At 42.4% G+C, this 474,509-nt stretch overlaps 2 protein-coding genes across 12 annotated transcripts; one reads left to right on the top strand and one right to left on the bottom strand.

The window, feature by feature from the left end:
• Positions 1 to 3,911: 3,911 nt before the first annotated feature.
• fer (fer (fps/fes related) tyrosine kinase) lies at positions 3,912 to 288,311 on the top strand. Of its 6 annotated transcripts, XM_067982928.1 has the most exons (20): positions 3,912 to 4,115; positions 27,843 to 28,127; positions 28,402 to 28,575; positions 47,383 to 47,482; positions 54,236 to 54,376; positions 56,336 to 56,519; positions 78,183 to 78,320; positions 80,039 to 80,158; positions 81,344 to 81,466; positions 84,280 to 84,469; positions 117,208 to 117,300; positions 123,311 to 123,514; positions 127,995 to 128,117; positions 177,892 to 177,948; positions 183,210 to 183,325; positions 185,558 to 185,652; positions 197,623 to 197,746; positions 275,810 to 275,964; positions 280,243 to 280,365; positions 283,811 to 288,311. In XM_067982928.1, exons 2-20 carry the CDS (start codon positions 27,918 to 27,920, stop codon positions 283,951 to 283,953), a joined length of 2,613 nt encoding a protein of 870 aa, XP_067839029.1. In that variant the 5' UTR covers positions 3,912 to 4,115; positions 27,843 to 27,917; the 3' UTR covers positions 283,954 to 288,311. The 6 variants fall into 6 exon arrangements, with proteins under 6 accessions (XP_067839029.1, XP_067839030.1, XP_067839032.1 ...); XM_067982929.1 differs by lacking the exon at positions 54,236 to 54,376; XM_067982931.1 differs by lacking the exons at positions 275,810 to 275,964; positions 280,243 to 280,365; positions 283,811 to 288,311 and adding an exon at positions 230,819 to 230,892.
• A 78,198-nt stretch (positions 288,312 to 366,509) lies between these two features.
• On the bottom strand, positions 366,510 to 471,263 carry pja2 (praja ring finger ubiquitin ligase 2). Of its 6 annotated transcripts, XM_067982935.1 has the most exons (10): positions 470,929 to 471,263; positions 468,812 to 468,908; positions 458,352 to 458,570; positions 448,819 to 449,878; positions 448,271 to 448,453; positions 446,008 to 446,214; positions 386,249 to 386,357; positions 376,189 to 376,303; positions 374,784 to 374,899; positions 366,510 to 367,236 (listed from the first exon to the last, which is right to left on the bottom strand). In XM_067982935.1, exons 3-10 carry the CDS (start codon positions 458,566 to 458,568, stop codon positions 367,108 to 367,110), a joined length of 2,136 nt encoding a protein of 711 aa, XP_067839036.1. In that variant the 5' UTR covers positions 458,569 to 458,570; positions 468,812 to 468,908; positions 470,929 to 471,263; the 3' UTR covers positions 366,510 to 367,107. The 6 variants fall into 6 exon arrangements, with proteins under 6 accessions (XP_067839036.1, XP_067839037.1, XP_067839035.1 ...); XM_067982936.1 differs by lacking the exon at positions 468,812 to 468,908 and having other exon boundaries at positions 448,271 to 448,450; XM_067982934.1 differs by lacking the exon at positions 468,812 to 468,908 and having other exon boundaries at positions 470,929 to 471,262.
• Positions 471,264 to 474,509: the final 3,246 nt, after the last annotated feature.

The raw sequence follows: 474,509 nt of genomic DNA on the forward strand, positions 1-474,509 counted from the left end.
ATTCTTCCAGTCTGTTCTATATATAATTCAAATCAGCTGTTTGGATTTTTATAATTACACCCACTTTTTTGGCAATTTGCCGTACATAGTTACAGAAAAACATGCAGAAACTTTATCAACACATTGGTGAACTGAGAACATGTTAACCATGATTTCAAACACAGGGAAAGTTTAAAAAAACTACAACATAATAAAATCCTAATAAATGTGTCTGCAGATTGCATCAGACAGTTTTATAGGCTTTTTGTTACAATGACATAAGTGGAAGGAAATACATTTAATTTTATCTTATTTACTATTTTGGTTCTGCCTGTCGTCTCGTTGGTTCAAAGTGCAGAATCATAAATCAATTCCTCCCACAGGCCTATTGGTAGGGATGACAGGTGCCATTGCCTGACAAATGCAGAGAGAGAGCTCTATTCAATATTGTTCATTTTTGTTCACTGAATTACCAATCTAAAAAATAAACCGTAATCTTAGCACTGCAAATGTCACATCATTTGGGAAAAATCAGGCCTGTGTTCTCAGACAGAGCAAAATGCAGTTTGCCTCGCCACATGCAGGGCCTTTCTACTTTTGAAATCTGTATCATTTTGGAGGTTAGGGTGAAATAGCAACACTGGGGCACTAGATAATCATAGAATTTAAAGCACAGATGGATACCATTTGGCTCATCGGGCCTGTGTAGTTTTGTTAACTAGCTGATTTACCCATTTTTGCAAAAAATTAAAATGATAGTTTCACAAGATAATCAGAAATCAAAGTTAACTTTTCTGAGCATTTGCCCTCCTAGTTTTACTTGCCTGAACGTTTCTTTTTCACCAGAGTTTGCTGCCAAAATACAACAGCTATATGGTAAGCAGAGAGATCATAAAATATAAAACATGGAGCGTGCACATATGTTCTAATAACTCATCGAAAAAATCATGCTACCGCTAATGCTTTCCTGAAATTGTAAATTATTGAATATTAAATTAGATTTCCAGGAGTCTACTGTATGGGAGTATTAGTGCAACATTCACTGGAAATCAAGAGAATGGTCATGGGTTCCACTTCTGATTATTAACTAGTACATGAATGGACTTCATTGTGATTTCCACCTCCCCAACAGTGGTCATCTTTATTCTCCCCACCACATTATGGTCCGGTATCCAACTGTTAGTGTCAAATTTTATTATCTGCATATATAAAAAACTAATTATATTGGGTATCCTTTTTTGTGATTGTATGTTGAAATGAGGACCAAATTTATTCATGTTAAATCAAACATTTACCATTATGAACAAAGAAAACATGACAAATTTTAAGGCATATTGTTAGCCAGACATAAGTACACATTTGGTCCTATTTAACTCATCCTAAATGTAAAAGAAATAATATTCTCAGTCATCATATTATCCAACTGTATCTTGAATGGATCTAAGCTTTTTGCATCTCGCTGCCCAGAAGACCATTCCAAATGTTCATCACTCTGCGTGGTTGTTTCTGCCATTCATCCAAATTCTCCTTTCACCAGTTTTAGCCCATTCAACAACAACTTGAACTTATATAGCATCTTTAACGTAAAAAACATTCCAAAGTACTTCACAGATGAATGTAAACAGATACCAAGCCAGGAAGACAGAGATTAGGAGGGGGTGACTGAAAGCTTGGCCCAGGAGATGAGTTTTTCAAAGGTTTTTAAGAGAAAGATGAAGAGCTTTAGGGAAGGAATTCCAAACAATAGGACCTGGGAGACTCAAGGCTCTACCATCAATGGTAGATCGGGATGAAGATGCACAAAAGGCCAGAGTCAGAGAACGGGGCGATGAATGATCAGGGCTTTCCCCTCGAGCATCCGCTTACTTTATTATACCTTATCTATGCCACTTAATATCTTATATATATATATCTATAAGGTCCCCTCTCAATCTAAAAGGCCTCAGTTTTCCCCTCAGTCTTTCTTCATAACTCAATCCTTTGATGCTCTTCTCTGCACTGCATCCATAGCTTGAATGTTTCTTTTGATGATCAAAATGGAACACAGTGCTCAAGCAGTGGTCTGAGCAGCACTATAAATTGTTAGTATGACTCCTTCTAATTTATACTCAACTGATCTAGCAATAAAATTTAGCACTGATATTTGTGATTTGATATGCTAAGTGCCAAATGTACTAACATTCCCTGATCTCCGTCGACCCTCCTTTAGCTATTTCTACACCATTCACAGAATATTTATGATCCCCACTTTCCTTGCAATGCATAATACCTTGTATTTGTCTGTAATGATTTGCCCATTTGTAGATTTTATCCTTTGCTGTTTTCCCAGTTTACTGCCCCTGCCACCCTTATATTCACTGCTTTCACCCCTTCACCAATTCCTTATCAACATGCAGGTTTGACCTTTAATTCCTACGGCTTTCAGTTTCAGTCTTTTGAAAGGAATTCTATCAAAGGCATTTTGTAAATGTAGGAACGCCACATCATAGTTCCCACCATCCATTTGGGATACCACATCCGCAAAAAAAAGTCAAAGGGGTTGGTCAGGCATGATCTTCTCCTTTTAAATCCATCTTGGTTGTTATTTGCTCGATTATTTTTATATAGCTGATAATCAATATCACCATATATATCACCAAATATTGATAGGCCTGCAGTTACTTGAGCTCGTTTTACCCCTTTTGTTAAAAATGGGTGCTACATTGCTTGTTTCCAAACTATTAAAGCTTAATTGAGCTTTGCTTTTGACTAAAAACTCAGTTATATTAATGTCTATTTATATTATTATTACTTCAATTGAACAAGTCCCAAGTTAATAAATAAATTGTAAATGCTGGAAATACAGAGATCAGCCTTCATTTATAATTAAAAAGTAGATAAAGACTAGCTAGTCCAGCAAGCTTATCCCATTCTGACATGGTAGATGCTATACGGACCATCAATCACAACCCAACTCCTTCGTGTCCCACTCATGTACGTCATCAGACACACAATCTCCTGGGTGTGAGAAAAAACCTGAGCCCAGTTTAGGAAAAAGTTCTGGGAAATTCCTCTTACCCTTGAAGGCAAACAAACAAGTTCCAGGAAACCACAGTGATGCTATCACCAGTTTCTGGCCTCTTGTGCATCCCTTACTTCCTTCACCCCACCAATGGCGGCTATGCCTTCAACTGTCCAGGCCTTAAGCTGTGGAATTCTCTCCCTAAATTTCTCTGCCTCTCCACTTCTCTCTCCTCCTTTATGAAGCTCCTTAAAACCTACCTCTTTGACCAAGTTGTTGGTCACCTGCCCCAACATCTCTTTGTTTCACTCAGTGTCAATTTTTGTCTGATTGCCCTCCTGTGAAGCACGTTGGGGTGTTTTACGACGTTAAATGTGCTATATAAATGCAAGTCGTTGCTTCCAGTGTATACAAGCCGAGCCTAAAATGTTAAAGAATAAGCAGCCGTCAATCTGAAGAAGTCTTTCATTCGGTCCCTCCTCCGCAGCCTTTTCAGGCCGTCCCACCCTCTCTATTTTGGTGGCAATTCGCCCTCCACCAATCAGAAGGCAGAATGGGAGCACGTGCCGGCACCGGCGTTCCAGACAGGATTTCCACTTTCGTTCAGCCGTCAGAGGGTTTGGCCCCTAGCGCGCATGCGCGAACCACAATCCCGGACACAGCGGAAAACTACAGCCCCCAGGCAGCACCGAGCCCATGACGGAGGTTGCAGGGAGTGGCGCGCACACAATACAAGTCGATGCACTGCTTTTTGCATGTTTTATTCTGCAAATACGGCAGCTCGCGAGATGCACTTGTGACAAGATTACGCACAAGATTAAGAAAGCTGCTAAACACTGAGGAACCAGTTACTTGTCCACACAACAGCCAATGCAAACGAGTGGTCGCTGGTTACCACGCGCATGCTCAGTTATTGAGAAAACCCAGCTGGAACTTTGCCGTAATCTCCCAGCAGGCCTTGTGCGATACCGCGCATGCGTACTGTCTGGGAACGGTTGTCCTCGACGAGGGAGTGTTAAAAGTTAAAAAGTGCGGCGGTTGGAGAATTGATCAATGTTTTCAGCTCGGGGTCTAATTCGCGGTTACTCAGCATTCCCGGGGCGCGATTTCTCCACTTCACACTGTTACTGACGAGGTAGGCAAACCTGGGTCTGTGTGCAGAACGACAAACAAGCCCGGCTGATCAATCCGGGGGATCGCCCTCCCGGTCCCAGCCCCAGCCCCAGCGGGGCGATCCGGCGCACCTACAGCCAGAGCGTTATCGTGTCGGTGAAATGCAGCCCATTGATCAGTAACCGTTCAGCGATAACTCTCTGTTTGCCCAACCCAGCCTGTGTTTCGTATCCTGTGATGTGCCGCCGTACATCAGTTATTTGGCCTGACGGTGATTGCTGCTTGTTTTTCTCCAGTCACAACCTGCAACTTCATGTCTGTCTTTACTTATAACTTTAATAAATTCGATGAGGTGCAGAATCGTCTCTCATCGCAGGTTACCCGTGCAGCTGATCTTGCATTTGAGCAGATGATGGTTAATTCCCTTGAAGAGAAGGGTAAAATGCCAATGTGATGTTATGTATAGCATATATCGAGAAAACCCTACTTAGTATTTATTTACAATACCTCTTACAAATGATTGCTTTATTTTTACCGTACGAGCAAAATGATTAACTTCAAATTAATTTGAAATTACATTGTGATAGAGTAACCTTGAAAATGATACTTGCACAGTAACTACTGTATCTTTGCCGTTTAAAATAAAAGGTGTTTTAAAAATAAGATGTCATTTTTGCAATAGATTTAATGGAGCTGTTGAGAAAAGTCGAATTGATTTAGTGTCCCCAATAGTCATAGTGCAGAGTGTTTAAGAATGGGTTGGGTATGTTTTATATTGTAATATGTACAGGTTAATGTATTTTTGAGTAAAACCACTCCTACTTCTCTCTCATACATGGCACTGGACTGATGTCAATTGGTGGAAGTGGGTGGAACATATGAACTTGAAAGAAAACTTGCTCATGGTGGACTCTATTTATGTATAATATATTAAGTCTACACATCCTACTTGTTTTCTTAAAAAAAACGTGCCTCTATCGTTAGCATTTTTCATTATAAATTTCCATGTTCACATTTATAATGGAAACTGCTTCTGTAAACTTGTTATGTTGTAATGTACTCACGAGCTAGTGGTGACTGTGTAGTGCCTCATTTTTGTATTTCCTTGCCCTTATGCCCAACCAGATCTGCTTCCCAAATTGCTGTAAGTTTTTCTATTTAACAAATTATTGTATAAAATCAAAGAATTAAGAATATAATCTATCACTAAAATGGGGACTGAATAAATCTGCATGCCCTTGTCCAATTATTCCCCATTCTCTAACCCCACTTTGACATAAAGTACCTGTAAACAGCCTTTGGATTGCTTAAATTTATCTATAATGACAAAAGCTTGGATCTATATAGCTTTTTTAACATAGAAAAACAACCCAAGGTACTTCAGAGGTGTAAGGAAAAAAATGTATGCTATGCTAAAGGAATAGATATTTGGAGGGCTCACAAAAGCTTGATCAAAGAGGAGGGCTTCACAGAGGGTCTCAGAAGAGGGAGAGAGAGGTGGAAGGATCTAGGGAGAGAATTGCAAAGCATGTTGCCAAGACAGCTGAAGGCCAGGTTGCCAATGATGGGGGTGGGGCGAGGGAATAGGGTAAGCACAAGAGGCCAGAGTTGGAAGAATTGAGAGTTTTGGGGGTGGGGTCTGTAGGGCTGGAGAATGTTAGAGGTAAGAAGGGGCAAGGCCATGAAGAGATTTAAAAACTAGGATGAGAACTTTTATTGGCGACATTGGGGGACTGCGAGCAAATGTAGGTCAACGAGTACTGGTGATGGGAGAGCAACACTTGGTACGGGATAGGAAGTTAGGATATGATGATTTGCCAGTTGGGAATGTGCCCTTCCTACCTATTCTTTCTGCCAAATTTATCTTGGTTGACATTGGAATATTCTAGCCACAGCCATTTCCATGGACATAGTCACTCTGAGCATTGATGTCTGTTATGATATTTGGATTGATGTTTTTGAGAGTTTACTTCTATGATAAATGGGATGTTTTATTTGCAATTGCCATTGCAATATTTCAAGCTTTGCCCAGGGAAAAATGAGTGTGTTGCTTCATCCTAAATTTATTTTATAACATCAGTCATCTCTGATAAGGGATTCCAAAATGTGAACAGCTTATTACTGACCGAACAGTTCAAGAACTTGTATTGCTATGCGAAGATTTTCTGAAGTTAGTTTCTTGCTGTAAGAATCTTGGAATTTACAGCACAGCAGGGGGAATTTGGATCATTGAGCCTTTCTGGTGCTTTCTTTTCAACTGGACCTATCTGCTGTAATGCTCTTTCCCTATAATCTTTTATATTCCCTGATTTCAAAACTTATCAAATTCCCTTTTAAATTATGTTATAGTCTCTGCCACAATACCTGCTTGTGGTAAAGCAGTCCATGTTTTAATAACGCCCTGTAAATGTTTCTATTAAATTTTTAAAATTTGTTCATGGGATGTGGGCGTCGCTGGTAAGGCCAGCATTTATTGCCCATCCCTAATTGCCCTCGAGAAGGTGGTGGTGAGCCGTCTTCTTGAACCGCTGCAGTCCATGTGGTGAAGGTTCTCCCACAGTGCTGTAAGGTAGGGAGTTCCAGGATTTTGACCCAGCGACGATGAAGGAATGGCGATTATATTTCCAAGTCGGGATGGTGTGTGACTTGGAAGGGAACGTGCAGGTGGTGGTGTTCCCATGTGCCTGCTGCCGTTGTCCTTCTATGTGGTGGAGGTCGCAGATTTGGGAGGTGCTGTCGAAGAAGCCTTGGCGAGTTGCTGCATTGCATCCTGTGGATGGTACACACTGCAGCCACTGTGCGCTGGTGGTGAAGGGAGTGAATGTTTCGGGTGGTGGATGGGGTGCCAATCAAGCGGGCTGCTTTGTCCTGGATGGTGTCGAGCTTCTTGAGTGTTGTTGGAGCTGCACTCATCCAGGCAAGTGGAGAGTATTCCATCACACTCCTGACTTGTGCCTTGTAGATGGTGGAAAGGCTTTGGGGAGTCAGGAGGTGAGTCACTCGCCGCAGAATAGCCAGCCTCTGACCTGCTGTTGTAGCCACAGTATTTATATGGCTGGTCCAGTTAAGTTTCTGGTTAATGGTGACCCCCAGGATATTGATGGTGGGGGATTCGGCGATGGTAATGCCGTTGAATGTCAAGGGGAGGTGGTTAGACTCTCTCTTGTTGGAGATGGTCATTGCCTGGCACTTATCTGGTGCGAATGTTACTTGCCACTTATCAGCCCAAGCCTGGATGTTGTCCAGGTCTTGCTGCATGCGGACTCGGACTGCTTCGTTATTTGAGGGGTTACGAATGGAACTGAACCCTGTCCAATCATCAGTGAACATCCCCATTTCTGACCTTATGATGGAGGGAAGGTCATTGATAAAGCAGCTGAAGATGGTTGGGCCAAGGACACTGCCGTGAGGAAATCCTGCAGCAATGTCCTGGGCTGCTGCATCATCCCCAGCCTCTTCTCCAGTATCAGGTACCTCCTTTTCGAGCCTGAGCTGAGTTCTGCTGCCATATATTGTCCATTGCAAAGACTGGACTATTTCCACCTTCGTAACAGTGCCCACCTCTGCCTATCTGTTGCTGAAAACCCCATACGTGCCATTGTCACTTCCAGACTCGACTGGCCTCCAGTTCTCCACCCTCAGTAAATTTCAGCTCATCCAAAACTTTGCTGCTCCAATCGTATTCCGCACTAAGTCCGGCTCACCTATCGTTCCTGTCCTACTTTTCCTACCTTAGTTCCTGGTACCCCAATGCCTCCAATTAAAAATGCTCATCATGCTTACATCACTTCATGGCCTTCCTGTTCCCTATCACTAACCAACACCCCCCTCCCCTCAACTCTCCATTCCTCCAACTCTGGCCTCTTGTGCATTCCCTCTTCCGTTTGCTCAGCATTGGTGGTCGTGCCTTCTGCTGCCTGGGCCTCACTCTTGAATTCCCTCTTGAAATCCCACGGGCTCTCCACCTCGCTTTCCTTCTTTAATGCCCTCCTTAAAACATAGGAACAGGAGTAAGCTGAACAGGAGTCGGCCCTTCAGCCCCTCGAGCCTATTCTGCTATTCACTGAGATCATGGCTGATCTGTATCCTAACTCCATTTACCTGCCGTAGCTCCATATTCCTTCATACCCAAAGCTAGCAAAAATCTTATTAATTGAGCTAGCAGCTACTGCTTTTTGTGGGAGAGAGTTCCACACTTCTACCACCCTTTGTGTGAACCCATCCCTTTGACCAAGCTTTTGGTCACATCTCCTTTGGCTTGGCATCCATTTATTTGTCTTATTACAACTCTGTTAAGCCTGTTGAGATGTTTTTCTATGTTAAAGGCACTATGTAAGTGCAAGTTGTTGTCTTTGAGTTGGTGTTACTACATGAATTAAACACTTTTTTCAAAAAATATACTTTATTCATAAAATTTGCAGCAGTACATACAATACAGTTATCACATCACATTCTGAACATACACAATACAGATGAAGGTTGCGTCACGTGCAGTTCAAATATGATTCCAAAAATACAGTTACACATTGTACATAATTACAGTTTATGACACTCCAGGGTGCCTCATTGCATCAGTCAATACAGATGATTGATTACAGATTCATTACAGGTACATTACATCAGTGCTGAAGTGTTCCCCAGTCGGGGAACACTTCAGCAGTCAAGGACATTCAGCCTCCGATCTTCGGGTAAGTGTTCTCCAAGGCGGCCTTCGAGACACACGACAACGCAAAATCATCGAGCAGTAATTGATAGCCAAGTTCCGCACCCATGAGGACGGCCTCAACCGGGATCTTGGGTTCATGTCACGCTACAAGTAACCCCACCTGACGTAGAGTCATCCAGACTCAAGTCGTAGTTGGCTTGTTCTCCATACACAGATGCGGCTGGACCTGGTGTGATTTCCAGCGAAAAAAAAGTTATCTGTCAACTGGTCATTCTCTCTCTGTCTGTCTGCCTTTCTGATTTGACCCCTTGTGACCCCACCTCAGTATTCTTGGATATAATGTTTCCCTGACTAACCTGTCTGAACACCATTCACTCCTTTGATTGCTGTGATTATCTCTCTGCCGAGGTGTGATAAAGGACAGTTAGAAAGATTATCTGTAATCACCAGGCATTGTTCTCTGACTATATATGCTGTGCCTTTATGCAACTCTTGACTCACCTGACGAAGGAGCAAAGCTCCGAAAGCTTGTGATTTCAAATAAAGCTGTTGGACTATAACCTGGTGTTGTGCGATTCCTTACATTTGTCCACCCCAGTCCATCACCGGCATCTCCATGTAATGTATAAAAATGCAAATTGTGACTTGCCCGTCCAAGTTAAAAGCTAAATGTAATATTGATCACTTTAATTACTTAACGTTGTACAACAGAGTACACGATGGGTCCCCTGGGATTTGACTGGTCTATCCTACTTGTGGCGTTGGCCTTAGCTCAGTTAACTTTGCTCCTTAGTTTTCCAGGTTAGCCAACTCGTCATAGAAATTATACCCCATGGCACTTCAACTTGCAAGTTGTTGCTATAAGTGACTATAAATATTCTGCAAATTGAGAGCAGTGGACAATATTGCACTTTGTATTTAGATTTACAAATGGCAATTTTTAGATTTTCTTTTTTAATGGCTATAATGTCCCATCTGACTAATCTAGTTGAATTTTTTGAGGAGGTCACTAGCATGGTGGATAGGGATAGATAACTATGCATGTTGTCCAAATGGACTTCTGGAAAGCAGTTGATCACGTTCTGCACAAGAGATTATTAGCAGAAATGAGAGCGCATTGAATTGGAGGTAACATTGTGAGATGGGTTGGTAATTGGTTGGAAGGTAGGAAACAGAGTAGGAATGAAGGGAATGTATTCAGATTGGCGGAGTGTGACAAGTGGTGTCCTCCAAGTCGCTGTACTGGGGCCTCAGCTTTTTAACCGTATATATTAATGACTTGGATGAAGAGTTGTATATCCAAGTTTGTAGATGACACCAAGTTAGGATATGGAGATGCCGGTGATGGACTGGGGTTGACAATTTTACAACACCAAGTTATAGTCCAGCAATTTTATTTTAAATTCACAAGCTTTCGGAGGCTTCCTCCTTCGTGAGGTAAATGTTCAGGAGCTCCTTGAAGCCTACGCATTTATACATATAGAACAATACATGGTGTTTACAGACTGCCCCTGCAACTGCCCGTTGCCAAGGCAATCACCGTGTTCAGACAGAGAGGTGTCACCTGCAGAACCCCCGAATACACATTCAACAAAAAAACAAACAGGAAAAAAAAACAGAGAGAGGCAGAGACATCCGGAAGGCAGAGAAAGCCAGCAAATGACCCATTATATTAAAAACAGATAACATTTGTTCGCTGGTGGGGTAACGTGTAGCGTGACATGAACCCAAGATCCCGGTTGAGGCCGTCCTCATGGGTGCGGAACTTGGCTATCAATTTCTGCTCGACGATTTTGCGTTGTCGTGTGTCTCGAAGGCCGCCTTGGAGTACGCTTACCCGAAGGTCGGTGGATGAATGTCCATGACTGAAGTGTTCCCCGACTGGGAGGGAACCCTCCTGTTTGGCGATTGTTGCGCGGTGTCCGTTCATCCGTTGTCGCAGCGTCTGCATGGTCTCGCCAATGTACCATGCTCTGGGGCATCCTTTCCTGCAACGTATGAGGTAGACAACGTTGGCCGAGTCACAGGAGTATGAACCATGCACCTGGTGGGTGGTGTCCTCTCGTGTGATGGTGGTATCTGTGTCGATGATCTGCCATGTCTTGCAGAGGTTACCGTGGCAGGGTTGTGTGGTGTCGTGGACGCTGTTCTCTTGAAAGCTAGGTAATTTGCTGCGAACGATGGTCTGTTTGAGGTTGGGTGGCTGTTTAAAGGCGAGTAGTGGAGGTGTGGGGATGGCCATAGCGAGGTGTTTGTCCTCATTGATTACATGTTGAAGGCTGCGGAGAACATGGCGTAGTTTCTCCGCTCCGGGGAAGTACTGGACGACAAAGGGTACTCTGTTGGTTGCGTCCCGTGTTGGTCTCCTGAGGAGGTCTATGCGATTTTTTTGCTGTGGCCCGTCGGAACTGTCGATCGATGAGTCGAGCGTCATATCCCGTTCTTACTAGGGCGTCTTTCAGCGTCTGTAGGTGTCCATCGCGTTCCTCCTCGTCTGAGCAGACCCTGTGTATTCGCAGGGCCTGTCCATAGGGGATGGCCTCTTTGACGTGGTTAGGGTGGAAGCTGGAAAAGTGGAGCATCGTGAGGTTGTCCGTGGGCTTGCGGTAGAGTGAGGTGCTGAGGTGCCCGTCTTTGATGGAGATTCGTGTGTCCAAGAAAGAAACTGATTCTGAGGAGTAGTCCATGGTGAGCTTCATGGTGGGATGGAACTTGTTGATGTTATCGTGTAGTCTCTTTAGTGATTCCTTGCCGTGGGTCCATAGAAAGAAAATGTCGTCGATGTATCTGGTGTATAGTGTTGGTTGGAGGTCTTGTGCAGTGAAGAAGTCCTGCTCGAACTTGTGCATGAAAATGTTGGTGTATTGGGGTGCGAATTTGGTCCCCATGGCTGTTCCGTGTGTTTGGGTAAAGAACTGGTTATCAAAGGTGAAGACATTGTGATCCAGGATGAAGCGGATGAGTTGTAGGATGGCTTCCGGAGATTGGCTGTTGTTGGTGTTGAGTATTGATGCTGTCGCAGCGATGCCGTCATCGTGGGGGATACTGGTGTATAGTGCCGAGACGTCCATCGTGGTGAGAAGTGTTCCTGGTTCAACTGGTCCGTGGGTACTGAGTTTTTGTAGGAAGTCTGTAGTGTCGCGACAGAAGCTGGGGGTTCCCTGTACGATGGGTTTCAGGATGCCCTCGATGTATCCAGAGGTTCTCACACAGGGTTCCGTTGCCTGATACGATGGGACGTCCGGGTGTGTTGGCTTTGTGTATCTTTGGGAGGCAGTAGAAGTCTCCCACGCGGGGATTACGTGGGATGAGAGTGCGTAGGATGCTTTGAAGGTCTGGATCGAAGGTCTTGATCAGTTTGTTGAGCTGGTGGGTGTGTTCTTTGGTCGGATCTGCGGGTAACCGTCTGTAGTGTTCCTGGTTGTCCAGTTGTCGGTATGCTTCTTTGCAATAGTCTGTTCTGTTCTGTATGACTATGGCTCCTCCTTTGATGACTATGTTGCGGTTGGTCTTGAGAGCGTTGATGGCGTTGCGTTGTGCTCGGGTGACATTCTGGACTGTCTTCTGAGTGCGGCTGATGAATCTGGCATTGACGCATTTCCTGACAGCTTGAGCATACATGTCCAGCTGAGGGCAGCGACCCTCTGGAGGAGTCCAGTTTTTTTGTTGAATGTGTATTCGGGGGTTCTGCAGGTGACACCTCTCTGTCTGAACACGGTGATTGCCTTGGCAACGGGCAGTTGCAGGGGCAGTCTGTAAACACCATGTATTGTTCTATATGTATAAATGCGTAGGCTTCAAGGAGCTCCTGAACATTTACCTGACGAAGGAGGAAGCCTCCGAAAGCTTGTGAATTTAAAATAAAATTGCTGGACTATAACCAAGTTAGGAGGCACAGTATGTTTTATAGATGGTAGGAGAAAGTGAAAAGGGACATAGACAGTCTAAGTGAGTGGGCAGAACTATGGCAGATGAAGTTCAATTTGGAGAAGTGTGAAGTCGTCCACTTTTGATTTGAGAAAGACAAATCAGAATATTTTCTTAATCGTGAGAGGCTAGAAACTTTGGAGGAGCAAAAGGATTTCTGTGTCCAGATACACGCATCACTAAAAGCTAATACACAGGCACAAAAAAGTAATCAAAGGCTAATGGAATGTTGATTTTCATCTCAAGCAGATTGGAATACAAAAGTGAGGCTTCAGTTGCACAGAGCCTTGGACAGACCCTATCTGGAGTACTGCCTTCAGTTTTGGGCACCGAACTTCAGGAAAGCTATATGGTCCTTGGAACGGGTACAGCGCAAATTCACCAGAATAATATCAGGGTGTAAAGTGTTAAATTATGAGGACAAGTTGCATAAATTTGGCTTGTATTCCCTTGAGTTTACAATGTTGATGGGTGATCTAATCAAGGTCTTCAGAATGATGAAGGGATTCAGTTGGGTAAATACAGATTATTTCCTCTGGTGGGGGAATCCAGAACAAGAGGACACAATTTTAAAATTAGAACTAGGCCATTTAGGAGTTAAATCAGGAGCACTTTTCACACACAGGGTAGTGGATGTCTGGAACTCGTTTCCCCCCAAAAGGCTGTGAATGCTGGGTCAACTGAAATTTTCAAGACTGAGAGCAATAGATTTTTGTTCGGTAAGGGATATGGAGCAAAGACTGGTAAATGGAGTTGAGACAGATCAGCCATGATCTAATTGAATGGTAGAACAGGCTCAAGGGACTGTTTACGTTCTTGGAGTAGCAGATGCTGGAGTGTTATGTCTACGTGCCAGATTACAGAATTTGAGCCATTGCACCCAGTGGTGTGTCAGAATTTCACTGAATATTGTTGAAACTGCTGCTCTTCTCAATTTAGTTAAATGGCCAGTTATGAAAAAACTAGACAAAAACTGATGATCCCAGTCAAACGGGCTTTCATAACTTCTGGTACATAGAATACTATCATAAGAACATAAGAAATAGGAGCAGGAGGAGGCCACATGGCCCCTCGAGCCTGCTCCGCCATTCAGTCAGATCATGGCTGATCTTTGACCTCAACTCTACTTTCCTGCTTGATCCCCATGTCCCTTGATTCCCCTGGAGTCCAGAAATCTGTCTATCTCAGCCTTGAATATATTCAATGACTCAGCATCCACAGCCGTCTAGGGTAGAGAATTCCCAAGATTCACAACCCTCTGAGTGAAGAAATTCCTCCTCATCTCAGTCTTTAAATGGCTGACCCCTTATCCTGCGACTATGGCCCCTAGTTTTAGACTCTCCAGCCAATGGAAACAACCTCTCAGCATCTACCCTGTCAAGCCCCGATCAACATGTTATTGTATAGATTATTGAGTAGCTGCATATTTTTCTGTTATATTTACCTAGCATCGATTGTTAGTATTTTAACAGCAATTTGCATTTATATGGTACCATTAACATAGAACTGTTCCAAGGTGCTTCAGAGGAAGGATTGGATGGCAAGACCGTGGGGAGTTCAGAAATGACTGAGGGCTTGGTTGGACAGGTTTTGGACAGGCCTTTAAAGGCAGAGAGAAAAGCACAGGGTTTCAAGATTGGAATCACAGAGAACAGCACTGAGATGACTGAAGGTTCTGCCATCAGTGGTTGAAAAGGGTGGAAGAATTGCACAGAAAGCCAGATTCAAAGGAGCAGAGGGCTATGGGAGGGTACGTAAGGCTGGAGAAGGTTGCGGAGATCAAATGGGGCTGCGACCTGAAGGGATTTTCCAAGGAGGAAGAGGATTTTAAATTTGATACGTTGGATGTTCACTTTTTTTATTTGTTCATGGGATGTGGGTGTCGCTGGCGAGGCCAGCATTTATTGCCCATCCCTAATTGCCCTTGAGAAGGTGGTGGTGAGCCGCCGCCTTGAACCGCTGCCGTCCATGTGGTGTAGGTTCTCCCACGATGGATGATGTCACTGAAGGGCATCATACAAATGAGGAAGAAGTGAGGGCTTTGGGGGATTGATGGAATTGTGGACAGCAAAGTCTTTGCAATAGTAAACATTCTGGATACAAAGCAGGTTGGTGGTTGATACACCAGTGAGGTGATTGGATGGAGTCACAGTCGATGGGGGGAGAAAAGGATTTGCAGGAGGTGATCTTAATCTCAGTAAAGTGGGTGGGAAGTTTACCAGGAACCAGTGATGAGGCAATTAAGATTGTTGCTCTGTTGGAACCAGCAGGGGGTACTGCCACAAACATGATGGAGGATACCTGTGGCAGAGCAAAGGCAAGTTTGGTGGTATGAATTATTAAATTGAATGCAATGATGTCACTAAGTGCTGATTTGGATTTAACAAATCTAGTAATTGTTAATCCAGAAATATTTCCAAGGCAACAGCAGCAGCAGCAACAACAACTTGAATTTATGTAGCATCTTCATCATAGAAGTCCTGAGGTGCTTCACAGATGGGGGTAAAGAAAACTGATGCTGAGCCAGGAAGGGAGAAATTAGAAGGGTGACCAAAAGCTTAGTCAAAGAGGTGGATCTTAAGATTTCTAAAGGTGGGGAGACAGGTGGAGAACTTTAGGAAGGGAGCAATGAATTGTTGGACTGAAGTTGCTGGAGAGGATTGCAGGGATAGGATGGGGTAAGGTCATGGAGGGATCTATAGACGAGAGTGACCATTTTGATATTAATTCATTGGAGGACTGGGAGCAGGTGTAGGTCAGCAATGGTGGGTGGTCAGTAGGACTTAGTGTGAGGCAGAATTTTGGATGCGTTTGAGTTTTGTGGAAGATGGGAGGCTAGCAAAAGAGTGTTAGAGTAGTTGAGTCTGGGTCTGGATATGATGAAGGCGGGTATAAGGGTTTCAGAGGCACAGGGGCAGAGACAAGCCATGTAGCAGAGATAGAAGTCAGCAGTGTTGGTGATGCTTGGGGTGTGGGGTTTGAAAGTTCGCTCAGGTTAAATAAAATGTCAGTTTTATGCACGGTCTGGTTCAGCTGAGAGTGACCACGGAGGGGGTGGAATCGGTTGTAATGGAGCAGAGTTTATCGTGGTGGCCAATGATAGTTTTGATGTTCCTGTTTTTGAGTCGGAGGAGGTTGTTACTCATCCAACACTTGATTGAGGGAAGTAGTGGATTGATAGGGCAGGATAGCATCAACATTTATGATAGCTGACCCCATGCCTGCAGATGACATCACTGAGGGTGAAATTGAAAGAAACTTAGGAGACTCCAACAAATGCAGAACAGCAATTAACATTGTCAATGGAATACTGAACTAGATAGCTAAAACAGTAGAGGAGATTCTAAAACTGTATTAGGCTCTTGAGTACTGTCCCCAGCTCTGGTCACTGAGACATATGGGGGACATGTTCAATCACTGAAGACAGTGTTGAGAAGAGCCATGAGGCTGATCCCTAGTATAAGAGGTCTGAGTTATGAGGAAAGACCTGAGAAATTTGGGATATGCAGACTTGTACAAAGACATCTGAGAAGTTATCTTCACATCGAGTTACATTGAGATCAGCCATGATCTGATTGAATGGCGGAACCGGCTTGAGGGGCTTTATGGCCTACTCCTGCTCCTATTTCTTATGTTCATATGAAACTACCGCTCAGAAACAGGCCATTCGGCCCAACTGATCTATGCCGGCAATTATGCTCCACACAAGCTTCCTCCCTCCCTACTTTATCTAATCCTATCAGCATACTCTTCTATTCCTTTTCCTCTCGTGTGCTTATTTAGTTTCCCCTCAAACGCATCTATGCTATTTGCCTCAACTACTCCTTGTGATAGCACGTTCCACATTCTTATAAACCATTTGTAAAGAAGTTTCTCCTGAATTCCCTATTGGATTTATTAGTGACTATTTTATATTTCTGACCTGTAGTTTTGGACTCCCCCACAAGTGGAAACATTTTTTCTGTGTCTATCCTATCAAACCCCTTCATTATCTTAAAGACCTCTATCAGGTCACCCCTCAGCCTTTCCTTTTTTTTGAGAAGTGTTTCAGCCTGTTCAGCCTTTTCTGATAAGTATATCCTCTCAGTTCTGGTATGATCCCTGTGAATCTTTTTTGCACCCTCTCCAATGCATCTATATCCTTTTCTATAATATGGAGACCAGAACTGTTCACAGTACTACAAGTGTGGTCCAACCAAGGTTCTATATAAGTTTAACATAACTTCTCTGCTTTTCAGTTCTGTTCTCCAGAAATGAACCCCAGTGCTTGATTTGGCTTTTTTTTATGTCCTTAATAACCTGTGTCACTACTCTTACAGATTTGTGTATCTGTACCCCATGATCCCTTTGGTCCTCTATCCCATTTAGACTCTTATTATCCAAGCAGTATGTGGCCTCCTTATTCTTTCTACCAAAATACACCACCTCACACTTATCTATATTGAAATTCATTTGCCAATTACACGCCCATTCTGCAAGTTTATTAATGTCCTTATTTTGCCACATTGTTCCTTTTTGTATTAACTACACCCCCCCCCCAATTTGGTGTCGTCCGCAAATTTTGAAATTATTCTTCCGATTCCCGAATCCAAATCATTAATGTAAATTGTAAATAACAGTGGTCCCAGCACCGATCCCTGTGGAACACCACTTCCCACCTTTTGCCAGTCTGAGTACGTACCCTTAACCCCTACTCGCTCTTTCCTGTTGTGCAGCCAACTTGCTGTCCATTCTGCAACCTGTCCCCTGACTCCACGAGTTCTGACCTTAGTCATGAGTCTAGAATGCGGTACCTTTATCAAAGGCCCTTTGCAAATCCAAATATATTACATCTACTGCATTACCCTTGTCTACTCTTTCTGTTACTTCTTCAAAGAATTCAATAAGGTTGTCCAAGCATGACTTTCCCTTCTGAAATCAGTACTGACTATTCTTTATATTTTTGTTCTCTAGATGTGTTTCTATTACATCTTTGAGTAAAGATTCCATTATCTTTCCTACCACCGACATTAAGCTAACTGGTCTATAGTTCCCTGGACTCGTTCGATCTGTCTTTTTAAATATCAGTTGTCTGGCACTATTCCCTTTTTTCTAATGAATTTTTTTATTTTTATATATATATATATATATATATATATATATATATATATAATAACTAGTGCCCCCACTATCTGCTATCTCCTCCCTAACTTCTTTTAATATTCATGGATGCAATCCATCTGGACCATCTAAGTTTTATTAGTTTATCAATTATTTCCCCCCTTTCTTTCTTAAATGTTTCTTTTTTAATCTCTTTTTTTCTAGTGTCATGCCCACCTTTTTAGTCTCCTTTGTAAATACTGAAGCAAAGTAACTATTCAATATTTCTGCCATTACCTGTGAGTTTATCTTGTGCGTCCCTTAGTGGCCCTACCCCTATTCTGATTTTTCTTGTTATTTGTGTCTGTAGAATACTCTACTATTTCTTTTTATCGTTCTTGATTGTTTAATTTCATAGCTTCTCTTTGCTTTTCTAATTGGTTTTTTGACTTCATTCCTAACCTCTTCATATTCCCTTTTGTCATCCTCTCTTTTACTGTCTATGTACTTAAATTATGCCTTTTTCTTTAGGTTCAATTTTACCCGTAGCTCTTTATTCATTATTGGCTAGGTTGTTCTTGCTTTTTAGAGGAATATATTTCTCCTGAACACTCTTGATCTCCGTTTTAAATATTTGTTTCTTTTGTTTTGGATGCTGCACACATTGCTAAACAGGCAGTTTAATTTGATTTCAGTGATTGTTCTCCTCACTTTATTTTTAACAGTCATTTTGTACTTGTGTTCTATAACTGTATTTGTTCCCTGACTGTTTGTTACCCTTATTCCTTATCTTGGTCTGACCTTTTCTCACATTTCCTATTTTTTCTTTTCTTCAGACTTCTGTTGTCTTCACCAGATCCCCTCTTCCCCCCCCCCCCCCCCCCCCCCGGTCTTACTAGTTTAAAGTCCTATTGACAGCTCTATTTATCCTTTCTGCTAGGACATTGGTCCCATTCTGGTTCAGGTGGAGCCCGTCCCAACGGTACAACCCCTTCCTGTCCCAGTACTGATGCCAGTGTCCCATGAAATGGAACTCCTTCTTCCCACACCACTCTTTCAGCCACGCGTTCACTTTCCTGATCTGCCTATCCCTATGCCAATTAGCAGGTGGCTCAGGTAATCATCCCAAGATTACCACCCGTTTTTTAATTTAGTTTCTAGCTTCTGATATTCTCTTAGGGAAGAAAAGGAAGGAGGTTCTGCAATGTCATTGGTCCCAACATGGACCACGACAACTGGATCTTCCCCCTCCCTTTCCAAGTTCCTCTCCAGTTGCTCCGAGGTATCCTTTACCTTTGTACCAGGTAGGCAACACACGGTCGAGACTGCAGAGGAACATAAGAACATAAGGACCCTATCTTTCCCCCTAATTATCGAATCCTCTATGACTACAACCATTCTATTCTGCTCCTTCACTCCCACCCCCCTTGGACTGCCTCCTGCTCCACGGTGCCACGGTTAGCATTCTGGCTGTCCACCCCGCAGCCTGCATCCTTAACCTCACAGGGAGCAAGTATGTGTTGGATAGGACCAGTGTCTGCAGGACCTCCTTCTCTACCTCCCCTTGGTTCCTCTTACCCCTCTGAGCTGAGTTTCGGAGTGTCTCTAACTCGCACTGCAGCTCAAAGACTCTGAGCTGAACTGTCTCAAGCCAGAGACGTTACTGCAGATGTGGTAATCTGAGACAGTTTCGCTGTCCAGAAACTCCCATGTACCACAGTCCCGACATACAATCTGCCCAGCCATGTCTAGTATCTATTTGTTAGTATTAATTTAATCCTAGAACTAATAGAAACACTTAAGGTCTAGATTATATTTAGTTAATGGATTTTAGCTTGATTTTAAATTAATTCTTCTGTATTTATTTATATTTTATGGTTGAAGATAGCGTGTACAGTAAATGCTGACTATGATGTCACCTTTTGAAATTTCTGAGTTTGTTTCACCCTGCTGGGTTGGGCTGTTGCTCGGCTCCTTTTTTAAACTGCTCCGGTTTCCCGCTCTTTTAACTGCTGGGGTAGATAAAATGTTCATAGGATGCTGGCAAGGTTGCATTTACTGCCCTTCTCTACTTGCTCTTGAAGGTAATAGCCAGAGCCGTAAACTGTTGCAGTCACTGTGGTCATGATGGTCCTATGATGTCAGGGAGAGAATTTCAAGATTTTGACAGTACACTATATGTTCGTTGGGATGTTGTGTGACTTGGGGGTAATGTTGTTCCCACGACATTGCTACTCTTGTCCTTCTCAGTGTTGAAATTATGGGGCTGGGTGGTGCTCTCAAACTAAGCAGTTAACAATATGGAAAAGGTAAATCTAGAAAAATAATTCAAACTAAATTGCAATGGCAGGCCAAGGGACCCTGGTTCAAACTAGTAAAAGGCAAATTTCAGGAAGTTCTTCCTCGCACAAAGAGTGATCAATACGTGGAGTGGACTTCCAGGTAGGATAGTGGCGGTGAAAACCCACGATATCTTCCATTTGTTGCTTTATCGAACAATTGGATGCTGTAAAAGGGGGACTTAAGGGTCTTTATAGATGAAATGAACTAAGATGAGCTGAAAGGCCTTCCTCATATTTAGTTACCTGTCATTTTGTGACGTGGTCAAGCCAGATCTGGCAATTGATGGCGAAGCCAGTTGTGTGCTAAATACGTTCAGACTTGTGCTTCTCTGACTTGAGGGAGCGAAGGTGGGGATTTATAGTGGGGACGCAAGTCAGCATATTCCAACACGGACAAAACTAGAGAAGAATGAGGTCCTTGATTGTACCCTAAAGGAGAGTTCAAAGGAAAAAACAGTAGGTACATACAGACAAGTTAGGGATGTTAAGGGGCTAATTTTGATGATGTGGTTAATTCTGGAACAAATTTAAGTTCCATGTCGTCATGGTTGAAAAAATTATGCAGAATTGTAAAACTAAGAAGGGAGTCAGTAAACAGTCAATTACTAATTGATAATGCAGAGTCACATTTGTTTTTTAAAAAAAACTCAATGACTTCTAACTCCACACCAGCAAAAGATTAAAAAGATTCAATTGAAGCATAGGTGGCTGATTGAACCGTGACTCTGTCACCAAGTGGATGATAAAAACTCAGACTTTCAGCTTCCTCTCCGAAAGGGTGTTCAAGAAAGCTGGGTGTGCCAGGTTTATAGCACTTGTTTCTGATTTGCATTGTTTTCCACCCAAGTGACTGTTCTTCATGTGTGGATGAGGATAGTGAGTGTTGGCAAGCTATTTGACATGTGAAGTATCACAGCTAAACTTGAGCCTGTCCTCACTTGAAAACCATAGAAGCACTTTCCAGCTGGGTTCAATGGATAGTGGTCAGAAATAAGAACTGTAATGGATTTGTTTTTAATTGTTCTTTGTATGTTTATAGAAATGAATCATTAATAGGACATCCCAAATTTGAAAGAATTTAGGATGTTTTCTTCGCCTCTTCCCAAAAGCATACTTCAAAACATGAATTTTATTGTGTTCACATCTATATGGATCTTTTCAAAGTGCTTTCACACTCTGCTTAAAAATGATAGTTATATATGACTCGAAGATTTTCCCACGATAATCTATTCACTATGATCCAAAAATTGTTCATTTATTGTAGCCTGATTTTTGGAATCATTGCATTTTTTGGTAGAAACCAGAAAGGTAGGTTAATTGCATGATAAAAGGATGTTAGTTTTTTAGTTGTCTGTGGTTTTATAATTGTTTCTTAGAACCTAGGATCCCTCTTTTTCATATGTTCAATTTGAAATTCAAACAACTCTTCCTTAATTGTAATATTTATATATCTGTGATCACTAGTCAGTTTGGACAAACCGTAGCTTCTCATTGAATGTCCCCTCCAGTTGTTTCTGCACTGTGGTCCCCTCCTTGCTAAGCTGTTCCGTAGCAACATTTTGATTGACCAAACAACTTCCTGGTGATTTTGATGTTTTCAGTTCAGGACATCCTGGGCCTGACTCTTTTCCTTCTTTTCCTTTGCTCTAAAGAACTTTCATATTTTACATTTGCAGTAAATGTTTAAGAAGGTTTTCTCCAATTTTCCCCAACCCTTTCCCCCACCAATTTTTCTCTCCTTTCCGAAAGGCAGTGATTCATGTTGGGGGGCGGGGGGTGCTTTATGTGCACTGGTGGACAGACCTCTTGTATCTTGCTTGAGTCCATTATTGACTTGTGAGCCTGGACAGTTGAGGGGGAGAGAAGGGGAAGGATCCCAGCCAAATCCTATGTTACCTGTACCCAATTTTCACATAAGCTTACTTTCTAGTAGTTGTCGCTGGACAGTAATTAGGGGTGGGGAGCCTAGTTTTTTTTTTCTCTCCGCTTCCCACAGCCCCCCTCCAGCTCAGGGACACTTGGATTGGTTGTGCTGCTCAATTGACACCTGTCTGAAATTGGCCAACTAACCACGTACCAGGAATCAAGTCTAACCTACATAGTTTAATATCGCCTAAGTTATGCATTTACAAAGCAGGCTATTTGAGGAGTTCCTTCTTTCCCGTTTCTTACGCAATTATGAGGGAGTTTTTTCACCAAGTGGGATCTGAAGAGGCATGTGACTTGTTATCTTTCACTTTATTTTTCTGATTACTATGTAGGTGTGAAATTTGTACAGCAGAAAAGTAGAGATTTAGTTATTATATCTTCCTAGTTAGAAAGGCCTAAACTATGACTAATAAATGCCTAAAAAATAAGTGTCCAGATGATTGTGTTTTGTGTTGTACAATTTTAATACTGGGGAAAAAAAGACTACCTTTTCTAAAGCCAGTATGAATCACTTGGAACCATCCAAGCCCCATTTACAGGGCTCAAAGAAGTTATATGTCGCTTCCATAACTTAAAAAAAAAATTGAATGTCCTGCAACGGCCAGGAGTAGTCCTTACCAAACACAGTCCGTGTATTTTTAAAAAAAAATTGATGAAATATACAGCTGGTCTCCTTTTATCAAAAGCTTAATTTTCATCCTATTTTCCATGCCTAGAGTGTACTGAGGCAGGATCCCTCAACACTTTCTACTTTTCATTGGAACATTCCTCAAGTACTGGGACACCCAAGCATTTAGTGGCTTTCTAAAGCTGTTTAATATATGTAAAGCCTGATTTTGTAGTATAACTTTTAGTTTGTCTACTTTGGGATAGCTTCTCTAGCCAACTGACCCTCCCCACAAACATCCTCCATGTTTTCTCCATGTAGTCCTCCATAAACTTGAGCTCATCCAAAACTCTGCCCATATCCTAACTTGTACCAAGTTCTGGTCGCTCATCACCCCCGTGCTTGTTGATCCACATAGGCTCCTGGTCCACCAATGCCTCAATTTTAAGATTCTTTTCCTCGTGTTCAAATCCTTCCACGGCCTCACCCCTCTCTGTCTCTGTAACCTCCTTCAGCCCGACAACCCTCCGAGAATTCTGCGTTCCTCCAACTTGGGCCTCGTGTATTCCCCTTTCCTTCACCCCACCATTGGCAGCGGTGCCTTCAGCCATCTCGCCCCTAAACGGTGGTTTGGCTGTAAACTACGTGACAGATTTATTACAAGCATAAAACCGTAGCAAAGACAATATAGCAATTTGCACTTTTTACAGAACTATCTCTTCCTCTTTTATTACAGAAATAATGAAAACCCTTTGCTAATGAGAATAATCCTACGTGGAATGCTTCTCAAATTCCCCCATGGAGCTTCCAGCCTTTCTTGTGATGGCCTCAGATGGGCTGATGCTCTGAGTTATGCCTCTGGTGCTCTTTTTTAAATTTTATCTAAAAAATCAAAAATATATATCTCAAATTAAAATAAAGCTGACAAAGAAAATGCCAGCAGTTCAAAGGACTACTCCTCGGCATGCCAGCAGTTTCCATTCTTTTGAATCTTTGCTGTATATTCAACCAGACTTTTTTTGCAGTAAACACAGTTTAAACTGATCAAAGAAAAAGGCATGTGTAGAAAAGGATATAAAGGCTTTCCTGTGATCTAACATGTTATCAACTCCCTACAATGGTCTCTTGGTTAACTTGCTCTCTGTTTTTCTGCCTGGCTTTAATATCTGTACTCGATGCCAGCAGCCATTGCTATTCTGTAGACTATGTTGTGCAGTTTTAGATACCTCATTTATAGAAAGGACATTAAAGCCATAGAGAGTGTATAGAATAGATTTACCAGGAAGAAAGGGATGAGAAACTATAGTTTTGAGGAGACTTGAGATATTGGTGTAACTTCAACTAAAGCAGAGACGGCTCACAGGAGATTAATAAAAGTTTCCAAAATTACAAAGAGTTCATGAATTGAAAAAGTAGTTTGAGAATCAGTAATGGAATGCTTTGCCATAGGGAGTAATTGAGATAGCGACTGTTGTGTCTTTAAAAGGAAAGCTTGATCAACGTTTTGAAGCATGGAAAGATACAGGGCTATGGGGAAAGAACAAGTCAGTGGGATTAGATTGCTCTGGCAAAGAGTAAATAAAGATACAATGAGCTAAATGGCTGCTTTCTGTACTGTAAATTTCTATAGTTCTATGGTCCTTGACTTTTATCTTCATTGCCTACTGATGTACAATAGTAACACTCATGTAGCTTTTAGGAAAAATAGACTCCTTTTTTAGATTGCCTTCCCTTTACAATACTATCCTGTTGGGGAAAAATTTCTAAACTTAAATGTATTGATTTCCAATTCATCAAAGTCATGAAGTTTCAGTTTGGTTCACTCGGTGGTACTCTCCCCTAGAAGTCAGAAATTGATGACGTGAGCTAAGCTGACGTTTGAGGGAGCACTGCATTTTTGGAGGTGCGGTTTTTCAGTTGAGGCATTAAACAAAGGCTCCACGTGCTTGTTTAGGTGGGAGTGCTACTTTTTAAAGAAGAACACTGTGTTAGCCTGGTATTCTAGCCAATATTCATTCCTCAACCAGTACCATTGAAACAGATGAATTAGTCATCTATCTCATTTACTGTTTGTGGGACCTTGTGTGAATGCCACAAGAATACAAACTCTTCATTTTGGTCCTTTTTTATGGTGCAGTTTCAGCTCCAGGTGAGATTGATCTTGGGAGTGATCATCATTTTGCATTTGCTGGCCACACTGAGAAGGGAATAGGATCTTGAGATAGGGGTGGGATTGTATTATTTTGAGATGCATTCACAAATCTGCATAATACCAGTATCTGTCTTGAATCCGTGTTCGAACATTAATACAGTCTCTAGTGTAACATTGACGAGTATGGATGCATCCACTAGCACTTTGGCACTTATACAAGAGGATCTGACCCCAGTTAGGATTCCACATATTAACACAATCTTGCAAACTATCAATTACTGATTAAGATATATCTGATGATTTTGACCTGATCCCACTTCAACACTTCTCAATATATTATTGGATTAATACAATCAATTTAAATTCCCCATTGACATCTCTCTCATCATTCTTAGTGACAATGAACTCGCTTTGGTTGTAAACCTGCTCCTCTCACATTGCTTGATTTATTCCACGTTTTTGGGAATCTTCCTCAATTGAGTCAGAATACTTTGCTGATGAGGGGATAAAGAAGAGGTATTTCCTTCATTGGAATATCTAATCATATTTCCTTTACGATAACTGACACCACTTTCATTACTATCTTCCTGGCCTATCTGGCATCTGAACAAGATTAAAATTTCAACAATCTGTCTTATTCTGTTACCCAAACAAGAAGGACAATTTGCTGACTATATTGGATTGAATATGCATTGCAGGAATCCAATCCAGGTGTGTGAACAGAGTCTTCATTGCAAGTTCTTTTAGACCCTATTCTTTCTCGTATCCAGTTTATGTTCACAAGATCTGGGCACAAGAGATTATAATCATGGCAGAGATTAACTGGATTCTTGAATCTTCTGGGTTCACAACATTGACAGGTCTCTCTGGATTCCTCACTTAAAGAGTTCGATACAACTCATTGACCCACAGGGTTCCTTTTTTGATGGTTTGGTCAGCCTGGCTAATTTACTGTAAACTTAATCTAGCCTAACTCTCTGGCAAGTATGGCACTGACTTTTAAAAACGTGCAGTTATGTACCTGTCGGCTATGAGACTAAAAATGCCTGTAAACTGGCGTTTCACAGAAATACAATCCAGCTTTCTTTGGAATGTATGGAGACAAAGGCAAAAGATGGCTGCATCTCTCAAATACCTCCAATCAGCAGCATTTCACAGATTATTAATAGTTTGGAATATTTGAGACATCTCATAGACTGACTTCCTATGTGCCATGCTGTCCAAATTGAATGCAGTGATGCACCAAGCAGCAACAGTATTTATAAGGAACAATGTAGAAAATCTTTGATAATGGCAGGGCTGTTTATCCTTTCATTTGATCTATCTGTGATAACAGGAACTGAATGTCTAGCATCCAGCCTGTGTTAACATGCGAAAGCTTTCGTTTCAGGAATCACAGCTCCCAATACATATAAATTTATCTTAATCTGTTGTAGTGCAGTATGTATTTTCTGTGTGATGCCTTCAAGCATAGTTAATCCCATTTGTGATGTTTTTAGTTGTAAGACTGTACACATTTAAAAAAAAAATTATATGGGCAAAATTCCCTTCAAAAAGTTGACCTCTCAAAAACAGTTCTGAATATAGGTATTGTGACATGTGAAAACAGGAATTGGACTGAGTGCAGTGGGTCTTGGATTTATCATAAACATAAGATGTTTATGGTATTTGGACTATCCATGTGGATCTCAATGGTGTTTTCTGGTTCTGTGTGTTCCTATAGACTATTGAATTACTTCCATTGTGGGAAGGACCCTGAAGAACACAACATTTTTGATACTACAGTATATTTTTTTCTGGCATTTTGGAGCTTACTGTAAAAGTTTTTACCTGGAAGGGTTACAGATGTTTTAAATCTGATAATTGTGGGAACTTCATTACAACTTTACTGTGGAATCTAACCCCAGCTGCATTGTCTTCAATTGTGAACTGAAACCTTTTGCATCGTACTGACAAAACCTCAACTGACCGTGCATTCTATATTTGCAAGACAAAATTGGATCACTTTCACACCTGCTGCTGTCCTGAACTCTCAGGTTTTCATGGATTGAAAGTACGCTGATTTAATCATGAAAACTTTTTTTTAAACAAACTTCAAGGATAATGGCAAGTACATGACATCAAAAATAAAAGTTTCGAATTGATTTCTGATCAACGGTTACACTGATATATTGATCTATCTTTTTTCTTTTAAATGCACAGGTGAACTTACATCTAAAACACTTTATTTTGAAAAGATACATGAAGTGAAAAATGACTTGACAATAGTAGCAGATGAAAATTTAATGTGTTTATATACATCCCTCTGTCCACTATTCTAAAAATGGCAGTAACTCATTTAAAACAAACTGCTTAATGCCTCCATTAAAACAGCAAACATGAATTGTATATTCGTATTCAAGAACATCCTTATCTCAAAAAAGTGGCTGCCACAAATCTTGAACAACATAAATCTTCATATGTGAGAGGACAGTTGGGCATACCCCAGAACATTCCTTTCAGGACAATGGAGTTTTAAAAGTTAAGTTCTAACAGCTCATTTATTATATATAATTATATTTGTAGTAAAACATTAAATAAACAGTCCTGCAACAGACCCTCCAAACCCATCAGCCTGTCTCAGGCTTGTGTGCCGTCAAACTCTAGTCCTACTCTTCAACTGGTCTGGTTGGATACTGCCAACCTCAGTCCACATGAAAGCGTTTTTTGTGAAATTTTAACAAGCTGATTAAAATATGGACCATCAGCCTAACGCTAAGTTGGCATGTATGCCTTTCCTCTTGTATGTAGTGTTGAACTACTTTCATAAAATGAGGTATGGTAGGTAAGCTTGCCATTTTCATTTGTAGTCCCTCTAATTTTGGTCAAAGTTGCTTTTACAATTAAGTGTTGTCACTTTCAAAACTGAGAAGTTAAATTCGAGCAAGCTTCAATAAAGACTTGAGCAGTTTGAATCCATGTTCTAGTGTAAATACAGACTTTGTCTTGGTGCATTTTTTTTTTACTGAACAAGAATAATATCTTCCTCTTTTTCACTTATTTTTCAGAACAAGGGACATGCTTTGATCAGTGGGTGCTGAAGTCGCATTTAGCACTGTGGATATTATAGTGCCTTATTCAAAATGGGGTTTGGAAGTGACCTCCAGAATTCCCATGAGTCTTTGCTAAAACTGCAGGAATCTGAGCTTAAACTCTTGGAGACATTAAAGAAGTTTATGTCCCTACGAGTTAAGAGTGACAAAGAATATGCATCCTTGCTACAGAATATTTGCCAGCAAGTGGAGAAGCATGAAACATCCTCCCCAGTGGATTCTGTTAGCAATGTCTCCAAGGTAAATGACATTGATTTTCTTTCTCCCTCCATCAGTGATTTAATTTCAGAATGTTATGTCATGATTGACATGTGTATTACTGATACAAATTGAAAAGATGGAGTTATTTGAATTGTTAACATATGTAGAGTTCATATTTGACATTAAGTGTATAATGTAATTCCAGTTTCAGAATGGCAAGGAATGAATTGAAGTACGTGCATTTAATCAAGAGTGTATGATGCTTCGTGATGCAAATGTAGTGTTCTGACTGTTTTTCATTCTTCCTTCACAGTCTTGGGCCTGTATGGTACATCAGACAGAACAGTTGAGCAGGATAATGAAGACACATGCAGAAGATCTAAATGTGGGACCCTTGTACAGATTGACCATGATGATCAAAGATAAGCAGCAAGTGAAGAAAAGCTATCAGAGTATTCAACAACACATGGAAGCTGAAATGTGCAAGGTAGTTCAAAGCCCAGACTGTGGGGTGGTATTTGGATGCACGTTTAGTCCTTACATTCAATCTGTTATGTTGCTGATCGTGGATCATGAGTTGATGCCATCTACCGCCCTTTTAACTGAGAGATGGACTGCTATCATGCTCTTCATGGGAGCTGGTTTAGAGCAGTACTGGAACTGGTTTAGAGCAGCATTGGTCGAGGCCCAGGAGCAGGTTGGTTGCTGATCTTCTTGCCATATATATTGTGTGGCCTAAAAAGATAAGGTAGTGGGGAAGTAAAAGATACGATTAGATCCATCTGAACTTGCCCTATCCTAACACACACACGGCTGCCCACTTGAACTTCACATCATGCTTGGCGTTCTTTTATTACTGGGGCTCTCTCCAATTGTTTTCTCATCTTTCTCCTGCATATCCCCTCCCACTCTTTCTTGAATGCCGCCTTCTTGCCTCCCCCAACTCTGATCCACCCCCTGGATTGACATCAACACGTTTGTCAATCTCCAACAACTGCCTGTCCTTTCTTAGATCCCCCTGTCTTCACTAGGTTTCAGATGTTCTCCCATTCCAACAGCCTACCTCCTTGGCCTTGAATCTGCTGACCGTACATTGAAGTATACATGGCAATTGATTGGCCTAGTTATCTATTGACAAATATGACTCCATCTCCTTGAGTTCCTGTTGCTCTGTCCCAGGACCAACTCATTGTATGACTCTACAGTACGATCATCTTTTTCTGTCAAACTAACTCTCCTCTGACTACTTTGACTGCATCCTCTATCCTCACCTCAGACACCAATGTGACAAGCTCATGCCCTGTCCAAAAGAGAGGGCATCTGCTCTAATTCTGCTTTCTCTAACCCCCTTGCCCTTCCCACCTGTAAACTCCTCCTCCAGGCACCCCGTCTAATTCCATAGTTTCTCCTTCTTCACTGTTTAATAGACTTGTTGATGAAGCCCCCTTTTCATTCTTGCTCTTGGTCACCAAGCTTCCCGTCTCAGTCCAATGATTTAGTGACATGTCCTCAAGCTTGGCTCGAATATCTTTCAAAACTACTTTGATGGCTCTTCTCAAAAACACCTACTTTCAACTCCTCCATCCCTTTTCAGCTACTGCGCTGTCTCCAAACTTGCCTTCCTTTGTAAAAACACGGAGCATGTTACTTTGAACCTGCCACTCCCTTTTCTAAGCCTTCCCTTGGGCTACTGCCTGTCCATAACATCAAGGCCACACTGGTTAAAATAATCAGTGACATTTTTTGTAACTGTGACCATGGCTCATTGTCACTTCTCCTCTACCCAATCTCTCCAGTGCCTTTGGCATAGTTGACAAGTCCATCCTCCCTACATGACTTTCCTCCACAGTCGCTCTCCGTGGCTGTGCTTTCTTCTGGATCTTCACTTAGCTGTTGTACAGTCGACATTACATTGACTCCCGTGGCAGTATAATTCACTAGATTGATTCCTGGGATGAGAGGGTTGTCCTATGAGGAAAGATTGAGTAGAATGGGCTTTTATTCTCTGAAGTTTAGAAGAATGAGAGGTGATCTCATTGAAACGTGTAAGATTCTTAGAGGGCTTGACAGGGTAGATGCTGAGAGGCTGTTTTCCCCTGGCTGGAAAGTCTAGAACTAGTCATAGTCTCAAGATAAGGGGTCGGCTATTTAGGACTGACGTGGAAAAATATCTTCACTGAGGGTTGTGAATTTTTGGAATTCTCTACCCCAGAGGGTTGTGGATGCTCAGTCATTGAGCATATTCAAGACTGAGATTGATGGATATTTGGACTCTAAGGGAATCAAGGGAAATGGGATAAGGCGGGAAAGTAGAGTTGAGGTAGAAGATCAGCTGTGATCTTAATGAATGGCGGAGCAGGCGTGAGGGGCCCTTTGGCCTACTCCTGCTCCTATTTCTTATGTTTTTATGTGGCTTCTCCTATCATGTCTCCAAATCACCCCTGGTATCCTCTCGGCTTCATCTTTTACATGCTACCTATTGACTGTTATTTGGAAGCGCGGGGTCAACTTTCATGTATGTTGATAGTCTACTTAATCTCTCTGGCCTCGTCCGTGATCTCTTACTGATTATCTGACGTTAAGATCTGAATGAGTAAAAGCTACTTCTTGCTCAGTGTCGGCAAAACTGAAACCATGCTCTTTGGCACCAATGCGCCTCTGGCTTCAACTCCATCAACCTCCTTGGACTAAACCCAAGGGTGCAGAACCTTGGTGTACTGCTTGATCCTGAGCTCAGCTTCCTCTCCTGCATCCAATCTACCTCAAAGATTGTTTATTCATTTCCAAAACCTTGTCTGTCTTTCCCTCCCATACCATCAACTTTAATCTGTGCATTTTGGCTGCCGCACAGGGCCCAAGCCCGTTACTTTTATCTGTGTTTTTCTAACTCTTCGACCATTCTCCCCTGACACTGTCATGCTGCCTTGTATTTCTCCCCTTTTTGGTTACTTTGCCCAACCCACAATCCCTATCTCAATCCAAGCTTGAAACCTCATTGGATAAGCCTACAGCTACCCTCATGTGCTTCTCTCGGACTTCGTCGAAAGGCCCAGCAAGACACCTGTTGCTGCCTCCTTATGAGCAGCATCCCCAACTGCCCCATTCTCCCCTCTTTTGACTTTATCACACAGCCAGTTAATTTTGCCAACCTCTTTCCCACCCCACCCAGCACTGCTCCTTTGGACTTTGCCAGCAGATCAACAATCGCCATTCCTCTCTGCTTTTCCCTCCGGAATGTCTACTCTCTCGCGAACAAGGCCCTTGCCACGCCTATCCTCTTTCAACCTCGTCATTCATTTTAAACTCTAGTACCCATATTTATGACCACCCCCTCGACCTTACCATCTCACTTTGCTTCTTTACACCCATGATCTCGATCACAGAAAAGGCCATCTCCGACCACTTCCTTGCGTCTCATCACCTGCAGCCTCCTAACGTCCTTTCAACGTTGCTTCTTTCTGTGTCTGCCTCTGAAAAAAGCACTTCACCCAAGTCATTTAAGTTATTTACCATTATATTTTCAAGCTGCCAGCCTTTGGCCCTCCATTTGCAAAGATACTACTTCAGTTGTGAATCTACTGAATCACTTCCTCACCTCCACTTTTGATGCCTTTGCCCCTACCCAAATTGTTCCCACCAGTATGGCCCCCATCTTCACTCCTTCAAGTCCAAGGGGCACAGAAAGGTTTAGCCATGCATCATCAGCTCTAGCTGGACCACATCAAGAGCTGTCTGGCATCTCTGCTGTGCCAAAACAGCTCACTACTCCAGGATCATATGGAAAGCAAAGATAACTCCGGCCTCTTTTCTCCACTACCAAATATCTCCTTAAACCCCTCCCCCACCCACTCCTTCTACTCTCACCTCCAACAAGTGCGAGTTCATGGACTTTTATGTCACTAAGATTGAGACCATCTGTTCATTCTCTGTTGCTTCCTTCCTTCCACTCGATCATTAAGCCAATCCTGCCAGAAGGTTTCCTCCTGCATTAGTCATGAACCCCTGTCTTTAGTTTCTCTATCTCCCCTCAAGCCCTCTCCAAACCCATTTCTCAACCAGACCGTACTCCGTTGACCCCATTCCCACTAAACTGCTGACCATCCGTCTTCCCTGTCTGGCCTCCTTGCCTGCTGACATTCTAAATGGTTCCCTATGTCCAATAATGTCCCCTTTCCTTTCAAAACTATAGTCATCGCCTCCTTTCTCAAAAAACCCATCCTCGACCCCCTCTATCCTTGCAATGTACATCCCCATCTCCATCCTCCCCTTCTGCAAAGTTCTTGAGTGTGTTGGGGCCAATGATGGGGCGAAGGTGGGGTGGGGGGGGGCGGGATGCACAAAAGGCCAGAGCCAGAGGAACACACAGTTCGAGGTGTGGGAGGAGGATGGGGTTGTAGAGTTGGAGGAGGTTACAGAGATGGATAGGGGCAAGGCCATGAAGGGATTTAAACATGAGGATGATCATTTTAAATGTGGTGTTGGGGAACCAAAATCAATGCAGGTCAGAAAGGACAAGGACAGGAGTGATGGGTGACTGGGACTTAGTACTGGGAGTGGTTTTGGATGAGCTGAAGATTATGCAGGGTGGAGAATGGCAGGCCGACAAGGAGAGCATTGGAACAGAGTCTATACGTGACAGTCATGGATGAGGTTTTCAGCAGCAAGCAACAGATGGGTTCAGGCAGAGGCAGAGACGGGCAGTTACGGATGTCGCAGTAGGTGGTCTTTATGATGGAGAGGATTTGGGACCAGAAGCTCAGCTCAGGATCAAATATGACGCCGACCTTGTGAACAGCTTCATTCAACATGAGACCGTTGCCAGAGTATCGAGTTTGTTGGTAGATTGACGAGAGGGGGTGCGGGGAGAGGGGTTCATCAAGACTGAATATTGGACTAGTAGTCTGACAACACAGCAGTGGAGGGGTCAAGAGTGGTGGAAAGGCAGAGTGGGGTAACATCAGAGTACATATAGCATGTTGGGGGAGCATGTAGATGTAGAAGAGGAGGGGGCCAAGGACCGATCCTTGGAGGGCTCTGGAAGTAATGGGGTGGGAAGGGAAGTCATTGCTAGAGATGATGTGGCTATGATCAGATAGGTAAGAGTAAAACCAAGTGAGAGCAGTCCCACTGCGCTGGACAGTGATAGAAAGAAGTTGAAGGAGAATGGTGTGAGGTGGCAGAGAGGTCAAGGAGGCATAATGCACAATCGTCACCGTTAGAGGGTGTCATTGGTGACTTTGGTTAGGGCCATTTCAGTGCTGTGGCAGGGATGGAAACCTGATTGGAGAGATTCAAACATGGAGTTGCAGAAAAGATGGGCAAGGATTTGGGAAGTGACAACATGTTAAAGAACTTTGTAGAGGTTGACGATGGGGTGGTAGTTTGCAACGACAGGGAGGTCAAAGGTGGGCTTTCTGATGGAGGATCATGCCTGCAATTTTGAAAGTGTGAGGGACAGTGCCTGAGGGGGAACTATTTACAGTGTCAGCCAGCATGGGAGCAAGGGAGGGAATCGAAGTGTTCAGCAGTTTAGTGGGAATGGGATCAAGGGAGCAGAAGGTAAGTCTCATAAATAAGATGTGCTCAGAGAGAGTGCATGAGGGAAGATGGGAAAGAAACTGTTGAATGAAGAGGGTTTAGGACTCTGGCAGGAGGGAGCCAGTGGGGAAGTTTGGCAATCCAATTATAGCCAGAGCACCTCCAGCATTGGCTTCTCTTACTGTTCCTATATCCGGGTCAGTTTTCGAGAACAATATGTCGAGGAACCAACTAGGGAACAGGCTGTTTTAGATCTAGTATTGTGTAATGAGACGGGATTAATTAGTAATCTTATAAAGTGAAGGATCCTCTGGGCAAGAGTGATGATAACATGATAGAATTTCATATTGAGTTTGAGAGTAATGTAGTTAAGTCTGAAACTAGGGTCTTAAACTTAAACAAGGCCAATTATGTAGGTGTGAGGGGTGAGTTGGCTAAGGTAGGTCGGGAAATTAGATTAAAAGATATGATGGTAGATAAGCAATGGTGAACATTTAAAGAAATAATTCATGATTCCAAACAAATATACATTCCCTTGAGGAATTAAAAGTCAATGTGAAAATTGATCCAACCGTAGCTAATTAGAGAAGTTAAGGACAGTATAAGATTAAAAGAAGAGGCTTAAAATGTTGCCAAAAGAATAATGAACCCGAGGACTGGGAGGGTTTTAGAAATAAGCAAGGGCTAACTAAGAAATTGATAGAGGGAGAAAATTGAATGAGCATAAACTAGCAAGAAATATAAAAACAGATTGCAAGAGCTTCTACAGGTATATGAAAAGGAAGAGAGTAGCAAAAGTAAACGGAGGTCCCTTATGAGGCAGAGACAGGAAAAATTATAATGGGGAATAAGGAAATGGCAGAGACGTTAAACAAATATTTTACATCTGTCTTCACAGTAGAAGGCACAAAAAACATACTGGAAATACTGGGGAATCGGGGGTCTAATGAGAGGGAGGAACTTAAAGTAATGAAGATTAGTAAAGAAAAAGTATTAGAAAAATTAATGGAACTAAAAGCCAACAAATCCCCTGGACCTGATGGCCTACATCCTCGGGTTTTAAGAGGTGGCTGCAGAGGTAGTGGATGCTTTGGTTTTGATCTTCCAAAATTCCTGAGGGTCGAACGGCACCCGTGGATTGGAAGGTGACAAATGTAACTCCGCTATTCAAGAAAGGAAGGAGAGAGAAAATGGAGAACTTTTGGCCAGTTAGCCTGACATCAGTAGTAGGGGAAATGCTGGAATCTATTATTAAGGACGTAGTAACAGGACACTTAGAAAATCATAATACGATTAGGCAGTCAACATGGTTTTATGAAAGGGAAATTGTGTTTGACAAATCTATATTAGAGAATTTTAAGGGTGTAACTAGCATGGTAGATAAGGGGGAACTAATGGTTGTAGTATATTTGGATTTTCAAAAGGCCACAGAAGAGGTTGTTACTCAAGATTAGGGCCTATGGGATTGGGGGTAATATATTAGCATGGATTGAGGATTGGTTAATGGACAGAAAACAGAGAGTAGGAATAAACAGGTCATTTTCGAGTTGGCAGGTTGTAACCAGTGAGTTGCCAGAGGGATTTGTGCTTGGGCCTCAGCTATTTACCATCTATATCAATGACTTAGATGAAGGGACCGAGTGTAATGTATCCAAGTTTGCTGCTGATACAAAGCTAGGTGGGAAAGTAAGCTGTGAGGAGGATGCAAAGAGTCTGCAAGGGGATATGGACAGGTTAAGTGAGTGGGCAAGAAGATGGCAGATGGAATATAATGTAGGGCAATGTGAAGTTATTCACTTTGGTAGGAAAGATAGAAAAATTGGAATATTTTTTAAAATGGTGAGAAACTATTAAATGTTGGTGTTCAGAGGGATTTGGGTGTCCTTTCACACGAAACACAAAGTTAACATGCAGGTACAGCAAGCAATTAGGAAGGTAAATGGTATGTTGGTCTTTATTGCAAGGGGGTTGGAGTACAAGAGTAAGGAAATCTTGCTGCAACTGTACAGGGCTTTGGTGAGACCATACCTGTAGTATTGTATGCAGTTTTGGCCCCCTTGCCGAAGGAAGGATATATTTACCTTAGAGGGGGTGCCACAAAGGTTCACTGGATTGATTCCTGGGACAAAGAGGGTTGTCTTAGGAGAGATTGAGTAGAATGGGCTTATATTCTCAGGAGTTTAGAAGAATGAGTGGTGATTTCATTGAAACGTATACAATTCTTAGAGGGCTGGACAGGTTAGATGCTGAGAGGTTGCTTCCTCTGGCTGGAGAGTCTACAACTAGGATATATAGTCTCAAGATAAGGGATTGGCCAGTTAAGACTGAGATGAGGAATTTCTTCATTCAGAGGGTTGTGAATATTGGGAGTTCTGTACCCGAGGGCTGTGGATGCTCAGTGATTAAGTACATCGAAGCCTGAGATAGATAGATTTTTGCACTCTTAAGGGAATGAAGGGATATCTGGATCGGGCGGGAAAGTGGAGTTGAGATTGAAGATCAACCATGATCTTACTGAATGGTGGAGTAGGCTCGAAGGACCATATGGCCTACTCCTGCTCCTATTTCTTATGTTTCTTTTATACTCTGGAGTCCCCCCAGGGATCTACCCCTGGCCCCTCCCTGTTCCTCATTTACATGCTGCCCTTTGGCGAAGACATAGATTCAGCTTCCACCTGTAATCTGATGATGCCCACCGGCTGTCTCGACCCTTCCACTGCCGATGTGTTGTCAGACTGCTTGTTCGACATCTAGTCTGGGATGAATTGAAATTTCCTCCAGTTACACATTGGGAAGACAGTTTCTGCCCTTGGCACCGATTCCACCCCCTTCCCGACCACTGTCTCCAGTTGAACCAGACTATTCACAACCTCGGCATCCTATTCAACCGCGAGCTGAATATCCAATCTCATTTCAATTTTTTAAGTAATAAAATTCATTGAAAATAAATGAACATGTTACACTGTTGCAAGTTGTCATTCTTGTATGGTATTTACAATGTGAAATGACCACTTTCAGATAAGGCAGTGCTAAATCTGAGTTAATTGTAAAGTAAATATTCATTAAAAAATAGGCTGCCTATTGTGATTATTTTTAAATTGTAAATTTAATGCAAGTGTCAATGATCTGAGAACTGTATCTCTTAGACTTAGTTACTCTTGAGTTGGTCAGGAAGGATGTGGTTTTACAGTTTAACATTTCTATTGTCCAATATTAAATTAGTCTTGCACAGTGCTGGGTTTCATGTCCAGCAAGCAGTTGATGTGTATAACACCATTTCAACTGTTGAGAAATTATAGAATGATTTTGAGTTGTCAGTGGTCACGTGGGGGGAGGGAGCATTCAGTCTTTGTTTCAGTATTGTACATAACAAGTGAATTTTGTTCACATCGACATAATATGTGCAGCTTGACTGTTGTGTGAAGTCACCCAGAATGAACTTTGGCAATTGGTATGAGACAACGTCACAGAGCCAATATAGTATCTTCGTAACAAACATCTCAAAGTTCCTTTGGGGCCCAACTGACTACCTAGGCTCTTTTAACACTGAATTTTTAAAATGTGTTTAATCTTAATGTCATGGGCAGCTACTCTTATCCCACTGTTGGCATTCACTTCTTGAGTCCATGAATGGATCAAGGCTGTGATGAGGCCTGGAGCCGAGTGGTTCTTGCAGAATCTACACTGAGCATTGATGAACAGGTTACTGCTGAGTCTGTGTTGCTTGATGGCTTGTTGATGACTTCTTCTGTCGCTTTACAGATGTTTGGGAGGAAGCTTATAAACAATAATTGGGTTAGATTTGTCTTTTTTTGTGGATAGGACATACCTGGGCAATCGTTTACATTGTCTGGTAGATGCCAGTGTCAGTTGCACTGAAACAGCTTGTCTATGGGAGCAGCAGGCTCCAGTGCACAGACTTTCAGCACTACTGCCGGGCATGTTATCGGGGCCCATAACCGTTGCTATGTCTTATGTACTTAGCCCCTTTTTAACTTATGCACAGAGTTTGCTGTTCTGCTCGATCTCTCTCTCTCTGAGCACTTTGGGATGTTTTTCTACAATGAATTTGGTGTTAGGCTTGTTCTGTGCTATATAAATGTAAGTTGTTGTTGCTCTGGTGGCCATGATGTGCCAAGGATCAACCTGGGGACAAGCCCCAGCCTTCAGCTGCACACAAATCCCTGCTGCTAACGAGTATCCTACCTCAGTCACTTGTTTCATCTTTATAAATTAAGCTAAACCACTCTATGGCCCAATTTATCTTTACAAACGACCTCATAACCTTTCAAGTGCACTTCCAACCTATTACCTATCAGACCAGGGTTCAGAAGTATTAGTTGCATTAAATGCTCATTGGAATCATTGCCTATAATTCTATAATTTTATTTATGACACTTCGAGCATTAGTATAAAAACATTTCAAGGAATCCGTGTATGCTTTATGTTACTCACCCTATAAATTCTCTTGTTCCTTACAATTCAAATTAATTTGCTTCTTACTGTTACGTTCAGCTACCCTACCTTCCCCAGTAGTCGGGGAGCTACAGTCATTATGATCTACTGTGACCCTGTCCCATCTAGTTTGAATACTTCCCAATGACACTTTGTACCATTTCAGTTTGTCTTACCACAAGTCTATTGTGAACTCCATCCCTCCTGAAACATTTATCCTCCAGTTATCTTCATCACAAGCTTTTCTTTTTTACTTCATGTCTTTGGCCAGTCATTAAAACCAATGATTCTGTTGTTCTTTTCTGGAGTACGTCAATAGCCGGCAGCTATCCTCACATTTGCTGAACTTTCTCTAGTAATTATCTTTTAAGAGGACTGACTTTCTAACCATTATTTCATTTGTTCCAACATGTAAATATATATTCCCTATTTCCCTTCATATTGTACTCTCCCTGTCATTGACCATAGTCTTAGGAAAACACAACTTTCTTTTGTAAGACTTCCCTGTGCAATTATCATTATCAGCAAATGTCACAATGAAATCTCCAAATAATATGGGTCTATTTCTTGCCTTCTAATTTTAGTCTGTTTGGAGGTTGCTGTTTTTAAAACTCTGTCCTGAGTTTGTGAATGGATATTCAAGTGTTAGAGGCATCACATAAACAGTTGTGAAGCTGGTGTGGATGGTCAAAACCAGGGAACTGGTCTATTACTGGTCTATTGCATCTGTCAGTAAACAGGCATTGACAATGTTTGAAGACCATTCTTACCACCTAGTAAGTCATCTGAGGGTGACATCGAGGTTTCTCAGAGGAATTGTCCAAACACAGAAACATAGAAAATAGGAGCAGGAGTAGGTCATTCAGCCCTTCGAGCTTGCTCCGCCGCTTAATATGATCATGGCTGATCCTGTATCTCAATACCATATTCCCGCTCTCTCCCCATACCCTTTGATGCCTTTTGTGTCTAGAAATCTATCTAGCTCCTTCTTAAATATATTCAGTGACTTGGCCTCCACAACCTTCTGTGGTAGAGAATTCCACAGGTTCACCGCCCTCTGAGTGAAGAAATTTCTCCTCTTCTCAGTCCTAAATGTCCTACCCCGTATCCTGAGACTGTGACCCCTCGTTCTGGACCCCCCAGCCAGGGGAAACATCTTCCCTGCATCCAGTCTGTCTTGCCCTGTCAGAATTTTATATGTTTCAATGAGATCCCCTCTCATTCTTCTAAACTCGAGTGAATGCAGGCCTAGTCGACCCAATCTCTCTTCGTATGACAGTCCTGCCATCCCAGGAATCAGTCTGGTGAACCTTCGCTGCACTCCCTCTATGGCATGTATATCCTTTCTTAGGTAAGGAGACCAAATCTGCACACAATACTCCAGGTGTGGTCTCACCAAGGCCCTGTATAACTGCAGTAAGACATCCTTGCTCCTGTACTCAAATCCTCTTGCAATGAAGGCCAACATACCATTTGCCTTCCTAACTGCTTGCTGCACCTGCATGTTTGCTTTCAGCGACTGGTGTACAAGGACACCAAGGTCCCTTTGTCCATCAACATTTCCCAATCTATCATCATTTAAATAATACTCTGCCTTTCTGTTTTTCCTTCCACAGTGGATAACTTCACATTTATCCACATTATACTGCATCTGCCATGTATTTGCCCACTCACTCAACTTGTCTAAATAGCCTTGAAGCCTCTTTGCATCCTCCTCACAACTCACGATCCAACCTAGTTTTGTGTCGTCAGCAAACTTGGAAATATTACATTTGGTTCCCTCATCCAAATCATTGACATGTATTGTGAATAGCTGGGGCCCAAGCACTGATCCCTGCAGTACCCCATTAGTCACTGCCTACCACCCCAAAGAAGACCCATTTATTCCTACTCTCTGTTTCCTGTCTGTTAACCAATTTTCAATCCATGCCAGTATATCACCGCCAATCCCATGTGCTTTAATTTTGCACACTAACCTCTTATGTGGGACTTTATCAAAGGCCTTCTGAAAATCCAAATAAACCACATCCACTAGTTCTCCCTTATCTATTCTATCGGTTACATCCTCAAAAAACTCCAGTGGGTTTGTCAAACATGATTTCCCTTTCATAAATCCATGTTGACTGTCTAATCCTGTTGATATTTTCTAAGTGTTCTGTTATCACATCCTTTATAATAGACTCTAGCATTTTCCCTACCTCTGATGTTAGGCTAACTGGTCTGTAGTTCCCTGTTTTCTCTCTCCTTTTTTAAATAGTGGGGTTACATTTGCCACCTTCCAATCTGCAGGAACTGTTCCATAATCTCTAGAATTTTGGAAGATGACAACCAATGCATCCACTATTTCCATGGCTACCTCTTTTAGTACTCTGGGATGCAGATTATCAGGCCCTGAGGATTTATCGGCTTTCAGTCCCATTAATTTCTCCAGCACTTTTTTTTACTAATACTAACTTCTTTTAATTCCTCCTCACTAGTCCCTTGGTTCCCTAGCGTTTCTGGGAAGTTATTTGTGTCCTCTTCCGTGAAGACAGAACCAAAGTATTTGTTTAATTGCTCTGCCATTTCCTTGTTCCCCATTATAAATTCTCCCGTTTCTGACTGTAAGGGACTTGAGCTGAGAGGGTGGCTCAGTGGATTAAAGACCTCTTTAAACAGGGGTAGATGTGGTATGTCTTGCATCTCAAGTTCACCTTCCACCTGCATAGTTTCGTTCAGATGAATGTTTGCTAGTCCTGTTTGAAAGAGCTGAGCCACACCAGGGAGCAATACTCTGCTACAGAATAACAAGCCAAGCCCAGAGTTTCTTAGTGTCTGCTTATTGCCTTCCCATGCTAAACCAGTTAACTTGCTGGTCAAGTTAAAGGTATTCATACTGTAGTCATTGGACAGGAGCCTCCCTCCCTTCTTGGCACTCTTCAGGGTGGCCATAACTGAGGACTGAGTCCAGGAACAATCTATCTGTATTCCATCGTACTTGGCTGTAGCAGCACTGGAATCTGGAGCCTTGTGTCCCAGTGATGAGACTTCTGCACTGATGAAGCAGGTGCCACTCAAGCAGTCAGTTTTGGACTTTTTTTCCCTCTCTCTCTTCTCCCTTTCTCTTAGTTATAAAGCTTCCCAGTCCTCATTTCAGTTTTGAATTTAGTGTGCAACATGGAGATTAGAATAACTACTACTACTTAGCCATGATGTGGCTTTCTGGGACTATAGCATTGGATTTTGTGCACAGATGATGCATCTCAAGTGTTCAGGATCCACTCGGGCTGTTGGACTCTGGACAGTTTCCTGTTTCTGCGCTAGCTAGCTAGTCTGTGATTTTCTGCCCATTTACATTTTTTAATGGGTGGAAAATTGTGTGCTGTCGAGTGTTGAAGTGGAAAACCCCAGCCAATATTTCCTTAATGGTTGACTTCAACTTTCTCCCTTTTTTTTCTTTGTGGGCAGTTGGCCACATTTCTGCATAACCTCCAGATGTTCTGTTGAATCTGCTTTGGGAGAGTGCTGAGGAATTATTCAAATATAATTATGATTGAGGGGAGCATTTAAAGGAGTTGTTAGCAACACCCCCCCCCCCCAAAAAAAAAACACTGGATTAGATTCACATTCTAAAGCAGCACCACAGATGTAATTGTGTCAAGGTGATTGCTAAGTGGGAACTGGAATTCCTCTGGACAGTGAACGTTGAGTGACTGATTTACTTCACCAGTGTGGTGACTAAGTATGTAGGCTTCCACTTGCGTCTTTGATTGGCAGTATATTTATCTTCCATTTGGCATGGGTTCAGAATAACGCTGATTGTTAAACATTGCATGATTGATCAGGAGTTCATAAAGCTAAATGGATTGGAAATAAATGGTAGTCATTGCTCCTGTCTGCTCATGATCTAATTAAGGTAGACTGAACTACCTGATTCACAAGTTGAAGCAATTTTAAAATAATTTAGTCTGCAAGACAGTAACAAGTCCAGGATTACAAAAGATTTCAGGTGGACAACAAAAGCCAGATGAGACCATCCATTGTTTGAAATGTTACGGCTTGATGGCCTCTAATACCTATCCAAACATCTTGTGACGCATCAGTGTCTTGGGAATTTCTTTTTTGAAAAACAGTGTTTTGCATATAAACTGATTCTGAACAAACGGTTTACAAAAATCCTTCAATTTAATTACAAAACTTGTCCGAACCATTCCAATAGAAACCCTATCTGGGTAATGTCTGGTTTTAGAGCATTGGGTATTGTCTTTTTTAAAACATAATGCACAAGTTTATTGCTACTGGATATTGTCTTGGTGTGCTAATTGTGGAATACGTACTTGACTGAATGGAATGGGATTTCTTTCGAATAATACTATCATAGCATCATAGGTGCAGCACAGGAGGAGGCCATTCGCCCCATCGTGCCTGTGCCAGCTCTTTGAAAGAGCTATCCAATTAGTCCCATAGCCCTGTAAATTTTTCCTTTGAAGTGTTTATCCAATTCTCTTTTGAAAGTTACTATTAAATGTGCTTCCACCACCCTTTCAGGCAGTGCATTCCATATCATTACAACTCACTGCGTTTTTAAAAAAAAGTTTCCTCATGTCACCTCCGCCTCTTTTGCCGACCACCTTAAATCTGTGTCCTCTGGTTACTGACCTGTCTGCCACTGGAAATGGTTTCTCCTTATTAACTCTGTCAAAACCGTTCATGATTTTGAACACGTCTATCAAATCTCCCCTTAACTTTCTCTGTTCTAAGGAGAACAACCCCAGCTTCTCCAGTCTCTTCACATAACTGAACTCCTTTATCTCTGGTACCATTCTAGTAAATCTCTTCTGCACCCTCTCTGAGGCCTTGACATCCTTCCTAAAGTGTGGTGCCCAGAATTGAACACAATATTAGAGCTGTGTTTTATAAAGGTTTAGCATAACCTTGCTTTTGTACTTTTATGCTTCTATTAATAAAGCCCAGGATTCCATCTGCTTTTTTAACAGCCTTCTCAACCTGCCCTGCCACCTTCAAAGATTTGTTTGAGTACCCCCAGGTCTTTCTGTTCCTGCCCCCCCCCCCACTTAAAATTGTACCATTTAATTTATAATGCCCCTCATTCTTCCTACCAAAATGCATCACTTCACACTTCTCTGCGTTAAATTTCATCTGCCAATTTCACCAGTCTATGTCCCCCTGAAGTCTGTTACTATCCACTACATTTCCGAGTTTCGTGTCATTTGCATACTTCGAAATTATACCCTCTCTACCCAAGTCCAGGTCATTAATGTATATCACAAAGAGCAGTGGTCCTAATACTGACCCCTGGGGAACACCACTGTATACTTCCCTCCAGTGTGAAAACAACCGTTAACACCATTCTCTGCTTTCTGTCCCTGAGCCAATTTTGCATCCACGCTGTCCCTTTAATCCCATGGGCTTTAATTTTGCTAACAAATCTTTTATAAGAAGCCTACGAAATAGGAGCAGGAGTAGGCCAAATGGTCCCTTGAGCCTGCTCCGTCATTCATTAAGATTATGGCTGATCTTCAGCCTCAACTCCACTTTCCTGCCAGATCCCCATATCCCTTGCTTCCCTTTGTCCCAAAATCTGTCTATCAGTCTTGAATATACTCAACGACTCAGCATCCACAACGTTCTGGGGTAGAAAATTCCAAATATTCAAGACCTTCTGAGTGAAGAAATTCCTCCTTTTTGAGGGTGTAACTAGCAGGGGAGATAAGGAGGCACAGTGGATGTAGTATATTTGGATTTTCAAAAGGCATTCAATAAGGTGCCACAAGATTAGGACCCATGGGATTAGGGGTAACATATTAGCATGGGTCGAGGATTGGATAACAGACAGAAAATGGAGAGTAGGAATAAGCAGGTCATTTTTGAGTTGGCAGGTTGTAACTAGTGGGGTGCCACAGGGATCGGTGCTTGGGCCTCAGCTATTTACAATTTACATTAATGACTTAGATGAAGGACCGAGTGTAACGTATCCAAGTTTGCTGATTATACAAAGCTAGGTGGGAAACCTAAGCTGTGAGGAGTACGCAAAGAGTCTGCAAAGGGATATGGACAGGTTAAGTGAGTGGGCAAGAAGGTGGCAGATGGAGAATAATGTGTGAAATGTGAGGTGGTTCACTTTGGTGGGAAAGATGGAAAAATGGAATATTTTTTAAAATGGTGAGAAACTATTAAATGTTGGTGTTCAGAGGGTGTCCTTTCACGAAACACAGAAAGTTAACATGCAGGTACAGCAAGCAATTAGGAAGGCAAATGGAATGTTGGCCTTTATTGCAGGGGGGTTGGAGTACAAGAGTAAGGAAATCTTACTACAATTGTATAGGGCTTTGGTGAGACCACACCTGGAGTACTGTGGTCTCCTTACCTAATGAAGGATATACTTGCCTTAGAGGCGGTGCAACGAAGGTTCGCTAGATTGATTCCTTGGATGAGAAGGTTGTCTTATGAGGAGAGATTGAGTAGAATGGGCTTATGCTGTCTGGAATTTAGGAGAATGAGTGGTGATCTCATTGAAACATATAAGATTCTGAGAGGGCTGACCGGGTCGATGCTGAGAGGATGGTTCCCCTGGCTGGAGAGTCTCGAACCAGGGGACATAGATTCAGGATAAGGGGTTGGACATTTAGGACAATGTGGTGCTTTATCAAATGCCTTTTGAAAGGCCATATACACAACTTCAACTGTACTACCCTCATCAGCCCTCTTCATCACTTCATCAAAGAACTCAATCAGGTTAGTCAAACATGACTTTCCTGTAACAAATCTGTGCTGACTTTCATTTATTAGCCCATACCTTTCCAAGTGTCAATTTATTTTGTCCCGGATTATTGTTTCTAAAAATTTCCCCACCACCGACGTTAGGCTGACTGGCCTGTAATTGTTGGGTTTATCCCTGTCCCCTTTTTTTGAACAGAGGTGTAACATTTGCAATCCTCCAGTGATCGGGCACCATGCCCACATGTAAGGAGGATTGGAAGATTGCAGCCAGAGCCTTCGCAATTTCCACCCTTACTTCCCTCAGTAACCTAGGATGCATCCCATCTGGACCGGGTGACTTTTCTGCTTTTAGTACTGCCAATCTTTTATATACCTCCTCTTCATCAATTTTTATCCTATCCAATATCGCAACTGCATCCTCCTTTACTGCTACAATGGCGACATCCTCTTTCGTGAAGACGGATGCCAAGTATTCATTTAGTGCCTCAGCCAAGAAGACCTTTTTTGCCCCTGATCGGTCCCTGCTTCTTTTGACTACCCTTTTACTACTTATGTATACAAAAGATTTTGGGTTCCCTTTTATGTTGCCTGCTAATCTATTCTCCTACTCTCTTTTTGCCCCTCTTATCCCCATTTTTTTTTTAGATCTTTCTGTATTCATCCTGGTTCTGTACTGTATTATTAACTTTACATTTATCATAAGCCTCCTTTTTCTGTTTCATTTAATGTCTATATCTTCAGTTATCTAGGGAGTTCTAGCCTTGGATGCCCTTCCTTTCCCCCTAGTAGGGATGTGTCTACTCTTTACTTGAACCACCCTCTCCTTGAAGGTCTCCCTTTGTTCAATTACTGTTTTGCCTACCAATTTGTGATTCCAGTCCGCCTGGGCAAGATCCCTTTTTAACTCAATGAAATTTGCCCTCTTCCAGTTAGGTATTTTCACTTTTGATTGTTCCTTGTCCTTTTCCATTACTATGCTAAGCCTAATGATATTATGATCGTTGTTCCCCAAATGCTCCCCCACTGAAACATGCTTCACCTGCCCCACTCCATTCCCCAGATCTAGATCCTGCACTGTTTCCTTCCTGATTGGGCTGGAAACACACTGTTCCTGAAAGCTCTCTTGAACAGATTTCAGGAATTCCTCCCCCTCTTTCCCCGTTACACTGTTACTGTCCCAGTCTATATTGGGATAATTGAAGCCCCCCATTATCTCAACCCTATAGTTCTTGCATCTTTCTGTAATTTGCCTGCAAATGTTCTCCTCCATCTCCTTCCCACTATTTGATAGCCCATAGTATACACCCAGTAGCCTAATAGCACCTCTATTGTTCCTTAATTCTAACCAAATAGATTCTGTCTTTGAGCCCTCAATTACATCATCCCTTTCCAATGCTACAATAGTTTCTTCGATCAACACCCACCACTCTTCTTTCCTTCCCTATCTTTCCTGATTACCTTGTAGCCAGGAATATTAAGTACGCAACCACTTCCCTTCTTTGAGCCAGGTCTCTGTTAGTGCCACTATATCATAGTCCCATGTGACGACTTGAGCCTTCAACTCACCAACCTTATTTACCATGCTACGTGCGTTTACGCACATGCACTCCAATCTCATCTTAGACTGCCTCGCATTTGCCCCTTGTCTGATTCCTCCTATTTCTGAACTATTTTTGACTCTGGTGCTGCTTGTCCCTCCCAGCCCTCTGTGCACCTTGTTTCTCCCTTATATGCTGGTGTCCACCTCCCTGCCAAATTAGTTTAAACCCTCCCCCACAGCACTAGTTAATACTAGACAACATTGATTTGATAAATGTTACATGGTTGCTGTTGGACTGTGCCCATGTGGTTTTAACTTCTTGGGGAGTCATCAGGGTAGCTCAGTACCTATTGGCCTGTGTCATCCAGCCACTGATTGTTATGTGGGCTGGAGAAGGATTTTAACTGTGCAGATGTCTCTGATCACCTTTTGTCACTTGCCAATATTTTGGGTAGAATATTTAAATATAATATGCTGTTGACATATTAGTTATTGTAGCCAGATACCAATTCTCTTGCCTATTATTAGGGGCAGTTTCTTATTCTTATGGATTTTTGATGCCAAGAAGGGTGAATCCAAATGGCCTCTTAGAATAGATTTGCTCGAGTGCAGCTAGGCCACTAATTGAATTCTTCCAACCATTAGTGGTTGTGAGATGAAGATAATACAGCCCAGGAACTTGACAGGTTTGATTCCTAGTCTGATTTTAAATAGTGTCCTGTTGAATCCACAGAAGACCAGTGTCTTCAAATTTTAAGATGGCAACCTCAGAATAAAACTCGTTAATTGGAAAATGGGGAAATCCCACAGTTTAAGTAGGATTTCTTTTGGTGTGGGGCAAGTTTGAGGTGAAATATGAAACACTTGTATCTGTACTGTACCTAATAAGGAATTTTAATTTGTGTCAAAGTGGAAGCATTTTTGGTCTTAGCATTGTTGTGATTTTAGCTGATGCATTCAATTATGGGCGGAAAAAAAGCAGAAAATATGCTAGACGAATTTTCCAACTTTTCACTAGAACATTTTGTTAATTTTATTTAGGTAACGAGGACTGAACTTGAAAAGCTGAAGTCTGCATACAGGCAGTTAGCAAAAGAAGCCACTACTGCCAAGGAAAAATATAAAGAAGCTCTTTCAAAAGGTAAGTTTTTTTTTTAAAAAAAGGCCTGTGATAGCTTTATATTTTAATTTTTTTTGATATTCTAAATTATTGTTGATGGGTGATTTGCTTTGATTTTTTAAATTCCAATTTGTCACTTTTTTTGTAAAAGTGAAAAAACAATGAATTTGTTGTTAGGCTAGTTCTGCAATGGAAAATACGCAATCATTTTAAGGGATACTATGTTCATCAAGTGAAGACACAGGTCATTGGGAATAGTTGGCATGGCTTGAAAGCAATAGGCCATACCTTGTAAATCTATTGGAATTTTCTTGAGAAGACAATTAAAATGTTGAGTAAAGGCTATTCGGTAAATTTCTTGGAATTTTGGAAGACATTCAAGTTTGATATGTGAAATTTTTGAAGAAGGCAAAAACTCATGAAATTAATGGCACATTAGCTGAATTGAAAGCTTGCTTGTCAATGCAAAAGAAGAGGATGCTGTGGTCTATTGTGAATACCTGTTCATTTGATTTATAAAGGCTGTGGAAGGTAGTGCTTCTGTAATCTATATTACAAATGGTGCATCATCACTCCCAATGCCACATCTGTTTGCGTTTATCACGATCTTAAATTCTAGAAATATGTCTGTCCTGCACACTGAAACTGACCACATTCCAGTCTGCAAAATTTTCTGACCAAACAATTACACTCTGATTAACCCAACTTTCTGTTTACTTAACAATATGGACTTTGTGGCCTTAAAGGGATATGGGTCCACTTCAGCAGAAATAATAGATTGTACATTATATGTTATAACACTCCTGTCCTTAAAAATAATTTCATCTGGCTTTCTGTGAGCAAAGCCATCAAAGATGCATTAGTATTGATAAATTTGGCCACTGATTCAGACTATGTGATGTGGAGATGCCGGTGATGGACTGGGGTTGACAATTGTGAACAATTTTACAACACCAAGTTATAGTCCAGCAATTTTATTTGAATTTCAAATAAAATTGCTGGACTATAACTCAGACTATGTGGGCAGGGACGAATGTAACATAGCTTTATGACATGCATTAGGCTATGACCCAATTAAATGATTGTCATATGGAATTGATAAATGAAAGATGTTGGAATTTGCAACAGGACACAGTGAATTATTCAAGTTGGAAAGGGGAAAGAATTTGATGTCATTCACCAAAAAGTACAACCACTGTGAAACTTGACAAACAGGTTACCAGAATTGTAGAGTGCTTCTTGGTGGCATTGATTATAAATTGAAACAACAGATCATTTTAACCCTGTATAATTCAGTCATATGGCATTTAAAATACGTTCAATTTTGGCCATACCTTGAACAGGACAATAAATTTGGAGATAGAACAGTAGAAAGATCAGCGTGATTCTGGTCCTTGTGACTCTTGTGTTGGAGAAACCGACAGAAGTAAAATTTTGTTTCTGTTTGAGAACACAAGATTCAAGTGGCATTGCTGGCTTTAAAGTATGGATGAAATTGTGAAGCCCTGGGCAAAACCACAGATGTGAAGGAATTTTATTCCTTCACTGAGCAGTGGATATTTAGAATAAGGCTCATTAGAATGGAACAGTCATTGATTGGCTTTTACTTGTTTTTTTAACTAAAAAAAAATCTGGATGAATAATTTTTGTAAAAGAATGAATGTCATAAAGGTAGACACAAGTGACCAAACACTCTGTGGAACTTTATGCTTCATACGCTGTTAAGATGATGAACAAGTGGTGTGTGGATTATAAACATTTTGGACTGCTACCAATTAACCCTGAGGAATTCCACAGAACTTAGAATCATAGAATGGGTAAAGCGCATTCAGCCCGTCGAGCCCCTCACTGCAAGACGATTCCAGCTAGTTCCATTCCCCCACCCTTTCCCTGTAGCCCTGCAGTTTTTTTCCCTTTGAGTAATTATCCAGTTCCCTTTTGAAAGCCACGATTGAATCTACCTCAGGCAGTGCATTCCAGATCATAACTACTCGCTGCATTAAAAAAAAGTTTTTCCTCATGTCACCTTTTGGTTCTTTTGCCAGTCACCTTAAATTTGTGTCCTTTGGTTCTTGACCTTATGTCAATGGGAACAGTTTCTCTCTATCTACTCTGTCTAAACACCTCTATCAATTCTCCTCTCAACCTCTGCTCTAAGGAGAACAACCCCAGCTTCTCCAGTCTTTCCACATAACTAAAGTCTCTCATCCCTGCATCCATTCTAGTAAATCTTTTCTGCACTCTCTCAAAGGCCTTCACATCCTTCCTAAAGAGCGGTGCCCAGAATTGGACACAATATTCCAGTTGTGGCCAAACCAGTGTTTTATAAAGGTTCAACATAACATCCTCGCTTTTGTACTCTATGCCTCTGTTTATATAGCCCAGGATCCCATTTGGTTTTTTAACTGCTTTCTCAACCTGCCCTGCCACCTTCAACGATTTGTGCACATATACCCCCAGATCTCTGTTCCTGTACCCTCTAGTTTATATTGCCTCTTCTCGTTCTTCCTACCGAAATGTATCACTTTGCACGTCTCTGCGTTAACTTTCATCTGCCAAGTGTCCGCCCATTCCACCAGCCTGTCTATGTCCTCTTGAAGTCTATTACTATCCTCCTCACTGTTCATTGCACTTCCAAGATTTGTGTCATCTGCAAATTTTGAAATGATGTCCTGTATGTCCAAGTCATTAATACATATCAGGAAAAGCAGCGGTCCTAGTACCGACCCCTGGGGAACACCGTTGTATACCTTCCTCCAGTCCAAAAAACAACCATTCACCACTACTCTCTGTTTCCTGTCACTTAGCCAATTTCGTATCCATGCTGCCACTGCCCCTTTTATTCCATGGGCATCAACTTTGTTCACTAGCCTATTATGTGGCACTTTATCAAACTCCTTTTGGAAGTTAATTTACACCATATCAACTGCATTGCCCTCATCAACCCTCTGTTATCTCCTCAAAAAACTCAATCAAGTTAGTCAAGCACGATTTTGCCTTTACCAAATCTGTGCTGGCTTTCCTTAATTAATCCACACTTGTCCAAGTGACTGTTAACTTTGTCCTGGATTATCATTTCTTAAAGTTTCCCCACCACCGAGGTTAAACTGACTGGCCTATAGTTGCTGAGTTTATCCTTGCACCCTTTTTTGAACAAGGATGTAACATTCACAATTCTCCAGTCCTCTGGCATCATCCCTGTATCTAAGGATGATTGGAAGATTCTGGCCAGTACTTCCACAGTTTCCACCCTTGCTTCCCTCAGCAACCTAGGATGCATCCTGACTTATCCTGATCAGCCATCCTTTCCAGTAGCTCCTCTTTATCAATTTTTAGCCCATTCAGTATCTCAACTACATCTTCCTTGACTGAGACTCTGGAAGCATCATCTTCCTTGGTAAAGGCAGATGCAAAGTACTCATTTAGTACCTCAGCCATGCCCTCTGCCTCCTGCGTAGGTCTCCTTTTTGGATTCCCTTTTACGCTGGTTGCCAGTCTATTCTCATACTCTCTCTTTGCCCCTCTTTCCTTTTTCACTTCCCCTCTGAACTTTCTATATTTAGCCTGGTTCTCACTTGTATTATCAAGCTGACATCTGTCATACACCCTCTTTTTCTGCTTCATCTTACTCTCTATCTGTTTTGTCATCCAGGGAACTTTGGCTTTGGTTGCCCTTCCTTGTCCCCTCGTGGGAATGTAACAACTGTACCTGACCCTCTTTAAAGGCTGCCCATTGTTCAAGTGCAGTTTTGCCTGCCAATCTTTGATTCCAATTTACCCGGGCCAGATCCGTTCTCAACCCACTGAAATGGGCCCTCCTCCAATTAAATATTTTTAATCTAGTGTGCTCCTCGTCCCTTTCCATAGCTAATCTAAACCTTATGATACAATGATCGCTGTTCCCTAAATGTTCCCCCACTGACACTTACTCCACTTGACCCACCTCATTCTCCAGAACCAGATCCAGCAATGCCTCCTTCCTCGTTGGGCCGGAAACATACTGATCAAGAAAGTTCTCCTGAACACACTTCAGAAATTCTTCCCCCACTCTGCCCTTTACACCAATACTATCCCAGTCTATATTAGGATAATTGAAGTCTTCCCCACCCCCCCCCCCCCCATTATCACTACTGTATGGTTCTTGCACCTCTCTGTAATTCCCTGACAAATTTGCTTCTCTATATTCTTTCCACTAGTTAGTGGCCTATAGACTACCCCCAGTAGTGTAATGGCACCTCTACTGTTAACTCTAATGAAATAGATTCTGTCCTTAACCCTTCTAGGACATCCTCTCTGTCCCCAGCACTGCAATATTCTCCTTAATCAATACTGCCACCTCCTCCTTTCTTCCCTTCCCTATCTTTCCTGAACACCTTGTATCTAGGGATATTTAGTACCCAAGCCTGCCCTTTTTTGAGCTATGCCTCCGTTATCGCCGCAACACCATATTCCCATGTGGCTATTTGCGCCTGCAGCTCACCAACCTTATTTACCACGCTTGGTGTGTTTACAGACATGCACTGTACACCTATCTTAGACCTTCTTGAATTCTTAGTCTGATCTCATCTAATACCGTACTATTTCTTACTTTTGCTATCTGTCTCTCCCAATCCTTTGTGCACCTTGTTTCTCCTTTCCAGTGCTACATCCTGGTGCCCATCCCCCTGTCAAATTAGTTTAAACTCTCCCCCACGAGGACGTTGGTCCCAGCTTGGTTGAGGTGCAACCCGTCTGGCCTGTACAGGTCCCACCTCCCTTAGCACCGGTTCCAATGCCCCAGGAATCTAAAGCCCTCCCTCCTGCACCATCTCTCCAGCCACGCATTCATCTGCTCTATCCTCCTATTTCTGTACTCACTGGTGCGTGGTACTGGGAGTAATCTGGAGATTACTAACTTTTGAGGCCCTGCTTATTATTCTCTTTCCGAGTTCCCTAAAATCTGCCTGCAGGACCTCGTCCCTCTTTGTTCATATGTCATTGGTACTGATTATGGACCATGACCTCTAGATGTTCACCCTCCCCCTTCAGAATGTTCTGTAGCCACTCATTGACATCATTGACCCTGGCAGCAGGGAGGCAACATGCCATACTGGACTCATGTCTGTGGCTGCAGAAATATCTGTCTGTTCCCCTTACTATTGAATCCCCTAACTATTAAATCCCTTCTCACTATAGCTTTCCTGACCTTCCTCCTCCTGAACAGCTGAGCCACCTGTGGTGCCGTGGACTTGTCTCTGGCTGGACTCCCCAGAGGAACCATCAGTTTTCAGAACTAGTTAGAAAGTGAGATGCACTCGGGGCTCCTGCACTAGCTGCCTGTTCCTCCTTGTCTGTCTGGTGGTCACGCAGTCCCTATCTGCCTACACTCTCTTAAGCTGCGGGGTGATCACCTCCTGAAACGTGCTATCCACGTAGCTCTCAGCTTCGCGGATGCACTGCAGTGACTGCTGCTCAAGCTCTGAAACCCGAAGCTCGGACTCCTCCAGCTGACGACACGTCCTGCACCTGTGGTTGTCCAGGACACGCGAAGCGTCCTGGAGTTCCCACATAGCACAAGATGTGCATTTGATGGGACTGACATGCCCTGCCATGCCTTTCTTTCTTTCTTTCTTTATTTATTTATTTATTAGATTACTAACTCAACTTAACAGAAATAAACTCAAGACTTAAAATGAAAACACTCACCAGCTACTCATCAATCAGCTCCTTCCCTTGTGTTGACGTCACTTTAGATTTTTTTACCTCGACCTCGCTCCCTGATGCCCTCGCTCCGCCCCCAAATTCCTTCAGATCCGCACTCCTTACCTTCGGGCTCTCAGATTCTTTTGAACTTGGAAGTTTACCTGAAGAGAGGCAATCGACAATAGGAGTAGGTTTCATCATCTTTTGCCAGTGGCCAGTGTCTGGGAGATGAGTGAGTAAATTTAGCATCTTATTTTACCAAGAATTAAGTCAAATCATTAATAAAGGAACATTTGAATCAAAAAATATTTCAGATATAAGGCAACATGGAGCTACTTTAGCAAAGTATTTACAAGTAATTTTTATAGCTATTAAGTAATTTTAAATAATTAAAAAGGAAGGTGACCATAAGCAACAACTGCAAATGATAATTTGATCCATGGTTAAAAATTCTCTTCTGGAAAAGAGAATTGAAGAGTTCAAGTCTTTTTTAAAACTAGCTTGCAAAGTAAGACTGAGGCATTTTTGCTTTTGTTTATTTTCTCCCAAATTGGCATCTGACAACTGTAATCTAAGTAGGGGAAAGCAGCAAACAAAGGTGCCTCTCCCCAACCCTCATAACAGAACAAAAAATGAATATGAAAATGTTGGAGCCCTGTACAGTTTTATTTAACTTTTTAGATTTTTAATTTAAAAAGCACTACAAGTAAAAACACATGCCCCTTCACCCTCCAAATAAAGCTCATTAGAAGACTTTTGTAATGCATCAGATGTTGCATATGCTACAACTCAAATTTATCCTAGTGACCATTATTGCAGACTTTGAGTTGAGATTTTGGAGGTTTTTTTGCTCCAATAATTTTCTTGGGTCCTCCCACGCCATATACTATTCCCCAGAAGAATGTGTGTAGCTGAAACTGACCAGTACATTCCAATCTGCAAACTTCTCTGTAGCTCCCAGGCCCCTGACAATTTTGAAGAAGCCACTAAATGTATGGGAGAACAGAGAAAAGTAAGTGTGGATATTAACCTGTCTGCAAATAACTCCTGCAGAATCAGGCAGCAATGGGGGCTGTGAGAGGATGGCTGCAGAATCAGGCAGCAATGGGGGCTGTGAGAGGATGGCTGCAGAATCAGCTGTAGTGGAGCATGGCTGGAGATTTGAGCAAGAAGTTTCCACTACAAATTGTGCATATGTGGCATATTACATGGGAAAAGCTCTCTCCATCAAAGGTAAGTACTTGGAACCCTTGAGATTGTTTGTTTGTTTGTAGCCTGGAAAATTTTGTACAAAACTGAACTATATGCTCAGAAAATTGAACATGGAATTTGCTTGCCCTAAATATAAAAAAATGGAGTGTCAGATCAAAGAACAGATAGGTGGCAACCTTGCACAGCAGATTGTGTTGAATGGTGAGTCAACAGTGAGCCAAGTTGTACATATTTTATGGTCAGAATGTGCTTGATGGATTGAATAGCTTTTTTTGTGTTCAGTACTTCGATATGTTTTGTGTATCGTGGTTTTTCTTGTCAAATTGCCTGCTTTGCCATGGCTTAGAGAAAATATTGTGTTTGAAGGCCTAAAGGTGAGGACTATGAATTGAAACAGTCTGAATGTATGGCATTAACCAAATCCACCAATTTATGCAATACAGCAGAAAGCATCCCAGAATTAACCTAATAATACTTGTCGGGAGACTCCTGAGTAAAAAGTATGCAAATAAATCTTGCATGTGAATTGTGGTTTATCAAATGTGACATGAATTAATTAGTTGCTAAAAACATTCCAAGATGTGGTTTGTGTATGAATAACTTCTGCCCTTTTCATCACAACCCCAAACTTCTAGAAGTATTTTCTGATTTTTTGAGTTGCTTAGGCTGCAAGAAGTAAAATTAGTGAAGTGGGACATTCTGCCCTTTTGAGTATCAGCCTTCGATTTTGTTGAAGTTAATATGTGGATTTTATCTTCACTTTACATGTCTTTGTACTTTCTGAAATTATTACAGCAAAATATTTTGGGCTGATAAGTACTTATAAAATAAACCTTGCTGACTTTCTCTAGCTTGTAAACATATCAGTGGCAAACCATGTATTGTCCTATAGCAACTTTTTTTTCCCCCAACATGTGTGCCATGCAAATTGAAATTTGAGTCTGTTAGTTTCTTCAATAAATGCTTATTGCATTTACATAGAGATATGTAATTCCATTTCTCCATGTTCCTTATTGCTGTAGAAATAGATATGAAATTCTTTGGAGCAGGCAAGCAAACCCCATATCAAATTTTGACTCTGTAGTCCAGTGTGTGCAGTTTTCCAGGCTACAAACAATCTCAAAAATGCCAAGTGCTTACCTATCGTAAGAGTTTTGCCCAGGTAAAATGCCACATATGCACAATTTGTAGTGGCAACTTCCTGCTCAAACCTCCAGTGATAGGTCAGCAGTGAATAGGTACTTTCACTCCGAAAGTAAGTTAGTTGATACAGGAAGTGAAAAAATTCTATTGGTGCAGTTGGGATGCGCTTATGAAGTTGCTGCATAGTGGACGAGGTTTTACTTTGCATCTATTCCATACTGCGTAGAGTGTTCAACGTTCACAGTTAATGATCAACCTGGAAAATATTTCATTGCACATTATTGGAATCTCTTGTGAGCAGCAAATTTTACCTGGATTGTCTTCCTCTTTTCCCTGTGCCCCCCACACATCTATTTTTTGGATGTGGGAATCCCCTTTAAAACTGCATGTAGCTAGCACTTTTCATTTGCTGTGTATTTTTCAATTCCCAAAACAAAAAGTGAGTGTAATTTGTCACTTCTGAAAAAGGATGTGGAGAAAGCATTGAATCTGAAATATACTATAAAGAAAAATATACCTGCTGGGATTTTAAAATCTTAGCCATTATTTCTAATAGAGAAGCTACTGTTTGAAACTTTAACTTCAGCTACTATTAAAATGTTTTTGAACAAATTACAATTATGCCACTTTGTTACCGGATTCTACAGCTTGTTGCAATATGATTTGTATTTGTAGAATTGATTGAGGATAAGTAGCCAGAAAGGAACATGGGGGAACTGGTCTCTTAACTAAAGGTTGTTTATGCACTTTCATGTGGAAAATTGGCAGGCTTACTTTACTTGAAAAAAAGGTTTAGTTTCTGAAGTTTGTACTCATGTGCTTTCTACCCATCTACAGGCAAAGAGACTGAAAAAGCCAAAGACAGATTTGACAAGGCCACCATGAAACTCCATAATCTGCACAACCAGTATGTGCTGGCGGTGAAGGGTGCCCAGCTACACCAGGAACAATATTATGATAAAGCTCTTCCTCTGCTGCTAGATTCTCTGCAGAAGATGCAGGAGGAAATGATTCTTGCATTGTAAGAAATACTCTAGATGATTCATCTATCACTTTTATAAAAGACTGTTAATCTAAACATTTTTGAATTTTGTACTACGGGGGTTTAAATGTTCAAATAATGTACAAATTTGAACATGGGGGAACTGGTCTCTTAACTAAAGGTTGTTTATGCACTTTCATGTGGAACATTGGCCCTCATTGAGAATTATCAGCACACACTGGCAAAAAATGCGTGTCCCCCCCCCCCCCACCCCAGCCTCCTAGCCCCCATAAAATTTGTCAGTTTTAAACAGCCATAGAAATTGACAAGTCTAAGACTGCATGGAGGCATTGTATTTATTTTACAATTGATTAAGTTACTTACAAGCAGCTGGGTATAGGAGGAGTGGGAATGAAGAGGAAGTATGATGGGTGCCTTCATTCCAGTATGAAAACATGGACATGTCTGTTGGCATTTATTCTTGCCACTTTGGACAAAAACAGCAGGATAGCTGGGTTAGAAGAGTAGCCAGGAATTTCTTGAAAACTTGTACAGTAGTAATGTTGCATATATGGCACACGCCATTATTGGAGCGCAGAAGTTCCAGGAAACTATGACGTTAGTGATTTACGCATGTTCTTACACCACGCCAATATTTTCTGGGCCATTTGCGTTGCTCTGTCGAGATCCTTGCCAAAACCGGTAAAAGTTAAATGTTATAGCTCCTCCCCATTCAAAACAGTGGCAATGGCAAATTTCCTTGATTGGCACTAGTTCTCTCGCCGCTTGCAGCGCGCTGATAAACGTGTGCACGCACCTCAGTCATCAAGACTGCAATTGACAAGGTTGGAACTGGCTGATTGGAAAATGGAAGGGACCATGGATTTGACAGTGGTCCTGGTGCTGACTTATTGCTGAAGTTATGAAACTAATTTGATCTCTGAAAATTTGGAAATGTGCAGGAGTGTGAAGAAGGTAAAAAAATCCGATTGGAAGATCAACTCATGGTTTGGATCAATTGAAATGAAGATGAGTGGCATGTTTGTGGTTCTTGGGTTGGGATTAGGTTTGCTTAAAGCTGGTGCTGAAGGTGGCTGTGTGCATCTGGGAACTTGCTGTGAGGAAAGAAACCTCGAATATCACACCACTGGCTGGCGGCTAGATCACAACCTGTTACTGTAACCAGGCTTGTAGACAAACGTTGGATTGTTGCCATGACTACCACTCACCTGCCCAGGTAACCTAGCTTTTTTTTTACTTGTGCATTTTTTATTTTTATCTTTAATATCTAACGATCATGTGTTGATTATAATGTTGCTGCATTTTTCTGCTCAGAGTGGCAGAGAAACCCCCAAAGTGGTATAAGCATCTCGGTTATCAGTGCCTGTCTAAGTATCTAGGCACTTTTTTCATAAATTGGTTTGTAGTAATGCTCATCTGTGGTGATTAACACTGAACAACTTTTAGGAAAATAGTCCAAATAATGACAGGTAGGTGGGCAGTACCTGTCCCAACAAATATATAGCTTATATTGGGTAATATTTAGTTTTACTTGATAGGTTACACAAACCCATGGTAAAACCTGTAAATGTTACTGCAGGCAACAGGGTGTAAATTGTGCCCAGTGTCTGGGAATGACAGCAGCTCCATTTGGAGAGTCAATAATTCTTCCTCCGTGTAAAGAAACAGTCCGACAGAAAGCGCCTGGTGAATTGCACAGATGCAAATTCTCAGTTATTTCCCTACAATGGCAGCCTTGGATCAGAGGAAAGGAACAAATCATTGGCTGCGCTGTTTCCAATTTGGCACTATCCTCGATGTGGCGGATTCAGATCAGTTTCCGATTACATTTTGGTGTAAACTCGCCACTGGAGGATCGGGACACAACGGCTGAACTTACTGCATTCATTGGCAGTATCGATGTTGCAGGAAATTCCTGACCATGGTATAAAATTATTGACGTTATTTGATCAGCCTAAATCTTATTTTAAACCATGCAGGATAGCAAAAATATTTTGAAGTAATATCCACTTATGCAAATTGCTACCATGTTTCACTTTTCTTTTATCATGGTATATCAGCCTGTTTCCTTTCTGTGATTGCTGATCATGTGTTTGCTGTCTGTTCCAACATTTTGGAAATATACATATCATGTATTTAGGTCCACAATACTAACTTTTTTTTCTTTTTGTAGTGGTAACTTTGTCTCTCGGTATGTGAGCTAAGTAAACGCTTGCAGAGATTTTTTGTTAAAGAAGACCTCAGATCTGCTACAGCTTCGGGATGCATGGCATACTTAGTATGGGTAGTAGGAATGCATATCCAGCTACACAGCTGTAAAAACCAGAGCATTTCATAAATTGTCAAAGAATCCAGCATGGTACAGGACTTTTAAAAAATTCGTTCATGAGATGTGGGTGTCGCTGGCGAGGCCGGCATTTATTGCCCATCCCTAATTGCCCTTGAAGGTGGTGGTGAGCCGCCTTCCTGAACCGCTGCAGTCCGTGTGGTGAAGGTTCTCCCACAGTGCTGTTAGGAAGGGAATTCCAGGATTTTGACCCAGCGACGAAGGAACGGCGATATATTTCCAAGTCGGGATGGTGTGTGACTTGGAGGGGAACATGCAGGTGATGTTGTTCCCATGTACCTGCTGCTCTTGTCCTTCTAGGTGGTAGAAGTCGCAGGTTTGGGAGGTGCTGTCGAAGAAGCCGTGGCGAGTTGCTGCAGTGCATCCTGTGGATGGTACACACTGCAGCCACTGTGCGCCGGTGGTGAAGGGAGTGAATGTTTCGGGTGGTGGATGGGGTGCCAATCAAGTGGGCTGCTTTGTCCTGGATGGTGTCGAGCTTCTTGAGTGTTGTTGGAGCTGCACTCATCCAGGCAAGTGGAGAGTATTCCATCACACTCCTGACTTGTACCTTATACTTCATGTACACCTTCTATACTATTTTTAAAAAAGGATGTCTGGTTCCAGTGCAAATTGGAAGAAACCCACACTGGTTTTTGCTAAGTGTGTGATTTCCATTTATTTGGACTCTGATTCATTTGGAGGCTTGAGGAGAAAATGGGCACATGGAAATAACAAAATATTAAAAAATAATGTTCTCTGTTTCCTCAGTGGCTTTCCTGTTTGGTTGCTTTACAAGGAAAACTCGAAGAAGCATAGAACAAAAGTATAAAAAATTGACACAAAAAAGTGTGATAAAGTTGGTGCAAGGATTATATAGATTTCTCTTTCTGACTCATTCGCCAGAGATATATATACCTCATGATGTGTTCTCCATTTTTTTTCTTATTGATCTTTGTTCCTTTCACATCAATTCAGCTCATTCTTGTGCAGCAGCCAATGTAGGTGGGTGGAAATCTACTGTGTGAAATAGTGGGAGTGGTCAGGGAAGCAGTGACTGTTTGTTTTATTACTGTTGTGAACTAAATGGTCAAGTTCACATCTGAATCTGTCCATTTCCAGAATAGTTTCTTGAACCATTAAGTAAACTTTCCAGATAGATGTGTAAATGCCCTAAGTTGACAACCATCTAGGTCGGTTTGGAAGAAAACGATGCAGCTGAGCCATTTCTCATTAAAACATTTGGAATCCCAGTGACATCAGAACCCCCAAATTCATGCTGCGCTCCTATAAGTGCTGTGGGGTGGGATTTTCATCCATGACTTACCCCAAACTCACTCAAGTTTAAATATTTTGGGTGGGTGCCTGCGCTCTTTCAGCACCCGTCCTAATGGGGCAGGAGATTGGAGGGAGAAATGCTGCTTTGACACCTTGCCACAGCATATGGTGCTGGCTGACCCAGATCAAGTGACAGTGAGGGCCCAAAGGCCCAGAATTTAAATGTGTCACAGGGAAATAGCCTCCATGCTGCACTTCTGCCAGGACATAGGCCATCAGGTCCAGGGGATATTGGCTTTTAGACCCATTAGTTTCTCAAGTACGTTTTCTCTACTGATATTAATTACTTTAAGCTCCTCACTCTCATTAGCCCCTTGTTTCCCCACTATTTCTGGTATGCTTTTTGTGTCTTCTACTGTGAAGACAGATAAAAAAATATTTGTTTAACGCGTCTGGCGTTTCCTGATTCACCATTATAATTCCTCCTGTCTCAGCCTCCAGGGAACCAACATTTACTTTTGCTACTATCTTCCTTTTTTTCATACTTGTCGAAGCTCTTACGGTCCGTTTCTATATTTCTTGCTAGTTTACTTTCATATTCTATCTTCTCCCTTTTTATCAATTCTTTGGTTTCTAAAACTCTCCCAATCCTCAGACTTACTACTCTTTTTGGCAACAATATAGGCCTCTTCTTTTAATCTAATACTATCCTTAACTTCTTTAGTTAGCCACGGGGTGGATCACTTTTCCCGTGGAGTTTTTATTTCTCAATGGAATGTATATTTGTTGAGAATATTGAAATATTTCTTGAAATGTTTGCCATTGCTTTTCAACCATCTCAATACCCTTAAATTTAATTTCCCAATCTACCTTAGCCAACATGCCCCTCAAAGCTTTGTAATTGGCTTTATTTAAGTTTAAGACTCTAATTTCAGTCTTAAGTACGTCACTCTAAAACTCAATGTGAAACTATCATATTATGATCACTCTTCCCCAGAGGATCCTTTACTGTGAGATTACTAATTAACCCAGTTTCATCTCACAATACAAGGTCTAAAATAACCCCACTCCTCTTCTGAACACTCTGTGCCTCTGACTCTCCTCACCATTGATGGCCAAGCCTTCACCTGCCGAGGCCCCCCTCTCTGGAATTCCCTTTTAAACGTCTCCGCCTCCCTCCTTTTAAGACACTCCTTAAAAACCACCTCCTCGACCAAACATTTGGTCCCTCTCGTAATATCTCCCCCTTTTGATTTGGCATCCATTTTTTAAATGTCTCTGAAGCGCTTTGGGATGGCTATCTGCATTAAAGGTACTATATAAATGCAAGACACTATCTTCTTTCAGCCAGATACCAAGTGCAAGAAAGGGAAATTTGTGTCAACTTACTGTGCTTCCTTATGGCTAATGCATAGGTATTGGTAGAAGTTTGCGACCAAATAGCCCACCCAGCTCCTCAATCGTAGAGATGTATAGTGCGCACAAAAAATAATTTAGAAATCTTCCATTTTAAGCTATCGCCTAGTTTTAGTGCAGCTACAAGCATCGGGGTCGTACATGAATGTTTTGAGTTTTGTGAGATTAAAAGTAGATATTTCGAAAATATTTGGAGGAAGCTGATGCAGTGACTGATCTGCCCACTTCTTAAATATGCTTAGAATATAAAGTGTGAAACCATGATATTTTTATACACACTATTCCAGAATACAGAAAGCTATTCTGCAGCATCCATACAATGGGCAGGAACGCCAAAGTGCTAGCCATGTTCAAATTGGCCATGTTTTGCTTTTTTTGGCCATGTTCAGATCCGTTTGCTTGGACTTAAATGAAACAAACAGTTAGAATCTTTTCACAATTTGGACAAAGATTCTAATAATGATTTTATATGCAAAGTTGAGTTAAGATTTCATTCAAGTCAAAAAATGAGAACTTTGAAGTTGGCCTTTTATTAATTTAAAAAAATCTAAGTGTTCACCTGGCCCTTGTAAATTTAATCTTAATTTCTACATTACTTTCTATCACAATTTCTGTTTCTGTATTGTTCCTTATTAAATTATCCATAGAAATATTCCAATGAAGGATATTTGGGTTTTTGAAATAAAATCTTTTACAACTGATAGGTGTGCAGAAATTCTTTAATGCAAATGAGTGCAGCACCAACAACATTCAAGAAACTCAACACCATCCAGGACAAAGCAGACCACTTGATTGGCACTGGATCCACCACCCGAAACATTCACTCCCTTCACTGTGGCTGCAGTGTGTACCATCCACAGGATGCACTGCAGCACCTCGCCAAGGCTTCTTCGACAGCAACTCTCAAACCCGCGACCTCTACCACCTAGAAGGACAAGAGCAGCAGGCACATGGGAACGACACCACCTGCACGTTCCCCTCCAAGTCACACACCATCCCGACTTGGAAATATATCGCCGTTCCTTCATCGTCGCTGGGTCAAAATCCTGGAACTCCCTACCTAACAGCACTGTGGGAGAACCTTCACCATACGGACTTCAGCGGTTCAAGAAGGCGGCTTACCACCACCTTCTCGAGGGCAATTAGGGCTGGGCAATAAATGCTGGCCTTGCCAGCGATGCCACATCCCATGAACAAATAAAAAAAAAATACATTTTTAGCAGTATTAAATTACAGTATCACAGAATTGGCAAGCTTTTTTTAAAAAAAAGTGTCTATCGTAGTGACTTTTGGATTATAGCTCTTCAATTTCAAGATATTAAATTGATGACTAGAAATATTATATTATGGGAAGTATTTTGCATAGAAATTTTGCCACCTTGCACAGTTTTACATCTATTATAGGCAAATGCACTTTACCAGTGTTGGCAGTTTTGCATTTTTTCAGGATGTGGAACATTCTGCATATATGCTTTTGGTTTAAGTTTCATAATACAGAAGTAGTTTTTATTTAAATTGGATGCATTTTTCTTCTTTTAGAACTGTGCATCGTTCACTTTTTAATTAGTGTTTCAGGTTAAATACATAATGTGAAAGCTATAAACTCATAAGTCAACAATAATTACACTCTTCCACAGGTTAAAAAGAAAATGCATCTAATTTAAATGCAAAATACTTTGCATAATAATATTCCTCATCATTAATTTAATATTTTGACTTTGAGATATAATCCAAAAGTCACTTTAAAAAAACTTGCTAATTCTTTTTGATACTCTATAATTTAATTAAAAATGTATCTCATTTGCATTAAAGAATTTCTGCTCACCTATTAGTTGTAAAAGATTTTATTTCAAAAACCCAATTATCCTTCATTGGAATATTTCTATGGATAATTTAATAAAGAAGAATACTGAAACAGAAATTGTGATAGAAAGTAATGTAGAAATTAAGATTAAATTTACAAGGGCCAGGTGAACACTTAGATTTTTCAAAATTAATAAAAGGCCAACTTCAAAGTTCTCAATTTTTGACTTTAATGAAATCTTAACTCAACTTTGCATATAAAATCATTATTAGAATCTTTGTCCAAATTGTGAAAAGATTCTAACTGTTTGTTTCATTTAAGTCCAAGCAAACGGATCTGAACATGGCCAAAAAAAGCGAAACATGGCCAATTTGAACGTGGCTAGCACTTTGGCGTTCCTGCTCATTGTATGGATGCTGCAGAATAGCTTTCTGTATTCTGGAATAGTGTGTGTAAAAATAACAATGTTTTCACACTTCTGACCTCTTCTTCGATATGCTTAGAATATAAAGATAAGTCACTGCATTAGCTTCCTCCAAATAGTTTGGCAATTGATAAGCTAACAAAAGTCAAAACATTCAAGTACAATCCCCTGCTGCTTGTTGCTGTACTAAAACTAGATGATAGCTTAAAATGGAAGATTTCCAAATTATTTTTTGTGTGTACTATACATCTGTGATGGAGGAGCTGGGTGGGCTATTTAGTCGCAGGCTTTTGTCGAAAAAAGTGTCTAACCCAGGTACTTATCGCTGCATCAGCCTACATCCACGTAGCAGCGAAGTGATAGGAGTTGTCAATAGTGCTTTCAAACTCACCCATAACTTGCTCAGTTTGAGTTCTGCCGCGACCACTTGGCTCCAGAACGCATTACAACCTTGGTCCAAATGTGGAGCCAACCTGAATTTCAGAGGTGAGGGGAGAGAGAGTGTCTTTGATATCAAGGCAGCATTCGATCGTGTGGCACCAACCACCCCTGACAAAACTGGCCATTGGGGATCAGGGGGAAAACTCCAGTGGCTAGAGTCATACCTAGTACAAGATGGTTGTGGTTGCTGGAGGTCAATCATGTCAGTCCCAGGATGTGCAGGAGTTCCTCAGGGCAGTGTCCTTGGCCCAGATTTCTTCAGCACCTTCCTTCCATCATAAGGTCAGAAGTGGGGCTGTTCGCTGTTGATTGCAGTGTTCAGCTCCATTTGCATTTCCTCAGCTAATGAAGCAGTCCATGCCTGCATGCAGCAAGACTTGGACACCATCCAGCTGTAGTCTTATAAATGGCAAGCAACATTTACATCACACAAGTGCTAGGCAATGACCATTTCCAACAAGATTGAGTCTAACCACCTTCACGACATTCAATGACATTACCATCGCCGAACACCCTCCTCGTACCCCCACACCATCAACATGATGCTAGGGGTTACCATTGACCAGAAACTCAACAGCGCCAGCCATGTAAGTGCTGTGGCTGCTACAGTAGGTCAGAAGCTGGGTATTCTGCAGGGAGTGCCTCATCTCTTGACTCCCAAAGCCTTTTCACCACCTACAAGGCACAAGTCAGGAGTGTAATTGAATACTTCCCACTTGCCTGGATGGTTGCAGTTGCAACAACACTCTAAGCACACCACCATCCAGGGCACAGCAGTTTGCTTGTTTGGTACTTCATCCACTAGCCTAAATATCCACCTCCTCCATCACCGGCATGCTATGGCTATAGTGTATTATAGCTACAGGATGCACTTCAGCAACTCTGAGCATCCTTCAGCAGCACCTCTCAAACCTGTGCCCTCCACCTAGAAGGACAAGGGCAGCAGGTGCATGGGAACACCATCACCTCCAAGTTTCTCTCCAAGACATATATCGCTGCTTTTTTGTCGTTGCTGAGTCAAAATCCTGGAACTCCCTACATAACTACAGTGTGGAGCATCTTCACCACACAACTGCAGTGGTTCAAGAAAAAGGCCCACCACTACCTTCTCGAGAACAACTAGCGATGGGCAAAAATGCTGGTCTTAGTGGTGACGCCCACATCCCGTGAATGAACAATAAAAAGAACCAGTGGGCATTGAATGATTAACCTTGAGTGTACTTCATTGGAACTAGAGCAAGCCATACTTTGCCATCTGCGTTTAGAACAGGCATAAAAATAAGTCTAAGCGTGTTGCAAAAAACTTTCGATATTGACTTCATTATTGGACTTTGTTGTATATAAAATTAAGAAGGCTATTCTGTTTATTTGATATCTATCCAGAATACAATCACTGTTTACACATCTAACTGTTCTGAATTGTCTTTCTTGGCAGTCTACTCTACCTTTTGGTGACTTCTGTATAAAAGAAGTTCATACTGATATTCATTATAAATCTTGCTCTTCTCAACCCTATACCAGTAGGTGTTTTTTCCTGCTAATTGGCTGTGTGTGAAGGTTTAATTTCCTTGTCCTGTGAAGCATCTTGCATACCTTTTGTAAGGTTCCTATTGTACATTTTAAACAAAGCTGAGGTTAGAATTTTTGTTGACTACTTCTTGAGATTTTCTCCCTGAGCACCCGTAGCCATGATCAGCCATGGTCTGATTGAATGGTGGAGCAGGCTTGAGGGGCCATGTGGCCTACTCCAGTTCTTATTTCTTATGTATGTTGGTTGTACAACTCTTGGCTCTTCCACTAACTTGAATTGGTCTCTCTGGGAATGTTGAGAATTCCAGTTTGGTAGTGGCTATCACTGAAAGGGGATGGAAGGCAAACAGAATGAAATGCCACTATTGTCAGGCTGTTCATGTTACACCAATGGCCCACCTCTGACCAGACTGACATTTTAGTTCCAGATAGTTGATTTTTCACAAGGCCATTTCATCTTGTCCATTTGATAAGTTGGATGCTGAAGCTCCCTTTTGCATCAAGCGGTGGTAGAATTCCTCAGAATGGTTTGTGCTATTTCAAACATCCAGTCATTAGACAGTTTTTTTTTGCAACATCACCTTTTCCATGCCTTGCAACAGATGTTTCTCTTTATGGCTGAAAAGAATAGCCGTGTTCAAGTCCGCAGTATAGTGCGAAATGGCATGTAACCGGTTAAGAGCTCAGCGGCCAAGAAGTACTGTTGCATGTCCGTTACCTCTCGTTTTAAAATCTAGAGTGTGAATTTCAAGTGTGACTCCTTTCCAGCCAGATATATACTATTGAATTATTTCCTGTCTTCCCTGATGGTTTAGGTGGTTAAGGCATTGAGTAGTTTCATGATTCAGGTGCCTAATGTAAAGCAAGTTCATGCTCCCGATGAACTGAAATGTGACTTAATGTACAAAGTAATTTGGGAGGCACTGTGCCCTTGGTGAAAAATAACCCTGTTTACATCGGAAACAGTACATCCAGATCTCTCCGGCTGTTGGATAAATAACACTCTGATAGACGGTAGATCTCAGACTACAACTATGAATCAAATTTATTAAAAAAATAAAATTGGCAAAACCAAAAGTAAGAGCAATAGCAGATAAGTAAATCAGCTTTCCTCAATTAGCCAGAAAGAAGTTCCATTTATATAGCAATTTTTACGTCCTCAGGACATCCCAAAGAGCTTTGCAGCCATAGAATGAAGTCTTGAAATGTAGAAATGTGGGACGGATTGGAGCCTAAAAAAACAGGTTAAGTTCAAGAAAATCAGTAATTATTTTGAATAAACCTCAAGAAAACATCAAGACTAACCAAACACTAAATGACAGCCCACAAATATTCAAACAGTTCACAGACAGCACTTTTATGGCCTCAGTTCCAAAAGTAATGTAGTGTAAGTTTTCCTGATCACAAAATACTGTCAAAACTATTTTAGCACTAAAATACATTTATGGCATTAGTGAATGGATAGTGTATTGCAAAATGTTGATGGCTAAAATTAACGTTGATAGCAGCACATCCCTGCCATAGTATAATGACCCACAAATATTTTTGAAGTTTGACTGAACTATGAAATAATTCAATCTAAAATTTCATTTTGCTGTACATGCTATGAATTGTGTATTGTGATCACTCTATCCATTCTAACATAGCTGTAGTTATTGTCAAGGCTCTTAAAGAAATTCTTTTACATTTCGCCAGGTTTTTGAGTATGAAATCGGCGTTCCACTTACCAATTTCATGGGACATCCTGTGCCAGCAGTGTGCACAAAAACGTCTGCCGCCCTGTTGCTTAAGGTGCGCTTTCAGCATCCCTGGTAGCCACCTGAAATGAATGCTGGCCCCATTAAAATATGTAAATAGGGGCCTTGCACTTGAATTAGGACCCCTTTGTGAAATTGGTGGCTGGGAGCATTTCATTCACTCATTCTTATGCACTCCCAGAAAAACATGGTGTGAACATACTGGAAGCTGGCCGAAGCAGCGGTATTTAAAGGGAATCCAACCTCCATTAAGGAAAGTCAGTTTTGGCTATGGAGATTTTTGGAGCCATTTTATGGCTGTTTTGGCAGTTTCTGAGCATACACAGCTATTGGTTTAGAGCTGACCTTTGGCTACAGCTGCACTGTTTGACTTCATTGCCTGCAGCAGTACCAGAAAAGATGGGTATATTGCTGGGATTACCATTGAGGCTGCCACAGCAGCAGCAACAGTAAGCACGCCAGCAAAGACCTGTGGAGGGTCAAAGGAGGCAAGGGCCAATCGAGCGTTACAACATGCGGGTCTTCCAGAAAAGAATGTCTTACCTCAACATGATGTGGAGATGCCGGTGATGGACTGGGGTTGACAATTGTAAACAATTTTACAACACCAAGTTATAGTCCAGCAATTTTATTTTAAATTCACAAGCTTTCGGAGGCTTCCTCCTTCCTCAACATGACGGAGGAACAGTGTGTGAGGAGGTTGTGCTTCAGCAGGCAGGCAGTCACTGACCCATGTCATCTTTTGCAGCAGGAATTAGAGCCAAATACCAGAGCGCACACACCACTGCCTGTGGCTGTGAAGGTAATGGTGGTTCTCAACTTCTATGCCATAGGGTCATTTCACACTGTAACCGGTGACATCAGCAACATTCAGTTTGCTGTCCATACAGCAGAGAGAGATGTCGGATTTTCCCAGGGCCAAGGACTGCCTACACAGTGCAACTGTGATCTCCCCTTCAGGAACCAGCCATGATTTACAACAGAGAGGGGTTCCACTCCTTGAGTATTCAGGTGGACTGTGACCACAGGCAGTTAATAATGCAGGTCTGAGCCTGGTTTCTTGGCAGTTGTCATGATGCCATCATACTGTGCCAGTTCTCAATTCCTCCTGTCTTCGACCCAGACCAGCGGATGTAAGGCTGACTCCTTGGAGACAATGGGTATCCATTCTGCACCTGGCTCATACCTCCTGTCAGGAACCTGGGCACAGGCACTACATGCCGATACAATAAGATCTATACAGAAATCGGAGTTTTTATTGAGTAAACCATAGGCGTCCTCAAATAAAGGTTCTGGTTCCTAGACTGATCCAGTATAGTCCTGCAATATGTAAGAACATAAGAAACAGCGCCGAGCAATTCTCCCGATTTGCACTGGTTTGCTGCATGCTACATGACTGTGCTATTCAGAGGGGCTGAGCCTTGCTGCAGCCACAGAAGGACGTGCAGGAGCAAGATGAAGAAAGGGACCAGGGAAAAGGTGATGAGGAGGAAGACTAAGGCCGAGCAGTGCTGCCAGCTGTCCGAGCTGTAAGGCAACGAATTATGGAGGAGAGATTCTCCTAAGCAAACCCTCCTCCGTGGCACACCAACAGTCCCAACATTTGACCCACTCCTGCCACCCACTTTCTGAATGCCTTTCAACTATTATCCCATGGGTGTTCCTCTTACATAACTACAGATATAAATGCAAAATAAATATAACCTTTACTTCACAACGTGCACATTGTGGATTTTACTACTTTGTTCTTGATATTTAACTGAAATTGCACGAGTGCCTGGCCTCTGATTGTTTACATATTCTAATGCTCTTATGAGAGAGTTCCCCTGTTGCAGGAGCCTGGGAGGGAAGGCTGGTGATCATCTATGCAATGGTCATCAAAATTGCAGGCATCTTGCCTGTGATTATCTGATGTGTGCTGCGGTAAGAAAGGCCCTTGCTGCCAGCACGTACTTAGAAAATTACTCCCATACCCACAGTGAAAAAGTTTCATTCCTGAGCACAAAATGCATTACAACTGATTACATTTAATAAATTGTCAACAGACATAAGAAATGACTGCAAGCAAATGTTTGCCATCTGGTTACAAGAGGCACACCACATGTTTAATATTGCCTATAGGGCAAATGATTGGCTTGAGCCGCTGTTGGGAGTTGCTAAAAATTCTATTGCACAATCTTGGAGTCTGAAAAAAATCAACCATTCTTTCTTTATTTTTCATGTATGTCCAAAAGCTGCATTTTCTTCTGCGTCCTTTGTGATTTGTCTTTTCAGCACTAAGTAATGCAGTTTTTAAGTGTATTTTGGAAACAGAAATCATTATCTTTTCATGTGGTTATAAGAGTTGTTGCTTTTCATGTGGTACCTAGTACTGAAAAAGACAATTCACAATTTTTGTGGCCCTTGCTGAAACCAGTGCCATTGTTTCTCCAAAATTAAGTATTAACTGCTATTGGCACTAAACAGCAGATACAATACTCTATTTGCGGCATTAAAAACAATTTGTGTTGAACGTCTGTCTATAGCTTCCTGAGTTGGACTGTTTTGAAATGTTAATTTTTCTTCATGCTGTATCCTCCATAACCTATAAGCATATTGCCTAGGTTGATTGGTTTGGGGGGTAAATATACGCTTGGAAATGCCATGACATTATGGATAATTGGTGGTTCACATGCTTCGTCCCACATCTTGCCACTCTCATACAATGCCCCCTGACCAGAGCCATTGTATCTGTTTGTTTTAGAATTATAGAAGATTACAGCACAGAAGGAGGCCATTCAGTTCATCGTGTTTTTCTGACTCTTTTAGGTCAATCCAAAATTAATTCCATTTCCCCATGCTCTCCCCATACCTTGTATTTTTCTCTGCTTCAAATATTTATCCAATTTTCCCTTCAAGAAAAAAATACTCGGTCAACCCCTCCCTTTGGCACCCTTATCATTGATTCCTCATTATCCTGTTCTATTCTTCCATTGAACCTAAGTATGCTGTGGTTACTATTTCCCAGTTGTTCTCCTAAACTCGCATCAATTATATTTGCCCCACTTCATTCCCCGGAACTAAATCAAGCAATGGTTCTTTACTTTTTGGACTAGAAACATACTGATCTTGAAGCAGTCATGGATGCACTAGGACCACATGCATTATCTTTGTTCCATTCTATCTTGGGATACTTAAAATCTCACAATACTATTGTCCTGTTCTTGCATATCTTTCTGAACTGCTTGCTGATCTCCACCTCTATTGCTTCTCCACTTTTTTGGCCTGTAAGGCACATCTACAATTGTACTATAAGATTTCATTGAGAGAGAAATATATATATATATATATACAGTATATGAGTAATTTGAGACATGGCATATGGTAAATGTAGCATGCTAGGGGAGAACAGGTGACTTTCGACCGATGAGTCCCAAAGCCTTCCATCACTGGAGGTTTTCTTGCCTTATGTCTGGGTCAATTGTACACAAATTAATAGAGATTGATTGCCATGATTAGTCAACAGTTCCATTATCGTTGTTTCATGTGACTACCAGGATGGTAGAAGACAAATTAATGAACCTTGGTCTTTCTTTGTCCAGCAGTTACTAAGTTCCTATTTCCTTTCCTTGTTCTTAACTCCATTGATATGGATTCTTTCTTAATGCAACCTCCAGGATATCTTAGATTATAGTGCGAGGATGGAATCCATCACCAGCACTACCACCTCATCCTCTTGGTGCTCTCTTTATCTTTCCTGAAAATATAACCAGGAATATGAAGTTCCTAGTCCTGTACAGACTTTTCCTTTCATTGGATCTCAATTTTAAAAAAAATGGGACTAAGTCTCCAGCTTCATTATACGAGGAAGTTAGATTAGAGTATGAAATGCTGTTAATTTAGCCTGTTTGAGTTTTCTTTTACATTGCCCAGCAGCCTGAGCTGTCAGCACCAGCTCAGAATCCTCTTTTAAAAAAAAAAAATATATATATGTATGTGTATGTATTAAGCTATCCTTTTCAGGACTAGCTTAAGAAAGTATGGAAAGCGATTCACTTTTAATCAAATGTGATGTCATACACAAATCTTTGAAGGTGGAAGGATAAATTGAGAAGGCTGTTAAAAAAGTATATGGGATCCTTGGCTTTATAAATAGAGGCATAGAGTACAAGGACATAATGGTAAACTTTTATTAAATCACTGGTTAGGCCTCAACTAGAGTATTGTGACCAGTTCTGGGCACTTATACTTTAGGAAGGATGTCAAGGCCTTGGAGAAGGTGCAGATGAGATTTACTAAAATGATACCAGGTATGAGGGACTTCAGTTATGTGGAGAGACTAGAGAATCTAGGATTATTCTCTTTAGAGCAGAAAAGGTAAAGGGGAGATTTAATAGAGGTGTTCAAATTTATGAGGGGTTTTGATAGAGTAACTAAGGATAAACTGTTTGTACTGGCAGGTGGGTTGGTAACTAGAGGACACAGATTTAAGATAATTGGGAAAAGAGCCAGAGGGGAGATTAGGACAAATTTTTGTATGCAGCAAGTTATGATCTGGAATGCACTGCCTGAAAGTGTGGCAGAAGTGGATTCAAAAAATAAACAATAGCAGTAGCATGCAAGGGCCTAAGACACAAATTGGAATTTTGCACTCATCACGCAACATGTGACCCAGCTTGGCTTAGTTGTATGGTATAAATTTTATCACTGGCCCATGCCATACATCACCTGCATCAAAGCAGCATCAGTGCTTCTATAGTTGGATGAGTACATTTGCACAATATCTGCCAAAGTCTAATGCAATAATTCATTCATCATTACAAGTGCCTGTGATCATTGTAAAAAAAGTTTGTTGTCTGAAGTTAGCATAACTTCCTAAATTTGCCTTGGGTTTATAAAATGCGCCAGTAAAGAATGACTGAACCATGTTTCTCCTGATATGCCAAGGAAGATATATAAGCAGAGCGAGTCAAAAAATCCAGCAAGTGGCAGTTGTTGGACTGGCACAAGAACCATCTAATGCTGCTTGCTACCAAGAATTCATTGACGTCACAGGAGGAATGTTGGTATTGACCTATACTGAGATCGACGTAAATCGAAGACAGATTATATTCCATCCCTATTTATCTTTAAAATGGGACTTAATCAAACAGGGCATCTTAAAGATCCCTGGACAGTCCTACTGAAGCAGCATTGATGCCAGTTGACACCAGATACTTTTTGGATAATTTACAGCATGACACTTCATTTGCACGCTCAACTTGTGGACTGAGTCATGTTAGTCTATACTCCGACAATGTATAGAGGATGCGTATCATTTGACTAATAAAGATGACCCTACTACGCAGGTCATTTTTTCAGTTATGTAACTGCTTGAAGAACGGATAATTGGTTTGGATAATTGAGGTTTCTGATAATTATAAGCTTGTAACTGTAGTTTTTTTTAATTCATTGTTGCTCAAAAGATAATTTGGCCAGTACATTTATTAGATTCCCTGAAGTGTATGCTATAGAATGTAAAAGTAAAACGATTTGTTCTAAATTCCATTCTTCCCACTCTCTTCCCCTGTGAGTGACTTTAAGAATTTTTTTTTAAATTCAGTTTCGGGATGTGGGCATTGCTGGCAAGGCATTTATTGCCCATCTCTAGTTGCCCTTGAGAAGGTGGTGGTGAGCCCCCATCTTGAACCATTGCAGTCCATGTGGTGAAGGTGCTCCTACAATGCTGTTCGGTAGGGTATTCCGGCGACCATGAAGGAACAGTGATACATGTCCAAGTCAGGATGGTGTGTGACTTGGAGGGGAACTTAAGAGGTGATGGTGCTCCCATGTACTTGATGCACTTGTCCTTCTTGGTGGTGGAGGTTGAGGACTGGGGAGGTGCTGTAGAAGAAGACATGGCAAGTTGCTACAGTGGATCCTGTAGATTGTACACACTGCAGCCACTATACACCAGTGGTGGAGGGAGTGGATTTTTAAGATGGTGGATGGGCTGCCGATCAAGCAGATTGCTTTGCGCTGGATGGTGTCGAGCTTGTCGAATGTTGTTGCAGCTGTATCCATCCATGCAAGTGGAGAGTATTCCATTATACTCCTGACTTGTGCCTTGTAAGTGGTGGTAGTCAGGAGGTGAGCCACTCGCCGCAGAATAACCAGCCTCTGACCTGCTGTAGCAGCATTTATATGGCTGGTCCAGTTGAGTTTCTGGTCAATGGTGACACCCAGGATGTTGATGGTGGGGGATTCGGTAGTGGTAGTGCCATTGAATGTCAAGGGGAAGTAGTTAGACTCTTTCTCGTTCGAGATGATCACTGCCTGGCACTAAAGTGGTAAGTAATATTCGCACCACACTTCAGCCCAAGCCTAGATATTGTCCAGGATGTTCCTTTGTGGCTTTCTGTTTCAGTTATTGCTTCCAGTCCTATGCAATCGGATGAAAAATAAATTTGAGTAAACATTTGATCGCCAACAGGGCTGTAGAGCAAATCTGATTTACAAATATATTCTGAATCTTCCAAAACGCATGCATCTGCAGTCTAAGGAATATCCTTAGCTAATGTTTTTGATTACTTGGATCAGCTCATCCAAGAATCTATTCGTGCAGACTTTACATTTTAACTTTTTTTCTACTACTGACATTTACAATATCCATTGAGCCCAGTTTTCCCTATGTAACTAGCTTAGAATGTAGGATTCACATTTTTTAAAAGAGGAAATCCATCAGAATTAACTATTGTCTTGCATTTGCTGCTCTAGATTTTCTTTTGTGTATATCTATCAACTCTAAATTAAACAACTAACGGGAGGAGGAGGCTCTGCAAACATCCCCATCCTCAATGATGGCGGAGTCCAGCACGTGAGTGCAAAAGACAAGGCTGAGCGTTTGCAACAATCTTCAGCCAGAAGTGCCGTGTGGATGATCCATCTCGGCCTCCCCGATATCCCCACCAACACAGAAGCCAGTCTTCAGCCAATTCGATTCACTCCACGTGATATCAAGAAACGGCTGAGTGCACTGGATACAGCAAAGACTATGGGCCCTGCCAACATCCCAGCTGTAGTGCTGGAGACTTGTGCTCCAAAACTAGCTGCACCTCTAGCCAAGCTGTTCCAATACAGGTACAACACTGGCATCGACCCGACAATGTGGAAAATTGCCCAGGTATGTCCTGTCCACAAAAAGCAGGACAAATCCAATCCGGCCAATTACCACCCCATCAGTCTACTCTCAATCATCAGCAAAGCGATGGAAGGTGTCGTCGACAGTGCTATCAAGCGGCACTTACTCACCAATAACCTGCTCACCGATGCTCAGTTTGGGTTCCGCCAGGACCACTCGGCTCCAGACCTCATTACAGCCTTGATCCAAACATGGACAAAAGAGCTGAATTCCAGAGGTGAGGTGAGAGTGACTGCCCTTGACATCAAGGCAGCATTTGACCGAGTGTGGCACCAAGGAGCCCTAGTAAAATTGAAGTCAATGGGAATCGGGGAAAACTCTCCAGTGGCTGGAGTCATACCAAGCACAAAGGAAGATGGTAGTGGTTGTTGGAGGCCAATCATCTCAGCCTCAGGACACTGCTGCAGGAGTTCCTCAGGGCAGTGTCCTAGGCCCAACCATCTTCAGCTGCTTCATCAATGACCATCCCTCCATCATAATATCAGAAATGGGGATGTTCGCTGATGATTGCACATTGTTCAGCTCCATTCGCAACCCCTCAAATAATGAAGCAGTCCAAGCCCGCATGCAGCAAGACCTGGACAACATCCAAGCTTGGGCTGATAAGTGGCAAGTAACATTTGCACCAGACAAGTGCCTGTTGGACTATAACCTGGTGTTGTAAGATTCCTTACATTTGTACAACCCAGTCCATCACCAGCATCTCCACATCATCTCCAACAAGACAGAATCTAACCACCTCCCCTTGACATTCAACGGCATTACCATCACCACCACCTTCTTGAGGGCAATTAGGCAATAAATGCCGGCCTCGCCAACGACGCCCACATCTCATGAATGAATTAAAAAAATACCATGTCTTCTGTTGACATTGGAGAATTAACAGCATTAAGTACTAGGTATGTAACATGACATGAGAATGTGTTTTCATTTCCTTGAAAATTTAAAAATGTTTGGCTCAGTGCATCAACCAGTTACTTTTTTGTGTGTGTGCACTTCAAGTATGCTGGTTGAATAACGGTTTCCAGTTTCTTTTAAGAAGGATTCATTTTAATTGCGCTTGATCTTCTCTGATATAGGGACATCATGGCTGTGGCATCAAGTTGGATCTGTTCGTCAGTGTTACACTGCTGCATTAACAGATTGATGGTTTTAACTAAAATTTGTGTATTTTCCCTATCGGAACGAGACATGATTTTGTTTTGGGGAGGGGTATTTTCTGTAGTTGGGGAAAACCTTATACTCAATAGCATATTGCCTTGAGATTTAGGTTTCAAATGACTATTGACAGAAACTGCTCATTCTGGTTATTTTCTGTGCACGTATTTTATTTGGAGTTCAGTATTTTCTGGATAATTTTCAATTGAAGATAAATCTTAACATTTTAATGCTGAATTTACTTCAATTTTGTTAGAAACAAAAGGAAAACATATCTAATAAAAAAAACACAGGAGAACATTATCTTATAATGATCTAATTCTACAATTAGAAAATGACTTTCAACAACCATTGGAAATGGCTTCGTAAAAACTTTTATCATTTTTACAACTTTGAAATTGAATGGATTTGGATAGTATTTTATTTTCCACACTCCCAACTTCACAATTTTCAGGAAAAACTTTGAAAATCTTAGCATTTAATCAAACTCCATCTGTGGGGAAAAAGAAAGACTTGCATTTATAGAGCATCTTTCACGACCTCAGGATGTTTCAAAGCGCTTTACATCCAATGACGTACTTTTGAAGTGGAGTCAATGTTGTACAGTAGGAAACGTGGCAGCCAAAGAAATTTTTTTACACAGTGAGTTATGATGAACTGGAATACACTGCCTGAAAGGGTGGTGGAAGCAGATTCAATAATAACTTTCAAAAGGGAATTGGATAAATACTTGAAGGGGAAAAATTTGCAGATGGTTGATATAGCATCTCCTACAATTGTAGCACTGGTCAGCAAGACACTAATGCAAATTGAAGCGGCAGCATCAACTGAATCAGCTACTCCAGCAATTTGGCCAACCTCACTTAGAGGCTTCATTTCTCTAATGTCAATTTAGCTGGCCTCCTCACTTCCGCACCACAATTACAACTTATTCAGAGTGCCACGGTCCATGTCCTCAGATATATGAACTCATGTTCCATTGGTTCCCCATGTTACAGCAAATTAACTTCAATATCCATACATTTAATTTCAAGTCACTCCATATTCTGGCTGCTCCCTGCCTCAGCGATCTTCACCAGCCATGTATCCCTGGATGTAACTGTGAGCCTCTGACTCTGTTGTATTCCTGGTTCTTCACTCCCTCTTTGGCACCATTCATAGCCGCTAAACTCCTGCACTCTTAAGTGTTCTTTCTAAATCCAGAGATCTTAGAATCATAAAATGATACAGCTCAGAAGGAGGCCATTCGGCCAATCATGCCTGTGCCGGTTCTTTGAAAGAGCTAACCAATTAGTCTCGTTCCCCTGCCCTTTCCCCTAAGCTGAAATTTTTTCCCCTTCAAATATTTATCCAATTCCCTTTTGAAAGTTATTATTGAATCTGCTTCCACCATCCTTTCAGGCAGAACATTCCTGATCATAACAACTCGCGGCGTAAAAAAAAATTCTCCTCATGTCGCCTTTGGTTCTTTTGCCAATTGCCTGTGTCCTCTGGTTATCGACTCTTCTGCCACTGGAAACAGTTTCTGCTTATTTACTCTATCAAAACCGTTCATGATTTTGAATACCTCTATTAAATCTCTCCTCCTCCTCTGTTCTAAGGAGAACAACCCCAGCTTCTCTTGTGTTTCCACTGATGTCCCACATCTCTGATACCATTCTAGTAAATCTCCTCTGCACCATCTCTAAGAACTTCTCATCCTTCTTAAAATGTGGTGCCCAGAATTAGACACAACACTCCAGCTGGGGCCTAACCAGTGAATTTTATAAAGGTTTAACACAACTTCCATGCTTTCGTACTCTATTCCTCTGCCTTGTCTACTTCCTCCTTGCTTTCATAAACCTCTTCCTTATCTTTTTATTTTAAAATCCACCTTCTTATCCATTTAACTAGCCTCGGCTTCTTTGCATACTGTTTTTTTTATACTGGCCCTGTGACCACATAGCTCGGGCTGGTCAGTAAACTTAGAGAGGCAGCACAGGCTCCACGGGCCGCATGGCAGTAACCATTCTATGATTCCAGGAAATGCTCACACAGCTGCCCAACCAGCCTACCCCATGATTCTTTTGACCTGCTGTTGCTTGAAACTTTTTTTTTTGTGCGTTGCATTGCTTGTGTTGCACTCGGTTTTGATGCTGCTTCCTCTTGTCAAAGAAATATGTCTGTGATCCAGTACTAGGCCTTGGAATTTGGAGTAGTGGAGGAAAATCACTTTGACCAAAATGGCAGTGCAATTTTCTTCAAGCGATATTAGCAATAGGCTAATCTCCCTCGATGGGGATGTCACAATTTCTGTTTTTACGGTAGAATTGAACTTTTGTGGAATAACAAACAAGACTGTACTTAATGATATTCTTAACTTTCTTTTGCTTTCACTTTTCTGTGTAGAAAGGGAATTCTAGAAGAATACACAAAAATAACCAGCCTTGTGACAGAAGAGATAGTAAATATCCATAAAGATGTCCTGAATTCTATTGAGCAGATCAACCCCAGCTCAGAGTACAACCACTTCATTGAAAATCATAGGTAAAGTATTCCTTGTGAAATCTAACAGTGGACATAAGAACGAAAGAACTTTCATTTATATAGCATTTATATATTCACGTCCTCAGGGTGTCCCAAGGTGCTTCACGGCCAATTAATTACTTTCAAAGTGTAATCACTGTTCTGTTGGAAAATATGGAAACCAAATTGCACACAGCAAAGTCCCCAAATAATGTCCAGTTAATCTGCTTTGGTGATGGTGATTGAGGAATAAATGTTGTCCAGGATAGCTGTAGAACTCTTTGAATGGTGCTCTGGGATCTTTTACGTCATCCTGAACAAGTAGATCTGAAAGACAGCACTTTAACATCTCATCTGAAAGGTGGCACTTTTGACAATGCAACACTCCTTCAGTACTGCACGGAAGTATCAGCCTAGATTATGTGCTCAAGTGCTGGAATTGGGGCTTGAACCCACAACCTTCTGACTCTTTCAACACTCTGCAAATATTCGGACAGTCATCCATATTAGCAGAAAAAAGTTGTCTGATATGTTGGAGGTAAAGAATGTTTAGAAACTGATTTTTGTTTTTGCTTTAAGGGAATTACATAGAATGTACAGCACAGAAACAGGCCATTCGGCCCAACAGGTCCATGCCGGTGTTTATGTTCCACATGAGCCTTCTCCCTCCCTATTTCAACTAACCCGATCAGCATATCCTTCTATTCTTTCTCCCTCATGTGTTTATCTAACTTCTCCTTAAATGCATCTATGCTAGTCACCTCAGCTACTCCTTGTGGCAGCGAGTTCCAGATTCTAACCATTTTTTGGGTAAAGGCGTTTCTCCTGAATTCCCTATTGGATTTATTAGCGACTAGTTTATATTTATAAATCCTAGTTCTGGTCTCCCCCACAACAGGAAACATCTAATCCACGTCTACCCCATCAAACCCTTTCATAATCTTAAAATCCTCTATCAGATCACCCTTCAGCCTTCTCTTTTCTAGAGAAAAGAGCCCCAGCCTGCCCGATCTTTCCTGATAGGTATAATCTCTCAGTTCTGATGTCATCCGAGTAAATCTTTTCTGCACCTTCTCCAGTGCTTCTACATCCCTTTTATAATATAGAGACCAGAACTGTTCACAGTACTCCAAGTGTGGTCTAACACTCTGTGTGAGCTTAACATAACTTCTCTGCTTTTCAGTTCTATGCCTCTAGAAATGAACCCAAGTGCTTGGTTTGCTTTTTTTATGGCCTTATTAACCTGCATCGCTACTTTTAGTGATTTGTATATCCGTACCTCTAGATCCCTCTGCTCCTCTACCGCATTTAGACTCTTATTATCCAAGCAGTATGTGGCCCCCTTATTCTTCCTACCGTACACTTATCTATATTGAAATTCATTTGCCAATTACACGCCCATTTTGCAAGTTTATTAAAGTCTTCCTGTATTTTGTCATAGTCTTCCTCGGTATTAACTATACCCCCCCCCAATTTGGTGTCATCCGCAAATTTTGAAATTGTACTTTCGATTCCCGAGTCCAAATCGTTTATGTACATTAGGTATGTTAGTAAATTCTGTCCACTACTGGGGGGATTGGATTTTGTAATTGCAGTCCTTTCTGGTTGTAACATTCTGCATTTTACAATGTAATACAAAACTTTAGCTAAGAATTATTTACAAGTTCTGGAAGGCTACAACCAAGTGTAGCTTAGAAGATGCTTATGTTTTATTTTGAGTATATGACTTTTTTTTGCAGGTCACAGCCAATTAAGGAGGCAAGAATTGAGTTTGATGTTTTGTTATTGGAAGACATGGAAAACCTTCAAGCCAATGAGATTTTGTGGAACAGTTTAACAGCAGAGAGTTTACAGACAACGTAAGTTTCAGATCTACCACTTACTTATGTCAATGCTATGTAGTTTCTCAACATTTTAGAAAGTAAACATTTGGGCCATTGATATTTAACAGTAACAGAGTTTGGGTAGTACTTGATGCTTTATTTAGTTTCAATGAACATTTATAAAAAAAAGAACAATTAAATGTCAAATCAGGACTTATTTTGTTCATGTATTTCAACTAATTACACAACAGTACCTAATATAGTTTTGAAATTTTCAAGTCTGATGCCTACATTTAGGACTGAAAGGAAACATACTGATCCTTATGTGCAGCTCCCGGATGTGTTTCATATCTGACATCAATTGAGTAGCTCTGTGTCAAGAATAGTATTAACCAACAATTATAAGGTGGATGTTTTAAATTCAGGGGAGGAAGAACAAGTTCCAATGCTTTTTTTTCCTTTTCTCTTGCCAATTTTTTTCTGGCAATTTTCTGCACTTACCCAATTGCCAATTATTCACGTGTGATCCTAGCTCAATTGCTAAATTTAAATCTGAGATAGATAGCTTTTTGGCAACCAAAGGTATTAAGGGATATGGGCCAAAGGCAGGTATATGGAGTTAGATCACAGATCAGCCATGATCTTATCAAATGGAAGAGCAGGCACGAGGGGCTGAATGGCCTACTCCTATGTTCCTATGACAGTGAATGTTGACATGTAACTCGAACATGGAGGAATGGGTGGGGGAAGGAGTCATAGTTGAGCTCAATTCTGTTCTCATCTAATTTCTATACACGCATGCACGCATACACAAATTTCCAGGAGGGGTCTTTGAATAGTAAATGGAAACAGGAACTTTAGCTGACTTTCTCCTCATAACCCAAGGGTGCTGAAGCCAACTGTAGCGCTGCTGACAACACCTCAGCTCATGTGAGCTAATTCAGCAGAGATAGGAAATTGTACTTAGGACCTTCCATTTTGTATGGCTAGGCTCCTTGTTGAACTATGGGAAGTGCCTTTAAACAATCTTTTAATAGACCCGTTCTAGTACTTGTTGATAATTCTTAAAACTTTTTTGCTTTATCCATTTTTGGGGCAATCGCCTGTAGAAACTCTGAAGAAATTCTTAAAGAACCTTATGTTATTTAAAGAAAATAATTGGGGCGCAAATATTTGAGTAAAAGCAGCCTAATTTGGTGGTGGTGTTGTTTCAAATAATAGGCTAAAAACAACAACTGAAGACTTGATCCAAACTCAACAAACCATTAGCAGCAAGGAAGAAATAATGGTAGAACTGGAGAAAAAAATTGAGGAAACCTCAATGACATATGAAAAGAAATCTGAGTAAGTATCAAATACTCTAACTCACTTAATGTTCAAGTTACTGTGAGTTAGGCTAGGATAGATTGTAAAATCAATCTTATTTTGATGACACTTATTAAAACAGCAGTTGCTTTGACCCTATTTTTACTATTTTCCTGCCTCCATGTCATCCTGCAGCTAGGACAGGCAATCTCATCTGTTGCCTTTGGCTTAGTGCTGCAGCACATTGACTGCTTTGTAAAATGAGAGAGGCTTCCTTGCTGGTGTGTGCCCTCAGAAATTAGTATGGACCAAGAATTGTTCAAATCATTGAGTTGATTTGGAATCTTTAGAGTGAGAGAGAGAGGGATCAAGCCAGTTAGCTCCTGCAGTTGGAAATATAAGAAAAGAATAAGTGCGCATATAAAGGTTAACTACAAAATAATTGTTTAGTCTAGAGATTGTATTCATTTTATTATTTTTCTTTTGAGACATTGGTTAGTATATCTACTATGAATATGTATTATATTACTGTTTATATATTCACTTCATCTTTTGTTCAATGAATTCACTTGTTAAATGCTAAAATAAGGTCTGATACTGTATTGTTCTGCTGATTTTCAAAGATCAAAGAAAGTTCTTGTGGGGGCACATGAGAGATCCAGAAGGTAAAGGAATTTGCAGAGAGGTTTTCTGTTCATCACCCTGGCCTCACTTACCTAGATATTAGGGTAGATGAAGATACTCTTGAGACCATAAGGAGTTAGGACTCATCTATGAGTGTAATCTAAAATGAAGAGACAAGTATCAAAGTAGAAGGGGTAGAAAAGACCCAAAAATGTAACACCCACTGTGATAGAAATGTCTACCATTAATCCTTGCGGCTATGTTTTTGAGCTGCCAGCAAAGTTGTGAGAATTTGAGCACCTGATCGCTTTAGTTTTACACAAATAAAAACAACAAATGCTGGAAACGCTCAGCAGGTCAGGCAGCATCTATGGAGAGAGGAAGGGAGGGTTAATGTTTCAGGTGTATGACCCATTGTCAAAAACGTTAACTCTACCTTCCTCTCTCCACAGATGCTACCTGACCTCCTCAGTGTTTCCTGCATTTTCTATTTTTTCACTTTTCTATCTGCGGTATTTTGCTTTTAGTTTTACACAACCAGTCCAGTGATGTAAAAAAAAAAGAAACTCCAGTGATCCAATTGGATATTCTTTCTAAATCTATAAGGTTCTTTACTGCTGTCTTAAAAACACAGGTTCTGGAGATTAGGGTTTCCAGACTAGAGACCTCTAGTAGTGGGCATCAGTACTGTGCTTTTATTTTCCTCCCAATCACCAGTAGACATTACATGGTTTCTGTAGGCCTGCTGATCTCTGAACTTGTGGAGTTTCAATCACTAGAGATGCAGAAGAAATTCTCAGAAGGCAGTAAACTACATATTCTAGCTAGTTGTCCAATGTTATTTTGGCATGATTGGGGAGCACAAAACTGCAGCGTTTTGCAATGCTGATTTGATGCATGTTCGGTCACTTTTTTGCTTCATTCCTGATAACTGTACTGATGTAGGGGAGGAAAACTGAAGCAAATAGCTTGGCTGTGTTTGTGGAATTTCTAGTTTCCGGCTGAGGAGCAGCATTAGCAGAAGTCTTAAGAGATCAGTAGGGAAGATGGGTTTATTCATTCATAAAAAGTAATTCTGCCATCAGAAAACTTAATTGTGACATTTTAGATGTTGGCCTTGGCTCAGTGGTAGCATTCTAGCTTCTGTATCAGATGGTAGCGAGTTCTGACCCCACTCCACAGAGACTTGAGTGCTCAATCTAGGCAGACCCTTCAGCGCAGTACAGTAAAAGTGTCATCTTTTGGATGAGACGTTAAACTGCCTTCTCGGATGGGCATAAAAGATCCCATACAAAGAAGAGCAGGGGAATTCTCCTGGTGTGCTGGCCACCATTTGGTCTTTAATTGATTGCTCTGTGTGGGTCCTTGTATGCGCAAATTAGTTGCCACTTTTCTCTCCATTACAACAATGACAATGACTACATTTCAAAAAGTACTTAATTGCCTGTGAAGCACTTTGGGATATCCTGAGAATGTGAAAGGAGCTATGTAAATGCATACCCTTCCTTCCTACCCTTCATTCGCTCGCTTTTTCTTTCGCTTGTTCTTTCGCTCACTCGCTCTTTCTTTCTTTAACTCTACCTTTCCACCTTTCTTTCCACCTTCTCTTCCTCTTTTCCTTCCCTGATCATTTTTAACAGCCGGCTTGAAATCATTGGATGAAATGGAATTGTAAAAACAATTTCCTGTTAATCTCTCCCTCTATGTAGTTCATCAAACATGATTCCCAATTAAAAGGTCAGACAAATGATCAGTTCCCTGTGTTGCTAACTAGATGTCTCCATCAGACTTCATCGCTGCCATATAAAAGGTGGTGTGTGGAAAGTCACAGATGCTAACCCATACATCATGCTGCTGTATTTCAGCTTGCTTTTATACTCTTGTTTTTGAGCAGTGGGCCTTTCAAATACTTAAGTGTGCTTTAATTTAAGTTGTTTCCTGACTGTATCAGAATCCTGTTCTCTTCCTTCATTTCGCCTTTATTTGACTTTTTCTGAAATCCCAGAGCTGCAGCAGAGTAAATTGTCTTCATGACTTTCCAGGTTCGGGCTTTAGCAGTGATAATGGAAAAAATACACTGACTTGTGTTTTTCTTTTGAGCAGTAACAACTCTGTGCATGAATTGTTTTAAGCATAGATCTTTTACTTGTGTGGCTTGCAGTGGTGGTATTTTTTACACTGAAGATGGTGAAAACATAATGTATCTATTTAAAATTTCTTTCTACCAGCATTGTGTTATTGCTGAGTCAAAAACAGGCACTGGAGGAACTGAGGCAGAGTGTGCAGCAGATGAAATGTACTGAGGCTAAACTCTCGGCACAGAAAGATCTGTTGGATCAAAATGCCAAAGAGAATGATGGGAAGGAACCACCGCCAGTACTAGCCTATGAAGAGGATGCAAGATCCATTACTTCAATGGTAGGCCTAAATACAGTATGCATTTTGTCTTACAATGCCATTCATTCAAATTTGGTGATTGAAACAAAAAATCAGCTAAAATAACAAAACATCAGTCATCAGTTTCATGATAAACTACTTATCGTAGACTCTTAAAGTGCACTGCCGTTGACGAATAAGATAGCTTCAGTCTGTTTGTTTGGTCTATCAAATGCTCTTGAGGGTCAGTATATTTCAATAAATTTATATTGGGCAAGATAGCTGATCCCTACAAGTTAGAAGGGTAGTGTAAATGTAGATTAACTGATCCATCCGATTATTACTTGAAAAAATAAATGTTGCCATGGAGAAGTGAAAGCTGTATTAATTGGAAATCTGCTTTCAAAGAGCTGTGGTACCTATTTTGTAAACTGCATAATTGGCACTGTATTAAATTATCACTATTGTGAAAATTCTATGCAGCATGCTAAACCTAATGCAAGTTGACCAGTGAATTGACTTAGGAGGTGATAAACAGAATGCTAATTGTCTATTTCATTTTTCACTATTTGGGTCAGACATCTTTGGTAGCAAATTCATTAGATAGACATTTGATGCAGAGTAGTGTAATTGTCAATGTACTTTCAGTTTCCGCCACATACCATGGACTGTGTCCCACAATTTGTAAACCAAATAAGTCAATTTTTGTGGCTTCAATTTAATATTTATTTTTTAAATCCCTTCTGCTTACCAACATTATCAAGAAGTAGGCAGAAGGGCAACTTATTCCCAAGCCACTGCCAAAACTACTCTTGAGCTGTCAGCAGAAAGGTTTGTGAGAACAATCTGACCGTCTGTTCTGTACCCCCTCCCCCATGTGACTTCTGTCCTGTGCTGTGTATTGAAATCTCCCTCCATCAATCTTATTTCTCTGCTTGGCAACAGTCTGTCATAAACTATGGCTGTGAATAGTTAGAAATTCAGTACTTGTTTATTACATTGCATTACTCATTTTTAGAAATTCACTCAGTGCACTATCATTTTGAATCTCATCTTAGTTATAACAAACCCTTTCCAAAATTAGACTGCAATGTAAAGCGTTTATGTGCTTTTATCTCATTCTTATTCTGAAGTACAGCTTCAAATGTTGTTCAAGTAGATCTACCTGCTCAAAGTTAATTTAAAATTAAGAAAACAGAAACAAAAACAGAATTTGCTGGAAACACTCAACAGGTCAGGCAGCATCTGTGGAAAGAAAATATTAGCTTACACTTCAGGTTTAGACTCTTCATCTGAACTGGAAGATAATACAGATGAACAATATTTAAAAGGGAAACTAACAGAACAGGGGTGAGAGTGAAAAACACACTCATACAATTAAAATGAGTAATATCAGGGTTCAGAGATACTGGTTATAAATGGTTTGAATGTATGCTCATGATTTATGATTACATGGATTACTGTTTTCGTAACCACTCATATTTATTATTCTCCGACATTCATAGAACATGTTGATTAAAAGGATACTCCGAGATAAGGTCTTATTCAAGAACTCCCACAGTAGCAACCTAGTGCATCAATTAAAGTTTAAAACGTTTAAGCTGTAAATAATTAAAATAAAATATAATTTTCTGTGGGGCTATACTACTGCTCTGGAAGTTATAATAAGGTAATTGCAGAGGCTGATCTTGGAATATTCCTTTGTACTGCAATGCTGCAGAGCAATTTTCTCTTTATATTCTTGCTCTATTTATGTAGCTTACTAAGGGACTCTAGTGGCAGCAACCTGGTACTGTAGCATTGTTTCAATCACTGAAAAAGTATAAAATGCTGGAACACATTAATTTTTTGATCTGGTTAAGTCCTCAACAAGTATAATGAGTTTTTCCTACACCCGGGCTATGCAAAGTGGATTAAAGCTATTGTTAATCTCTATGTCAGTATGTAACACATTGATATATAGGAAAGTGGCAAAAGTACTGTAATTCTGGACTATGCTTCAGGTTGAATGACATGCTTTCTAGCAGTAAAACTGTATTAAGTAAAATTAATACAGCACAGTGAATAAGTGGAAATGTTTGTAGTTTTATGCAGAGTAATTGTAGACTAATTGAGATCGCTACTTTGAGCAGAAAGATGGCGCGAAGTACTCCAGTTGGGTTTAGATTCTGTTGAACCTCAACGGATACAAAGCCTTCACTGTTTTACAATGTCTTTTGGTTTACAATTAGAGTAATTTATTAGCTTGATTATATTCTGCCTAGTTGTGAGTGATGAGAAGATTTCTGCTCATATAGCAGAGCTTCAGTCACTATTATCATACTCAATAAGATAAATAGGTAAACATAAAGGGACAATTGGACAAGAGGCCAGAGGGGAAAGGTAAATTGGGCTGGGGGGGAGGTAGAGCAGAGTTAAAACTGGGGAGGAGGGGATGGGAAATTGCAAGATGTTGGAATGGGACCAGAGTGCACAGAGAGGTTGCTGCATTGTTGGAATCATGGACACCAAAAAGGTAAGTCTGGCAAGAATGGAGTGGGGGAGGAGAGCATGAATATGGGGGATGAGTGAGCATGAAGGAGAAGGGAACAGGAGGGGTTGACAGAAAGAGGGGACAGAGCAATGGGGTGAGGGGCAGGGGGTTAGGCTAGGTGACAGGGATAGAGGAAGGGTTGGAGGGTTATGCAGGAGAGGAGAAATGGGATGGGAAATGTGAAGGACAATTTTTAAATTATATGTATGCTTCTGATACTTTGTAGTGCTTAAAAATAGCAGTGGATTGTAGACCCTACCTACCCAAATGAGGGTCCAAAATGATCAGCTGGGGTTGATATATCCAGCCAAAGGTACAGGCCAAACAATAAATACAAAATAGAAGGGTTCTGCCAGCCTGTAGTAAGCATCCCTTCTCTTGGAAAGGGCAGTGCATTTTAACCCATTAGAATGTAAATGCTCTCTGATTGCCAAGGAGTGCAGTTCAGCATCATGGCTGATGAAGTCTCTCCGAGTCTAGACATCCACTTCAGGCATTAGCTCCTTGTAGCAGTCCTAGCGTCTATATCGCAGGCAAAATCTACTTGCACTCTGGGCTCCATGGTCACTCCAATACTACCTAATACAGCAAAGAAAACCAAGAGCTGAGTATAGGGCTTGAAGTTGTGTCCAAATTTGCAGACAACACTGAAATAGGAGATATAGTGAATAATATTGAGGACTCAAGGAAGCAGAAACGGGATATTGATAAGGTGGTGGAATGGACAAAAAAGTAGCAGTTGGTATTCAATGTCAGTAGATGAGGTAGTACATTGTGGTACAAAAAATTAATTATACTTTGAGGGAAAGCTGTGTGATGTGGAGGAACTGAAGTATTTAGCTGAAGGACAGACAGACAGGCATACCGTGGAAGGGTGGGGCAGTGGGAGGAGTACCGGCCTACATTCTCAGCAGAGGCACTCTGAGCGGGATGGGCCTCAGGGGGACTGTGCGCGCTAAGGCCAGGCCTTTGTTACCTTGGGTGGGCGGGGGGGTGTGGTGGGCAGGCCAGACTTTCTTTTAAGCTGGGTGGGCTTTGACTGATTTTTCTCCTGAAACACTATGAGAGGTCTTGATGGCTGGAGGTTGACGGGCATATTTACCAGGTACTGAAAAGACAGCTCAGTTAATGGGCTCAATTTTATAACCGAGCTGGGAAGGGGGCGGGGGGGTCAAATTGAGGCCGGAAAACCCATTAGTACGGGTTTCCTGGATGTCCTTACAATTTTGACGTAAGGACGTCTTTTTTTTTGTCTGTTTCCCGTCCGACTGACCGGCCTGATTGACAGTCTGGTCTCAGTCGGGCGGGGAACCAGCCAAGGAGAGGACGTCTTCAGGTAAGTCCGCAGGTAAGTCTTCGTTTGTATGGATGGGGGATGGGCACAGGGGGCATGGGGCATTGGTGGGCATAGGTTGGCATGGGGGTCATGAGTCATTGGGGATGGATCGGGGTCAGTCACGGGATGGGTTGTCAGGATTGGGGGTCATCGCGGGGGTCCGCGATCGTTGAGGTGGAGGGTCGGGAGTGGGAGGATCAGATTGGGGGGGAGGATCGGGGCCAGAGGATTGGAGTGGGGGGGGGGTGAGGATCGGGGTCGGGATCTGCGATCGGTGGGGGGGGGGGGGGGTTCCGCGATCGTTGGGGGGTCGGTGCAGGTAGGCTTGTTGGGGGGGAAGCACTCCTGCCCCTCCGTGCCCACAAGCTGTGCCTTTTTAGGCACCTACCTGTTAGCCTTGAGCTGTCTCACCTCCTTTCACAAGGCGTAAAACAGAAGGCCCGGGAATCCCGGCCCCCCAGGGTTGAAATTGGGAAGTCCAGAAAAATTGAGGCCCAAAGCCTCCTTGAAAGGTTTTGAGGCCAGACCACCCCATGGGAGCAGGTTGTTCGCCTGCCCCTCTTTCCATCGGAAATGGGTGGGTAGGGTGCGGGTCTGAAATGGTGGTAATTTTCAATGCCCCCCCACCCCCAATCCACCTGTTTTTCACTTTGAAAATTGAGCCCATTGTCTCTGCTGCTGAATAGAGGAGTGACATTGCAAAACGGATTTCTGGTATTTGCAGTTCAAACATTGGCTGCGAATAAGGAGTTAAGAAGCATCAACAGCATTTCAGGGCATTATGTATGGGGTTGCTACAACATTTATTAATTGAGATTGAGATGCAGACTGTGACCAGGCTGAGTACAGCAGGGTTATCACGTAATGTTGGTTCCCACTTTAGGAACATACGAACTAAGAGAAGGAGTAGGCCATTCGGCCCCTCGAGCCTGCTCTGCCATTTGATAAGATCATGGCTGATTTGATTGTGACCTTAACTCTACTTTCCTGTCTACCTACTATAACCTTTGACTCCCTTGTTAACCAGGAATCTTTCTAACTCAGCCTTAAAAATATTCAGTGACCCTGCCTCCACCGCTCTCTGGGGAAGGGAGTTCCACAGACTCACGACCCTCTGAGAGAAAAAAATTCCCCTCATCTCCGTCTTAAATTGGAGACCCCTTATTTTTAAACTGTGGCCCCTAGTTCGAGTCTCTCCCACAAGGGGAAACATCCTCTCAACATCTACGCCTTCAAATCCCCTCAGGATCTTATATGTTTCAATAAGATCACCTCTCATTCTTCTAAACTCCAATATATACGGGCCTAACTTGTCCAACCTTTCCTCATAAGATAACCCCCTCATCCCAGGAATCAGTCGAGTGAACCTTCTCTGAACCGCCTCTAAAGCAATTATGTCCTTTCTTAAATAAGGAGACCAAAACTGCACACGGTATTCTAGATGTGGACTCACCAATGCCCTGTACAACTGTAGCAAAACATCTCTACTTTTATATTCCATTCCCCTTGCGATAAATGACAACATTCTATTTGCCTTCCTAATCACTTGCTGTACCGACATACTAACTTTTTGTGATTCATGTACTAGGACACCCAGATCCCTCTGTACCTCAGAGTTCTGCAATCTCTCTCCATTTGAATAATATACTGCTTTTCTGTTCCTCCTGCCAAAGTGGACAAGTTCACATTTTCCCACATTATACTCCATCTGCCAAATTTTTGCCCACTCACTGAACCTATCTATATCCCTTTGAAGACTCCTTATGCCCTTTTCACAATTTACTTTCCTACCTACCTTTGTGCCATCAGCAAATTTAGCAACCATACATATGGTCCCTTCATCCAAGTCATTGATATAGATTGTAAATAGTTGAGGCCCAAGCACTGATCCCTGTGGCACTCCACTCGTTACATCTTGCTAACCTGGAAATGACCCATTTATGCCTACTCTCTGTTTCCTGTTAGCATGAATAAAGGATTGGTTAGCTAATATGTTACCCCCTACACCATGAGATCGTATTTTGTGTAGTAGCCTTTGATGTGACACCTTGTCAGAAGCCTTTTGGAAATTCAAGTACACCACATCCACAGGATCCCCTTTATCCACGTTGCTTGTTACTTCCTCAAAGAACTCTAATAAATTAGTCAAACACGATTTCCCTTTCACAAAGCTGTGTTGACTCTGCCTGAATGCGTTGAGATTTTCTAAGTGGCCTCCTTAATAATAGATTCTAGCATTTTCCCTATGACAGATGTTAAGCTAACTGGCCTGTAGTTTCCTACTTTCTGTCTCCCTCCTTTCTTGAATGGAGGAGTTACATTCACTATTTTCCAATCTGATCGGACCCTTTCAGAATCTAGGGAATTTTGGAATATTAATACCAATGCATCTACTATCTCTGTAGCCACTTCTTTTAGGACTCTAGAATGAAGTCCATCAGGACCTGGGGACTTGTCAGCTTTTAGTTCTAATATTTTTTTCAGAACCCTTTCCCTGGTGATTGTAAATGTTTTAAGTTCCTCCCTCCCTTTCGCCTCTTGATTCACAATTATTTCTGACATGTTATTTGTATCCTCTACAGTGAAGATGGACGCAAAATATCTGTTCAATTCATCCACCATTTCTTTATTCTCTGTTATTAATTCCCCAGACTCACTCTCTAGAGGGCCAAAGCTCACTTTACTTACTCTTTTTCTTTTTAAATACCTGTAGAAACTCTTACGATCTGTTTTTATATTTCTAGCTAGCTTTCTCTTGTACTCTAATTTCTCCCTCCTTATTATTTTAGTCATTCTTTGCTGTTTTTTATATTCTGTCCAATCTTCTGACCTGCCACTAATCTCCGCGGAATTGTAGGCATTTTCTTTCAATTTGATACTATCTTTAACTTCCTTAGTTAGCCACGGATGGTACGTGCTTCCCCTGGAGTCTTTCTTTCTCGCTGGAATGTATCTTTGCTGAGTGTTATGAAATATCTTATTAAATGTCTGCCACTGCATCTCTACTGACCTATCCCTTAACCTAAGTTCCCAGTTCCCTTTAGCCAGCTCTGTCTTCGTGCCCTCATAATTGCCCTTATTTAAGTTTAAAACACTAGTCTTAGACTTTTCTCTCCCTCAAACTGAATGCGAAATTCAATCATATTGTGATCACTGCTACCTAGAGGCTCCTTTACAATGAGGTCATTAATTAATCCTGTCTCATGACACATTGCCAGATCTAGAATAGCCTACTCTCTGGTTGGCTCTAGAAGTTGCTGCTCTAAGAAACTGTCCCGAAAGCACTCTATGAACTCATTTTCCAGGCTACCTTTGCCATTCAGATTCTTCCAATCTATATGTAGATTAAAATCACCCATGATTATTGCTGTTCCTTTCTCACAATCCCTCATTATTTCTTCCTGTATATCCTGTCCTACAGTGTGGTTGCTGTTAGGGGGTCTATAAACTACTCCCACAAGTGACTTCTTGCTTTTACTATTTCTCATCTCTACATCTTGGTCTTTAGAACTAAGGTCATTTCTCTCTATTCTCATGTCATCCTTAATTAACAGAGCTCCCCCTCCACCTTTTCCTAGCTTCCTGTCCTTCCGAAATGTCAAGTACCATTGAATATTCAGGTTCCAGCCTTTGCCATCTTGCAGCCATGTCTCTGTAATGACTATCAGATCATACATATTCATTTCTATTTGAGCTGTCAATTCATCCATTTTGTAACGAATGCTACACGCATTCAGATACAAAGCCTTTAGTGCTGTCTTTTTACTATTTTTGCAACCTCTAGCCTTATCTGCTAATGCACTCTTAAGTTTGCATGCTCTGACCCTTCCTGCCACTCTCTGATTATCATATCCCTTATTGCTATCTTGCTCTCTTGCCTTGTCTTGTTTCTTTAATTTATCACATCGTCCCTTACTTGAACCTTCGCCCCCACTATTTAGTTTAAAGCCCTCTCTACCGCCCTAGTGATATGATTCACCAGAACACTGGCCCCAGCACGGTTCAGATGAAGCCTGTCCCAACGAAACTCATTTCTCCCACACCAATCTTAATAGGTCATGTAACATTAGCTTCACAGTGCCATCGACAGGCACAATACTATTCGAATGTTGTGACCACTCACTCTTTTTACTGTAGTATAGGACTGAAATTCTTGTTAATTTTATCTAAGAGGCAGACATGAGTAATATACTATTTTTACTCACATTTACTTTCCTTCTGAAATGAGCAAAAAGAACAATTTCAGTCCCTTGAAGTTTAAAAATGTTGTGCATTAGTTCTACTTTCCAAGGAGTATTATTCCCACAAATAGACTCCTTTCTGTTCAACGTGGACTCAGAGCAGCAACCAACAAACAAGGATTGGAAGCATTTAAAGAAATGTGAATGCTGTTGTAATCATCAGTTGGTTGTAGTAAACAGTACATCAAGACATTACAATACGAACTTCTTTAGATACAATTGTACAGGTCAAATCCCAAGCATTCATGAAGAACTAAGTATTAATAATTTTATTAAGCAATACATTTGAACTAGTGAACAAATGGATATTAATTACAGTGGTGGATTCATAATGTGCAAAAATATTTTCAAGTATAACATAATCAAAGGTAATTAGACATGTACATGATCTTGCACTAGTTTGGAGCCAGCTGTGTATGACAAATCTCTAAACTAATGTTACAGGACCAGCCTATAATTTACCTCCTAATTATTTTTCCGTGACACTTATAAAAGGTTTTGTTTCTGTCTTAAAAAATGGCTAGTGTCACATTTCCTGCTCCTTTTTCTTATGTTCTTATTTGTTCGTGAACCTGAGTAGGCCACATGGCCCTTCAAGCCTGCTCCACCATTCAGTCAGATCATGGCTGATCTTCGATGTCAACTCCACTTTCCTGCCCGATCCCCATATCCCTTAATTCCCCTGGAGTCCAGAAATCTGTCTATCTCAGCCTTGAATATATTCAATGACTGAGCATCCACAGCCCTCTGGGGTAGAGAATTCCAAAGATTCACAACCTTCTGAGTGAAGAAATTCCACCTCATTTCAGTCTTAAATGGCCAACCCCTTATCCTGCGACTATGCCCCCTAGTTCTAGTCACTCCAGCTATGCGAAACAACCTCTCAGCACCTACCCTATCAAGCCCCCTCATAATCTTGTATGTTTCAATTAGATCACCTCTCATTCGTCTAAATTCCAGGGAGAATGGGCCCATTCTACTCAACCTTGCCCCATAGAACAACCCTCTCATCCCAGGAATTAATCTAGTGAACCTTTGCTGCACCGCCACTAAGGCAAGTATATCCTTCCTTAGATAAGGAGACCAAAACTGTACACAGTACTCCAGGTGAGGTCTCACCAAAGCCCTGTACAATTGTACTAAGACCTCCTTACTTTTGTACTCCAACCCCCTTGCAATAAAGGCCAACATTCCATTTGCTTTCCTAATTGCTTGCTGTACCTGCGTGCAGGTGACTGGAAGGCTGTTTCCAGTTGGATTCCGCAGGGCTCAGTACTAGGTCCCTTGCTTTTTGTGATATATATTAATGATTTGGACTTAATTGTAGAGGGCATGATTAAGAAATTTGCAGATGATACAAAAATTGGCCGTGTGGTTGATAGTGAGGAGGAAAGCTGTAGACTGTAGGAAGATATCAATGGACTGGTCAGGTGAGCAGAAAAGTGGTAAATGGAATTCAATCCGGAGAAGTGTGAGGTAATGCATTTGGGGAGGGCAAACAAGGCAAGGGAATACACAATAAATGGGAGGATACTGAAAGGTGTCGAGGATCCCTGAAGGTAGCAGGACAGGTAGATAAGATGGTGAAGAAGACATACGGAATACTTTCCTTTATTAGCTGAGGCATAGAATATAAGAGCAGGGAGGTTATGCTGGAACTGTATAAAACACGAGTTAGGCCAAAGCTTGAGGACTGTTTACAGTTCTAGTCACCACATTACAGGAAGGATGTAATTGCACTAGAGAGGGTACAGAGGAGATTTACGAGGATGTTGCCAGGACTGGAGAATTTTAGCTATGAGGAAAGATTGGATAGGCTGGAGTTGTTCTCTTTTTAACAGAGGAGGCTGAGGAGTGATTTAATTGAGGTGTACAAAATTATGAGGGGCCTAGATAGAATGGATAGGAAGGACCTATTTCCCTAAGAGAGGGGTCAATAACTAGGGAGCATAGATTTAAAGTGATTGGTGGGGGGATTATAGGGGAGCTGAGGAAATATTTTTTCACCCATAGGGTGGCAGGGGTCTGGAACTCACTGCCTGAAAGAGTGGTAGAGGCAGAAACTCTCAACTCATCTTAAAAAGTACCTGGATCTGCACCAGAAGTGCCGTGACCTACAAGGCTATGGACCAAGTGCTGGAAAGTGGAATTAGGCTGGGTGGCTCATTTTCGGCCAGCGTTGACACGATAGGCCGAATGATGGCCTCCTATGCCGTAAATTTTCTATGATTCTAACTTATTGTGCTTCTTGTACGAGGACACCCAAGTCTCTCTGCACATCAACATTTAATAGTTTCTCACCAATTAAAAAATATTCTGTTTTTTCTATTCTTCCTACCAAAGTGAATAACCTCACATTTCCCCACATTATACTCCATCTGCCACCTTCTTGCCCACTCACTTAAACTGTCTATATCCCTTTGCAGACTCTGTGTCCTCCTCACAGCTTACTTTCCCACCTAGCTTTGTATCTGACGATATATTACTCTCAGTCCCTTCATCTAAGTCATTAATATAGATTGTAAATAGCTGAGGCCCAAGCACCGATCCTTGCGGCACCCCACTAGTTACAGCCTGCCAACCTGAAAATGACCCGTTTATCCCTACTCTCTGTTTTCTGTCCGTTAACCAATCCTCTATCCATGCTAATATGTTACCCCCAACCCCATGAGCCCTTATCTTGTGTAACAACCTTTTATGTGGCATCTTATCGAATGTCTTTTGAAAATCCAAATATTTGACATCCACTGGTTCCCCTTTATCTACCCTGCTAGTTACATCCTCAAAAAACTCTAATAGGTTTGTCAAACACTGTTTCCCTTTCATAAAATCATGTTGACTCTGCCTAAACGTATTATGATTTTCGAAGTGCCCTGTTACCACTTCCTTAATAATGAATTCCAGCATTTTCCAGGCGATGGATGTCAGGCTAACTGGCCTGTAGTTCCCTCCTTTCTTGAATAGTGGGGTTACATTTGCTACCTTCCAATCTGCTGGGACTGTTCTAGAATCTAGGGAATTTTGGAAGATCACAACCAATGCATCCACTATCTCTGCAGCCACCTCTTTTTGAACCCTCAGATGTAGGCCATCAGGTCCAGGGGATTTATCAGCTTTTAGTCCCATTAGTTTCTCAAGTACTTTTTCTGTACTGATATTAATTATTTTAAGTTCCTCACTCTCATTCGACCCTTGGTTCCCCACTATTTCTGGTATGTTTTTTGTGTCTTCTACTGTGAAGACAGATACAAAATATTTGTTTAACACATCTGCCATTTCCTGATTCCCCATTAGAATTTCTCCTATCTCACCCTCTAAAGGACCAACGTTTACTTTTGCTACTCTCTTCCTTTTTACATACTTGTAGAAGCTCTTACAACCCGTTTTTATATTTCTTGCTAGTTTACTTTCATATTCTATTTTCTCTCATCAATTGTTTGGTCGTTCTTTGCTGGTTTCTAAAACACCCAATCCTCAGGCTTACTACTCTTCTTGGCAATATTATAGGCCTCTTCTTTTAATCTGATACTATTCTTAACTTCTTTAGTTAGCCACGGGTGGATCACTTTTCCCGTGGAGTTTTTATTTCTCAATGGAATGTATATTTGTTGAGAATATTGAAATATTTCTTTAAATGTTTGCTATTGCTTTTCAACCGTCATACCCTTTACTTTAGTTTCCCAATCTACCTTAGCCAACTAGCCCCTCATACCTATGTAATTGGTTTTATTTAAGTTTAAGCCTCTAGTTTCTGACTTAAGTACGTCACTCTCAAACTCAATGTGAAATTCTATCATATTATGATCACTCTTCCCCATAGGATCTCTTATTGTGAGATAACTAATTAACCCTGTCTTATTACATAATACAAAATCTAAAATAGTCTGTTCCCTGGTTGGTTCCATGATGTATTGCTCTAGGAAACTGCCTCGAATGCATTCCATGAACTTGTCCTCCAAACTACCTTTGCCAATTTGATTTGCCCAGTCTACATCGAAATTAAAGTCCCCCACGATTACTACATTACCTTTGTTACCAGCTCCTATTATTTCATGATTAATGCTCTGCCCAACGGTGTTGCTACTATTAGGGGGCCTATAAACTACTTTCACCAGTGTTTTCTGCCCCTTGTTATTTCTTATTTCCACCCATATTGATTCTACTTTCTGATCTTCCAAGCCAAGATCCTTTCTTACCACTGTCCTTATTTCATCCTTTATTACTGGGGCTATGTCCCCTCCCTTTCCATTCTGCCTGTCTTTTCTAAATCGGAAGCCATGGGAAAGCCGTCCAGGTAAGTGCAAAATCGGTTTAACTACCTACTATGTCAGAAATAAATTACTGTAAGTACCGTACATTTGGTTCTTTAACTATCATTCCGCCGGCTTTAATTGCTGGCAGGACTTCCGGGTTCGGGAACGGCGCACGCACACAGATGTGTCTTTGTGAGATGCGGAAGTCAGCAGTTGGAGCCGGGTTCCTTTCCTGCTCCTCACTTCCGCGATTTTCGGAGCCCCTCCCACCACCAATGCACCTGCACGGACATTTTAATTTTGAGCTCCATGTCTCTGTACTGGCTATTGGATCTACTTGTGGAACTAATTCATCTATCTTATTACGAATGCTCCATGCATTCAGATAAAGAGCCTTTAATTTTGACTTTTTACCATTTTTTTCTAGCTTTGACATTGTTTGCTGATTCACTATTATTGGTAAACTCTCTGTCCCTTCCTGCTTATCTTTACTCACATCCCTACACTGCTCTGTTGCTTTGACTTTCCTGATTAGATTTCTAAATTTTCCCTCACCTGACCCCCCCACACACACTTTTTAGTTTAAAGCCCTATCTACAGCCCTAGTTATTTGATCTGCCAGGACGCTGGTCCCAGCCCAGTTTAAGTGGAGCCTGTCCCAATGGAACAGCTCTCTCTTTCTCTAATACTGGTGCCAGTGTCCCATGAATCGAATCCCCTGTCTCCCACATCACTCTTTGAGCCACGCATTTAGTTCTCTGATCTGTTTGTCCCTACGGTAATTTGCACGTGGCTCAGGTAATAATCCAGAAATTATTACCTTTGAGGTTCTGCTTATTAATTTAGACCCTAGCTCCTCAAATTGTTTCAGCAGAACCCCATTCTTAGTTCTGCCTATGTCATTGGTTCCTTTGTAGACCACGACAACTGGATCCTTCGCCTCATGCTCCAAGTTCTTTTCCAGCTGCGAGGAGGTGTCCTTAACCCCGGCACTGGGCAGGCAACTCAGCCTTCGGGACTCTCAGTCATGACTGTAGAGTACAGCGTCTATCCCCCTCACTATACTATACTCTACCACTACCCCATTCCTTTTTACTCCCCCCACTTGAATGGCCTCCTGTACCACAGTGCCGTGGTCAGTTTGCCCATCCTCCCTGCAGCCCTTGTTCTCATCCACACAGGCAGCAAGTACCTTGTACATGTTGGGCCATTTCAAGGGCTATGGCTTCTCCATCACTACAACCTGGGTCCCCATACCTGCCTGACTCTGATCACTGAATGAATTTAAACTACTACCTAACCTAAGGGATGTGACTACCTCCTGGATCAAAGTGTCCAGGTAACTCTCCCCCTCCCTGATGCATCCTAATGTCTGCAGCTCGGACTCCAGCTCAACAACTCTGAGCCGAAGTTCCTCAAGCTGCAGAATTTCACTGCAGATGTGGTTGCCGAGGATCACGCTGCTCTCCGCCAGCTCCCACATGCTGCAGTTACGACACACCACCTGCCCTGCCATCGCTTGTTGAAGCAGAATTTATTTATTTACTTCATTAAAGTTTTTAATCATTCGCTATTTTTGGTTTTATTAACTAATTAATTTATCTAGTTTAAGTTACTGATTTAGAGAAAAAAATGCGGTCTGCGAGCCTTTCACTTCATTCCTTATATAACACATTAATGGGGGAATGGAGTTGGGTAGCAAGAGATTGGAATATATCTCTGGTTGCAGGTGCACTGGCCAAGTGGAGGGCTTTAAAAAAATCTGCAAAGTCTTTTGATATCTTTTTTTTTGTGGCTGTGAGCAGTGATAAATCAAACTTTAGAGATAAGGGAGGTCAGTTTTTGTTTGAAACATAATGCTGTGAGGCAGCCAGGCAGTGAAAAGTTGTGAGAAGGATATCAAACAGGGGCCTTAGAAATTAGTTTGTTTATCATAGTAGGTACAGCACAGGAGGGGGCCATTCAGCCCATCGTGTCTGTGCCGGCTCTTTGGAAGAGCTATCCAATTAGTACCATTCTCCTGCTCTTTTCCAATATCCCTGTAATTTTTTTCCCTTCAAGTATTTATCCAATTCCCTTTTGAAAGTTACTATTGAATCTGCTTCCACCACCCTTTCAGGCAGTGCATTCCAGATCATTACAACTTGCTGCATATAAAATTTTTCCTCGTGTCGCCTCTGGCACTTTTGCCGATCACCTTAAATCTGTGTCCTCTGGTTCCTGACCCTTCTGCCACTGGAAACAGTTTCTCCTTACTTACTCTGTCAAAGCCATTCATAATTTTGAACCTCTGTCAAATCTCCCCTTAACTTTTTCTATTTAAGGAGAACAACCTCAGTCAAGTATGACGTTCGATGATATGGGGAAGCATAGTATTTTTTTATTAATTCTGTATTATTATGCAAGGACAAGTTGTGCCAATTGAATTAAAGTGAATCTGGTTATAACTGTTGTTCTGTAAGTTCGCTTTCTCTGAATAAAGTAGCTTAACAAATGCTTTTGTGCTTTGTTAAACCAAGTGTCTGCCTTCAGAGAGATGTACAAAAGATATAATTATCCAGTCTAGGTCTCAAAGGAGTATTATTGTTTCACCCCCAGGTTATCCTATTGCGCAGATAAATATTGTGTAAGTCAACTCCAATGAAAGTAGGATGCTTAGGCAGCTTATGGGAGCGACTGATGCCACTGAACCCCAGAAGGTATCAACAGCAGACAAATTTGTAACATCCAGTAAGCCACTTCTGGAACAAATTTACACATCCATGTCATACGACCTGACCTTGGCAACTATATGTCACTTGCATGATGTGCAATTATCAAGGCCAAAATTAAGTGAAATACTGCAAGACAAAGTCACCTGTGGCAGGCATGATACAAAGCTTATGAAACAGTTTAAACTACACACACAGATCCTGTAGCTTTTTCACAAAGGCCACAATGTATTATGTTTTCAAACCTTGGAATACATTTTTTGCTGACAAGTTGTTCATAAATTATTTCTAGTATCAAGTTTGTAATATAGTACAAATAAAATATATACCTGGGAGCACGAATGGTGTTACCAGCAACAGTCATTAGTTTTGTTTCTGCCTTCCCTGCCCCACTATGGGTTATTTTTCTTAACCCATTGCTTATAAAACAGAAAATCTAGCTGTACATTCAGTTTTGCATTTTCATTTTGTGGAATATCTTGTAATCCATTTAAGATTTGTTTTAAATGTTTCTGATCTTGTTTCATCAGGTAACACAACCTTTCCTCATGTTGTAATGCTGGAATCCAGTTTAGAGTCATAGAGAGTTATACAGCACGGATAGAGGCCCTTCGGCCCATCGTGTCCGCGCCGGCCATCAGCCCTGTCTACTCTAATCCCATATTCCAGCATTTGGTCCGTAGCCTTGTATGCTATGGCATTTCAAGTGCTCATCCAAATGCTTCTTGAATGTTGTGAGGGTTCCTGCCTCCACAACCCTTTCAGACAGTGAGTTCCAGACTCCAACTCCAACCACCAGTTTCTTTTTAGCTAAAATAAAAACAGAAAATGTTGAAAAATTTGATTTGATTTGCATGGCTTTAAATCACACCTAAATCTCAAGTGCAAAGCGCACTTAGTTCTCAACTTGAAACTCATTTGCATAGTTATGCAGGTCTCCAGATGCAAACTCAGACAGACCTGGGGATGTCACAAGTGGTTGGAGAGGAAAATTATATGAATGTGAAATACAAAGGAATTGGTCAATTAACAACGTATCAACAATAATTAAGACTGCTTTTCAAGAGCTTTAAAGTTCATTTAAACCCATAAGCAGCCTCTGCCAAGGCCAGGGGATTAAGATGGTTGCTGAAATTTGGGTTGGTGTGCAGGAGAAAGTTTCTATGCTAGGGTTGCCAACTCTGGTTGAACATATTCCTGGACATTTGATCATGTGATGTTTGATAGCGTGATGTTAAATCATGTGACATTTGCTCACTGTTAGCAATGCTATTGTATTTAGCTTCGTTGAGTGTCTCAGTACTCTAGCATTCCTAAGAAAATGTAACATAATTATGCCATGGCACACTAATTTTTTTTAAAAACTGTAATCAAAGGGAATAGAAGATTGTATTCTGCATGGATAAATGGAGAACAGATAATTTGAAGTGTCAGTGTGGCATATATTTGGTCCATAAAAACTAGATACTGAGTGTATGGGAATTTTACTGTGTTCTGTGGATTAAAGGAACCTACCAAGTCCTGGGAGAGACCATTTTTTGTAATTTGAATTTGAGCTTTAAGTACTGCTGCAATGGTACCAGCAGGTGGCAGCAAAACACTTCACTGTTCTTTCTGGTCATTTGGGGAACCATCAGTAAACAAGCTGAAATGGAATACTTTTCATCAGTAGTTTCCCCCATTGTCTAGTCTTTTGAATATCATATCAGGCTGGTTTTTGCTCTGAGCAGTGAACGAACCGTGCCTGCCGTTTGTTAGACTTGCACTTGTCCATAGACTTTTCATGGGCTTTTACACAGCAAGTTCCTCTCATGGGGCCCTCAATCCAACGCAGCACCCTCTCCCGGACATCTGGGACTTGTGTGAACGGGGCAAGCAGCTGTGTATCCTCTTAACCAATCAGATTGAAGCATGTTAATAAGCCATGCAGAATCAGGAAGTGTAAATTAGAATAGTGAATTCAATGTCAAATCAGGTACAGAAAGCGAAATAAAAGGAGAGTAAGAAATACTGAATTAAGAGACAAAGGAAAAGTAAAAAAATTTAAAAAATGTTTTTTAGATGTCCAACAACAATTAAAATCTGAAGGAATGAGATTCTACACTTGTAAAAGTAAATTTTCAGTGCCAAAAAGATTGTTTGGCAGTCATTAAGACTTAGCACACCATTAAAAGTGTGCTTAGACTTAAATAATTTGACATAGCTTTTTTTGGCGAAATTACTTTGTATCCATCAGGGCAGTGCAGGAACTTCATGCTGTTCCGTTCATCTGAATGGTGAGTCAGCCGGCGAGATGTCCTTCCCACGTAGCTTACGGAGGAGCGGGGCATCTGGTACAGCAACTTCCCGATTTCCGCATTTAACTGTACATGCGTGGTCACCGGAAGTTGCTCTATCATTTGCACTGAAATAATGATGAGCACTGTTAGGCTCGCCGTTATTTTCAGAGCAAATTCCGGCCCCACATCTTTTCCAGATTAAAAAAAATCAGCATTTGCACATCTTTACATACTTATGGTAATGGTTCCACCTGGGTTTTGACCGAACAATTTGGTTAAACTTTGAGTAGAACTTGAGGTGTTAGCAGTATGCAGTGGCCTGCCTAGTTGCCAGTGCATACTTGGGCCAATATGTGACCTTTTGACATTCATCTTCTATTTCATTAAAGCAGCTGTTGCTGTCTAGAGGAACCATTGTGGCCAACTACAGAAAGGGACTACCAAGTATTAGTGATGCACTGATGTGCCTAATCTTTGAAGAATATGCTGTGGAGAATGGTAAAATAATATTTGTTTCCATAACTTAAGCAGGAGATCGGTGGAAACCCAGGTGGGCTGCTTCTCCACGGTTTCTTCCGATTTTCTGCCCAATTAACAGTGGGAGATCAGGGGACCCTGAGGAAATTCTACCCAGATGAGTCTTAAGCAGCCAAATTACAACAGGTCAGTTTTATGATGGAAATTAAAATCCGGTTGCACTGTCCTCCATAATGCTTTCTACTTCTACAATAATGATGTATAACTGTTTAAGAGCACAAGAAATCGGGAACTTGAAAATATTATTTGGCTTATCAAGCCTCGTTTATGCAGAGTCCACATATGGTTATCCTATTGTGGATTTAACGCACCTCACCACCACAGTCTACTTTTAAGGGGGAGCAAAGCAAGAAAGCCTAATAACCCTATTACACACAACCCCCTCCCCACCCTCGACCACCTTCGCAACAAATACCAATTCAGTTCTCTTTTAAAAGTGTCCATTGTCCCTGAATCAAGTTCCTTCTCGGAGTCTGTTCCACATCTCCACTATCTTATACATAAAAACCTTACCCTAGGCTTGTGAATTTTGTACTTGTGTTCTTTACACTTATGTTAACTATCCAAGTTGTAACCTCTTTCTTTCATCTTTACCTTTCATTATTTTAAAGATCTGCATCATGTCTTTAGCAAAAATAGATTGCTGAAGTCTTTCTAAATCACATAGTTCCTAAGATCTGAAATCATCCTGGCTACTTTTTGAAACATTTCTAATTCTATATTCTCTTTGAAGTAGGGTGACCAAATCTGCATGCCATACTTAGCCTCACCAATAATCTGTACAATTTCAATCTAACTTGTCCTGATTTATAATCCAGTGCTCTCCAGATACATCCCAATGTCCAATTGGCTTTACACTGACTTCATCCTTTCAGGGTATTATCAAAGGTTACTCCCAAATCCTTTTCCTTATTTCTGTCAATGGAGGGTTGTGACAGCTGGGCTCATTTCATAGTACTGTTGTCTCTGATTCAGAAATTTAGAAGAACAAGATCCAATCCAGGGCTCGAACATATCATCTAGATTGATAGTAGAATGCAGCACTGAGAAAAGCATGGCTTTCACAAAATAGGAGACTTGCATGTCATATATAAAATAGGACCCTTTCCTGTTATACACATGTTTATTTATTCAGTCAATTTAGACAATTTCTCATCTATTTCATGAATATAAGTCCTCCCTACTGGTCTCACATGAGGAACTTTGTTGAATGCCTTTTGAACATCGAAGGTAATTACATCTACTTGATTACTCTCATCCACTAGCTTTGTTACCTCTGCAAACAGTTGTACTAGGCTTATAAGCCATAACCCATGAGCTCTAAAACCATGCTGAGTGATTTCTGTAACCCTTACTGTTTAGGTATTTATAACATCCTGTAGAATATCTTCAAGCAGTTTCCCACTTTTGATATTGGACTAACCGACTTATAATTGCTATTTTCGTAGTGTGTTCTTTTTTTTGAATATTGGATCTAAATTTGCTGTCCTCAGCCCTCAGATACTACTCCAATATTTATGGAGCTTTGAAAAGTAACAGCTAAAGCACCACTAATTTGTTTCTTTTAATTCCTTGAGAATTCTACCATCTACCCAATCTGGCTCAGTAGCTTTATGTAGTTCTTCCATTTTCTGCCCAATATATTATTTACTAACTTCTATATATGATATGGATCACTCCACTGATGTGATGAATTCATTCAATATATCTGATCATCTGTAATCATTCTAACTATTATCCGTTAATGGGATCCACTTGCCCTTTGACCTTATTTCTATTAATGTAGTTGTAGAACTTTTCTGAGTTCCTCTTTGATTTGCATCTCTATTTGGGCACTTTATTTATCTAATACTTTCTTCAGCTATTCTCAGTTACCGTTTGTTTTACGGGCTCCTTCTAACCCCATTGTAACACTGTGCTCCTTGTCCTACTATGTTTCTCTTTTCGTTGTAAACAAAAAAATGCAATGTGCTTTCTTTCCCCTCCTGTGTAATTGGCTTAAATTATTTCCATTTTTTCTGTTCTATTTTTAAGTGTGGTTTGCAGATTAATTTCCCCCTTGACTCTTCTCATAGTTCTAAAATGTGTTCTTCCAAAGTTTTTTATCACCACAATATTGTTTTTGGCCTTAGCGTTGAAATATTAAATACAACGACACAGTGATCACTATGATCCTGATCTGTGCATTTAACCTGTGGGATGTTGAAATTGCCAGAAGTAGTACAGTACTTTATTTTGCAGGCTACTTTATCTACCCAGGCAGATTCCTGTCCACATGCTTGCCTTGTGCTGGTGAACTATAACCGTTACCAATTAATAATTTGCCACCCATGTGATTGATCAGTTCTATCCATGTTGTTTCAGTATTATTCCCTTTTGCTGCTATATCTAACTTTTGTATAGCTTCTGCATCATTCCTTATCAAAAATGCCACTCCTCCACCTCTGTTTACTAACTTCTTTATGTCTTATGGATCATCGCACTATCCTTGCAAAACATTTTATACCTTCTCAACTCCAGCTCCTGACCATTTATAAGTTGTCTGTAATATTTCTATGATGCCAGTAATATCAATTTTTTTACTAATTACATATACCTCTAATTCTAGTATTTGAGTTCTGATTGTGTCTGTGCCTATCCTTCAAAACATTTCCTTTTCTTCAATGGTCTTTCTGCTAATTGTGGTATTAATTTTGGTGTTTTGTGGCATGATCTATTTGCCCCACTGCTCTTCTTTCCCCCTCCTCCCCCTCCCCCCCCCCCCCCCCCCTGCTTGACCAGTTTAAATCCTTCCCCACTGCCCTGTTTATCTTCTCTGCACTCTGCAAGCGTATTGGTACTAGTCTGTTTAACTATTAAAGCATTTATTTAAGTTCTGTTTTAATGAAGACACTTTCAAATGTAGACAGTGCTTGTCCAAAAATTTCCTAACCCGACATTAAACAGTAAATTAATGTGGTCATCACAGCCATGAATTTCCACTGAGTCAAGAGAGAATATGAATTTGTAGCTACATTGTAAGTGCCAAAAAATAAAAATTGCTGTAAGCCACCACACAGAGAAAGCTGCTTAGGGAATTTGAAAGACACCCCTTTTCTCTGTGGGTTTGTCTCAGTGTTGTGTTGCTCTCTGTTTGCCATGTTGATCTTTCTTGTAATTTTAGCCATCCATTGCTTGTTTTGGCTGGATCACATCTAGTGCTATTGGGCCTTGCTTTCCTTTGCCAAAACTACCCACCACTCCAGGATCATCCTGAAAAGCAAATATATCCCCTGGTTTCTTTTCTCCACTACCAACTGTCACCTTAAAACCCCCTCTCCCCTGCTCCCTCCACCATCACCTCCATCAAGTGCGAGGAGCTCATGGCCTTCTTTGTCACTGAGGTGGAAACCATCCATTTGCTTTGCCCTTTCACAACCACAGTGTCCTATTTAACCCCGAACTGAGATTCTGCTCCGACATTCTTTCCATAACAAAGACTGCCTACTTCCACCTCCGTAATATCGCTTGCTTCCACCCTTGCCTCAGCCCATCTGCGGCTGAAACCCTCATGCATGTCTTTGTCACCTCCATATTCGACTATTCCAAATGCTGTCATGGCTGTCCTCCCATCCTCCACCCTCTATAAATGTCAGCTCATCCAAAGCTCTGCTGCCTGTATCCAATACCACACAGAGTCCCGCTCACCCTTCACCCCTGTCCCCGATGATCTATATTGGCTCCCAGTCCGCCAACTCCTGAAATTTAAAATTCTCGTTCTGAAACCAAGTGAACCAGTTAGTTGTGATTGAAGCAGCCAGGACTATTTCATGGTGCATGAGTTCTAGAGGTAGTGGGGGTAATTTTAACTTTTATTAGTGGGTGAAAAATGGGTGATAGCACATCGATAACCTGTCTTACATCCTGTCCAATTTTCTTTTCCATTGTGGAATCACTCGGTGATTAAAGTTAAAAGTACCCCTATCTCTGCATCTGAGAAATTTGATATGGAAATGTTGGTGATGCATTTACTCTTAAAAAAAACTCGTTGCACTAATGTATTTCTTAAATCAATTAAGTTTTTAGTGATCTTTTTGGTACATAATTCAACTGCAACATAGTTGATGTCGAAATGTTTAAGGAACATGAATACAGATAAATCAAAGTTAGCAGAAGCTAGTATTGTTTGCAGAGAATAGCAGAATGCATCAATTCTTTGTACAGCACAGGTGAAACACAATGATATTTCTACAGGTCAAAATACAGTAGCAGTACCTCCAATCTGAATATTTCAGTTTATAGTCATCTTGAAAAATTTCCAATGTAATTTCCAACTTTTTAATATATAATTTTTTTTGTACTTTACCTTAAAGTATTTGATGTCACACTGGGTAGCTGAAATGGGAAAATCTCTCTTCCCCTTTGCTAACATCATTTAACTTGACGAGCACAAAAAAAATTAAGAATGTGGTCGGGGTAAGTTGAGGGTTCAGCCCGTCTGTGTTGCAGTAAAAGCTCATCAGAATGCACTTGGTTGTTCAGACAATAACTTCTGTGATATGAGAAGCAGTCATTTAATTCCTACTAACCCCTATGCCTCATTTATCTGTTGAAGCCCCTTTATCTTGTCATTACCTGAGGTGGGTGAAATGAGCTGATCATTTTTAGTCTTTGCATGTTTCTTGTGAAAATAGGCCTAGTCACCATGGTAACAAGATGAACAATTTTAAGAAGTAATACACCTATTGATGGAAAAAAAAATTGTCTGCTGTCTGTCTGACACACAGCTCTACCTCACCATCATGTCCCTCGACCCCTCCACTGTTTCTGATTTGTCACACTGCTTGTCCGACATCCAGTACTGGATGAACAAAAATTTCCTCCATCTAAATATTGGGAAGTCCGAAGCCATTGTCTTTGGTCCCCGCTACGAACTCCGTTCCCTAGCCACTGACTCCATCCCTGGCCACTGTCTGTGGCTGAACCAGACGGTTCGCAACTGTGGCGTCCTATTTAACCCTGAGATGAGCTTCCAACCACATATCCCCTCCGTCACCAAGACTGCCTACTCTCACCTCCATAACATCGCCTGTCTCCGCCCCTGCCTCAGCTCATCTGATGCTGAAACCCTCATCCAAGCCTTTGTTACCTTTAGACTTGACTATTCCAATGCTCTCCTGGCCGGCCTCCCATCTTCCACTCTCCATAAACTTGAGCTCATCCAAAACTCTGCTGCCTGTATCCTAACTTGCAACAAGTCCCATTCTCCCATCATCCCTGTGCTTGCCGACCTATATTGGCTCCCGGTCCGGGAACGCCTTGATTTTAAAATTCTCAACCTTGTTTTCAGATCCCTCAATGGCCTCGCCCCTCCCTATCTCTGTAACCTCCTCCAGCCCTACAACTCTCCGAGATCTTTGCGCTCCTCCAATTCTTGCCTCTTGCAGATCCCCGATTTTAATTGCTCCACCTTTGGCGGCCGGGCCTTCAGCTGCCTAGGCCCTAAGTTCTGGAATTCCCTCCCTAAACTTCTCCGCCTCTCTACCTCTCTCTTTTTCTTTCTTTAAGACGCTCCTTAAAACCTACCTCTTTGACCAAGCTTTTGGTCACCCGTCCTAATATCTCCACATGTGGCTCAGTATCAAATTTTATTTGATAATTGCTCCTCTGAAGCGCCGCAGAATGTTTTACTACGTTAAAGGCGCTATATAAATGCAAGTTGTTGTTGTTGTTTGCACAGAATAACCGGGTTTATTATTTGAAGGTTTGTGATTCTTTTTGACCTGATGTTGAATATTTTAATTGGCAATTAAACTGGATCAGGAGCAGTTATTTAGAACGTGTTTATTTTGGCATGTTCTTCCTGGAACAATTTTTCCCCTTTCAGCCAGAGCTGTGATAATCATAGTATGCAAGTTAACTTGCACCTGTGGTTTAATTCGGTCCTACCTTTGCTATTGATAGCTGTACTGTTATCACCACTGTACAGTATGACTCCCTGTAAATGAAGCTGGAGCTTTGTAGATGCTTGAGACAAAATTAGAGGTATTATAATTCATAGGCTTAGTCTATACTCTTGCAATCATACCAGGAGAAAACATACTGAATGCTGACATCTACAGCTGCATCTCAGATTAAATTCTCCTCTACCAGAATTATAGGGAATATTCCCTGTTTCTCGTACTCCTCCTCTCTCCTCTCTCTCTCTCTCTCTCTCTCCCTCTTTCTCTCTTTCCTTCTCTCTCATATTGAAATTGTATTAGAACTGGCCTTTAATTCCAATGTTTCTTCAGTTCAATTTTCCAATCTGTTTGTGTTCCCAACAGTCCACAAAATCAAATTATGGGACATCTGTCCTCTTTTTAAAGTTTTCATTTTTTTAAGATGAAAATTCAGTTTTTAGATTCTTTTGTTTGCATTGGAATGCAGGAAATTTGGGTTAGATCAATTTTTCAGCTTTTTAAAAATCAGAAAATCTATTTGGAACATAATTGCAATTTCCTTCAATGATATAACTGTAACTAACATCCAATCATATAATGGTCAAAAGTGAAATTCAGGGTCAAGATATTCAGCAATCTATTTGGTAATACTTTCTGTTTTCAGTCAGGTTTGTTCAGTAAATGCATGGAAACCGTGCACTTTTCCTTATCAATTGCAAGCAGAGTTGTTGTGGTGATGAGTATGTTTGTAGGATTGGCATCCATCGATTTGAGATTGTCTAATACTATGATTTTTTACAAAGAATACAAACTCACTTGGTAAATGTCTAAATAAGGGTTCATTCTCGCCTAGATTTCTAGGGAAACTAAGGGCACAAATAAATGGGAAGTAGGGGTTGTACTGAGATTTTGTTGGTGAAACTCTGAGGAGGCAATGCCTCCCTGGTTAAAACAAGTTGAGTGCTTCACCCTGGAGAAAAGTGCATTTATTAATATAAAATTGTTTCCTTTTAAGCTAAATTTGGTATTTTTCCTGCAAAAATTAAATATTTTGATAATGGGAGAGTTGACAGCAATATCAGACACAAGTATCAATACAAAAAGAAATTTCATTTTTCACAATTTAGCTGTAGAGAATTCTTGGGGATAGAACATCTTACAGTTGAGGGACGGTTGACTGATTTCAGGCATATGATGCATCCATTATACAACAATTATACACTATTCTTGGGAGCCAGGAGAAAAGTGTTCCGTGGAGTGGAGTATTATATGCTCGAAGTGTCAGCATTCCACAAGATTCAGATAGTATGTGGGAAGAACTGTACTTGTGGTGAGTGTCTACTACGATGCTGGTTTTAGGAATATTCGTTGTTTTAGTCTGCTGAAAATATCATGTTCTCCACTTGATACTTTATACTGACTTATATTTAGCTCCCAAGATCTAAGAAGTTGTACAACATATCAAATAGTTTGTCTTGTAGTTTTATAAAATGCTTCAAATCTGAAATTGAAAAGCTCACTCAGTTTATCAGCTCTCCTTTAAGTCCAGCAAACATATTTCTTTATTTTTAAAAATCTAAAGATTACCAGCTGAATTAAGAATTGAGAGTTATGATTCTCTGCTGCAGCCCTGAAAGAGTTAATTAATTGATTGTGGAAGATTCACTGTGTGCGAGTGGTATAAAACTGCAAAATATTTCTTTGTTCAACTTTCTGCCCTATCCACAAAAAGTTAAGAAATAATTTTTCCAAGGTACTAGCTGCTGCCAAAGTGGAAATGGCAAATCAGTCATTGTGTGAACAATAGTTGCTGATGTATGCACCTCAAAGAATGACAGAAATTTAACTGCAGAAAAACGCATCCTCAGCTCAAGTGCCATGTGCATGGTTTGTGGTGTAAAATCTGTGAAATTGGAACAACATAGGTCATCAAGCCAAATTCATCCCACTGTTATAATAAATACAGGCCTTGAAAGTGGCTTGGAAACTGAAAAAGCGTGAAAATTCTGTTTTCCATAAGTCATGACATAGAATTTACAGCACAGAAACAGGCCATTCAGCCCAACTGGCCTATGCCGGTGTTTATGCTTCACACAAGTCTCCTCCCACCCTACTTCATCTAACCCTATCAGCAAAACCTTCTATTCCTTTCTCCCTTATGTAATTATCTAGCTTCCCCTTAAATGCATCACAAAAAATCTTTTGTGACCACCAACGCAGGTCAGTGAGGGAGCACAGTACTTCAAAAGATAAATGCAGCTGCCAACTTTGCACAATCAAAGCCTGTACAGTCGAACACAGAAATGTTGAAATGTTTCATGTCATACTAAAGAAGGCATTGCCATGCCACTGAGCACACCAATATTCACAATTATTGGCTACAGATGATGAACAATGATTGGTGAAGCATACTAAAGGAAGGAAAGCGTCAAGGGATGCCAACTAATTGAGCTACACAGTTAAAGAAATAGAAACTACATTTTCATGGGAAGATATATTTGATGATTCTTGCCATTCCAAGTTCATCTGCATGTTTGCGAATGAGCTTGTTCATTGTTCAAACGCTAAATCATAGAATAGCACTGAAGGGGGTCATTCGGCCCATCACGCCTGTGCCAGCTCTTTGAAAGAGCTAACCAATTAGTCCCATTTCCCTGCCCTTTCCCTATAGCCCTGCAATTTTTTCCCCTTCAAGTATTTATCCAGTTCCCTCTTGAAAGTTATTATTGAATCTGCTTCCACCATCCTTTCAGGCAGTGCATTCCAGATCATAACAAATCGCTGTGTAAAAAAAAATTAAAATCTGTGTCGTCTGATTACCGACCCTTCTGCCACTGGAAATAGTTTCTCATTTACTCTATCAAAATGCTTCATGATTTTGAACACCTCTATTAAATCTCCCCTTAACCTTGTCTTCTCTAAGGAGAACAACCTTAGCTTCGCTAGTCTCTCTATGAACTGAAGTCTCTCGTCCCTGGCCCCATTCTAGTAAATCTCTTCTGCATTTTCTCTAAGGCCTTGACATTCTTCCTAAAGTGTGGTACCCAGAATTGGACACACTACTCCAGCTGAGGCCTAATCAGTGTTTTATAAAGGTTTAGCATAACTTCCTCACTTTTGTGCTCTATGTCTGTTTATAACGCCAAGGTCCCATATGCTTTTTTAACAGCCTTCTCAACTTATCCTTCAAAGGTTTATGTACGTACACCCCGAGGTTTCTCTGTTCCTGCACTCCCTTTAAAATTGTACTGTTTAGTTTATATTGCCCTTCCTCATTCTTCCTACCAAAATGCATCACTTCACACTTCTCTGTATTAAATTTCATCTGCCATGTATCTGCCCATTTCACCAGTCTGTCTATGCCTTCCTGATGTCTGTTACTATCCTCCTTGCTGTTTACTACATTTCCGAGTTTCGTGTCATCTGCATCCTTTGAAATTATGTCCTGTATACCTAAGTCCAAGTCATTACTGTATATCAAAAGGAGCAGTGGTCCGAATACCGACCTCTGGGGGACACCACAGTATACTTCCCTCCAGTCTGATAAACAATCATTCACCACTACTCTCTGCTTTCTGTCCCTTAGCCAATTTCATATCCACACTACCACTATTTGGTGTGCTATATATACACCCAGCAGCGTAATAGCTCCTCCATTGTTCCTTAATTATAACCATATAGATTTTGTTTTTGAATCCTCAATTACATCATCCCTTTCCCGTGCTCTAACAGTATCTTTGATCAATACTGCCACCCCCTTCCCTCCCCCCCCCCCACTTTTTCCTTCCCTATCTTTCCTGAATGCCTTGTAGGCAGGAATATTAAACTCCCAATCCTCCCCTTATTTGAGCCAAGTCTCCATTATTGCCACTATATCAGAATCCAATGTGGCAGTTTGTGCCTGCAGCTGACCAACCTTATTTACCACATTGATGCACATGCACTCCAAACCCATCTTAGTCTGCCTCGCATTTCCCCCCTGTCTGATCCCTCCTCTTATTGAACTACTCTTTACTCTATTACTGTTTGCCTCTCCCAGTCCTCTGTGCACCCTTTTTCTCCCCTTTAATGCTTCATCCTTATTGTTTTCAGACAATGGAATCAAAAGAAATCAGTGGGGCCACGGCTGCAGTCATTTGCTCTATAGGGGAAGCTTTCCTCTGTGTGCTGCATGTAACAAAATCGTAAAGACATTCCTTATAAACAGTTTTACAATTTTATTACACTTAGTACATGGGGGATTCTTTGTGTAATGTCCAGATTTGGCTACAGCTTATTGTTTCAAATAGCACTGCCACATTTTCCGTAACTGGAATATCATTACTGTCTATAATGAAATGGTTTGTGAACCCTTGTAGAAAATTGGATTTCAGCTGGTGATTACTCACTCAGAATCATCCACTTAATGCGTGGCAATGGCTAAATATATTTGTAAAACAAGAGTCTTTTTGTCCATGAAGTATAGGCTGCACTTCGAATGGAGTGATCTAAGCTTGTCAGGTGTGGTTCAACTCACTAGGATAGTCACCGACATGCCGCCCAATCGACCGGAAAAATTTGCATCTGTTGATTAAAGATCTTTATGGGCAATAAGGGTTCAGTAAAGGAAAGTAAGACTTTGCATTTTTATCGTGCCGTTTACATCCTCGGATGTTGACTTCACAGCTAACCGATTACTTTTTAAAGTGTAGTTTCTATTATTTAGGCAAATGCAGCAGCCAACTTGTGCATAGCAAGGTCGAGCAAATGAGATTCATGACCAGTTGATCCTTTTTGATGGTTTTGGTTGACTGATGAATGTTGGCCAGGATACTAGGAGAGCTCCCTGCTCTTCTTTGAATAATGCCATGCGATCTTTTTAGGTTCCCCACTTGAATAGACAGTCAGGGTCTTGGTTTGATGTCTTGTCCAAAAGGTGGATTCTCCGGCAATGCAGCATTGCATTGCAGTGCAAACCTAGATTACACAATGAAGTTATGGAAAGGGACTTAACCCCACAACTTTCTGACTCGGAGACAAAAATGCTATCAAATAGCGTAGCTGACTCTAAAAGTAGCCAAGGATTAGAATAGCATTGCACGAATGTTTGCTTTAAACTACCCATTGGAGTCAGTAATGAGATTATCAGAGTAAATGTCAAGCTAATGTAACTCTGCTCTTCATGATCGATTGAGTTTTTCATCAAGATGAAGAATCATACAGCACATTTCTACGTATGCATGCAGTATTTCAGAAAAGGTTCAGAACACACTTGCAGTCCTTGTTGGGGTTGTGCATTGTCTAGTCATTCAAGGACATCAGCCTGATCTGTGGAACAATTTTTACACAAATGTGCTTTCATATCGAAAGAACTGAACGTAGATAATTCAACTACCTGTGCATGATGGATTAAATACAGAGAATTGCAAATTTCAATTTCTGAAAACAGTGTACAAATATTTAGCCTTGATAGCAGCTGATAGGCAAGACCTTCTTTTCTTGCTGAAATTGACTTTGAACAATTATTTACTTGCATCATCGATAACTTTGAATAGTTCTACCCAGACTTGCTGCTGTAATAGATTTGTACAATGCACTGTGAAAATGATCTACTAATAATATGGTTCTCATCAAAACTTAACCGCACAATTATATGGAAGACAGCCTTGATGCAAAACACTGTATAGATATCGAAGGAGGAGATGAGTTGCCATCATAAACAGTATAAAGATTTATTGATTCCATTATAGGTAGACTACTGGGATAATTTGGTGAAGGTATTTACTGATGTGAAAGATTTGTTTTCTTTGCTCGATACAATTCATACTTTTTGTTCCGCTTTTCCCCACACCTTTGCAGAATGAACCTCATGTAAATTAAGTTATTAGCAGCACTATGTATGTCTTGTTGAAGAACGAAAGTACATTTGCTTGTTCTCGCCTTTTGTGAGTAGGCTGTCATTCTTCCAGTTGGTATACAAAACTAAGCTGCTGATTCTATGAGCAACCAGAAATCCACCTATAGGAATACACATGCCATTTCAGAAGATTGATTCCTTTCCAGCATATGCCATTAAGTAGCTCCACAAGAGCTCCGAGTTGGACCAGCACCCAGAGAACTCGGGACAATATATTGAAATGGAAAGGCAAACTGTGCATGTTCCCACCACTCCCTTTTATCCAAACAGTGATACAGAAGCAGTTTCAGCCCTACTGATTTTCGGGCTAGCCTCAAGACTTTTTTTCCTTCTGTATCCTAGTGGACTAAATTCATTGGGTTCCACCTGGAAAGACTCAATTAGACAGCAGGACATTTCATTGTTCTCTAGTGAATGCAAACGTGATAACATGGCTGTAGTGATTGCAAGGATGCAATCATTACTTCATCTGTCATGATGTTTACCCTGAAAACATTTTCCTAGACTGTGCTTTAAGAATTACCATATTGTGTCAATCAGTTTGATATACTGTGGTTCATAATAAGAGGGAATCCATCAGGGATGTTGAAACTTCATTCTGCTTTCATAAGAGAAGCATGAGAATCTTTTATTTTTCCAATACCCATTGTACACTAAGCTCAACATAAGTGCTTTTGCTTTAGAACCACTGCACTGATGTGACGTGAAAATTCCTTATTTGAAAAACAGCACATTAATAGGTCAGAAATGATTTGTAACCCCTTGCTTGTGTATCTTCCTCATCTCTCGCATGAGATTATTTTAAGACCGTATCAAAATTTCTTTTAAGAACTTTTTTCACTTGTTTAAATAGACTACAGAATCCATTGTACATAGAACAATATTGCCCTACTGTATGAAGGATTGTCATATTGTGTGGATTGCAGTAGAACATAGGACCAGCTGTGGGCCATATAGCCCCTTGAGCCTGTTCTGCCATTCAGTTAGATTATAGCTAATCTGTATCTTAACTCCATTTACCTGCCTTAATACCCTTACCTAACAAAAACCTATCAATCTCAGTTCTGAAATTTTCAATTGACCTAACCTCAACAGCTTTTTGGGGGATAGAGTTCCAGATTTCCATTACCGTTTGTGTGAAGAAGTGCTTCCTGACATCACCCCTAAATGGCCTAGCTCTAATATTAAGGTTATGCCTCCTTGTTCTGGACTCCCCCATCAGAGGTAATAGTTTCTCTCTATCGTATCCTTTAATCATCTTAAACACCTAAATTAGATCACCCCTTGATCTTCTATACTCGAGGGAATACAAGCCTAGTCTATGTTAGCCATCCTCATAATTTAACCCTTTTAGCCCCGGTATCATTCTGGTGAATCTGCACTGCACCCCCTCCAATATATCCTTCCTGAGGTGTGGTGCCCAGAATTGAGCACAGTTCTCCAGATGTGGTTTAACCAGAGCTTTGTACAACTGTAGCATAACTTCCATCCCTTTTGTATTCCAGCCTACTTGAGATGAACGCTAACATTCCATTAGCCTTTTAAATTATTTTTTATACCTGTCCACCAGTTTTTAATGATTTCTGTACACGGACCTTAAATCGCTCTGCTCTTCCACAGTTCCTAGCTTCTCACCATTTAGAAAATACTCGGATCTATCTTTCTTGGGTTCTAAGTGGATCTTGTATTTCCCCACATTGAACTCAATCTGCCACAGTTTTGTCCACTCACTTAAGTTGCAATGGGACATTGATAGATTTCTTTTCCCATCTACACTACTTACTGTGCCATCTAATGTAGAAAGCAAATGATTTGAACAACTTTGTCTCACTAGGTAGCGACTCTAGAGATGCCCATTCATTAATAAACAAAGATGAACCCATTGTTCAGTTGATTCCATACTGGAGTAACATTGACAAGGAAGAGAAATTCTGTTCCAGAGGCTGCTTCCCATGCCTATTTCAAGGATGTAAACTAAAAATGATGCAAAGATGCTATCTAGAGTAATTCCAAATCATAATCTGCTGGATCTGACATCTCTTATCAAATACACAATTGCAACATCAGTCCAATAAATTCTTCTTTAACATTCTCCAATTGATATAACAAATGTGAAGGATAATGAATAGAGATGACTGGATTCAACTCCAACCTTGGTAGGGCTTCCTCAGTCTTTGATTATTCTTCCATGTATTTAAACTCACCTAACTGACCTGGTTGTATGTAGTGGTGGTTGTGGAAACTTGTGTTCTTTTTATTAAAAAAATACAAATCACTTCATTTATGCAAGAGTATAGAAGTGCCAGTGCATACCTCACTTCCTTCTGTGTCTACCCTGGAAAAAGCTCTTCCCTCAAGTCACTTAGAACTCCAATTTCAAACTCCAAACTGCATAGCCTAGGCCCTCCATTTGCCATGATATTTCTGCAGCTGTTAATCTGCCGAACCACTCCTTCACCTCCGCTTTTGATTTTCTTGTTCCCAGCAAAACCTTTACTCTCCTACCTGGGTCGCTCCCCCGGTATGCCCTTCCATCTTCATTTCCTCAAGTCCAAGGGGGCGGGGACATTAGCGCATTTGGTGCATAACTGGTTTAGCCATCCATCACCAGATCTGGGTGCACCTCATCAAGCACTATCAGGCCTTGCTCTCCTCTGCTAAAACTGCCCATTAGTCCAAGATCATCATGGAGAACAAAGACAACCCTTGGCTTCTTTTCTCCATTACCAACCCCTCCTTAAACCCTTCTCCGCTCCCTCTGTCCTCACCTCCAACAACAAATGTGATGAGCTCATAGACTTATTTTTCACTAAGATTGAAGCCATCCTTTTAGCTGCCATTTCTGCATCCCTTTCTTCCCCTTGCCCACCAAAGCCAAACCTTTTCTCACGCTCTAAACCGCTCTTTCTCTGGTTTCTCTCTCGTCCTCTCCAAGCTTATCTTGTCTGAGATCCCATTCCCACTAAATTGCTGACCACCCAACGTCCCTTTCTGTTCAGGTTTTGATTGTATACTGTTTTAAAGGGATGCGTGAAATGCATTTCTTGAGAGTTTTATGTGTTTTATTTTTCAGGACAAAGGAAAAGACAAGGTTTCAAAATTTGACTCCATTCGACACTCTATTGCTGGAATGATTAGATCGCCAAAGAATTATTTGAGTTCATCTGTAAGTTAACAGTATTTTCAGATGTTTTTAATTGTCATATAATTCTGGGGAATGGAATATAGGTAGTTCAGTTGAAGAACTTGACCAGTCCAATTACATGGGACATTCTTTGCTTTTTTTCATTAATTCTCAGGATGTGGGCATTGCTGGCAAGACTGGCATTTATTGCCCATCCCTAGTTGCCCAGAGAAGGTGGCGGTGGACCTTCTTTTCGTACCACTGCAGTCTGTGTGATACTCCTTGTAACGGTTTGATACAACTGAGTGACATCAGAGGGCAGATAAGAATCAACCACTTTGGTATGGACTGGAGTTAAATATAGTCCAGGTTTCCTTCCCTAAAGGACATCAGTGAAGCAGTTGGGTTTTTACAAAAATCTGACAGCTTCATTGCCACATTTTTATTTTGAGATTTTCTGTTTTAAACTGAATTTAAATTGTCAAATTGACATAATGGGATTTGAACTCACGTTCTTTGGAATATTGGTCCCGGCCTCTGGATTACTACTTCAGTATCATAACCGTAACACGACTGTATTCTTAAGTAATGATATCATCAAAGGCTTTTCTTTTTATCAGGTGTTTGTAATTCCAGATGTAATGGGGAGGATGCCCTAACATATCAAAATCTCAATAATTGAAAATTCTTTTATACTGATACCAATCTTCTTAAATAGAATTAAAAACAAAAGGCAAAGTATAAATGGGGATTATATTAAACTTCTTAATTTAACTTTGAATTTTTGCAGTTAAAAAATCAGGTGTGGCTCTTTGGCAGTATATTTGTATATCGAGCAATAAATACAGAAAGGAGTCATGACAGTTTTAAATTTGTGACCAAGCCCATTTTAATTTAAAAGTCTGTACTTTTTTCTTTAATTTCAGTATATTCTTTCTCTCTCTCTTTCATGTTTACACACATAAAGGATGGCAGCTAGCTAAACCACAGTGAAACAACCACTGTGTTTTATTGCAACTTACAAAACATAATTGTGTAATAAGTAAATCTTAAGACAAAATGGCAGAATTCAGCTCTGTTTGTTATTTAGTTTACACGGAGTTTGTAGGACACCTAGTTGCTATTAATCTGCAGTCTTCATATAATCTCTTAGCTGAGGAATTGAAAGGATGAGGTTTAAATTGTTTGGTTTATACTAAATGCAATTATAACTGGTTTAAAATTTAGTATAGTGAACAAACTTGTGCAACTTACACAGTGATTATTTTTGCTAGTGCAGCAACAAAATCAGTACAAAGTCAAAAAAATTGGAGTTCTTTTTGCTGATCCCATGTTTTTATATTCTCTGTGTAATTAATTATGTGAGAAATTTCCAACCTTTATGTGATAATACTTTGTCTGGAACTTCTTTGAAAATTTCCTCTATTCAGCTTCTTGACAGCATTAATATTGCACTTGTTGATTCCTGTTAAGATCTAGGTGCTTTCCCCATGATATAACTGGCAAATTAGAACTTTTTGGTCATACATATATTCATAAGGTTCCATTAGTTCTGCAGTTCACTGCAGAAGCTAATTGTGTTTGGGCTTGAGATAGTCCCATGAAACTAACACTTCGTGAATTTTAAAATGTTAGGTTTTAAGCATGACCCCACAACTTACATTTATTCAAGGACTTATTAACAGAGTCTCGGAGTCCCTGGTTTTAATTAAGTATCTTATGATATGGGCAAGAGATCCTCATATTGAATACCCATTAGCCAGCTTTAAAGACTATATGAAATTCCATCGGGGTTCTACTGTTCTCCAGCCATAATTTTTGGGGCAGACCCAGTTACTGAGTCTGAGAGTTTCTGCGTTGCCTTATAAGGGGAGGAACTTCTACCCCTTCCAAGCCAAATGATGGGTCAAGGCAGGGACTCACTAAGCCAAGCGTTTTCACTCCTTGGCCTGAATGAGGACCTGGCGTATCAGTATCATCCAGTATACAAAGTGAAATGAGGCATACCGGTCTCACCAAGTGCGCACGTGAGCCTCAAAAGGCATAGCAAGCAGTCTAGACCCCTGAAGAGAGAAATTTTTTAAAACATCCTGGATTGGTCCGCATGCTTGATGGCCCCTCCGCTCTCATGAGCGGCTGGCCAAATTTCTGCTGGCGTGAACCAATGAAGCTCCATGCAAATGAGGTGCCCTCCCACTAACCCCGCAAACCCCAGCAGGGGTCAGTGTTGGCAGGCACGATTCTGACACAGCCGCAGGGATCACCACCCAAGGAATTTTGGCCCCTATATCTCTTGTATATAGACACTGACAGGGAGGTGTTATTTGGTTAAACTTGGTTAAACTCCCTCATGAGTTTTTTTTCGCCAACCAACAGTTATATGCACTTAAAGTAATCCCCATGAAAAGAAATGTTTAAAATACCATTTTTAACTTCCTACAATTTTTGTATAGGTAACTAAAATCCTACCTCAGTTATTACATTTTCAGTAAAAAGAAAAGACCTTTACAGCTGATTTACAATGTAGTTACTGACAGATTATCAGGTTTTTGCCAGTATGTATTTAACTTACATATAGTGTCATTTACCTTTGAGTGATATTAGGTTTATCAACTCGCCCGATCTCACTTGGTGTACCAGCCCTGACAGACCAGGAATGCAGGAACTTCTGGCCTTGGGAGTACCTGCCCCTACCCTTGCCTCCTCTTGCCTGCTGGCCTTGTTTGGGTTGGACAAAGCTCTTGTGAGACCTGGACAACATCCAGACTTGGGCTGAAAAGTGGCAAATAACATTCGTGCCAGACAATGACCATCTCCAACAAGAGAGAGTCTAACCACCTCCCCTTGACATTCAATGGCATTACCATCGCTGAATCCCCCACCATCAACATCCTGCGGGTCTCCATTGATCAGAAACTTACCTGGACCAGCCGCATAAATACTGTGGCTACAACAGCAGGTCAGAGGCTGGATATTCTGCGGCGAGTGACTCACCTCCTGACTCCCCAAAGCCTTTCCACCATCTACAAGGCACAAGTCAGGAGTGTGATAGAATACTCTCCACTTGCCTGGATAAGTGCAGCTCCAACAACACTCAAGAAGCTCGACACCATCCAGGACAAAGCAGCCTGCTTGATTGGCATCCCATCCGCCACCCTAAACATTCACTCCCTTCTCCACCGGTGCACCATGGCTGCAGTGTGTATCATCCACAGGATGCACTGCAGCAACTCGCCAAGGCTTTCTGGACAGCACCTCCCAAACCCGCGACCTCTAGAAAGACAAGGGCAGCAGGCACGTGGGAACACCACCTGCGTGTTCCCCTCCCAAGTCACACGCCACCCCGACTTGGAAATATGTCGCCGTTCCTTCATCGTCACTGGGTCAAAATCCTGGAACTCCCTACCTAACAGCACTGTGGGAGAAACTTCACCACACGGACTGCAGCGACTCACCACCACATTCTCAAGGGCAGTTAGGGATGGGCAATAAATGCTGGCCTTGCCAGTAACGCCCACATCCCATGAACGAATAAAAAAAAAGTTAAGGTAGGAATGTGCTAGAAAGGCTTTGGATTTTCGTTGCCTTGGAGTTTTGAAGTTTAGACTATTTGCTCCTGAATTTATCACTGCCATCTGATCTAGTATTCCTTAATATTTAATGCACTAAAAAGTAAATGCATTGTGAAGGTGCCAATTGTACGATAAATAACTGTTCCAACAATTTTGAAGAAAATGAATGGAGAAGTAGTTTTCATGGTGTAATGACTTTTTGTATGGGATAATACAATACAGAAGCTTTGTAATAACTAACATGAAATTAAATATACTATAGCATATACACTCTGATGTATATTAATTAGCAGCAATGTTTATATTATTGATTTAATATGATCTGCACCAATAAGAACTACGATTTTAGTGCCGTAATAGTACTAGTTCTCAAAATACTGTTATACAGTGTCAAATAAAATTAATAAATTCATGTTGAAATATGCCATTTTATTATTTGACTTTATGCCATAGAACATGTAACCCAACTGGTTTTGAGCATTTTACAAAAAAACAGACTAATTTCAGGTTGTTAAAAGATGCCTACTCAGACATGGCTCTGATCAACTCTGCAGTCACCTAAAATGCTCAATAAAGCATCAGTTGACATATCAGACCATCACTTGAGCAATAGCATAAGTGAGTTTTGTCAGTTTTTTGATAAAGGGTTACCAAGTAACAGGTTTGGCTTGTATGACTGGGGCAATTGAGCAAGAAGCTTCTCTTTTGAACTGGTAACACAGCTACCGATCAAAAGATCCAAACTTTATCCAAGTTCAGAAATGCTGGCTTGTATTCATAGAGCACCACACGCCATCAATGGAGAATATCAGATCTCAACGTTAAAAGGTCCTGTCATCAGCTTGCCAAGACACAAATCTAAGGTCAGCTGCAAAGTGCATGATTCTTAGAGAGTTTGGTCCAAGATAGTCAGCCCATTTCCAGTGTAGGACCCAACCCACTGTGTATGTACAAATGGCTCAGTGGTAGCATTCTCACCTCTGAGTCATGGTTGTTCAGGTCGATGTAAAAGATCCCATGGGACTATTCAAATAAGAGCAGGGAAGTTCTGATGTCTTGGCCAACATTTATCCCTCAGCCAATGCTACGAAAAAGATTAACTGGTCATTTATCTCATTGCTATTTGTGGGACTTTGGCTGCCACATTTGGCTACATAGTATTCATGACACTTCAAAAAGTAATTCACTGGCTGTAAAACTCTTTGGGGTATCCTGAGGATGTGAAGGGTACTACAGAAATGCAAATTATTTCTTACATTAAAAAATCCTATGATAAATTATCATAGGATACACATGCAACACCTCGATTAATAAGGTGAAGTAACTAAGTGTGTTTGCTGAAAAGTAATATGAAATTCAGGGTCAGGTACTAAAAGCATCACGATAGTAGAGTAACTCAATCAGGGTGATGCTTAAGAAGGCGATGCACCTTATTCAGAACCTTGATCTCAGAAGAGCTATTGGTCCAATAGTATATGAACTTCGGTTTCCGAGGCCGTAGCTGAGGAACAAGCTATTTACTTGCTTCTTCGCTTCAGCTGTCTCATTCAACCAGGTATCTCATTTCCATATCATGGTAGCATAGTGTTTATAATGCGGGGAGTATTTAATCAGTTTTGTCTGCACTTATTCTTACAATCTTTTAATCGCATTGTGAATCAGATAGATGTTCAGCCCTTTTTAAAAAGAAAAGTTAATTGACATTGCATTAATTATTTTTAATAGGTTGATTCCATTTATGTGCTATTCTGAGTAGAAGGGGATTTCCTCCGATCTCTTGACTTAGCAAATCTTAATTTTGTAGTGGTGTCCTCCTTAATAATGTGTTTACTGCTTTACCATTTAAAATAATTGAATTATTTCTCCTTGCAATCTTTTCTCCAATAAAAAGAAGGTCTCTTCTGGGAGTCTCTTTGTGACCTACAACCTGAAATCAGCCTTGTTTTTTCTCTGATCCTATCCGGTAGATCACGATCCTTTAGAAAATAAGGTGCCCAAAACTGTAAACAATATTGTAACTGTGACATTACTATTGAGTTATATAAGATTCCTCAAGGTGAATCCCAGAACTTGATTAGCTTTATTTATAACTAGACATTTGATGTCTGATTCTGCGATTTTCTATTTCTATACTTACTGAGCATTATTATGATTTGTTATTAATGCACCACAATTTTGCATAGAGGCAGTGAAGTCGTTAGTTACTGTCTCGATCTAGCAGGATATTTTTAGTGAATAGTTCATTTCACTTTTTTATTATTACCTTTGCCAATAGACACTCATTGTTTATACACTTCATATTTCCTGTGCCAACATGTATTACCATTTTTTCTTACCCATGTTAAACTACACCTGCTATTGCCTGTCCTATTTAAAGTATTCCCCCCACCCCCCCCCCCGTACGTTTCTTCCGCTTTAACACAATGTTGTTGCATATTGTTTGCACATTTTTCAAAATTAGAATAACTATTGTTTTTCAGTTCTTTGATGTGATGCCTACCATTGAGAAACCATTAGCAGAACAGGACTGGTATCATGGAGCAATTCCTCGGATAGAAGCACAGGAGCTGCTGAAACAGCAAGGAGACTTCCTGGTCCGAGAAAGCCACGGCAAACCTGGTGAATACGTCCTTTCTGTTTTCTCAGACGGGCAGCGCAGACACTTTATCATCCAGTATGCAGATGTGAGTATAGTAATTATTACAAAAATCTCAAATTGAAAGACTTTTTTCCTTTCGTCCACTGCCATCCTTTTGTACAAGTTTGAGTTGAAAATGAAAACTTTTTAAAATCATTATGCAACAATTGAAGTCAGTGTTTCGACTATTTCAGGCTTATAATAATTACTAAGAAAACACCCTTATGCTTCAGTAATATCAGATTTGTGCACATTTATGTAGCTTTTTGAAGTGTCTACGAATTTGATAAGCTGTCAAATTTATATAATTGTGTAGATGGGCACAGAAGTTAATGTATGATCTTCTTCACAGGATTACATTAATATTTTGGATTAATCTTGAAGAATTAATGGGGGAATCTAACAGTTGAAGATGTCTTTGATGCCAATGGTGTCAGGACCCCCATGACTACTCCATTCAGTGCCCTAATAAAAGGTGCTTTTCTCGGTGTAATCTCGGTTCTTTCCTCCACATGCTCAGTTGCTTCATCACTGGACCTGCATCCAAAAATGAATTGTAATCTAGATTTTTTTTATGGAGAAGACTTCCATATCTGAATGTCGTGATGGTTATCTTAAGTGATTGTCTTCATAGAACAAATACTGACTTTTTGCCAGTTTTCTCCCCTGCTCCTGTATGCTTTGACTTCCATGGGGTATAGTTTCAAGTGTGCTGGATGCTTTCTGGTTCCTTGTCCAAGTGACCATTCTTTATGTGTGAACCTAATCAGTGACTGCAGGAAGACTATTTGGAGGGTGGGGATAGGAGGGAAGATCATAAATCCCAGTCCAATCCTGTTGACACCTGCACTTTATGGCAGGAATCACAAGATACTATAAGGAGTGTGATTCCTGGCTGATTTTTTTTGACTCTGTAATTCAGGGTTGCTGAGGTTACTTACAGCATACTTAATGACAGCTAACTCAGCACAAACTCTGGCTGTTGCAGACTTTAACAGGAGAGCAGAAAAATCCATGTTAACGCAAAATCAAAACTTTCAGGCAGGCAGCTGACCGGTGGCATGCCAACAAGCCTGGGAGTTAAAATTACCGGAATCAGGCTGCTGAGGTTGGGTAGGGGCTTGGCAGTCACCTCCTGGCCCGCCCACCCAATTCCTACTCCCTGTTAAAATCGGGGCTTCTGTCTCATCCTTTGTCCAAAAGGGAATGGGTCTGCTGGTAAACTACATATTGATGATGTTGTATAAAATTCTGTAGGCTAGTTGTAGCTTACTGATTTTATTTACTGGAAAACAGCTGTTTGATGTCTTCTTAAAATATATGTTTTTTTGTAACTTCAGCCAGAAAAATAGATTTCAAATTTTCAAAAACAAACTGAAAGTTCAGAGAGGAAGCTCAAATTACTGACTCTATGAATAACGGAGAAAGACAAGAAGTGTGTGCGTGTGTGTTTCCTGTAAGTTACGTATTAAAATTGTAGTGACATCACAAAGTATATGTATAAATTTTCTGAATAAACTAAAATATAAAAGAAAAGTTACTGTAAGAAGTTGTATTAGGATTCCAATGGATGCATTTGAGCAGTACAGACTTTTTATGGACTGTTTTAAATGCGTTGTGGATTTCTTGCGGAGTATGTCATTTGTCGCCTCTCATTACCCACCCGTTGAATTCTATTTATTGTCTTGAGTCTCTTCATTTGCCAAGCTAGCAATTTATCCACCTTATTACCATTTCATAATAGTGGGCTTTCATGCGGAAATGTGTCCGGTCCGTAAGTTTTGTGCTTCGAATGATCAATTGGTGTTTAAGATTAGTTTTTTGTACGAGATTGTCTTTGGGGCTTTGTTTTTTTACTGCTATTGTTTCTCCTTGGATTTTGTCATTTTCCCCCTTTTCTCTTGTGAATTCTTAGTAAACAAAACTGCTCCGCCTTATTGCTTTAGTAAAATAGCCTTCTATAATGTACTTGGAGAATACCATACCTATGTCTCAATAGATTGCATTGTTAGTTGTGTTAAGAAAATTCTAGTTTGATTCATGGAGGAGAGATGGTGTTAAAACCTCAAGCACTTTACAAAAGTCTGCTTTCTCTTTTGGTGATTTTAATTGAATTCAAACACCGATGTGGTGAAAGATAGAAGCAATCCTGGTTATGCACATGCATAACACCCAACTGTTTACATTCTACCCATTTCTAATCTAATCTAATTTAACATTTTGGATTTGTGAGCTATGGTATACTGCTGGTCTGTTGTCATAGTCCAGAAATGTTCATTAAGGCCAAATTAATTTGGACCTAACCTTGCCTATAAGTTGCCCAAACTGGCATTCCCTTGTCTTCCCCCCTCCTCACCAAACAACTGCTTCCTTTGATATTCAGAAATTATTTCTTCCAGTAAAGTGTAGAAGGATGGATCTTATAAATTGGACAATATATCGATGTCAGTGAACCAAACATGATTTTTCATTTCTTTGACAAATCGAAATGATACTTCTCTTGTCAGTGGTACAGCTTTTATGCAAAGTGGCTTTTGCTTTAGTAGCTTGCCAAGTATAACTCCCCTACCTAACTTCCTCTTGTAGCCAAGGCATCTTTGACCTTCATCTGTACTTGAAATAGGACAATAATCATACTGCCATCTTGTAAGCGCAGATTGTTTTCCTTTTTAGTTTGATTGTTCATTCTCCTACTGCTCCATATGACTACAAAACTTAATTTGATATTAGTAGAATTTCTTTATTCTGTCAAGACTATTAAAAAGAAAAATACTGTAAATGCTGGAAATCTGGAGTAAAAATAGAAAATACTGGCAGAACTCAACAAGTCTGTAGTCTGAACGCAGAATATTATTCTGAGTTTTCTTTTTTCAAATGTGGTCTCATTTCATTGGGGCTATTATTTGGTTTAAACAATTAGTTAGAGGTTAAGTATAGGATAGTGAATAAAAGAATAAGAAAAATTCCTTGCCTTCTTCCCATATGTTTTTTTATACTCTCTTCACCTTTTTGGATATAATGTTGATTTAGCATTTAGCATTCAGCTATTTGTGGCAAAGCTACATTAGTGAAAAAGTTGCTTCTCATCACCCCCTTTCTCTATCTGGTGCTTATTTTAAGATCGTGGCCTGTTGTCTTCTTTTAACTGACCAATGGAAATAATTTCTCTATATTTATGTTATTATTCCTGTTATCATTTTGAATACTTATATCAAATTTCCCCTCAATTTTTTCAGTTCAAGAGAATACAGCCCTAATTACGCTAGGTTTTCTTTGTAACATAAACAGCTTGTCCATGGTATTACTCTTGTAAATATGCATTCTCTAGTGCTATTATAGAAGCAATTCAGTCCATTGCTCCTGTGTCAGCTCTCCAGAGGACCTACCTACTTAGTCTTGTTCCTCTGCCCTTTCCCTTTGAATTTTTTCCTTTTTTGTTCAGAATTTTGAACACCTCTCAGACTTTCTCTGCTCTAATGAAATTTGTTCCAATTTGTCTGGTCTCTTCTCATAATTAAAGCGCCTCATCCCTTGAATCATACTGATGAATCTCTTCTGCATCATCTAACAGACACTCAAATCTGGACATCATATTCGAACTGTGACCTAAACATAGTTTTGTACAGCATCTTCATAACTCCTTTGAATTTGTATTCAATTCCATTTAATATAAACATAGAATCTCAAATGCCTTACTGGGTTTTCTTTTTACCTGTCCAACCACTTTTAAGGATTTATGTATCTGCACACCTAGATCCCCCTCACTCCTTCATTCCATGAAGAAATTCACCATTTAAGGTATATTTCCATTTTTTAATTCCTTGTTCCCAAAATGTATTATCTCACATTTTTTATGTTAAACTGCAGCTTCCAATTATCTGCCCATTCTCCTAGCTTATTATATTCTCCTGTAATCTCCTCCAATATTCCTTCTCCATTTGCTGCTCTTCCCAGTTTTGCATCATCAGTAAACTTAGATAGACTCTTGTTAACGCAAATAGGTATATAATGCTAAGTAATATTATCGGAGCCACTGATTAATCAGCATTGGGATCTAGGAGCACTGGGGTGGGGTCTGAGGATTTACCAATATTTTGAGGGAGTCTTGAGATTTGAGTACTCTGGCAGCTGCACCCATCCAAGTGAATGATGAATATTCTATCACATTCCTGACTTGAACCTTGTACATGGAGAGACTTTGGCGCATCAGGAGGTGAGCCATTTGTCACAGAGTACCAGGCTCTATTCTACTGTTACAGCCAGTGTTGGTATGGCTGGCCCAGTTCAGCCTCTGGTCAATGTTGACCCCCCAAGATGTTGATGGGGACTTAAGAGATAGTGATGCCACTAAAGAAGAAATGGCTGAGCTTTCTCTTGTTTTAAAAGGTCACTACCTGGTGCTAATCAGCCCAAGTGCAAGTAGCTGTTACTGTAGACTGCTGGACTGTTGATTGTACCATTTGGTCTGCTCAATATTTTCTTAAGTTGGTTGGTACCTTTATGTATTTTTTCAATGTTTTACACAGAATCAGTATCGATTTGAAGGAACTGGATTTCCCACAATCCCTCAGCTTATAGAACATCATTACACTACAAAGCAAGTGATCACAAAAAAATCCGGAGTGGTCCTATTGAATCCTGTTGTTAAGGTAGGCACATTCAGATGACTAGATTTTAATATTTTACTCATGTATCACTGGCATCTGGGTGAAATTAGTTGACTAACTTCAGACAGCATTCAACAGTGTGCAGCATTTAAAATTTGATTGTGCATGTATGGAGCACTAGGTATCACTTTTTGGGGACAAAGGGAGATTGACTCCTCTCAGGAAATATTCCATGTTATCTATTTCAAAAATATTAATTGAAATGTTGCCTTCTTAAAAATAGTTTACATATTGAAAAGTTGGCAGTGAAAGAGTGTATAGCAATAGTTGAGGGCAAAATAAAAATTTAATCCGAAGATACAAGAAATCTACTGGACTTCGGCGTGCAGCGTATTTTCAGGATTGAACAGTTTATTTTCATATTTTGGGAATACCAACTCGAGGTATTTCTTTTCGTACAGAAAAAGGTTACCATTTCATTGCACCAATCTAATATCTTACCATAATGAAATCTGCAGTCAGTGGGTTTGAGATATTTGTATTGCCAGTTTGATTTTGGATCAGAGCTCCATAATAGATGCACTTTGGTGAGTACTTGGTGATGTAAATTGATATTTGGTATCACTGATTATGCTTGAGTTGCATTGGCAAGCAGCTCTGAGCTACATTTATTAATAAAGAATACGCTTTTTAAAAAAAATCTGCGCATGTACTGACAAGCATTTTACATTTAAGAGAATTGTTTTCATTTTTTTAAGTAACAACTTATATAGTGCCTTTAATGTAAAGAATGTGCAAAGGTGCTTCATAGATAGGCATGAGGGAAAACAAATGGCAAGCCAGAGAACAATTAGGAAAGGTGACCTAGATGGTCAAAGAGATGGATTTTGAGAAGATTTTTAAAGGAGTAGAGGGAGGTAGAGAGGGGCTTAGGGAAGGAATTCCAGAGAGCTTAACCAAGGCAGCTGAAGACTTTTCTACCATTGGTGGGGCGAAGGGAGGAGAGCACTGTCCCCTCTAAGCTGCGGCTTGCGCGGTCGCGCAGCAGTCTGTTGTTTGCCGTGCACTTACTCATTCCATCCGCGCACCAAACCTGGGCCACGAGATGACATCATCTGTCACATCTGGGTGACTATAAATAAATGATCTTGTTGCGTCTGGTGGATCTTCATATCCAGCGGAGCAGATGCGCTGGAGTTTGGAATTGGCGCAGACCCTGGTTGTCCTCGTGCTTTGTGTCTACAGCTGCTCCTGGACTTGCTGCCCGTGCTCGGATCCGGCTCTGTGCGCACCCGTGACCGTGGAGAATCAGTTTGAGGTGGGTGTCCCGGGCGTTGTGTGTGTAAACAACTAGGTCCTGTAGATCAAGATCCTTTCAGGTTCAATGTCCTCACTGGCTGAGTTAGCCAAAGGTGGGGACACTACATTTACCTTCTGTGTTATTGGACTAGGGAGGGGAGAAAGGTTCTGTATTTGCTCCAGACTTAAATCCAGCGATCCCTCCTGGTAAGTGTATGTGCATTCAGATAAGGTCATTTCAGAATTTCATCTGCGTTTCCCCCATGATCAAATAGCCATCGGCAAACACAGCATTACACAGGCCAGGCCAGGGATTGGACCTGGGACCTAGTATGCATGGTTTGATTCCACCGCAGGAATGCAAATTAATAACTGAGCCATCGCTATACCCCACTTGTGCCTTGTATCTATGGCACTGGCAAAATTGGAAGCAACAACAAGGCGAATGTTTCCAGTTGTACCGCAGGTAGCAGGGCCACCTCTGCCTGCAGCATTGACAGAAGTACACAGATTTCACTGTTCCGGCTCATAAGTGAAGAATGGTCATTTGGATGAGATGCCGGAGGACAGCTAACACACTCAGAGCTGTGCCTCAATGTAAGTCACTAACTGGAGAGGAGTAAAGGGAGAAAAGGGGAAAAAGTGGCAGATTCCACAAGCAGGGGAACAGTGTGTGTCTGCATGCCTAAGTAGTAAAGGTTTAGGTTTTTGCAATGGTGGTAGCAGTGGTTGTTTGCTTCCATCATTGTTAGGAGACATAATCACTGCTGAAACAATGGCATTTGAATGTGTTGAAAAACATCAATAACTTCTGTACTGTGGTCTCAATAGGCAGATTCTGAGGTCAGTTGGAGGCTAATTATTGAAGGAAGTTTCTGTCCATTAGCAGAAAATCCCAGGCTCCTGCCCTTGGGAAGAGACATGGTAATGAAGGTCAGAAAAAGCAGAAGGAAATGACTGGCTTTTTTGTTACATTTTTGACATGGCAAATGTGATGTACAAAGTGTGACATCTCAAGTGTGATGGACTCATGCTAGATCCATGACATATATTGTATATCTGGCACAAAAAAATTACTGATCTCATGAAAATAATGAACTTCAAGGCACATGTGTATTTGGATGGTTAACATGCCAATAGCAGTTGTAACGGACAATTTCACCTTGTGCTTGAACAACCTCTGGCTTGGTAAAGCCCCGATGTACTTGCACCTCACTGCCTCATTATTTTTCAGATGTTTTATTTGCCAGTTCTGCCCCATTTAGACTGAGCTGAACCATCAAACCATATAGCTGCTCTACATGACTCTAACAGAGACACATCCTTTATTTACACAATAAAAACATCCGAACCAGAGACAGTCACCCTCTTCTTCTCCATCATCTGGCCTGTCATCGACAGACTCTGGGTCTCAATCAGGATGTCCCCATTCCTTTGGTGGCAGTGTTTACTTCTGAAATTCCTGAAATATGTTTTGTTTAATTAAAAATCCTTTACAGCTCGCCTTGTTACAATTATTCATTATTTTGTACATTTGTTCTGTTTGCTATTTACCCTGAATTATGTTTTCTAAGTCCGAGGAAAAAGTGGCAGATGTAGTGAGCGCAGTGTAAAAGGAGAGTCCCAGAGCGGGAGGAGAGTCCAAGAGGTGAGCGTGGTGTAAAAGGAGAGTCCGAGAGGTGAGCGCAGTAAAAAAGGAGAGTCCCGAGAACAAGAGGAGAGTCCGAGAGGTGAGCGCAGTGTAAAAGGAGAGTCCGAGAGGTGAGCACGGTGTAAAAGGAGAGTCCAAGAGCGGGAGGAGAGTCCGAGAGGTGAGCGCAGCGTAAAAGGAGAGTCCGAGAGCGGGAAGAGAGTCCGAGAGGTAAACGCAGTGTAAATCTAAGGCAAGTCATGGCAGCAGAGCTCGCACCCGTGATATGCTTCTCCTGCACGATGAGGGAAGTCATGGACACTACAGGTGTCCCTGGCGACCATGTGTGCAGGAAGCGTGTCCAGCTGCAGCTACTAGCGAACCGCATTTCAGAGCTGGAGCTGCGGGTGGATTCATTGTGGAGCATCCGCTATGCTGAGATTATTGTGGATAGCACGTTCAGTGAGGTGGTCACACTGCAGGTAAAGATTACGCAGGCAGAAAGGAAATGGGTGACCGCCAGGCAGAGTTAAAGGACTAGGCAGGTAGAGCAGGAGTCCCCTTGGGCCATCTCCCTCGCAAACAGATATACATACCGCTTTGGATACAGTTGGGGGAGATGGCTTATCAGGGGAAAGCAGCAAGAGCCAAGATCGTGGCACCACGGGTGGCTCTGCTGCACAGGAGGGGAGGAATAAGAGTGGCAGGGCTATATTGATAGGGGATTCAATTGAAAGGGGAACAGATAGGTGTTTCTGCGGCCGCAAACATGACTCCAGGATGCTATGTTGCTTCCCTGGTGCTAGGGTCAAGGATGTCACGGAGCAGCTGATGGGCATTCTGGATGGGGAGGGTGAACAGCCGGTAGTCGTGGTCCATATCGGTACCAACGACATAGGTTTAAAAAAAGGGATGAGGACCTGCATGGTGAATTTAAGGAGTTAGGAGATAACTTAAAAAGCAGGACCTGAAAGGTAGTGATCTCAGGATTACTACCAGTGCCACGTGCTAGTGAGTATAGGAACAGGAGAATAGACCAGATGAATTGCGTGGCTGCAGGAATGGTGCAGGAGGGAGGAATTTAGATTCATAGATCATAGATCATAGGATCATAGAAGTTACAACATGGAAACAGGCCCTTCGGCCCAACATGTCCATGTCGCCCAGTTTATACCACTAAGCTAGTCCCAATTGCCTGCACTTGGCCCATATCCCTCTATACCCATCTTACCCATGTAACTGTCCAAATGCTTTTTAAAAGACAAAATTGTACCCGCCTCTACTACTGCCTCTGGCAGCTCGTTCCAGACACTCACCACCCTTTGAGTGAAAAAATTGCCCCTCTGGACCCTTTTGTATCTCTCCCCTCTCACCTTAAATCTATGCCCCCTCGTTATAGACTCCCCTACCTTTGGGAAAAAATTTTGACTATCGACCTTATCTATGCCCCTCATTATTTTATAGACTTCTATAAGATCACCCCTTAACCTCCTACTCTCCAGGGAAAAAAGTCTCAGTCTATCCAACCTCTCCCTGTAAGTCAAACCATCAAGTAAATCTTTTCTGCACTCTTTCTAGTTTAATAATATCCTTTCTGTAATAGGGTGACCAGAACTGTACACAGTATTCCAAGTGTGGCCTTACCAATGGCCTGTACAACTTCAACAAGACATCCCAACTCCTGTATTCAATGTTCTGACCAATGAAACCAAGCATGCCGAATGCCTTCTTCACCACCCTATCCACCCTATCCACCTGTGACTCCACTTTCAAGGAGCTATGAATCTGTACTCCCAGATCTCTTTGTTCTATAACTCTCCCCAACGCCCTACCATTAACGGAGTAGGTCCTGGCCCGATTTGATCTACCAAAATGCATCACCTCACATTTATCTAAATTAAACTCCATCTGCCATTCATCGGCCCATTGGCCCAATTTATCAAGATCCCGTTGCAATCCTAGATAACCTTCTTCATTGTCCACAATGCCACCAATCTTGGTGTCATCTGCAAACTTACTAACCATGCCTCCTAAATTCTCATCCAAATCATTAATATAAATAACAAATAACAGCGGACCCAGCACCGATCCCTGAGGCACACCACTGGTCACAGGCCTCCAATTTGAAAAACAACCCTCTACAACCACCCTCTGTCTTCTGTCGTCAAGCCAATTTTGTATCCAATTGGCTACCTCACCTTGGATCCCATGAGATATAACCTTATGTAAAAAATATATTTTTAACTGAGCAACTTGACCCCTGCAAGAAGGAGTTTGCTTTTATTGAAGTTTGTGAGACTCAGTTAGGAGACACAGTCAGTCGCGGGGATGGGAGCAGGAAGTTACAAAGGGACATGGACAGACTGAGTGAGTGGGCAAAACTGAGGCAGATGGATTTCAATGTGGACAAGATATATTGGCCCTGGAGGGGGTGCAGCGCAGATTCACCAGAATGATACCGGGGCTAAAAGGGTTAAATTAAGGGGACAGGTTACATAAACCAGACTTGTATTCCCTTGAGTTTAGAAGATTGAGGGGTGATCAGATCGAGGTGTTTAAAATGATTAAACGATTTGATGGGGTCGATCGAGAGAAACTATTTCCTCTGGTGGGAGAGTCCAGAACAAGGGGGAATAATCTTAAAATTAGAGCTCGGCCGTTCAGGGGTGATGTCAGGAAGCATTTCTTCACACAAAGGGGAGTGGAAATCTGGAACTCTCTCCCCCAAAAGGCTGTGGATGCTGGGGGTCAATTGGAGCTTTCAAGACTGAGATCGATAGATTTTTGTTGGGTGAGGGTATCGAGGGATACAGAGCAAAGGAGGGTAAATGGAGTTGAGGTACAGATCAGCCATGATCTTATATGAACAGCAGAACAGGCTCGAGGGGTTGAAAGGCCTCATCCTGTTCCTGTGTAACAGGCTCGAGGGGCTGAATGGCCTCCTCCTGTTCCTGTGTAACAGGCTCGAGGGGCTGAATGGCCTCCTCCTGTTCCTGTGTAACAGGCTCGAGGGGCTCAATGGCCTCCTCTGTTCCTGTGTAACAGGCTCAAGGGGCTGAATGGCCTCCTCCTGTTCCTGTGTAACAGGCTCGAGGGGCTGAATGGCCTCCTCCTGTTCCTGTGTAACAGGCTCGAGGGGCTGAATGGCCTCCTCCTGTTCCTGTGTAACAGGCTCGAGGGGCTCAATGGCCTCCTCTGTTCCTGTGTAACAGGCTCAAGGGGCTGAATGGCCTCCTCCTGTTCCTGTGTAACAGGCTCGAGGGGCTGAATGGCCTCCTCCTGTTCCTGTGTAACAGGCTCGAGGGGCTGAATGGCCTCCTCCTGTTCCAATATCCTGTGGATAGTGAGGTTTCACTGCTGACATCATCTTTAAAAAAAATCTATCAGCTGAAAAGTAACTTCTGGCAGGAAATCATTACAAACATCTGTCTGACCCCAGCAGATTGAAATCATTACAAACATCTGTCTGACCCCAGCAGATTGAAATCATTACAAACATCTGTCTGACCCCAGCAGATTGAAATCATTACAAACATCTGTCTGACCCCAGCAGATTGAAATCATTACAAACATCTGTCTGACCCCAGCAGATTGAAATCATTACAAACATCTGTCTGACCCCAGCAGATTGAAATCATTACAAACATCTGTCTGACCCCAGCAGATTGAAATCTGTGACGATTTTCAGAAATATTTGTTGGGTTTTGATGGAAGTGTCTGGTTGCTTGTCTCTCGGACCCACTTGCTGTCCCGTGCAGTCTCGAGTCGATGTGTTTGTGCGCACAGTACAGATGTTCTGTTCAGACTGCGCGTTGTTCTCCATCTGGGATCAATCTTTGCTGATTTCTCCTGATGCAGCTCATCCAAAGCAAGGTCAGACACGGCCAAGTATCTCATCACTAGAGGTCACTAACACAAAGCAAGGTCAGACACGGCCAAGTATCTCATCACTCAGGGTCACTAACACAAAGCAAGGTCAGACACGGCCAAGTATCTCATCACTAGAGGTCACTAACACAAAGCAAGGTCAGACACGGTCAAGTATCTCATCACTAGAGGTCACTAACACAAAGCAAGGTCAGACATGGCCAAGTATCTCATCACTAGAGGTTACCAACACAAAGTAAGGGAGGAGCTCTCAAACAATGCTACTGGCTTACAGCAGAAAGATGAAGAAAGAAAGACTTGCATTTATATAGCGCCTTTCACAATCTCAAGACATCCCAATGTCCTCCACAGCCAAAGAAGCACCCCCGAAGTGTGGCCACTGCTGCAATGTAGGAGACGCGGCAGGAAACCCGCGCGCAGCAAGATCCCACAAACAGCAATAAATAAAGAGCAGATAATTTATTTTTAGTGACGTTGAGTTGAGGGATAAATATTGGCCAGGACAATGGGGAGAACTACCTTGCTCTTCGAAATACTGCCATGAGATCTTTTACGTCCACCTGAGAGGGTGGACAGGGCCTCGGTTTAATGTTTCATTCGAAAGACAGGACTTCCGACAATGCAGCACTCCCTCATTACTGCCCCTCCGACAGCGCAGCACTCCCTCATTATTGCCCCTCCGACAGCGCAGCACTCCCTCATTACTGCCCCTCCGACAGTACAGCACTCCCTCATTACTGACCCTCCGACAGTGCAGCACTCCCTCATTACTGCTCCTCCGACAGTACAGCACTCCCTCATTATTGCCCCTCCGACAGTGCAGCACTCCCTCATTACTGCCCCTCCGACAGTACAGCACTCCCTCATTATTGCCCCTCCGACAGTACAGCACTCCCTCATTACTGCCCTTCTGACAATACAGCACTCCCTCATTACTGACTCTCCGACAGTACAGCACTCCCTCATTACTGCCCCTCTGACAATACAGCACTCCCTCATTACTGCCCCTCCGACAGTACAGCACTCCCTCATTACTGCCCCTCCAACAGTACAGCACTCCCTCATTACTGCCCCTCCGACAGTACAGCACTCCCTCATTACTGCCCCTCCGACAGTACAGCACTCCCTCATTACTGCCCCTCCAACAGTACAGCACTCCCTCATTACTGCCCCTCCGACAGTACAGCACTCCCTCATTACTGACCCTCCGACAGTACAGCACTCCCTCATTACTGACCCTCCGACAGTACAGCACTCCCTCATTACTGCCCCTCCGACAGTACAGCACTCCCTCATTACTGCCCCTCCGACAGTACAGCACTCCCTCATTACTGCCCCTCCGACAGTGCAGCACTCCCTCATTACTGCCCCTCCGACAGTGCAGCACTCCCTCATTACTGCCCCTCCGACAGTACAGCACTCCCTCATTACTGACCCTCCGACAGTGCAGCACTCCCTCATTACTGCCCCTCCGACAGTACAGCACTCCCTCATTACTGCCCTTCTGACAATACAGCACTCCCTCATTACTGACTCTCCGACAGTACAGCACTCCCTCATTACTGCCCCTCCGACAATACTGCACTCCCTCATTACTGCCCCTCCGACAGTACAGCACTCCCTCATTACTGCCCCTCCGACAGTACAGCACTCCCTCATTACTGCCCCTCCGACAGTACAGCACTCCCTCATTACTGCCCCTCCGACAGTACAGCACTCCCTCATTACTGACCCTCCGACAGTACAGCACTCCCTCATTACTGCCCCTCCGACAGTGCAGCACTCCCTCAGTACTGCTCCTCCGACAGTGCAGCACTCCCTCATTACTGCCCCTCCGACAGTACAGCACTCCCTCATTACTGCCCCTCCGACAGTACAGCACTCCCTCATTACTGCCCCTCCGACAGTACAGCACTCCCTCATTACTGCCCCTCCGACAGTACAGCACTCCCTCATTACTGCCCCTCCGACAGTACAGCACTCCCTCATTACTGCCCCTCTGACAATACAGCACTCCGAGTGTTGGCCTGGATTTTGGGCTCAAGTCTCTGGAGTGGGGCTTGAACCAATGACCTTCTGACTCCGCGGTGAGAGTGCTGCCCACTGAGCCACACCACAGGACTCGATAAACCCTGGAACGTTCCCATCCATCGCCATCTGCCTGATTCAATGTGACCGTATCGAGCCAGGAGTCTGATGTTCTGCCCTCACTTCTAAAAGTCTCAGTGTTTCCCCTCCCTCCCATTCCAGACATTTCCTCTCCGCCTCTCATTCCTGCAGCATGTGACCCGCTTGCAGTTTGCGACCCGTCTACATCCTGTCTACGTCCCGTCTACACTTTCTGTCTTTTCCTTGCAAGACTGCGAATGTTTTGGCCACTCGAACCGGTGCAGTTACATCGAGCTGCTCACCACCACCATTTGCGTGAGCTGTCAGCACAACACGAGAGGCCGACACTGCCAGTTGTGCCGACTGGGCTATCACCGAAACCCGTCAGCAGAGCTGGACCATCACAACGTTTGCCTAGGTCAGTTCCTGTTACAATCTCCGCTCTCGCCTCCTTCCTTCACCCTTCAGATTTCAGCCTAAAACAAGATAAAGGAACAAAAAGGAACCTTCGATAGGGCTGAGCAAAAGGAATCAGCTCCCCTTCCCCCAGAGATCAGACCCGGTCCGACCTTTCCCCAGAGATCAGACCCGGTCCGACCTTTCCCCATTGATCAGACCCGGTCCGACCTTTCCCCGGAGATCAGACCCGGTCCGACCTTTCCCCAGAGATCAGACCCGGTCCGACCTTTCCCCATTGATCAGACCCGGTCCGACCTTTCCCCGGAGATCAGACCCGGTCCGACCTTTCCCCAGAGATCAGACCCGGTCCGACCTTTCCCCAGAGATCAGACCCGGTCCGACCTTCCCCCAGAGATCAGACCCGGTCCGACCTTTCCCCATTGATCAGACCCGGTCCGACCTTTCCCCATTGATCAGACCCGGTCCGACCTTTCCCCAGAGATCAGACCCGGTCCGACCTTTCCCCAGAGATCAGACCCGGTCCGACCTTTCCCCAGAGATCAGACCCGGTCCGACCTTTCCCCAGAGATCAGACCCGGTCCGACCTTTCCCCAGAGATCAGACCCGGTCCGACCTTTCCCCAGAGATCAGACCCGGTCCGACCTTTCCCCATTGATCAGACCCGGTCCGACCTTTCCCCAGAGATCAGACCCGGTCCGACCTTTCCCCAGAGATCAGACCCGGTCCGACCTTTCCCCAGAGATCAGACCCGGTCCGACCTTTCCCCAGGGATCAGACCCGGTCCGACCTTTCCCCAGAGATCAGACCCGGTCCGACCTTTCCCCGGAGATCAGACCCGGTCCGACCTTTCCCCAGAGATCAGACCCGGTCCGACCTTTCCCCAGGGATCAGACCCGGTCCGACCTTTCCCCAGAGATCAGACCCGGTCCGACCTTTCCCCAGAGATCAGACCCGGTCCGACCTTTCCCCAGAGATCAGACCCGGTCCGACCTTTCCCCAGAGATCAGACCCGGTCCGACCTTTCCCCAGAGATCAGACCCGGTCCGACCTTTCCCCAGGGATCAGACCCGGTCCGACCTTTCCCCAGAGATCAGACCCGGTCCGACCTTTCCCCAGAGATCAGACCCGGTCCGACCTTTCCCCAGAGATCAGACCCGGTCCGACCTTTCCCCAGGGATCAGACCCGGTCCGACCTTTCCCCAGAGATCAGACCCGGTCCGACCTTTCCCCAGAGATCAGACCCGGTCCGACCTTTCCCCAGGGATCAGACCCGGTCCGACCTTTCCCCAGAGATCAGACCCGGTCCGACCTTTCCCCAGAGATCAGACCCGGTCCGACCTTTCCCCGGAGATCAGACCCGGTCCGACCTTTCCCCGGAGATCAGACCCGGTCCGACCTTTCCCCGGAGATCAGACCCGGTCCGACCTTTCCCCGGAGATCAGACCCGGTCCGACCTTTCCCCGGAGATCAGACCCGGTCCGACCCTTCCCCGGAGATCAGACCCGGTCCGACCCTTCCCCAGAGATCAGACCCGGTCCGACCCTTCCCCAGAGATCAGACCCGGTCCGACCCTTCCCCAGAGATCAGACCCGGTCCGACCCTTCCCCAGAGATCAGACCCGGTCCGACCCTTCCCGAGAGATCAGATTGGGACCGGTTCTGGGGAAGGTGGGACCTGTACAAGCGCGACGGGTTACACCCGAGCAGAACCAGGATCGATGTCTTCGCAGGGGTGTTTGCTAGTGCTGTTGGGGAAGGTTTACACTAGAATGGCAGGGGGATGGGAACCTGAGCAGGGAGGCAGAGGAGGGGGAAACAAGGATAGAAACAAAAGACAGAAAGGGAAGAAGCAGTAGTGGAAGGCAGAGAAAACAAGGGCAAAAAACAAATAGGGCCATAGTGCAAAATAATACTCAGATGACTAGCATTCTTAAAAAGACACGTCTAAAGGTATTGTGTCTTAATGTGCGGAGCAAAAGGTAGATGAATTAACAGCACAGATAGATATTAATGGTTATGATATAATTGCGATTACGGAGACATGGCTGCAGGGTGACCAAGGATGGGAACTGAACATCCAGGGGTATTCAATATTTAGGAAGGACAGGCAAAAAGGGAAAGGAGGTGGGGTAGCGTTGTTAGTAAAGGAGGAATTCAGTGCAATAGTGAGGAAGGATATTGGCTCAGAAAATCACGATGCGAAATCTGTTTGGATGGAGTTAAGAAACACCAAGGGGCAGAAAACGTTGGTGGGGGTTGTCTATAGGCCCCCAAACAGTAGTGGAGATGTAGGGGAGGGCATTAAACAGGAAATTAGAGACGCATGCAAGAAGGGTACAACTATAATCATGGGTGACTTTAATCTACATATAGATTGGTCAAACCAAATTAGCAATAATACTGTGGGGGAGGAATCCCTGGAGTGTGGATGTGACGGTTTTCTAGACCAGTATGTTGAGGAACCAACCAGAGAACAGGCAATCGTAGACTGGGTATTGTTCAATGAGAATGGATTAATTAGCAATCTTGTGCGGGATCCCTTAGGGAAGAGCGACCATAACATGAAAGAATTCCTCATTAAGATGGAGAGTGAAGTAGCTGAATCCGAAACTAGGGTCCTGAATCTAAATAAAGGAAATTACGAAAGTATGAGGTGTGAGTTGGCTATGATGGATTGGGGAACTATACTAAAGGGGATGACGGTGGATAGGCAATGGCTAATGTTTAAAGAACGTGTGCAGGAATTACAACAATTATTCATTCCTGTCTGGTGCAAAAATAAAACAGGAAAGGTGGCTCAACCGTGGCTTACAAAAGAAATTAGGGATAGTATTAGATCCAAAGAGGACACATATAAAATCGCCAGAAAAAGCGGCAAGCCTGAGGATTGGGAGCAATTCAGAATTCAGCAAAGGAGGACAAAGAGATTGATTAAAAGGGAAAAATAGAGTATGAGAGTAAACTAGCAGGGAACATAAAAAACTGACTGTAAAAGCTTCTATAAAAATGTCAAGAGAAAAAGATTAGTGAAGACAAATGTAGGTCCCTTACAGTCAGAAATGGGGGAAATTATAATGGGGAACAAAGAAATGGCAGAACAATTAAACACATACTTTGGTTCTGTCATCACAAAGGAGGACACAAATAACCTGCCACAAATGTTAGGGAACCAAGGGCTTAGTGAGAGGGAGCAACTGAAGAAAACCAGTATTAGTAAAAAAAAAATAATGCTAGCGAAATTAATGGGGCTAAAGGCTGACAAATCCCCAGGGCCTGATAATCTACATCCCAGAGTACAAAAGGAAATGGCCCTGGAAATAGTGGATACATTGGTGACCATCTTCCAAAATGCTATAGACTCTGGAACAGTTCCTGCAGATTGGAGGGTGGCAAATGTAACCCCACTATTTAAAAAAGGAGGGAGAGAAAAAACAGGGAATTACAGACCAGTTAGCCTAACATCAGTAGTGGGGAAAATGCTGGAGTCTATTATAAAAGATGTGATAACAGAACACTTGGAAGGCATTAACAGGATTGGACAAAATCAGCATGGATTTATGAAAGGGAAATCATGCTTCACAAATCTACTGGAGTTTTTTGAGGATGTAACCAGTAGAATAGATAGGGGAGAACCAGTGGATGTGGTGTGTTAAGATTTTCAGAAGACTTTTGATAAGGTCCCACACAAGAGGTTAGTGTGCAAAATTAAAGCACATGGGATTGGGGGGAATATACTGGCATGGATTGAGAATTGGTTGACAGACAGGCAGCAGAGAGTAGGAATAAACTGGTCTTTTCCCGGGTGGCAGGCAGTGACTAGTGGGGTACCGCAGGGATCAGTGCTTGGGCCCCAGCTATTCACAATATATATCAATGATTTGGATGAGGGAACTAAATGTAACATTTCCAAGTTTGTAGACGACACAAAGCTGGGGTGGAATGTGAGCTGTGAGGAGGATGCAAAGAGGCTCCAATGTGATTTAGACAAGTTGGGTGAGTGGGCAAGAACATGGCAGATGCAGTATAACGTGGATAAATGTGAAGTTATCCACTTTGGTTGTAAAAACAGAAAGGCAGATTATTATCTGAATGGTGATAGATTGGGAAAACGGGAGGTGCAACAAGACCTGGGTGTCCTTGTACACCAGTTGCTGAAAGCGAGCATTCAGGTGCAGCAAGCAGTTAGGAAGGCCAATGGTATGTTGGCCTTCATTGCAAGAGGATTTGAGTACAGGAACAGGGATGTCTTACTGCAGTTATACAGGGCCTTGGTGAGACCACATCTGGAGTATTGTGTGCAGTTTTGGTCTCCTTATCTGAGGAAGGATGTCCTTGCCATGGAGGGAGTGCAACGAAGGTTTACCAGACTGATTCCTGGGATGGCAGGACTGACGTATGAGGAGAGATTGGGTCGACTAGGCCTATATTCACTAGAGTTTAGAAGAATGAGAGGTGATCTCATCGAAACATATAAAATTCTAACAGGACAAGACAGACTAGATGCAGGGAGGATGTTCCCGATGGCTGGGGAGTCCAGATCAGGGGCACCGTCTCAGGATACAGGGTATGCCATTTAGAACTGAGATGAGGAGAAATTTCTTCACTCAGAGGGTGGTGAACCTATGGAATTCTCTACCACAGAAGGCAGTGGAGGCCAAGTCATTAGATGTATTCAAGAAGGAGATAGATATATTTCTTAATGCTGAAGGGATCAAGGGATATGGGGAAAAAGCAGGAACAAGGTACTGAGTTAGACGATCAGCCATGATCATTTTGAATGGCGGAGCAGGCCCGAAGGGCCGAATGGTCTACTCTTGCTCCTATTTTCTATGTGTCTAAAATGATGTTCTATTCAAAGTTGTGATTTTTTTATTTACGGTGGCGCATACAGCCTTTATGTCGGTGCACAAACCCAAATTAATTCTGCACATGGCCGAAAAAAATTAGAGGGAACATTGGAGGAGAGATGCACTAAAGGCTGGAGTCAGAGAAACAGAGAGTTCAGAAGGGAACATCTATGGCTGGTGGAGATTACAGCGATAGGAGTGGCGAGTCAGGGTAGGGAAAGACAATGATGCTGATTTAATATGTAGTACTCTATTGGATGGTGGGTTCATTTAGGTCAGAATGGACAGGAACGATGGTTGAGTGGGACCTATTGCAGAACAGGATGCAGCGGCAGAGTTTTTGACAAGTTGGAAGTAAGTGCTCTTTGTGATGGAAATGATATGGGATCTAGAACTGGTATCCTTGGCATACATGCTGAAGTCAATTGGGTCCAACTTTATACAAATTTCTGGAGATAATGTCACCAAGAGGCAAGTGTGTAGATGTCGAAGAAAGGCAGGGTGCCAAGAATATATTCCTGGGAGACTCCGGTGATTAAAGTGCAGGCATGGAGAAGAAACGGTTGTTGGAAATGCGCTGGTTTTGTATTGATAGATAGGAATGAAACTATGCAAGGGCAAGCCCACAAAGGTGGATGATGGAAGACAGGTATTGGAGGAGGATGGCATGGTCAACTGTGTTGAACATTGTTGAAGGGACAAGGAGGGATAAAGAACCACGGTCATAGCCATAAAGGTTGTTGGTGGTGACTTTGGTTGGGCTGTTTTCATGGTGTGAGTTGGGTAGAAGCTGGAGGGAGTTCAGGGAGAAGTGGGCATGGGGTTGGGAGGAAATCTGTTCAAGGATCTTGAAACGGAAAGAGAATTTGGAGATGGAGTGATAATTAATGAAGGTGGTTTTTTGAGGAGCATGGTGATAATGGAAGTTTTGAAGGGGAGGAGGATGGTGCTTGAGGGAAGAGAACCATGGACAATGCCAGCCTGTGAACCAAGTTCGGGTGTTGGGAATCAGGGGGAAAACTCTCCAGTGGCTCGAGTCATACCTAGCAGAAAGGAAGATGGTAGCGGTTGTTGGAGGCCAATCATCTCAGCCCCAGGGCATTGCTGCAGGAGTTCCTCAGGGCAATGTCCTAGGCCCAACCATCTTCAGCTGCTTCATCAATGACCTTCCTTCCATCATAAGGTCAGAAATGGGGATGTTCGCTGATGATTGCAGTGTTCAGTTCCATTCGCAAACCCTCAGATAATGAAGCAGTCCGAGCCCGCATGCAGCAAGACCTGGACAACATCCAGGCTTGGGCTGATAAGTGGCAAGTAACATTCGCGCCAGACAAGTGCCAGGCAATGACCATCTCCAACAGGAGAGGGTCTAACCACCTCCCCTTGACATTCAACGGCATTACCATCGCCGAATCCCCCACCATCAACATCCTGGGGGTCACCATTGACCAGAAACTTAACTGGACTAGCCATATAAATACCATGGCTACAAGAGCAGGTCAGAGGCTGGGTATTCTGTGGTGAGTGACTCACCTCCTGACTCCCCAAAGCCTTTCCACCATCTGCAAGGCACAAGTCAGGAGTGTGATGGAATACTCTCCACTTGCCTGGATGAGTGCAGCTTCAACAACACTCAAAAAGCTCGACACCATCCAGAACAAAGCAGCCCTGCTTGATTGGCACCCCATCCGCCACCCGAAACATTCACTCCCTTCACTGTGGCTGCAGTATGTACCATCCACAGGATGCACTGCAGCAACTCGCCAAGGCTTCTTCGACAGCACCTCTCAAACCCGCGACCTCTACCACCTAGAAGGACAAGAGCAGCAGGCACATGGGAACAACACCACCTGCACGTTCCCCTCCAAGTCACACACCAGCCCAACTTGGAAATATATCCCCGTTCCTTCATCGTCGCTGGGTCAAAATCCTGGAACTCCCTTCCTAACCACACGGACTGCAGCGGTTCAAGAAGGCAGCTCACCACCACCTTCTCAAGGGCAATTAGGGATGGGCAATAAATGCCGGCCTCGCCAGCGACGCCCACATCCCATGAACGAATGAAAAAAAAGAAACCATAATCCAAAGCTAAACCCCAAAGTGGGTCATATAAAGCAGCTTCACTTGTCACACAAGGTGGGTGGTGGAAGGCAGTCATGCTGACAGAAGCATGCTTTTTTGCTCTCAACCGTTTTTGACTCCATTATTGTGTGGTCAGCAATCCATTTTCTCCCTCCAAATTAATGAATTTTATTCCATTTGGATTATCTTGCAAACATTAAATGATATAGTTTTGGTATTTTTTGAAGGTCATTTCAGATCGTAAATTAGCAGAAAAATGAACCCCGAAACAGAATATATTCAAGCTATTTTAAATTCTGAATTGCTGGCAGGATGAATGAGACACATCTCAAGGTGTCAGACCAATCAATGTTTTGCTGTTTCAATTACCGAGTGTTCTAATCCCACCTGGTGTCTGCTTTGAAACAATTTCCTTTTTGTTTCTTTAAACAAATTGGTCCTGTGCTGCACAGCTACTCAGAGTACAGTAAAACCAGAGTATCTGCACTCAATCCATCCAGATAGATTTGAAATATCAAACCTAGAATATTCCATAGCATCTCACATGTATAGTTTGAACCTTCTCCATGCCGGTGAATAGAATACTGGGCTATCAGATAGCACAGCGTTCCTGTGTTCATAGGCTTGAAAATTGATGTGCCAGAGTCATCCCTTCCACCCTGTTACAAATTTCGATTCTGCTGTGGATATTCTCTCTGGTTCATTAGTGCTGGTTACTCATGTAAATAGGCCCCACATGCTAGTATGCCCCCTCTTTTGAAACTAGCTTTCAGGTAAACCTCAACAGGAAATTACGTTCCAAATCCCTAAGACATGAATGCTTGCTGGTGGCATCTGTAAGAAGATAATGGGCATCATTTTAGCACCCGCTATCAGGTGCGTTCCTGGCGGGGGAGCTCCGAAAATCGTAGAATCCTGGAGCGGGACTGGAGCCCGGCTCCAACCCGTCCACTTCCGGGTTCCCCACTGACGCGCCAGCGTGCGTGCGCAGCCCCCGCAGGCAATTAAAGCCAGCGGGTTTCCACTTGAAGGTATTTATTTTGCTTGTTCAGGTCATTAACTGACCTGATTAAGGGATTATGTGAGGAAGGGTGGGATTTTATGGCAAACTGGGACTGTTTCCCATACTGGGGGAAACACTCCCAGTTCAAATGGACCTGTTGCAGCCATCAGCCTGTGGCAGCTGCAAAGGTCCATTTGACAGGTGGGGGGTGGGGGGAGACCCTCACTCATTGCAGGAGGCCACTCTGTCACTTGGGACAAAGTTTGGCCGCCACCACCCTCCTCCTAACAATAAAATTCACCAACTTGCACACTTACCCCGGGGTCCAGAGACATGTATCTACCTTGCGGACCCCCTCAGATGTACATCTTCCGGATGGGGGCCGCCTTACTGCAGTCATCACCTCCTCGGAGGGCGAACAGCATCACCAGCCTCGCCATCCACCTCTGACACATGGAGCTCCACAACAGAGTGCTGTGACACATCCACCTGTACAGCAGGAGGGAGGGCAACCGCAGAGAGAGATGCGTCGCAGAGGGCACTGCCCTCGCCACAGGGTCCACAGACCGAGGCTCAGCTTCCTGGACCTCTCTGAGCAGCAGTGCACACGGAGGCTCAGAGTCACTCGACATGTCGTCGTGGATATCTGCAGCCTCCTTCATGCCAAGCTGCTCCTGGCTGGCCCGAGCACCATCTTCTTACCTGTCGCTGTCAAAGTCACCACTGCCCTCAACAACTTCTCCTCCGCATCCTTCCAGGGTGCCACCGGGGACATCGCCGACGTCTCTCAGCCGTCTGCACAAAAGAGCCCTGCAAATACACCTACACCCACTCTGCAGTGACACAATGGGTGGCATCAGTTGTGGGTCTTCATAGTGATCCTCAGGAAAGGGCATCATTGCACAAACCAGACAAGATTTGCAAAGACATGGCAGTAGTGGTGCCAATATAATATGTAATGTGAGTTGGTCAGAAATTCAATATAAGTAACAACCATGACAAACCCTCAAAGACCCTTGTGCATCCCCTTCATGCTCACGACACGTTTGCCTTACGCTGCCTACTGCACATATGTGATGCATGCCCTGTGGCTGCAGCACAGGTAGTGGCAGGGTGAGTGAGGCTGACCGTGAAAGAGATGCACAAGAGGGTGAGTATGAGATAGAGCCATGAGATTGTATGAGGATTGGGTTGAGTGGTAGTGGCGGGATGAGTACTGGCGAGGTGAGTAAGTGCAGGTAAGATGAGGATGAGGTTTGAGTGGGTATGAGGGGTGATGTGACAGAGTAGTGTTGGCAGTGCAGAAGGAGGTGTGGGGTGGGGGCGGTGATGTGGTAGATGGAGTGTAGAGGAATGAGTAAGTGTACTCACTTTGACCTACTGAGGTCATTGGAGCGCCTCCTGCATTGTATGCAGGTGGGCGATATGTTGGTAGTGCAGGTGACCTCCTCTGCCACCTCGAGCCAGGCCTTCCTGGTGGCAGAGGCAGGCCGCTTCCTCCCGCCCGCCGGGGGGAAGATCTCTGTCCTCCCCCTCCTCCTCACCCCATGTATTGATACCTGGAGTGAGGCATCATTAAACTGGGAGCAGCCTTCCCCCTGGGCTGCTCCATGCTGTAATTTTTTCTATTTGTTGCAGCATCTGTCAGTGGAGGACTGCCCCTTTAAATAGAGCTCTTCCAGCTGACAGATCTTACTGCGCATGCGCAGCCCGCCCGACGCGCAGATCAGCAGTGGGGAACCCGGAAGACCAGGTAAGTGGATCCAATTGGGTTGCGATCGCGCGGGTGGCAGACTGATTTTACCAGGCGCGTTACCCACGCGCCCAATAGCCCCCCCGCTGCGAACCCGCAACCCTGGTAACATCGAGCCCAATGACTCCCGTATTGTCTTGCTGACCGTTTCAGTAGTTATTTATTGACTTTGGAGTGAGCTCATTAACATACCAATCTCTTTGTCCAGTGGCTGCAGCATGTGGCTGTAAAGTGAGTTTTAACTTTTGTAAGTTTGTTTTAATTTAAAAGCAACACAAATATTACCTCCAAAGATAATAGCCCCAAATTCCAGGGATCTCACACAGAAATTACTCCAAAATTTACACTGGTTTCTGCGCTGATCTTGCAGACAGGAACTGGTGCTTAACTTTCCGGCAGAGCTCATTTGCCTACGCATGTAAAAACCAGCGTAAAACAAGCATAAATGCAGCACCTCCAATAGGGGTAATAACAAGTTGGTTGCTGTCTTCTGCCATGGTGCCTCACTCTCAGACCTCTTGCCTCTGCTGCTCCTCTTGCAGAACAGGGGTTTGCCCCATTAGGAAGGTGATTCCAGCTGCTTAGTCCTTCCAAACGTGGGGGAAAGCGGGGGTCTGAAAATTTTTTGTGCACTGTGACAAACAGCACGGTGTAGTGCAGTGCAGCTCTCAGTCAGAAAAGTTCCAACAAATCATGAAGAAAATTGCTGTCAAACTCCAGAAACCTCAGTTACGCCACTATCAGGTGATTCAGGCGGTGCTGCGCCTAAATTTTTGCGTGCAAATCTACGCCAGCACATTATCTACATAAATCCAAGAAATCCGCGTGAGCTGGTATTTTGCATGAGGGCGGAACTTTGTAAATGAACGGTAGAACTTTTTAGCAGATGTATCTCACAAATGGCGTAATCAATCAAGGAAATTCACACCTACCAATGTTTCAGCGGAAAACTGGCATTAATCAGTTACATGTGAACCCTCTTGGGGAAAAAATGGTGAGACACCGCTCTTGTGCCATTCTTATGCTGAAACGTCCCAGGAAATTCCAGGTCAGTATGTCTATTTTAATTTTTTTTATTCGTTCATGGGATGTTGACATCGCTGGCGAGGCCGGCATTTATTGCCCATCCTTAATTGCCCTTGAGAAGGTGGTGGTGAGCCGCCTTCTTGAACCGCTGCAGTCCGTGTGGTGAAGGTTCTCCCACAGTGCTGTTAGGAAGAGAGTTCCGGGATTTTGACCCAGGAACGGTGATATATTTCCAAGTCGGGATGGTGTGTGACTTGGAGGGGAACGTGCAGGTGGTGTTGTTCCCATGTGCCTGCTGCTTTTGTCCTTCTAGGTGGTAGAGGTCGTGGGTTTGGGAGGTGCTGTCGAAGAAGCCTTGGCGAGTTGCTGCAGTGCATCTTGTGGATGGTACACACTGCAGCCACTGTGCGCCGGTGGTGAAGGGAGTGAATGTTTCGGTTAGTGGATGGGGTGCCAATCAAGCGCGCTGCTTTGTCCTGGATGGTGTCGAGCTTCTTGAGTGTTGTTGGAGCTGCACTCATCCAGGCAAGTGGAGAGTATTCCATCACACTCCTGACTTGTGCCTTGTAGATGGTGGAAAGTCTTTGGGGAGTCAAGAGGTGAGTCACTCGCCGCAACATACCCAGCCTCTGACCTGCTCTTGTAGCCACAGTATTTATATGGCTGGTCCAGTTAAGTTTCTGGTCAATGGTGACCCCCAGGATATTGATGGTGGGGGATTTGGTGATGGTATTGCCATTGAATGTCAAGGGGAGGTGGTTAGACTCTCTCTTGTTGGAGATGGTCATTGCCTGGCACTTGTCTGGCACGAATGTTACTTGCCGCTTATGAGCCCAAGCCTGGATGTTGTCCAGGTCTTGCTGCATGCGGGCTCGGACTGCTTCATTATTTGAGGTGTTGCAAATGGAACTGAACACTGTGCAATCATCAGCGAACTTCCCCATTTCTGATCTTATGATGGAGGGAAGGTCATTGATGAAGCAGCTGAAGATGGTTGGGCCTAGGACACTGCCCTGAGGAACTCCTGCAGCAATGCCTTGGGGCTGAGATGATTGGCCTCCAACAACCACTACCATCTTTGTGACTGCAGCCACTGGAGAGTTTTCCCCCTGATTCCCATTGACTTCAATTTTACTAGGGTTCCTTAGTGCCACACTCGGTCAAATGTTGCCTTGATGTCAAGGGCAGTCACTCTCACCTCACCTCTGGAATTCAGCTCTTTTGTCCATGTTTGGATCAAGGCTGTAATGAGGTCTGGAGCCGAGTGGTCCTGGCGGAACCCAAACTGAGCATCGGTGAGCAGGTTATTGGTGAGTAAGTGCCGCTTGATAGCACTGTCGACGACACCTTCCATCGCTTTGCTGATGATTGAGAGTAGACTGATGGGGTGGTAATTGGCCGGATTGGATTTGTCCTGCTTTTTGTGGACAGGACATACCTGGGCAATTTTCCACATTGTCGGGTCGATGCCAGTGTTGTACCTGTATTGGAACAGCTTGGCTAGAGGTGCAGCTAGTTCTGGAGCACAAGTCTCCAGCACTACAGCTGGGATGTTGTCAGGGCCCATAGCCTTTGCTGTATCCAGTGCACTCAGCCGTTTCTTGATATCATGTGGAGTGAATCGAATTGGCTGAAGACTGGCTTCTGTGATGGTGGGGATATCGGGAGGAGGCCGAGATGAATCATCCACTCGGCACTTCTGGCTGAAAATGGGTGCAAATGCTTCAGCCTTGTCTTTTGCACTTACGTGCTGGACTCTGCCATCATTGAGGATGGGGATGTTTGCAGAGCCTCCTCCTCCCGTTAGTTGTTTAATTGTCCACCGCCATTCACGACTGGATGTGGCAGGACTGCAGTGCTTTGATCTGATCCGTTGGTTGTGGAATGGCTTAGCTCTGTCTATAGCATGTTGCTTCTACTGTTTAGCATGCATGTAGTCCTGAGTTGTAGCTTCACCAGGTTGGCACCTCATTTTTAGGTATGCCTGGTGCTGCTCCTGGCATGCTCTTCTACACTCCTCATTGAACCAGGGTTGATCCCCTGGCTTGTTGGTAATGGTAGAGTGGGGAATATGCCGGGCCATGAGGTTGCAGATTGTGCTGGACAATTCTGCTGCTGCATTATTGTCATACCCGCAAACTTTGCAAGCAGTTACTTTGATGCAATGCACATATTGTGTAATCATTAGTAGCTACTTTTAAAAGATGTATTGATTGATTCTGAAAGGTATGATGCTAAAACCTGATTTTAACATCCACAGCAATTGCACATTCACATTTTATTCTGAGCAAAATAAGAACTTCAAAATGAGTATGCATTTTAATCAAAAACAAATTCTCAGTGCAGCATCAATAAAAGTGTAATAGAAATAATTCTTAAATTTACACATTCAATAAATCTGAAACTTAGGTCTGCAAAAATTTAAATCTAAGAATAATTTATCTTCTGTGTTAACTCTATGCTAGTCTTTAATATGATTTTTGTTAAAATATATGTATAGTTCCCTGTGTCATGGTTCAAACATAACTTTGAATTGCACATCTTTGAATTCAGTGAAAATTGAAAATCCATGGAGAATCTTAAATGACCTCCTTTGTATTATAAGTTTTTCCATTATGGTAGACCAGCATACTTAAGGCAGTGAGCAACAATGCAAGGAGTGGGAAAACAAATGTGTCTCTGAAGTAAATCTTGATTCTTCAAATTTGAAATTGTTTGCATTCAATGCATGACACTTTCTCAAACAGTCATAAATAACAATGGAATCGAGCGACGGCAGTCCCATGGAGCTGGACAGCGTAGGAAGATCATGTGATCAACCATGTTCAAGGCTGCAGAGAGGTTGAGGAGGGATAACACACCATGATTAAAGTCACAGAGAATATCATCATCAGTCAAGCCACCTGTCAACAGGTGGATATTAAGAAGCTAATTTATAATGTCTACCTATGGGACTGCCCATTTTCTCAGTTTGGGAATGGCTAGCCTAGGGAAGAAGAATTATGGTTGGGTGGAATGCCATGGTTGCTGAATATTGTACCCACGATTTGGTTATTTTTTAAGACTAAAAACATTTGGTGCTATCCTTGAACAACACTATTTTGGAATATTGTGGCTCTGCTCCTGCAAGAACATGGAGGTGTAATCTAGAATGCAATTTGTCATGCTTGAGTAGTGTAGATTGGTGTTCTACAATTTCACTAGAGCTGCATTGTGGAGTGCCTTCATAGAATTTTGGCTTCGATGTTCTATCAACGGTTGATTGCCATCATCAGCAAATAGGTAAGTTGCAGAGAATGAAAATTATGACCATTGTGATTTGTCTGAGGAAGGAATTTTGAGCTTGATAGGCCAGAAAACATTTTCTCCCACCAAACTTTTTATTTAAGTTTTTTTGGTGTACAAAATATGCTGATGAAGTTTTATTGTGTTAATATCATAAGAATCTGCACCACCTGCAGCTAAGACTGTACGCAGGTAACCTGTTCCTTGGCACCTGTCAGTACTCTTTTAACCCTGCTGTTAAGCAAAGTGATCGAACTTTCCTCTGATGCTTTACAAGTAACTGGCATTTCCCACAGCAGCAGGGCTGTGATAGGCTTGGTAGAATTGAGATAAATGCATTTTTGCAGCACTGCATTGTTCCATCATGTTAGAACATAAGAACATAAGAAATAGGAGCAGGAGTAGGCCAATCGGCCCTTCGAGCCTGCTCCGCCATTTAATAAGATCATGGCTGATCTGATCCTAACCTCAAATCTAAATTCACGTCCAATTTCCTGCCCGCTCCCCGTAACCCCTAATTCCCTTTACTTCTAGGAAACTGTCCATTTCTGCTTTGAATTTATTCAATGATGTAGCTTCCACAGCTTCCTGGGGCAGCAAATTCCACAGACCTACCACCCTCTGAGTGAAGAAGTTTCTCCTCATCTCAGTTTTGAAGGAGCAGCCCCTTATTCTAAGATTATGCCCCCTAGTTCTAGTTTCACCCATCCTTGGGAACATCCTCACCGCATCCACCCGATTAAGCCCCTTCACAATCTTATATGTTTCAATAAGATCGCCTCTCATTCTTCTGAACTCCAATGAGTAGAGTCCCAATCTACTCAACCTCTCCTCATATGTCCGCCCCCTCATCCCCGGATGTTTCAAATTAAACGTTTCTTTGAATAGAATATTATATCTAACCCTTAAAATTGTTACTCTTGCCCAGTTATGAGTTGCGTAATGACTGCAAAGTGTTGCTCCATTGATCCATATTTACCACTATGAATGAATGGATGTGAGAAAACTACAAATGATTCAAGAATTCCAATATACTTAAAATTTTCCATTACAGGCTAAAATAGTGTGTTTTCCTCTTTTTAATTATCTATTTTTAAAAGTGCTTAAAATACATAATGTTCAGCAGGTTAAAGCATTCAGCCTAATCATGAAACCCTTAAGTGTTTTACATCGTTCTGGGTGTTAATCAATGAGTTAGTGATTAAAATTCAGAATGATACCAGGGTTTAAATGGTTAAATTGAGGACAGGCTGTGGATGCTGGGTCAATTAAAATTTTCAAGACTGAGAATATTAGATTCCTGTTGGGTAAGGGTCGGAAGGGATGTGGAACAAAGGTGAATAGATGGAGTTGAGGTTCAGATCAGCCATGATCTAATTGAATGGCAAAACAGGCTTAAGGGGCTGAATGGCCTCCTCCTGTTCCTAAATTCCTATAAAATTGGAAACTTGGTCATATTTCTGAATCCCATGGATTAGAAACAATTTTGTAAAAGTTTTTTTTTCTTGACTTCTAACTTAAGAATACTTCAAGCAGATGGCTTGCAGTAGTTAGTTAACTTTGACTGAGCCCCTTCTGACCATTTCATACTTTTGAGTCACAGGAGAGTTCTTGCTGCACTGACATATAATATTAATGCAACAGTGGAGGAGTATCTGAGATTCCTAGAATAACCTTGGAGAGCACATGCCTGGAGGTGTTTAATAATGGAAGAGTCCTTTCAAGCAAACTCAATACATTTTAACATCTTAACGATCCTGACCGTACGTTTGCAATACAGCCAACTACAGTGCCATAAGGGTTTTTTTGTTAAATTATGGGTCTTATCCTAAAATTCTTTTGGGATTTGGAAATGATAGCTACCTGTGGCAAAAAAGGTACATTTGAAGGACATTCTGCAGAGGCACTAGAGCTCATCGCCTCAGTTTCTTCTACAGAAAAGCCCTTGATGAACATCTCCTTCCTAAACATTTCATCATTCTGCAATCGATAACATACAGTGTATTGGTGATAGAAATGTATTGCTTTACACGGTGGAGCTTTTTTTCCTCCCTTATGGAATATCTTGTAATTGAGGCTCATTAATAAAATCATTCTGTATTTATTTGTCAGTCTTAGCTCAGTGTAGCACTCTCTCACCTCTTGAGTAAGAAAATCGTGGGTTCAAGCTCCACTCCAAAGACTTGAGCACACAATCAAGGTTAACATTTCAGTGCGGTACTGGGGGCTTGCCGTATTATCGGAGGTACCGTCTTTCAAATGAGGTGTTAAACCGAGGCCCCGTCTGCTCTCTGAGGTGGGCCTAAAAGATCCCATAGCTCTATTTGAAAAAAAGCAGAGGAGTTCTCCTGGTGCCCTGGCCAATATTTATTCCTCAATCATCACCACTAAAAATAAAATAGATTATCTGATTATTTATCTCATTGCTGTTTGTGGGACCTTGCTGTGTGCAAATTGGCTGCTGTGTTTCTCTGTACAGTCCCCACCACTTACACCATCCCCGTTTATCCTGGACAGCCATTTGTCATTACCAAAGGCATCAATTACAAAGGCGCCACTTAAACCATATTAAGCGGGCCAGTTATTTTGGGCTATTCGAGCAGCTGTTCGTGGTCATCTTCTGTCTGTCCCCGTCCACTGCTGTTCGCCCTGCAGTACTGTTTTAATATGCATTGATAAAAAATGAATCTAGTTGAGTATCTTCTTAAGTGACTGCAGCACTTGAGACAGAGAGGCGAACGTTGCAGAAATCAAACCTCGAGATGGTGAATTTTTGGATGAAGATTTTGGCATCAATTCAGGTATGGAAACAGTGTGAATGTATTATGTTAAAGGTGGAAATAGGTGATCTTGGTGATGGGCCAGATATAGGGTTTGAAGTTCTGCTAAGGTCATACAGGTCACCGAGATTGTGCACTATCCAATTCAGCCTAAGTGAGCAGCTGGAAAGGATGGAATTGACACAAAGCCATAGATTTGCGAATTTGAAATAGATTCCTTCCAATTCTTATCAATAACAACATGCACTTAGATAGCACCTTTAACAAAGAAAACGTTGCATGATGCTTCACGGGTGTGCGGCAACACATGCTCAGCCCAACAAGGAGTGATTAAGAGTGGCGACCAAAAGGTTGGTCAAAAATGTAGGTTTTAAGGAGAGTCTTAAAGGAGGATAGAGAATTGGAAAGCCAGAGTGATTTAGGGAGGGAAATGCAGAGAGCCAGACCTCGGCTGTCAATGGTGGGGCAAAGATTAGGAGGGTGCACAAGAGGCTGGCGTCAGAAGAATGGAAAGTATGGGGTGGGGTGGTGTTAGGCTGGCAGAGGTTGCAGGGAGGAGCAAGGCCATTGAGGGATTGGAACACAAAGAAGATAATTTAAAATTTGAGGTGTTGGGGACCAGGGAGCCAGTGTAAGTCAGCGAGCATGGGTGTGATGGGCAAGCATGACTTGGTGTGGGATAGGATATGGGCCGCTGATGAGCTCAAGTTTATGGAGATTGATAGATGGATGGAGGCTGGCCAGGAAAGCATTAGAGCAATCAAATCTGGTGGTGCCAAAGGCATGATTGAGGGACAGATGTACTGAAGTAGGCATGCAGATGGGTGATGTTAGAAGTGGGTGTAGGCAGTAGAGGTTCAGAAGCTCAGCTTGGAGTCACATTAAATGCCAAGGTTACAAACAGTCTCGTTCAGCCTAAGACAATGGCTTTGGTCTCCCCAAGTTTTAAACCTTAGCACGTCCCAAAGTGCTTTACAGCCAATTTTGTACTTTTGAAGTGTCGCCACTTTTGTAATGTAGGAAATGTTCAGCGGCAAGAAGTTACAGCTCATCCAAGACTGGAGGTTGGAAAAGCAGTCGGACAATACTTAGGCAGTGGAGGGGCCAAGAGAGGTGGTGGAAAGGTAGAGCTGGCTGTCGTTATACCGGTGGAAGCAGATCCTGTGTCTATGGATGTTGTTGCTCAGGGAAAGCATATAGAGTGAACCAAGGATGGACCTTTGGGGGACTCTTGAGATGATGGTGGGAAGAGAAGCCATTGCTAGAGATGCTCTGGCAACAATGGATAGGCAAGAATGGAATCGAGCGATGGCAGTCTCATGGAGCTGGACAATGTAGGAAGATCATGTCATCAACCATATTCAAGGCTGCAGAGAGGTCAAGGAGGACGAGGAGGGATAATGCACCATGGTTCAAGTCACAGAGAATATCATCATCAATCAAGCCACCTGTACACAGCCTCCATTCATAAGATAAATGACTGCTAGAAAACTAAACTGCCAACCATGGGTTCTTGTGTCCAATTATCCATTATCACATTAACTGAGGATTTTCTACTAACGTAAAATAATTACTTTAAGTAAAATATTAAATCAGAGAGGGATATCTTTTTTGTGTTGTGTGCAGTCACGTTTTCTCAAGAAATACACTGATATTGGTTTACAAAATAGCTCTAGCTTATTGCCTAACAACCCCTGATGGTGCCCTGTTAGTGAAATTACATTACATGTTTTTGTAAAAAGAAATTTTGAAGAATCTTTAATTTGGAGAGGCAAAAGAAGATGAACTGAACTAATGGATTCTACAGGGAATAATATGAGGTATTCTTTTTAGGAGTGATTGGACACTGTGAACACTTCAGAGATATAAAAACTCAAAATGCTGGAAAAGCTCAGCAAGTCAGGCAGCATCTGTGGAGAAAGAAACAAAGTTAACGTTTCAGATCGAAGATCTTTCGTCAGAACTGGAAGATGCTAAAAGAGTTGAGGTTTTTGAGCAAGTGCAGAGCCAGGGAAAGGGGTGGGGGGAAGGGAAGGGAGGGGAGGGAAGGAAAGAACAACAGGGAAGGTCTGTGATAGGGTGATGGACACGAGTGATTAAATGACAAAAGGGATGATGGTGCAAGGCAAGGATGGTGGTAATGGGACAGGTTTAGAAACAAAAGATTGATCAGGAGTCGCTGTAAATGGCGACAGCAGAACTATTACCAGCACTAGCTGACCGAAAAAATGGGAGCAGTGGTTATGATCTGAGGTTATTGAAATCAATGTTGAGTCCAGAAGATTGTAAAATGCCTAAACGAAAGATGAGATGCTGTTCCTCAACCTTATGTTGAGCTTCATTGGAACGGTGTAAGAGGCAGAGGACAGAGAAGTTAGAGTAGGAGTGGGAAGGGGAATTAAAATGGCAAGCAACCGGCAGGTCAGGGTCACGCTTGCGGACAGAGCGGAGGTGTTCAGCAAAGCCATCACCCAGTCTGCGTTTGTAGAGGAGACTGCATGGTGAGTGACAAATCCCCAGGACCAGATGGTTTCCATCCTAGGGTTTTAAAGGAAGTAGGTGAGCACATTGCGGATGCCCTAACTATAATCTTTCAAAGTTCTCTAGATTCAGGAACTGTCCCTCTAGATTGGAAAATTGCACATATCACTCCACTTTTTAAGAAAGGAGAGAGAGGGAAACCGGGGAAATGTAGACCAGTTAGCCTAACATCTGTTGTGGGGAAAATGCTGGAGTCTATAATTAAGGATAGGGTGACTGAACACCTCGAGAATTTTCAGTTAATCAGAGAGCCAGCATGGATTTGTGAAAGGTAGGTCGTGCCTGACAAACCTGATTGAATTTTTTGAAGAGGTGACTAAAGTAATGGACAGGGGCATGTTATTTATATGGACTTCCAGAAGGTCCCACATAAGAGACTGTTAGCTAAGATAGAAGCCCATGGAATCGAGGCAAAAGTACGGACTTGGTTAGGAAGTTGGCTGAGCGAAAGGCGACAGAGAGTGGGGATAATGGTAGGTACTCACATTGGCAGGATGTGACTAGTGGAGTCCCGCAGGGATCTGTCTTGGGGCCTCAATTATTCACAATATTTATTAACAACTTAGATGAAGGCATAGAAAGTCTCATATCTAAGTTTGCCGATGACACAAAAATTGGTGGCATTGTAAGCAGTGTAGATGAAAACATAAAATTACAAAGCGATATTGATAGATTAGGTGAATGGGCAAAACTGTGACAAATGGAATTCAATATAGACAAATGTGAGGTCATCCACTTTGGATCAAAAAAGGATAGAACAGGATACTTTCTAAATGGTAAAAAGTTAAAAACAGTGGATGTCCAAAGGGACTTAGGGGTTCAGGTACATCGATCATTGAAGTGTCATGAACAGGTGCAGAAAATAATCAAGAAGGCTAATGGAATGCTGGCCTTTATATCTGGAGGACTAGAGTACAAGGGGGCAGAAGTTATGCTGCAGCTATACAAAACCCTGGTTACACCGCACCTGGAGTATTGTGAGCAGTTCTGGGCACCACACCTTCGGAAGGACATATTGGCCTTGGATGGAGTGCAGCGTAGGTTTACTAGAATGATACCCGGACTTCAAGGATTAAGTTACGAGGAGAGATTACACAAATTGGGGTTGTATTCTCTGGAGTTTCGAAGGTTAAGGGGTGATCTGATCGAAGTTTATAAGATATTAAGGGGAACGGATAGGGTGGATAGAGAGAAACTATTCCCGCTGGTTGGGGATTCTAGGAGTAGGGGGCACAGTCTAAAAATTAGAGCCAGACCTTTCAGGAGTGAGATTAGAAAACATTTCTACACACAAAGGGTTGTAGAAGTTTGGAACTCTCTTCCGCAAATGGCAATTGATACTAGCTCAATTGCTAAATTTAAATGTGAGATAGATCGCTTTTTGGCAACCAACGGTATTAATGGATATGGGCCAAAGGCAGGTATATGGAGTTAGATGACAGATCAGCCATGATCTTATCAAATGGCGGAGCAGGCACGAGGGGCTGAATGGCCTACTCATGTTCCTATGTGAGCAGCGAATACAGTATACTAAATTGAAAGAAGTACAAGTAAACTGCTGTTTCACTTGGAAGGAGTTTTTGGGGCCCTGGACGGTAGGAAAGGAGGAGGTGAAGGGGCAGGTGTTGCATCTCCTGCGCTCGCACGGGAAGGTGCCGAGGGGAGAAGAGTGGGTGTTGGGGTGATGGAAGAGTGGACTGTGGTGTTGCAGAGAGAGCGGTCCCTTCAGAATGCTGAAAGGGGATGGGAGGGGAAGATGTGTTTGGTGGTGGGATCGTCCTGGAGGTGGCGGAAATGGCGGAGGATGATACGTTGAATGTGGAGGCTTGTGGGATGGAAGGTGAGGACAAGGGGGACCCTATCATGGTTCTGGGAGGGAAGGGAAGGGAAAGGGTGAGGGAGAAGTGCGGGACCAATCAGAGTGAAACATGGCATTGGGAAGTTGTAGGGTTTCAGCCGGCAGCCATTTGGACATTTAAATCCCAGTTCTCTCAGACAAACTTTTGGCTGGGAGTTCTGTGTTTAGACTGAAAATTCTTGGTTTCCACTCAGAATTGTTCTGTTTACACACATTTACCAACTTTTCGGACCCCCTGAAACTGACACCATCAGGATGAGGGATGCGATGGCTGCATTCACCTGTACATCCGAGGATGAGGAACATTACCATCCTCGCCAGGCACGTGCGCACTTCCGCCACTAGGAGCTCCACAACACAGTGCTGCGCCACAGGCACCTGCGCAAGAGCACAGAGGGGAACAACAGAGGGAGCGACATTGCAGGAGGCACTACCCGCATCAGAGGGTCTACAGACTGAGACTGAGCTTCCTGGACCCCTCTGAGAAGCAGTGCATACGGAGGCTGAGAGTGAGTCGCCAGGAGGTTGTAGACATCTGCAGCCTCCTTCATGCTGAGTTGCGCCAAGTTGAGCCTGGCGGCATCTCATTACCTGTCACTGTTAAAGTGACCACTGCCCTCAACTTCTTCGCCTCCGGATCATTCCTGGGTGCCACCGGTGACATCGCCGGGGTCTCTCAGTCGTCTGCACACAAGTGCATAAGACTGGTCACTGATGGTTTTTTCCCCAGGGCATCCCAATACGTCAACTCCCCATGGACGACCTCAGCCAGGCGGAGAGGGCAGTGGGATTCTACTCTGGCTGGCTTCCCAAGTGTATAGGGTGCAATCGATTGCACGCGTATAGCAATCCGAGCACCTCCACATGAGCCAGGACTGTTCATCAACAGAAAGGGGTATCACTCCACTCAGCTCGTTTGTGACCACCGCAAAAGATTTCTGCACGTGTGTGTGAGATTCCCTGGCAGCTGCCATGATTCGTTCGTTCTGAGGGAATCCAACATCCCGGACCTTTTCCACGCACCAAACAGCCTTAAGGGCTGGCTCCTCGGGGACGAGGGATACCCCCTGCACACGTGGCTGATGACACCTCTGAGGAATCCCATCAGCGAGCAACAGCGTCGTTACAACGACAGCCACATCGCCACTAGGTCTGTAATTGAACATGTGATAGGATTGTTGAAGATGCGATTTCGGTGCCTCGATCGTTCTGGGGGAGCACTTCAATATGCACCGAGAGTGGGTTGCATTATAGTGGTGTGTTGTGTCCAGAGGGGTACCAGTTGATGAGGCCCCATGCCCTCAGCCAGCATCCATATCTGCAGTGAACATTGAGGAGGAGCAATAGCAGCAGGAGGAGGAGGACGCACGCATGGGCAGAGCAATGGCTCACCTGGCTGCTCGTGAAGCAGGGAGTCACTTGTATGTGAACCTTTCTCATAAGATCACAAAGTGAGAATAATCCAGTCCTCACAGCACCTGGAAAGAGCAGCGTCAACACCAGCCTTCCCGCAAACCCCCCCACCCTGCACAAAACAGTCCTGCAACTACACATACCCACTGTAAAGTGACCCAATAGGTGGCATTAAGTGTTGCCGTTCATGGTGAAGCTCATGAAAGGGCCCTATCACAAAAGCCATTCAAGAATGGGCAAGACGTGGCAGTAGTGGTGAGAATGAAAACATTTAATGTTACTTTAACGAAAACTAAATATAAATGAAAAACGTGACAGTCTGTCAGACACCCTTGTGCGTACCCTTCGTGATCACAAATCCTTAGCCTTTGTCTTCCTACCACATCTACATGGTGCAAACCCCTATGGCTGCAGCAGAGGTAGTGGCAAGTTGCTGATGTCCATGGCAGGACTGCTTAGATGCTTTCGGCCTGTGCTCTCTGGTTTTTGGAGCCTGTGCAGGGGCAGACTCGGCTATCTGGAGAGGAGGCAGCATTGCGGGTCCTGGTTGAGAGGGGGGCAAGGGGTGAGACATGGGAGTGCTTTGAGTGGTGTCCCCACTTCCGTGTCCCCTTTTGCCATTATCCCTCTCCTGGAACAGGCCCACATCACTCCAACCCTCTGCTGGAGAACAGTTTTGATGTGGAGATGCCGGTGATGGACTGGGGTGGATAAATGTAAGGAATCTTGCAACACCAGGTTATAGTCCAGCAGATTTATTTGAAAATCACAAGCTTTCGGAGGCTTTCTCCTTCGTCAGATGTTGTAAGATTCCTTACAGGAGAACAGTTCGGAGGACACATATGATGCCTTGGAAGCCCAGTTGTCAAGTTTCTGTTTCTCTGTTTAAGGCGGCAGAATGTTGTTCACCGTGAGTCCGAACGGCCGTTCTCAGGGCCTGAATGGACTCATTTGTGAACCGTGCTTGAAGCTCAATGGAGGCTAGCCTTCTCTCCATCGCAGACATTCCCGCACTTACCTGCGACACTATCACAGTGTAAAAGGACAGTCCAAGAGGTGAGCACAGTGTAAAAGGAGAGTTCCGAGAGCGGGAGGAGAGTCCCGAGAGCGGAGCGCGGTGTAGAAGGAGAGTCTAGAGAGCGGGAAGAGAGTCTGAGAGGTGAACGCAGTGTAAATCTAAGGCACGTCATGGCAGCAGAGCTCGCACCCGTGATATGCTCCTCCTGCACCATGTGGGAAGTCATGGACGCTGCCAGTGTCCCTGGCGACCATGTGTGCAGGAAGTGTGTCCAGCTACAGCTACTGGCTAACCGCATTTCGGAGCTGGAGCTGCGGGTGGATTCACTGTGGAGCATCCGCGATGCTGAGATTATCGTGGATAGCATGTTCAGTGAGGTGGTCACACCGCAGGTAAAGATTACGCAGGCAGAAAGGAAATGGGTGACCGCCAGGCATAGTAAAAGGACTAGGCAGGTAGAGCAGGAGTCCCCTGGGGCCTGCTCCTATACTCAAATCCTCTTGCAATGAACTCCAACATACCATTCACATGGTATGAACATGGCAGATGCAGTATAATGTGGATAAACGTGAGGTTATCCACTTTGGTTGTAAAAACAGAAAGGCAGATTATTATCTGAATGGTGATAGATTGGGAAAAGGGGACGTGCAACGAAACCTGGTTGTCCTTGTACACCATTCGCTGAAAGCGAGCATTCAGATGCAGCAAGCAGTTAGGAAGGCGAATGGTATGTTGGCCTTCATTGCAAGAGGATTTGAGTAAGGAGCAGGGATGTCTTACTGCAGTTATACAGGGCCTTGGTGAGACCACATCTGGAGTATTGTGTGCAGTTTTGGTCTCCTTATCTGAGGAAGGATGTCCTTGCCATGGAGGGAGTGCAACGAAGATTTACCAGACTGATTCCTGGGATGGCAGGACTGACGTATGAGGAGAGATTGGGTCGACTAGGCCTATATTCACTAGAGTTTAGAAGAATGAGAGGTGATCTCATCGAAACATATAAAATTCTAACAGGACAAGACAGACTAGATGCAGGGAGGATGTTCCCGATGGCTGGGGAGTCCAGATCAGGGGCACTGTCTCAGGATACAGAGTATGCCATTTAGAACTGAGATGAGGAGAAATTTCTTCACTCAGAGGGTGGTGAACCTGTGGAATTCTCTACCACACAAGGCAGTGGAGGCCAAGTCATTAGATGTATTCAAGAAGGAGATAGATATATTTCTTAATGCTAAAGGGATCAAGGGATATGGGGAAAAAGCAGGAACAAGGTACTGAGTTAGACGATCAGCCATGATCATTTTGAATGGCGGGGCAGGGCCGAATGGCCTACTCTTGCTCCTATTTTCTATGTTTCTATTTGCAGCACGGAATGCAGGAGAATCAGTAAATGTACTCACTTTTGTTGACCTAGTTAGGTCATTGAAACGCTTCCTGCACTGGACCTAAGTGCGGGATACATTGCTCCTGCTGGTGACCTCTTCTGCCACCTTGATCCAGGCCTCCTTGGTGGTAGAGGCAGGGCGCTTCCTCCTTTCGGCCAGGTCAAATAGTTCCCTCCTCCTCCTCACCCCGGCCAGGAGCACCTGAAATGAAGCTTCACTGAACCTTGGAGCAGCCTTGCCCCTGTGCTACTCCATTGTGTCTTCTTGCTCCTTGCTCCAGCAAGATCCATTGGAGCAATGGCCTTTTAAATCTAGACGCTGCAGCTGACAGCCTGTCATGTGGGTGCGCATTTCGCCCACTGCACAGCTTTCAGATGGCAAACCCAGAAACAAGATTAATGGCCACCAATTAAATCACGATCGTGTGGGGAATGGCATGTTTCTATTTTTTGCGTTTGTGCGCCCATTGAACCCCCGCCCCGCTGCTATTACGCCACCTTATTAAAATCGTGTTTTGTGTGCTCCTGACAGCTTACTTTCCCACCTAGCTTTGTATCGTCAGCAAACTTGGATACATTACACTTGGTCACTTCATCCAAGTCATTAATATAGATTGTAAATAGCTGAGGCCCAAGCACCGATCCTTGAGGTACCCCACTAGTTACAGCTTGCCAACCTGAAAATGACCTGTTTATCCCTACTCTCTGTTTTGTCGGTTAACCAATCCTCTATCCATGCTAATATGTTGCCCTTATCTTGTGTAACAACCTTTTATGTGGCACCTTATTGAATGCCTTTTGAAAATCCAAATATACGACATCCACTGGTGCCCCTTTACCTACCCTGCTAGTTACAGCCTCAAAAAATCTAATAAATTTGTCAAACACTATTTCCCTTTCATAAAACCATGTTGACTCTACCTAATCATATTATGATGTTCTAAGTGCCCTGTTACCACTTCTTTATTAGTGGATTCCAGCACTTTCCCCACGACCGATGTCAGGCTAACTAGCCTGTAATTCCCTGTTTTCTCTCTCCCTCCTTTCTTGAATAGCGGGGTTACATTTGCTACCTTCCAATCCACTGGGACCGTTCTAGAATCTAGGGAATTTTGGAAGATCACAATCAATGCATCCACTATCGCTGCAGCCACCTCTTTTAGAACCCTAGGATGTAGGCCATCAGGTCCAGGGGATTTATAGGCTTTTAGTCCCATTAGCTTCTCAAGTACTTTTTCTGTACTGATAATAATTACTTCAAGTTCCTCACTCTCATTAGCCCCTTGGTTCCCCACTATTTCTGGTATAGTCCCTCTCGTTTACAGTTGTTAAAGGAAACTTCTAGCAGTGCTCATTAAAGTACTTTACTAATAAAGAGACCTGCAATATTTCATTAATTTAGCAGAATTGAATGATTGTTTGTTTAAAAATTGATTTTGAAGAAAGGTATGGAAATTAGTTTCGTCATATGATCACTGTTGGACCAGAATTTGCTGTAGCAGGGCAACAAACGTTGCCTGCCGTTGGAGATTAAACGGGCATGGGCAATTCTAACCATGATGTTTTGCACCGCAAGTTGTTGAAGTGCAAGATGGAAATGGCATGGTGCCCTCTACAAGGCATCTGGGATCTGAGTGAACAGGGCAAGTAACTGGGTATCTTCTTAACCAATTAGATTGAAGGATTGTGAAATTAACAGTGCAAGAAATGAGAAGGAAGTGTTAATTGGAATGGTGAATTCAATATTCAAAATTAATTTAAATTTTTTAAAAAGTTCTCCAACAACAATTAAAATCTGAAGGAATGAGACTCCACACTTGTCAGTGCCAGAGAGGTTGACTGGCAGTAATTAACACTTATCACGTCATTAAGAGTACTTAGACTTGACGTAACTTTCTGTGGCGAGTTTAGTTCGTATCTACCTTGAAAATACTGGAACTCCACGCCATTCATTGCATTTCAATGGTGAGGCAGACAGTGAGATGCTGTTTTCGCGAAGCTTTTTTTTTATTCGTTCATGGGATGTAGGCGTCGCTGGCAAGGCCGGCATTTATTGCCCATCCCTAATTGCCCTTGAGAAGGCGGTGGTGAGCCGCCTTCTTGAACCGCTGCAGTCCGTGTGGTGAAGGTTCTCCCACAGTGCTGTTGGGAAGGGAGTTCCAGGATTTTGACCCAGCGACAATGAAGGAACGGCGATTATATTTCCAAGTCGGGATGGTGTGAGACTTGGAGGGGAACGTGCAGGTGGTGTTGTTCCCATGCACCTGCTGCTCTTGGCCTTCTAGGTGGTAGAGGTCGTGGGTTTGGGAGGTGCCGTCGAAGAAGCCTTGGAGAGTGCATCCTGTGGATGGTACACACTGCAGCCACAGTGCGCCATTGGTGAAGGGAGTGAATGTTTCGGGTAGTGAATGGTGTGCCAATCAAGCGGGCTGCTTTGTCCTGGATGGTGTCGAGCTTCTTAAGTGTTGTTGGGGCTGCACTCATACAGGCAAGTGGAGAGTATTCCATTACACTCCTGACTTGTGGAAAGGCTTTGGGGAGTCAGGAGGTGAGTCACTCGCCGCAGAATACCCAGCCTCTGACCTGCTCTTGTAGCCACAGTATTTATGTTTGCTGGTTCAGTTAAGTTTCTGGTCAATGGTGACCCCCAGGATGTTGTTGGTGGGGGATTCGGCGATGGTAATGTCGTTGAATGTCAAGGGAAGGTGGTTATACTCTCTCTTGTTGGAGATGGTCATTGCCTGGCATTTGTCTGGCGCAAATGTTACTTGCCACTTATGAGCCCGAGCCTGGATGTTGTCCAGGTCTTGCTGCATGCGGGCTCGGACTGCTTCATTATCTGAAGGGTTGTGAATGGAACTGAACACTGTGCAATCATCAGCGAACATCCCCATTTCTGACCTTCTGATGGAGGGAAGGTCATTGATGAAGCAGCTGAAGATAGTTGGGCCTAGGACACTGCCTTGAGGAACTCCTGCAGCAATGTCCTGGGACTGAGATGATTGGCCTCCAACAACCACTACCATCTTACTTTGTGCTCGGTATGACTCGAGCCACTGGAGAGTTTTCCCCCTGAATCCCATTGACTTCAATTTTACTAGGGCTCCTTGGTGCCACACTCGGTCAAATGCTGCTTTGATGTCAAGGGAAGTCACTCTCGCCTCACCTCTGGAATTTAGCTCTTTTGTCCATGTTTGGACCAAGGCTGTAATGAGGTCTGGAGCCGAGTGGTCCTGGCGGAACCCAAACTGAGCATCGGTGAGCAGGTTATTGGTGAGTAAGTGCCGCTTGATTGCACTGTCGACGACACCTTCCATCACTTTGTTGACCATCACCTCGCACCTGCCCTCGCCTGAAGTTGCTGTACGATTTACGCATAAATAACAGTAAGTGCCATTAGCCTCGCCATTATTTTAACAGCAAATTCTGGGCCAATGTGTTTAAATTGTAATCTTCACTATGGTCTGAGATTTGACCTTTGACCCATAATGCAATGAGGGTATATTTTCCTTCACCAATTTTAATGAAAACTTGGACTTGATTATAAAGCGGTGTTCATTACTTTATACTCGTATCTACTTTTTGCTAAAATTGCAAATGGTGAAGTTTTTACCCTATGTATATTATTGTAGTCAATCTACTAGCACTCAGATCTTTTCAATTGTTTTATTTATTATAGGACATTTTATTTTAATAAAAAAATCCAACAATTTCCTCTGAATTGTTATCTTGAGACTGAAATTTAATCACACTGCCTCACCAAAATTTGGAACGGTCCATTTCAATCACTGGGCTTCCAATGTGGGGGGGTCATACAAAACCTGTTGTAAATTTTTATATATATTTTCAATTTTGCAATAAACACTGAATTATAGTCTGAGTGAATGACAATAAATGCTGTAAGATCACGTCAGTTTACTTTTAAAATCATTGATGCATTTTAAGCATGATAAGCCACTTGTTTTGAAAGTTTTATTTCACTTCTCTGTGGAATGAACCCATACATGTCAACCATCAGCATTTCACACTTATAATCAACATTTCACGCTGACGGTCAGCATTTCCTAAGTCTTGTCTGAATGTTAGCATTTGCTGACAGAGATCAGCACTTCTTATTGCCTCGAGGCACTTCTCCCTAAGTTTGGTTTTAACTCATTCTTGGGATCGGTGTATCGCTGGGAAGGCCAGCATTCATTTTCCATCCCTATTTGCTCTGACAAGGTGGTGGTGGACCTTCTTCTTGAACTGTTACGGTTTGGTGGAACTGAGTAGCATGCTAGGCCACTTCAGATGACCATTAAAAATCAACCACATTGGTGTGGGGCTGGAGTCACATATAAGCATTCAGCATGCTTGGTTTCATTGGTCAGAACATTGAATACAGGAGTTGGGATGTCTTGTTGAAGTTGTACAAGACATTAGTAAGGCCACACTTGGAATACTGTGTACAGTTCTGGTCACCCTATTATAGAAAGGATATTATTAAACTAGAAAGAGTGCAGAAAAGATTTACTAGGATGCTACCGGGACTTGATGGTTTGACTTATAGGGAGAGGTTGGATAGACTGAGACTTTTTTCCCTGGAGAGTAGGAGGTTTAGGGGTGATCTTATAGAAGTCTATAAAATAATGAGGGGCATAGATAAGGTAGATAGTCAAAATCTTTTCCCAAAGGTAGGGGAGTCTATAACGAGGGGGCATAGATTTAAGGTGAGAGGGGAGAGATACAAAAGGGTCCAGAGGGGCAATTTTTTCACTCAAAGTGTGGTGAGTGTCTGGAACGAGCTGCCAGAGGCAGTTGTAGAGGCGGGTACAATTTTGTCTTTTAAAAAGCATTTGGACAGTTACATGGGTAAGATGGGTACAGAGGGATATGGGCCAAGTGCAGGCAATTAGGACTATCTTAGTCATATAAACTGGGCGACATGGACATGTTGGGCCGAAGGGCCTGTTTCCATGTTGTAAACTTCTATGATTCTAGGCTAGACCGGGTGAGGACGGCAGATTACATTAGCGAACCAGTTGGGTATTTACGACAATCCGACAGCTTCATGGTCACTTTTACTGATGCCAGCTTTTTATTTCCAGAGTTTAAAAAAAAATTGAATTCAAATTCTCAAACTGCCATGGTGGGATTTGAGCTCGTTCTCTGAATTACTACTCCAGTTACATAACCATTGCATTTCAGAATGCCTTGTAATTTGCTAGTATGCATGCGTGGAATTCGAGCATTTGTGCCCAGAATTGGAACTCTTTTGCTTATGCATGGAATTTGGACATTTATGTGTGGAGGCTGCACAATTGTTGTGTGCACGGATGGATGTTATGTGCATACATGAACATGTGGGTCCACACTGACTAGTGATCGCCAGGTACTGGCGGCAGACTAGTAATAGAAGTAAAATTCCTTGTACTTTTGTACTCTCACAATCCACAAAAGTAAGTGTTTCTAGTGAGGGGCCACATCAAAATTGGTTGCAATCTAAAGATATTCTACAGTTAGTAACAACTATTTTATTTTAATACTTGAAATATTTGTAACCCTTTCAGAATAAATATTTCAAAGCCTGAATCACAGCATACTCAAATGCTGGAAAAGGCATAAAAACTGTCAAAACCCTAGCAGATAAACCTTGCATCTTGAGTCCTCATATACCCCTTAAGAAATTTTTAGAATCACCAGTGCAAAAAAAATCACTTTTGTATACTTCAGTTTTTTTCTCTGCAATACAAGTGATGAATATACTGAGTATACCTACAGATTAAGTTACAGTAAACTCATGGTATAGCTATTTATTTTCACATCATTGCCCTTGGATTTAAATTTTCATAGACTGTTCACAACGGGAAGATCAGGGCATGAAACAGCGTAAGACATAGCACCATTCCAGGAAATTGTGGGCCATTAATTTATGTAATCAGTCTAAGTCTAAGTCTAAAGTCGAAGTCATAATACCAAGTGAAGCCAAGTGTCTTGAGCAAAGGCAATTGCTTTCAGATGGAAGTAGTTCGAAAGTGAAACTCATAAGTTGCACAGTCAATGCAAAAATTCTCAGGGTATTTTCCTCTTTGAAGGAAGGTTTCTATTTTAAAATTCCATGAGATTTGAAGTAACTTTTGTAATTGACAAGTAGGTGAGAATCGTTATATTCTTAATTCATCTCATTAATTATTGTGGTACTTGGGATTTTTGTACTACAATTTAGTGGACGGCTTCTGAAATTCGTTAAGAATGATGAGATTGTTCCTACCAGCCAATCATATTCCACAAAGATTACAATAGTAAGAATGCTAACTTTTGGTACAGTTACAGTCAACAGGGATGCTGACAGTCATCCATTTAATTGATTTCAGAAATCCATGTAACAAGGTAACATTGCTGTGTCCATTCTAGCTGAACACTAGCACAAAAAATTTTGGGGTAGAAATTGGTGTGTATTGTGCCTGTTTTTCGGGCATAAAATGGGCGCGGAAAAACATTCTTATTATTGTTCTTGCAATTATCAGTACAAAATTATTGATTTCAGCCAGGCCTTTTGGGAAAGAGCAACAAATTGTAGGACATGTCAGTTTGTGTCACTTTTGTGTACCTGCTGTTGCCGGTTACAGATTAACATTACGTAGATGTGGGAACAGCTCAGGAAGTGCTGGTTCTCAGTCCAGAAATGGTGTACGGCACAGGGGAGGAACTTGGATGAGTAGGGAAAAATAACTTTAAAGGTGAAATGTCATTTGGAAATATGTATTGATAACCATTGTTGCAGGGAATAGGACAATTTAGTCAGTTGCTTGTTGTCAAAACTGAGATTACCCTACCGATATATTAGAACTGGAATGAGGAAACTGGAATAGATTTTACTATCTTTTAGATTAAATATTGATCAAAATGTTTAAGTTTGCGAAACTAAAAAAATTTGATCTTTTGTCTGTGTTAGTGTAGATACTGCCCTATTGATCGAAAATGTGCTCAGACATCTGATTTATCACAGCAGTGGACAGTTGGACTGGCTGTAACTTTGAACTTTCCAGCAACTTCTATCAAATTGTGTGCACTGAAGATGGGGAAAGGCCTAACAGCCAAGAATAATAGCAAGGTTAGGAAGTGAGTGGAAGGAAGCCAACATAAAAACTAAGCTTGCTGTGGGTAAAATACATCTGCAAGCTATTGCATCCAGCTGCTTTCCAGAAAATGGACTATAATTGAACAACCAAATAGTTTGTGGATAAGCAAGCACTGTAAAAACATATTAACTGGTGATTTGCTCATTACAGTTTGTGTGACCTTGCTGTGTGCAAATTGTGTGCCATGTTTGCCTACAAAACAACAGTCACTACACTTCAAAAGTAATTTAGTGGTTGTAAGGTGCTTTGGGGTGTCTGGAGGGCATAATAAACACTATATAAATACAAGTTCTTCCTTTGTTTTTTCTTTCTTCTGATAAACACCTTTAAATTAACAGTGAATGCATATTTTTGATATGAATTAATTGGTACCATATTTAAGTTTTCATTTTATAAAGTGTTTGTGTATATAAGGAAATAAATTATACTGGTCACTTCAGAAATAAGTTGAATAACTGGATTCAGTACACTTTCCGACTTCTAGCTGGATATTTAATAACGTGAGTACCAAACTGAAGGAACTGCTTTGTCAACCAGGTCAAGGAGTATGACTTACTCCAATATCAGAATATTTGTACCTTTTTAATGTGATCAGATTCAGTGGTCCTGTCGAAAGTGTCTGAAACTTATTATTTGGACAGATTCAGGCATAGTAATGGCAGCAATTAAGAAAAAAAATGGTTTACAATCTTAATGTAAAGAAATCGTAAAAATATACTGCAGTATATCAATTTGCTTAGCTATGAGCAGTCAGCAACAAAGTTAAAAGGGATTTTCTGAAAATGTCAGTCTTAGCGAAATGAAATGCAAAATTATTTTATGATGTAGCATATTGTATTGCAGTGTTGTACAATGCATTAGTCAATATGTGGCTAATTGGGAATCCAAATCTGGATAATTGCATTTTTGATTACTAAATAAAAAATAAGAACTTGAACAGTGCCGTTGGGCATGTGATCTCAATACTCATATTTATATGGAATATGCATGTGTATTTGAATGTTTTTGAGTCCGTATTGGTAAAATGGTAAGACAAAAAGCAGAGTGCAAGTGTCTTTTGATTGTTGTGTGCGCTTTTCTTTGGTTACTCTTCATTGGTTAACTGCTAAAATGGTGTGTAACATGGTTGAAAACACTGGACTGCAGCACCATGGAAACCCCAACAACATTGTATTGAGAGGGGAAGTGTCATCATGGTCAGCTCGATCAATCGGAATGACTGCTCCAGGCAAGCAGAAGAAAGCAAGTCCAACCAATAACGAGCAGCTCCAACAGGGCATATCATGGCAAAGGGCAAGCAGCATCCAACCACATTCTGGATGGAGAGCAGAGGCAAATCTGGCTGTTTCGTTGTGCAAGTCAATATTCTCAGCACTCACTCTGATGAAGTCAAAGTACTGATTGCAACTGCTGGACAAAAATCTAGAAGCTGCGCTAAGATGTGCTGTGTCTGATAAATTAATTGTAAACAATTTTACAACACCAAGTTATAGTCCAACGATTTTATTTGAAATTTACAAGCTTTCGGAGGCTTCCTCCTTCCTCAGGTAAATGTCAGGAACTCCTCGAAGCCTTCGCATTTATAAATCACAGAACAATACATGGTGATTACAGATAGTCTTTGCAACTGCCCGTTGCCAAGGCAATCACAGTGTTCAGACAGAGAGGTGTTACCGACAGAGCCCCCGAATATACAGTCAACAAAAAAAAACAGAGAGAGGCAGAAACATCCGGAAGGCAGAGAAAGCCAGCAAATGACCCGTTATATTCAAAACAGATAGCTTTTGTTCGCTGGTGGGGTTACATGTAGCGTGACATGAACCCAAGATCCCGGTTGAGGCCGTCCTCATGGGTGCGGAACTTGGCTATCAATTTCTGCTCGACGATTTTGCGTTGTCGTGTGTCTCGAAGGCCGCCTTGGAGTACGCTTACCCGAAGGTTGGTAGCTGAATGTCCCTGACTGCTGAAGTGTTCCCCGACTGGGAGGGAACCCTCCTGTCTGGCGATTGTTGCGCGGTGTCCGTTCATCCATTGTCGCAGCGTCTGCATGGTCTCGCCAATGTACCAAGTTCTGGGGCATCCTTTCCTGCAACGTATGAGGTAGACAACGTTGGCCGAGTCACAGGAGTATGAACCATGCACCTGGTGGGTGGTGTCCTCTCGTGTGATGGTGGTATCTGTGTCGATGATCTGGCATGTCTTGCAGAGGTTACCGTGGCAGGGTTGTGTGGTGTCGTGGACGCTGTTCTCCTGAAAGCTGGGTAATTTGCTGCGAACGATAGTCTGCTTGAGGTTCGGTGGCTGTTTGAAGGCGAGTAGTGGAGGTGTGGGAATGGCCATAGCGAGGTGTTCGTCGTCATTGATGACATGTTGAAGACTGCGGAGAACATGGCGTAGTTTCTCCGCTCCGGGGAAGTACTGGACGACGAAGGGTACTTTGTTGGTTGCGTCCCGTGTTAGTCTTCTGAGGAGGTCTATGCGATTTTTCGCTGTGGCCCGTCGGAACTGTCGATCGATGAGTCGAGCGTCATATCCTGTTCTTACTAGGGCGTCTTTCAGCGTCTGTAGGTGTCCATCGCGTTCCTCCTCGTCTGAGCAGACGAGGAGGAACATCGAGGGCATCCTGAAACCCATCGTACAGGGAACCCCCAGCTTCTGTCGCGACACTACAGACTTCCTACAAAAACTCAGTACCCACGGACCAGTTGAACCAGGAACACTTCTCACCACGATGGACGTCTCGGCACTCTACACCAGTATCCCCCACGATGACAGCATCGCTGCGACAGCATCAATACTCAACACCAACAACAGCCAATCTCCAGACGCTATCCTACAACTCATCCGCTTCATCCTGGATCACAATGTCTTCACCTTCGATAACCAGTTCTTTACCCAAACACACGGAACAGCCATGGGGACCAAATTCGCACCCCAATACGCCAACATTTTCATGCACAAGTTCGAGCAGGACTTCTTCACTGCACAGGACCTCCAACCAACGCTATACACCAGATACATCGACGACATTTTCTTTCTATGGACCCACGGCGAAGAATCACTAAAGAGACTACACGATAACATCAACAAGTTCCATCCCACCATGAAGCTCACCATGGACTACTCCTCAGAATCAGTTTCTTTCTTGGACACACGAATCTCCATCAAAGACGGGCACCTCAGCACCTCACTCTACCGCAAGCCCACGGACAACCTCACGATGCTCCACTTTTCCAGCTTCCACCCTGACCACGTCAAAGAGGCCATCCCCTATGGACAGGCCCTGCGAATACACAGGGTCTGCTCAGACGAGGAGGAACGCGATGGACACCTACAGACGCTGAAAGACGCCCTAGTAAGAACGGGATATGACGCTCGACTCATCGATCGACAGTTCCGACGGGCCACAGCGAAAAATCGCATAGACCTCCTCAGAAGACCTAACACGGGACGCAACCAACAAAGTACCCTTCGTCGTCCAGTACTTCCCCGGAGCGGAGAAACTACGCCATGTTCTCCGCAGTCTTCAACATGTCATCAATGACGACGAACACCTCGCTATGGCCATTCCCACACCTCCACTACTCGCCTTTAAACAGCCACCCAACCTCAAACAGACTATCGTTCGCAGCAAATTACCCAGCTTTCAGGAGAACAGCGTCCACGACACCACACAACTCTGCCACGGTAACCTCTGCAAGACATGCCAGATCATCGACACAGATACCACCATCACACGAGAGGACACCACCCACCAGGTGCATGGTTCATACTCCTGTGACTCGGCCAACGTTGTCTACCTCATACGTTGCAGGAAAGGATGCCCCAGAGCATGGTACATTGGCGAGACCATGCAGACGCTGCGACAACGGATGAACGGACACCGCGCAACAATCGCCAAACAGGAGGGTTCCCTCCCAGTCGGGGAACACTTCAGCAGTCAGGGACATTCAGCCACCGACCTTCGGGTAAGCGTACTCCAAGGCGGCCTTCGAGACACACGACAACGCAAAATCGTCGAGCAGAAATTGATAGCCAAGTTCCGCACCCATGAGGACGGCCTCAACCGGGATCTTGGGTTCATGTCACGCTACACGTAACCCCACCAGCGAACAAAATCTATCTGTTTTGAATATAACGGGTCATTTGCTGGCTTTCTCTGCCTTCTCCGGATGTTTCTGCCTCTCTCTCTCTTTTTTTTTCTGTTTGTTTTTTTTTGTTGACTGTATATTCGGGGGCTCTGTCGGTAACACCTCTCTGTCTGAATACTGTGATTGCCTTGGCAACGGGCAGTTGCAGGGGCATTCTGTAAACACCATGTATTGTTCTATATGTATAAATGCGAAGGCTTCGAGGAGTTCCTGACATTTACCTGAGGAAGGAGGAAGCCTCTGAAAGCTTGTAAATTTCAAATAAAATCGTTGGACTATAACTTGGTGTTGTAAAATTGTTTACAATTGTCAACCCCAGTCCATCACCGGCATCTCCACATCATGATAAATTAATGCCAGAATTCCAAATTTTGGTGAAGGGGAAAGACTGCAAAGTTTTGCACTGAATGATGGTGTATGGTTAAGTAAGCATACACATGAAGTACATTTTTCTGTCTTGTGCATAAGGCATTTTCTACTAAAATTAGTGCATGTGGCTAAAATGGTGTCACCGTAGCCATGCCTGTGACTCGTCAACAATTTCTAATGGAAAACTATGTTGTATTGGAGTATTTATTTATCTCTGTTATACCAGTCGCAGTTATCAGTAATACCAAGTTGATATTCTAAATGGGCATGTCCCTGTCTCGTGAACGTCTCTAAATCTCATTGTTTACATAGTTTTTTAAATTAATATCTGAGGGAGTTAAGTAGAAAGCTCAAGCAATAAGTATGCTCACAAAACTATTTTCTTTATGAAATGCAGTAATTCGCAAGTAACTGTGCAGTAATTCATAACAAAAAAAATTGCTGACCACCAACTGACTTATTGAAGAAACCTATGATCCTAAAATTTGAATTTGCTTTGATTTACAAAACTGGATGCATTTTTTTTATAAACTTAAGCAATTGATAGATATATTTTTTGTAGAAACCTGATGTATTGAATGACCTGCATCTTAGAAAGTGTGAATTTGATGGCATACTGTTGTTTTCTTTAAAAATTCAGTCACATTCCTGTTATGTAACTTTATTGTTGCATTTGATGCCTCGGAAGAAATTTAGCTGTGGCATGTAATTTATATTCAGTGAGGGAAACATAATTGAGAATGGGAGAAGCTGCATATTCCTGAGTTGGCAAAATAGCTCTGAAACCATTAACATGCTATTGCAGTTTTGCTTTCTAAGTCAATAATTCCATCTTAAATGTTTTAGGCTACTGCAATTCACACTGAATTGTAGCTACCCTTGAATCTGGAAGATAAGGTACAAAGTGTACTTTTAAAGTGTAATTTGGAGGGACATGAAATAAAATAGATAATTCACGTAATTAAGCTATTGCAAGATTGTATCACTATATAGAATTACAACATGGAAAATCACCGTTCATCCCAAATGTTGGTGCTTATTCTCCACACAAGCAGTAGTCCTAATGCCATGTGTTCACCCTGTTCCCTCAGGCCTTTATCCTTTCATTTCACTACCTAGCTAACCTATTATTAAATATTACCATTGTCTCTGCTTCAATCTCTAACTCTGATAGTGCATTCCATACATCATAATACTCTGTATTTTTTTTTAAAAGTTTCTCCTGCTCTTTGTCCTAAATCTCTTATATTTTATCTTGTATCTATGTCTACCGATTCTAGACCCATGAATTACTGGAAACAATCTGTTTCTATCTATTCTGTCCCATCCTTTCATAATTTTTAACAGTTCTATCAAATCATCCCACAATCTCCTCCATTCTAACGAAAAGAGCCCAAATTTTTCAAGTCTTTTTTCGTATTTGCATTTCCTCAAACCAGATAGCATTGCAATAAATCTGCATTGTACCTTCTCTGCTGCCTCAACACGATACTCCAATTTGAAGGTAATAAGGTTTTATATAGATTCACCATTGTATCTCAACTTCTAAGTACTATACCTCTTCTCATAAAAACTGGTATTCCATTATCTTTTTTATGACAGTACCCACTTAAAATGCTGCTTTTAATGTCTTGTGAACCTGAACCTGAAACCCCTCCTCTTCTACATCATCCAGCCTTCCTCAATTCAAAATATAATTTTTGCTTTATTTTTACACTTAATTCCATTCTGTCCTTAACTCCTACTTTTTGTTTCCTCCCTTCTACCCAGTTTGTAATCCAATTTGCTACCTTCTTCCTAATTTTATAACTGTTAATCTTCTCCATTAACCCCTTGTATGCTACCTTGTCAAAGTCTGTGCAAGCCACATCTACCAAACTTCCCCTGTCCACCATATCTGTCACCTCCCCAAAGAACACTTATCAGGTTTGTCAAGCACAATCTTCCTTTCTGAAATTCATTTTGAATGCTTCTAATTATTTTCCTTTCATCTAATCTTTACTAATTTCATCTTTATTTAAAGATTCCAAAATTTTCCCTACCACAGATGTTAACTGGCTTGCAGTTACCTGGGGTTTGCTCGGTCTCCCTTTTTGAAAATGAGTACTACATTGGCCACATTCTAGTCCTCCTGTACACTTCCACCCTCAATAGAACTTGAAGTATAATTTCTAGCACCGCTGCTATTTCCCTCAAGATCCTTGAATGTATCTCTTCAAGTCCCAGTACTTTCTTCTTTTAGTGTGACTAACCTTTGTAAAGTACTTTTCGTTATTATATGTCTCGCCTCCCTTTTAACCAATTCAGGATTTACCTTCTCCCCATTATTATCTTTTGTAAACATTGATGCAAACTGCTAGTTTAGTATCTCCACCAATTTCCATTTATTCTCAACTGACTCCCTATCTTCTTCTCTCAGGAGTCCCAACTCAAATTTCAATTAAATCAATATGTACCATTAGTTTCCATATCATGAATCAAAATGTTCATTATAAACTGTCATCATAGATGCAGTTACATCGAGTCTACAGCACCGAAACAGGCCATTCGGCCCAACTGGTCTATGCCGGCCTTTGTGCTCCACACAAGCCTCTTCCCACCCCTCTTCATCTGACCCTATCAGCATACCCTTCTATTCCTTTCTCCCTCATGTGCTTATTTAAGCTTGTCCTTAAATGCACCTATGCTGGTCGCCTCAACTACTCCTTGTGGTAGAGGGTTCCACGTTCTTACCACTCTTTGGGTAAAGAAGTTTCTCCTGAATTCCCTATTGGATTTATTAGTGACTACCTTATATTTATGACCTCTAGTTTTGGACTGTTCCACAAGTTGAAACATTTTCTCTACATCTACCCTATCAAACATTTCATTATCTTAAAGACCTCTAGCAGGTCCAAGGAAGTTAAACTCCCCTGGTCATTTTTTAAAAACTTTTCACATGTTGTGAGACTGTTATGACAGCATTAAAACTACCCGAATATATTACTGCAGTATCAACTGGTGGGAACTGGCTTAAAAGATTGTTTGGTTTGAAAATAAACTGCAGCTTAGGAGTGGGGATGTACAATATTGGCTTGACATTTTCAATCCATTAAATAAGCTTTTTACCTGTAGATTAGAGGTGATTCAAGAGTGTTATTGATTTTTGACATTGCACACTTCAAGCTATTTCAGTAACCCGAAGGATAGCAGTTTACCATTGAAAACCTTAGTTGCAGTGAATACAATGCATGTGAGCTTTTATGTATGTAGTACTCCCAGATGATACATCATGAATACTTGAAGATGAGATCGATGCTGAGAGGGCTAATCTGTTTACTTAAAGTGATAAAATTCCGAAGTGTGGTCAGCACCAAGAGTAGGGTATAAATCATATCTAATGGATCTTCCTAATATACCCTGTTCATAAAAATTAATTTGGTAAAGGTGTGTAAAAGATAGGTTTAGTCATGCACTGTAACTTTTTGTGGATTGCAGTTTGGTTCCAATGCTGTTGCAGAATCACAGTTGCTAATTAGATTTATACTTTTAACATTCTTTACAATTTTAATTTCAACAGAAAAATTGTTCCACAAAATTATGAGTGATATGCCACCTTTCTGAAATATGAAAATGTATTTCATATTTGTCACTTCACATTTAAAATTACATCAACGCACACTGTAATGTTTCTTGCAATGCCCTTCACCAAGCTTATCATAAAATTTGAACTTTACAATATGACAACACATATATGCCTTTCTGCACTCGGTATTTACTTTATTTGTATTAAACACACGCTTGAAGGAAAAATTTGTGGCTTGTTAATAAATTTTCTTTTTTTCTAAAACTTTGGCGCAGGACAAGAAATGGGTTCTCAATCATGAAGATGTAACTCTTGGAGAATTACTAGGCAAAGTAAGTGGCAACGGTTACCTGACATTTATTAGTTAACTCTTTAAGTTGTGCAGTGGTGTATTTGTACTGTACTGCAGTATGGGCAACAATTTCCCATTTTTTTTCTTTCAGTTGAACCGTAAAAACATCTGTTCAGTTTGTTAGCACTCTGGTCGTCTTCTGATTTATAACAGTTAGATTTTTAAACTTTTAATTATCTCATTAAGCTTGTTGAACATCATTCCTTAATCAAAAGGGCAGGTAAACAGCCAGGCAATTTGCTTCCAGTCCTCTGCCACTGCTGCTCTGTAACAGACCAAATGGAGGTACACATGAGCAGTGCTGGGGAGACTTTACCAATCCCTCAACATTTCTCTTCGATGCCTGTGCAGAAACTAACTAAGTAAGACCAATTTCAGGATTTGGCAATGTGGGAAATTGCAAATCAAGATGCTGCCTACCACAAAAGTCACAGAGCAACCACAGCATTTGTGCATGTAATGTTGAAAATAAATATTTTTTAAGAGCGAAAATGGTCAGAATAGTCGAGGCCAGGGATGAGGCGGTTCTGCCGAATTTAATGGCTGGACCGCGTTACAATTTTTTTCTTCTGTTTTCCACCCAGCAGCTGGCCAAATTGGCAGACTGGCCGGCTGCTGGGCGGGTAAACCAGCGGCAGGAGGCCAGGGACCCTTGGGGACTGTCTCTGGCAATCGGGAGAGGGGGAAGGCTGGAGTTTGGACCTTGAGTGGGCGGTGGGGGGGGTGGGGGGGGAAAGGGGCTGGGATGCTTTGGGGAAGTCGGGATCGCAGCATGTAGAGGTCATCGACACTTTGGTGGGGGTGGGGGGGTGGTCGGGATGCCACGGCAGAGGGGAGAGAGGCCGCTATCAGCAGAGAGGAAACCAAAGGCTTCCTTGAGGAGCCGGGGGGAGCTCCTCCTGGCTCATAAGGAGTGCTGTAAAAGGCACTTACCTTCTTGAGCCGGCAGCTCCCACCTCCCTTTCCTTGCCGGGTTTCCAGAGCCCTGGGAAACATGCGCGACAACTGTTAAATTTAAATCAGGCTCCCAATTGCATTGTGGGAGTCTAATGTAAACATGTTAATGAGATGTCTCCCCTTTCCACGGTGCGACACTCTCACACCGTGAAACCCGCTGGCATGAAAATGACAGCAGGCACGTACGTGGCGGGTTGGGGGTCACGTTCCCCATATTTTCATTTTTAAGCTCCCCTCCTACCCTCCCCCACCCATCGTGCAGGAGTTAATATTGAGGCCAATGTATTCCATCCAACTCGCCACCCTTTCAGAGACGCTCTCCTCCTCCAACCCTTCTACTTTATAATTCTCTCCTGTCAATTCAACCCAGTACTCTTCTTTCTTCCAACTTGGTTCAAGCTAGCACCCTTCTCTCCCTCTTGCCAGTTGATACTTCACTCCATCCGCGTTAAAGCCAGCATTCCTCTTCCTCCCAGAACACCAAAGCACAGCTCCCACCTTCTCCCCTTCCCCAAAGCATCATTCCCAGTTTCTGCAAAATTTTCATCTCCCATTCATTGCCATCCATTTCCTTTCCTTTCCCTTTCTCCTTTATTGCCACCCATTTCCCCCCTTCCCATTTCCCTTCATTGCCAACTCAACCCCTTTTGCACAACCCCTCCCCTCTGGACAGCTTCTACCTCACTGCTGGCACTAATGGATGGGAACTGGTCCCTCTTGCCTCAGTGCTGATCTCCAAGTGCTGTTGCTGCCTAACAGACTTGTCTCTTGCCACAGCGCTGCTCCCCAGTGCTGCTGCGAGTGGAAGGGATCCCTGTCTCGGCATACTGTAGTTGGGGATCCTTTTCACTAGCAGCATACCTGGAGATGTGGTGGTAAGGCAAGTGGGGCTAGTCTATTAGCAGCAGCAGTATTCAGGTAGTGGCGCTAAGAGGAGAAGCATATGCTGCCATTTCCAGCATCTGCGAACAGAGCATACACTTTTTCTCCTGAAATTAAAAACATAAACCCAAATATATACCCCAACTATGTGCCTGTTTCCTATGATTCAGCCTGGATCCAATTCCAGTCAATGTTTGATCACAAACCTAGTTTGTAACTAACAGTAGTTTAGAACAGAGCAAGTCACTTGCATATCATAGGTTTCCCCTCCAATGTCCTTGATTCAGCTGCGTGCCTGTTTAGCTTCTGCAATGTCTGCCCGTGTTAAGTTCAGAAATTACACAAATGAACATTTTGAGGCTGATGCCAGAAGTCATTTTTAGGAGTGACTTTTCATGAAAATATTGTAGCTGAATCTCCTGCTATAATGTTGGGTGTATAATTTGAAGATGACCAAGCCTCTGCAGTAACTTTGAGATCGTATGCGATTTACGATGCATTTCACCACTTGGGAGCTGTGGTGACAGGTCCTGGCTCATACCAACAGATAATAGTGATACAGTACATTGCCAGCAAAATGCAAAGTTGTTCTCGATTTAATGGTGCTTCCAATGAAATGTCAGGTTTAAAGCATCTACTCGAGCAAGTACTTCCCAATACTGATTCTCCATCAGGAAGTGCCTGAGCAGATATTCCTCAGATTCAAGGTTCCAGAGGTCATTGTTTTCTAAACAAATGTTCAATTGCCAACCTTCTCTACTAGTATTTGGAACCCAGGTTGTGTGGTACAGGGCAGTGTCCCATTAGCTTGCCACCTGTTGCTTGTGCTTTTCTGACTTCTAATCCCTGTGATACCAGAAATGGTCACAGATGATTTTAGTGCTGCCCACTAAGGTTCACTAGATTAATTCCTGGGATAAGAGGGTTATCCTATGAGGAGAGGTTGAGTAGAATGGGCCTATACTCTCTGGAATTTAGAAGAATGAGAGATGATCTCATTGAAACATACAAGATTTTAAGGGAGCTTGAAAGGGCAGATGATGAGAGGTTGTTTCCCCTGGCTGGAGAGTCTAGAACTAGGGGCATAGTCGCAGGTCGGCTATTCAAGAGTGAGATGAGGAGGAATTTCTTTACTCAGAGGGTTGTGAATCTTTGGACTTCTCTACCCCAGAGCGCTGTGGATGCTGAGCCGTTGAGTATATTCAAGGCTGAGATAGATAGATTTTTGGACTCTAGGGGAATCAAGGGATATGGGGATCGGGCAGGAAAGTGGAGTTGAAGATCAGCCATGATCTGATTGAATGGCAGAGCAGGCTCGAGGGGCCGGATGGCCTACTCCTGCTCCTATTTCTTATATATATGTAATAGCGTCTCTGCTATCTCTTTCCTACTTCTTTTCATATGCGTGGGTGCAATCCATCCAGACCAGGGGTTTGATCTTCTCTAAGTTTGATTAGTTTATCAATTATCTGCCCCCTTTCTATCTTAAAATGTCTTTGTATCATTTATATCTTCTAATGTCATGCCCACCATGTTAGTCTCCCTGGTAAATACTGAGGCAAAGTAATTATTTAATATTTCTGCCATTTTCCTGTCATTACCTGTGAGTTTACCTTAGTGGCTCTATCCCTTTCCTGATTGTTCTTGTTATTTATGTGTCTGTAGAATACTTCACTATTTCTCTTTGTATTCCTTGATAATTTAATTTCGTAGTTTCACTTTGCCTTCCCAATTGTTTTTTTAACTTCTTTCCTAACCTTTTCGTATTCCCTTTTGAAATTCTCGCCTTTCAATTTGTTGTCCATGTACTTAGTGTATACCTTTTTCTTCAGTTTCAATTTTGCCCTTATTTCTTTATTCATCCATGCTATATAATTACTGGCTAGTTTGTTCTTGCTTTTTAGTGGGATATATTTCTCCTGGGCTCTATTGATCACTATTTTAAATGTTTCCCACTGCTATTCTATTTCTTTGTCACTACATTGATCCAAGAGCTGTGTAGTATCTTATAGTCTACGCTTTTGATTGACACTAGTTTCAAGGTTAATTCATTGTGAATTAATGCAGTAGCTGTTTTCTCAGACCACCCGAGGGGTTTCATTTATTCTCCTGCACAGTTAGCTTCAAAAATTGTAAAATCTACCTTTCTTTCTCAAATTTTTCATGATTTTGATCTCACTTGTATCGCAATTTTGCATTACAAATCTTGTGGATCTATTTAAGTGCATTTTTCATTAAAGAAAGTGAACGCTATGATATCCCTTTAAAAATAACTAGAGAAATATTTGGTGGTGAAGGGAATTAAGGTTGTATGGTAATCATAGGCAATCAATACTTCTGCTGTAGTCCTGTTGGGACCGTGGAAATGTCATTTGTGAAATCCAACCTGTCAGTGGTGAAAAGCATAGATTGTAATGCTCGATTAGTGCCCAGGAATTTTTGTCTGATTGCCTTTGAGACTCGATGCAAAATCTGAGTTTTCTCATGGAAGTTTTACTTAGTTTCTATTCTCAAGGGATTAAATTAGGAAGGGTTACTAACAGTGAAGATTGTACATGGTAAGGGGATGAACTGGATTCAATTGGCTAAAAAGCCTTTTTTCATTCCCTACTTAGTATTTTTTTTCTAGTTCATGGAAGATTTCTTTTAGATTCACCCTGCCCTTTTTCTAATGTCTATCACTTCTGCAAGGATGTTGAGTGACTGGCACATAGAAGTAAGAGGTAGCTTCATAAAAGGTTTTTTATTAGCAGAAAAAGTTACCAACATCCTTATTTCCTGAGGTTCAGATTGCTCAGAATATTTATTTGCCTGCCTTTTTCCCCCTCTAGGTGCAGCCAATATCGGAAAATTGGGTGGGACGGAGTGTATGCCTGTGAAGGAACCCAACTGTGTGGAAGGGTAATCAGATTCCCTCACAGGCATGCACTCTAACTCAATATTCAGTGCACCTGGGAGCAGATCCAGGAAAATCCCACCTATAATTTCCAGATTATCAAAAACAATTTAGTGGTAATGGTACATTTTTAATTTCTCTGATAGATTAATGATGTAACTTTATTGTATAATATAATTTACAAACCATTTATTGTACCACTACTCAAAAGTTAACATCCGTAAAAATATATTTGAGCAACAGGAATCTCTGTTTTTGAACTCTGGGATGTATTTTCCAACCGGCACTTTTGGAATCTTGGATATGGATACTTAACATGCTTGTACAAAATTCCTCTGAGCTTTTTAAACAGATATTAAAGCACACAGAGAAATTTAGAATGAGTGTGTTAAACATTCATACGGACAAAGTGCCAGTCAGAAAATATATCCCTGTGTTTGCAATACCATGATGATTTAATCTAATAGTTATCTGTTTATGGTTAAATTAGATGTTATACTTTTCAGGGGAATTTTGGAGAAGTTTTCAAGGGAACATTAAAAGATAAAACTCCAGTAGCTGTAAAAACATGCAAAGAAGATTTGCCACAGGAGCTGAAAATTAAGTTCTTATCAGAAGCAAGGTAGGTTTTATATACTGAAAGTGCACAGACAAGAGAATTGCATTTACATTTATGAAAGTGATTGTCTCTTTTCATTCATGCTGACAAAGTTGAGTCTAAGTAAACCTATCCATCAAAAGTTATGCTCAAGCAAGATCATGTAAATTTCTTTAAACTCCTTACAAGGTTCAGTGTTAAAGGAGGAAAAAGATTATTCTTGCTTCCTTTACCTCTCTCCTTCTGCCTTCATGTTTCACATCCAAATCATAGTTCTGTAGCAGAGATGGTTAGGTGATTGGCATGTATACTTCCAGCAGGGCTTCTAATATGAGATTACTCCTGTGTCCGTGGGTCAAAAATCAGTGCGGTGTTGGTTTTTGGTTCACGTTTAAAACTAGATAATGGGGGTAATTTTAACCTAACTTGCCGGGTGGGAAACTGGATCGGGTGGAACGCCGGTTTTACAACCCGCTCAATATTACTCTGCATTGACTTCAATGGAGAGTAAAATCAAGCAGGATGTAAACCAGCATTGCACCCGATCCTGTCCATTTCCCGATGGGCGGGTTAGATTAAAATTGCCCCCAATATATCTGTTTGTCATCATCGACCAAGAGCATAAGGATAAGTAATAATACCTGTTACAAATTTCAGATCTGCCCTAGATATTCACTCAGGTTAAGCATAACTGGTCTCTCCCATAATGGGATTCCACATTGCTTACGATCAGAAGTTTACTTTCACTACTCAATATCTAGATGAGACCTTGGGTGTACAAATGAGACCCCCTTGCTATATGGACTGGATACTATAATCCTCCTCACATGTCTTCATGTACACCACTCCAGTCTTCTGAAAGGCAGACTGAGTAGCACTTAAGTGAGATGAGGTCAGATACAAATTGCTGATCTGCTATATTTTACAGTCAGCAAGTAAAAACGCAGTTATAGAAAATCCCACCTTACTTCAAATTAACTACAGTTGTCCTTGTAATGAAGAGAATAATAAGTCACTTCACACTGTCTCTGTTAGTTGGCCAAGTAACACTTTATTTTGGTCAGCCCTGTCACTGAATCAGACGAAGGCTTTCTCTGGGCCTGGTCAGCTGTGTTAAGGTAAACTGGCCATGGCCTTACTATCCTCTCAGCAGAACTTACCAATTGACCTTGAACAGGTTTCTTTTTCCTGTCCCTGAACAGGAAGTTTGGTAGTTTAATCCCTGACTCAGTCCCTATATGGGGGCTCGCCAGAAGAGCTACCAATTAAGCCTGCCACTGCTCCCCTGGATGTGGATTCCTTGGGCTAGAAATTCTTTGGTGCCATGCCTATTTTACAGACATAAAACAGGCGCCTAAGCATCCAATATGGTAGTCGGCATGCGTGCGCACGTTCCGCGCCACCCACCATAGCTCCTGCATTGGCGCCACCCACCATAGCTCCTGCATTGGCATCCAGGGCCCGTGCTCCTGCATATACAAAAAGGGGACCTAACGCCTGTTTCAGGCCCACTTTGCAAAATTTGTTAGCAACTGACCACAGCATGCAATACTTACCTTATTTTATAATGTCCACTTTAAATACATGGGTCGCTGCCGGTCACCACTAGCCCCTCTCCTGATTGACCTGATTAGGACATAATGCAATTTCTAGGTCCTTGAATTGAATTCATGTGGTTTTTAGTGTCATCCCAACGCAATGAGCCCAGATGGTTCACAGGAAAGATCCCCCATTTTCATGTCAGAAGACAGGCAACATTCCGACGGCCGGTCTGCTTGACTTGATTACACATCACATTAACTTGTAACACTGCAACATGAATCAAACCTGAATCCTTATATGGTCGAAAATACTGAAATGTGACGTTACCTTTTAAAAACCATAATTAAATTGAATGTTCGTGGGAAGGAAAAGAAGAGAATGTTCACATTTGGTGAGCCACAGATGCATTTGGTTTTGGTGCAGTGGAGAACCCCATTGAGAACTACAGGATATGTAAGTTAAAGCGTCAGCCTTGAGACTCACCACCCCAAGCGCAGAAATGTGAAACTGGTGCTTTTTATTACTGACTTGCCAGATTATTCTAAAAGTCACTTTTTCTCTTGTTTTTGATTTAAAGTTTTTTTTTGCATTTCAATCATTGTTATTGGTTAGAAATTCTGGATGTGTTTGTCAAGTTTGTGTTCAAGTGCTGTGAAACATGTAAATCTTCTTTAACAAGCTTTCTGTAAATAAATATCCTTCACTTTTAAACAGGATACTGAAGCAGTACGATCATCCAAACATTGTCAAACTGATTGGTGTCTGTACCCAGAGGCAGCCTATTTACATCGTTATGGAGCTTATACCAGGTAACACTTTCATTGTTGATACACATTTAGCCCTAAAACGTTCATATAGCCATTTATTTAAAATGCCTCCCATCCATCAACGATAACAGATTTATGTTTAACTAAACAATAAAAAAAAGTGCAGTCTTTGCAATCTGCAATTGATTAAAATGTATGCATTGCATTCTGTGAAGTCTCCCATTACATTTTAGGTAGTTGTACAAAATATATATTATGAAAGTACAGTGAAATCAATGGAAGCCTGTTCCAAATGTAACTTGTCACAAAATCAAATGTTGTATATCTATTTGATAAGTCAAATCTTAACTATTGGAATATGTGCATTTTCTATCATTATTAACGCTGGTTATATCAAAAGAAATGCCACGAACATTACATTTAGCTGCAGAGATGTGCAACGTAGGTGGAATACGCCTACATAAAACTAAACTTGTTTAGTTCTTTTCTCAGTATTTCTCTCAATTCCATCGTTCAAGGTTACAAAGAGGAATCAGTCTATAAAGTTATTTTGTCATTTCATTGAGTATTTTGGTTGAATTTTATTCATTGCACTGTGCAGTGCTGTAATGTCAGAAATGCACTGCTGTTCCATGGATGAACAGAGAAATTAGAACAAATTTGAAACCAAAAATGGAAGCATTCAGTGCTTACAAGGCAGATAATGAAAAAGAAAGCAAGGATAAATATATAAAAAATATACTAGATTGGAAGATTAGAAAGGCTTGGGTGGGGGTGGGGTGGTAAGAGAGAAATTTACCATATAACACTGAGGTCAGTAAAAAGCTTTCTTTAGGCTCAATGATAGATGATTGTTAAAATAGGGGTGGAACTGCTAAGATGAAAGAGGTAAGCTTGTAGTTCAGATTCAGGGAATGGTAGAAGTAAGCACTTTGCTACAATTTTCACAGTGGAGGTAGATGCTGAAATTGTACAGCTATCAGAGTTGTGTGTAAAACAGTTAGTGGAAGTTATTCAAAGAGAAATGGTAGTAAAAGAAGGTAGTCAAACTTAAGGTAGACTAATCACCAGGACCTGGCAGATTACATGCAAGGATCCTGAGGGTAGCCAGAGAAGCAATAGTGGAGGCTCTGACTATAGTTTTCCAGTATTCTGTGGAAAGAAAAACTGTGCCAGAGGACTGGACGATGGCAAATGTGACATTAAAATAAAAAAGGAAAAACTGGAAATCTGAAATAAAGACAGAAAATACTGGTATTACACAGTCAGCATCTGCAAAGAGAACATACAGACTTACGATTGGTTTGGGTGTTTACCCATCATCAGAACTCAATTGTTGACTGACCTGCTGTGTATATCCAGGGTTTTGTTTTTGTAGCAAATATTACACCCCTCTTCAAAAAAGGAGACTGGGGAAGCCAGGAAATTATAGGCCATTCAGTTTAACTTCAGTTGGTAAACTACTAGAGTTTATCATGTGGGATGGAATTATCAAGCATTTAGAGAAACGTGCACTAACTTGGCCTGTCAGAATGAATTTCTAAAAGGCAGATCATGCTTGACCAACTTTACAGAGAGGATAAATAAAGGAAACACATTGGATGTGGTTTATGCAGATCGCGAAAAGCACTTGATATGGTACCACCTTAGAGACTTATGACCATGGAATTAATGGGTATGTGGGTAGAGATAGAGTTGGAGAGAAGGAGTCAAAGAGCAGGAATGAAAGGAAGTTTCTCAGAATGAAAAGGTATGGTGAAAGATGTTCCATAGGGATCTATGTTGGGGCTACTCATATTATTTTCTATATGAGCAGTATATGTTACAGTAATTTATATCCTTCATGACACACACCTTCTCCCTGAGCTACCTCTACATACAGTGAACTTTAAAAATGAATCTCTACTTCTCATGGGGCACTGCTACCATGGAGTCAACTAGCCTTGATATTCTGGCTGTAGACTGGCCTCTGGGGTAAATTAAGCCACAGATATATCATTCCAAACCCTTTGAAAGTGTACTGAAAGAAATCCCATTCACAAAGAATGTATTTCCCTTCATCATATTAGATGGTTTGCCATTCTTTGTCAATTATGTAAGCTATTTGCTCCCCCAGTTTGAAATATCTGTGCAAGTTAAAAATTAACGCTTTGTCCAGCCAGCCAAAGATACCATAAAGCAGATACAGTCCAATGCCACTGCATGCAATCTACATAGTATATTAAAGCCACCTTTTGTTTCTACAGAATTTTGTCACAGACTGTTCATATACACACGCTCCTACACTGGCAACCAATCGAGCAACTATCGGAGTTCCAATCCATGTACAATGCAGCAATCAGACCATGCATACTAATAATGTCTAGAACTTTACATGTCTGCTTTGCACCGAAGTACTAATATTAGCCAGATTGTAATGTAAATTCCCTTTATTTTGCAGAAAACAGATAGCCAAACTGATCTTAACCCTGTGTGTGTACTGTGGCCAAAAATAAATAATCTAAAAAGTAATCTTAAAAATTATAGTTTTGACAGAAGTTTAAATGACATTTTTAATAGTTTAAAATAGATCTCAACTTTGGAAACAAAATGAGTCCTGCTTATACCCAGTAATACTTAGCAGTCGTCATTTTCAACACATAATGCGCACCATTTTACACTGAAGATGGAAACAGAATTCTAAACATGTTATTTATCCTGCTATCTATCTGTCTATCTATTCATCTCTCTCATTACAAAAACGTTAGATCTAGAGCAAAATTTTGTCACAATTCCTGTGTAACACTTCAGTGTCATACTTTCTTGTATGCAAATGTATTTGCAGTTGATTGTCTTATATGTAAATCTATTCTAATCAATGTAAAGGTCTTCCAGCAAATGTATTAGCAACAAGGAAATTGCTTTTTGAGAAACTTTATCAGCCATCCGTTTTATTCCCTCAGCAGTCAACTATACATCTTGTGCAAAACTGTCTCAGCCTAGAGTAATTGGTAGTGTAGTGGTGACCTCCTGTGCCCTCTAAACTCCTATTCTACAGTTTCCTGTTTCTGGTTGTCACAATGTCATACCTCACAGTTGGTGCTAAGCCCATTATACTGCTACAAAATATGCATAGGAAGCAAGATTGGCAGGGCAGTATCTGCAAAATCTTCAGTTTCTTGCAATGACAAGAAATGTAATAAGATGTATCAAGTACCAAGGAGATAACAAACATAAAAAGGCATTTTGCAAAAAATATTTCAATGAACTCATAAAATTGCCTAACTTCTGTTAGAAATGCATCTATTAGATTTTAGGGGTAAAACCTAACCTCTGCTTAAGGTGCTTAAGTTTGGTTCTGAGGCTGCTATCCATGCCCTTGAGCAACATCACAAAGAGATCCATTGGGCCCGATATTAGCACCCGCTATCAGGTGCGTTCCTGGCGGGGGGGGGCTCCTAAAATCGGGGAATCCCGAAGCGGGTCGGGAGCCCGGCTCCAACCCGTCCACTTCCGGGTTTCCCACAGACGCGCTGACGTGCGCGCGCAGCCCCCGCATGTGGGACTCCCGCAGGCAATTAAAGCCGGCGGGTGCCACTTAACAGTATTTATTCTGGTAATTCAGGTCGTTAACAGACCTGATTAAGGGAATATTTCAGGACGGGTGGAATTTTACAAACAACTGGGACTGTTTCCCGTACTGGGGGAAACACTCCCAGTTGAAATGGACATGTGGCAGCTGCATAGGTCCATTTGACAGGTGTGGAGGTGGGGAGACCCTCACCCATTGCAGGAGGCCACTCTGTCACTTTGGACAAAGTTTGGCCTCCGCCACCCTCCTCCTAACAATAAAATTCACCAACTTGCACACTTACCCCGGGGTCCAGAGACATGTACCTACCTTGCGGACCCCCTCAGATGTACATCTTCCGGATAGGGGCCGCCGTAGCTGCAGTCATGACCGCCTCGGAGGGCAAACAGCATCACCAGCCTCGCCGGCCACGCCGTCCACCTCTGACACGTGGAGCTCCACAACACAGTGCTGTGACACATCCACCTGCACAGCAGGAGGGAGGGCAAAGGCAGAGAGAGATGCGTCCCAGAGGGCACCACCCTTGCCACAGGGTCCACAGACCGAGGCTCAGCTTCCTGGACCTCTCTGAGCAGCAGTGCACACGGAGGCTCAGAGTCACTCGACATGTAGTCGTGGACATCTGCAGCCTCCTTCATGCCGAGCTGCTCCCGGCTGGCCCGAGCACCATCTTCTTACCTGTCGCTGTCAAAGTCACCACTGCCCTCAACAACTTCTCCGCATTCTTCCAGGGTGCCACCAGGGACATCGCCGACGTCTCTGTCGTCTGCACAAAAGAGCCCTGCAAATACATCTACACCACTCTGCCGTGATACAATGGGTGGCATCAGGTGTTGGGTCTTCATTGTGATCCTCAGGAAAGGGCATTATTGCACGAACTGGACAAGATTCGCACAGACGTGGCAGTAGTGGTGTCAATATAATATGTGATGTGAGTTGGTCAGAAATTAAATATAAGTAAAAACCATGACAAACCCTCAAACACCCTTGTGCATCCCCTTCATGCTCACAACACGTTTGCCTTACGCTGCCTACTGCACATATGTGATGCATGCCCTGTGGCTGCAGCACAGGTAGTGGCAGGTTGAGTGAGGCTGACCGTGAAAGAGATGCATGAGAGGGTGAGTATGTATGAGGATTGGGTTGAGTGGTAGTGGCGAGATCAGTACTGGCGAGGTGAGTAAGTGCAGGTAAGATAAGGATGAGCTTTGAGTGGGTGTGAGGAGTGATGTGACAGAGTAGTGTTGACAGTGCAGAAGGAGGTGCGGGTTGAGGGCAGCGATGTGGCAGACGGAGTGTAGGGGAATGAGTAAGTGTACTCACTTTGGCTGACCTACTTAGGTCATTGGAGCGCCTCCTGCACTGTATGCAGGTGGGCGATATGTTGGTGGTGCAGGTGACCTCCTCTGCCACCTTGAGCCAGGCCTTCTTAGTGGCAGAGGCATGCCGCGTCCTCCCGCCCGCCGGGTGGAAGATCTCTGTCCTCCCCCTCCTCCTCACCCCATCCAGTAGGACCTGGAGTGAGGCATCATTAAACTGGGAGCAGCCTTCCCCCTGGGCTGCTCCATGCTGTAATTTTTCCTATTTCTTGCAGCATCAGTCAGTGGAGGACTGCCCCTTTAAATAGAGCTCCTCCAGCTGACAGACCTTACTGTGCATGCGCAGTCCGCCCGACGCGCAGCTCAGCAGCGGGGAACCTGGAAGACCAGGCAAGTGGATCCAATTAGTCTGCAATTGTGCGCGGGGCAGACTGATTTCACCGGGCGCGTTAACCACATGCCCAATTGCCCCCCCACCGCGAACCCGCCGCCCTCCTAATATCGAGCCCATTATGTTTTTTTTAAAAGTAAGCCCATTCTCGCCCACCTGAAGTCCTGCCATCCTTTTGCTGCTGTGTTGACCGAAGTCCTTCCAAGTCCAGTCCAATATGGTTCAACCCACCATGGCCTTATGTGACCTGTTCCTGGCTCATGTCGGGATTGCAACATGTAACAGGATTTCTGAGTTTCTTTGATTTTAGAAACAAGCTGGAGAACTCATTTCTGATTAAGCTTCACATTTAAGCTATTATAAAATGTTTAATTTTTACTTGAGAGAAAGTTTTTGTCTATACTGATAATTCAAAAAGAATGATTGTTTCTAGAAAATGTTTTTTTTGGTCAAGTATAAATGTCTACATGTGCCATTGTTCAGGCTTCGTTCAGTTCTGGCCTCTGAGTCAGAAGGTCATGGATTCAAGCCCCACTTCAGAGACTTAAGCACATGTATCAGTGCAGTATTGAGAGAATGCTGCACTCTCGGAGGTGCCTTCTTGCGGATGAAACATTGAACCAAGGTCTTGTCTGCCTGCTCAGGTGGATGTAAATGATCCCCTGTCACGATTCAAAGATGAGCAGGGGAGTTCTGGTGTCCTGGTTAACAAACACCACTAAAACAGATTATCTAGTCATTTATTTCATTGACATTAGTGGGACCTGGCTGTGTGCAAATTAGCTGCCACGTTTCCCTACATTACAACAATGACTACAATTCAAAAAATACTTCATTCACTGAGAGACGCTTTGGGATGGACGTCCTGTGGACGTGAAAGGCACTATAGAAATGCAAGTTCTTTTAATAATTTGAAAACAAGCTACAAGTGAACTTTTAAGAAGCTTTTGTTTGAGTAAAAGTTTTACATGAAGAGTCAAATAAGACATAAACAAAAATGTTTTTATAAACTAAAAGTACACAATAGCTAGCAAAACAAAGGCAAGTACCATGACCAATGAAAGAAAACTAATGCTGCTTTTAGATCAGCTAAAAGGTTAATGGAAAAGAGGATAGTGAACAACTATAATAGTAATGGGAAACACTCTTCCAGCTTCATTAAGAATCAGAGGACAGTCAATGACTGTAATGAGCTATTGAAAGATGTTCAAAGACAGGTTAGAAAGGACTCCCAGTGTTTGGCAGAGATACTAAACAAATACTTTGCATCGGTCTTTACTCTTGAGATGATGCTCAACTCACATGAAGTGGTGGTGTCAACAGTAAAATTGTTAATATTAAAATAGATGAGGATATCGTCTTAGATAGAATAGGTACCTTAAAAAAGATCAGGCTGCCGGCCCAGATGATAGCTATCCAAGGGTCTTTAAAGAAATGGGACAGGTGTAATGCAAGTCCCTTGTCCTTGTCTTTAATGGTTTGCTGGAGTCGGGGACTGTTCCCTCAGACTAGAAGGATGCCAACGTTATTTCAATTTTTAAAAAGGATGATCTGGTAGAACCAGGTAACTATAGGCCCATTAGCTTGACTTCAGTCATAGCTAAGATGTTCAAAGGTATCATTAAAAATGCCCTGTGTGACCACTTAGATAGAGAAGGCCTTATCAGGGACATCCAACACAGCTTCCAGAAAAGAAGGTTGTGTCAACTGGATAGGCTAGGGAGTACCAGGGGTCCGCTTGCAAGTTATGTAAGGGCAGAGCTAGGTTAGATGTTCGGCAGTTCTTATTTTCCCAGACAATAGTGAACCTGTGGAACAGGTTGCCAGCTCATGTGGTGAACGCTGATTAACTGTATTCCTTCGAGAGAGAGAGAGAGCTGGGCATGTTTATGGCTGGGGCAGAGATCACCTTGTACAAGAGGTGGGTAATATAGATGGGGTCAATGCTGTTAGATCAACCAAATAAATTAATCCAAATTATATAGGTTTGGAAGCCAGAGATAAATTAACTTACTGTTTTAATTAATATTGACAAAAAGTACAAGCAAGTTATACGTCTATATACTTACTAGTAGGATATTCCTCAGGTATGCCTTTAATTCTAGTTCAAATCCAGGCGTGTTCCCAGCACAGAATACCAAAGAAGTACTGAAAGTCAGCTTATTTATACACCTAGATGGACAATATCAGATGACCTGCTCTGAACCTATCAATTCTGAGATTATTATCATGTGATCGTTGTGTCATATGCTACTACACCAGTAGGTGGCAATGTCACACCACATACTCTCCATTCTCACTGGAATTTAGGCTTTGTTTACATAGATGATATGGCAATTTTCCATGGTTATAAACTTCTCACCTTAATAGCTGGATTCTAGACTTGTTGGCTCTAAGCTAGCTATATTTCTTGAACAAACCTTTTGATGCTTCTTAAATTGCACATGTCTGACACCTCCTGCTTATATTTGCATTCCCTTTGTGGAATCTTAACCACCTAATCCAAACCATGTGTTAGTCTCTATCACACAGAATGCATTCTCATAATACAAAGATATTAATACTGACTTCTGTATTGTTAAACTATTTTCCTATTATATTATGCGCAACTCTACAAATCTGATCTCCTGGACGAGTTTCAATTGCCTAAAGGGATTAGAGAGGAATTTTCCACATTTTCTTTTCCCTAATTGGCCTGGGTTTTTATCTGATTTTTGTCTCTCCCAGGAGATTACATGGCTCTGTGTGGGTATGGAGTGTCTGAAACGCGATGCATAGGGCATCACAGCTATATGGGACAGGCTCAATGGACTCTGGGTATTTTCCTGTCTGCCATTTTCGTATGTTCGTATGTAACTGATCAATAATTTTTTTTTACTTTATAGAGACAAACACAAAGAGATGGATTAAGAAGGTGATCGTAACACCTGTACTTCTGTTTTTACTGAAACGTCAAAAACAATTGCTTACAGAAAATATATTTCTCAATGTAAATGTTGAAGTGTGTTACATTATAACAGTATTTGAATTTATTTTTCCAAGCAATTTGAAAATTTATTGCAAGATGAATTTAAGAAATTAAATCAGCAAATGTTGCAAATATTGGCAAGTCCATCAGTATCTGTAAAGAGAAAAGAAATTTTAATGTTTTAGGTATTGAACCTTCATCAGAATCTTTTTGTTGAATTAAGTTTTTTGGGGGTAAAATTTTCCCATGAAAGATATTGTCAATTTCTTTGTTTTTCTTCAGAGAGTCTAGCTGAGTGCCACAGAGAAGTGGGGTGATTCGAGCCCCTGAGATTTCTTTTGTTTTAGAAAAATATTGTTTAAAGAAAATTTTAATCAAGTAAATATACCAGTTATTTATCCAGTTGCACTGTTTTCCAGGAACTAATGAAACACATGGTTTACTGTTTCTGGGCAGTAGTTTTAGAAAACTTTTCCCCAAACTGTTCCACTGATGATGTGCACCCTACTCCAATCCCACACCCAAGGTCCTCTCCCTTGCAATAGCATGACTTCTGACCCACCTTGAGGAACTCCTGCTAATATCTAAAAATCCATTTTGCAACCTTCAAACGACTTTTACATGGAACATGCTACTTCATACTAGAAAGGTGAACCTAAAATCTAGGCAAACATTTTTTTTTATTGAAATAGGGAACATGGTGCATCAGATGCAAAAGAAATGTGATTTGAATTTAGGCGCGAAGACATTATTGTCAGATTGTTGAATAAAGTTGAAAGTGATGGTTTTCCGCAGTTTCTTTTTGAGTTATCTTGTTCCATTTTGTCACTAGTGTCACAGAAATCTTCATTTGATTCAGTTTCCTAAAGTTGGTGGCATAGTGCAATTCTGGTACTGCTCCTTTATCTCATTTGTGTAAAATGATTCCTTTATTTAGTGCAGCTATTTTTATTCTCCTCTCATTGCCTCTCAGTTTTTGACCCTTAGGTGCAGCCACTGTATTGATGTATTTCCAATTTTGTAAGAGGCAGACTATTGCACTTCAGCCACAGCACCTAGAGGCATATTGTATTCCCAATGAGAAACCATGAAAAAACAGAATGTTGATCTTAGTCTTCAACTCTAACTCTCAGACACACAATTAAACTGATAGATGAGATACCCTTTTTATAGACAAATTGCAGTAGATGGTTTGCCTGTGCGGTAATGTAGGTTACAAAACTGCAGTAATAATTCCATTAAAAGCTTTCATAATCTTTGAACCTTTTATATCATATTGCTTATATAGGAGCCATAGTAATCCAGTAAAATAATTTTATTTGTGAGGGATACCGAGTGCCCATTCTGTCGTCTTGTACGTGAATATTATGGAGCCAGCAAAAGGGCATCGTTATACCGCACATATCATTCTGAAATCATACTTGCTGAGGGCAACAGTAACTCACAGACCTGAAATATACTGTCAGCTCCTGCATTCATTTTCTGAATATATGATTAAAATCAGGGATATGGGGATTGGGCAGGAAAGTGGAGTTGAGGTCAGAGATCAGCCATGATCTTACTGAATGACAGAACAGGCTCGAGGGGCCGTGTGGCCTACTCCTGCTCCTATTTCTTATGTTCTTAAAAGTATGTGAGTAAATAAGGTATCAAGCTTCTTCTAGATGTTACATCCACAATTTTAATTCCTACTTTCCTACTTGTATCATTTTTTGCAGTTATTTTGTAATGTTAAGGAATTATCCTGCACCAATTTTCTTCCCCATTCCTTCTGTTATTAAGATCGTCACTCATGGATTATGATTATGATGTCAACAGCTCCCAGTATCTCACCTAAGTGGCTATATTTCATGTGCTTGCTGTTGAATGATGGTCAGTATCACTGAACCCAATTCTATCCTCACTTGACATCCACGCAGACACTTAAAGCAGTGGATAGTGGCCAATTACTGTCTCAGCTGAAATCGGTCAATACAATACAATGAATCTCCTGGTCTATAAGCTCAGTACCTTGTTATAGATCATAGAATCTTACAGCACAGAAGGAGCCCATTTGGCCCATCGTGCCGGTGCCGGCTCTTTGAAAGAGCTATCCAATTACTCCCACTTCCCTGCTCTTTCCCCATAGCCTTGCTAATTTTTCCTTTCCAAGTATATATCCAATTCCCTTTTGAAAGTTACTATTGAATCTGCTTCCTCCACTCTTTCAGGCAGTGTATTCCAGATCATTATAACTCGCTGTGTAAAAATAATTCTCCTCATCTCTCCTCTGGTTCTTTTGCTAATTGTCTTATATCTGTGTCCTCTGGTTACTGACCCTCCTGCCACTGGAAACTGTTTCTCCTTATTTACTCTATCAAAACCCTTCATAATTTTGAACACCTCTATTAAATCTCCCCTTAACCTTCTCCGCTGTAAGAAGATCAATCCCAGCATCTCCAGTCTTTCCACATAACTGAAATCCCTCATCCCTGGTACCATTCTAGTAAATCTCCTCTGCACTCTCTCCAAGGCCTTGACATCCTTCCTAAAGCATGGTGCGCAGATTTAGTCACAATACTCCAGCTGAGGCCTGCATTATCTAATGCATTTACACACTGCACCAGCAGGAAAGTTCTAATTGAAGATAAACTTGGTGGACATGTGTGGAAGCTGTACTGTTACGGGAACATAGGGACTGGAGTAGGCCATTCAGCCCATTGAGCCTATTCCGCCATTTAATTGGATCGTGGCTGATCATGGCTGTTCTCTGCTGTTGTACTGTTTTCACGCAGGTGCTCTTGCAGTGGGATCATTGAATAGTGAGTAGGAACCTTGGCAGATTTTTCCCCTCCCTAATTAGAAGGTACTGTGGCCAATTGTAGCAGTGCTACTGCTGCCCCAGTTGAATTCAGCTAACTAAGAACCTGACATCAGAAAAAAGTTACATTGCTTAGACAACTACACCAACTTACGTATATGGTTACTAGTAATAGTTCAGAATCTTGGTCTGTATGGCTGAACTACTTAATGGAAAAATTTGCAAGCTGTCGGGGGGGCCTAATCTAGCATATATTCTAAGAACGTATTTTTTTATGTGTTATCAGAGAAAAGTTTTAATTTCCTTATATTAACATTGTCAATGTATAATTAACAGATGGACTTAGAATTCAACACCTGTGATGATTAAATTGTCAGACTCTGAGAATCATAGTTTTAGCTACCTGTGTATTTTTTTATATAATGAAGGCATGACTACCTAAAAAAAAATTCTTTCCCTTACTGGGCATTGAAACAAGCCACCGTCATTGTTGGGAAGACACTGCTACCCTTTTATTAAATATGAAGTGAGACTCTCTTGAAAGTATAGTGTGCCTAATAGAAATTGCTACTTTTCATGGTGTGCACTCCAGAAGACCCATGCAAAGCAAATAATAAGTGAAAGTTAAAGATCTTTGGTTGTATGTAAAACAAGGCACCTTTTAAGAGAGAGCTCCAGACTATAGAAGTTGCTACCTGTCGTACCTGGTTATAAAACAAGAATTAATGACCAGTATAGAAGATCTAAAATGTCCAGATTTACCCTTTACTACGACAGCATTATTTGTGGTAATTTCAGTGTAAAACTTAATGTGTATATATATATATATATATATATACACACACATTTATGTATATATTATGTCTATATTAATATGTGTATGTTAGATATATATATAATCTTTCTAAAAACCCTTAAAGTGACAGGACATTGCCACATGATTATATCTTATTTTCTGTCTAGGTGGTGATTTCCTTTCATTTTTAAGGAAGAAGAAAGATGAGTTGAAAATGAAACAGCTCGTAAAGATGTCTTTGGATGCTGCTGCTGGTATGGCTTACCTTGAAGGGAAAAACTGTATTCACAGGTAAGGAAAATATTCCCACTCCATCTATTAGCACTTTCTAATTTCAGATAGTGTTATTCCCAGGAAAGGCTTGAGGATTCTACAGAACTTCTGTTTTCCAAAACATCATTTTATGACACTGATTACAAATAGATAGATATGGCACACTCCAGCCTTGGTGTCTTCTGACAATGTGATCTCTGAATCTCCCCACTCTGTTAACCAAATTTTGATCTGTTGCTTTTTGCCAGCAGGGAGGCAAAGAGGATTGTTTCTTGATTGCTGTATCTGCAAGACAGGCAATCAGAAATTGTTATGTAATGGATAATGTATGTAATGTAAAGCACTTTTTTCACATAGATATTAACAATTTTAGTTATTAGAAAGTGGAAATTTCCAGGTGTTCTTGGTAATTTAATGTATGTTATACTGTAAAATGTGTTTCAAGGTGCATCAATAGGACTTGGTTTTTGTTCTCTCCCTGTCGCCTTTAGGCTTATGTTCAAAGTCTCCCCGTCATACGCATAGACAAATAAAACGCAGAGGAAATTCAAATATGCTAGCAGCAAAGAAAATGTAATTTTAGTGAAAATCTTGTCTCAACCTCAATCCTATGTGAATTGTTGTCAAGCAAGAATTGTGCTAATATGTTGGGAGTACCAAAGTAGCAAGACAAAATGGCTAAGTTTGGTGAGGTTTAAATGACTGAAATAACTTTGCTTCATGAAGATATCCAATTTGTAGGAGAGTTGATGCAGTTTGAAAGCACAAAAATTAATATAACCTGAATGTAATGCAGTTGTTTGGTACCTTAGTCTATAATCTTTTACTGTATGGTTATGTGTTGTGTTTTAATGTTACAGGAACAGAGAAGGCCATTTGGTCCTTCGAGCCTAGCTAACCACAGCACTCTATCTCTTGAATCCCAATTTTCTGCCCCTTCACCATATCATTTAATAACCTTACTTCCCAAGTAAGCATCTTAAATTCCTTTTAAACACCTCAGTTGATTCTGCATTCATGGCCTTGGAGCCAGTGCATTCTCACAATGCTGTGTGCACATAACTTTTTTGGGATTCACTTTTATATGGCTCAGTTCCAATTCCAAGATTAAGACCCCTTCTTTTGGATTCCCCTATAAATGGGAATACTCTTTCCCTATTACATTGTCAATTTAGAATCATAGAATCTTACAGCACAGAAGGAGACCGTTCGGCCCGTCGTGCTTGTGCCGGCTCTTTGAAAGAGCTGTCCAATTAGTACCACTCCCTGTTCTTTTCCCCATAACCTGCAAATTAGTCCTCTCCAAGTACATGTCCAATTACCTTTTGAAAGTTCCAATGGAATCTGCTTCCACCACCCTTTCAGGTAACGGGTTCCAGATCTTAACAACCCTCTGTGTGAAAACATTTCTCCACAATTCCCCCCTGGTTCTTTAGCCAATTATTTTAAGTTATGACCTCTGGTTACCAACCCACCTGCCAGAGGAATTTTACACAGTGCCTTTCATGGCCTCAGGACGTCCCAAAGCACCTCATAGCCAATGAAGTACTTTTTCTTTTGAAGTGTAGTAGCCAATTTGCACACAGCAAGGTCCCAGAACAACAATTTGATAATGACCAGATAATTTTTTTTAGTGATGTTGGTTGAGAGATAAATATTGGCCCAGGATACCGGGAAGAACTCCCCTGCTCTTCTTCCAATAGTGGCCGTGGGATCTTTTACATCTACCCGAGAGGGCAGGCAGGGCCTTGGTTTAACGTCCCATCCGAAAAACGGCTTCTCCGACAGTGCAGCGCTCCCTCAGTACTGCCTCTCTGACACTGCAGCGCTCCCTCAGTACTGCCCCTCTGACACTGCAGTGCTCCCTCAGCACTGCCCCTCTGACACTGCAGCGCTCCCTCAGCACTACCCCTCTGACAGTGCAGCGCTCCCTCAGCACTGCCCCTCTGACACTGCAGCGCTTCCTCAGCACTGCCCCTCCGACAGTGCAGCGCTCCCTCAGCACTGCCCCTCTGACACTGCAGCGCTCCCTCAGCACTGCCCCTCTGACACTGCAGTGCTCCCTCAGCACTGCCCGTCTGACACTGCAGCGCTCCCTCAGCACTGCCCCTCTGACACTGCAGCGCTCCCTCAGCACTGCCCCTCTGACACTGCAGCGCTCCCTCAGCACTGCCCCTCTGACAGTGCAGCGCTCCCTCAGCACTGCCCCTCTGACAGTGCAGCGCTCCCTCAGCACTGCCCCTCTGACAGTGCAGCGCTCCCTCAGCACTGCCCCTCTGACAGTGCAGCGCTCCCTCAGCACTGCCCCTCTGACAGTGCAGCGCTCCCTCAGCACTGCCCCTCTGACAGTGCAGCGCTCCCTCAGCACTGCCCCTCTGACAGTGCAGCGCTCCCTCAGCACTGCCCCTCTGACAGTGCAGCGCTCCCTCAGCACTGCCCCTCTGACAGTGCAGCGCTCCCTCAGCACTGCCCCTCTGACAGTGCAGCGCTCCCTCAGCACTGCCCCTCTGACAGTGCAGCGCTCCCTCAGCACTGCCCCTCTGACAGTGCAGCGCTCCCTCAGCACTGCCCCTCTGACACTGCAGCGCTCCCTCAGCACTGCCCCTCTGACACTGCAGCGCTCCCTCAGCACTGCCCCTCTGACAGTGCAGCGCTCCCTCAGCACTGCCCCTCTGACAGTGCAGCGCTGCCTCAGCACTGCCCCTCTGACAGTGCAGCGCTCCCTCAGCACTGCCCCTCTGACAGTGCAGCGCTCCCTCAGCACTGCCCCTCTGACAGTGCAGCGCTCCCTCAGCACTGCCCCTCTGACAGTGCAGCGCTCCCTCAGCACTGCCCCTCTGACAGTGCAGCGCTCCCTCAGCACTGCCCCTCTGACAGTGCAGCGCTCCCTCAGCACTGCCCCTCTGACAGTGCAGCGCTCCCTCAGCACTGCCCCTCTGACAGTGCAGCGCTCCCTCAGCACTGCCCCTCTGACAGTGCAGCGCTCCCTCAGCACTGCCCCTCTGACAGTGCAGCGCTCCCTCAGCACTGCCCCTCTGACAGTGCAGCGCTCCCTCAGCACTGCCCCTCTGACAGTGCAGCGCTCCCTCAGCACTGCCCCTCTGACAGTGCAGCGCTCCCTCAGCACTGCCCCTCTGACACTGCAGCGCTCCCTCAGCACTGCCCCTCTGACAGTGCAGCGCTCCCTCAGCACTGCCCCTCTGACAGTGCAGCGCTCCCTCAGCACTGGGCATCCGGGGAGTGTCTGGCCTGGCATTATGGGGCTCGAGTCTCTAGGGTAGTGGATCGAACCCACGCCCTTCTGTCTCAGAGGGGAGAGAGGGCAAGCTATCACAATGAGCCTCAGCTGAGTGAAGGAAGAAATAGTCTTTTCCTATTCTCACAGCTTGAAGAGTTCCTTCTTTATTTTAAGCATCTCTATCAGCTTACTGTTTACTTCCCTATTTTACGGAACACAATCTAAGTTTATCCAATCTCTCATCATAGTTTGGTCCCTTCATTCCAGGTATCATCCTGGTGAATTGTGGCTGGACTCCCACCAAGGCCAGTGTATCCTTCCTGAGGTAGGGTGCTTAATACTGAGCACAGACCTCCAAATGAGACCTTGACCAGCACTCTACATAACTGCAGTAGTACTTCATTAGTCTTTACCACAAGAATATAAAACCAATCATTAGCCATTTGATTGCTTTTCCACATGTGAGCTAAGTTTTATTTAGGTACCCAGTCCGCTAAATCCCCCTTTTTATCTACACCCCTACTGCTTCCCTATTTAGAATGTATTTTCATCTCCTATTTTTATGTCCCAAGTATACACCGTGTCACACTAAACTGCACCTGCTATCATTCCACCCACTCTTGTAATTTTTTGTTCGATTCACATTTCACTATAGCCATTAGGTACAAGAGATGCAGAGAATAATTTTCACCTTCACTGGATGATAAAGCGATGGGACAGATTGTCTGTCCATTATAGAACCCATCCAATTTTCATTTCCATTGATTTCAATGGAAGTGAAAAGCAGACGGTTTCTATAATGAGCAGCTGATCCGCAACACTGGTTTTACACCCAGATAGCAAGTTGAAAATTCACCCCCGTAGTGTCATCTACAAACTTGGATTTCCGCCCTCTATTCCCAAATCAAAATTATTTATATATTTTTGTTGCTGGCAATTAGACTAAAAAGCTAGGACCGCAACATTGATTCCTGGAGGACAGCACGGGGTAAACAATATGATGATGGCCGCCCAATTCGCTGAAGCACTTCGAGTGCCCGTTCCCTGGAAAATGAGGTGTGGAGGCCTGCGGTGTGCAGGTTGCGCATTACATAGAATTACATTACATAGAATTACATTACATAGAATTTACAGCACAGAAACAGGCCATTTAACAAGTAACAAGCAACATGGATAAAGGGGATCCTGCAGATGTGGTGTACTTGAATTTCCAGAAGATTTTTGACAAGGTGCCACATCAAAGGCTACTACACAAAATAAGAGCTCATGGTGTAGGGGTAACATATTAGCATAGGTAAAGGATTGATCAGCTAACAGGAAACAGAGAGAAGGTGTAAATGGGTCATTTTCAGGTTGGCAAGATGTAACAAGTGGAGTGCCACAGGGATCAGTGCTTGGGCCTCAACTATTTACAATCTATATCAATGACTTGGATGAAGGGACCGAATGTATGGTTGCTAAATTTGCTGATGACACAAAGGTAGGTAGGAAAGTAAGTTGTGAAGAGGACATAAGGGGCCTGATATTAGGAGGGAGGCGGGTTGGCAGCGGAGGGTCGACTGGGCGCGTGGGTAACGCACCCAGTGAAATCGGTGGGTTTGGCACGCGATTCTAAGTAAACTGAAGCCACTTACCTTGGCTTCCGGGTTTCGCGCTGGAAAGCTGCGCAGTGGGCAGACTGCGCACCCACATCATAGGCTGTCAGCTGGAGGAGCCCTGTTTAAAGGGGCAGTCTTCCACTGACTGATGCTGCAGAAAATAAGCAAAATTACAGCATGGAGCAGCCCAGGGGGAAGGCTGTTCCCAGGTTTAATGATGCTTCACTCCAGGTCTTACTGGATGGGCTGAGGAGGAGGAGGAGGAGGGAGATCTTCTACCCGACAGACGGGAGGAAGAGGCCTGCCTCTGCCACCAGGAAGGCCTGGCTGGTGGTGGCGGAGGAAGGGGCCTGCCTCTGCCACCACGAAGGCCTGGCGCGAGGTGGCAGAGGAGGTCACCAGCACCACCAACATATCACACACCTGCATACAGTGCAGGAGGCGCTTCAATGACCTAACCAGGTCAGCCAAAGTGCGTACTCTTACTCATTCCCCTACACTCCGTCTACCACATCACCGCCCCACCCCACATCTCCTTCTGCACTGCCAACACTACTCTATCACACCACTCCTCACATCCACTGACCCCTCATCCTCATCTTACCTGCACTTCCTCACTCCCCAGTACTCATCCCACCATTACCACTCAACCCAATCCTCATACAATCTCATGACTCTGTCTCATACTCACCCTCTCATACATCTCTTTCACGGTCAGCCTCACCCCACCTGCCACTACCTGTGCTGCAGCCACAGGACATGCATCATGTATGTGTACTAGGAAGCGTAAGGCAAACGTGTCGTAAGCATGAAGGGGATGCACAAGGGTGTTTTAGGGTTTGCCATGGTTTTTACTTATATTTGATTTCTGATCAACTTACATATATTGTGGGTGGACTCACTGTGGAGCATCCGCGATGCAGAGAAACTCGTGGATAGCACGTTTAGCGAGTTGGTCACACCGCAGGTAAAGGGAGTACAGGCAGGAAGTGAATGGGTGACCACCAGGCAGAGTAAGAGGTGCAGGCAGGTAGTGCAGGGGTCCCCTGTGGCCATCCCCCTCTCAAACAGGTATACCGTTTTGGATACTGTTGGGGGTGATGGCTCACCAGGGGAAGGTGGCAGCGGCCAGGTTCATGGCACCGTGGCTGGCTCTGCTGCACAGGAGGGCAGGAAAAAGAGTGGCAGAGCTATAGTGATAGGGGACTCGATTGTAAGGGGAATAGACAGGCGTTTCTGCGGACGCAACCGAGACTCTAGGATGGTGTGTTGCCTCCCTGGTGCAAGGGTCAGAGATGTCTCGGAGCGGCTGCAGGACATTCTGGAGGGGGAGGGTGAACAGCCAGTTGTCGTGGTGCATATAGGTACCAACGATATAGGTAAAAAACGGGATGAGGTCCTACAAACTGAATTTAGGGAGTTAGGAGTTAAACTAAAAAGTAGGACCTCAAAGGTAGTCATCTCAGGATTGCTACCAGTGCCACGGGCTAGTCAGAGTAGGAATGACAGGATAGCTAGGATGAATACGTGGCTTGAGAGATGGTGCAAGAGGGAGGGATTCAAATTCCTGGGACATTGGAACCGGTTCTGGGGGAGGTGGGACCAGTACAAATTGGACGGTCTGCATCTGGGCAGGACTGGAACCAATGTCCTAGGGGGAGTGTTTGCTAGTGCTGTTGGGGAGGGTTTAAACTAAAGTAAGTGGCAGGGGGATGGGAACCGATGCAGGAAGTCAGTGGGAAGTAAAGTGGTGACAGAAACAAAAGGCAGTAAGGGAGAGTGTACAAAACATGACCGGACAGATGGTCTGAGAAAGCAGGGCAAAGACCAAGGGAAGTCTAGATTAAACTGCATTTATTTCAATGCAAGAAGTCTGATGGGCAAGGCAGATGAACTCAGGGCATGGATGGGTACATGGGACTGGGATGTTATAGCTATTACTGAAACACGGCTAAGGGAGGGGCAGGACTGGCAGCTCAATGTTCCAGGGTACAGATGCGATAGGAAAGATAGAGCAGGAGGTAAGAGAGGAGGGGGAGTTGCGTTCTTGATTAGGGAGAACATCACAGCAGTAGTGAGAGAGGATATATCCGAGGGTTCGCCCACGGAGTCTATATGGGTAGAACTGAAAAATAAGAAGGGAGAGATCTCTTTGATAGGATTGTACTGCAGACCCCCAAATAGTCAACGGGAAATTGAGGAGCAAATATGTAAGGAGATTACAGACAGCTGCAAGAAAAATAGGGTGGTAATAGTAGGGGACTTTAACTTTCCCAATATTGACTGGAACAGCCATAGCATTAGGGGCTTTGATGGAGAGAAATTTGTTGAGTGTATTCAGGAGGAATTTCTCATTCAGTATGTGGATGGCCCGACTAGAGAGGGGGCAAAACTTGACCTCCTCTTGGGAAATAAGGAAGGGCAGGTGACAGAAGTGTTAGTGAGGGATCACTTTGGGACCAGTGATCATAATTCCATTAGTTTTAAGATAGCTATGGAGAATGATAGGTCTGGCCCAAAAGTTAAAATTCTAAATTGGGGAAAGGCCAATTTTGATGGTATTAGACAGGAACTTTCAGAAGTTGATTGGGAGAGTCTGTTGGCAGGCAAAGGGACGTCTGGTAAGTGGGAGGCTTTCAAAAGTGTGTTAACCAGGGTTCAGGGTAAGCACATTCCTTATAAAGTGAAGGGCAAGGCTGGTAGAAGTAGGGAACCTTGGATGACTCGGGAGATTGAGGCCCTAGTCAAAAAGAAGAAGGAGGCATATGACATGCATAGGCAGCTGGGATCAAGTGGATCCCTTGAAGAGTATAGTGATTGCCGGAGTAGAGTTAAGAGAGAAATCAGGAGGGCAAAAAGGGGACATGAGATTGCTTTGGCAGATAAGGCAAAGGTGAATCCAAAGAGCTTCTACAAATACATAAAGGGCAAAAAAGTAACTAGGGAGAGAGTAGGGCCTCTTAAGGATCAACAAGGTCATCTATGTGCGGAACCACAAGAGATGGGTGAGATCCTAAATGAATATTTCGCATCGGTATTTACGGTTGAGAAAGGCATGGATGTTAGGGAACTTGGGGAAATAAATAGTGATGTCTTGAGGAGTGTACATATTACAGAGAGGGAGGTGCTGGAAGTTTTAACGCGCATCAAGGTAGATAAATCTTCGGGACCTGATGAAGTGTATCCCAGGACGTTATGGGTGGTTAGGGAGGAAATTGCGGGTCCCCTCGCAGAGATATTTGAATCATCGACAGCTACAGGTGAGGTGCCTGAAGATTGGAGGTTAGCAAATGTTGTGCCTTTGTTTAAGAAGGGTGGCAGGGAAAAGCCTGGGAACTACAGGCGGTGAGCCTGACATCTGTAGTGGGTAAGTTGTTAGAGGGTATTCTGAGAGACAGGATCTACGGGCATTTGGAGAGGCAGGGACTGATTAGGAACAGTCAGCATGGTTTTGTGAGAGGAAAATCATGTCTCACAAATTTGATTGAGTTTTTTGAAGGGGTAACCAAGAAGATAGATGAGGGCTGTGCAGTAGACGTGGTCTACATGGACTTTAGCAAAGCCTTTGACAAGGTACCGCATGGTAGGTTGTTACATAAGGTTAGATCTCACGGGATCCAAGGTGAGGTAGCCAATTGGATACAAAATTGGATTGACGGCAGAAGACAGAGGGTGGGTGCAGAGGGTTGTTTTTCAAACTGGATGCCTGTGTCCAGCGGTGTGCCTCAGGGATCGGTGCTGTGTCCGCTGTTATTTGTTATTTATATTAATGATTTGGATGAGAATTTAGGAGGCATGGTTAGTAAGTTTGCAGATGACACCAAGGTTGGTGGCATTGTGGACAGTGAAGAAGGTTATCTAGGATTGCAACGGGATCTTGATAAATTGGGCCAGTGGGCCGATGAATGGCAGATGGAGTTTAATTTAGATAAATGTGAGGTGATGCATTTTGGTAGATCGAATCGGGCCAGGACCAACTCCGTTAATGGTAGGACGTTGGGGAGAGTTATAGAACAAAGAGATCTAGGAGTACAGGTTCATAGCTCCTACAGGTGGATAGGGTGGTGAAGAAGGCATTCAGCATGCTTGGTTTCATTGGTCAGAACATTGAATACAGGAGTTGGGATGTCTTGTTGAAGTTGTACAAGACATTAGTAAGGCCACACTTGGAATACTGTGTACAGTTCTGGTCACCCTATTATAGAAAGGATATTATTAAACTAGAAAGAGTGCAGAAAAGATTTACTAGGATGCTACCGGGACTTGATGGTTTGACTTATAGGGAGAGGTTGGATAGACTGAGACTTTTTTCCCTGGAGAGTAGGAGGTTTAGGGGTTATCTTATAGAAGTCTACAAAATAATGAGGGGCATAGATAAGGTAGATAGTCAAAATCTTTTCCCAAAGGTAGGGGAGTCTATAACGAGGGGGCATAGATTTAAGGTGAGAGGGGAGAGATACAAAAGGGTCCAGATGGGCAATTTTTTCACTCAAAGGGTGGTGAGTGTCTGTAATGAGCTGCCAGAGGCAGTAGTAGAGGTGGGTACAATTTTGTCTTTTAAAAAGCATTTGGACAGTTACATGGGTAAGATAGGTATGGAGGGATATGGGCCAAGTGCAGGCAATTGGGACTAGCTTAGTGGTATAAACTGAGCGACATGGACATGTTGGGCCGAAGGGCCTGTTTCCATGTTGTAAACTTCTATGATTCTATGTCACCACTACTGCCACGTCTTCGCCATTCTTGACTGCCTTGTGCAATAAGGCCCTTTCATGAGGTTCTCCATGAACACCTTTGATGCCACCCATTGGGTCACCTTACAGTGGGTGTATGTGTAGTTGCACGACTACTTTGTGCAGGTGCCTGTTGTGCAGCACTGTGTTGTGTAGCTCCACGTGGCAGAGGTGGATGGCGTGCCTGGCGAGGCTGGTGATGTTGCTCGTCCGCCAATGGGGTGATGAATGCAGCTATGGAACCGCCCCCCATCCTGACGCTGTGAGTGTGAGGGGGTCCGCAAAGTAGGTAAATGTGTTTGGACAGCAGAGTTTAGGGTATGATGTAATCATTTTGAGTGTGGAGACAACAGTGTGGCAGGCAAAACTTTGTCTGAGGTGACAGAGTGGCCTGCTGCAATGAATGAGGTATTCCCTCCAACTGTCAAGGAATCCTCTGCATCTCTCAATGGCTGCTGACTGAAACACGTCTGCAACAGCAGGGAGTGTTTCCCACAGCATGGGAAACACGCTGAGGAGAGTCCAAAATCACATCCCTGCTAAAATCTCTTCCCAATGAGGTCTGTCAACAACCTCAAGTACCTCCCTAACTATCTAAACTGCCATCCCGCCGGGTTAATTGCCTGTGGGAGTCCCGCATGCGGGGGCTGCGCGCGCACTGATTCGCGTCATTGGGGATCCCGGAAGTGGGTGGGTTGGAGCCAGGCTCCAGACCCGCTCCGGGATTCCCCAATTTTAGGAACCCCCCTGCCACGAATGCACCCGCTCAGTCATCCTAAAATTGACCCCAAGGAGTCTGCAAAGGGATATAGATAGGTTAAGTGAGTGGGCAAAAATTTGGCAGATGGACTGTAATGTGGGAAAATGTGAACTTGTCCACGTTGGCAGGAGGAATAGAAAAGCAGTCGATTTAAATGGACACAAAAAGTTAGTATGCAGGTACAGCAAGTGATTAGGAAGGCAAATGGAATGTTGTCATTTATCGCAAGGGGAATGAAATATAAAAGTAGAGATGTTTTGCTACAGTTGTACAGGACATTGGTGAGATCATATCTAGAATACTGTGAGCAGTTTTGGTCTCCTTATGTAAGAAAGGACATAATTGCTTTAGAGGCAGTTCAGAGAAGGTTCACTCGACTGATTCCTGGGATGAGGGGGTTATCTTATGAGGAAAGGTTGGACATGTTGGGCCTGTCTCCGTTGGAGTTTAGAAGAATGAGAGGTGATCTTATTAAAACATATAAGATCCTGAGGGGACTTGAAGGGGTAGATGCTGAGGGGATGTTTCTCCTTGTGGGAGAGACTAGAACAAGAGGCGACAGTTTAAAAATAAGGGGTCTCCCATTTAAGATGGAGATGAGGGGAATTTTTTTCTCTCAGAACATTGAGAGTTTGAGGAACTCCCTTCCCCAGAGAGTGGTGGAGACAGGGTCATTGAATATTTTTAAGACTGAGTTAGATAGATTCCTGATTAACAAGGGAGTCAAAGGTTATAGTAGGTAGACGGGAAAGTAGGGTTGAGGTCATAATCATGATCTTATCAAATGGCAGAGCAGGCTCGAGGGGCCGAATGGCCTTGTCCTCTTAATTCGTATGTTCATATGTCCATTCGGCCCAACTGGTCTGTGCCCGTGTTTATGCTCCACACGAGCCCTCTCCCACCCTACTTCATCTAACCCTATCTGCATATCCTTCTATTCCTTTCTCCCACATGTACTTATTTAGCTTCCCCTTAAAGGCATCTATGCTATTCGCCTCAACTACTCCTTGTGGTAGCAAGTTCCATCTTCTAACCACTCTCTGGGTAAAGAAGTTCCTCCTGAATTCTTTATTGGATTTATTAGTGACTATCTTATATTTATGGCCCCTAGTTTTAGACTCCCCCACAAGTGGAAATATCTTCTCTACATTTATCCTATCAAACCCATTCATAATTCTAAAGACCTCTATTAGGTCACCCCTCAGCCTTCTATTTTTTAAAGAAAAGAGACTCAGCCTGTTCAGTCTTTCCTGTTAAGTATAACCTCTCAGTTCTGGTGTCATCCTTATAAATCGTTTTTGCACCTTCTCCAGTGCCTCAATATTCTTTCTGTAACATGGAGATCAGAACTGTACACAGTACTCCAAGTGTGGTCTAACCATGGTTCTAAACACCATAACTTCCATGCTTTTCAATTCTATTCCTCCAGAAATGAACCCCAGTGCTTGGTTTGCATTTTATGGCCTTGGTAACTTGCGTTGCTACATTTAATGATTTATGAATGTGTACCCCTAGATCCCTTTGCTCCTTCACCCCATTTAGACTCTTATTTTCCAAGGAGTATGTGGCCTCCTTATTCCTGCTGCCAAAATGCACCACCTCACACTTAACTATATTGAAATTTATTTTGTCATTTACACGCCCATTCTTCAAGTTTACTAATGTTTGTATTTTGTTTCAGTCTTCCTTGGTAATAACTATACCCCCCCCAATTTGGGATCATCTGCAAATTTTAAAATTGTACTTCTGACTCCTGAGTCCAAAACGTTTATGTAAATGGTGAACAGCAGTGGTCCCAGCACCGATCCCTGTGGAACATCACTTCCCACCTTCTGCCACTCTGAGTAACTACCTTTAACCATTACTCTCTTTTGTGATTTGTAACCAGCTTGCTATCCATTCTGCTACTTGTTCCCTGACTCCACATACTCTGACTGTAGTCATGAATCTACTATAAGGTACCTTATCAAAGGCATTTTGAAAATCCAAGTATTTTACATCTATTAGCTGTCCTCCAGGATCAATAGGCCTCTGAGCTGAACATAAATGCGGTGTCCAACCCATATTGTGGCTGGAGCCCCTGAGCAGAGCTCCATTTGGAACAGGCAGTGAAAGCATGACTGCCATAGAAGCTTTTCTAAAGAAAATTCTGACAACCCTGCCCGTTATCCCCCAGCATCGATGCTCCCTTGTCCAGTGTTTCCTATTGCTATTGCCTGGAGCTCCTGCCTCCATGCCAAGAAAATGCCAGGTACACAGTGAGCAGTCGGGCTCTTCACTGGGCGCTGACACCCAACAGCGCGGCCCTGGTGCTCCAAGGGCGTTGAGACACCATCTGCAGCACCAGTAAATTATTGAAATGAGATTAGTCCATTCGTATGCAGGCGCATATAGTGCTTGCACAGGTGGTGCAGAGCTCAAGCTGCATTGTTGGCCCCCGTTTATCATTGCCTGCTAATCGAAGAATATCTCTTTTATCCACACTGTGTGTCTCCTACCTCCCAAGCAATTTCCTATTCATGCCACAAGATTAGCTCCAATTCTGAAACACATTAATTCTAGCTAATAGGTGTGGAATCTTGTCAAATGTATTCTGAAAATTCTTATGACTATCATCTACTGATTCTCCTCTATATACCACCTCAATGACTATTGGGTTAATCAGACATGACTGATTTCTCATAAAACCATGCTGACTCTCCATACTCAATTTACAGTTTTCCAAATGCTCCCTTACTCTATCCCTGATCATAAATCTAACAATTTAACCACTACTGACAAACACCCTGGCCTGTGCCTTGTCTCTTCCTTCCTTTTTCAATAATTGCTACCTTCAATCCTCAGATATCTTCGCTGAATCTAGTGAATTTTGGAAGATTATAACCAATTTAGTCATTAACACGAATGGTTTATTTTAAAATAAACCAATTTGCTGATGAAAAGTTAAATGAAGAATAACTAAGTACATGCTGTTTCTTCCTGTGAGACCTCAATTATCAATAAAAACTAAGGAGAGGAAAAAATCTGTAGGTTGTATTTGCTTTCTCCTCACAAGTGGTTAAAACTCCCTCCTATTTTTATATCATAACCAAAAAAAAAAATCTCCTGGAACTGTGAAGTACTGACATGCACCGATAAACAATATCCATTGTCGCCATTGCCATATGTGTAGCTATGGCAGTGGTTGAAGTGGCCAAAGTGTAAAGTGAAGATGAAAAATCTTTAAAGTAAAACTTTTGGGCATGACCTCTATATTGATACCTACGGTTTTCCTAACATGATATGAACAGTGTTTCTATTTTTATGACCAAATAACAGAATAATGTGAAACTACCTCCTGCAGATATGAGTTGGTGACGACTGTCCAGCTCCTCTGCTAAGAATAAGACATGCAAATACATGTTGCAATAGCACCAAATTTTTTAAAAACGTCAGTTTGTATTGCTCAACAATGTGCAGTTGAAAGAAAGGGGAGATTTTAACTCTGCCTGCCCAACAGAAACTGGACGGGCAGTTAAAATCTCCCAGAAGACTTGCCCGTCGACATCCCACTCCCTTCCTGCAGTCTTCTATTTTAACCTGCTCATCTGAGCAGGCTGGAAAGCCACTCACTGGAAACTGGCGGGGTCTTTCTTTAAATATGCAAATCGGGTTCTGATGACATCATCGGGGTCCAGCTTCTATTTTAACCAGTAGCCTGGGCAGGGAAGATATTGTGGCTTCCCCACCACGTGAACCCAGCGGAAAGAGGCGCAAACAGGTATGTTTTTTAACTTCTTTTACTTTCCATGTGGGGCCAGAAGGATGAGAAGTGCTCCCCAGGCCCCACAGGGAAAGTTTAGGTCTCTCCTGCCCAGGATGCCCCCCTCCCTCACCAGAATGCAAGACTCTCCTGAAACCACCTCCTCACAACTTAACTGGGTCCCCGCAGGTGGCCTCTTGCTACCAGAAACTCCGCTCCCGCCCACCGTACAGCTGTGTCTTCCCGCCGGTTTCAGGTGGGCGGCTGACCAGGAGCATGCAGGTGGAGCCCAGGAGTTAAAGTCACCCGGACTTCATGCTGCTGAGGTCAGGACGGTTCGCTGCTCACCTCAGGCCCCACCTGCCTGATTCCTATCCCGAGTTAAAATTGGGTCTGCAGTCACAAGACTAAGTTTCAGGTAGATGTTTCTTTTTGTGTTTCTTTGTGCTAAATTGATCATCTATTTGAACGTGTGCATTTTCTTAAGGGTTTGAGTTTGGAACATACAATTTGATAGCGTGCAGTTGATAAAAAGCTAATTATTGTATCTATTTATATTTAACTCAATCTAGTCTTTGCCAATAACTTTAACTTTAATTAAGGCACATGCGGGTGAATGAGGTTTACATTTCTAATCCATCTTCAATATTCTGAGTACAGTTTTCTGATGGAACTAGCACATTCACCAAATTTCACTTTTAATGTAATTTAATTTCATAAAAGTAAATTTATCTATCTGACAAACTATTTCTGAATGGGGAAGGAAAAATAAAATTATAACATACATTTTTATGGCTCTCTGAATGTTTTTTTTTTTATTTATATAGTATTGACAAAGGTGGACTGGCTTCCCAGATAAATTAAAACAGGAAATTTGAATTTTAAACATAACCTTGGCCCCTGCAAAAAAAACCATACAGACATGCAAATGGAGTTTTGTAGGGCACTAAATATTAATACAGGTGGGGCATATGAGAATTTTGTCTACAAAGAGAGGTAGAAAAACTGAGGCTGAGTCACCCTCTACTAATTATGTATGTTTCTGTGGAGTTGGCTATAGGCCAGAATGTGTGAATGATTGGTAATGGGTTACTTACTTATCTGTTCAACACTTCAAACTATAAAATATTTGCAGTTGCTGTTGTTGAAAAGAAATACTATATATAAGCCTATTGTAGTAACTTAAACATTGATAGATAACCAGCGTGAAGAGCCAAGTTTGTAGAACGAGCGCTACTGAAGCACAAGCATAAACAAGATGAGAAATGTCTGTTACCCCTCTGCAAAGCAACGTTACCCCCCCCACGTGCTGACAGGGTTCTTTCCCCCCCCATCTCCAGCTGAGGACATGAAGTCAACGACGGAAACACCAGCCCCCACAACCGAACCCCAGCCCCTCACCCCACCCTGTTACATAGAACAGCATTCTGAGCTTTCTTGTAGCTTTTTTTAAAAAAGGATTTACCAGATGTTTTATCTGATGCATGAAATGAAGTGATATTACCTCTGGAAGGCTGACAGCTAGGGGAGTATTCCTTTTTATCTAAATGGTCAGTGATAGTCGAGAGTGTCCTTGTCAATTTGTAAAACTGATAAAATAAAACTGAATAAATTGATTAAATCTAACTAGTAAAATGGTGCGCTCAGAGCAGCAATGGATACAGGTGCAAGTCCCCCTCCTCTCAGTTCTGAATCTGTACTGTGTCAAGTGGAGAAGCCACTGCATCTCCCAGCATGAGAAAAAGTCAACACTGAGCAGTCTTGGGCACCTCTGAACACCTGGCAGCAGAACCTTTGGGAGTGGCTGGGATCAGGGATCATGTGCTCACCTTCTCCACTTAAGGCTTCAAACCAACCAAATGAAGAAAAGGAATAAAAATAGAAAAATATTATCCATAGAAACAGGCTATTCAGTTCTTCGAGTCTGTGACGATGTATTTCTGTCCATGAGCTACCTAGTCTAATCTCTTATCTCCTGCTAGCTCCTTATACGTTTTAAAATTCCTCTTTTACAAATAACCAATACACTTTTAAAATAATTTATGGACTCTTCTTCAATAACTGTGGCAAAAAATTCCACATTCCATAGAAAGAAAGACTTGCATTTATATAACGCCCTTCATATCCACAGGATATCTGAGTGCGTCATAGCCAATTAATTACTTTTGAAGTGTAGTCGCTTTTGTTTTATAGGCAAATGCAGCAGCCAATTTGTGCACAGCAAGGTCCCATAAACAGCAGATGAGATAACTGACCAGCCAGCAGAGCACTGGAGTAGTTGAGTCTGGAGGTGAAAAAGGCATGGATGAGGGTTTCAGCAATAGATGGGCTGAGGCAGGGCTGGAGATGGGTGATGTTATGGTGATGAAATAGGCAGTCTTTGTGATAGAGAGGATATGGAGTTGGAAGCTCAGCCCCAAACAAATAGAGCACCAAGGTTACAAACAGTCCAGCTCAACCTGAGACAGTGCCTGGGGAGGGGAATGGAATTGGTGATGACAGTTCGAGTTTTTGGCAGGTGCAGAAGACAATCTGACAGATTAATATGTTAATCATCTTCATTTACATGTGTAAAAGTCCATCATAACTCCTGAATACCATAGCTGCTTTGTTAATTTTGAGGCTATGATCATGGAAGAGCATGGTAATGTTCTGTCACTAGTGTAGTACCATGTATTTAGCAGGGTATTGCTGCATAATAGTAAATTATTCCAATGCTCTCCAGACCGGCCTCCTATCTTCTACCCTCCATAAACTTGAGCTCATCCAAAACTCTGCTGCCCGTATCTTAACTCACTCCAAGTCCTGTTCACCCGTTGCCCCTGTGCTCACTGGCCTACATTGGCTCCTGGTCTGGCAACGCCTCGATTTTAAAATTCTCATCCTTGTTTTCAAATCCCTCCATGGCCTTGCCCCTCCCTATCTCTGCAACCTCCTCCAACCCCCACAACCCTCCGAGTCCTCTGCACTCCTCCAGTTTTTGCCTGTTGCACATCCCTGAACTTAATCACTCAACCATTGGAGGCCATGCCTTTAGCGCCAAGGCCCTAAGCTCTGGAATTCCCTCCCTAAACCTCTCTGCCTCTCTACCTCTCCTCTTTTAAGACGCTCCTTAAAACTTACCTCTTTGACCAAGCTTTTGGTCACCTGTCCTAATATGGCTCAGTGTCAAATTTTGTTTGATAACGCTCCTGTGACATGCCTTGGGACATTTTACTACATTAAAGGTGCTACATAAATGCAAGTTGTTGTTAAGAGAACGCAGCATCATAATTAATGGAACTCAAGTGCGATGAATTACCCCAATTTCTCACCATTGTAGAGATGTTACAGCTATACAGAACAGCAGTGACTAGGAAATAATACTGTTTTCCACATAAAGTGCACAGTAACCGTTAACAAGATATTAAGGAGAAAAGTACCACTACTGTAGGGCTTGCTACCTGCAGCATTGCAAAGTTGTTTTCACTTCGTTTGGTGTGCTTTTATTATTAGCACGATGCGCTACCACCTCGCGCCCGATGTACTCTGTGCAGGCAGAACGCAAGTTTGGACCCAAGGGAGCACTTACCTGCAATCAGCGTTCCTTTCCAGGCCTTGCACGCGGAATCAATGCAATTTGCACTTTCCACCACTAGAGGGAGCTCAATCTCTTAAAGGGAGGATGTTTTTTAGAAATCTCTTAAAGGTAGCTGGTATCTGTTATTTGCTGAAAATACAGTCTACTGTCTGCATGAAGTCTGAACAGAGATCAGACATCGCACACGTAAAACACAGATGCAGATCCCATCCCTATGTTTACACACTGATGAGTATGTTAAAACATTGAATAAAGGTTGGGCACTACTAAATCCCACATCCTCCAATCTGCACACTAGACCTCACCAATCTGCCGATTTGAGTTAGTACCAGGCCTGCAAGAGTGCTTGCACCAAGGTTCTCTGCTGATGCACTAGAGACCTTGGGTGCAAAAGGAGGACAGAAGGAGGGACAACCTTTATCCGGAGTTGGGGGGAGGACAAGAGGCCCTCCAGACATTTACTCAAAAGACAGTGGGAGGCAGCGGGGGACGAAGTCAATGCCAGGCACACAGCATCATGAACATGGATGCAGTGCAGGAAGAAGTTCAATGCTTTGACATGAGTGGTCAAGGTGAGTGAGGTCAACTGTCAAGTGGCGTCTTCTACCAACTGCACCACGCTTTACACCCCCATCCCCCACATACCAACAAATTCTTTCCATCAGTACTCAACTCTTCCAATCAGATGCTTCCTCTCACCCTTACACATTACCACCGTTTCAAGCTGCCCTCACACAACTCACAGGTCACACACACTGGCAGCTATTCAACCATGTCAGGCACATCACTCAGGCACACATCCTGCTTACTTGCAGGAGAAGGTGGTGCATATCAAGAGGCAGCAAGTGGCTGTGGCATTTAGCCCCTCGAGCCTGTACCACCATTCAATGAGATCATGGTGCACCTGTGCCCTAACTCCATATACCCGTCTTAGCCCCATATCCCTAATGCCCTTGGTTCACAGAAATCTATCAATCTGAGATTTAACATTCACAAGAGAACTAGCATCAACTGCCATCTGCAGAAGAGCGTTCCAAACATCTCTCACCCTTTGCATGTAGAAGCATTTCCTAACTTCACTCCTGCACGTCCTGGCTCTAAATGTTAGGCTATGTCCCCTCGTCCTCGTATTCAAGTGTAGGAGACCTCCAAAAACAGTTACGAATGTCTCAGCAGCCAGAGGCAATAATCCAGCCACTAACCTGTAAATCCTGCATGCCCCCTTTAAATAGCGCCGGTGCGGGGGTTTCCAGGCACTCTAAGACACATTCAGATGGTCGGGGTTAAGACTGTGTGTTGAGTTGAGTGTTAAGTTCCCAAAATGGTATCTATCACTTTACATCATTGTTGCACACTGATTGAAGTCATTTTCTCCCTACTTTACATGATTCCAGCGTTTGTTATCTGCGCCTGCGCAAGCTCATATACCAAGATCTGGCGCACGTCACGCAGGAAACGTGCGTGCGCATCCAAGACGCCATCTTGGATGTCGGAGAGGCCGTGTTGCACCGAAACAACAGGCGCTACATGGCCCAATTTAGCACCCGTCAAGTCACGTAAGGCTTCCACTTTACCATATGTTAGCATCTCTTATACACTGCTGACTGGCGTAAGATGGTGGGTATAAGCTGTGAAGATTTTGAATGCCAGGTTACTGATTGAGTTCTTATGAGTTGGGCTCAAGCTAAAGTTTATTGTTTTATGTCAGTTTGGCTACTTGGGAAGGAGAAGCGAGTGAGGGGGGAAAAAAGTGGTGATCCGAAAGGAGAAATAGAACGGCGCCAAATGCAGTAAATAGTTCCTATAAACATTTTTTCACAAATGTGCTACTATCAAGATGATGAATGATGAAAAGCTATGTTATTTTTTTTAAATTACGGACAACTGAAAAAAATCTTGTTTCTACAATGTAAGAACCTAAGAACATAAGAAATAGGAGCAGAAGTAGACCATACGACCCCTTGAGCCTGCTCCGTCATTCAATAAGAACAGGGATGATCTTCTACCTCAACTCCACTTTCCCGCCCTATCCCCATATCCCTTGATTCCCTTAGTGTCCAAAGATCCATCGATCTCAGTCTTGAATATATTCAATGACTAAAGCATCCACAGCCCTCTGGGGTAGACAATTCCAAAGATTCACAACCCTCTGAGTGAAGAAATTTTTCCTCATCTCGGTCCTAAATGGCCGACCCCTTATCTTGAGACTGTGACCTCTGATTCTCGAGTCTCTCGCCAGTGGAAAGAGCCTCTTAACGCTCTAAGAATTTTGTACATTTTAATGAGATCATCTCTCATTCTTCTAAACTCCAGAGAATAAAGATCCATTCTACTCAATCTCTCCTCGTAGGACAACCCTCATGCCAGGAATCAATCTAGTGATCCTGCGTTGCATCCCCAAAGGCAAGTATATCCTTCCTTAGGTAAGGAGACCAAAACTGTACACAGTACTCCAGGTGTGGTCTCACTAGAGCCCTATATAATTGTACCAAGACCTTCCTAATTACTTGCTGTACCTGCATGTTAACTTTCTGTGATTTGTGTTCAAGGACACCCAAATCCCTCTGACTACCAACATTTCTTAGTCTCTCACCTTTTAAAAAAAAATTCTGCTTTTCTATTTTTCCTACCAAAGTGGATAATTTCACATTTCCCCACATTATCTTCCGCATTGTCTGCCAGCTTCTCCCCCACTCATTTAACCTGTCTATATCTCTTTGCAGCCTCTTCACGTTCTCCTCACAGCTTACTTTCCCACCTAGATTTGCATTGTCAGCAAACTTGGATACATTATACTCTGTTCCTTCATCTAAGTCATTGATATATATTGTAAACAGCTGAGGCCCAAGCACCGATCCTTGCGGCACCCCACTAGTTACAACCTGCCAACCTGAAAATGACCCCTTTATTCCTACTCTTTTTTTTGTCTGTTAACCAATCCTCAATTCATGCTAATATAATACCCCCAATCCCAAGAGCCCTAATCTTGTGTAACAACCTCTTGTGTGGCACCTTATTGAATGCCTTTTGAAAATCCAAATATACTACATCCACTGGTTTCCCCTTATCTACCCTGCTAGTTATACCCTCAAAAATCTCTTAATAGATTTGTCAAACACAATTTCCCTTTCATAAAAACCTGTTGACTCTGCCTAATCGTATTATGATTTTCTAAGTGCCCTGTTACTACATCCTTAATAATAGATTCTGGCATTTTCCCTACTACTGATATCAGGCTAACTGGCCCATAGTCCTGTTTTCTCTCTCCCTCTTTTCTTGAATAGTGGGGTTACTCTTGCCACCTTCCAATCCACAGGGATCATTCAAGAATCTAGGGAATTCTGAACGATCAAAACCAATGCATCCACTATCTCTGCAGCCACCTCTTTAAAACCCTGGGATGTAGGCCATCAGGTCCAGGGGATTTGTCGGCTATTAGTCCCATTAATTTCTCTAGTACTTTTTTCTTTACTAATATTAATTACTTTAAGTTCCTCACTCTGATTAGACCCTTGGTTCCCCATTATTTCTGGTATGTTTTTTATGTCTTCAACTGTGAAGACAGATATAAAATATTTGTTTAACATCTCTGGCATTTCCTTATTCCCCATTATAATTTCTCCTGTCTCTGCCTCTAAGGGACCCACGTTTACTTTTGCCACTCCCTTTTTACATACTTGTAGAAGCTCTTACAATCTGTTTTTATATTTCTTGCTGGTTTACTCTCGTATTCAATTTTCTCTCTCTTTATCAATTTATTGGTCAACCTTTGCTGATTTCTAAAGCCCTCCCAATCCTCAGCCTTACTACTCTTCTTGGCAACATTATAAGCCTCTTCTTTTAATTTAATGCTATCCTTAACTTCTCTAGTTAGCCATGGTTGGATCACTCTTTCCTTTAATTTTAAAAGGAAAGTGATCTTTTACACAAATGCCACGGATTTTACAGTAGGTAAAGCAAAGAACAAAGAAGTCTTAAAAATACGATTAAGGAAAATTGTAGGTGTGAAATAGCAGCCAGATAAGTAAATGTTCAAGAAATTGGTGCGGTAAACAGAAACGAGGGTGAAAAAAACACCTCCCCCTAATCCGTAGAGCCTCCATTCAATCTCGGGCACACACAAGAAGGCATAGATTCCAAGATAATAAATAAGTAGTCTTTGTCAACAACAACTTGCATGTATTGAGCACCTTTAACGTAGTAAAATGTCCCAAGGCGCTTCGTAGGATCGTAACGAGACAAAAATTGACAACGAACCAAAGAAGGAGACATTAGGATCGGTGACCAAAAGCTTAATCAAAGAGATAGGTTCTAAGGAGTGTCTTACAGTAGCAGATAGAGGGGGTGTGATTTAGGGAGGGAGCTCCAGAGCTTAAGGCCTAGATGGCTGAAGGCACTGCAGCGAATGGTGAAGCGAAGGAAGTGGGCGATCCACAAGAGGCCAGAGTTGGAGGAATGCAGAGTTCATGGAGGGTTATAGGGCCGGAGGAGGTTACAGAGATAGGGAGGGCGAAATCATGGAGGGATTTGAACACAAAGATAAGAATTTTATAGTTGAGGTATTGCTGGACCAGGAGCATACAGCTACATGAATGGGACTTGGCATGACTTAGGATACGGGCAGCAGAGTTTTGGATGAGCTCAAGTTTGTGGAGGATGGATGATGGGAGTCCAGCCAGGAGAACAGTGAAGTCTGGAGGTAACAAAAGGGTTTCAGCAGTAGATGGGCTGAGGCAGGGGTGCAGACGGCCGATAGTACGGAGCTTGAAGTATGCAGTCTTTGTGATGGAGAGGATATGTGGTCGGAAGCTCAGCTCAGGGTCAACTGGGATGCCAAGGTTGCAAACGGACTGGTTCAGCCTGAGACAATGGCCAGAGAGGGGGATGGAATCAGTGGCTAGGGAACAGAGTTTGTGGCTCGAGCAGAAAACAATGGTTTCAGTCTTCCCAATGTTTAATTGGAGGAAATTTTGGCTCATCTAGGTCTAGATGTCAGACAAGCAGTCTGACAACACAGAGGCTGTGGAGGGGTCGAGGGAGGTGGTGGTGAGGTAGAGCTGGGTATCGTCAGCATAAATGTGGAACCTAACGTGTTTTCAGCTGAGGTCGCCGAGAGGCAGCATGTAAATGAGAAACAGGAGGTCTTTGTCATGGTTTATTCCCCTTTGTGGGGTAATATTTTTTGTACATGTAAAAAATGATACCCTATAACGATCATTTTGCTGGGCTATGTAAGGGGCCTAACGCCTGTTTCATGCGGCTGCTAGACAAACAAAGCTGAAGTTTATCTAATTTCTTGGATGAGCTAAATAAACCGCTCCACTTCTCTTCCTTTAAACGCTCTTCAAAATTCATCTCTTTAACCAAGCCTTTGGTCAACCCTTCTAAAATCTCCTTCTTTGGCTTGGTGTCCCTTATTTTGTTTATACCCCAGTGAAGCACTTTGGGACATTTTTATTATGTTAAAGGCACTATATTAATAGTGGTGGTGGGGAAAGTTTTAGAGACAGTAATCTGGGACAAAATAAATTGGAACTTGGAAAAGTATGGGCTAATAAATGAAAGTCAGCACGGATTTGTTAAAGGAAAACCGCATTTGACTAACTTGATTAAGTTCTTTGATGAAGTAACGGAGAGGGTTGATGAGGGTAGTGCAGTTGATATGTATATGAACTTTCAAAAGGCACGTGATAAAGTACTACATAATAGACTTGTTAGCAAAATTAAAGCCCATGGGATTAAAGGGACAGTGGCAGCGTGGATACAAAATTGGCTAGGGGACAGAAAGCAGAGAGTAGTGGTGAATGGTTGTTTTTCTGACTGGAGGGAAGTATACAGTGGTGTTCCCCAGGGGTCATTATTAGGACCAATGCTCCTTTTGATATATATTAATGATCTGGACTTGGGTACAGAGGTTATCATTTCAAAGTTTGCAAATAACATGAAACTTGTAGTAAACAATGTGGAGGTTAGTAATAGACTTCAGGAGGACATAGACAGACTGGTGAAATGGGCAGACACATGGCAGATGAAATTTAATGCAGAGAAGTGTGATTTGATGCATTTTGGTAGGAAGAATGAGGAGAGGCAATATAAAATAAATGGTACAATTTTAAAGGGACTGCAGGAACAGAGAGACCTGGGGGTGCACATACACAAATCTTTGAAGGTGGCAGGACAAATTGAGGAGGCTGTTTTTTAAAAAAAGCATATGGGACCCTGGGCTTTATTAATAGAGGTATAGAATACAGAAGCAAGTAAGTTATGCTAAACCTTCATAAAACACTGGTTAGGCCTCAGCTAGATTATTGTGTTCAATTCTGGGCACCACACTTCAGCAAAGATGTTAAGGCCTTAGAGAGGGTGCAGAAGAGATTTACTAGAATGGGGCCAGGATTGAGGAACTTCAGATATGTGGAGAGATTGAAGAAGCTGGGATTGTTCTCCTTAGAACAGAGAATGTTAAGGGGAGATTTGATGGAGTTGTTCAAAATCATGAACAGTTTTGACAGCGTAAATAAGGAGAAACTGTTTCCAGTGGCAGAAGGGTCAGTAACCAGAGGACCGATGTTCCTATGACACAGATTTAAGGTGATCAGCAAAAGCGCCAGAGGTAACACAAGGAAACTTATTTTTCCACAGCGAGTTGTAATGATCTGGATTGCACTGCCTGAAAGGATGGTGGAAGCAGTTTCAGTAGTAACTTTCAAAAGGGAATTTTTTTTTATTCATTCATGGTATGCAGGCGTCGCTGGCAAGGCCAGAATTAATTGCCCATCCCTAATTGACCTTGAGAAGGTAGTGGTGAGCCGCCTTCTTGAACCGCTGCTGTCCGTGTGGTGAAGGTTCTCCCACAGTGATGTTAGGTAGGGAGTTCCAGGATTTTGATCCAGCGACGATGAAGGAACGGCGATATATTTCCAAGTCAGGATGGTGTGTGACTTGGAGAGGAACATATAGGTGGTGGTGTTCTCATGCACCTGCTGCCCTTGTCCTTCTAGGTGGTAGAGGTCGCGGGTTTGGGAGGTGCTGTAGAAGAAGCCTTGGTGAGTTGCTGCAGTACATCCTGTATATGTTACACAATGCAGCCACAGTGCACCGGTGGTGAAGGGAGTGAGTGTTTAGAGTGGTGGATGGGGTGCCAATCAAGCGGGCTGCTTTGTCCTGGATGGTGTCGAGCTTCTTGAGTGTTGTTGGAGCTGCACTCATCCAGGCAAGTGGAGAGTATTGCATTACAGTCCTGACTTGTGCCTGGTAGATGGTGGAAAGGCTTTGGGGAGTCAGGTGGTGAGTCACTCGCCGCAGAATACCCAGCCTCTGACCTGCTCTTGTAGCCACAGTATTTATGTGGCTGGTCCAGTTAAGTTTCTGGTCAATGGTGACCCCCAGGATGTTGCTGGTGGGGATATCGGCAATGGTAATGTCATTGAATGTCATGGGGAGGTGGTTAGAATCTCTCTTGTTGGAGATGGTCATTGCCGGGCAGTTGTCTGGTACGAATGTTACTTGCCACTTATCAGCCCAAGCCTGAATGTTGTCCAGGTCTTGTTGCATGCGGGCGCAGACGGCTTCATTATCTGAGGGGTTGCGAATGGAACTGAGCATTGTGCAATCATCAGCAGACATCCCCACTTCTGACCTTATGATGGAGGGAAGGTCATTGATGAAGCAGCTGAAGATGATTGGGCCTAGGACACTGCCCTGAGGAACTCCTGCAGCGATGTTTGGATAATTGTGTAAATACTTGAAGGGAAAACATTTTCAGGGCTATGAGGAAAGAGCAGGGGAATGGGACTAATTGGACAGCTCTTTCAAAGAGCCGGCACAGGCTTGGTCGGCCAGATGGCCGCCTTCTTTGCTGTACTTACGATGATACTATGATACCGGGTACGGTAGAATAGTGGTTATGTTACTGGACTAGTAATCCGGAGTCATGAGTTCAAATCCCGCCACGGCAGCTGGGGAATTTAAATTCAATTATTTAAATTCAATTAATTGAATAAAATCTGGATTTAAAATACCAGCATCAGTAATGGTGGCCATGAAACGATCGGATTGTCGTAAAAACCCATCGGGTTCACTAATGTCCTTTAGGGAAGGAAACCTGCCGTCCTTACCCGGTCTGGCCTATATGTGACTCCAGACCCACAGCATTGTGGTTGATTCTTAATTGCCCTCTGAAATGGCCTAGCAAGCCACTCAGTTGTAAAATTTCGCTTAAAAAAGTCATAATAGGAATAAAACTGGACGGACCACTCGGCACCGGACACAACAAAGGCAAACCAAGCCCAGTCGACCCTGCAAAGTCCTCCTCACTAACATCTGGGGACTTGTTGGGAGAGCTGTCCCACAGACTAGTCAAGCTTCAGCCTGACATAGCCATACTCACAGAATCATACCTTTCAGTCCCAGACTCTTCCATCACAATCCCTGGGTATGTCCTGTCCCAGCGGCAGGACAGACCCACCAGAGGTGGCGGTACAGTGATATACAGTCAGGAGGGAATGGCCCTGGGAGTCCTCAACATTGACTCTGGACCCCATGAAATCTCATGGCATCAGGTCAGACATGGGCAAGGAAACCTCCTGCTGATTACCACCTACCACCCTCCCTCAGCTGATGAATCAGTCCTCCTCCATGTTGAACACCACTTGGAGGAAGCACTGAGGGTAGCAAGGGCACAGAATGTACTCTGGATGGGGGTCTTCGATGCCCATCACCAAGAGTGGCTCGGTAGCACCACTACTGACCGAGCTGGCCGAGTCCTGAAGGACATAGCTGCCAGACTGGGCCTGCAGCAGGTGGTGAGCGAACCAACACGAGGGAAAAACTTACTTGACCTCATCCTCACCAATCTACCTGTCGCAAATGCATCTGTCCATGACAGTATTGGTAGGAGTGACCACCGCACAGTCCTCGTGGAGATGAAATCCCGTCTTCGCACTGAGGACACCATCCAACGTGTTGTGTGGCACTACCACCGTGCCAAATGGGATAGATTCAGAACAGATCGAGCAGCTCAAAACTGGGCATCCATGAGGCGCTGTGGGCCATCAGCAGCAGCAGAATTGTATTCCAGCACAATCTGTAACCTCATGGCCCAGCATATTCCTCACTCTACCATTACCAACAAGCCAGGGGATCAACCCTGGTTCAATGAGGAGTGTAGAAGAGCATGCCAGGAGCAGCACCAGGCATACCTAAAAATGAGGTGCCAACCTGGTGAAGCTACAAATCAGGACTACATGCATGCTAAACAGCGGAAGCAACATACTATAGACAGAGCTAAGCGATTCCACAACCAACGGATCAGATCAAAGCTTTGCAGTCCTGCCACATTCAGTCGTGAATGGTGGTGGACAATTAAACAACTAACGGGAGGAGGAGGCTCTGCGAACATCCCCATCCTCAATGATGGCGGAGTCCAGCACGTGAGTGCAAAAGACAAGGCTGAAGCGTTTGCAACCATCTTCAGCCAGAAGTGCCGAGTCGATGATCCATCTCGGCCTCCTCCCGATATCCCCACCATCACGGAAGCCAGTCTTCAGCCAATTCGATTCACTCCACGTGATATCAAGAAACGGCTGAGTGCACTGGATACAGCAAAGGCTATGGGCCCCGACAGCATCCCAGCTGTATTGCTGAAGACATGTGCTGCAGAACGAGCTGCGCCACTAGCCAAACTGTTCCAGTACAGCTCAACACTGGCATCTACCCAACAATGTGGAAAATTGCCCAGGTATGTCCTGTCCACAAAAAGCAGGACAAATCCAATCCGGCCAATTACCGACCCATCAGTCTACTCTCAATCATCAGCAAAGTGATGGAAGGTGTCATCGACAATGCTATCAGGCGGCACTTACTCACCAATAACCTGCTCACCGATGCTCAGTTTGGGTTCCGCCAGGACCACTCAGCTCCAGACCTCATTACACCCTATGTCCAAACATGGACAAAAGAGCTGAATTCCAGAGGTGAGGTGAGAGTGACTGCCCTTGGCATCAAGGCAGCATTTGACCGAGTGTGGCACCAAGGAGCCCTGGTAAAATTGAAGTCAATGGGAATCGAGGGGAACACTCTCCAGTGGCTGGAGTCATACCTAGCACAAAGGAAGATGGTAGTGGTTGTTGGAGGCCAATCATCTCTGCCCCAGGGCATTGCTGCAGGAGTTCCTCAGGGCAGTGTCCTAGGCCCAACCATCTTCAGCTGCTTCATCAATGACCTTCCCTCCATCATAAGGTCAGAAATGGGGATGTTCGCTGATGATTGCACCGTGTTCAGTTCCATTCCCAACCCCTCAAATAATGAAGCAGGCCGAGCCCGCATGCAGCAAGACCCGGACAGCATCCAGGCTTGGGCTGATAAGTGGCAAGTAACATTTGCGCCAGACAAGTGCCAGGCAATGACCATCTCCAACAAGAGAGAGTCTAACCACCTCCCCTTGACATTCAACGGCATTACCATCGCCGAATCCCCCACCATCAACATCCTGCGGGTCACCATTGACCAGAAACTTAACTGGACCAGCCATATAAATACTGTGGCTACAAGAGCAGGTCAGAGGCTGGGTATTCTGCGGCGAGTGACTCACCTCCTGACTCCCAAAGCCTTTCCACCATCTACAAGGCACAAGTCAGGAGTGTGATGGAATACTCTCCACTTGCTTGGATGAGTGCAGCTCCAACAACATTCAAGAAGCTCGACACCATCCAGGACAAAGCAGCCCTGCTTGATTGGCACCCCATCCACCACCCTAAACATTCACTCCCTTCACCACCGGCGCACTGTGGCTGAAGCGTGTACCATCCACAGGATGCAGTGCAGCAACTCGCCAAGGCTTCTTCGACAGCACCTCCCAAACCCGCGACCTCTGCCACCTAGAAGGATAAGAGCAGCAGGTACATGGGAGTAACACCACCTGCACGTTCCCCTCCAAGTCACACACCATCCCGACTTGGAAATATATCGCCGTTCCTTCATCGTCAAAATCCTGGAACTCCCTTCCTAACAACACTGTGGAAGCACCTTCACCATATGGACTGCAGCGGTTTAAGTAGGCGGCTCACCACCACCTTCTCAAGGGCAATTAGGGATGGGCAATAAATGCCGGCCTCGCCAGCGACGCCCACATCCCATGAACGAATATTTAAAAAATGCAAGTTTTGTGAAATATTTGCCTATTTAATGCACAGCAGCAAAGCATGAGGCCATTTTTAACCCAGTAAAAAAAAATTACAAATAAGTTAATTTTGGGTTCACATATCAAAAATGTATAGCTTCTGTATCTTGGGAGATGATGTCCACTAATGGGAACTGCTGGGAAACAGTTCAAAGAAAGTGTTGTAAAAATTATGGGAAAATTGTAACAGTTTTGTTCAAGGAGCTTTTGATGAAGCTCCACAGGAGATACTTTACATAAAACTAAAAGCCACAAGAATCAAGGGTGGAACATGAAACTGGATGAATAACCATTTACTGTGAAACATAAGGATGATTTTGTGCTTCCAAAAGGGAGTGGCATTCACAAAGGAGCGTATCCTGTGAAATCATGACTGGACAGCCTGTGATTTTCTGTCCTTAGTGGCACAAAAATTGGGAAATAAGTAAAGCCAGAAGGTGCTGCAAATCATTTGCAAGGAGATTTAAATTGGTTATGCAATTCAGCAGACACGTGAAGGATGAAATTGAACACTGATTACAAACAGGTTGAAACAATTTGGAACATAAGTATATAATGAATGGAATTGAATTAGCACAGAGGAACCTGGGAATAATAGTTGACAAATAGCTTTCAGTCTGGAAAATGAAGCCAGAACAGTTGAATATGTGTCTACTAAGGTAATGCTAAAGCTTCACAATGCAATGATCAGACCACACTGATTGGCTTTGGACACCGTGCCACAAAAAAAGAAATAGTTCCATTGAAAAGGGCATGTAAAAAAGCAACAAGATTAATCCCAAGTATAAAAGGTATGAGCTTTGAGGAGAAATGAAAGAAATCTCAGCTTTGCAGTCTAGAAAGAAGGGTATGGAGGAATTAAATGGTGTAGATCATGTAAACCCAGATTATTACTTCAAAGTGAAGCCAGACAGCAATATCAGAGGACAAGTAGAATTGAGTGAAAAGTAAATTGACTGTGATAAATGTTTGAAATAATCTACAAACCAAGTTGATAAAGGCAAAAACATTGAGGTTATTCAAAGTACAATCAGATGCTGTGATGGGAAAGTTAATGTATTAGAGGATGCATTTCATTGGGACAAATGCATTTTCTCAGCCCTAATTTCTAATGTTTTTATAAAGGATATGTTAAACCCTATTTATTGCAACAGAAAAATTTCCATATTGTGTTACAGAATTGACCGTTCAGGAATTAAATACGCTTTCAGTCAAATCTGCAACCATTGTGGCAATATCTTATCAGCTTTCAGTGCTGAAGGAATATGAGTTCTCATTTGACTTCAAGGAGACTCTTGAAATGAACAACTACTGTACAAAGCTGCAACTTCATGAATCATTCAGCTGGTTGTATTAGTTTAGTCTTAATGTTTTCAGAAATGAAAACTCTATTTGGATGAGTTTTTGAGCAGTTTCAAGTGCTGCACTGTTGACATCTTTGATAAACCATTGATGCTGAAATGATTTGATAAATTTTCAGTGACAGTGTTCATGTTACAAATTTTGGATCTGCTGTGGTACTGGTCACTGATGTAAGCAATTCAACTGTCCTATAGTCAGGAATGTCCCTGTTCTGCCCAATATCTGGTTATATTAAGGTATAACTTGTAGCCGTAACAATCGTACCCCCTTGTAATCTGAACTGGATATCGCGTCTTCCATATGTGCCTTCACATGCACCTCTGCAATCCTTCAGTCGGACTGAAAACACTTAAGTGACATCAAACCACATATGAATGTCAGTTATTTTAATTTAAAGAACATAGAGTGACAAGGCTTCAAATTTCTATTCATTATTAAGAAAAAAAAACCATTCTCCACTATCCCACATTAGTGGGATATCCTAACTTTTTCTTGGTCAGCTTTCTGGTTGTGACCAGCGTGGAGCTGAAGGTAATTGACTTGTTCCTTGCTAGATTGGACTTCCTTCCTAGACCTAACTGGCCTGATTGACAACTTTGTGTGTGTCATTTTGTCTTTTTTCTCCATGTATTTTTAAGAAGTGGAGAGGACTGTCCCTCTGACTTCTTCCCCATTCAGCGATTCACTAGTAGTCTTGTTAATAAAACTAACTACCTCCCTCCCTCCCCTGCCTTGGGATGTGGGTCTCAAGAAATCACCTCCTGCTATTCTGAAAATAGTTGGAGAACATTCTGGCTTAGAGTCTGGGATGAGTCAAATGGCCCTCATTGTCTCAGTTTGAAGTAGGCTGAGAGCCAGGACATTACGGAAACTGTTCTGTCCAGGTTCAAATGCCTGGCTCGTTAACAAATAAACTTTCCTTTTCTACTGTGTACAATACCCTGAAAGTCAGTTTGGATTTTTAATACTTATTTAAGATGTCTAAAAAGATTTCTTTATATTAGGTTTGCCCCCTCCCACAGGATCAACTTAATTTTGCTCTCTGACATATAGGGCAGTATCACCTCTTTTTCTGTCCGCTCTGTCTTTTCTGAACAATCTGAAAGTTAAACTCATTTCTATTCTCTGGATTTAGTCATGGTTCTGTTATTCCCACTACATCATTGTTCCCTATTACCACCACAGCCCCCATTTCTGGCATCTTATTTCTAATGCTACTAGCATTCATTATTGTTTTACCACATTTCATGTGCCTCAGTGTCTATTGGCCAGGGATATGAAGTACCTCCTTTAATAGAATTAAATCATTAAAGGGATGTTCTGTGATCAAAGCCTATATTGGCCTTCTCCTCAAAGCAAAATCTCATCTCCTTGAAGACATTTTTTATTTAATTATTTATAAGCAAAGAAATTACCAACATTACTAAGGGTGGAGCTTTGAAATATGATATTTCCTTATTCAGCCTTTTTATCCCCCAACACCACTTAATATTTACTGATTACAGGAGAATAGTGCGAGACGGAGGAATGCTTGCAGATGAGTTAAGAAATCACCCAATATTCAAACCAGAAGGTGCTAGTTGGACTCCCAGTCTGCACTGAGTTAGCTACTTTCAGCTGTTGTGGTGCTCGAGGGCTAGGGAGGGGTAAATCCACCAGAATTCTCAGTGAAGATCACTAAACAATGACTCTGGTAGAAAATGTGTTGGTGTGGGTGTTGGGCAAAAACAACAATAAGCTTGCCCCTTATGGTCAGATAGTTTGCCAACAGTCACCAAACATATATGCCAACCATATATGTTTCACATGGACAGTCAGGATTTTCAAGTCAGTGTCCACTTCTCTGGTCCTGACTCCACATTGAGCACTGACTTCACTGACCCTTCTATGTTGCTACCAGCTCCTATCTGCTACTGCTGCAGTGAATTGAGCACCACTTCATGCTGTGGGCAGGCATTCTTGCCGTAGTTTTGCGAGATCAGAAATTCCTGCCTTCAGTGTTCATTATCGATCAAGCCTTTGGCCATGCAGCAGCAGTTAATCCTAAGGAGCAGCGATGGGGGGAGGTGGAGAGTTGGGAATAATGCTCAGTGGGACCAGGAGAGTCACTGAGGTGGAGAGGGGAAGAAGAATGGAAGCATGAAGTGGGAGATGCAGCATGAACTGAGATGGGGGGTGAATGGTGCCAATTTGAATTTAGGAGGAAGAAAGAAAAGTGTTAGTGTGAACTGGAACCTGGGAAGGAGGACGTGAATGCTGATGTAAATTTGGGATGGAGGGGAAGAAAGTGGTAGTAGAAATTGAGGGCGGAGCAGAAAGAGTGCTAGCATAAATTGGTGGCTGGGGATTAAGAGTGCGACCTGAACTGAGGAGGTAAGAGTACTTTTCTGAAATGGGATAGGAAAAGAGTGCTTCCATGTCACTGTGACAACAATATAAACAATATTAAAAGAATTTAACAAAGGGATTTAGCAACAAAACGTAGCCACAATAGCCTGCAATTTTTTCCAGAGTTCTCTGTTATACAAGCAGTTTATTATTTAGTGTATGCAGGCTTAGCGTCCTAGAGCATTGTCATCACCAGTATGCAAAGCGCTTAGGCCACCAGATAGTTTAGTCAGTGGGAATGATTCAATGACGTGGGCCATTGTTTGTATTTGTCCACAAGGACATTTGCTGTTGTTAAGAAGGCCCCATAGGTGAAGATTTGAGGTGCACTGTCCCTATCTAGTTCGAAAGCGGCCAACTACGACAATGCCAGTTGAATCCTGGTTGACAGTCTGTAGGATCGGTGATGATATGTGATTGATAAGAGCATCTGCTACCCACTCTACACACCAGCACGTTGATAAAGAAATGTCAAAGGAATTTTTCTGAAAGCAATTTTTTTCAGTGAAGGTGGTAATGGCGAGTTCTTGGTCACAAGTGCTGCGGCAACGGCGGAAACCAGCTTGGCCTGGGCTCAGCGCAGCATTGACTACCGGAGGTATATGCTGGAGGACCAATCACTAGAGCATCTTATAGCAAACACTCAGGAGAAAGATTGGTTGGTAGCTCACTGGATGTTATTTATATGGACTTCCAGAAAGCATTCGACAAGGTGGATGGGCTGATCGAAATGGCGTAATTTATTGTCCAGTTTTGTATAATTAGGGTAAATAACCGTGTAGTGAAGATGCATCGTTTTCATCCAATGTCAGTCATTCTCTCAAATATATTGTAATTTTTTAACAAAAGTCACCTTAATTGTTAATTGTAGTCATGATGTAGTGTTCTGATTTGCACTTTCAATACGAGTAGCAACATGTATTGTAATGCAGACTGCTGCCAGAACAGGCTTGTGTCAATGCAGGTTGGAACTACTGAAAATATAATGCTGACAGATTTCTTTGCTCTATTTTTGTACTCTTGATAATCCCTTCCCTAAAACCCCTCCGCTGAGAAAGTGGACAGTTGAGCAACAGAAGCTATCATTTATATAGCACCATTAATGTAAAAAAATGTCCCAACATGTTTCATAGCAGAAAAATAAATAAGCGAATAGGTACCAAACCAGGAAGGGAGAGAGTTGGAGGGGTGGACAAAACCTTCCTTAAACAGATAGGTTTTGGGAAGCTTTTTAAAAGTGGAGAGAGAGGCGAAAGGGTTTAGGCTGGGAAGTCCACCAGCAGGGCTAAGGTAGCTGAAAGCTCAGCCACTAGAGATGGAACAAAGGGAGGGGAGATGACCACATCGTTGAGGGGTACAGGGCTGGAGGAGATTGGAGAGATATGGGTGGTGTAAGGCCACAGAAAGATTTGAAGGAAAGGATGTGGATTTTAAATTTAATTTGTTGAGAGACAAGTAGCCAGTATAGCTCAGCGAGAACGTGGGCATGTGGAACTTAGTGAGGAACAGATACAGGCAGGTTATGGACAAGTTGGAGTTTATGGAAGGGTCAGCAAGAGAAACAAGAGAGTAATCAATTTTGGGGATGACAGGTGTACGTAGAGGTATCAGTAGCGGTAGGCCTCAGGTGGGGGTGGAGGCAGGCGATACTGTGTAGGTGGAAATAGGCAATCCTGGTGATGAAAAGAATCTGTGATTGAAGAGTTGATCTGAATGCTGAGGTTTGGCATGGTCTTGTTCAGCTTGAGCGAGTAGCTAGGGAGGCCGATGGAGTCAGTGGTAATGGAATTGATGTTTGCAGTGGGGGCTAAAAATGATAGTTTTAATATTCTCAATGTTGAACTGGAGGAAGTTACAGTTCATCCATGACCTGATATTGGGCTAGCAATCGGATAGCATAAAGGTGCTCGAGGGGTTTAGAGAAGTGATGCAAGCGTAAACGTAGGTGTTATCATCATACGTATGGAAGCTGACTGGGTGCTGATGGATGATGTCATAGAGGGACAGCGTATAAGTACACAAGAGAAGGGATAGATCCTTGGGGGCTCCTGATATAATTATGTGAGGGAACGAAGAGAAACCACTGTTGCAAATGCACTAGCAATGTTTGAATAAATGTAAGGAATCTTACAACACCAGGTTATAGTCCAACAGTTTTATTTGAAAATCACAAGCTTTCGGAGATTATCTCCTTCGTCAGGTGAGTGAGTGAATGAGAGGTTCTCAAATCGCATATCTTATATTAGGCTGGGACACGATCACACCAATCAAAGGTGTCGTTGGTGTTCAGACAGGTTAGCCACGGAAAACAGTGCATCCCAGTATACTGAATACACAATGGGTCAGATTACAAAGCCAGGGAGAGAAAGAGACCCGAAAGGCAGAGAGAGAGAATGTCCAGTTGTATTAAAAACAGATAACTTTTTTTTCCTGCTGGTGGGGTTACGTGTAGCGTGACATGAACCCAAGATCCTGGTTGAGGCCGTCCTCATGGGTGCGGAACTTGGCTATTAATTTCTGCTCGACGATTTTGCGTTGTCGTGTGTCTCGAAGGCCGCCTTGGAGAACGCTTACCCGAAGATCGGTGGCTGAATGTCCTTGACTGCTAAAGTGTTCCCCAACTGGGAGGCAACCCTCCTATCTGGCGATTGTTGCGCGGTGTCCGTTCATCCGTTGTCGCAGTGTCTGCATGGTCTCGCCAGTGTACCATGCTCCGGGGCATCCTTTCCTGCAACGTATGAGGTAGACAACGATCTTCGGGTAAGCGTTCTCCAAGGCGGCCTTCGAGACACACGACAACGCAAAATTGTCGAGCAGAAATTGATAGCCAAGTTCCGCACCCATGAGGACGGCCTCAACCGGGATCTTGGGTTCATGTCACGCTACACGTAACCCCACCAGCAGGAAAAAAAAGTTATCTGTTTTTAATACAACTGGACATTCTCTCTCTCTCTCTGCCTTTCGGGTCTCTTTTTCTCTCTGGCTTTGTAATCTGACCCATTGTGTATTCAGTATATTGGGATGTACTGTTTTCCGTGGCTAACCTGTCTGAACACCAATGACACCTTTGATTGGTGTGATCGTGTCCCAGCCTAATATAAGATATGCGATTTGAGAACCTCTCATTCACTCACTCACCTGACGAAGGAGATAATCTCCGAAAGCTTGTGATTTTCAAATAAAACTGTTGGGACTATAACCTGGTGTTGGAAGATTCCTTACATTTGTCCACCCCAGTCCATCACCGGCATCTCCACATCAATGTTTGAATAGGTAGCAATGGAACCATGGAAGGGCTATCCATGTGGGGAGCTGGACATTGGAGGAGAGGCAATAGAGGTGGTAGACATGGCTAACTGTCAAAAGCTGCAGAGAAATCAAGGAGGGATAAAACACCATGGTCACAGTCACAAAGGATGTTATTCATTGCTGTGGGAAAGGATTGGACGGATTTAAACAGGGAGTTTTGGGAAAGGTGGGCACGGAGCTGCGAGCTTTCGCCTATGCTGTCAAGTGAGATGGGCATATCGGTTGACTGAATTAAAATGCAGTTTCATCCTCCAATTGTTTCATCTTTTAATTTCCCGAGTATAATACAATTGATTGTGTACATTTCTATACTGCTTGTGGAACTTGGAAGATTCCCAGAGCTCTTTGGTGATTGTCCGTTTTATAGCTCTGAATAATTTTTTTTATTCGTTCATGGGATGTGGGCGTCGCTGGTGAGGCCGACATTTATTGCCCATCCCTAATTAATTTAAGAACATAAGAACATAAGAAATAGGAGCAGGAGTAGGCCAATCGGCCCCTCGAGCCTGCTCCGCCATTCAATAAGATCATGGCTGATCTGATCCTAACCTCAAATCTAAATTCATGTCCAATTTCCTGCCCGCTCCCCGTAACCCCTAATTCCCTTTACTTCTAGGAAACTGTCTATTTCTGTTTTAAATTTATTTAATGATGTGGCTTCCACAGCTTCCTGGGGCAGCAAATTCCACAGACCTACTACCCTCTGAGTGAAGAAGTTTCTCCTCATCTCAGTTTTGAAAGAGCAACCCCTTATTCTAAGATTATGCCCCCTAGTTCTAGTTTCACCCATCCTTGGGAACATCCTTACCGCATCCACCCGATCAAGCCCCTTCACAATCTTATATGTTTCAAAAAGATCGCCTCTCATTCTTCTGAACTCCAATGAGTAGAGTCCCAATCTACTCAACCTCTCCTCATATGTCCGCCCCCTCATCCCCGGGATTAACCGAGTGAACCTTCTTTGTACTGCCTCGAGAGCAAGTATGTCTTTTCTTAAGTATGGAGACCAAAACTCTATGCAGTATTCCAGGTGCGGTCTCACCAATACCTTTATATAGCTGCAGCAATACCTCCCTGTTTTTATATTCTATCCCCCGAGCAACAAAAGCCAACATTCCGTTGGCCTTCTTTATCACCTGCTGCACCTGCTTACTAACTTTTTGATTTTCTTGCACTAGGACCCCCCGATCCCTTTGTACTGCAGTACTTTCCAGTTTTTCGCCATTAAGATAATAACTTGCTTTCTGATTTTTCCTGCCAAGTGCATAACCTCACATTTTCCAAATCTCCGCCCACTCACCCAGCCTGTCTATATCCCCTTGTAGGTTTTTTATGTCCTCCTCACTCTCTACTTTCCCTCCCATCTTTGTATCATCTGCAAACTTTGATATGTTACACTCGGTCCCCTCCTCTAAATCATTAATGTAGATTGTAAAGAGCTGGGGACCCAGCACCGACCCCTGCGGAACACCACTGGCCACTGGTTGCCAGTCTGAGAATGAACCATCTATCCCAACTCTCTGCTTCCTGTTAGATAACCAATCCTCCACCCATGCCAGAATATTACCCCCGATCCAGTGATTCTTTATCTTGAGCAATAATCTTTTATGTGGCACCTTGTCGAATGCCTTCTGGAAGTCCGAATACACTACGTCCACTGGTTCCCCTTTATCCACCCTGTACATTATGTCCTCAAAGAACTCAAGCAAATTTGTCAGACATGATTTCCCCTTCATAAAGCCATGCTGACTTTGTCCTATTAAATTATGTTTATCCAAATGTTCCACTACTGTCTCCTTAATAATAGACTCCAAAATTTTACCCACCACAGATGTTAGGCTAACTGGTCTACAATTTCCAGCCTTCTGCCTACTACCCTTTTTAAATAAGGGTGTTACATTAGCAGTTTTCCAATCTGCCGGGACCTTTGCCGAGTCCAGAGAATTTTGGAAAATTATTACCAAAGCATCCACAATCCCTACTGCCACTTCCCTCAAGACCCTCGGATGTAAGCCATCAGGTCCAGGGGATTTATCTGCCTTGAGTCCCATTAATTTACCGAGTACCAATTCCTTAGTAATTTTAATCGTATTTAGTTCCTCCCCCCCCCCCCCCAGAGCCCCCTGTTTGTCCAGTGCTGGGATATTCTTAGTGTCCTCTACTGTAAAGACTGAAACAAAATATTTGTTCAGCATTTTTGCCATCTCCATGTTTCCCACCATTAATTTCCCAGTCTCATCCTCTAAGGGACCTACGTTTGCCTTAGCCACCCTTTTTCTTTTTATATAACTATAGAAACTCTTGCTATCTGTTTTTATATTTTTTGCTAATTTATTTTCATAATCCATCTTCCCTTTCTTAATCAATCCTTTAGTTCCTTTTTGCTGTCTTTTGAAGACTTCCCAATCTTCTATCCTCCCACTAAGTTTGGCTCCCTTATATGTCCTTGTTTTTAGTCGGATACTATCCTTAATTTCTTTACTTAGCCACGGATGGCTGACATTTCTTTTACACCCTTTTTTCCTCAGTGGAATATTTTTTTTTTGAAAGTTGTAAAATAACTCCTTAAATGAACACCACTGTTCATGTACCATCTTACCCTTTAATCTATTTTCCCAGTCCACTTTAATCAATTCCGCTCTCATACCATCATAGTCTCCTTTATTCAAGCTCAGTACGCTTGTTTGAGAACCAACCTTCTCACCCTCTAATTGGATATGGAATGTAACCATGTTATGGTCACTCATTCCAAGGGGATCCTTAACTAGGACATTATTAATTAATCCTGGCTCATTGCACAGGACCAGGTCCAAGGTTGCTTGCCCCCTTGTAGGATCAGTAACATACTGCTCAAGAAATCCATCCCTAATACACTCAATAAACTCTTCCTCAAGGCTGCCCTGCCCAATTTGATTTGTCCAGTTAATATGATAGTTAAAATCCCCCATAATTATAGCTGTTCCCTTATTACATGCCCTGACTATTTCCTGATTAATACTTCTTCCAGCAGAGTTGCAACTATTAGGAGGCCTATATACTACGCCCACTAGTTTTTTCCCCTTATTATTCCTTATCTCTACCCAAACTGTTTCATTATCCTGATCCTTTGTCCCAATATCATTTCTCTGTATTACAGTGATTCCTTCCTTTATTAACATAGCCACCCCACCTCCCCTTCCTTCCTGCCTGTCCTTCCTGATTGTTAAATACCCTGGCATATTTAATTCCCAGTCGTTGTCACCCTGCAGCCATGTTTCTGTAATGGCCACAAGATCATACCCATACATAGTTATTTGTGCCGTTAACTCGTCCAATTTGTTACGAATGCTACGTGCATTCAGATAAAGAACTTTCAAATATGTTTTGTGACACTTAGTTCCTGGGAAAAGAGGAACTACAAGAACCAATCCTGACTCAAAGAAGTACACCTCCCATTGGCATTGTGTTGGTGCTGGCTGTGCTATTTCACAGTAGAAACCTTAAAAGAGGAACACTAGAAATCCAATGGGGGAGGGGGAATATAAATACAAAATTTTATGAAAGAGTTTATGAAAAATTTGCACCATCATTAATATTTTATACAAGTATATTAAAATACTTTATATTGTGATATAACTGTCATCATAATTGAGCAAATACAATTTAAAATGTGCCACTTTCATTGACCTGTTCATGAAAAATAACAAGTTTAGTACATTTTGCATTAATTTATATTCAGCCGCTCCTGATTCACGGCTTCAATCACACTTTACATACTGGCAATGGAGTGCATTTAAAAATATAATTTGAATAATCAAAAGTACTGAAATAATATGATTTCTACAGCAAAGACAAATGGTGTGCCTCAGCTTAATCTTGTTTTCAACTTCCTCCTGTCACATCATTTGATCATTTATTTATGGAACATGTCCGATCCGGTACATTCACTGTAACTGCTTTCTAAATAAAGTTCCAATCTCAGAAGATGGATGTAATCACCAAGTCTATCGGAAGGTATTTGCTTACTACATATCATCACAAACTTAGCAATCTGGAACTTTCTTAAACTAAAGTTGTAGCTGTCCAAATATGCCTTGCTCGACAACAAGATGGACAACATTAACTGGGTCTACAATCACGTCTCTATACTAGTAAGGCTTCACATTAACTTTTCACTGTATTTTGCTATTGGTAATCATTATGGAGCAACATGTAAACACAGGTGCGATAATCCAAGAAATATCAATGCAGTTAATTTCTGTTACCACGTGGTCTGGTCAATTTGACCATGAATATTCAGTTATTACCTTCTTGCAGTACAACAATCAGCAGCACTACTTCAGAAGCTGCATTATAAAATAAATGATGTAGCATTGCTACTGAACAGTTTTTCTGATCACAAGCTGGCTCTGTTCAATCTACCCATACAGTCCATAAAAGCACTTCACCAGTCACACGTTTTTGTTGAGGTTAAACTCGCAATGTTGTTTTTTACCTTTCTTCCCATATACTTCATTCTATTTCACAGACAAAGCAACATTCAGATAATGAAACAGTCCATAATAGATTAAAGTTAATAACAATGAAAATACTGTTACTGTCTTTTGATTTCTGCATTATTGTGTAACATCCATTGTGATTTTCTCCAATAAAATGCAGTCTGTTCATTAACTATTCTGGGTGATTGGTTTCAAACTCAAGTTCCATCAGTTATGTTCCCTGCAGTGCTTTAATTAAAGTCCACATATACAAACACAAATCCATCCACATTCAAAAATTCTGTGTAACTTTAGTATCATCACTTCTTTTTGCTTTACTGATACGTTTTGTATATATAACTGTGTGTATATCAGTGTATGTGTCAGTGAATATGTATGGAAGATTTTGCTTGAGTGGGGCATCGTGCGGAATGCCCTATTAGTTAGACTTCATCGTGCACGTTTAGGTTTTGATTTTTTTTGCCCACAAAATTTCTGGAATTGCGAGCTGATAATGGCGCAGCGAGGGCCACAGAGCATCTGGGACCTTGGTGAACAACAGGACCAACTGTCTATCTCCTTAACCAATGAGATTTAAGGATTGAGAAATAAACAGAGGAAGGACTGAGAAGGAGGGTGAATTAGAGTGGGTGAATTCAATGTCAAATCAGGTACAGAAAGGAAAAGTAAGAAAAAAAATTTAAATTTAAAATTTGTCATTTTTAAAATCTCTTAAAGCAATTCGCAACCTGAAGGAATGAGACTCCACACTTTCAACTGTTCACTTTCTGGGCCAGAGAGGTTGATTGGCAATCATTAGCAATTATCACATTGTTAAGTGTACTTTCGCTGTTAATTACTGAACTTAACTGTCCGTGGCGAGTTTAATGGGCAATTACTGTGCAAATGCAGCATCTTCATGAAAATCACAGGGAGGTTAAACGCAAGATGCCATTTTCACAAAGCTAATGGCGGAGCGGCACAAATCGCCCAGCAACTTGTGGCGATTCGCAATTCACGGGGTATCTCTTCCTCGCTACAAGTTGTTGGCTGATTTGCGCATTAATAACTACGTGCATCATGCAGATGTAATTTTTTAAGCAAAATCTGAAAAAATATCGGCATTCATCTGCTCCACGATTTTCAGTAATTTTGGCTGCATCAGGTCATACACCAATTTCAGTTGATCTCCACTGACATTACTCGTAGATCTCTTTATATCTCTATTCTGTAGATCTCTCTCTTCCCTTCTTTCTCCAGATCACACTTTCCTTGGATCAATCACTTCCTTTCTCTCTGGAACAATCTCTCTCTGACACACAGTAAGCAATTACCAAATTAGTGCGTTAAGTAACTAAGACAGGATTCCCAGCTCAGTCCTGGGAAAACACAATTCTAAAACTTCTGATGGGGAGGCAGAGCTGCCAACTCTGGTTGGAGGCATTTCTGGAGGTTTGATCACGTGATGTTTTGACCATATGACATCTGACTGCATGGCGCCTGACCACGTGACGTCTGGAAATGTTATTGCATTTAGCTTATAAATTGTATTTAAAGTAACTTTGCTTATGGTTTTGTGCCAGCAGCTGTTGTGAGAGAAGGTCCGGGAATAAGAAGACCACCCGCGAGCAGGCAAAGAGGGGAAACTGAGGGTGGGGGAGGGATTCACAGGGAAAATCAGAGGTGGGAGGAACTTTGGTTCCACCATTAACTAATAGTGACACACTGAAATTGTGCCAATAATTAATAGTAATAGTGGTAATACTCAGATTCCCCTCATAACCAACAGTAATAGAGTATCTCACTGATAGTCTCAATGTAGTAATAGGTGTAACAAGTAATCTATAATCCGCTGATGTTCACCCTGAAAATACAGCCAGAATCTCCCTGCACTGCACTGGACATCACACATCAAAAGCGGGCGGCACAGACAGACCTGAACCAAACCAAGAGATCACACAAAGGCCAGTGGGCTCTGTGTTTAGGGCACTTCTCACAGGGCACATTGTCTGAAACTCAGCTCAGCACCAACATTTCTAAACCACTCCCTAGGCTTCGACTCAATAAAGGAGAGTTTTCATAGAATGATAGAAATTAAAGCACAGGAGAAGGATATTTGGCCCCCTATGCCAGTGCTGGCGCTATCTTATGTTATCCCCAGTCTCCCAAACCCCATTCCCATCTCCCTCGCTTCCCCCGACCCCCATTCTCCCTCTCCACAAGCTCCCCTCCAACTCTCGAGCCCCCTTTTCGACTCTCGAGCCCCCTTTTCGATTCTCGAGCCCCCAACTCCCGATTGTTCCTGGCAGACCAGCCAGTCCAGCCTTTCTGTGGCAGCAGCCGGTGATGTCACGAACGGGGTGGGGATTGGTGCCAAGATTTCCTGAGCCATTAGGAGCGGCACCCAGGAGATCCATGCCCCATTGTTGGAGACTCCCATGTAATCCAGGAAGTTTGACAACCCTATTGGGAGGGGTTGCATTCATGAAGGCTTGCAGCTTTCATTCTCCTTCACCCCCACCCCACCTCACCAAAAATACTACCACACCCCAGCACCTCTCCCCAATCTTCCCAGGTCCCAAGACCCCTCTCATCAATCCTCATCGCTCCAGTACTTTTTCATTGGATGAATGTCCCCTTCCCCCCCAAAAATGCTCCCAGACATCAGCAACCCCTTCCCAGTAGCCACAAACTCAGATACACCGGCCCCCATTCGTCATAGATGTCATCTTATGCTCACTGACATTGGTCACTCCCGTAAGTGGTCTGAGTGTCTTTTATGGGAGTTGCCTGATATTGCTTTATATTTACGCAAACCAGGGATGGAACAATAGCATCCCCTTGTAATCTGAACTGGACAATCAAGTCTTTTGCATGAATACTGCTTCAATCTCTCTGAAGACAGATTGAGTTACCACTGGGTAACGTGAGGCCTCATACAAATCATTGAACAGTATTATTTCACAGTAAGGTGAACTTACAGACCAACAATTATGATCAGATTCTCCATGCAACTTATTTTCATGTATTGATACAAAATCGAAAAAACACCAGGACAGGAATATTGAACCATATAAAACAGAATGCATTATTCTTAATGTGCAGATACACATCCAGTGCACATTTCCTGTTCATTACACATTTTTGTCACATCTCAAGTGTTGGGGCAGAAATTGCTTCCAAAATAACAGAGGAGATCAACAGCGCTCTCCGTTTTTAATATCGAATTAAAGGAGCAAGTTCCCGCGTTTGCACATGTGCATTAAAACGCGAAAATCGTGAACTTGTTCCTGTTGGTTCGCCAGCGTTTTGACAGCTGCAAGTTAAAGGGCCATCGCATGCTACAATCATTGAAATCACTGAAAAATCACAAACTTGCTCATTTGCCCAGCTGGAACGTAACTAATTACGCCACAAAAGGTAAGCTTAAAAATACCAGGTCTAAACTAAGTTTTAAAAGTGTGATAATTCTTTATGACTGCCAAATAACTAAATAAATTTTAAAAATGTAGAGTATCATATTACTGTTTGTTTTAATAGTTTTTGGTCATTATTTTTTTTAAATTAAAAAATTTTTTTTTTACTTTTCCCTTCTGTCTCTTTAATTTAATTCAATTATTTCTTTGGGTTTTTATTAAAAAATTAAAAATTTTTGTTTACAATCACTTCCAGAATACTAACTTTAAATGAATGAAGTCTGCTTGCCTGCTTGTGGGCGTGACTTCGCTTCCTGACAGATTTTGTGGGTGTGTCTTCCATTCCCACAGACTGTTCCATGTGAATCATCTTACATTGCTGAGAGGTTGAATTAATAGCGCTCAATTTCTCAAAACTTCAAAATCAAGCAAGTCATCGCCACAGAGCCTACAGAAACTACATTCATTGTTTTAATTCGCAGGAGCTGTGGAGAGCGTTGCCATACTGCTCAATGCAATTTCTGGCCTATTATTAGAATTTCTGTGCCACACTTCAAAGAAAAGTGTTAAGAAGCAAGAAAACTTGCCAGATGCACACAATACCAGAGCATGGGTGTGTGTATGAACTTATCAAATGTTTACTTGCCCATAGTAGACTCCTAGTTAACCTCTATATGAACCTAGTGTTTACTTAACAGTAATTAGATTTGCATAGCTTGGGGAGTGGGGCTCCGAGCGTGTTCCTTTGTCACTGACCTCAACGCGAGAGAGCTGAGCATCACGCTATACAGATACCAGTCTGAGACCAGTAAGATATACTCTGGAAGGAGAGTGAGAAAGAAATGGCGGGGTTTTGGTATATCAAGGGGAATATTATCATTGTCCAGCTCTGAACAAATAAATAACACCCGAGTTGATACTGTCACATCTTTATATTTGTGGAATAGATGGTAATAGGTGATCTGGAACAGGAAAGATGGCAAGAGAAGAAAACAAAAGATTGCTTCACAGCGTCTATTTACATCTAAAGCAATTTGCAGCTATTACACCTTTATATTCACAAGTAGGGTTGAGCTTCATTACAAAGAAGGGAAGTACTATGAATATTGTTTTTAGAACTGTGTACCATTTTCAATATTGCTGTAGCAACTGAGTCTCCAGAGAGAACTCAGAGCTGCAGAATGCTTAAAGGCAGCCTGCGGCAGGAAATAGAGGTGAAATGTAACTAGTATTATACTGATAATTGAATTCAACTCCACTTTCTTTACTGCTAGGATATTGTGATGTTTTTGGAATGAATTCACATTTCCAGTTCTCCAGTTTAAAAACAAACCGTAGCAATGGATGCAAAAACAGTGCCTCAAATAGTAGATTTATATATTTCTGTCCTTTGCAACTGTAAATTTGTTACTTGTTGGAAAACATTCACTAACTGGGTTAACACAGTGCTATGCTTCGATAAAGGAATATTTAAGGTTACTTGTCTTGATATATAATTTTTTAAGGCTCTTGCCATTTGTTAAATCAAAGAAGTCTGACACCCAACACTTCTTGTGATACTGGGGTGGGCTGTTTGTTCTCTCATCTTCATTTGTGTGTCAGCCTGTCACTTCCCTTGTGGAGCGCGCTGAGATATTTCTGAAGATTGGTTGTGTAGGTCTCCACAGAGGGGAGAGACCCTAGTACTTCTCCAGGCCATTTGTAAGCACTTTAGAGTAATGAAAGTATTAGAGGTGGCCAGATAGTTCAAGCAGCTGAGTGAAACTGAAGAGATAACTCATTCCAACACGATTACTCCTCCGGGTTGACAACATATTTTCTTATTTGGTGCTTTGTGCTTGTGAAGGACAGCCTGAAAAAAGAACCCTAATTACTGCAGTGATGTGACCAGGTCAATTTATAGCATTCTGTCTTAATTTTCTTTAAACTTCTTTTTGACAGTCGTGAGCCTATTTTAGAGACGTGTGGATTCTAGCACTATATTGTAGTGCAGGTCAGTGGAGGCACGGGAAGTAGGCATTCTTGTGATGAAGAGGATATGGGGTCAAACGCTCAGCTAGGTGTCAAAAAGAACGGCAAGGTTGTGAACAGTCTGGTTAAACTTGAGACAGTGGACCAGGGTGGGAGGGGCGGTGGAATTTGTGGCGAGATTACGGAGTTTGTTATGGGTGGGGGGGGGGTGCGGTGGTGGAATCAAAGAAGATGGTTTTGGTCTACCGAATGTTCAACTAGAGAAAATTGTGGCTCATCCAGGCTTGGATGTTGGATAAGCAGCATTGTTTAGGTTCTAAAAGTAAAATAAGGACAAATAGAACTTAAATAGTATAATTAACAAAGAAACAATAATAATAATGTTGAATAAGTTAATACTGAATATACAACAACTTCTATAGATCCTTCAGTGTAGTGAAACACCCTAACATTCTTTATTAAGAGGAAACCAGACATTGAACCAGGAGTTTGGGAAAAGGGTTAGGATAGGTCAGTTGAAAAAATGATTAAAGGTATAGTTGAAAAGGTAGGTTTTGATAAGACTTTGCGAATGGGGAGAGACGTGGGAAGGCAAATAACTTTGGAACAGCAGTTGAAGAATACCTTGACCTGATGACTGAAGGCTGTGCAACTGGTGGTGGAGCCGAGGGAGGAGGAATTCACAGGCTGAAGTCGAAAGAGTGGTGTGCGTGAGTTGGGACCTAGGTCTGGAGAAAGTTGCAGAGATGGAGGGATTTGAACATAAACACCAGAATTTTGAAATCAATGTACTGGAGGATGAGAACCCAATGGACATAAGAATTTATAATGTGGAAAAAGGTGTCAGACCCAAATTCAGCCAGAATTCTGCCAACTGTATCCCATCCCATACTCAGTCCTGTTCACCTTATCATCCCTCTTCTCTCTGACCTATGCTGGAATTGTAGGTAAGGATCAGAATTTTGAAATCAATGCACTGGGGGGTGAGGAGCCACTGGAGATCAGGTCCTTTCCACAAAAATTCCAGTTGTCAAATTTTTGTCACATTTTCTGTGTCAACTGTTTCTATTACAAATTCTTATGTCCACATTTATAATGGAAACTGCCTATGTAAATGTGTCACATTGAAGACTAGTAAGAGAGAATATTGGTAAGGGAAAGCAATCAGCAGAGACCCTATGATCAGAATTGAGGAATAAGAGAGGACTTAAAACTGTAATGGGAGTTGTCTACAAGCCTCCTGATAGCAGAAATTATTAATTCAGAGATTAGAGAGGCAAAAGCAGAGTTGTTTTGATGGGAGACTTTAATTTTCATATAGATTGGGAAGAGCAGAGTAGCTCAAGTCAGAAAGGTAGTGAATTTCTTAGAATCATAGAATGGTTACAGCATGGAAGGAGGCCATTCGCCCCATCGAATCCATGCCGACTCTCTGCAAGAGCAATCCAGCTAGTCCCACTCCCCTGCCTTTTCCCCATAGCAAATTTTTTCCCTTCAAGTACTTATCCAATTCCTTTTTGAAAGCCACGATTAAATCTGCCTCCGCCACCCTTTCAGGCAGTGCATTCCAGATTATGACCACTCGCTGCATAATAAAGTTTTTCCTCATGTCGTCCTTGGTTGTTTCGCCAATCACCTTAAATCTATGTCCTCTGGTTCTTGACCCTCCCACCAATGGGAACAGTTTCTCTCTATAGACCCTTCATAATTTTGAATACCTCTATTAAATCTCCTCTCAACCTTCTCTCCTCTAATGAGAACAACCCCAACTTCTCCACTCTATGCACGTAACTGAAGTCCTTCATCCCTGGAACCATTCCAGTAAATCTCCTCTGGAACACAGAGATCTGGGGGTATATGTGCACAAAATCTTCAAAGATGGCAGGGCAGGTTGAGAAAGCGGTTTAAAAAAGCAGATGGGATCCTAAGCTTTATAAATAGAAGCACGGAGTACAAAAGCAAGGAAGTTATGTTGAACCTTTATAAAACACAACAGGCGTATTGTGTCCAATTCTGGGCAACGCACTTGAGGAAGGATGTGAAGGCCTTAGAGAAGGTGCAGAAGAGATTTACTAGAATGGTTCCAGGGATGAAGGACTTCAGTTACGTGCATAGAGTGGAGAAGATGGGCTTGTTTTCATTAGAGGAGAGAAGGTTGAGAGGAGATTTGATAGAGGTATTCAAAATCATGAAGGGTCTAGACAGAGTACGGGACTTTATCAAATGCCTTTTGGAAGTCCATATACACCACATCAACCGCATTGCCCTCATCGACCCTCTCTGTTACCTCATCAAAAAAACTTAATCAATTTAGTTAAACACGATTTGCCTTTAACAAATCCATGCTGGCTTTCCTTAATTAATCCACGCTTGTCCACGGGACTGTTAATTTTGACCCGGATTATCGTTTCTAAAAGTTTCCCTGCCACCGAGGTTAAACTGACTGGCCTGTAGTTGCTGAGTTTACCCGTACACCTTTTTTTGAACAAGGGTGTAACGTTTGCAGTTCTCCAGTCCTCTGGCACCACCCCTCCATCTAAGGATGATTGGAAGATTCTGGCCAATACCTCTGCAATTTCCACCCTTCCCTCAGCAACCTAGGATGCATCTCATCCAGACCGGGTGACTTATCTACTTAAGCACAGCCAGCCTTTCTAGTACCTCCTCTTTATCAATTTTTAGCCCATCCAGTATCTCAACTACCTCTTCTTTTACTGTGACTTTGGCAGCAGCTTCTTCCTTGGTAAAGACAGATACAAAGTACTCATTTAGTACCTCAGCCATGCCCTCTGCCTCCATGCGTAGATCTCCTTTTTGGTCCCTAATCAGCCCCAACCCTCCTCTTACTACCCGTTTACTATTTATACGCCCATAGAAGACTTCTGGATTCCCTTTTATGTTAGCCGCCAGTCTATTCTCATACTCTCTCCTTGCCCCTCTTATTTCCTTTTTCACTTCTGCTCTGAACTTTCTATATTCAGCCTGGTTCTCACTTGTATTATCAACCTGACATCTGTCATACGCCCCGTTTTTCTGCTTCATCTTACTCTCCATCACTTTCGTCATCCAGAGAGCTCTGGTTTTAGTTGCCCTACCTTTCCCCCTTGTGGGAATGTACCTAGACTGTATCCGAACCAGCTCTTCTTTAAAGGCCACCCATTGTTCAATTACAGTTTTGCCTGCCAATCTTTGATTCCAATTTACCCGGGCCAAATCTGTTCTCATCCCACTGAAATTGGCCCTCCTCCAATTGAGTATTTTTACTCCAGAGTGCTCCTTGTCTTTTTCCATAGCTAATCTAAACCTTATGATAATATGATCACTGTTCCCTAAATGTTACCCCTCTGACACTTGCTCCACTTGACCCACCTCATTCCCCAGAGCCAGATTCAGCAATGCCTTCTTCCTCGTTCGGCTGGAAACATACTGGTCAAGAAAGTTCTCCTGAGCTCACTTCAAAAATTCCTCCCCCTCTTTGCCCTTTACACTATTACTATCCCAGTCTATATTAGGATAGTTGAAGTCCCCCATTATCACTACTGTATGGCTCTTGCACCGCTCTGTAATTTCCCTACAAATTTGCTCCTCTATATCCTTCCCACTAGTTGGTGGCCTATAGAATACACCCAGTAGTGTAAAGGCACCTTTATTGTTTCTTAAGTGCATTCAAGATAGTTTTCTGGAGCAAAATGTTTGAGAACCAACAGGAGGGCAGGCCATACTGGATTTGGTAATGAGTAATGAGCCAGACTTATTTAATAATCTAACAGTAAGGGAGCATTTATCTAACAGTGAGCATAATATGATCGAATTCAATGTTAGGTTTGAAAAGGAGAAACGTAACAATTACTAAGATTCTAGATGTTGACACGGCTAACTTTAACAACACCACCTTCACGTTCCTCTCCAAGTCACACACCATCTCGACTTGGAAATATATCGCCGTTCCTTCATCGTCGCTGGGTCAAAATCCTGAAACTCCCTTCCTAACAGCACTGTGGGAGAACCTTCACCACACGGACTGCAGCGGTTCAAGAAGGCAGCTCACCACCACCTTCTCAAGGGCAATTAGGGATGGGCAATAAATGCCGGCCTCGCCAGCACGCCTGCATCCCATGAACGAATAAAAAAAGAGAGAGAGACTGACGACAGCAAACTAGTCAAAACTATTATCGGGTAAAACTACAAATGAACAGTGGGAGATGTTCAAAAAAGAACTTAGCTTAATACAGGACCAATATATACCCTGAAGGAGTAAGAACTCTACTCACCAAATAAAACAGCCATGGTCAACAAAAGAGATGAGAGATAACATAAAACTAAAGGAAAAAGCATACAAAAGTGCAAAGAATAGTGTAGATCCCGGGGACTGGGAGAGATATAAAGAACAGCAAAGGAAGGCAAAAAAGATAGTAGGAGCTGCAAATAGGGAATACAAAAAGAAACTTGGGAAGGATAGCAAGATTAACACAAAAAGCTCTTACAGTTATATTAGAAGAAAAAGGGTAATGTGGGCCCTTTAAAAACAGATGCGGGTAATATTGCAAATGAAAATAAGGAAATGGCAAACTTATTGAATAATTACTTTGCATCAGTCTTCACAGTAGAAGAGGAGGATAATATTCTTGACATTCCAGGGAAACTAATAATGAATCAAGGACTGGAAATCATTAAAGTTGATGTAAGCAAGAAAACAGTATTAGAAAAAATAATGGCACTGTAAAAGCAGGGGAATGGGACTAATTGGATAGCCCTGTCAAAGAGCCGGCACAGGCATGATTGGCAGAATGGCCTCCTCATGTGCTGTACCTACTACGGTATGATACCATGGTACTAAAGACTGACAAATCCCCAGAACCTGATGGTTTCTACCCCAGGGTTTATAGGAAGTAGGTGAGGAAATTGTGGATGCTTTAGCCATAATCTTCCAAAGCTGTCTCAATTCAGGAATTGTCCCTTTAGATTGGAAAATTGCAAATGTAACTCCATTATTTAAGAAAGGTGTGAGAGAGAAACCAGGAAATTATACACCTGTTAGTCTAAAATCTGTCATGGGGAAGTTATTGAAATCTATAATTAAGGACAGAGTCACTGAGCACTTAGTGAAATTTGAGCTGATTAGAGAGAGCCAACATGGATTTGTAACGGGTAGGTCATGTCTAATGAACCTAATTGAGTTTTTTGAGGAAGTAACTAAAGTAGTAGACAGCGGAATGTCTATAGATGTAGTTTATATGTACTTCCAGCAGGCATTCGATAAGGTTCCACAGAAGAGACTGTTAGCTAAGATTAAAGCTCATGAAATTGAAAGCAAATTATTGGTCTGGTTAGGAGATTGGTTAGGCGGTAGAAGAAAGAGAGTAGGGATAAGGGTATGTACTCGAATTGGAAGGAAGTGGCTAGTGCTATCCCACAAGGATCTGTGCTGTGACCTCAACTATTCACTATATTTATTAATGACTTAGATAGCACAACAGAGAGGCATATATCCAAGTTTGCCAATGACACAAAGATTGGTGGCATAGTAAGTAGCGTAGACAGGAGCATAAAATTACAATGAGACATTGATAGATTAAGTGAGTGGGCAAAACTGTGGCAGATGAATTTCAACGCAGGTAAGTGTGAGGTCATCCATTTTGGACCAAAAATGGATAGATCCGAGTATTTTTTAAATGGTGAAAAGCTAGTGGAGGTCCAAAGAGATTTAGGGGTCCATGCACGCGGATCACTAAAATGTAGTAGTCAGGTATAAAAAAATTACTAAAAAGGCTATTGGAATGTTAGCCTTTATAACTAGAGGGCTAGAATATGAAGGGGAGCAAGTTTTGCTACAGCTAAATAAAGCCCTGGTTAGACCACATCTGGAGTACTGTGCACAGTTCTGGACACAGTACCTTAGAGTGGATACACTGGTCTTGGAAGGAGTGCAACGCAGATTCACCAGAATGTTACCAGGACTCCAAGGGTTAAATTATGAGGCAAGATTACATAAACTAGGCTTGTATACCTTAGAATGTAGAACATTAAGAGGTGATTTGATTGAAGGTTTTAGGATTTTGAAAGGAATTGATACGGTAGATAGAGAGAAACTTTTTCCACTGTTAGGGGAGTCTAGGACAAGGGAGCCAGGCCATTCAGGAGCGAAGTTAGGAAACACTCCCACACAAGGCAGTAGATGGTAGCTCAATTAATAATTTTTAAATTGGAGAGCGATAGATTCTTGCTAGCCAAGTGTATTAAGGGATATGGAGCCAAGATGGGTGGATGGTGGATAGGATACAGATCAGCCATGATCTCATTTTATGGCGGAACTCAAGGGGCTGAATGGCCTACTCCTATTACTATGTTCCTACATTGTAATTCTACCCTCCTGATAATGGTGGTGCTATAGCACCTCAGTTTTGCATCGCCTAGCTCTTCAGCCTGTACTACAGAGAAAGTACTATGGTCAACTCCACTTCTCTGCTTCGGAAATTGCCTGTTTTACACTTTATATATTAAAAATGTTGAGTCGGCTCAGGATTTGAAAAGTACTCCACCGGTATGTGGTGCTATCAATTCAATGGCCCGTAAATTGCTCCGAGCAGCGAACATCACTCTATAGATTTATACTAACCCACTAACTTAACGCGGTCTTCACTACAGATACTTCCTCAAATAGGTAGCTGAGAAGAGCACAACGTTAATTCCAGCAAAGCTAACACTACACTTCCAAGTTTTGTATCATCTGCAAATTTTGAAATTGTGCCCTGTACACCAAATCCAAGTCATTAATATATATCAAGAAAAGCAGTGGTCCCAGTATCCACCCCTGGGGAACACCACTGCATACTTCCTCCAGTCTGAAAAACAGCCGTTCACCACTACCCTCTGTTTCCGATTACTTAGCCAATTCTGTATCCATGTTGCCACCACTCCTTTTATTCCGTGGGCTTCAATTTTATTGACAAGCCTATTATGTGGCACTTTATCAAATGTCTTTTGGAAGTCCATGTACACAACATCAACCACATTACCCTCATCAACCCTCTCTGTTACCTCATCAAAAAACTCAATCAAGTTAGTCAAACACGATTTGCCTTTAACAAATCCATGCTGGCTTTCCTTTATTAATCCACACTTGTCCAAGTGACCATTAATTTTGTCCCAGATTAATGTTTCTAAAAGCTTCCCCACCACCAAGATTAAACTGACTGGCCTGTAGTTGCTGGGTTTATCCTTACACCCTTTTTTGAACAAAGGTATAACATTTGCAATTCTCCAGTCCTCCGGCACCACCCCTGTGTCTAAGGAGGATTGGAAGATTGTGGCCAGTACTTCCGCAATTTCCACCCTTACTTCCCTCAACAACCTCGGATGCATCCCATCCGGATCTGTTGACTTATCTATTTAAGTACAACCAGCCTTTCTAGTACCTCCTTTCTAAATTTTTATACCATACAATATCTTAACTACCTCTTTTACTATAGCTTTGGCCGTATCTTTTTCCTTGGTAAAGACAGATGCAAAGTACTCATTTAGGACCTCTGCCAAGCCCTCTGCTCCTTTTTGGTCCCTAATCGGTCCCAACTCTCCTCTTACTACCCGTTTATTATTTGTATGCCTATAGAAGACTTTTGGATTCCCTTTTATGTCAGCTGCCAGTCTATTCTCATACTCCTTATTTCCTTTTTCACTTCCCCTCTGAACTTTCTATACTCAGCCTGGTTCTCACTTGTATTAACAACCTGACATCTGTCATACGCCCCCTTTTTCTGCTTCACCTTGCTTTCTATTTCTTTCATCATCCAAGGAGGTCTGGCTTTGGTTGTCGTGGGAGTGTATCTAGACTGTACCCGAACCATCTCTTCTTTAAAGGCCGCCCGTTGTTTACTTACAGTTTTGCCTGCCAACCTTTGTATCCAATTTACTCGGGCCAGTTCCGTTCCCACTGAAATTGGCCCTCCTCCAATTAAATATTTTACTCTAGTTTGCTCTGTGTCCTTTTCCATAGCTAATCTAAACCTTATGATACTATGATCACTTTTCCCTAAATGTTCCCCCACTGACACAAATGTTGCTCCACCTCATTCCCCAGAACTAGATCCAGCAATGCCTCCTTCCTCATTGGACCGGAAACATACTGATCAAGAAAGTTCTCCTGAACACATTTCAGAAATTCTTCCCTTCTTTGCCGTTTACACTATTACTGTCCCAATCTATATTAGGGTAATTGAAGTCCCCCATTATCATTACTCTATGGTTCTTGCACCTCTCTGTAATTTCCCTGCAAATTTGCTCCTCTATATCCTTCCGACTAGTTGGTGGCCTGTGGAACACACCCAGTAATGTAATGGCACCTCTATTATTTCTTAACTCTAACCAAATAGATTCTGTCCTTGACCCCTCAAGGGCATCCTCTCTCTCCAGCGCTGTAATATTCTCCTTAATACTGCCATCCTCTCTCCTTTCTTTCCTTCCCTATCTTTCCTGAACATTTTGTATCCAGGGATATTTAGTACCCAATCCTGCCTTTTTTTGAGCCAGGTCTCCGTTATCGCCACAACATTATATTCCATGTGGCTATTTGCGCTTGCAGCTCACCAACTTTATTTACCAGGCTTCATGCAATGCACTGTAAGCCTATCTTAGAGCTTCTCGTATTCTCCCTTAATCTGACCCCACTTAATACTGTACTGTTTCTCACTCTAGTACTCCAAAATCATTGACTAGATCGCATTTAAATTAGTGTCCACTTTTGGCTGCTCTACTGTAAGAAAGCTGTCAAGGCCATGGAAACGGTACAGAAGGGCTTTACCCGTGATACCAGGGATGAGGGGCTTTAGTTATGCCTAAAACCTTGAGAAACTGGGGCCTTTTTTTCTAGAACAGAGAAGGTTAAGAGGCGATTTGAGAGGTGCTCAAAATCATGAGGGGTTTTGATAAGATAAGTTGTAAAAAGAAAACTGTTTTCATTGTTTGTGAATCAGTAATTAGAGGGCATTAATTTCAGATCAACATCTGGGGTCCACAGCTCATTGAAAATATGCTAATAAGGCCCAAGGCCGAATTTGGGATGAGCCGGGGGCTTCCAGCTTCTGGCACACGATCCAAACACGTCGCCTATTTTAGGCCCAAAAATGGGCTTAAATCAATTTCTACCCCTGTTATTCAGTTCTATGATTATATTACTATTACCCATCCTGTACTTTCATTATCTTCTACCATCACAACTTTCTGTGTAAAAACTTTTGAGAATAGTCAATGAGAATTTATCTGTGCATAGCAGTGAGAGTACAAGTTATGGCAGATTTCTGTCAACCAACCCCTCTCTTTTAATTTTAACTCTTGCCATGAGTTTTGATTCTAAAAGTCTGCAAGCCTTGGTTCTATAATCAAATCTTTAACTTTCCACTCATTTTGGACTAATTTTCCCTTACCAATAAAGTGCTGAAATAATCTGCCATATGTCAATAGCAACTTCATAGCATTTCAGAACATCTTTCATCTGATGCATTGCCATACCTTTGCTGTTGATACAAATCTGTGCACCTCAGGATAGCAGCTTAAGTATCCAAATATTTATCTGAAAAATAATAAGATTTATAATACTTGCTCATTCAAATATCATTTTCTCTTATTGTTGAATATATGGGTAATCCTTGGAAGCAATCAAATTATATCACATTGGTTTTTCACCAAATTAAATAAATACATTTTTCTCTTCAGACATTGAACAGTTGTGTTAGTGATTTTCTTTGCGTCCAGTATTACATAACAGTCCAGTGTTTTGTATGGGATCTGCATTTGTTTTATGTTAACGTATACTTTTTTAATAATTTGAGATTCTCAGATTTTTTTAAATGTCCAATAACGTACATATCTGAATTGATGAGCAAAATGCTGCTCTGGCACCTTCAGACTAGAAGGGGTGCGATGAGACCTTGAACTGCAAAACTACTCGTCACAAGTTAAAAATGTTGTACAATATATGTAAATTATAGTATTTTAATGCTTAAAATGGCAAATGGCATTTGGTAAGAAAGACATTAGTTATGTAGGAAAATGTGAAGTGATTTGGTAATTTCTGGTTTGTTGAGAGTGCTTAATGTGCTTGAATAATATTGTGCTGAACCAGAGTTTTTTTTGTATGTTAGACTGTAGTGTAGATATACATTCTGCAGTGATGTGAGTGGGCTTTTGAGAGAAGCAAAGGTGATAAATTACTTGCCTGAATGGAGAAAACACGTAAGCAAAAGATTGATTGTTGAGAACAAGCAAAATGACAAATTTGAATTGGTACTTTATCTTTGTAATATTCTTTATTTTTTCCATGCAGTTAATTCCTACTTGGTAGTAACCCTACAATAACTGACAGTGAATGACAGCTAAAAATGAGTATATTGCCTGAAGTATTCCTCCTTTAGAAGCAGGGAAGAAGGGCTCAGACTGCACCCTCATCATTATTCAGACAGGCCTGAGCACAGCAGCTGGCAACTGGGCACTTAATTTCATGATTGGTGAATATAATAAAGGTTTTCCATGTCTAGTGTTTGCTTTTCCTGGATAGCAAATGGTGCTTGAGTTAAAATATTTGACAAGTGGAACTTTAGTGCCAGAAACAAAATAAATGATATTAAACTGTAGAGGAGAATTTGGGTTTTTTTGTTGTGGGAGGGGGAGTAAAAGTTGACATTGACTAAACCTTTACATAATTGTACTAATATCGTTGAGAGGCAAGCAAATGAGCTGAAGCTGTACTGTATGAATACAGATTTCTCCTGAAGCTAGCTGTGTTAAGCAGCACTGTCGGTTGTCATGAGTTGAATTTCCAGAAGGTTGGCCTTTCATTTCTCAGTGCAGTAATTCAGCTATGCTGTCAAGTTTGAAAAGCTGTAAAGAGTATGAGGGTGACATTTCTCTTTCAGTGAAAAACAGAAAAAATACCTGTTTTTTTCTAATTAAAACCCACTAATAAAATTGCAAAATGCACAGCTTTGACACATTCTGACAATGCAAATTCAGTACCAGGAAATTCATTACGGAGAAGAACAGCCTTATATTTCTAATCCCACTATGTAGCTGAAAATCAAAGGGGATTATGTCAAATCACTGCCATCTTCACTGAATCATAACTTGGCTTGTACAAACTAAATATTCGCCCCTTGGTACCTTAATTTTAAAAAATGTATATTCAATTTGGTGACAATTTCCCTCCAACACCCTCAGGATACCCTTTTTAATTTTGTGTAGTGGAAAAGGGAAGAGGACATTTTGAAGAGGTTCTTGTGAATATAAAAATCTGTCAACAACATTATTGTATTCTACACAGTAATGTAATCCACTGGGATATATGTGAAATGATTTGAATTCCGAAATAACACAGAGCAGCCTACAGAATAATTATAAATATCTTATTGCAAAGTAAATTTAGTCATCCCCTTGTGATTTCCTAAGCAGCCACTCTATCCATCTTTTCTTGAAACACAAGAATGAAGAGTAGACTTCTTCACTACTGTGTTCATAATTGTAAACAATTTTACAACACCAAGTTATAGTCCAACAATTTTATTTTTAATCCCACAAGCTTTCGGGGGCTTTCCCCTTCCTCAGGCGGTGTGGAAATGACATTTTCCAATCCTTCGCATTTTAAGATCACATAACAATGCCTGGTGATTGCTGCCCGTTGCCAAGGCAATCACAGTGAGCAGACAGAAAGGTGTCACCTAAAAAGGCCACCGAATATACAAACCCCCCAAAAAAAGAGAGAGAGATAAGGAAGACAGTCAATGACCCGTTATATTAAAAACAGATAACATTTGTTCGCTGGTGGGGTTACGTGTAGTGTGACATGAACCCAAGATTCCGGTTGAGGCCGTCCTCATGGGTGCGGAACTTGGCTATCAATTTCTGCTCGACGATTTTGCGTTGTCGTGTGTCTCGAAGGCCGCCTTGGAGTATGCTTACCCGAAGGTCGGTGGCTGAATGTCCATGACTGCTGAAGTGTTCCCCGACAGGGAGAGAACCCTCCTGTTTGGCGATTGTTGCGCGGTATCCGTTCATCCGTTGTCGCAGCGTCTGCATGGTCTCGCCAATGTACCATGCTCTGGGGCATCCTTTCCTGCAACGTATGAGGTAGACAACGTTGGCCGAGTCACAGGAGTATGAACCATGCACCTGGTGGGTGGTGTCCTCTCGTGTGATGGTGGTATCTGTGTCGATGATCTGGCATGTCTTGCAGAGGTTACCGTGGCAGGGTTGTGTGGTGTCGTGGACGCTGTTCTCCTGAAGGCTGGGTAATTTGCTGCGAACGATGGTTTGTTTGAGGTTGGGTGGCTGTTTAAAGGCGAGTAGTGGAGGTGTGGGGATGGCCATAGCGAGGTGTTCGTCATCATTGATGACATGTTGAAGGCTGCGGAGAACATGGCGTAGTTTCTCCGCTCCGGGGAAGTACTGGACGACGAAGGGTACTCTGTTGGTTGCGTCCCGTGTTAGTCTTCTGAGGAGGTCTACGCGATTTTTCGCTGTGACCCGTCGAAACTGTCGATCGATGAGTCGAGCATCATATCCCATTCTTACTAGGGCGTCTTTCAGCGTCTGTAGGTGTCCATCGCGTTCCTCCTCGTCTGAGCAGATGGACGTCTCGGCACTATACACCAGTATCCCCCACGATGACGGCATCGCTGCGACAGCATCAATACTCAACACCAACAACAGCCAATCTCCAGACGCCATCCTACAACTCATCCGCTTCATCCTGGATCACAATGTCTTCACCTTCAATAGCCAGTTCTTTACCCAAACACACGGAACAGCCATGGGGACCAAATTCGCACCCCAATACGCCAACATTTTCATGCACAAGTTCGAGCACGACTTCTTCACTGCACAGGACCTCCAACCAACACTATACACCAGATACATCGACGACATTTTCTTTCTATGGACCCACGGTGAGGAATCACTAAAGAGACTACACGATAACATGAACAAGTTCCATCCCACCATCAAGCTCACCATGGACTACTCCTCAGAATCAGTTTCTTTCTTGGACACACGAATCTCCATCAAAGACGGGCACCTCAGCACCTCACTCTACCACAAGCCCACGGACAATCTCACAATGCTCCACTTTTCCAGCTTCCACCCTAACCACGTCAAAGAGGCCATCCCCTATGGACAGGCCCTGCGAATACACAGGGTCTGCTCAGACGAGGAGGAACGCGATGGACACCTACAGACGCTGAAAGACGCCCTAGTAAGAACGGGATATGATGCTCGACTCATCGATCGACAGTTCCGACGGGCCACAGCGAAAAATCGCGTAGACCTCCTCAGAAGACTAACATGGGACACAACCAACAGAGTACCCTTCGTCGTCCAGTACTTCCCCGGAGCGGAGAAACTACGCCATGTTCTCCGCAGCCTTCAACATGTCATCAATGATGACGAACACCTCGCTATGGCCATCCCCACACCTCCACTACTCGCCTTTAAACAGCCACCCAACCTCAAACAAACCATCGTTCGCAGCAAATTACCCAGCCTTCAGGAGAACAGCGTCCACGACACCACACAACCCTGCCACGGTAACCTCTGCAAGACATGCCAGATCATCGACACAGATACCACCATCACACGAGAGGACACCACCCACCAGGTGCACGGTTCATACTCCTGTGACTCGGCCAACGTTGTCTACCTCATACGTTGCAGGAAAGGATGCCCCAGAGCATGGTACATTGGCGAGACCATGCAGACGCTGCGACAACGGATGAACGGACACCGCGCAACAATCACCAAACAGGAGGGTTCTCTCCCTGTCGGGGAACACTTCAGCAGTCATGGACATTCAGCCACCGACCTTCGGGTAAGCATACTCCAAGGCGGCCTTCGAGACACACGACAACGCAAAATCGTCGAGCAGAAATTGATAGCCAAGTTCCACACCCATGAGGACGGCCTCAACCGGGATGTTGGGTTCATGTCACACTACACGTAACCCCACCAGCGAACAAATGTTATCTGTTTTTAATATAACGGGTCATTGACTGTCTTCCTTATCTCTCTCTTTTTTTGGGGGGTTTGTATATTCGGTGGCCTTTTTAGGTGACACCTTTCTGTCTGCTCACTGTGATTGCCTTGGCAACGGGCAGCAATCACCAGGCATTGTTATGTGATCTTAAAATGCGAAGGATTCGAAAATGTCATTTCCACACCGCCTGAGGAAGGGGAAAGCCCCCAAAAGCTTGTGGGATTAAAAATAAAATTGTTGGACTATAACTTGGTGTTGTAAAATTGTTTACAATTGTCAACCCCAGTCCATCACCGGCATCTCCACATCGTGTTCATAATGTACAGTTTCCCCCTCTTGATTTGTGCTGTTTTGAAGGATAGGGTATCACAGGGATGAACATCAATGGTCCAACCAGCCTTTCTATCCCTGATTTTTCTTTCATTCTTATGTTCCCAAGTGAATGAATAAATACTGTAATGTGCCTTCTATGGTATAACATATGGATTTTTTGGCAGTAGTAGATTGTTTCTGCTGTAATCTAGTACAGTGCTTAGAGACATGTGTCTTACTGAATGCCCCAGAATTGTAAATATTACGAAGGTAGATATCTGTAAAATTACTAGTATCACTACCATGTTTTATTCTTTAAAATTGCTAACTAAATACAGTCGGCGAATGGGCATTATTATGGGGAACTCTTCCCCACTGTGACAACAGGAAGTTTTACTCTAATGATAAAGCTGAATAGTAATTGTGAATGGCAATCCCCAACCATGAAGCCACTGAAGAAGAACTTTATGATGTCAGCTCCCAAGCTAGCTCAACCAGCAAGCAGCTTTAAACACACAGCACAGTTACAAAGGGAATCTGAATGAGCCAAGTAAGTGTACTCCTTTTATTTCCCATTTAGTGATCATTAGGAAATTTATATTAGGGTACACTTTCTTCTAACATCTGGATTCTTCACGAAAGGTTTCCTCACAAAATCTTACTGGACATAGTATTAGGCCCTGAACTATAAGATTTGGAGCATTTGGTGAGAGGAACTAAATAACAATCAAATATAATACAGCCTATCCCAAATATAAAATCAGATTCTCATAATATAAAGCATATGTGAGGTTATTGAGCTCAATGTTCAGACATCATATATATCCTTTAAAATCATTTTAGATTAATTGTTCTGAAATGCAATGGAAGAAGAGTATTGTTAAGAACGACTTTGTTGCATCCGGATGAAAGTGGATTCCATTTGAAGATTCATACATGTGGACTTGAGTGGGTGGAATTTTGTGTTACCTATGTGGGTTTGTGCATTTTATTTTCATTTCTCTCCTGAAAGGGCTGATTCTTGCAGGAGCATAATTTAATGGGTGCCAGCAGCCATCTGGTACTTTGCCAAAGTCCATTCTTCATTTGTGAGCTCATTCGGTGAGTGTCACAGGCTGCTTGAACATGGAGGACACCTGAGCCAAATCCCACACATATGCGCTTTCCTGCCAGGATAATATCACCCGCCTTACTGTAGTACTTAAATGGAGATTTTCAGTTGAGAATTGAACCTGGGACCTTCTGGTCTGTATAGCTCTAACTCAGTACCACAGCAGGTGGTGTTGCCTTTAACTGCTAAGCCATCAAGGGAGCTCATGGTCTGTGTATTTTTTTCTTGTGTTTTGGAGCTTTCTGTTTACAATGTTTTGTGCAATTATTCCATCTGAATTGTCTCAAATTGCACTGACGTAGAGTTCAAGGCTTTAGCCAGGATAAGAGCCAAGGTTTTTTGACTCTAGTTTAGATTCAAAAATATTGCAACAGGGCCAGGAAAATGTGCCAGATCTTGTGAAATTTCACATGTGGGAGATTCAGAGTACATTGTTCAGTCAAATGTAACGATGGACTTCAGGTTGTTGAGCCAGTGTTATTTGATTCAAAGATAAGGTTTGCAGTTCTGCATAATACATGTGAAGCACCAAAAAATTTTTTTAAATTTCAGTTTACTGACAATCAGAGGAAGATTCACCATACATCCTGCATTTTTCAATTTTGTTTTCCAAAAGAGATTTGCCTTTAGTTACACTGGAATATATGAGGGTATGTTTTCTGCAGGTTTTCCAGGGCCAGAGCAAGTGAGCTCCCATATTGGGCCTGGCACTAGGGCTTGTCAAAGTGGGAGGCAGGAAATTGCACACACCAACAGACCGTAAATTTGAGGGGGCTGTTGCAGAATTTAAAGATAAATGATTATATGTTGAAGCAAAAATGTGTTAGCCTTTAAAAAGACTGTAAATATTTTAAATGGGTATTTTAGCCCTTCCAAAACTGCTTCAGGCAAAAAAGTGGCTTGCAAAACCCAGTGATACAATAAATGTGGGGGTAGTTTGTGGGCATGTGATAGAATGGTATAGCACCCAAACCCTCTACTTGATGGCTGATAAAGTGGACGGTAGTCATGATGTGGAGATGCCGGTGATGGACTGGGGTTGACAATTGTAAACAATTTTACAACACCAAGTTATAGTCCAGCAATTTTATTTTAAATTCACAAGCTTTCGGAGATTTTCTCCTTCCTCAGGCAAATGTTTCAAGAGCTCCTTGAAGCCTACGCATTTATACATATAGAACAATACATGGTGTTTACAGACTGCCCCTGCAACTGCCCGTTGCCAAGGCAATCACCGTGTTGAATGTGTATTCGGGGGTTCTGCAGGTGACACCTCTCTGTCTGAACACGGTGATTGCCTTGGCAACGGGCAGTTGCAGGGGCAGTCTGTAAACACCATGTATTGTTCTATATGTATAAATGCGTAGGCTTCAAGGAGCTCTTGAAACATTTGCCTGAGGAAGGAGAAAATCTCCGAAAGCTTGTGAATTTAAAATAAAATTGCTGGACTATAACTTGGTGTTGTAAAATTGTTTACAATTGATAAAGTGGAGGCACTGCTGCATGAGGTTTGTGCTTGGAGAGTTGCCCTGTTTGCCACTCAGGGCACCTTTACCAAAGGATAGCAGTGCAGCATTCCTGGCAGGAGTTGGCAGCAACAAATTGTGAGGGGGAAATAATCTTGACTGTCACTGGCAGTGCTGTTGCTGTGGTGAAAGTGGCTGCAAGTGTCCTTGCAGCAGAAGACACAGATTATTAACAGCCACATATATTCTTCTTAAAAAGAAACACCAAGTGGGGCCCTGGAGCTAGAATATAGAATATCATGAATTCAAACTAATTAAGGGTAGAAAAAGATTACAAATGAATGTGGCCGTTTAAAAATTTAGTATATTCAATTAAAATGTGACTTTCTGAGATTAGTGTCATTAATAATAACATTAATGTAAAAATTCTTTTTAAATGTCTTGGCCAAAGTACATATGAAAGCCCCAGGAGTTGTAGCCAATTTCACACTTATTAAAGGTACATTATTCTATTTTACGGTTCTACTGAATGCAAAAGGAGTTATAGGCAGGTACCAATTTAAATCAGAGTATTATCTAACGGAGATACTAATTTCAGAACTTCCCTTGACATATTTAGGTGCAAGGTTATAAAGCAATGATGAAATGATCTGAATCGATATTCTAAGAATGCTTAGCATTATACAATGTTACACTGGAGACATTGCAGTATAATAGCATTTGGGCAGTGGTACAAGTGAGGAACCACAATTACATTACATTTGCAATCCAAGCTCACTGCTATGAGGTAAAGAGCATCAGAGCCCTGGCAGGTTTTCTTATTTGCATTTATACCAGACTATTTTACCAACTTCATATGGAATTTTTGACACAGACACATTGAAGGGAGGTCATTTTAACTTTCATTACCTGGTGAAAAACAGGTGATAGCAAATCAACAGCCCATTTGCACCTCTCCCGATTCTCCTTTCCATTCAAAGAAAGACAGACTTGCATTTATATAGCGTCTTTCACAACCTCAGGACGTCCCAAAGCACTTTACAGCCAATGAAGTACTTTTTTTTTGGTCAGTGGTCCTGGCCTGTGCTTTTTTGCTAGGTTGAAACATTATTTTTTTTTCAAAGTCAAATATTCCCTCAGTTTTTGTTAACTAACAGGGCTGGAATTGCTGTCCTGCCAAACACAAAACTCTAGCCATTTAGAGTGGGGAGGAGGGGGAGCATAACATTTGTTTTAATTATTTTTTTAGGTTGGCAGTGGTGTTAAAATCAGCATTCAGTTGCTATAGATACAATCTTTTTATCTCTCTTTAGAAACTCAAAGCAGGTGGCAATCCATTCAAGTTTGCATTAAACATCCACAAAGACATTGAGCCATTACTGCTGCTGTGGATATGTATTAAATAATGGCGAAATGGCGAGATAATCACTCCAGTCACCCAAAATTTCCACCCTTTCCAAAAAAAATCTGCGATCTTAGAATTTCCTCAGAACAACTTAACGTTTGTTTTCTTGATGACTAGATAGTCACTTCTCTATCACATGACAGAATGGCAGATAATTGCTCAGTTAGATTGAGAGTGGGATGCAGTGGTGTCATTCACAAAATTAGCTTTAGGTATTTAACTACATTTAGAAACATTGTCAATATAAAGCAGAAAGCGTAATGAACTAAATATAGAGTCCTCAGGGCTTCCATTATTTATTGGTAATGAATTTAAAATGCTAGATTTCTCACACTCTGGTGTTTATCGATTAACCAGATAAGAATGGAACCAATAGATGACATTTTTAAAATGATAACATTTTAAAAATGTGATTAACAATATTTATGGTTTTTGCCAAATACAGGAAAACCGCATCAATCAGCATCCTATGTTCAGATATTTTAACTTCAAAGAATTCCATCAGTGTTTAAATAATGGTGAAATGGTTCTGCTGCAATTTTTTTTCCTGCTATTTTGGACACAACAAGGAATGTAGCATTCGGCTTGCAATTATAGACCAGTTGTAATAATTTGTGTTCTGCAGCTGTCGCTGATTTAAAGGTAATATGCCTGTTATGTTGCATTGGGCACAATGAAAGAGATTTTGTAAAGCTTAGTGCCTTTTTGTGCCTCAATGCTCAGTAGTGTGTTCAATTCTCCCGAGCTTCAATTGGTTCTAGTTCTAGCTCAGCTAAGGCCATCTTTTGTAGTTGTTCTTCAGTCCCATAACACAACACTCCAATGTCAGTTGTTAAGTAAAGTATCTGGAGAAGAATCTGCTACCCTCCCATAAAATGATGGGTAGGTGAAAAGAAGTCATTGATGCAAGATGGTCAGTGTGATGGATCTAGGATCAATCCTGTTTCAATTTATAAGAAATTCTACATTTCATCTTTTTATATGAACTTGCAGCTAGGTCAGTGATTTGGGCTTTTTCAAATAAACCTGAGCCAGCAATTCCCCAGGGGGAAGCTATGATTCTTATAGCTTGGAATGTGCAACCAGGTGGTCTGGTTTGATGTCCAGTAGCTTCTTGAACAAGAATTAATCAAATGGTGTATCTTTTGAAAGGCCAATGCCTTTTTCCTCTGACGACTTAATTATATTTGATGAAATATTAATGACATTGAAGTATCTGATAGGAGGACGTTTCTCATCTTACAACATGTTGTTGGAGTTGTGAAGACTGCAGAGCACAGGCCTGGTGCTTTACTCTTCATCTGCTGCTCAAACCCTCATCTATGCCTTTGTCACCTCTATACTTGATTATTCTAATGCTCACCTGACCGACCTCCCATCCTTCACCCTCCATAAACTTCAGCTCATTCTAAACTCTGTTTCCCGTATCCTATCCCGTACTAAGTCCCACATACCCATCACCCTTATCCTTACTGACCCACATTGACTCCCAGTCCCCCAATGTCTCAAATGTAAAATTCTCATCCTTACATTTAATTCCCTCATGGCCTCACCTCTCCCAATCTCTGTAGCCTCCTCCAGCCATTCAACACCCCAGAACTCTGCGTTCCTCTGACAAGCCTCTTACGCATCCCTCCTCTCTCGCCCCACCATTAGCTTCCGTACCTTCAGCCGTCTAGGCCCTGCACCCTAGAATTCCCTCGCAAAACTTCTCCACCTCGCGCTCTCTCGCATTATAACCCTCCTAAAAACCTACCTCTTTGACCAATTACGCCTCTCTGAAGCATCTTGAGTCATTCTTTGACATTAAGGTGCTATATAAATGCAAGTCATTGTTGTAATGTTTAGCTAACAAATCTGACTTATTCATGTTTCTGTATAATTGTAGGAATTCAGATACACAGTTCTTTAAAAGTGGAAGAACAAGTAGATAAAGCCACAAAAATGTGTATGGGATCCTAGGTTTTGTATGTGGGGCATAGAGTACAAAAGCAAAGAGGAATTGCTAAACTGATACAAATCCTTGGTTAGGCCACAGTTAGAATATTGTGTCCAGTATCCTACTTTAAAAAGCCTTGGAGAGGGTACAGAAGAGGTTCACTAAGATGAAAGCAAGGATAAGAGGTTTTAGTAATGAGGAAAGACTAAAGATTCAAGAGGTGTTCAAAATTATATGATGTTTTGGTGAGGTAAATAGGGACAAACCATTTCTAAAGGTTGATAAACTGGTAGAAGACAGACATTTAAGCAGAACAAGGGGAGAGGATAGGAGGGTTTTTTTTCAACAAAGAAGAAGGTTGTTAGGCCATGAATGCCTTACCAAAAGCTGTGGTGGAAGAAGTATTCATCATAGCTTTCAAAAAGGAAATGGATAAATATTTGAAAAAGGAAAATTTTAAAAGGTATGGGGGGAAAAGGGCAGGGGAATGGGACTGTGGATACCTGTCTGAGAGCCGGTGTAGGTTTAGTTGATTCTGTCTTGCTATGTGATGGTCCTGAATCATTTTGCTCCTCCTTGTTAATTTTTGACAGCTTCTCCTTTGCTGTCTTAATGTCATAGGTAGGGCACAGACCTAATTTGAACTCATTGCCAAGTAAACTGTTCATTCATTTGTTCATTCAGTACATTCAATTTTGTTTCAGTAGAAAACACTTTTTTATTCAAAGCAGAAGTCTTCTTTAGCTAGTCAGAATCCAGTTCGGACAAAATATACCTGAACTACACCACAAGATGCCATGTTTATGTTGTGCGTAGATTATTCCATGTTTATAACTGAATCAACATGCAAATAACTGACATTCTACTTTGCCTGATTTTTGAAATTGGATTGCATCATTCAAATCGCTGGTGCTTATTTTCCTATTTATAATCTGAGCTGGTAATTTTGTTCTGTTTGGGCCTGTACTGACCTTTATAATTATTTCTGAAGAAAAGAAAACTCGAATGTAATGAACAAGTGATTAGTTGGTTGATGGTTGAACGGTTTTGTAGATCTATTGCGCTTCTCTACTCTACTTCTCTACAAAGCTAAGCTCTACCTGTATGCAGTAATCAAAATGTAAGACCTTCATTAGCCTAGCTCCCAGCTATGAGTCCCGCCGCGAACGGGCCTACTTCTGGTATAACCGGGGCGGGTTGGGGTTCGGACAAGTAACCTACTCTTGAGAGACTGATCAGTAATTTATATATGTTAATGAGGCTGGGTGACTCAGATTTTAGCAGCCATTTAGATTTAACAGCTGTGGGCTGAGTTTCCCGGGGCTCGGGAAACCTGGCAGCTACAGGGAGTCGAGAACTGCAGGATGCAGCAGGTAAGTGCCTGCTTGAGCGCCAGGAGGAGCAGGAGTGCTTCTGCCCAGCTGATCACGCTAACCTGCTTCCCTCCCCGCGATTTTCTGCCCCCCTCCCCGCGAGCCCATGCTGCCCCCCCCTCCCCCAGGATCCAATGCCGATCCCTCCCGGACGATCTAATGCTGACTGCCCCTCCCTGCTATCTGATGCCGACCCATGATCTCCCCCCACCCCGCGATCTCTCCCTCCTTCCTCTCTGGTCCCCGGCCTTCCTGCCCGACAGCCAGCCAGCCTCTCAACCTGGCCGCTTGTCGGGCGGGAAACGGAGAAGGAAAAGTTCAAATGAGGTCTTGCCGTTAAATTCGGCAGGATCTCCACATTCCCCATATTTCCGGGTTTCGCGGCCGCTAAAAGTCGCCCCTGCCTCTCCGTAAATATCGGGGCCCAAGTGTTGTTTGACATGGGGTACTATTTTATCAAAGCTGCAAAAGAGATAGGCGGAATAAAAATAAATACATTTTCAACTACTATGTGTTTGAACCCAGAAACTTCATTTATTTTCTTATTGCTAGATGTTTGAATTACAGATGTGTGCTGCTATTTATTGTCAGTTTATTTACTTTTCTGCTGAGTGTAAACTGTAACATATGTGAGCAACATGATGCTACCCCATAATTATAACTAGAATTTTTATTGAATAGTTTCTTGTGCTTAACAGATATGTGAAGTTTCCATATTCTAATATAATGTTTGGAAACATTGTGGGTGAAATGAGCCTATCTGTAGTGCAAAGCAGGCAATAGTGAATCACCAGCCTGTTTTACACTCCACCCAATTTTCTTTAGTGTACAATGTGTTAATTGTATTCAGGTGATGTGTGTCAATTGAGGACTCTCTTGTATCCTTTTTATATGAGAGCTTATCTAGGGTATGTGTGTGTAAGGGGAATCTCTGTGAATAAAAGCTTGGAAGCAATTGAAGATCAAGCTCCAGTATTCTATCCTTCATCCCTTCTTATCCAATTTATAAGACAATGGGCTGCCGATTTGCTATTGCCTGTTTTGCTCTACCATTTAAGACGAATTTACCCCTATTATCTATTTGTCATGCACGTTAAGGCTTTGAAAAGATGCTGCTTTCCCTTAAATAGTACTTAGTCCCACAATTACTCAGTATCAGAACATAATGGAGACAGAACATGGAGGAACCACAGAACAATTTTGTTTTGTACAGCAATGCCACGAGAAGCACTAAATTTTAGATTATCATTGGCTCCACGTCTTTCAGGTTTAAATTAAGAGCTTTTCCAATGTCTGGTAGGGTCCTCAGGGTTTTAACTAGAATGCTTAATTGCTTATTTTTCCCCTTCAAATATTAATCTGATCTAAAATCAATGTAGTACTTTCTGTGTGAACCTCAGAAATGTTAATTCAGCAACTGCTGTCAATAGAAAGACTCATCAAACCTACCTTGACTCCCACGCTTTTTAATTGGCAGTCGTTGTGACCCATCCGCTCACTGACACTTTGTTTATTTGTTTCAAAGGCTGAATCCATGCTCATTTTCAGTGCTGCTTGTGCCTGTGACGATCCGGATTCTTTCCCCTCAGTCTGGTTCAGTAAAAACTGAAGTCGAATACATTTGAAAGTTCAGCACAACTTTAATAGCAGGGTTCTTAGTCTGCAGCATTGATTTGGACTCCTGATAGAGTCCCTCTATGCTGGCAGAGCAAGAACAAAAACATACAGAAATCCACACGTTTTTATACAAATCAATAGGGTTGGAACATACTTAACAAGGGTCAACACCAATCATAAGCCGGGCATAGGTTACATTATTTCCGGCCAATCATAAATCGTCCATGTGCTGATCATGTTGCTGTTAGACATCAAAGGGGATACTTCCTCACCTTCCAACTTGGAATGTTCTTCCCTGTCCCTTCTGTTCCTTATCTCCCAACCTGGAATGTCTTTGAACTTTGGCTAAGCTCGTTACCTATATTGATCTGCCATAAACATGGAGACATTCAGACCAGTCCTTGAATCACATCAAAGACTCTACATTGATAAGACCATGCAAATCTGCTGACTACGCAAACATATGGCCCAGCAGGAGGCCAGGCCACCTGTACCAATCTCAGTTACTAACTAATTAACCCTTTCTAACCATTTTGCATTCTGCTTCTTTGCCACGTAGACATTTTAATATTTTACCGAAAACTGACCACATAGGGATTCTCACCTGTGCATTGCAGGATAGCATTCTTTCAGTTCTTCAGCTACGATCATTCACTCTTTGTAACTCGCAGTTTCTCTTTCCTCTGTATAAACACAGACCTTTTGCCTCTTTCTCAGTTATTCTACTGTGCTACCTCATGGTTAGAATAAGTTAATCTGAAACTTGATGTCATATAACAGAAACAGGCGATCAACTTCAGAGTTTTCCAATAATTAGTAACAAAAGCGACAGTGACTGAGTCATTACGGAAGTCTATAAACTTGTCAGTCATCATATTTAGCCATGAACCACACACAATGCTTATCTCATTTTACAATACAATATTTTACAGACTTCTGAACTCTGCAGTATAGCAACAGTCCATATGTTTGCTTTATAATTAAAGTTTTCTCTTGATTGTAATCATCTTTTTTTGGAGAATGTGTTTATTTCTCCCATTTCTGTCTACTAATGCCACACATTAGTCTGAACCAAGTGGGGAGATGCTCAAGCTATTTCTAGCCCTCTGCTAATGCCAGGAGGTGCACAAGAGTGAATTGGAATTGGGGGTGACCTCTTTTGATTTTCTGTCCCTCCTTGTGCAGAATTGTCCACAACCCTTGATCTCCATTAATTAGGAGCTGCAAAATAATTTATAAAAATGCAATAATTGCAGCACTTTTGTCATTAATAAACCTTAAAAATCAAAAGTTTCCAGATATCTTTGGCTCTTGAAAATATTTAAGAATGTTGTTGTGCTAAATTTTGTTCTCTTACACCTTTCTTCATGTGACATTTGAGAATATTTAAAACAATACACCATATTCTGATACATATTAAAAACACTTTAAATAAACTGAAAATTTGTAAGAGGTTAGATTATTCTGGTGAAAGATTCTAATTTATTAAGCAGGCACAGGCAGATTGAACTTAGCATGTGAATTATCATTTTATGTCCATTATCTAGAAATAGTTAAAACTGCTGTTTCCTAATGATGTTATCTATTTGTGTCTCTGAATAAGGCCACCAGCTGCAATGTGAACATTTAAGTCTAATTTTCTCCTTCGTAAAATATTGATTTTTAATCAGGAGGTTTTGTCAGAAATGGCCTGAAAGGGGTTTTGTATTAGTAACCAGTCTCAGTATTTCTAGTGGCTTATTAAAGAAATGAAACAATTTAAACCATCCACAAGTCCCAGAGTGCTGTGCCATTAATCAAATGCATTCCGTACATTAAGCATTGATACCTCTTTCATGAGCTTTGGAGCATAGAATAGACCAGTGATTTGGACTGAAAGGTGAGAGGTGTTCAAAATTATGAAGTGTTTTGATAGAATAAATAAAGAGAACAGTTTCCACTGGCAGGAGGATTGGTAACCAGAGGACACAGATTTAAGATAATTGGCAAAAGAACCAGAGGGGAGATGAGGAGAATTATTTTTATACTGCGTGTTGTTATGATCTGGAATGCACTGCCTGAAAGGGTGGTGGAAGCAGATTCAATAGTAACCTTCAAAAGAAAATTGGATATATCCTTCAAAAGGAAAAAATTTGCACGTCAATGAGGAAAGAGCAGGGGAGTGAGACTAATTGGATAGCTCTTTCAAAGACCCAGCACAGGCACGATGGGCTGAATGGTCTCCTTCTGCGCTGTATCATAATATCATAATATGCTTCGTTGAAAGCCATGTTCACAGTATAGCTTTGTTCTTTCCAGCAGCTAATAATCTTTCATTCTCTTGTCAGATTCTCTAATGAGATCTGATTCTCTAGAATGATCCCTGCGTCAGAACAGGTAGGCCTGAGACACACCTGATAATGGGCCTCAGGCCTCACTTACATGAGGCCGGCAAGCTGCAGATGCCTGCTAGGCAGCTCTCTGGCGAAGAGGATTTCAATTTCGGGCAGCAGCAGCCCCCTGGTGAGTCCTGGGAAAGGGTAGGGGGAAAGGAAGAAGCGACTGGGAGTTGGGGAGGAAAGTGATCGGGAGGGAGGGGGCTGACAACGGTCTTCATTACTGCCGTGGAGCCGGCAGGAGAACTCCTGCACCTCCTGACTCCACATTTAGGTAAGTACTTTTTCTTAAAACTTATCTTTTTGGTGGCGGCCTGCAGCAAAGGAGTGTTGGTTAGGTGGCATGTAGACCACGTTTTCCTGAACACAGACAGCCCGTTATTTGGTAAGGGGCCTCAAACAGGTCTTAGGCCCCTTATTTGCATATGCAAAGGGACCGGTGCCTGTTTCAGGCGTGGGCCCTGTAAGCCTCTTTTCCTGCCTTCACCAATATGATGGGTGGCGCACTTTCGGCACGTAATGAGCGCACATGCCCCTCCTGCGATATTGGACACTTAGGCGCCTATTTTGCACCTAAAAATGGGAGAATTGCTAGGCCATTGTTTCTGTTGCATAGTCCACATTTTATGGAAGTGAAGCAAACTTATTTTTTGTTGACCAGAAATTGGGCTTGTTTAAATCTTGCTCAATTGCTGCCCTTAAGTTGGACTAATGACTAATGATTCTTTATAAGTCATTGTTCCTGTGATGAATCTGCCAAAGCTGACGAGGTACAATATAACATTAAAAGAAAAAAAGCTAATTGATAATAATGGTATTGTTTCTCTCTCATTTTACTTATTCTTTGGTATGGTGCTCACCAATTGTATTGGAATAACCAGTAATGGAAAGTCTTCAAACTGGAGAAGTCTTGCTTTGCTAAAATATACAATATTAATTTCATGAACAATGTACTGAACAGAATACATTGAATAATTGTAATAGTTGTAATTAGAAAATCCTGATGTGACGGAAGGAAGTATGTGTGATAGTTGCTTGTGAACCACGTATAGATTTGCATATTGTTGCGCTAATGTTTTTTTTTATTCGTTCATGGGATGTGGGCATCGCTGGCAAGGCCAGCTTTTATTGCCCATCCTAAATTGCCCTTGAGAAGGTGGTAGTGAGCCGCCTTCTTCAACCGCTGCAGTCCGTGTGGTGAAGGTTCTCCCACAGTGCTGTTAGGTATTTGACCCAGCGATGATGAAGGAACGGCGATATATTTCCAAGTCGGGATGGTGTGTGACTTGGAGGGGAATGTGCAGGTGGTGTTGTTCCCATGTGTCTGCTGCTCTTGTCCTTCTAGGTGGTAGAGATCGTGGGTTTGGGAGGTGCTTTCGAAGAAGCCTTGGCGAGTTGCTGCAGTGCATCCTGTGGATGGTACACACTGCAGCCACGGTGCGCCAGTGGTGAAGGGAGTGAATGTTTAGGGCGGTGGATGGGGTACCAATCAAGCAGGCTGCTTTGTCCTGGATGGTGTCGAGCTTCTTGAGTGTTGTTGGAGCTGCACTCATCCAGGCAAGTGGAGAGTATTCCATCACACTCCTGATTTGTGCCTTGTAGATGGTGGAAAGGCTTTGGGGTGTCAGGAGGTGAGTCACTTGTTGCAGAATACCCAGCCTCTGACCTGCTCTTGTAGCCACAGTATTTATATGGCTGGTCCAGTTAAGTTTCTGGTCAGTGGTAACCCCCAGGATGTTGATGGTGGGGAATTCGGTGATGGTAATGCCGTTGAATGTCAAGGGGAGGTGGTTAGACTCTGTCTTGATGGAGATGGTCATTGCCTGGCACTTGTCTGGCGCGAATGTTACATGTGCACACCGTTATTCTGGCCCATGTATCTTCACTTCCCAGCAGCTTGTGATTCTAATAATAGTGCACTGAAACAAGTGAGGGTAATAATGTAAATATCCAACAATTTGTGGTGAGGAACAGATACCCCATGAGTTACGAATCGCTACAAATTGCTGGATGATTTGCACCACTCCACCATTAATCTCGCGAAAACGGGAGCTTGCCGTCAACCTCCCCCTGAATTTCAAGAAATTGCTGTCTTTGCGCATTAATTACTAATTAAACTCGCTGCAGAAAGTTAAGACTGGTACTTAACAGAGTAAGTATTTAATGACGAAATTTATGCTTCTGCAATGCCACTCAACCTCTCCGGCCCAGTAAGGGAGTAGTTTGAAACTATGGAGTCTCATTCCTGTAGGTAGTAAATTCTTCTTAGAGATTTAAAAATGTTACATTTTACATCTTTTATTTTTTCCTTACTTTTCCTTCCTGTCTTTTTTTCTCTCTCTCTTAATCCAATCTTTCTTTCTCTCTCTTTATTTCTCTTTAAATACCTGATTTGACTCTAATTTACCCTATTTCTTTCTCCGTTGTTCCTCTGTTTCTTTCTCAATCCTTAAATCTCATTGGTTAAGAAGACTGTTGGTCTCATCGTTCACCAAGGTCCCAGATACCCCTTTGCCATTATCAGCTTGCTCTTCCAGCAATTTGCAGCGCAAAAATTTGAGCTGAAGGGTGTGGGGAAAAGTCTAACTAACAGGACGCTCTGTGAGTTACCCAGCTCCAGCAAATTCTGGGCCATTGTTGATAGAAGAAAATGAATTGTGAGCTGTTTTGTAGAGACAGCTATATGAAATGAACTTGGGTTCATAGCCTCGTAGGATGCATTTACATTCACACAATACTATTGAAAATTTCATTGCTGTTGTCACTGCCCCTCCCATTGTTTGGTATCAATATTCAAGTTCTAAAATCCAGCCCTCGTGAGGTCACATCATGGCACACAAGAAAATGGTAATCTTAAGATTCTTAGACACATAATTCAACACATGTGTCCTGATGATAGAATTGATAGCAATGCTATGAAGACAAACATAACTGAAACCCAAGAACCACTCAGTATCTTTTTTAAAGTTTTCATTATTGAATTATTCATTGTGCATTAGGGCAGATAAATGTAATTGTTTCTCATCTATTAGCATTCAGACTCCAGACCCCAAATGCAGTACTTAAATGACAGCTAGGATATCAAAATATGAATTCCCAGAAACCAGCACATTGTTTCTCCAGCATACTTTCATGACCACAATAATTGCCATTTTTTTTTCTTTTTGGAAGCAAATTTTCCTTCTGCCTGGCAGGCTGTTCAGCTGTATTATAGCCCCAGTGGTCAGCTTGTGGAATTAAGCACACTCCCTTAGAGACCGTTGTGATCTCCTCGGAACTCTGTAGCTGAGTTTATAGATCAGTTAATTGAAACTTTAAATATTGTAATACTAATTGATTTCTTTGTGGCTTCAAGCAAAGTTAATACAGTGGATTTATATTGAAGTAAACTTGGACTTTCTGAACTTCCGTTGTTAACCAAGGTGATCTTGAGAGCTTGACTGTATCTGGACTAATTTAGTTTAAAACTTGGACTCAGGGATGTAGATTGTTGGCTTATATACTACATCCCAATTGCTCATTTGTTTGCAATAGGAATTTTAATTGAAAATTGTGAACTGAATTTTCTGGCCCAAAACAGAAGATTCCATTCAATGTGCCACATTTTCTCTCCCCATTCCCTTTTCCAATTCCATTATTTAAAAAGTAATGGTGTTGAGAATTGGTGTGCTCAGTTTGAAATCTGAAGCATGCCCAGCAAGAAGACACTATGAAGAAACTACAATGCGCCAGATTTGCTGTCAAAATAATGGCTAATGGCGCTCACCGTTATTTGTACGCAAATGGTATAGCAACTTCAGGCGAACACGGAAATCCAAAAGTTGCAGTCCAAGTTGCGCCGTTCCGCCATTAGCTTTGCAAAAACAGCATCTCGCTGTCCGCCTCCCCATTGAAATGCATTGAATTGTGTGAAGCTGCTATATTTACGCGGTAGTTACAAACTAAACCCCCCCACAGAAAGTTAAGTCTAGTCCATTTCAGCCCAAGGACCCTTTTAACGATGGGTTAAGTGTTAATTACTGCCAGTCAACTTCTCTGGCACTGAAAATTAACTATTACAAATGTGGAATCTCATTCCTTCAGGTTTTAATTGTTGTTGGAGATTTTCAAAATGTCAAATTTAAATTTTTTTTTACTTTCCCTTTCTTTTTTTCCCTCTCTCTCTTCATCCAATCTTTTCTGTCCCTCTCTTTATTTCTCTTTCTGTACCTGATTTGACATTGAATTCACCCTCTCTAATTTACACTTCTTCTGCTGTTAATTTCACAATCCTTCAGTCTGATTGGTTAAGGAGATACACAGTTGCTTGCCCTGTTCACTCAGGTCCCAGATGCCCTGTTTCCCTCGCTGCGACATTATCAACTCGCATTTTCAGCAACTTGCCACCCAAAAACCTAAACGTGTAAGGGCAAGTCTAACTAACGGCAGATGCTGTTAGATGTCCTGCCACAGCAAATTAGGACCCAATGTTTTCCTGCTGGGCTTAGGAAAATTCAGAGAGGAGAGTCACACCTTAGTATTGTGCGGTGATTGCTGGGGGCCTGGCTGGAAGATCTTCAACGGCAGCCTGACCACACAGGCATCACGCCAGATGAATGAAGAAAAGGCTGGAACTTACCCAAGTACTACATAAAAATAGAGTTTAAAAATATACATCAATTCTCATTTTACTTATTTTCCTCCCATTTGTTCGTATACCAGCCTGTAACCAAGAATGCTTTTCCCCTTGTTCTGCGATTATGGCCAATTTCAACTTGGCTGCTTAGAATTTATTTTTGTGCAGTAATCTACAGTATTAATCTTAAATTGTTGTGTCTAAATGATTAACCAGACACAACATTGCTCACAGATTTCAGGAGTGAGCAGTCTTCACAATGTCCTTTTTCAAAAATCTACTCTTGAGATAAGCATACTGCATTTGTAGGGCGTGCTTGTGATTGGACTGTTATGACCTCTTTACAATATACAACTTCATTTGTGCAACAAAAAGAAAATTGAAAACATTGTTAAACTCCTGGGCCTAAAGTTGAACTATTCAATGTAGTTTAATTTGCAGAAAATTGAGTAACTGCTGTATTTTTACATCAGAATCACTCAAAATGATTAGTTATGTGATGAATGGGAGAGACCTATTAGTGTAAGTGTTCACTTGTATTTAATATCACTGTGGTACTTGTACTTCCAAGCCATTACAGAACAGCTCAGGAACACCTCGAGACAAAAAGAAAACTGAATGCTAGAAATCTGAAATACACTTGCTTTTATTTGCTAAATTCACAAAAACAGGAATTTCAGCCTCAGAGACAGGATAACTGAGGGAAATGCAGAGAAAAGGAAAAAAAACAACTTAAATTATAGCCCTCTTCGTGTACATAAGAAATAGGAGCAGAAGTAGGCCATACAGCCCCTCAAGCCTGCTTCGCCATTTAATAAGATCATGGCCGATCTTCGACCTCAACTCCACTTTCCCGCCCAATCCCCATATCCCTTAATTCCCTTGGAGTCCAAAAATCTATCGATCTCAGTCTTGAATATACTCAAATACTGAGCATCCGCAGCCCCCTAGGGTAGAGAATTCCAAAGATTCACCACAGTACAGTAAGATGTCTCAAAGTGCTTTGCTCATGGAAATAGTAGGAAGAAAAAAGGGAAAACTGAAAAAGTTATGGTGGGGAAAGCCAAAAGCCATATATATATACATATATATATTAAAAGAGAAAGGGTTTCAGAAATTTTTTGAAATCCTGAAGGAAGATGGCAAGACAGAGCAATCTGGGGACGGAGGGATCAGAGGGCAGTGGTGTAGTGGGTAAACAGCCACCAATGGTATAGTAGTGGAAGCAGGGAAATGCAGATATCCAGATGTCAGTGGAGCAGAGGGTGCATGCTGGAACATATGCCTGGAAGAAATCACTGAGTTAGAGTTGGGCGAGCCAATGGACGATTTGAAATCAAAGGTAAGTATCTTGAAGCCAATTCTCTGGGGCACAGGGAGCTTGGTAAGGACAGAGTGATGGGAGTGAGCATGTTTGTAGAGGTGAGGATGTGAACTGTAACATTCTGAATATGTTGTAATTTATGGAGAACGGAGGCTGGCTAGGAAGGGTAGTAAAGAAATTGAGTCTTGGCATCAGTGGGGTAGAGAAGGGGAAGAATGGAGGTGGATATTACAGAGATGGGAGAAAGTAGTCATAGTATTAGAATGGATGTGTGAAAGCATACTAGCTTGGGACCAAGCAATATGCCCAAGTTACACACTTTCAGACTTAGCCTGAGATGACAGCTGGGATGCTGATGAGTGCCAAAGATTATGGCTTCAGTTTCGTTAATAGGACACTGCAGGAAAGTTAGGCTCAACCAAGTTTTAATGTTGGACAGGCAGTTGGAGAGCATAGCAATAGCCTTGAGATCGATGGAGGAGGGAAAGAAGTAAAACTGGATATCGTCGGTATATATGTGGAAGCTGACCCCGTGCTTCTTGATGTCATCAAAAGGTAGCAGATAGAGGTGGGCGGAAAGGGAGAGAGTAATAGACTAAGAGAGAGAACTATATCTGTTCACTTCATTAAAAATAGGAGTAAGATCGTAACTCTTCTGGATCTCGGTAAGGTCAGTGAATGAGGTAAGGAACCTTGATAACAGCTGAAGGAGAAGAGTAAACATTTTATCCATCGTCTTATCCAAGATTAACTAATGCTCCAGTCATCAAATTAATAATTTTTTATATCTTTAACAGAGACCTTGCGGCTAGGAACTGTCTTGTAGGTGACAATAATGTACTAAAAATCAGCGATTTTGGCATGTCGAGACAGGAGGATGATGGAATTTACTCATCATCTGGCTTGAAGCAGATTCCAATTAAATGGACAGCTCCTGAGGCCCTAAATTATGGTAAAAATTACTTTTATTTTATTTAAACCGTGCAATTTTTATGCAGTGTATTAGTACCATTGCTAGTTAATTACAGTGACTGAATAAGTCAAGTTCCACTGCATGGCATTCTGAAATTTTTGCCAGCATTTTATGAGATCTAATTTCAATATTCTGTCAGTTTTTCCTTGAAACTGAATTAATCCTTGATCATCATTATGATGAAGATGATTATTATTCTATGTTCCTTTACTCATGTTTCAATTTTAAATCTTACCTTTTTAAAAAGTCCCCGCAGGATATACAGCAACATGTACCAGGCTGGAGATGGGTACTTGGTGTTTAGTAGCACTGGGGAAGGGAGGGGTGGGGGGGTCATGAGATCATAGGATAGAATATTGGATCATAGAAAGTTACGGCACAGAAAGAGGCCATTCGACCCATCGTGTCCGTGCCAGCCGAGAAAGAGCTATCCTGCTTAATCCCACTTTTCAGCACTTGGTCCATAGCCCTGTAGGTTACGGCACTTCAAGTACTCTTCCAAGTACTTTTTAAATGAGTTGAGGGTTTCTGCCTCTACCGCCCTTTGAGATAGTGAGTTCCAGATCCCCACCATGCTCTGGGTGAAAAAATTTCTCCCTCAGCTCCCCTCTAATCCTTCTACCAACTTTAAATCACTGACCCCTCTGCTAAAGGAAATAGGTCCTCACTATTCACTCTATCTAACCCCGTCATAATTTTATATACCTCAATTAAATCTCCACTCAGCCTTCTTTGTTCCAAAGAAAACAACTCCAGCCTATCCAATCTTTTCTCATAGCTAAAATTCTCCAACCCTGGCAACATCCTCGTAAATCTCCTCTGCACCCTCTCGAGTCAATCACATCTTTCCTGTAATGTGGTGACCTGAACTGTACGCAGTACTCAAGCTGTGGCCTAACCAGTGTTTTTACAGTTCTAGCATAACTTCCCTGCTTTTATATTCTATGCCTCGGCTGATAAAGGAAAGTATCCCGTATGCCTTTTTAACCACCATATCTACCTGCCCTGCTACCCTTCAGGGATGTGTGGACATGCACTGCAATGTCCCTTTGTTCCTCTACACCTCTCAGTATCCTCCCTTGCCTTGTTTGCCCTCCCCAAATGCATTACCTCATACTTCTCTGGATTGAATTCCATTTGCCACTTTTCTGCCCACCTGACCAGTCCATTGATATCTTCCTGCACTCTACAGCTTTCCTCTTCACTAGCAACTACATGGCCAATTTTTGTATCATCTGCAAACTACTTGATCAAGCCCCCCCAACATTCAAGTCCAAATCATTAATATATACCACAAAAAGCAAGGGACCTAGTATTGAGCCTTGTGGGATCCCACTGGAAACAGCCTTCCAGTCGCAAAAACACCCGTCAACCATTACCCTTTGCTTCCTGCCACTGAGCCAATTTTGGATCCAACTAGCCATTTTCCCTTGGATCCCATGGGCGTTTACTTTTTTGATCAGTCTGTCGTGTGGGACCTTGTCAAAAGCCTTGCTAAAATCCATGTACATTACATCAAACGCGTTACCCTCATCGACCCTCCTTGTTACCTGCTTAAAAAATTCAATTAAGTTAGTCAGACATGATCTTCCCTTAACAGACCTATGCTGACTGTCCTTGATTAACCCTTGTTAATTTTAGTCATGTTTTGAAATATGTAATATTTCTTCCTTAATTATCTTCTAAACTTTATTTTGGACATTTTGATTTTGAATTTAAGAGATTCGATTTGTTCAGGTTCTGCTCAGCGGTATTTCTAAAAAAAATTGTTCGTATTTTGTAACAACTAAATTGTGATTTGTTGAATATGAAATTTAAGCAAATCAAAAAACTGTTTGCTGAACTGGGACACAAAGTGAAATGGGTGTGTGCTATTATACCATTTTATATTATAGACTTATATATATATATTATGTATAATATTAAAACAGCAGACCTTTTGAAATTCTTGCAGAAAATTTGCTCAAATGTTGTATTCATAAAGCAGCAACAAATCATACCTGGGAGGAAATGTACCAATCAGCAAGTGGCAAGCAAAAATGAAAGCCAAATATAGTGAAAACTTAGACAAACTTCAGAAAATGCATTCGGTTGCCATTTTGTTTTCTGTACTAACCTGAGTACTTGGTTCATTGTTTGTGGGGAGATCGCTTAAACCTCTTTCCAAATCTTTTTACTGGAGATGTGCACCCCATGAAACTTCCACACTGACAACACACAGCTCTATATCGCTATCACCTCTCTCCACTATTCTACTGCCTCTGTGTTTTCAGACTGCTTGTCTGATATCCAGTTTTGGATGAGCTATAATTTCCTCCAGTTTAGCATTGGAAAGACTGAAGCCATTGTCTTTGGCCTTCATCACAAACTCCGTGCCTTTGCTACCAATTCCATCCCCCTCCCTGGCCATTGTCTCAGGCTGCAACCTCAGTGTCCTATTTGACCATCAGCTGAGCTTCCAACCCCATATCCTCTCCATCAGAGAGGATACTACTTCCACCTACTTCCACCTCTATAACATTGCCGGCCTTTTCCCCTGCCTCAACTCATCTGCCGCTGAAACCCTCATTCATGACTTTGTCATCTCCAGACCTGATTATTCCAATGCTCTCCTGGCTAGCCTCCCATCCTCCACCTTCTGTAAACTTCAGCTCAACCAAAACTCTGCTGCTCATATCCTATCCCACTCACCCATCATCCCTGGATTTGTTGACCTACATTGGCATCCAGTCCCCCAACACGTAAATTTAAAATTCTCATCCTCGAGTTCAAATCCTTTCATGGCCTTGAACTTCGCTATCTCTGTAACCTCCTCCAGCCCTACAATCCCCCACTTCTTCCTCTGGCCTCTGGTGCATTCCCCTCTCGCTTCACTCCACCATTGGCGGCTGTGCCTTCGAACACGTATCCCTATGCTCTGTAATTCCCTCGCTAAACCCCTGCGCTTCTTCATCTCCCTCTCCTATTTTAAAACCCTCCTTAAAACTCACTTGTTTGACCAAGCTTTGGTCGCCTCTCCTAGTATCTCCTTCTTTTGCTAGGCGCCCATTTCCTTTTTTGATTACGCCTCTGTGAAGCACCTTGAGACATTTTTCTATGTTAAAGGTGCTGTATAAATGCAAATTGTTGTTCTCATTGATACAGGGAGAGCGCGGGACAGTAGTACTAGTTTTAGATTGCTCGAACAAAAACCCGGCCCAGACACGATGGCCTTCCTCTGTGCTGTAAACTTCTATGATCATTTTCACACTTGGACCTGTTTTCTGCCAACAAATTACAACTGAGGAGATAGGGAATTTATAAGTCAAAAGCGAGGAGCACAGCTATAAAAACTAGCAATGAGAAACTACTATGGATATATCAAAAAAATGAATAAAGCATCAACAGCCAGCAAATTCTACCAGTTAAAAAAGGAGAACCAATCAAATCACTAAATATTTTTTGAAAACCCTTCCAGCTCCCATCCTACTTCCTTCACTAAGCTGACCACTGACAACAGGAAATAAGATTTGGAACATAATAAACAAAATTTACAAGAAATTGTTAGTTGTGACTCAAATTAGCAGGCTACAGTTCTCAGCATACAGTCCTTATACAGCTTTGTAAATACTTCCTGCGCATTTGCATTACTTTGATCACTATGAGTCATGTCATTATCTATAAATTAATTCCTCTATTTAAAAAAAAAAATTCTGAAGAGATCCCTGATAACTTTGTTGGTAAGCACATTACGCAGTGTGTAACTGAACTGTACAGACTAATAAGGTCACAGGTTGAAAGCGTGCTGAGTTAGTTGATCTTGGTAGGGGTACTACAGTTCACCTCAGCGCCCCAAGCTATGGAGACAAAATATCATCCAGGGTTCCTGCTCCTGCTAAGCAGTCATGCCTGTCCAGGTGTCGACTTCAGATGAGGACAGGAACAGATATGACTGTGATGCTCTGCATGGTTGTATAGCTTGTCAACACTTGTCTACATTTGCACATGAAGAAGAGCCACCTGAGCAAGGTACTGGAGGGAAGAACTGTATCCAGCAAGAGTGGACATGTTTACGAGAGAAGAAGAGAAAAGGCCATTTCGCTCATCTTGCTGCAGTCCCCCAAATAAATCAAATGCAGATAACGTGGCCTTGTCTAGACTTGTATAATAAATTCAGGTTTATCTACTTTTAAATATTGTTTATAAGGCAAAAAAAATCCATCTTTCCAATGCACAAAATAGATGAAAAGGCTTTTGATATACTGTTGTGTCACATAGGGCGATACAGCTCAGAGAGTGATGTGTGGAGCTATGGGATACTCCTGTGGGAGACATTCAGCTTGGGAGTGTGTCCATATCCTGGAATGACCAATCAGCAGGCACGAGAACAGGTTGAAAAAGGTACAGTTAAGAGTATCAACATTAAAAGCTTAATACTGGTACAGTACTACATACAGATCTGAGTTGTTATATTCTGGGCTTGTATTGCTTCTTGTTTGTATTTTTCTGTGATTTGTAAGCTGTATAAGCTGCCTTTGCTTTTTCTCGTTATGTAGGGTGATGTAAAAGCCTTTACAATCTCAGATGTTACAGATACAGTATACAAAGAAATCTGCTTTAAAGACCACCTGTAGTGACCATCTGATGTCAGTCCCTAAAACATATGCGTTGCAGACTTGAATCTAAATTAAGAGAATATGTGGGATCCCATCCCAAGAGTGGGTGTTATATATAATTTTGTAAAGGGATATGTGAGCAGGACGGGCATAGAATTAGGACTGCTACTCGTGTGGAGGATAAACACCAACGTGGACTGATTGGGCCAAACGGCCTGTTTCCGTGTTGTAAACAAGCTTGACCATTATGATCACTGCCAGAGGGGTTGGAGTTTAGTTTTGTGCTATAACACATACTTAACCCACATTTCCCAATCAACTACAGATTATTTTTCTCTAATGCTGTAGAGATGATCGCACAAATCCTTTTAGTTTCCACTCGTGAATGTTTACTGCACTGCTCTCAATTGTTAGTTTCCACAAAAACCCAAAAGGAACTAAACCTACATTCAAAGCTATAGTGTATTTTTAAAAAATTCTCACTTCTATCAACACTTTTCTTGTATCACTATTCTAATGAGATGAACACTATTTTTACCCACCAACATGAGAACTGCAACTGACATCGTGACATGTCTACCACGTCCAGATACAGGATTATAGTTGAAGTGGGAAAAGGAACAAATTCTTATAAGGCAAAAAAACATTTTTATTATAAAATAAGAACTGGTAGAAGGGAGTGATTTCTGTAATCCATCCTAATCCCTGGCCTGCTGCCAATGACTATGAACTATTTGTGCTTCACTTTGTGACATTGTTCAAACTCTTCTATTAGAACACAGCCTTATAAATCACTTCCCCATATCCATTATTTTTCATGTAATTAGTAGTCTAAACACTTTGCTTGGTGTTTCATTTTAGATTGAATCTGCCTTATGTAGTTAAAACTTCATTCATTCAATGTCATTCCTGTGAATGCTAAATACACTTGAAGGAAAAGAAGTTTGTTGAAAATAATAGTAAATGCTTAGAGTGGCTTTAAATGACTTGCACTTGTAGTGTGTTTGTGACAGCTAACCTTAATGGATTTATAACTTAGAGGATTTAGTGGCACAACATGGAATCAAAATAAAATTACTATAAAATGCAGATGTTATGCTTTCCATTCAGTGCACAGAAATCAAATTTAAAAAAACGAGGTGACCTTTGGAAATTATAGGGGCAAAATTGGACCTTGCTTCGCCTGTTTTTCGGGTGCGAAATGGGTCCACAACCCACCAATTTTTGTCGACAATTGCACGTGACCAAAATGCCCCTTAGTCATCGTGGGTGCCTGTCAAACGAATGTTAGGCGAATTGCCTATGCAAATGGATGACCTAACGCCTGTTTCAGGTCCCTTTGCTAAATTGGATCGCATCTGACCAAAGTATGCGCTGTCCATACTGCGGTTAGTTTTCTCAGGCCTTAAAGCAACCAAACCAAAGGTCGATAAAAGGGGCTGCTACCAAGAAAGTAACTATTAAAAAATTGAAATTGCAGATTGCTGCACGCCACTGCTTGCTCCCCTCCCGATCTACTATGTTACAGATATGAAATGATCCGCTTTATAATCCCTTCCATGATACCTGCATTGCTAGAGCTACAAAATAAAATGTTTGGACAAAATTGATGTAAATTATAATACCCTTCAGAAAGAGAGAGAGATTCAGCCTTTGCCTACAATTATTGAATAAACAGACTGTTCAGTCAGGCTGAAGGTTTTTTATAATAGGGACCACAAACCCTGCCTAGCAGCTTTCCTTCAACACCAAACATCACTGAAATAGTGCTTCATTTATTAAAGAGCCCCTGCTTATAAGTCTTGTCTAAATTCAGCACTTTTTATTCAGAACTCCCCTTTGCAGTCAAATGGTGGTACATTCCTTCCAAGATTGCCCTCTTTTAAATTAACTTTTAGTCTGCTGTTCTTGTTTTTTTAATCTTCTCTCTCAGATACACACAAATGAAGAGGTTCAACCATTGAGAATGTATTACAAAATAATATGAAGTAATTGAACATACATAAATAATGTGAATTTCTAACCATTCCCTCTTTCACATCAATCATAAAAAAGATTCTATATTTTACCTAACTTAAAAAGGTCATTAGGCTGGTGCTGTTTTTTTCAAATCAAGATAAAGCTTTATTTATTACTCATGTAACTCAACTGGACCGGCCACATAAATGCTGTTGCTACTAGAGCAGGTCAGAAACCGAGTATTCTGTGATGAGTGACTCACCTCCTGACTCCCCAAAGCCTCTCCACCACCTAAAAGGCACAAGTCAGGAGTGTGATGGAATTCTTTCCTCTTACCTGGATTGATTCAGCTGCAGCATCACTCAAGAAGCTCGACACCATCCAGGACAAAGCAGCCCGCTCGATCGGCAGCCCATCCAACACCTTAAACATCCACTCACTCCACCACCGACACACCGTGGCTGCAGTGTGTACAGTCTTCAGGAAGCACTGCAGCAAAGGCATCTTTGACAGCACCTCCCAAACCCACAACCTCTACCACCCAGAAGGACAAGGGCAGCAGCTGCATGGGAACACCATCACCTCCAAGTTCCTCTCCAAGTTACACATCATCCTGACTTGGACATGTGTCCTTCATTCCTTCATCGTCACTGGGTCAAAATCCTGAAACTCCTTACATAACATCATTATGGGAGCATTTTCACCACATGGGCTGCAGCGGTTCAAGAAGGTGGCTCACCACAAACTTCTCAAGGGCAATTAGGGATGGGCAATAAATGCTGGCCTTGCTAGCAATGCCCATATCCCAAGGATTAATATTTAAAAATGTCATCTTAATAGTTTTGCTTATCATGTACACAAAATATTAATAACAAGGCAGTTACAAAATTAAATTATAGAATTGTTCAAGCCATTTTTAGACCATCTTTATACTCTACATTAAAGGCTTTGTGGAAAGAGTATGGCAGTCCAATAGGGCTCTCTGTTTTCTTCTAGTCCTAAATTGCACAACAGCAGAACTGTAGGTTGCCTACTTGTGTATGTGTTTGATTTTTAGGTGTGAAAGTTAATGGGCAGCCACCCCCAAAAACAACTATCCAGTTGAAAAAGAGTTGGGTGCCCATCCTAGCATGAAATGTTATTCTGCAGAGAGTAGACTTGTGACCTATAAAGGACAAGCAATATTTTACTTAAGTTGCCAGCATACATCAGAGCAGTGCAATAACTTGAGACCATTGCTGTTTTAAAAAGATGCTTTAAAACTGTTGCAGGGTACAGGATGTCAGCACCGCAGAAGTGTCCAGAGGAAATATATAACATAATGCTGAGATGCTGGGAATACAAACCAGAAAATCGACCAAATTTCAGTGATATACACAAAGAACTCTTGGGTATCAAGAAGAAGATAACGTAGTGACACAGAGAGTAAATGCTGACTGTAGGAAATTCAGTTATTGAAAAAATCAGGAGTCACAAGATACAATTTTTCCTCCAATATATTGTAATTAAAATTATGTATGCTTGTTATATTGCATCAGCATATTTTTTGTTGCAATTTATAAACATTTGTTTCCTGTTGTGGTTTTGGCCTATAAATATTTGTAAGGTACATCATGGAGAAAAGGCTTCTCAATACATCAAAAAAATACTAATTGCCAAATATTTTCACACCTAACTTCAAGAATTCTACAGTGGTCATTTTCATAAAATGTAAATCGATAAAGCACAGCAGGTTATGGTGTATTTACTTAGTGCTATTGAAATGCAATATAAAGATTTTCTGTGGAGCTGACCCTGAAGCTGGTCTATTTTAAATTAATAATGTGGAACTCAAACAGTATTCACTACAGACTGCCAGGAAAAATATGTTCCTGGGACAGGATGATTCTTCCCACATATTTTGAAAAGCACTAAACTGTCCAGATTGGACATATAAAACATCAGAAATACCAGCAAGAGGCCTGCATGGTAATCCTGTACTGTAAATGATTGCCTATGCACATAATTTTGAGCTGCAGTTGTTGCAGACATTAGGATAAGCCTTCATTAATGTACCTGAGATTCCAAAGTACTGTACAGTGTAAGTGCCCTCTTTTTTTAAAAATGTTAATACTGTTCTTTGGTTTTGAGATCTTTGATCTTATTAGCTTGCAAATGCACCTTGTAGTCTGACTGTTAAAAATGTTTGAACATTTTGCGAGCAGTACTGGGCATTTGGCCAATCTTTAACAGGAACAACATTGTTTTGCTGTCCATATATCATTGCTGATAAGTTAACCCTTTGAGTATTAAGACCTTTCCTGCTTTCAGAGAATCTGAAATAATGATTTTTATTAATTTCTAATGATTCATTTAAAATAGGATGAGAGAAGCATGCAGAACCATGTAGTGTTTCTTAATTCATAACTGTTCAGAAATAATCCTCTAAATTATAAAGATAGTTTTTGATTTTGCAGTCGAAAGAACATACAAAAGCTAAATAGCTGGATGTATTTTGCCTTATCACAGATGAGAAAGGAACACACCTTGTGTCAACACTATTCTGATTCACTGATGACATACACCATTTCATTATTATTTAAATTGTATATACACTTATTATAGAGGGGACATGATCCTGTTGTTTTAGCATACGCATAAACCTTCATAACCAGCATTTTTTGCTAATGTGGCTCAGACTTGTGCAAGGGCTGACAGGGTGCAAAGTCAACTGGAGACCATTCTAGAGAATGGGTCACATCCCTTAGCTCTGTTGCTGTAGCAAAGTTTTCAATGTGAATTTATGCAGCCAGCACACAGGCATCAGCCTCTGGCATTGATGCGAACATCAGACAACCACAAGAGGCCCTAAAAACGGAGTTGTAATGTAGCTGTGATGTTTGAAAGCTTAATACATTTATCATGCCTGTAGGTCTGATGCGGTGCTTTGAGGCTGGTTCCTGTTTCTATTTCCCACATTTACCTCCTCTATTTTGCTCCGACCATATTAAGATTGTAGAAAATTTCAAAACTCCTAATGCACAATCCAAGGGAACTTCTATTTCAGAAAATAGTACTGAGGTTAAGATTCACTGGCATGACACTGAACCATTCTCTTATTCATGAAGCAGGAGTTACTGAATCGTCTAGATTCTCAAGTGGGTCCTGTATGCTTCACTAGTCATGGATTGTTACGTGTTTTGCTCCATATCTGAATCTTTTTCTAAATTAATGTTGAGCATTATGGTGTTTGGAGATGATTACAGCATGTTGATCTGCAGTGCTCTTGAAATTCTCATTTATTGGACTGTAGAACAAAAGTCTGTACTGACATGCAGTAACAAACATGAAACACTTTGAAATCCTGTACTGTAAATCATGATGTTATTGGCAATGTTTGCAATATTTCCAAAACAGCAGGTTTAACATTCCCATGGTATTGTTTTTCAAAAATGTTTACAAAAAGAAGTATAAAGTGATGTACCTTTCTGTTGTTTAATGTGTTTAGTCAATTTTAATCTTTGACAAGTTTGGAATTTGCTGAAAATAATGTGATTTACAGTACTTTTAAAACTAAACCTGTCTTGTAAGCATCAGTACAATATATAGGAATTTTATGGATTCAGATTCTATGGAATTACTGTATTAATAGAAACTAAATAAGCCATGCTTGGTATATATTAAATACTTTATGCAGCATTTACTGAAATTGTTTAATATTGTTATTTAACAACCTTTCTACTGATTTTATTTGAAGTGTTGCAGCTAATCCATTGTGAGGGCCTTTTTAAAAATAATTAAGTTTACTTTTATGCCCCAATACTTCCACAGACACAGTAAATATTTCATTGCCTTCATTGCACTGTTTCAAGGCAAGTTCAGCTTTACACACGGAAAATGAATGCTCGGCAAATTCCACAGAAAATGTTTCAGTGCGGTAAAAGGGAACATTAAATGTTTACAAAAATATCAGTATTTAAACAGGTGATCTGGTGCTGCAGTGGAGTTTCAGTTTTACTCGAAAATTGCGCTTTCCTGTTATGATCAACTTTGTAAATCAAGTGTAGTCACAGTAAAGTCAATAAATTTAGGTTGGGAAAATGGCTCTGTTGCCAAACCAATTCCAGAGTGATCATAGTTGCTGTTAGCAACTCTGATTTTATTGTGGGTAGTGTGCTATTATACCATGCTTCCATTCCGAAGTGATGTGCAAACGAAGTCATAAAATATATTTTCACTTCATGACAAAATGCCACATTTGAACAACATGAAAAGCATTATCCAGCCATTTGTGGAGATTATTAAAACATACTATCTCTAATTGAGATGCTTCTATATACATTTAAATTCACATTCAGATGATAGTAGTGAGTGCATGATGGAATCCAACTGTGTATTTTGAATTTCACATAGCTTTTTTGACAATAAAAATGCCATTACTGAATATCTACTACATTGGAATCCTAAGCAAGATGCTGCACACAACAGTAGACTTGCCTGGCAACTACCTTTGGGAGAAAACTCAAGTGGTCTCCTAGTACAGGTACAAATCTTATTAATAGATGGGACTGATGTTTGGTTTAATCTGTGAAGACAGATGAGATTTTACATTGAATTATTAAATATAAACTGGAGAATAAAAATGTGGGAGACTGTATATATCATTGTGCCATATGAGTATCATAATGTGCCACTGCTCAAACCCTAGTAATTTTTTCAATCTTTTGTCTGAGTAGTACAGGGAGTTAACACACTGACCTTTCAACAATGCAGCCTAGGTTTGAAGCCCAGATTAATGGGAGGAAACACTCCTCTCTATGCTGTCTGTATGGGTTCTATGTGACACGAGTTTGGAGAGTTTGAACCTTTATTCTGGTTTGCACAAACCCACACTGTATTGTTGCATTCACTAACAAAATACAAAGAATAGGCCTGGCCCTTTGCTCTGATGTTGGTGTGACTATATATAAATGCAGAATGTTTTGGTTATTTTTACTTTTTTAAAATCAGTGTTTCAGTATAAAGGTTAATCTGCCTGATGCCCACTGTTCTCAGCTTTGATGCTGCCACAGACCAGTGGTAATAAGCCTCCAATTTCCTGCTGTGTGCCATACATATTGTCTTTATACTAACCAAATGGTCATTTTTCTACCATTTAACTTATAACTCCTGCCAGTAATATTGAATGAAACTGAGCTGCATTGTGCTTTTCAAAAGCTCCAATAGAGTTTCATTTTGTGCCACAATAAAGACCAGAATTCTGAATTTTTATAAAAATGCACCTTTTCTTTTTCTAATGTTAAGCTTCTGCATTTAAAAAAAAAAGCAAACTTTCAACACTGGAACTATGTGATTCTTTTAAATGTCTTAAACTTTCTGTCAAAGGTGAAAATGTACTTTTAAAAGTAAATGTTCACTTTAAAATTAAAGTCTTACTTTTAAGGATGTATAATATTTCTGCCCCAAAACAATAAAATGAAAATCAGACTGAATTCTGATGTGTCCATTGGGGGAGTAATGTTCAAATATCAGACAGAAATACTTGTCTTTTGTAATTTTTTTTAACACAGTCTTGTGTTGTAACTTTTATTTATTTTGTACTTTTTTTTACAGTGAATTTACAGGGATTTGAAATGACTGATTAGTTATCATATTCTCTGTATTCCGTGCTCTTGTGAATTGCAGACTTGTTCCTGAACTGCTTCTGTAATGAGTGTCATATTGGACCAAATACCACTAACAAGTCTGTTGATATTTATACTGTAATCTCTTAATAAACAGAATGGACTGTCAGCATTATCAGAGTCTTTTTTTTCAGCAATATTGGGAATTGCTTTCTAATACAAAGTGCAAAACCAGGCCAAACTCTTGTACATATCTAATTATTTCACACATTAATTATTTTTACTAATCTGTTTGTTTTGTCTAGCTTGATGTATTCCTGACCTAATGCTATAGTACAGATCAGATTGAAAGTGCTATTTCTTTGGTGTGAAGTGGAGTAAATAATTTGTTTTAAAATAGAACTGCTACCATGGTAATGTCTCTTGAAAACACTTCACTTTATTTGTATATAGAGGCGTGCACAGTGACTTACAATGTGATGTGTTGGGATCATTGCATCACTGATCATTTCTGATATATATATAATCGAGCATAATACTGAGATAGTCCTATGGATAGTCCAATCGACATATGCCTTATATACATGATGATATGCATGCTTAATGCGCATTACATGTAAAATATGAGCTTTTATCTGTTCCCCATTTGAGAGCCTGCCATTCACTTGCAATCTCCAAAGACTGCACAATCCCAGTATTAGAACCCATGACACTTGTTCCATTACAAAGGTCAAAAACGCAACAAACACAAATAAGTAAGCTATTAAATCAAAAGCAAAATACCGTGGATGCTGGAAATCTGAAATGAAAACAGAAAATGCTGGAGAAGCTCAGCAAGTCAGGCAGCATCTGTGGAGAAAGAAAGTTATCTAGGTGACCACAAAAATGGGAGCAGTGGTTATGATCTGAAGTTATTGAAATCAGTGTTGTAAAGTGCATAAACGAAAGATGAGGTGCTGTTCCTCTACCTTATGTTGAGCTTCATTGGAACATGATGTGGAGATGCCGGTGATGGACTGGGGTTAACAATTGTAAACAATTTTACAACACCAAGTTATAGTCCAACGATTTTATTTTTAATCCCACAAGCTTTCGGGGGCTTTCCCCTTCCTCAGGCGGTGTGGAAGTGACCCGCCTGAGGAAGGGGAAAGCCCCCGAAAGCTTGTGGGATTAAAAATAAAATCGTTGGACTATAACTTGGTGTTGTAAAATTGTTTACAATTCATTGGAACAGTAAGAGGCCGAGGACATAGAGGTCAGGATAGGTCAGTGGGAAGGGGTCAGCTAGTGCTGGCAATGGTTCTGCTACTACCATTTATAGCTACACCTGATCTATCTTTTGTTTCTTAACTTGTCCCATCACCACCTTCCTTGCCTTACACCATCATCCCTTTTGTCATTTAATCACTCTTGCCCTCTACCCTATCACAGACCTTCCCCTTTGTTCTTTCCTCCCCCCTCCCCCCTTTCCCTGGCTCTGAACTTGCTCAAAAGCTGTAAGTCTTTTAACATCTTCCAGTTCTAATGAAAGATCGTCGTCCTGAAACGTTAACTCTGTTTCTTTCTCCACAGATGCTGCCTGACTTGCTGAGCTTCTCCAGCATTTTCTGTTTTTATTTATGTAAGCTATTACCCTGGCAACTAGCTGAAATAGCTTGTAAAGATTTTGCTCTTGTCTGCTACATGTTACCAAATCAGCCAACTCCTTCCCAAAGTGTATTAGGATCTGAATCATTTCCAATGTGTGTTTCACACTACTTGTGAAAAATTCATCACTGAAGGAATCGTATCATTTGCTGTACTGCTATGATGGCTGCCTGTGTACTAGTTCCTACTTGATGGTTGTAGTTGTGGGAAGAAGGGCACTCTAATGATCATCTTAGGGAGCATATACAAAACCAAATATACTACTGCCGAGTTGAATCCTGACTAATGACATTGGAAATTTCTCAACCCCCATACAGATATCGATTCTTGAGTGCAAGTACGACTTCAGGAAACCTTAAATTACCACCTTTAAATACAAACGTGCTACCAGAACATATGAAAATTAGAATTTTCAAAATGTACTACTTCAAAGCTCACTTAACATCTAAACCATGTCTTGATAAACGTTTGCCTTGATTAATAGCATACTGATTCTGTTTTCTGAGCAAAGCAAAGCCTCCTGGTCAGACTTATACTTGACGGGAATAAAAACAGAAAAATGCTGGAAATACACAGCAGGTTTGTCAGCATGTATAATGAGAAAAGACAGGTTAATGAAGGGTTTCCATTAACCTTTGTAATCTTTTTACACATGCTGATGTACCCGCTACAAAAACAGAAAACGCTGGAGACACTCAGCAGGCCAGGCAACATCTGTTGAGAAAGTACAAGTTAACGTTTCACTTGCGGGACCCTTCCTCAGAACTGGAAGATATTACAGATGAACAGTATTTAAAAAGAAACAGAACAAGGGAAAGTGGGTGAACAAACAGCAATTAAAAATGGGAATAATGGAATGATCTGTAAAGTGCTACGGTGGAGAAGAGATGATAAAATGGCAGAAGTGATATTCACGTGACAAAAGGGCATAATGAGATAAATCAAAGATATAAAAGACACAGAGTGTAAGAACAGCTAAAGGGGGATAAGTAAATAGAAAGGAAAACATGAAAAACTGCCAAAGCAGACAGGTTCCAATGGCCTAGGAATCTGGTGGGGGGAGAAAGGCAGGTTGACACCAAGGATGCAGACCATCCCCTCAGCATGTGTCCCAACTGGGGGTTCCCACCCAAAGCACCAAACCACTCCCTTCCGCCACCCTGGAAAAGCTGGCACACCCATCCTGATCAACCTATTTTTTTTCTCATCTTATACGTGACAGTTTTGTGCTCCATGATTCACAGCTTTTATTTGCGACTGTCAGCCCAACCTCAGTGGATGTGCTTTGATCAAACAGCACGCTGTTATACTCATACAGTTACACTTTTTTTAAAGCATCCATTGGTTTTCTCATTGCTTCTCTTTTTAATCGCTGGTGTCACATTTTTTACACAACTTCTAAAACCATCTTAAATCCTAGTTCAGTGACAGAAGCATTCTACACAGTATGGCTCCTCCTTCATGAATATGAATGACAAATAACCACTAAATAAATTGCATAAACGATGTACACGTAGCAAGCTTGACTTGAAAACGACTTGGAGCCCCAGTGACAGATGACCAACCAGAATTAGTTGGAACCTTTGCATATTCTGCTAGATCAGCTGGAAATAAAATTGCAACCTTTTAAAAAAGTTTGCAATAATCCTATTCTAAACAAATTATGGCATGTGACAATGGTATATGACCAAGTAATAGTGTACTAGATCTGCCATTACTATGGCATACCACTGGGGGCCAAGTATTGCTAAGTCAACCTCACATGATTAGAAACATAGGAACAGGAGTAGGCCATTCAGCCCCTTAAGTATTAGATAAGCTTAAATGAATCTGTAGGAGAAAAAAAGAGGATAATGGAAAACAACCAAAAGAATGGGAAAACATTTTTTTTACTTTAAGTGTTTTTCCATTCTTTTGGTTGTTTTCCATTATCCTCTTTTTTCTCCTACAGATTCCTTTTAGCTTACTTAATACTTATTTTTATTCATGCTAACTGCTTCATATGCCTTTCCCTGTCTGAAAGACTATTACTCATTTTATACACCTTAAAACACCTCCTTCTGAAATAAGTGAAGCCATTATAGCTTTCTCTCACATTATACACTCTTTTCCTCAATTAGATCATGGCTGATCTGTACCTCAACTCCATTTATCTGCCTTTACTCCATATCCCTTGAGGCCATTACCTAACAAAAATCTATCAATCTCAGTCTTGAACATTTGAATTGACCCAGCGTTCACAGCTTTTTGGGGGAGGGAGTTCCATATTTGTCTTTCTCGGATCCAAAGTGGATGACCTTACACTTCCCCACATTGAACTCCACCTGCCATAGTTTTGTTGTGTTCCCAATAGCCCATGTGCTGTAATGTTCATTGGACATCCAAAGGTTCACAAGGCCAATTACATAATACAAGAACTTTTTTTCTCATAAGATCTATTGATAATACATTTAACAAAACTGTTGATATTCCCTTTTGCATCCAATAATTCACCTATTTTTTTTTTAATTTAATTTTTTTTGATGAAACAAAATGTTCAGAGTAAACGAGCTGAAAGACTTTCTTGAGTGCAGCATGTAATCAGTTAGGGTTGTTATGTCAGACAGCAAATCTGTGAACACTATCGATTTAATCATGCAGTCAGTAGTTCATCTACTCACAGTGCACTAACAACAACCTTCTACTTTATTTCCTCGCTACAACAATGGGAGGTGAATTGTGAAAGAACAGGATATTGTCTGGCACATGCCTGATTTGTTTTCGATAACAAAATGCACACAGAAATCATATCCTTCAGTATAGAAACTCAACCCAGGTTTAATAATTTGCCACAAAGGTTTCCTATCCCATAGAGACTGAAGCTAAGGGGCAATTATAGCACAAACTAATTTCTCTTTGTTTTTTTCTTACTGCTTATTCTGTCTACCCAAGAAAATAGTTCAACCCATCTTCAAGATAAATTAAAGCTTGTGTAATAAATTTACTGCCCAGAATTGTTCTTATCTGAAATCCCACATTTACTGTTATTAACTTGGATATTGTTATATAATGGTTATCCCCATCATCATTTAAATCTGTCTGTACCAGCATGAAAATGAGTAAATTACAACATGCATTTGCATATTCAGGAAAACAATTGTGTGATAAATAAGATGATGGAGATATTTTTCACAGATATGGAGCTCATACCAATGTTTTTCACTGATGAATTATTACATTGATAAATGAAGGTTCTGTGCAATGCCATTCGAACAGACACCAAAGCTGAAAGTAAAAGCAAAGATCATATGCAATTCATCCTTTAAATATTATTGAAGCAGGCCTCAGCTTGATCACTGATACACTTCCTCCCCTGATACAATAGCCTCCCTCACCTTATTTCCTGTATCTCCTTTGCTCCCTCTCCCTATAGTCCAAGTCACACAGTACATTCAAAATACAGAGGGCTGATGTAAACGTGAGCATATCTATCCTCAATGATGGCGGAGTCTAGCACATGAGTGCAATAAGCAAGGCTGACGTGCTTTTAACATAGGAACATAGGGACAGGAGTAGGCCATTTAGCCTCTCCTGCCCGCTCCGCCATTTGATAAGATCATGGCTGATCTGTGATCTAGCTCCATATACCTGCCTTTGGCCCATATCCCTTAATACCTTTAGTTGCCAAAAAGCTATCTATCTCACATTTAAATTTAGCAATTAAGCTAGTATCAATTGCCGTTTGCAGAAGAGAGTTCCAAACTTCTACCACCCTTTGTGTGTAGAAATGTTTTCTAATCTCGCTCCTGAAAGGTCTGGCTCTAATTTTTAGACTGTGCCCCCTACTCCTAAAATCCCCAACCAGCGGAAATAGTTTCTCTCTATCAATCCTATCCGTTACCCTTAATATCTTATAAACTTCAATCAGATCACCCCTTAACCTTCGAAACTCTAGAGAATACAACCCCAATTTGTGTAATCTCTCCTCGTAACTTAACCCTTGAAGTCCGGGTATCATTCTAGTAAACCTACACTGCACTCCCTCCAAGGCCAATATGTCCTTCCGAAGGTGCGGAGCCCAGAACTGCTCACAATACTCCAGGTGCGGTCTAACCAGGGTTTTGTATAGCTGCAGCATAACTTCTGCCCCCTTGTACTCTCGTCCTCTAGATATAAAGGCCAGCATTCCATTAGCCTTCTTGATTATTTTCTGCACCTGTTCATGACACTTCAATCATCTATGTACCTGAACCCCTAAGTCCCTTTGGACATCCACTGTTTTTAACTTTTTACCATTTAGAAAGTACCCTGTTCTATCCTTTTTTGATCCAAAGTGGATGACCTCACATTTGTCTATATTGAATTCCATTTGCCACAGTTTTGCCCATTCACTTAATCTGTCAATATCCCTTTGTAATTTTATGTTTTCATCTACACTGCTTACAATGCCACCAATCTTTGTGTCATCGGCAAACTTAGATATGAGACTTTCTATGCCTTCATCTAAGTCGTTAATAAATATTGTGAATAATTGAAGCCCCAAGACAGATCCCTGCGGGACTCCACTAGTCACATCCTGCCAATGTGAGTATTTACCCATTATCCCGACACTCTGTCGCCTTTCGGTCAGCCAATTTCCTAACCAAGTCCGTACTTTTCCCTCGATTCCATGGGCTTCTAACTTAGCTAACAGTCTCTTATGTGGGACCTTATCAAGTGCCTTCTGGAAGTCCATATAAATAACATCCATTGACATTCCCCTGTCCACTACTTTAGTCACCTCTTCAAAAAATTCAGTCAGGTTTGTCAGGCACGACCTACCTTTCGCAAATCCATGCTGGCTCTCCCTGATTAACTGAAAATTCTCGAGGTGTTCAGTCACCCTATCCTTAATTATAGACTCCAGCAATTTCCCCACAACAGATGTTAGGCTAACTGGTCTATAATTCCCCGGTTTCCCTCTCTCTCCTTTCTTAAAAAGCGGAGTGACATGTGCAATTTTCCAATCTAGAGAGACAGTTCCTGAATCTAGAGAACTTTGAAAGATTATAGTTAGGGCATCTGCAATCTGCTCACCTACTTCCTTTAAAACCCTGGAATGGAAACCATCTGGTCCTGGGGATTTGTCACTCTTTAGTGCTATTATTTTCTTCATTACTGTTGTTTTACTTATGTTAATTTTATTGAGTCCTTGTCCCCGATTCAGTATTAGTTTTCTTGGGATTTCCGGCATGCTATCCTCTTTTTCGACTGTAAATACTGACGCAAAGTAATTATTCAACTTGTCCGCCATTTCCCCATTGTCAATGACAATATCCCCACTTTCAGTTTTTAAGGGGCCAACACTGCTCCTGACCACCCTCTTTTTCCTAATATAACTATAAAAGTTCTTCGTATTGGTTTTGATATCCCTTGCAAGTTTCTTTTCATACTCTCTTTTTGTAGCTCTTACTATCTGTTTTGTGACCCTTTGTTGATCTTTGTATCTTTCCCATTCGCCAGGATCTGTGCCATTTTTTGCCTTTTTGTATGCCCTTTCCTTACGTCTTATACTGTCCCTTACCTCTTTAGTTGTCCATGGCTGTTTTTTTTGGCAAGTAGAGTTCTTGCCCCTCAGGGGTATAAACCGGTTCTGTATTTCGTTAAATGTTTCTTTAAACATTTCCCACTGATCATCAGTCGTTTTACCCATTAACAGATTTGCCCAGTTTACTGTGGACAGTCTCTGTCTCATCCCATTGAAGTCGGCCTTGCCCAAGTCTAGAATCTTAGCAGCTGACTCACTTTTTTCCCTTTCAAACACTACATTGAACTCGATCATGTTATGATCGCTATTGGATAGATGTTGACGCACAGTTAAGCTGTTAACTAAATCTGGTTCATTACTCATTACTAAATCTAGTATGGCTTGCCCCCTTGTTGCCTCCAGGACATACTGCTGTAGAAAAGTATCCCGGACACACTCAAGAAATTCACTACCTTTCTGACAGTTGCTAGTCTGCTTTCCCCAATCTATGTGAAGGTTAAAGTCCCCCATTAAGACCACTATGCCTTTCTTACACGCTTGTCTAATCTCTGCATTTATACAATCTAGCACTTCAGAGCTGCTGCCAGGGGTCCTATACACAACTCCCACTATAGTCTTAGATCCTTTCCTATTTCTCAATTCAACCCATAAGGTCTCTGTTGGCTGCTTACCTCTCGTTATATCCTCCTACATCATTGAATTGATTTCATCTCTAATCACTAAGGCTACTCCTCCCCCTCTTCCATTTTCCCTATCTCTCCTGTAGATCTTATAACCTGGTATATTTAGTTCCCAATCCTGACCATCCTGCAGCCATGTCTCAGTAATAGTTATCATGTCATACCCTCCAATTTGAATTTGAGCCTGTAGTTCATTTAATTTATTCCTTATACTCCGTGCATTTGTATATAGAACTCTTAGTTGGGCCACACACCCTAGCCTGTCCTTCAGCTTTGATGCTGGGTTAATCACTTTACACCTTCTAGTTTTCACTTTATCTGTAGTGTCTAAAGTACACTTTCTTTCTGCTGCTTTACGCTTTTCCCTTTCACTTGTTCTTGAACAACTGTTTGTGCTATTTGTATTGTAAATTTCCCCTGGGTCTTCCCTTCTCTTGCTGCTCTCAACTTTATTCTCTTCTGACTCCCTGCTAAGGTTCCCATCCCCCTGCCACTCTAGTTTAAACCTTCCCCAACAGCACTAGCAAACACCTCCGCGAGGACATCGGTCCCGGTCCTGCTCGGGTGTAACCCGTCACGCTTGTACAGGTCCCACCTTCCCCAGAACCGGTCCCAATGTCCCAGGAATCTAAATCCCTCCCTCCTACACCATCCCTGCAGCCACGCATTCATCCTGTCTATCTTAACTTAAAAATTTAAACTTTAAAATTGAACTTAAACAGTTGATAGCAATTTATACTAGATTTTAAAGAGATTAACCCTTAAACTCCCACACTTACCAAACTCTGTGCTCCGTTGCACTCCATGCTTGGTTAGCACTAACAGGCTCCTGTTTTTCTACTGTTTGTGACTCAGATGAGTCAGGCCTGCTCCACCTTCAGGAACCAGTTTAATCTAGCTAACCAATTAACTAACTACAGCAGCTCTCTCTGCTGAAGCCTGACAGAAACTTAAAAATTTAAACTTTAAAATTGAACTTAAACAGTTGATAGCAATTGAACTTAAACATTTGATAGCAATTTATACTAGATTTTAAAGAGATTAACCCTTAAACTCCCACACTTACCAAACTCTGAAGTGATCACTCTGTGCTCCGCTGCACTCCGTGCTCCATCTTCATCCAGATGTACCAAGTGGATGATTCGTCTCGGCCTCCTCCTGATTTCCCCACTATTACAGATGCTAGTCTTCAACCAATTCGATTCCCTCCATCAAGACATGAAGAAACGGCCAAGTGCACTGGACACAGCAAAGGCTACAGGCCCCTACAATGTCCTGACTATAGTGCTGAAGACCTGTGTTGCAGAACTAGCCTCGCCAAGTTGTTCCAGTACAGCTACAACACTGACATCTATCTAACAATGTGGAAAATGGCCCAGGTATGTCCTGTCCACAAAAAGCAGGACATATCTAACCCTGCCAATTACAACCCCATCAGCCTACTCCCAATCATTAGCAAAGTGATGGAAGGAGTCATCAACTGTGCTATCAAGCAGCACTTACTCACCAATAACTCATGTACTGATGGGTTCCACCAGGACCATTTGGCTACAGACCTCATTACAGACTTGGTCCAAAGATGGACACAAAACCTGAATTCCAGAGGTGAGGTGAGAGTGATTGCCTTTGTTATCAAGGCAACATTCGACCGAGTGTGACATAAGGTGCCCTAGTAAAACTGAAGTCAATGAGGATGAGGGGGAAACTCTCCAGCACTGGAGTCATACCTGGCTCAAAGGAAGATGGTAGTGGTTGTTGGAGATCAATCATCTCAGCCCCAGGACATTGCTGCAGGAGTTCCTCAGGGCAGCGTCCTCGGCCAAACTATCTTCAGCGGCTTCATCAATGACCTTCCCTCTATCATGAGGTCAGAAGGGGGTGCTGTTTGCTGAATCAGCTCCATTTGCAACTCCTCAGATAATTAACAGAATTTACTGTGAAAGTAGCGTAGACACGGAGTGTGTTACAGATGCTACTGGGTGCCTCAAATTTGCTACTGGCTTTGGAGGGTTAATGTCATTTAATGAGTGCCCATGTACGCAGTGCGTGCACAGAACAATTTTGCCTAGTTGTCTTATAGGGCCACCTCAGGATATGTGGGAAGTTTAAATCCCATATGGGTTTGGCTGGAAAACGTTGACAAGTGGACAACAGGTGAAAAATGCTGACTATCCATGTAAAACACAGGTGATTGGCATGCAGGGGACAGGGGGAAATTTTACCAAACTTTCAAATGGGGTTGAGTATGTTGGATAGAATTCATGGGCACAATTTTAACAGTGAGAAACGGGTGGGTTGAGGGCGGGAGGACATTGAAAATAGCAACCATTTCAGACCCGCCTCCAAACTGCCCATTTCCGTTTTTCACCAGGTGGGACGAGGGGCGGGCAACCAACCCGTTCCCAGGAGCGGGATCGGGCCTTCAAACCTTTCACGGAGGCTTCAGGCCTCCATTTTCCCACAGTTTCCGATTTCAACCCCAGTGGGGTCCGGGATTCCCAGGCCTTCTCTTTCACGTCTCGTGATAGGAGGCGAGAAGGCCCGCAACCTACAGGTATGTGCCTTTATGGCACAGCTTGTGAGCCCGGAGGAGCAGGAGTGCTACCCCCAGGCCCAACAAGCCTACCTGCAGTGAGCCCCCAAAGATTGTGGACCCCCGACCTCGATCCCCCCCCACAACGCTCACGGACCCCCGGAATGACCCCCGATCCTGACACCACCCCCCCCCCCCCCCGCCCCATGACTGACCCCTGATCCCTCCTCCCATGACTGAATCCCCCTGTGACAAACTATGCTCCTCTGCCAACCCATGCTCCTCTGCCAACCCATGCCCCATGACAAATCATGCCCAAGTGCCCACCTATGCCCCCCCATCCATTCAGCAAAGACTTACCTGAAGACTTAGCTGGACACGTCCTCTCCCTGGCTGCTCTCCCGTCCAACTGAGGCCAGCCTGTCAATCAGTCCGGTCAGTCGGACGGCAAACTGACAAAAAAAAAGACATTCTTATGTCAAAATCGTAAGGGCGTCCGGGAAACCTGTACTTCCGGGTTTCCCATCCGCAATTTGATCCCCGCCCCCTTCCTGGCTCGGGGTCAAAATCATGCCCCCTAACATTGCAGATTATATTGATCTGTAATAAAAACAGACTTGTTTGATGGGTTGAATGACCATACTTATATTATTAATAAGAATGGAATTTCTGATATTAAAACAGTCTACAAGATGAACATTGTTCAACATTATGTTATATGACCTACAAGTGCAGACTTAAAATATTTGGAATATTATCAGTGAAGTCTATTTAACATCAGCTTTGGTAAGATTGAATTCCTGTACTTTCAGAGGAAAATCATGGAATTGATCTTTTCATGGCTCCATATGATGAGTTCCCTGACATCAGTGTTTACGTCTAGGTCCCAACTCAACCCTACTGCTGGTAAAGCTCCCACTTTGGGCACGACAGTGCAATAGGAAATGTTCTGCTTTGATTTTCTACAACAGTTCTTTGTGTGATTTCAAAACTCACCGTTCACTGATGATTACCAAAAATGACAGTCTGCCGAATTCACCTGTCACCTAAGTTTAAAGAAAAACGTTACATGGTGAAAACCTTTCTTGTTTAATTAATGGTTCAAAGAAAAGTTACTTTCCAGCTGTGCTGATGATAGTTTTTAATTCTCTCACTTCTGCAAGAGTCAATAATGTAAACACATCCGTAGTTCTAAGCCTTGTGTTTAAAACTAATGACAGTTACACTGTCAGAGAGATCACCACACAGAAGATGCGATATGACGTGAGATGACCATCACAATCTTTTAATCTGTGAGATTAAAACTTGCTTATCAAACTCATAACACCAAACGTGACATTAACTTTGATTATTAGCAGTTACCTCATAGCATTATAATAGGAACATTACAAATATTCATAATAGATTTTTCTTCAGCTCAATAAATGATCATATAATGCATATTAAATTAGTCACCCTGAGGTGCACTTTTGATTGAAACTTGGCAATAAGGTTTATGCTATTATAGTATGTGGCAGAGAGGCTGTAAGATAACCTTGGCCTTCTATTCACCACAATACTTCGGCAGCCATCGATTTGCTCAACTACTCCTTCACCTCCACCTTTGATGCCCTTGTCCCCAGCAAAATTGTCACTGTCTCCCATCCCATTAATTCCCTCGAGTATGGCCCTCCATCTTCACTTCCTTAAGTCCAAGGGATGCAGACTTAAGCATATCTGGTGCACAACCTACTTGGCCAACCATCACCAGAACAGGCTAGACAGGGCACATCAAACTCTCACTCTCCTCTGTGAAACCTGCTCACTACTCCAGCATCATCCTGGAAAACAAAGATAACCCCGGATTCTTTTCTCCACTACCCCGTCTACCCTCACAAGATATGCAAGGAGCCCATGGGCTTCTTTGTCTTTGACGCCATCCATTCAGTAAGATAATGGCTGATCTTCGACCTCAACTCCACTTTCCCACCTGATCCCCATATCCCTTGATTCCCTTGGAGTACAAAAATCTATTGATCTCAGCCTTGAATATACTCATCTTGTCCATGAGACCTACCTCCTGCTCCCTTGAACCCATTCCCACTAAAACTGCCGACCACCCTACTTGCCTTCTTGATCCCCATGTTAACCAACATTGTAAAAGGTTTCATCTTTTCAGGTACTGCCCACCTCCCTTTCAAAACTGCCCATCATCACGCCCCTCCTCAAAAAACCCACTGTCCTTGTGAACAACTGCACCATCTCCAACCTCCCTTTCCTCTCCAAAGTTTTTGAACGTGTTGTTACCTCCCAAATCCGTGCCCATCTTTCCCACAACTTCCTGTTTGAATCTCTTCAATCAGGTTTCCACCTCTGGCACAGCACCGAAATAGCCCTAACCAATTGTCACAAATGACATTCTCTGTGACTCTGATTATGGTACATTATCCTCCTTGTCCTCCTCAACCTCTCTGTAGTCTTTAACATGGTTGACTACATCATCCTCCACCAATGCCTCTCCTCTGTTGACCAGCTCGGTGGAACTGCACTCGCTTAATTCCACTCTTACCTATCCAATTATAGCCAGAGCATCTCCTGTAATAGCTTCTCTTCATGCCCTGCACCATTACCTCTGCAGACATGGGATCAGCCTACACATGTACGCTGACAACACCCAGCTCTATTTTTCCACCTTTCACCTCTCTTGACCTCTTCACTACCTCTGTGTCATCAGGCTGCTTGTCCTATGCCCAGTTTTGGATCAACTATAATTTTCTCCAGTTAAACATTGGGAAGACCAAAGTCATTGTCTTTGGCCCCCACCACAAACCTCGTGCTCTTTCACCGATTTCATCCTCCTCTCTGACCATTGAACCAGACTGTTTGCAACCTCAGTGTTCAATTCGACTCTTAAGCTGAGCTTTTGACCCTATATCATTTCCATCACAAAGACTGCATACTTCCTTCTCTGTAACATCACCCGCCTCTACCCCTACCTCTGCCCATCTGCTGCTGAAACCCTCATCCGTGCCTTTGTCATCTCCAGACTTGAATATTCTAATGCTCTCCTGGCCAGCCTCCCATCCACAAGCCTTTGTTAATGTCATCTCATCCATAACAACGCTGTCCATATCATGTCCTATACTACCCCCACTAATCCATCCACCCTGTCCTCGCTGACCTAAATTGGCTCTCGGTCTCGCAAAGCTTCAAATTTGAAAATTCACATCCTTATGTTCAAATCCTTTATGGCCTTGCCCTTCCATAACCTCTTCCAGCCCTACAACCCCTCCCCCTCCCAAACTCTCTGTTCTTCTGTCTTGTGCACCCCCACTTCCTTCACCCACCATTGGCAGCCGTGCCTTCAACTGCCTATGCACGCTCTGGAATTCCCTCCCTAAACCCCTCCGCCTCTCCTTTAAGACCCTCCTTAAAACCTGCATCTTTGATTAAGCTTCTGGTTATCTCCTTCTTTGGCTCAGCATCCATTTTTTGACTACGCCTCTATTAAGGACTTTGGGAGGTGTTTCTGCGTAAAGGTGCTGTATAAATGCAAGTTGTTGTTGTTACTGTCAGATACTGTGTGTAATCTTGTTCCAGCCCAAGTGTTTACCCACAGCATAGGCAGGTGTATAATTTACAAATTACTGCAGTGAGTACAGATGTTGATATTAAACTGGTCAGGCAAATATTGCTATCTTCCCAGCTTTTATGAAAAGCCAGTAATACTCATGAAATCCTCCAGTGTAATATTAGAGGATATTAGAACCTATCATCTGAGCTGTGCCCTCATTGTCCATTCAGATCACAGGAGTCATTTCAGTAACAGCCTTTCAATTTGTTTTATTTGCCATATTTGCCTATGGTCTCCAAATTAAGAGTGATTGACTGGAAGCTTTAAGTGTCCATTTGTTAAAGTTATGAATGAATACTCACTCAAATGAACACATTTAGAATCCATGACTACTTCATTTGTAATTTTAACATCCCTTAGCACATTTTTAAAATTCCTTTTCTTTGTTAATTGCCCTTCAGTCCTTTAACAATTAGGACAATGGATTTTTGATGTTAATTTACCATTAAGATCAGATTGCTCACCAATTTAGAAAGGAAGAAAAAATAACTTGCATTTATTTAGCGTCTTTCACAACTTCAGGGTATCCCAAAATGCCAATGAAATACTCTTGAAGTGCAGTCACTGTTGTTATGTAAGGAACAGCAACAGCCATTTTGTGCACAGCAAAATCCCACAAACAGCAATGAGACAGATCTCCAGAAAACCTGTTTTGGTGATGTTGGATAAAGGAGGAATGTTAGTCAAGAGACTGGAAGAACTCCCTGCTCTTTAATTAGTGCCACGGGATGTTTTATATCCACCCAAACAGGCAGGTAGGACCATGGTTATTACATCTACTTTTTCACTACACTTCACTTCACTTCCAGTGGAAAATATTCCTCTGAGAGATTAGCAAACAATTCTTTGAATATTTACTACATGAAAAGAGGTTTTCAAAACTACTGAGCAGAAAAAAGGTGGGGGAGGTTGACTTTCATCTTTTAACGTTCCGTTTACACTCAAACACATCACAGTAGAGGATGGAAAATAAAACAACTGTTCTTTTCACCCATTTTCCACGGCTTTTAAGGCTGCTCATGTTTTCCAGCAGCTAGAGCTCTCACCTGAAACAGGTGGCAGTCACATGAATAAATCCAAGTAGGTGTCAAGTGATGTCATTACGATACCAACACCATTTTCCATTCTCACAGTCTGAGTACCACCACTTCCTGCTCCTGCCCACCAACCATGCGTGGTACAAATCCCGAGGCGGCTATTTCAAGGGATCTTCAGCTGTTCTCAGAGGTAACGCTATATTGAGCTTTTGGAGATATTTTTCCTGCAGTAGCTTGTGAGGTTTATGACCTTAAAGAATCTGAAAGTGCTTGTAATTGCTATCATAGGTTCTGAACTGTTAAGGGACTTCTGGCATTGCAGTTTTTTCTTGAAGGGATTTCTTCTAGGAATCCCACAGGGAGGAGGAGGAGGAAGAGAAAAAGGAGGAGCAAACAGCTGCAGCTGGAGGGAGAACAAATAGAAAGAGGTGTATTTGCAGGAATCCCCAGGCCCAGAACAACATATCTGCAATTCTCTGAGAACCTCCTTGATTCTCTAGGAAGGCAGTGACAGAGTTGTGTTACATCTTACAAGAAGGCCTGCAACCAACTGCTGCAACTCACGTGGCATTGCCTGTTGCAGTCAAGGTCACTGCAGCCTTGAACCTCTTCTCCTCTGGCTCCTACCAGTCTGCCATAGGACATATCAGCAATATTCGTCTGTCTGCAGTCCTTGCTTCTATTAAACAGGTGACTGATGCCTTATTTGCCAAACTAAACACATTCATCACTTTCCTTATGGAAATATGAAAGAAAAAGGTTAGGGCTGTTGGGTTCGCACAGATTTCAGGTTTACCCAGAGTCCAGGGTAGTGCCTGATTTCCCGGATCCTAATTGGTGAGTTGCTATGGGGATTGTGTTTCATGCTGGAGGCTCATCTCAATCATGCTAATAAGGGGTGACCCAAATGTTGGGATCGATCCCCCTCTGATTCCTCTGGGCAGTTCCTGCTCCCACCCCGCCCTGCACAACTCCAGCTCATTCACCACTCAAGAGACCAATATTGCCCCCAAAGTCTTGACAACACTATCAACTACACTACAGTGGAGTATAGGAAGTACAGGGATGATGTAAAAAAGGAAATAAGGAAAGCAAAGAGAGGGCATGAAAAAATATTAGCTAGTAAGATTAAAGAAAACCCAAAGATGTTTTATCAGTACATTAAGAACAAAAGGATAGCTAAGGAAATGGTCAGACCTATCAGGGAATGATAAGGGTAACTTGTGTGTAGAAGCAGGGGATGTGGGTAGGGTTTTAAATGAATATTTTGTCTCCGTATTCACAAAAGAAAGGGATGATCCAGACGTAGTAGTTAAAGAGGAGAGGTGTGAAATATTGGATAAGGTAAACATAACGAGAGAGGAAGTACGAGAGGGACTGGAATCCTTGAAAGTTGATAAGTCACCAGGGCCGGATGGATTGTTTCCTAGGCTATTGAAGGAAGCCAGGGAGGAAATAGCAGATGCTCTGAGGATCATTTTCCAATCCTCACTAGATACAGGGGAGGTACCGGAGGACTGGAGGACTGCAAACGTAGTACCATTGTTTAAAAAGGGTACGAGGGAAAGGCCGAACAATTATAGGCCGGTCAGTCTTACCTCAGTGGCTGGCAAACTATTAGAATCAATACTGAGAGATAGGATAAACTGTCACTTGGAAAGGCATGGTTTAATCAGGGATGGTCAGCATGGATTTGTTCAGAGAAGGTCATGCCTTACAAATTTGATTAAATTCTTTGAGGAAGTGACAAGGAGGATTAGGAACATAGGAACATAGGAACAGGAGTAGGCCATTCAGCTCCTCGTGCCTGCTCCGCCATTTGATAAGATCATGGCTGATCTGTCATCTAACTCCATATACCTGCCTTTGGCCCATATCCATTAATACCTTTGGTTGCCAAAAAGCTATCTATCTCACATTTAAATTTAGCAATTGAGCTAGTATCAATTGCCGTTTGCAGAAGAGAGTTCCAAACTTCTACCACCCTTTGTGTGTAGAAATGTTTTCTAATCTCACTCCTGAAAGGTCTGGCTCTAATTTTTAGACTGTGCCCCCTACTCTTAGAATCCCCAACCAGCGGAAATAGTTTCTCTCTATCCACCTTATCTGTTCCCCTTAATATCTTATAAACTTCGATCAGATCACCCCTTAACCTTCGAAACTCTGGAGAATACAACCCCAATTTGTGTAATCTCTCCTCGTAACTTAACTCTTGAAGTCCGGGTATCATTCTAGTAAACCTACGCTGCACTCCCTCCAAGGCCAATATGTCCTTCCAAAGGTGCGGTGCCCAGAATTGCTCACAGTACTCCAGGTGCGGTCTAACCAGGGTTTTGTATAGCTGCAGCATAACTTCTGTCCCCTTGTACTCTAGTCCTCTAGATATAAAGGCCAGCATTCCATTAGCCTTCTTGATTATTTTCTGCACCTGTTCATGACACTTCAATCATCTATGTACCTGAACCCCTAAGTCCCTTTGGACATCCACAGTTTTTAACTTTTTACCATTTAGAAAGTACCCTGTTCTATCCTTTTTTGATCCAAAGTGGATGACCTCACATTTGTCTACATTGAATTCCATTTGCCACAGTTTTGCCCATTCACCTAATCTATCAATATCCCTTTGTAATTTTATGTTTTCATCTACACTGCTTACAATGCCACCAATCTTTGTATCATCGGCAAACTTAGATATGAGACTTTCCATGCCTTCATCTAAGTCGTTAATAAATATTGTGAATAATTGAGGTCCCAAGACAGATCCCTGCGGGACTCCACTAGTCACATCCTGCCAATGTGAGTACTTACCCATTATCCCGACTCTCTGTCGCCTTTCGCTCAGCCAATTTCCTAACCAAGTCCGTACTTTTCCCTCGATTCCATGGGCTTCTATCTTAGCTAACAATCTCTTATGTGGGACCTTATCAAATGCCTTCTGGAAGTCCATATAAATAACATCCATTGACATTCCCCTGACCACTACTTCAGTCACCTCTTCAAAAAATTCAGTCAGGTTTGTCAGGCACGACCTACCTTTCACAAATCCATGCTGGCTCTCTCTGATTAACTGAAAATTCTCGAGGTGTTCAGTCACCCTATCTTTAATTATAGACTCCAGCATTTTCCCCACAACAGATGTTAGGCTAACTGGTCTATAATTCCCCGGTTTCCCTCTCTCTCCTTTCTTAAAAGCGGAGTGACATGTGCAATTTTCCAATCTAGAGGGACAGTTCCTGAACCTAGAGAACTTTGAAAGATTATAGTTAGGACATCTGCAATGTGCTTACCTACTTCCTTTAAAAAAAATTGATGAGGGTAGTGCAGTGGATGTTGTCTACATGGATTTTAGTAAGGCATTTGACAAGGTCCCACATGGCAGGCTGGTCAGAAAGGTAAAAGCCCATGGGATACAGGGAAATGTAGCGAAGTGGATCCAAAATTGGCTCAGTAACAGGAAACAAAGGGTAAAAGTCGATGGATATCTTTGCGAATGGAAATCCGTTTCCAGTGGTGTCCACAGGGCTCAGTGTTGGGTCCCTTGCTGTTTGTGCTATATATTAATGATTTGGACTTGAATGTAGGGGGCATGATTGGCAAATTTGCAGACAACACAAAAATTGGCCGTGTAGTTGATGGTGAAGAGGACAGCTGTAGACTCCAAGAAGATATCAATGGGTTGGTGGAATGGGTGGAAAAGTGGCAAATGGAGTTCAACCTGGAGAAGTGTGAGGTAATGCACTTAGGGAGGGCAAACAGTAAAAGGGAATACGCAGTAAACGGGAATATATTGAGAGGGGTAGAGGAAGTGAGAGACCTTGGAATGTATGTGCACAGGTCCCTGATGGTGGCAGTACAGGTAGATAAGGTTGTGAAGAAGGCATACGGAATGCTCTCCGTTATTAGCCAAGGTATAGAATACAAAAGCAGGGATGTAATGATAGAACTGTATAAAACGCTGGTGAGGCCACAGCTGGAGTATTGTGCGCAGTTCTGGTCACCACATTACAGGAAGGATGTAATTGCTCTGGAGAGAGTGCAGAGAAGATTTACAAGAATGTTGCCAGGTCTTGAAAATTGCAGCTATGAGGAGAGATTGGATAGGCTGGGGTTATTTTCCTTGGAGCAGAGGAGGCTGAGGGGTGACTTGATTGAGGTATACAAAATTATGAGGGGCCCAGATAGAGTAGACAGGAAGTACCTGGTTCCCCTAGCAAAGAGTTCAAGAACTAGAGGACATAGATTTAATCTGATTGGCGGAAGGATTAGAGGGGACATGAGGAAAAACTTTTTTACCCAGAGGGTGGTGGGTGTATGGAATTCGCTGCCCGAATTGGTGGTAGAGGCAGGGACCCTCAACTCTTTTAAAAAGTACCTGGACCTGCACCTAAAGTGCTGTAAGCTGCAGGGCTACGGACGGGTGCTGGAAGGCGGGATTAGAATGGGCACCTGGTTGTTCTTCGAGTCGGCACGGACACGATGGGCCGAATGGCCCCCTTCTGTGCTGTATCTTTTCTCTGGTTCTATGGCTCTAACACAATTGGTTTGAAGGTGACTGTTGTCTAACCCCTTCCACTGTGGCTATTATAACATGATTTTATATATTTGGGGTAGGGGATATACTTTCAAATGTTTCAACATCTGCCTGTTGCTATTAGTATTATGATTGTGCTACTCCTTAGTGGCCTCAAGAGTCAACTGGATGAAAAGTTAACTTCTGGCAGTACAGCTATTGAGTCCGAAGTCACCCTATTATTCTCTTCAAGTTGTTTATATGTAGAATATCTCTACTAATGCCATCAAATTAAGGAAATATTTATCTGAAACACTGAATTAAATCACTTTTGTTCTCAGAATGTATTAGAGACAATAGATTCAGGTTAGTCCTCTCTGCAACGCCTCTTCTCAAAAACAATACTTGTGCTTTCACTACAGAGACAGTAATAACGGTAGAGAAAATGTTGGCCTGCATGCACTCACTGCATCTGTTAACATCAAACAAGCACTATCAAACCCCATGTCACGCACTATTCCAAGTAGAGAGAGTAAATAGGCAATGTGCTCCAAAGCTTCTGTCAGTGTTGCTCTTAAGCCTGGTCCCAGGGGTTTTGTGAGATGGACTCATTTTGACTAACCATCTGATTTCCCCTTCATCCCTGTAAGGAAGTACGTCTACTTGCCACCTTCCCTGACATAAGGTCAAGATCAGGGAACACTCTGAGGGATTACTGGTCACAAACTACATCCTACTGCAGCATGGTGCAGAATTCAAGAGGTAATCTGATTTATCTTCAGTAGTGCTCGAGTATGTGATGACCATACCAATTAATACACAAGACACTATCAGCCAATTCTACATTCTGTAAACTAAATTTTTCAGAGAGAGATTGTTTTTTTGGGTTTCAGTATCCTGATAAATATATGTCAAGGAACCAAACAAATCTTTAACTCCCTCGCCTTTCTCCTCATTAAGGAACTATTTGGCATTTTACCACAGTTTTAGGCCTAGGTGGGAGTGGTGCCTGAGTTGGCTCGCTGAACTGTCCTACATTAATCAGTTCGGATTAAATTTAAGTTTTAGGTTCAACCTTCGATTAGGATACCCACAAGTTACTGAGTGGTTGAATTAACTTTTTCTTGTGAAAACATCAAAGACAGAGTCAGGCAGCCAATCATACACTACGATGATTAAGTTGTGATTTGTTACAAATAAAAGTTAAAGTTGGGTACACGACCACTTAATAGATGTAGTCAGAGTTATCTAGCAGTGTCAATAGCAAATCATAAATGGACAGAGTTACTTAACAAAACGAGTAGCTGAAGTTGCACAGGCAAATCAGTGTATCACTATAAATCAGCATTGATGGACACGGAGTATTAATTATCGTAGTGATCAGAGTCTGAGATTATTGCTGTTGGTGAGGTTATTTTAGGTTATTAAAGCCCTAGATAGTTGACAAGTTAACAGCTTGGTTAGACGATCTATTGGATAGATTATCATCTACCTACTGGTGTTTAGCAATCTTTCAGAGCTTACACAACCTCATCTTTATGAGGAGGTGTGGTTGAATCAATCTTCTTACTTCCCTGGGATGCAGGCCTTTCTGAAGTGTTTTTCTGCACAAATGGGGAGATATGACACTTTATGTTCCATTAGGTCTTATCTATGTGGTTTGAGTTTTCCAAATGGTTTTTATGACACCATTAAGGAATGTCTTGCATATACACAAATCTTCCTGGGGTAATTTACTTAGAACAGAATCAAAGAATCATAGAAATGTTACAGCACGGAAGACAGCCATTCGGCCCATCGAGTCCGCGCCGGCTCTCTGCAAGAGCAATCCAGCTAGTCCCATTCCTCCGCCCTATCCCCGTAGCCCTGCACATTTTTTCATTTCAAGTACTTATCCAGTTCCCTTTTGAAGGCCATGATTGAATCTGCCTCCACCACTCCCCCACTCCGGGCAGTGCATTCCCGATCCTAACCGCTCGCTGCGTAAAGAAGTTTTTCCTCATGTCACCTTTGGTTCTTTTGTCAATCACCTTAAATCTATACCCTCTGGTTCTTGACCCTTCTGCCAATGGGAACAGTTTCTCTCTTTCTACTTCTACTAGACCCTTCGTAATTTCAAAAGCTCTACCAAATCTCCTCTGTTCCAAGAGGTTTTATGGCCTGATTATCTAGGAACTTCCATGGTTTGAACTAGCTGAGAAGGTCTGTTTTCTAGCTACTTCCCAGCATTCAAATTTTTTTTATTTGTTCATGGGATGTGGGCATCACTGGCAAGGCCAGCATTTATTGCCCATCCCTAATTGCCCTTGAGAAGGTGGTGGTGAGCTGCTTTCTTGAACTACTGCAGTCCATGTGGTGAAGGTTCTCTCACAGTGCTGATTGCTTGCTAGGTCATTTCAGAGGGTGATTAAGAATCAACCACATTGGTCTGGAGTCACATATAGGCCAGACTGGGTAAGGGCATTAGTGAACCAGATGGGTTTTTACAACAATCCAGTAGTTTCATGGCCACTATTATTGATACTAGTTTTTTATTCCAGATTTTATTTAATTAATTGAACTTAAATTTCCCAGCTGCTGTGGCAGGATTTGAATTCAAGACTCCTAATTATTGGTCCATAACTCTGGATTACTAGTCCAGTAACATAACCACTATGCTACCATACCGATATAATTCAATAGCTGAACTTTATCTTGGTGGGCAGCTTTCAAGCTAAAAACTCAATTTTAAGCACATTTCAGACAGTTTACAGGGCATTTCCCCAATGAATCTCAAAGGCACCCATCAGGCAATTTACAGGATATTTTTTCTACAGGTTTAACTTAAAAAGGCAACAGCTCCTGCCCATATTTTAGCACTCTATGCGCCATTGACTTGTAAGAAGCAGAATGACAGAAGGATCACTATAATGCATAGATTACACTTTGCATGTATTTAGTGACATATCTGCTGCTTACACTAACTGCTCACAAGGTTCCTTTTTGCTGCCTCCAATTGTGCAGTAGTCACACAGGAATGAAAAGATTAGCTGGTCTTCGTCAATTCTAAAATTATATTGTGGTCCCACATAAACTGGGTACTCAATTATTTCAAGCTGCAGGTTACTATAACCTATTGGCTGATTCATTCACTGATGCGGAACCCATCCCTTCAGATGGTATGCCGTTGCGATGATAGCTTTACTCATTTTTTCCCTTAAGGCATGTCATATTTATAACCTGTGGCTACAGCAACAGGACACTTCTAACCCTAATGGATGAACAAAATACCGTAATGTACACTGGAGAGCACAGTCTCCATTTACCTTGATAGTTTTCTTAGTGTCAACAAATTTCTTTTTCTTTCCCTTGATGCTTCCCTTGGTTTCAGGTACAGCATTGATTCCTCCTATGTGTGAGGGCACCAGCTTCAGTTGTTGTTTAAGTTGCTGTCACAGATATTTGCTGCTAATGAGCCAGCACTTGATCTACAAACACAGATCGTGCATTCCTGGTACAGACATTAATCATAATCTTTCCTGTTCCTCCATGCTGTATAGCTGTTTCAGTGATCACAGCTGTCTTTACCACATTTATTAGGGCTGTTAACAGCTCGTGCTGATTGGTGATTTTTTATGCTTACCTGAGTGGTACATAGTATTAAAATATTGCCCAGCAGAGGGCTTGGGCTGTATTCAGCTTGTGTCGACAGCCTCTAATTAACTGTTTTACTACCTCCAACAACTCAAGAAGTGTTGAAATTAGCCTCAGTTCATCCAGCCACAAAAGTCTTGGTTGTAATGGCTTCAATACAAAGATATATGTAAATAGGTATCACTAGTGATATGATTGCATCCATACTTTAATGCACCATAATTGGGTAGAGAAGATGGTAGGCGGCTCATATCAGCAAATTTACATCATGGTTGTAGCTAAGAAATCAAAATAATAGAAAAGCAAATACAGCCAACATTTGAATTGGGATAGATTAACCCTATAAGAGGAAAACTAGTCCACTTTATTTAACGCAGAGAATGATCTATACTTGCAATGGACTTATGGGCACATTGTTGGAAGCAAAAACCCTGGAATAATTTTTAAAAACTATTAGATACACCCATAGAGGGAGTGTAAGGTCATTCTGGATGAATGAATTAAGATGTGCCAAATGGCCTTTTTTATCCTTATCTTGTAATTCTGTGATTAGCAATAAAGCATAAAATATATGTACTTCACCAATTAAAGCCAATATATTCTAACCACCAGGAAGATGGTACATATTCCATCCACCAAAACCGAATTGCTCAGGTTCTGCTCAATATTATTATTCAGAAACCATTGTAACCCACACCTCAATCAGAAATCAAAATGAGATGGATTCACTATTGTCTCCCAAATAACTGAGCGGCTACAGAACATTCTGGAGGAGGAGGGTGAACAGCCAGAAGTCGTGGTCCATATCAGTACCAATGACATAGGCAGAAAGAGAGATGATGTCCTGCAGGTAGATTTCAGGGAGCTAGGAAAGAGAGTAATAAATAGGACCTCAAAGGTAGTAATCTCCGGATTACTCCTGGTGCCATGCACCAGTGAGTATAGAAATAGGAGGATAGAGCAGATGAATGCGTGGGTAGAGAGATGGTGCAGGAGGGAGGGCTTTAGATTCCTGGAGCATTGAAACCGGTTCTGGGGGAGGTGGGACCGTACAAGCCGGACAGGTTGCACCTCAACAGGGCCAGGACCACTGACCTCGTGGGGAGGTTTGCTAGTGCTGTTGGGGAGGGTTTAAACCAACTTGGCAGGGGGATGGGAACCTGAGTGTGCATTCAGAAGGGAGAGAATCTTAACTGGAGATAGAAGGCAGAAAATTAGTAAGTGACTTAGAAAAGCAGAGGAAACAAAGGTTAGAAAATAAACGGCAAGGGAGTTTGGCAGCGTTTAAAGGTATATACCTCAATGCAAGTGAATAAGGCTGATGAACTGAGGGCACAGATAGACACTTGGAAATATATCGCTGTTCCTTCATCGTCGCTGGGTCAAAATCCTGGAACTCCCTCCCTAACAGCACTGTGGGAGAACCTTCACCACACGGACTGCAGCGGTTCAAGAAGACGGCTCACCACCACCTTCTCAAGGGTAATTAGAGATGGGCAATAAATGCTGGCCTTGCCAGTGATGCCCACATCCCATGAATGAATAAAAAAAATGTCAGTACGCTATCTTAGCTATTACAAAAACATGGCTTAAGATGGGCAGGATTGACAGCTCAGCGTTCCTGGTTAGAGGGTTTTCAAACGAGATAGAGAAGGGAATAACAAGGGAGGGGGTTGGCAATTTTGGCTAAAGAAACAATTACAGCTGTGAGGAGGGATAATATGTTAGAAGGATTATCAAATGAGGCCATATGGGCTGAGCTAAGGAACAAAAAAAGGGGCAGTCACTCTACTGGGAGTGTACTATAGACCCCCAAACAGTCAGAGAGAGCTAGAAGAGCAAATATGTAGGCAAATTTCTGAGAAGTGCAAAAACAGTAGGGCAGTAATAGTAGGGGATTTCAACTACCCTAATATTAACTGGGACACAAACAGTGTGAAGGGTATAGAGGGTGCAAAATTCTTAAATTGCATTCAGGCGAACTTTTTTAGCCAGTACGTAGCAAGCCCAACAAGAGGGAGGGCAGTACTGGATTTAGTTTTAGGCAATGAGGCTGGGCAGGTGGAAGGAGTATCAGTGGGAGAGCATTTCGGTGGTAGTGATCATAATTCAGTTAGATTTAGCATTTTTTATGGAAAAGGACAAAGATAGAACAGGAGTTATAGTTCTCAATTGGGGAAAGGCCAATTTTAATAAGTTAAGAAGCGATTTAGTAAAAGTGTACTGGAAACAGCTACTTGAAGGTAAATCAATGTCAGAGCAGTGGGAGGCATTCAAGGGGAAGATTCAAGAGGTGCAGAGTAAACATATTCCCACAAAGAAAAAGGGGGGGCTGTCAAATCTAGAGCCCCTTGGATGTCAAGGAGCATACAGGGTAAGATAAGGCAGAAAAGTGAAGCTTATGTCAGACACCATGAACTAAACACTTCAGAAAACCTAAAGGAGTATAGAAAGTGCACGGGTGGAATTAAAAAGGAAATTAGGAAAGCAAAGAGAGGGCATGAAAAAATATTGGCAAGTAAAATCAAGTAAAACCCAAAGATGTTTTATAAATACATTAAGAGCAAGAGGATAACTAAGGAAAGAGTAGGGCCTATTAGAGACCAAAAAGGTAACCTATGTGTGGAGGCGGAAGATGTTGGTATGGTTCTTAATGAATACTTTGCATCTGTCTTCACAAAAGAGGGGGACGATGCAGACATTGTAGTTAAGGAGGAGGGGGAGTGTGAAATATTGGATGGGATAAAGTTAGTGAGAGAGGAAGTATTGAGGGGATTAGCATCTTTGAAAGTAGATAAATCACCAGGGCCGGATAAAATGTATCCCAGGCTGTTAAAGGAAGCAAGGGAGGAAATAGCGGAGGCTCTGACCATCAGTTTCCAATCCTCCCTGGATACAGGCGTGGTGCCGAAGGATTGGAAGATTGCTAACGTTGTACCATTGTTTAAAAAGGGAGCGAGGGATAGACTGAGTAATTACAGGCCAGTCAGTCTAACCTCGGTGGTGGGCAAATTATTGGAATCAATTCTGAGGGACAGGATAAACCGTCACTTAATGAAGCAGTCCGTGCCCGCATGCATCAAGACCTGGACAACATCCAGGCTTGGGCTGAAAAGTGGCAAGTAACATTCGTGCCAGACAAGTGCCAGGCAATGACCATCTCCAACATGAGAGAGTCTAACCACCTCCCCTTGACATTCAACGGCATTACCATTGCCGAATCCCCCACCATCAACATTCTGGCGGTCACCATTGACCAGAAACTTAACTGGACCAGCCACATAAATACTGTGACTACGAGCAGGTCAGAGGATGGGTATTCTGCGGTGAGTGACTCATCTCCTGACTCCCCAAAGCCTTTCCACTATCTACAAGGCACAAGTCAGGAGTGTGATGGAATACTCTCCACTTGCCTGGATGAGTGCAGCTCCAACAACACTCAAGAAGCTCAACACCATCCAGGACAAAGCAGACGGCTTGATTGGCACCCCATCCACCACCCTAAACATTCACTCCCTTCACCACCAGCGCACCATGGCTGCGGTGTGTACCATCCACAGGATGCACTGCAGCAACTCGCCAAGGCTTCTTCGACAGCACCTCCCAAACCCATGGCCTCTACCACCTAGAAGGACAAGGGCAGCAGGCACATGGGAACAACACCACCTGCACGTTCCCCTCCAAGTCACATACCAACCCGACTTAGAAATATATTGCCGTTCCTTCATCGTCGCTGGGTCAAAATCCTGAAACTCCCTACCTAACAGCACTGTGGGAGAACCTTCACCACGCAGACTGCAGCGGTTCAAGAAGGCGGCTCACCACCACCTTCTCAAGGGCAACTAGGGATGGGCAATAAATGTTGGCCTCGCCAGCGACGCCCACATCCCATGAACGAATAAAAAAACTTAGAAAGGCACGGAGTAATCAATCAGCATGGATTTGTTAAGGGAAGGTCGTGTCTGACTAACTTGATTGAATTTTTTGAGGCAGTAACAAGGAGGGTCTAAAAGGGTAGTGCATTTGATGTAGTCTACATGGATTTTAGCAAGGTCCCACATGGCAGACTGGTCAAAAAAGTACAAGCCCATAGGATCCAAGGGAGAGTGGCAAGTTGGATCCAAAATTGGCTCAGTGGCAGGAAGCAAAGGGTAATGGTCGACGGGTGTTTTTGTGACTGAAAGTCTGTTGGGGTTCCGTGGGGCTCAGTACTAGGTCCCTTGCTTTTTATGATCTATATTAATGATTTGGACTTAAATGTAGGGGGCACGATTAAGAAGTTTCAGGTGATACAAAAATTGGCCGTGTGTTTGATAGTGAGGAGGAAAACTGTAGACTGCAGCAAGATATCAATGAACCTGGTCAGGTGGGCAGAAAAGTGGCAAACGGAATTCAATCCGGAAAAGTGTGAGGTAATGCATTTTGGGAGGGCAAACAAGGCAAGGGAGTACACAATAAATAGGAGGATGCTGAAAGGTGTAGAGGAAGTGATGGATCTTGGAGTGCCTGTCCACAGATCTTTGAAGGGTAGCAGGCCAGATAGATAAGGTGGTTAAGAAGGCATATGGAATACTTTCCTTTATTAGCTTAGGCATAGAATATAAGAGCAGGGAGCTTATGCTGGAACTGTATGAAACACTGGTTAGGCCACAGCTTGAGTACTACATACAGTTCTGATCACCTCATTACAGGAAGGATGTAATTGCACCAGAGAGGGCACAGAGGAGATTTACGAGGATGTTGCCAGGACTGGAGAATTTTAGCTATGAGTAAAGATTGGATAGGCTGGGGTTGTTCTCTTTGGAACAGAGGAGGCTGAGGGGAGATTTAATTGAGGTGTACAAAATTATGAGGGGCTTAGATAGAGTGGAGAGGAAGGATCTATTTCCCTTAGTAGAGAGGTCAATAACCGGGGGCATAGATTTAAAGTGATTGGTAGAAGGATTAGAGGGGAGCGTAGGAAAAATGTTTTCACTCAGTGGGTGGTAGGGGTCTGGAACTCACTGCCTGAAAGGGTGGTAGAGGCAGAAACCCTTAACTCATTTAAAAAGCAGTGAATGTGCACCTGAAGTGCCGTGACCTACAAGGACCAAGTGCTGGAAAGTGGGATTAGGCTGGGTGGCTCATTTTCGGCCAGGGTGGACATGATGGGCCGAATGGTCTCCTTCTTTGCCATAAATTTTCTATGATTCTATGATTCTATGAACCCCTATATCCTCTAAATCCTATGCTGGCATCTTGGTCCTCCTCCCTATCCTAACACTGTAATGAGATGCTTCCCTAGTGGAAGAACCAACTCTGGTGGAAGACTAGTGAGGGAAGGTGAGGCCCTATTAGGATGGCCAATCTTGGATGCTGTGGAAGCCAGCACTGCCCACTTTCTGAGAACTTCTCAATTATTTAGGTGCCTAACTTTATGGGAATCTTGTGTAGCTCTTGAGGCCACCTCAAGCAACCCTTCTTTGGTTATGACCTTGGGGCTGGGCCTCCCAGCTGAATGGCCTGTGATCTGCCTGAGAGCAGACCATGGGATATCTCTAATTTGGGTGAAATCCATCATTGTTGCTTGTTCTTGATGGTGACCCAGTTGGTCAAATTCCGCACTCACAGTCGCTTATAACTGGGTGCTCAAGGTCTAAATGGTGCCAGTCACAGCATTCATGAGAGAGCGATGTGCCATGATTGATCCCTCACTGCTTTGGGGCTTCGCTGCAGTTGTAGGCAGACTAGGCCTATAAACAGAACATTCTGATATTAGTTTGTGAATAAGTGATGAAAGCAACCCTGTGTTATGAGCATGCCCCTTGCTGGCCTTGACTTCTCCCTGTAATATGCTTGAAGCTTTCCTTGCCAATTCTCGTTTGTGGGTGATATGTAAAGAGCTCTGTGTTTGGAGCTCTTGGCACAAATGCATCTCTCCATGACAGTATTGGTAGGAGTGACCACCGCACAGTCCTTGTGGAGACGACGTCCTGTCTTCGCACTGAGGACATCATCCAACGTGTTGTGTGGCACTACCACCGTGCTAAATGGGATAGATTCAGAACAGATCTAGCAGCTCAAAACTGGGCATCCATGAGGCGCTGTGGGCCATCAGCAGCAGCAGAATTGTATTCCAGCACAATCTGTAACCTCATGGCCCGGCATATTCCTCACTCTACCATTACCAACAAGCCAGGGGATCAACCCTGGTTCAATGAGGAGTGTAGAAGAGCATGCCAGGAGCAGCACCAGGCGTACCGAAAAATGAGGTGCCAACCTGGTGAAGCTACAACACAGGACTACATGCATGCTAAACAGCGGAAGCAACATGCTATAGACAGAGCTAAGCGATTCCACAACCAATTGATCAGAGCAAAGTTCTGCAGTCCTGCCACATCCAGTCGTGAATGGTGGTGGACAATTAAACAACTAACGGGAGGAGGAGGCTCTGCAAACATCCCCATCCTCAATGATGGCGGAGTCCAGCATGTGAGTGCGAAAGACAAGGCTGAAGCGTTTGCAACCATCTTCAGCCAGAAGTGCCGAGTGGACGATCCATCTCGGCCTCCTCCCGATATCCAGACCATCACAGAAGCCAGTCTTCAGCCAATTCGATTCACTCCACGTGATATCAAGAAATGACTGTGTGCACTGGATACAGCAAAGGCTATGGGCCCCGACAACATCCCGGCTGTAATGCTGAAGACTTGTGCTCCAGAACTAGCTGCGCCTCTAGCCAAGCTGTTCCAGTACAGCGACAGCACTGGCATCTACCCGACAATGTGGAAAATTGCCCAGATATGTCCTGTCCACAAAAAGCAGGACAAATCCAATCCGGCCAATTACCGCCCCATCAGTCTACTCTCAATCATCAGCAAAGTGATGGAAGGTGTCGTCGATAGTGCTTTCAAGTGGCACTTACTCACCAATAACCTGCTCACCGATGCTCAGTTTGGGTTCCGCCAGGACCACTCAGCTCCAGACCTCATTACAGCCTTGGTCCAAACATGGACAAAAGAGCTGAATTCCAGAGGTGAGGTGAGAGTGACTGCCCTTGACATCAAGGCTGCATTTGACCGAGTGTGGCACCAAGGAGCCTTAGTAAAATTGAAGTCAATGGGAATCAGGGGGAAAACTCTCCAGTGGCTGGAGTTATACCTAGCACAAAGGAAGATGGTAGTGGTTATTGAAGGCCAATCATCTCAGCCCCAGGATATTGCTGCAGGAGTTCCTCAGGGCAGTGTCCTAGGCCCAACCATTTTCAGCTGCTTCATCAATGTCCTTCCCTCCATCATAAGATCAGAAACGGGGATGTTCGCTGATGATTGCACAGTGTTCAGTTCCATTCGCAACCCCTCAAATAATGAAGCAGTCCGAGCCCGCATGCAGCAAGACCTGGACAACATCCAGGCTTGGGCTCATAAGTGGCAAGTAACATTCGCGCCAGACAAGTGCCAGGCAATGACCATCTCCAACAAGAGAGTGTCTAACCACCTCCCCTTGACATTCAACGGCATTACCATCGCCGAATCCCCCACCATCAACATCCTGGGGGTCACCATTGACCAGAAACTTAACTGGACCAGCCATATAAATACTGTGGCTACAAGAGCAGGTCAGAGGCTGGGTATTCTGCGGCGAGTGACTCATTTCCTGACTCACCAAAGCCTTTCCACCATCGACAAGGCACAAGTCAGGAGTGTGATGGAATACTCTCCACTTGCCTGGATGAGTGTAGCTCCAACAACACTCAAGAAGCTCGACACCATCCAGGACAAAGCAGCCCGCTTGATTGGCACTCCATCCACTACCCTAAACATTCACTCCATTCACCACCGGCGCACTGTGGCTGCAGTGTGTACCATCCACAGGATGCACTGCAGAAACTCGCCAAGGCTTCTTCGACAGCATCTCCCAAACCCGCGACCTCTACCACCTAGAAGGACAAAAGCAGCAGGCACATGGGAACACCACCTGCACGTTCCCCTCCAAGTCACACACCATCCCGACTTGGAAATTTATCACCGTTCCTTCATCGTCGCTGGGTCAAAATCCTGGAACTCCCTTCCTAACAGCACTGTCGGAGAACCTTCACCACACGGACTGCAGCGGTTCAAGAAGGCGGCTCACCACCACCTTCTCAAGGGCAATTAGGGATGGGCAATAAATGCTGGCCTCGCCAGCGACGCCCACATCCCATGAACGAATAAAAAAAAAGCTCTTGTATCTCCCCAAAAGTCAATTTGTCACTCCTTCTCTTCATGTCAAATTACATCTTTAAACTCCCGTCCCCTATCTCTTCCACCATCACCTCCAACGCCAAGTGGTGAGTAACTCACAGATTTCTTCATTCAAGATTGTGACAATCTGTGCAATCACCTCACCTCTTCTTAACCTCCCACAAAGACTCAGTGCTCACTTATTTGTCTTCTATAAAGCACCTTGTGGCACTCTTCTCCATTAAAGGTGTTATATTAACAGTGACTTCATTTCAAAAGTATAATATTGGCTGGATAACGCTTTGGGACGTCCTGTGAAAGGCACTATATAAATGCAAGTTCTTTCTATATAAATGCAAATTGTTGTTAGTTGACTTATTTATAGCACAATGAGCATTAACTTCTTTTGTTTTATACTGATTTAAATAAGATGATTTTGGGGTTTTTTTGAGCAGCAAATTGCATCAATTTTAACAATAGAAAATGTATCATTTGATTTAAAAGAGATTTTAATTCTCTTTTTGTAATTTTCTACATTGAATAATGCTGTAATAATTGTATGAGGTTATTTCAAGATGTATGAGGTAACTCACAGAGCAAGAGTGATTGCTGAGGCTCCTTCACATTCACAGTGATTTAGTACATTGACCTTTTTCCTATTATTTTTCAACCACGGTTGTTAATAAGGTGATTTATATTCAATCAGCTGAGTCCTGTAGTTGTGATGTCATGTTGCATAATGTTATTATAATAATAAACACAATTTGTGTGTTATGGGAGAGGGTGAGCACCATTCTCCAAATAAATCATTGTTTGTAATACAGTCCATCTACTCTTCTATGTTTTTATGTTCTTTCAAGTGTGCATTTCTAATGTAGACAACGATATGGAAAATCAATTACAACTCCTCGTGTGAGACACGCCTATCTGATTTCTGCCATGCTCATGAGCCACAATGGCCAACATCTTCTCTGAAAAGCTGTGGCCGTCTGTCTCTCTGCATACTCCTTGACCTCTCTGCTGCCTTTGACACTTTTGGCCACCCTATCATCCTTCAATGTACCTTTACCTTCATGGCAGTCTTCTCCCCTGGTTTTACTCATGCTCATTGCAATACAGGCATTACATTGTTCTATAATGACTTCTCCTGCTCTGTTCATAGTTTATCCCAAGAATCACATGGGATGCTGACGCCCAGCTCTGATGACCCAGCTTTAGTCGATCCTAAGGCTGTTGCTATACTCCCCAACTGCCTGTCGACAGCAAGACCTGGATGAGCCAAAATTTCTTCCATATATTGATAATATTATGTGAAGCCATTCTTTTTGACTCCAGCTAACACCTCCGCTGCACCATTGATGTCCATTTGTTCAGCCGCTGTTCTCCCATCCTTTGGTGCTCCCTGTCAAGTCCTCTCCAATTCATCACCTCCTTTTCAGAAATTTCCTCTAGAACTTTCTCTTCGACTGTCTTCCACTCTAATGGTATTCCTCCCTGCTTTTCCTTTTTCCACAGGTTATCACTGTTTTGTCCTCAATGTAAAATGCTTTTAAAAGCAAGTGTGGAGCACAATAGAAATATAAGTTGTTGTTTATATGGGGAAGGTTTAAACTAATTTGGCAGGGGATGGGCACCAGGATGTACCAGAAAGGAGAAACAGGGTGCACAAAGGATTGGGAGAGAGAGATAGCGCTTGAGTAAGAAATAGTACAGTATTAAGTGGGATCAGACTAAGAGAGAATATGAGAAGGTCTAAGATAGGTTTACAGTGCATGTACGTAAATGCACGAAGCATGGTAAATAAAGTTGGTGAGCTGCAGGCCCAAATAGCCACATGGGAATATGATGTAATGGTGATAAAACGGAGACCTGACTCAAAAAAGGGCAGGATTAGGTACTAAATATTCCTGGATACAAGGTGTTCAGGAAAGATAGGGGAGAAAAAAAAGGAGGTGGGGGGTGGCAATATTGATTAAGGAGAATATTATAGCGCTGGAGAGAGAGGATGCCCTTGAGTGGTCAATGACAGAATCTGTTTGGTTAGAGTTAAAAAAACAATAGAGGCACCATTACACAACTAGGTTTATTCTATAGGCCACCAACTGGTGGGAAGGAGGTAGAGAAGCAAATTTTCAGGGAAATTACAGAGAGGTGCAAGAACTGTAGAGTAGTGAAAATGGGGGACTTCAACTATCCTAATATAGACTGGGATAGTAATAGTGTAAAGGACAAAGAGGGGGAGGAATTTCTGAAGTGTGTTCAGGAGAACTTTCTGGATCAGTATGTTTCTGGCCCAACGAAGAAGGAGACATTGCTGGATCTGGTTCTGGGGAATGAGGTGGGTCAAGTGGAGCAAGTGTGAGTGGGTGAACATTTAGGGAATAGTATCATAAGGTTTGGATTAGTTATGGAAAAGGACAAGGAGCAATCTAGAGTAAAAAGACTTAATTGGAGGAGGGCCAACTTCAGTGGGTTGAGAACAGATCTGGCCCGTGTAAATTGGAATCAAAGATTGGCAGGAAAACTGTAATCGAACAATGGGCGGCCTTTAAAGAGATGGTTCGGGTACCATCTAGGTTCATTCCCGGGGGAAAGGTAGGGCAACCAAAGCCAGAGCTCCTTGGATGACAAAAGAGATAGAGAGTAAGATGAAGCAGAAAAAGGGGGTGTAGGACAGATGTCAGGTTGATGATACAAGTGAGAACCAGGCTGAATATAAAAAGTTCAGAGGGGAAGTGAAAAAGGAAATGAGAGGGGCAGAGAGAGAGTATGAGAATAGACTGGCGGCAAACATAAAAGGGAATCCAAAAGTCTTCTATAGGCATATAAATAGTAAACAGGTAATAAGAGAAGGGATGGGGCCGATTAGGGACCAAAAAAGAGATCGACATGTGGAAGCAGAGGGCCTGACTGAGGTACGAAATGAATTTTTGCATCTGTCTTTACCAAGGAAGAAGATACTGCCAACTTTGGTGGGGTCAGTGGTGGAGTTCCGTGGTGATGATGATCACAGCATAACTATTGGGATTTCTGGGGCTATGGTCTCTTCTTGCTTTCTCATAGGGCTCGATGTTACCAGGGCTGCGGGTTTGCGGCGGGGGGGGCTATTGGGCGCGTGGGTAACCCGCTTGGTGAAAATAGTCTGCCCCACGCGCGATCGCAGCCTAATTGGATCCACTTACCTGGTCTTCCGGGTTCCCCACTGCTGATCTGCGTGTCGGGCGGACTGCGCATGCGCAGTAAGGTCTGTCAGCTGGAGGAGCTCTATTTAAAGGGGCAGTCCTCCACTGACAGATGCTGCAACAAATAGCAAAAATTACAGCATGGAGCAGCCCAGGGGGAAGGCTGCTCCCAGTTTAATGATGCCTCACTCCAGGTATCATTGGATGGGGTGAGGAGGAGGGGGAGGACAGAGATCTTCCCCCCGGCGGGCGGGAGGAAGCGGCCTGCCTCTGCCACCAGGAAGGCCTGGCTCGAGGTGGCAGAGGAGGTCACCTGCACCACCAACATATCACACACCTGCATACAGTGCAGGAGGCGCTCCAATGACCTAAGTAGGTCAGCCAAAGCGAGTACACTTACTCTTTCCCCTACACTCCGTCTGCCACATCACCGCCCCCACCCCACATCTCCTTCTGCACTGCCAACACTACTCTGTCACATCACCCCTCACACCCACTCAAAGCTCATCCTCATCTTACCTGCACTTACCAGTACTCATCCCGCCACTACCACTCAACCCAATCCTCATACAATCTCATGGCTCTATCTCATACTCACCCTCTCGTGCATCTCTTTCACAGTCAGCCTCACTCAACCTGCCACTACCTGTGCTGCAGCCACAGGGCATGCATCACATATGTGCAGTAGGCAGCGTAAGGCAAACGTGTCGTGAGCATGAAGGGGATGCACAAGGGTGTTTGAGGGTTTGTCATGGTTTTTACTTATATTGAATTTCTGACCAACTCACATTACATATTATATTGGCACCACTACTGCCACGTTTTTGCGAATCTTGTCTGGTTTGTGCAATAATGCCCTTTTACTGAGGATCACAATGAAGACCCACAACTGATGACACCCATTGTGTCACTGCAGAGTGGTGTAGGTGTATTTGCAGGGCTCTTTTGTGGAGACGTCGGCGATGTCCCCGGTGGCACCCTAGAAGGATGCAGAGGAGAAGTTGTTGAGGGCAGTGGTGACTTTGACAGCGACAGGTAAGAAGATGGTGCTCGGGCCAACCAGGAGCAGCTCGGCATGAAGGAGGCTGCAGATGTCCACGACTACATGTTGAGTGACTCTGAGCCTCCGTGTGCACTGCTGCTCAGAGAGGTCCAGGAAGCTGAGCCTCGGTCTGTGGACCCTGTGGCGAGGGTAGTGCCCTCTGCGACGCATCTCTCTCTGCGGTTGCCCTCCCTCCTGCTGTGCAGGTGGATGTGTCACAGCACTGTTTTGTGGAGCTCCACGTGTCAGAGGTGGACGGCGTGGCCGGCGAGTCTGGTGAGGCTGGTGATGCCGATCGCCCTCCGAGGAGGTCATGACTGCAGCTACGGCGGCCCCCATCCGGAAGATGTACATCTGAGGGGGTCCACAAGGTAGGTACATGCCTCTGGACCCCGGGGTAAGTGTGCAAGTTTGTGAATTTGATTGTCAGGAGGAGGGTGGCGGAGGACAAACTTTGTCCCAAGTGATAGAGTGGCCTCCTGCAATGAGTGATGGCTGCAACAGGTCCATTTCAACTGGGAGTGTTTCCCCCAGTATGGGAAACAGTCCCAGTTGTTTGTAAAATCCCACCCCTCCTCACATAATCCCTTAATCAGGTCTTTTAACGACCTGAAATACCTAGATAAATATTGTCAAGTGCCACCCCGCTGGCTTTAATTGCCTGCGGGATACCCACCTGTGGGGGCTGCGCGCGCACGCCGGCACTTCTGTGGGGAACCCGGAAGTGGGCGGGTTGGAGCCGGGCTCTGGACCTGCTCCGGGATTCCCCGATTTTCGGAGCCCCCCCACCAGGAACGCACCCGATAGCGGGTGCTAAAATGAAGCCCATAATCTTACAACAGCATTCTGAAGAAACAGTAGTTGGCTCCAATGCTTTCAGCTGTCTAGGCCCCGAGCCCTGAGCTCTGAAATTTCCTCCCTAAACCTCTCTGCCCCCTTCACCTCCTTTAAGACACTCAATAAAACCTACCTCTTTAATCAAGCTTTTAGTCACCCCTCCTTATATCTTCTTCTTTGGCTCGGTGTCAATCTTTGTCTGATTACGCACCTGTGAAGCGCCGTGGGACGTTTTCCTACGTTAAAGGCGCTATATAAATATAAGTTGTTGTCGTTGTAATTGAGGATTGAGTTTGAAGACAGACCAAGTTGCTATATTTGCATCAAAACCTATTTAGTCATTAATTCTCCACATGAATCTAAAATTGTACTTTTTCTCAGAAAAGAAGTTATTTATGTGCTGCTGTTCTTATTTGACATGCAATGAGTTGACGTTACTTAATGTGCAGTGAATAATTCTTAGATCAGAGATTCCATATAATTAGAGTGAGTGGGAAGTGACTTAATACTTGATGCCTAGTGTTGAAATCTGCTTAGATCAGTTTTTAAAAAAAAATTTGAACTCAAATCTATGAAATATATTGCTAAGGATTCTCTGAATGCACGTTCTCTATAATGTCTTGCCATTCGGCACAGATTTTGGGCTCTCTTTTCTCTCAGTTCCAAAACATTCTCCTTCAGTTAGAGAACTGACCCAAGAGCTAAAAGACAGCCCCTACTTTTTATAAATTGGCCAGCAACTGAAATCAATAGGGGAGAGTCAGTGTTTTCTTTACAGCAGATCTTAGATGATGTCTAATTAAACCCTTGCACATCGTACCCTCTCTGTGACACCTCATGCAGCCAAACTGTGCCAGTTCCAGAAGAACAGCTGACTAGAAAGCATGAATCAAACACCTGATAAAATAAAATACTGCAGAGCACAAGGCCCGTACTTGGCAACAGAATGATTGTATCTCAGTTGTAACAAATGAAATCATATAATTTAGTGAGCAGTCGTGTGGAAAGGTCTTGATTAAAAAACAGAATAAAAAAGCTGTAAGGAAATTATTTCACAATTCATTAACCATGAAAGACATCTGTGTCAAGTGCTCGCTGAAACATCAGGGAGCATGTTGTAGCCACAATAATCTAAAACAAATACATTACGTGCCTACAAGACCCCCCTTTCTTTATTCTAGAAAGAAAATCCCTATCTACAAAGGTATTAAATTCTCATTTATAAGGGATTTCAAGCCAATTTTGATGCATAGTTTTAGCGATTTTAGGAGTATGTCTATCATATTATTTGCTTTTCAATGAACAGGAAAGCTCAATTTATACAAAAGCAGAAAGCATGCTGTGTCCCAGATACATGCATCAGCTGTGCCAAACATATTCATGAGTACCCATACAACACTGGCCTTCTGAAGCTGCGTAAATCAAATTAAATATTTTCTGCACTCATAGGCATTTGCTATGCTGGAGAATTGAATATTGGGACATTTTCTGCCAATTAGAGACAGCTTAACTTTACAGACACATGGGGCATGATTTTAGCATGGAGGCAGGAAGTCAGCAGGTGAGTAAATAATCGCATGGAAAACCTGGAGGTAATTTGAGCGGGTCGGATTGTGCGATCGCAACTTAATTGAAACACTTAATTTTGCTTCCAGGTTTCAAGTCTTCAAGCTGCGCAGCGGGCGTAACTGCACAGCTGCAACACGCGATTTAAAGCTCACTATTTAAAGGGCTAATACAAAAATGGATTTTGAAGGAGAATGGAGGAAAAAGCGAAATGGAAGGACTTAGAGGAAAGTCAGCACTCAGGTTCTCGGAAGCCTCCCTTGAGATACTACTGGCTGCTGTGAGAAGAAGGACCAAGGTGTTATACCCAAGTGATAGGAGAAAGAAACCTGGTTCTGCCACCAAGAAGGCATGGCTGGAGGTGGCAGAACTGGTCAGCAGCAGGAGCACGGCGCCCAGGTCTTGGCTGCAGTTTAGGAAGCGTTTTAATGACCTAACCAGGTCAGGAGAAGTGAGTATATTTGCTGTTACACCCACATCCTGTGTTGTGCAACAACCCCTACCCTGTGTTGGCACGACTACTCCATCTCATCACTCCTCACACCCAGTTAAGTTTCAGCATCAACCATCCTTCACTTTCTACGCACTTCCTCACCTCCCCATTTTACGCATCCACCACTGCTACTTACCCCAACCCTGATGCAATGGCACCCACTGATACATCTGTTTCATTGTCAGCATTCAAAGGGTGAAAACGTCACCTTCAGTCACTGTTCTTTCTCCCCTTGTAGGAGAAGAGAACCCAAAACATGAGGGAGAGGACCAGAACTGGAGGTGGTCCTCCACATATAATGGAGCTGTCAGATGTGGAGGAGGAGGCCACGAAATAAATGGGACAGTTGCATGCCTATCCATCGGAGATGGAAAGACTGGAAACCTGCAGATGTTTGGTAACAGAACTTTAACATCTTTCACACACTCGATGAATTGATTTTATCAATGAGTGTACTGTGCCAGACCTCAGTATGGTCATTGGAAAGATTGTCACTTTTCCGATGAATAATTAATATCGCTTTCTGTTGTCTTCCAGGGCCTTCATGAATTCAAGAACAATCAGGGTAAATGGAAGACATCAATTCCTTAGAGGAGCTAATTCCTTCTGAGGGTGCACCATCACATGACATAGAGCCATGCACCAGTGCAGATACTCGCACTTCGGTGGGTCCTGTTAGTTGGGTTGTCACCTGGTGATTCACCACTCAAAGTGAGCACGAGCAGACACTGGTGGAAGGGGCAGCTGTGGAGAGTCCGTGTCGGGGGCACATTCCTCTCCAAGCTCTGCTCAGCTGGACACTAATGCTGAACCCCGGGGGCCATCGCTGAGAAGGAGAATGATAGAGATACAGCTGCACCTTTGCGAGGTAATGGAAAACGTGTCACGCACACTTTCCACATAGTGGAGAGGATGGAGGAGTCCAACTCCATCACTAGTGGATTGTTGTTGCAGGTAAGTACGAGAATGTCGGCGATGGAGTGGCAGCCTCCATTGAACTTCAAGCACGGCTCTCAAATGAGTCTATGCAGGCCATGACAACGGCCGTGCAGACTCTGGATGCCAACATGTCTGCTGCCTTAAACAGGATGACAGATACCTTACCTGTGGCCTTACAAGGCGGCACATCTGTTCATCAATCTGCTGTCCAGCAGAGTGACGGGAGTGATGTTGCCCTGGCCCAGGAGAGGGATGATGGTGAAAGGGGACATGAAAGTAGGGACTCCATTCAAAGTGCTCCCACGTCTCATCGGTTGCCCCTCTCCCCAACCAGTACCTGCAATGCTGCCTCCTATCCCAATGGCTGAGTCTGCCCCTGTACAGGTGCAGGTGGAGCAGTCTTTGGGGGGCCCTCAAGGGCTCCCAACCCAGAGGGCATAGGCCAAGAGCATCTCAGCAGTCAGGACAGATATCTGAGCAATCTTCCACTACCTCTGCTGAAGCCACAGGGGATGCACCACATAGAAGTGGCAGAAAGCAGAAGGTTAAGCAATTGTAGTTCTCCAAGGGTGTGCTCAAGGTTATTCGATGAAACGTCATGTTGTTCATTTATATATTTTTTGTTATGCCACATTAAATTTAATCATTATCACTACTACCAAGTCTTGGCCATTATTGCGTTCCGTCTGTGAAGTCGCCCTTTCATTTGTTTAATTGTGAATGCCAAGACATGACAACATCCATTGGATGGGTGTATGCGTTGTTGAAGGACTATTATGTGCAAAGGGAGGGGGTGGGGATGGTGGTGGTGCTGGCAGTGGTTGTTCCAGGTGGAATCAGTATGTCAAACTGTTCACGTTGCACATTTCATTATGAGAACCTGTTAGGTATGAGGGTATCCCTGGCATTATGGGCAGCAATATGCGTGGCTGCTCTGACGATGGGGTCCCCATCTTCATTTTCCTCCTCCTTGTGATCCTCATCCTCATTCTCCTCATCTTCTTCTTCAATGTTGGCGCCAGCAGAGGATGCTTGATGAGCGCATTCAACGTCCTCCACCTGTAACCCTCTCTGCCGTACTATGTTGTGCACACGATGATTATTCTGCACACCCTCACTGCCGAGTACTGACTGGCTTTCCCAGACCCATCCAGTCACCTGAAGCGCATCTTCAACATACCTACAGTTTGCTCAATGACAGACCTGGTGGTCATGTGGCTCTGGTTGTGCCACTGTTGTGCCTTGTTGGTGGGGTTTCTCACAGGTGTCATGAGTCACCTTTGCAGGGGGTATCTCTTGTCTCCAAGGAGTCAGCCTGTAAGTCTGTCTGCTGTCTGGACTTACACAAAATGAATGAATCATGACAGTTGTCAGGGAATCTGGCACACACCTTCAGAAATCTCTTGCAATGGTCGCACACCAGCTTGCATTGATGGAGCGATAGCCCTTTCGGTTTATGAACAGTCCTGGCTCATGTGGAGGTCCTCGGATTGCTACGTGTGTGCAATCAATTGCACCCTGCACCCGTGAGAAGCCAGCCAGAGAGTTGAAACCCACTGCCCTCTCAGTCTGGCTGATGTCGTCATGGGGAAAGTTCACGTAGTTGGACACCCTGGCAAACAAACCATCCCTCACCTGTCTTTGACACACCCCGGAGATGTCACCGGTGGCGCCCTGGAAGGATCAGAGGGTGAAGAAATTGACGGCAGTGATGACTTTTACTGTGACAGGCAATGCGTGGCCCAGGAGCAGCTGTTCCTGAAAGATGCTGCAGATGTCTGCTGCTACCTGTCACTCAATTTCAGCCTGCGTAGGCAGTGCTCCTCAGAGAGGTTCGGGAAGCTCAGCCTTTCACGTGGGTCATGCGTCCTGTGACCTCAGCCCCTCCGTTGGCCCCCTCTCTGCTCTTGTCCAGATCCTAGTTGCAAACCTCTGTCTTGTGCACCTGCTGATCCCAGAACTGCACGACATGTTCCTCCTCCTCAGATGTACGGTGGAATAGATCCATTGCACCCCCCCATCCTGATGTTGTCAGTTTCAGGGGCTCCAAAATGTTGGTAAGTTTGTCTGAACTCAAAAAATTCTCAGTTTGCCTGAGAGAACTGAATGCCCAGCTGCAATATCTCACCTTTTATTGAGATGTGTCAATCACTGGTCTAAAGGGCCAAATGAACTTTGGCTGCATCTCACCTCCATTTCAATGGCGTGTTTCAGAAGCCATGGGAGACACGTTCAGGAGTAGTTAAATCAGTTTCTATTGCAGAATCCACAAAAAGTTAAATATCTCAAGTGTTTAAATTACCTACATCGCGCCTTTAAATATCGACTGTCGGCTTTAAGTGGAGACAGGGCTTCCAGGTTTCTGTTGCGTGTGTGCATCCCAACACCCTGGGTTAAACCCGGAAGTGGGCGCATTGGAGCCGGGATGCTGTCCCACTGAAGAAATCGACTATTTTTACTACCCACCTGCCCCCAGCCCACCTACTCTTGGAGGTTAAAATTACCCCCATGGACACACTCATCTCTTACTGATCAGGCAGACCTATTTTAAGCCCTTCCCTTCAAATAAAATGCATTCATCACAGGAAGTATTGCCTTATCAATCTCCTCAAGGTGAGGAATCACGGTGCCAGGAAATGTAACATTTCTTCTTTTTCTCATCGAGTCAGAGCGTGGCATTTCTAAGTCCAGTAAAACACAGGGCAAATTCGGTGTAGAGCTGTTATGAAATTACCCTGATAATGTGCCTATATCTAACTTTATACGAGCACCCAATACTTTATATTTACAATATGACGTTTCCAGCTCCCGTAGATCTACCGTATGGCCTGTTTCTGGGCAAACAATGCCAATTTTGTATCAATTGTATTAAATCACAGTGACATTTCTATATAACTGTAACTCACTTTTAGCTAATCACAAGTGCTTCAGTTTTGTGCTGTGGTTGACAGTATAGCAAATATACATGCAAAAGTGTTTGGTGTCCATTTTGTACCTCAAAAGGCTCTAGCCAGGGGTGTAATAGATGGTGCACTGAATGCACTGACTTTATTTATTGCAGCTGAGGTCCTGGCTTCAAAAGCACAAAACAGCAAATCACACAAGGTCAGGCAATAGAGCTGATGCTATACACGAAATAACCATAGCAGCCCTGAAATTCCGCTGGGATTCTACCAGTTTCCCGCTGTATTCTGGTGGGAGACTGATGGAACAGATGGAAAATGGCTGTTTTCAGCTGTTTGCACCATTGCCCTGGAGGTTCCACCGGTCTCCAGCTGGGGTTACGGTGGGAGATCAATAGAACACATGCAGAATTTCAGGGCCAGAATGCTTAACCAGAAAAATAATATGGCATAAGAAAACAAGATTATTTATAGCATTGGATAGCTTATGAATACTCTATGTTTCTGTTTTTAACTCTCAAGAATAGTGGAGCTACATATAGAATGTTATCGAATACCAAAATATTCTACAAGTGAATGAGGTTGTCACAACGGAGTCATTTTGCAACCAGTTCAAGAAAAAGAAGCGAGTAGCTCCAAGTCCTATTGTATTCAACATGTGGACTGAATTTCTACCCTCCCTCCACTAATTTATTGCCGATATTTGAGTGAGCGGGGCCAGGAATTGATTCAGAGACGTTCGTTGCTAATTCCTCGCCTATTTTTGGGTCATTTGCATTTTCCACAGGAAGTGATGTCAGGAGCAGGAAGCACCTTCCTGCTTCCTGGCATAAATTCTTAAATCAATGCGTTATGATGGCGTGATGTTATATGGCATTAAGGGGATAATTTTAATCTAACTCATTGGACGGGAAACCCAGGGGATCAGATGGAGCGCTGGTTTTACACCCCACACAGTATTACTCTCCATTGACTCAATCATAGAATCTTACAGCACAGAAGGAGGCCATTCGGCCCGTCATACCTGTGCTGGCTCTTTGAAAGAGCTGTTCAATTTAGAGTCATAGAGTCATAGAGTTATACAGCACGGATAGAGGCCCTTCGGCCCATCGTGTCCGCGCCGGCCATCAGCCCTGTCTACTCTAATCCCATATTCCAGCATTTGGTCCGTAGCCTTGTATGCTATGGCATTTCAAGTGCTTATCCAAATGCTTCTTGAATGTTGTGAGGGTTCCTGCCTCCACAACCCTTTCAGGCAGTGAGTTCCAGACTCCAACCACCCTCTGGGTGAAAAAGTTCTTTCTCAAATCCCCTCTAAACCTCCCGCCTTTTACCTTGAATCTATGTCCCCTTGTTATAGAACCCTCAACGAAGGGAAAAAGCTCCTTAGTATCCATCCTATCTGTGCCCCTCATAATTTTGTACACCTCAATCATGTCCCCCCTCAGCCTCCTCTGCTCCAAGGAAAACAAACCCAATCTTCCCAGTCTCTCTTCATAGCTGAAGCGCTCCAGCCCTGGTAACATCCTGGTGAATCTTCTCTGCACCCTCTCCAAAGCGATCACATCCTTCCTGTAGTGTGGCGACCAGCTCTGCACACAGTACTCCAGCTGTGGCCTAACCAGTGTTTTATACAGCTCCATCATAACCTCCTTGCTCTTATATTCTATGCCTCGGCTAATAAAGGCAAGTATCCCATATGCCTTCTTTACCACCTTATCTACCTGTTCCGCCGCCTTCAGGGATCTGTGAACTTGCACACCAAGATCCCTCTGACCCTCTGTCTTGCCTAGGGTCCTCCCATTCATTGTGTATTCCCTTGCCTTGTTAGTCCCTCCAAAGTGCATCACCTCGCACTTTTCCGGGTTAAATTCCATTTGCCACTGTTCCGCCCATCTGACCAACCCATCTATATCATCCTGCAGACTGAGGCTATCCTCCTCGCTATTTACCACCCTACCAATTTTTGTATCATCAGCGAACTTACTGATCATACCTTTTACATTCATATCCAAGTCATTAATGTAGACCACAAACAGCAAGGGACCCAGCACCGATCCCTGTGGTACCCCACTGGCCACAGGCTTCCAGTCACAAAAACAACCTTCGACCATCACCCTCTGCCTTCTGCCACTAAGCCAGTTTTGTATCCAAAGTGCCAAGGCACCCTGGATTCCATGGGCTCGTACCTTCTTGACCAGTCTCCAGTGGGGGACTTTATCGAAGGCCTTACTGAAATCCATGTATACCACATCCACTGCGTTACCCTCATCCACACGCCTAGTCACCCCTCAAAAAATTCAATCAAATTAGTCAGACATGATCTTCCCTTGACAAAGCCATGTTGACTATTCCTGATTAATCCTTGCTTCTCCAAGTGGAGACTAATTTTGTCCTTCAGAATTTTTTCCAATAATTTTCCTACCACTGATGTTAGGCTCACTGGCCTGTAGTTCCCCGGTTTTTCCCTACTCCCCTTCTTGAATAATGGTATTACATTAGCAGTTCTCCAGTCCTCTGGCACATCCCCTGTGGCCAGAGAGGTTCTGAATATATGTGTTAGAGCCCCCGCAATCTCCTCCTTTGCCTCACACAGTAGCCTGGGATACATTTCGTCCGGGCCTGGGGATTTATCCATTTTTAGGCCTGCTAAAACCGCCAATACCTCCTCTCGCTCGATGTTAATATGTTCGAGTATATCACAGTCCCCCTGCCGTATTTCTATGTCTACATCGTCCTTCTCCATAGTGAAAACAGATGCAAAAAATTCATTTAGAACCCCTCCTACATCTGCCGGCTCCACACACAGATTGCCATTTTTGTCCCTAATGGGCCCTATTTTTTCCCTAGTCATCCTCTTACCCTTAATATACTTATAAAACATCTTAGGATTTTCCTTTATTTTGCTCGCCAGTGTTATTTCATGGCCCCTCCTTGATCTCCTAATTTCTTTTTTAAGTATCCCCCTGCACTTTTTGTACTCCTCTAGGGCTTCTTCCGTCTTTAGCCTTTTGTATCTGCCAAAAGCCCTCCGTTTTTTCCTAATCCATTCTCGTATATCCCCTGACATCCAAGGTTCCCTGGAGTTCTTGGAACCACCCTTGACCTTTACGGGAACATGTTGCCATTGTATGGTCTCAATCTCCCTTCTGAAAGACTCCCATTGCTCCGATGCGGATTTTCCTACAAGCAGCTCATCCCAGTCCATTTTGGCCAGATCCTGCCTTATCCTATTAAAATCGGCCTTCCCCCAACTTAGAACCTTTATTTCCGGCCCCTCCCTGTCCTTTTCCATGACCACCTTAAATCTCACCGAATTATGGTCACTGTCACCAAAGTGCTCACCTACTAGCACTTCTTCCACTTGGCCGGCCACATTCCCTAGAATTAGGTCCAGTACCGCCCCCTCTCTTGTAGGACTTTCTACATGCTGGCTCAAAAAGCTCTCCTGGATGCACGTTAAGAATTTTGTACCCTCTAAGCCTTTTACACTCTGAGTATCCCAGTTAATATTGGGGAAGTTGAAATCCCCCACTATTATTACCCTATTATTTAGTCCCACACCCCAGTTTATTCCCCATGACCCTGCAAATTAGTCCTCTTCAAGTATATGTCCAATTGCCTTTTGAAAGTTCCTATGGAATCTGCTTCCACCAATGGAGAGTAAAATTGGGCAGAGTGTAAAACCAGTGTTGAACCCAATCCCATCAGTTTCCCACCCAGTGGGTTAGGTTAAAATTGCCCTCTTATCAGTGTTAGTCTTGGCCCAGTGGTGACAATATCATCTCTGAGTCAGAAGGGTGTGGATTTAAGCCCCACTCCAGGGACTTGAGTACATAATTTAGGCTGACGCTTCAATGCAGTACTGAGCAAGTGCTGCACTTTCGAAGATAATGGGCCAGAAATTGCTTACCTGAGGACTCCGCTCCATAATGGCGTCCTCTCCAACTGCCAGCAAATCCATCGGAGCAAGTTCACGAATATGCACATGTGCAGTAAAACCCCCAAATCGCAAACTTGCTCCGATTGGTTCACCAGCGTTTTGACAGTTACAAATTAAAGGGCCATCTACGCTTCAATCAAAACAATCAAGAAACATTCGTAAACTTAGCCATCTGCCCAGCTGGAACGAAGGTACTTACGTCACGAAAAGGTACGCTTGAAAATACCAGCCCTACACTACTTTTTAAAAGCGCGGTGACTGATAATGACTGTGAAACAACAAAAAATTAAATTTTAAAAAGGTGGAATGTCAAATCACTTTTATTTGAATATTTTATCATTAAAAAAATATAAAAATTAAAAATTATTTTTAAATTTTTTTAAACTTCTGTAAGTTTCAGTAAATTAAATCATTTCCTTGGCTTTTTATAATATGGTATGTTAAATTTTTTATCTACACTAACGTGGAGAATGTCACTTTAAATGAATGAGTGTTATTTGCCTGCTTGTGGGCGGGGCTTCCATTCTCACAGCCATTTGTTATGCACAGCAGCCCATGCCGTTCAAGGCTGGCCTGATCTCGCAATTTATTTCCAGCCTCTCAATTCAAGCAATTCCACACCATGGACACGGGGTAAGTTAAATTCATTCATTTTAATCGTAGGGGCCACTGTGGACTTTGCCAAGCTGGTCAGAGCAATTTCTGGCCCGCTGCCTTTCAGATGAGATGTTAAACAAAAGCCCCATCTTCCTGTGGACAGAAAAGATCCCATGACACTATTCAAAGAAAAGTTGGGGAGTTCTCCCAGTGTCCTGGACAGCATTTATCCTCAATCAATACCTCTGAAAACAGATTAACTGGCCATGTATCTCACTGCTGTTTGTGGGATCTTGCTGTGCACAAGTTGGCTGCTACATTTGTGTGCAAAACCACAGTGACTACATTTCAAAAGTAATTCATTAGATGGGGCATGAAAAGTGCTCTTTAAATGCAAGCTTGTTTCTTATAATTAGCATCTAGCATAAGATATGCTTCTATAAAACAGATGTTCCTAGTTGTCAACTTGCTGAGCTAAAGGCAAAATTGTGTCCAAATAGTTACTAAATGCTAGAAAATGCTAGCAAAACAGTCATACTGAATTGTCTAAGCTCATTTTTTTTGTATTGCAGGCTGCTTCAAGGGATATCTCCAATATCACCCAGTCAGCTGTGGGCAAATGCATCAGGAGCTTTGTTTGTTTGAACAGCACACTTCATTAGCTTCCCAGTGGATGCAAGGTCACAGCGTCAGAGGGCATTTATTTTTTCAGAATTGCAGGATTCCTGAGAGTGTTATTTGGATGAAGGCTTATCAAGTTGAAGAATGGGATGTTTGAACCTAATAAGCATTTCCCTTTATACTCCAATATTACATCTTTAACTTTTGTTCTGCTGTGCAATAAGATTTTCATAATCTGGATTTTCAATTTAGCTAGCTTAGATTTTCAAAAGCTGAAGCTGACCAATTATGGGCAGTTTGGGTACTTATATTGAATGATCCACTACAAATTAGACTGTGACTGTTAACCATCATTCCAGAGTGATTACCTTTTCACATCTACAGATCTAAGTAGCACCTTATTTAATTGTCACTCGTGACAGGATGTAAATACTTACTGTAAAACAAATTCAGCATGAAAGCACCAACACGGATTTCAGAAATCTGACATACCTGAGAGTGACAGATATGGTGGATGAGGGAAATGAAGTGGTACCACACAGTAGACCATTAGAGAAGATTAAAGGGTTGGAAATTAAGGGAGGGGGTGGTAGAAAATTGGATTAAAAAACAGTGCAAAGCAAGGAAACAGAGTAGGAGTTAGGCACAGTTTCTCAGAGTGGTTGGAAGTGGACAGTGATGCCCCACAGGGTTCTGTTCTGACACTGCTTCTGTTCATTGTGTACATCAGCAATTTGAATATAAGACTAGAGGGAGTGGTGTCCAAATTTGCAGACAATACTAGAATAGGAGATATGGTAAATAATTCTGAGGACCAATGGAAGCTGCAGGGGGATATTGATAAGATGGTGGAATGGGCAAAAAAGCAGCAGATGGAATTCAATGTCAGTGACTGTGAAATGGTACAGTTTGGTTAAAAAAAATAAAAGTAATAATTATACTTTGAATGGAGGAAAGCCGGCCTACGTGGACAAGCAGAGGGATTTGGGTGGGGGGTGGGGGGGGTTCAGGTTCACTAGACCTTAAAAGTAATACCTCAAATTAGTAAGGCCATAAAAAAAGCTAATGGAATACTGGGTTTTATGACGATATATAGGATATAAAAGTCGAGATGTAATGGTGAATCTATATAAAACAGTAAGACCACAGTTGGAGTACTGTGTGTAGTTTTAGACTCTACACTATAGGAAGGATATTGAGGCAGTAGGGAGGGTACAGCACAGATTCACTGGGTGCCTTTTAGTATAGAGGCACCATACGTAGAAAAATTGACTTGGAAAATTGGGGCTGCTTTGACAAGAATAGGGGGTTAAAGTGGTGATTTGATAGAGGTGTTTAAAATTATGAAGGGATGGGACAGAATAGGTAGAAACAGACGGTTTCCAGTGGTTGAGGGGTCAAGAATGAAAGGACATGTTTTTATAAGATTAAATCAAGAATCACACAGCACAGGAAGCCATTCGGCCCATTGTACCTGGGCCGGCTCTTTGAAAGAGCTATCCAATTCGTCCCACTCAATGTAAGAGATTTAGGACACAAAACCAAAGCATGAGAAAATAATGAAAAATAAGGAAAGAGAAAAAAACAAGCTAAAAATACAGCAGATATAAAAGTGAAACACAAGCTGCAAGCAAAACACAATAGATCTGCCAGCTGAGGAAGAGAAGAAAATACAAGTCCACTGCATGGGCTCAGACCCCTGAGAGCACTGTGCTCTGATGAAGGGTCTCAACCTCAAATGTCAGCAAATCTCCCCACCATCCACCCCACTCCCTTCAGCCCCTGCCTCCCCCTCTCAGGCACTGTCAGATCCTCTGCACAATAACAAGCACTTTCTGCCGTGATAGGGTAGACAGAGAGAATTGGCAGGATGTGACTAGTGGTGTCCCACATGGATCTCTGTTGGGATCTCAACTATTCACTGTATTTATTAGACAACAGGATAGAGAGCCACAAATCCAAGTTTGCCAATGACACGAAGATAGGCAGCATTGTAAGCAGTGCAGATGGAAGCATAAAATTACAGAGAGCTATTAATAGATTAAGTGAATGGGCAAAACTGTGACAAATGGATTTCAATGTAGGCAAGTGTGAGGTCATCCACTTTGGACCTAAAGAGGATAGATCAAAGCACTTTCTGAATGGTGAAAAGCTCGAAACAGTGGAGGTCCAAAGAGACTTAGGGGTCCATGTACATAGATCATTAATAAGTCATGGACAATTACAGAAAATAATCAAAAAGGCTAATGGAATGCTGGCCTTTCTATCTAGAGGACTAGAATTCAAGGGGGTAGAAGTAATCCTACAACTAAATAAAGCCCTGATTAGACCACACCTGGAGTACTGTGTTCAGTTCTGGGCACTGCACCTTAGGAAGGATCTATTGGCCTTGGAGGGAGTGCAGCGTAGATTTACTAGAATGATACCTGGACTCCAAGGGTTAAATTACCAGGAAAGATTACACAAACTAGGGTTGTATTCCCTGGAATTTAGAAGATTAAAGGGTGATTTGATCGAAGTTTTCAAGAAATTAAGGAGAAATAATAGGGTTGATAGAGAAAAACTATTTCCACTGGTTGGGGAGTTTAGGACTAGGGGACATAGCCTAAAAATTAGAGCCAGGACTTTCAGGAGTGAAGTTAGGAAACACTTCTACACGCAAAGGGAAGTAGAAGTTTGGAACTCACTTCCGCAAACAGCATTTGATGCTAGCTCAATTATTAATTTTAAATCTGAGATTGATAGATTTTTGTTAACCAAAGGTATTAAGGGATAAGGGGCTAAGGTGGGTATATGGAGTTAGGTCACAGATCGGCCATGATCTCATTGAAGGACGGAACAGGCTCAAGGGGCTAAATGATCTACTGCTGTTCCTATGTTCCTATGTGTAGCTAAGGTCTTAAGTTAATAAAGTCGGTTCGGGTTTTAAACTAATAACAGGGGGGAGGGTTCAGGTGTGGGTAAATTTATAAGACTAAAAAGAAAAGTCAAGGCTGTAGAGCAGAGTAGCGATTTGGGTAAAAAGAAGCAGAGTGTGTCAGGAAGGGCCAGAGAGTTTAACAAAGGTAATAGGACATTAGTGACTAAGGTCACATCAGGGAAAAATAGTAAATAGTTAAAATTAAAGGCGCCATATCTGAATGCACGAAGCATTTGTAACAAGATAGATGAATTACTGAGACATGGTTGCAGGATGACCAAGGTTGGGAACTAAATATTCCAGGGTACTTGACTTTTAGAAAAGATAGGCAAAATGGAAAAGGAGGGGGTGTAGCCCTGATAATAAAGGATGAGATAAAGGCAGTAGTGAGAAAGGTTCTTAGATCAGAAAATCAGGATGTAGAATCGGAATGGGTGGAGCTAAGAAATAACAAGGGGCAGAAAACATTGGTGGGAGTAGTTTATAGGCCCTCTAACCGTAGTTACAGTGTTGGACAGAGTAGAAATCAAGAAATTAGAAGAGCATGTAACAAGGGTAATGCAATTATCGTGGGGGACTTTAATCTTTATATAGACTGGGCAAACCAAATTAGCAAAAGTAATTTGGAGGATGAGTTCATGGAATGTATTCTATACAGTTTTCCAGAACAATATGTCGAGGAGCCAACTAGGAATCAGGCTATTTTTGATCTAATATTATGTAATAAGACAGGGTTAATTAGTAATCTTAAAGTTAAGGATCCTATAGGCCAGAGTGATCATAATATGATAGAATTTCACATTGAGTTCGAGAGTGATGTAATTAAGTCTGAAACTAGGGTCTTAAATTTAAACAAAGTCAATTACGAAGGTATGAGGGACGGGATGGATAAGGTAGATTGGGAAATTAGATTAAAAGATATGACGGTAGATAAGCAATGGTGAACATTTAAAGAAATAATTCATAATTCTCAATGAATATACATTCCTTTGAGGAATAAAAACTCCATGGGAAAAATGATCCAACCATGGCTAACTAGAGAAGTTAAGGATCGTATTAGATTAAAAGAAGAGGCTTACAATATTGGCAAAAAGAGTAGTAAGCCTAAGGATTGGGAGGATTTTAGAAATCAGCAAAGGATGACCAAGAAATTAATAGAGGGAGAAAACGGAATATGAGAGTAAATTAGTAAGAAATATAAAAACAGATTATAAGAGCTTCTATAAGTATATAAAAAGGAAGAGATTAGCAAAAGTAAACGTGGGTCCCTTAGAGGCAGAGACAAGAGAAATTTTAATGGGGAATAAGGAAATGGCAGAGACGTTAAACAAATATTTTGTATCTATCTTTGCAGTAGAAGGCACAAAAAACATACCGGAAATAATGGGGAACCAAAGTTCTAATGAGAGTGAGGAAATTAAAGTAATTAAGATTAGTAAAGATAAAGTACTGGAGAAATTAAAGGGACTGAAAGCTGACAAATCCCGAGGACCTGATGGCCGACATCCTAGGGTTTTAAAAAAGGTGGCTGCAGAGATAGTGGATGCATTGGTTTTGATCTTCCAGAATTCCCTAAACTCTAAAACAGTCCCCGTGGATTGGAAGGTAGCAAATGTAACCCCGCTAGGAGGGAGAGAGAAAACAGGGAACTATAGGCCAGTTAGCCTGACATCAGGAGTAGGGAAAATGCTCGAATCTATTATTAAAGACATAGTAACAGGGCACTTAGAAAATCATCATATGATTAGGCAGAGCGAACACTGTTTTATGAAAGGGAAATCGTGTTTGACAAATCTAGTAGAGTTTTTTGAGGGTGTAACTAGCAGGGTAGACAAGGGAGCACCAGTGGATGTCGTTTATTTGGATTTTCAAAAGGCATTTGATAAGGCACCACACAAGAGGTTGTTACACAAGATTAGGACTCATGGGCTTGGGGTAATATATTAGCATGAATTGAGGATTGGTTAACAGACAGAAAACAGAGAGTAGGAATAAACGGGTCATTTTCGGGTTGGCAGGTTGTAACTAGTGGGGTGCCGCAAGGATCAGTGCTTGGGCCTCAGCTGTTTACAGTGACTTAGATGAGGGGATTGAGTGTAATGTATCCAAATTTGCTGATGATACAAAGCTAGGTGGGAAAGTAAGCTGTGAGGAGGACGCAAAGAGCCTGCAAAGGGATATGGACAGGTTAAGTGAGTGGGCGAGAAGATGGCAGATGGAGTATAATGTGGGGAAATTTGAAATTATCCACTTTGATAGGAAGAATAGAAAAGCAGAATATTTTTAAAAGGTGAGAGACTAAGAAATGTTGGTAATCAGAGGGATATGGGTGTCGTTGTACATGAATCACTGAAAGTTAACATGCAGGTACAGCAAGCAATTAGGAAGGCAAATGGTATTTTAGCCTTTATTGCAAAGGGGTTGGAGTATAAGAGTATGGAGGTCTTGGTACAATTACATAAGGCTGTGGTGAGACCATACCTGGAGTACTGTGTACAGTTTTGGTCTTCTTACCTAAGGAACGATAGACTTGTCTTAGAGGGGTGCAACAAAGGTGTTGCTATGAGCCCCACAGGGGTCCCAGCAATGCATGTCTTTTTGTAGGATATGCAGAACACATTTTATTCCAATTCTACTCAGGCCCACTCCCTAACCTCTTCCTCCATTGATTCCTGGGATGAAAGGGTTGTCCCATAAGGAGAGATTGAGTAGAAAGGGCCTATATTCTCTGGAGTTTAGAAAAATGAGAGGTGATCTCATTTAAATGTATCAAATTCTTAGAGGGCTTGACAGGGTAGATGCTGAGCGGCTGTATCCCCTGGCTGAAGAGTCTAGAACTGGAGGTCATAGTCTCAAAATAAGGGGTCGGCCATTTAGGACTGAGATGAGGAAAAATTTCTTCACTTGGAGGGTTGTGAATCTTTGGAATTCTCTACCCCAGAGGGCTGTGGATGCTCAGTCGTTGAGTATATTCAAGACTGAGATCGGTGGATATTTGGGCACTAATGGAATCAAGGGATATGTGAATTGGGCAGGAAAGTGGAGTTCAGGTAGAAGATCAGCCGTGATCTTATTGAATGGTGGAGTAGGTTCAAGGGGCCCTGTGGCCCATACCTGCTCCTATTTCTTATGTTCTTATGTTAAGCCCAGAGAGTTGTAGATAGCCCAGCAGAACGATGAGATACTGTTCTTGAAGCTTGTATTGAAACAGTATAGGAGACCTAAGATGGAGGTCATTGTACGAATGGGAGGGGGAGTTAGAATGGTGAGCCATAAGGAGGTCACGCTTGCTGACAGAATAAACGTGTTTAGTGAAACATTCACCTAATCTACTTTTGGTCTCCCCATTGAAGTGCTGCCCGCACTATGAGTAGTGAATACAATATTCTAGATTGGAGAAAATGCACATGGACTGCCGTTTTAAATGGAAGGAGCTTTGGGGGCCCTGGACACTGGTGTGGGAGAAGGTAAATGGACATGTTTTGCATCTCCTGCAATTGTCCAGAAAGTGCCTGGGGATAAACAACTGGTAGTAGGGGTGGTGGAAGATTGAACAAAGGTATCACAAAGGAACAGATCACCATGGAAGGCCGAGAGTGGAGGAGATGGGGAAATATGCTTGTGGAATCGCATTGTAAGTGGCAGAATTAGCAAAAAATTATCTGGAGAATAATGAAGTTGGTGGGGTGGAAGATGAGGATAAAGGGAACCATGCTGGTGTTGTGAAAGGAAGAAGCGGAGGTAAGAGCAGAGGCCCTAGAAATGGGCCAGTTCATGTCAAGGATTCTGTTGACCGCTGTAAAGGGAAACCTTGGCTGACGAAAAAAGGAAGACATTTCAGAAGCTCTGGTCTGAAAAATGGAGTTATCAGAGCCATGGAAATGGCAAAAATGGGAGAAAATCCTTCTAGAAGGCAAAGTGGAAGAACTATAACCCAGTGGGAGTCAGTGAGCTTGTAAGAGATATTATCAGTGGAAAGCCCATCACCAGAGATGGAGAGTGAGAACATCAGGAAGGAAAGGTGAGAGTTAAAGATGGGCCATGTAGAGGTGAGGGATGGGTGGAAATTGGATGCATATAAAATTAAATTCTTGAGATTAGAGTGACAGCAAGAAGCAGCACCAATACTGTCATTGATGTAATGGAGGAAGAGGTTAGGGAGTGGGCCTGAGTAGAATTGGAATAAAATGTGTTCTGCATATCCTACAAAAAGACATGCATTGCTGGGACCCCTGTGGGGCTCATAGCAACACCTTTTGTCTGAAGGAATTGAGTGAGTTAAAAGAGAAGTTGTTCAAGTTGAGAACAAGTTAAACTCGGCAGACAAGGGTCGTGGTAGACAGGAAATGCTTGGGCTGCTGTTCAAGGAAGAAACGGAGAGGCCAGACCCTCTTTTACTTATATAGATTGCAATGTTCTTACTAAAATCATAGTCAATAGGCTTGGGAGTATTGAACCCTATTTATACACCTGGATCTGACGGAGTTTGTGCTTCATAGGTTTCCCTCAAACAACGCAATTTAGCACAGGTTCTTAACCCTCCAGTGCCCCTTTACCCTTTGATATAGGGAAAATGTTTAACTGTGTGGAATCAAGATACCTTGAAATTTTGACTAGTTGACTTAGGAGGAATTTGGAGTTATTTATATTAAGATATTGTTGTTTTTAGTTACATTTAGTTTATGAGGGATTAAATCCACAGAACACACACATTCTGGGAATACAAATTAGAACCAGTTGAAGTGTCTGTCCAGGATGTTTCTTGCACACCACATCGGCTTGAGACAATAAAGGTTATTAAACCATTCCAGTCAACATTCACAAATATTGGCCTGGATTTTCTGGGACAAACCTGCCTGAATATGGGTCATATAGTGACAGTCTGGCAAGCGAAATGGGGTGCAGAGGCCTTCCGCTGATACCCAGCTCCAAAAGTTGGCTGCTCCAATTTTCCTCCGCTGATCCCACCTAACCCAGATCTGCCTGTGATGATTCTGCCCTACCGCATGTAGATGAAAGTGAATGGACATGGCTTCATAGTCTCTGCTATTTCTCTGTGTTTGTGCAGCCCCCAGGAAGCATTGCCAGTATAAAACGTGGTAGAACGGCGACCAGAATGGTGCCCCAGAGGTGGTAAAACATGAAGGCTAGAGGTCACTGAACACAGCGTTCCTTCAGGAGTGTGATGACCAGAAGCAACTTCCATTATACCACAATAGTGAGGTATCAGGATTTAAAGATAGTTGCTTCTATTTGCAAAGAATTTAAAGTCAGGCTAACCTTGCGAATAAATAGATTTCCCTCTTGGAATTCCATTGTTCCTGTTCTTTGATGAAGAGGTTGATGAAGACAGGGAGAAGGAGAGGAGAGAAGGGAAGCCCTGAGGATTTGGCATTATGAACAAAAACACCACCCAAAACATAAGCAACCACACCAGAGGGTCTACAGCCCAAGGAGGTCATATGTGGAGTTCTCCCCAAGGCAGTGTATGAGAAGGCTGCAATTTCCTCCAGAATCAGTCAGTGAGTTATGCCGGGTGTTAGCACCACATCTGTAGCCTTTCTACAGTGGCCCTACTGGTAACAACAAAGGTGAGAGACTGGCAATCAGCAGTACACCACTGCATTAAACAGGTGACAGATGTTCTGCTCAGGTAGGCTACAGATTTCATTTCCTTCCCTATGGACCCACTGGAGCAGGGAGTCACCAAGCACTCAAATTCCCCAAAGTACAGGGTATCATTGATGCCATCATGTGGTATTAAAGGAACTGACTGAAGACACCCTGAATTTTATTAACAAGAGATGCCCAGTTTGTGAGTGGTGCCAGTCACATTATTCTGTATATGAATGCATGCTCGCCTGGAAGCTGTCAATTATGGCCACCACTCTGGAAGCAATGATCATCCTTAGAACTTCATCCTGACATCTTGTGACTGCAAAAATCTTCTGGACCGCCACACTCACCAGAGTGTTCACTGTGCCCTGCATCAACTTTCAGAAGCAGGTCGTGTACTCCTCCAATTAATGCACTATCTCTAACATGACAGGAGACTGTCACTACTGCCTGCACATGAGATTTATGCTCCTGAATCATACACCTTTTAAAGACCGGCTGCTGAGATCTGGGTCCCTGGTCTCCTCAGCCAAGGTCAGTCATTTCTGCCACCCGGGGTAGACGGTAGTTTCTTCATCATTACCTCCCAGCTCCTTCTATTCACCGGTGTTGTCTTTCACCCCATGATATACCTTCTATCTCACTACCTACATCCTCTTGTGTGGGTGTGTGTGGGCTGATGCTTGAATAAATAAAGTGCCATGACGGAGTCAGTGAATCAGGTGCAGGAATGGGCAGTGTGGCTACTCGTCAGATCTTTTTCTCTGAAAAGGGCCAGCACCTGTGAGGGACACAAAGGTCATTCATTTTAGAATGGTACACTCTTACTCGTGATTCAGAAGAATTGACTGAGCAGTGATATGAGGCCTTTCAATACATTAGAATATCTGCAGACTGTAAACACTCAGTACCGTATGTGATCCATCCTACCACCTACCTGAACTGACGGCTCTCCTCCAACTTCATATCTCCCATCGCCTCACTGGTGTATCTGCACAGGAGTTGCAGAGTTTCCTCATCATGCCCATTAAGGTCCTGATGGTTTCCATTCCAAAACTTGTGGCACTTCGTTGCCACAGATTTTGGGCAACCTTTTCCTTTGCAAAGCAGATGAAGATATAAAATGGCTAGGGATTAATTCAAAATTCGATTTCACTAGGGTGTCTGCAGACATTCCATTGTGATTGTGGTTTCAGGTGCAGGCTATGTAGCAATCTCTTTACTTTTCACTCAAACATATCCTTGATCTTGACAATGAACAGTGGAGTGGAATGTGTGAATGATGGGGAGGGTGGAATTGGAAAGGTATCTAGTGCATATTAACTGTCTCATTTATCTCTTTATTTACACTATGTGGACATGGATGGCGTGGAGGTGTCATGCTTTCAGCATTATTTCACAATGTGTGTGGATACTCTTGCCTTCACTTATCTTAGCTTAACTGGTGAGGTCATTAAAACATTTCTGGTACTACATTGCCGATTGTGAGGTGGTTGATGTGGTACTGACTGCCTGCACTGACCTTTTCTGGCGCTTCCCCTCTTCTGTACCAAATAGTCTTGCCCTCCTTATCCATACCTCTGTCAACATCACCTCCACAGAAGCTTCAGAAGAACTTGGGGCCTTGACCACAGCAGATACCCCTACTGCTAGCCCACCTTCTGCATTCTGTTCTCGCTGGGCTCTTGCTGTCTCTGTGTTCTTAACACTTGGATTGCATTCTGGCCATTTAAGTTGCAGCAGTCTTTCGACTGCTGCAGCTTAATCTGATTTCTCTCTCTCCAGCAGTAGAGAAGGACCACCTGCTTTGCATATTAAAAAGTGAGATTAGCCCACCAACAGAGATAGTGTGGTGTGCTTTGTTATTTTTTAGTATTATGAGGAACGTTATGAAATAGATTGAAATTTACTGCAAACTTTATCCTGTTCATTCATATATTAAAATAAGCCTGTTTGTTGATTTACAATTGCCTTGTCTTACTAGAGTGTTCCTCAATTCACCTTCCAGAAGATAGGAGAAATGCATGTAGGGGCTCATATTATATTACAGTATGCAGTTCACACAACAATGGGTTTCAATGTTATGAACCCTTATTCATGCTATCATATGACTAGATATTGGGCAGTAAGGGTAAACTCCTGAACATAAAGGGATGTAGGTCCATTTTCAAGAGAGACTAGCAATGCTGAACTTGAGAAAAAAATCTAGTGGAGGCCACAATTTCTAATGCATGTATTAGAATATTTTGATCTTGGATCATCCAATATAAATTAGATTGTAATCCTTTACAGTTTGCCCTAGCAGTGTCTCAATAACAGCCATATATCAAATAGATTTTGACTGGAAAGGCACATGCAGTAGAGAAATCCATTATTCCCACTGCAATTCTTCCTCAGTGGAACCACTCATGGAGGCGATTTGAATTTATAGGATAAGCTTTGGCAATTCATAATCACAAGATGATGTGTTCGTGGATATTTTGATCATGGTCAAGTCCGCTGTTTTCCGATCATGTTGGAATTTTCAGAACTGTGAGGATGCAAGTCAATGCATTAAAACATGCTTCTTAATTACAGGGACCACTTAAGTAAGTGATTACCCTTTTGTTTGAAGAACAATAGGTTTCAGATAATTGGTATTCTATTGGTAAAGGAAGTAGCTCCTTGCGCATTACATAATCGCTGAATATTGCCCTCCCACTTAATTCCCAGAGAATCCTGTGATTCTGACGATACAGCAAGTATTCATTAGTCTATCTATGTCATAGGATATTGTAATAAAATGGTAATTGTGTGGCATAGTTTCTAGTGTAGAGAGCTTAAAAAAGCACAAAGCAAGTTAAGAACCTCATGCATAATATTAGTAACTCTCTACAAACATATATATCTCACAATTCCATGTGAATAATCATCCTTAAATGTTCTATGGAGTAAATGAAATGTAGAAATAAATACTCAACAGTTGTGTGTCATTGAAAAATTAACAACATTAGCAAATGCAGAAAAAAGCCCACAACAGATCAAATGAATCCCCACTTAAGAACAAAAGAGCAGCCAAAATGAGACATTTATATTAAATATGAGAAGACTTGGAAACATAACAAATATCTGATTAGTCAAAATCAATTAAGAATAGCAATCAACAAGTTCATTGCAGATGATAATAAAAATATTCAATAACAATTTAACAACAAATTGCTGAGATGCAGAAATCAGATGGCAAAACTGCATAATAATAATAAAAAACAATATTCAAGGAAAATGTCCTCAAACAATGATACAATGACATATTATAATTGATTAATAATGAAATAGGTTGCTGGGTACAGGACAAACAAATTTGTCAATAACATTTAGTAGTTCATGGTGAGCAACCAATTCCTAAATTAACAGCAATACCAATATTGTTCTCAGTTCATTTATAGTACTAGTAATTCAATCTAGGAAACAGACTGATGCTTAATAACATTCAAACAAAACACCACAGACCCCTCAAGTACTCCTACTCACCTGATGAAGGAAGAAAGCTCCGAAAGCTTGTGATTCCAATAAAGCTGTTGGACTATAACCTGGTGTTGTAAGACTCCGTATATTACAAAGATTAAGCACAAGGCATTCCCAACAAATTGGCTGGTTATAATAAGGTACCACTAGATCTATTCAGACACATCTATCACAAAAATACACTCCGTAACTGACCTGGTGTTTTTATGCATATGAATATAGTTTTGCTCTGCTTAGGTTTGTGTGCTTCACACCTGTGTCATCAGCCAAGTATTCACACTGTAACCTTGAGGACCACACCTTTTGAATTCCACAGATTTCTGTATATTAGCACAAGTATTAAAAGTCCACACAGAAATTCCCTGTGCATTGTTGAAGCAGAGGGGCCCAGCTTTTTCTTTCTGCCTTTCCTCTTGTTGCTTGTAGGAGGGTAGAAAAAGAAAAGCAGAAAGTAGGTGTCGATTATAATGGCCATAGTGCTTTCAGAAAAAGATATGAGCTTAAGCATTCACAATTTATTGTGATGCCAGATTGTATTTGTGCAGCTGGAACTGAAGAGAAATGAGAAGTTGGATTTCAGGACCTAACAGCAACTGGCACATTTCCTACCACTTTCACATCTCGCAATGCTTCCCCTGTATGCCTACCTAACAGTTGCAGGGCTTCCTCCTCATAAGCAGTAAGAGGCTGGAGGTGCAAAATCTAAAAAGAAAAGTGAGAGTATGAAGGCCTTTTGCATTCTATCTTTTGGAATGCAACCCAGGGAAATTTTCAAACATGAGATGAACAGAGTACAAAATAAATACATTCCTATAAAGCCAAAAGGGAATTCATCAAAGAAGAGTTCCATGGACAAATAGAGAGATTTAAACTAAACTGAAACTTAAAAGGATATATATAATAAAATTAGGGCTAATAATACTAAAGATAATCATAAGGAATATATAAAGTGTAGCAGTGAGGTGAAAAGGGAGATTAGAAGAGTTAAAAGTAATATGAAAAACAGTTACCATTAGGGTGGATAAAGGGGAACCAGTGGACATAGTGTATTTAGACTTCCAGAAGGCATTCGACAAGGTGCCACATAAAAGATTATTACTTAAGATAAAAAATCACGGGATTGGGGGTAATATTCTGGCATGGGTGGAGGATTGGTTATCGAACAGGAAGCAGAGAGTTGGGATAAATGGTTCATTTTCGGACTGGCAACCAGTAACCAGTGGTGTTCCACAGGGGTCGGTGCTGGGTCCCCAACTCTTTACAATCTATATTAACGATTTGGAGGAGGGGACCGAGTGCAACATATCAAAATTTGCAGATGATACAAAGATGGGAGGGAAAGTAGAGAGTGAGGAGGACATAAAAAACCTGCAAGGGGATATAGACAGGCTGGGTGAGTGGGCGGAGATTTGGCAGATGCAATATAATATTGGAAAATGTGAGGTTATGCACTTTGGCAGGAAAAATCAGAGAGCAAGTTATTTTCTTAATGGCGAGAGACTGGAAAGTACTGCAGTACAAAGGGATCTGGGGGTCCTAGTGCAAGAAAATCAAAAAGTTGGTATGCAGGTGCAGCAGGTGATCAAGAAAGCCAACGGAATGTTGGCTTTTATTGCTAGGGGGATAGAATATAAAAACAAGGAGGTATTGCTGCAGTTATATAAGGTATTGGTGAGACCGCACCTGGAATACTGCATACAGTTTTGGTCTCCATACTTAAGAAAAGACATACTTGCTCTCGAGGCAGTACAAAGAAGGTTCACTCGGTTAATCCCGGGGATGAGGGGGCGGACATATGAGGAGAGGTTGAGTAGATTGGGACTCTACTCATTGGAGTTCAGAAGAATGAGAGGCGATCTTATTGAAACATATAAGATTGTGAAGGGTCTTGATCGGGTGGATGCAGTAAGGATGTTCCCAAAGATGGGTGAAACTAGAACTAGGGGGCATAATCTTAGAATAAGGGGCTGCTCTTTCAAAACTGAGATGAGGAGAAACTTCTTCACTCAGAGGGTGGTAGGTCTGTGGAATTTGCTGCCCCAGGAAGCTGTGGAAGCTACATCATTAGATAAATTTAAAACAGAAATAGACAGTTTCCTAGAAGTAAAGGGAATTAGGGGTTATGGGGAGCGGGCAGGAAATTGGACATGAAGCTGAGTTCGGATCGGTCAATGCCCTGTGGGTGGCGGAGAGGGCCCAGGGGCTATGTGGCCGGGTCCTGCTCCGACTTCTTGTGTTCTTTAGATTTGTGGTTGGGATCAGATCAGCCATGATCTTATTGAATGGCGGAGCAGGCTCGAGGGGCCGATTGGCCTACTCCTGCTCCAATTTCTTATGTTCTTATGTTCTTATGAAATAGTGAAAGCTTTCATAAGCCTTAAAGAAGTAAAATAATAGCTGAACAGGATTGCTCAGGGATGAAACAGGGTCTCTAATTACAGAGGATGAAGGTATGGTATGGATATTAAATAAATACTTCGCATCAGATTTACAACTATGGTGGAAGTAATGTAGGAGGTGTACCAGAGGAGGATATGGAACAGTTGTTAGAGGTAACTGTAAAAAAAATGAATTTGTTCTAAAAACAATTAGCAGAATTCAAGGGGGATAAGTCCCCGAGTCCTGATGGCATGAATCCGAGGCTGTTGAAGGAAGTCAGAGAGGATACAGCAGAGGCTTGGCCACAATTTTTCAATTTTCGCTAAATATGTAAAGTGTATCGTGGAACTGGAGCATAGCCAATGTAATACCTTTATCGAAGAAGGGAGAGAAGGATAAACTGGGTAACTATAGATGAGTTAGTATAATATCAGTTGTGGACAAACTCTGAGGGCTTGAAATTCTGGGAATCCCACTTTGCCAGTGGAAGTTCAGCTAAGCAGAGCTCCTGGCTGTCCATGCCCAAAGATGCAGGAGCCATCCCAAATCCTGAGGATGGGGTAATCTGCATAATTTGAGGAAAAAGTAGTGAGCATTTAGAAATGCATGAGTTAAGCAAAGAGAGCCAGCATCAGTTTGTTAAAGGCTAGTCATGTGAGTTTGGTGGTTATAATTCAGAGGTTGTGCATTCAAATTCCATATGAAATTGAATTTGACAACATTGCTGCTGAACTGTTGTATAAAACCCAACTGGTTCACTAATACCTTTCAGGGAAGGGAAGCTACTACCCTATACACGACTTCAATCCCATATTAAATGGTTGACACTTAATGCCTTCATGGCAACTAGTGATGGGTAATAAATTATAGATATAGACAGGCTGGTGAAATGGGCGGACAAGTGGCAGATGAAATTTAACGCAGAAAAATGCGAAGTGATACATTTCGGTGGGAAAAACAAGGAGAGGCAATATAAACTAGAGGGCACAATTCTAAAAGGAGCACAGGAGCAGAGAGATCTGGGGGTTTATGTGCACAAATCGTTGAAGGCGGCAGGGCAGGTTGAGAAAGCAGTTAAGAAAGCATACGGGATCCTGGGCTTTATAAATAGAGGCATAGAGTACAAAAGCAAGGAAGTCATGATGAACCTCTATAAAACACTGGTTCGACCACAACTGGAGTATTGTGTCTAGTTCTGGGCACCGCACTTTAGGAAAGATGTGAAGGCCTTAGAGAGGGTGCAGAAAAGATTTATTAGGATAATTCCAGGGATGAGGGACTTCAGTTACGTGGTTAGACTGGAGAAGCTGGGGTTGTCCTCCTTGGAACAGAGAAGATTTAGAGTAGATTTGATAGAGGTATTTGAAATCATGAAGGTGGCTAGACAGAGTAGATAGAGAGAAACTGTTCCCATTGGCAGAAGGGTCAAGAACCAGAGGACATAGATTTAAGGTGATTAACAAAAGAACCAGAGCTGATATGAGGAAAAACTTTTTTACACAGCGAGTGGTTAGGATCTGGAATGCACTGCCAGAGGGGGTGTTTGAGGCAGATTCAATCATGGCTTTCAAAAGTGAACTGGATAAGTAATTGAAGGTCAAAAATTTGCAGGGCTACGGGGATAGGGCGGGGGAGTGGGACTAGCTGGATTGCTCTTGCATAGAGCCAGCTTGGTCTCAATGGGCCAAATGGCCTCCTTCTGTGCTGCAACCTTTCTAAATTCTGCTTTGCCAGCGCCACTCATATCCCAAGAACAAATGATGACATTTAATAGAGTTTTTTTTTGAAGAAGTGACCATTTGGATAAAGTGATGTGGATAAACAGAGACCCAGGGATTCAAATACTTAATTCCCTGAAAATGTGAGTGCAGATAGATAAAACCATTAAAGAGGTCAATAGCATTTTGGGTTTTCTAAATAGGGCATAGAGCATAAGAGTGAAAAAACAAAGATAAATTTGTACAAAACATTGATTAGGCTACAGTACTGTGCGCAGTTTTGGGTGCACCATTATAGAAAGGGCATTAAAACCATACAGCGTACAATGTAGCCTCACCAGGATGTCAGGATGGGAACAATAGTTATGAGGCGAAACTTGTAATACTAGGTGCGGAATTTTCCACTTCAAAGGAAAGGAAAACCAGGCAAGGTGTATACTCAGGGTACTGCCCATTTTATGCCCCGCCAAAGTTGCAAGTTCTGGCATAGGACTATTTTCACTGGAGGAGTGAAGGCTCAGAGAAGATTTAATACAGGTTTTTAAAATGATGAATGGTTTTGTTGGGGAGACTATTTCCTCTGCTTGGAGAGTCAATGATGAGATGAGATTCAAACTGTCACTAAAGAGTCCAGTTAGGAGAAATTTCTTTATGCAGAGGGTTGCCACTGGGAGTAGATGAGGCAGAGACCATTGCATCTTTTAAAGGAAAACTGAATAAATATTTGAAGCAGAGGAAGTTCCAGGATTATGGGGGGCGGGGGGGGGGGGCAGGGCAGTGGGATTAGTTTTAGTTTGGCCTAGCAAAGAACTAGCACAGACAAAGTGAGCCAAATTGTCTCCTTCTGTGCTATAACTTTCTATGGGTCTATAGGTGTGAGAAAGTCTATTTTACCTTGTCCAGAACAGCAGAACCAGAGGACATGGCTTATGCTTGAAGGGGAGTAGATGAAAAACAAATCTGCAGAAACAACATTTCAGCGAGCGAGTTGTCAATTTATGGAACAGGCCCTCTAGGGAGATGGTGGAAAGAGTTTGTATTGATTCATTTAAATGCAAATTAGATATATTTCTTTCAGAAAATAATATTTTGGGATAAGTATTCGAGTAAATTGAGAAAAGACTTGTGGCAAGTGTAACACTCTTGGGAGGAACAGGTGACTTTGGAGCTATGGTTCCCAAAGCTCTCCACCACTGGGGTTTTCCTCTTATCATGTTTGGGTCTGTTGTAGATTAATTGATAAAGGTTGATTGTCATGATTAGTCAACAACTCCATTATCACTGTATCATGCGACTACCAGAATGGTAGAAGGTGAACGAGATGGACCATGGTCCTTTTTCATCTAGCAATTCCGATATCCTTACGTTTCTAAAAGTATGAATTTTGTGGTCGGAGTTGAAAACAATGGTTTGGTCTTTCCGATGTACAGCTGGAAGAAGTTGCGAATCATCCAAGACTGAATGTTGGACAAGCGGTCTGACAGTACAGAGGCAATGGAGTGGTCAAGAGAGGTGGTGGAGAAGTACCGCTGGGTGCTATCAGCGTTAATGTAGAAACTGACCGCATATCTGTGGATTATGTTGCCACGTGGCAGCATGTAGATGAGGAAGGAGAGGGGGCCAAGGATGGATCCTTGGAGAACTGCTGAGGTCACGGTGTGAGTGATGGAAGAGAAGTCATTAGTAGAAATCCCCTGGTTATGATCGGATAGGTAAATGTGGAATCAAGTAAGGGCAGTCCCACCACGCTGGACAATGGAGGAAAGGTGTTGAGGAGGATGGTGTTGTTGACTATGTCAAAGGTTACCATGAGGTCAAGAAGGGCAGTTTTGAAAGATGTGGTGAGTTTCTTTCACAGGGGTCTGCGTTGGGGTGGCTCCTATTTACTATATACATAAATGATCTGGACTAGGAGTTCAGGGAACAATATTGAAATTTGCTGATGACACCAAATTGCATGGCAAATTGTAATGGTGAAAGATTGTAGGACATAGATTGATTTGTGGAATGGGTAGATGCAGTTGAATGTAGAAATATGTGAAATGATACATTTTGGAAGAATAGGAAAAGGAAATATAAATGGTGAGATTTTAAATGGAGTAGAGGACAGGGCCTTGGTGGCAGTGTGAAGTAGATAAGGCCATAAAAAAGGAATCCTTGGCTTTGCATCTGGAGGCATAGAATACAAAAGCGAGGCGGTAATGTTGAACTTGTACAAGACCTTAGTTAAGCCACAGTTGCTGGTGATGAGGGCTTACAGTAATTAAGAATTGAGGTGTTTGGGCTTTTTCACTGGATCAGGGGTGAAACTCTGATGCTGTCTGACCTGCTGAGTGTTTCGAGCATTTTCTATTTTTGTTTCCGATTTTCAATATTTACAGTTTATTGCTTTTTGTTTATAAAGATTAAGAGGTGACCTGATAGAGGAGCTCAAGATTTGAAGAGTACTGATAGATTGTTTTCACTAGTTAGCAATATGGCACAAATTGAAAATAATGACAAAGAATTAAAAGGGAAATCGGATTTTTTAAAAAAAGTGTGGCTAGAATGTGTAATTCTCTGCTACAATTCATTGTTGAAGCAGAGTTCATAAATTCTTCTAAAAGGGAGTTAGATAGTTGCTTGAAAAATATGAATATTAAAGAGTATGGGGAAGGAGAGTGGGATGAGGCTAGGTGGTTCATGGAGAGAAAATGACTATTGCAGACATAGGCCGGATGGCCTGTTTCTATGCTGTAACATTCTATAACTTGCAATGAGAAAATAGGTATCCTTAGATCTATGCTTGCTAGCTAACTCCCAGATATATCATTTGATAATGTATGGGAGTGATTTCTTTCAGTATGTCTGGATTGGTCATTTTCTTTTTAGACCAGGGGCTCCTCTCTGAATGACTCGAGAAGTCATGTTTTACTGATTTAATATGAGGATAGGCTAGTTTCTTAGCTAAAATCAATCATCAATACTGCTTTCTATGGGCCCTGAGCTTATTCATCTTTTTGAGGTGTGAAGAAACTGAACTGTGAGATTACAGATGTACTGTGGGGTGTCAGTTGTCAATTGTTCCCAAAGGTGTCCTGTAGCAGTCAAAGCTCTGCAGTCCTGCCACATCCAGTCGTGAATGGTGGTGGACAATTAAACAACTAATGGGAGGAGGAGGTTCCATGAACAGCTCCATCCTCAATGATGGCGGAGTCCAGCACGTGAGAGCAAAAGACAAGGCTGAAGCGTTTGCAACCATCTTCAGCCAGAAGTGTCGAGTGGATGATCCATCTCGGCCTTCTCCCGATATCCCCACCATCACAGAAGCCAGTCTTCGGCCAATTCGATTCATTCCACGTGATAGTAAGAAACGGCTGAGTGCACTGGATACAGCTAAGGCTATGGGCCCCGACAACATTCCAGCTGTAGTGCTGAAGACTTGTGCTCCAGAACTAGCCGCGCCTCAGGCCAAGTTCTTCCACTACAGCTACAACACTGGCATCTACCCGACAATGTGGAAAATTGCCCAGGTATGTCCTGTCCACAAAAAGGACAAATCCAATCCGGCCAATTACTGCCCCATCAGTCTACTCTCAATCATGAGCAATGTGATGGAAAGTGTCGTCGACAGTGCTATCAAGCGTCACTTACTCACCAATAACCTGCTCACCGATGCTCAGTTTGGGTTCCGCCAGGACCACTCAGCTCCAGACCTCATTACAGCCTTGGTCCAAGCATGGACAAAAGAGCTGAATTCCAGAGATGTGGTGAGAGTGACTGCCCTTGACATCAAGGCAGCATTTTACTGAGTGTGGCACCAAGGAGCCCTAGTAAAATTGAAAAGTCAATGGGAATCAGGGGGAAAGCTCTCCAGTAGCTGAAGCCATACCTAACACAAAGGAAGATAGTAGTGGTTATTGGAGGCCAATCATCTCAGCCCAGGACATTGCTGCAGGCGTTCCTCAGGGCAGTGTCCTAGGCCCAATCACCTTCAGCTGCTTCATCAATGACCTTCCCTCCATCTTAATGGGGATGTTCACTGATGATTGCACAGTGTTCAGTTCCATTCGCAACCCCTCAGGTAATGAAGCAGTCCGAGCCTGCATGCAGCAAGACCTGGACAACATCCAGGCTTGGGCTCATAAGTGGCAAGTAACATTCGCGCCAGACAAGTGCCAGGCAATGACCATCGCCAACAAGAAAGAGTCTAACCACCTCCCCTTGACGTTCAACAGCATTACCATCACCGAATCCCCCACCATCAACATCCTGGGGGTCACCATTGACCAGAAACTTAACTGGACCAGCCACATAAGTACTGTGGCTACAAGAGCAGGTCAGAGGCTGGGTATTCTGTGGCGAGTGACTCACCTCCTGACTCCCCAAAGCCTTTCCACCATCCACAAGGCACAAGTCAGGAGTGTGATGGAATACTCTCCACTTGCCTGGATGAGTGCAGCTCCAACAACACTCAAGAAGCTCAACACCATCCAGGCAGCCCACTTGATTGGCACCCCATCCACCACCCTAAACATTCACTCCCTTCATCACCAGCAAACCGTGGCTGCAGTGTGTCCCATCTACAGGATGCACTACAATTCGCCAAGGCTTCTTCGATAGCACCTCTCAAACCCGCGACCTCTACCACCTAGAAGGACAAGGACACATGGGAACAACACCACCGGCATGTTCCCCTCTAAGTCACACACCATCCCGACTTGGAAATATATCGTCTTTCCTTCGTCTTCGCTGGGACAAAATCCTGGAACTCCCTAACTAACAGGACTGTGGGAGAACCTTCACTACACGGACTGCAGCGGTTCAAGGCGGCGGCTCACCACCACCTTCTCAAGGGCAATTAGGGATGGGCAATAAATGCTGGCCTTGCCAGCGATGCCCACATCCCATGAACAAATAAAAAAAAAATCAAAGATGTTAGAAGAACATAAGAACATAAGAAATAGTAGCAAGAGTTTGCCCATCCGGCCCCTCGAGCCAGCTCCGCCATTCAACAAGATCATGGCTGATCTTCTACCTCAACGCCATTTTCCTGCACTATCCCTATATTCTTTGATGCCTTTAATATCTAGAAATCTATCGATCTCTGTTTTGAATGTACTTGATGACTGAGCCTCCACAGCCCTATGGGGTAGAGAATTCCAAAGATTCACCACCAGCTGAGTGAAGAAATTTCTTCTCATCTCAGTGCTAAATGGCCTATCCCTTTATTCTGAGACTGTGACCCCTGGTTCTAGATTCCCCAGCCAGGGGAAACATCCTCCCTGCAGCTACCCTGTCGAGCCCTGTAAGAATTTTGTATGTTTCATTGAGATCACCTCTCATTCTTCTAAACTCTAGAGAATACAGGCCTAGTCTATTCAATCTCTCCTCATGCGACAATCCCGCCATCCCAGGAATCAGTCTGGCGAACCTTCGTTGCACTCCCGCTATGGCAAGTATATCCTTTCTTAGGTAAGGAGACCAAAATTGTACACAATACTCCAGTTGCGGTCTCACCAAGGCCCTATATAATTGCATTAAGACATCTTTACCCCTGTACTCAAATGCTCTTGTAATAAAGCCCAACATATCGTTTGCCTTCCTAATTCCTTGCTGCACCTGCATGTTAGCTTTCAGTGACTCATGTACAAGGACTCCCAGGTCCCTTTGAACATCAATATTTCCCAACCTCTCACCATTTGAAAAATACTCTGCATTTCTGTTTCTCCTACCAAAGTGGATAACTTCACATTTTTCCACATAATATTCCATCTGCCATGTTCTTTCCCATTCACTTAGCCTGTTTATATGCCCTTGAAGCCTCTTTGCATCCTCCTCACAACTCACATTCCCACCTAGCTATGTGTCATCAGCAAACTTGGAAATATTACATTTGGTCCCCTCATCCAAATCATTGATATAGATTGTGAATAGCTAGGCCTAAGCACCGATCCCTGTGGTACCCCACTAGTCACAGTCTGCCAGCCTGAAAAAGACTTGTTTATTCACACTCTCTGTTTTCTGTCTATTAACCAATTCTCTATCCATGCCAGTATATTACCCCCAATTCCACGTGCTCTAACTTTGTTCACCAACCTCCTGTGTGGGACCTTATCGAAAGCCTTCTGAAAATCCAAATACACCAGTTCCACTGGTTCCTCCTTCTCTATTCTACTAGTTACATCCTCAAAGAACTCCAATAGGTTTGTCAAACATGATTTTCCTTTCATAAATCCATATTGACTCTGCCCAATCTTATTATTATTTTCTAAGTGTCCTGTTATCACATCCTTTATAATAGATTCTAGCATTTTCCCTACTATTGATGTCAGGCTAACGGGTCTGTAGTTCCCAGTTTTCTCTCTCCCTGCTTTCTTAAATAGTGGGGTTACATTTGCCACCCTCCAACCTGCTGGAACCATTCCAGAATCTCTAGAATTTTGGAAGATGACAACCAATGCATCCACTATCTCTACAGCCACCCCTTTCAAAACTCTGGGATGTAGATCATCAGGTCCTTGGTATAATTGGCTTTCAGTCCCATTAATTTCTGTAGTACTATTTTTTTAACTAATACTAATTTCTTTCAGTTCCTCATTCTTGCCAGATCCTTGGTTCTCTAGTATTTCTGGGAGGTTTTTTGTGTCTTCTTCCATGAAGACAGACACAAAAGGGGTGATTTTAACCCCCAAGAACGGTGGGTTGAGGGCAGGTGGGAGTTGAAAATAGTTGTTTTTTGGGTCGCGACCGCAACCCAGCTTTATTTTTGGTTTAATGTCGGCGCGTAAAAGTACAGGTTTCCCAATGGGAATGCAAAGTCTGAAAATTTTGCAGTTGCGACCCAAAAAAACAACTATTTTCAACTCCCACCCATGCACAACTCACCCGTTCTTGGGGGTTAAAATCACCCCCAAAGTGTTTGTTTAATTTCTCTGCCATTTCCTTATTCCCCATTGTAAATTTTCCCGTCTCTGCCTGTAAGGGACCTACATTTGCCTTTGCCAGTCTTTTGCTTTTTACATACCCATAGAAGCTTTTAGAGTCCGTTTTTATGTTTCTCTCTAGTTTAATCTCACATTCTATTTTCCCTTTCTTTATCAATTTCTTGATCCTCCTTTGCTGAATTCCAAAATGCTCCCAATCCTCAGGTTTACTGCTTTTTTTCTGGCAACTTTATATGCCTCTTCCTTTGATTTAATACTATCTTTAATTTCTCTTGTTAGCTACGGTTGGACCACTTTTCCTGTTGGGTTTTTATGCCTTAAAGGAATATATATTTGTTGCAAATTATGTATTAATTCTTTAAATGCTAGCCATTGCCTATCTACTGTCATACCTTTCAATGTAGTTCCCCAATCGACCATAGCCAACTTGCGCCACATACCTTCGTAGTTTCCTTTGTTTAGATTTAAGACCCTAGTTTAGGATTGAACTACATCACTTTCAAACTTAATGAAGAATTCTATCATATTATGGTCACTCTTCCCTAAAGGCTCATTTACAACAAGATTAATTAACCTTTTCTCTTTGCACAATACTAGATCTAAAATAGTCTGTTCCCTAGTTGGTTGCTCAGCATACTGATCTAGAAAACTATCTCCTATACATGCCAGGAATTCGTCCTCCACGGTATTAGTGCTAATTTGGTTTGCCCAATCTATATGCAGACTAAAGTCCCCCATAATTACTGTATTACCCTTGTTACATGCACTTCAAATTTCCTGCTTTATACATTACCACTACTGCTTGGTGGCCATAAACAACTCCTAACAATGTTTTCTGCCCCTTGCTGTTTCTTAGTTCCACCCAAACTGATTCTACATCTTGATCTTCTGAGCCAAGATCCTTTCTCACTATTGTACTGATCTCATCCTTTAATAACAGCGCTACCCCACCTCCTTTTCCTTTTTGCCTGTCCTTCCTAAATGTCGAATAGCCTTGAATATTCAGTTCCCAGCCTTGATCACCCTGCAGCCACGGCTCCATTAAAAATATTGCACATCATCTTGTTTGTACTGCTGGTATCCTAAGATACTGAATTGGAGAGGAGTTGGTGAGGTTGGCACTCCACTATATTCTAGTCATATTGCACCACTCAGCTCTGGAGTATAGCCCAATCAACAACAACTTTCATTGATCCTGCGTCTTCAACATAGAAAATGTCCCAGGGCTCTTTCCAGATAAGTGTAAGATTGAGGGGTGTAACTAAAAACATAGTCAAAGAGATGGGTTGTGAGGAGGTTTTTTTTTTAAATGAGAGGGACCTGGAGAGCTTTATAGAGTATATAGAGTAGGAGCCAGGTGGCTGTAGGCTTGGCTGGGAGTTCCACTTGCAGACCTCTTCCACAATCCCTCAAGTGGCTTATTTGGCCCTTCTTTACCTCAACTACTATCATTTAAGAGTGTCTTGTTCCCTCCTGCTTTAGGAGACAAGTGCATGGATTGTCTATTTTCCTCAGTTCATTCCCTGGACAATAATTCTTCTGGTCAATTTTTCTATGTTTATTGGATTTTCATCTTTGCCTTGCGGAGTCTGATCTGCCTCGTCTCCTAGGTGCTCTGAATTGATAAATCAGCTCTATTGTGTTGTCTCACAGATTTCATGAAATCTCATTGGTTGTAATGATCACAGGCCCCAGCTCATCACTGTTGTTCTAAACTTATGAAAATCCTTTAAAGAAAAGTATGGCTTGAATGAGCACCTGATTTTGCCAAAAACAAAAATCAGATTCGATAGTGCTAGTTGAATACTGCCCAAATGTTAAAATAAAAGTTAATGAAAAAAAATCGAATGATTTTGGGGGAGAATTTGGGCAGGACCGCAGCAGAGAATGACAAAAAAATTCAGCCCTCACCTACTCCCCTTAACCCCCGCCCCCCCAACTGCATGTAAATTATAGAATCATAGAAAGCTATGGCACAGAAGGAGGCCATTTGGTCCATTGTGTCCATGCCGCTTGAACAAGAGCTTAATCCCACTTTCCAGCGCTTGGTCCGTAACCCTGTAGCTTACGGCACTTCAAGTGCTCATCCAAGTACTTTTTGAATTTGATGAGGGTTTCTGCTTCTACCACCCTTTCAGGCAGTGAGTTCCAGACCCTCACCACCCTCTGGGTGAAAAAAATTCTTCTCAGCTCCCCTCTAATCCTTCTACCAGTTACTTTAAATCTATGCCCCCAGTTATTGACCTCTCTACTAAGGGAAATAGGTCCTCCCTATCCACTCTATCTAAGCCCTTCATAATTTTTTACACCTCAATTAAATCTCCCCTCAGCCTTCTTTTGTGCCAAAGAAAACAACCCCAGCCTATCCAATTTTTTCTCATGGCTAAAATTCTCCAGTCCTGGCAACATCCTCGTAAATCTCCTCTGTACCCTCTCTAGTGCAATCACATCTTTCCTGCAATGTGGTGACCAGAACTGTACGTAGTACTCAAGCTGTGGCCTAACCAATGTTTTGTACAGTTCTGGCATAACCTCTCTGCTCTTGTATTCTGTGCTTCGGCTAATGAAGGAAAGTATCCCGTATGCCTTTTTAACCATGTTATCCACCTGTTCTGCTACCATCAGAGACCTGTGGACATGCACTCCAAGGTCCCTTTGTTCCTCTACACCTTAGTATCCTCCCATTTATTGTGTACTTCCTTGACTTGTTGGCCCTCCCCAAATGTATTACCTCACACTTCTGAGGATTGAACTCCATTTGCCACTTTTCTGCCCACCTGACCAGTCCATTGATATCTTCCTGCCGTCTACAGCTTTCCTCCTCACTCTCAACCACGCAGCCAATTTTTGTATCACCTGCAAACTTCTTGATCAAGCCCCCCACATTCAAGTCTAAATCATTAATATATACGACAAAAAGCAAGGGACCTAGTATTGAGCCTTGCAGGACTCCACTGGAAACAGCCTTCCAATTGCAAAAACATCCGGCAACCCTTTGCTTCCTACCACTGAGCCAATTTTGGATCCAACTTGCCACTTTCCCTGGGATCCCATGGGTTTTTACTTTTTTGACCAGTCTGCCATGTGGGACCTTGTCAAAAGCCTTGCTAAAATCCATGTACACTACATCAAACGTGTTACCCTCATCGACCCTCCTTATTACCTCCTCAAAAAAGTCAATCAAGTGAGTCAGACCACGACCTTCCCTTAACAAATCCATGCTGACTGTCCTTGATTAACCCGTACCTTTCTAAATGACGATTTATGCTGTCCCTCGGAATTGATTCCAATAATTTGCCCACCACCGAGGTTAGACGGACTGGCCTATAATTTACTCGGTCTATCTTTTTCGCCTTTTTAAAACAATGATACAATGTTATCAGACCTCCAATCCTCTGGCACCACACCTGTAGCTAGAGAGGATTGAAAAATGATGGTCAGAGCCTCTGCTATTTCCTCCCTTGCCTCTCTTAACAGCCTGGGATACATCTCATTCGGGCCTGGTAATTTATCTACTTTCAAAGATGCTAAACCCTTTAATACTTCCTCTCTCTCTATGTTTATCCCATCCAATATTTCACACTCCTCCTCAACTACAATCTCTGCATCAACCCCCTCTTTTGTGAAGACAGACGCAAAGTATTCATTATGAATCATACCCACATCTTCCGCTGCCACACGTAAGAGTAGGGCCTATTAGAGACCAAAAACGTAACTGTAGTTATCCTCCTGCTCTTTATGTATTTATAAAACATTTTTGGGTTTACCTTAATTTTACTTGCCAGTCCAGTATTTTTTCATACCCTCTCTTTGCTTTCCTAATTTCCTTTTTAATTTCACCCCTCCACTTTCTATACTCCTCTAGGCTTTCTGCAGTATTGAGCTCTCAGTGTCTGACATAAGCTTCCCTTTTTTGCCTTATCCTACCCTGTATGCTCCTTGTCATCCAGGAGGCTCTAGATTTGGCAATCCCATCATTTTTCTTTGTGGGAACATGTTTACTCTGAATCCCTTGAAGCTCCACCTTGAATGCCTCCCACTACTCAGACTAGGATTTACCTTCAAGTAACTGTTTCCAGTCCACTTTTGTTAAATCACCTCTCAGCTTAGTAAAATTGGCCTTTCCCCAATTTAGAACTTTTATTCCTGTTCTATCTTTGTCCTTTTCCATAACTATGCTAAATCTAACTGAATTATGATCACTACCACCAGCAAAACTCCTATCTGGCCAGCTTCATTCCCCAAAACTAAATCTAGAATTGCACCCCCATCTTGTTGGGCTTGCTACGTACTGGCTAAAAAAGTTCTCCTGAATGCAATTTAAGAATTCTGCACCGTCTATATCTTTTGCACTGATTGTATCCCAGTTAATATTAGGGTAGTTGAAATCTCCTACTATTACTGCCCTATTGTTTTTGTACTTCTCAGAAATTTGCATACATGTTTATTCTTCCATCTCCTTCTGACTGTTTGGGCATCTATAGTACACTCCAGTAGTGTGACTGCCCCTTTTTTGTTCTTTAGATCAATCCATATAGCCTCATTCGATGATCCTTTTAACATATCATCCTTGCTCACAGGTGTAATTGCTTCTTTAACCAATATTGCCACCCCCTCCTTTTTTATCCTCCTATCTCATCTGAAAACCCTGTAACCAGGAATGTTGAGCTGCCATTCCTGCCGCTCTTCAAACCATGTTTCAGTAATAGCTATCAAACTTCCATGTGTCTATCTGCGCCCTTAGCTCATCTGCCTTATTCACTATACTCCTTGCATTGAGGCATATATCATCAAGCACTGCCAAACTCCTTTGCTGTGTAGTTTCTAACCTTTGTTTCCTCTGCCTTCCAAACTCACTTACTAATTTTTTGCCTTCCATTTCCAACTCTGTTTCTCTCCCTTCTGAATCTACGCTCACCCCCCCCCCCCCCCCCCCCGCCTAGCTAGTTTAAACCCTCCCCAACAGCACCAGCAAACCTCCCCGCAAGGATATTGGTCCTGGTCCTGTTAAGGTGCAACCCGTCCAGCTTGAACAGGTCCCACCTCCCCCAGTACCTGTCCCAATGCCCCAGGAATCTAAAGCCCTTCCTCCTGCACCATCTCTCCAGCCACGCATTCATCTGCTCTATCCTCCTGTTTCTATACTCACTAGCGCATGGCACAAGAAGTGATCTGGAGATTACTACCTTTGAGGTCCGGCTTCTTAATCTCTTTCCTAACTCCTTAAAGTATGCCTGCAGGACCTCATCCCTTTTTCTATCTATGTCGTTGGTAAATAGTTCCCGGGCAGATTTTCCTCCTGTCTGCCCCACTTACCGTTGCTTCCATGGGCTGCCATGTAGAAGCAGTAAAAGATCCATGGTCCAGATACTCCTCTCCCTCCAAGTCGGGCCCAATACTTAACCTGCTGGAGGCCTCAGTCTTAGCCTTGTTGCTACCTTTGGTATGTTTCTGCCCCTTTAGGGTCCCTCACCACCTCTTCTGCTGCAGCATTTTCAACCTTTGCACTGACAAACTCTCTCTTGACAGGAAACGGAGTCACGGTTGGGTGGATCCGGAGAGATAGGCGGAAGTCCCATCCCGCTGAAACTTTACCCTAAAGTGAGTTCTCCTCTTCTACTCGACTTGAAATAAATCTGATCCTAAATTACAATGCATTAAAAATTAAAACTTTCCCATTGCATAGTTACACACAGGTAAATATCCTACATGACTCACGCAGGAAAAAGAGAGAATACAGCACAGGGCTCAGAGTGCGACTGAGAATCAGTGTGATATTTTGAATAAATCTTTCAAAATGATTTACCACTTTGAAATGGAAGGACTTTCCTAATCATATGTGGATGTTGAATGAATGAGGAAGAATTTATAGGGTAGGTATTGTGAGTCCTTTCCCATCACCAACAAGTATTTGAAAATTGTAGGCAGCCTGCCCGTGATTTTCCGATACGTGCTGGTAAGGCATTGATTTAGAAAATCTACCATTCTATCATGGGTAAGATGGGTATAGAGGGATATGGGCCAAGTGCAGGCAATTGGGACTAGCTTAGTGGTATAAACTGGGCGACATGGACATGTTGGGCCGAAGGGCCTGTTTCCATGTTGTAACTTCTAAGATACTCATGTTTGTACTCTAATTTCCTCACAACCTATTGAGCTCAAGTCACTAATCCCCAGTGAAAGACATCTAGCTGGACAGTTATAAAGATAAGTTTTTTTCAATTGTTAACCACAATCAATACCAAAATATAAAACGCAGAAAATACCAGCTACAGGACTGAATTTATTTTAAAGCATTATTTAGCCTTTGCATGAATTATCTTTTTTCAATTCTTCTCAGTATATAAATACTGTACTAATCATTTTTCTACATTTGGACACTTTCAATATGAGGATGAATCAAATAAATAAAATTAAAAACACAAGAGATATGGTGAAATTGCTTCTGAAACAAACCAGACCATGTGGTGTTATCTTTATGCAACTATACTGGCCTTTGTGCATCTTTTGGTATGTTTAAATTTTAAAAAGAAGTGTAAAGGTGATTCTCTTTATTTCTTGTGTTACTAGTGTGAACTATGATAAGTGTTATCTTATTAATATACAGACACTATTAAACTTGTGAATTTTGTACTAAAATTAATTTTCATAGCTCTGAGGGCAAGTGGGGGGGGGGGGGGGGGGGGAGGCGGTGGGGTGGGGGAGAATGAACAGGAAAACATCACGATTACTTGAGGTCTCCTTAGGTGATGAAATGCTTATGAATAATCCAGAGAATGTGAGTTTAAATCCCACCATGTCAGTTTGAGAATTTGAATTCAGTTTTTAAAAATCTGGAAATAAAAAGCTGCCATCAGTAAAAGTTGCTGTTGGATTGTCTTAAAAACGCAACTGGTTCACTAATGTCCTTCAGGGTAGGAAACTTTTCAATCTTACCTGGTCTGGCCTATATGTGACTCTAGTTCAGGGCAACTAGGGATGGCCAATAATTCCCACCTTGCCAGCGACACTCACATTCCGAGAATGAATGAAAAAAAATTCAACTGTAGAATCCTTTTTCCATAAACACTAAACTGAAGGTATTCAAAGACATAGCCATTTGAATAAAATGCATCATAGTTAGATTGGAATAACACAAGCTGCCTAACACACAGAATGCACAATTTCCAATACTGCACAAATCCTCTTCTTGGCACTTCTGACAACCTGTATAATTAGATTTAAATAAAGCAGTATAATTAGATCTAAATAAAGAAAAGTGAGTATCTAAAAGTCACTAATTTCAATCTCATTGCCTCCCACTCAGGTTTTTGGGAATAATACACATTATTTAAAAAAAAATGTCAATGTAAAAAGTCAGTAATCAAGATTTCATGAAGAAACAGTCCAACATAATATTTCTGCTTTTGGGAAATTAGATTATCGCAATGAGTCACTGCACTGCACTTCCAAAGGTGCACAGTTTAAACAAAAGTTTATAAACCAAGCTTTTTATTTCTGAGTTGCCAAGTAAGAGCAGATCCCCTGTATGTAATACTTATCAGTAACTTCACTATAATTCAACACTACCACATTCAGTGGTGTGCATCTTATGAGATCATGTGGCAGTGGTCTCACACACAGAAAGTTGAAGAGAATTCAAAGGATTCTTAATTTTTAAAAAACTGCCAAAATCTGTCACCAAATATTAGTGCTGTATAACTATCTAATACAAAATCTTTTGAAAGGAAGTTCCAGTTTTAAATGTTGAGAGAATATTTTTCTCCTCAGGGTTTTGAATTCAGAATAACATTTAATTTCATTTAAACAGTATGACAGAGCTTGCAATTTTAATAATGCAGTTTATTGGAGGTGAAACAAATCTCAATACTGTTGTGATATCAGATGATGTCTTCATTTATGGTCACTGTGCTGGTCACATTGAAAGAAACTAAACTTTTTTATCCCATGGAATTAAGACAACTTCCTCACGCTCCATCACCCTATGTATAGTCAGTGTGTTACTGCATTAGACAAAACAAAAAACCTTAGAATTAACTTCAAAAAAAAAACTTAATACATTTGTGCCCTAAGCTCTCTGTGCAAATACAGATATCAGCATCAAAATACATGATAATTTTTTTAAAAACCAAAATGCACATTTAGAATTTCATTTGAACAGAGAAATAAATCAAACACATCATAAATCCCCCCAAATATTAACAGCAAAAGGTCTAATTTTGTCACAAAAATACAACCATTAATGAAGTTTTTACATATAATTATAATGCAGAATTAAACACCTCACCAGTAGTAAGACAGTTTTGTCAGCCTTTAACAAAATAAGCCTACAAGCAAAATCACAAACATATTTTTCATACTTTCTGCTCCTATTTAAATAGTGCAGTTCCCTTTCACATTCAGTGGGCAAACTTTGGCTTCATCGGATTGCTGGACCATCACGGGTAGAAGGCGGGGTCCCTGGTTCTGACAAAAACGCAGTAGGAGCAGCAGCAGCTTCTGGAAGTGTTGACGTAAGAATGTGACGACATACAGGACATGTCCCAGACTGAAAAAGAACAAGTAATCAGTCAGCAAAGCCAATGTAATCCCTCTCCTCTCCTCCACTCACACCAGTCAAGACTGTTGGTCAGAGAGCATTTTTGTCTGCACTGAATAAGAAAAAGACAAGTCCATAGAATTTAAACTTTTGTAATTCCTAATGTCGTGGTGTTCTGAAATGATTAAAAAATCTTGTAGTGGCTTGTACTAATTTCTAAATACTGTAAATTGAAATAATCTGTACAAAAGTTCAATGGACGATCTTATGAATGCACATTACCAGTGGAGAACCTCTTCACTGGCCATGTGCCTCAAGCAGGGTTCATCATTATTAATGGGCATTTGTAAAATCAGCCCTCAAATTTTTGAGAGTGGATGGCTATTTTGTTAACATGATTATTTAAAGAAATACCAAAGACATTCCTATGTGCTTTACCAAGATGTGCTGGAAGGTGCAGATGAAAGGCCAGGAGCTTTCTCAAAAGACAGGTAAAAAAAATTTGAAGACTAGTTACTCCAGACTACTCTAAGTATTACTTAGTTGCCAACTAAAAACATACATTGGTGGCAGTATCCAACCTGACTTCTCTGCCAAGAATGAAAATATTACATTATTAACTGCAGTCCTTTTAATTAAAATTTTTTTTTTAAACTTTCATGTACAAATATGAATTGCTGTCATCCCACATGAGAAGGAGCAGACCTAGGGAGACTGTCCCTCAAGAAATTCTCACTTATTACAACCGTGGTCTGGTAATGTCCCCCCTACTCTGTTGCATACAAGTCCCAACTCCATTTTTAGCTCTTTGGAGCATTTAAGACCTCAACTGTAACAATAAGTACTTTCATACCTACACCAGAATCAAGTTCTTTCATTACACAGTAAAAAGTAGCAATACAGTCACAATGAGTGCATTTTCTATGAAAATGGCCAGTTATAGCGGAGTCTTGGGCTGCTTTCATTGAAATAATATTTGATAAGTGTGTTGGTGGCTGTTACATTTCAGGATTTTTGACCATTTTTCCACAGAAAGGATTTGGAAAGAGTTACCATTAATATAAAAACAGAAAATGCTGGAAACACTCAGCAAGTCAGGCAGTATCTGCTTCAAATTTCCAGCATCTGCAGTATTTTGCTTTTGTTTTAGTGTTTAATTCACCTGCTGAGTATTTCCAGCATTTTCTGTCTTTATTTCAGATTTCTAGCATCCACAATATTTTGCTTTTGCTTTTGAGTTACTATTAATGTTGGGTTTTTAAAGCAAGGCGTATTCGCAAAAGTTTAGAAAAAAAGGGCACCTAGATGCAAGATTGTTAATATGCTAAAGAAAGCTGTTTTCCCCAAAGACTGTAAACAATAAGCAATTGTCTCTAATCAATAAACATCTTGCACTCATTGTGTTGAGAAGTCTCTTGTCCTGTGCACTTGACAGTGGTCTGGCAGGACTTGCCTTCTAGCAGTGAACAGAGGGAGATTTAAAAAACAGAGACACACGCAGGCAGTGAGGTCCAGTAAGAACTGTGAAGGCAGTCAGCATTTTTCTTCTTGTTTTTATAAAAGTAAGCTGTGGTAGGCAGTCAGGCCCAGCATAGGCTGTGAGAAGTTTAGAACACAGAAGATTAGTTAGAAATTATTTTAAGTCAAGTCAGATGACCCATTGATGTGGGGGAAGCATAGTGTATTCATTATGTTGTATTACTATGCAAAGATAAGTTGTACTAATTCAACTAAGTGAATCAGATCATAACTGTTAATCCCTGTGTTCACTCGCTGTGAAATAAAGCAGCGTAATGTTGCATATCTGATCTCATCTCATTATGTGTTTGCTTGGTCTGCCTTTGGAGAAATTGAAGCAGCACATGTGTGAACAATATAAATATTCATTGCCGATCACAAGGGGATATTATTGTTATACCCGAGTTACACTATTGTACAGTTAGACATTGGCAAGTACGGGTACACCTCTTAAGGCAAGACGTTCAGACTGCTTACAGAAGTGACGAGAACTGCTGTACACATGAGGACATCCATGGCAAACCCCATAACTTATAACAGTAGCATTTAGTTCAAAGAGCCAGCACAGGCACGATGGGCTGAATGACCTCCTTCTGTGCTTTACATACTACGTTGTGATAGTTGGTACAGCATGGAGCCAATACTCATTCACTGACTTGAGCTTATTAAACTGACCTCACTTGTCAAGGTTTATGTACTAATGGACCAGAATTTACCGCAGCCGGTGAATGAACTGTGCCCACCGTTAGTTAGACTTGCCCGTTTAATTTCCATGAGATCTTTAATTGGGCAGTAGAAATGGCACGCGCCCTATACAGGACATCAGGGATCTGTGTGAACAGGGCAAGCAACTGCGTAGCTCCCTAACCAGATTGAAGGACTGTTAAACAGTGCAGAGTTTGAACCAGGATATGTAAACTAGAATAGTGAACTCAATGTCAAGTCAAATACAGAAAGAAAAATAGAGAGGGAAAGAAAAATTGGATTAAGAGAGAGAAAGAAGAGACAGGAAGAAAAAGTTAAAAAATTAATTTAATTTAAAAAAAAATCTCCAACAACAATTAGAAGCTGAAGGAATGAGACTCCACACTTGTAAAGGTTAATTTTCAATGCCAGAAAGTTGTTTAGCAGAAATTTACACTTATCACGCCATTAAGAAGGGTACTTAGCCTTAACTTTCTGTGGTGAGTTAGTTCGTATCTACTGTGCAAGTACAGGAACTTCACGCCATTCAATGCATTTGAAACTCGAAACTAGAGTATTAAACTTAAATAAAGCCAATTACATAGGTATGAGGGACGGGTTGGCTAAGGTAGATCAGGAAATTAGAGTAAAGGTATGATGTTAGATAAGCAATGGCAAACATTTAAGGAAATATTTCATAATTCTCAACGAATATACATTCCATTGAGAAATAAAAACTCCACAGGAAAAGTGCTCCACCCGTGGATAACTAAAGAAGTTAAAGATAGTATTAGACTAAAAGAAGAGGCTTATAATGTTGCCAAGAAGAGTAGTATGCCTGAGGATTGGGAAAGTTTTAGAAACCAGCAAAGGATGACCAAAAAAATGATAGAGGGAGAAATTGAATATGAGAGTAAACTAGCAAGAAATATAAAAACAGATAAGAGATAAAAACAGAAAATGCTGGAGAAACTCAGCAAGTCAGGCATCATCTGTGGGGAAAGAAACAGAGTTAATGTTTCAGGTCAAAGACCTTTCCTCAGAACTGCAAAATGTTAAAAGTATTAGTTTTTAAGCAAGTACAGAGCCAGGGAAAAGGGGAGAGGGAGGGGAGGGGAGGAAAGAACAAAAGGGAAGGGAAGGGAAGGTCTGAGGTCGGGTAGAGGGCACGAGTGATTAAATGACAAAAGGGATGATACTGCAAGGCAAGTAAAGTGGTAATGGGACAGGTTAAGAAACAAAAGATTGATCAGGAGTAGCTGTAAATGGCAGCAGCAGAACCATACTAGCACTAGCTGACTGAAAATGTCATTTAATCACTCGTGCCCTCTACTCTATCACAGACCTTCTGTTTTGTTCTTTCCTCCCCTCCCCTTTGCCTTCTCTTACTTGCTTAAAAACTTTAACTCTTAACATCTTCCAGTTGTGAGGAAAGGTCTTCAACCTGAAACGTTAAGTCTGTTTCTTTCTCCACAGATGCTGCCTGACTTCCTGAGCTTCTCCAGCATTTTCTGTTTTTTCTTCAGATTTCCAGCATCTGCAGTATTTTGCTTTTGAAAACAGATAAGAGCTTCTACAAGTATGTAAAAAGGAAAAGAGTAGCAAAAGTAAACGTAGGTCCCTTAGCGGCGGAGATGGGAAATTACGATGGGGAATAAGGAAATGGCAGAGATGTTCAACAAATATTTTGTATCTGTCTTCACAGAAGAAGACACAAAAAACATACCAGAATTAGCGAGGAACCAAGGGTCTAATGAGAGTCAAGAACATAAAAGTAATTAATATTAGTAAAGAAAAAGTACTGGAGAAATTAATGGGAGTAAAAGCTGACAAATCCCAGGACCTGATGGCTTATATCCTAGGGTTCGAAAACAGGAGGCTGCAGAGATAGTGGATGCATTGGTTGTGATCTTCCAAAATTCTCCAGATTCTAGAACAGTCCCAGTGGACTGGAAAGCAAGAAATGTAACCCCACTATTCAAGAAAGGAGGGAGAGAGAAAACAGGGAACGACAGGCCAGTAAGCCGGACATCAGTCGTTGGGAAAATGCTGGAATCCATTATTAAGGAAGTGGTAACAGGGCACTTAGAAAAATCAATATGATTAGGCAGAGTCAACATGGTTTTATGAAAGAGAAATCGTGTTTGACAAATCTATTAAGAGTTTTTTGAGGATGTAACTAGCAAGATAGATAAGGCGGAACCAGTGGATGTAGTATATTTGGACATTCAAAAGGCATTCAATAAGGTGCCACACAAAAGGTTGTTACACAAGATGCGGGCTCACGGGATTGGGGGTAATATGTTAGCATGGGCCCCAACAACATCCCAGCTGTAGTGCTGAAGACTTGTGCTCCAGAACCAGCTGCGCCTCTAGTCAAGCTGTTCCAGTACAGCTACAACACTGGCATCCACCCGACAATGTGGAAAATTGCCCAGGTATGTCCTGTCCACAAAAAGCAGGACAAATCCAATCCGGCCAATTACCGCCCCATCAGTCTACTCTCAATCATCAGCAAAGTGATGGAAGGTGTCGTCGACAGTGCTATCAAGCGGCACTTACTCACCAATAACCTGCTCACCGATGCTCAGTTTGGGTTCCGCCAGGACCACTCGGCTCCAGACCTCATTACAGCCTTGGTCCAAACATGGACAAAAGAGCTGAATTCCAGAGGTGAGGTGAGAGTGACTGCCCTTGACATCAAGGTAGCATTTGACCGAGTGTGGCACCAAGGAGCCCTTGTAAAACTGAAGTCAATGGGAATCAGGGGGAAAACTCTCCAGTGGCTGGAGTCATACCTAGCACAAAGGAAGATGGTCGTGGTTGTTGGAGGCCAATCATTTCAGCCCCAGGGCATTGCTGCAGGAGTTCCTCAGGGCAGTGTCCTAGGCCCAACCATCTTCAGCTGCTTCATCAATGACCTTCCCTCCATCATAAGGTCAGAAATGGGGATGTTCGCTGATGACTGCACAGTGTTCAGTTCCATTCGCAACCCCTCAGATAATGAAGCAGTCCGAGCCTGCATGCAGCAAGACCTGGACAACATCTAGGCTTGGGCTCATAAGTGGCAAGTAACATTCGCGCCAGATAAGTGCCAGGCAATGACCATCTCCAACAAGAGAGAGTCTAACCACCTCCCCTTGACATTCAACGGCATTACCATCGCCGAATCCCCCACCATCAACATCCTGGGGGTCACCATTGACCAGAAACTTAACTGGACCAGCCATATAAATACTGTGGCTACGAGAGCAGGTCAGAGGCTGGGTATTCTGCGGCGAGTGACTCACCTCCGGACTCCCCAAAGCCTTTCCACCATCTACAAGGCACAAGTCAGGAGTGTGATGGAATACTCTCCACTTGCCTGGATGAGTGCAGCTCCAACAACACTCAAGAAGGTCGACACCATCCAAGATAAAGCAGCCCGCTTGATTGGCACCCCATCCACCACCCTAAACATTCACTCCCTTCACCACCGGCGCACTGTGGCTGCAGTGTGCACCATCCACAGGATGCACTGCAGCAACTCGCCAAGGCTTCTTCGACAGCACCTCCCAAACCCGCGACCTCTACCACCTAGAAGGACAAGGGCAGCAGGCGCATGGGAACAACACCACCTGCACGTTCCCCTCCAAGTCACACACCATCCCGACTTGGAAATATATCGCCGTTCCTTCATTGTCGCTGGGTCAAAATCCTGGAACTCCCTTCCTAACAGCACTGTGGGAGAACCGTCACCACACGGACTGCAGCGGTTCAAGAAGGCGGCTCACCACCACCTTCTCGAGGGCAATTAGGGATGGGCAATAAATGCCGGCCTTGCCAGCGACGCCCACATCCCGTGAACGAATAAACAAAATTTAAAAAAATGGATAGAGGATTGGTTAGAAAACAGAGTAGGAATAAATGGATTATTTTCAGGTTGGCAGGCTGTAACTAGTGGGGAGCTGCAAGGATCAGTGCTTGGGCTTCTGCTATTTACAATCTATATTAATGACTTAGATGAAGGGACCGAGTGTGATGTATCCATGTTTGCAGACGATACAAAACTAGGTGGGAAAGTATGCTGTGAGGAGCACACAAAGAGGCTGCAAAGGGATATAGACAGGTCACGTGAGTGGGCAAGAAGGTGGCAGATGGAGAATAATGTGGGGTTAATCACTTTGGTAGGAAGAATAGAAAAGCAGAATTTTTTTTTAAAAAAGGCGAGAGACTAAGAAATGTTCGTAGTCAGATGGATTTGGGTGTCCTTGTGCACGAAACACAGAAAGTTAGCCTGCAGATACTGCAAGCAATTAGGAAGGCAAATGGTATGTTACCTTTTATTACAAGGGGGTTGGAGTATAATAGTAAGGAGGTCTTGCTGCAATTATATAGGGCTCTGGTGAGATCACACCTGGTGTACAGTTTTGGTCTCCTTACCTAAGGAAGGATGTACTTACCCTAGAGGGGGTGCAACAAAGATTCACTAGATTGATTCCTGGGATGAGAAGGTTGTCCTATGAGGAGAGATTGAGTAAAATGGGCCTATATTCCCTGGAGTTTAGAAGATTGAGAGGTGATCTCATTTGAATGTATAAAATTCTTGGAGGGTTTGGCAGGGTAGATGCTGAGAGGCTGTTTCCCCTGGCTGAAGAGTCTAGAAGGGTCATAGTCTCAAGATAAGGGGTCAGCCATTTAGGACCAAAATGAGGAAACATTTCTTCACTCAGAGGATTGTGAATCTTTGGAATTCTCTACCCCAGAGGGTTGTGGATGCTCAGTCGTTGAGTATATTCAAGGCTGAGATTGATAGATTTTTGGACACTAAGGGAATCATGGGATTATGGGGATAGGGCCGGAAAGTGGAGTTGAGGTAAAAAATCAGCCATGATCTTATTGAATGGTGGAGCAGGCTCGAGGGGCCGTGTGGCCTACTCCTGCTCCTATTTCTTTTGCTCTTATGGATGTAATGAATGCTGAGTCAGACAGGAACTTCTGGATTTTCACGTTTAACCTTGACTCTGCCGTCACCTGAAGTTGCTGTGCGATTTGTGCATAAATAATGGTGAGCGCCATTAGCCTCACTGCTATTTTGACAGGAAAATCTGGGCTAATGATTCTTAAATTTACTGGTGGCTTTAGGAATAGATAGTAAGTGATGCCTTTTGACTTTTTCGTAAGCTTTTTGTGGTTTTATATTTTAAACACTGGTCTTAACAGATTACAAAGATATGAAAGAATGCAGTAAATTAACCTTTTATTGAATTGTAGATCATATGCAATCACATTGCTCAAGTTTCCTGAACATTTGTATTTTGCTCTCAGGAAAGCTTTTTAAAACAGAGTGAAGGGTTCAGATCAGAGGTACATACCTTCTGTAACCAGAGGGTCACACATGGCCTATGAAATAGATGATGACAAGGTAACTCTGTCACCAACTCTTCTTTCACATATTCACTGCAACAGATGGCACAGGATTGCTCCAGGCCTGGGAGATCAATAGTAGAATATCCATACATTACAAGACAGATCAAAACAAGATTCTACAATTTTGATTAGAAATAAAGAGATTAACCTTTTTTTTTTAAGTGACTAACAGAGAACCACATTGCATTTAGACACAATCTTAAGACTAATATTCTATTATTTCTTTCATACTATAGGAATAATATTGCTTAGCCTCTACAAATGATCTTCGGTTTTATTTTTTCTTTCAGGACACTGGATACTATGCAGCTGGCTAGCAAGAAGCACGTTAAATTTCCTATCTCCCATTCAAATATAGAAGGCTTCAATTATGCACAGAACTGCAGCCAGCACCCAGTTTTAGAAATGAGGAAAAACACACAAGTAGGTCATAAATTTGAATAACAACCAATCTGATTAGGAATTAAGCATTCGGTTAGATTGAAACTGGATTACCACTTTTTCACACTGGAGATAAATCGTTTTATTATTCTCTACACACCTCATGTTAGATTTATCCAATGTTACTTTGACAGCACCTCCATTCTCTGCAACGCCTACCACCAAGAAGAACAAGAGCAGCAATGTTGTTGCATCACCATTATCTCCAGTTTCCCCTCCAAGTCACAGACAATCCTGACTTGGATATATATTGCCGTTCCCAGGTCAGAATTCTGGAATTCCCTATCCAACCTAATCGTGGGAGCACCATCGCCACAATGATTGCAGAGGTTTAAGGTGGCCCACCACCACCATCTTAGGGCAACTAGCAATAAGCATTGCCAGCGTTGCCCACAATAGAAGAACACATTTTTAAAAATCCACAATTGGGTACTCTCCCTTATTTTTTTTTGAATATAGTTCAATGTTAAGTCACGAAGGCAGTAGTTAAGATTTTGTCATTAGACAATGATCAGGGCACTTATGTGGCCCTTATATATTGTACGTATAAGCCATATTCTAGGACAGGCAAACTGTAACGCCGCCATTGCTGAGATCAGCTAATTCAGCCCACAAAAAGGGATCAAGTCTCATTTTTTGCTTAATTAATTTTCTGACGTAGGGGGAAGACAGATATTTGCAGTATCAAATTACAATCTAAACGGTCAACTGAGTTTCCGCTGCATTTCTGACGACGGAGCAGGACCAGCTCTGAGGAAATTCCCATTATACGACTTCTTTGGTTCTTTCAAGATGGTACCAGGGCCTGCTCAAAGCATTTAAGTGACCAAAATGAAACCCTAATTTTCAAAAACACCAGTGTAATAATATTATAACAGCAATATCTGCATTAACAGTTATATGACTTACCATTGTGCTCCTCAGTGATTGAAACTTGTGGTAAGCATTCAATTATTTCCTTGGGAGCTGGAGGTGGAGCTTGCTCCCCATCTATGGCCAGAGACTCAAGGTGTGCCAAAGCAGCCTTTCAATAAAAACACATTTAAAACTGAAGCACTCAGGAAATTAAAATGTTTAGTTAGCAGATATTTTTCAGGTTATGTTCAAATATATAAACGCAAAGAGAAAGCGTGTGTATGTGTGCGCGTTGGGGTGGCGAGGCGGGGGGGGGGGTGTGCAGGTTAGACAGTAAAAGCACTCAAGTTGTGAATAGAACCAAATTTGAACAAAATGACAGCATAAGCACCATTGAATCAGGTACAAGAGAACTGCAACACAAGGGTACTATTGCACTGTGTGAGCACTGTAGCTAAAAGGCTGCACCACCACGTTCAGGTGGGTTCAACATTTGTACCAATATGCTGCATTCCAGAATCAAAGGATGCAAGTTTATGATTACAATTAAAATTACAGCAAATTTCTCATCTCAGTGGGGCCGTCAGGTAGCACACCAGCAAGTGAAGACAAAATACTTCACATAGTGGGATATGGCAGAAGAAACTTGTTCATAAGTAACATTTCTTAATCCCCTCCCATATTCCCTTAACTTCAAGAGTCACACAAATCTCTTTTGCTCTATGCATAACTCTATTTTGAACACGTATACAGAGCGGCAAGACAGAAGCAAAGGTCTGTAAAGCAGTACTTGAAGCCGCCAGAGCAATTAAGAGCTTCTGCAAAGGTGCATTATTATGCACCGTGAGGCCAAGAGGTCACTAGGAAGATAAAACAGGATCAGAGGATTGTGCTCATCTGAAGGCTGCACAACTGCACAAAAATGCATCATACTGATTTATAACCTAGTCCAACAGGTCACAATAAGGAACTATCAACATGGAAGTTGGAAAGGCATGTCAAGTACCCTATGCAGATGGGCTTAATAAACTAGTTTGCTAGAAGGAGGTGGACCCACATTTCATTGTCTAAATCATGGTAAGGTGGCAGGCATAAATTGTATTCATGCCAAATTCCTAAAAGCTGATCTTGCCATGACAGGGGACAGCGACAATAGTCTTGGAGGTCATGTGCCAGGAACCACCGACTTGTTTTGGAACTATCTTTCTGATGCTGGGTAATATGACTCTGTTGGAAGCATTCCCTCAATAGTGCAGAGAGCAGATGTAGTTTTTAATCCACAAGCAGCTGGATCCTGGCAAGGCCAACAAACTACAGAGGAATCTCACTATCCGTAGCTCTTAAGGTAGTTCTTCAAGTTGCTGCGGTATGTATATTGGTTGCTTTGGAGGTCTATAGAGTAATGCAAGGAACAAACTGGATTCTGATCTCATGAGGAATGTGTAGGGCAAGCTATGACATTATAAGGGATTGTGAAAAGTCTTAGGCATACCCACATTGTTTTCATTGATTTTTATAAGGCTTTCAACCTAGTTTCTTTACAGAGTTGAAAGCTATGGAAGTACATGGCTGAATCTTGAATTTTATCCAAGATGTATACTCCAGCTCCAAGATCCACGTAAGCATAGATGAGAGGAGTGGGTTCATGACTCTTCCAAGAGGAGTGAGGCAAGGTCATACACTGTCACTTCATTTCATTTGATGCCTTGATCAATTATGTGTTGGATGGTATCTTAAAGGATGATCTGAGTGTCTGTTTTTGAAAATAATGTCGGTGCTCCTTGGATTAACCAATGCGATATGACATGAATATCAGAATTATAGCTTGGAAGAATGTCTCAACAGTTGATATACATTGGTACCCCGAGGTCCGATGAATGCCACTTTAATCTAGATATACCGAGAAGGGGCAAAGGATGCTTTGATCTTTCTCATCTTTCTTCAATGACCGCAAAAAATTCCAATACAGGTTAAGCTTGTGGAATTCAAGGTAAATGTCCAGCTCATGGTTCAGACCTCCTAGATATAAAACAGAAGGGCTTCTTATGGCCCACGTGCAAGCTCCAGGAACAAGGCCTGGACCAATAATCCGGAGTCATGAGTTCAAATCCCGCCACGGCAGCTGGGGAATTTAAATTCAATTAATTAAATAAATAAAAAATACTAGTACCAGTAATGGTGGCCATGAAACTATCGGATTGTCGTAAAAACCCATCTGGTTCACTAATGCCCTTTAGGGAAAGAAACCTGCCGTCCTTACCCGGTCTGGACTATATGTGACTCCAGACCCACAGCAATGTGGTTGATTCTTAATTGCCCTTTGAAATGGCCTAGCAAGCAACTCAGTTGTAAAATCTCGCTAAAAAAAGTCATAATAAGAATAAAACCGGACAGACCACACGGCATAGGACCACCAGGCACCGGACACGGCAAAGGCAAACCAAGCCCAGTCGACCCTGCAAAGTCCTCCTCACGAACATCTGGGGACTTGCCAAAATTGGGAGAGCTGTCCCACAGACTAGTCAAGCAACAGCCTGACATTGCCATACTCACAGAATCATACCTTTCAGCCAACGTCCCAGACTCTTCCATCACAATCCCTGGGTATGTCCTGTCCCAGCGGCAGGACAGACTGACCAGAAGTGGCGGTACAGTGATAAACAGTCAGGAGGGAGTGGCCCTGGGACTCCTCAACATTGACTCTGGATCCCATGAAATCTCATGGCATCAGGTCAAACATGGGCAAGGAAACCTCCTGCTGATTAGCACCCACCGCCCTCCCTCAGCTGATGAATCAGTCCTCCTCCATGTTGAGCACCACTTGGAGGAAGTACTGAGGGTAGCAAGGGCACAGATGTACTCTGGGTGGAGGACTTCAATGCCCATCACCAAGAGTGGCTCGGTAGCACCACTACTGACCGAGCTGGCCGAGTCCTGAAGGACATAGCTGCCAGACTGGGCCTGCGGCAGGTGGTGAGTGAACCAACACGAGGGAAAAAAAAACTTACTTGACCTCATCCTCACCAATCTATCTGTCGCAAATGCATCTGTCCATGACAGTATTGGTAGGAGTGACCAGCCCACAGTCCTCGTGGAGACGAAGTCCCGTCTTCGCACTGAGGACACCATCCAACGTGTTGTGTGGCACTACCAACGTACTAAATGGGATAGATTCAGAACAGATCTAGCAGCTCAAAACTGGGCATCCATGAGGCGCTGTGGGCCATCAGCAGCAGCAAAATTGTATTCCAGCACAATCTGTAACCTTATGGCCTGGCATATTCCTCATTCTACCATTACCAACAAGCCAGGGGATTAACCCTGGTTCAAAGAGGAGTGTAGAAGAGCATGCCAGGAGCAGCATCAGGCATACCTAAAAATGAGATGCCAACCTGGTGAAGCTACAACTCAGGACTACATGCATGCTAAACAGCGGAAGCAACATGCTATAGACAGAGCTAAGCGATTCCACAACCAAAGGATCAGATCAAAGCTGTGCAGTCCTGCCATATACAGTTGTGAATGGTGGTGGACAATTAAACAACTAACGGGAGGAGGAGGCTCTACAGGGCCGGGACCGCTGTCCTAGGAGGAGTGTTTGCTAGTGCTGTTGGGGAGGGTTTAAACTAAAGTGGCAGGGGGTTGGGAACCTGAGCAGGGAGAGAGAGGAAAGCGTAACAGGAAGGGACAGAAGGTATGGAGTAATAGGTAAAGTGTTAAAAAAGGAAAAAGCAGGAACTAAGCGTCACAAAACAGATTTGAAAGTTCTTTATCTGAATGCACGTAGCATTCGTAATAAAATGGACGAGTTAACGGCACAAATAACTACGTATGGGTATGATCTTGTGGCCATTACAGAAACACTCACCTGACGAAGGAGAAAGCCTCCGAAAGCTTGTGATTTTCAAATAAAACAGTTGGACTATAACCTGGTGTTGTAAGATTCCTTACATTAGAAGGACAAGAGCAGCAGGCACATGGGAACAACACCACCTGCATGTTCCCCTCCAAGTCACACACCATCCCGACTTGGAAATATATCGCCGTTCCTTCATCGTCGCTGGGTCAAAATCCTGGAACTCCCTTCCTAACAGCACTGTGGGAGAACCTTCACCACACGGACTGCAGCGGTTCAAGAAGGCAGCTCACCACCACCTTCTCAAGGGCAATTAGGGATGAGCAATCAATGCCGGCCTCGCCAGCGACGCCCACATCCCATGAACGAATAAAAAAAAGTTGTGAGGTGTATTTGTGGCAAAAAGGGGAAACTTTTTCAGAGAGGGTGGGATCTAGTCGACACAATCATATCACTTAACCATGGAAGGAAATTTAGCTTCATGGTGGGGATAGGTCTTTGCCAAAGTCTCTCACATGAAGACCTAGATTAAACAGTTGGTATGCAACAATGTACTTGGATGACAAACATCAAGGTGGGTGACACATTGCCAGCTGTCCTGCGTAAGTCCTTCTACTACCAGTTATGCAGATGATGAGGAAACTCAAACCTGGGACAACAACTACTGAAAGGAGCTACCTGGAACCCAGTTATGAGAAAACCTGCTCATATATCCATGTTTCAGTGCCTACCATTAATGGATTACAAAGAGGCAAACAACTGCTGTTGAAGCTTTGTACTTCCAAATGGTGGAACCATAAATTGATGGTATGTTGACTGTATATGTTGTATTCTGAATCATGGTGGTGGCCATCCATCATCAGTTCTAGCTGAAGCATATCAAGCTCTACCGGGCCTCAGTCTCTGCCAAAATCACCCACAACTCTAGGATCATCCTGGACAGCAAAGATAACACGTGGCTTCTTTCTCCACTATCAACCGCATTCTTAAACCCCCTCTTCTCTGCCCCCGACATCTTTATAACAACAAATATGAGAAGCTCAGAGCTCTTTATCACCAAGACAGAAACCATCAATTCAGCTGCCTCTGTTGCTTACCCCCCCCCCCCCACCCCCTTGTCCATTGTGCCAAACGCGCCCAAAGCTGTCCCTACCCTAGCTCTAAACTCCCATCTCTAGTTTCTCTCCCATCCCCTCATGTCTTCTCCAAGCTCACCTCATCCATGAGATCCAGCTCCAGCTCCAGCTATCTCGACTCCATTCCCACTAAGTTGCTGACTTCCCTTCAGAGCCTCCATGTTAGCTGATATGATCAATGGTGCTCTCTCTTCAGGCATAGTCCCCTTTCTTTCCGAAACCACAATCATTACCCCTCTGTCCTGTAAACTACCGCCCCAAGTTCAACCTCTTTTCATTCTCCAAAATTCTTGAATGTGCTGTCGCTTCTCAGATCCAAGCATATTTCTCCTGCAATTCATCTTCGTACCCTCCAATTAGGCTTCCGCCCCTCTCAACACTGAAATAGCCCAAACCAAAATCATGAACAACATTCTCTATACGAGTGTGACCATGTGCAAGGTCCATTCTCAACCTCTCTGTAGCCTTTGACACGATCGACCACACTATCCTCCTACAATGGCTTCCCTCCATTATGCAGCTGCCCTTGCTTGGTCCCACTCCCACTCTCCAATCATAGCCAGAACATCTCTACCAACGCCAACTCTTGCCATCCTTACACTGTTACTTCTGGACTATCCCTGAAATCCATCCTTGGCCCCCTCCTCTACATGCTCACCCCGGCAACATTATCCCCAGACATGGGGTTAGCTTGTAAGTGTCCACTGATGACGCTCGGCCCGTCCGCTGCCTCTGTTTTGAGAGACTACTTGTTTTGAGAGACTACTTGTCTGACATCCAGTCTCGGATGAGCATAATTTCCTCCAGATAAACATCGGGAAGACCAAAACCATTGTTTTGTGCCCTGCCAAAAACTTGCCATTGGCTTCTTCCCGACCACTGTCTCAGGCTGAACCAGACTGTTGCAACTTCAGAGTCTCATTCCACTCTGTATCCTTGCTATCATAAAGACTGCCTACTTCTACCTCCATAACATTGCGAGCCTCTGCCCCGACTCAGCCCATCTGCTGCTGAAATCCTCATCCATGTCTGGGTCACCTTCTGACTACTACTCCAATGCTCTCCTAGATAGCCTCCCACCCTCCATATTCTAGAGTTCAGCTCATTCAAAACTCTGCTGCCCCTATCCGATCTCACACCAAGGCCTGCTAACCCATCACCCCTGATCTCACTGACTTATATTAGCACCCAGTCCTCCAACATCTCAAATTTAAAATTCTCATTCTTATCTTTAAATGCCATCATGACTTCAACCCTCCCTACCTCTAACCTCCTCCAGCACTACAATCCCTGCGGTTTCCCTTTTCCTCAGATTGTTCTCTTACGCATCACCCCCCACCAAATGCAATCAGACATTTAGGACCCATGCTCTGGAATTCCCTCTAAGCTCCTCCACAGCTTTTGGTCAGTCCTCCCAATAGTTCCTCCTTAGGCTTGGTGTCCGTTTCTATCCCCCACACCTCTGGAAAGTGCCTTGGGACACTTTTCTATGTTAAAGGTGTTGTATAAATTTGTTGTTGGTAATGCACTCACACGTTTTATGGAGTGGTAAATGGCTCACCATGCCTCTCTTGAGAAGTATCTGTTTACTAGTGTTGGCTTAATGAAGGCTCAAATTGTGAGCTTTTTAATGATCAACAGATAACTGTGTGGAAGAGGAGACAGTGAGCATGACTTTTTTGGCATCAAGAGGAAAGATTGGAACCAAGTGCATCGGTTTCTTGAGCCAGACAGGTCACAACAATCCTGGGCAGTGTTGAATGATTGACCAGCTATTAGTCTACTACAGTGGGCTGGATTCTTCCCACTTGGCTCTACATTACTCTGCAAGCCAATGCCCACACAGTTAGGGTGGTTCTGCCTGGACAAGCAGTGGGAATCTTATCCGTGCTCTTTGCCGGAAAGCGGTGTAGTTTTAACTGGTTAAACACCAGCAGTATTCCTACGCACATTTGGGGGTCCCTAAGCCTTTGAACGTGGGCAAGTGTCCTTGCGGGGAAAAATGCGTGCACTCTATTTCTGGCAAGCTGAAACCCTACCACTGTGAAATTCTCATTAGGATACTTAAAACATGGTATCGGTCTTCCGAGTGGATTAGTCATTGACCAACAAAGATACATGCCTATTCCTGTCTGAGTTTAAGTTTTCTGTTGAAAATCAAATTTAAAGATCTGAATTTTTGGATTCGAGGGTTCCCTCCACCCCCTCGTATCAGATAGCAGTACAACAGGATATAGTTTATGAGCAGCCTCAACAAGGGCAGATATGTTAGGAGTTTGATCTTAGTAGCTCCTGGGGGAAATAGGTCACACATGATGGCCACAAATTTACTGCTAGGTTAAGACAGAAACTTTCATGCTCAACAAGATGTTGGATGTTACTGTAAGGGAATGGGACACTTTTTACATTTTTGAAACTCTCCAACTGCATCAAACATTCTAAGATCATGTGCAGCATAAACCAGATGCAAACTCAGTGTTAGTTTGGCTCAGTTGGTAGGACTCTTGCCTTTGAGCCAGAAGGTAGCTAGTTCAAGCCCCACTTCAGGATTTGAGCATATAATTTGGCTTGCCACTTCAGTGCTGTATTGTTGGCGATGATCTCCTTTGCAAAGACGTTAAGCCAAGACCCTATGCCCTATACCCAGAAAAAGTAGCAAGCCTGAGGATTGGGAGCAGTTTAGAATTCAACAAAAAAGGACCAAGAGATTGATTAAGAGGGGAAAAATAGAGTATGAGAGTAAACTTGCAAAGAACATAAAAATGGACTGTACAAGCTTCTACAAGTATGTAAAAAGAAAAAAATTAGTGAAGACAAATGTAGGTCCCTTACAATCAGGAATGAGAGAATTCACAATGGGGAACAAAGAAATGGCAGAGCAATTAAACAAATACTTTGGTTCTGTCTTCACGGAAGAGGACACAAATAACTTCCCAGAAATGCTAGGGAACCAAGGGACTAGTGAGAAGGAGGAATTAAAGGAAATTAGTATTAGTAAAAAAATAGTGCTGGAGAAATTAATGGGACTGAAAGCCGATAAATCCCCAGGGCCTGATAATCTGCATCCTAGAGTGCTAAAAGAGGCAGCCATGCAAATAGTGGATGCATTAGTTGTCATCTTCCAAAATTCTATAGATTATGGAACAGTTCCTGCAGATTGGAGGGTGGCAAATGTAACCCCACTATTTAAAAAAGGAGGGAGAGAGAAAACAGGGAACGACAGACTAGTTAGCCTAACATCAGTACCTACTGGAGTTTTTTGAGGATGTAACTAGTAGAATAGATAAGGGAGAAGCAGTGGATGTGGTTTATTTGGATTTTCAGAAGGCCTTTGATAAAGTCCCACATAAGAGGTTAGTGTGCAAAATTAAAGCACATGGGATTGGGGGTAATATACTGACATGGATTGAAAATGGGCTAACAGACAGGAAACAGAGAGTAGGAATAAATGGGTCTTTTTCGGGGTGGCAGGCAGTGACTAGTGGGGTACTGCAGGGAGCAGTGCTTGGGCCCCAGCTATTCACAATGTATATCAATGATTTGGATGAGGGAACCAAATGTAATATTTCCAAGTTTGCTGACGACACAAAACTAGGTGGGGTCGTGAGTTGTGAGGAGCTTGCTAAGAGGCTTCAAGGCGATTTAGACAAGTTGAATGAGTGGGCAAAAGCATGGCAGATGCAGTATAATGTGGATAGATGTGAAGTTATCCACAGCGGAAGGAAAAACAGAAAGGCAGAGTATTATTTAAATGGTGATAGATTGGGAAATGTTGATGTACAAAGGGACCTGGGTGTCCTTGTACACCAGTCACTGAAAGCAAACATGCAGGTGCAGCAAGAAGTTAGGAAGGCAAATGGTATGTTGGCCTTCGTTGCAAAAGGATTTGAGTACAGGAGCAAGGATGTCTTACTGCAGTTATACAGGGCCTTGGTGAGACCACACCTGAAGTATTGTGTGCAGTTTTGGTCTCCTTACCTAAGAAAGAATATACTTGCCATAGAGGGAGTGCAGCGAAGGTTCACCAGACTGATTCCTGGGATGGCAGGACTGTCGTATGAGGAGAGATTGGGTCGACTCGGCCTATATTCACTCGAGTTTAGATGAATGAGAGGGGATCTCATTGAAACATATAAAATTCTGACAGGGCTAGACAGACTGAATGCAGGGAGGATGTTTCCCCTGGCTGGGGGGGTCCAGAGCGAGGGGTTACAGTCTCAGGATATGGGGTAGGATATTTGGACTGAGAGGAGGAGAAATTTCTTCACTCAGAGGGTGGTGAACATGTGGAATTCTCTACCACAGAAGGCTGTGGAGGCCATGTCACTGAATATATTTAAGAAAGAACTAGATAGATTTCTGGACACAAAAGGCATCAAGGGGTATGGGGAGAGAGCGGGAATATGGTACTGAGAAAGAGGATCAGACATGATCATATTGAATGGCGAAGCAGGCTCGAAGGGCCGAATGGCCTACTCCTGCCCCTATTTTCTACGATTCTATGTTCATGTGAATGTAAAAGATTCTACAGCACAATAAGTGAGGGTTCTCGGTATTGATTGAGAGAAAAATGTTGGCCAAAGCACCATCAAAAACATTAACTGGTCACTCATCTCATTTGCTGTTTATAAGACCTTGCTGTGCATAAAATTGGCTATTGTGCTTACCTACATAACAGCAGTGATTACACTTCAGATAAAGTAATTCATTGACTGTGAAGGGCTTTGGGTTTATCATGAGGATGTGAAAGATGCTTTATAAATGCAATTTCATTCTATTATAAATTTCACACTGTATGTTAAGGGGTAAAACTGAATTTGAATCCAGTGCTCAGAATTGTAGGGGTACAAACAACATCCATTTTTCCTTCTGGTTAAATGATGTGTTGATCACAAAGTTATTAATTTAACAACCAAAGCTAGAATGGATAAAAATGATCCTCAATCTCTAACAAACCTGTAACTTGACTATCGGGTTTAAAAGTGAGGACATTCAAAAGGCTATATTACTAGGTCACCAAGGATATGAATCAATATAAAATGTACATCAGTTATAATATTTAAAATTCACAGTCAATTACAAATTTCTGGGTTTAATCTTAGAGTGTATTAAAGGTTACCACCTCCATTGCTTGAGCCAATCGCTCTTCTAGAGCCATAAAGGTAAGAAGTTGTGGATCAACAGATGAAATAGCTTGAGCTGCAAGTCCTTCACCAAGTTCATCTAACAATCTGAAAAAAAAATTAAATAGGCAACATGAAGGCGTCTATCAAACGAGTTTTTCAAATCATTAAATTTGTTAACTTTGCGGGCCTTTGTGCATCGAGCTGTTAAATCAAAAAAAGGTTGATAAGTTATTAAATTTCTAAAGCAGGAAAAATATCCTCAAGCACAAAGGATTTTTATTAATTTTCACTCAAATATTTATGAGTCAATTAAAATGTATGAGTGGGGCAGACACCAAAAATAAACTAATTGCTTAATTTAACTGTGGTTTCAAACAGCAAAGTACTGTTGAGCATCAGTAAAAATTATTCATGCACAACATTCAGAATTTAAAACTGGATGAATAATATTTTTCTATCTTTTGACATAACATGACTTGCTATGATCACATTCAACATTAGAGTTACAACTTGTTCCTGATAAACAGAATATTCAGCATTAACCATTTTAGCTGGTTTCTGTTTTGAAGAAGCTAATGTCCTCCATACACCATCCTTCAGCTTTTTTGGACTGGAGAAGGGAAGAAGTGTGGAGAGAAGAAAAGTGAGGAGCAAAAAATAGATCACATCCAATTCTATCTCTTCTCAGAGGCTCAGTAACATTAGCCACATTATATGCCAATTCACACCATAGTCCTGAGGATCTTCCAATGTGGCCAAAAAAAGTGAGATGTAAATCTCTAGAGCTGCTTCAAAATACTCCATATAGTTGATGCAATATCAAAGCCCGAAATTCTTGGATTCCCAATGCATAGTGTCGTGCGGCAGGACTTCTACCTGCTAATATTCAAGGATGTTGACCCCATAAAAAATCCTGTAGGAGAGTACAGCACATAATGCCAGTAAATGACAGGTCACTGGGTGGGGAAGGGCAGATATCGATACATAAAGTCAGCATGAAGCAGCAGCACTGGCCGACATTGGAATCAACTCTGGTCTAGCAGCTGGGGATAGAGAAGTGGGAATCGATGGCGCCAATTTTCATTTTCTATTTTCAGGTAGCAAAAGGGCAGTACCGTAACGAAAATGGGCACACAAATCTTACCACCCAATTCTTGCCATTTTGGTAGTGTCCTTAAAATGGGTGGCTTCATTAGTCCATGCAAATCAGGGTCATGACATCAACAGGACTCCGATTAAATTTTCATGTGCCAATGGGCAGCCAGGAGCTGACTTCATGAAGATTGCAAAGGAAAAGAAAACCACACTGCACAGGAATGCCGGAAGGTGGCAAGGAAGGTGTTGCACTCATCTTTGGTAAAGCAGCTCAACATGCCCTTCTGGATTTGGCACCAACAGCAGACTTCTACGTGCAAGGTTCCAGATGCGCTCACTCAAGATGACCATCATCATGTAGTGATATGCACCCACAAAAACACAGTGATGAAGTTAGAAAGCTTTTACAACACACTGCAGGACATAATGACTTGAGCTCCACACCATGATATCCTCTTTGCCAATGTCAGCACCACAAAAAAACCCTAACATTGTCTAGTGATCAGCAATTCTACATTGCTACTATAGAAATCTAACTAAAGAAGCTAATGAAAAAAGGCAGTACAGAGAATCAACATTGTTAAATGAAAGCCGCTATTTCCAATGCGGAATTTAAACTGCAGCTACCAAGCAGGTTTGATAGGCAGAGATGGAAAGCATGTTTGGCAATGTGGAGGATGCTTGAACTATCATTAAGAAAGCCTACATCACACATGGAATTTTACAGCACAGGAACAGGCCATTTGGCCCAACAGGACTAAGCCAGTACTTATGGTCCACATGAGCCTCCTCCCACCTTACTTCATCTCACCCTATCAACAGATCCTTCTGTTCCTTTCTCCCTCATGTACTTATCTGCATAGAGAGTGATGAGTTGGTACTGGACTATATCAAAAGCAAAAACGAAGAGTATCTTAGAACTTGGCATACAATTACTGAATGGAAAAAGGCTGAGTTCAATCTACTCAATGCATCTGATCCAGATATAAAAAGTGGAAGTAACAAGAATTCAAAGAAAAGGACAAGGCAGTTAAATACTCAGCACATGAAGTCAAATAAGCTCAAGAACCAGAAATAGTTGCAGTAAGGGGAGATATGAGGACACTATTGGATTACAAAAACTTGCAAGAGACTTTAAACACTCCAGCGAAGGTCCCATCAAAAACAAGCATGGTTTCTTGGTCACCAAACCGGAAGATTTCGAGGAGGTGTGTGCAGAGCATTTCCATGAAATCCTTAACAAACCACCTCCAGACAATACTATCAAATACCTTCAGGAAGTCAATGAAATTCAGCACCACTGGTAACAGCTATTCTTTGCTTTGCTCAATGATGATGTGGAGATGCCGGTGATGGACTGGGGTGGACAAATGTAAGGAATCTTACAACACCAGGTTATAGTCCAACAAATTTATTTTAAAATCACAAGCTTTCGGAGATTATCCCCTTCCTCAGGTGATAATCTCCGAAAGCTTGTGATTTTAAAATAAATTTGTTGGACTATAACCTGGTGTTGTAAGATTCCTTACATTTGCTCAATGATGTTATGGGTAAAGATCTGGTTAATGTTGACTCTGATGAAAAAATACACCTGGAAGGTGAACAACTGCAAACTGCATTCATTCACATACTTAGACAGTGTGGTGCGAGATGATGGAGACTGCATGCAGATGTTTAAACTCTCATCGGAAAAGCTGGTGGAACTTTTCAAATGCTTCAATCAATCTGGAAATCAAATGTGATTGGAGAAGAAACAAAGTTGAGAACTCTTAAGAGCAATGTGCTGGCTGTGCTCCTATTTGGATCAAAAATGTCACAATCCAACAAAGCCATCCAAAAGCAGTGTAGATGCCGAAGACAGAAAAGATGCCACCACAGACTGTAACAGTCCAGGAGAGCAGATGGCCCTATATTGGTCTGAGAATTCCTGACAAGAATCCCTAAGCAGACATCGAATTGGAAGCAACGAGGCAAAAGAGCTAGAGGTCAGCCAAGAGGAACTCTGCACAACACATTCAACGGATGTAGCTGCAATGCACTTGCAGCCACAAGAGATGAAGGCAAAAGCATTAATGCACTTCCTGGCCCCATAAAAATCGACTCCCTTGATGCCTTACCTGCAATGGCTGAGCTCTGCACTGGAGCTGCTAGACTTTCGTCCCTCTCCGATGAGCAAGCTGCTCGAAATATGCAAGCAGCTCGCCAAAAGTTTGGAAATGAGGTTCCAACTGTGAAAGTTGGTCAGGCCTTGTCCCAATTCCATCAGGCGGGTGACAGGCTTGCACTGGCTGCATCCCGCCCGATGAAATCAGTCGCGAAAAGAAAAAATCAACCACAATGCATCTTCAGTGGATTTCTGAGGACATACATCTTATCCTATATAATTTTTCTATATATACTTCAATCTCTCCACCAGTTAACAGATTCTTTATAGGAGATACACAAGATAGCTACTTAAGATAGAATACTGCACCTGAAGACCCAAGTTACCACCTTCTCTAGGGTGATTAGGGATGGGCAATAAATGCCGGCCTCGCCTGCGACGCCCACATCCCATGAACGAATAAAAAAAAATAGAACTCATAGGATCATAGAAATTTATGGCACAGAAGGCGGCCATTCGGCCCATCATGTCTGCGCCGTCCGAAAAAGAGCTATCCAGCCTAATCACACTTTCCAGCTCTTGGTCCGTAGCCGAATAGGTTACGGCACTTCAAGTGCACATCCAAGTACTTTTTAAATGTGATGAGGGTTTCTGCCTCTACCACGCTTTCACGCAGGAGTTGGTCGTTCTGCCCCTCGAGCTTGGTCCGCCATTCAATGCGATCATGGCTGATCTGATTTTTACTTCAACTCCACTTTCCCGCCCGTTCCCCATATCCTTTGACTCCCTTGCTGATCAAAAATTTGTCTAACTCAGCCTTGAATGTATTCAATGACTCAGCCTCCACAGCTTTTTGGGGTAAAAATTCCAAAGATTCACGACCCTCTGGGAGAAGAAATTCCTTCTCATTTCCGCCTTAAACGGGCAACCCCTTATTCTGAGACTATGCCCCCTAGTTTTAATTCCCCCTTGAGGGGTAACATCCTCTCAGCATCTACCCTATCGAGTCCCCTCAGAATCTTGCATGTTTCAATAAGATCTCCTCTCATTCTTCTAAACTCCAATGAGTATAGACCATTCTGTTCAATCTTTCCTCATAAGACAACCCTTCCATACCCGGAATTAACCTAGTGAACCTTCTCTGAACTGCCTCCAATGCAAGTATGTCCTTCTTTAAATAAGGGCACCAGAACTGTATGCAGTACTCAAGGTGTGGTCCCATCAGCACCCTGTAAAGTTGTAGCATGACTTCCCTGCTTTTATACTCCATCGCCCTAGAAATGAAGGCCAATATTCCGTTTGCCTTCTGGATTACCACAAAAAGCATTGGACCTAGTACTGAGCCCCACTGGAAACAGTCTTCCAGTCACAAAAGCACTCATCGACCATTACCCTTTGCTTCCTGCCACTCAGCCAATTTTGGATCCCATGGGCTTTTACTTTTCTGACCAGTCTGCCATGTGGGACCTGGTCAAAAGCCTTGCTAAAATCCATGTAGACTACATCAAACGCGCTACCCTCATCGTGCCTTCTCGTTACCTCCTCAAAGAATTCAATCATGTTAGTCAGACACGACCTTCCCTTAACAAATCCATGCTGACTGTCATTGATTAATCCGTGCCTTTCTAAATGATGATTATTACTGTCCCTCAGAATTGTTTCCAATAATTTGCCGACCACCAAGGTTAGGGTGACTGGCCTGTAATTACTCGATCTATCCCTTTTCCCCTTTTTAAACAACAGTATAACGTTAGCAGTCCTCCGGTACCACGCCCGTAGCCAGAGGGGATTGGAAAATGACAGTCAGAGCCTCTGCCAATTCCTGTTTCTTCACTGTTTTTTCCCCCAAAGGGTGTAAGCTAAGAAACAGAAAGGAGGGATAATGACGACCAAGATGACCAAGCAGTGTCCTAGGCCCAACCATCTTCAGCTGCTTCATCAATGACCTTCCCTCCATCATAAGGTCAGAAAAGGGGATGTTCGCTGATGATTGCACGGTGTTCAGTTCCATTCGCAACCCCTCAGATAATGAAGCAGTCCGTGCCCACATGCAGCAAGACCTTGACAACATCCAGGCTTGGGCTGATAAGTGGCAAGTAACATTCGCGTCAGACAAGTGCCAGGCAATGACCATCTCCAACAAGAGAGTGTCTAACCACCTCCCCTTGACGTTCAACGGCGTTACCATCACCGAATCCCCCACCATCAACATCCTGGGGGTCACCACTGACCAGAAACTTAACTGGACCAGCCATATAAATACTGTGGCTACAAGAGCAGGTCAGAGGCTGGATATTCTGCGGCGAGTGACTCACCTCCTGACTCCACAAAGCCTTTCCACTATCTACAAGGCACAAGTCAGGAGTGTGATGGAATACTCTCCACTTGCCTGGATGAGTACAGCTCCAACAACACTCAAGAAGCTCGAAACCATCCAGGACAAAGCATCCCGCTTGATTGGCACCCCATCAACCACCCTAAACATTCACTCCCTTCACCACCGGTGCACTGTGGCTGCATTGTGTACCATCCACAGGATGCACTGTGGCACCTCGCCAAGGCTTCTTCGACAGCACCTCCCAAACCCATGACCTCTACCACCTAGAAGGACAAGGACAGCAGGCACATGGGAACAAGACCACCTGCACGTTCCCCTCCAAGTTACAGACCGTCCCGACTTGGAAATATATCGCCGTTCCTTCATAGTCGCTGGGTCAAAATCCTGGAACTCCCTACCTAACAGCACTGTGGGAGAACCTTCACCACATAGACTGCAGCGGTTCAAGGTGGCGGCTCACCACCACCTTCTCGAGGGCAATTAGGGATGGGCAATAAATGGTGGCCTTGCCAGCGCCGCCCACATCCCATGAACAAATAAAAAAAAACTGCAGTCCTCATTACCTCTGGCACCCACTCACCCACCTTTGCACTCAGCAGCTTAGAGACAGTCACTTGGGGTGGTTTACAGATAGTGTAGATGAGGAATTGACATGAGGAGATACAGAGTACAAGGAAGGCAGCAGTATTGCAAGGATATAGATATGCTTTTACATTATTTTAATACAGAATGGAGACAGAACAAGTTATGTAGAAACGATGGTTAAGCCACATGAGTAAATCAAAATTGGTTTGACCTGTAAGCTGGCAAATCTTATTTTTTGATCACAAGGACACACCAAGACAAAAGCTATAGTTTGGAAACCGCACACATGGGAAGCAAAGGTTGCTGAGGTAACAATGTAACAGGATACTGACCAGGATACATGAGGACCCCTATTGACCCAAGGGTCGTTAAACACCCAACAGGGTTTAACTCAGCAAGAATTGGACGATGAAAGCTTATTTTTAAAACAGAATATAGGACATAGCTGCTAGACTGGGCCTGCGGCAGGTGGTGAGCGAACCAACACGAGGGAAAAACTTACTTGACCTCGTCCTCACCAATCTACCTGTCGCAAATGCATCTGTCCATGACAGTATTGGTAGGAGTGACCACCGCACAGTCCTCGTGGAGATGAAATCCCGTCTTCGCACTGAGGACACCATCCAACGTGTTGTGTGGCACTACCACCGTGCTAAATGGGATAGATTCAGAACAGATCTAGCAGCTCAAAACTGGGCATCCATGAGGCGCTGTGGGCCATCAGCAGCAGCACAATTGTATTCCAGCACAATCTGTAACCTCATGGCGCGGCATATTCCTCTCTACCATTACCAACAAGCCAGGGGATCAACCCTGGTTCAATGAGGAGTGTAGAAGAGCATGCCAGGAGCAGCACCAGGCGTACCGAAAAATGAGGTGCCAACCTGGTGAAGCTACAACTCAGGACTACATGCATGCTAAACAGCGGAAGCAACATGCTATAGACAGAGCTAAGCGATTCCACAACCAACGGATCAGATCAAAGTTCTGCAGTCCTGTCACATCCAGTCGTGAATGGTGGTGGACAATTAAACAACTAACGGGAGGAGGAGGCTCTGCAAACATCCCCATTCTCAATGATGGCGGAGTCCAGCACGTGAGTGCAAAAGACAAGGCTGAAGCGTTTGCAACCATCTTCAGCCAGAAGTGCCGAGTGGATAATCCATCTCAGCCTCCTCTCGATATCCCCACCATCACGGAAGCCAGTCTTCGGCCAATTCGATTCACTCCACGTGATATCAAGAAACGGCTGAGTGCACTGGATACAGCAAAGGCTATGGGCCCCGACAACATCCCAGCTGTAGTGCTGAAGACTTGTGCTCCAGAACTAGCTGCGCCTCTAGCCAAGCTGTTCCAGTACAGCTACAACACTGGCATCCACCCGACAATGTGGAAAATTGCCCAGGTATGTCCTGTCCACAAAAAGCAGGACAAATCCAATCCGGCCAATTACCGCCCCATCAGTCTACTCTCAATCATCAGCAAAGTGATGGAAGGTGTCGTCGACAGTGCTATCAAGCGGCACTTACTCACCAATAACCTGCTCACCGATGCTCAGTTTGGGTTCCGCCAGGACCACTCGGCTCCAGACCTCATTACAGCCTTGGTCCAAACATGGACAAAAGAACTGAATTCCAGAGGTGAGGTGAGAGTGACTGCCCTTGACATCAAGGCAGCATTTGACCGAGTGTGGCACCAAGGAGCCCTAGTAAAATTGAAGTCAATGGGAATCAGGGGGAAAACTCTCCAGTGGCTGGAGTCATACCAAGCACAAAGGAAGATGGTAGTGGTTGTTGGAGGCCAAGCATCTCAGCCCCAGGGCATTGCTGCAGGAGTTCCTCAGGGCAGTGTCCTAGGCCCAACCATCTTCAGCTGCTTCATCAATGACCTTCCCTCCATCATAAGGTCAGAAATGGGGATGTTCGCTGATGACTGCACAGTGTTCAGTTCCATTCGCAACCCCTCAGATAATGAAGCAGTCCGAGCCTGCATGCAGCAAGACCTGGACAACATCCAGGCTTGGGCTCATAAGTGGCAAGTAACATTCGCGCCAGATAAGTGCCAGGCAATGACCATCTCCAACAAGAGAGTCTAACCACCTCCCCTTGACATTCAACGGCATTACCATCGCCGAATCCCCTACCATCAACATCCTGGGGATCACCATTGACCAGAAACTTAACTGGACCAGCCATATAAATACCGTGGCTACGAGAGCAGGTCAGAGGCTGGGTATTCTGCGGCGAGTGACTCACTTCCTGACTCCCCAAAGCCTTTCCACCATCTACAAGGCACAAGTCAGGAGCGTGATGAAATACTCTCCATTTGCCTGGATGAGTGCAGCTCCAACAACACTCAAGAAGCTCGACACCATCCAAGATAAAGCAGCCTGCTTGATTGGCACCCCATCCACCACCCTAAACATTCACTCCCTTCACCACCGGCGCACTGTGGCTGCAGTGTGCACCATCCACAGGATGCACTGCAGCAACTCGCCAAGGCTTCTTCGACAGCACCTCCCAAACCCGCGACCACTACCACCTAGAAGGACAAGGGCAGCAGGCGCATGGGAACAACACCACCTGCACGTTCCCCTCCAAGTCACACACCATCCCGACGTGGAAATATATCGCCGTTCCTTCATTGTCGCTGGGTCAAAATCCTGGAACTCCCTTCCTAACAGCACTGTGGGAGAACCGTCACCACACGGACTGCAGCGGTTCAAGAAGGCGGCTCACCACCACCTTCTCGAGGGCAATTAGGGATGGGCAATAAATGCCGGCCTTGCCAGCGACGCCCACATCCCGTGAACGAATAAAAAAAAAAGATACGAAGCACCATTCAGTTGGAACTTTAGCTACTGTGAACAGCTTTGGATAAGCAATTGCTCACAATTCCCTGGAAGTTCTTTCCACACAAGTTTCTGGACGTAGGACTGCATGTGCTACTTCATATAGTCTTAAGATTAATGTTTTGAAACAATAATAGATGAAGTTACTTGTCAGACATATTACTGTCTCCAGCTTTGAGTATTATTAAAAAGGGTAATGGAATTATTATCCTCTAACAGATGTGAGTTTAGAAGTGGAACCTCTGCAACTAAGCAAAAGCTTGAGAGGTCAGTCCGTCTACAGGTTATGCACAGTCTTTCCGAAGTGTGACAGATGGCTGGGATAGTGGTGGAGCCTACTGGCTTGCTGTGCACCAGCGTTTGATAGGGCTTCACATCATTGTGTTGTATCGTGCTGAAAGTAGGAGTTGCAAGAATATCTACAAACTATTACCCATTCATGAGAGATCCCGTCTTCGCGGACCACATGGAGAGGCCCACGTTAACTGGACTGAAAATTACATAGGGGCAGCACTTTGGAGAGATTGCAGGATATTTGGTTGAATCTCAATCAGGGATTTAATGATCATTGGTAACCAGAATCCTGTTCCTAGTACCAGTACAGTAGTTAGCGTATGTGATGAAGCTGTTTTCCCCTCACAGCAGCAGCATAGTGGAGTACTTCATCAACTCCCTGAAGAAGTCTTCACCTTTGCAGGATCAGGCTGCCAAGAAGCCCATAACAAAGAGTCAGTCTGTCTCATTCTATCGCAACACTCGGAAGCCCCGAGAGCAGGGCCACTTCCATCCCGAGGCTCATAATGGTTTGCTGCAGCCACCTTTGTCTCAGACAGCACGTAAACAAAGTCTTAAATTAGGGCAGAAAAGAGGTTACCATCGCAAGGGGTATTCAGTGAAGAAAGCAAGTAACATATTAGCAGATAGTGATAATAAATCACTGGAATTAGTAATGCAAGGATTGGTTGGTGTCTCATTATCTTGTAGGAAAATGGTTATAATGTGATGGCTAGTTGAGAGAAGCAAGGATTTTAATTAGACCACAGAGAGGCTGGTGATAGGAGGTTGCTCTTTGATGGACTGAAACTTCCAAAAAATATTGCCTGCGAAGATGTCTTGACTGAGTTTGGCTCTCAGCTGTCTCAATGCTAACCACTGCACCTCCTTCGTGCATCAGCAGTGTTATCATCAGCCTCTCTGGCATTCTCTAGCACAACATTATAAAGTACACAATATGCTACCACAGTTCGTGAGATGGTGCCCTGCACATATTGTAGGGTACCCCCAGAACCTTGTAAGCATTCCGGCTTGCTTAATTGCCATCCTGTTCTTACTGTGTGGTTCCTCTGCAACACTGGTCATCCTACAAACTGGTGTAATGAGCCCTGGGAGTCATGGGTAACCCACACCAACCAGCAGGCAATCTATACCTTGCCCCTACTATTGCAATAGAGCTGGGAAGCTGGACTGAAGTATAAAAGCATGTCAGCTCCCAGCATATCGAGAATTTAAGTGCAGGAAACTGTGACCATCGTCGCAAATGATCTCCACGGTTAAGGACTGGAAGCCTTTGTACTGGATATAAATATTGGTTAACAATTGAGGCCTGCAAAGCCACATTGGTGCAACCATTAGACCCAACGACCCTAAGGAATCTGTGATTGTCAAAATTTAGCCCCTCTCAAGTCATGTCTGAAACCACTGTTGTGCTGCCCTGGCAAAGAGGGCATTGCTGACCTGCCTTACACAGTATAGTGAATTGGCTAAGTTGGCAAAAGTCCCCTGTGGCTCCCTGGAACTAGCCCATTACGTAGAGTTGAGAGCTGTGGTCACATTGTCTGCCACAGCCAGAGTTGTTCATGCTGTGGCCCTTGGTAATAAATCTGGCTGCAGCAAAAACAAAATGATCTTCAAAGTTTCATCACTGAAGCACAGCCTCCTAAGACACTGCTCATATGAGACACCATAGAAAATGCATCTGGGTCAATACATCCTGATGGTTGTGATGGCTAAGATGGTCTGGCTTTCTTCTGGTGTTTGTTTTAAATTTTCTTCCTCCCCCATATCATATCAACCTACATTTTACTGAATCAGGAACTGAACTAATTTCATTTTTCAAAGTCAGCATTTTTCATGAGGAAGCAGTTTAGAAAATTTAAGGTTTGAAGTTATTCCTTATTCTAAGACTAGCTTGGGGCTTTTGCACTCTAATTATGTCCTTTGGCTCTTCTACCCTAGTTTATAATGAAACCCTTTCATTATTTTATAAACTTAATTTATTCACTCTTATTTTTCAAGGAAAATGCATCTAGCTTCCCCAATCTCTCTTCAATGATCCAAAACCTGGATTTTCTTCTTTTGGTAAAGTTACACTGGGCCCGATTTTACCAGGCCTGCGGGTTTCCGGCGGGTTGGGTTTCGGGAGCGTGGTCAACACGCTCGGTGAAATTAGTGGGTTGCTCGCGCGATCGTAGCAGGCAACACACTAATTGGATCCACTTACCTGCTTCTCCGGGCTCCGCGCTACTGGTCTGCGCTTCGGGCGGGCTGTGATCTGTCAGCTGGAGGCTCTCCAGTTAAAGCTGCAGTCTTCCACTGACAGATGCTGCAACCAATAGAACACATTACAGCATGGAGCAGCCCAGGGGGAAGGCTGCTCCCAGTTTAATGATGCCTCACCCCAGGTATCAATCAGATGGGGTGAGGAGGAGGGGGAGGACAGAGCTCTTCCACCCGGCAGACGGGAGGAAGCGGCCTGCCTCTGCCACCAAGAAGGCCTGGCTCGAGGTGGCAGAGGAGGTCACCTGCACCACCAACATATCGCCCACCTGTATACAGTGCAGGAGGCGCTCCAATGACCGCAGTAGGTCAGCCACAGTGAGAACACGTAGTCTTTCTCCTACACTCCGTCTGCCACAACACTGCCCCCACCCCACATCTCCTTCGGCACCGCCAACATCACTCTGTCACATCACCCCTCATACCCACTCAAACCCCATCCTCATCTTACCTGCACCTACTCACCTCGCGAGTACTCACCCCGCCACTAACACGCAACCCAATCCTCATATAATCTCATGGCTCTATCCCATACGCACCCTCTCGTGCATCTCCCTCACGGCCAGCCTCACTCAACCTGCCACCACCTGTGCTGCAGCCACAGGGCATGCATCACATATGTGCAGTAGGCAGCGTAAGGCAAACGTGTCGTGAGCATGAAGGGGATGCACAAGGGTGTTTGAGGGTTTGTCATGGGTGTTACCTATATTGAATTTCAGAACAACTCACATCACACATTATATTGGCACCACCACTGCCATGTCTCCGCGAATCCTGTCTGTTTTGTGCAATAATGTCCGCTCCTGGGTATCACTATGAGGACCCACCACTGATGCCACCCATTGTGTTACTGCAGAGTAGGTGCAGGTGTATTTGCAGGGCTCTTCCGCGCAGACAACTGAGAGACATCGGGGGTGTACCCGGCTGCACCGTGGAAGGATGCGGAGGAGAAGTTGTGGAGGGCAGTGGTGACTTTGGCAGCGACAGGTAAGCAGATGGTGCTGGGGCCAGCCAGGAGCAGCTCGGCATGAAAGAGGCTGCAGATGTCCACGACTACATGTCGAGTGAATCTGCGCCTCCGTGTGCACTGCTGCTCAGAGAGGTCCGAGGAGCTGCGCCTCGGTCTGTGGACCCTGTGGCGAGGGTAGTGCCCTCTGCGACGCATCTCTCTCTGCGGTAGCCCTCCCTCCTGCTGTACAGGTGGATGTGTCACAGCACTCTGTTGTGGAGCTCCACGTGTCAGAGGTGGACGGCGTGGATGGCGAGGCTGGCGATGTTGTGCGCCCTCCGAGGAAGTCATGACTGCAGCTACGGCGGCCCCCATCCGCAATATGTACATCTGAGGGGGTCCGCATGGTAGGCACATGTCTCCGGACCCCGGGGTGAGTGTGCAGGTTGGTGACTTTGACCGTCAGGAGTGGGGTGGTGGAGGCCACACTTTGTCCCAAGTGACAGAGCGGCCTCCTGCAATGGGTGAGGGTCTCCACCACCCCCCTCCCCCCACCTGTCAAATGGACCTTTGCAGCTGCCACAGGCTGATGGCTGCAACACGTCCAGTTCAACTAGGACTGTTTCCCCCAGTGTGTGAAACAGTCCCATGTTTCTCCAAAATCTCACACAGTTCCTTAATCAGGTCAGTTAATGACCTGAACAAGCAAAATAAATACACTCAAGTGGTATCCCGCTGGCTTTAATTGCCTGCGGGATTCCCACCAGCGGGGGCTGCGCACGCACCCCCGCACGTCATCGGGGAACCCGGAAGTGGGCGGGATCGTGGCGCGATCCGGTCACGTGCCTGGATTTTCGGGGCCCCCCCGCTGGAAACGCACACGAAACCCGCTGGTAAAAATCGAGCCCACTAGGTTTAACAGGCTACTTAAAACTTTCAAAAAAAGTAACAGTGAAAAAGTTACCCAAACTTTGCATCAAATACTTAAAATATTGTAACACAACTTTCATATCAAAATCACGAAGAGCGACAATATCAAGAATTTTTTTGCCAATATTTCCTTTCCTCATGAAGGTGCAAATTTTTGCTAAGGTACAGTTCCACAGCATCAGCAGCCTTCTGGCACCTTCACATGTGAATCCAGGCACTTGATTCTGGCAAGTTATTGACAAGGGAAGGCATTACAACAAGCTCCGTTCTGTTCTCACCCAATATTCACACATGTGCACTAAAAAAAAATCAGGTGTTGGAACTCAGGCTGATTTTTACCCTCCCCAGCTGAGGGTTACTGAGGCCAGTTTTAATGCCCAAACCACTGCAAGTTAATTCAGCAGGGAGAGAACTCATTCTGGGACCCTGTGTCTCCATGACTTGGTAATTTTACACCAGACAGCTTGAACCCACTGGGCCTTTGGGGATATAGAGGAAAATAAAATCTTAGTGGTCTTCTAACACATCATTGTGAAAAGCAAGTTGAACAAAAATAAAATATTCTCCCTAAAAACTTATGAGCCAAGTTGCATTTATACACACAGCTCATTTTAGGGGACTATTATTGCCCCAGAATGTGGAATGAAAATATATGCATTAGGAACCACAGCAATTTAAACTGTTGTAGCAAACAAAAGCCCAGGGTATCAATTTGAATACAAAAACTAGGAAATGCCTCCTGTCCTAAACTGCACTGGCAGAAACCTTTAAAAAAAAGGTTTCAAATGCCTAAACATTGAAGTGACACATATGGAAATATCAGTATAAAAATCTTGTGGCACTTTCTATCTTTTAAATATTACACACTACTCTCATTCCTATAGTTGACTATTTAAGATCATCACAAAAAGGTAGAGATAAGGAGATTTTATTTATTTTTAACAGAGGGTTGTTATGGCATGTAATTCCCTACCAAAAACAGTGGTGAAAGCAGAATCCATAATAGCTTTTAAAAGTGAAATGGATACATATTTGTAAAAGAAAATTTTAAAAGGGTATGGGGAAAGGACAAAGGAATGGGACTAAGTGCTTAGCTCTTTCAGAGTCAGCACAGACCGGGAGGAGGTATTGGCGGTTTTAGCAGGCCTAAAAATGGATAAATCCCCAGGCCCGGACGAAATGTATCCCAGGCTACTGTGTGAGGCAAAGGAGGAGATTGCGGGGGCTCTGACACATATATTCAGAACCTCTCTGGCCACAGGGGATGTGTCAGAGGACTGGAGAACCGCTAATGTAATACCATTATTCAAGAAGGGGAGTAGGGAAAAACCGGGGAACTACAGGCCAGTGAGCCTAACATCAGTGGTAGGAAAATTATTGGAAAAAATTCTGAAGGACAAAATTAGTCTCCAATTGGAGAAGCAAGGATTAATCAGGGATAGTCAACATGGCTTTGTCAAGGGAAGATCATGTCTGACTAATTTGATTGAATTTTTTGAGGGGGTGACTAGGCGTGTGGATGAGGGTAACGCAGTGGATGTGGTATACATGGATTTCAGTAAGGCCTTCGATAAAGTCCCCCACAGGAGACTGGTCAAGAAGGTACGAGCCCATGGAATCCAGGGTGCCTTGGCACTTTGGATACAAAACTGGCTTAGTGGCAGAAGGCAGAGGGTGATGGTCGAAGGTTGTTTTTGTGACTGGAAGCCTGTGGCCAGTGGGGTACCACAGGGATCGGTGCTGGGTCCCTTGCTGTTTGTGGTCCACATTAATGACTTGGATATGAATGTAAAAGGTATGATCAGTAAGTTCGCTGATGATACAAAGATTGGTAGGGTGGTAAATAGCGAGGAGGATAGCCTCAGTCTGCAGGACGATATAGATGGGTTGGTCAGATGGGCGGAACAGTGGCAAATGGAATTTAACCCGGAAAAGTGCGAGGTGATGCACTTTGGAGGGACTAACAAGGCAAGGGAATACACAATGAATGGGAGGACCCTAGGCAAGACAGAGGGTCAGAGGGATCTTGGTGTGCAAGTTCACAGATCCCTGAAGGCGGCGGAACAGGTAGATAAGGTGGTAAAGAAGGCATATGGGATACTTGCCTTTATTAGCCGAGGCATAGAATATAAGAGCAAGGTGGTTATGATGGAGCTGTATAAAACACTGGTTAGGCCACAGCTGGAGTACTGTGTGCAGTTCTGGTCGCCACACTACAGGAAGGATGTGATCGCTTTGGAGAGGGTGCAGAGGAGATTCACCAGGATGTTACCAGGGCTGGAGCGCTTCAGCTATGAAGAGAGACTGGGAAGATTGGGTTTGTTTTCCTTGGAGCAGAGGAGGCTGAGGGGGGACATGATTGAGGTGTACAAAATTATGAGGGGCACAGATAGGATGGATACTAAGGAGCTTTTTCCCTTCGTTGAGGGTTCTATAACAAGGGGACATAGATTCAAGGTAAAAGGCGGGAGGTTTAGAGGGGATTTGAGAAAGAACTTTTTCACCCAGAGGGTGGTTGGAGTCTGGAACTCACTGTCTGAAAGGGTTGTGGAGGCAGGAACCCTCACAACATTCAAGAAGCATTTGGATGAGCACTTGAAATGCCATAGCATACAAGGCTACGGACCAAATGCTGGAATATGGGATTAGAGTAGACAGGGCTGATGGCCGGCGCGGACACGATGGGCCGAAGGGCCTCTATCCGTGCTGTATAACTCTATGACTCTATGAGACCTGTTGAGTTTAATGGCTTTCTTCTGTGCTGTAAAATTCTACAATTCTATTTTTTCTACGACTATTTTAGGAACAATTAATACAAAAAGTGCATTAAAGTATATTCAGAAGATTTAAAAAAAAATTCAAGTCCTGTAGAAGGGACTTTTGAATAGATTAGCACTTTTATCTAGTTTAATCAATGATCAGTACCTACCACTAAATTGTGCTACAATGCTCACAACTCGGCAGAAGGTATCAATATTGCATACTGACAGCATGACTACTACCAAATGCATCACTGCTTATATAATTTCATGATGTGGAGATGCCGGTGATGGACTGGGGTTGACAATTGTAAACAATTTTACAACACCAAGTTATAGTCCAGCAATTTTATTTTAAATTCACAAGCTTTCGGAGGCTACCTCCTTCCACATCGTTCACCTGAGGAAGGAGGTAGCCTCCGAAAGCTTGTGAATTTAAAATAAAATTGCTGGACTATAACTTGGTGTTGTAAAATTGTTTACAATTATATAATTTCAGGTATTGAGTTTAGTTGGGAAATCTTAAATGTTAGTTATTCGTTCTTAGGATAAAAAAGTGAAGTTTCTTCCTCCCGTCTTATTGGTCAAACATTTTACTCAGAATTTGTCAACTTCTTCGGTTACATTACATTTAATTAAAAAAATGGCACTGGAAATACTTCAACATTACAGCAAGTTAAGCACTCTCCAAAATATATCAATTATAGACTCAGGTAAGCAATAGAAAGTAAAAAAGATACATAAATGCCTAAAAATACCTTATCCCCCTTCTCTACTCCACCTGAAGACATAAGATACATGGCTTAAAGAGAGGCAGGAATGAGTGTTCATCATTCCTAGTTACAGGGTGTCCAGACGAGATAGAGAGGGGGATAAAAAAGGCAGGGGGTGGCAATATTGGTTAAAGAAACAATTACAGTCGTGAGGAGGGATCATATATTAGAAGGATCATCAAATGAGGCCATATGGGTTGAGCTGAACAAAAAAGGGGCAATCACACTACTGGGAGTGTACTATAGACCCCCAGTCAGGGGGAGATAGAAGAGCAAATATGTCGGCAAATTTCTGAGAAGTGCAAAAGCAATAGGGCAGTAATAACGGGATTTCAATTCCCCTACTATTAACTGGGATAGAATCAGTGCAAAAGGTAGAGGACGCATAATTCTTAAAATGCATTCGGGAGAACTTTTTTAGCCAGTACGTAAGCAAGCCCAAAAAGAGGGGGCAGTTCTGGACTTATTTTTTGGGAATGAAGCTGGGCAGGTGGAAGTAGTATCAGTGGGAGAGCACTTTGGTGAAAGTGATCATAATTCAATTAGATTTAGAGTAGATATGGAAAAGGACAAAGATAGAACAGGAGTAAAAGTTTTCAACTGGGGAAAGGCCAATTTTACTAAGCTGAGAAGTGATTTAGCAAAAGTGGACTGGAAACAGCTACTTGGGCAGTGTCCTGGGCCCAACCATCTTCAGCTGCTTCATCAATGACCTTCCCTCCATCATAAGGTCAGAAATGGGGATGTTCGCTGATGATTGCACAGTGTTCAGTTCCATTCGCAACCCCTCAGATAACGAAGCATGTCCGCATGCAGCAAGACCTGGACAACATCCAGGCTTGGACTGATAAGTAGCAAGTAACATTCGTGCTAGACAAGTGCCAGGTAATGACCATCTCCAACAAGAGAGTGTCTAACCACCTCCCCTTGACATTCAACGGCATTACCATCGCCAAATCCTCCACCATCAACATCCTGGGGGGTCACCATTGACCAGAAACTTAACTGGACCACCACATAAATACTGTAGCTACAAGAGCAGGTCAGAGGCTCGGTATTCTGCGGTGAGTGACTCACCTCCTGACTCCCCAAAGCCTTTCCACCAGCAACAAGGCACAAATCAGGAGTGTGATGGAATACTCTCCACTTGCCTGGTTGAGTACAGCTCCAACATCACTCAAGAAGCTCGACAACATCCAGGACCAAGCAGCCTGCTTGATTGGCACCCCATCCAGCACCCTAAACATTCACTCCCTTCACCACCGGCGCACTGTGGCTGCAGAGTGTACCATCTACAGGATGCACTGCAGCAACTCGCCAAGGCTTTTTCGACAGCACCCCTCTACCCGTGACCTCTACCATCTAGAAGGACAAGGGCAACAGGCACATGGGAACAACACCACCTGCACGTTCTTCTCCAAGTCACACACCATCCCGACTTGGAAATATATCGCCATTCCTTCCTAGTCGCTGGGTCAAAATCCTGGAACTCCCTACCTGACAGCTCTGTGGAAGAACCTTCACTGCACAGACTGCAGTGGTTCAAGAAGGCGGCTCACCATCACCTTCTCAAGAGCAATTAGGGATGGGCAATAAATGCTGGCCTTGCCAGCGACGCCCACATCCCATGAACGAATAAAAAAGTGTCACAACAGTGGGAGGTATTCAAAGGAAGAGATAGTGAGGGTTCAGAGCAAATATGTTCCCACAAAGAAAAAGGGTAGCACTCCAAATCTAGAGACCCCTGGATGTCGAGGAGCATACAGGGTAGGATATGGCAAAAAAAGGGAAGCTTATGTCACAGAGCTCAATACTGCAGAAAGTGTAGAAGAGTATAGAACGTGTGGTGTGAAATTAAAAATGAAATTAGGAAAGCAAAGAGAGGGCCATGAAAGAATATTGGCAAGTAAAATCAAGGAAAACCCAAAGATGTTTTATAAATACACAAAGAGCAAGAGGATAACTATGGAAAGAGTGGGGGCCCATTAGAGACCAAAAAAGTAACCTGTGTGTGGAGGCAGAAGATGTGGGTATGGTTCTTAATGAATAGTTTGCACCTGCCTTCACAAAAGAGGGGGACGATGCAGACATTGTAATTAAGGAGGAAGAATGTGAAATATTGGATGGGATAAACATAATGAGGGAGGAAATATTAAGAGGATTAGCATCTTTGAAAGTAGATAAATCATTAGGCCCGGATGAAATGTATCCCAGGCTGTTAAGATAAGCAAGGAAGCAAATAGCAGAGGCTCTGACCATCATTTTCCAATCTTCTCTGGCTACAGGTGTGGCACTGGAGGATTGGAGGACTGCAACGTTGTACCGTTGTTTAAAAGGGGAGAAAGGGATAGACCGAGTAATTACAGGCCAGTCACCCTAACCTTGGTGGTCAGCAAATTATTGGAAACAATTCTGAGGGAGAGTATTAATCGTCATTTAGAAAGGCACAGGTTAATCAAGGACAGTCAGCATAGATTTGTTAAGGGAAGGTTGTGTCTGACTAACTTGATTGAATTTTTTGAGGAGGTAAAAAGGAGGGTCAATGAGGGTAGCACGTTTGATGTAATCTACATGGATTTTAGTAAGGCTTTTGACAAGGTCCCACATGGCAGACTGGTCAGAAAAGTAAAAGCCCATGGGATCCAAGGGAAAGTGGCAAGTTGGATCCAAAATTGGCTCAGCGGCAGGAAGCAAAGGGTGACAGTTGACGGGTGTTTTTGTGACTGGAAGGCTGGTTCCAGTGGGGTTCCGTAGGGCTCAGTACTAGGTCCCTTGCTTTTTGTGATACACATCAATGATTTAGACTTAAATGTAGGGGGCATGATTAACAAGTTTGCAGATAATACTAAAATTGGCCATGTGGTTGCTAGTGAGGAAGAAAGCTGTAGACTGCAGGAAGATATCAATGGACTAGTCAGATGGACAGGAAAGTGGCAAATGGAATTCAATCTGGAGAAGTGTGAGGCAATGCATTTGGGGAAGGCAAACATGGCAAGGGAATACACAATAAATGGTAGGATACAGAGTTGTAGAGGAACAGAGGGACCTTGGAGTTCATGTCCACAGATCCCTGAAGGTAGCAGGACAGGTAGATCAGGCGGTTAAGGAGACATACAGGATACTTGCCTTTATTAGCCGAGGCATAGACTATAAGAGCAGGGAGGTTATGCTCGAACTGAATAAACACTAGGTTAGGCTACAGCTTGAGTACTGCATACAGTCTGGTAACCACATTACAGGAAGGATGTAATTGCACTAGAGGGGGTGCAGAGGAGATTTACGAGGATGTTGCCAGGACTGGAGAATTTTAGCTATGAGGAAAGATTGGATAGGCTGGGGTTGTTCTCTTTGGAACAGAGTAGGCTAAGGGGAGATTTAATTGGGGTGTATAAAATTATGAGGGGCCTAGATACAGTGGAAAGGAAGGACCTATTTCTTTTAGCAGAGGGGTCAGTGACCAAGGGGCATAGATTTAAAGTAATTGGTAGAAGGATTAGAGGGGAGCCGAGGGAAAAATTGTTCACCCAGAGGGTGGTAGGGGTCTGGAATTCACTGTCTGGAAGGGTGGTAGAGGCAGAAACCCTCATCGCATTTAAAAGGTGCTTGGATGTGCACTTGAAGTGCTGTGACCTATAAGGCTACGGGCCAAGAGCTGGAAAGTGGGATTGGGCTGGATAACTTTTTTTGCCGGCACATACACGATGGGCCGAATGGCCTCCTTCTGTGCCGTAAATTTCTATGATTCTATCGAATAATCCTGAGAAAATGAAAATTGCTGGATAATCACAGAAGAACTTTGTCCATTTATTTGTTCTTGGTAGGTGGACGATGCTCGCAAAGCCACATTTTTGTTGCCTATCCCTAGTTGCCCTGAAAAGCTGATGGACTGCTTTCTCCTTATACAGATGCAGTCCTTATCATGGTGTGCCTACTTTGATAATTGGTGGGGAATTCCAGGATTGTGACCCAGCAATGAAGGAATAGCAATATATGTCCAAGTCAGGACGGTGTGTGATTTGGGGCAGAAGTTGGAGGCGACGGTGTTCCCAAGATATTGCTGCTTTTTTCCCTCGTTGGTAGATGGCACGGGGCTGGGAAAGCACTGCCAAAATAAGCTTGTAAGTGGGTGAAATACAATTTTTAGTTGGAGATGGTCATTGCTTGGCGCTTGTGGCACAAGTGTTACTTGCCACTTGTCAAACCAAGCCTGGACATTATTCAAGTCCTGCTGTAGGCTGGAATGCGCTGCTACTTTATTGGAGGAGTTATGAATGAACATTTCAGAATTGTCAGCAAAGAGTCCTGCTCCCAAACTTATGATTAAGGGAAAGTCTTTAATCATAGAATGGTTACAGTACAGAAGGAGGCCATTCAGCCCATTAAGCCATGCCGGCTCTTTGTAAGAGCAATTCAGTTAGTCCCATTCCTCTGCTCTGTCCCTGTAGCCCTGCAAATGTTTCCTTCAAGTATTTATCCAATTCCTTTTTGAAAGCCATGATTGAATCTGCTTCCACCTCCCTTTCTGGCAGCACATTCCAGATCATATTACAGGAAAGATGTGATTGCACTAGAGAGGGTGCAGAGGAGATTTACGAGGATGTTGCCAGGACTGGAGAATTTTAGCCATGAGGAAAGATTGGGGTTGGGGTTGTTTTCCTTTGCAGCTGAGGGGTGATTTAATTGAGATGTACAGAATTATGAGGGGCCTAGATAGAGTGGATAGGAAGGATCTATTTCCCTTAGCAGAGAGGTCAATAACCAGCAGCCATAGATTTAAAGTGATTGGTGGAAGGATTAGAGGGGAGCTGAGGAAATTTTTTTTCACCCAGAGGGTGGTGGGGGTCTGGAACTCACTGCCTGAAAGGGTGGTAGAGGCAAAAACCCTCAACTGATTTAAAAAGTACCTGGATGTGCACCTGAAGTGCCGTTAGCTACATGGCTACAGACCAAGTGCTGGAAAGTGGGAATAGGCTGGGTAGCTCATTTTCAGCCGGCACGGACATGATGGGCCAAATGGCCTCCTCCTGTGCTGTAAATTTTCTATGATTCTATAACTACTCATTGCGTAAAAAAGTTTCTCATGTCACCTTTGGTTCTTTTGTCAATCACCTTAAATCTGTGTCCTCTGGTTCTCGACCCTTGCACCATTGGGAACAGTTTCTCTTTATTTACTTTATCTAAACCCTTCATGAATTTAAACACTTGTATCAAAACTCCTCTCGACCTTCTCTGCTCCAAGGAGAGCAACCCCAGCTTTTCCTGTCTATCCATGTAACTGAAATCTCTCATCTCTGGAATCATTCTAGTAAATCTTTTCTGCACCCTCTTGAAGGCCTTCACATGCTTCCTAAAGTGCAGTGCCCCGAATTGGACACGATACTTCAGCTGTGGCCAAACCAGTATTTTATAAAAGTTCAACATAACTTCCTTGCATTTGTACTCTATGCCTCTATTTATAAAGCCCAGGATCCCGTATGCTTTCTTAACCGCTTTCTCAATCTGTCCTGCCACCTTCAAAAGATTTGCGCACATATACCTCTAGATCTCCCCGTTGCTGCACCTTTAGAATTGTACCATTTAGTTTATATTGCCTCTCATTCCTCCTGCTAAAATGTATCACTTCTCACTTCTTTGCATTAAATTTCATCTGCCATGTGTCTGTCCATTCCACCAGCCTGTCTATGTCCTCTTGAAGTCTATCACTATTTAGCAGCTGAGGATGGCTGGGCCAAGGACTCTGCCCTGAGGAATTTCTGCTGTGATGACTGGCCTCCACCAAGCACAATCATCTTCCTTTGTAACTAGGATGACCCAGCAATTGGAGGGTTTTGCCCATGCCACCCCCACCCACCCACCAGTGACCTCAATTTTGCTAAGGCTCCTTGGTGCTATAATCAGTCAAATAATGCCTTGATTAAATTTGGCAACAATGATTATCCTTCTAATGGGAGTGAAAATAATGCTGAAACAGGTTAACCCTGTTTGCCTTTGGCATCTGAAGCAGGTTTTCACTAAATGCATTCCGTATGCAGAATTCCCAATCTCAGCCATGCTGAGTCCATCCATTTCCCCTTAGGAAAGGAAGGATAGAAAAATATGAAATGTCACCGTGGTTATTCTCATGTGTCTCATTGCAGATGGCTTCAGAGAATTCTGCAATGGTGAAATCCTTGGACCAAGGTGCCATCCCATCAGCTAGGAAAACTCAAGAACAGTAAAGTGGAAGAACACCTTTTTCAAAAAAACCTACACGTACTATTCTCGGGTATTTTTGTTGTATGGACTATTTGAAGGACAACCTAGACCATCAATCTTTGATGCTGTGAATATAAATGTGGTACAAGCACTTAACTCAAGGGCAGAGGAAAGTAGCATATGGCAGCCCTATTCAGGGTTAGGCGTGCAGGGATAAGGCTACCAAATTTTGGTGTAATACCTGCCAAAGAAACCTACTGGGCATTAGAAGACTGATGCCCTGCATCTTCCCTTTCCAAGGTAGGTCATGAAGTAGAAAAGCCAGCAGCATCAATAAGAACTGACAATTATGAGGGTAATGAGCAAAAGAAGCTGTTCTTTTCCAGCCAAACCAGATACTAATAACTGGTTGTGCTATATTATTTCAGCAATGCGACACAAGATTGTTAACGACTGCAGTGCAGTCATGGAACAGGATTTTCCTCTCCAGTGGCAATGCTACCTAAGCGTGATGAGATAGGATTTCTGTCAGTCCACCTGATCCAGCAAATTTCTCGGTCAGTTTATTAAATATTTTCAGTGGACTCCTGGAGGTACCGCTGCCTGTGCATTGGGGGGGAAAAAAAATGAAGTTGTTACTGCCAGAAGGTACGGTAATGTAGTGTTTATGCTAATTAGTAACTCAGAGGCCTGGATTAATAGTCCAGAGACGAGCATTCAAATTCCACCATGGCAATGGAGAATTTGAACTCAGTTTTAAAAATTTGGAAATAAAACGCTGGTATCAGTTAAAAAAAAACCATGAAGCTGTTGGATTGGCGTAAAAACCCAATGGGTTCATTAATGTCCTTTAGGGATGGAAGCCAAGCCGTATTTACCCGGTCTTGCCTATATGTGACTCCTGTCCCACACAAATGTGGCTGACTGGCTTGTTAAGTCACTTCAAAGGGCAGTTAACACTCAGTTGTGGCAACTATGGATAGTCAATAAATGCCGGCCTTACCAGTAACACCCAAATTGAAGAAGGAATTTTAAAAAAAATTCCAATGCCAAACAGTCTCCCTAACTATCACTATGCTGCTGCCATCACTTAAAAAGGAAATGGCACTGATAAGGGACACTGCTGGTACATCCCACTCTAAAAAAGATTTATGCTCTGGCCATTGAACTGTTCTTTCCCTTATCTTGTTGGAAGCCTGTTGAATGCGTCCAATAACGAAGGAAAACGTGACGATTCTATCGTCACCTAATTTTTGGGAAGGCACATCTGGTGGAAGCAACGCTGGAAAATACACCAGAGCAAAAATGAGTGGGGATCCAGTATAACAAGTCCCTGACTTATTCTACATCCTTCTCTCCCAGTATCGCGTCGGGCACGATGGGCCGAATGGCCTCCGTCTGTGCTGTACCTACTATGATAAACTGGCAGAGGTCATTCCTGCTTATACTTTCAAAATGGTTTCCAGCAGCTAGGGAGACCTTGCCAAATGCTACACCTCTGGATATGTGAGTTGGTGTAATTCAGCATCAATTAAGATTGACATGTACAACTGCTGAGCAAGATGAAATTTCAGAATGCTGGGGACTTGTTGATTAGAGCAAGTTCTGGTTGATATTTCACCTCAAGAGGCTGATCTGCAAGACGGAATCTTGTAGCATTCAAGGCAATCTGCTATAGTGGATTAAGAATTGGCTTAATGTAGGCGGAAAGTTGTCAATGGACCCCAAGTATTTAAATGATAGTGGTTTGCGGACTCCTGGAATTTTAGGCCCATACTTAAAGCAATTATCTCTGAATAAAGCACCACTTGCAGCTTCCATTATGGAGTTTGCCCCAACATACTGACTCCCATAGAAAAAGTAGCCATGCAACACCAAATGACTTTTCACCCAGACAGGTGAAACAGCTAGGTATTAAATAATAGGTTATGAGGATTAAGCACTGCACATCAATGGGGGATTAGATTATGCACAGAATTGGTAAAGCATGAATGTTTTGCCACAGGAAGTAGTTGAAGCCGAGACCATTGGATCTTTTCAGGGAAAGGTAGACAAACATTTGAAGCAGTGGAAGATACAGGGCTACGGGGAGAAAGCAGGATAATGGGATTGTTCTAGCAAAGAGCTGGTGGCATAGACATGATGGGCTGAATAGCCTCCTTGTGTTGTAAAATTCTACACTTCTAATACAATGACAATATGGAAAAACTGTTTGAAAGGAAAGCAAGATAGAAATTCCACAATAGTGTGGAGCACTACCCAGCTAATAATGCACAAGGAACAAGAGACACCATTCCTTCTTCCATAAAAACTTTCTAGCATGTCAAGCATTAATGAGTTTCCATTGGAAGCTTGGAAAGATCAATCACAAGGAGTTAAGCAATGTAGAAAAATTATTCAAGCACCATCGGTAGCTGTCCACTGCTGCATAATCCAGTGGCAGCATCTGGAACCGCTAAATCTCGCTGCTGCTATCAAGGAAGCCAGTATGGGGTTTCCACTGAAACAAGAAGTTTGGATACCAGTCCAACAAAAGTTCAAAAAAGTGTGTGAAGAGATGGGGATTAGAGAAGGTAAGAAAACTTGCAAAGAACTAAAGACTAAAAGAAGCTACCAATAAAATTTATCATTGGAAGTGAGCTATTAATCTCAAATTGTCCTTCAATGCACTAACTAGGAATATAACCAGATCTATTGCCAACGAGGAAAAGTAATAGTTGCAAATATAGAATGACTTCTGTACTGCACAAGCTGAATGAGAGGAAAATTATGTTGCTCACATTAATGTTGCAAGAAAAAAAAATCAAACGATCAGTATCACGTTACTGTATATTTGGATGAGAATTTGTATACGGGATGATCATTGCTATATGGGAAACAAAGAAAGAATTTACATTTATATGGAACTTTCACAACTTCAGGACGTTCCAAAGCGTTTTACAGCCAATGGAGTACTTTTGAAGTGCAGTCACTGTTTTAATGTAGAGAAACGCAGCTAGGTCCCATAAACGGCAATGAGATAAATGGTTAAGTGGTTTAGTGGTGGATTTTAGAGGAATAAATATTGTCCAGGACACCGGAGACCCCCTGCTCTTCTTTTAATAGTGCCGTGGGATCTTTCACGTCCACCCAAGGGGGCAGATGGGGCCTCGGTATGATGGCTCTTCCAAAAGACAGCACCTCCACACTTGCACTGCAGTGTCAACCTAGATTATGTGCTCAAGTCTCTGGTGTGGAGCTTAAACCAACAACCGTCTGACTCAGATGAGAGTGCTACCACTGAGCCAAGGCTGACACCTAAAACAATTGGCTTAGAGGCATTTTCAATAATTGAACATTGACATTTGATGTGCAACAGCATAAATATACATATTTAGATGCACAACTTGCCCTCGTGATGCAGGTATTGTATTTAGGCATTCACTGGCTTATGAAAATGGTTCAATAGCCAGCTCTCTTCTGCCCTACCTCCATAGCAGATCTGTACATCAACAAAGCACTGATAGAGGAAAGGGCAGCAACAAAGTCAGCAAAATTCATTCATCTGTTTATGCAGCCAATTCAATACTTCTCTTTGGCAAGTTAATGTGGATTATAACAAGTTTAGTGAAGAGCTGCAGAGCTCCTTCTACAATATTACATTTACCAAAGAAATAAAGAACTTGCATTTATGTAGCGCCTTTCATACTTCAGGATGCCCTAAAGCACTTCACAGCCAATTAAGAACTTTTAAAGTGTAGTCACTGTTGTAATGTAGGGAAACCTGGCAGCCAATTTGGACAGAAAAGGTCTCGCAAACAACATGTGATGAAGACCACTTAATCTGTTTTAGTGATGTTGGTTGAGGGATAAATGCTGGCCAGGACATCAGGCAAATTCCTCTGCTTTTCTTTGAATATTATGGGATCATTTACATACATCCGAGAGGACAGACATAACCTCTGTTTAACATCTCATTCAAAAGACGGCACCTCCAACAATGCAGCACTCTCAGTACTCCGCTGCAAATATATATCTGCCGTATACGCAGGATATCAGTAAATCACCAATGCAGTAATTGAGTTTAAAAAAGGAAAAAAATCAAATGATAAACATTAAACCAGAAAAATATTTATTTTTCTGCCACTGGCATCCATCCTAATATAAACAAAGTTCAATTTTTGTATTTGTTCTGCCAACTATATAAAGTAATGAAATTCAAAGTAGTTTGGAAAAAAAGTCAGCACTTGACACCTACACTGAGAACTGAAATATTTCCATGAAAAATTTTACATTATTCTTCACCCTTTGGCATACAAACACAAGATAATACACAGATTTATTGAACATTGGAATAAGCATTGTTGACACAAAGCATTTGTACCCATTAGATGCAAGAAGTCAAATAAAGCAGGAGTGCCAGAAAAAGTGACAGTTAAATTCATCTGTCTATTGATCTGTTACTGAATATAGTGCACATACTTACTTTGCTTTCATGTTTCCTTGATACGAAAAAAGCAGGTGAAAAGCAAATGAATACTAGTTTAAGATTTTCTCAATAAGTACGCTGAAAAAGCTTCTCATTAAGTGGTTTGTTCCTGTCTGCTACACTTGAAGCACACACCCACAAGTATCTACCAATGATCATTCTGAAGGGGAGGGTGAACAGCCAGAGTGATACCAACGACATCGGTAAAAAAAGGAATGAGGTCCTGCAAGCAGAATATAGGAAATTAAGAAATAAATTAAAAAAGCAGGAAATCTAAGGTAGTAATATGAGGATTACTCCCAGTTCCACGTTCTAGCGAGTGCTGAAATAGGAGAATAGGCCAGATGAATGAGTGGCTTGAGAGATGGTGTAGGAGGGAGGGGTTTAAATTCCTGAGGCATTGGGACCGATTCTGGGAAAGGCGGGACCTGTACAAACTGGACGGGTTGCACCCAAGCAGAACCGGAACCAATATCCTCGTGGGGGCATTTGCTAGTTCTGTTGGGGAGGGTTTAAACTAGTATGGCAGGGGGATGGGAACCAAAGGGCAGGTACAGATAGGACAAATTCAGACCAGGAAACGGGAAGTAGAAAAGCAGTTAGTGACGTGGTTAGCTACTCAGAAAGGCAAAAGAAGCAAAGGTTAAATAATGTTCAGCACAGGAATTTGACAGGGTTAAAGAGTATATACTTCAATGCAAGGAGTATTACAAACAAAGCAGATGAGCTAAGGGCACAGATAGACACATGGCAGCATGATATCATTGCTATAACAGAAACCTGGCTTAAAGAGGGGGATAATTGGCAGCTCAATATCTCTGGATATAGAGCTTTTAGGCAGGATAGAGTGGGTGATAAAAAAGGAGGGGTAGCATTATTGGTTAAAGAATCAATTACAGTTGTGAGAAGGGATGATATGCTAAATGGATCATCAATCGAGGCCATATGGGTTGAGCTAAGAAATAAAAAAGGGGCAGTCACACTACTAGGAGTGTACTATAGATGCCCGAATAGCGAAAGGGAGATAGAAGAACAAATATGTAGGCAAATTTCTGAGTGCAAAAATAAGAGGGCAATAATAGTAGGGGACTTCAACTATCCTAACATCAACTGGGATTCAAACAGTGTGAGGGGCACAGAGGGCACAAAATTCTTGATCGGTGTCCAGGAGAACGTTTTTTTAGCCAGTACGTGACACACCCAACAAGAGGGGATGCAATTCTAGATTTAGTCCTGGGAAATGAAGATGGGCAAGTGGGTGAAGTGACAGTGGGTGACCATATTGGGAATAGTGACCACAATTCAGTTATTTTTAGCATTATTATGGAAAAGGACAGAGTTAAATCAGGGGTAAACATTTTAAATTGGGGCAAGGCAAATTTTACAGAACTAAGAGGTGATTTGGCCGAAGTGGACTGGACACAACTACTTGAGGAGAAATCAGTGGCAAGCCAGTGGGAGGCACTACAAAGTGAAATTCTACGGGTACAATGCAGACACATCCCCTCAAAGAAAAAGGGTGGCACTGCCAAATTTAGTGCCCACTGGTTGTCTAGAAGTATACGGAGGCAAGATAAAGCAGAAAAAGAAAGCTTATGACTGTCACAGAAAACTAAATACTGCAGAAAGCCTAGAGGAGTATAGAAAGTACAGGAATGACATAAAAAAAGAAAATAAGGAAAGCAAAGAGAGGGCATGAAAAAATATTAGCTAGTAAGATTAAAGAAAACCCAAAGATGTTTTATCAGTACATTAAGAACAAGAGGATAGCTAAGGAAAAGGTGGGACCTATCAGGGATGATAAGGGTAACTTGTGTGTAGAAGCAGAGGGTGTGGGTAGGCTTTGTGTAATCAGCAAATTTAGCAACCATACATTCGGTCCCTTCATCCAAGTCATTGATATAGATTGTAAATAGTTGAGGCCCAAGCACTGATCCCTGTGGCACTCCACTCGTTACATCTTGCCAACCTGAAAATGACCCATTTATGCCTACTCTCTGTTTCCTGATAGCTAACCAATCCTTTATCCATGCTAATATGTTACCCCCTACACCATGAGCTCTTTTTGTGTAGTAGCCTTTGATGTGGCACCTGTCAAAAGCCTTTTGGAAATCCAAGTACACCACATCCACAGGATCTCCTTTATCCATGTTACTTGTTCTCAAGACACATAGAACTCCTTGCTGAGACTTATTTATTCTCATCTGTTGATCAGCATCACAACCCCAGACATTGATTTCCTTTTGTGAAACTATTCATAACAGATGCAAATAATTTGCTTTTGACAGTTGCTCTCCAGGACTTGTGTTGGATTAAACTCCAGACAGACTGATCATTCTGTTTTATGGCTAATCCTTCAGATACCATACTAGGGGATCTGATTTGCTTTTAAGGTTACGTATTATAGAGTGATGAAAACCTAGTTATTCATAGAATAAAGCACACTTCTTTGTTAAACTTTCAGCAGACAGATCTTCTGCAATCATTTTGTGAAGAAATCTAACTTGGCAGTAGCAAATCAAACAATTTACAACAGAAGACAAATTTCAATGTAGTGTAGATCACCAGGAGCAGGTACAGAGAATACAAATAAGAAATGTCTGCCAGTACTTTGTTTATGTAAATGTAACCTCTTTAAAAAGACAGTATTAGAAACACTGACGAAAAAAAAAACTCTGAAATCAAATGATGTAGTATGGTCCCATCCCCCAACCTGTAAAACAGGCAAAGGTTTTATTGTATTATTATTGAGTTTTATGTTACAAAGTGCTGTACAGTCTGGCTCACTTGCTGAGAACTATTTATTTTAAGCAATCAGAGTATTTTCTAAATGGTGAAAAACTAGGGTCTGTAGAGGAGTACGGAGATTTGGGTGTCCAAGTATACAAATCATTAAAAGCCAGTAGACAGCTACAAAAAGGCTAAGTGAGGAATTGTGCTTCAGTTGTATAGGCCGTTGTCAGATCCGATCTGGAGTACTGCATTGAGTTTTGGCCAATGAACCTCAGGAAGGATATACTGGCCTGGGAGGAGGTATAGCACAGATTGATACCAGGGTTTAAAGGGTTAAATTATGAGGCCAGGTTGCATAAACTTGGCTTGTATTCCCTTGAGTATAGGAGATTGAGGGGCGATCTGATCGAGGTGTTTAAAATGTTAAAAGGATTCGATACATTAGATACAGAGAAACTACTCTTGCTGGTGGGGGGAAATCGGGAAGCACTTTTTCACACAAAGGATTGTAGAAATGCTCTCCCCACAAAAGGCTGTGGATGCTAGGACAATTGGAGCTTTCAAGACTGAGTTAGATAGGTACGGGTATCAAGGGATATGGAGCAAAGGCAGGAAAATGGAGTTGAGGTGCAGATCAGCATTGAATGATGGAGCAGGCCCGAGGAGCTGAATGGCCTACACCTGTTCCTAATGGAGGGAAGCAAACTAGGAAAATGCTCTACATTTGGAGAATAAATTTTGTACATTTCTAAAGCCAGCAGTTTGAATAAACATATTTTAAAGATCAAAAAACCTAGCAAATGCATTTTGTTTAAAAAATACAATGCTCAAAAGATTTGCATCATTAAACAGGTGGTTTCAATTCTTATTTGAAATTCACTGAGCTAAATTTTCCGAGCATCAGTTGCTGGAGCCTTGAGTTAAGTATTAGGAATATATGATGAAGAATGTACAAAGAGGAAATGCTGCAGTTTCCTTTCGGTAGTTCTAGACGACCTGCTGTTCACAAACCTATCAAAACAGACTTGCAACAATCAATGTTTAGCTCTTTAACAAGCAAGAAACAAACTCCTGCAAGAAACTAACCCAGCACCAATACAGATGCACTAATCAGAAACTGAAAATAAAAATCTACAAGAAAGGTGAATTGTACCCACAAGGAAATCAGAATGACTGTTAATAGGAGAATGGCAGGGAATGCAGTTATTTTTGAATCAGGTGGTAACTCCCCCAACCCAAAATGTCAAGAAATTGACCTGGACTGAAATCAGCACAAAGATGAATGCATCCACCACTCAAAAATAGCAGGAAATCTATAAAAAGTTCCATATCAAGAACTGAGCAAACTATGCCCGGCTTTCAAATTGCCAGGCACAGAAATCTATCGCTGGTTGGCCACAGGAAACTAGTGCTGACACTACCATAAGAAGCAATGGTAGAATTTGAGCTGGAAAGACTTGAGGGGTAACAGAAATCTATATGTATGCAACTGGCAGGCACTCAGCTAAGTATCTTCCAAATTATGCTCTGTTGTGCTCTGCACCTTAATGTAGCAGTAGAAATTCTAATCTACGATAGGTGAAAACATTGTTTTGTAACTTATCATTGCTTACTTTATAGATATTATCTCCCTGGCATGTACCTACTCCCAAGTAATAGTTAGCACAGCTCCAGAGTAACCTACAGCACCCAAATTTTGGTGACCCACTGCACTACAATTGGACCAGTATCCTCAGAGAAACCCAGCCATCTATATATTCACAACTTTGGCCCAGAAATTGCTGGAAAAATAATGGCGAATTAACGGCGCACGCCATTATTAGTTCACAAAAAATCCAGCAATATGTGGCAATGAAGAGAAAGGTCATAAGTTCCGATTCTCCACAAATTGCTTGATGATTTGCGTCGGTGGCCTCAACAAAACCAAAAAAATTGCAACCTCGCAGTGAGCCTCTCCATTGAAATTAATTGCACGTCATGAAATTGGATTTGCACCGTAAATGCAAATTAATCTCGCCACTAGGGCTAGTAATTCATGTCATAAGGATCCGGTTAATGATATAACTTATGGTCCTGACACAGAATTCTGAAGAGTAGAACCCAGGCAGATGAAGGATCTACCACCATCAGTAGGCCAAAGGGAGTGGTGGATGCACAGGTGGTTGGAGTCAGAGGAACAAAAAGTTCTGAGGTGGATATAGGGCTTAAGGAGATTGCAGAAATGGTGTTGAACAAGGCTATAGATATAAATAAGAGCTAGATTCTCTTCTACGATCCAACCCAAATTCCAGCGTTTTCCTCTCCTCGCCCTAAACACGCCTTACCCACCTGCTGCATGCATATGCCAGTGGAATCACAAGGTTTACGTCCCTAGTGGATTTTTCTTCTGTCTAATTATGTTACCGTCGTTCCCAGGGTTGCCACAAGGAAGGTGGCGGTAGGCCAAGGAAAGCGGCAGCAACAGCCCCGAGGTCCCTCAACGGAGGAAGAAGGTTTTGTAGCAGGTTCCTCTCCCTCCGTTCTGGCCCTCACTTATATGTTTTGTAGTACTGTCTCTGCCAAGGCTTGCAAGGCAGCTAGTGTGTTGATCTTTTGGCTGCTACTTCCCATTTACTGCCTGGCAGCCTGTTCTGCTGCTACAATGGTGATCTTATGGCCGGCTAATGGCGGGCTCCCTCTTAGCGGGAATTCCTATAGCCGCGCATAACTGATGAACCCTAAACCAGAAAGTAGTTTGGGGGTGCAGTGGTGTTGGAGGGGTGGGTAAAAGTCCTGCCCTGCCAGAACACTGCAGCTGGGAAGAGAATCCCAGCCAAGGACTTTAAACTTTAGGTGTTTGGTGAATGGGGAGCCAAAGTAGGTCAGTGTGAATTAGGATGATAGGCAAAGGGACCTGGTGCAGGACAGAATACATGCAGCAGAGTTTTGGATAAGTTAAAATTTTGGAGGGCAGAGGATGGGAGGTCAACAAGCACTGGAGTAACAGAGTCTGAAAGGTGACAAGAGCATGTATAAGTCATAACTTGAAGGCAGCTGGACAGTTCGAAGTAACCCAGGTGCTTAAATGAAGAAGATAGATAACCTACCTTGAAGCACTATCGTTATTCTCCAAATAGCTGATTCCTCCACATATCAGAACTAGCTGTTCAGGCTTCTTATTTGAGCATTAGTGTACTGCAGGATAGCCAGTTTAGCTCTGGATGAGCTTTAGCTTCTCACACAGTCGAAGGCCTGATGGCTAATATTTCACAAATAGATCAGCTGTGATCAATCGAGGAGACAATTGTACTCTGGGCAACATTGGTTTTTATAATATCTGCAATATGCGGTACTGCACAATTAATATTGAGCATGGGGAAACATTTTGACCACTGAACTAAAAACATATTGAGGCATCGACCACAAATTACACAATACAATGTTACCATTGTAATTGTCTCAGTACATAAATAGACCTTTCCAACCCTATTAAACTAATAGCTACCCAACTCCATAATGCATGGAGTGAGCAAAGAGATTATACGCACACATCACTTACACTTGGAAGGTAATAACTAAGTTAATACCAATTCTCCAGAGCTACCAGCCAGAAATTGAGCAATGCCATGTTGTTACATCTAGCAACTAGAAAAATTCCTACCCAATCTGTTCTTCTCTGATTGAATTACTATCTTTACATCCGCTAATTGCTCATACAGCAACTGTCAGGGAATGTTACTGGAAGCTGAGGTTATCCCATTTTCCCCTGCAATATGACAGATTCTCACTATAGGGAGCAGACAGATTTCACATTGCAAAGGAATCTAGAAAAGCAATAGCTCTCAATAACATTTATGGATTCACAGTGCAAGAGCAGGAGTGAACAAATTTACTGAAGCGGAGGTCAGACAGATTGACGAGGAGAAGAAAATAGTGATTAAAACTTCCACAGAATGCGGTTATCACAGGAACAAGGACAGAGGGGAGAAAAAACTCCAAATAGCAAAGGAGGGAGTGGGATGAAGATTGAGAGATAAACAGAGAGAAAAGCAATGAACTGGAAAGAGGAGGAAGCTGCACAAGTTATAAATACAAGAAAAATTCTGCAATAATTTCTCCCAATTGTTATGATGCAATTACTTAATAAATCAGCATCACCAAAGGAGGGGTGGAGAAAATAGGGTTGACATCTATCTTTCTTCCCTACTTCAGCAGTCTACACACACCTTTGGAGCAAACTAAAGTGGAATTTACGAGGGCGGAGGCCCCTACAGAGAAGCCATAATACCAGCCATCAACTGCATCTACCAAAAACTGTGTGCAGCTGTCAAATCTAGACAATAATGTTTAGTAAATGTGCAAGAATTATTCCACATGAAACCCGTGCAACTATCAATTGGAACCTGATTGAGGATGAAATAATGAATGGGCAGAACGACGATTAACTTACCCCCAAGCTTCCTATAGAATCTTACAGCGCAGGGAGCCATTCGGCCCATTGTGCCTCTGCTGGCTCTTTGAAAAAGAGTTTTCTAATTAGTTCCACTCCCCTGTCCTTGCCCCATTGTCCTACAGATTTTTCCTTTTCAAGTATATATCCAATTCCCTTTTGAAAGTTACTATTGAATCTGCTTCCATCACCCTTTCAGGCAGTGCATTCCAAATCATAACTTGCTGCGTAAAAAAAAAAATTCTCCTCATCTCTACTCTGGTTCTTTTGCCAATTATTTTAAATCTGTGTCCTCTGCTTACTGATCCTCCTGCCAGTGGAAACAGCTTATTTACTCTATCAAAACCTATCATAATTCTGAACACCTCTATTAAATCACCCCTTAACCTTCTCTGTTCTAAGGAGAACAATCTCAGCTTCTCTAATCTTTCCACATATCTGAAGTCCCACATCCCTGGTATCATTCTGCACCCTCTCCAAGGACTTGACTTCCTCCTTCTTGCAAGATGGCAATGCAAAATGTATTCAACAAACCATTTAATTACCCACTGCTTGGTCACCAGTTTGCCTTGGTTCTTAGCAGCATACTAGACAAATAACGAGATTTCCAAAATTGGTTTGCAAGAAAGTCATAGAAACCAGATGGATGGGCATTTAATATCACCTAGTTAACTTACCCACCCAGATCCTGCCAACTGCAATTTTTTTTTATACAGCCTCCTGGATGGACATCTAAACCACCACCCCCTCCCTTCTTTGAATTTGCAGATAATTCTTTAAATATGCAGTTCAGTGTCTGATGGCATTATCAAGAAACTCAGGCCTGAAGGGGGAAGCCACTGTGGCTTTCCTGCCAGGCTGAAAAGAGTCAGGACCTGCTGAGTAGATGAAGAGGCCCAAACAGGTAATTTTTTTTTTTAAACTTTCTTTATGGGGCCAGGTAGAACAGGAATGCTATGTGTGATCTAACCATGGTATCCATAACTGAAGATTGAAGGCTCTGCTTCAACATTTGTTGGCTTTCAATAACAAGAGCTGATTTAGATGCAATATTTGACTGTCCAACTGCAAGATGAAATTTCTTCTGAGGGGTAATGGGATCCTAACCCAAGAACCACAGAATGCAAAGCCTATATAGTTAGCCTAATTATGGTACTGGACTAGCAATTCAGAAGTTGAGTTCAACCATGGCAAGTTGAGTAACTGAAGTCAATAATTCTAGCAATTTGTGGGCTAGCACCAGAAAAATGACTGTGAAAGCTGACAGTTGGTATAAACCCAACTGGTTACGGTCCTTCAAGGAAGGAAGCCTGCCGCCCCTACCGGGTCAGGCCTCCATCTGACACACACTATGTGGTTGATTCAATGCCCTCAGGAAAACTAGAAATGGGCAATAAATGTTATATTGCCAGTGTACCCCAAAATCAAATTATAAAAACCCTTTCACTCCTTCAGCTTGGCTTTTATATTCCTTGCTGGATCAACAGGAACAAAAAAGGAAACACACAGAAACCTTAATGTCCAGGAAAAACAAGAGACCATCCAGCATCCAGACTGATAAAGCCTCCTTCCTTCAGCAAAAATAGAGGTGGTTGTCTCAAGGAGGTGAACAGGTCCAACTCTAGGCACCCCTAAATCAACTCTCTGGTGGCTCTTTCAAACATGAGGGTGCACAACACTACCTGCCACTGAAGGTAGTGGACTAGTGCAGGTTATTTCTGTCTATAAGCTCATTAATGTACAATGTAATAAGATCTGGAACTAATCAAACCAGTTAGGAGCACAGGAACAGGAGTAGGCCATTTAGCCCCTCAAGCCAGTTCTGCCATTCAATGGGATGATGGCTGATCTGTGACCGAACTCTATATGGCCACCTTAACCAAAGGTATTAAGGGATATGGGGCTAACAAAAATCTATCAATCTCAGATTTAAAATTAACAACTGAGCTAGCATCAACCGCTGTCAGCGGAAGAGAGCTCCAAACTTCTACCACTCTTTGCATATTTCCTAACTTCGCTTCTGAAAGACCTGGCTCTAATTTTTTAGGCTATGTTCCCGAGTCCTAGACTCCCCAGCCAACAGAAATAGTTTCTCTCTATCTACTCTATCAGTTCCCCTCAATATCTTGAAAACTTCAATCAAATCACCCCCTAATCTTCTAAATTCCAGGGAATACAATCCTAGTAATCTCTTTTGGTAATTTAACCCTTGGAATCCAGGTATCATTGCAGTAAATCTACACTGCACACCCTCCAAGGCCAATATATCCTTCCTAAGGTGTGTTGCCCAGAACTGAACACAGTACTCCAGGTGTGGTTTAAACCAGGACTTTGTATAGCTGTAGCATAACTTCTACCCCCTTGTATTCTAGTCCTCTAATATATAAAGGCCAGCATTCCATTAGCCTTTTTGATTATTTTTTGTACCTGTCCATGGACCCCATTGTCTCTTTGGACCTCCACTGTTTCGAACTTATTTAGAGAGTACTCTGATCTATCCTTTTTATGTCCAAAGTGGATGACCTCACACTTGCCTACATTGAAATCCATTTGCCACAGTTTTGCTCATTCACTTAATCTATTGATATCTCTATGTAATTTTATACTTCCATCTACACTGTTTACAATGCTGCCTATCTTTATGTCATCGACAAACTTGGCTATGGGGCTCTCTATTCTGTAATCGAAGTCATTAATACACTGAATAGTTGAGGCCCCAACGCAGATCCCTGTGGGACACCACGAGTCACATCCTGCCAATTTGAGTACCTGCCCATTATCCCTACTCTGTCTCCTGCTGCTCAGCCAATTTCCTAACCAGGTCAATAATTTGCCCTCAGTTCCATGAGCTTCAACTTTAGTTAACAGTATCTTATGAGGGACTTTATTGAATGCCTTCTGAAAGTCCATATAAACATCCATAGACGTTCACCTGTCAACTACTTTAGTCACCCCTCCAAAAAAAAAAATCAATCAGGTTCATCAGGCATGACCTACCCTTTACAAATCCATGCTGGCTCTCTCTGATCAGCTGAAAATGCTCAGGGTTTTCAGTCACTCTATCCTTAATTACAGACTCTAGTAATTTCCCAATATATGCTAGGCTAACTGGTCTATAATTCCATGGTTTCCCTCGCTCACCTTTCTGAAATAGTGGAGTGACATGCAAATTTTCAATCTAAAAGGAACGGTTCCTGAATCAAGAGAACTTTGGAGGATTATAGTTAGGACTTCTGCAATGTTCTCACCTACTTCCTTTAAAACCCTGGGATGGAAACCATCTGGTCCTGGGGAGTTGTCACTCTTTAGTGAAATTATTTTCTTCATTACTGTTTATAATTAACGTAAGCAAAGGTAGAGCAGGAGTCCCCTGGGGCCATCTCCCTCTCAAACAGATATTCTGCTTTAGATACTGTTGGGGGAGATGGCTTATCAGGGGAATGCAGCAAGAGCCAGGTTCGGGGCACCACGGGTGGCTCTGCTGCACAGGAGGGGAGGAAGAAGAGTGGCAGGGCTATAGTGATAGGGGGTTCAATTGTAAGGGGAACAGATAGGCGTTTCTGCGGCCGCAAACGTGACTCCAGGATGGTATGTTGCCGCCCTGGTGCTAGGGTCAAGGATGTCACGGAGCGGCTGCAGGGCATTCTGGAGGGGGAGGGTGAACAGCCAGTAGTCGTGGTCTATATTGGTACCAACAACATAGGTATAAAAAGGGATGAGGCCCTGCAAGGTGAATTTAAGGAGTTAGGAGATAAATTAAAAAGCAGGACTTCAAAGGTAGTGATCTCAAGATTACTACCGGTGCCACGTGCTAGTGAGTATCGGAACAGGAGAATAGACAGGATGAATGCGTGGCTGCAGGGATGGTGTAGGAGGGAGGGATTTAGATTCCTGGGACATTGGGACCGGTTCTGGGGAAGGTGGGACCTGTAAAAGTGTGACGGGTTACACCCGAGCAGGACCGGGACCAATGTCCTCGCGGGGGTGTTTGCTAGTGCTGTTGGGGAAGGTTTAAACTAGAGTGGCAGGGGGATGGGAACCTTAGCAGGGAGTCAGAAGAGAGTAAAGTTGAGAGCAGCAAGAGAGGGGAAGACCCAGGGGAAATCTACAATACAAATAGTACAAACAGTTGTTCAAGAACAAGTGAAAGGGAAAAGCGTAGAGCAGCGGAAAGAAAGTGTACTTTACGCATGACAGATAAAATAAAAACCAGAACGCATAAGGCAATTAACCCAGCTTCAAAGCTGTGGCAGGGTGTTGGGAACCTGAGCAGGGACACAGAGGAAAGCGTGTCAGGAAGGGACAGAAGATATGGAGTAAAAGGTAAAGTGTTAAAAAAGGAAAAAGCAGGAACTAAGTGTCACAAAACATATTTGAAAGTTCTTTATCTGAATGCACGTAGCATTCGTAACAAAATGGACGAGTTAATGGCACAAATAACTACGTATGGGTATGATCTTGTGGCCATTACAGAAACATGGCTGCAGGGTGACAACGACTAGGAATTAAATATGCCAGGGTATTTAACAATCAGGAAGGACAGGCAGGAAGGAAGGGGAGGTGGGGTGGCTATGTTAATAAAGGAAGGAATCACTGTAATACAGAGAAATGATATTGGGACAAAGGATCAGGATAATGAAACAGTTTGGGTAGAGATAAGGAATAATAAGGGGAAAAAAACACTTGTGGGCGTAGCATATAGGCCTCCTAATAGTTGCAACTCTGCTGGAAGAAGTATTAATCAGGAAATAGTCAGGGCATGTAATAAGGGAACAGCTATAATTATGGGGGATTTTAACTATCATATTAACTGGACAAATCAAATTGGGCAGGGCAGCCTTGAGGAAGAGTTTATTGAGTGTATTAGGGATGGATTTCTTGAGCAGTATGTAATTGATCCTACAAGGGGGCAAGCAACCTTGGACCTGGTCCTGTGTAATGAGCCAGGATTAATTAATAATGTCCTAGTTAAGGATCCCCTTGGAATGAGTGACCATAACATGGTTACATTCCATATCCAATTAGAGGGTGAGAAGGTTGGTTCTCAAACAAGCGTACTGAGTTTGAATAAAGGAGACTATGATGGTATGAGAGCGGAATTGATTAAAGTGGACTGGGAAAATAGATTAAAGGGTAAGATGGTACATGAACAGTGGTGTTCATTTAAGGAGTTATTTTACAACTTTCAAAAAATATATATTCCACTGAGGAAAAAAGGGTGTAAAAGAAATGACAGCCATTGGTGGCTAAGTAAAGAAATTAAAGATAGTATCCGACTAAAAACAAGGACATATAAGGTAGCCAAACTTAGTGGGAGGATAGAAGATTGGGAAGTCTTCAAAAGACAGCAAAAAGTAACGAAAGGATTGATTAAGAAAGGGAAGTTAGATTATGAAAAGAAATTAGCAAAAAATATAAAGACAGATAGCAAGAGTTTCTATAGTTATATAATAAGAAAAAGGGTGGCTAAGTCAAACGTAGGTCCCTTAGAGGATGAGACCAGGAAATTAATGGTGGGAAACATGGAGATGGCAAAAATGCTGAACAAATATTTTGTTTCAGTCTTTACGGTAGAGGACACTAAGAATATCCCAACACTGGACAAACAGGGGGCTCTAGTGGGGGGAGGGGGGGGGGAGCTAAATACAATTAAAATCACTAAGGAATTGGTACTCAGTAAATTAATGGGACTCAAGGCGGATAAATCCCCTGGACCTGATGGCTTACATCCTAGGGTCTTGAGGGAAGTGGCAGTAGGGATTGTGGATGCTTTGGTAATAATTTTCCAAAATTCTCTGGACTCGGCAAAGGTCCCGGCAGATTGGAAAACTGCTAATTTAACACCCTTATTTAAAAAGGGTAGTAGGCAGAAGGCTGGAAATTATAGACCAGTTAGCCTAACATCTGTGGTGGGTAAAATTTTGGAGTCTATTATTAAGGAGACAGTAGCAGAACATTTGGATAAACATAATTTAATAGGACAAAGTCAGCATGGCTTTACGAAGGGGAAGTCATGTCTGACAAATTTGCTTGAGTTTTTTGAGGACATAACGTACAGGGTGGATAAAGGGGAACCAGTGGACGTAGTGTAGTTAGACTTCCAGAAGGTATTCGACAAGGTGCCACATAAAAGATTATTGCTCAAGATAAAGAATCACTGGATTGGGGGTAATATTCTGGCATGGGTGGAGGATTGGTTATCTAACAGGAAGCAGAGAGTTGGGATAAATGGTTCATTCTCGGACTGGCAACCAGTAGCCAGTAGTGTTCCGCAGGGGTCGGTGCTGGGTCCCCAACTCTTTACAATCTATATTAACGATCTGGAGGAGGGGACCGAGTGTAACACATCAAAGTTTGCAGATGATACAAAGATGGGAGGGAAAGTAGAGAGTGAGGAGGACATAAAAAACCTACAGGGGATATGGACAGGCTGGGTGAGTGGGTGGAGATTTGGCAGATGCAATACAATATTGGAAAATGTGAGGTTATGCACTTTGGCAGGAAAAAAATCAGAGAGCAAGTTATTATCTTAAAGGCGAGAAACTAGAAAGTACTGCAGTACAAAGGGATCTGGGGGTCCTAGTGCAAGAAAATCAAAAAGTTAGTATGCAGTTGCAGCAGGTGATCAAGAAGGCCAACGGAACGTTGGCTTTTATTGCTCGGGGGATAGAATATAAAAACAGGGAGGTATTGCTGCAGTTATATAAGGTATTGGTGAGACCGCACCTGGAATACTGCATACAGTTTCGGTGTCCATACTTAAGAAAAGACATACTTGCTCTCGAGGCAGTACAAAGAAGGTTCACTCGGTTAATCCCAGGGATGAGGGGGTGGACATATGAGGAGAGGTTGAGTCGATTGGAACTCTACTCGTTGGAGTTCAGAAGAATGAGAGGCGATCTTATTGAAACATATAAGATTGTGAAGGGGCTTGATCGGGTGGATGAGGTCAGGATGTTCCCAAGGATGGGTGAAACTAGAACTAGGGGGTATAATCTTAGAATAAGGGGCTGCTCTTTCAAAACTGAGATGAGGAGAAACTTCTTCACTCAGAGGGTAGTAGGTCTGTGGAATTTGCTGCCCCAGGAAGCTGTGGAAGCTACATCATTAAATAAATTTAAAACAGAAATAGACAGTTTCCTAGAAGTAAAGGGAATTGGGGGTTACGGGGAGCGGGCAGGAAATTGGACATGAATTTAGATTTGAGGTTAGGATCAGATCAGCCATGATCTTATTGAATGGCGGAGCAGGCTCGAGGGGCCGATTGGCCTACTCCTGCTCCTATTTCTTATGTTCTTATGTTCAAATTGTGAGACCCCATCCCTGATTCAAAATTAGTTTCCTTGAGGTGTCCGATCTGCTATCCTCTTCCTCTACTGTAAATACTGACGCAAAGTAATTATTTAACATGTCCGTCATTTCCTTATTTTCATTTACAATATCACCATTATCAGTTTTTAAAGGGGCCCACTTTCCTCTTGATCACCCTCTTTTTCCTAAAACAAAATTGTAAAAAATTGTGTTGCAGGAGGTTTACCTGCCAAGAGCACAGGTCCCCATGGGTGTGTCGCTTATGCTGTCAGAATACATTCGTTACCACCTTTAACTACATGGGAAGCAGTTATGGCGAACTTCCTTATGTCAGTGGATGCAGATATTGTAATTGAAGCACTGCTATAATGTTCACTTGTGTCAACTTCCAGAAGAGATTCTGTTTAGCCAGGGGCTAGTTAAAGGTCACAGCTAATCACTCATTTGTAGTTACAGTGTAAAATAAAACATATGATCAATCCATACCATGCTCAAATAAATGAGCTGGTAGAGAGTTTTAATGGTGTACAAATGCAGCGTACATACATTGAGCAATACTGTTAAGGACTGGGATAAAACATTGGTATATTTATTGCTTATTGGAGGTACCCCAAGAATCTACAGTGTATTCAACATTAGAATGCTATACAGATGCTGAAGGCATGATCCGTTAACACTAATCATACAAAATGGTCTAGGAAGACCAATGAGGACAAGAAGTAGTAAAGTATATACTCAAATTGAAGGATGATCTAACTAGGTCAACTGGCGAAAATCTAAAATGCGCATTGGGCTGCGAAAAAGGCTGGCATGACTATAGTGCCGGGGATTGGGAATATGCTGGTTCTTCTGCCAGTGAAACATTAATAAATTGCAGGCTTACTGGACAGGTCCGTACACAGTGATACTAAGGTGCAACGAGGTAGATTATGTAATTATGAAGTTAGGTTAAACTTGTATACAACCATGGTTAGACCACACGGTGTACTGTGCACAGTTCTGGTCTCCATATTATAAAAAAAGGATAGAGGCATTGGTGAAGGTGCAAAAAGATTCAAAAGGATGATACTAGAACGGATAGGATATGCTTATCGGGAAGGCTAAACAGGCTGGGGCTCTTTTCTCTAGAAAAGAGAAGGCTGAGGGGTGATCTGATAGAGGTCTTTAAGATAATGAAGGGGTTTGATAGGGTAGATATAGAGAAAATGTTTCCACTTCTGAGGGAGTCCAAAACTAGAGGTCAGAAATATAAGGTAGTCACTAATAAATTCAATAGGAAATTCAGGAGAAACCTCTTTACCCAAAGGGTGGTAAGAATGTGGAATGCTCTACCACGAGGAATAGTTGAGGCGAATAGCATAGATGCATTTAAGGGGAAGCCAGATAAGCACACGAGGGAGAAAGGAATAGAAGGATATGCTGATAGGGTTAGATGAAGAGGGTGGGAGGAGGCTTGTGTGGAGCATAAACGCCGGCATAGACCAGTTGGGCCAAATGGCCTGTTTCTGTGCTGTAGACTCGATGATGTAGTCGAGATACACAAAATCGACCACAAGCATTGGATCTAACACATGAATATGCCATAACCTTACCCTGCCGTGAAGGAATGGCCCATGTTTTATGGCTCACCTGGGGAAGGGCAGGAAATGCAAAAGTTCTCATCTAAAGATAGGTAGAACAGGTTCATCAGTGGATGAGGTCACTATTTGCTGAATTATAAGAACATAAGAAATAGGAGCAGGAGTCGGCCACATGGCCCCTCGAGCCTGCTCCGCCATTCAATCAGATCATGGCTGATCTTCGACCTCAACTCCACTTTCCTGCCCGATCCCCATACCCCTTGATTCTCCAAGAGTCCAAAAATCTATCTATCTCTGTCTTGAATATACTCAACGACTCAGCATCCACAGCCTTCTGGGGTAGAGAATTCCAAAGATTCACAACCCTCTGAGTGAAGAAATTCCTCCTCATCAGTCTTAAATGGCCGACCCCTTATCCTGCGACTATGCCCCCTAGTTCTAGACTCTCCAGCCAGGGGAAACAACCTCTCAGCACTACCCTGTCAAGCCCCTTCAGAATCTTGTATGTTTCAATGAGATCACCTCTCATTCTTCTAAACTCCAGAGAGTATAGGCCCATTCTACTCAATCTCTCCTCATAGGACAACCCTCTCATCCCAGGAATCAATCTAGTGAACCTTCATTGCACCCCCTCTAAGGCAAGTATATCCTTCCTTAGATAAGGAAACCAAAACTGTACACAGAACGCCAGGTGAGGTCTCACCAAAGCCCTGCACAATTGTAGTAAGACTTCCTTACTCTTGTACTCCAACCCCCTTGCAATAAAGGCCAACATGCCATTTGCCTTCCTAATTGCTTGCTGTACTTGTGTGCTAACTTTTTGTGTTTCTTGTACAAGGACATCCAAATCTCTCTGAACACCAACATTTAATAGTTTTTCATCATTTAAAAAGTGTTCTGTTTTTCTATTCTTCTTACCAAAGTGAATAAATTCACATTTCCCCACATTATACTCCATCTGCCACCTTCTTGCCCACTCACTTAACCTTTGCAGACTGTGTCCTCCTCACAGCTTACTTTCCCACCGAGCTTTATATCGTCAGCAAACTTGGATACATTACACTCGGTCCCTTCATCTAAGTCATTAATATAGAATATAAATAGCTGAGGCCTTAGCACTGATCCTTGCAGCACCCCACTAGTTACAGCCTGCCAACCTGACAATGACCTGTTTATCCCTATTCTCTTTCCGTTAACCAATCTTCTATCCATACTAATATATTACCCCCAATCCCATGAGCCCTTATCTCATGTAACAACCTTTTATGTGGCACCTTATCGAATGCCTTTTGAAAATTCAAATAAACTACATCCACTGGTTCCCTTTTATCTACCCTGCTAGTTACATCCTCAAAAAACTAAAATTTATCTCCCACACAAACAGCAAGCTGGAAAGATGTTACCAGATTTTCTGTTCAGAGAACCTTTTTTGTTTATGCCTGGAGCTAGCAATTTGTTGATCTCAGCATACATCACCGCTGTCATGTTCAGATCCCATAAATGATCAAAGAAAGAACTTGCATCTATATAGCACCTCTCAAATCCTTAGTACATCTCAAAGTGCTTCAAAGCCAATGAGTTAGTATTTGCAATGTGGAGGGAGGGAAAGGAGTGAAGGAAGGAACTTGCATTTATATAGCATCCTTCACAACCTCATGACGTTCCAAAGCACTTTATGGCCAATTAAGTACTCTTTTTGAATTGTAGACACAGTTGCAATGTAGGGAAACAATTTATCAGAGATAAATGAGCATTTAATCTGTTTTTTGTGGCATAAGGAGGACACAGGGAGAACGTCCTTGCACTTTTTTTTTTGAATAGTGCCATGGCAGTCTTTAAGTCAATCTGGCATGAGATTGGGCTTCATCTGAAAGATGGCAGTTTCGATAATGCAGTAGTCCCTTACTGTTGTACTGAACTGTCAATTTAGGCTATGTGCTCAAGTTCTGAAATGGAGTTTGAACTGACAACCTCTTAACTCATAAGAGTGCGCTACCACTGAGCCAAACCAACAATCAGACTACCTCACGAAATGTCAATGGTGTCATCCTGACATTCTCTAAAACCCATGCACACAATATTCCTTCCTCATTTTGTTGGAAATTTAGGATAGCATTCATTATCTGTATTTCAGTGAGTATCCAGTGAGTCATTTCTGAAAAGTTAGAAGAGGTCCAGAGCCACAGCAGGAGATTACCGACTTGAATCTTGCTCTTGAAGGGTAGGCTATTGCAGGGTATGGGACTAGGAATCCAAAGACAGTGCCATGAAAAGGCTATTGGTGTACCAGACCTAACAGGTAACAATTTCAGGAATAGCTACCCATTCGTGCAGTTGTTTTAAAGTTCTGCTGCTTTCTTAAAAGCTTCCAAGAATTCCCCCAATTGTCTACTTAAAAATACCCTTTGCACAAAAGGTAGCTGCCATAGTAGTTGTTGTAAGTCCTGCAGGAGCATTGCTAAATCAGGTCGGTAGGAGACCATTTGAACCTGATCAGTCTATGAATCTTGCCTGCAAGAGTCAAAGTGGATCCATATTTTCAGATTCTAGGAGGAACATAGAAATGACTTTTAATCAGTAGAGGGGGAAAAGCAGTTTTGAATGGAAATAATATTAACCTAGAGGATATAGAGGAGGAAATTTGCAGGGAAATTATAGAGAGGTGCAAAAGCCATAGAGTAGTGATAACGGGGGACTTCAACTATCCTAATATAGACTGCGATAGTAATAAGAAGGGACAAAGAGGGGGAGGCATTTTTGAAGTGTGTTCAGGAGAACTTTCTTGACTAGTATGTTTCCAGCCCAACAAGGAAGGAGGTATTGCTGGACTTGGTTCTGGGGAATGAGGCGAGCCAATTGGAGCAAATGCCAGTGGGGGAACATTTAGGGAACAGTGATCATAGTATCATAAGGTTTACAATAGCTATGGAAAAGGAGATGGACCACTCCAAAGTAAAAATACTCAATTGAAGGAGGGCCAATTTCAGCGGGATGAGAACAGATCTGGCCCAGGTAAACTGGAATCAAAGATTAGCAGGCAAAACCATAATTGAACAATGGGCGGCCTTTAAGGAGATGGTTCAGGTACAGTCTAGGTACTTTCCCACGAGGGAGAAAGGTAGGGCAATTAGAGCCAGAGCTCCCTGGATGACAAAGATGAAGCAGAAAAAAGCTGCATATGACAGATGTCAGGTTGATAACACAAGTGAGAACCAGGCTGAATACAGAAAGTTCAAAGGGGAAATGAAAAAGGAAATAAGAGGGAGTATGAGAATAGACTGGCAGCAAACATAAAAGGGAATTCAAAAGTCTTCTATAGGCATGTAAACAGTAAATGGGTAGTAAGAGGAGGGGAGGGGCTGATCAGGGGCCAAAAAGGAGATCTACTCATGGAGCAAAGGGTGTGGCCGAGGTACTAAATGAGTACTTTGCATCTGTCTTTACCAAGGAAGATGATGCTGCCAGAGTCTCAGTAAAGGAAGATGTAGTTGGGGCTAATGATTGGGCTAATAATTGTTAAAGAGGAGGCACTGGAAAGGCTAGTTGTACTTAAAGTAGATAAGTCACCCAGTCCAGATGGGATGCATCCTAGGTTGCTAAGGGAAGTAAGGGTGGAAATTGCAGCGGTACTGGCCATAATCTTCCAAACATCCTTAGATACGGGGGTGGTGCCAGAGGACTGGAGAATTGCAAATGTTACACCCTTGTTCAAAAAAGGGTGTAAGGGTAAACTCAGCAACTATGGGCTAGTCAGTTTAACCTCGGTGGTGGGGAAACTTTTAGAAACGATAATCCGGGACAGAATTAACAGTCACTTGGACAAGTGATTAGGGAAAGCCAGCATGGATTTGTTAAAGGCAAATCATGTTTAACTAACTTGATAGAGCTTTTTGATGAGGTAACAGAGAGGGTAGATGAGGGCAATGCAGTTGATGTGGTGTATATGGACTTTCAAAAGGCATTTGATAAAGTGCTGCATAATAGGCTTGTCAAAAAAGATTGAAGCCCATGGAATAAAGGTGGCAGTAGCAGCATGAATACAAAATTGGCTAAGTAACAGGAAGCAGAGAGTAGTGGTGAACAGTTGTTTTTCCAGATTGAAGGGACGTGTACAGTGGTGTTCCCTAGGGGTCAGTACTAGGACCACTGCTTTTCTTGATGTATATTGTATACTTGGTGTACAGAGCACAATTTCCAAATCTGCAGATGACAAAACTTGGAAGTGTAGTGAACAGTGAGGAGGATAGTGACAGGCTTCAAGAGGATGTAGACAGGCTGGTGGCATGGGCGGACATGTGGCAGATGAAATTTAAAGCAGATAAATGCGAAGTGATACATTTCGGTAGGAAGAACGAGGAGAGGCAATATAAATTAGATGGCACAATTCTAAAAGGGGTACAGGAACAGAGAGATCGGGGGGTATATGTGCACAAATCGTTGAAGGTGGCAGGGCAGGTTGAGAAAGCGGTTAAGAAAGCATATGAGATCCTGTGCTTTATAAATAGAGGCATAGAGTACAAAAGCAAGGAAGTCACGATGAACCTTTATAACACACTGGTTTGGCCACAACTGGTGTATTGCGTCCAGTTCTGGGCACCGCACTTTAGGAAAGATGTGAAGGCTTTAGAGAGAGTGCAGAAAAGATTTACTGGAATAATTCTAAGGATGAGGGACTTTAGTTACGTGGATAGACTGGAGAAGCTGGGGTTGTTCTCCTTGAACAGGGAAGATTGAGAGGAGATTTGATAGGTGTTCAAAATCATGAGGGGTCTACACAGAATAGATAGAGAGAAACTGTTCCCATTGGCAGAAGGGTCAAGAACCAGAGGACATAGATTTAAGGCAATCAGCAAAAGAACCAAAGGTGACACAAGGAAAAACCTTTCTTACGCAGCAAGTGGTTAGAATCTGGAATGCACTGCCGGGGGGATGTGGATGTAGATTCAATTATGGCTTTCAAAAAGGGAACTGGATAAGTACTTGAAAGGGAAAAATTTGCAGGGCTATAGAGATAGGGAGGGAGAGTGGGACTAGCTGGATTGTTCTTGCATAGAGCCGGCACGGACTCGATGGGCTGAATGGCCTCCTTCTGTGCTGTAACCTTTCTATGATTCTAAAGAAAAAAGGTGAGAGCAAAGGTCAGAGTACAAAAAAAATGGATAAAATAAATTCTCAGTGAAAAGAAAACATTAGAGGAAGTAATAATGTAATGCCTGTTAAAAATAAAGTGATGAAAAATAACAGCATATTAAATTGCCGGTATAGCAAAGTGCAGAACATCAGTAACAAAATGAGGTAATTGGAGTCAGTAATTAGAAGGAAATGGATATAATCGGGATAACAGAAACATGGCTGCAATCAGGACAGTTAATTATTGCAGGCTTTAATGGATTTAGAAAAAATAGGGAAGGAAGAAGGGGTGGCTGTTAAATCATAAACAACACTGGCAACAAGAAAGGACAAAGAAATAGAAACAGAATCTATATGGAATGAGGTAAAAGAGAGGAGGGATTGGTCACACGATTACAGGTATTCTACAAACCACCAAATAATGGAAAGGAAGTGGAGGGAGAAATACGTCGGCAAATATATGAAATCAGTTTTTTTTAAAAAATCTATCACGGGGGAGTTCAACTATCTACAAAAGAGAGGGAGTGAAAGGGGAGAAGGGAATGGGGTTTTAAAAGTGTACACAAGACTCCTTTTCTGACTCAATATGCAAGAAGCCCAACAAGGGAGGAAGCACTACCTAGAAATGGGAAATGAACCAGAGCAGGTAACAGAAGTAAGCATGGTAGAACATCTAGGGATTCATGATTACAATATAAGGTTTATGATGATGATTGAGAGAGAGATATGGATAGTACAAAGACCAAAGTAACAGATTGGAAAAAAGCCAATTATGAGGGAATGAAGATGGTGAAAAATATGGATAAAGAGGTACGACAACAGTGGGAAATATTTAAAAAGGAAAGATTGATAGAGTTCAGGAGAAATATGTTCCACTAGAAAAAAAATTAAGAACTAGCCAAGAATGAGATGTCACGGATAATTTAATAACTGAGGATATTATTGAACCTAACAAAAAAGGCATACGCAAAGTGCATAAACAATAAAAAGACAACAAAAGAGAATATGATGAGCTTAGGAAGGAGGAAAAAAGACAATTAGGAAATCAGAGAAAAATATCAAATGAAAATATCAAACACAAAATACTATAAGCATAGTATTCTATAGGCATGAGTCCAGGTGGACTGCACCTGCACAATATTGCAAGAAACAAGGGAAGAGATAGCAGGGGGCACTAGTAGCCATATATAGAAATTCAATACATAAAAAGGAATCGTGCCAGAGGACTGGATGACAGCAAATCTAAATCCTATCTTTAAAAAGGAAGAGATAGAACTAATCCACGGAACTATAGACCAGATAGCTTAATGCCAGTGTTAGGAAAGGTACTAGAATCTTTGCTAAAAGATGAGATTGACAAAACATCTAGAGGTGAAGGAAATAATAAAAAAGTCAGCATGGATTTCTGAAAGGAAGATCACTTTTAATCAATCTTATTGAATTCTTTGAAAAACGAATGGAAAGAGTTGACAAGAGTGAGTGTAGTATACATGGACTTTCAGAAGACTTTTGATAAGGTGCAACATAAGAGACTCATAACAAAAGTCAGGGCATGTGGAGTTAGGAGCCATGTAGCAGAATGGGTTGATTGATGGCTATGAAACATAAAACACAGGGTAGTAGTTAAGGGAAGTTTCTTGAACTGGGAGGAAAGTGGGAAGTGGTGTCCTGCAGGGATCTGTGCTGGGACCACTGTTGTTCATCACATACTTAAGTGATTTGCACTCAAAAATTGGAGCTATGGTGTTGAAATTTGATACTACCAAATTAGAGAGAGTATAGCTAATAATGTGAAAGACTGCATCAAAATACAGGAAGACAGACAAGCTTGCGAAGTGAGCGGATAAATGGCAAATGAAATTCAATATAGCAACATGTGAGGTAGTTCATTTTTGGTAAGGAGGCCACTTATGCCTGGTACGGCAAGGAACTAAATGTAGTAGAGGAGCAGAGAAATCTGGGAATACATAGAAACATAGAAAATAGGAGCAAGAGTAGGCCATTCGGCCCTGTGGGCCTGCTCCGCCATTCAAAATGATCATGGCTGTTCGTCCAACTCAGTACCTTGTTCCCGCTTTTTCCCCGTATCCCTTGATCCCTTTAGCATTAAAGAAATATATCTATCTCCTTCTTGAATACATTTAGTGACTTGGCCTCCACTGCCTTCTGCAGTAGAGAATCCTACAGGTTCACCACCCTCTGAGTGAAGAAATTTCTCATCTCTGTTCTAAATGGCATACCCTGTATCCTGAGACTATGACCCCTGGTTATGGACTCCCCAGCCATCGGGCACATCCTCCCTGCATCTAGTCTGTCTAGTCCTGTTAGAATTTTATATGTTTCGATGAGATCACCTCTCATTCTTCTAAACTCTAGTGAATATAGGCCTAGTCGACCCAATCTCTTCTCATACGTCAGTCCTGCCATCCCAGGAATCAGTCTGGTAAACCTTCGTTGCACTCCTTCAATGGCAAGGACATCCTTCCTCAGATAAGGAGACCAAAACTGCACACAATACTCCAGATGTGGTCCCACCAAGGCCCTGTACAACTGCAGTAAAACATCCCTGTTCCTGTACTCAAATCCTCTTGCAATGAAGGCCAACATACCATTCGCCTCCCTAACTGCTTGCTGCACCTGAATGCTCACTTTCAGCGACTGGTGTACAAGGACACCCAGGTCTCGTTGCAGCTCCCCTTTTCCCAATCTATCACCATTCAGATAATAATCTGCCTTTCTGTTTTTACAACCAAAGTGGATAACCTCACATTTATCCACATTATACTGCATCTGCCATGTTCTTGCCTACTCACCCAACTTGTCTAAATCACATTGGAGCCTCTTTGCATCCTTCTAACAGCTCACATTCCACCCCAGCTTTGTGTTGTCTGCAAACTTGGAAATGTTACATTTAGTTCCCTCATCCAAATCATTGATATATAGTGTGAATAGCTGGGGCCCAAGCACTGATCCCTGCGGTACCCCACTAGCCACTGCCTGCCACCCGGAAAAAGACCCATTTATTCTTACTCTCGGTTTCCTGTCTGTCAACCGATTCTCAATCCATGCCAGTATATTCCCCCTCCCAATCCCATGTGCTTTAATTTTGCACACTAACCTCTTGTGTGGGACCTTATCAAAAGCCTTCTGAAAATCCAAATACATCACATCCACTGGTTCTCCCCATCTATTCTACTAGTTACATCCTCAAAAAACTCTAGCAGATTTGTTAAGCATGATTTCCCTTTCATAAACCCATGCTGACTTTGTCCAATCCTGTTAATGCCCTCCGAGTGTTCTGTTATCACATCTTTTATAATAGACTCTAGCATTTTCCCCACTACTGATGTTAGGCTAACTGGTCTGTAATTCCCTGTTTTTTCTCTCCCTCCTTTTTTTAAAGTCCATCATCGGCATCTCCACATCCTTTTTTTAAAATAGTGGGGTTACATTTGCCACCCTCCAATCTGTAGGAACTGTTCCAGAGTCTAAGAATTTACACAGACACACAAATCACTAAAAGTAGCAATACAAGTTGATAAGGCCATGAAGAGTGGAAACAAAGCACTGGGATTTATTTCTAAAAAGCTATAGAGTACATTCCCAGGGAAGTAATGTTAAGTTTATATAGAACTGTTGTTAGATAACACTAGGGAGTACAGTGCACAGTTCTGGTCTCCATTCTGCTACCTGGCGCCAAAAAGGAATTTTAACTATTGGAAAAAGTGCAGAAAAGATTTACAAAGATGTTACCAGAATTAAGAGGATGCAACGATCAGGAAAGATTGAGCAGGCAGGGGCCTAATAGAGGTCTTTAAAATTATGAAACTGTTTCCACTTGCAGGTGAGTCCGTAACAAGGGGTTACAGATACAAGATAGCCACTAACAGATCAAATAAATAATTTAAGAATTTCTTTACACAGAGTGGTGAGAATGTGGAACACACTGCCACATGGAGCGGTTGAAGTAGGTAGCATTGACACATTTAAAGGGAGGCTTGATACATACATGAGTGAGACAGGAAAGGTGGAATATAGGGGCATGGTGAGAAGAGGCTCATGTGGTATATAAACACTGGCATAGACCAGTTGGACCCAATGGCCTGTTTCTGTGCTTCAGATTCCATGCAATTTCATGATGTTAATGTCTTGCATTGTGGATTTCACATACCTGAAAACAGTGTGGTGAACAATTGCCAAGTCTACAACTAGGGTGCCCTACAAGCATTTCTCTAACTCCTGGTGGATCCTGTAAATGCTGCTTTATTTTGGGAAGGGATCCTGATAATTTTGTATGTCAGCTGAGCTATTGTAGCCCGCTGATAAGTGGAAATGAGTAACCACGTGAAATCTGCTTTCAGACAGTGCATTCCAGATCATAACTACATGCTGTGTAAAAAAGTTTTTCCTCATGTTGTCTTTGACAAAAGAACCAATCACCTTAAATCTGTTGAGAGTTTGGAACTTTGGCGTGGCAAACTGCTCTCAAACAATATGTCACTCTAATCACTCTCTGCTTCCCCCACAATGAAACTTCAAAATCACCCATTCAGGGAAATTTACCAAATGAATTGTTGAGAATATGCTGGTTGGAGGGGTCCAGATTGAGGGAATGTGGTTCTTACTGAGTATACCAGAATACAAATAAAGCATTCTTGTAGGGGTCTGCACCAAAAAAATGGCTAGGGCCCCCTGCTGATTCTGGTCAAGTGCAATAGGAAGTGAGGCAGTGATGGGTATGAGGAGATGGGTTGTGATTCCAAAACACAAAGTCCTGGAAAAGATATTTGGTTAGCAGTTTTCCTAAAATCTGCTTCCAGCAAATAAGGAGCCAAGTATCGATCATTCAACTATAGATTGCTCTTTTCTTTTTATTCGTTCCTGGGATGTGGGCGTTGCTGGCAAGGCCGGCATTTATTGCCCATCCCTAATTGCCCTTGAGAAGATGGTGGTGAGCCGCCTTCTTGAACTGCTGCAGTCTGTGTGGTGAAGGTTCTCTCAGTGCTGTTTGGTAGGGAGTTCCAGGATTTTGACCCAGCAACGATGAAGGAACGGCGATATATTTCCAAGTCGGGATGGTGTGTGACTTGGAGGGGAACGTGCAGGTGGTGTTATTCCCACGTGCCTGCTGCCCTTGGTGGTACAGGTCATGAGTTTGGGAGGTACTGTTGCAGAAGCCTTGGCGAGTTGCTGCAGTGCATCCTGTGAATGGTACACATTGCTCTGGGTTATCCATCTCCCATACCAGGAGGTTAGAATCGTGAGCTCTTTTTTATATATAACAAAAAATTATATTTTAAAAAGAGACATGCCCTAGTGGTGTAAGAGGACCCTTCAGTCCCTTTCACTGCAGAATATTCACACTTGGTTTCAAGTTGTATCTGGACTATCGCTATGAATACATGGTCTGTCCCAACTAGTTATCAAGGAGGCCTCAGAAAAACTTTTCAGGTGTGACCAGAATTTCTGTTGTTGAGTCCCCATACAAAATGAAGGTTCTATACTGCTGAAGCAACACCTCCTTCCAGGGAGGGGACAAATGTTTTTTTGTCTTTTGTTCGAGACTTGGCAGTAGCCAGAGCAAGTCCTTCGCAGTGCCAGTAATTGTTGTGTGACGCTCCAATAGTTCCCTCCTTGGAGGTATAGGGTAGATATCCTTTTGCTTGTATGATACTTTACCACCAATAAATCCTTGGCACGGGCTAGTGGTAGCATATCCCTGGCACTAACTAGTGTCATTAAGTCCTTATCACTGATTGCTGCCAGGGAGTGCTTAGAGTGGCTGTCTTTTTGTTTCCCCATTTCTCAATTTTGTTCTGAATACTATTACGACGGAGTGAGCCTTTGGCTTAGTGGTAGCATTCCCGCCTCAGAGTCAGAAAGCAAAAGGTTCAAGCTCCACTCCAGACAGCCCCGGCGAGTGGAGACTAGAATGTGGTCCCTGAATACTGGGTTGACATCCAGTACGGTATTGGCGTCTGGATAGAGTGATCACTGGCTTAGTGGCATTATTCCTGCCTCTGGATCAGAAGGGTTGCATTCAGGTCCCACTGCATACAGCCCTGGTAAGTGGAGTCCAGAGCACAGACTCTGAATATTGGGCTGATGTCCAGTGGGGGTACTTGCATCCGATGGGTGCCAGTTCCACTAAACTCCCCCCCCACTACCAAAATCGGTAAATGGAGTTCTTTAGTCTTGGTTGTAGCTCACTTAGGAGAAAGTACGATGAAGATAAAAACTGCAAGGCAACAGGAAACCACATCAGCTACACTACACTAGTAAGTGGTTTCAAAACCCTTGTGTATGAGACTGGTTCCACCTTGCCCTAGGCAGAACACAATGGACAGACTCCTACTACTACTACTACTGGAAATAAATGATGCTCCTTATTGGTGCATTTTAGGGAACTCAATGAAACAGCATCTGCATCATGTTTTGGCAACATTCTATGAATCGTGCCCATCAGCAATCATGGATGTGGTGCATTCACTTGCATTTTGCACAGTAGTTAAGTTGGTGTGGACATATCAAGGAAGATGTTCTGATCAGTTAGACAATTTTCAGATGTAAAATCTAATTGTGAAACTGCATGAAGATCAGCAATGCTAGAGCTCAGCCTATTCCTCCCCTCTTCCTCACCCCACTGATTTTGCAATCTGATTTTTGATGGTTCCAGGAAGCACCATCAGTTGTGAGGAGATGCATGTAAACGATTGCATAATTCACATGATTTTCTGTAATTTCTATCTATTTAACGCTGTTTCCTTTACCCACCCATATAAACTCAGCATTTGGGGCTGTTAGGCAGTGAGCTCCACCTGGAAATCAGTTTCAAGAGACTAGTAGTTGGGTTGCCTATGTATCAGGCTATTCGTGAAACTTCTCATTTTATTTTTGTGTCTCAACTGGAGGTATTGAAAATCTTTTACAGCAATTGCTGTGGTGTTGCCTTTTTGTTTTTAAAAAAATTCCTGTCACAGTGCCACAATAGGTTTTATGGTGGAATTTATATATAACTGCTTTTTGGAAGAGGAGGAGGAAGATCAACAGAGGAATGTTACGCAGGTCAAAATGAACCAGAGGCACTCTGCACCCACCCACCAGCACCACCAACCTAGAATATACAGACAGAGGCACAATACCTTAACATGTGCAATGAGCAATGCTGGCTGACACTGCTTTGCCAGAGAAGCAGTGACAGAGTTGTACCACATGCTGCAAGCAGAGCTGCAGTCAAACTGCACTACAGGCACAGCTCTGTCAGTGACTGTAAAATCCACAACTGCATTCAACTTTTATGTTTGTCAATTTTCTGAAACAATCCTGCAGGATAACTGCACATGTGACTAGTAGACGCCATTAGAGCTGCCATCTGCAACATATTGTTTGGCAAGGTCTGCAATGCCTACAACAAATGCTTGACGCACTGAAAATATCCTTTTAAAAGTAGGATTCATGAAATCCAGATCCTCTGGGTCATCCGCAGAGTTGCAATGCAAGCTGGCCCTCCAGACAGCAAGTTCAACCCCTCTCTGTGCTACTACTAGCTGCTCCTGCTCAGTAATGGTGTGTCTCACCCAGTGCACTCTTTCAATTGCCCAGGATGGACATATCTGAGCTGGTACTTGAGGGAAAGTGTGAGTGATAATTTGTCCTATGAAGTGCTGGCTGGCACGACCAGATATTCTGGGGCCTATGTCTTCAACGACTAGCACATCTAAAGGAAAAGAGGAAGGCAGGTCACAATAATATCCTGATTGAGCAGCCTTCACATAAGAAATAGAAGCAGGAGTAGGCCATATGGCCCCTCGAGCCTGCTCTGCCATTCAATAAGATCAGGGTTGATCTACCTCAACTCCATTTTCCCGCCCTATCCCCATATCCCTTGATTCCCTTAGTGTCCAAATATCCATCAACCTCAGTCTTGAATATACTTAACAACTGAGCATCCACAGCACTCAGTAGGTGACATGGTAAAGTGCTTCCACATTGACAATTAGTGAATGAGAATATACGGGAAGGCAAAGCAGCATAAGTTGGTAACAAATCCTCAGCTGGCAGCTGCCCAACTATTTCTCCCATCTTCAGCAACCCCAATAGCTGAATTTTGGGGATCTACTATCATTGGCTTCTCATACCTGGATGGTCTGTCTTCTCCTGCAGGAAGAGTAAAAGATGAGAAGCTACAATTATTAAGGGTAGTGTGCAAAATTAAAGCACATGGGATTTGGGGGGGGAATATACTGGCATGGATTGAGAATTGGTTGACAGATAGGAAACCGAGAGTAGGAATAAACGGGTCTTTTTCCAGGTGGCAGGCAGTGACTACCGCAGGGGTACCGCAGGGATCAGTGCTTGGGCCCCAGCTATTCACAATATATATCAATGATTTGGATGAGGGAACTAAATGTAACATTTCCAAGTTTGCAGACAACACAAAGCTGGGGTGGAATGTGAGCCGTGAGGAGGATGCAAAGAGGCTCCAATGTGATTTAGACAAGTTGGGTGAGTGGGCAAGAACATGGCAGATGCAGTATAACGCAGATAAATGTGAGGTTATCCACTTTGGTTGTAAAAACAGAAAGGCAGATTATTATCTGAATGGTGATAGATTGGGAAAAGGGGAGCTGCAACGAGCCCGGGGTGTCTTTATACACCCGTCGCTGAAAGCAAGCAATCAGGTGCAGCAAGCAGTTAGGAAGGTGAATGGTATGTTGGCCTTCATTGCAAGAGGATTTGAGTAAGGAGCAGGGATGTCTTACTGCAGTTATACAGGGCCTTGGTGAGACCACATCTGGAGTATTGTGTGCAGTTTTGGTCTCCTTATCTGAGGAAGGATGTCCTTGCCGTGGAGGGAGTGCAACGAAGGTTTACCAGACTGATTCCTGGGATGGCAGGACTGACGTATGAGGAGAGATTGGGTCGAGTAGGCCTATATTCACTAGAGTTTAGAAGAATGAGAGATGATCTCATCGAAACATATAAAATTCTAACAGGACAAGACAGACTAGATGCAGGGAGGATGTTCCCGATGGCTGGGGAGTCCAGAACCAGGGGTCACAGTCTCAGGATACGGGGTATGCCATTTAGAACAGAGATGAGGAGAAATTTCTTCACTCAGAGGGTGGTGAACCTGTGGAATTCCCTACCACACAAGGCAGTGGAGGCCAAGTCATTATCTCCTTCTTCAATGTATCTAGATATATTTCCTAATGCTAAAGGGATCAAGGGATATGGGGAAAAAGCAGGAACAGGGTACTGAGTTGGACGAACAGCCATGATCATTTTGAATGGCGGAGCAGGCCCGAAGGGCCGAATGGCCAACTCTTGCTCCTATTTTCTATGTTTCTATGTTTCAAGGGTGGGTAAATGCAAGTGTCATACATGCTTTGTACTCTTAATTTAAGGTCACAGTACATTCTCCTACCCTGGCTGTTCTGGTAAAGTCTAGGAACTTTTCCCTACACTGATTTCATGGAGCAGGCATCGACACTGGCGATGACTTCCTCCCACTCACTGCTTGTGGACCTTCAATGATTTATCAACTATGAGCCCTGCATCATTTAGCAGGTAGCTTCCGACCAGGCATTTTTTGGACTAAAGCTTGTTTGCTTCATCAGTTTTAAATTTTAAGATGACTCTTTGTTTAAGCTATTATAGACCTTTTAATACTGCAGCACAATGCAGGCTGGGCAGGTATGAGTTTTGCACTACCTAGCTTCTGGTTGGGTTTCAGTCTGATGAGAAAATCTACACTACTGTCCCAACTATGGAGACACGTAGCTCATTCTGATGCAGGTAGTACACTACATGGGTCAATGCTGACAGTCACATTTCACGGGCCAGCTGGATGCATCTTCTCTGTTTCGAGTCTTAAAACTCTGAACTTGTGCCTCAGCCCTCGTTTGTTTGTTTTTGCCTGCTCTTACGGCTCTCTTTTACATGGCTACCTGTAGAGCATTTGGTTGGTTGATGGTTGTTGCCACATTACTTGCAAAGAGCACAATACTTGGTATTATTTTATTCAAATATGCAATTCCTTCATAGACATGTCCTAAAAAAGACAACACTGTTTTTGTTGATATTTGATATAGGACTGTTGGCTAGTGCAAATGCCCTAGTTCTTTGGACAAAAACCTGAAAATACAAAAAAAAGCTCACTGCCTAGTTTGGAAAAAGAATACACTTAAAAGCTGTGACAGATTGTAAGGATTAACAATCTAATCTACTGCTGAGAGACTGAAGGCTATGTTCCAGTTCAACAGTAAGAGGTACATCACAAGGAGTGGAAAACATAACGTTTTAGCTGTGGTAAAAAAATTGATGCAATGACATGGATCCTAGGTTATTATACAGCATGATGTGGAGATGCCGGTGATGGACTGGGGTTGACAATTGTAAACAATTTTACAACACCAAGTTATAGTCCAGCAATTTTATTTTAAATTCACAAGCTTTCGGAGACTTCCTCCTTCCTCAGGTAAATGTTTTACCTGAGGAAGGAGGAAGTCTCCGAAAGCTTGTGAATATAAAATAAAATTGCTGGACTATAACTTGGTGTTGTAAAATTGTTTACAATTATACAGCATGGCAGTGGGCAGAGACAGGCGTTACCATTTATCTATAATGCCATGACTTACGAATGTGCTAAGCACATGGTTTTCCCAAAACCAGTCAAGCTGACTTTGCTCCTATAGTTTATGGAAGGTTAAATGAAGGATTAGGATACTTTGTATTATTTTGCAAGGTATTAAAGCCAGTTCTAGTTCCTTACAAATACTCTAAACATAATCAGCCATGGATTCAAGTTCCATGCAAGTATGAAGTCACTATGAACGAATGCAAGACAATTGGTGAGGATGAGAAAGGCCTTGTTTATACACAGAATAGGATCATTATCACAAGCCCACAATTCCAGCTGTAAGAAAAAGTACCTGGATGCCAACAAAAATATAAAAACCATACAAACCTCCATTCCATGTCCAAGTCTTCACTTATGCTCGAATCATCTTCAAAGTTGTTGTTACCATCCAGAATGAGAAGCCCTGAATGCGCAAGTTGACCTAGTCCTTCAGTTTCATCAGTGCTACTGCTGCTGCTGCTGCTGCTACTGCTGTCACTTTCTTCATTGAATGCTACCCAGGGGATCTCGCCTTCTTCTAAAGAGGTTTGTTCACTACAGAAATTTAAAAAATGGTTACTGTACATGAAGTCAATTGTTTGCACTAAGAAAAAGAAAGCATAGGAGAAAACCTTCACTACAAAATACTGTCTTCTACCTCATACTTTGTTTCACTAGCACATTTCTAGCATAATTTCACAAAGCTCTCTATATTCAAGAATTATGCCATTGGATTGGAAAATTGCAATGTCACTCCATTATTTAAGAGACAGAGGGAGAAACCAGGAAACTACAGACCTGACAGCTTGACATCAACTGTGGGGAAGTTACTGGAATACATCATCAGGGACAGAGTGACTAAGCACTTGGACAAGTATGGGCTGATCAAAGAGAGTCAGCAAGGATTTATGAAGGCTAGATCATGTCAGTCTACTCCAGTTGTATTTTTTGAAAAGGTCACCAATGTGGTGGGTAAGCGAGCTTTTATGAATATTGTCTATATGGACTTCCAGAAGGCATTTAATAAGGTTCCACTGAAGATATTAGCAAAAATAAATGAGCACAGAATTGGAGGTAACCTTGTGATATGAGTTGGCAAATTGGCTGAGAAGTAGACGACAGAGTAGGGACATAGGGAATGTTCTCCGATTGGTGGGATGTGATCAGTGGTGTTCGCCAAAGATCCCTACTGGGGCCTCAGCAAGTCATCATACATATGAATTTGATGAAGGACTAGTTATATATTCAAGTTTGAAGATGACATTAAGTTTGGAGGCACATTGTTGTGCAGATGGGAGCAGGAAGTTACAAAAGGACATAGACAGATTAATTGAGTGTGCAAAATTGTGGCAATGTGAAGAGGTGGGAGATCTCCACTTTGGATCCAAGACAGGCAAATTGGAATATTCTCAATAACAAGAGACTAGGAACTGTGAAAGAGCAACAGGATGTGTGTCCAGGTACACAAATCACTAAAACCTAGTGCACAGGTACAAAAAGTAATCAAAAAGGTCAATTTAATGTTGGCTTTTACCTCAATACCTTTCTTGACTTTTAATTCCCTTTAGGTCAAAATTTTCTAATATCACTGGTGCAGTAAGTAGTCATGTCTATGGATACAGCTCTCATATAGGCCTCAGATCACTGATAGAAGACTGACAGAAGACTTGGCTTCTATCTAACTACCCAGAATACAGCCTCTTAAAATTAATTGTAAATTTTAAAACTTGTGTTTAAAAATAAAAGATTCCTAAATCATGGTTTTGGGGGGGGGCGGAAGGACCCAGTGTAGTGGCCCCACTTTTTTCCCCTCCTGCTCACCTCCAATCTTACTCAATTGGAATTGATAACTAGGAAGGGTTCCTGTGGAACTATTAATCAGAAGTAAAGGTGGTCAGCTTCAACCATCCTAAATTGTATTTTAAACCAGATTCTCTCAAGCAATTTTTCTGCTAAGTTAATAGTACTCCACATGTTACAAACTACATTTTGGCATGAACTCGGCAGTATAAACTCTGCCTAAGTATACACTTCGATTTCACATTTCTTTAAGTACACTATTGTAAGCTATTTACTAATGCATTATTCAAAAAGGCTAGTAGTATAATACAGAAAGCAAACAAAGCACAGGTGTTCATTTCTAGAGGGAAAGAATTGAAAAGCAGAGAAGTTATGTTAAACTTGTAAAGAACCTTGGTTAGACCACGTGAGTACTGTGCACAGTTCTGGTCTCCATAGTATAAAAAAAGGATATGGAGGCACTGAAGGTGTAAAAAAGATTTACAAGGATACTACCAGAATGGAGAGGTTATAGCCATCAGGGAAGACTGAACAGGCTGGGTGTTTTCTCTAGAAAAGAGAAGGCTAAGGGGTGACCTGATAGGGTAGACACAGAAAGACAGTTCTCCCAGGCTGTTAGAAGCAACGCCTGGGAGATTCACAACCCATTTCAGGACACACGACAAACTTAAGCACAGCACACACGGGCCGGATGAAACTGTATCGTGGGCCCCATTTGACCCATGGTCTGTATATTTGACACTCCTGTTCTAGTATATCAGACTTAAAATTAAATTCAATGCCTCTACTATAACTGAAGCTAGTTGCATACCCTACAGTGAAGCAATGTTTAAAAGCTTCTTCATCCAGGCTGCTACTAATGCTGTTTGGTTCAGTTTGTTGTTCATCAACTCCTGATAAGGTCTCCCAGCTCTCATCACTAGAGTGCATTTGTTCTAAAACGAAATCAGAGGTCCATATTGCTGACCACTCCTCATCACTGCTTAGAGAGCTGCTTTTGAGGGGGAGGTAGAGAGGGGAAAATTAGTGCATTGAAGTACATGCCACCTAAATATTGCTCATTTTTAATCTGGCTAACAATTTTTTTTTAAAACTCAGTTTGCTTTAGTAAGCTTAACAGAGACCAGTTAACCCAAAATACTTAGTACACCAAGCTGACAAAGGATAATATTATAAACTTTTGCTGTTATCAATTTGAAGGACAATATTATAAACTTTTGCTTTGTTACCAATTTGAAGATATGGGAAATGAGATTTTGTACTAGTTTGCATATTTGTAATCTTTCATTAAATTTTAAGATCAATAATGAATTAGCTTTCATATCCTTCACTGAACCAGTAAACAAAACATTTTGTTACCTCTCTTCGCCTTTGTTACAATCATTTTCAAAATCATCCCAGAAGCTGTTTTCTGTTGTGGTATCTTCAGGGTTTTCTTGTAGTTGGATGGTGGCCTGTTCCTTCTGAACACCAGTCGTTTCCTTGCTATTAGGTCCAGAACCAATCTTTGAATCTCTATGGATTTTACCCCTACAGTTCCACAAGGCACAATTTGATCCACAACACTCAACAATAGGCTTCATTTCCCTCATACAATAGCTATAAAGCTCATCAGGTGAGTGCGTATCTCTTTTAGAATGGGTTTCAACTGCTCCTTTTCTAACTTTTGGTCTTACTACCATTTCTGAGGAACTTGGTTGCTCTGTCATACAACAGAAAATGTTTCCTTCAGCTTGAACGGTCAGTGAGGTCTTATCAAGATTTCTTTCTCTTTTTTCTTTTACGTCCTCCATCCCGACATAGCCATTAATTTCTTCCACACTTCCTACTGTTGGTAGAGTTTTCCTATGCTCCTTCAAATCAGTTTGATGTCCTTTAACACCAATATCTGTATTAGACAAATTGTCCAATGCCACAGAGCATGGCAGCTCAATCGGTTGGTTGCTACCATCATGGATTACAGCAGAGAGATATGACTGCAGCCCATTAAGATAATCAACACCTTTCTCTAACTCTGAAAGCATGGTATCCAACCTTTTCTGAAGTTTTCCTTCGTTTTGCAAGGATGAATGAATAGCTGAATCTTCATCTTCTCCTTCACTGCTTTCTGGTTCGTAAGAATCAATATTTACAAAACCAATGCCACTCTGACTTCTGGAATCAGTCTCAAAAAATTCACTAGGAATTGACCACTTGGAGGACTCTGTACTCTGGCTACCTGAATAACTGCCGAATGGCTCTGTAGCACTGGGTAAAGCAAAGTCAGTGGACTCGCATTGAAAAAGCCTTCTGTTCAGAGGTGACGGCAGAAATCTGTTTGCTTTTTGAGGTTCACAATCTGCGTCTCTTTTAGTATCCATAGTTAGGTCATACCCAGTGCATTGTGGCAGAAGTTCATTTGCTAAGATTCTACTGGGAGCTATGAAGAGAGAGAAAAAAAAACTTAAAATCTCAAATAACTTTAAATTCAGCACTATAACTACAATCTCCTTAAAATGCACCCCAAGTGCTCAAATCAATGCAGACTCAATTAAACATAGCACAGCTCTCATTTTAGTTAGTTCAAGGACTAATTGCTTAGATTGCATTGAATATAACAGATCCAGTGTAAACATTAAAAAATAAATGGCAAAAACCTTTGGGCCCAACATCCTGGCGTAAGTACACTCACCCAGATGCACTCGCCCCTGACCTCTGGCACTGATCCCAAAGTTCGTAGAGTTGTGGGAAGGTCATTTGATTTAAATAAAGTAGGTAGGTGCCCACACGACTAGGGGCACACCTTGAGAGTCCACCATTCCAAGGAGGCTGCAAATTGCTGTGCGGGGGACTGAAATGTACCTGCAAAACTAACCCCCCCCCCCCCTGCAAAATCGAGGCCTGAACTGACAGCTTTGCTGTTTGGCAGACCAATATGCCTGCTTCCATGGTGTACCAATTTATCGACGTTCCGCAAGGCGGAGAATGGAAATTCCCGGCCTGCGAGTCCCCATCTCTGGCCATGCCCACCTCTTCCCTCTTGGCCTCGTTTGGGGTGAGCGGAAGATACAAAGGATCATGCTGTAGCTAAAGCTCAGGGCATTCCCATGGCAGTTTGGTAGCCCAGAAATTGTACAAGACAACTAACGTATCTTCAAATCAAAAACAGGCAAGGTCAGCTATTCAAATATACTTGCACCAACATTCACAAACTCTGTAGGACCACTGAAGTGGAATGCGTAACTCTCACTTGACAAACTATTCAAATCTGCCTTCCCCAATTAAATTGAGGTCAGGTTTTAAGTTCCTCAAGTCAGCACATTATACTAGGAAAACTGACCACTACTTAAAAAATTTATTTCACAGATACATGAAATGGAATTATAATACTGACAAGTTAACTGGGCAAAGATACTAAATGAAACAGAAATGGTACCAAAATATTTTTATTCTATTCTACTTAAATGTGGCTTAGCCACAATTATTCAACATGCCATTTCACAGAATGAGGGAATACGGGTTATAATTGGGAATAGCTTGGAAATAGTGACCACAATATGGTTAGGTTTAAAGTCAATCTTACAATGGAAATTAGGAAAGTACAAAAACAATAATCAGACTACAAAGTAAACATATATTAGGAAAGAGAGGCGAAGAAGGAAACTAATGTGGGCAACAATAGAAGCAATGCAGAAAATAAGAGCAAGAAAAAACTTCTGTCATGTATAAATCGATGGGTAGAGCAAACGGCATAGATGAATATTAGGCAAATGAAGTTGAAAAATTGCTCCGCATCGCTAAAATAGAAATGAGAAAATAAAATAAACGCAGAACACTTTTGTAAATATGTTCAAAGCAATAAAGATGGTCAAGGAAACAGGAGTATCTCAAGGGTTAAATACTATGAAGTGACCAAAGGCTAACACATCATAAATGACAACTAACATGCAGGGGGCTGAAATGTACCTGCAAAATGTATTTCCCTTTCAAAAAAAGTTTGATAAAGTGCCACATAATAGGCTTGTCAGCAAAACTGAAGCTCATGGAATAAAAGTGCAGTGGCAGCATGGATACGAAATTGGAGTGACAGGAAACAGAGTAGTGGTGAACGGTTGTTTTTCAGACTTGAGGAAGGTATACAGTGGTGTTCCCCAGGGGTCGGTACTAGGTCAGCTGCTTTTCTTGATATATATTAATGGCTTGGGTGTACAAGGCACAATTTCAAAATTTGCAGATGACACAAAACCTGGAAGGGTAGTGAACAGTGAGGATAGTGATAGACTTCAAGAGGACATAAACAGGCTGTGGAACAGGTAGACATATGGCAGATGAAATTTAATGCAGAGAAGTGCAAAGTGCTACTTTTTGGTAGGAAGAACGAGGAGAGGCAATATAAACGAAATGATACAATTCTAAAGGGGGTGCAGGAACAGAGACCTGGGGTATATGTGCACAAATCTTTGAAGGTGGCAGGGCAGGTTGAGAAAGCGGTTAAAAAAGCATACAGGATACTGGGCTTTATAAATAGAGGCCTAGAGCATAAAAGCAAGGAAGTTATGTTGAACATTTATAAAACACTGGTTCGGCCACAACTGGAATATTGTGTCCAATTCTGGGCACCATACTTAGGAAGAATATGAAGGCATTAGAATGGTTCCAGGGATGAGGGACTTCAGTCATTGGACAGACTGGAGAAACTGGTGTTGTTCTCCTTAGAGCAGAGAAGGTTGAGAGAAGATTTGATAGAAGTGTTCAAAATCATGAAGGGTTTAGATAAAGTAAATAAAGAGAAACTGTTCCCTTTGGTGGAAGGGTTGAGAACCAGGGGACACAGATTTAAGGTGATTGGCAAAAGAGCCAAAGGCGACATGAAGAAAAACTTTTTTTTAACGCAACGAGTAGTTATGATCCGGAATGCATTGCCTGAATGGGTGGTGGATGCAGATTCAATCGTGGCTTTCAAAAAGGAATTGGATAAATATTTGAAGGGAAAAAATTTGCAGGGCTACAGGGAAAGAGTGGGGAATGGGACTAACTGGATTGCTCTTACGAAGAACCGGCACAGGCTCAATGGGCCGAATGGCCTCCTTCTGTGCTATAACAATTCTATGATTGGTGTTCATGGACTCTCCAATACAGAAGCCACATTTAACAATATATAAATAAAATACAACTTTCAAATCAAGTGGCAGACAGGCTGAGGGCACTGAAAAGTGTTGAAGTCACCTAGTCCAGATGGGCTACACACTAGCTTACTTATGGAAAGGAGTAATGAAAGCTTTAGGGAAACAAAGCCAAGGGCCTATAGTACAAAACTGTCTGTATTTCAGCACTGATTGGCAATCTCATGCAAGGAAGTCAAAAGGATGGCTGTGGGAAATGGAAACATGTCACTTTGGTGCAGCTGGAAGCGCTCTTCTGAAGTTGAGGCTGAAGCACATTGTTGGGGCAGAGTAGAGGGAGATTTACTCTGCTACGATGTAGTTAACCTGGGAGTGCTTGATCCAGACACTGGGTACTTGAAATGGGAAGAATTCCATTTCCCAGCACTACTATCCCTCACCTCAATGGGGGCAAAAATATTAGCACAAGAACTGATGAGCCAGACAGCAGTAATACATAAAATATTAGTAAACAATTTTACAACACCAAGTTATAGTCCAACGATTTTATTTTTAATCCCACAAGCTTTCGGGGGCTTTCCCCTTCCTCAGGCAGTGTGGAGATTGTTAACCCCAGTCCATCACCGGCATCTCCACATCATAAAATATTAGATAGCAGAAAATAATGATGCTGCTAAAGAAAAATAAGGAGGCATTGGTACGGCTTTGTAAAAGGAAGGCAAAGTTTGACCAATTTATTGGATTTGTTTCCTCCCCCCCCCCCCCACCCCCAGTGAACAAGGGGGAGACTCAGTGGATGTTATATGTTTAGATTTTAGCAAAGCTTTTAAGGAGTGTCACATGGGAAAATAGTCAGCAAGATTAAAAGGCATGGAAAGGGTGGACCTCTGAAGCAAATCAGAAACTGTTCAAATCACAGGAAACAAAGGTTAGCTGCATTAGCATGGAGGTGACTAGGCAGAATCAGTCCTTGAGCCATTATTGTTTACACAAGGGATTTGAAAATGAGGGAACAAAAACCAAGGCAAGTTTTCAGATTATACCAAACTTGGGAAGGGGTCAAAATAAGATGAAACAAGTCGCTCAAATATAGAGGGATTTGGATATATTATGAATATGGGGTCACAAGTGGCAGAGATCATTTAACCTGGATAAGCGCAAAGTGAATAAAGGAACCAAGGGAATAAGCAAGGGCACACGAACACACACGAATCTGGGGGCGCTCATGGACAAATCACCAAAACAGTCAGCAGTGAAGAAAGCAAAAAAGATCTTGGGGCAACAGCCAAACTTGGGCAAAAAAAATCTGTAACAATATGGAGTATGGTGATTGGAATTGTGCAAAGGGGACATCTGGCAATAGAGAGATTACAGTTGGTGCAACTAAATTGATGATACCTTGGGTTAGGCAGCTGAGCTACACTTAGAGGCTACAGGAACTAGAATTATTACACTGAAAAAAGATGGCTCATTGAGAATTCAAGACTCCAAAGGGTAGAGATAAATTTAATCTACTATATTTGACAATCAGAGTATAGTAGTTATGGTACTGGATTAGCAACCCAAAAGTCATTATAAATGGCAAGTCATAAAACTGAATTCAGTAAATTCAGTGGGCTAGCAGCAGGCAAAAAAAGATGAAAGTTGCCATATTGTCATAAAAACTCAACTGGTTCACTGATTCCTTTAGGGAAGGGAATTTGTTATCCTAGTATGAGCTCCAGTCCCACTGGATGACCATTAATGTCCTCTGAACTGGCTTAAAACAACTACTTAAGATAGCCCACCACCATCTCAAGGCAACTAGGGGTGGCAACCAAGGCAATCCATGTCGCCTTGTCAGCACTGCCCACATCCAAAAAACAAATGGACTCAAACGCGGAGTGTAGGTGAACAGATAGTTTTGATTTAATTATCTTACACAGAGTAGTTAATATATGGTACAATTTTGCAATGAGGCAAAGGAGCTGTGATTCAAGATCGAACTCGATAGATTTTTAGCACAAAATATGACCGACAGGTATGAGAGAAATTAGTCTATGGTATTTTCCAAACTTTTGAGACCAGCTAGATGGTCTCTCCACAATGATCTCTTCCAATTCTATGGGTTTATGCCTGCGATTTCCTATCAGGAGAGAATTCTTAGCCTCAGCCACACACTAGACTTTCTTATTGGGCAAGATGGAAAATAAGGACACGCCATTTTACACTAGTTTTGCACAATGCCTAGCAGCATGTTACTGAACATGACTGTAAAGGTCTGGGGGAATTATACTGTATATATTTATATATATACACACACACACACACACACACACACACGACTAAAAATGTATGTCTCTACTTGGAGCTAAAAGCAAGAGGCAGGAATTATCCTCAAGTCTCTCTTCTGGATGGTTTCCTCCTAGCAGAGCAAAGATGGTGGACCAAGCAGCAGCATTGTTACCAGTGCATTCCTATATTCTGGTGCTCTGCTTCTCCCCATTCCTCCAATGCTATGATATTTAAACAGCAACTCTCAATTTCAGTCTAGCCTCTCACTGGTAACTTAAAATTAGAGATAGTTGAGCAGGATAGATACAAGGAGAAGAAATTTAAAATCAGCAGCATGAGGCAGGAGTGAAGTTGGGAAGCATAATTTTTATTTAAGTATCACTATAATGGAGGAACCAGGTTACAGCTTATATGAATTTAATGATTTAAATGAGAAATAACGAATGTAATTTATGGATACCAACCAACACAAAGTTGGAATTTTAGTGAGTAGAAGTTTTAGAATATTAACCCATGTCTTATGAGGTGGGATTCTGGGAGATGCATCTTACATTCAGAAGTTTTTTTTTTATTCGTTCATGGAATGTGGGCATCGCTGGCAAGGCCAGCATTTATTGCCCATCCCTAATTGCCCTTGAGAAGGTGGTGGTGAGCCACCTTCTTGAACCACTGCAGTCAGCGTGAAGGTCCTCCCACAGTCCTGTTAGGAAGGGAGTCCCAGGATTTCGACCCAGCGACGATGAAAGAACAGCGATATATTTCCAAGTCGGGATGGTGTGTAACTTGGAGAGGAACGTGCAGGTGGTGTTACTCCCATGTACTTGCTGCTCTTGTCCTTCTAGGTGGTAGAGGTCACGGGATTGGGAGGTGCTGTCAAAGAAGCCTTGGCAAGTTGCTGCAGTGCATCCTATGGATGGTACACAATGCAGCCACAGTGTGCCGGTGGTGAAGGGAGTGAATGTTTAGGGTGGTGGGTGGGGTGCCAATCAAGCGGGTTGCTTTGTGCTGGATGGTGTCGAGCTTCTTGAGTGTTGTTGGAGCTGCACTCATCCAGGCAAGTGGAAAGTATTCCATCACACTCCTGACTTGTGTCTTGTAAATGGTGGAAAGGCTTTGGGGAGTCAGGAGGTGAGTCACTCGCCGCAGAATACCCAGCCTCTGACCTGCTCTTGTAGTCACAGTATTTATATGGCTGGTCCAGTTAAGTTTCTGGTCAATGGTGACCCCCCAGGATGTTGATGGTGGGGGATTCGGCAATGGTGATGCCGTTGAATGTCAAGGGGAGGTGGTTAGACTCTCTCTTGTTGGAGATGGTCATTGCCTGGCGTGAATGTTACTTGCTACTTATCAGCCCAAACCTGGACGTTGTCCAGGTCTTGCTGCACGCAGGCTCGGACTGCCTCATTATCTGAGGGGTTGCGAATGGAACTGAACAGTGTGCAATCATCAGCAAATATCCCCATTTCTGACCTTATGATGGAGGGAAGGTCATTGATGAAGCAGCTGAAGATGGCTGGGCTTAGGACAATGCCCTGAGGAACTCCTGCAGCAATGTCCTGGGGCTGAGATGATTGGTCTCCAACAACCACCACCACCTTCCTTTGTGCTGGGTATGACTCCAGCCACTGGAGAGTTTTCCCCGATTCCCAGTGATTTCAATTTTCCTAGGGCTCCTTGGTGCCACACTCGGTCAAATGCTGCCTTGACGTTAAGAGCAGTCACTCTCACCTCACCTCTGGAATTCAGCTCTTTTGTCCGTGTTTGGACCAAGGCTGTAATGAGGTCTGGAGCCAAGCAGTCCTGGCGGAACCCAAACTGAGCATCGGTGAGCAGGTTATTGGTAAGTAAGTGCTGCTTGATAGCACTGTCACCAACACCTTCCATCACTTTGCTGATGATTGAGAGTAGACTGATGGGGCGGTAATTGGCCGGATTGGATTTGTCCTGCTTTTTGTGGACAGGACATACCTGGGCAATTTTCCACATTGTCGGGTAGATGCCAGTGTTGTAGCTGTACTGGAACAGCTTGGCTAGAGGCGCAGCTAGTTCTGGAGCACAAGTCTTCAGCACGACAGCCAGGATGTTGTCGGGGCCCATAGCCTTTACTGTATTTTAGTACAAGCAATATGTTCCCTGATCTCCACTAGTATCACTCGAAACATCCATAAAAAGGAAAGAGAGAGCTGCCAAGATTCACTCAAGGCTTTTAAGTACAGCAAACAGTTATGTGCATCAGACCTTAATGAAACATTGAATTTATTTGGAGAAGGAAGTGTCCGATGTAAGTTGTTCAAATACTGAGGAACTAGTCAATGGATGCCAGCGAGAATTCAAGTCATGCAGTTATCGGTCTCAGAGGGCTCCCTCAGAATTTTGTTGTACACAGAGGATATTGTAATTCTCATAAGAGCAAGATGAACAATTAACTTGGAAAAAAAAATGGATTTTGCCTTCACAGGACACATGCTTTCTTTAGAAGAAAAAGAGCTGACAGTTTCCTTCACCCTGAAGAACTATTCAAGAATGTCACAGCAGGATATACTTTTGAAGTACAGTCCCCAACATTTATACCACTCATGCTTATGGCAGGCAACAGTCTATACTGGGCAATTTTCCACAATCATTTCCACCACCACTGAAATAAATTACAACGGTGCCACTTACTACGCATGAAGTGCCGGCTATTTAGGGCAATTCGTTAAGCTTGTCGAACTTTTGTTGCTAATGGAGAGCTTTTGAAATCCTCCAAAATATCCTGACATGTCAGTGACAAAACAAAAGAAACTATTTACTCATTTCGCACAAATCACAATAAAGAGGTGGAAGCTGCCCATGATACAGGGCGAACGGCAGCGGCAGTTGCTGTCTACGAACTGCCCTGGTGAGTGAGTAATGAATAGTGGGAGAGGGAGGGGGCCAGGCACACACGGAAAAATTCATCTCAGTGGATATTGTTTTAACTCAAGTCTTGAACTATTTTCTATAGAAAAAACACATGTTGCTAACACCTTGCCTCTTCAACGTGTGCTGGTCAATTTCATCAAACATTGAACCAGGACCGCGGTTCAAACACCGAACTGGGCAGAGAAACTACTTTTCTGAGAATTTTCCTACTAGATCGGAACAAAACCCAGAGCTGGAATTGAGTTTCTGAAATACACTTCATGTTGAAACGGATACATTAAAACCAAACTGGCAGAAACAGACAGCTGGATTCGAATTGCTCTGAAACCCTTACTGATCCAACCCTTCAGCAGCAGCGGAGAGAGTCTGGCAGATAATTCCAAATATCTTTCACTCCTTGAATAAAGAAATTCTTCCTAATACTCTACTGTATCATCAGCGGCTTTATCAGAGATTGTACTTCACACGAACGCACCTGCTATAAAGCGGTGGGCCCTGCAGTTTTTTTTAAAATCCAGTGACTAAACTAGCAAACACTTTATCCACTATTTTTTCCTCAACCTTTTGAAAAGCCCAAATCTACTTATTCTTTTTAAAGACAGCACATATTACATTTGAAACACAACACACATAAACCGTTATCTTTAGAAACAGTGTTTAGCTCCATTCCTTCCCATGTGTGTTCATTTTCTTTTAACTGATTCCATGGCTTGGCAATAGAGGGACGAAAGCTAACATAAGCATGCCTTCTCCCGTATCTTCTTCCGGTGATAGTCTGATAACCTCCTGCTGGTCTGGGCCAGGCTGCCTTTCCAGACTCTTGACCCATCACTACAAAACAAAAAAAAGAGAAGTCAGTTCAAGCTGCACAAAAAAAACCCAAAATTATTTAACATTTCAATCTCCTCTCCTGTGTGGGTTTTACAATGGTATGACACTGGTAATGTACACTGAAGCACAGTAATTGGAGACAGAGATTGAGTGTATTTTATATTGCATTTATTTACAGAAGCAAAAAAGGAGCCAAGTATATGGAAAATTATTTTAGTTTACTACATATTTTCAATTTGGTGGCATCCTGCATTGCAGGTCCTGGCCCTTCACTTAAGTTTCTCAAAGAATTTGACTTCTGCTTACCACAATAATAAATTAAGCAGTTAGATCTCTTTAAGGGCTTCTGAAGGCTGGAAACTCAAAATACAGTACCCTGGGGGGGAATATTCAACTTCCATACCTGGGCAGTAACCTGGCAGACCAGATCACCCAACCATATAGACATCTGGGAGTCCATATAGACGACATCCATAGACACTTCCCTATCCACCATGTTAGACATGACCTACCCATCACAAATCCATGTCAACTCTCTAATCAGCTCACACTTGTCCAAGTATTCAGTCACTCTGTTCCCGATGATGGATTCCAGTAACTTCCCCACAACTGATGTTAAACTGACAGCTCTGTAGTTACCTGGTTTCTTTCTCCCTCCCTTCTTAAGTGACATTTGCAATTTTTTAATCCAAAAGGCACAAATACTGAATCTAGAGTTTCATTTTGGGAGGAAGAATGAGAGGCAATATAAACCAAAGGGTGCAATTTTAAAGAGGGCGCAGGAACAGAAAGATCTGGAGGTACACAACAAATCTTTGAAGGTGGCAAGACAAGTTGATAAAGCTGTTTTAAAAAAAAGCATAGGAGACCCTTGGCTTTATAAATAGAGGCATAGAGCACAAAAGCAAGGAAGTCATGTTAAACCTTTATATGTTGCTGGTTAGGCCTCAGCTGGAGTATTGTGTCCAAATCTGGGCACCACACTTTAGGAAGGATGTCAAGGCCTTTGATAGGGTGCAGAGGAGATTTACTAGAATGATATCAGGGGTGAAGGAATTCAATTATGTGGAGAGACTAGAGAAGCTATGATTGTTCTCCTTAGAGCAGAGATGGTTGAGGGGAGATTTAATAGACGTGTTCAAAATTATGAGGAGTTCTGATAGAGTAAATAAGGAGAAACTGTTTCCACTGGCAGGAAAGTCAATAACCAGAGGACACCGCTTTAAGGTAATTGGCAAAAGAACCAGAGGGGAGAGGAGAATTTTTTTTTTTTTATTAACGCAGCAAGCTATGATCTGGAATGCATTGCCTGAGAAGATGGTGGAAGCAGATTCAATTCAAAAGGGGATTGAATATATATTTGAAAAGGAAAAATTTGCACGGCTATGGGGAAAAAGCAGGGTAGTGTGACTAATTGGATAGCTCTTTCAAAGAGCCGGCATAGGCACGTTGGGTTGAAAGGCCTCCTTCTGCACTGCAAGATTCTATGATTCTACAGATCTTTGGCAATTTTCTCACCTATTTCTTTTTATACACTGGGATGGAAAGAATCAGGTCCTTGGGATTTGTCTAATCTTTAAAGACCCATTATTTTCTCAATTACCATTTTTTAAAAAAGTTATATTAAATCCACCAAGTTCCTCCACTTGACTTATTTTTAGGTTCCCTGGTATTTTGTCCTCTCCCTCCACTGTGAAAATGGATACAAAGTACTCATTTAACAAATCTGCCATTTCTTTATTGTCCATTACAGTCTTGCTTGTATCCGTCTTTCCCCCTTACTCTAAATTTCTAAACTTTAGCTTTGAAATCCCTTGCAAGTTTTTCTTCAAATTCTTGTTCTGCACCTCAAAACTTTCTTTGTATCCCATTGTTGCTTTTTACAGCTCTCCCAGTCTGCTGGATTTCCACTTTTCCTTGTAATTGTGCAAGCTTATTCTTTAAGCTTGATGCTCATTTGTTGACACGGTTGCTCAACTACACAAGTGGAGCCATTGCCTTACTGGTTTTGTATCGCACCAAGTACTTTTTTTTGAATACTTCTCACTGTTTGTCTGTAGGTTTATCCATTAACAGTTCAGCCCAGTGGTCAATTCATTTCTCAGCCCTTGGAAGACTGCCTTGCTTAAATATAAAAACGTGGTTTGTGACCTCTCCCTCTCAAACCCAATGTCAAATTCAATCATATTATGGTCACTATTTGCAAGATATTCCCTTTCCATCAGATTGTTAACTAATTTTAGTTTGTTAAACATCACTAAATCTAGCATTTTGCTCTAGAAAACTGTCCTGAATATTCTAGAAATTCATTACGTTTGCTATTCTGCTTCTCCCAGTCTATATGAACATAAAAATTTCCCCATTACAACAACATTGTTTTTGCTACATGCTTTCCTGATCTCCGTATTTATATATATCGCACTGCATCACTACAATTAGGTCTGTAGACAACTACTGCCAAAGTCTTGCACCCTTTCCTGTTCCTTAACTCCACCCATAGTTTTTCCACTGCCTGATCACCCTTACTGAAATCCCTAGTATCCACTACTGTAATTGTGTCTCATCAATACTACTACTCATCCTCCTTTCCCAATTTCCCTTTCCTTTTTAAAGATCCTATAGCCTGGGCTATTTAGTTTCAGCCAGGTCTCTAATGACTACTACATCAAATTTGTGCTTCTAACTCACTTGTTTTATTTCTTGTGCTATATGCAGAACTATTATATGGGTAACTGCCCCAGCATGCCCATATGTCCTGCTGGTCCTTTTCTCGCACTTTTTACTTACTACATGGATTTTCCCTTCCCACCCCCCTGACTTAGTTTGGATCTTTCCCCACTGCCCTAGTTACCTTCTCGAACAATAAAAGATAGAGAACAGTAATAAAAACCTGTGTTCACCTGAAAAGCTTTCAAAATTCAACTCTTTTGGTTTGGAAAGAGAAAAAACCTCTAGGAACACTTGAGTGCACACCTGTCTTTGTTCCGCTCTTTGACTTGTGTTGTCTCAGCTAAAAAATCAGTTGATTACATGAAACTTTACCTGAAAAATTCAGTCTGCAGTCAATTTTCAAATAATTTGGAAAATCTCAGACATTCAAATCCAAAATCTCCAGCCTCCCTTTCCTCTCCAAAGTCCTTAAACATGTTGTCACCTCCCAAATCCTTGCCCATTTTCCAGCAACTCCATGTTTGAACATCTCCAATCAGGTTCCACCCCAGCCACTGCACTGGAACGGTCACAATCAAAGTCTCAAATGACATCCTCAGTGACTGTAGTGCACAACCGCCCCTCATCCTTCTCTGCAGCTGTTGACACAGTTGACCACACCATCCGCCTCTAACGCATCTCCTCCATTGTCCAGGTAAGTGGGACTGATTTCAAAAATGAGTGCGGCCATTCTCTCAGGCTGAACCAGACTGTTTGCAATCTCAGCATCTTGTTTGAGCCCGAGCTGAGCTTCCTACCCCATATCCTCTCCGTGACAAAGATCACCTACTTCCACCTCCGTAATATTACCCATCTCTGCCCTGGTCTCAGCCCATCTGCTGCTGAAACCCTCATCTATGCTTTTGTTACCTCTGAGCTTAACTATTCTAATACTCTCCTGGCCGTTCTCCCATCTTCTACCCTCCATAAACTTCAGCTCATCCAACACTCTGCTGCCCATATCCTCATTTTCACCAAATCCCCTTCACAAATTACCCAGTGCTTGCTGACCCACTTTGGCTCCCGGTTCACCAAGTCCACCAACGCTCTATTTTAAAATTCTCATCCTTGTGTTCAAATCCCTCCATGGCCTCGCCTCTCCCTATCCTTAATCCATTATTAAGGAAGTAGTAGCAGGACATTTGGAGACTCAATACAATCAAGGAGAGTCAACATGGTTTTATGAAGGGGAAATCATGTCTGACAAATTTATTAGAGTTCTTTGAGGAAGTAACGGGCAGGGTGGATAAAGGGGAACCAATGGATGCAGTATTTTTGGATTTCCAAAAGGCATTCGATAAGGTGTCACATAAAAGATTACTGCACAAGAGTTCATGGTGTTGGGAGTAATATACTGGCATGGATAGAGGATTGACTAACTAACAGAAAACAAAGTCAGGATAAAAGGGTCATTTTCAAAATGGCAATTTGTAACTAGTGGGGTGCCGCAGGGCTCAGTGCTGGGGCCTCAACTATTTACAATATATATCAATGGCTTGGATGAAGGAACAGAGTGTCTTGTGGCGATATTTGCTGATGATACAAAGATAGGTGGAAAAGCAAATTGCGATGAGGACACAGTGTCTGTAAAGGGATAGTGACAGGTTAAGTGAATGGGCAAAAATTTGGCAGATGGAATATAATGTGGGAAAATGTGAAGTCATGAAACACAAAAAGTCAATATACAGGTGCAGCAGGTAATCCGGAAGGCAACCGGAATATTGGCCTTTATTTCTAGGGGGATGGAGTATAAAAGCAGGGAAGTCATGCTACAACTGTACAGTGTGCTGGTGAGACCACACCTGGAGTACTGCATACAGTTCTGGTGCCCTTATTTAAGGAAGGACATTCTTGCATTGGAGGCAGTTCAGAGAAGGTTCACTAGGTTGATTCCGGGTATGGAAGGGTTGTCTCATGAGGAAAGACTGAACAGGTTGGGTCTATACTCATTGGAGTTTAGAAGAATGAGAGAAGATCTTATTGAAACATACAAGATTCTGAGGAGACTCGATAGGGTAGATGCTGAGAGGATGTTACCCCTCAAGGGGGAATCTAAAACTAGGGGGCATAGTCTCAGAATAAGGGGTTGCCCGATTAAGAAGGAAATTAGGAGGAATTTTTTCTCCCAGAGGGTCGTGAATCTTTGGAATTCTTTACCCCAAAAAGCTGTGGAGGCTGAGTCATTGAATACATTCAAGGCTGAGTTAGACAAATTTTTGATCAGCAAGGGAATCAAAGGATATGGGGAACGGGCGGGAAAGTGGAGTTGAGGTAAAAATTAGATCAGCCATGATCTCGTTAAATGACGGAGCAGGCTCAAGGGCCGAGTGGCCTACTCCTATCTCTTATGGTCTTGTCGCTAACTTCCTGCATGTCTACAACCCTCCAAGAACTCTGTTCCTCCAAATCTAACCTCTTGTGCAACCTCCACTTTGTTCACCCCACCATTGGCAGCCATGCTTTCAGCCATCTAGGCCTTAAGTTCTGGAATTCCCTCCCCATACCTCACTCTCTTCCATTACGAAGCTCCTTAAAACCTACCTCTTTTACCAAGCTTTTAGCCACCTGCCTTATTATCTCCTTCTTTAACTTGGTGTCAATTTTTGTCTGGTTATGCTCCTGTGAAGTACCTTGGGATGTTTTACAATGTCAAAGGTGCTATATAAATGCATGTTGTTGTCGTTTAGAAAGGGAGTTTAGAAATAGGGGGGAGTTGGAGATAGTCAGTAGATCAAAAGTGGACAATTTTTTGAAAAGGGACTGGTATCATACCTGAATAAAGGGAATTGGATGTAGAGGAGATCAAGGGGCAGAAGGTGCAGAAGAGTTTGAAGAGGGTAGGGGAGGAGATAGGAGAGAAGCTTCAAGGTGACAGGGAAGTGGGAAAAAGGTTCAGCTGAGGCAGTCATCTCAATATTGAGGCAAAGAAATCCATGAGCTCTTCATGCTTGGTGTTTGAGGTGAGGATGAAATGGGGGGCCAAATGAGAGTTTGGCATGCACACGCTTTTGAAAATAGTTACCTCAGAAAACATTGGAGTTCATACTTCACCTTGAGGAGTTTGACTAGTGATCTGGCTTACCAAATCAGCCTCTATGAAAGGCCTGAGTTGCTGTCAAATCAGCAACATTTCCAGAACTGGCCTCAGAAAAACATTTTTTTTTTAAATGTGTTTTTTTTCCAACAAGTTGAAAACATTGTTTTCAGGTTTCTATCCCTCTCCCCACAAAACTAAATTATAGCACACATTTCTGTGTTTTTCGACTCCAATCCAAGGAGACAGAGCACAAACAGGAAGTACTCAGTTTGTAGCTAGTTTTGTTCTCAGTCATAAGAACTGCTACAATTTACCTCAAAAGGGAATTATTTATTTTTGATAAAGTCCCAAAGTTAACGGTTTGTTATTTTCATGTTAACTCTGAAGTAAAAATAAAGAGTAGATTTTCAGAATTCAGAATTGTTTAAATGTGAGCTAGCCTGAAAAAAAATTGAAAATGCTTTTACACTGAAGAGACACCAAGCCTGCTACACAGATCCACTGAGTAAATCTTATGATATATGCATGGGGGAAAAATATCAACTTCAAAGCAAGCTCTTGCAAGGCCAATACCTTTGAGTAAAAAAAACATTAATAAAGCTACTGAAAAAGACATAACAGACACATTTCTGGGTAAACAATCATTGCCAAAAATTTAGTATTTTGTGTCTTTGAGGTTACCACCTTATTTTGGGCAACAGAAATTTCATTTACTAAGGAAAAGATGGTGGCTAAAAAAAAATTTGAAAGTATTTTGAATGACTTGACTGGTTCACCTTCTCCTTCAAGTAATTTCCATATCCCTGAACTACAGTTAATAAGTTCAAATCAGCCAACCAGCCAATACAAGTTTCTTCTAGCTGAAAAATGCATATCAGACAATAAATAAATAAATTTCTAACTGAAAAATCTGATCAAGAAAGTGTGACAAAACATGGCTGACATACTGTTTAAGATATACTCGTCAATCTTCTGTGACATTGCACATGGAGTGTCAAGACCAAGTTTAGGCTTCAGCTGAAGGGGGGGGGGGGGGGGGCGGTGGAAGGTAGGGAATAATTAAACCACAAAGTGCAGGCACAATTCAGTCCCTATCTTAAAGTTATGCGCTGTTCATATAAATACAAACTTGGATTCTATATGACTACTGGTCAATGACCCATGGTGCTGCACATGATAAGATAGAGAACATAAGTGCTGTTCTACTCATCTGGGTTGGTCAACAAGAGCAAGTTGTCTATGTGTTGCTGTTAATCTCAATCTCTTTTTAAACTTACTTTTTGCTTCTTTCTCTGTCCTCTTCTGCTTCGCTGTCTCTTTCTTTCCTTTCAGGTAGGAGGTAGTGGTTGGTGTGGTGCGAAAAGGAGTCACCAACAGCTGCAGGATATATTTGGGGTGGGGTTGCAAGGAAAATGTGGCACTTGGCATCTCCCTTCCTATCCCCTCCCCCAATCAATCGTGCTTCCACCACCCCCTCATGTCCCCTAACCTTTCACCTTCTCATGACTCAGTCCCCTTTCTACCACCCATTACTACCCACAACTCTTCCTTTTTGAACTACCTGATCAACCCCTATACCCCCACCGCACTTTCCCTTGCTGCTCTGTCATTTACCTCACTTAACCCTTCCACGGCAAGCGACAAGAGGCCCCTTCACCCGGTTTCCCTCCTTCCCTTTTCCACTGATCCTCCTTTCCTAACTCTCTGAGACTTTGCTTGCTTTCAAAATTAAACTTTGGTTTTTATATATATAAAAATACAAATTGCCTTACTGTCATTGTCCACCTCTGTCTCATAAAAAGGTGTTAGAAATTAGAATCTGTCTCACAGATCTAAGTTTTTAGCATTGATCTTTTCTGTCAACAAAACACAGGAAAGATAATTAGTTGGCGTCAAAATTCAACTGATAACACCCAGAAATTTGATTTTTGATAGATTAGTGGTTCGAAACCAGGAGCTTATAAACAAAGAAAATTTTGTTTGAAATTTGCTGGTATCAACAAAAGCAAGCGTTGGGAGGTTCAAAGGAAACCATGTTAAGTCAAAAACCATTTTTACTAAAAAGGTAATTAACCCATTGCGGATATTCCACATTTTATATATAACATTTTTAATATGTACAGATTTTGGTACCTATTGGTTTGAAAATAAAGTTACTATTTGCTTTAGCCTCTGCTCTGTCTTATAATACTTGCAATTTCAAAGAGAATTTGGTAACATGGTTTGAAACTACATTACATCCAGTAACCAGATTACAGGTACAGTAATTGCTAGCCCCTCAAGACAGTACCACAGACTCTAATCCCATCAAATCTGGTTTGGGGGACTGGAAGAAGGGGAAGATAGCTCCTATCTCTAACCTTGCTTGAAGTCAGTTAAATCTAAACCTGGGCTTTCTTGCCTACTTCTTCCATGTCTTCCGCATTACCTTAGATGTACATTAAAATTAATTTGCCATTCCTTTACCTATCTATTTAAAAAGGATGAAAAACAGAATTCTCGGTTCAACCAGAGTCTTTTTACATCGATATCACTATGCCTCTTTGAAAATTGATCATGTCAATCTAAATCGTCTCCCCACCCCACCCACCCCCAGTGAAAACAAGTTCAGCTCTTAGAGTCTCATCTCCTAATTTGAAGCCTCAAAAGTGTCAATCATCCATGGCACTTTTCGATTCATAGAATCTTACTGCCCAGAGGTTGAGCCTAAGCCTAAGCCAATTCTCTGAAAGAGCTTCCACTTAGTCCCATTTGCTTTTGGTTATTTCCCCCCCACTTTTTCAATTCTAGATTCTGCTTCCACCACTATTTCTGGTAGGGCATTCAATTTCCTAACAAATTCTTCTAACTTCACCCTTCATTCTTTTGAGTTGGTAACTGGAGCATAAATTTAAATTCCACCCTGACTCGTGAAAACAGATTCTCCTCCCACCCCCTCAATTCACTTTATCAAAACGGTTCATAAATTTTGAACATCTCTACTAGAATTCCTCTTAACCTTCTCTATCCCAATGAAAAGAACTCCAGTTTCTCTATTCACACCATCATTCTTTGCATCATCTTAGTACTCTCTCCATGACCTTGGCATCCTTCTCAAAGTAGGGTGCCCAAATGGACACAATATTCTAATTTTAGGCTAACTAATTATTTGTATAGTTTTGGAATTACCTCTTTCCTTTTGTACTCTATGTCCCTATTTATAAAGCCTCGGAATCTTGAAAGCTTTATCATCTTGATCTCCCACTTTTAAAGATTTGTATATTTGAACCAGTAAACGTCCCTGCTCTTGTACTCCTTTTAAATCCTTACTTTAAGTGTACATATCCCTTCCTTATTCTTCCTCCAAAATACATCACTCAATCTCTCCACATTAAATTTTATCTGACACTTTTACTGGCAAATCTATTAACTTGTCCATATCCTCCTGAAATCATTTACAGTCGTTCTCACAGTTAAATACATTCCTTATTTTTGTGTCATCTGCAAGTTTTGGTATTGCGCCCCCTATGCTAGAGTCCAGATCATATTATTGGAGATAGAAAACAATGATCCCAACAGTGACCAGTGAGGAACACCACTGGTCACATCCCTCTAGTCCAAAAACCACCTATTAACCACAACTGTTTTCTGTCCGTTAACCAACTTCCTCTTAACACTGCCAAATTTCCTTAAATATTATGGACCTTAATTTTATCAACATGCCTCCTTTAAATCACATCATCTTCCAATCTGTATCAAATGCATCAATGCCCATTGACGGCACAGTTCCAAAAATGTACATAATATTCCAAACGCGGCACTACAGACCTTATATTTAAAGTAACATTTTGATTTCTAGTCAAATGCCACTGAATACTACTAGATTAAAATTGCTAATAGCTTCAAATTGATTGGAAGTGTTCAATGAATGATTCATACACCCCAAATCCTTTTCCATTTATAATGGTAAGTCTATATTGCTTACACTTTTGACATCTTATGCATTGCCTCATTAGAATTTATCTGCAATTTCTTAACCCATCTGTTTAAGAGATTTTAAAAAATGCATGACTTATAACAAAATGGCTGGCAGTGATTTACAGGATAGCAATTTAATGACCTGGCAAATCACAAGAAGAAGAAACTAATTATTGCCTTAACTTATCTTTTACTTGTGTATTCTAAAAGCATTATATTTTTCTTCTGGTTATATAGCAAACACACTCAGGTACTGTAGAATCAGCACTGCATGGGTGAAATAGTAATGATGCTAGGATACTAAGCTTTTTATCTTGTAGTGAATTATGAGGAAACAAAATTACATTGCAATACATCATACTGTACATAATATTGCATTTATTATCAAACATGCAGGATGTTCATTACGACATTTCTCCCAAAATGATCAAGAGCTGTCAGTGCTGGGAAATAGAACAGTTCTCTAATTTAGGTAACCAGTGACAGCACTGAGTAAATCCCTCTTCTCAACCCTAACAAAAAGGCCTTAAATTCCAACCTTTATTGCACCACTGTAAATCTTCAGTTTCTCGACATGGGTGTTCTCAATGTTTTCATTTTAAAGTCCAATGAAGTTAATCTTCTAGCATGAGTGTCTGTTTTGGCAATTAGGTAAATCACAATTAGGCTGCAAAGTATATACTATTTCTTGTACATAGAATGTGTGCAACCTGGAGAAAGATTAATTTTATATTTGTGAAAAGCACCACTAAGCAAAGGAAAACCATGCATTCCTTTACACTATTCACAGTCTCAGGAAGACAATGTTTTCAAAGAGTTAAAAAGCAGAGATCAAAAATAGCAACAACTTAGTCACTTGGTCAGGCTAAAATACCAAAGTTAGGCACTCTAGTTGGTTAACTGCACATTGTAAACAGAACAATGGCCAAAAACAACAGTTGTACAAATGTTCTTCACCTTACCAGAACAATTCATGGAGAGAAAAAAAAACTTCAGTACTGATGTATCTCAAATTTGAGAACAACCACTCTGGTTACTTCATCAAAAGTGCATCATTAAAATTTAATTTAAATGAAAGTTTACATAAGTGTAGCATTTTATCATGGAATATTTAAAGCCATTGTACCTTTAAAAAAATCTGGGCAGACTTATAGCACTAAAGTTTTTCTGTAAACAAATCAGTACCACTTTTGTCATGCTTCTAAAAAAGACAGGTTTAATATCTGACAAATTGATTAAACTTTTTAAGCTCAGAACTTGCAGTGGAAAAGAATTAGTTTGAAAAAAGATTGCAAATTTGACTGTTGAGGGCATTATAAATGGAATTATAGTCCCCAAACTTTAGACACCTTCAGGACACAAAATAAAAATGAATCATGAGTGATGCACTAAGCACACTACAATCTTGAAACAGGCTAGGATCCCCACTAATTCTAGTTTCAGGTCATTGCTCAAAGGCAGAGGTTCATAAATATTCAACTAAACAATTTAAGCAACAAATTAGACAACAGAGCAGATCTCCAGTACAAACAAAACATTAATGAAAGCATTAAACTTAAAACTATTAAATTAAATGCAGATACCTCTCCTATAGCTTTCCTCGTGAAAGGAGAATTATACCATGTAACACAATGCATTACATACAAGTAGGGGAGAGTTTAGGTCCTGACAGGCTTTAGGGAATGTTGTCCACTGCTAAGGCAGAACTGTATTTAACCTAACCTCAATTTAAAGCCTCAAAGCTTAACTGGAACAGAGCAGAAATCTAACTGCTCAACTACTCTGGGGGGGGGGGGCAGCAGGTACAGGCCACTGTATAAACTGCTGTACAAAAAGGCCAATTGGAATGAGACACCAGACATGAATGTAGCACCTTATCACATCCTCAAGACATCCCTAAATGATTCACAACTAATGAAACATTTTTTGAAGTGCAGTCACTGTTATGTATGGCAGCCAATGTGCACAGTAGATGACTCCCTGTAGGAGGCACTGTATGAACTAACCTTTAAAAAAACCTCCTTTTAAAAAAAACTGATTTAAACAGAGAGAACATGGACACATCCACTTTTACTCTGAAAACATGTACAATGTAACAGCCAGAACAGAGAGCTGCACATACACATGCAGAGCTCTCTCCTTGCCAGAGAATTTCAATCAAAGCCAGGCAGTACAGACAATGTACCACCTGGCTAGAAGTTTTACTTTTAAGTACCATCTCGGACCAATACGTATAATACAAATGAACCCCAAGATATCATTACAGTGACTTCACCAAGGGATCATAGGTTGGCCCTGATGTCTTAAGTATTGTGCCAAAACACCCCACTCGTGTGATAACCTTAACATGCCCTTTACCTTCGAGGCCAACCACACTTCGAGTTATGCCAAGAGTAAAGTAAATAACCCAACAGGAAATTTGAAAAACAGCCTCCTCAGAACTCGGTTTGCCCTGTTTGGATAATGTCCCCATAACCTCTCTGGATTGGGGAAAGGACTCAAAATTAAAAGCTGCTGTTAATGTAAATCGCGTTAGTGGCACGGCGGCCACGACCACATTAAACTGGTGCCCCACTCTCAGTATTACACAGATCTTCAAAAACACTGTCATTCAGCGGAGGTCACAGGCCGCCTGCGCTCAGCTAAAATACGTACAGCAATAGAAGACGATATTTTCCCCCGACTCAGGCTTCAGGTTGTGCGACACATCCCCTAGGCCCAGCCACTGACAGGATTCCAGAGGCTCGGAACAGACCAGGAACAAGTCAGATATCTCAACTCATGAGCCTGTGACAGTGGCTCATGCTGTGGATGTTGCGGCTGATTTGGCGGCCTGGAGCAGGCATTCAGTGGCAGTTACGGTAGACAGCCGGTTACTCTCCCGACCCCCGTCTCCTCGTCACTCCCACAGCAAAAAACGCCGCGCGGCCCGCAATAAATAAACACGTCACTGAGGAGCCGCCAGCCAATCAGCGCCCACCCAGTAACTGACCGGGAGAGGAGATTTGGAGGCAATGAGAGAAGAGGAGGGCAACAGAGGAGGGCCAAGAGAAGAGGAGGAGGAGGGTAATAGAACAATAGAGGAGGGCCAAGAGAAGAGGAGGAGGAGGGTAATAGAACAATAGAGGAGGGCCAAGAGAAGAGGAGGAGGAGGGTAATAGAACAATAGAGGAGGGCCAAGAGAAGAGGAGGAGGAGGGTAATAGAACAATAGAGGAGGGCCAAGAGGAGAGGAGAGGAGGAGAGGGGAGGAGGAGGGCAATAGAGGAGGGCAATAGAGGAGGGCCAAGAGGAGAGGAGGAGAGCAATAGAGCAATAGAGGAGGGCCAAGAGGAGAGGAGGAGGGCCAAGAGAAGAGGAGGAGGGCAATAGAGCAGGGCCAAGAGGAGAGGAGGAGGGCCAAGAGAAGAGGAGGAGGGCAATAGAGCAGGGCCAAGAGAAGAGGAGGAGGGCAATAGAGGAGGGCCAAGAGGAGAGGAGGAGGGCCAAGAGAAGAGGAGGAGGGCAATAGAGCAATTGAGGAGAGCAATAGAGGAGGGCTAAGAAAAGAGGAGGAGGGCTGCAGACATTGCAAAGCATCAGGGAGGGAGAAAGTTACCTGGACACTTTGATCCAGGAGGCAGTCACGCCCTTAGACTAAATACTGTAGAATTGGCATGTGGTCAAGGACAGGAGGGTGTGACTGCGAGTGAGGCAGGTACGGGGATCCAGGAGGAAGCATTGCAGGAGCCTCAGCCTCTGCACTTTTCCAATAGATACGAGGTTCTTGCAGCCCTTGTGGACGAGTGCAGGGACTGCAGGGAGGATGAGCAAACTGGTCACGGCACCATGGTTCAGGGGGCCATTCAAGTGGGGAGAGTAAAAAGGAATGTGGTTGTAGTAGGTGACAGTATAGTTAGAGGGATAGATACTGTTCTCTACAGCAAAGAGCGAGAGTCCCGAAGGCTGTGTTGCCTACCCGGTGCCAGGGTTAAGGACATCTCCTCAGGGCTGGAGAGAAACTTGCGTGGGAGGGGGATGATCCAGTTGTCATGGTCCACGTAGGTACCAACGACATAGGTAGGACTAAGAAAGAGCTTCTGCTGAGGGAGTTTGAGCAGCTAGGGACTAAATTAAAAAGCAGAACCACAAAGGTGATAATCTCCGGATTATTACCTGAGCCACAAGCAAATTGGCACAGGGTAAATCAGATCAGAGAGATGAATGCATGGCTCGAAGACTGGTGTGGGAGAAGTGGGTTTCAATTCGTGGGGCACTGGCACTAGTACTGGGGAAAGAGAGAGCTGTTCCGTTGGGACGGGCTTCACCTGAACCATGCTGGGACCAGTGTTCCGGCAAACCGAATAACTAGGGCAGTAGAGAAGGCTTTAAACTAAATAGAGGGGGGATGGACTCAGGTGGAGCGAAGTTTAGATTGATAAAGAGAAAAGACAAGGAAGTAGTACAGGAAAGTGATGGGGGTAATGATAAACAGAGTGTGTCAGGAAGGGACAGAGCGTACAAACATAAGAGTGCACTCGCAAATGGGGCCGGGGTAGGAAAGAATGATAAAAAGACAAAATTAAAGGTTCTTTATCTGAATGCGCGCAGCATTCGTAATAAAATAGATGAATTGACAGCACAAATAGAAACAAATGGGTATGATCTCAAGGTGACCAAGGTTGGGAGCTAAATATTCAGGGTTATTTAACATTTCGGAAGGATACGTAAAAAGATAAAGGTGGTGGGGTAGCTCTGTTAATAAAGGATGAATTTGGTATAATAGTGAGAAATGATCTTGGCTCAGAAGATCAAGATGTCGAATCAATTTGGGTGGAGGTAAGAAATAGCAAGGGAAAGAAATCACTGGTGGGAGTAGTATATAGGCCTCCTAACAGTAGCTACACTGTAGGGCAAAATATTAATCAGGAAATAAGGGGGGCTTGTAAAAAAGATAATGCAATAATCATGGGCGATTTTAACTTTCACATAGATTGGATAAATCAAATTGGCAAAAATAGCCATGAGAAGGAGTTCATAGAGTGTATTAGGGACTGTTTTAGACTAATACGTCGGGGAACCAACGAGGGAACAGGCCATTTTGGATCTGGTAATGGGTAATGAAACAGGATTAATTAATGATCTCAAAGTAAAGGATCCCTTGGGAAGCAGTGATCATAACATGATAGAATTTCACATCCAGTTTGAGAGCAAGGATCTTGGGTCTGAAACTACTGTATTAAACTTAAATAAGGGCAATTATAAAGGAATGAGGGTGGAATTGGCTAAAGTGGACTGGGTAAACAGATTAGATGGTATGATGGTGGATAAGCAGTGGCAAACATTTAAAAAGATATTTTATGACTCGCAACAAAAATATATCCCTGTGAGGAGGAAAGACTCCACAAAAAGGGTGAACCAACCATGGCTAACTAAGGAAGTCAAGGATGGTATCGGGTTAAAAGAAAAAGCGCACAACATGGCGAAGATTACTGGTAAGCCCGAAGATTGGGAAAACTTTAAAAACCAAAAAGATGACTAAAAGAATAATAAAGAGGGAGAAAATAAATAAATTATGAGGGTAAACTAGCAAGAAATATAAAAACTGACAGTAAAAGCTTCTACAAGTATATAAAAAGGAAGATGGTAGCTAAAGTAAACATTGGTCCCTTAGAGGATGAGACTGGGGAAATAATTATGGAAAACAAGGAAATGACAGAGGAATTGAACAGATATTTTGTATCTGTCTTCACAGTAGAAGACTCTAATAATATACCAATAATAGTGGAAAATCAAGGGGCAAAGGGGAGGGAGGAACTAAAAACAATCACTATCACTGGAGAAAAAGTACAAGGTAAACTAATGGGTCTAAAGGCTGACAAGTCCCCTGGACCTGATGGCTTGCATCCGTGGGTCTTATAGGAAGTGGCTACAGAGATAGTGGATGCATTGGTTGTAATCTTCCAGAATTCACTAGATTAGAGGGGAGGAGGGGAGGGGAGGAGGGGAGGGGAGGAGGGGAGGAGGGAGGAGGGGAGGAGGGGAGGAGGGGAGGGGAGGAGGGGAGGGGAGGAGGGAGGAGGGGAGGGGAGGAGGGGAGGGGAGGAGGGGAGGGGAGGAGGAGGGGAGGGGAGGAGGAGGGGAGGGGGGGGAGGGGAGGGGGAGGGAGCGGGAACGGGGCGGGGAAGAAGGCGGGGGCGGGGGAAGAAGGCGGGGGAAGAAGGCGGGGGCGGGAACGGGGCGGGGAAGAAAGTGGGA

The sequence above is a fragment of the Heptranchias perlo genome, chromosome 4 (genome assembly GCF_035084215.1).
Source record: "Heptranchias perlo isolate sHepPer1 chromosome 4, sHepPer1.hap1, whole genome shotgun sequence".
Taxonomy (NCBI): Eukaryota; Metazoa; Chordata; class Chondrichthyes; order Hexanchiformes; family Hexanchidae; genus Heptranchias; species Heptranchias perlo.

What these genes read in the sequence shown, in the direction of transcription:
- fer (XM_067982928.1), top strand. Translation starts at nt 27,918, where the DNA reads ATGGGGTTTGGAAGTGACCTCCAGAATTCCCATGAGTCTTTGCTAAAA. An exon ending in ACATATGAAAAGAAATCTGA is followed by an intron (nt 81,467 to 84,279) that starts GTAAGTATCAAA and finishes TCTTTCTACCAG; the next exon opens with CATTGTGTTATTGCTGAGTC. An exon ending in TCCTGAGGCCCTAAATTATG is followed by an intron (nt 275,965 to 280,242) that starts GTAAAAATTACT and finishes TGTGTCACATAG; the next exon opens with GGCGATACAGCTCAGAGAGT.
- pja2 (XM_067982935.1), bottom strand. Translation starts at nt 458,568, where the DNA reads ATGGGTCAAGAGTCTGGAAAGGCAGCCTGGCCCAGACCAGCAGGAGGT. An exon ending in ATGTGTGTTGTGTTTCAAAT is followed by an intron (nt 449,879 to 458,351) that starts GTAATATGTGCT and finishes CTCTCTTCATAG; the next exon opens with CTCCCAGTAGAATCTTAGCA. An exon ending in TGTAACAAAGGCGAAGAGAG is followed by an intron (nt 448,454 to 448,818) that starts GTAACAAAATGT and finishes CCCCCTCAAAAG; the next exon opens with CAGCTCTCTAAGCAGTGATG.